A 571,427-nucleotide genomic window follows, 5' to 3' on the forward strand; every position below is an offset into this window, starting at 1 on the left:
CTTCAGGTTATTTAACGATATTGTAAAACAAATTCCAATATTTGACGGAAAGCCTAATACTTTAAAATTGTTTTGCACGGCAGTAGAAGAAGCGGTTGAACAATTGCCCTTATTCGAGCGAAAAATTGTTCGAGCGCTTCAATCAAAGCTAGTCGGGGAAGCCGAAGACATTGTAGGCAAATTGGCGGATTACTGTAGCGTGGATGAATTACTTCGCGACCTTAGAGACAGATTTGTTAACAGAAACTTCGCGGATGGCCTAGCGATGAAGTTAGGCAACGCAAAACAGCAAGCGGACGATGGCGTGCGGAAATTCGGGTGCACTATTCGCTCCTTATACGACAACGCGGTGGCGGCATACAGACAGGCCCCTGATATAAACGCGTTTGAACGAGAAGCTGCAATCTATAGTTTACAGGACAACGTTTTAGACTGTTTTCTATTGGGTTTATGCCTTAAAACGATAACACCCTCATCTTAGCCAGCCGGCCGAGATGAAAGGAGGCCTTGAATCGATAATACTCTCATCTTAGCCAAAAGGCCGAGATTACAGAAGGCCTAAAAACGATAACACTCTCATCTTAGCCAGCCAGCCAGCCAAGATGAATTAAGGCTTGAAAAAGATAAAACTCTCATCTTAGCCAGCCAGCCGAGATGAAACAATGTCTGAAAACGATAACACTCTTATCATAGCCAACCGACCAAGATAAAAGTGGCCTCAAAACGATAACACTCTTATTATAGCCCAAAATAATAAAATAATAATAAAAAAATAATTTGAAAAATAATGTAATTGTGATGAACGTCTTCAGAATTTCGCTCGAATCTTTGTTATGCTCTAGAATGAGCAGGAAGCTCCAATCGAAATTTTGCGACGGTCAAAATTTATTAAAATTTGACAAGGAATTCGAAAAAAAATTTTTCAAATTTTTTTACCGGAACCTCTGGGTTTCAGGAACCGTTTTTCATAAAAATAGCGTTTCCAGATTTTTCAAGGCTTCGTATCGTCCTAAAAAAATTATTTTCGTTAAAAAATAGGGTTTTTCGGCTCTAGACGTCAGAGTTCTCTCTGAAAAAATCTGAAAAAATTTGAGGATATGTATTTTTGATGCCAAAAATGAGTGAAAAAAAAGATTGGGCTTTGTATTGCATCGTAGCGCCGTGCATGAATTTTCAAAATTTTCAATGATTTTTTCTGAAGGCCTGAAGCACTCAAAAAATCTGAAAAAATTCAAGGTTGTTTGGATTGTTGAAAAGTATTTTTGTGAATTTTTTGAGATTTTTTAATTGCTTCAGGCCTTCAGAAAAAATATAGATAGAAAATGGACGTTTATACCGGAAGTGGGGGGTAGGAGGGGGGAGGGGGTCTAAAATTTTGGTTTTGGGTCCTTTTTACCATGTACTATATCATACCAAAAGCGAGTCAAGATCGGTGATATTCGAGCGCAGGTTTATTTAAAAAATTCTTAGCCTTACCCATATATAATATAATAGAATGCTTACATCATCATTCTATCGTGTATTTGAACCGCGGATAACGCGGGATACATACACGGATGATAAGGGATGTCGCATTTCGGCCTACCGCGGATATCGAGGGATGCCTGTAATTGTCGCAATGAGGTTGAAAAATCATGTATTTCCAAATTGCTTTCTGGACGAATAATCAATAAATATGTACGTTTAGGCACCTCTGCGCAAGCAACGTGCCGAAGAACGGCAACCGCAGGAACGCGCCCACGTCACTGCGGAGGTCCGTCCTCACGAGCGCCCGGACGAGGAGCAGCGGAGAAACAACCAGGCCCGAGCCGCCGAGGAAGCTCGCCAGCGCGAACGTCTGGAGCAGGAACGCCACGAGCGGGCCGTGGCCGCCGCCCGTCGCGTCGCCGCCCAACAGGAAATATACTGGAGCATGCGGCGCGACCTGGCCAGGCAGGGCACCAAATCTAAGGCTGGCCAGCCGGCTCGCACAGCCACGCCACCACGACAAGTCGCACCGGCTCGGCGTGAAGACAAGGGAGGAGAACCTTGGTGGGAGGTGAAATACCAGGCTTCCCTCCGAGAAACCGAGCCGAAACGACGGGGCGCCGTGTTCGACGGACGACACATGCCGCGTGACGCTCGGGTGGAGCCACCGAAAGGCGGCTGCTTCATCTGCTGGAGCACGGCTCATGGATGGCGAGCGTGCCAGCAAACACCCGAACACGTCTACTGCTGGAACTGCGGCCGCCGAGACGTCAACACGCCGGCTGACTGTCCCCGGTGCCGAGAAGGGTACCAGCGTTGGATGCGGGGCCCACCCAGTCGGGACGGACCCCCTGCTCGGACCTCACGCGCTCGTGAGGTACCTGGACGACGATCGCCCTCAAGATTTGCGGCGTCGCGCGCCACCACACCACCGAACAGCACCGCCACGATCACGGAGATCGTGGAAGTCTCAGCCACCTCGTCCGCTGGGCCCTCACGGACCCCGGCTTCGATCCGGCCATCGTCACCACCGCGGCAGGCCCTGCGCGCCATCGAACCCCCACCTCACGTCGAGGAAAGGGCCTTCGTGGCACAGGCCGTCGCCGTACAGCCGAACGCCGCGATGCCTCCCGCCGTACAAGTCCTCGCACCGCCCGGATCAGGTGCCATGGAGTGGGTCGCCGCGCTCAACCAGCTGGCCGCAAATTTAGGCGATGTGAGTCGGGAGGTCCGAGAAGAAGTCATGCGGGCAGCCGTAAGGCCTCCGAGACGTCCCAACGCAGGTAAGTCAGAGGGGCCCCCCTCCAAAAGACGTGCGGCCGCGACCCCGTCCGATGGAGAGCCCGAACAGGTGGATAATCAGGTATGTTTTTTGTCGCAGGAGAAGAGTAAGAAGAAGAAGCTAGGCGACCCCGCTGCACCGGTGAGTCACCCTCCTAGCTTCTCAAGCTCAATTGCAGCGCCGTAAGCGGCGAAGGTAAGCAATTGCACTGAGCTTTACCTCGAGCTTGCGCGACAACTCCTTTCCTTGGCGCGACCGTGGTAGGTCGCGGGTAAGGGAGGGGGTGTGACGTTGTGCCACTGCAAACGTCGTCGCGTCGGCTGCGAGGGTTGGATGATTGATAAGGTTGGCGACGCCAATAATAATTGCGTGGTATTTTTGCAGGTACGCGCGCACAAAGGAGCGAAGGTAGAGCCCGACTCGCGACCGCAGAGGCGCGCGAACGTAAACATCGCCGTGTTTACGTTCGCCTGGCCCGCGCAGCGAAGTCGGAGCTGCTACAGACACGAGAGATACAAGGCGACATGAAGACCCTCGCGGCCCGTGCGTGCCAATTAGCAGACGATCGCGACACTTGTAGTTCGACCGTTGAGCCGTGTAGAGCCGAGTATTTGCGAGCCTTTTTGAGTTGTTCGGATCGTTGAGTAGTTCTGTGTGGAGTAATTGTAGTAGAGCGTGTGTGAGGAGTGTGCAGTGAGTGAGTTGTAAGTGCAGGTCGGTTTTGGTGCGTGTTGGTGAAAGAGAGGAGTTGGTGGCCACGTGTTCGAGCGTGTGTGCTGGCGAGACGTGCGGCGCACCAAGAGGCGACATCAACGCGACGTAGTTCAACCTTCCGGCCCGTCCCCGTTTACGTCTGTGGCCAACAGACGACCGTGAGGAAGACAGCAGCAACTCCTAGGACCCCGGCGACGCGGAGTCCACCCGTGTGGTCGCGAGCCTCGAGAGCGAGGAATATCGAGAGTAGGTTTTTGGTATTACCGCGCTCGCGCCGACCCTCCAAACGGCAACGTAGCTCGCGTCCGCGACCAGGTGTGATTGAGAGCGTGATAGCTTCGGCTATGTGTGGATGAGTGTTCAGAGTAGTGTCAATAAAAGGGTATTTGTTTCAATTGAAATCCACTGTTTGATTATTTACAAGACCCGTCGTTTTCCCTTCCTCTCTCTCTCGCGAATTTTCCCGTTTACAGGTATTTTTCTAGGTGCAGTGTTGCAGTTGCAGGAGTCCCCGCTCCATACCTGTCGACGTCCCCTCCAGGAGGAGAGTCGTACCCACGACCCAGAGGTAGTATTTCGCGTTCTTTTCCCGTCCCTTTAGAGCTAGCCGGACCCTGGCCGACGACGAGCTGTCGCTCGTCTGGCGCGTCGGATACCGACAAAGTCGGCCAGGCAGCGAGAACGCCTTGTGTACGGTGGACACGGGGAGTCGACCGTCACACAAAAAGACATGCAATTTTTGAACACTCCGTACATGCAAGCAAAAAATCGCGATTGGACGCACTTGTTAAAAAAACGTTCAAATAACAAACGATCATCAGTCAAAGAAAGTATACCGTCTATCGTCCAGGAATATTTGGAAAGAGATGAGAATTCAACTATTGCGCCTGGAATTAATGACACAATAGTCAAAAATAAAGTAGTCAAAAGAAAACTTTATTTGACGGACACTTTATACAGATTGCACCTAAATTTTTTAGAAAGAGAAAATATTGTCATTTCTCGATCTAATTTTTATAAACTCAAACCTTTTTGGATTGTTGCAAAAAAAATGAACGAGCGAGACACCTGCTCATGTAAGCTGCATGCTAATTTTAAATTCCTGGTGAATAAATTATTTATATTCAAAATTGTCAAGTCAAAAAGTTGTATCGGGTCAGTGCGAGAATTTGTAAGTAACACTGCAAATAAAGTGTGCATCAACAGGAATTGTGTTAAGTGCCAAAAGAAAATAGTTGATAATGTCCAAAACGAAAAAACGTTTTACTACTAGCGCCAGAAAATGATTAAATGCGGGTTTTTGTAAAGTTATTGTAAAAATTTAATGATTTAGTATCATTACGAATGTTCAGTTTATTGGAATTGCTCAGCATTCTGAAACTTGAGTTGCCACTTGTATAATTATCATCAGAAACACGATATAATTTAAAGCTAACACAATCATTGTTCATTTAGTAATGTTACTCAAAACACGATTTATAATACAGTCGGCAACAAAATTATCGCAAAAAAAAATTTGATTGAAATTTTATCGATTTTCAAATGCTTCTATCTTGGGCTATATTTATCGTATCGACACGGTCTTTTATTTATTTCTTCGAAATTTTGTCCTCTTTAAATCCATATATACTATGGTAAGATTCGAGTCAATGTCGAGTTACCAGTAGTATTTGAGCGCAACACTAAAAATTACTGAAAAAAATTGATTGTTTAAACGTGTCTATGAACTACAGTAATTTTTTTATTGAAATCTAACATACACCATCGCAAAGTACTCTTTTCCACCAGTAATTTAAATAAAAAAAAAGCTCTCTATGATTTTTCAACGCTATGTAGTACGATTTGTGTACGCAAAATGCTCAGAAAATCGTCTTGATTTCAGCTAAACGAGGGATTTTACGTACTTTAAATGGTACGTTCAAAACGACCTACAGGGCGTTAAAAAAATCGTAGAGAGCTCTATTTTTTTTAAATTACTCGTTGAAAAGAGTACTATGCGATGGTGTATGTTACACACGTTTAAACAATCAATTTTTTTCAGAAATTTTTAGTGTTGCCCTCAAATACTACTTGTAGCTCGACATTGACTCGAATCTTATCATAGTATATATGGATTTAAGGAGGACAAAATTTCCAAGAAATCAAAAAAAAGACCGTGTCGATATGATAAATATAGCCCAAGATAGAAGCATTTGAAAATCAACGAAATTCCGATGAAATTTTTTGTTGCGATAATTTTGTTGCCGAGTTTATAATTGTCATCAGTAAAATGTTAACTAAAACACGATATAATTATAAACAAACCCACGTACCGATACACAAGTAATACTAATTAAAATTCATAAGAAGATAAATAATATATAAAAATTCATACTCATTCATAGAAAAAATGCATACGAATTGCATAAAATTATGTTTCATCTACCAAATGGATTATAAAAAAATTCCCGTCGAATTTGACTGAATATAAAAGTAGTAGGCATAAAAATTCAGATATAACTTTTTATGTCACATACATAAAAAGTTACAAGTGAATTTCTATGGGTGTTATCGGCAATTTCTTTTGTAAAAAATAGCTAATAAATTTAGGAGTTCAATTTCATATCGGAATTACGTTAAATTGATGTTTTAATGTTAATTTTTCTCTTTAATATTTAATTGTGGGAGGACAATATCTATTTTTTTAAATCATTATTCCTCATTGATATGCAATATAATTTGCATAATCAATCCTTTTTTGCAATGCGCAGTAATACCCCCACTTACCCTATGTCATCTATCCTTCACAATTTATTCCTAAAAATCGAAAGTCGAACGTGAGTGTGAGTGAGCCCGCGCCGTGCCCCTGCACACACGCAAACACGCATACATACAGACAAACACGATCGCTTCCGTTTAACCAATGAGAGAAAGAGAGAGTGAGAGAGAGAGTAAGGAAAACGACTCGATAAGAAATTTGTCGATGTTCGTGTATATCGTGCGTAAATATATAAGCAAATCTATACAATTTGCCAGTCAAATATTCGGTTGAAAATTACGTTGTTTTAAAAGCCAAAATATTTATTTTCTGACGTTTGGTGAGAGTTCTCCACTTGAAATCAGTTACTGGCCGCTGTACAGAATAGAAGGTTTGACAAAGTATAAACAGACGAATCCGTCTATTATTCGTGAGCAATACAAACGTAAACAATTTTGACATCGACCCGTGATACGCAGCAAAACAAATTTATACAAGCGTGTAGGGTTCTACGCGCCCGAAGCAGCTGCCGCGCGCACGCTGATAAGTCGCAATTTTTTCTGAAAAATTAAAATACGAATAGGAAAAAATTATAATGGGCTTTTTACATAACGTCACGAAGTAGCCACTTTACCCAAGAATTGATTTTTCTGGTGGCATAACCGCGCGCTCGTATATATACTCTACGTATTAAAGTTTATTAATTCATGTGCTTATAATTAGTTCACAGTTTAGTGAAAAAATAAATAAATAATATTACAATAAAACCGAAATACTCCTCTTTCCAAATATTAAATAATACAGTACACTTACGAATTCGCGAAGTGAGTGATTCTCAACGAATCCAGTTTGAACCCTCGCTACGCTCGGGCATCAAACTGAATTCATTGAGAATCACTCACTTCGCGAATTCGTAAGTGTACTGTATTATTTAATATTTGGAAAGAGGAGTATTTCGGTTTTATTGTAATATTATTTATTTATTTTTTCACTAAACTGTGAACTAATTATAAGCACATGAATTAATAAACTTTAATACGTAGAGTATATATCGTCGCCTCAGTGCAAGAACCGCACAAATAAACTCAAGTGGCAAAAAGGTGCCTTAATCCTATCCTTTTAACATAGGGATAAGGTTGTTTTTGCCCCTTAAGTTTATTTGTGCGGTTCTTGCGCTGGGGCGACGATATACGAGCGCGCGGTTATGCCACCAGAAAAATCAATTCTTGGGTAAAGTGGCTACTTCGTGACGATATGTGAAAAGAGCCTGTTATAATGTACTTTTCATATAAACACCACACATCATAATCACCAGGCATTTACTTGTTTAAAAAACACGTTTAGGCGCAGAGTCGATGTTGACTTCGCTCGATCGATTTTTCGACTTTTTTCGGACGCCGGTATAAATTATGTTCACAGATCGAAAAGTCCTGTATACAATACAGATTCGGGAGCTGTTAATTATGTTTGTATTCAGATTATTGGGCCTAACTCTGCGGTACTGCAATGCAGAGAAGACCCGTGGCAAGGCCGGAGCAAGCCCCAGGCGCCATGCCGAGTTTCAAAAATCAGTTCGATATGCTAGAAGTCATATAGACTTCGTATTAGATATCAAGCTAATAAGAACAGATACTACACTTTGATCTTAGCCAAAAGGCCGAGAAGCGATGCTGCTGCTCTGTTTTTACTCACATTTAACTACAGAACTTTAATTTTTTACTTTTGGATTGAATTATGACCTCTAGCGGTGAAATTCGAAGTTCGCCGCCGACGAGCGTATGGGTTTCCCTCTCCCCAGCTACTTTCTACTGACTGTTACATACGTCTATTTGTACATCAAAGTCTGTTATTTAGCTACGTATATAATATATACATTTTTTAAATTGAATAATAATATTTGGATAAATCAATTTTATGATTAGAGTGCGTGCGGTAGATCGTCACCGAAAAATGCGATAGAGGAATATTTTTTGCTTCAGAAACACTAGATTTGCATAGCACTCACGTTCCCTTACACATTTATTTGTTATTCAAATATATTTCAAATAGCTTCATATATATTTCAAGTGCGTCAAAAATTTATAAAGGGTTCAATGATTGGATCCGAAAAAAATTCAACCATAAAAACGCCTCTTTTTGTAAAGCTGCAATTTTGGATGGTAAATAATTGATTGAGATATTTTTAAACACCATCACTGCAAAGAGCATCCTCAAAAACATAAAACGTGGTAGTTTGTTATTGTAAAATAATAGATATTGAATTAACGGCGAAAATCCAAATAAAAAACAGCAACTTTCGATGTTTCCACATAGCGTTTTCTGACACTTGTAACATCCCTTCACAAAATTCCACTGAGTTTTAAACGCTTCAATAAAAAATGATTGTTAACATCAATTATCAATAATTTTTCAAATTTACTACAATATATTACGTAACAAGTGCGTGAAGCAGATGACTCGCTTAAATGTTGTTTTTACCTGATCGCAGCGAGGGTAAAATTTCGTGCGAAAACGTTTTCATGACACTGAAAAATTTGAAAAACCATGTTCTTAGTTGAAAAATCAGTGGAATTTTGTACAGGGACAATGCGAAATATCAGAAAATGCTATGGTAACATCAAAATGTCCTGTTTATCTTATAGTCTTTCGTCGTCGGAAAAAGTTATTTCTTATTACATTTTTTCAACGTAAAATGTTAATTATCTTAAAATATATCAAGTTTAGAGACAAGCGTCAATCGACCTCTTTTGTTTAAAATAATCGAATAAACTAAAAACGTTTAGGGCAAAAAAATCACCAAAGAAAATTTTTCCCAACCCTGCGAAACTGGGGCTCAGGGGATCACGTCGAGAGTTGTGATTTTTGTACTCTTGGAGGACAGATGGTTTTGTTGATAATTTTTTGGGTCAAGACTTACTTCTTATAACAGTGGTAATGTTACCGTGAGATCTATATTTGCATTATCGTGAGGATGAGGGGTACATTTCCGCGAAGCAAAATGGTAATCCATTGTTCGCCTCGAGATGATATCACACTAGACCGACTAGACCTAAAGAAGCGTAATTTTTCTTTGAGTCAAGGCTTGCACGATTGAATCTCGAGTCTTATTCGACAATAATCATAATAATGTACGTACATTTCGTCTGCTACAGACTACAGTGCATGGCCGGATCTCGGCGTATCGTTTCAAAACAAAGCACTTACTCTTTTGGACGTCGCGTCTGAGATTGATTGAATAAAGACGTTTTGTTTATGAAAAGTAATTTATTTGTAAAAAACAGCCACAAGATGTTTGTCAATAAGCTTCGAGCTTTTATTTCCTGTCCTTCGCAGTGTCGTCACATGGGTATGCTTGTCAGATTTTGCATTGTTAGAATCTGAAACTTATATAACCTAAATCAAAGTTTTATATTTGAATTGTTAAATTAATTTATAAAAAATATTTGATATTAATTGATGTCAGATCTATGTTTGCAGCTACTGTCAAAAGGTTCTACAAGAACACAGGAATATTGTCAAATGGTGATAAGTTTGAAATAACTTTAGATCAAAGACGTTTGAAGACACCAATGGGAAAGGAATTTTATGTAAAAAGTAAACCATTGGCTTTGGCCATTGCTCATGAATGGGACAGTCAAAAAGATATCATTAATCGCACTAATATGCACTTGGTATGATTTTTAAAATGATAAAATTTAAATACCAAACCAATTTATCATTTTGTAATTCAATACCTTAATTTCAGACTGCTTTAAGCAGCACAGTACTAGATAATCCAAATAAACTTACAAAAAGTGATATTGCCAAATATATAGTTGATTTTCTAGAGACTGATGCGTTACTCTTCCAGGCCAGTCCCAATGATAGTGTAAGTCAATTTAAAAAAAAAAATTGAAAATTTACTTCATCAATGGTTTATTGAAAATGTTTTTTATCTCAGGAAACAGACGAATTGTATAAATTACAACAGGAAAAATGGGATCCTGTAATTCAATGGTTTTGTGATAGATATAGGGTAAACATTGTTAAAACAAGGAGTATAGATGCACCCAATGTACCACAAAGTACAAAAAATGAATTAATAAAACATTTGTTATCTTACAATGAAGAGGCAGTTTTTGGTAAGTTTATTCAAACAGCTATTTGTATAGTATCAACAATTTCAAGTATATTGCACTGATTATTATAGGAATAGTAAATTGTATCACTTGTATCCTAGTCATGGTTTAACATAAACAATATTAAAGTAGAATGATTATTTACAGGTTTCATGTATGGAGTAGATACTGTGAAATCTGTTATTTTGACATTAGCAGCATCGGAGAGAGTTGTGAGCGTTGAAGAAGCTGTTGCACTTTCTCGATTAGAGGAAGAGTTTCAGGTATACATTAATAATTACATGTACAAGTATGTAAACTACTATCACAATACAAAATACTAAAATACGCTCGTTGTCTTTTCTTTGTTTAGATATCGCATTGGGGCAATGTAGAATGGTCGCATGAACTATCGAAATTCGACTTGCAATCGCGCATGGCTGCTGCAATTTTGTTCATCCACTTGAACTCGTCTTTCACACATAATCAATCAAAATCAAAGATTACAAACGCTAGTTGAGGATGAAAATTTGGCTTCTCACGTTATTGCGTCGAGTGCGAGAGCTGTGGATTTCTTTCGCATTTGAGTATTTCATTTGCTGTTAGCGTGGCACAATGAGTTAGAGCTAGTGCAATTGATAGGACTCGAGCAATCGGATCCTTCCCAGCCTTTCATGCAAATGCAGCTGTAAATAGAAACAATCTCATTTATAATTACGCAAGAACTGTAAAAAAAAAAGAATGAAAATAATAATAAAGTACGTATTTGTAAAAACTTTACCTGTAAGTCGGGCCGTAATTCAAACAAACCGCACCGTTCTTGCACGAGTGACGAAGGCACTCGTTGCGATGGCACTCGCCGACTCCTCGGCCGGTCGCCGGGCTCGACATCGTCACCACCGGGAAGACCGTGTCGTCGGTTCTCAGCTCTACATCGTAAATGCAGCCAGAGAAGCCCGTATGAAGCGGCAAGTCGTGTGGCAGCGCCTCAAAATATCTTGATTTGTGGCCACCTTGGGATACGAACGAATGAGAAGGAAAATAAATGAAAGAAGAAAAATCATCATGTTTATCCACAACGCTTACCGATGTAAAGAATCGGCGAAACGTCGAGGCGCGTATTGGCGCCGGCGGCCCGGCCCGTGACGTTTCCGATGCCGTCGACGTAGAGCCAGGACTCGCGGCCCCGCCTGCCGATCTGCAGGTAATGCGCCTTGGACGGCCTCAGACTGAGCGGCGAGCTGGTGAAGATGCGCCTGACGCCCGAGCCGAGGTCCCAGGTGAGCATGAGATAGCCGCGCACGTACGTGACGGAGAAGTGGTCGGACGAGTCGCGTCTCGTGCCCGTCGACTGGCCCAGATACGCGATCAAGGATATCTGATCCAGAGCTTGAGGTATGATGCGCAGCCTCAGCTCCATGCTGTCCTTCAGCGAGCTGCTCACGCCGTAGGCCATGTAAGACGAGACCCCCGGCGAGAATATTGTAAACGATGGCTGGGCTATCGTCGTGTCTGAGCGAAGAAAACAAAAGATCTCCGTTACCACGTTTGCTATCGTAAGCAATCTATCTTAGAATCGCGTCGAAATATTGAAACGCGCGTTGTCGTACCCTTGTCGCAGAATTGGCCGTGGGTGCCAAGCGGGCAGACGCAAATGAAATTGACCCCGGGCGAGGCCAAGCACGTGGCTCCCAAGTGGCAAGGATTGTTGTCGCAGGCCGATTTCTCGCAGAACTCGCCGGTATATCTACGCAATGGAACGCTCGATTAGTACAATTGCTTGTAGCTCGGTCTTGTACAAGAAGATAATTTTTAAACTCACCCAGACACGCAACTGCAGATGATCTTACCATCTGTCTCCTCACAAGCTCCGTAATTCTTGCAAGGACTCGACAGGCAGAGGAACGAGTTGCACTCCTCGATGTGGACCGCCTCGACGGCGTCGCGAATAAAGTCCCGTTGAAGGCCGTTCACCTGTGCTCACAAACGGTCGAGTCTCGCTTACTCTTTGGATAATTGAATTTACAATCGTCTTTTTATAATTTTAATATACGAATTACCCTGAGCGAGCTCATGCAGCCCACGAAGCCCATAACGATCTGGGGAAACTGATGGGAGAAGGCCACGGGTATGCCGCCCAGGTGAAGCCTCGCGTACTGGGGCACGGCCTCGTGGCCGTGCAGGAGCTGCTCGCCGCTCATGGCGAGGCTGCCGTTGACGAGTAGGCGCGCCGAGCACTTGTCCGAGGCGGCCTCGACGATGTAGCTGAAGCTCATCTCGACGTCGACGCCGTGGCCGTTGTTGACCGGGGCGTCGAGCTCGCCGAACATCATGGTCTGCAGGCCGCAGGAGAACTGGAACTTGAGCTGGCCGGACTCGATGTAGAGGAGTACGTAGCGCTCGTCGTCGAACAGGGCGTGCACGATGATGCCGCTCTTGGCCTTGGTCCTCAGCCCGATGAAGATGTCGAGCTCGCCCGAGTCGATCGCGAACTTCTGACGGATGTAGGACTTGCCGTTGAAGGCCGCGTGCTCGACGCTGCTGACGCCACCAGCAGGGCTCGTGACCACCGGTCCATCGAGGCGGCAATTGTCGCGGTGGCTGCAGTCGCACTGTGCTCGATGAGAATAAGAACAAAAACTGACTCGTGATATATGCTCGCGAGATCGAAAGATCGATCGAACTTACGCGTGTTCCGTTGTCGACGCAGAGCGACACGTTCGCGCACTGATCTTTGTTGCAGGCATGAACCGACGCAACGGGTGGTCTCTCGCCGATCGTTGGCTGCTCGTCCGTCGCTGTCGTCGTCGTCGTCGTCGTTGACATCGTTGGAACGTTCATGTCCACGCCAAAAGTGACCCTGTGAAACTCGGTGACGCTGGTGAAGTCCTCGTCGGTGCTGCTGTCGATCGTGCTGGCCGTTTCGAGCACTTCGATGGTCTGCGAGGTCGGCCTGGCGGTCATGATCGGCCGAGCAGTCATACGCGTACTTCCGCTTAGAACCGATCCCGAGGTATCGCTACCGGTCGGTGTTGGTCTCACGGTAGAATCTCCGCCGCTACTGCCACCCGTCGTTTCTTCCTCTCGACCTGGCGATTCGACTGACGCGACTCCCTTTGAAATCGGTAGATCGTTCGCAGTCGTAGCAACAGGCGCGATCGTTCTCCAGTCATCGCGATCGCTCGTGGTAATCGTAGTTTTGCTCGAATCGGTAAACGCGTAAGTCTTCGGAGTCGTTGTGGTCGTTGTCGTCGTAATTTCGTCGGAAAGCGTGATGAGAGTTTTGATGGTGGTCGCGTTATCCCCGATAGACTTATCAGCTCGAGCGTCGGTAGTGTGCATCAGTGCCGGATAAACCGTCTCGACGAATTCCGTCGTGAACAACGTAAAAGCTGAGCCATCCTCGATACTTTTCATGGTAGTCGGCAGCTCGTGAAAGTCGGGCCGAAGGTCGGGCGGTAGTATCGTCGTAGTGGGCGGTGGAACCGCGGCCTCCTCGTCGCCCTCGCTACGGCTCTCCAACGGCAGAGTCGTGTACTCCGTCGTAGGTTGCTCGCTCGGCAGATCGGCCATGGTAGTCTTTTTGAGCGGGTCCTGCGGGTCGTAGCGAACACCAGGGGACACCGTGCTCGGCTCTCGACCCGTCGCGTTACCATCCTCGTGCCGAGCGGTAGCCTCGGAGACCCTCGCGACCGACGAGCTAGCGGTAGTGATCGGTAGCAGATCGGTAAGACGAGTCACCGTCGGTTCGCCGCCGTCGGTCGTGGCGTAGCCGAACGTGACCGGGGCCAGCGTCTCCGCAGTCGTGCCGGTGCTGGCCACGGTGGCAGCGGTGGCGACTTCGTGGACGGTGGACCAAGACGACGGCGGCAATCTGAGCACGTGGTTGCAGTTGGGGCCCGTGTAGGGCGGCGGACACGAGCAGGTGTAATTGTTGACGCCGTCGATGCAGGTGCCGCCGTTGGCGCAGTGGGCGTTCTTGGACTCGCAGTCGTCGTAGCGCTGCTCGCAGAACTGGCCGTGATAGTCCGGCACGCAGTAGCAGACCGGCTGCGAGTCCTCGGACAGGCAGACGGCGTTGTTGGCGCAGGGATTGCGCTCGCAGGGCACGACGCGCTTGTCGCAGTCCTTGCCCGTGTAGCCGAACAGGCAGGCGCACGCGTAGCTGCCCGGCAGATTGATGCAGAGGCCCGAGTTCCGGCAGGGCGTCGACGACGACGAGCACTCGTCCACGTCCTGGTCGCAGAGCGGGCCCTGCCAGCCGTCGGGGCAGCGGCAGACGAAGGAGAGGCCCGGACCCTCCTGGCACTCGCCGCCGTTCCGGCAGACGGTCTGATTGCAGACCGAGGCGTCGATCTCGCAGTACTCGCCGCTGAAGCCTTCGAGGCAGATGCAGCTGAGGCCGCCCTCGCGATCGAGGCAGGTGCCGTTGTTGAGGCACGGCTGGTTCATGCACTCGCTGTAGCGCTGCTCGCAGCTCAGGCCCACGTAGCCCTCGGGGCAGCTGCAGTTGTACGAGGCGATGGCGTCGCTGCAGGTGCCCCCGTTGAGGCACGGGCTCGACCAGCAGTCGTCCCAGTTGATGTCGCAGTCGATGCCCGTGTAGCCGTCGATGCAGTAGCATCGGTAGGAGCTGCAGCGATCGACGCGGTGCGTAATAATATATATTCGGGCGTGTCATAATGGTAATGTTTTTGGCAAACCTGTTGGGGTCGTCGACGCAGATGCCGTACATGCACGGATTGCTCCTGCAGTCCTGGCGCTGCGGAATCGTCGCCTCGGCCGGGATCGCGTGGACGATCAGCGCGAGCACGAGCACGACCAAACTCTCGTACTGCCTGCAACGATCGTCGCGGTGTACATGAAATCAAACGGCCGCACGTGCGTAAACGCGCGCGGGCAAGCCGATAATTCGAATCGCAAGCTCGTGTATCATGGTATTTATGCCAAACGAATTATCGAAAAAGTGCAAATTCAGCTATACGTATACAGCGATATGGTATAGGCTTCGAGAACCCGGTAAATGTATAATCGAGCCTTATACGTGTATGGATTACGTTACCTCGGCATCATTCGCTTCGGCTGGACCTCATGCGCGTCTGCACGAACCGATGCACAGTGCCAATGGCGCGTGCACAGCAGCACGCGTGTACGCACACGGTATAGGCGCGTGCGAGCGATTTACTGCAAGTGCGCAAGTATGACGAATGTGTATGCGTGCAGGCAGGTGTATATACATACGAGATGTGTCACGAGCCGCCGTCGCCGCTGACGCTGCCGCTGCTGTCAAGGGGTGAGCCGCACATTGAACAAGCTTTTTCCGACTTGCCAGTCAGTCGTCATGGCGACCCTTGTAAACATAACATCGGCTCGCTGTGTGGGTGCTCAGTACCTATAAAGGAGCGCTAAGGCCACGATACGTACGTTACGGATATAAATACGTATACTCGGCGTGCCTTTACGCAAGCATCGCAAGCTCTCGTGTGCAATAAGCGTACGATATACAATACATATGAAAACCGCAGCTCTTGTGATACATACATTCTCTCTCTCTCTCTCTCTCTCTCTCTCTCGCTCACTTGGCTTCAGGGTTCTTGACTTACTTATACTTTGTACTATAGGCAGGCGAGGAGGCGAAATCACGCGTGCAACGTTCTCTCCCTCTTTCTGACTTTGTATATGCTATGGTGCACATGGTCGCGTGTTTCGTATCAATGACGCGCGACCAACTAGTTTAGCTTGTACGTACACCCGCAGCACCCTATACGCTCGTATAATGAAGGCTCGACCGATCGATTTTCTCGCTCTTTCGCATCAACTTATTACGGAACGTATGGCGCGCACCTGGCATACTCATACCTACATACCTGGCACCGATTTGCACGGATATCGCTTAATCGTCTTTGAACGCGATTTCATTTCTTACGGTTTGGATATAAGCTGTGTGTAGGTATGTAAGCAAGCCTCGCGTGCACGACGTCGCCGACGCAAAAAGTTCGGATATATACCGGCCGATTAATTGCTACACAAGCCCAATTCGAATGCATCATTTTTTGGTACAATATGTAAATATAAATGCTAAGCTTTTTTTATGGATCGCGTCGATGCAATATACGCGGAAAGAAGCTCACACAACTCAGACCCGATGGTGCGCTCAGTCAACGCACGATCGTATAATTACACGAGTGTGGCAGCTCGATGCTTCCGAGTGCGATGTGCTCTCATCGAGCACGGATATTTTATATAGCGCACGTTCTTACCACATAATCGAGCTTTGAGCGACCGAATGAACACGAACGAACTAACGAGCGCATTTAGATGTATATGCGTACGATAGGCGAACGCGTCGCGCAAATCTATTTTAAACGCGATCGGAGAGCGAGAGCGCTTGTGAAAGCCCCGACGAGAGAGGCGAATTAAAATCCGCATATACCACGCTGGCCCGAGAGGCCGTTTAGTCGACGACTTTTACTCCATCCGAGAAAGTGGCGAATTTAGCGCACGTTAATTATAATGACGGATCAATTGGTCGAGCCCGCCTGCGTGGACGAGCAGCTACGTAGACATTTGCAGGGCCATGGAATATTGGAAACGGGTCAACAGACCTGCTGGACCATCGATTATTCCAAACTCAGTGAGTTTCATTAAAGCTACTTACATCGTTCTCTCGCCAATTCGATTATTTATACGCACGTTTTACAGGCGGCAGAGGTGTAATAGCCAGCAGAGACGTAGCCAGCGACGAGCTCGTCTACGAAGACGCGCCGGTGGTGCAGGGGCCGCGATGCAACGACAAGTACCCGCCCATGTGCGTGGCCTGCCAGAAAACCGGCTGCGCCCTGTTCCCGTGCGATCGGGGCTGCGGCCTGCCGGTCTGCTCGGACGCCTGCCAGGACGATCCGCGACATCGCGACGTCGAGTGCCCGTATCTGCGCGAGCTCGAGCCCGACTGCGGTAGCGACTGGTCCCTGCCGCTTTTGCAGGCCCTCGTGCCCGTCAAGGCGCTGCTGCTCGAGAGCCATTTCAAGGATATATTCTATTGCTTCCAGTCGCACGGCACACCCAAGTACGGACGCGAGGTACGTACCATTTCGTGGCGTTTTGGATTTTACGATAATTATAGTTATGTATTGAGTCGGATCAAAAATGACGAAAGCCGCAGAGAGATTCTTTTTTTAGTTAGAAAATATATTTCGATTTACAGGCAATCCCCGCTATTCGCGGTTAATTCGTTCCCGAAAAACACCGCGAATACCGAAACCGCGAATACCGAAACAGAATCCCCGTTATTGCGGATAGACCTAATAGTTGACTCATTAACCTCGAATCTACGTGCAATTATGGCAATTTTTCTCCTTCTTTTATTAGCTCCAAAATCTTGAGCTTTTGACCAAAATCCATCACAGCTTTATTAAAATTATTACTAAACAACCGTGAAGTAAACCGCGAATAAGCGAATCCGACTCCCGCGAATAGCGAAACAATGGCTCAATTAAAGAACCGCGAATAAGCGAAACCGCGAATACTGAGTACCGCGAATAGCGGGGATTGCCTGTATACAATATACACAGACTTTCAGACAGTTCGGTATTTTACAAAAATGTTCAATGAGCGTACACCAGAATGTTTTGTACATTTAAAAGGCGCGTGAATAACAAAAATTTACGGACAGGAACGTTGACGTTTGGCGAGTATGGCTTTGCCCACTCTCGAGCAATTGGACACGTTGATCTGTTTGGTGATGAAATCGCCAACGTCGACGAGACGATCCAAATCCACGCCGGTCTTCATGCCCTCGCCGTGCAGCATGTGGACCAGGTCCTCGGTGGCGACGTTGCCCAGGGCGCCGGGCGCGTACGGGCAGCCGCCCAGGCCCGCGACCGAAGCGTCGAACACCCGCAGACCTTGATCGAGGCACTCGTAGATGCTGGCCAACGCCTGGCCGTAGGTGTCGTGGCAGTGGGCCGCGAGCCGGCTCGTCAACGCGTCGGGCCCGGCGACCGCGCGCAGCTCGCCCAGCACGGCAGCCCAGGCCTTGGGTGTACCGGTGCCCACGGTGTCGGCCAAGCCCACCTCGTCGCAGCCCATGTCGAGCAGTTGGCCGGCGATCTCGGCCACTCGGGCCGCGGCGATCGGTCCGTCGTAGGGGCAGGCGATGGCGCAGCTCAGGACGGCCCGCACCCTCGGCGCCCCGGGTCCGCTCTCGACCAGCAGTTGGCGGGCGGCTCGGACGCGCTCCAAGCCCTCGGCCACCGAGCAGTTGGTGTTGCGCTTGCTGAAGCTCTCGGAGGCGGCGGCGATGAGCACGACCTCGCGGGCGCCGAGTCGCAGTGCCTCGCGGGCTCCCTTCGCGTTGGGCGCCAGGACGGCGTAGCGCACACCCTCGCGAGGGCTCAGCTGCTCGAGGACCTGGGGGCCGTCCGACATCTGGGGCACCCAGCGAGCCGAGACGAGACTCGCCACCTCGATCGTGCGCAGGCCCGTGGCGGCCAGTCGCTCGACCAGCTCGACTTTCGTCGCTGTGGGCACTTGTTGAGGCAGATTCTGTAGGCCGTCGCGTGGTCCGACTTCGACTAGGCGAACTTCGTCGGCGTAACCGCGCCGAACGAGACTCAGCGCGGCTCGCTTCAAGCAATTTCGGGAAAACATGTCTCTGGCGTCGACTTAAATTTGTTTATAATCTCACTTTGCTTTGTATTTGTGCATCGGTGATCGATCTGAAATCAATCAATCTAATTAATACAAGGTGTATTAAGATTTTGTCGAGTCATTTTTAGATCAATGGAAAAAAAAATTTTTTAACTTAATTTCAATAATTTTTTCATAAATCATCGGAATATTTTCAAAACAAACGTCCGAATTCACCACAAGTCTTTAATTAAAAGAAATCACGGGTATTCAGATTTGTCTTTATCTCCCACACAACTCTTAAAAATTGAAAATTGAAGTACTTTATAGTATAACAGTAAGAAAAGTATCGGAATATTTACCACAAATGCAAAACTCGCACAGTCTGCAAAGCAGCTGCTCCAAGCATGGGGGGCACTGATAGAGTATTACCGCGGATTAGACGCCGCGATAACGCAAAAACATATTTGCACAAAAAGCATCACCAACACACGAGCACACGCATAGAGAGTGCGTAAATCGCTGCCATATTAGCGCGGTAAATTCGAAAGCCAATATGCACGTCCTCGGCAACGAAATTCAACCCGATTTTCCCAAGCAGGTCGACATGCTGAAGAAGAGCGTGAAGAATCCGTTGAAGCCCGAGGACGAGGAGTTCATGCGACTGGTGTGCCGAGTGATGGACACGAACTCGTTCGAGACGGCGGCCATACGCGCCGACGACGCCACGAGTCTGCGGGCGCTCTTCCCGCTGGGCTCGCTGACCAATCACCAGTGCGTGCCGAACACGCGCCACTTGGTCGACGACCGGGGCCACCTGCTGGTCTACGCCGTCAAGCCCATCGCCAGGGGCCAGGAGATCACCATGAGCTACGCGGATCTGCTCTGGGACACGACGCTGCGCAGGCAGTTCCTCCTGGCGACCAAGTACTTCTCGTGCCTGTGCTCCAGGTGCTCGGATGCGACGGTAGTACAGTCTTCTTTTTTCTTCGATTCGAACCAACCGATAATTTATTCGACTGTGACTTTTTTTTCGAAGGAAGCTGGCTCGATGCTTGGAGCTCTGCACTGCGCTCACGATTCTTGTCCTGGCAAATTACTGCCTAACGAACCTCTGGACTTTAATACAAACTGGGCTTGTACTTCATGCCAACTAGTCATTAAAGCTAAACAGGTAAAACTCTGGCTTTGATTTAAAAAGTAACAACGTTTACTGGAATCATTACAAATTGCAGATTGCTTCGATAAGAGCAGGAATATCGGCAGCCGTTGAGGAGTTCAAGTATAAGAGCCCAAGGCGAATGCTTCGCTTCATTATCAGAGAGCTTAGTATTCTTGTTCCACCGACCAATTACGTCATGATGTCTATGATGTTTAGAATTATATCAATATTTGGACGATCCCCGGGTCTTGAGTGGTCAGGTGAGTTAGAAATGTAATTATGATACAATTTAAAAACATCAGTAAGTATCCACTGTTATTATTTTAGAGCTCACCGATGAAGAACTGGACATAAAAATTCAGTATTGCGATCGACTTATTTACTGTTTAGACACACTCAACTGCGGTGATTGCACGAAAAAAGGTAATGAATATGTGAAAAAAGTGAAAATTGAAATTATAATCTTCATGTTTGTTTATAGGATTGATTTTGTATGAGTTGCACTGTGCAAACGTCGAGAAGATGAAAAGACTTTCAGAAAATGAAACAGATCAGTCTGATAACGTCCAAAATGAGGTATATTGAACAGTTTAACAGTTTTTGATTGTACGGATATTAAGAAAATTAATTTTTAACTTTACCAAATTATATTTCAGTCGATTCTATCAAAGGCATTTGAAATTTTAAAAAATGATGCAATAACACCACTTGACTACAGGGAAGCATATAACGTTAAAACATCTGTTTCGTGTACAATATAAATGATCAACTTTAATTAATATTTTATTGTCACAAAATACCTTTTACACATTCATTCACCAATAAATGATTACCATTTACAATGTTATCTATATTTATTTTACTAAATTCATTAACTTCTAACAAAGAAATTACGATTATTATGCTGATTGTGCAAGAAGAGTTTTTACTTCTTCGTACATATTTGAACAAGGCTTGAGATTTTCTACATCTTCTTCGTCTAGTTTATCTTTCAGTCTATAAAAAGAAAACCAAAAGTACAAAATAAGTAAAACAATTTACAATATAATTATAAATATTTATCATGAAGTATAATCACCTGTACAGTATGTCATCGGTAAGTACCGTTTTTAAATTAGTGTTTTGAGAAATTTGCTCCCTTTTCAATGCAGTGTGTATCAATGCTACATCATTCAACAGCAATGGATCAGATTCTGTAAGTATACAAATTGTAACATTATTATAAAGTGTTAATTTATTATTTCATGTTTTTCTATTAAAATAAGACTAACCATCATTGGAATATTTTTTAAGTAGTTTTTCAACATAATCGGTGCCCGCGGCTTTAACGGAAATACCGATGCGTTGGAACACAGCTTTGCATTGCCATCGATTGTGTACAGATTCAAGACTAGTATTGGTTGATCGTCTTGGTTGAGACTCTTTAACCAGACTTTCCCAGTCAACTCCAAGAGCATCGCCCAAGCCCTTACAGCTGGTTTTGACATCTTCCTCCAATTCACCGTCGGATATTTCTTCAAAGTCCATAGTCTCCATGCTCTCCTCCTCAATGTTTTTATGACTGAAGGCATCGGAATCCTTGTCTTTGAATACAGTATCCTCGAGAGCTTTTGGCGAAGCGTGCGCCAGATCTTGGCTCTTGACCGAGGCCGAGTCGCGATCCGTATCCGCTAGTTTTCTCGGCAGATTTTTATTTTCTGCAACACTGATTTCCTCTTCCATATTGAGTATATCATCGGGATCATCGCTGATGTCACTGAGATCACTTTCCGCATGATTGACAACAACCGGTAGCGGTTCTTCGATGCGCTTCGGTTCCGGAGGCGGTGGTGGTGTCTCCTTCGGCGAAGGCTCGGCTTTGTCGGTTTTCGGTACTGGCAGCAGACTTCTGCGTTCACCGGATTTTTCGCGACTGGCACGAGGTCGACCCTCGGCAAGTTCCATAAGTTTCTTATTGATTGGTTCGTCCTTCATACTGTTATGCAAAGCCTGCTTAGCGGCGTGACTAGGTAATTCCTCGCGACGCTCTGGAGTGCTGTATGGTCTTCGTTTTCTGCGAGAAAATAGTGAAGGTTAAAAATCATGATCATTCCGAAAAGCATAGTTGCAATCTCATTTACTTACCCATGATCCGAAATGATCTCCAACTCTTTAGCGATGCGATCGTTACGATAAGGCGGTCGAGGCATATGTGGCCCTTGGCTGTCCCACTTACGCTCAGGCAACAATGGGAGCGAAGCATCGTAACGAGGTTGACCAGACCAGGCATCGTCAGGGGCTGCTCCACCAGCTGGGGGCAAGCTCTCGCGATCCCACATAGCCTGTCGACTTCGCCAGTCGCGCTCGTCCCACTCGCTGGGCGGGTAAGCTTCGTGCGGGACCTGAGGAGGCGCGTCCCAACTCTCCTTGACCGGATCATCGCGACGGCCGCGGCTCGCTGGCAAAAGTTTTCGAGCTTCGTACTCGTGTGGCGGCTCCTCCTGCTCGTCCCACGTATCGGTATTGCGCACGGGATAATTACGTGGGCTGGCCACGACGGCATCCCGGCGCTCAGGATCCTTGTAGCGGCGTCGGTCACGTTCCCTGTCTCCCCGGTCGCGGTCGTACTTGTCACTCGTCACCGGTCGACTCTTAGCTCGACTTTTGTCAAGACTTCCGAGCGTCTGGTCTTTCAATCTGTCCTTGTGTCGTGGAGCTTTGTCGCTCGGCAGAAGACGATCCTTGTCGCGCTCGCGATCTCTGTCGCGCTCTCGTTCCCTCTCCGATCGAGCTTTAACACTAATGGGCCGTCGATCGTCATCGCGTTTACTTGGTAAACGTGAATGACCTGAATCCCGATGCTCTTTGTCAAGAGCACGCCTGTCTCTGCTTCGACCTCGTCCAGCCAACTCCAATTTATCGATCGGAGCTCTTCTGGAATCCGGCTCCCTCGGTGCTTTGTCTCTATCCCGTTCCCGCTCACGGTCTCGATCACGATCTCTGGACCGCCCAGCGGTTACTCGATCCTGGTGGCGCGTGTCCTGGCCTCGAGGTCGCATTCGCTCGGGGCTGCGCTTCGTCTTGGAGGCGGAGCTGGACGCATATTTGGCGGGTGTGCGAGAACGTCGATCGGTGGTTCGATCGCGCGATCGCGCCTTAGATCGATCGTCACGACCTTTGCTATCTTTGACACCTCGGTCGAGGACTGTCTCCTTCCTTCCGCCGTCCAATCGATGATCGAGCGACTTTTTGGGTAACAAATCTTTACTCAGATCATCGTCAAGGCGTATTTTTTTGTGAGGTGCCCTGACGTCCTTTTCCGAATCCCTGGGTTTAGATTTAATCGGTGAATCGCTGCGCAGACGTTCTTTCGTCTTCAATGGGGCCAGCTGAGAGGCGATTGGCAACGGTGTCTTAGCTCTGCGTTTACAAAAATTTGCTTTAGTATTGTTTGAGATGGTTCTGGTCCTGCCTTCTACAATTCTTTTTCTACTTTTATTGCTATTCTTAGACAAAACTTTTGTCTGTTCGACTTTCCGTTGCTTTGATGATCCAGATAATATTTTTTTGTAAGAATGGCTTGCCAAATGTTTTAAATTTAATCTGTGAATTAATTGTTTTATTCAGTTGGATTATTTGAATGAGATTAAGGTGATCAGTATCCTGGCCCAAAATTACAATTTTTAAATCAATTTTTCTGAAACATCTTAATACTCCTTTAAAAGGCTCTATGACAAACTTTATTTTGATGTTCTTGAGGTTTCCATAGAGCTTTATCGGGAAATATTCAATTGAAGCTTCAGAAAATATGTTTGAAAATTCTAAGTTTGAGCTGGGGTATGGATCTCCTCAAGGGTAGCTCATTACCAAATGGACAAACACAATTTTTTACCCCCGATGCAGGCGAGGTTTAAATTCTCTTCAACGGAAAGTCGTGCGATTAAGACAAACAAAACTATGAACCACAAATTATGTTAGGCAATAAGACAAATGTAAATAGATACTTACTTCTTTTTCCTGTCTCTATCATCATCAAAGTCAGGTGAGGTGCTGTGTTTAGTTTTCTTGAACCTTTTTACTTTTTTATTTGAGTCTGAAGTAGAGCTAGATGATGAATCATCGCTACTAGAAGAAGTACTACTACTCGAAGAACTTGAACTGCGTGAACTGGAGGAGCTACTCATGTCTTTTTTCTTATATTTTAATTTATCTTTCCCATGTACTTCTTTATCTTTTTTCATTTGCAGCTCCAATTCTCTTTGAAGTAACTGTCTGCGCCGTTCTAAAACTTTTTCGTCTTCGTACTCCAGATCTGTTTGATTCCAATCTTCTAAATTTAAGTCCGGACTGTGAGTGGCTTTTACAATTTTGGAAGTAAGGCGTTTAAACTGATCCTCAATAAGCTAAAATAAAATGGGTGGATAGAATAGTGGTTACTCTGGGCATGTGAATAATAATGAGTTTAATTTACCAATGATGGATTTGCTGAGGCATTATCCTTTTTTACTCGCTTCGAAGGGCTGATTAGTATATGAGTGTTGGCAAATCTGAAATCATGAACAATATATTGTTAAAGCAGAGTTAATTACTTTAATTCTTGTAAAATAAAAATACTTACTTGCAGCTTTTGCCATAAGAACAGCTACCAGTAACTGCCCAATTCCTACAATAATCAGCTGGGTTTTGAGTTGATGCGGCTATGTTTACAGCCGGCTTAGTTCCCAACCTCTCAAAAACACTTGGACGCCGCGAATCAATGTTACATTTTGTTGGGTCAACCGCTATTTTCCTTATGTTTGACTTTGACATATTATCCACATCAATAAAACCAATAATAACTTGTTGCACTAAAGGCTCGATACTTCGAACTCAACTCATCCTTGACGACAAGGGACATAAGACCAGCTATTGATACACCTGGACGCCGGAATAGAAGAGTCGATTATGACTCGGGCACGTATTTATTTCAAGCACAATCAAGCACGCATGGAGTTGAAAAATCTATAATAAAAACAAACTAAGGCTGTCCACTGGCCTGAAGCTGAAGTAACCTAAGTTACTAACCGGGCCCATTACCAACTCACAGAAATTAAATTCATCATTTCTGTTGTAATAAGTTGGCAACACTGAACGTTAGATGAAACCGCAACATTCAAATCGTGACGATAATGATTTTATCGTGTAATATTAATTTCCGAGTACGAAAAAAGTATTTAGAATTTTCTTATCTTTTTTTATCTTTTTCTATATTAATTGTTTTAAACCAAGTCTTCGTAGAGATGAAATGATTATACAGCGTGAAACAAAAATGTATGAAAACTATTAAAATAAAGTATAGTTCCAAGCAGCGATAACTTTTTTAACAAAAGAAATTTTTATGAGACTCAAAAAGTAAATCATGTGAAGTAATAATTACAATGCTTTTGAATATTAAGCAACTTTTATATATTTTTTATTTTGTAACTTTAAGTATGAATTAATTTTTACCTTGAAAGGTAAGATATTTTAGCGCATTTACTTTTAGATGTAGAATCATTGTAAAATGAATTGTGTTCTCTTATAATATAAAAAAGATTTCAACGAAAATCTTTATACGTATAATAATAATGATGATTCGCTTGACTCACAGCCGGATCCCATCCAATAATTGTAAAGTTCATTCACGTCTCCTTTTGGGTTTTTCCAGCAGTTACCACTACAAAAATATGTAACAAACGTAAATGCAGCGGAGGGTGAATCGTGCGCTTACACACGTCACATGCCACTACCCAGCAGGTATATATCAAGTTGTGTTTCATCGTGCTCAATTTTATGTCTACAGTGTCAGTTACAAATTTAAAGAGCTCGAGACGTTTGAATGTATAATTTAAGATGTGCACACGGTAAGGATCATTTGCCTATCCCGCAGTGCAATCATGACATTGAATCGCTAAAACTAAAAGCGAATTATAAGTCAATCTACCGTTGAAATTTTTTCAGGTCCATCGAGGTTTGTGCACACTCTCGTAAACAGATCGTCTGTGCAAAAAGAGGAAGAGAGAAAGGGTACAGATAATCGTATGTATATATACGTTCCATCGCTATACGTCAGGCGCATAGACGTCAATGCATGCATTATGTTTTTGCGTCTGATACGTGTACCGCATATACCTATATAGCCTTAGTCAGTCAAACGCTCTCGTCGCTGAGCTTGCACGAGCATCATCAGTCCTCCTTTGACGGTCGACGATTACGGTTCGCGTGCGTTCCCCTTCTCTATTTTTCTTTCTCTTTCTCTCGCGTTCTTTTTCTCGATAATAACAATTGAGTTTAAGGATATAGCAAAGCGTCCGTTGCTGCTGCTTGTGTTGGTGTATACACACATCTACACGTTCGTGCCTACGTATTATACGTATACAATATACAGCAGCTCTCTCGTGACGCGCAGTTAGTCGATCAGCGCATAAAATACCTCTATCCACAACACAGCTCTGCTGCTACTACTGCTGACCGTACTAGAGCGACAAAGACGGACTCTGGGTTGTCTGACACACTCTGCGGGCTGTGTGAAACCAGATCGCGTACGTAATAAATCGGAGCAACGAGAGACTCTGCTGCTGCTGGTTTCCGTGCGTCTCTTTCTCTCGCTTTTTGTATATACACCTATACCTACGCGCGTACTGTGTGTATTATGAGCGCGCGCGCGTGTGTACCGTGTGCGTGAGAGACAGATTGGTCAGCGCTAAATTGTATACATACAACTGATAACAGTCCGCAGCTCTGTTGTCTGCGACCAGTGAAATTGCCTAGTGCCTGTGTATTTCGTGTGTACGGCCGTCTTTGTTATTGCGCGTCGATAGCAGCGCAAATCGTCAATTTTTCCCAAAATAACGTCGACTTTTATCTGCTAATGATCCGTCGTAAAATACAATAAAAAGCTCGCGACGTGCTTGTAGTCACCCGCTGCCGATCGCACACGACGCTCGACGACGACGACGACGACGACCATGAGCTTCTGCTGCTTCCTAGCAGACGGATAAACGAGGCCTACGTATATACACATTATATACAGCGCGTACACACAGAGAATACTTCAACAGCTATATACATACAGAGTTATAGGTATATTATATATATACCAGCCGAACGAATCTTGTTGTGTCTGTATACATATATCTGTGCAGTGTGTGTGCATCGCTCGCCTATATACTCTCTCGTTGTTGTCAGAGCCGTGCTTATATACGTTCAACTAAATAAACTCTCGAAACGAGAGTCGCGTGCTGCGCCTTATTTCTGACACTCGCCGTTGACACTGCTGTCCATCTCCGCAGCTGCAATCAGCTTTTGTATACATACTCTAGAAAAAATAAGGTGAGTTTCTTCCATGTAAGCTTTCTCTCTCTCTCTCGCTCTCTTTTACGTGCACACATACGGCGCGAATTCACACAAACACTGCTGCGACCCAAGCAAACTCCTTCGCATTCTCTCGACTCCGTTTTTGTATATTCTATTGCTATAACTATATACTTTTCGTTTTACGTGATCGCCCTCTCTATATCTCTTTTATATTCACGCGCACATCTACCTATACGTAATGTGCAAATGTATGCGTGCGAGAATATAATAGTGCGATTCTACCCAGCGCGACTTGGTCGCGCTTTCATCTTTAGCAAACTCGAGTTATCACCTGTGTACATACTTGTACAGTATACATACATACATACATTCATACATAATATTAGGGATTGTGGAGCCAAACTGGCCGATATTGCATAGCCGCAGTCATCTTCGTAAACATATATAGCACTTATATACAAAGCGAATGTACTGCGTTTTGCGCATTACGCTATTATTTTGACGTATCGATAGCAGCAAACTGCAAAGGCCTGAATATACACACGCATACATAGACTCGCTAACACACGCATTTTCACGCATACATCCATTGGTAAGCGCTGTATGCCCAATCTTCCATGATCTATTGTTAGTATTCCATACCTTTTAATTTCTCTACTTCTCTCACATGCTACTGTTATAAAAAAACCAGGTCATTTCACTTTGTTTACAAGTGCGTACACAACTATACTTTTCATGAGTGTTTTTATCCTACTGAACCATTTGAAACAATTAATCACCGTTATCGCGAGCAATTTTGCATCGCGTAATGTCACGGTCCGATTATTAATTGACATTTTTTTAATCCTTGCAGAAATCATGCCGCTTTTTGGTAAATCACAGAAAAGCCCTGCCGAAGTGGTAAAGGCTCTTAAAGAAGCAGTCAATGCTCTGGAGCGAGGTGATAAAAAAGTTGAGAAGGTATATATAATTTCAAAGCATTTGTTATTTAGAAATTTTTTCGAGAAAAATATTTTTATATCTGATATTTCTATATATTTGTTAGGCACAAGAGGATGTAAGTAAAAATTTAGTTCACATAAAAAATATGCTGTATGGAACCGCTGAATCAGAACCACAAGCTGACATAGTAGTTGCTCAATTAGCACAAGAGCTTTATAACAGCAATCTTCTGTTATTGCTGGTTCAAAATTTGAGTCGAATAGATTTTGAGGTGAGTTTTCTACAGCCTTTTCATGTCTTCAAAAAAAAATATTAATTACATAACTTATTACTTTTTAAAATTGCAGGGCAAAAAGGATGTTGCTCAAGTTTTTAATAACATTTTGCGTAGACAGATTGGTACAAGATCTCCTACTGTAGAATATATCTGTACAAAATCAGAAATTTTATTCACTTTGATGTCAGGGTAAGTCAAGAATCAACCTTAAATTTTATCCAAAATAAACCAAAATCTGACTGTCTTTATCAAATTATTTGCAGATATGAACATCAAGATATTGCATTAAACTGTGGTACAATGCTGAGAGAATGTGCTCGATATGAAGCTTTGGCAAAAATTATGATATACTCCGATGATTTCTACAATTTCTTCAGATATGTTGAAGTATCAACTTTTGACATAGCTTCTGATGCTTTTTCAACTTTCAAGGTAAAAAATTAAACCAGTCATAGAGCTTGCAATTGAATAAAATTCTAATAAGTTACCTGAACTAACAATTGTTTTCAGGAACTTCTTACTAGGCATAAAATTCTCAGTGCTGAATTCTTAGAAGTTAATTACGATAAAGTTTTCTCACATTATCAACGATTACTTAATTCAGAAAATTATGTAACTCGCCGACAAAGTTTGAAGTTACTTGGAGAACTTCTACTTGATAGACATAATTTTACAGTACGTTTATTTACATTATTTTGAAATCATAACTATGGCAAATATATATTAATCATGAAATTCATTACAGGTGATGACTAGATATATCTCTAATCCAGACAATTTGAAACTAATGATGAACATGTTAAAAGAAAAATCACGCAATATACAATTTGAAGCTTTTCATGTCTTCAAGGTAATTAATTATTTCCTTTTGTTACATATTTTAAAATGTAAAAATATTTGCTTTATAAAATTTTTCTTTCTTTTTTTGCAGGTGTTTGTAGCAAATCCTAACAAACCTAAGCCTATTCTCGACATTCTTTTGCGTAATCAAGAGAAGTTAATCGAATTTTTGACACGTTTTCACACGGACCGTTCAGAAGATGAACAGTTTAACGATGAAAAAGCTTATTTGATCAAGCAGATTAAAGAGCTTAAGGCTGTACATGAAAATTAAGTTGGAGTACTTTTTATACTGTTTTCCAGTAGTTGTATGTAAATAAAATTTACATTCACAATATATTAGTGTAACATTCAGACTTTTCAATAATAATATAAAACTTTACTATTACCTTTGATTTCTATATTGCTTTGAAAGCTGAGCAGCTGCAGAAAATAGTCTATTTTTTTTAGAACAAATTTTATTGTAAATTTTTACGCGACAAAAATAAATTAAAGCATACAAGCTTTTGCATCAATATAAGCCTATTCTGTCAGCTGTATTCGAAATAATAAAGTGCATCAACCTATAACATGATGCATAATGCTAATAAGAAAATTTTTCTGTTGTGTTATAGTTAGTTTTGAAAAAACTTTGTCATAGTTGCTATACTTTGTATTTTAAATAACCAGGTTATTATTGAGTGCAGGCGAAATGTATTATCAATAAAGCCAGAAGGCATTGGCAGCTTCATTCTAAACAAATAAAATATAATCTTAAGCATATAAAAGATGACTGTTAAGAATGTAACGCCAAAACAATAATTATTGTTTATTATATTTATTGCAATAAAAGTATTATTATAATACATAGAAATCAAACTTTCAAAACATTTTTTAATTTTTCACATAAAACCATTATGGTTATTAAAAGCGTAACAAATTTATTTCTTATTTAGTAAACAACCATTAAAAACAATACCTTAAATATCGATTGATAAATAAACAGTGCCTTAACATGTATGATAATATATAATTAAAATTTTTACAATTACAAGTTGAAAGATTTATGCGCATCAGTAGTTGAAGCTATGCTCAAAATATTTAATCTCGTTGCGAGAGCTGTTATAGCTTGAGAATTACTAGAAAATGCTCTAGGCCGTTTGTGTTTCAATCCCCAATCTGGTTTTGGACTAGGCATAGCATCGTTTTTAGCTTTAGTAGTTTGCAGTGAAGATTTTGACACTTTCTTATTGATTGAGGTATACAAAGTACTTAATAAGTATTTAGAATGAGCACAATTTTTCATTGCCTAGAATAATTAAAGTATTTATTAATCGTTTGGAACTTATAACGCAGAAGTAAAAAAAATTTAATTGAATTATTTTAAATTACCTCCAGATAATCATAGTCTTCAGTTAATACCCATATTAAAGTCGCGGTACACAAGAATAAATCATCCTTTTTATCTACGGAAATTGTTAACAGTCTAGCTAAAAGTTCTATGTGCTCTTCCTGAAAAAGAAACAACAAACGTTCATTAATATTGACGTAATCCAGAATGCTGAAAATCGTTTAATAGTTTGTTAGTTCACCTTGAGAACGTATTTTGTGGTGTGCTTGAACTTGGCTAGAGTCAAAAGAATACTAACGTCTTTCAAGCAAACATCTAGCCAAGGTAGCGATCTATTAGCTTTAGTTAATACGTCGTACAATTTATCTACCAAATTGAACTGACATACATTAATGCAGGCATTGGGTGATAAACGCGTAATGACATCTATAGGACATAAGTGTAGTGCGTTAATATTTCAAATTCGTTCAATTATTGAATGAAGAAAACAAAAGCCTTACCTAGCGATGACAAGCAAATCGATAATTGCCCGATATTAGAAGCAGTTCTAAAGATTTCAACATTCTCTTGCAATCGAAAAGCGAGCGTTGCCGATGGAACAGCAGCTTCAGCCGCCTGTTTCGATCTCTCACGCAACAAAGCCATACGTTTACAGGCAGTTTGCCGAGTCTTGTAGCCTCTCCAGAAAGCTTGAATTTTCACAGCAGCTGCCCACATCATCCTCTGCTCTTGTAGATCTTTAAAGACGACCAGCCACCAGTTCTCGATCACGCCGATCGCCCATTTTCGTTGAGCGTGCTGCAAAACGGTCCTCCACCAATTTTGGATCTTCAGCACCGCGGTGTAGGTGCGACGCACGTCTTCTCTGACTAAATAACCCGTTCGCCAGGCTCGATATCTTCTTTGCAATGTAATGGCAGCCGCTCGTTGCTGTTGATACCGATCTCTCGCCTTTCTCATTTCCAGCACGGATCGCCAGAATCGTTGGATTTTTATTGTTGCTAATCGAAGCTGCTGGTAACGCAGGGCCAACTGTTTAGCTCTGACGATTCGCTGCATTTTCGTGACGGAATCTCTCAGCTCGATGAACTTCTGTCTTGTTTGTCTTGCTTTGATAATGCATTTACGCCATTTCTCGACGAACATCACAGCCATTCTCAGCTTTTTGTATTCAACCACAGCCAGATAACGGCGCCAGTTCTTTTGAATTACAATTGCAGCTTCTCGTTGTTCTTTGAATTTACGTCGCTGACTATGCATTCTCCAAAGACTTTGTACCTTCACAATGCAGTTCCGTTGTCTCAGAAATTCGTCACGAATTTGTCTTCCATGCAGAACATGTCTTCTCCATCTTTGAATGATCGTCGCAGCACGTTTTTGATTATGGAATTTAGTTCTGGTTACGTAGCCTTTCCAATGCTTTTGTATAATTACGGCCGCGTTGCGCGCGTTTGTAAATTGTTTCCTTAATGCTTTCGTTCTCCATAATCTTTGCACTTTGACTGCCGCTTCTTTGAATTCGAGGAAGTCTGTGCGAACTTGTCTTCCAAACAGAACATTTCTTCTCCATTTTTGTATGACAATTGCAGCCTGTTTCTTACGCAAAAAGTCTTGTTGAGCGGAATGAGCTCTCCAATATTTTTGAATAACGACGGCCGATCGTTTCTGATTGAGGAATTTCCGTCTTAGTTGTTTCGTTCTCCAGGTTCGTTGCACATATTCAACGCTGGCTTTCAAAGACAAAAATTCGGCTCTTACTCGTCGACTCATCAATTGATTACATCTATATTTCTCCAAAATTTGAACGGCTTTTTTCGTTTTTTTGAATTGTTTTGAGAGAACCAATGACTTCCAGTTCTTTTGCAGAACTATTGCGGCTGATCGTAAACGTAAAAATGTTTGTCTTTCTGCTTTAGCAGCTAGAGTGGCTCGCCATTTGGCCTGTAGCAAAACTACTGCACTGATCGCCTTGGCGTACTCTCGTCTAACTTCTCTACCTTTTTGTAATGCACGCCATCTCATCTGTAGGATACGAGTCGCAGCGATTCTTCGTAATCTTTCCTCGTGTCGCTTTTTCTCGCGGAGCATCCGCCACCATGATTGAATTTTTATCGAAGATTTACGTAAACGCAAGTATTCATCTCTCGTTTTTTTCATCAATTTCTGAGATTTCCATCTTCTTTGAATAATCGTTGCTGCCCATTTTATTTTCAAGTATCGAGCTGCGTCTTTCTTGGCAAGTTTAATCGCTAACCACCAAGTCTTGATCTTTCTCATTGCTGATCGCTTTTCCAAAAACGCATTTCGTACATTTCGTGCCTCGACTGAATTACTGTACCAATTTTCGATTTTCAAAACAGCTGACTTCTGTTGTACATACGATTTTCTGGCTAACTTCATACGCAAATTTTTTTGTGACACTATAGCGGCTTTTTTGAGTGCCAGGAAATTCGAACGTTCTCGTTTAGCCATCAATGTGGCTAGCCATCGCTTTTGCAATATTATTATGCTACAACGAATCTTTTTGTAAGATTTCTTTTCCCTAGCCGATCGCCACCACGTTTGAATTTTCAAGCAGGATACTTTTTGAAGTTTTAATGCATTCACATAATCTTTGGTGCCTATATAATTTCGCCAAGCTCTTTGTATGACGCGAACGCTTTGTTTTTGTATCAAGAACTTTGATCTCTCTTCTAGAATCGTGTGCTTAATGATCCATTGTTTTTCTATTGAATTAACTGCTTTTTTGAGAGATAAAAAGTAGTTTCGATCTTTTTTCAGGACCACGCAACTTCTCCACCAAGCTTGTACAAACTTGATTGCCTCAATTTCACGAAGATACAACTTACGTTGATTTCTCATGAGAAGAGTTGCACGCCACTTTTGTTGTAGAAATATTGTTGCATGTCTTTGCCGTTGATAGTTATTAAATACTTTTTTTCCCAATTGTCGGTTTCTCCAATAAGTTTGAATTACCACCACACTTTTCTTTAGATCAACATATACTTTTCTTTGTAATTTCATTTCTTGCTTGGCTCGCCAAAGTGTCTGTAACTTGATGATCGTTAGTTTTTTCAAGCGCATATTTTGTACAAATGGTTTTGTAAATGCGATTCTTCTCCACCATCTTTGAATTTTAATTATAGAACTTCTACATTGCTGATACATTTGCTGTTGTTTTTTTACTTCCATTCTCATTCTCCAGTAAAGTTGAATTTTACATACCGCTTGAGTTTTTATCTCCAGTTGCTTGGCATATTCGAGTTTTAAAATGTGCAATTGTCGCCTGGCTAAATAACATTTCCAAGCTCTCTGGATCACAGATGCCGCGTTATGTTTTCTATTCCGCAGCATAAACCTGACACGCACATACCAAAGTTTCGATCGCCACCATCGTTGTAGAATTTTAGCAGCTTTTTCAAATCTCGGTGCTTGAAACTTGTAAATAATTTGCCAGAGAAGAGAGAGAGTTTTTTCTTTATGCCCATCGGCGATGCACTTTCCGTCTATGTCACCTGCTATAGTGTAACCAGCCTCGTTGAGTGTATTTAAAGCTATGTTAACGTTGTGGACTCGTTGTAATCGAGATATTGCAGGTACCCGACAAAGATTTGTCAGACCCCCTTTTGCGGTCATGAGCTCCATAACCCGGCACAATCGTACTCCGTCCCGCAAATCAAGACACAAATCTTTCACAGCGTAGTCAAATTCATCCAAATAACTCTGCTGGTAAGAGACGACGTAGCTGTAGTTGCGCAGGACTTTAGTTACATCACCGATTCCGCTTAGGAGTTCGCGGGAGAACGTCAGTATCACAGATCGGCTGTCTTTCATCGCAGCTTTTTTATGAAACAGGCATGGATCGTGCCCGATGAGTTTGTTTCTTTTAGCATAATCCAGAAAAAAGACGAGGAACAAAAATTTTTTCAGCATAAATTTGTTCATTAATTGTTGAAATGTATTGAGACGAATATTCGGATGTAAATTTGATGAGTGAGTTTTCACCAAAAATGGATCGGAAAAGAATCGATTGATAACAAATTTCGATAGACCAATCAAATCGTTGTTTGATTGAAGAGGAATAGTTTCTCCGTAAATTGTTTCCAAGCCAATGCGCAACCATAATGGATTGTAACTAATGAACAATTCCAATATTATTTTTTGAAGCCCTGAGAATAAATTTACGAAATTTTAAAATTATTCTTTTGTCAAATTAGAAAAATAAATTAATAAAATTACCAATATCTCGATGTAAATCTTTGTCAGATCTTATAATTAAAATTTCTTTTTCAATGCAACGAGTTGTGTTAGAAAGAACAGTAATAACATCTGGCCTGCGATACATGGAACAAGCAGCTTTTCGCAAAGAATTTAGTCGTGTATTGGTATGATAACGAGCTGAAATAGCCTCTTTTGTTTCAGCTAGAGAAACCTCTTTGGCTCTGCAAAACTGCCAAACTTTTCCGACATCGATTGGTGCGGTATCAACGTCTGTCGTCAAATGTTCTGGTGGAGTTAACAAAGCATTCAACCATTTTTTGAATTCTATTTCTTGTTTATAAATCCATTTATCGTCATAATATAAAGTACTGTGGAAAAATTTAAATACCAGTAGAATCACTAAAGTTAAAAAAGCTCCAAAGGAAATATTTTCATAGATTATTGTACCTTGTTAAAAATGGATCGTGCGTCATTGTGGCGGCAAACGGATCGGGATTACAAAACATCGTTAAAAAGTCGTTGGGATCATGTAATTTGACACTGACTTCTTTGCAACTTTTATTTTTCGCAATCTTATCTTTATTTTTCATTAAACTTGCAAGAGAGAGTTTTGAAATTTTGATGCCTGGAATACCCGGAACAGAACCATCACCTAAAACAATCATATTTTACATGTATTTTGCATAATAAGAATTATTTATTAAAAATAAAAATTCACTTTGTTTTCATTATGAATAAGATATTTTGCTAAATCTAATAGAACATTAATTTAAAAAATATACTGCAAATCATATTTACTTTTAATTGATTGATTAATTTGGAATTTTTTCTTCGCTGTCACTGGATCAATTGGAAATTTTTCTTTCATTATTTTACTTCGTTTTGTTGGTGACACTCTTCTAATTGGTGATTTCCATTGCTTTTTATACTTTGGAGGAGAAATTTCAATGCGAACTGGTTTTGGTTTTGATTCTAATGAATCATCTAGAATCATCTCTTCAGAATCACTCTCCTCTTCTTTTATACTATCCAAAGTAGAATGCATAAAATTTGTTTCTATAGGTGACTGAGAATTATCTTTAGATTTAATCCACAGATCTGCCTCCACGCAATCTTTTAATGTTCCAGAATCTAGTTGTGATTTTGAAAATTTACTGTTAATATTAAATTTAGAGTTGTCCAGATGAGATTGATTATTAATGGGCACTGATTTTAAGCCATCCAATTCATGATTATCAATATCAAATGTTTTAGCAAGACAAGTTGGTTTTAAGTAAGAAGCATTTGTATCAATGTTTTGTGGTAGATGTAATTCATAAGTACTATTTGCATCAGCTTTAGGCAAAGGACTTAAATTGAATGTTGCATTGCTTTCATTGAACCCATCAACGATATCATTATTATCAGATTTAGTTTTTTTAGTTTTTTGAATTGTAGAACAAATATTTGGTGAAAATATAATTTGATCTGCATTTCTTTTTGTAGGACTTTTGAATGGCGTAAACTTGATATTACTTAATAAGGTAGAAAAATCTGTCTTTTTTTCTTGATATTCATTGACATTAATTTCTTCTGTATCTGTAGGTTTAAACAATGAGACATCATTATGTTTATTTTGAATCTGAATGTTTTCAGGACTTATAGAATTCTGAAATTCTTCTAAATTTAAACATTTTGGAACGGTGATGTATGTTTCTTTTCTTAAGGTCATTTCCACTTTAGTTTCAACTTTAAGCGTGGATGTTTCTTCTTTATAAATCTTATTTTGTTCTTCAAATATGTCTAAAATAAAATTTAATAATCATATCTATATCTATAATAATTATTAATCATTGCATAATAATAAATTTTTATATTTACTAAAATATCATATTGCCTTACCATTTTTAGCAGTAAATGTTTCATGAAAATTTTTTGTTTCGAAGCAATCAAATTTTGATTTGACTGGTGTAAATTTGAAATCAGTTGAATCAAGAATTTTAGAAAAATTGGATGAGGTAGAAGGTAATTTTCCTTCATTATACTTTTTTGATCTAGCATTTTCAAGCATCCAGTTTGTATTAACATTGCTAGAACGATTCTCTTTGTCACCAAGACCAACAGTTATTGATGGTTCTTTCATTGCAACTTGAGGCTGACTATTTGGTTTTGGATTAAATTGTTTGTTTTTGTTTGACAGTATAGATTTGTGAGAATTAGATGTAGAGGTACAACTTGTTTTTGATCCAACTAAAGGTCTAGATTTTGTTTTTAGTGTTCCTTTAAGAACTTTTTTTGTAGGATCAGTACAATTCAATGATAAAGGAACATCATACTTTATTCGTCTACTGTCTGATAATTGTAAAATATCTCTCCATGATCCACTTTCAATGGGTTTCCAAGTTATTTCTAATAAAGCTTCACTCTCTGGATCAATAGCCCATTCTGTAGCACTTATATTAATATTCCTCTCTGGTGGAGGAAATTTAGAAATTGATACCTGAAGTAAGAGGTGAAGATTACATATTTATCTTTTCTAATTTTAACCAAATTAATAATAATATTTACATTAAGCGGTCGATTGTTTGAATTTTTCAAAGCCAGAATGCATTTCACGTCGGTATTGACTTTTGTATCCAACTTAATTTTTGTTTGAGGTTGAAATGGAGCGAGTAACAAACTATATTTATTGCTACTAGAAACAACTTTACAAACAGGTTCAGCCGCCTTTTTTTCCTTCGGGGTAACATTGATCTGAAGAATTGTCATAATTATAAATAAACAAATCAATCTGAATGGAAATTCCTACTAACAAACTTACTTGAAAAAACATGGTTGTAGGTATTCTGTGTTAGCTAAAATAACTTGAGAAGATAAATAACAATCACTTAAATTCTCATTCACGTTCTCGCTTCGAAGCGTTATTAATGCGTAAAAGTGTTTGATTCGTGGTTTAAAAGACCCACATATCTATCGTATGGATTTATTTATCCATATTCACTTGATACACACAAATGTATATCCACTTTGAACTAATACTATGATATTATGATATGTAACATGTAGGGGCAGGTATTGTTATACCGCCGCTGGAATGCAACACTATAACGGACTTAAAGTTTTGAAATTTCAAATGCTTGTCATCGCTTTGCGCAAGTCGCCGGCGATCGCAGCGACAGCTCTAGGGTCAATATTAAATATTGAGCGCCAAGTCGACGGCCGGGGCCGAAGCTCGGTTGTTCAACTCGAGCGAAACTCACCACATTGCTTGATTGTCACATGTGCGCACGGCACCCAGTAAGCCTTTTAACAAACGTCAAAAATATGGCCAAAGACAACGAAAATTTTGAAGACACCAATTTTTGGGGAAGTCTCGTACCGGTTACTACCTTCGATACGGGTAAGATTTCAATGTACTCATAATTTATGTATTTTTTATTGAAAACTTTAGCATTTGATTCTTTTATTTATGTACACACTAGGTTATAAGAAAAGTTTACGCTCTCTGATAATTTAATACGGGATCTATATTATCTAGTGTAGCTTAAACTTCAGGGTCTTTTTTAAATGACTTTTATTTATAATTTTCATGGTTAAAACTCTCCTTAAATTTACCTTTTTTAAACATTAAAATTCGAAATTAACGAATTTTGAAATTGAAAATCGGAAAAGTTTGCAAGTTTGAGAATTATTGCATCATTTTTTAGAAATTAATTTTAAAATATGTTGTCCATTAACTTTTAAGTTCAAATTGGACTCTTAATGAGATGTTTACTCATTTATTATTATTATTGTTAATATAAAAATGATTTTTATCACAGGATCGTTTAGAAATAACTCCAATCGACGGACAAATGATACTTCGACAGATCTAATTACATCGCAATCTCCGTTTTTATTGCCGTGCTTACGAATGATATGCAATTTACTTGAATCAGAACCAAAAGCCCAGGAACAATTATTTCAATGTAAATCTCTAATTATTTTTCACAACTAAATAATGAGTATTATTTATTTTCGCGGAATTCCATTTCTAAAAATGTATGATTTTTCAGATTTATTTAAAGGAAATCAAGAAATTTTAAGAAACTTTCCAGAACTATCAAGATTTTCATTGGATTTAACAAGTATTCAAGAAAAGGCATATTTTAACGCATTCCAAAATTTATTGGATACAGCTAGAAAAACTTTAAACAGAGATATTCCGAGGTAAAGCTTTGTAAAACGCAGAGTGACTACCGATACCCGGCCAGCTAAGAAGTGATGTTCTAGTATCCGTTCATTTTCTCGTCAAATTCGGACAAACAATTATATTTTTTATTCTAACATCAAAAACTTGATGATTGCCATTGACTTGAAGTGACCTGGTATTAGATCGTGACCGGGTATAAGTACACTCACCATATTTGTATATTAAATTATAACTATATTTTAATTTTAAAATAATAACATTTTGTTGATGAAAATATTCACTTCCCAGATGCATAGGAACATATCAATTAGCGCATTACGAACAACATTTTGAAGAAATAAATTTTATTGCATCAGGAGGCTTTGGAAGTGTTTACAAAGCTAAATATAAGCTAGACAATACGGAATATGCGATAAAAAAAATTAAAATTAGAAAAGACAAAATAAAATCCATTTTATTTCATCTTGATGAAGTAAAAACATTAGCAAAGCTAGAACATTGTAATATAGTACCTTATAAAACAGCATGGATAGAGCCGTTACAAACGGAATCCAGTGTTATTATTTCAGAAGAGTCATTAAATCGTAAACCAGAGATAGTAACATCAACCGGTAATTATGTTTATACTTCATTATAAAATACAATAACATGAAAATAATATCGAATCTATAGTCAACAAATTTTCATTTCAATGTGTGAATTTCGGATTTGTTTCAATATAACTATTATTTCTTAATAATTAATAATTTCAGACCTAGTTGAAAATAATCAATGAATATTTATAATTTTTTCCAGATTTGGATACTTTACCGTCTACGAGTACAAATGGTAAAGAATACAATAAAAAAAAATTAAAAATTGAATCTAAAGGAAAAAGAAATATTTATCGAACTCCAAATGAATCAGTTATAATATTCCGAGATAATGAACAATTACAAGAAATAGAAAATTATACAAATGAATATAAGCATGAAAGTTTAGACAACTCTCATTCATCAGATTCTATAGTATTTACAAACAAATCTGAATCTTCAAATTCAAATGAATCATCCACAGAAAATCATCGATTACAAGAGATCAAAAATGATGCAAGTAAATCCAGGCATGAACAATTGGAAAAATCGTATTCTTCAATTTCTATAGTATTTACGAAAAAAGAAAATCATCCTTCATATTCAACTGAATCACGCAAAGAAGATAGTCATCTACAGGAGACGAAAAGCAAATCGAATGAATCTAGTGAAGAAATTTCAGAAAGCTCTCATTCTTCAGAGTTTGTAATATCATTTCGTGAAGATGCATCAATCCAAGATAAAAAAGTAAAAGAGAAAAGAATAAATTGCAAAAAAATAACTTCTGCAGAAAATTCAAGTTCCTCAAATACATCAACTTCGGAAAGTAAAAAAACCAGTAAATTTTTTTCAAAAAAATTTCTGCTAAAAACTTCAGCCGTTGATGCAAATTCTACAGATTCTTATGAAAGTAAGACTGCTAGTTCTATTATAGATTCATCCGAAAATGTTGGTATCAATTATTTAAAAATACGTATAATGAAACCTGAATTGTATCTTGTAATTTTTTTAAAAATTTAAACAGAACACGTGGGGATATTTGTACATTCAAATGGCTTTGTGCGATACTACATTACGACAGTGGATGACTAATAGAGAGCCTCTAACAACCGATTATACATATGTAACAATCGTATCACAACTACTAGCAGGATTAGATTATATTCATTCATTAAAAATCGTGCATCACGATATCAAGGTAATTTGACTCATAAGCTCATTGAAATAGATAAATCATACATTATTTTTACAAAATAAAACTTGATTGAATTTTCATATTTAGCCGAGCAACATTTTCATATCGCAACATAACGGTGAGATAAAAGTTAAAATCGGTGATTTTGGTTTGGCTTGTACGCTAAACAAAAATAACCACAACGCCATTGGAACTCATGTATACGCTGCTCCAGAGCAATTAAGAGGAGATTGCGATCCAAAGGTAATTTATTCCTGAATCAAAGTTGCAACAATCCTGTTCGCGCTGCATATGAATGTCACTGCAGTTTTTTGCATTCACTATTTGAATACCAGACAAGGGCGCTCTTCCAGATTTTTCTTATCGTGCGTGAATTAATTATCTGAACTTTTAAAAAAATTCGTTTTTTTCAACTGGGTAATCTATTTTAATCTAATTACAAATAAGAGACCATGTTTTTTTGACGATTTTTTGCCGATTTTTAACACAATTTCTTTCTTTGTTATCAACCTCAGAAAATTTTATGTAAATCATATTATTTTGAAGTAGATTTTAATATATTTTCAGATTCTGAACTTGAAATTACAATCAGATGCTTAGAAAAAAAATTAATACCCGATTAAAAAACAACAAAAAACGTAAAAATTTGTTCTTTTTTTAATCTTGTTATTGCTGTTAACGAAAAAAAGTTACGAGTTTTGTTTCTTGTTGATGGATAAATTTTTTTTCTATGAAACCGGAATGTTTTCCGTTCGTTCATTTTTTGTTTCAGCATACCTCAATAGTTCCTTGATAAACACAAATTATAATAATACTTTATTTCAGAGTGATATTTACAGCCTCGGAGTTGTTTGTGTGGAGCTGCTCGTACCTATGTCTACTTTGATGGAGCGTATGAAAGTGTTGGAAGACTTGAGGAAAAATAAAGAATCGAAAGTTTTAGATCATGTAGATCCCCAATGCGTAAGTCACAAGATTCACGGTTTTTTCATATCCTATCTTGATTAATATTTATTATTTACAACAAATAATACATTTTGTAGCGTGATCTTATACTGAGGTTACTTCAAGATGATCCAAAAAAACGTCCATCGAGTGTCGATCTCATGAAAGAATTACATTTGAATAAGGATGCTGCATACACAAAATTGAACAGACAACAACAAATTTTGAATGACGAAAACGAGCAACTCAAAGCCGAAAATGTTCACCTTAAAGCTGAATTAGACGAACTTCAAGCCAAATTTAAGCAAATGGAAGCTGAATTGGAAGTTCTAAGGAAACATAAAAAATAAGATCGTTAACACGTCTCGTTTCATTTTAATTTCTGGTCACAATGTATTTTTATATTATAGTATGATCACATTATCTAATTCGACGAGTACTTTTGAAGTTGAAAGAAACTTCTTTACATTCAAAGAAGAAAAAGACTGAAAATAACATTAAGCATGTAGATAAATTATGATAACGTAACTTTACAGCAATTTTACAGCCCTGATGCTATTCGAATTTATAAGAATCTCCTGCGAATATGACTTTTCCATAACTCATTAATTGTTAACTGAAAAAGCGTATTGCACATCTGTTGAATAGTTGAAGATCATATTGAAAATGTATTCTTAAATGTGTATAATTTGTATAATGATAGTACAAATAAAATTTATAAATAAATGCTAGAAATTTTTCGAAAACTATAAATTTATTCAATGCTTTCTGAAACTATTAAGCCCTTTGAAGCGATAGAGATTCATTAACGGTTTCTTAATTTTTCCACAATATCTCGGGTACTACTAATTAATATTTTAATACAAAATTAAAAAAGTGATGAGAGTTTAAAATGAGTAATTTTTGGATGAAACCATGGATAATGAACAGGCCACAAATATCGGAGTGATTTAACACACGATTTTTCTATGGAAATACTATACATGAGCAAAACTTTTTACATTTACAAAATTTACAGAATTGAGGTTGTAGTTTTAAATTTAAAAAATGTTGCTTGTATCTTTTATAATTTGATCTAAAATTTGCTTGAGTTTAATACCGCCATTCACTCTCGACATCGTTGCACTTGGTACAGAACATTGTTGCAATAACGATTGTATCGATGGATACTTTTTCAAAATATAATCTGGAGGATCGTATAAAAACCCTTGTGAATTAATTTCAGCATTTAATCCTTGCGAGAGAATGTGCTGAAAATTGTACGTAATGGATCAATAATCATAAATAAAAAAATCAAGTGCGTCAAATAACTTACTTGGCATACGGCATAATAGTTGTGATCACTAATTCTGTGAGTGCAAATATCGTCTGGAGAAAATACGAAACAATCTGGGCAGTCTGAATCTATACCAATTAGGTTTGCGTATGTTGTATTCCAATCGCTCAATCGATTTAGCACTAAAAAATAGAAGTTTGTATTAGTTTTCAACAAACTACCTTTAAAAGCATTAAATAAAAAATAAAATAAAAATCTACCATCGGTTGGCGGTGTCTTATCAACGATTATGATATTTTCTAAATCTACGAAAATTGCTTCTAATTTTTCATTTATCGCAATATTGTCCGTTGCAATATCAGTTAAGTAAAAAGCGAAATTGGGATCTTTAAAGGTAAATTTATAAGCAGCATCAAGAAGACTAGATGCTATCTTTGCCCTTTTGATCCAAGATTCTTTGATAAAATTTAACAACGGATCTCCTGCATTTTCTTCGATGATTAGTCTTCCACACGCCCCATAAAATTTCGGAGTTGGCCAGTGATTATCGGCATTTAAAATCTAAAATAATATACAGCGGTGAAAAATGAAGATAGTTAATCATTTAAATTTTCAACTTTACCTGCACCATTAAAAATTCTGGATTTATCATTAATGCAGACCACACGTGTGCAAAATGCTCATGCATTTGAGTTTCCTTCGACCTCAAATGGCTCGTTTTAACATTTCGCAACAATTTGTTGACGTTCGATACTGTTGGACAAAGTCTCATTTTTTGACGCAAATCTGTCATATCGGGATTCGACAACTCCTTCATGACCATTTTGTTGAAGTCAATCGGAACTTTCGACGATTCTTTTGAATTTGTCGAACAAAATTGAGATAACGTAGGATCCGCGCATACTTGCTTATTGAAGTCTATCCACTCCGATTGATGAGCTAATTTTTTTATTACAACCTTTCGATTTCTAAAATTACCGTAGTAAACATTTTTAACCCCAAACAGATTATTGAAAATCGAATGAAAATCTGGATATTCAAGCACTACTTCGTTATTCTCGATTGCTGGACAAGCCGACGTTCCGAAGCAAAGTGGACATCTCTCTTTCTCAGTTAAACTTACAACCCTGGGATTTAAATGTTCATTCACCCAGTCGAGCGCTAAAGTTAAAGCGCACACCGCAAAAACAATGCTTGCGATTTTGGCACGCCAAGACAGCATAATTATTATTACCTATAAAGCAAATGTACATTCCAAGAAAAAAAAAACTTCGAACGATTCTAAAGCTTTTGGAACAATGCCATAGCTCAATTAAATAGTATAACTGTACACTATTTACACTATTCGTATGTTTTTATATTTTTACGAAAAGTTCGCCGGTGAGAGTGGGGTGAATAGCAGACAAAATTGGCGCGATGACGTCATATGCGTCTTTGCACATCGCGTGCAATATATATAGCCTCAGTACCACAGCAGTAGACTTGGGGCAACCACACGATTTCCCTCTCTCGTAAGTCGCGAGCAGAAGAACTTCGCATGTGACACGGTGAGCCATGCGAAATATAAGCGAAGTATTTCATCAATAAACTGCTGATAATTTTGAATTAAATTTAACAAAAAAGTAAGTCATTATTGATTGTGGCTATTTTCTAAATGCTTATGTTTTCATGAGACATTGACTTTATTGATTCCTGACAGTTATGGCATTTTTCGTAATGTTTCAAACTTGACAAAGTAAATATTTACATTTATGGTTTAGAGAGAACTCAATAATTATGTCAATAATTTATTATTTATTATGTGTCTTATTTTGTGAAAACAATATTCAATATCCTTGAATCTATTATAAAATCAGGTATTATAATGACAATCCATTACAATGAATGTTTGACCTTAATTATTAAGAGATATTTCAAAATTTTATAAATTTTTTATAATACCATGTTAGATTTTCAAAAATATTCAGAACAATTTCAAGCAAACAGTTTTTGTAATAGCTTGTTTGTTCAATATGATATATATACCACATGCTTAGCTTTATCTATTAGTAAAACTTTTTTAATCATTGCACTAGTATCAATTTACTGTTGGTAGTGATCAAGCAAAATATATCTAAAAACAGAGTGCCCTCTTGATTATTCATAAGAATATCTAACTCTTGAATTTAATAGAAAATAAACATTTAAAAAGTTATCATTTGATTATAATATTTTATAGTTTGTCATATTCTACAATAAACTGGAATGGGAGAAAGAGACATAAATGATTGGAGGCCATTTGTGTATGGAGGAATTGCATCTATTGTAGCTGAACTAGGTAGGGATTTAACTTATCTTTCAATTTTAATCTAAGTTTTTATAAGTAAATCAAAAAGGTTTTCAATTTTTCAGCTACTTTTCCACTTGATACAACCAAGACTCGCTTGCAAATACAAGGCCAAAAACATGATGCAAAATTTTCAGCTATTCGGTACAAAGGCATGACAGATGCTCTTATCAAAATTTCAAGAGAAGAAGGATTAAGAGGTTTATACGCTGGGTACTTCCATATTATTTGAATATGTCTAAAATCATTTAATTAAATAAAAACAAAAATTACATGTTGCTGAATAAAAATTTACAGAATAAGCTCAGCAACTTTAAGACAAGCCACTTATGGAACTATTAAGTTTGGAACTTATTATTCTTTAAAGCAAAAAGCTTTAGATCGTTGGGGTACAGATGAATTAGTTCTAATCAATATAGTATGCGCAGCTATAGCAGGAGCTATATCAAGTGCAATTGCTAATCCTACAGATGTTGTGAAAGTTCGTATGCAAGCTGGTATTGAAACTAACTTAACACTGTTAGGATGTTTTAAAGATGTATATAATCATGAAGGTTTTCGAGGTTTATGGAGGGTAATTTTTTTGAATTTTTAATTTATCCAAAAACTTACTGAAATTCTTAAAAATTTCATTGTGGTTTTTTATTCAGGGAGTTAGTCCTACTGCTCAGAGAGCAGCTATTATTGCGGCAGTTGAGCTGCCTATCTATGATTTTAGTAAAAAAGAGTTGACACCTTATTTTGGCAACAGTATTAGTAACCATTTCATGTGAGTAAAATTTCAAATTTCATAAAATTTGTTGAATATAATTTTTTTTGGTTATTTCATAAAAATATTTTTACTTTTTGCAGATCTAGTTTTGTTGCTAGTATGGGTAGCGCTATATCTTCTACGCCTATTGATGTTGTGAGAGTAAGTCTGGAAAATTAATTTTAATATTGTTTCTTATCAAATGTAAAAATAATTAATTTTTTCAGACGCGTATGATGAACCAAAAAAGAGTTACAAATAAAAATGGTGTTTTACCGTCTCATATCTATGCTAGCAGTATTGATTGTTTTGTAAAGGTAATTTTTGTGGAGAAAATAACAATGCAAAATTTAATAATTTGTTCTTTATTTTAGACTTTCAAGTACGAAGGTTTTTTGGCTTTGTACAAAGGATTTTTACCAACATGGTTAAGAATGGGCCCGTGGAATATTATTTTCTTCATTTGTTATGAACAACTAAAATGTTTTTAAACATTTTAGAAATAAAATGCTGTATAGATAGAAAAATTTTAAGAATTAAAAGTTTCGCGAACCTAATTTCGCGAGGGTTTACAAAAGGAAATATTCTGTGACACTTGAAAGCTGGATATTTTATCAATAATTTAAAAAAAGTGACTGCTTGAACCGTAATCAAATCAAATTTAAAATAATTTTTGCTGTGTAAAATGTCTACTTATTGAACTGTTTTGCTTGTTACTTTCAAAATTTCTATTATGAACTTCAATTTTTTACTGGTAATCACGCAATAAGTTAGTGAATTTCTGTTAATTTACTTTTAATATTTATTGTGAAACTTATTTTGTGAAAGCACTTGTTAAAGCTGTGGTTTTATAGTCAATTGTACAAACAAAATGAAAGTAAAATTTAATACTTATATTTGCAATCAGCACACAATACTTATGAAAAAAATAAATCACTGAATTATAATTTAATATATGTTGTCTCAATTGAAATAATTAGTGAGTATACCTCATTTCCAACAATAAAGAATTGAGAATGTGCTTTATAGAAATTTAAATTAAAATTCTTGCAGTAGGTTGTAAAATTCCGAAGAGGCATTAATTGAATTCATATATCCCAAAAATACATCAATTTCGTTTGATATAAATTAGTCAACACTTATAACAATTGGATATCACATTAATTTTCGTTAAAAACCGTTTTACTACGGTATAATATGATGAGTCGTATAATTACGATAAAATTAAATTTCCCACACTATAATTTTCTTATCTTGTCCACCTGTGATCACTTTTTTATTATCAAAAGTCGTAGCCACAGTAACAAGAAGACCTTTAGACAACAATACAAAATTTAATTTGAATAGTTCAGTCAACCTTTTTATATTCATAACTTACCTCGGTGACAGGCAATTTTAAAAACAAAAGCAGCACTTTGAGGATCCTACAAGCGTAAAAATCCCTCTCTATCGCCAATTAACAGATAGCTGTTGGCAATCCATGTCATGCTCAAGGGTTCTTCATCGAAAGTCGTAAAAAATATTTAAGTGCTCGTTTGTACGTCAATGACGCTCAAAGATTTATCGTTGGCACAAGTGATGATATTTTTGGATTCTGGCTCCAAAATAATAGAATTTATTTTTGATGCATGTTCTGTTAACAGAGAATACAATAAAAAAATCGGTAAATTTCGACAGGTAAATGATTTTCATTTTATTCGAAACTGTACCTTTAACGGTAAATTTTAATTTGCAAGGGTATCCTAAACTCCATAAAAAAATGTCTCCATCCTCCGTACCAGTAGCCAATAAATCTTCAACTCTGAAGTAGAAATTGAATTTGATGGTGACACGAATTAATCCCAAATGAAACATTAGCAAAAACAGTCAATATTTTACCTTGAAATGTTCATGCAAGTTACTTGAGAATCATGATGTAGTTCGCTTAAAAGGCATTCAGCAGGTTTAATTTTTTTATGCGAAGGAAGAACGTGCCAGACTTTTGTCGTACAGTCCCAAGAACCCTCTTCTCTGTAAACACCTGGATCATTTAGATTCAATGTACTAGATGTGTAATCTTGTATTACCCATGGCATTACTGGATATTGTGTCAAGTCATGAAATGTCCTATCTCCTAAGCTAGATTGTTAAATGGTTTAAATTTATAATTCACATGAAATATTATTAGTTTGTAACAAATTAAAGTGAATTGAAGTTAATCTTTAAATGAAATCAAAATTATAAGTTTTAATTTTTACACTAATTTCCTCTAATAAAAACAAGTTAAAGTATTCAAATTTATAAAAAATTGATGTTGAAAATATAATTAAATGACTCACTTTTATTTAAATATTTCAAATTATTTTTCATTTCATGTTACTGACAAGATTGATCAAATAATGACAATATTTTTATTGTCTTGTGTATATTCAAGCTTTGTGTTTCCAAAACGTTAAGAATAATGTAAGTTAATATTTCGTTTCATTTTTGAAGAATCAACACCCAAAAAAGGTCAAAAATAATATTGTTCTTTAATTGATAATTAATTTTTCATGGTAATTTTGTATTTAAAAATTTTTTACGACACATGTTTTTCTTAAAGAGCTCCGGAAAATACTTTAATTAAACATTTTAAATTCCTAATTTTCAGAAAATTCCGTAACATAATACAGAAATAAAAAAAATCATATAGAAGTGATGATCCTGGTCAAACTTAGTTATGATGTTAAATCATAAATTGAATTCTGAGTAGATAAAGATGTTATCATGCGTGTGTCCTTTTTATCCTTGCAAAGCATGGATGTCAAAAAGTAGCTACATAAAATAGTGGCAAGATGTGAACATTGAACAAAAGAAATAAAAGGTTAAGAAAATGAATGAATATTTTTTAATACATTTATTTGAGTTGTATTGAAATCATACAGTATTCAACACCAGACACAAAAAGTACTGCAAATATGTTTATCAACACATCAAACTTGGGCCTGTTGTCGCTAAGCAAATACACCACAAATCGTCATCTTGTTCGCTCTTTATAGTTATTTCATAACTAAATTTAAAAAAATCTCATGTATTTTTACAATTCATAATCACATAGCTTTTTTTGGTTCTTTTTTTTTAGCCCTAATGGATATTTTGTTTTTCGTCATTACATTTTATTATATTTTTCATTATTTTATTTTGACTGTCATTAAGACTTTGGTTTTGATCTGCCAAGCAAATATTATATAAATCTTCGTTCATCAGTGGCTCCATGATCATCTCGCAGCATTCAATTGGTAACCGGTACCATATAAGTTTCCAAAAAGATTCCAATGCCCAGCGTCGGAAAAATCGTCTTGACATTATCTCGCACAGGTGCGCAGTACATGCCTCTTTTGGTCTTCTGGGTAGTTTCGACAACTCCATAGAGTGTGAAAACGCTAAGCAGTCTGCATATGTGACCAGTTTCACGGCCTTTTCGGGTCGTAAGCGAATGAGATCGTATAGCGACAGGCTCGAATTTATCTTTACCGCTTTTGTTTTGTTCACGAACTCCTGTTCGTCACACCAATTGATTTTAACGTCTGCCGACTTGGCGAATAATCCTTGCTCAATGAACAATTTCATTATATTCATTGCGTTGCTTCGATCAACTACGTATCCTCTTTTCTCAAGGCATTCGATAACGGGCATAGCGCCAGACGTTGATATCAATTTAAACTCTTCGATGCGATGTGATTTAAAGCAATTTTTGAGATGATTCAAATGGGGAAAAACAAAGCTAGACAGTTCAGCCCCGTGATCCAAGAGTGCATTAACCACACCCGGTAAAAAATTCGCTACGGCCAATTGAAGGGGTGTCCGACCATTAATGTCTCTGGCATCAACCAGCACCAGCTGTTCTTTTTTGTTGCTGATCTCGAATAACTTATTTACTAAGTCGAAATTATCGTAGTGTGTCTTACTTATAAAATGCAAAGGAGTCCATCCGTTTTTGTTAGCCAAATTTGGATCAGATCCTTTTCTTAGCAGAAATTTAGCCACCTTCTCGTTGTTCCGGAGCAGAGCTGAATGCAACGGTGTCCAACCCCACTTGTCTTGGGCATTGACCTTTGTCTTTCCGTCGCTCCACCAATCTTCGTCTTTGCTGAACTCGAATAACATTTTTGCCAAACCAATACTGTGGTTTAACTCGCTTACAAAGTGCAGAGGAGTAAATCCATTTTTGTTGGCCAAACCCAGCTTAGCGCCTCTTCTTAAAAGATATTCGGCCACCTTGAGTCCGTTGCTTCTCAGAGCGTAGAATAGTGGTGTGTCACCCTTATAGTCCTGAGCGTCGACCTGCACCGTTTGATGTTTTTCGTCGCAGATAGTGAAGAGCATCTCCACAAAATCACTTTCATCGCAGTATCTTCTGCAAATAATGTGCAGAGGAGTTAATCCGGATGCATCGGGCAAATTTGGATCGGCGCCGTGTCTCAACAGAAACTTGATCAAGTGTTTATTGTCGAAATCCAGTGCTAAGCGCAATGGTGTCCGACCCAACTTATCCCGGGCATTAACTCGCACTGGGTGATCGATGTTGTCGCTGATCTTGAAGAACCTCTTTATCACTTCATTATAGCAGTCTTTCATGCAAATGTAATGCAAAGGTGTCAGTCCTTCTGTATCGGCTATATACGGACTCGCACCTCTTCTCATCAGAATCTTCATCAAGTTTCTGTTTCTGATCTCCAGTGCCAAGTGTAGCGGTGTTCGACCGAACTTGTCCTGGGCGTCGACTCGAACTGGCTCGTGTTTTTCATCACTGATCTCAAATACCATTTCCGCCAAGTCATCTCTATAATTATTCTTGCTAATAATATGCAGGGGTGTCAATCCATCCTTGTTGGTCATATTTGGGTCTGCACCGCGTCTCAACAGCAATTCGACCACATCATTTCTTTTACAGGTTCCAACAGCCAAGTGCAGTGGCGAATCACCTGTTTCTGCCCAAAGGTGATTGGGATCCAGGCCGAAATTTAGGAATTCCTTGACAATGTCGTAACAGCCTGACATACACGCTACATGAAAATGAGTTCTGCCCGACTCGTCGATGTAGTTAACGTCAATTCGGTCGTAGATTTTAAAAAGCTTACCGACTACGCGCCTTAACCTCAAGATGCATCCAATGTGTCTAGCAGCGTAATGCAATGGTGTAGTACGATTCAACGCTGGCTTGCCGTCTTCATCCACGAGGGGCTTGTTTTTGTAGCCGGTTCTGATCACGAATTCAATAAAACGTTCTGATCCACAAATATCTTCCCACAAACCTGTCATATATTTCGATACGACTTCCGAGATAAGCCAATCAATTTCATAGAACCGAAAAACGTCTAGAAGATTGGGAAGTTGTCCATTCCATTCGTTGAAGAGATTAATAACTCGACGCAGAAGTTCAACTCGCTGTTTTTCAATCCCCCAATTGACCTTTTTTCGTAAGCTTTTCAATTTTAACAAACTGTCTTGGTTTAGATGATCCATGATACTCACTACCCACAATCAGTCAAAACATAAAATAATTTTTACTTTCAATCACTACTGCACTTGATACGCTTCCGAGTCGTAACGTATCATTGACTACACATGCACAAAAAACACGTGCTCGCCTCGAGCAGCGTTGTCGGAAACTCGACGACTAGTACTAGCGCCACGCGCGGCAGTGCACCTAATCTCGTATGTACAACTAGACTGATTCAAAAAATCGAAGTTTTTCAAAACCTCGATTATACAATCTTAATGTTTTAAAAGTGACTGCTTAAACCGTAATCAAATCAAAATTAAAATAATTTTTTCTGTGTAAAATGTCTATTTATTGAACCGATTTGCTAGTTACTTTCAAAATTTTATATTATGAACTTCAATTTTTTACTGGTAATCACGCAATAAATTAGTGAATTTCTGTTAATTTACTCTTAATATTTATTGTGAAACTTATTTTGTGAAAGCACTTGTTAAAGCTGTGGTTTTATAGTCAATTTTACAAACAAAATGAAAGTAAAATTTAATACTTATATTTGCATTTAGCACACAATACTTATGAAAAAAATAAATCAATGAATTATAATTTAATATATGTTGTCTCAATTGAAATAATTAGTGAGTATACCTTGTTTCCAACAATAAAGAATTGAGAATGTGTTTTATAGAAATTTAAATTAAAAGTCTTGCAGTAGGTTGTAAAATTCGGAAGAGGCATTAATTGAATTCATATATCCCAAAAATACATCAATTTCGTTTGATATAAATTAGTCAACAATTATAACAATTGGATATCACATTAATTTTCGTTAAAAGCCGTTTTACCACGGTATAATATGATGAGTCGTATAATTACGATAAAATTAAATTTCCCACACTATAATTTTCTTATCTTGTCCACCTGTGATCACTTTTTTATTATCAAAAGTCGTAGCCAAAGTAACAAGAGGACCTTTAGACAACAATACAAAATTTAATTTGAATAGTTCAGTCAACCTTTTTATATTCATAACTTACCTCGGTGACAGGTAATTTTAAAAACAAAAGCAGCACTTTGAGGATCCCACAAGCGTAAAAATCCCTCTCTATCGCCAATTAACAAATAGCTGTTGGCAATCCATGTCATGCTCAAGGGTTCTTCATCGAGAGTCGTAAAAAATATTTGAGTGCTCGTTTGTACGTCAATGACGCTCAAAGATTTATCGTTGGCACAAGTGATGATATTTTTGGATTCTGGCTCCAAAATAATAGAATTTATTTTCGATGCATGTTCTGTTAACAGAGAATACAATAAAAAAATCGGTAAATTTCGACAGGTAAATGATTTTCATTTTATTCGAAACTGTACCTTTAACGGTAAATTTCAATTTGCAAGGGTATCCTAAACTCCATAAAAAAATATCTCCATCCTCCGTACCAGTAGCCAATAAATCTCCATCTCTGAAGTAGAAATTGAATTTGATGATGACATGAATTAATCCCAAATGAAACGTTAACAAAAACAGTCAATATTTTACCTTGAAATGTTCATGCAAGTTACTTGAGAATCATGATGTAGTTCGCTTAAAAGGCATTCAGCAGGTTTAATTTTTTTATGCGAAGGAAGAACGTGCCAGACTTTTGTCGTACAGTCCCAAGAACTCGACACGATCATACTATGTTTTTCGCTGTAAGCCAGACAAGATACCACGTCTTCGTGACCATAGAGGGTGTCGAAAATTTTGCCGTAATCCATGTCGTAAAATAATCTGGAAAATTTCATCGATCAGATATTTGATTAAGATCTTAAAATTGATCATTAAACTCACAATGAATTGTCCGATGTGCCTACGACAAGGACATGAGAATCGGCTGTTTTATATGATATACATGAATGCAAAGGAACTGTAGTCAATGTGACATTTCTTACGATACTTCCAGTTTTTAATGAATACATTTTCATTATGCCATCGTGTCCTACGGATATGACACATTCACCGTTTACGTCGTCTTTAATAGTTATAATTTGGCTCAAAAGTTGTTTGTGAGACTGAAATGCGATGGACTTTTTTATAGATGTAGGTATTTTATTGTCTGCAATGTGCAAAATAATTTATTAGCCAATTATTATGAAAAGTCAATGTGATTCCATGAAATGGAAAAACTTGCCATTTGAGGAAGACGTCGATGACAACAAAGTTTCACTAAGCAATAGATCACTGGGTAGTAAACGCTTTGGATGTGGCAGTTTGAAAACTTGTTTTGGTATTTGACCGAATTCCATTATTTGAACTTCTAATCCATGTCTATCGTTGATATCAGTAATGGTATCTAAATCGACCGCGCCCTCATAACACAGATGAAAAAATACTATCCAGGGACAAAAGTAGAAATATTTTGAACAATTCATTTAATAAAAATTCATCTACTTGTGTGTAATTTTTATTTTATTTTCATACCGTTATCAGCTTTTAGAGCTTCATCGCCTCTTTGTTTGTACCCAAATATTAGATCAATCCAGCCATGCAAATTTTTCGAGACATAGTCACTTTCTAAAGCATCACGTAGTTTTTTGATGAAATCAGCCGGCCCTTTAAAATTCATAAATATAGATAAAAATAGTACGTTTTTTAAAATAAAAATACAGTTTAATTATTAACATTCGCATACCTTTAGCCCACGGCGGTAATTGAACATCTGCGATTTTGGTCCCGTCATGTCGGAATCCGAAATCAATGCCGTAATTATTTATTAAAAAATCGCCTCCATTCTCAGGATCGTAAAATTCAGGAATGAGTTCTTTAAAGTCAGACATGTTGACTAGAACATTTTTCCACACATCGCTTATACTACAAATAAATTTAATTTATTAGATAATTGCATGGGTAATAGATGCATGTGTTAAAATAGTAGTATTTATAATTTATTAACAACCTGTTGAACATTCTATCTGGATGATCAAACCGACCATTTTGTAGACATAGCATATATTGTGGATATTTTCTTACAAGATAAAAAAGGACGAACCCTGGAGCGCTGTAATGTGAACCATATAGAAATTTGGGTTCTGACATTTCATTAAATCGGGCCTATAATTGAAAAATACAAATTTGAGTTTCAAATTATATTTGACTATATAAAATACAAAATTTATTCAAATATTTCATTTTTTAGTCATACTTTTAGTCTTTCTAGTCTTTCTGGTTCTAGAGCTCCAATAGGTTTGCTGAGATCTCTGTAAATACCTGAATCATTTAGATTTAATGTACTAGATGTGTAATCTTGTATTACCCATGGCATTACTGGATATTGTGTCAAGTCATGAAATGTCCTATCTCCTAAGCTAGATTGTTAAATGGTTTAAATTTATAATCCACATGAAATATTATTAGTTTGTAACAAATTAAAGTGAATTGAATTTGTGTATTTACCTATTTAAATACATCAAATAATCATAATTTGACAAGCAACCATTTTGCCATTGCATTGTCATGTGGTTTTGATAAACTGTATCTAACTTCAATACTGATTGATTGAGAATATTTTTATACAAATCATCCCTATCTTTTTGATTTTTTGTAGCAATGTAAAAATTTTTGACTTGATTATTTGATGGTTTGATCCATTCTATTTCTAACCCCTTGTGAAATAATGAGTGATACATAAATACAAATACTTTCAACATATTTAATAAGCAGTATATCTTACCACTTGACGTAAGAGGAATCTTCTCTTTGTTACACTTTTGACATCTTTTAAATTTATTTTATAAACTGGATACTAAAATGATAAACAAAAACTTTAAATGTTAAATTTTTCTTCAATTCAATGGATTTGGAAGTTGAAAATAATGAGTTCACCTGATCTATATTATTATATGGTTGAAAATAGATTCTACAAGTAGTCAACAAAATTCTTCCTGGATTAACGATTAGAGGTAATACTTTATTTGCTTGCACTTCACATACAACTTCTTCATACAAATCTTCAAGCCATGAAGTATCAAAAGAGAATCGAGATTGTCTTGAATGAACTATTGTCAAGATCTAAAAAATTTTAATTTGATTTAAACCTTTGTACAGATTAATATTAATTTATATCTTACCATAGCATTCTGTTCAGCTATTGGAAGGGTTGAAGCTCTTATTAATTGTAAAATTTGTGGAAGACAGTCATCTACCTTAGCATAATTAAAAGCAAATTTGAATTCTGTAATTTTATGTATAAATTTATGAGGAGCTAAAATATTTCCTTCTAACATTTCTACGTAGAGTTTACATTTTACTAGCAAAATATCACTTGATCTAAAACAGAAAAAAAAGTGAGTCATTTCTGAATGTAAGTAGATAAATGATAAGAGAAAAAAAATCATGCATGCCTCGTTGAGTTCTGTTCAATAATATATTTTTCAGCAGTCGTTTCCTTCAGAGGAATTTTAATCAGAGGTTTGTTCAAGTCTTTGCAAACGAAAACTAAAGACTTGGAACAAAATTTTAAACGTCCATCGGCCCATTCACTTTCGTTATTGTCCGATGATTCTATCATCTGCATTTGTACGCTATAATCTTCAAAAAATATTTCCCCTGGGTCCAATAGAAGCATCGAGAATCTGTTGCGATATCAAATTTAGAATGAGTCGTTAATTTAATTGTATGAATGATTGATTGAGTACCTTTCTTTTTCCATTTTGATCGATGCATATATGCGTTATAATAACTAGTTACGGTAAAAATTGATCAGAAATCTTATGCTAACAGTTAAGATTCTTTAGAGCAGGTTCAAACTGGAAAACAAACAATGAACTTTAATTAAATGGCCGTAAAAACTTGCTTTTATTTAGAATGCAAAACATAGTGAACTATTTACATGAGAGTTCAGTGTACTTGGTTTGATATGTGAATGTAATGATAAATTTGACGTACATAAGCGACTCACGTCGATGTGACTAACAATATTCTGCTCTGCACCGGATAGCCTGCAGAACTGGACTTACTGTGACGGTATTATAATCGGTCTCGATGCGAGATACAATCATACAACACTCAATTTCTATTAAAAAGTAATACGATCGAATTAAATATTTTTAAGTCAATCTTTTAATGAAATCAAAATTGATAAATTTTAATTTTTACACTAATTTCCTCTAATAAAAACAAGTTAAAGTATTCAAATGTATGAAAAATTGATGTTGAAAATATCATTAAATGACTCACTTTTATTTAAATATTTCGAATTATTTTCCATTTCCTGTTACCGCCAAGATTGATCGAATAATGACAATATTTTTATTGTCTTGTGTATATTCAAGCTTTGTTTACCCGAAACGTTAAGAATAATGTGTGTGAATATCTCGTTTCATATTTTAAAAATCAAATATTGTAAAAGGAGAACTTTAATTATTTAAAGAGCACGCTTTTTTCGAGTCATTAAACGTTATGATAAAACCATTTTTCTTTATTTTCCATTTAATTCTTGATTAAATGTATGGTATACATCAAGATTATATTCATTTTGTTTCAAACAAAAAAAAATTAGTTTCATTGTGTGCAATATTTAAATTCCATAAATTAAATTACAGAAAATAAAATCACATGCTCAAATTTCTTGGATTAATTCTATAGGAAAGATAATGAACAAGGATACAAATGTACTTGTAGGTCAACATATTTAATAACTTATCAAATTAACATTTTTAAGTATAAAAATTATAATTTTTGTAAATAACAATTTAAATTTTCAGTCTTTTTATGTCTTCTTGTCTAAAGTCAGTTCTTAGCAGCAAAATTTTTTTAACTTCAGCTGATGATAATCTCCATGAAATTGAATCAGTTGCACAAAATTCAGTTACATCTTCAACTTTATCAACACTTAAAATAGTTGCAATTTGTTGCAGTCTGATAAACTTATCCCTAACGGTCCATGACGTAGACGAAGTGAAATAATTTGATAATGCTCTGATTTCATTATCAAGAATGGTTCCTCCAATCTGATAACAAAATATTAATGAGATTAATTTTTTTCACAATCAAAAAATGTGAATATTAATGAAAATGTCTATTATGTTTTACCTTGTTAAAAGAAGATTTAAAAATAACTTTTTCTAAACGAATCGTAACTTCAGTGGTTAAAATTCCAATAAGTGCATTATAATTTGATTCCATTAAACTATTTTTGAACACCTGCAGAAGACCATCCAAATTCATAACTAAAGTTTGTACAAATGACTCATCAGTTTCATGTCTGAGTATCTCCTCCTGAAAAATAGAAATGAATTTACCTTTCTATACTTGCAATAATTTTTATTAATTTTTTTCAAATTTCTCAACAAACCTCATCAGCTTCATGATTAATTGTCAAAAATGAATCGACCCACGGATTGATTCTTGGTTTTATTGCACTAGAACGTAGCTGTTCTAATCCATAATCAACAACTGTACGCAATGTGAATGTCACATTTTTCATACCAGCTAGACAGCTTTCAATTTTTCCTTTTTCTTTTGTTTGCATATTAGGAAAAGCTTGCTCAATATCAATTTTCAAATTTCTACTTAAAGTTTCAACATATTCTATGCTTGTTTCTGCATTGTTTAAATATGCCTATAATTCAATATTTTAAATTAAAGTGTTTGAATTAAATATAACCCATTATCTTAGATTTGATAAAATTGAAATTCTCACCAAAAACATAAGTCTAGCTAATTCTGTATCAGATGTCTGAATGCGACCATGTTGGAAACTGGTTTGTAATGCATTATAAGCTTGAGCCAAATCTAAATATCCTGCTGGATATCCCTGACGAAGTCGACTTTTTAATTGACTGGACAATTCATTTTCAAGTAATCCACATGCCATATTTATTACAGCACAAACACCATCAATACTGCCACTAGATATTGATCTTTTTACACATTTTTTTACTATGAAAAAGGTATCATCTATCATACTTGATGTTTGCTGATCTTGATCTAAAGCATCCATCCCAATAGCCTTATTAATACTTTCTTCCATGAAATATCTTTCTAATGCTAAATAAGCCCCCAATAATTCTTGCATAGAACGAGCTAATTCTGAATTTTTCATTATTGTCTCAAAATCATTCTTTAGAGAAGCTCTGTGTTGTTCATCTGTAGTGCTTATTTCAATATCATTCTGTAGAATTACAATTTACAATATAATGAAAATTATTTATTTGTTCTGAATATGATTCAAAATTCAAAAAACTTACAAAAACTCTTCTTCTTAAAAATTTATTATATAATTCTGCTCGGGCATGCATCAAAGTCAATTCACTCAGTAAAATATCTAAATCTTTAGGTTCAAGTTTTTCAACACCTTGCTTTCTTAAATGTTCATTAATTAATTGAACTTTTCTCGAAATAGCTCTATGTTTCATAAACTCAAAAACAATTTTTTTCACTTGACTGAAAATAAAAATATCATTTAAATAAAAGTAAAAATAACTTTAAAATTTCAATTATTCAGACATTACTTATCACACTCTTTTTGCAATATTCCTGCACAAGTTAATAATCTACCAGGACCATAATAAGTTTCAATAATAGGTTGATGAACTTCTATAATTCTTGCAATTCCTTCAAATAGTAAAGTTAAAGTATCAGCATAAATTACAGATGCTCTTTTGTCTGTAATTCTAGTGTCTAAAGCTGCTTTGAGATTTTTTTGAGATGTGACTTGAAGCTAGTGAATAAATTTAAATTAGTGTATAGTACAAATAATATGTCATAAATGACCAACCCAATTTTCTTTGCTTTTTTATGAAAAATTGATAAAATAATAATTACTTTAATAGCAAGATAACTGCAAAATTTTGTTATTCCTTCATTGTACATTCCTAACAATGGGAATATTTTGAAAAATCTTTCAACAGAAGCTAAATCTTCAGCCTTCACTGCTTCATCAAATTTTTGATCAACAACCTGTCTTAGATTGTTAGCAGCTTGTTGCAAAGTAGCTAATGAACTAGTGACGCTAGAATGGTCACCTGAAACATCATCTGCAGTTTTCTCCAACAACTGTTGATCCATCAATAAAAAGCGGTGAACATGAGCTGCGCCTTGTTCGTAGTCTTCGTTTTCCAAGGCAGTAGCAACTCCTTCGCAACAAAGTTGTAAGTCAAGAATGTCATTTACTCGACTTTGACACTCACAGACTCTACTCTAAAATAATAATTTTATGTTTATGTTTATACTATTTTAATTTTATGTTTATACTATTGAATAAAACTGCTGTAAGAAAAGCAATGTGCTCTCAAACCCTTGCTAAATCCAGCTGTCGAACTTTTGCGCTGACTTTTTCAGCAAGTATATTAGTATGATGTATCATATCTCGGAACTTTTCTGTCTCAGCTTTGACAACAGCTACATTTGGCAGAACTTTACGAATGCTTTGGAGTTTCGCCTCGACGTGACAGTGACGCATTAGAATTTGATCCAATTGTTGGTTAACGATGACCTAATTGAAAATGCGAGAGAGGATTAATACCTGGTCGAGGAAAATGCAAGAAAAACATATCTTTAGAGAGTAAAGACACCTCATCTTCCTGGAGTTTGTGAAGATCATTCGTCAAATTGTCCTCGATTAGAGAGCTTTCGTTGATCGTCGGCATATCGTTGCAATAATGGATGTAGCCCAGATGAAAAGATCAACGAAAATAGTGATACAACAACGTTATCGCACTTGTGTTTTTGTTATAAGTTGAATATTTTGACAGCTGTTGCTTGTTGTCGGCTGCAGTTTCAATGCGGCATCATCACAACATATAGCATTTGCTTTCAGAACGTCATGAATCCTGACACATGATTGTAAAAGTACACGCAACCTATTGTAGATGTCACTATAATGCAAAATTAGAAAATGATGCACATTTTAAATTCAAGTTTTATCGTAATTGCCCTGGCACACTGTTGATAACGTGAAATTAATTTGTTCACTGAGTCCTTAATCATGTCCTAGGAAGCTCAATTATCTCTAATTATCTAACATATCTGACTCATGTATGTACAGTAGGGTGGTCCACTTTTTCAAAAATTTTTTTAATCTTGGGGGATCCAACGGAATCTGAAAGTTTAAGGTTTAAAATGAATTTTCCCGTAAAGTAGAGCTAAAAAAAATGATTTTAGATGGTGTCGATGGATTTTTGAAGTTTTTTTTTTGACGTAAAAAAATCGCAGCCGACAGGAGGCACTTCGATAGTTTGCCAGATTTTCTATAAAGCCATAATGGGTTTTGTGAATACATTTTCTTTTGTATTTTTTGCCGTAGAATCGAATGCCATCATTAGTTTTGGGCTATAAAAACGATTTCAGTGAAAAAATTGCGATTTTTGAATTTTTTTCTGTTGAAAAATCGAAAAATTCGTCTTTTCACGTCTGGCAAATGAACAAAAAAAATCGTAGAAGCTTTTAATCTACGGATTTAGTTAGGAAATTTCATAACGAATCGAAGCCCGTCGTCGGTTTTTGCCTACAAAATTATTTTAAGTCATAAAATTGCGATTTTCCGTAGCTATGATTACGAAAAAAATCGAAAGATGCGCCTTTTAGCGTGTTAACATACACTGAATGTAGCTGTGAGCATTTTAACATGGTTTTTAATGGGATTTTTGGCGTAGAATCGAATGGCGTTGTTACTTTTACGCTACAAATCCATTTTCAACGAGAAATCGCTCCTTTTTGAATTTTTAAACATGAAAAATGACCATTAGGCGCCAGAAAATCAACTAAATAGTCTAGTAAGTATTCAAACATGTTATTTGTCGGGATTTTTTTCGTGGTATCGAATTTTGTTGTTACTTTTACTCTTTTAATTTATTTTCAGCAACAAATTGCCTTTTTTGTAGTTTTACTAACGCAAAATATCGAAAAATGCTACTTTTGGCAACGTAAAAATTTATAAAATTATCTGATCATATTTCTTTTATAAGTAAAAGAACGTGATCCAAATAAGGCAATTTGTTGCTGAAAATAAATTAAAAGAGTAAAAGTAACAACAAAATTCGATACCACGAAAAAAATCCCGACAAATAACATGTTTGAATACTTACTAGACTATTTAGTTGATTTTCTGGCGCCTAATGGTCATTTTTCATGTTTAAAAATTCAAAAAGGAGCGATTTCTCGTTGAAAATGGATTTGTAGCGTAAAAGTAACAACGCCATTCGATTCTACGCCAAAAATCCCATTAAAAACCATGTTAAAATGCTCACAGCTACATTCAGTGTATGTTAACACGCTAAAAGGCGCATCTTTCGATTTTTTTCGTAATCATAGCTACGGAAAATCGCAATTTTATGACTTAAAATAATTTTGTAGGCAAAAACCGACGACGGGCTTCGATTCGTTATGAAATTTCCTAACTAAATCCGTAGATTAAAAGCTTCTACGATTTTTTTTGTTCATTTGCCAGACGTGAAAAGACGAATTTTTCGATTTTTCAACAGAAAAAAATTCAAAAATCGCAATTTTTTCACTGAAATCGTTTTTATAGCCCAAAACTAATGATGGCATTCGATTCTACGGCAAAAAATACAAAAGAAAATGTATTCACAAAACCCATTATGGCTTTATAGAAAATCTGGCAAACTATCGAAGTGCCTCCTGTCGGCTGCGATTTTTTTACGTCAAAAAAAAAACTTCAAAAATCCATCGACACCATCTAAAATCATTTTTTTTAGCTCTACTTTACGGGAAAATTCATTTTAAACCTTAAACTTTCAGATTCCGTTGGATCCCCCAAGATTAAAAAAATTTTTGAAAAAGTGGACCACCCTAATGTACAGCGGCTATTGCATCATGAGTTCGAATAATGCAAAAAAAATAGAAGTTCTTGGAAAAAGCACCGATCATTTTTTAAAGAAAGGACTCGAGGAATTTTTCCTGCATGCATAATCATTATTTTCATGGAGTCGACAGCGCTGCTCTTCAAAATAGTCGGTATGCTTTCTTCTTTTTTGCAGCAGAATATCGAAGATACCAACTCATATCAATATATAACGCAGAATAATGACTAAGTATCTGATCAATCAAAATCAATCTTTATTTTATGGGACTAAACATTTTTTGAAAATATTAATATTAAAAAAATGAATGAACCTCGTGAGTTGGTTGAATCGATTAAAATACGTGTTATATACCGAGTGCTGCGTATGCAGTGCACTACGCTCGCGACAGTAGCCCTGCAGGCTACATGGCTATGCAGTTTGCTATCTCTATGCTAAACCTATCGACTTGAAGACTTCAGAGTTCAGGCTCGCATACCCATCACACGCGTTAATTCATTGTAAGTGCGGTTACAATTCGAGTCCGGAATATTTACAGGAAAAGGAAGTTTATCCTGCGCGCACGAGGAACGCGCGCGAGGGAACCTCAATTATATAAATTTTTACATTCATAAGGGATAAATCATACGGCCGCCTTGGTGTGTCATCATGGTAAACGACGGTGTTGTGAACTTCGGATGCCTGGAAAAGCTTTGGGACGCTATAGAACACGCGGTTTCGGCTTGGACTCGATAAGCCCAAGATCTACTCTCTCTTTTTAACCTCCCACTCTGCACGTGTATTTATCAACAACCTCGGCAGTTGTCACATCGACGTTGCTTCATCTTTTCCATATCAACTAAGCTGAGCTACTTCGAAGTCAATTCGAGCCCTTCGATGGGCATTAAGTAAAGAATTTTTCTCACATATTCTGTTTTTCTGTTTATATAAAAAATAAAACCGACAAATAAAACAAAAAAAAATCACCCTGGTGAAACATCAATGTGATTAAAAAAAAAAATTCTGAGCCTGTTGATGGTGCACTTCTCAGTATCGCTCGTAAAGCGCTTCTCGGCATCTCCGCACAACTCGTGCTTGGAGCACTGTACTATACGTATTTGTATCATATGTATAACATCGTTAGTATGACCGAATTTTTCAACAACAGGCCGCGTGCAGGCAGCTTATGAGAGAATTTTATCATCATCACGAGTCCTTATGATACTTTGAGCTAAGTCTTGTTGTCGGCGGACGCCGCCACTGTCGCCGCTTCTGCTGCTGCTACTCACTTCTACTCTTATTGTGCTCTAGCTTGCATTGTGGTGCAGCACTGCGGTTCGTTCATGCGGACTAGGCAATCGTCGGGTCTGGCGCCAAAAGCCCAACGAAATTGTTGTTCAGGTTGCACCTACGTATTTACCTTGAGTTCGCCGTTGTCGCTGTCGCTGTTGCGGGTATCCAAGGTGCACTGCTGCTGGAGCCGCTGTCGTTGCTTCGACTTCAACATAAATATGCTCGTTGACCATTGCCCAGGTAAGATACACTGTATACTCGCTTCGTCTATACATTCAATATATAAATATATATATAATGTAGTAATGTAGTATTATGTAGTATTATACACATGTCTCGGCTCATCCTGCTCGAGACAAGAGCCCGCGATCGTCTCTTTCTGAAAATCTGTTCTTTCGTTTTTTTTTCTATCTCGTGCTTCTCTTTTAGGCTAGTTCGAGACTGCATTCGCCTCTGACAGCTCCGCACGATGGTGAGACGCCGCAAGAACGAGGCCAAGGCTGCGGCGAAGCCTCCGCCGAAGACCCTGGCTGTTCGCAAATCTACCCGTCAGAAGAAGAAGAAGCAGTCAGACGAACAGAAGACCAACGGTGACCTGCTTCTGTCCGACGTTAATAATTCCGATGACTCGAAAGATACCAACGACCAGAGCTCGCAAGAGCCAGTCAAGACCTACAATACCGTTCCTAAGAAGTCGGCCAGATTCAAGCAATCGATGGCGGAGCAAGAAAACGCTGAGCGTGGTGAATCTGTACATAGTATAGCCGTCGAGAGCGATAGCCAAGATGGCTCAAACGATAATGTTGTTTCTGAAAAAGTTGACTCTGTTGAAGAGTTGGTCTGCGACTGGAACGAGGAGGTCATAGAAGAAACTATTATTTGTGAAGAGATGGAAGTTGACGAACAAGTTTCAAGTACAACCTCTCTTAATCCAGAAAATAAACTTCTGGAACAAGTGGTAATAGTGCAAAATTCTGATTCAATGGATCAAAGTATTGAATACACTCTTGTTGAATGTGACGCAAAAGAACCCAATGTAGAAAATGTTGCTAATCCATCATTGGTTAGTAATACTAGTTTTACAAATTCTGATAGTTGTAATAAAATAGAACAAGCTCTGAGTGTTTTACATATGAATGAGCAAAACAGTTTAGAAGAATCTAAAAGTGTTCTCTCAGTGACTAATAGCGTTAATGATACTTCTGTAAATAAAATTGAAAATAGTGTAAAAGTTGCTAAAGATGCTGCCATTCAGAAGGACAATCAAACTCCGAAGAGTACAGCTAAATCTCCTAAAGGTAACATTTAATGATACTTATCTTGAAACACTAGACTTTATAATTAACAATTAAATGATAAATATGTATTTAAAAATGCATTTGAACAGAATATATGAACATTCTAGTTAACATATTTGGCTATTAAAATTGTTTCAAAACTTTTTCTTAAATCAAAATATTTTTCAAAATGAAAATAACTAAAAATTATATTTTGTTTTGCCTCAGATCCTAGAACAGCAAAAAATAAGACTTCAGTGAGTTCTAGTGATACAAAAAGTGCACTAATCAATTGTGAAGAACAATCGAGAAATAGTGATTCCATCAGTAAAATAGAATCTGACGATCTTAAAATATCCAGCAGCAGTGAAAACAGCAATGATACCCTGTCGTCTACGAGCAGCTCTAAAATTTCAGATTCAAATGTAGATAATAGAATAACTTCTAACCAACGAAGTGAAGTGGATAAAAAATCGAATTTTCGCGTTCGAAGTGGAAGCATTGATACAAGCTCTGCTTCAGAAACTAGTTCCAATAGTTCTGGTGTACGTAGAAGTAGTAGGATTAAGTCCATCGGTATGATGAAACAAAGGTGAATTTTCACTTATTGGTTTAAATTTATATTGGGGCAAAGAAAAAGTCTGGTTCCCAAAATTTTATTTGTAAAACTCAAATTATTAGCCAATTTTTTTTAAAATCTTTTTTTTAAATACAAACATAAGGTTATTAAAAAAAATGTCTAATAATTTTTCATTTAAATTTTTTACACACAAATGAAACAAATAAAAAAAAAATTTTCTTCCAGATCTCGAGGCAGAGGTATAGTCACTAAACCATCATCTGATAAAGCAAAAGTGTCTGCCCAGGTTGATAAAGATAAAATTCTATCTAATTTAAATACCATCCAAGAAAACACTTTACTTCAACCCAAAGACAATAAACCATGTGAAATTCAACCTGTTAAAGGATATACTAGCAATAAATCCACAAATGTTCAAGACCAGTCAGGTGTAACTCCAGTGGTAACTTCTTCAGCAACAAACGGCTATGATTCTGATTCTAATAAACCTGTAAAAGTGAAATCCCGCTGGCGTCTATCTAGTGAGTTAGAAATGAGTAACTCTGCATCTTGGTTATCTTCTCAACCTAGCGTAGGGTTTCTTAATACATCAAATCAACGAGCTACAAGCGATATCGTGTCAAATGTTATTAATGAATCAGTGACTAAAATTACATCTTTACCTGTAGGCTTGAAAGAAGAATTGAAAACAGAAAACCTTTTGCAAGATCTATCTAAACAAACTAGTGCTTCGAATATCTCCTGTTCAAGAAGTTCAATGATAGCTTCTATCAATGACGTTGTTAAGAATTTTACTTCATCAATTGATACCAGTAGTGTTGGATCTAAAATTTCTTTGCCCATGGTTCCAGTTAAAGCAGACAGAGAAATGGAAGAAAGATTGAGTCAGTTTGAACATTTAACTGAAAATTTGTATTTGACTGAAAGGTAAATATAAAAATTATTATAATTATACCGAAATTTATACGGATATAATTTTTAAATTAATTTTTATCTCCAGGTTCACTAATAAAGAAACAAAGAAAATGTTATGCGATTGTTTTTTAACTGAAGAAGATATAGAAAGAGGAGAACTTGGCTGTGGCGAAGATTGTCTGAATAGGCTTCTTATGATTGAGTGGTATGTATAACTATAATTTTGTTGAGGTATATTGTATGGTTTGAAACACAATTTATTGGCTTTTTAGTGGACCTCGATGTATTGTGGGAGACAGATGTACAAATAAACGATTTCAAAATTGTGAATATGCAAAATGCGAAGTATTCAGAACAGAAAAGAAAGGTTTTGGTTTGAGAGCAACGTGTGACCTCTATCCGTAAGTCCTATATTTTTTAATAGTTAATTAATAAATTGAAACTGTTTAGACTCTTAAAAACAAACTGACAAATTTTCTATGATTTAAATTGAAAAATTATTTTACAGAGGTGATTTTATCATGGAATATGTAGGAGAAGTGGTTGATCCAGTAGCTTTTCGGAAAAGAGCAAAAGAGTATTCCAAAGATAAAAATAGGCATTATTATTTTATGGCCTTAAAATCAGATCAAATAATCGATGCAACAATGAAAGGAAATATATCACGTTTTATAAATCATAGCTGTGATCCAAATGCAGAAACACAGAAGGTTTGTTTTGAAATTTTACTGACCACCTATGGTAGTATTATTATAAAGTTGAAATAACCATTATTTTAATTCTTCTAACAGTGGACTGTTGATGGAGAATTAAGAATTGGGTTTTTTAGTACAAAAGAAATAGCAATGGGAGAAGAATTAACTTTTGATTACCATTTTCAACGCTATGGGTGGGTATTATCATTCGCGAAGGAGTTTCATTATGCATACTTATGTTATTTATTTATCAATTTTAATTATTTTATAGTAAAGAGGCACAAAAATGCTTTTGTGAATCCACAAATTGTCGCGGTTGGATTGGTGATAATCCAGATGATAATAAACAAAAGTCTGACTTATTGGATGAATTTGATGATGATTCTGATGAAGAAGAAGAAGAAGTAGAAGAAGAAGAACAAGAGGAGGAAGAAGAAGAGGAAGAGAAAGAAAAAGATGAAAAAGTGAAGGTTGAACCTCAGCAAGAGAGTATCAATAAAGAAGTGCTGATTAAACCACCTAAGAAACGTGGAAGGCGAAAGAGACAACCGAGAAAGGTTTCTGAACATATGGAAGATGAAGATGTAAGTATTTCTTGTATTATAAAAAAATATATCTTTTCTTATAATCTTCAGAAATTTTTCTAAATTATTATTTTACTCAACAGTTGGAAGAGCAAATCGATAGGCTGTGTGCATGTGGACTTAAGAATCAAGCCCATACATTAACCCTGAGTCGTCTCATGGTTCGAAGCCGAGAAATTCTGCACAGAACGCGATTGCTCAAAGTAATCCAAAAAGGAGAACAACCCTGTCGACGACTCTTTCTTGATTATCACGGCTTAAGACTCATGTGGAGCTATATGATGGACGTAGCTGGCAATATCAGCGAGGAAGCCAATGAATTCCGTTTGGAGATTTTGAGAACCTTGGGTACCCTGCCAATTCCCAACAAGTCAATGTTGATAGATAGCAAAGTTCTCGCAGTCATTGAGAAGTGGTCAAAGCAATTAAATTGCATACCACCCAGTGCAGATTCTCCAGGGGACGATGAGGCCTCTACCAAGTCGGGCGCTTCTTCAAATCAGGGAGCTACTCCAATGGAAGTTGATAAAGAAGAACCAATCGTAAGTAGTACCGTTGCGGAATTGGCGAGCGATTTGTTGCTGCGATGGTCCAGCTTGAAGGAAGTATTCAGAATACCGAAAAAAGAACGAATTGAACAAATGCGAGAGCACGAGCGAGACGCTGACCGAGCTTACAAAGAAGACGAGGATAAAAATAAGACTGTGGTTGATAAATTGCAACAGCAGCGTTTAAGTCAAACCCCTGTCGACTACGGGATCGGTCGCAAGGACAAGCGAATCGTGGAAGAACGTAGCCGAGACATCGTTCAAGTTCCCCGCATGTCAAAGTTTGAACGGCGTCAATTATTTGCTCTGAAAGTAGCCAAAGAAGAAGAGGAACGTCAACGTCGCCAGCAGGAGGATTCATGGGCGCAGCATCAAGCTTATTGCATTGGGCTTGGTTTAGATCCTAATACCACTACAGCCTTCGATCCACAAACTGGTATGCCGCTTTACTATGATCCGCAAACCGGCCAGTGGCAAGCACTTCAGCCCCCTCCCCCGTATGCGCTGCCCAATGGGACGCCTAACGTACCGCCGGCAGCAGCATATGTACAACCCGAAACAATTGTACAGCCGGAACCGGAGCCGGAACCACCCACGCCGCAACCGGAACCACAGATCGAATTGCCGCCTCGCTGGGCATGGTCTCGTGATGCGCGAGGTCGAGTGTATTATTACCACAAAAAAGAGCGTATCTCGCAGTGGCTGCCTCCGCCGCCCGATCATCTTTACCGAGAGCAGGACTCGAGTGCGAGCAGTTCGGAGTCCAGCGACTCTGAGAATGATTCGTCCTCGATGGAAGAGACCGAAGAAGATCCTCCTATACCTACCCCACTCGAAACGTCGTCGATTACGGAACCGCTGAGCACGGAGATTGAAGCTATGGATGCTCTACCTGTAGTCACTGTTGCCACCGCAACGAAAAAGCGCAGGGACGGACTCGTTCAGGAACGAATCATTAGTGTGAGTACTCTTCATTATTGACTGCGTTAATTTTAACATAAATAATAATTTAACTTAATTTTACCACTATAGCCGCGTCGCGAAGAGGACCGTGTTGATCACAAAAAGTACAAGGAAATTAAAGAAAAGTTGAGACGTCAAAAGGAACGAGCAAAGCTCAAAGAGCAGCTTAAAAAGCATCGACGTAGCGGCAGCAGTGGTAGCAGCAATAAACACAAGCACGGAACTGCCAAATTCCAAGCTATTCCCGGTGAAATGTCACCCACGACGGAACGTAAAATTAAGGACAATTTCCGAGTCAATATGGCCAACGTTATGGTGCATTTCTTGAATCCTTACCGCAAAAGCGACTGCAAGCAGGGTAGGATTACAAATACGGAGGATTTCAAGCACCTTGCCCGCAAAGTAAGTATTGTACTTGCTGCCTCGATGTATAAAACTGAATACTTATTTAACCATACGTTTTCCATTTTTTTTTAGCTTACTCATTTTGTATTGGCAAAAGAACTTAAACATTGCAAGAGTGTCGATGAATTAGAATGCAATGACAGTGTTAAACATAAAGCAAAGGACTTCGTGAGAAAGTATATGAGTAAATTCGGTGAAGTGTACCAAAAGGGTACCGATGAAGAGAAGTTCGAGCATTAATCGTGATCGAGTGATTTTTTTTTACTTATTAATTGTAATTAAATATAAGAATCGATTTGATCAATTTGCTGATCACTTACTATTACGCGGTTGCAATCCAAAGTGTACATGAATAAATTTTGATGATTTACTAACCGTGGCAACAAATCACTGTAAAATACCGATCACTTTTTATGATGGATGAAATAGAGAATAACCATAGTTTATATTATTAATTGATTCACTTTTTTTAATTCCCAAAGTTTTGTACAAATTAATAAATAACTATTTACGCAGGAACTATATTGATCTATTTTTCTTCTGATCATTTGTAAACTATTGGCATGAAATTCTAGATTCATGCATTGAAAATAAATTTGTAAATTTTAAAATCTAAACTACTTGTAAACAGTGAAAAAGTATCTGTATATATAAATACTTAATATCATAAAATGCGAGTTTACAACATTTGCATCTAATAGTCTTAATTACTTCATCGATCTTCCTAATTTTTTCACCATCACCAGAATAGCAAATCTTGTCTGTAAACAATTAATCTGCTTAGATTACTATTGATCATGATTCCTTACCTTAGTCAATAATTATTTCACGTGCTTTTTTTTACTTAAATGATAATTGTGTATAAGTTATAGCAACATATGTTTATTGCTAAACTCAGTTTGATATTCAATGGCACATGATTTTTTTTTATATTTGTGCAATTATTTACTTATACTAATTTTCCAGCATACATGGAAAATGGAAATAGGAACAAATTAGATACGAAAAATCTGAAAGATTAATCGTATAATCATACGTGTACATAGTACCGTTATCATCATCACATAATGCAACTTCTGATATACTTCAATTCCATTAAAACTTTTGGGAAATGCTGTTTAATATCATTACCTCGGTCGTTACAATTAATTTGAAATTTTATTCGATTCTTATAAAAATCACTAATTGATTTGATCACATTCGGCAGTGTTTTTCAACGTATACATAAAAAATAATTTCCAGTTTAACGTGGACAAGGACACACATGATTTTTAAGATTTAATTTTCGCAAATTTTCATGAATTATATTGGTTCACTATTCTCAATATTGAGATAAAATTAATTACTCATTGTTTCATTGTAACAAAGATTTTTGTATATACATGAATTGATTTGTTTTGAATGTACCAGATCAAGCAAGACATCTTTGTACAAGTCATTTCTACAATTTCAGCTTTTTAAGGAATTCACAAGTTTTTGAGTATTCACTATGCGAGATTTCAAAGTTGCACTGCAACTTGATAGTGTTGAATTGATGAACTCCATTATTCTGTCAGAATGGTCGTCTCTAGGTATACTCGTGCAGATATCAACTTTAGTTACTTTACTCAGCACAAAATCTAATCCTTTTAGTTTTTCTGACAAAATTTGGGATATTTCGTTCCAAGTCTACAAAAAAGCAAGGATAAAAGTTTAGTATTAGAAAAAATAACTTCAAAAGAATGTTTATTAAGTGGTGTCTTTACTTCAGATTCTGCTGCTGTTGTAACTATGGTTTCAGTGCCGCCTTTCCTTTTATTTTTCTTCTTTGAAATATTGGGTTTGATTTGTGATGCTGCAGAAGTACAAATGGCACTTACAAATGCTAACGTTTCCCCACAAGTCGTAGCTCTCAAAAAGAACTTCTTATATGATGCAGGTTTTTCTTGATTTGGCAAAGGTAAAGGTTTCAAGCAAATTGATGTTCGGAGTGCCTCAATGCATTCCGCGCTTGGACAAGACGAATTAGCCAACGACTCAGCTAACTGAGCTATCAGACTAAGTTGTTGAGAATTATAAGTCTCGCGCAATCGCTCCACTGCGTCGAAAGGAACTATTACACTATTGACTTTGTCTTTCTTATCAACTTCGAATTTTTGTAAGATATTGGGAATCTTTTCATCAATCAACCTCTTTAAATCGTTAGATAATCGCAATAAAGTGTTCGAAGAATCTGCTTCATTGGCTGCACCTAGTACCCTCAAGATGAGACTTCGAGCTTGGAGTACACATATCATGCACTCTCGCGTTTCTTCTTTCATACGAAGATCTTCGTCATTTTCAGGTAATGGTTCCCAGCCTACTACCACCTTTATTAAAACGAAAATGTTTTATTAATTTCACAGATCTAGATTAAAAAAATATATATTCAACTTACGTCGACGTCACGATTGTCACGTTGCAGATCCCATCTTATAGTGTCTTCTCCAGGTTGAATATGCATACTTGCGAGAGAGTTAGTAACGGCTGTAGGATTATCACACCAACTCATTTCTAATAACATTTTGTCAACAGTACACGAAGCAAAATGTATCGATTTCTCAAGTCTTTCTCGTAATTCAACAAACTCTTGAATTTTTACATAGCTTCCATATTTGTAGGCAAATGTCAAGTAATCTGCACTCTGTTGATCAATATGGTAATAATATTATAATAATTTTATGCGATGACAGCAAAACAAGATTAAAATACAATTGACTAAATTAAAACTTAAAAAATGTTACTCACATCTTTATAATTTGCAATAAAAAACTTAGTAGCCTGATCCAAATAATATGCTGCTTGAGATAAATAACCAAGAGGTGCAAGTAATGGAACAAGCAAATATCCCAAAGAATCTAATTGGATATGTTTACAATCTAATAATGTATAAACATAATTAGCTCCCACTATTATTCCAGCTTCTAAGTAAGTTCTCATCAATAATATTTTAAGATGAAAATTGGCTGGACTAGTTGATAATCCTTTAACTAGAATGTGCATTGCTCTGCAATAAAAAAATCATAATTAAATTTTTGATTCTTGAAAAACCAAGTCAACTATAGCTGATATATATTCTTACTTGTAGAGCCAGGTAGCATCTTGTGTTTCATACCATAACTGGTGCAAAATATGTCCAGCTAAAAGTAAGTACGAATCTGCAGGACAAAAATCTGTTGGTAATCTGGTTTCAAGTGGGCATAGTTCATTTCCTTTTTCATATAAATCACAAAGGCGTTTGACAAGATTTTGTCTTTCTTCAACATTAGCCCTTGGTGGATGATGTCGTCCACATATGCGTTTTAATTGTTCAAAATGTATGTGCCTCTGCATTTGATTGATTGTAGCAGGATAGTCAGTTTCACCAACACCAATATCTAATTCAATCTGAAAATGCAGATAGTTTATAATAAGAAATTTTTTTTCCAAAATTTTATGCAGTTTGTAATGTATAACTCACATTTTCTAATAACTCTTCTTTATCTGCATCGCTAAGAAGATGCAAATATAATTTTAAATCTCCTACTATGCAACCTTTTGTACCAAATTGCTTAAAATATTGCCTCATATCATCACAGATATGAGCACAATGTTCAATTTCAAGCTTTTTCTCTGCAGTACGTTTTAATAATTCCAAACGAGCAAGTTGAGGTGCTCTGATTTTATCATCAAATGTTGTAGTGATTGTGTCATTTAAAAATTTATAGCACATTGTTGCTGTTTGGCACTCTAGACCAGCTGTTAAATAATCCTGATAATAAGCCCAATTATCTCTCTCCTTACGAATAAGCTCTTCATAAGCTCTGGCAGCTTCTGTGAAGCATTTCATTTTCAACAATAATTTACCCTTCCTTTGAGGAAGATTGGATAGACGTGAAGCTAAAGGACCAGAAAAAATTTCAAACATTTCTTCATTTTTTCCTTGCAGCTCCAATATCATCAAATATAGTTGAACTTCTTGATCACCTTCAACTTTACCCTCTTTAACAAACTTGAGAATCTATAAAATTTACAGATAAGTTACACAGATAAATTATCATAAAAAATTATGATTGATCAATTTAAAAAAAAGATGTAGTTGAATAAAACTTACCATTCTCTCAGCAAGAGAAAGTACTATATTTTTGGCAGTAGCATCATTCGCTTGAGTGGCCTGCATAACAAGACTCATGATGGCCCAATAATAATAAGCGTTCTTCGGTACAAGTTTGTACAGAGCAAGAGCAGTTTGCTGCTGTTTCTTGAAATCGCCGAGACGAATGTAAGACATGAAGAGGTGGGTAAGTAGCTCTTCATTGTGAGGGTCAGCCTTGGAAGCGGCCTCGTACACCTCGCTGATTTTGTCAGCTGCAAAAAGTAGAAAAGACGATCGATATAAAGATTTTTTGGAGACAAGAAGGCCGGTTGGATGTCACTGGACTTACGCTGCTGTATCTCGCGGTAGCAGATACTCATGGCTTGGAGCGTCGAGTCCTCGCAGGGCACTTCGGAGCGGACCTTGTCGATGATGCTCTGGCACTCGTCCTCCTTGCCAAGTCGCAGGAGAGCAAGGGCCTTGAGTACCCGAGCGCACTGATTACCCGGATGCTTCTTCAGGACCTTGTCCGCTTCCTGCAGGGCCTTTTTATTGTTCCCATTGTCAAGTCTATCTGGAACGGAGCGTGCAAAAAGAGGAGCCCGAATGAGTTACATAACCTCGTGTCGCGAAATTGTCATTTTTTGCCTCTCGTCCTGTCTGTCCGCGTGAAGCGGGGGAAGGCGAGAGCATATAAGGAGCTTTCATAACCGCAGGACAATGGGCCCCTAAGAGGAGACGGGACGGGGCCCACGGGGCTAGGAGCCTACCAGCCATAACGAGCGCGGCCGAGCGCACACACGTGTGCTGCCGCGGGGGAGGCTCTGCGCGTTTTTTTTTTGGTCGCTCATCTTTTTCTCCTTGTTTTTGCTCTCGCTCATCCGTGTGCCTTTTTTGCAATCTCGCGGGGCGTTTTGGAGAGTATGTGTGCGTGCGTGTTTCGGAGCGCGGCTGAGATACTCACCGTAGATGGGCCTGAGCCGGCGTTCGTTGACCACGTTGTCGGCGTGCGATTGCTTGTTCGAGGCCATGCTAAATGATCACTCCTATGCTTGTGCAATGTGAACCGGCACAACTTTGTATTTGTAATTGGTAATCCCGGCTGCTGCTCTTCGCGCGGCTATATCGACACTTATTATTGCACTGACGACAGCTACGTGCGACGACAGCTAAGCAGTCACTACTGCTCCTCAACAATTATATACGGAGCAGCGGTGCTGCAGTGATATTACAGAAGAAGACAGAGTAGGCGAACATCGTCCAGGGGCTAGCCTCGTTCGATGCCGCTGCTGCTGCGGCTGCGGCATTTGGCAATCTCATGAGCCTATGCTACATAAGCTCGTTTGTATATTACAAGTGTATATAGCTATATATATTATAAAACAGGCGCTGCGCGCGCGCCGCATTCTCTCTGTATGCGCGATTTTAAGTCGCAGTCGGCGGCGGCTTTCAATACACGTACAACCTATATTGCTCCGCTTTTTTTTTATTTCCATTCAATTCTTCTAGTCGACAATCGAATCGCGGTCTGCGCTCTTATAACCGGCCTTTTCGAGTGCAAGCCGCGCGCGACTGTTGCACCGAAAAATTATACGTCGTGTGTACTATATATTTATCAAGCGGTGCAGCTCGTTATAAACTCGATTCCCTCGATACAGGCCCGAGAGAGCGCAGCGACTCCCTTTTTTATACTCTTCCCTGCTCCCTTTTATACCTAATATATATATATAAATGGAATGCTCCGAAGCACCCACACGTACACATGCACGCGTGTAAGGCGCATATGTGTAAAATATATACATACATTTAGAGGCGGACATCGAGCTGCCTTAACAATGCGATTCGAGAGTTGCAGCATCCGCGAGCGACACCTTTTTTACATTTTTCAGCATACCATTACGTATTCCTCGAGGGAGCACGTATGTACATATATACACGAGAGTTTATATATAAGGCATTGTCGCGACAGAATTCGATATTCGATCAGTAGATATATACCACACATGAAAGGGGGGTCCCACTCGATGCTCCCCCATATGCATGCATCAATAGGTATGGGAATACTTATTTCCTCGATATAGATTGTGCACAGACAAGCCTTCCCTGACTTTGAATCAATAGTTTCGAATTTTCATATCGGCGTTTTTACTTTGCAAGTATTCCTTACAGTAATCGTGTTTTTTTAGTTTTATATACAGTCGTTGACGTGCGTTACATTCATTTAAAACCATTGATTCATTTTTGCAAAGTGAGCTTGAATTTTGAACTCACTCGTCAAAGCTTGCAATCAGTATTTTGCATGTAATTTATCTTTCATTTAAAATTTAAATACGTACGATTAAACAAAAGATGCCGGAAGAGACGTGAGAAAATTACGCTTTATCGCAACTTTCAAAAATCGAACTTACTGACAGTCGGTAATTACAATTATTGATACCAGAGGTCGACACCGGTCGCGATTGCCTCGCCGAATGTGTCGCCGTTGCATGAACATCGAATCACTTCAGTAGTTGCCTATCGGCACGTGTTGCATTACGAGTTCCTACTGACGGGGTTTTTTATAACTCTATTATTTTATTTAAATTGTGTTGACTGAAGTTCATCTAGACGACTTCCAAAATAAACTTATAGTTTTAATTTTCGAAAATTCTTTATAATATTCAAGGTTAGTGTAATGTGCCATTTCTTTAACAACTCTCTTACAATCAATTGAAAGTGTTTTGGTAATCAAATCCTACTTTTTGTTTATTAATTTTTAAGTGATTAATTATTTTAGAAAAATGGCTAGTAATGCAGAGACATCTGAACAAGCTCAAGCTGGTCCAATGACTGATGAGGAAGGAGAAAAAAAGCCAACATGCATTATTGTACTTGGAATGGCTGGTTCAGGAAAAACTACTTTTGTAACAAAATTAGTTTCCAGACTATATAACACTGGAAAACCTTACGTTATCAATTTAGATCCTGCTTGCAGTGAAGTGCCTTATCCTGCAAATATTGGTAAAGATCATTTGTTTAATTACATAATTGAATAAAAGGTACTATTGATTTGCTAACATATTTTCATGATTTTACAGACATTAGAGATTCTGTTAATTATAAAGAAGTTATGAAACAGTATTCATTGGGCCCAAATGGTGGAATTGTTACAGCTTTAAACTTATTTTCCACCAAATTTGATCAAGTTATTGATTTAGTTAAAAGTGCAGGGAAAGATCATGAGTATGTGGTCATAGACACACCTGGTCAAATTGAAGTTTTTACATGGTCAGCTAGTGGAACTATTATAACTGAAGCATTAGCATCTCATTTTCCAACTATTATTGTTTATGTAATGGACACTGTGAGAAGTGTCAAGCCTGTAACATTCATGTCCAACATGCTTTATGCTTGTTCTATTTTGTACAAAACAAATAAGCTACCCTTGATTGTAGTAATGAATAAGGTAAGAAATCTCAGTGAGTTATTAATGCTATTTAATTTCAAAAGTTACTCACACTTTCAATTTTATTTATTTCAGACAGACGTAGTGGATCACCAGTATGCTATTGAATGGATGCAAGATTTTGAATCTTTTGAAGAAGTTTTAGCGAATGAAACTACTTACATCAGTAACTTAACTCGCAGCATGGCGCTTGCATTAGACATATTTTATAGTCATCTCCGCTGTTGCGGTCTTTCGTCGATCGACGGAACCGGTGTGTCAGAGTTTCTAGAATTAGTTCAAGAGGCCAAAAAAGAATACTACGAGTAAGTTGAAATATTTGATGTCAATAAGATTTGATTTAAAGATACATAAATAACGTTGGATAATTTTTCAGAAAATATCGAGTTCGTTGGTTGAAAATGCGCGAAAAAAGATTAAAAGAGATACAAGAGAAGAAAGAACAACGACTGAAGAGTGCCGCCAAGGCAACTTCTGGAGTAAGAGTACCCTTGGTCACAACGGCGTGCGAGGAAAAGATCGACGATGAGAGAGAAAAATCAGAAATTTACTTGAAGCATCCGGCCAATGAATCGAGCGAGGACGAAGAAGGCGAGGAAAATCCGCCAGAGGAACTCGAGGAAAAAGAATCAAAGTCGTTCAATGAATACTTAATTAAGCACAAAATCGCTCAGGATAAACGAGGTGCCCCCGATGGGGCAGGGTCGAGCAGTCAAGACCCCTAGAATTAGAATCAATGTCTCTTTGTAAATAAAAAATAACTTTTATATTTCTAAATTTGTATTCTTTTTTTTAGAATGGTAAAAATGGCTATGATAGTCATTAAAACTCATTTTCAATTCTTTCATTTTCCTTATGTTAATTTTTGAAATTTACCATCTACCTCTCATTTCTCCGTCGTCACACCAGGGGTCGGTATGGGTACCATATTGAGTCCCCAACATTGCTATGCACGCAGCGCACTTATTTAAGCTCTATGTAGATCGTTATGACTCACTGCAGGACACGTCATACGCCGCAGAGTAGAACAAAGAAATACTTCTCGCCTCGTCGACAGCAAGTTATTCTCTCGAAAAAAGTGAAAAATATTCCTCTTTAAAAGCAATTGTTAAGTGGCGTGTTTTATTTGTGAGTGTGTTGAACCATGGCGCAAGACGACCAAGATTGTTTAACAATAGTGAAAACTATGCGGCAAAAGGTCAATTGGGAGATCGAAAAAGAGCGAGAGGACTTTGCCCGTGAGCTTTATGCTTTAATAAAAAATTGGAGTGGCCGACTTCCTAACCTACGAGATATTTTTCGAAAGGAAGAAATCGATTGGCTTCTTACGAAGTCCGTGATCGGCAGTTTTACTAATCTAGGAAAAGTGTTCATCGGGTTCGTGATTCGTACCGGCTACAAAGACGAGCCCGACGTCGATGACAGCGGCAATCCTTTGTCGCGTCGCACCACGACCGTGCATCGGGCTGTCAGACTTGGGAACTACGGCTATGTCGATGAACTTTTTAAAATATACGACAGATTTGACGTGAATTATACTGACGAGTACGACCTTACGCATTTCCACATTGCCTGCAAGTTTGGCTGTGTCGACGTCGTAAAAAAATACCTTGAGCTCGGCCAGGATCCCAATTGCCTGGAGCAGAAATCAATTCCTCCACTCTACTTTGCTCTATGTAACAACCACAAGGAGGTGACCGAATTGTTGCTCAGAAGCGGCGCAGATCCTAGTTTAACCAATGCCGAGGGATTGACTCTTTTACATATTATTTGCAAGAGTAGCAACAATTATTCCTATGAAGTGGCGAAGAAATTCTTGAAGATTAACGCCGAACTCAATCAGCTGGTGCAGGTCGACGCTCAGGACAAGTTGGGTAACACACCCTTACTCTTGGCTCTGTGCAACAACCACAAGGAGGTGGCTGAATTGTTGCTCAGAAAAGGTGCAAGTCCTAATTTAGCCAATGCCGAGGGGTTGACTCCTCTACACGTTATTTGCATGGGGTTCCAGAATGATGATAAGTTGGAGATGTTATTCGAGATCTGCGAAGAGAGAAATCAGTTGGTGCAGATAGATGCCCAGGACAACTTGGGTAACACACCCTTGCACTTGGCTCTGTGCTACGGTAAACATTGGGCGGCCGAATTGCTGCTAAGAAAAGGCGCCAACCCGAACTTGGCCGATGTGGAGGGATACACTCCTCTGCATGTTATTTGCAAGAGAGACGACTTGGACTATTACAAAAACGTTGATTTGGCGGAGCTTATTTTTTTCAAGATCAATAAGAAGAAACATCGTCTGGTGCGAGTCAATGCTCAGGACAAATTGGGTCATACACCCTTATACTTGGCTCTGGACAACGGCTACGAGAAGCTGGCCAAATTTCTGCTGAGGAAGGGTGCAAATCCAAATATAGCCAACGAGGACGGATCGACTCCTCTGCACATTATATGCAAGAAAGACAACAACGATGACCTGATGGATGCATTCTTCGAAATCAGTGACGAAAAGCATCAGCTGGTGCGGATCGATGCTCGGGACAATTTGGGCCGGACACCGCTCCAGTGGGCCGTGGCGAGATTTTTGCCCAACACCGTCGAAGTACTCTTGAATCGCGGCGCCGATTTGTCCAAATTCGCTTTCCCCACCGAGAGTCCCTACGACGTGAGGTATAAAACACAGCCTTTTAAACATAATTTTCAGTTGCGACTAGCAGCTGGCGCCATGATCGTCGTCGAGCTTCTCGAGGCTAAAGGATACAAGCTAAACCAAAGCGACGTCCTGAGGGTCATGCAATTTTTCGTCAAGTACGAATTGTTCGACAAGTCGGAGGAGCTCGAAAAATGTTGGCTTGACAACGAGGAGTTCATGAGCAAGGCGCAGAAGATGATGATAAAACGGCACTTCTCGCTCTACAAGCTGCTCGGCTTACGACCCAAAGAGGCGGCGAGACAAGTTAGTTATTGGGGCTACTTGAAGTTGGCGTACTCGGAGGTCGCCTGGAGACTTCCCGAAAAGTCTATTCAGGCTTGTAACGTGCATTTGTGCGAGAAACTATCGAGGGGTTTCTTCCGACAATGGTCACTGCATTATTTCAGGGAGATGACGCGCTATCGACTGCCGATCGAGTGCTGTGAAATAATCATCGATGAATCTTTTACGAACCAAGATTTATACAATATTTGCTTGGCGGCTGCAATGTAAAGCTCGTAAAGACAATAATCATATTTTCATACTATTTTTCATGTCTGGTATTATTTCTGTGGTGGAAAGGGCTAACGAGATAACTCCATTTTTTTTGAAATCGAGTTTATGACATGAATTACCTATATGTTATGTCTACTTTAAGGTACAAGTGTCACAAAAGCTGAAAAGAGCACCTATCGTTCAATATAACACCGTGCCTAACGAAATAAGTCCATTTCGCAGCAAACGATTCCCGGCCAAACGAGATAAGTCCACCTTTGCGAGCTCCAAAATGCGATAAAGAGTCTAGATTGATTTGAAAATGGAAGAAAATGATATTCCAACATACAAATGGCTCTCACACTCTTCGAATGTTGTGAATTTCACTATACGATTGGTACATTTGATACGCGAGGGGCCATTTTCGCGATTTTCAGTGTGGTCTTTTTTCGTTGCAAGATTTGAGATCTGACACCAGTATAACGTTAAATGAGCTATTTTATCAATGAAAAATCATTACATGAGGTTTTGATCACAAACTAAGCGAAATTATCGATATTGAAAAAAGTGTGACCGCTAAAAGTGGACTTATCTGCTAAGCGGGGAAAGGGCTAACGAGTCAAGTCCATATTTTTTGCTCCGTATCATCACTATGATGCGTCTTTCAATTTCACAAGTACATAGTTCAAAAGATACCTCATAATAGGTAAAAATATCATAGGTACAGATCTTTAGTCGTCTGCGTCTAGCTAGGCCTTCGTGCGCTACTTAAAACGCGTTTTTCTCGAAAACACGAAAAATGGAGTTATCTCGTTAGGCCTTTCCACCACAGATTTAATGTTGCAGACTTTCCATATATCATTTGAATAAATTAATTTAAAAAAAAATTGACTTGATTGCTTCTCTGTGTTTTAATTTTATAAAATACATCATACGCTTCTTCAAATCAATTACGCATGAAATCAATTAAAAAAATGTCGAGTTTAATCAATGTTTGATCAAACACATCAATAAATACCCGTGGCAATCAAAAATGAAAACTTCCTCGTGAAAAAAGTAGCAAAGAAAGTGTGTGAGAGCGAGCGCAGCGTATCGCAAGCTCGGATCTGTAATCGGCATCGATCGGCTCTTGCAGGTGGCGATATCTCGAATCATCGGTGAAAATTGACCGCTACATAATAATCGGAGCGCGCGCGCGGGGGCGTCGATCGTTGCGCAAGTGAAGTCATAACAACGCAACGAATGTGCAGCGGCTAATCGGAAAAGTTAATCGAGCTCGAAATTTTTGAGAGAGAGAGAGAGAGAGCAATCAGAAAGAAAGAATCCAACGATCAAGCGCGGATGCATTAAAGGTCCTCCGCGAGCGGCCAGATCGCGAGTAAACGATACGAAGCTGTATACGGGATCGCGATAAAGTTAGATGCAGCGCACGCAACAGGTAGAGTATCGAGCGATCGGAAATCTTCGAGAACGACCCGAGAGGAGATCAGCTTGCTACATAAAATGTCTATAGGTGGTCCAGCGCTCCGTATACGTAGCCGCGCACGAAAGAGGCTGCATCTCGGGGGCCTGTATACACGCCACGCGGAAAGGAGACTACTATACGGAAAGGACTGGCTGCACCGCACAGCTGCTGGGCTGCTGCAGCTCTCTTCTCTCGCGCGCGGCACGCGACTCGTGGGCCAGCAGCAGCAGCAGCATAAACACGCGGCTCGGGCCCCGAACGAGTCAGCAGCGATCGTACACATAGGCGACTGGGCCCGTGTGCCGCGCGAATCAGTCTCGCAATGAGCGGCGGCCCGGCGACACGCTCCTTCGCTTTATCTATACGTGTATACGTTCGTGCATACGTACGCTGTTCTTCGGCGCCGTCGGTAATCGCTCGCGTTCCTACGTAATTGAAAAGAAGATGCACGTGGCTGTACGCAGCGACGCGAAAATATAACGCGAGTGCGAGTATACCGATCGCGTGCAAGAGCCGACTTTTTTCGCTCGCAATTTTTGGTAACGCGATACACGCGAGTCGCCGAGTGAGGAGCTTTTCGCACGAGTCGACGAGGATCGGCGGCGCAATCATGGTCCCCGCATCGTCCTTATTATTTTTGCCATTGTTATGGAGCTGGTGAGGCTGTCGGCGGCGGCTCGGGGGCCCGATCTCGGCGGCTTCCTGCGCGAGCTGCTCGTGACGCAGCGCTTCGCCGATGTCGCGCTCTGCTGTCCCGGCGGCCAGAAGTTCCTCGCCCATCGCCTCGTGCTCTCGGCCTCGAGCAACTATTTGCAGGTCAGTATACGCACGGCACAAACATCGCAATCGTCACATACACACACACAAAGACGCCAAACGAAAAAATGAATACTGTGTATTTTATTATGAAATCGTCACTGGTCCCTTTGTCGATCTCACGCGCTGCAGGTATAAAGTCGAGCGGGCGATTACCGCTAGACGCGCATCGCACAGATATGTAAATATGAGCTACCTGTGCCTTTTATATATATAAGATAAAGTGTATACATACAGTGTATCCGCGTGCGCATTCGTCGACGATGATATCAAAGTGAATACGGATGCGAGAAGACAGAGAGACAGCTGGACGGACGGATGGACGGACGGGCGGACGGACGAGCGAATGAATCACAGCGAGCGCGGCTCGTGCGGGAGAATCGATCGAGATCGGTTGAAGATTGCGGGGCCGCGATCACACACACACACACACACATCTACCCACATACACACAGAGAAGAGTTAGCGTGCGGCTGCTGCTCCTCGTCGGTAATTGCCGAGTCATAGTCCGCGATCGATCGATCGATTCTCGATCTGCGCAAATGCTTCGGCACACAGGATATGTCTGCAGGGATACGTCCTATAAATATATACGTGTATACGCTATACATGGGATTATATTATTCGGTCTCGGCCGATGCAGGCGCTCTTTTAACTGTCTCGCCGGGCCGCCGCTTCACTACACATATTATATACATCTAATGTATAATGTATAATTGAGCCGGAGCTAGAGCTGCTGCTGCTGCTGCCTCGTCGCGCTAAAACCTGGCCGTCACGCATGTATATGTATTAGACCGTGCGCGCCTTGCGTTCGCGAGTCGAATTGCAGCCCTGGAGGTTTTTCTCAAGAAAATTAAATTCCGCGCTGCGCAGCTGTAATCTCTCGCTATGCACGTTGCGTACGAATACTGTGGCAGCGCAGATATCGCGCGCGCGCGTTAATGTAGGTTTACGCGAAATCGTGACCTTTGATGTATGCATCGTATGTATGTACTTGGACGTATAAAATATGATTTATCCTCGCGTCCTGGCCGGCTGTATACGTCTGTACAACGGCTATCCATAAGCGCGTATCTATACTGCTATATCGATACGCTGAAGCCGCGCGGCGATTTATTCTCCTGTATATTCCTATACACGCGGGAAAGAGAAACGCAGACTGCACCGAGCTCTGCGGCCTCTGCAAAACGCGGATAATAATATAACCTAGCGTGGATTGAGCTGCTGCTGATGCTGCTGCTGCTGGCCACGTTGCGCGCACTGCATCGATTGCTAATTTCTTTTTTATTCGATTCTTGCGTGAGTGGAGCTCGTCTCGAAAAGCTGCGCGTACAATGTGCATAATGCAGCGGTCGAGAAGACGATCGTTTTTTTTTTCTTTGTGAGCAGATAAGTGTTATGGATCACGATCGCGACAGCATATCTCGTCGACGCCGCAGTCCATACACATAGTGAAAAAAGACCTTCGTTCCTCCTCTGCGCGGCCTTATTATATAAGCTCGCGGAGATGAGTATTTACCGCGAACTTGTGATGGATATGGCCGAATTCGGCACGATCGCACGAGAGATCGGCTCGCACGAGGAAAAAACGCGTATTACGTGTACTTGGCAACGTGTATACAATTAGAGATCGAAACTTTTTGTCACTTTTTCACGAACGCGAATCGTCACGATCGTTCCCGTAAATATATGCGAGTGCACACAAACGTATAACGCGATTACGACGCTGGTGGTGTAAATAGGCAGAAAACGCTTAACACTTGGAGTTTTACGTGTACCGCGCATATGCAGCATATATAATAATACAGTACGTTAATTGCAATTAGGTATTATAAAGCATTGGACGCGGTATGAAATTCAGGTAAATTCGACTTCACGACGATTACTCTCTCTCTCTCTCTCTCTCTCTCCTGGCCTGAGCGAGCCGTCGATACGCGATATATACATGCAATTCACGATAATTACGATCGCTGCGCGTATTTCTCACCTCTAATTAGGTGCCAAGGGATCAGAGTACACGTCGAGTATTGCGGCTGATTTTTTTCTCTCTCCCACCATCGATTCGCTCGCTCGAAATGCCAATGCATAATAGGTTCGAAACGCAGTGCAATAGCGAGCAGCAGACACTTTGATATCGCATGTAAATGTGCGCCCCGTGTGCGGGTATACGCGAGCAGCAGCAGCAGCAGCAGCAGTCGATCGATCGTTATCATGTATCGAATATGTGCGGCAGCAACGTATCTAGCTAAGGCGCGTGGTAGCTCGTTTGGCAATATATGCTCGCTCACGCGGGCGTCGATTATTGAGAGCTACCGCTTTTTACCTATATGTATTAACGAGGCGATCTTTCGCAGCTATTAAATTGCTCCGTGGCCCCCGTGTGAAATACACCTACAACTATATACAGGCTCTTAATGTAATATCGGCACTACGCGCTACCGTCGATATAAGCCCATTGCGAAATCGACCCGTGTCTCTCTCTCTCTCACTCATTGGCGGATACATTGAACACGCGCGTATTATATACGCCGCAGTGCTCGCGCATTTATCCACGGTATACAGCACCAAACACACACACACAGTCGTTATAATAGCTCGCGGGTTGGAAAAAGAAAATTCCTCGGCGCGAGCCGAGCCCTGCTATATACCGCGAGCATGGCGCGACGTCGCGCGTACGTACCTACTTTTATTTGACGCTCGAACTCGATCGTGATAGATCGCAATTTTGCCACCCCCGCGGATAGATTTATAATGGGCGCCGCGGAATTCGCGACTCTATCTACGCCGAGCGCGCGACGTCGACAGTTTTTGATGTATAGCGCGCCGATCGCGACCGATTCTGTCCTGCCTACATGCGCGGCTATCTACAGCGAATATATAGATCGGCTTACACGTTAAAATACATGTACGTGAAATCGTTGATGAACAATTGAGGAAAAAAATGGTCCCTCTGCGCGTAGCCCTGTTACCGCTGATAATTGAGAAATACATATCGCGAAATTCTAATGCCGATCGTCGTACGGTGCAGATTAACGCGCAGCGAGCTCACGTCAGACGATACATAGACGTATTATATGGAAAAGCTGGACGAGCTCCCGAGTGCGACACGCGCACGTGAGCGTGGATGATGGGCAATTAATCAGTGGCTAAAAGTGCCGGCCACGTCTCTACGTGTAATGCAGTTGCAGCCGATCTGCTGTGGCTGCCACCGATGCTGCCTGATCGGTATATGTGTACGCTACACGAGCGCGCATTTATACGCGAGGCTAGAAAAACGCGGACATGGATCGTCGTCGCGGCGATTGAATTATTGCTCCAGACAAATGGCCGAGCTGCACTGCGTATAATACACGTTTCAATGAAGGACGGAACGAGCGCGGTGTGTATGCGCGTGTCTGCGTATATACAGGTACACGATCAGATGCTGCTGCGGATCGCACACGAGTCGAGCAAACAAACACACACGGGTGAAAGGAGAAAAAAAAACGCGTGCGTGCGAGCGAGCGAGCGACGACGTCTATTCGCGATCGTGGCTCAAATAAGGTAGGCGCGCGCGATCGAGGCAAAAAGCTCGGCGGCGCACGAGTGCGTGCCTGGCGTACTGCTACCGAGCATGCCCACCCATGCGCTCTACTCCTCGTGCATGTCTATGTATAAAATAACACGAGAGCGGCCGATGTCGCATGTTCGTGATCTCTTCTCGCTCGCTTCGGATTCTGCAATCTGGGCACGATGATCTCTCCGCGACCTCGCGCGCGCGCGCCTACCTGCACTTGTTTACGTCGAGCAGCAGCAGAAACGACTCGACGCGTCGCCACGTCGTCGCGTCATCTCGTTTCGTGCGAAAATTTTCCGCGCGATCTCGAAAAGCTCGCTCGAGCATCTGTGTATATATGTGTAATGCTCAATGTACGTGATGTACATGCTCGGCTTTCCATTTAATTTTCACAATGGTCCATTTGTATATGTATAATGTATTTAGACGTTCGCGTTATTACGATACTGCCTGTAGCAGGCAGTAGAGAGTGTGAGACAATGAGCGATGCATCACGATCGTCGCGCGCGACCCAACGCATACGCATACATTTATGCAGCAGCTACCATTCCATCTTTACGCTCTCGCGTGCCTTAAAGTATATACGCGCCATATTTCGCGACTAATGTGGATTATTCATCAAATGGCTGTTTCTGCTGCTGCTGCTCCCATTATCGAACCGGTTCATCGCGCCGATCAATCCCAACCGAGCCCTCAGGCTGTGTATATATAACATTCGTAAGCGCCTGCACACATCCTTACAGATGCATCGGTTCGATCCTTCTTGCATTGTGTTTTCCTATATGTATGAGCACAGTACCTATAGGCACGATCTCGATCGTTAATTCAATGTCTGCGATGCGTAATCCACACCCCTTTTGCCGTATACTTGCACATAAAAGCGAACGTTTCCATAAGTACATAAAACTGCACGCGACATAGACTGCAACTACCGATCTCTATCTCCACGAATAGGCTGATTATTACAATCGTATACGATGACGAGTAAAGTGTACGTACGAAAATTAGCCATCTCGTCTAGAGAAACCGCTATTCCGCGTGCATATCATGTTATTATGAGGCTGATTCAATGTGAAATGGAATGAGACACCTTTTTTCTACTCGCGTAAAAATCTTTTTGTTTGTTTTACTTGTTACAGAATAGCCACAAATATTATTAAAATTTTAAAAGCTTCAAATTTTTGAAAATTGTGTTAAATCGATTTTGACATAGTTTAGACCTGCTCAATGCATCATTCGTGAGGCTAAAACGCACTCCTTCAAAAAGTAACAATTCCAATTGTGACTTTATCAAAATGATAGCTAGGCGTCTCTTGTTGAAAAACTGACCCATCAATGTTTGGAGAAAGATTTATTTACTCAAAAAAGAGCTGTTTTTAATCAACTTAGAAGCAAAATAAGTTATTTCTATATCGACTACTAATATTATTATACTTGGAATGTGCCCGATTACTAGTTCAAGATCAAGATCTAGTATTATACCGAATGAGTTTTATGTAAATGAAATTTTAAGAGATCTCTCGGACAAAAATTGTTGAACATAAAGCATCCAATTATTAGAAACCGATTTTAAAAGGAAACAAAACTTCAAAAGTAAATTCAGCTACTTCGTGCCCTGACTCGGTAATAATGATATTTTAAAGAACTTTTTTGATGGAGGTTTTTTTGAAAATAACTCGTTTTTTTACAATAAAAAATACTAATTCGAGATTTAGTATAAAAATTTTACATGAGTATGGTAAATTAACAATTAAATGGTTTTAAGTTTATTTTAAGTGTATGTATCAAATTTGTATAAATTAAAGCATAAGAAATCACATTTTTCAATGCAGTGGTGGCATTTCGTAAGTATCAATTTGCTATAGCTAGAGACTCTCAATAGGCACGTCGATCGTGGCATCCACATTTGCAGCCGTCTCGATATTTTCTCAAGTTTTCGGTTCAACCGCTAGATGGCCATGAATCTTTGAGAGTTGCTCCCATATGAAAGTTGTGCTCGTCAAGGCATAAAAGAAATTAGTCAAGTTTTGTTGATCCGTCTTATCAAAATCAATCGCGTCGCTACTCATAGAGACATCGTTATGATGAGACGGCTGATGATCAACGACACCATCAGATGGTCGAGGAATATATACGTGGAGCACGTGTCTGGGGCTCGGCAGTATTAGAGTCACGCGCGGGTATATTTTCGTTTTTTCTTTGTTGTATGTAGAATCATTGCCCTGCCTGGCCCCGACACTGGCGTGGAAAATGTAGCCGGGTTCTCCACACCCAATATGTATATATCTATGTCTAAAATCTATATGTCAACATTCTATGTACCATACGCTGTAAAATAAAAAATGAAAACGACGAAAACTTTGTTAGATTAGTTTTAGTATTGGGGTCTAGCTGTGTGCCTCGAAAGGCAGGGGTACGTGAGAGGAACACACCCCAAGCATATTTTATTCCCAAACGAGCCAAACTTTCTTATGAGAGCAACTCTCCAATGTCCTTGGCCATCTAACGGTTGATCTAAAAACTTGAGAAAATATGGAAATGTCTGCAGATGTGGATGACACGATCGACGTGCCTATTGAGAGTCGTAGCTTTAACAGATTAACACTTACGAAATACCACTACGGCATAGGAAAATGTTTTTTCTTAAACTCAAATTTTGTATAGAAATGTTAGAAACATTTCTTATCATTCAACTTTTAATCTACGAGAATTTTAATCTCAATGATGAACGACTTACGGAAAAAATGCAATGAAAAAAATCTTAAAATAATATAATTCGAATAAGAAGAATGCAGCGAAGCTTGTTCCTCAATGCTCCAAGCGTCGCGCGCGACCGGATTCGCAAAAATATCTTTATTCGGTCAGATATAAAGATAGAATAGGTAGTACGTATGTAAAAGTGGACAGGTAAAGGATTGCACCGGCTCTTGGAAGTATTGAATTTGCTGATCGAGTGTGAGCTTAGTCGCGACTTAATTAATTACGGCATAATTCATCATCAGCTGCTGCCGCTGCTACTACAGTCGAGAGAGAAAGAGAGTCAGATCGTTTATCGCAGCTCTTATATACGCTTTTCATCTGCGAGTGTGTACGTACTATATATCGCTCGCTCGCTCGCTCGAGCTCCAATAGATTACGCACTGCGCTCACGTGCATTAGTCCGCGTACACATACTTAGAGCTTAAGCTCTCGAGAGTCGCGCGGCCTGGTCGAATCGATTATTCTTGTTATATTACGCTGCGATCGTAATTCAGCTTATATGTGTACAGCTCTCGACTTTAGTGCCCGCGCGGTATAATGTGTGTGCATAATATATACGTATAACGACGTCGCGATCTCGCGGCTAGCTCCATTCTCGAGAGAGGATAGATTATAGGCCGATTGTTGTCCTAGCTCGGGCGCGCACGCGTTGACCGAGAGAAAAGAGAGCCATAAATTTCAAACGGAATAACCCATATACTATGTATCGCATTGATACGTATGCATTGCAGCGTGTCAGATCGGCAAGAAAGTCGCGATCGGCGCCGCGCGACTTTTCGATTATTCTGCCTCGCCAGCAGACTCGGTGTTTCGCGAGAAATCGGCTGTGCGCAAGTATGCCGTTCGCGCCACATATAAAGACGTTTGCTGTCTCTGCAATAAAAAACATCAATAAGTTAATAGTGCTCCAAATTTCGACGTATTATATTTCTCGTAAACATTGTGTATAATTATACCGATCGACGACAGGAAGTGCTGCTGGCGCACGAGTCGCTGGGCGTCGCCGCCGAGCCGGTCACGGTGATCCTAGCCGAGGTCGAGGGCCCCGAGCTGGCCGCCCTCCTCGGCCTCGTCTACACGGGCAGCGCCAGCGTTCCGAGGCCCCGGCTCGAGGCGTTTCTGCGCGCCGCCGAGGCACTGCGCATACCACTGGCCGCGCCGGAACCCGCTCCGCCGCAACTCACCGATCAACAACAACAACAACAACAGCAAGCTGATCACAAGCCGCAACAGCAACAGCAACAACAAGTGAAACCGACGAACAACTGCTTCGAGGAGTTGCGATGCTGTGACTCGTGGCAGCATCAGCCTGGCTCGTTGACGACGCAGCAACAACAGCAGCAGCAGCTACAACAGGCGGGAGGAGGACGCAGACAGCCGGTGGCAAATCACGTGGCACCCTCGCCCTGGAGTCAGCTGCTCAGACCACCCCCGGCCCTACCGGTTACCTATCTCCGACGGGTAAGTTTCCGTTGGCATTCGATTTTATAAAATACGCCTGCACTACATGCACAGAGTCGCGCAATTTCTCCTGCAGCGATGCGCGCATGTCCTCGAGAGATCGTAGGTATATAGCTTATACGCGATCGCATGAGTAATCTTTGAAGAGTCTCGATTCGCGGAAAAAGTACGAGATCGCGTCTCTTCGGACTCGCGGCTGCAGTTGCGTTGGAAGCCTGTGCGTATATGCACGCGTACACACGAGGCTTGTTTACCGCTGCCGCGCATGCACTGCCGTATACTGCGGACTGCGCAAACATACACACACACACACACACACACACAGACACACAGACATGCAAGTGCACCTATCTATCCATATATAACTGGCCTTAACTCGGCACAGTCCGGGGCGTATACTCGGTATATGCAAACAATCCCGCGAGCTCTTTTCTCCTTGCTCGGCTACTTTTCTCTCTCTTTCACTCGAGCTCACTCGAGTTCCATGTGTGTGTGTGTGTGTGTCTGTCTTTTCCTTTTCCTTTTTTTTCCACATCCAGAGTCGCGCGTTCGGTAGTAGTTAGCGGGGCCGATTAAAAATTGCCCATTACACACAGAGGCGTGCAGCAGAGTGCAGAGCCTCGAGTGCATTTACATTGGCCGTAAGCACGACAGAGGACACACATAGAGCATAACAGGGAGACTCTTTGTGAGGAGCTACGGCGGCGCGCCACCATGCAGTAGGCCGACGACTATTTGCACAGCACTCGACGAAGCCGCGCGAGCCAGCCCGTGTGTGCCGCATATTCACTAGACTATATGGACCCGCGGCTAATATACCTGTATGCAATACGGCTTCCGGGATTCTTCGGCGGTTCTTAATGTATGCGCGCGCACGCATACACTCACGGGCCGCGGCACGCGGTTCAGCGTCAACCGATAATTCCTGCTAATTTCACCTGCTTTTCTCTATAGCGAATTCCTATATTATACGTACATACACACACACACACACACATAACAAGTGCATTATAAGCAGCTTTACTATGTGTATCGCTGTATATACCTGCGCCGAGCTTACACCTTTTTACACACGCTAACTCTTATATATACCGTGCGTGAGCGCGCTTGTGGCCGATCTTCGCTGCGCCCATGTGTACCGAGAAGATTAACTCGCTCTGCGGCGAGATCGCCTCGCTCGGCGACCAACTATGTAACGATTAGTCGTTTGCACCCGCGCGACTAAGTAAGACCAATGCCATTCGATAACGGCCCCGCGACTAAAGCAGTCCCGAGAGCTATATTTATCGCGACGATCTGTACTTTGTACGAGCGAGATATTTTATTCCTATGCAAATCCAATTCGAGACGCGTAAGTGTATAATATACGGTCGAGGGAGCTTTGCGTTTGCTACGTATAAATCATCAAGATCGGTTATGTAATATTGGTATATTTTGAATTATAAAAAGTCACATATATGGGGAATATTTTTTCGACAGATATTCTTATAAAGAGCCTTTAAAACGTAGCATTGTCTTTGAAATACTTAAAATGTAATTACTTGAAATACTTAATTAACATAAATCCATGAAGAATTTTTAAAACACAGTTTCAAGCGCAAATCGCTAAAAATGCATTTCTTGCCTTGATAAAAATGCTTAACATTAATATTAGTTAAACATCCACCACTAGATGGCGAGTACCTTGTTATGTAAATCTGCAAGTAGCAAGTTCAAAATGATTGTATAAGTCTAAGCAGGGTTTTGGTAAATATAAAGTCTCTTGATTGTAAGTAATTTCTTCTTGAGCAAGTTGATATAACTTGTCATATTTTCAACATCGTATCGCGCATCAATTAATGTCGTTCAACGAGTGACCAATTTCGTTTCTCTGCCATTTTGGCTTCTACGCATCATTTTTTCTCGCACGAATGCAATTTCTCCTCATACCTATCCTTTTCGCAACCTTATATTTATCGTACAAGCCCGTAGCAGTGATCGTTTTAACATTGTTCGGGTCGCGTGGCCGCATGAAGCAGGCCCAGCGCACCTGGTTACTTGCACGCGGCGGCTCGGTGTCAAGCTCGATCCTATACGTTCATGCCGCGGTGGTGCGCGCGCTCGCGTGATCACGATCTGCCTGTCTCGATGTAGCGTTCAAGAGTGTGTGTGTGTGTGTATGTGTGATAGTTTCCGTTGGCTGCTGCTGATCGCGATCGAGAGCTGCATTCGTGTACGCTGTATATATATAGCCTTGTGCACTTGCCCTCTGCGCCGCCGCCGCTGCTGCAACTCACAAGTGGAGCGCGCCGTGCCGCTGCTGTCTTAGCATTCAATGGCCTATTGTGGGCAAAAACAAAGCAAAGTAGAGAATTTTTATATAAATAGTAGCTATATCAAAGAAGATAGACACGTATAGAAGCCCAGAGCTTAACTAAAAATTGAGGCTGGCTCATATGATACCAAAACCAACTTCAAGGGGGCGCGGCGAGCAACCTAAGCCTGTAATGTATAACCAACATTTAGTCTCTTAGTTACCAAAGTCTTCGTGGTCGAGTGGTCAAGCGCTCGGCTTCGTCTTTTGCGTCGAGCGGTCGGGCCTTGGTTCAATCCCTGGCCGCAGATATTTTTTTTTACATTTTTTTCTCAAATTACAAAGAATAAAGTAAGGATTTCGCTTCTAGCTAATATTGCTTATAAAATTAAAAATACTCTGATAAATTTATTTATTAAGGGTTTTTTTTAAATGTGAAAAATAATAATCAAGCGATACGGTCCATTTAAAATTGGAGTCCGAGATATTTTCATAAAAAAGAAACTTCATTTAACGAAATTGACACGAAATTTTTTTTCGAGGCGTCTAAATATACATTAATTTAATTTAATTTGCGTTTGAATTAAATGTGATTTTTTATTTTTTTGTAGAAAAAAGAACATGAAAAAAAACGTTTGATTATCAATGCAATTTTAATTTTACGACCAATATGAGCTAAAAACGAAATCCTTACTTTATTCTTTGTAATTTGAGAAAAAAATGTAAAAAAAAATATCTGCGGCCTGGGATTGAACCAAGGCCCGACCGCTCGACGCAAAAGACGAAGCCGAGCGCTTGACCACTCGACCACGAAGACTTTGGTAACTAAGGGACTAAATGTTGGTTATACATTACAGGCTTAGGTTGCTCGCCGCGCCCCCTTGAAGTTGGTTTTGGTACCATATGAGCCAGCCTCAATCGCGCCTATAGTTCTGTGCTTCTATACGTGTCTATCTTCTTTGGCTATATATAGCTAGGCGACCGCAGCAGCAGCAGCAACGGCGGCGGCATCGCTTAGACACGGCCAACGCTGTTTCTCTTTCTTTCCTTTTCTCTCTCTCTTCTCTCTTATGTACGCAGCAGCCCGCGCCGCCGCGACAGCTTCTGCCATAAAGTAGCCGAGCTTAAAGTCCTCCACTACGTGTGCATGAGCTCGAGCTCGGCCGTATCTCGGACACATAATAATACCTATCTCATTGGCTTTATGCCTGCGCCTTGCTATACCATACCTCGAGCCCACATGAGCACGCACCGAGCCCCGAGCTTATATTCATTTGCATTCGACACGTGTATTTACTTATTCTTCTCTAAGCCGCACGCGTCTCTCTCTCTCTCTCTTTAGCTCGCTCGTTTTTCATTGAAATATATATATGCGATTATTGCGTTTATACCGGGGGGATAGGTACGCGCCAATAGAGCAACGAATTTATTGCAGTCGCGGCGAGCACTGGTTTTGCCCCGAAAATTATCACGTCTTGTAATCGTTATTATACGGTGAGCAGCTATTGAAATGTTTTTTCTCTTTCTCTCGCGTTGTGTGTTGCCGCGCGAGTAAAAATCCTTCTGTACCTTTATGCATCGAGAAACAATGTTATTATACGCGCGCGCGTGTGTGTGTGTAAGTGTGCGAATCGATGCCCATTGACCATGGCCGTATATACGTGGCCAACAGACGGACAACGCATGTGTACACATTCTTATGGGTTCGCGCTTGTGTGTGTTTGTGCGTTGTGTTTGTGCACGCGCGCGCGCGCGCCAGAGTACCGCTACGAAACACACAGTAAGGCCAATCGTAAAATCGAGCGGAACGTTTTACCCACCCGATCGCGCGCGATCGACAGTACTTTGTACAGCTACGCACCTTTACTTCCGGCTACGTGTGTACTTTGAATGCTCGTGTGTGTCTGCGCGTATGCGTCCGATCGGGCCAGACTTTTCCTCGATGAATTGGATGCGCGTCGCGAGACTACAATAATCTCCATGATCGGTATGATTTTTCCATGTACCCATAAACATGCTGAAATTTAGCTTTAGTAGATATTAACTTTTAATCTTCGTATTATGTGGCAAATTTAAGCACAAAATTATTTGATAATATAGACAACTCCCACACTAATTATTTTATGAATCGTCCATTCTTACACGAATTACACTATACGGTATGTAATGAGATATGGAAAGGTGTCGCAGTGCATACTAAGCAATATCGTGTAGTTTCCAGGACAATATACTCATAACGCAGCAATAAAGTGTCGGATTACAGATCTTTTATATTTGGAGTTTCACGTCGCGATCGGCCACGTTCGGTTCGAAGGACAATAATTCATTGAACGCACGCAGCTAAATTAGCTTTGGCACGCGTGAAACTGCATAAATATGAATATGCTCGAGTCGCCGGTATAAAGGTCTATCGAGTTCGTCCACGACGTTTGCGAAAATCTTTCCCACGCGAGTTTTCTTTCTATATTATAAGCGCAATGTACTTTTCACGCAAAACTTTTCTCGAAACAATGTCCGCGATGCTGTGTATACGCGTTTAGCTGGCTACGCACGTGTCACGTAAACATATCTCCGCAGCTCTTGAACGTTGACGTGCGTATAGCCACGCGGCAGCGACGCGTGAGAAAAGACCCGCACGCGCTTATACGGTGCGAAGCTTTCATGCGCTTCGGGCGTACGAGCGCAGGCAAAAAAGGCTTACAAGCACGAATATAATATCTCTGAGAGTCAGTTGACAGTGTGTCCGCGGACACGCGTGGACGTATTTACGGGTAAAATTATTTTTTTTTGTCCGTCTTTTCCTCGACAGCAGCAGCAGCAGCAACGACAGCGAGCCACGGCCGACGAGACGACCACGACAACGAGTAGCGGAAAAAGGCCCTGCTGCAGCACGACCGCCGCCGCTGCCAATCCGCCAAGCTGCTCACCGGATCAGCCGTGTTCGTACAATAATGGTCGAGTTTCTAACGAGGACGCCAAGCCCGTCGTCGTCGTCGGGCCGGAAGCTGCCGCGACGCATCCTCCGAGGCCGATCAAGCCGGAACTGTCGCTGCCCGTGAGTCGATTGTGCGAGCCCGAAGTAGCAGCTTCATCGCCGCCGGTGACGTCGGTCTGCAGCAGATCGCCACCCGCTCCCCAAATCGTCGCGCCGATCCCTCTGAGGCCCGTGGCCTGCGGCTTCAACGTCGAGCGCGTAGCAGCGGCACCGTCGAAACCGTCGAAGCTGATCGTTACCAAGCCACTGCCACCGTCACAGCCACCGCCGCCGCCGCTGCCGATCGTCAGCGACGACAACAACAACAACGAGCAGCAGGAGCAGCTACACCGCTGCGACCAGTGCTCCAAGAGCTTCGTCACGCGGGCCTCGCTCAAGGTACGTTTTACATTATAGACAATTAAATTCTGAGATAATCCATAAAAATACGTATGTCACGTGTGGATCAGGTGCACGTGCGCAGCCACTCGGGTGAGAAGCCGTTCCGCTGCGACGAGTGCGGCAAGCAGTTCTCGCAGCTGCGCAACTACAAGTACCACCGCTCGGTGCACGAGGGCACCCGCGAGTTCGCCGCCAGCTGCCCCGAGTGCGGCAAGTACTTCAACGACCGGGGCTACCTCAGCAGCCACATGAAGATCCATCGCAATCGCAAGGAGTACGGCTGCGAGGAGTGCGGCAAGAGCTTCAATCAGCGCGTCGCCTACAACATGCACGTGCGCATACACACGGGCCTCAAGCCCCACCAGTGCGAGCAGTGCGGCAAGGCCTTCTCGCGCAAGATGCTCCTGAAGCAGCACCTGAGGACGCACTCGGGCGAGCGACCCTACCAGTGCCACGTCTGTCACAAGGCCTTCGCCGACCGGTCCAACATGACGCTGCACACGAGGCTGCACTCGGGCCTCAAGCCCTACCAGTGCCACCTCTGCTCCAAGGCCTTCACCAAGAAGCACCACCTCAAGACCCACCTGAATTACCACACGGGCACCAAGCCCTACTCGTGCCCGAGCTGCCAGCTGAGGTTCTCCCAGTCGAGCAACATGCGGACTCATTACAAAAAGTGCGCCCTCAAGCAGCAGCAGCAACAGCAACAGCAACAGCAGCAAGTGCCTGCTACCGATCCTTCAGTGACCAAATCTCAAGCCCTGACCCCGCCGAACTCCGACCAGGAGTCTCCGAGTACCATAAAGCTCCAAACGGCCACCAGCTGTAGCTAGCTGTTGTTACACGCCGCGGTGTACGCTTTGTAGTGCGCGAGTGTAATTGTGACTATAACAGCAGCAGCTGTCAGAGACTTTGTGCCAAGTGTGTGATATACATAAGCTGTTTATTATTATTCCAATTACTACGATAATACTTTTTTTTTACCTCTTGCTCTCGCTCACGGATGAGCGCATGTATATTGAATGAAAATAAATCAGATATATTGCAACGTTACTCAAAAACCAGTTCGATACATCGTCGTCCACGCACGATTCATTTTACGTCTCACGCACACCACTGGTATCCCATACGATAATAATTCTCAGTCGCACCGTATAATAGCTCCATCATTCCGGCTCAGCTCAGCTTTCGTCTCTGATATATATACAGGTATTTTCCGCATCTCCATGTTAATTGCTCGCGCGCAGTGGAATATTCACTTGGAGATATGCAAGTGCTAAATGCCAATCGGACGCGAATCGATCAAATTGTCAATGCAAGAGAGAGAGAGAGAGAGAGAGAGAGAGAGAGAGAGAGGAGTATAAGAACGTCGAGGGGAAAAAAGCTCCTGCCGAGTGCACAAATATCGCGAGCGCATACCGATCTCTCTTGGCGCATTTGCGGACTATACGGCAGCAGCCCATTTATTATATAAATACGCGTTATAACGCCTGCGAGTATAGTCTAGATTTTATATAATAATTTATATTGCTGCGCGGTCGGGATGGTGCGCGCCTCGGGAGCGGCTCCACTCCAATATTATGCATGCACGCACATGTGCGATGGTAGATCGTTCCAGGAAAGCCAATGGATGGAGTCGCGCGAACCGATTCATAATGCCAACTGCTGTTCCTGCGCGCACTAGCGCTATACAGAGTAATTCTTAGCCCCTCTTATTTCCTCGCAAGTACAACAGCAGCAACAACAACAACAGCTACACACTATTGGCTTTATAAAGCTAAGTAATACAGTTAGCCGGCGCGAACTGCCTACCCGGAAACTGTACTCATCGGTGCAATCAGTGTGTGGCAGTACTTGGCAAACACATTCACGTAGGCACGCACCTGTGTGTGTGGGGCATTAAATAGCTCGCGCGTTAAATATTATAGGTCTATACGCGGTAAGATGCTAAACGTTTACGAGATATATATATATATACCTTCGTAAAAGCTGACTATTTGCAACGTTCGCTACAATAGGTCGAGCTGTTGGGCTATATAGTTACACGGCATGTACGAGAGCGCAGTTTATACGTCCACAGTACACTTCCGCAGAAAATCGGTATCGCATCGTATGTATAAAGCCATAGAGAGCTCGCGCGAGCCGTATAAATCGAGGTATATAACCGAAAGCTCCCTCCGGTATATTGGCAGCCACTATATCGGGGAAAGTGAGCGCCGGTACTACGCGAGGCTTATAGCGAATATAACAGGACTCGGCGATCGATCCTCCGCGTTCCTCTATAGCCTATAGGATATGGACACAGCATTGACAAATGCATATGGTTCCTCCTCGTCGAGATTTGCGCCGCGAGGATCTAGCTACGTACGATTCTCTTCTCTCGAGTCTCTCGAGTATCGGGCGAGCTTCGATCGAGTTGCTGCTGTCCTCGAGCGACGATTTATACGCGGCCGCGCTTATACGTATATATATAAGCTTTATCGCGCCGACGAGAGCTGATACACGATAAATCGCGTCCGTACGTATATACCGAAGCATGCAGAGGGGGTATTTTTCAGCGATTCTCGCGAAAAGCCATACCTTTCCGCGTACGACGTTCCTTCTTTTTTCACTCCCTCGTATCTGTCTTCTTTTTCTTGTCTGGCATTGCGATGCGCGCGCGTTGGATTACTTCGGTCGACTTGCAAGAGAGCCGCTGCTGCTGGCGTTAATCGTTTTACAGCCCGCGCGCCGTCTAATGTAATTCGCCGCGCGTCGTCTCTTGGTAGTTTTACAAGTAGCTCGTATAGGTCGCTGCCATGAGCTTCGAGTCTCTCTCTCTCTCTCTCTCGACTCTGCGTGGCTTATAATTATACACGTCCGGAAGATGTTTCGAGAGTCGTATGCTATATAAGCTACACGTCATGTGGGAACGCGACCGCACAGAGTCCGAATCTCAGCTGCAGTCGCAGCGGCATCATCGAGCCAGAGCCTATGGCAAGTGTTAATTTTATGCCCGATCGCGTAAATTCACCGTACGATGCATGCCGTATTTGGGTAAAAAAGTCTCGGCCGATCACGTGCGCGGCTATAATCCGATTTTCGCAAGTTTATAAACATAGTATAAGCGCGCGACGTGTAGAAAGTCGCGGTGACTCCGCTCGAGACCCATACGCGCCGCGAGAAACGCCACGCTGTGCGCGCGGGTAAAACGATCCTCTGCGTACGTATCAAAGGCGCAAAACGTTTACAGTTTTGGGCGAAAACGGAAAAGAGAGTCGATACCGAGACGATAAGGGGGGTAAGTTACGTTACGAGTGAAACTGTACGACGTCGCGCGCGGACGAGCAGTCGGAATATATAAATATGAGCCGAGCCGAGAGCGCATCACGAGTACTGCAGCAGACATGTATACATCGGCCGTAACGGCATGCAGAAAGCAGCAGCGGACAAAAGTGCAGAAGCGCGTATACATTTATAAGCGAAAAATACAAAATCATGGTCCGGCGATCTCTTAAAAGGCTCGTATATATGCCATATAATTTTTACGTATGTACACAGGAGGATCTCTCGTAGCTCTCTTCTTTCTCTCTCTCGCTCTCTCTCCCGCAGGATAGCATCTTGTCCGGGACTCTCGTGCGAGCGCAGCAATCTGATTTGGCAGAAAAGTCTCGTGTTCACGCGCGCGCGCAAGAGAGTGAGAGAGAATAATCCTGACAGCGCGAGCATCGAGCATGAGAAGAGGAGCTGCGTGCGTGTCGTTTGCGTTGTGTTAGCGTAGATGCGCGTGCAACGGATTATCTTGTGGCAAAGCGCAAAGCTCCCCGCGAGCGATCGGTGTTAACTCGTTAGCCGTAGACGGTCGTCGCCGATCGACTAGCGATTGCCGATTGAGTTGTTTACTCTCCGAGCTCGTTTGCCTTCTCCGTATACGGCTGTACAGCAACTACACGCGGCTGATCGAGCTCGGAGAGTAAACGTCAATTGGCTGGAGAAAAACATATGTGGGCTGCATCCTCTCTTTCTTCACCGATGGGGCTTAGGGAAGATTTGCATGTGTCAGGTCGTTAGCATCTGCTCTAAGTGACGTCCACGAGCAAGACAACGACGACCCTCGAGCAGCTCCGACAACTGCAAGCGGCGCCCCACATAGCGTATGCAACTATGTATTTATACGCCGGCCTCCGGCCAGTCGGCAATTTCCATATTCCATCACGACAATGTATAATAGTTATACCCGTATAATGCGCCATTATATTATGGAGTTCCTCGAGAACAGCAGCAAACGCGGCATCAACGGCAGCAGATAAGCTCTCTCGAGGTCTGCTGCTTATGGTGGATCGCCTCGCCAAGGCTGCAGCGGTGCAGCGTCCGCGCGCGCGCGCGTACATCAAAAAACGCACATTTACGTATACGCGACTTTCTCCGCAGGCCGCGCGAGATGCGGCGCGTAAATGTGTATATACAATATTATATAAGTTGGAGTCGCGATATAAGCAGCTCGCGTATATTATTATATACTGCAGGGGATCTCTGGGCGATTCAAGGCTCGCGATCGCTGGTACATCTCACCTTTCGCCGGGCGATTTCGCGCGCCGGGCATGCAATAATAAAGTCCCTCCAGCGCGATTTCGAGGGCAGACGAGCCCGCGAGCTCTTTCGCTGCTACCTATATATCGAATAGTTCGAGGGCACGCGAGATACATTGCCAGCAGCTTCGCGTTACCTCAGCGTCTTCCTTGTCTCTCTCACCTTCACCGATACATCTACTTATTATGAATGTTGTTCTTTCGTAATCGAGTACGCGACTCTCTCGCGAATCTCGCCATTACCCCGTCTACGTGTAAAACGACGTGTATACAAAAAAAAAACAGCAATTTACAGCAATATTTCTCCCCGAAGCTCGCTATAATGTGCGTGCGTATTCCAGGTGCATTTATTTGTGCATACACGATTTAGTCAAAATTTAATGTACTTGTTACTTTTCAGGCCCGGTTATCCTTGAGCTTCCCTCGATCGCGGATCAATTTATCTTGGGCTGACTTATTACTTTACACCGCGAGCACGATGCGCGCTCGGCGCAGCCTTATGTGTGTACGGGTAAAGACCAAAGTAGGAGTCTTTGAAATTGGTAACGATTAGAAAGCGTCGATCTACAGTAGCAAGAGCCGTCCGTTCGTATAACATAGGCGGCAATAATAGTAATAGCACATGGCTAGGCACGAGCCCCGCCCCTACTCCACTCGACTTATGCTTTCTAATTAAACTGAATTCAACCGACGCAGATGGTACATCTGTCTCTACTCTCTCACTCGCTCTGCCTGTGCTCCGCGTGCGTGCGTCGGCGCAACGCATACATCAGTCTCATTTTTCGAAAGATCGTAGTGCGTGTCGGTACAAGTTGCGTCGCTGCAACCTGAACAACGAGGAAATATCTCATCGATCGGAGCAAGTGGTTTCGTGAAAAAGATCTGTGTACCTTAAAGTTTAATCGATTTTATTTGTGCGTGAGTGCCTAAAATCATGTGCAACGAATTCAAGGTTAATTTCTATGCTGGAAGCGGAGGTGCCGGTGACCAAGTCAGCGAACATGATTTCGAACACGTGGTGGATCATCTTAACCAACAAAAATTAGACTTTCTAAAAACGGTCAATTGGGAGATCAGAAAAGATCGTTGCACATTAATCTGCCGACTTGATACCTTAATCAGGGACTGCGAGGGCCAACTTCCTCATCCCCGTGACATTTTTCGCCCCGAACAAATTAATTTGCTTGTGACCGATTCTCTGAGTTACTGGCTAGAAGACCTAGATAAAAGTACAGCAGCACGATTCATCGAGTTCGTGGCTCATAGTGGCTACGAGGACAAGCCCAACGTCGATGGCAACGGCGAGCTACTGGTGGAGCGCACCACACCGGTGCATCACGCATCGTTATCCGGAAACATTATCCTCGTCCACGCTCCCATGGTCCGTGAGCTTTTTAAAATTTACAACAGATTCGACGTGAACTACATGGACAAGTCCGGCCTAACGCATTTCCACGTGGCCTGTGAGCTTGGCTTCCACGACCTCGTTCAAGAATTTCTCGAGCTCGGCCAAGATCCCAATTGTCCCACGAGTGAATCAGTCAATCCACCACTACACTTTGCTCTGGCCCATTATAAATTCGAAGTGGCTGAATTACTACTGAAAAACGGCGCGGATCCCAATTTCGCCAATGCCGAGGGATCGACTCCTCTACACGTTATTTGCAAAAGAAAACGGGATGAAGATCAGTTGGAGATGTTATTCGAGATCTGCGAAGAGAGAAATCAGTTGGTGCAGGTCGATGCTCAGGACAACTTGGGTAACACACCCTTGCACTTGGCTCTGGGCAACAGCCTTAAGGAGACGGTCACGTTCTTGCTACAAATGGGCGCTGATCCGAATTTGACGAATGCGAAGGGGTTCACTCCTCTGCATATTATTTGCAAGAGTAGCAACAATTATTCCTATGAACTGGCGAAGAAATTCTTGAAGATTAACGCCGAACTCAATCAGCTGGTGCAGGTCGATGCTCTAGACAAGTTGGGTCGAACACCGCTTCAATTAGCTGTGGCGAATTGCAATCCACATCTGGTCGATGTACTCTTGAATCACGGCGCCGATTTGTCCAAATTCGTTTTTCCCACTGAGAGTTACTTTGGCATTGAATACAAACTGAATCATATTATTTATGACTTGATACTAGTGTCCGGCGCTCTAGCAGTCGTCGAACGTCTTTACAACAGAGAATACGAACTTGACACAAGTGATACTCTGATCATCATGAAATTGGTTGATGATTGCGAATTTTTCAACGAGACGGTAAGTGCTGAAGAATGTTTTCGTAACGACGAGTGCTCTGCAAGAATAGCGAAAGAAATAATGATGAAAGATGATGAGAAGTCGGACCTGTCGCTCCACGACCTGACCCAGTTACAACCCAAAGAGGCGGCGAAAAAACTCACACACTCGGACTACTACCAGTTTGCTATGTCGGCAAAATTGTGGAGACTACCCCAACCACATAGAAACGCATGTGCTGTGCATCTGTGCGAGAAACAATTCAGAGGATTTTTCCGGGGATTGGCCCTGGATCCTTTCCAACGACTGATTCACTATCGATTGCCGCTGGAGTGCTGCGAAATGATCATTCATGAGCTAACGAACAAAGATTTATATCATATTTGTTTGGCGGTCCCAGATCAAAGTCAGAAGAACATTATAAATAATATGATTAATAATGTGATTACTAATGAAATAATAAGTAATAACCAAAGACTTTTGGGAGCTGAAAAAATTCCAAAAAATTCCAAGAGAATGCGTGGTAAAGATTATGGAGGCTCTTTTTAATTCTTGTATTGAAATAATTAAAAGGAACAAAAAAGATAATGTATTTGCTTGGTAATTTTTAATGTCTATGGTGTTACATAACGATACAGATATTTTATATTATTTGTAAAAATAAATTTACCAAAAAATATGCATTCATTAAATTTAATTTTTGTGTCTGAGTAATTGTGTTCTAAACTTTTTTTTTTGTTCAATAACTCTGCGTATCATATATGACTCTACACTGATAAAAATATCGTTAAAACAGATCCTATTTAGGATGTGCCTCGTACGAGGCTCCTTGTCGGTCATCGATAACCCATTCACAATTACTAAAAAAGAGAAGACGAATTAAATGTCCACCTTCAGTCAGCCAATTAGTGCATTAACAGCTTAGCTTATAATTATAAACTCTGCTCGTACGGCGCATGCAGTAGTGCTTCTATTTTATAATGGCTCATTGTGAGAAGAGTGGCAGACTGCTTCATATCGCAACCACAGGAGGATAATTGAACTCTTATCGCGTGCAAATGCGCTGACAATACTTTCATACATAATGTAAGCCATTAATACTTGGGCATAAATGCTCTCCCGTGTGTACGCTTAACACGCATACGGTGTTGCATTGTCTTTCACCGGATCGTATAACTTATACCGCGGTAGCAAAAATGTTGTCACGGAGCTGCAACCGGTCGTCATCGAAGTTTCAAAGTTACTATTACAACTATTACGAGTCGTCGAGCTATACTATTCTCTATGTATACAGTTTCGCGTGCGTCACAACATCATCCCGATACACTGGCGCGAGCGAGGAAGAAAAGAGAGAAAGAGAGAGAGAGAGATCGAGCGAGAAAAGGAGCATAACGCGACGTAATCTTGACGAGTGCAGATAGAGCTTCGAATTATGTATACGCGCCTATAATAATGTATATAACGTAGCCGAAAGCTAGAGTCGTTTGTACGCATACGCGTGTGTCGGCGATCGGCGACGCGCGGCGAACAGGTTTTGTCAAAGTCTAGCTGGACATACGCACCTCTGTATACGTATACAATATATATCGCGTACTGCATCGTTATCGGTACTGGACCATCGACTCGAGCACAGCTCGCGCTCGGTATCATAATACAAGACTCGATCGGTTACGTGACGTACGTGTATAAACGTGCGCGCTACGCCCGATACCAGCACGGACTGCCCCCGCGCGCGTGTACAAGACGAAAAAACCTGTTGGCATTGCATCATTTTTACTGCGGCATTATGCGCGCAAAAAGGATAAAGGCATCGACATACATGAGATGCCTGGTGGATTGTCGTCGAAAGTTATATTTTGATTGTTCGTGGAATGCAAATGGTGAAATCATAAGCTTCGATCGATATCATCTCGGTTTATTTGGGGGTCGCGAACTAGATGACGAATCGTGTTGTCCGCGTCACGAGATTACGGGCCGTCGTATTGCAGGCACGTTTTATGATCAAACGACTATTTTCCGTTTCAACTGCACGCACAAATGTATAATTTATAACGCACCGAGCGAGCTTTTTTCTCTTCTCACTGCGATAAATCATGATCTATTTTTCTCTCACATTTTCAAACGAGGAAAATGATAGCGTGATGGGCTATACTAGGGCGGTAGCTATAAACAATTGATATACAACGGTCACTACTTGTACGTGACTCGTTTGGTGAAGTACGCAGTATTTCAGACCAATAAAGCTGCTCTCAAATGAAATTCGTGATTAAACGATCGTCAAAGCTGTCGGAGTAAATGTCTCGTTTTATCTAGCATGTGCTGCTCCTCCAAATGAATGATAATTTCCTTCTAAACATGCAAACGAGCTCAATCACGCTGAATGTATGTATAAATTAATTAGCGATATGATTTCACTATTGTGGTTCAGTCTGATCATAATTTTACAAAACGAAAAAATGTTTGAATACAACAATATTGAGTGAAAACAGTGCCTAACTTTCCCCAAATTTTCAGCTGCACCGCCGGTAAAATCTCACAGGTATGATGTTTATTATGTATAAATGACATAAGATTGATTGCTCAGCCACGATCTCGAGCGGTGACAAGTCGTCGCACGCGATTTATAAACATCGCTTTGAGGTAAGGTTTCTGTCACCCTAGCAACAGCAGCATTCGGAGTATCTTTCAGGTAAGTGCGTGCTCCGAGTTTACAGGCGCACTTAAATATCCGAAATAACAGGCAATGATTTTTGGAAGAATTTCATACCATGCCTCGAGGTTTTTTTCCCGTCGCATAGGAACTAAGATTTAAGTAAGAGCCGAGCTTGCGAGAGTAAGACTGTGCTCTCGCGCAGCCGTCTCAATTAAGCGCAGGATTTGAGAGGTAGATTTCGAGCGCGGGACGCTATAGCCGGCCGCGAAAAAAATAAAAAAATGCACCCGAGGTATGTCTTGACTCTCAGTTTTCTTGGCTACGTACAAGCAGCAGCTATATTAAATAATCGCGCGACAGCGATTCGAGCTTGACGCGTCGATATATGTAGAGCCCGGCGAATTGCTCTGTCTCTCCTATAAAAGTGCGAGCAATTAACACGTTGCCGCCGCTCATTCGAAATGCTCGCGGATGCGCTGCACTCACACACATATAAAGCGTACATACACGTGCAGGTTGTATTCATATAGAGCCTCTCGAGCTGTGCTACGGGGCGCCCGTGCGAGCTCATCGCGCTGCTTTATTAACCGTAATTCGTCGTCGTCGTGTGCCTCGCTCGGCTTATCTACTCTCGGCTATCTTTTGCGGCTGCGCATACGCGCGCGGCCGGCAAATCGACGCGAAGACGCATTCGGAGCCGCTTTATGGTCATTTAAATGGAACTCGAGAGGGAGAGACGCGTGCATTATATTATTGTGCCGAGAGAGAAAGAGAGAATAGCTATGCACATTCGCTCGCGAGTAAGAGTCGAGAGAGTAAGAGAGAGAGATAAGCATCTGGCCCCGCGGAGATATGGCTATGCGCGCGAAAAATATGCACGCGGTAAATTTTTCCGAGGCCCGCATGTGCGTGCGCGCGGAGTGCAGTGCTAAGGCTACCTCTTTCTCTCTCTCTTCCTCGAGTGCGCTCGGACTAATGCTAGCCATAAAGATATGCGCTCGTATGTATACTTACATCAACGCAGCTCTATGTGTGTGTGCATAAGCGTATAATAAGTATCCGAGGGAAGCAAGTTCTTATTCTTCCTGATCATTGATTATTTTGTCTTTTAATGATCGTCTGGCTGTCGAATTTCGTTGTGGTATGAAAAATAAATATAATATCTCGCGTCAAATTGCAAAAGAATATCAAGAATAGTTAGATAACGTTTGAGCTTCTAAAATACTTTTACAATCTTAAAATCATGCATATACTTCAAAATATGGTTACGTACACCCAGGGTACAAGAATACTTTTGTTAAACATTTCATATTTCAAGATGTTCGATTTAAAGACAATTGAATAATCTAAAATAAAAAGCAAAGATAAATGAATGCGTTGTAGGAATTTTGTTTCCGTATCGAGGAAGCTCGAAATCGTGAATTCCGATTACATTTTTGTAAACTAGACAGAATTTGCGACTGATGTCTGTATGTATGTGTGTGTATTGTGCGTGGATTATTATTGACTATCTATATACCAATTAGTGCAACAGCTTTTTTGTACAGAAACGATCAATAATTTGAAAAGATATTATATATTTTTTGAAAATCTCAACTTACTTATTTTTACCAGTCTTAAAAAATGTCTCCGCTAGCATTGAAGATTACCTTCGATATCGATAAAATTTAAGAAGTCTTAGATTAAAAAATACATAAAAAGATGTAATGATAGTTGAACGCCTAGGTAATACTTAATAATCATTTCAGTAAAATTTTTATTGAAATGTTAGAAAAACATATGCTATGTATGTATCTATTTTTAACAATTGTCAATCATCGTTTCTTCTCGCAACTGTGTCTTACGTAATCTTTACCACCTTCATGGAATTATTTTGGTGTTTGAGCCACTGCTGTTTTTATCCAAACTTTTTCTCACACTTGTCTCATGCAAAATCTGTGCGTCCTTCGTGAATTATACTTTGATGTCTAATTAATTATGACTTTACTCCAAATTTCTGATCACATGCGAAGTCTCTACGACCTGCATGCACTGTTTTTTTATGCCTGATCATATTTTTTTGAACCCCAAATTTCTTCTCGCACATGTCGCATGCGTAGTCTTTGCGACCTTCATGTACTGTCTTTTGGTGCAAAAGCAAATGCGCTTTTTGTCCAAATTTTTTCTCGCACTTGTCACACCCGTAATCTTTGCGACCTTCGTGTACTGTCTTTTGGTGCAAAAACAAATGTGGTTTATGTCCAAATTTTTTCTCGCATTTGTCGCATGCGTAATCTTTTTGACCTTCGTGTACTGTTTTTTGGTGCGAGAGCAAATGCAGTTTTCGTCCAAATTTCTTCTCGCATTTGTCGCATGCGTAATTTTTTTGACCTTCGTGGACTATTTTTTGGTGACTGATCAAATTCGATTTATGCCCAAATTTCTTCTCGCACTTATCGCATCCGTAATCTTTGCGACCTTCATGAACTGTATTTTGGTGCATTATCAAATCTGAATTTCTTCCAAATTTTTTCTCGCACTCGTCACATGCGTAATCTTTTTGACCTTCGTGTACTGTGTTTTGGTGTTTTCTCAATTCGTATTGATTCCTGCATTTTCTCTCGCATTTATCGCATGCAAGATCTTTGCGATTTTCGTGGACTGTTTTTTTATGTTTGATCAAATTACTTCGATCCCCAAATGTCTTTTCGCATTTGTCGTATGCATGATATTTGCGACCATCGTGGATATTTACCATGTGCAAAAGACAACTCGTTTTATCTCTAAATTTTTTCCCGCACTTGCCGCACGCCAAATCTTTGCGACCCTCGTGTACTGTCTTTATGTGTTTGAACAGACTATGTCTAGTATTAAATCTTTTCGCGCAATTTTCACATAAGTAATTTTTAAAAACTTCATGGAATATTTTTTGGTGCTTGAGTAAAATTGATTTGTTCTCAAATTTCCTGTCGCATTTGTTGCACGTGAAATTTTCGCGATCCTTGTGTACTAATTTTTGGTGTGTAAGCCAACTCGATTTCTTTACAAATTTTTTCTCGCATCTGTCGCATGCAAAATCTTTGCGGCCTTTATGTACTGATATTTGGTGTCTACTCAAATGACTTCTGAACTCGAATTTCATCCCACACTTGTCACATGCATAATTTTTCTCTTTATTATGAATTGTGTCTCGGTGGGTTATCATGCTGGATTCTAGTGTAAAATCCTCCTGACAAATATCACCAACGTATTTTCTGTCGACTGAAACAACAATTTCGGGCTCACTTAAACTATTTTGCGAGTCAATTTCTTCGGATTTCTTCTCACTTTCATCCATTTTGGTAGCTAAATCAAACGATGGATCCTTCTATTTAGTACCACAAAAATTGAACGAATAATCGAGGAACGAGTATTGGGAAAGACAACATTCAAACTAATTATTAATAATTTGAACGGTAAACATAATCAGTGCTCGAAAGGCGATTCAAATTCGTTTATGCTCGTACTGTTTACAATTAAGGTACCGATTGATCTGTTTATACATTGTCCTTAAAATATTATCAATCATTTAAAAATTATAAGTTGACGACGATTTCTTCGAGGAATTTCTATGACCTTCAAAAACTAAGTAATTGCAATCAATTTCCCGACGGACAACATTAAGTTCTCACAAAAAATCTCGAGTAAATAAATCTTTATACACATGTATTGAAATTAATTTCAAAATTTGACGGTCCCACGCCATGGCATAATTCATTACCCGCCACTAATCATATGAACATGCGCCAAAAATCAGAAATCATAAAAGAATGAATTGAAAGCCTGACTCCATTCCTTTTGTTAATTCCGATTCATTGGTGCTCATTAACTCTAATGAATAAATTACTCGCAAATAACAACCATTTCATGTTTATTCTAACTTCAATTTCAATCATTAATAATGAATGAATTTTCTGGAATATTACCGTAGATATAAAAATTAAAATGCACGACACAATTAGTACCCACCACTTATCCTGTTTTTACCAGCCCAGAAAGACCACATAAATGATGACTTCAAAAAAGAAACCCGATTGCTTAAAAGACATTTTTCAACTTCTGATTTATCTGATTCTGGCAACTGTTTTAGTTTGCTGCCTTCAACCCTTTGTTGTAAAATAATTGGCCAATATTTTAATATAATTTTCACTAATCATAAATAAAGCTATATTAAAGTAATGTATCGATATTCTAAAAAACTAGAACAATTCTTTTTGATAAAATATGACGTTTTTTGGGTCAAGAGACGGTATAAAGGTAATTTTAGAAGTAATAAATGCTTTTATCGAACAGTACTAAATGTGAGAAGATCATTACTCTAACTTTATTAATAATTCATATATGCCAACATGAAATTCACCCTATATCATCTATTTAACGTTTTACTCTGCATTGAATTTGAAATCGGTTCATTTTTTAAATCTCTTTTTCAATAGTTAACTGCTTATTGCGTTACGTTTTTATAATGAACCATGAGAGCTACTTTATATTTTACTCGACGCAATAAAACTTTTTTTTAAAGTCTATTTTTTAACCATCGCTTGAAAAAATTCGTTAATATGGCTATGTATACGATATGCACACTTGAAGCGGGCACATTGTGCATGTGAGACGCAGGCCTAGGCAGTGTACGGCTAATCGCTCATCGACTGTACAGAAAAGCGCGCGGCGAGCTCGGCTTTACAGCTACATACGTGAGGACGTACTTATAGCGCGCCGCGTGGCACTGGATTATCATATTATTGCTGTGTATGAAAATCCCATAATCTCGCGTCATACGTTTCTATACATATAACGTATAATATAAATATTATATATAGAGAATTGGCTATTTACGAGCTGTAGAGCTGCGAATGAATTAATCGAATGACGATGCGGCGCTGCGGCTTTATGGCATCCTTCGTATATATTATAATGCACCACGTGCACATTATCATATATATATTCAATGGGCGCCACAGTTACATCGACGCGCATTCGTCCTCGAGATAAGAGCGGTCGATAGTATTATAACACGCGAACCGCGCTTGGCCAGCCTATTCAGCGGTATTGGCTACATACAATCGAGCTTTAGCCGATAATACCGATCTTTGAATAATCCAAGCCACGGCTACCGGAATTTCCACTCTTCGGGACGTTGAATACGATTGCGCTGCATCAGCCATGCAGCTCGCGTTTACGTCTTATTCTGTAACGACAGCCTCTCTATCAGCGGCGAGAAAAGAGCTAGAGATTCGAAGCTTATCTGTTGAATTTCACATTATTCGCGTGCGTATGGAATAATGCTCGAACACGCGACCGTCCGGTTCTCTTAATGATTTCTCTTTCTCTCTTTCTGCCTTAACATGATGCCGTATTGATACGTGAAATCACAGTGAAAGGCGCCCAATATCGAGGAAGAAGGTATAAACACGCGTCAAGTGCACGAGCGGCAATTTGCCGATTTTCCCTTGTACACCTCCGCGTGCCGATATCGGTGCTGCGATCGATCGATCGATCGATTCGTATTGGTGTACATCGTTGCGTTCATCGCTGTAGATATAATCTTTACACGAACGTAATCGCATCTGGTAAGGACACGAGCGTGGATCGTTCAGACTTTGTTACGATCGATTTATCGGTATACCCAAGGTGCGCTCGAAGAAATCGCGATGATCTGCACGTAATCGTGCGTCACGTATACGCGCGGCTTGCACCTGTTTTGGAATTTGTTCGTGAGTTTATAAACTCGCAATTTTTCATAAATTCGTAGAAAAAATGAGTTATTTTAATAAAAAAACAAATAAATAATTGTACGATAGGATGGACGATTTGCGAATGAATTATTTCATCGTATTTGGTGTATAATATGTGACGCTTTGACTCGATACGTCACTCATGCTCATATCCTATTATATATCTACCACCGAGCATTCACCTGTGCTTGCATTCCCACGGACTCGCCGGATAAAATGGATATATATCTCGGGCGCACGTGCGTACGACTGTACACATAACACACTGCGATTACGCATCTCTCTTTCTGTCTCCGTCTCATTTTTGCAGCTACACATCCCTAAACTCATGCGCTGTATCAAGTAGGATGTGCTCGTGTTCGTTGTGTTTTCACCGGGTATACGATGTCGAGATCGCACTTTATATACGCGCGTATCCCATTTTAAGAGTGTCTCTCGAAATAGTACATGCGTGCGCAGTGCACACTTTATGTGCGTTGCTCTCGTTGGCATTTATCGTGGCTACGAGAGCGGTCGGGTTCAATGTTCATTACCCTAATTTTTCTGAAATAAAATTTCTTTGAGTTTGCTTAGGATAAGAGTATATCTTCTGCTGCTGAGAGCAGCACAAAGAACTTCATAGAGGACTTGCAACGTAGACAGAATTGCAAACAACCCTTATTTCGACAAGACATTACCATCGTTTCTAAATTACAGTAGTTTCTTCATAGTCCACTTCTTAAGAATACTTACCGGCAAGTTGATCTCAGCCCACTGCAAATATTTTAGGGCAATCTATCCTTAAATCTGACTGACTTTTATGTTCTAGCCGACACCACTGTCTTGCGAGATCAGTTTTTCAACCCCTTGGCCCTCTAGCGGTAAAGACGAAAGTATTGAATATTGGGAGAGGCAATTTGAGTAAGAAGACATGCCGTTAGTTTTCCTAACCAGAGTACCACTCCGGTATGTTCGCTACATGTTCGTCTAATTCGGAGGTTCACAAAAAATATCCTTATAAGCATATATCACATGTCAGCTACTTGTAAAAGTCGTGCATACATAATGTCATTATACGTTGCGCGCGACACGAATGAATTGTAGAGCTGTCAATCGTCATTAGCCGCTGACACGTGCGTGCGCACCGCTAACTCGATCTTTCGAGGCAATATAGGGTACATTTTCTTCTCGGCTTATAGTACCACTTGCACTAACTGTATGTGTATAAGTGTCGCGCGGCAACTTATCAAGATCACAGCTTGTCTCGTTATATATGTCACGCCCTTATCGTTTATGGTATACGATAAGCTACATACGTACGCATATTACGCGCATTAACGCCATAAGAGTATAATCACACATGCCGAGTATACTATGCTGCGCGAGTGCAATAATACTTATTTTCAATTACGGCATCGGTATATATGTAGGTGTACGCGCGGGACCCGCAAGCGAAACGAAGGTAAATCGAGTGCATATCTGTCATTGAAAGTGCGATATATTATTGAGACGGGGGAGGACTGATTTGCCTTGTACGCGTCGCGCGGACCTACAACCGGACGAACGGCGTGCAGTTAAGCTTCGCTGGCTATTTACTCGACACGACGCGCGCCTCAATTTCGTATCGCTCCTAATCGCTACCGACTGTGTGTGTTGCAAGGTATACATGCACATTAGGCATATACGTACGAAACTCGATGCAGTCGCATGCATAGTAATACGTCTCTCTGATTTATATTATCTGCTGCCTCTGTACGTACTGCCGAGCGCGTGGCTTTAAAGAAGTCTACGAAGCGTATACGCATCTGTTTAGCAGCAGCAGCAGCAGTAGTAGCTGCATCTAGACAGTCCGCGCGATAAAGCTCCGTTAAACGCGTTGGAGCCTCGTGGCGCACGCGACTCACTTCGATGAGTCCTCGTCGTCGTCGTCGTCTCTCTATACATTGTACGTCCGCGTGTGCGTGCTGCATATATTTTGCAAGGCAGAGCAGCGCCGCAGTGACCTCGGCCAAGGCACACACGCGTGGTGTGCACTGCAATGGGTCCTACATCTAACGGCTATAATAGATATATATGTATATAGGCACACGTACATAAATACGCGCATCGGAAATTCGAGAGACTCCATAAGGTCCGCTCGTGTGCGTATAGATCAGCGCGTCTATATGCGCACTTATATACAGCTCTGTGTACGCGCGTTCGCACGATTGAGTCGAGATTGAGCTTCGCCGTGGCGGCCTACATTCGCGCAACGTAGACGCATAATAAATATGAGTCGAGCGCGTATGGAAACTACGATAGGATCGAGCCATGAAACTACGAGTATATGCGTATATGCGTGAAAATAAACTGCACCGTGTACACCTTCCTAAATGAGACGATGTCTATAAATTATCGAATGCACTGCTCGAAAAAAAAAATCGACCGGTTTGTACCGAGAATCGCCGGTCCTCTCAGCTCCGCTGCTGTTCACCGGCATGTACCGAGAGAGAAAGAGATCGGTCAGAACCGTGCGTGACATAACGATGGCTATCCCATGACGTATACGTCATTAAACCCGAGACGAGTCCCGATGCGTACTATAAAATAGTTGGATTGCATAATATGCATCTCTGTATAGCGTATGTAGCTCTCTGTATAGCTCGAACGAACGACCGGTTCGCAGCTCCTCCTCCTCCTCCGCTCGCGCGGCTAATTCTTTTTTCTTCGTACAATTAGTCGTACGGCACGCACGGCATCGTCCTTTTACTCGAAGATGCATCCGCGACGCCGACGTCGCGCTTATAATGCCTATACATATATTGCATACAGAGTCGCGCAGTGAAAGTGAACGAGCTGATGGCTCATTTTGCACATTCGCACATACACAAACGCGATATATATGCAACACTTACCTCTTTCTTTCTCTCTCAACCTCAACTCCACCACCACTGCGGAATCGAGTTTATCGCTTAGTGTGTATGTGTGCATATGTGCGTACACATGGTATCGTGTATATGTACAGCCGATAAGTGGCACTACTACCGCGAGTCGCGCTTTGCGTTGTTAAAAAGGCGCGCCGCCGAATACTCTCTGCACTGTGTACGCAGCATACCTTACGCACGCACTGTCAAGATATACACAAGCGCATGTGCGTTCGGGCAATTATTAAACGCTGCATCGAGGATAATGCATTGAACGAGATCGATCGTACATAGTATGCACACTTACCCCAGGTTCTGGGACACTTGGCTAACCAACGTAATCTTTTATTTTATAAGGCGCTCGATGCAGCATCGCTAACATATATATGCATTGACAAAGTTCGTATAAATTATATAGGTACACATCTCGATGTCGGTCCGCGCGCCTTATAAATCCAAGGCACCAGATAAGAAGCGCATTAGCCGCCGCGGCACACGCGCACATAACAACGAAAATTTATGACGATTTATTATCAGTTGTGCGTGACCTAATGCGCGCCTGCCTTTACGTACCTGCTGAGCTCAACGAATATAATAGCTCTGAGCGCGATTATTGATTATTTGCGAGTGTTGCGGATATTGTAACATATATAAATGATAGAATGGAGCTAGCCGGAATCTAGCCGCGCAAAAGCTCATTATCGCAGCTTGAGTCATAATATTGCAGTTATAACGCGATTGAACCGATTGACGTGTATATGCGCGTATTAACGCATTTACATATCGCTGCCCCCAGCGCAAGGAACGCTCCTAATGAACTTGAGCGGTAAAAATTGGGCCTTGAAACAGTAATATAGGACCGAGGCACGATGTTTTTTCCACTTAAATTTATTAAGAACGTTTCACTGAGGCGGCGATGAGTGTTACAACGTGCACCCCGCAGGCCGCGCAATTATTAATATATGGTCCACGAAAGATCGGTATCGTCTCATCGTAAAGTTGATAAAGATATAGCTAAATAAAGACGTAGCGGCTAAAGTTATAGCGCTCGGCGCATTCATATATAATAGCGACGAAAGCTCATGCTGCGTTCAAAGTTGATTGATATATACTCGGATCCATACTTCACACAAAAGTTTTTTTCTTCTCCTATGGCTCTAACTTATGATTTATGCATCGGCGCTTATAAACCACTACGCGATCGCTCGTATCCGAACGGCCGATTGTTGATATCTCGAAAATTACCCGGCATCCTCGGCACTTGCTGAGCGCAACCATTTTATTTCATATTTTACGATAATTGAACATCATAATGAAGAAAAAAATGAATATTTTCGTACTCAAGAAGCCAAGAAAGTATGAATTGGAAAAATGATGGAGGCGCACGAGCTGGTCGGTAAGAAACGCGTGACTCTAGTAAATATCTTAAAATCTCGCTTGGCTCTCTTAGAACGTGTGTATACCATAAAGTACCATCGTATATAATTCTTAATGGCCATTTTATTCAGGCAGTAACACCCGCTTCGACGCGAATATTTATCATCGCGTGTAATGACCATTTCGACTATTGCCGCATGCGCGATTTTGCGCTCAAATAGCCGCGCTACATGTATAACTGATCGTCCGTTTACAGCCATATACGTAATATCGGTGTAATATTTATCGCTATTATTGTGTTTATTTACATAGCGATATGGGTATTAACTGTGCTGGATAGGCAAATGAATGGCTGCGATTGTTTACTTATCGCACCTGACTTTCTTATTAATGTGCGGTATGTATACAGATATACGAGAATATCTGCAAAAACCTGTTTATTATATACATTTTTTTACATGGTGTTTATAATTTATAGGTGCCGGCCAAGCGGCGCGAAATAAACACGTGTGAATGTGTGTGCTTTACGTACTCTACACATGTTTTGCGGCTTTTGGACTCAACTCTACAGCAGGAGACAGTCCAAAGTGCAAAATTCTAATGGTTTTTAGGTAAAAGTGAACCCTTCAAGAAATACTCGACATTATTGCCTTAAGACCCAAAATGATAATTTCAAATATTTTGATTTATTATCTTGTTTTTGGTCATTTTCTGTTACAATTATGTTAAAAATATTGAATGTATTTTTGATGACCCGAAACTGATAATTCAATCGGTTCGACAAATTTAGGCTAATTTTTGACTGTTTTAAAAACATTGATAAAACTTCAAACTTTGCTGCTATTAAGACGAATAAGTAACCAATTTCTTTGTCTTTTGAAGACGTTTTCAACCACGTAACTTTGTATAGGGTTTTTTGAATTATTTACTGAAGTTACAATATAAAACGTTCAACCTTTTGTGTCGCGCTCGAAACAACATTTGTTATTATTTTTTCAGTTTGTTAAGAGTTACACATGCTATAGTTAAAAATGACTACATAAAAATTTTGATAACAGCGTTACATTTTTAATGTGTCTAGTTATATCCAAAAATATAGTCATAAAATATTGAATATTTATACCACGGGAATATCTCAATTATTAAAATTACGTTGTTCTTTGAAAGAAGTCGTTGTATTGCTTTTTGAGAGGTCACCGAGATTTTAGAAAAAAAAGTTGTTACCCTCTGAAGAATAACGATGAATGGAACAAACTGGCCTTATGATGTTTCATTATTAAATATCACGAGATCGCGAAATATTTTTGGGCAGTACCTGTGACCCGGAGGTGGGAAGGTCTACTTCTAAGTATGTAAGAACTTTATTTTTCACATTTCTGCAGGCTTATTATTCATCTCAAGCTTTCGCGCAAGCTATCGTAAGATCACCAGTGGCACCGATTTATATTTGTTTTTTGTATCATAATCGCTCCAAGCCAAGATCGGCACACACGATCGCTCGTCGCTCGAGCTTTCATCGAAAGAGAGAGAGAGGAACGCTTAGCAATGTGCATACGCGCGCAATTCGTCACAAGTGCGCACAGTTGACGCAACAATAGCAATTTTCGAGCCGATAGTCGCGGGTTTACGTATGTAACGCATATAGCAGTTTAGTGGGCGGCTATATTACAGGGATCGTAGCGGGACCGGCACAGCGATTCGCCTTCAATACATCGGAACGATTAAAAACCAGCGAGATTCGAATAGCTCGCAAAACAAAAGACGAAAGGATCGGTATCGGGTACGCAGCGCATACATTTATATGCTATGAGTTAGCTCGAGGAGACAAAATAATAACGTGCACCTGCGTGCGCGATCCGATCCGTCGTAACGCGTCTTATCTCATCATCGTCGTCGTCGTCACAGCTCGAGCCTGTACGTGAAATTCATGTGCACCTCTATCGCCATGCACATTCATATGCACATGCAGCTTACGTTTGTATAGACTCGCGGTAGTGCACTCATAGTTCGTCACTCGAGGGGGATTGCCGAGCGCCGTACACGGCCGATTATTATTATATTATACACATAGGCATGTGTAGCATTACGCACGTTTGATATTACGTTTCGACGGCCGAACAATGCGTCGTTTCACTTTTGATTCGCCCATATGTGTAGGTATTTTATATACGCACACCCTTGCAGCACAAATCTCTCTTTGTACTCGAGATACACGACTATACGTATAGCTGCGCTGGCGCTCGTAAGACGTGTATAAAACGCGAGGCAGTAGCGATCGCGAGGTACGTCTGTAAACGTATCTGAAATGCACCAAAGTATACTTATTGCCGCGGTACAACCACGATTTGTCATGATTGCATATGATATGCCTGTATTATGTACAAGGTTTTCCGCGCGAGCTGGCTTGTGCCCGGCAAAGTGGCTGCACGTGCGCTCGATCATCGACGCTCCGTGTGGCCGATAGCGCAGCTGATTCCTAATGTTCTTCCTAATGGCACGCTGCAACAGCACAACAGTCGTGAGGGCAACATTTGCATGCTCTTGGTCGATACTTCCGATAAAAAGCTCTACGTATACATCAAGTACATGGTATATGGGCTTGTCCATTGAGATTCAGCCACTCGCGCGCGCGGAACCTTTTTCGTGCGTCGATCGTAACTTCCATAACTCGTCAGCATTGATTAAAGTTTACTGTTACTCTTTAATTTACGATCAATTTTTTGATCGTTCATTAACAGTTAAGCACACTTTTTTCTTCATTTTTCGTTTTTGACGAAATTTAAGTCGTCGTAATATTACTGTTTGAGAGTGACCTATGAGTTCGATCGTCTCACCCGTGGTAGTGGCCTTAACCATTCACGTTCTGAAGAAGTGTACCTGGTGCAGAAAGCTCAATTGGTACCCTCTGAATATTACGATAGGTGACCAAAAACACGACATTCCAGAAAACGCAAAAGAAGAAAAAACTTAACACTTGTAGCATAGGGAAAAGGCTCACGGAAATAGCTGTATCTCAGTACAGCATCAACATTTTGGAGTTTTGAACGATGCAATGGAAAGAGGAGGAAAAATCCTACTCAAAATTTCAATAAAAAAAATTTTAAGTTTAAGGTGTATATAAGCCCTTAACATTTACTGGAAGTAACTGTCTAAAATCACATAATCCGTGAAACTCATTGCGTTGCGTTGAATAATTATATTTTATATATTATTATACTGATACTGGTGGAAAACGGCACAGACAACTAACAACTGTAAAACATTAACGCTTATAATTTTGGAGGATTAGAGACAGAGATGAAGAAACACCCGATGCTCATATATCATCATCATCAAACAATCAATCAAACAAATGAAATTAAGAGGGTTCAATTCGATCTATAATCGCAATGGCTCTTATATATATTAGACTAGTGTCTATGGATCGATCAGTTTTTATTCTATGTATGATGACCAAATTGACAACAGTTTCTCCGAAAATACTAATTTCCAAACTTTGGCTATATACGCTGTCTCGGCCCATGTACTCTGCATAATCGTCCCGAGATGTTAATTCTTGGTCATTTTCCATAATACTATAAAAATCCCAGTTTCGCATATCTTCATCCCAATTTTTAAGCTCAAAATCAACGATTTTATTTCTCATTTTGGCTAGCACTGCCCCATTCATTTTTGGCTAAACATCTAAAAAGGCAATTTTATCACCTTTAATCCATTTTTCTCGGTAAAAATTTTTATTATGTACATTTGTACTCTTGAAAAAGATGTTTATGAACTTCTATTTGCTCAACATTTAATATTACTTTCTGTCGAAATTTATCGTCATTGGCTTTTTTCTAATTTCCAGCGATCAGAAATGTTGTAAAAAAGTTTATAAAGAATAGGACGAATATGTGGCTCTTATCTATTATTTCATAGAATTTTTACTTTTTTTTATGGTTGACAAGTAAAAAATAATTTTATTTACGTATTACACTGAGAAAAGTACCTTGGAAAAAATTACACTGTTATAACAAATTTAACCGCGTATAGACGTAATTTTTACCATATGATGAAGTACGGTAGTAAAATTTGTTATGACGTGATAATTTTTATGAAACTCGCTTATTCTTGTACGCATCGTAGTACAATTTTTTAGTTTCTCATTTTCCCGTAATATTAAATCATTAATAAAAGAGTTTTTACGAATTATTAGACGTGAGATACATAATTTCATTTCTTTATACACATAATTATAATGACTTAGTTTTGATTTTTTTACATTGGTAACTACGAAGTTTCTTAATTTTATTTGTACATATTATTAAACTACATAAAACACTGGCAAAAAGTATAGAGTTGTGCTCATTCCATTGTTTACGTTGTGCGTTACATGCATGACCTCTCCATGTGTTGCCTAGGCCCTGGCTCGGTATTTTGCTGCGTTTGCCATGGCTTATAGACGGGGGACTGTGCGTGGATTTGATGCTATTCGCATATAGATACGTCGGGTTTTCAAAATTTAGCAAGCATAGCATAGCAACCTTCGCCAGTCTGTCCGCATATCTATAGTTAGTGTGATGGGTAAAATTACCTCAGAAAGTTTAGTTAATGAAATTCCAAGTGAGAAAGATAGAATAGAATTCAGTGGTTTATTTAACTGCGCTGTGAGATAATTATCAATAAATGACGATGAAATTATAAAAATATTATAAAATAATACTTGATCTTATTGGAGATATTCCATTGTGAAACAAGAACCTAATAATGTGTCGCTTATTGGAAACGATTTCAAATTGATTGACAAGTAGCCCGATCCTAAAAACTTTCAACTTTTACTATTTCCGCGAGAAAATTTAGGAAGTGTTGATAATTATAAATATATGAGCTAAGCCATAGTTAGCGTGATGGTCAAAAAAATTTTTTTTCTCAAATTATGGACTTTTAAAGAGTACATTGAAAAGTGAAAATCCTGAAAGTTTCAGCTCTCTAGGTCCAACCGTATTGGATTTTCAGGGTCTTAAAGTTGAATTTTCTTTTTCTGCTGATATTTTGCTTGTAATTCTGATTTTCTGGGGTTAATATGAAAAAATTGTTGAATCATGGTTTTTAATGTAAAATTTGATGTAGAATTCAAATTTGTACTTAAAAATCATATTAAGAATTGGAGTCCCCATAAAAATGATATTTTCATGCATTAATCATGTCACTGTGCAAAAATAAACATGTTCGTATCCAGCGATATGGCCAATATTGTAATATGTTCATCGATACATCAAATTACAATTTCTGATAAATTTTGGTTATGGGCAGACAAACAGAATTCATTATTGAGCTTAATATGAGTCAAGAAACATGGTTTTTCTCTCATTTTCCTTGATTTTTGATTTATATTAAGCTCAATAATGAATTCTGTTTGTCTGCCATTAACCAAAATTTATCAGAAATTGTAATTTGATGTATCAATGAACATATTACAGTATGGGTCTAATCGAAGGATACAAACACATTTTTTTTAGTACAGTAATATGATTAGGACATGAAAATATCATTTTTATGGGGACTCCACTTCTTGATATGATTTTTAAGTACAAATTTGAATTCTACATCAAATTTTACATTAAAAACCATGATTCAACAATTTTTTTATATTAACCCCAGAAAATCAGAATTGCAAACAAAATATCAGCAGAAAAAGAAAATTCAACTTTAAGACCCTGAAAATCCAATACGGTTGGACCTAGAGAGCTGAAACTTTCAAGATTTTCACTTTTCAATGTACTCTTTAAAATTACATAATTTGAGAAAAAAATTGTTTTTGACCATCACACTAACTATGGCTTAGCCCATATATAAATCATAATGTAATTATGCATAACTCGTATTTAATTAAAGTGAATGAAAATCAAGAAAGTGAATTTAATAATAAAATAGATACATAGTTTTTGAATTTAAAAGCGTGAAGCCCAATCTTGAATTGAAGAAAGACATTTATGTTGCTGATTTATTGAATTTGAATCTTGATTGTGAAATTATCGAACAAAATAAAAGTAGAAGATTGACCAGAAAGAAGATCAACGAATACAATCCCAAAGCAAACATCGGTACAATGCTTAAAATATCACTATATGTGATATTTGCGAAAAAAAATTATCAAACAAATGTTCACTCAAAGTCCACATCGAGTCAGTGCACAATAAACTCACTCATTTATGTGATATATGTGGCAAAACATTTGCACAAATTTGCTCTCTAAAACTCCACATGAATACTATTCATCATGGTAACGCATATGCATGTAATATTTGTGGAAAGGAATCCACAACGAAAGGTAATCTCAAAAAACACATTGATGGGGTGCATGCTAGTATCGCCTATGAATGCAATAAATGCAAAAAGTCATTTACTCAAACAAGCAGTCTCAAAACCCACATAGATACGATTCACAATGGTAGGACATATGCGTGTAATATATGTGGAAAGAAATCCACAAGAAAGGGTAATCTCCAATCCCATATTGATACGGTGCATCGTGCTATGCCTTATCCATGTGATGTATGTGGCAAAATATTTACACAAAAAAGCAGTCTCCAAACTCACATCGATGCGATACACAAAAGGTGTCACACATACATGTGATATTTGTGGAAAGAAATGCACAACAAAGGGCAATCTTAAAAAACACATTGACGAGGTTCACACTGGTATCACCAATCCATGCAATACACGCAGAAAATCATTCAATAAAAAAATTAGTTTCTAAACTCAAATCGATGCAAAACCAATTAGTATCAATCACCCGTATAGTACTCGTGGAAAAATATTAAAAAATGATAAAGTACATATAGGCGTTAAACATGCATGTGATAATTTTGGAAAAATTCAAAAGTAAGAATTATCTCATCCACATCAACTCAGTACATAAATAATATAACACATACATGCGATGTGCGCGGAATTTTCTACTAACAATTGTATTGTGATATAATCTAGTTATATGTAGAAACAATGTTTATTATTTCTGATTCTGCGGTAAGTCAAATTTGACGCGTGGGTGTGTAGATGCAGCGCAGTCGATAACTCGTTTCTGCGCAGGTCACTCGGGTCGAAAACATAGAGGCCGCCGCTGTGACGCCGTGACGTGAATCGTGACTCGTGATACTGTATAGTGAGAGACACACTGCACGCAGCCTACTTATATAACATAACGCAGACGTCGAGAAACTACGAACCACGTGTTTACGGTTATACTATATATATAAGCTATACGTTCGATTAGCCGGTGTAAATACCTACAGAGTAAAAAGCGACACACGTGTGCAACTATCTTTAAACGCTGGTTGACACTTGTAACTAAATAGAGGAGAAAAGTTTTGCATAGGAACCATAGCAGTTGCAGCATCACATTTCTAACCTATACAACAGGTGGGCTTATTAGTCTGTGAGTATAATAATATAGTACGAGTCTGCATTTTAAATCGAAGTATAGTATTGTCTACTCGAGGCCTAAAACTTCAAATATCTCTTAGAGTGCACAGTGAAAAAATTAAAGTATTAATACATAAAGTCAAGGACGTGAAGGATAGCGTAGAAGACACGATGAGGTATGATTTTTGTTTGTGTCATTATGCCATAATATATTGAACAATTTCTAATGAAACTCGATTATTCTTCAGGGTTAAACAAGAGCCAATGGATACCTTAACGAATGCAGCTGACGAATATGTTTCCAATTTGGTGGAATCTGAAACATTGCCATTTCATAAATCATCGGTGAGTTCAATGATTTAAACTATGTTCTGTTTCTTCACTATCAAAAATTGTAACACAATTTTAACAATTTTAACAATTTTATAGGACAACGTAGATGAAAATGTGTTTATAGACTTTGAGTGCAAAGAGGTTAAGCCAGAACCAAAGTGTCTATCGACAACAATCTGCAAATCTGAGTATAAAAATATTCAACCAACAGTAAAAAAAGAAAACGTAGATCAGACAGATGACACTAATGAAAATATACTTATTGATTTTGAGTGTCACGATGTGAAACCTGATCCGAAATCTTTATCGTCAACCATCAAATCAGAGCATTCAAGCTTTCAATCTATCAGGAGAAAAGGAAATAAAAATCCAATCAACTTGAATGGAAAACGTCTCATAATTTTGATAAAAAAAGGATTTAATTATGACAATAACTGTCACTTCCATGTGAGCTCTCGCTTCAAACTAACTAATTGTGAGCAACTTCAACATTGTAAAGAAAAAAGATCGTATGAATTAGAATCGTGTCAAGAAACATACACAGCAAGAGCAAGTCGGAAGAAGCGTACAAAGACTACACGTGGAAGAATTATGCAGTATGAATGTGACAATTGTTCCAAAATATTTAGAAGTAGACGTAATATTATATCTCACATAAATGAAGTACACACTTGTAGTAAATCCTACGAATGTGAAATTTGTCGCAAGTCATTCGCCCGCCAGAATACCCTTACAATTCATAAGAATACAGTACATAATCACCTCAAACCGTTTAAATGTGATATTTGTCACAAATCATTTGGACTAAAACAACACCTCCAACGTCACGTGAGCGCAGTACATGATCGTAGCAGACCCTTCAAGTGTAATGAATGTTCCAAAAGCTTTGGATACAAAGGTCAACTTATAAGGCACATAAAAGCAGTACATGATCTATACAAACCCTTCAAATGTGACTTCTGTGACAAATCATTTGCAAGAAAATGTAGTGTGAGAATTCATGTAAATGCAGTGCATAAACGCAGCAAACCCTTTGAGTGTGATATTTGTAAGAAAACGTTTGCCCACAAAAATTCCATCAAACTTCACATTGTTGGAGTACATATTCGCAGTAAACCTTTCGAGTGTAAGATTTGTCATAAGTCATACGGACGCAAGAATTACCTTGTCACTCACATGAATGGAGTACATAAAAAGGGTAAAACCTTTAATTGTGACAAGTGTAACGCTAAATTTTCATATCAGCAAGGCCTCTATGAACACAAACATACAGTTCATGGTCAAAAATCTTTTGAATGCAATATGTGTCACAAGTCATTTTACTTCCGGGGTAAGCTAACAGCTCACATGAAATTAGTACATGATCTGGAAAAACCGTTTGAATGTGACATTTGCTTCATAAGATTTGAAGAGAAAAAAAAACTTGAAAATCACATTAAAAGAAAACACGTAAAACCATTCCCATGTAAGATTTGTGACAAAGCATTTAGCAATAACGGTAACCTCAATAGACACAAACTAGAGAAACATTCTATTAGCAGATCTGTTAAAAAATGAGATTATTCCCTAAACAATTAGAGGCAATATATTTATATTTACATAATTATCATAGTATTTGAAAAATGTTGACTTAAATATTCTACATAATTTTGTGAAAAAACTTGGCAGTATTTTCAACTGTTATCAGTTTTATGTTGATTGTGAAAAGTCCCATATTTTATAAATATAAAATATATTTATAAAATATATTTATATTTTATATTTTATAAATTATATATAATAAATAACACACCTAACTTTAAAATATATTTTGAATATTTTTGATTTTTCAACTCCTGGTCTACATCCCCAATTCCTCAATTGGTGTTTTTTTTATAACACTTTACAGTTAAATTGACGGTTGTCAAGTGAAAACCTCGAATTTGATTTTGCATATTAAATGGATCGATATTCACCAAAAATTATGAACCATATAAATTCTTTTTTCGCATCGTAGTGGAATACTCTTTAATTGTATTAATGTTAAAGAGAGATCGATAGAAAAGAGTCTGTGACCATTTCGACATTGTCAAATACGTTTCTGAGACATTGATGAACAATTATCGTTTCGTTACACGCTTCAAGCGTCAATTTAAGTCGCAAATTTGGCCTCGAATTCCGAGGATTCGTTACAGAATTGCTCATATGTACACAATACAGGACGTTTTGTATAGGACGTACAAGATGCTGCAGTGCATCCTCTCGCGGTCGCACGAGCACGACGGCGATCTGCCGCTGCCGTTGCATAGCTAAATGCACGTAGATTAATTGCTAGCGATCGGTCGGTGCACGAAAATATGATCGGCAAGTTTTGCAGGCACATTAGCCGCTCGGCGATCGGCCGGGGCCTTTAATAGGCGTTATTTGTTTCCAACAATCGACGGCCACCACATCGCTCGCGATTCAGCCGATCGCCGCGGCTCCGTGTGTGTACCTAATACATAATAATAATCGGCGCGCGATTCGCCACGCGCGCGGAGCCCAACGTCTATTATCCGTATACTGCTACTGCGCTATAATCGCTCGCGCGTGTGTATGTGGAGCTATTAGCTGCGCGAGCACTGCACCTACACATTAAGGTGTATCGTAGCTGCAACTTGCGCAACACGTGCGTACCAGACGCTGCGTGTATCAGGCTCTCTTTGTACATCGAAACGGCCGTGTACGTTGATTTTATATACATAGAGACCGATCTCGAACGATCGTTTATGTTAATGCGTACATACGCGCGTGCATACATGCACGACGAGCTGTACATACGCGACTGCTGCACGTGTTTTAAAAAATGACTCTAAAGCTCGCTCACGCGTAGACGTAGCTTTGGAGGCCCCGGCGCGTGCACGAGTCTACTCGCGAAAGCAATTAAAGGATAAATAAAAATCCTGCGCGTATCGATACAGGTTGCTCGAGCTCGTACGCGTGTGTCAATTTGAGTAAGTCCAGTCAGTCGCGCTGCCGAACGGTAGCTGGGGCACGAGAGCTCCGGTAGCTCGGGTAGTAGTACCTATTAAACGATACATAATATATATTGGCATTAGAGCGGCTACGCGATCGGCATTTATAACTACTACTATCGCCATTAGCTGCACACAAATACATGCAGTATGTAGCTGTAAGCCATACATAAAGAGCTACAGATCACGCGCGGAGGAGTGTAAATCGTGACCGCAAGACGAATCGCTTCTCCGACTCGTAGCACAGCCGGTGCACTGTAATATACCTACTCGATCGACCTGCTCCAAGTCTCTTACGTATATTACAAGTACGCCGAGTTCGTAAACACGAGGGCAGCAGCGGATTGTTTTTGTCCGCACAGCAGCAGCAGCAGCGAAGTACATTATGAGCTTTACGTGCATCAATCGCGGGTCTACCATTGACAAGATCGATCAATCGCGCGACGTATTTATGCGTATTAGTACAAGGAGAATAGATGGGCCAGAGCACTCAACGCTCACATAAGTAAGGCTAATTAAACCTCGACCGCGAGCTACTTATAAAGCCGCGCTAACTAAGCTCAATCTGCACAATCGTACAGTATATACAGTAATATCAGATCGGGGATACGGCAGCGGCAGTCGAGTGCAGGTCGCAAGACGCATGTAATATAAAGTATATAGATACGCGAGCGTCAAGTCCAACTTAAAATTCGCAGTCTGATGAGCTAATAAAAGCCGCGCTAAGCGCGTATAAACGCGGCCTGTTAAGACTCTAGCTGCGCGCGTGTAATATGCAACGCGCAGCGTCGGGAGCAGCTCGTTATAACGCGAAATTCGTGCACAGGTTGAAGAATAATTGCTCGACGAGAGGCACTAACTTATGCGCGCGTCCGTCCGTCTCCGTGCGTGTATCTGATATATAGGTGGAGGGCATCTCTTTCTCTGTGCGCTCGGCTGCGAGCTCTGGACTCGGTACATACACGGGTCGTTGAGCGTGTAACGTACGTCCAGCAGCACTGTTGAAAAGCGCATTTCCACGTCTCGCTACGGGACGATGTATGCCGCCGCGTCTCTGCTACCACTACGACTGCGCGTATCACTCGACATCCTCCGTTAATTTAGCCCTGCGCTGCGCAGCGAATCGCATATTATGCGCGCTGTACCTTTGTACACATACACATGCACATAGAGACAGACATAACAGGGCACTGTAAATGCACGCGTATATCTTTTTCCGCGCATCTTTATTGCCTAATCGTTTCTCTTTATCCGAGTGCGATGCTGCTGCTGCCGCAGTTGGGCTCCCACTCGAGGTATATAGTTGAGCCAGGCAGCTCGCGCGGGACCAGGCTTATACATGCACGCATGCACAAGAGAGCTGTATTATATGTGCGTATAGATCGTATACGCGTGGATATCGCAGCGCCGCGGCGATGATTTATATCTATTCGTCGAGCGGCTCTCCTTTCCCTTTGCTCGCGAATTTAATGGCCGCTTATGTATCTCGTAAAATAAGCCACGAGGCAGCTTTAATTAAACTATCCCGAAAATGGTCGAAAAATACGATAATTATATATCCTATGGAATTATATACGCAATGATCCGCAAACGCAGCGGCAGCAGCAGCGGCAGCTTTGGCAAATTGTTATTTTACCGATGCTCGCGCTTATTAATTTTGAAACGTGTACACGCGTAAATGTTCCTATCCATCGAGAATGGAAAAAGTTGCCAACGAGTATTTTTTTTTTTTTCATTCAATTTTTTAATTTTTGCCGTACGGGCCGCGCGCGCGCTCGTAGTACGCGCGTCAAGTGATTTATGCGAATTATGCGCCGCAGCTTTTATAATAAGCGCGGCATCGCAATATTCGCGTACATAGGTATACATAGTCTAGTATACATAGTAATATACATAGTCTAGTATACATAGGTATACATAGTCTGCAGTACAAAATCATACAAGGTATATAAGCCGTATAATAGCCAGTTATACTGTCAGCTCGCTGAGAAAACCAAGTATTAATTTTAAATTATCCCCCTAAAGGTTTTTGCTCACGCGCGCGAGCGAGCTTATAATTGCGCAGCCAAGTGTCTCGCGCTCGCTGCGCGCGGACTGCAACTGAACGCTTAAGCTCCAACATTGATACGTGCAACTGCCTTGTCTGAGAGAGAGAGAGAGACAAAGAGAAAGACGTGCCGAATCGACCAAGTATATCGTTTAATGCACGTATTATCGTTATTTTTGGTCCCGCGATGCTTCGAGAGCCGCGAACTTGTTCCGATTACAATTGCACGCGCGGGCCAAGGTCGACCGCAGTGCGCGAGCGCCCGGAGGATGCGATCTCGCATCCTTGCCGATTTTTTTTTCGTAAACGCGAGTTGCGAAATATCGACGCACGATGGTATAATTCGGACTCGACTCGCTGTTATATACGTTACGTTGTATACCAGTTTGACGATCGGTATAATACGCGTGTAATGCCAGTATATATACATCTTGCTTTTCATGTAAAACGTTATGACGTACATGCACGTGAACAAGTTTGTTATACAGGTACACAGGCTGCAGACCGCGAAAGTCGGTCGAAAATGGATATAATGTAACGTCGGAGCGTATGCGATCATCGTCGTCGAGCTCGTACAGCATCTTCTCCGCTTTAGCTCGATCAGCGATCGATGTAATGTACGTGCGTTGTTTTATTGTGCATAAGTGTAACTTATATCCCGGAGCTGGTCTTACGCAACTTGACGGAGTATACATCGTGTAAAATTGTCCAAATACGAGTTTCATTGTTGCACTTTTTATACGCCGTACGAATGCAGGTCGTATATAAATATAGGCCTGTGGGACGACGATCGTCATCTTCAAGCCAGTGCACGTGATAAGATCGTCTTTCTCTTTCATCGTTTTTTTGTTCTCGGATGAAATCGGTAATTGCGTTGCAGCATCGCTCTCGAGGTTAATCAAAAATCATACTCGTCTTCTCCACTTTCGCAGTTGCCTCCCTGTGCAGCTTTATTTTCTTTCTCTCCCAAGTGTAACACGTCACTTTGCCATAAATCGTTGTTTACCTTCGCGTCGTACGGAGAGCGCAAAAAAGCCCCCCGCTCGTGTGTGCTATTATCACTCGAGTTCATAAAATGCTGCGAACAGCAAAGAACAAAAACTCGGCCAGTATAAAAATAATGCGGGAATCGAATATTGGCCTTATTCGCGAGCTGTTGTGTAGACACACGTAGAGATAATAAACCCGCTGGCTTATAGCTATGGGAAAAACTACGCGGCGCGCACGAGATCGACTCGATCACGTGTGATCGTAGCGATTTATAAATGCTTGGAAAAGTGAGTGTCGAGACGCGAGTAAATTATCGACTCTCGTTAACTAAATTCGCGAATAAACGTGCGCAAAAACACGATATCTATCTATCGGGAATCGTTGCTTTTTGTATAAAAACGTAATCGTATGCAGCGAGGAAATTACAGTAGAATTTGAAAGACGTGCTCGTTGCTTACATTATTTAAATAAAATAACGACGTGTGTATTACACGTTACCGATCCTCGTCGTAATACAAACATATCATCGAAAGCAAGTTTAACGTCACCGCGCGCGACGACGTCGGTTACACTCATTAGCGCGCCGCACGACGCATAGCAGCAGCAGCAGCAACTTACATCTTAGCTACGAGCACAGCTCACTTTGGGCCGGAGATGAAAAGACATTTATTACGACACGATCGGTGTGCAATTTGTGCCGGCTATTTAAGGACAGATTGTGCCTGTAAACGGAGGCGCGCACCACGAGGCACGCCACACGACGGCCGAGCACGTTTGTCATTTGCGCGGCGACTCGAACGCGCGTCGATCGCTAATAAACTGGATCTCGCGTTGACAATCCAGTATTTAGAGCTCCTTTACTCAGAAGCGGTAGTACGCGCTTTTATATACACGCGTTATATAGCTGTACGTACAGCGTCAGCCGACAAGCACCTTCTTTTATGTATTAATTTGCCGATTCCACCTTCGCTTTATAAGTATATATCAACGGCCAACTTCGGAGAATCGCCGCGATGAGATAAAGCTGCGGCATGTCTTCGTAATAGCCTTTAACAATTCTACATGTACCACGATATGTGTGATTTATAAAATGATTGTATGTAGTTCTATCGAAAAATCGAGTTCCATCGCCTTAGAACATTTTTGTTTATTTTTTTTTTCATCGTCTTTTCAACGTAAATTACCCATTGGCAGTCGCGCGCGGCAATTTGATGTATAGCCGCGCAACGCGCCAATCGATCACGATCCGCGGAATTATTTCTCACGACGATCGCGGCTTCGCTCGCGCGAAATAATTGGACAGCTCCAATACGACTTGGATCGGGAATTGGCAGCTATCGACGCCCACCTAACGCGAACACGTATACAGTTATTTTTGTACGCCTGTGCAATGATAACGATACGATTCTCCTTGAAATTGATTTTTGTTTTCTTTCGTGTAATTAATTATGACGATGCGTGGAACGATAAATATAAATTTAGAATTAAATAATTTGTAAAAGTGTTGTCAAAAATAATTCACATCTCGTTTGAATGTAAATAGTATTTATATTAAATACTCGGTTGAGATAAAGCGTTGAAAACAAAAATATTCTTATTAAAAGTATAATAACAAAAAAACAATAATAATAACAAATAATATTGAAGACAAACACTTGAATTTTTCGTTTAATTAATCCCAATGTAAGCACGTTATTCAATTAAAAAAGGGTGATAGAAACTCCGAAATTAAGAATATCAAGGTAAAGAAAAATTCATTCTGTACCTCATCGGGTAATTTGATTAAAAAAAAATATTTACGCGAATGAGATCTGTCACACCAAGCATCGGAAATCATGGAAATAGTAAGCGATCGATTCAGCGACTGCCAACGACCCCCGAGACAACCCAAAATCACGACTAAAAGCGTATGAGCCCACTAAATTTCACATTTCTATAAATTCACATTAACAATTTTGATTTTTAATTATTTCGCTTACTCGTTGTTATGTGTGCACTGCGATCTAGCACAGGTTAGGGAGTGCCTGCAGCCGGAAAGTCTCAGCGAGTTTCAAGCGCGCATGACTCAGATCCGCAGTATTTTGGTGCTGAAAAACAGCGATAAGGAATGGTCCGTCGGTAAAAGCCGTCCGAAATTCGCCAATCTTCCCAGCCACCTCGTCGACTCGGATTTTGGATATCGAGCCAGAGATCGTAAATACGTCGTTTTTCATTACAAGATCGGAAAATAATTTTAATCATTTTTAATTCATTCGTTTTATTTATTTTTTTCCCCCCAGCCAACAACGTCGACAATACCATTCACGGAGAGTACGAGCACGACGCGAATTACGAAGCGGAAAAGCAGCCCGGCTATCAGTTGACGCGACGCTACGAGAGTCCGTTCGATCGCTGTCAAACTTTCGGCCGATCTCTGCGACTGGATCCTCGCAGCAGCAGAATTCAACGCCTCTTTCAATATCAGTCCGGCGAATGCGAGTGCGAGGCGGATCGGAAAACTGGCGATGATCGTCTTAAATTACTCGCCGATGGCGGAAGCGAAGACATCTTCGATCGGATCGTCGCCCAGAGCAGCTCCAATAACATTTACGAGGTCTTTCACGGGGCGCCGGTGCAGAGAGACTTGACCGACGTGAAAAATGCCTTGGCGCACGTCAACAGTCTGCGCCTCATAATCAAAAAACGCGACTCCGATTTGATTTTTTTAGAGCTGATGGATCACTACAACTGCGTCGATAAAGTATGCGGGCACGCGATGTGTTTGCGATTCTCCTTCACGTCGCTCATAAATTCAATTATTGTCAGGACAAACGTAAGGTCGTCGACTCGGTGGAGTTCTATCGGGCTCTGGCTACGGTGAACATCAAACCGAATCCAAAAATGTTCAATCTCCTGCTGAAGATATTCGACTGGATCGAGGGGAACGATATACGCTACGAGAAAGCTTTGGATCTGCTGAATTGGAAATATGTCTTTCCTTCGTTTGAAAAATTACGATTGGGTAAATTTTAGTTTAATCAAATATTTAATGCGTCGTTGAAGCACGATTTAATTTAATTTTTTGTTACTATTTAGTTCATCCGGTCGAGGAACGAAATTACACAACGACCTATCAAGATACTATGACATGTTCTTAAAGTTCTTAACTAAAAGCATATCTAAATAAGTCAAAATCACAGTAAAAAAATATGCTAAAATTATTTGGAGTTATGTTGCTTCAGTGCATTGACGTGTATGTACAATAAATTCGTCGATTGAGTCAAAAAGTTAAATATTCATTCCAGGAGCCACGCAAAGTGTGCTAAAGATTCTTTAGATCTGTCTCCGTAATCGTATAAAAGTTCAGTGCCGGCTGGAATGTCCTTACAGGCATACAGGATAATGTGAGGTTTTCCTCTGATTTCAATCACTTCGGGCTTGAGATTCTTGTTTTTTTGTGAATGATTGAGAAGTCGCCCGCATCTGCCGGTATCCTTCGTAGCATCAACGCTATCGATCAAAGTATTATTAATGACAATGTATCCACTATTGTACACATCAGTAAAACAGTAAAAAAAACTTACCACAATGTGGAATTTTTGTATTGAAAATAAAACATGTAACAACCGATTCGTTTATTTTTAGAATATTTTTTTTCTCTCTTTTTAGCTTCGTTATTATCAATAAGTTCACCGTGATATTCAACAACAAATTCTCCCTTGCTAAAGTCCTTAGTGGTCACCACTCCTTTTCCTTTGACACCAAACTCAGCCACCTATAGGGTAACGATTTTTATTAAAGAAATAACATTTTTTAACTTAATTTCATAATTTTTCATACTTCATACCTCTAATCCCTCTTCTATATTTTCAGTAACCTTACGTCTAATTTCATTCATAATTTCTTCAGGAGATGGTCTATTATTTCTAGCACTCCGGCGGAGTGGTGCCTCCTCAGTAACTTCTTCATTTATTACAATACAGTGAGACTGAAATTTACAGGAAATAATAGTTTTAAAGTGTATCGATTTAAGTTACAAATGAAAATGCATGCAAGGTGGAATTTATTCTCACCAATCTCCTCCTTTTATTATCTTGATCATCTTTTACGTGGAGCTTTTGCATATCTATAATTAATTGTGCATCGGAAGAATTTATTTCCTTTTTTGGTATGGTCGGAGTTGAGAAAAAAGCTTCTTCCTTTCTTTTGTTCTTAATGTTTTCTTTCCCTAATTCTTTTTCATCAATTTTTTCTTTACCTAATTCTTTTTCATCGATTTTTTCTTTTTTCACGGAAACTTTATCAATCGGACTTTGAGTTTTTGGAATTATTTTAGGTTCTAGATCAGTACTATTTTTATCAGTAGTCAAAATATTTTTTTCAATAGGTGATGAGATATTGTTCAAATGGTTTTCATTCGCTGAAGCTGTTAACTTTTTTGAACTCCTCGTATTTCTTGCAACATTATTGTAAGGGGTTGTCCGTTTTGATTTACCTTTGACACTTTCGGATTTTGGAGTAGGTAACAAACCATTGCCATTAATATTTTCAGGAGTTGATGCTTCTTTCATTTTATTTTGTAATTTAGATGGATTTATTTGATTTTTAGAGTTAACGTCGAAACCGTTTTGAAGTGCTCTCTGACGATTTAATTGACTATTAACAGTATCTTTTTCGTTAACATTATCAAGTTTTAATGGTGGAGTAGGTAACAAACCATCACCATTATTATTTTCAGGAGTTGATGCTTTTTTCGTTTTATTTTGTGATTTTAATATATTTTTTTTATCTTCATCTTTAACGGCGACGAATTTTTGAGGTATTATTTGACCAGTTGACGGACTATTATCAGTTTTTTTTTTATTCTCACGATCGAGTTTTGATACTTTTTCCGCAGTTAACTTTCTTTGGGAGCGAGTCATCGGACTGTTTCTTTTAATTCCAGCTTTAGTTTGCATTCTTGAATTAGCTTGATCCAATACAATAGGTTGTTTTTCTGACAAACAATCGTCGACATAGCCATTTTCATCTTTGGAAATTTGATCTGATGTATCATTTTGTTTTGCACCGTCTGTCTTTTCTTTTTCGCCCTCTGAAAGGTATCATTCAAGTTACAGGTCTTAGATGTAAAAATTAAAGCATGTCATGTACTTAAATGTTCGTCTAGTTAACTAGTCGATTCTTTAGTTAATAAGTTTTTAAAAGAATTATCACCATTTTTAGCATACAGACCTGGCTTTTGAGGTTCAGGATTTAGAATTTTTAGTTCCTGTTCATTGAGGGAAGGAAGTTCATCGGTAATTTCTGTGCCATTACCAGTAGCATTATTCTCCGAATCTTCAGAACCGGATAAATATGCGTCGAGCATAGTGCCAGGCACATATGATTCTTGTTCATGTTCTTGAGCGGCCGCTCGAGCAATTGGATTAAGTTTTGGATTCTTCTTTGTTTTTCTAGCCATTTTCAACTTTATATTTTGAACAAAAAAGTTAGACTCACTCTCCGCTCTGAACACAATTTAGGAAATAGCAAGCCTAAAATCACAACAAACGTTCACCTTCTGGCACAATAAATTTTCATAACGTTATAAATACACATTCAAAATAAAATCTTACCGAACTTGAAAAGCAACTGCGCGCACAATCCGAAATTGAGAATTACTTATGTGATTGATTTTCGAATTCTTGTTTACAGTCTATGGAGTTAGGGAATAATAATATTTTATTATTCCAAGCTTCGTTCGAAATTTTAAATAAGTATTGAATAGTTATTTAATAAGCTAAAATCTTGTTTTCTAAAAAGACAAATACCAATAAAAATTTATCTAAAATAAATTGAATATTAAAAAACAAAACCAATTTAAAAAAAAAATTAATTTTTCAAGTTTAAATTATTGAATAAAGTGGTTTATTTTTAGTCAGATATACAAGTATTAAGAAATTGTAAAAATTAGTGTGTTCTGTTTTTTTACATGATTTTTAATGCTAATATAAAGATTTGTATGAAAATTTACAGAATTGAATAAAGTGATGCTACTTTAGAAACTATAATAGATTCAGAAAAGTTGTTACAAACAGAAAAAAAATGTTCGTTACTTCTGTTGTAAAAATGAAAGCAATACATTTTTTTCAATATTTTCAAGTAATAGGTCATCAAGATGATACAATTCAGGCAAAAGAAGGTTACCTAAGGCTAAGAGATTTTTGTCATTATACTTTTTTCATGGTATTGAAAGCAGTTTCACTAGGGTACTTAATATTTATAATTAATCACTAATACAAGTAGTAGTATAACATCATGCATCATTTTCATACATCAGACCGTTCTGAAAATTACAGACTCTTGTGGATAATCATATTTTAAAAATAAAACTTTTGCAGTATTGAGTTATTTAATTCATTTTAACAAAATACATTATTTTTTATCTAAATAATTATTAACAACAGTTTCCCTAAAGGTTTGATCCTTGTGGGTAACTCATTAATAACAATCTGTACACTTTGGATGTTCAATTTTTCCTAAAGATATTAACAATTATGTATATGCAATTTATCTAATAAATGAAATTTACAATGTAAATGTGTGTGATAGTATAACTAGTAGTACCATTATATATTATGTTATTAAAAACATAATAATTTCAAAACAATAATCAAAATTTTTTACTTCAAACAGTCAATTAAGTATAAGCGGGCGATGTCATACAATGATAATTTTGGTTATACTAATTTAAATGATCGATGGCTATGTACAATGAATAAAATTTTTGAACTAGTGAGGATATGGAAACTACATTGCCAGCCATGGGTGGCACTTTATCGTTTCTTTATCTCTGTCTCCATAATCATAACTCAATTCACTGCCTGTAGCTATATCTTCTTTCGCCACAAATATGAGATGTGGAACAGACATAACCTCAATAACTTTTGTAACTAAATTACCATTCCTTGAATGATTTATCAATCTCCCAATTTTACCAGTCTCTGGTGTTGAATCGATGCTATATTATAATAAGAAATATTTTTAGTAAAAATATTACAAAATTTAAAAACATTAACCAAATAGAAACTCACCAATACTTTTGATTATTGTGTTTAAAGTAATACATGTAGCAACCCGCATTCTTATCTTTGGAGTAATTAGCTTCTCTGTACTTTGCAGTTTGACTATCTATGAGCTCGCCTTCATACTCAACTACAAATTCACCCTTGATGAATATTTTAGTTGTTATGATTCCTCTACCTTTCCCACTGAAATGTTTAATCTGTGCAAAACATAGAATAAGTTACTTCTTGTTTATTATATTACAAAGTCAAAATATATATACCTCTAAACCATCATGGCAGTGGTTCAATATTTTGTCGACCAATTCTTTTTGCTTTTCTTCCAGCAGGACAGTTTGCGGTTTTCGAGTGCTTTTACGCACAGGAAAGAAGTCGCTTAGCTGTTTCTGTAACTTGTTATCTTTTTTGTTTTTTTTTTGGGTTGAATTAATCTGGCAGGCCAAAGTTTTGTTCGAATTGGCCTCGCTCGCTTTATCGCTGGAGCGCACCGTCGTTCTCTTTACTACTTTACCATGTTGTATGGGTCGGCGTTTGGTCGTTCGAATGAAGGGAACGTTTTTGCTGGGCGTAGTGGACTTCTCCATAAACTCGACGTTCTCCTCGAAGAGCTTGGACGTGCAGTTTTCGTAATCGAGCTTCGGCTCGCACAGCTTGGACGATGACAAGTCACCGGTCTCACTGGCTGCTTGATCGATTATACTGTGTCGCGGCACGACGTTGACAGTGACTCGCGAGAAACAAGTCGTGTCCGTCATGATGTTGAACGAGCTATTGGCCTGCAGAGGAGGTTTCGTCGCGATTTCTGTCACCATCTCGGCGTGGAGCAATTAGCCTCTAATTCACTAATATTTTCAAACAAAACTCCGACTGCACGTGCGGCGCTCTTGGTATTTGAACGAAATGCCAAATCAAAATGTCCGCTCGTCTGCCCTCCCCTGACACAGGTACACGAGATCCGTCTGTCTGTTCCACGATGTGCACAGCTTATCTGGCGGTGGGCCTCTCACTTTTATCGATACCGTTATTACGATGCTCTTGCGTCGTATACAGCCCGAACGACGCACCCACACAAGCAATGGATGACGCTAGGTAAATGACGCACCTATTATCTGTACTTTCTAATTCAAGTCTCGCAGCTCCTTGGTCTATTCCACAGCGGGCACAACAAACATGGCGTCTATATAGGTGCGCGTTCGAGCAGCCGATACTGTACAGTCACTGAATAAAAGTGTATGATATCTGTCACCCACGCGTACGCCACAGTTTCGACACACCGCGGATCGCGATAAACGCGTCTTTCGTATCGCTTGCCTAAACGCTCGCTGTTTACACGACGCGAGTTTATTTTTAACCGACACACAAAACGCAAACTTCAGCGCCACCCGTAAGCCGTTTAAAAAACGGTTGTTTCACCTCTCCTCCGAAACTCCCCAAGACTCGAGCACTGCAGACTCCCCTTTTCAAAGGTAAGTAAAGCATGTGCTTCTGCACTGCCCCGTGAGAATATGCGGAGAGTCGCAGCATTAAATAACAATACAAACAGTGACTCGCGCGCGTTTTCGCCTATGCCACTTGCCAACTGACTGCACAAGTTTTGACCCTTCTGAGCTCCCTGCTTGAACCAATGAGAGCTCGGAGTGGAGTGCTGCTCGCCTCACCGCCCCAATAGGCTCCCTCGTACGCGGTTTAGCCACTCGCTCCGAGGGTTACTCAAAGCTTAAAAAAATTAAAACTCAAGCATCCTATCAATGGATTCAATTTGAAAATTAAAGTCCAAAAAAACTTACAAAAAATGTAAAAAATAGTCAATCAAACTTGTAGTTTGGCAACTTCAATTAAATAAATGCATAGACTAACGTCATTTACATCGTCAAACAAAAACTCACGCGCAGCGCTACTTCCTTCTATTATGGTTCAACCAAAGTGTCAGGTGTCAGGTGGCGAAATGAAAAAAACTCACTTGAAAGTTAATGATTGATTAATTTTAATTAACAAAGGTAGAAGAATAACAGTGAAAGTAATAAAAGGTTGGTTCGCAGCTTGCTGCCTTATCTCAGAGCGTCTGCCGCTTGCGGCCTTGCTCATCGCTCGCTCGAGCCTGTCTGACTGTCGCGTATGCCGTCGGGCCTGAGGCCACCGCGCGAGGCGCCACTGGCGGGCAGCGCGTGCAACGCGTACACACACACATACGTGCGAGCTGCGGCTGTGTTATGCGAATCCATAACACTTCATTTACTTTTGGTAGAAAATTAGTAATGTTTTCGACCTGGCAAAAATTTTACAAATCGTGTGTATAAACATTTTCGAGGGGAATTTCAGTGATCCACTGAGAAATTAAAGATTGAACAACTCCGAGTTTTTAAATTAGCCCATATGAATTTAAACAATCATTAAATCTATCAATCTACATCTCTCATTATATTTATCAATTCTAAACTTAATAATTGAATGTAACAAACTGTACCATTATAGTACTTTATGCAACGGGTACGGATATACTTTTTCAGCGAAACGAGGGGTTACAGCACGAGCCGAAGGCGAGGGCTGTAACGAGTTTCGTTGGAAAAGCATATCCGTATCAGTTGCATACAATATTTTATGGTACAAAAGCCTAAAAGTAGCGGCAAAGTTGCGATTTTTAGGTTAGCGTGCCATAAACATAATAGGTGAATAAAATCACGCAAATATTTTAAGAAAAAATATTCTGATGTTATATTTTGTACTAAATAATTTATACATATTTCATTCATATAAGCTATGAGAAAAAAATATTATCACAGAAAGTCAAAGATTACACCTACTTTTATCTGCTTCTTAGTAAGATGCAACGCAATACCTGAACCTCAAATTTCATGTATGGCCATTTTACAAATTAATAGTATTTCTTCATTGCTCAAGTGTTTAATTACTTTTTCGCAGCATAATAAAGGAAGTTTACCCTGCAGAAGCAACATCATGTATTCTAATCCAGTGTCTTCATATATTTTCCTCAGAAGACATTTTATTATGTATCCTTTAATGGTTTCAGATGAATAACGGCAATTTTCTTTGAAATCATCTGAATTAATAACTGTTCGGAATTCAGAATGTTTCAATAATTCATACCCTTTTTTAGGAGCAGACACACAAACATCGAGTAGAGACACACCGTTTTTAATCATCATTTTTTTCATACTGTCGATTTCTGACGCAATACATCCATGCATCGACCATCCACTCATACACGAATCATCAATTTCCTCGTGTTTGGCGATGTAAAATTGTTCCCACCTTTTCAAAATATCCATCCTCTCCTCTGTCATAAACATTTTCCCTTTTTCTACGATTACAAAATGTTCGTAAAGAAAGCCACAGTAATACCGATTATAGTAATATTGAGTTGAATATTCGTATTGCTCTTTTTCCAGAAACCAACGAATTTGATTTGAAGAATCTGTAAAAATAAGAAACTCGTTAAACTTTAAACAAATTGGAGTTTTATCAAATAAAATCTTACCGAACAGTATTGCGTTCTTAAACTTATCCCTGTTGTAGTTGTGAGCGTTGTCAGGACTAACTGCATCAAGCAGAAATTTTAATACCATCAAGCCGCTTGATCCATTAATTTTATATCCTTTCCTCTTGAGCAGATCGAGAATAGATAAAAATGTGCACATTGCGTCTACATCACTTATCAATATGTCTCCGTATTTCAAAAAATCCTTTACCACGTCGTACCCAGAATTGAATACTTCATTGATGTCAGCATTGTTTATCAGTAGAATTTCTAGATTTTTGATGGCAGTACTCATGGCTTTTTTTGTACAACAACTCTCGTAAGGAATACGCAATAAATTATTTAGGCAAAGAAACAATGGGCTGCGACCATCTTGGTTTTTTGCATTCACATCGCACTTGTAACTAATAAAAAGTTCAAGAAGTTTAGTGTAACAATCTACTGGTACTTCAAAGAGTACCCAATGGAAAAAACCATTGAAAAAAACGTGCAAAGGGTTTTTTTCCAAGAGTTTCAAATTAGGATCAGCACCATTTTTCAAAAGCAACTGTACTATTTTAATTTCATTATATTTAGTTGCTAGAGTCAATGGTGATTCATTGGAACCATTCAGGCGTCGCCAAATGAGATCAAGATTGTCTTTCTGATCTATGAATTTCTGCACTATCTTGATTTGTCCATACATGCAAGCTGCGTGTAAATACGTAAATCCTTCATCGTCGCTGTGATTTTCGAGTACTCCTGAGTCTATTTTACGTTTTAGCAGCCCCTTCAAATAATGATCACCCACAAGTTTCAGTATATCTAGTCGCTTTTTGTTATCGCGTTCATCTAAACGTTTAAGGCACCCTAAAGGCGCTTTACCCCAGTCATGTACTAATTCCAGATCGGCGCCATTGTCTAATAGTAACTTTGCTATATATATTTGATCGAATTCAAGAGCTAAAGTCAAAGGGGTTTTATCGATCCCATTTTTATTGAAAACACAATTGATATCTACACCGTTACGAATGTATTTCTGTACCGTGTCATAACAGCCAGACATACAGGCTGCGTGTAAATAAGAGAACCCTTGTTTATCGCTGATGTTTTCGCCCCCGGAATATTCAAGTAAAAAGCCCATAGTTGACCAATCTTGATGTTTCGCTGCAATATGAATCGCCGTTTGATTCAAGTCATTGAGTACTTGCAACTCCGTGCCATTTTCCATGAGTAATTTGACGATCTTGTAAGGCCATTTTTTCCGCTCTAGAGCTGTTTTTAAAATCCAGTTGATATCCTCCACGCCACCGTCAAATTCAACTACAATAAATGCCACTAGGTCGTCGCACTGCCAGTCGTCGTGCTCTATGAATGTTTTGGTAAACAAATTTCGTTTTTTTTCTCTAATTTCTGACGGTGAACTTTTCGGCATTATGTATTGTTTGCTAACACTCACTAACTCAAACTTTACAATAGCCTCACTACTTCTAAAATATGCGACTTATGTAATATTAATTTTTATCGATGATCATCAATTATATCAATCAATTTATTATTATTTTTTTTTTTTACAATTTTTGTCTGCACATACACACTTTTATGATACACATCCACTCCAGAGCGACGATTCAGAGCGACTGACTACTGTGCAGCAAAAGTCTTCTCATAGCAAACACAATGGGTTTTTCCCCATCGAACGCCGGGCAAGTAAAACATCAGTTTTATTTAAATATTCGAAAAACCATACTCTACTTTTGACACTTATCAGCTGCTCGATTTTACCTGTACAGACCTGTGCATATGGTAAGATACCGATACATCGTTTTCGAATTGTTATACAAGTGTTACAACGTATATCAATTTACTGCTTCGAGTATCTATGAATCTCCCACGGTCGCTTCTGCTACGGTGGGGGGCTCACGTTCAGCTGCTAACTTTCGAAATAAAAGTCTATACGTAGCTTTGGATGATTCTATCTATATCGAGTGTCTTCGTGGTTCGCGTATGTTGCTTCATTCAAAATACGGCGCAGCACACGCGTAATGATCGCACAAATGTTTACAGGCTATGTATAATACGTATCATTGCTTGTGAGTTGCATAGTGAGTGCATCAGAGAGTAATCGCAGGAAGATTGTGTTGACCCTGGAGAACGATTCACGTGGAAAAAAGTGAAAAATATTTGCCTTTTTTTACATATTATACTTGAGTGACTGTGCGTTGTATGTGATTACGTAAACATGTCCACGCCCGCCGACGAGAAATCCGCTGAAAGTTTCCATGGTAGAGATGGATACGAAAATCAGTATAATTCAGAAAATATTGTTCATCATAACGTAGTCACGAAAATTGAAAAATTGAAGAAATTGCGAGAAAAAGTTAATTGGGAGATCGAAGAGGAGCGTTATGAATTTCTTCCGCAATTGTACGAGTTAATCAACGATTGGAAAGTTCAACTTCCTGACCTCCAAGACATTTTTCAAAAGAAAGAAATGGATTGGCTTATCGCAGAAGGTGCGACGAACAACTTCTTAATGGACGGAAGAGATATACTTGTCGACTTTGTGATCAAGACCGGCTACAAGGACGAGCCCGACCTAGACGTAGATGGCAAGCCACTACTGCGCTGCCCCACGGCATTGCATCAGGTAATCGCTAGAGGAGGCAGCTACGAACTCGTCGTCAAGCTTTTTCAAATATACCACAGGTTTGATGTGAATTATACCAGCGAGTCTGGTCTGTCACATTTTCACGTAGCCTGCGCATTCGGCTGCGAAGACGTTGTTCGGAAATTTCTCGAGCTCGGCCAAAATCCCAATTGCCTCGCGGAGAAATCGGTCGAATCGCCACTGTACTTGGCTGTGGCCAAGTCTGGCAGTAGATGCTTGACTGAATTAATGCTGAGACACGGTGCTGAGCCCAATTTCGCCAACGAACAGGGACGAACTCCGCTGCATGTCATTTGCATGCGGGACGATGACAATGGTGAATTGACGAATACGTTATTCGAGATCTGCGACGAGAGAAATCAGCCGGTGGAGGTCGATGCTCGAGACCGTTCGGGACACACACCGTTGCACTATGCTCTGTGCAACGGCTGCAACAAGAAGGTAATAGAATTGTTGTTGAGAAAGGGCGCCAATCCGAATTTGGCCGACGGGGAAGGATTGACTGGTCTGCACTTGCTGTGCATGCACGAAAACGACAACGACTTGGCGACGTTTTTTTTCAAAATCAACGACGAATTGAATCAGCGGGTTCTGGTCAACGTCCAGGACAGTCTGGGTCACACACCTCTACATGTTGCTGTGTTCCGTGACCACGGCAACTTGATAGACATTCTGCTGACAAGAGGCGCCAATCCGTACTTGAGCGACGATGAGGGATTTACTCCTCTGCATACCATTTGCAACAAAGACGAGGACGATGGAATAATAGAGAGATTTTTCGAGGCCACGGGTAAGATGCAACAGACGGTGCAGATCGATGCCCGGGACAAGTTCGGCAACACACCATTACACTTGGCTCTGCGTTGCGGCAATATAGTGGCAACCGAATCACTGTTGAGACACGGCGCCGACTCAACTTTGGTTAACGAGGAAGGATCGACTCCTCTACATATTATTTGCACGACAGATCGTCATGACCACCTGGTGCGCATATTTTTTGAGATCATCTACGAAAAGAATCAAAAGGTGCAGATCGACGCCCGGGACAACGAGGGTCGCACGCCGCTTCAACTAGCTGTGGCGAATTTTTTGCCACACGCGGTCGATATACTTTTGGAGCTTGGTGCCGATCTGTCAAGCTTTGTTTTTCCCACCGACAGTTACTTTGGCAAGAGATTTAGCAAAGTGAGTGAAGATTCATTTAAATATCAATTGAGACGGGCATTAGGCGTCCTGGTCGTCGTCGAGCGTCTTGAAAAAGGAGGATACGAGCTGGATCTGAGCGATGCCCTAAAAATTATGAAATTTTTCGCTAAGCATGAATTTTACAAGAAGTCGCTGGATATTGAAAAATTTTGTTATAAAAACAAAAAGTTTCTAAGAAAAGCAATGCAATTGAATATAAGTAATCATCTTTCGTTGTGGGATATGACCTACATAAAACCCAAAGATCTGAAAAAATTAGTCACCAATTTGAACTACTTCGATTGGGGATCGAGCCTGGCTCATCCTTGGTGCTACTCCAAAAGTTTTAAAGAGGCGTTCGCCGTGTATTTGTGGAAGAAGCTATCGAGAAGATTCTTTCAAAATTGGGCACTGGATCATTTTTTGGTGCTGACACGATGCCGGCTGCCAGTCGAATGCAGTGACATGGTACTTGAGCATCTGGAGAACGAAGATTTATGGCGAATTTGCCTGGCTGCTACAGGCAAAAACTCCTGAATGTGATGAGCAATATTTTTTAATGTCTGGTGCTATGTACTGTAATGTTCCTTATTTTTCATATCATTTAAATCAATAAATTGTAAACTAAATATAAATCATTAACTTTCTGTAAATGAAGTATTTTTAGATTTAATTTTTTTATTTTTCTATTAAAAAAAATGAATTTGTTTATAATTTTAAGCATCAAGTACTGAGGCTTTTGATACGGCCTCCGAACCAACAAGCGGATTTCATTTATGGTCAAAATTTGTAAAAATATAAATTTATATTAAATAAAAATTAATATTTATGAAAATATAATTTACAATGAATTGAAACGACAATTTGAGTCTTTTTTATAGAATTTTTAACCTCCAGAAAAATTTTACCCAAAACTTATCCCTGAAATCCTTTACAGAGAAGAATTAGTGTAAGTGGAAACATTATATCGCAACAGAATAATTAATTAACTAAATCCTATTTCTCGAGGTTCAAGTTTCATACGTAATGAAATAAAGTTTCATTAGCAAAACGAAACTTGCATTCGAAGTTAAGATTCGAACTTTTCAGCAGCGGGAACTGTCTGCTCGACGCGCATGAGCCGTGCGTGCGTGAATTTGCAATTGCACTCAGCCTCGCAGCCCCACTGTGTACACCTATTCGTACTAGCCAGAAAGAGAAGTCAAAAACTCGCGCACACAGTCTGTTACCGTGTGCTGCAACTAATACTGCATGCTCGCGTATTCGGATCGAACAAGATAATACAAGTACGGAAAACGAACGCACTGCATATGCGGACGACAGCGATTCGCAAACAGTTTCGTCAGCAATATTCCTTCGTCGTCGATAACGTGTAGGTATAGTTGAGGTTTCATTAATTGTATACGGCATTGAATCAAGGAAGCTTCGTATCGAGAGATCGTCGTAGACTGGCGGACTTTTTAGTGGCGCGTCGATTGTCCGTCGAATCACCTCGCGCGAGTCGCAATCTAATAAAAGCACCTCTCATCTGCCAGTGAATTTCTGTATACAACACACGTACTGCATATGCACTCTGTATGTGCCTCTTTTCAAACATATCGACTCACGATTTTGGACCACATATTGCACGTATGTAATTAAACTCGTTGTGGCATGCATCGAATGTACAAGTGTACCGTGAGCTTATAATTTCGCAGCTGTACATAGAAAGTCAAAGAGAACTTTTACTCTGCGCGATCGCCTATTATAGCGAGTGTTGATGTACGCGTGCAGCAGAGTCGCACGTCTGTTCGCGCAGCCTATACCTATATACTTAGGCACAAAGCAGCGTATTTTAGCATTTGATTCGTCGTTTTGCTCCCAACATTTCCTCCGTGCTCCGTTTTCGATCTGACGATTCGCGCGAGAAAGCCAAGAGAGTTGTTTTACGCGAGATATTGATTCCAATTGAAGCTGAACGGATATTAAGTGCTTTCATTGGTAGGTGCTCTTACTAAATCCTTCGTTCTACAGACCTTGAACTTTGCCTTTGTGCACTCTTTGGTGTCGCCTACGCAGCTGTTTCCTCGTATAGATATCGTCTGTGTTTTTCGATATTACGATCTTTTTTCTTTTACTTTACAACCCTCGCAATTCCTCACTCGTCTCATTGTTAATCAATATTTGCTTAAAACAAAGTTTTAATGTTATACATAATTATTCCTACATGCATGTTTATTTTTGACAAATACCTATATCCGCGATCGTTTAGTACGCGAGATAAGATGTTACATCAGTCTTACAAGTTACAATCAGTTGAATGATTCATTTTTTCACATTTCAGCTCAATGTTGTAGATTCACGAACTTCATTCTTTAAAAAAAGAATCATTCCAAACGTTCAAAACTTCAGTGATGCCTATGACAGAGGCATTTTCCTACACAAGACATTTTGGATTTAAATTTTGGAGAGCACGCATGCCAATAGAGTGTATTGTATCGATATAATCTGTAGAAGAAATCAAATTACATTGAATTTGGATACCATTAATTCATAATTGAGGAAATATGTCTACACCAACGGCGTCATTCCTACCAATGGTAGTTAATAAACAATTACCAGAAAAAGATAATTCAGGACCTGTTATTGACTATTCAAGCATCAGAGGAAAAGTAAGGTTTATTGGAAATGATCTACTTTATTCATAATTTTTATTCTTATTAAATTCTACATTCACTTTAGGATGTTTTAGTCAGCTCTACAGAAGATCAATATGAATTACTGCTTAAAAAATTAAAAGAGCGCATTCAAGATGGAGGTAGTGAAACCATTTTTGACATTGGAATTGGAGAAGGTATGTTCATTAGTTATTCTTCAATTTATTGTTGTCGACTCATCGTTAATATATCTTTTCAATGGTAGATGGCTCAGAGGATGGGCTGAAAGAAGATGAATATGAAGCTTCCGTTGCTACCTTACAATCACTTGCAGCTACATTGGAGGCTGATTGTGTATTACTGCGACAAACTAAAGTTGATCATGGACTCACAGGACAATACTTAGTTCGCAAAAGACTTGATCAACAAGATTTCTTGGAAATAAGGTATGAACTAATTTTAGCATGAGAAATACATTAAATAATTCAAAAAGTTAAAAGTATTTTTAAAATATTTAATTACTTTTTTTAGAGTTGCGGTTGTTGGAAATGTTGATGCTGGTAAATCAACATTACTTGGAGTTTTAACACATGGAGAATTGGACAATGGAAGAGGCTTAGCACGGCAAAAACTATTTCGTCACAAACATGAAGCTGAGACTGGTCGGACAAGTTCTGTAGGAAATGATATTCTTGGTTTTGACAGCGTGGGTCAGTAATATTTATTTATAATAAAATGAACTTTTTATTGAAGACATTTTTAATTTTTATTTACAATTTTTTACAGGAAATGTTGTAAATAAACCTGAACATGGTTCTTTGGACTGGGTTAAAATTTGTGAAAAGTCTTCCAAAGTTATAACTTTCATTGATTTAGCTGGCCATGAACGTTATTTAAAAACTACTGTTTTTGGAATGACTGGTCATGCACCAGATTTTGGTGAGTTTAATGTTCTAACCAAAATTTTTATAAAAGTATAATTTCACTTCTAATTGATGATTTAATTTTGATTAGGAATGCTTATGGTTGGAGCAAATGCAGGTATCGTAGGTATGACTAAAGAGCATCTAGGATTGGCATTAGCTCTATCAGTTCCAGTTTTTGTAGTAGTGACAAAAATTGATATGTGCCCACCAAATGTCTTGCAAGAAAATTTGAGACTACTGGTCAGAATACTAAAATCACCCGGTTGTAGAAAAGTCCCTGTTACAGTAAAAACTCCTGACGATGTTGTAGTTAGTGCAACAAATTTTGTTTCAGAAAGGTAAAGTGTCATGCATGAAAATATTAATCTTATTATGACTTGGTATAGATTTATGTTCTCCTTATGTTTCTAGACTGTGTCCAATTTTCCAAGTATCTAATGTTAACGGAGAAAATTTGGATCTTCTGAAAATGTTTTTAAATCTCTTGACTGCCAGAATCACTAGTCACGACGACGAACCAGCAGAATTTCAAATTGATGACACATACTCAGTTCCTGTAAGAAAATGAGTCTGCATAGTTTTTTAAAATAATCTTTTACTCTGAATAACTTTTGTAACATTTTATTTTAGGGGGTCGGAACAGTGGTATCTGGTACAACTCTCAAGGGTGTCATTAAGTTGAATGACACACTACTCTTAGGACCTGACCCTCTGGGACATTTTCAAGCAATAGCAGTAAAAAGCATCCATAGAAAAAGGATGCCTGTTCGTGAAGTTCGTGGAGGTCAAACAGCAAGCTTTGCTTTGAAAAAAATTAAAAGATCTCAAATTAGAAAAGGAATGGTAATGGTGTCACCTGCTCTTAATCCTCAAGCTTGTTGGGAATTCGAAGGCGAAATTTTAGTGCTACACCACCCAACAACGATCAGCTCTCGCTATCAAGCTATGGGTAAATTTTCATTATTATAAGCAAAAAATTATTTCATATTTTTAAATTAAAATTCGTGAACTACTTTTTTTTTACTTTAGTTCACTGCGGAAGTATCCGTCAAACTGCATCGATTTTATCCATGTCTCAAGATTGTCTAAGGACTGGAGATAAGGCTCTTGTACACTTTAGGTTCATAAAACATCCAGAGTATATAAAACCAGGACAAAGAATGGTGTTCCGTGAAGGTCGAACTAAAGCTGTGGGTAATGTTTTGCGACTAATCCCTCATTCAGGACAAGGAAGTACACACACTGTAAGAACGAATAAACCCAACAAAATGCAGCAATCTCGTCAACACTCGAACTCGCAGGTAACTACAAACACGTTACCACATTTTATAGAAATTTTCGAAAAATAAACAATTTATATTAATTTATTTACAGAACTTAGATACCGTGGAAAGTAGTAATACCATAGAAACTCAAACAGCTAAACGCGAAAATACAGTACAAAAATCTGGATCGAATGTGGCTAAGAAAAGTAGAGGAAGAAGAGGAGGAAGACCTTCGAATTCTACAGGTGCTATTGTACAGCCACTTTCAGAGCAAAATCCTCCAGCAAATGTTTGAAGAGACCATCAAACTTTATCACCAGAATAATTAAGAGCAATCAGCACACCTGTGTTTATAAAATACCAATCGTGGTCATTCTCAAAAATCAACTTTTTTTTAAACTGTATCTCCTTACAATCCTTTCTAAATGCTGTCACTATCATCAAAATGCATCAAAAGGATTTTCATTTTTTTAAATATCCTTTAAATTATGACCACCAAGGTCTACTCAAAGTGATAGCTTGAAAATATAAAGAATCACCATATACAGTTTAATTTCAGAAATTAACGAGATCACAATATCTACGAATATTTGAAAAAATATTGACTTGAAAGTTTATGGTGTAGATTTTATGTTATTATCACTTTTCAAGCATCATTTTCATTCATTAATTTATATTACATGAAAGGCTCTGTGAGTCTAAAGAGAATTTTTTCTTTACATACACCTACTTTTGCTACAAAATCTAGTATGTAACTGTAAAAACTTAAAATGTATGAATATCTTTTACGAATTTCGTCAATACCTGGTATTTTATATCCTATATACAAATTATTAATCATAAGTTATAACGATACAAATATTTATATATAATGTGTCATGATGGATGTATGGTTCTTTAATGGTATTGAATTCATGATAATAAACAATGATAGAGTGAAAAATTATTTTCTAAAGAATTCGTTACGTTATAATTAAATCTCAGATTAGTCTCAGTAGCTGTATTAAATACTGCACAAAGTACTTTTCAAAATTTGAAATGTATTGTAAAATAAAATACAACTATAATTCGAATAAATATTATTGAATAACAACTTTGTTTGCTTGATTATATTTACATTTGAACCATTAAACTTTTTAAATTACTTCTCAAATTCTCTTATTATTATGCTTATTAACAAATAACAGAAAGCTTTAATTGGCTCACAATTCCTGACACATATAAAAACTATTGTTTGACTATTGTTCTTTTAAATTTTCTTGAGCACAATTTACCAACAAATTAAATGATGTTCGTGTTTACGTCGAAGTTATCAATATATACAGAGGATTAAGGAATGAACTTTTTTTGAATTCGTGACAATCAAAAATACACAACAAACGGTTGATGTACTTTGCAATTTTCACGTTCAATGATATTTTTCAGATTTAGAATAAATAAAGCACTCACATTACGGACTCAATAAAATATATATTGATTTCATGAAATCAATTATTTAAGAATAACAATTTCTTTAATTAAAATTTTCAAATACTTTTCTAGCTTTTTACAATTTATATTCTATTATAATTAATGATTTTAAAACTATAATTACGTATTGATTAGCATCTCTCTTTTAATATACATAATATTAATTAGTCTTATAAAACTTATTCTTAACTTACATCTAATTTTAAAAATTAGATTTATAAAAGTAATTTTATTTAAAAAATTAATAATATTGAAAAAAGTATCTACCAGTTGCACATAATTTGGATATGAATTTAACCAGAATTACCAGTGCTTTCTCCTGGGCTTTCAGTTTCATTGTTTGGCAATTCATCTTCCGTATCTATGTCACAAATTCTTCGATTTGGTGCGTCAATCGCATCGACACCACTCGTTGCATCATTCAACAGAGGAGACAATTTTTCAGCCTCACTATCTTCATCTTGATTTTGTACCTAATGAAAAATAACAATTATAAAGCAAACATATAAAATAACTTTTCTTGAATATCAAGACTTACTTCGTATACAGATGAAGGCTGCTTTTCGTTTACAAGTCTCAATGTATCCCTAGTTCTAATGTTTATTTTTTCACGGGAGTGATTGGTGGAAGATTTATTTCTGACAATTGGTGATCGATTATGAAGTTCTTTCTGAGATCCAGAATTTTCTCCTTTTGCAAGGAGAATAGACATGCGAATCTCGGGAGTTTGACAAGAAGTACTATTTGTTCTTTGAGATGAATCACTGTCTTTTGATAGGGCATGCTTCGATACTGGAGTTCGTTCGTTGGATCTAAAAATCAAGTAGAATTATTGAGTAAGAAAATATTTAAACGAAATTAAAACAATAATATACATACCTATTCAATACTTCTGCAGCTTGTGTTGCACTGGCTGTATCAGTATCTGGCGTTTCCGGAGATTCAGGTGGTAAAATTGTAGCTCTTGGAGTGTAAGGACCATTCAGTGCTTCAATTAAAGACACTGCTTCATATCCAGCTGGTATATTCTCACAGCTTCCCTAAAAACATTGATTTGAATCAAATATTTAGTCCAACTATGAAAAGCACAGTTAACAGAATAAACTTCCAATTATCATTTAATTACCTCTGGTAAAGGTGGATTGACTATTACAGAACCTGTTGCTTTTTGCAATGCCTTGATTTGAAGTAAAGCCCTAAATGGAGCTCGACAAATAGGACAATTATTAGCTTGATAACGGAGGGAATCGGCGCAACCATTACATAGGCACAAATGTCTACAGGGTAAAATCAAAGTATCTCTAACATCACACATGCAAATGACACACTCAGCACCATTATCTTCTGTATCATCATCATTTCCTTGCTGAAACATGAAAAGCAAAATATTATAATTTAATATAATTAATTATGAAAAAACTTATCGACAAAAAAAATTTAATAATTGAACCTTTGAATTTTCAGTATTTTTGTTTTCAATTCCGTAAATCTCTTGAAGCAAATAACATAAACCATCAACATACAGTTTTTGTTTTAAAGCTTTTAAAACATAAGAACCATCGGAATGTTTTTCAACAATAGCAATTGTTGTGTGGGATTGCTTAGGTTCATCGGAGCCTTCTTCTGCAACACAGTGGATAGCAATAGGAATGATCTAAGAAAATAAAACTCAATTAGTATGAGATGTAATGGTGCTGTATGATACAGATGAAAATATTTTCAAAATGTACTTCTCGTTCATTATTGTACAATAATTCCTCTTCATTAAATTGTGAAGGATCAAAAACATGCAAAGGTTGACTAAATAATTGATTTGCTCCTTTTTTATAGTAGTAAGTCTCTGAAGTCATAGTTGGATTCCTAGGTACATAACTGTAAACAAAGGATGTTATTTCTTAAAAGCTATCAATTACATTTTAAAGTAACATTACAATATTGAAAAGTCCTTACGTCACTCCTTTTGGAGTAAGTTCTTCAGTACAAAAATAATAAATGGTTATCGCACACCTAACATCACAGTCAAAAGTAAATTCAATATTGAATTTAAAGGTTTTTTTTTCAACATCTCCATCACCGAATTGCTTGACAGCGCTTTGCTGCACCGGTGATGACTTTTCAACATTTCTAACCAGACGTAAAGATTCCTTCCGAATATTCACTAAACTCTTCAAAGTTTTTGTAGGATCATTTGCCTGAGGGGGTGGATATGGAAACTAAAAAAACAGAAGTAAATTGCAGCCATGGTTATAAAAATTTTATAAAAAAATAACATAAAAAAAATGCAAACATGGACTCACGGGAGTTGGCCTGCTACCGAGAAAGTTGAGGTCGGTATTTTCGCCAAAAAGATAGGCCTCGGGTTGAGGGGTATCGAATCGCTCGCCTCCCATAATGAAGTGGCTGCCAAAGTAGTTGCCTGCACGTGAAACAAAAAAACAAAAGACCTCGTTGAGAAACGAAACTGGGCGTGGATAATCGAGGAAAAATCGCACCGCAAAACAATCGCACAAATCGACACTGACCTGTTCGAGGTGGATATTTGTATGCATGGTTAGAGACGATATCGACCTCTTCGACGCCAGCATTTTGTCGACTCGTGAATGATCCCATTATTATTGCTGTTGCTGTTTTTAGTGCTGCTGCGTGAAAAATCAACGGCTACAGCAATGATGGAGGCCAGCAATTTGCGATGATCAGCGATGACTGCAACTCACATGTATTACGTCTAGCCTTGTAGAGGCAGTTAGTGTAGCGGTACAGTGCAGCTACAGTGGCAGTGTAGCTACTTTTTTCGTCGTGATTGTTTGTCGATGTAAAGGCAGCAGCGACTCGCTCGTCGCGTACCGTACACGCATCTGTCAAGTGTCAAGTTGTAGTACGCGACGACACATAATAACAGCGCAGCGATACACAGTAGCGTCTGCTCGGCGTGTCTGGCGTTCAACTGCGGCGACGATAGACGCAAACACAAAAAAAAAAGCGGAGTCTACGGTAATTTAGATAACCGAACGCACGACAGTCTGCGATACATGAAAAAGCGCGAGATCAGGAACAACGAAAAGCAAAAAGCCATGCGCAAATGTGGGCGACTTTGGAAAGCCCGAGTATTTAGTATTCAGTACTCACAGCCAGCCTCAAAGCTCGTGCAGCAAAGAAGGAGGGAGCAGTGGTATACGCTGCGCTGCGTTAGAGCGAGCGAGAGGCATTATTAGCAGCAGTAGCAGCACAGCAAGAAGCGAGTCGTCTCGTCGTTGAAGCTGTGCAAGAGAAAGAAAGACAGGCGTAGCACACAAGCTCAGCGGAGTATATACTTTATACACACGCACACACAAAAGAAAAGATCAGTATTGCTCTTGTGTGTATATAACGCAGACGATCAGTTTTTCATCGAGACTCGGTGGCGAGCTATCTCGTGCCTGTCCGTATAGGTGAACCTTGTGCGTGAAAGCCGCGCAATTGCGTCAGTATCTTTGTATACAAGTGGACCCATGAAAAGAGCAACGCGTGTCGTGAAACCAAAAAACTGCAGTTTCAGTGCTGGGGATAGAAGCAGAAGCGTCGACGACAGTTCATATACATAATATAATGCGCGCTAGATGCAGCAGCGTGCAGTCGAGCGTCTTGTGAGTGAGTGAGAGAGAAAGAGAGAGAGAAATTGCAATGGAGCCCAAGTGCATCGCTGCCAATGGCATTTAGGATCGTATGCAACGACGACATCAACAACAACAACAACAGTAGGAGCAGCAGCTGCAATGGTCAGGATTAACAGTCGTCAATGACGAAAGTGCGATACAGTCGAATGATCATTTGAATATATCGACGTAGACTGCCGAGGAGAAAACTGCCAGCTGTACACGGCCAACTGACTCTGTGCTCAATACGCGCCTAAATGCACTCGTAGCTAGGCAGACGGAGAATAGATGTACGACGTCGAGAGATAGCTCTGGATTTCGAGAGTCTTTCTCGCGATCATAGCACGCATTATATCTCGAAAAAATTCGAAAGCTCAAATGGTCGCAGCCGAAACAAGTAGTTGCTCTCGCGGGACAGCGCATTAGGATTAATTGTACAGATCATTGAATAAAAAGTGCGAACTGTCGAGTGAGCTGCCCCATGAAATTGACGAAACGAGCCGTTGCAGCAGTACCACGACGACGACGAAGAAAACGAAAACGGCATTGTCCTGCAGTAGCAGCAGCAGCTGACGATCGAAATCATCACTGTCATCATCATCAGCAGCAGCAGCATCATCGCTCGTTCGCAACGAGCACGTGATAGCAATTCGAAAAATCTTACGGATCAAGCTCGATATTCAGCTAACTGCATCAAAGCGCCGTAACCAATGGTTCGTAAAAAATATCATTATAATATTAAATTTCACTCGTTTCGCGATACAGAGCTCCGTTTTTTTTCTCCTGTTCCTGTCATTGTCGCTCGCATGCGCGCGCGCGCGAACGACGCGAAGGCGCGCACGCGGATACGCGATAAATATTCATAACAAAGAGTTGAAAAAAAACCGCTCACTGCAGCACAAAGCGCGCGGAATAAAGTAGCAGCAGCAACGTGTGCCTTTGTGCAGCGACGAAGTGACCTGTACACGATGTACGGTAATATTATATAGTTATCAGTCATCGTGCGCCTCGGCGTATCCAATAATACAGCACATGCGTTTAGCAATTCTCTCTCTCTCTTTCTAGGTATATACATATAGTTATGAGGAAGTGATCGGGTACAATATCAGCACGTGTGTGTACGTATACAAAAGTTGGCAATCTCAAAATATATGTATCGCGCGCGCGACGCGTTGTCTGCTAACTCATAAATAAGCATGAGCTCGCCTATACACGCATTATAATATTGTGCACGTAATAACTGATAATGAGTGTATAGCGATCTCGTGTGCAGCAGCTGACAGACAAGTTGCGGATTCGAATATAATATCCGCGTTCAATTTTACATGCACACAATTATTCGCTGTAAAAAAATGTTTTATAGTTTTTGCGATGGATCGGCAATACGATCGTCGCAATCTCGCGTCTATATACAAAATTCATAATAATGTCGCAGCTGATTGTCGCTTCGAGATTATGATTATGATTTTGCCGAGCACGTCGGTAATCGAGCACTTAGATCGATACGTGAGGTCTGCGCGACTGCGATTTTCATCGATATCTCAAGTTGTAATCAACACACATGCCGCAGCGATATTAGTTCATACGAGAAGAGTTATGTCTCGTGTGTGCTGTTCACGGCACGTCGTCTTTATACTATCCTGACGCAGTTGATATTTATTTGCGACATCGAGTATAGCGCGAGAATCGATCCCGCGAATTCATCGTACTTGTTCTTTGGCCTGTAACGCGCAACTACCGGTGAATGACCGTTAACGCGCCTTAATTTCGTGTCTGTGCGTCTGCGTGTTTTTTTTTTCGTAAGAGTGAACTCGTTTTTATAAACAAACTCGGGCCCGCATCGACATGGTACGTTGCAGATTTATGTAACGATTCGACTCCAACCCGCAGCTGTTTAATCTGTTAAAAGTATATAAATAAGGCATAAAAAGTGCAATCGTAGCAGTGGTGCACGTGTTCGATAAAAGTCGGTGCAATGTTGCAGGCTCTCCGCATAATGTCGACGATACTCTCCGTCGAGGACGACAATTTCTCAGGCAGCGGCGGGGCGATTCGTCGACGAGGACAGAGCAACGGCAGCAGCAACAGCGAGGGATCGTCGTCGTCGAGCAGCCACCAGGACAAAGCCTTGGCGCGAGAACGCGAGGAGGTGCAGCGGGAGTTGCTCGGAGCCGCGCAACAGGTCCGAGAGCGCTTCAACGGGCGCGAGTTGGCCACCGAAGCCGACAGATGCGTGGCTAGGCTCTGCGGCGCCCTGGAGCGGGCCCTGGGACACGGACTGCGGCCCGCACCGGCGCCCGGCTTGGTCTCCTCGGCACTGGGTCAGCTGTCCGAGCTGGTGGGCGTCGGTTCCGCCGGCAGCAGTGGCTTCGCGAGCTCCTCGAGGCCCGGCAGCTTGGCCAGCTTTTGGCAGCTGGCGCGGGATCATTTGATCACCAGGCACGAGCGCGAGCGTTTCGAGACTCTCCGACACGTGAGTAATTTTTTTCATTGCTTTTTCATCCTAGTTGTTATCATTGAAGCTATAATGTGACTGTTGACTCGCTGTAGGTACGCACGGATGCAGGCCGTGCTCGAGCTTGGATACGCTCCGGTCTGAACGAGCGAAGCCTCGAGCGTCAGATTCTGGGTCTGCTGGCTCTGCCGCAGTCGGATCTTTTGGAGCACTATCTGCCCGGAGCGTTGCTGCTGGACCCGCAGCTGACGGAGCCTCTGCCGGGAATGGCGGCCGACTTGGCCACTGTCCTCTTCGCCGTGCGCATCGACCTCGAACTGCTGGATCAGCCGGAGGTCGCGACGACGGCACCCCCGGAGCCGGTGATCGAGGCGCCGACGCTGCAGCCACCGATGCAGCCACGACGTCAGATCGCGGCGCGTCTGGTGCGTCTGGACGACGACGACGACGACGACGAGGAAGACGACAGCAGCAGCGGAGCCCTGGCGACGGCCACGGCCTCGAACGACGAGGTGCTGCAAGCGCGGCTACTGACGCCTCTGGCCGATCCGGAGCACCTGGGCAGTCTGGAGCCGGTGATACCGTACGCCGAGTCGCCACCGACTCCGTTGCCGGCCATCGAGGCCATCGAGGATCAAGTCTCGCCACCGGCCGGTTTCGAGACCGAGTCGAATCCGCGGATAGCCGCACTGGCCGAGCTGCTGGAGCAGGCGCGCGACGACGCTCTGGCCAGTCGACAGCAATTGGCTCGGCTGCAGCGCCAGCAACAGAACTACCTGGACCGCCACGAGCTCCAGGAGCAGAGCTTGCGACGCGAGAACGAGCTGCTTCGCCAGCAGCTGCGCAAGTACGTGAGCGCCGTGCAGATGCTCAACGACCGGGCTGCCCTCGGCGAGGACGACCAACAGCAGCAGCAGCAGCAATCGCGCTCCGTCCTGGAGCAGTGTCCCGATTATCACCACGAGTCGAAGGAGTACGAGCGCAAGCTCGTCCAGGTGGCCGAGATGCACGCCGAGCTCATGGAGTTCAACGGCCGGCTGACGCGCCAACTCGGCGAGCGCGAGCACGAGGTCAGACTGCTGCGCGCCGAGCTCGAGTGCCTGCGCGGACCCGTCGAGGACCAGGACGACCGGATCCTGCGGCCCCTCGAGCCGGCCTGCCTCATCCACATCTGGATACCCTCGGTCTTCCTCACCGGCCAGCCGTCCGATCTCCACCACGTCTACCAGATTTACATTCGCATCAAGAGCACCGAGTGGAACATCTACCGGAGGTACGCGCAGTTTCACGCGCTCAATCGCAAGCTCAAAAAGATCGAGCCCGTCGTCTCGACTTTCGAGTTTCCACCCAAGAAGACCATCGGCAACAAGGTGAGTCGAGCGCGCCAATTATTAATTATCGTTTATGTTTGACGAATACGATTCTAAGCCTTTTCCATCCAATCGCAGGACCCAAGGTTCGTGGAGGAACGTCGTCAAAAGTTGCAGCTCTGGCTGAGACGCATCGTCAACCGAATATCGCACTGCTCAGCCGCCTTCACGGCACAGCCAGTCAAACAAACTCTCGTTATGCTCCTGCCATTCTTCGGGTAAAAATCATAAATCGAGGATATTCTTTTCCGGCTTTGTCACCGATTAGTCGCGCGCGCGTTTCCTGCGCCGAACTTGCATTCATTTCCATTCACATATTTTTTTTTTCTCTTTCATTTTCAGCGATTCGCCAGACGAACCAGACATCAAACAGACAAGGTCCGCCAGAAATGCTTACTCGTCCTCGCCGCAATACATGGGTTTGTAATTGCGATCGACATTTTTGTGCTCTTTAGTATGTAAGTGTGATTGTGTATGTGTATATACGTGAAACGTGTACTGTAAATACAGAAGGACGACTCTTATTTTATTCATAAGTACATTTTTCCATTAGTAGTATAACTGCGTGTACAAATTTGAGAATTTATAGTTAGTGCAATCCTTGTATATGGTATTCCAATGTGGAGACGCGATAATTTCTAAGTTTTTTGGAAGATGTATTTTTTATTCTGGGTGATTTGATTGGTGACAAGACCATTTTTTTCATTTTTCTCCCGTGTTTCTTATACATATTTACGCAACGTTTTTTCATCGTTGTAATTGGAGTATTATTATAGTGCCTAAGATGATAATTATAAGATATTATTGATATGGATTGTATCATTATTATTATTTATAAATAATTATTTGAAATAACATCATACATGTAATGATATTAATAGATAGTCTAAATGATGGAAAAAATTATTAATTAAAAGCTGGACTTTTATACAATTAAACTAGATTTGATCAAGTTTCATTATTTCCTTGTACACATATTACTTTAAAACATTATAGGAAGCTGATAGGGTAAATGCATGCTTCGTAATCAATAAGTTTTTGAAATTTCATTTATTTAAGGCGACTTGATAATATAAAAGGTACAGTATTTAATTTACATCATAAGTATTATAAAATAACCAAAAGGAGCTTACAAGTTACCACTACTACTGGAGCAAGTATATCGTAATTAAAAAAGTAGCATTTTGTATCTCAATATACAAAATATATATAACAACTGCTTTTTTAATGAGCAGCTTATGAGTCTTAGAAATATAAATTGCTGCTTTTAAATCTGTAAAGGAAAATGCATGAAAGTCAGTGAGATCGGTTTTATACACTTGACGCGTAATCGGGGATAGATGCTTGCGTGCGTCCACCCCGATTCTTAAAGGAGTCTTCAATATGAGACGCAACGCACATTTACACACTCGCGTGTCGCAGCAGAAATTATTTTTTTATTCCCTTCCATCGCATTCTACGTACGCAAAATTTTTTGTTCCAAAACATTGATAATTGCGCCTTATAATTATGCATCAGACAAACAATTTGCATTTATAGAATAATCGTTTTAATATCTATTTGATTACACCGCAACAGTTTGGCATTTATGAAACGCTTATAATTAGCATACAACTTGTATTTCATTAGTTTCTCCTTCTTTTCTTTTTTTGTTAACTTCACAAATGAATTTAATTGAGCCCTAGGATCATTACTACGAATGCGGTATAGATTGCTTTGGAAAAAAGTTGATCTGGAATTATTCTTACAATTTTTTTGTCCATGAATTTACTGGAAACGCGGTCCTAGGGTTGAGAGCATATTTCATTTTAATTGACAATAAACACTTAGCGTTTCTGAAACCTGCTCAGATTTATTCATTTCGAGAAGATATGTTAAGATCATACCGAAAATATTGAACACATGTTCACCTAACAATTCTTAATAAACTATTTATCTATACGTTTGACCCTAAGGATTTCTACTTGAAACGTTTATTTTTTATTTTTAATTACATTTTATAGTCTGCCGTCTGATAAAGAACCATGCGCATGTTAACATCCCGTACTTGTAATGCGCGTTTCAAGCTTCACATAATTTTTAAAATGGACAATATGTACGGAATTTCAATAAATGATGAGATGTAACGTGTGTCTCAATAAAAAGTAACATTTCAAATTTTGCCGCATCCCATCGGTCAGGATTCTCAGATTATTCGATGCTAATCTATGATATTATTGCACATTCAATGTTTTTACTTTAAACTCACGGCCGCCATTAATAGTTTTTGACATAATTTTTTTCTTGTTTTGCGAAATCAACTTCAGTATTTACAACTATATTTATGTAACTCCATGACACTCAGATTTTATATTTGTTAAGGCTAAAGTCTTTGATCTACTTAGTAATAACGAAGAGAGCATAGATTAGAGCCAGGTACTTACATGTAGGTAAATTTTTTTTACATTTCTTACGCCTAATACCGTAAATTTAAATTGAATTCTGAATTTAACACCGAACTGAGTGCTCTTCACAATTTTAATGAAAATCCTGACATTAAAAATTTGATCGATCGTTGATTACTCCAAAAAAGTTTCATTTGAAATGAATATTAAAACAATAGTTGTTCGATTTTATTGAATAACACGTGCGCTTCAATGATGTGAAAAAATACTGCATTTACTTCTCTGGCGTTAGGTGATTGGTCATTAGACCACGGTTAAGATTTGTTTATTTTCAAAATTTTTTGCAATGTTGAACGTCACATTTAACGTATGTGTAACGTACTATTTCTTTAAGTTTCAATTGAAAAAATATATGCTTACACGTTTTAATTTACAGAATAGTATTTTTCAATTCTATTATACAATTTTAAAACCATTCTGTGCGCGTCTACGTACTACATCTTTATTTTGTGAAAATAACATTTTTGTTCTTCATCGGTAAACGAACATATTCTATGTTAATGTATCTATCAACATTGCAAACTCGTCCAAAGTTTGTATGAAACTAAAAAATCAAATTAAAATTCTGTTATTTCAAGCATTCGTAGAAAAAATACAGAGACGAATAAATAAGCTAGTTCAATTAATTTGTTACCAGTGAATAAAACTTTTTTTTGAACTTTTGCTCTTTTATTGTTGAACATGTTATCGTTTTGTTTTTAATTATTTGTCGACCAACTATGAATTTCTAAACTGTTTTCATTATTACTCTCCACATATTTTCAATTGTCGTACAATACACACACTCACACACATAATACCACTATATTGTCAAATACATTAGTTGGGTTCTGCATGTTTGTGCCGTCTTATGAGATAAAATCGATATACAAATATTTCTATCATTCTTTTCTGGCATGATTTTCAATCACACTTGGGCACTGCACATTTTGCACTTATTTGAGTGGTAAAACTCTAAAAATAATACAAACTTGAAGGAAACATCCATACTAGAAAAGAAAAATTCAAAAATACGAGATCATGTTCAGACAACTGTTTAGTTCAAAGTAGTATCATGCTCAATGTTGAGCATTTCTGTAAGTTTTGCCGTCGTATTGTTACTGTTAAAATTAATTACCAAAAAATAAATTAGACAGCAAGTGCTATTTGATATCTAAATTTTGATGACTTTGAGGATGATGATGTTTTTATAAATCATCTTTTTACCTCATTCCTTTATTGACTTAATATTGTGACATAAAAAATGTAATATTCGAGTTTATAAAAATAATATTAACCATAATTATAAAAGATAGCAATAATTGCAGTTATGTAAGAGGTAATAAACTTTATAATAATACAGAATGAACATAAAAGTATTTAAAAAATGTAAACATTTTTAATTGCAGCAACACTGCAAAAACTCTTTACAAGTCAGAGTTTTTTGTACAAATTTGCAATTTTCCATTCATACACGTGAATACATGTTCTTACTTTTTCACTCAATTTGAGTTTTTGTAACTACACTACCTCTATTCAAATTTAATACTTTTCTCGTCATTAATAGGTTTTCAGAATATTTGTATCCCTGTGTAAAAAATAAGTCATTTAGGACACTTTGAGCACTAATTTAGAATACACATAATTTCGTAAATCTTACATTTTGTAGAACACAATGCATATTTCTACATGTCTTTTATTAATTATCACAAATTATTGTTCCTCGTATTTTTATTATCGTAGATTTATAAATATATTATTTTGTGGACATTTAACGTAACTCAAGAGCTATGTAAATACTTTTCAATATTCATGCACTTATATTTTACTATAAGTTGATGCATTCAAATTTTTCCATTTGTATGATTGCTCAGGCCACAGATTATCAATTTTAGCTGCAATGGGGAACAAACTACTATTTTTTTGTAACATAGTCGATTTACCTGTCTAAGAATTCATTTTTTCAACACTTTGATGAATCAATTTAGGTCTTATTGAAGAAAAAATATAGATATATATTATATATATCTTTGTATATATAAATATATGTATAAATGTTCATATACACATAAATATATATGATTGTATTTGTGAGTATGGTACTAATACCATCCAGATTAACACACTGCTTCATGCTATATGCATCCAAGGACTATGGATTTGGAGAAGGTGTTGATGGTGTCGTATGCATTGAAGGTGTTGTATTAGTAGCCATTGTTGGACTGACTGGTTGTTGAAGTGGAAGGAATGCCGATCCCAAACTTGGTTTTAATTGGAATGCTACACTAGGCTTTGAACAATAGTCTAGTTTACTCAAGTCTATCATTGGCCGCCTGTTGAAATATTATTGTTATTATTTTTTTCAAGGCCTAAATGAAAATACTTGATACATGAGGAACACTTAAATTATTTTAGACAAGACAAATATTTGACTAAACAGAATTTTTGGATCAAAATTATTCAAGAGAAAGCATTTGAACTCAAATAAATTAAGCATAAATACATTTATCTTCAAGCTGTCACTTTCCAATTTATTAGTAGTTTCAAATCACAGAATTTCATATTTTTGGTTATTATAAGTGCTAAAAACTTCTTTGAAGATTCAAAATGAAATAAATTACAGAACGTGAACCATTTATTCAAGTATAAGACAGCATTGAAAAATAATCTCGCAAACCAAAAGCTGGACTTTTACTAGGTGTCTATTATACAAAAAAAAACGTTCACTCATAATCCATTTTAAATGATACGTATTTTAAAAACAGATCAGTATTAAAACTTCATAAAAAATATATTTTAATACAAATCAAAAACTAAAGAGGTACTACTGGGTTTGAAAGATGTTTATCTTTTCTTCCTATCATGCAAGATTTTTGTTTTTTCAACTTAAAATGCATCTTACCTGGCCTCTTCTATGAATTTTGTATTGACTTTTTCACATCCATCTGGTGGTTCTCTAGCCAAAAATCTATTAATATGAGGAGATGTACCCAAGCGCCCTTCTCTATCATGGTCTGGCGTAGAGCCACGGCTTCCACCTGTGACATTGAAAAAATTATTCAAAACTAGTTTTATATTCCATCATGTTGATGACTACATGATTGATACTCATATAATACTCAAGAAATAAACTTAAATTAACTAATAATTCAAACCATTAGAAAAAATTAATACATTAATAGGTCTTTAATGATATGTAAAATTTATCACTATAATTTCTGAATAAGTTTTAATAATAACTAAGTTAAAAAATAATACTAAAAAGTTTTAAAATTATTATAAACTATATCTACAATTAAAATGCTTCTATCAAACTATGTAATTACTAAAGTAGTGCAGCTTTAATTTCATGCAATACTGTAATTAAATTATAGTACTAATAAAGCAGGCATTGCAAACAGAAGATCAAGTTCAACGATCTAGTGTAGTTAATGCAAAATAGTTTTGAACTTTTTGATAATGTCCAACCTTGTAACAGGTCACTAGATGGACGAGATACATCCACTGAACCTGGTAATGGTGGAGACTCTGAATTCCTTGATGGAGGGCCTGATTTTAAAACAGGCATCCATAAGGGTTAAAAAAGTAATTTATTTATAGAAATAAGTTCAAAGTTCAGTTTATTATCATGAAAATATTTGTATAAAGATTTTATATAAAACTATGATTAAAAAACTTGGACTTGTTACTTTACCTGACGAGTAAGAACTGGAAGGAAGATCAGTTGCTGGAGTTTGAGTATTAACACTGTTGACACTACATTTTGCTCTGAATAAATCAGCCAGAGGTGCACGGTGTCCTTCAGGTGTATTTTGATCTCGCAATCTGGCATACTAGAGTTGATAGATGAGTAATGAATAATAGTCAAGTTTGAGTTTTCAATAATTTTTACAGATGACAAATCATGGCACAAACCTTGTCTTCAATGTGATGATCATCGCAAGAAGTTGAGGTGGATTTGAGAACCAAACCTTCAATTTCCTGATTCAAACCTTCAATTGATGATCGCATTGGAGGTCTCATGGGCTTGATTGTGATGGCCTTACTCGAGCCAAAATGGTTATCTGTCAAAAAAATTAAATTATTACAAAATGAAGCGGGTATGATACGGAGAAGGAAAATTGATGGCCCTTACAGGCAGACGTTTGGGACGCGATGCTGGGCAAAATGACGGAATGATCGGCGGGTAGGGCCGGTCCTCCCGGAGTAATGAGTCCAAAAGCTGCGGTTCTTTCGCGGCTACTGGTGCTTTCTTTGTTGGTGCGTTGCAGACGATGTCTAAAGTACTTTTCGAGCTTTTCGTCGGTCATGGTTTGATCAGCGGCTGTAGCCGTGACCGGAGCGACCGGTGACGGGGCCGAATGTCGCGGACCGTAAACCTTCGGCACGGTGTTGCTCCATTCGTCCGTCTGCTCGTGAAACACAGCAAAGACACACATAAACATACGAGTTGTAAAAAAAGACAATGAAAGCGAGAAAGCGCGACAATATAGAATGGAACAATGGATGTTTACCTGAGTGGCTTTGTCAACGAGCAGGAGGCTGGTTTGTAAATAATCCCGGGGCCACTGGCCCTGCATGTAGATTGTGTCGAGGGACGCGGTGCGCCTGATGATGCGGTGGCCGTTGCCCGAGGCGTCGAGGTAGCAGCCATCGGGTCCGCGCGCGCTCAGCGTCTTGGATTTGGAGAAGTAGCCGCTGGAGGCCCGCGTGGGCCCGGAGGCCAGTGCTCCGGGGCTGCGCTGACCCGAACAGGCGTCCGGCGAGATGCGACTGGTCGTGGCCGATCTCCAACCGGGGGTCGGTGACAGCGGCGGCGCGTTGCAGGCCACCGAGCTCGTGGTCTGGGACGCCGACGTCGAGCGATGTACGTCGGTCGGCGTCTGCGACGTCGAGTTGGCCGCGTTGGACTGCTGCTGCTTGTTGTTGCTGGTCTGTGTGGTGGCCGCGGCCGAGCCGCCGCTCGTGTTGTTCTGTTGTCGCAGTAGCGAGCTGACGGGCAGGGTGGCCCGCATCGGGCCCTGCTTGGTCGAGCCCGAGCATGGCGACTTGCGCACCCGCTGGGACGAACTGGCCGACATGATGCTGCTGTGGCTCTCCGCTACTCCGCACTGGTAATTTTATTTTATTTTGTATGTATTTTTTTTGTTGTACAATTTGCGGCCCGGTGGCGTCGGTGTGGCGACGACGACGCGTGTGCCTCTCTGCACACAATATGCTCGACTCGATCGGAGTTAGGCCACTTTCGCACACTATGCGAGTGAGTGAGTCTCTCTCTCTCTCTCGCTCGCTTCTTTTTCGATTCTTCGCCGCTCTTATAATGAGCGTCTGTATGCTTGCGGAGCTGGCGAGTGTGCCTCGTTCTTTCTCTCTCTCTTTCTCTCGTCCTCTATATACACACACCTAATGTATCAAATATGTGTATGCATGGATATAAGAACTACAGCAGTCACTTGGCTGGCCAGAGCTCTTAAAACGTACACACGCACCGCACACAAATAACGCACTCACTCACAAAACAGCTTTGATGCATAGATATAGACACTGCACTTCTGCACGTATGCGCTTTGCGTAAATGTGTAGTTATATATTAAATACGTATACTCACATACACGTATGTATGAATATACGCGTATATATGTTGAATAGCGCACGTATATATATGCGCTGCATCTAGTCACAGTAGTCACTCGAACGTACGCGCTAGCGTACTCCGCGTAGTACTACGCGCGCGGCGGGTGGGTGGGTTAAAGAGGGGGCCGCTTCTCTCACACACTGCACCAACACAGACACATGTATATAGTCTACATACATATAGGTATACACGCGCGTAGAGAGAGACCGTTCTCTTACATACACCGATGTATATAGGTACACATACGCGCGCACACACGGAGTATTTTGCGAGGCTGGTGATGCGGCCACGGGGCGACGAGTCGTGGCGAGACGAGGAGGTGGCGAGCAGGAGGAGGTCGCGGGAGACGAGCACGAAGAGCAGCAGCACCGCGTTATACTACTACTGCTACTACTACTCTGCGCTCTTTCTCTCTCTCTCTCTCTCTCGCCAGCAGCAGCAAAAGAGAGTGAGAGAGAGAGACAGATAGACGCGCGACCTTCCTGGCTTCGATCGGCTACGTTATACACTACTCTCGTGTACTACTATGTGTAGCTGATGCTGATGCTGTTGCTGCTACGATGCCTAGGCCGCCGGGAGGTCGCGCATGCGACTCCTCGGGGCTGCTGATCCTCCACGTTCTTGCCTAGCTCTCGGGCTCGTACGCGCGACACTACACCAACGCAGGCAAGGGTTGAAGGCGAGCAGCTCTCGCCTTGGCGCGACTCCGAGTCCTTGAAAACCACTGCCACTGCGTGCTGCTGTATATTTTATATACTCCAATGTACGTACCCGATACGTACGCTGCAGGGAATACTACAACACACTTGTACAGGCTCGGCGAACGCAGGAATAAAGAAGGGCTCGAATGTCGTAAAGTCGCTTCTTTTCTCTCTCTCTCTTTTATTTTTTATCTCGGAGAATGCGATCCGATCGTCGTCGACGTCGGTGCAGCAGGAGACACGGAGTGCTCCGAAATGCACGGAATAAATCGGACGCCAGGCACGGACTGTATGTGTCTCGCAAAAGCGGAGCCAAAGCGTGGTATTATATTATACTGCTGAATTTTTTGCTCGCGCGCGCGTTGCGTCGATTCTCTCGCAGCTATATGCCTTTTTTTTTACGCGCACACACACGCTCACTCGCGCACTTGTATGTGTTGTGTATGTACGCGCGCTCTTTCTTCCTTTCTTTCGCTCTTTCTTTCTTTCGCCTCGCTGAATGTGAGCGTTGGTCGGCGATCGGTCCCTCGCTTATTCAGCTCGCAGCACAGACTCGCGCACGGTTCGATGTGTGTATGATATTCGTACGTTTACGCGCGCCCGACAAACACACGCGCACGAATACACTTATTTTACATTATATTCGCACGGATCGCATGCGTGTGCATGTGTGTATATAGGATGAAGCGTTCGGCTGCGGTCGTACGTATATACACGCGGAACGTTCGGTATTACAATGCGCGCTCTATTCACTCCACTGTTTTGCGCGCACTACAATACAAGGCGGGCACTCATATTTTCAAGCATTATTCTCACATTTTTGCGCGAAAAACGGACTCGAACGCGCACCTACACCCGTGCACATCGCATACACGTAAAATCGCGTATACGGCAGGTTTTATATTGGTGGTAGTAGTATAGTAGTACGGCACAACAGTTAGTGGCTTTGTGCGCGCGGAACACAGAACCGATGGCGGACTCGCATCGGGCAGCATAGCACGCGCGAGACTCAGCACGCATATAAAATCCAAGAGCGAGGCAGTGAGCAGCTCTGCTGCCTCGCCAACGGCAGCAGCAGCAGCAGTATAGTAGTAGCGTAAGCGCGACAAGAGCACATGTGTGCGTACATCTGTACGTGTGTACAGAGAGTATGTATGTAGCTACATAAAGAGACTCGGAAGAGTTCGGAGTCGCGCATAGGGAAGAAGGCGCAGAGTCGCACGAGCACACACAGACACCTGAGAGGTGCTGTATATGCAATTCGCGTGCAGAGTACTACACGGAGAGGCTCCCGTTGAATAGTAGTATTGCAGTACCTGTACATATATATTCGCGAGCATAAAGAGTAGACGAGTGTGCGTGTGCCTGCTGCGTTTGTGTGATACGCGCGCGCGCGCGAGCGAGCTTAGCTTCGTATATTTGGCTACATATATATTCATGTGCGCGCGGCCGGAGTCACAATTGCAAGCGAGCAACCAGCCACCCACTCTCCCTTCCCGTTTTACGCGCTTACTACTACTATGTGTATCGCCTGTGTACGAGCTGCTACTACGCTCGCAAGTCGCGAGTCGCGTGCGACTACTATACGAGCGAGAGAGAGAGAGAGAGGAGCTTTCCGTGTGCAGTTCAGTGTCTGCATGCCTCTGTCTCGCTCCCTCGTAGCCCGACCATTGGCGAAAAATTTTCACACACAGCGCGTAGTGACATATAGCAGCTATGCGAGGCGGCAGCGGCAACAACGTTGCTTCGGTATATAGCAACTTGCCAATGCCTGCAATTCTTGGTGCGCGAATCGCGCAGACTCAGACCATCCACGTGCCACGAGTTCTCGTAGTAGTATCGCACTCACACGCTCGCAAGCTCGTCCCGCACACACGTACGCCACGGCCCGAGTAGTAGTAGTAGTATAGCTGTATGCATATACGGCACACGGAACTTGTATCAATCGGGCGAGTTTCACCCCTGCCCGACCTCAAGGCGACCTTCCTGCCTCTCTCTCTCTCTCTCTCTCTCTCTGCTGTTTGCGCGCGTATACTTACCCTCGACCTCTCGCGCTCGTGCACAGCTCACATAGAAGTAGCAGTAGCAGCAGCAGCAGCTTTCCTCCTATCTCCCGTTCAGCCTCTGACGCCTGCACAAAACGCCACTCCGATATATACATACCTATGTACGTGTGTATTACTCCCTCGCTCCCTTATGCTTGCATACTATAGCAGGCAGCAACTCGAGACTTTATGTGCATGCAATTTCGTGAGAGAGAAATGAGAAGGGTAGGCTTTTCGCAGCGCCTTATTCATATCCAATCTATGTATAAGAAAGCTCGGCTCGTTCAGGCAGAGAAAAATTTATTTTATTTGTTTTTTTTTTGTTATATAAAGGAACTTTATTTATTTTCGCAGAGTTTTAAAAAGCGAGACATACAAATTTGTTGTTTGCTTTTCGTCTTTTTTTTTCTTTTTCGTTAACACGCATTATACAGTATATAACATGTACAAAGTATTTACAAGCTGAGTAAAAGCAATAGTACAACATTATTATCTTACAGCACGGCTTGATGACGTTTTTTTTTTCTTTTCATTTTCTTTTCATTTTTTTTCCTTCGTCCATTCAATTGGGTATGCGTTATGTTATAATACCGTACCGCACGCTTATAATTTAAGACCAAGTACAATCAACGTTTAATGAATAAGTTTATGATAAAATTATAGGCTGACTAGACGTTATAATTAATCGTGGGTTACGCGCCCGGCACTCGCACATATTTACTGCACTTTTAATCTCCGACGGACATACACGCATACCAAAAAAAAAAAAAAAAAATGAAAACAGAAGAAACAAAAACTCGTATATCGATTGTTTAAAGCCCATCGTATTATATGTGCGATTTGCGCGCGAATCGTATAAATTGTAAAAAAGAAAACATGTCGCCAAAAGACACAACGATGGCTGTCATGGTATATCGTGAGACGAGTTTATAAAAATATCTTCGTAACATCGTAATTGCATTGCAACTAATCGATAAAAGTTGTATACAACGTGATATTATTTCGTAATAAGTATTTGAATAAGTATAAGAAAAATTCGCCTCACGTTCGTGCTCTCTAAAATCGTAATTCTATTCGTATATGCAATCGAGTGAACATTCGTTAAGAAAATTTCTTAGGAATGTAAGGGAGAAAAATAAAGCTTGACTTAGCCGCTAATAAATGCAACAACATTCGGAAGAGTACTTTTGAACCGAAAAATTTTCTTTTTCTTCTATTCTTGCTGCAGCATTTCCGGCCCCTTTTTCGTTTCCGAACGAAAAAATATAATAAAATTTAATAAAAAAAATAAAAAATGATCTCACGTTCGAGCGTAAGTAATGCTTTGCCGTAATTCTTCTAGAGTTTAAAATGAAACTTCGGTTTCTGCGGGTAAGTCTTGTTAAATCAAAAAGAAATAATAACCTATCGACGATGAAAACAAGAGAATAAGCTAATGAACCGAAGATCTAAACGAATCTAAATACAAATTTGATTAAAATCTCCGGAAAATATATGGCTTTTTTTACAATCTAACGTATTTTTCAAAATCAACTTAAAAATACGCAATCAGTTTCATCAAGACTAGTATCATTCGTACAGATTGTTTTGCATTCAATGCGCCTCATAGAGTTTGTAGTCAAAATTTAGCTTATTGCGACGCAATAATACTGAACACATTCTATTTACAATACTTTTCAAGTTAAGCTGTAACAAATAACTTTTTACATGGTTGCTTTTGATTTTTAATTATTTTACAATCTATATGCAACTGCAATCTATCAACTAGAAAAAATTGCCTAAGTTTGTTTGATTATGGAGCCTAATTTTTCGATCGTGTTCTACACAAATTTTTCATATAGTAATGGCAGTGTTTTATGTCACATTGTTTTGCCGCAATCAATAGGTAGCTGCTAGTATACCAATAAATATTCGAATGGCCACTACGATACTGGCAGATCGGAGCCCTAAGAAACTAATCTTTTATCCAGTAAAAACTAGATCGATAAATTCATGGACTTTTTAATCAAAAGATGAATTTACCAATATCTGTACTTTTTTACGCAATCGTTACCCAAGTCAACTGCGACGAGATGTTCCTCTGGCAACACCGCAATTCCCGAGGGTCGCCGCAATTTCGAGTTGTGAGAATCGATTTCTGATAAAATTTCACCGCCAAATTTCAGTAGTTGTATAAAACTTCGGCCTTTTTCTGTTCTTGTTGCTAAAATTCTACCCTCATTGTCAATAGTGACTCCGGCATATTTTCCTTTTCCTGATACAACAATTAAAATTATTCATTTTATTTTCTTCCAATTTTTAAATATTTATTCAAAATGTAATGGATAACAAACCTTTTGATCCAGTGCTTATTTCCTCTGTAAAATCTCCTTTAGCGGAAAATACGTGAAGCGATTCTCCAGCAACCAAAATTTCACCAGCTGGACCAACTGCGACCGATGTTATTAATTTGAACATAGTTGGTTTACCGACTTGGAATAACATCTTTCCATCACAGTCAAACACAACTACACCACACTGTCCGTTATCAGCAACTAATATGTGACCGTAATTACGATCGACAGCTATATCAATTGGCTCCTAAAATAAACATTCATTTAAATTATGAATTTATAATAATAGAATCAATAATTTATTAAAATAGTAACGTACTTGAAGAGTATTGTGTGAAAAAGACCTGATTGTATCACCATCTTTATTCATTTCAGTTACAGTTTTGGTTCTCCAATTTATTATTACCAAGCCTTGTTCAGATATTGCAATTCCCGTACAACTTCGTCCCTCTAATCCCTCATTCGTAATATGTTTTTGAAATTCAAGATTACTATCTAAAACCTATGGATGATTGAAAATTAGATGTAAGTTTATAATTGCTCAGTAAATATTGTGTAGGTAATAATCACTTACTTTTATTCGCGAATTACCAGTATCTACGACATAAATTGTTCCCTCATCATCAACAGCTACAGCAACAGCTTGATTAAATTCTTCTTTGCCAGAACCTTTTTGCCCATATACTTTCAATGGTTCATTGTGTTCACTAACTTCAAAAGTTAGTGGATAATCCTTGATTGATCTTTCAAAAACGGATACTTTCAAAGCATAACTGCCCGGTTTCATGGGCCTGAACGATACTTCGTAAGTTCCGTTTTCTAAATCTTTCACCCAAGTTTCAATAGGAAGATTTTTGTTTTGGGATTGATTATTTTCAATGAGATGAAGTTCTGCTTTTATTGGGTCGCCTCCAACACTTCGAGGATAGCCGTGATAATCTACAGTTTCGACTATAACAGATGTTTTTAACTTGACAACAGCGGTGTCTTTTAATTTCGCTCGACACAACCCTTGAAAAAAAAATAAAATTATGTTTTATAAATACTTGTACCAAATGTTATTCACATCTTATTATATAAAGCATACCTGGTAAAGTTGTACTGGATCTTACTCTTCCAAAATTACTTAGTGCTTGTTCCAAGTTTGTTAGAGCTTTATTGTGATCAAACTCTGAAGTGATAAAGGCATTTTCTCGTGGTTCATTAAGAGCTACCGCTGCATCTAATTGATCTGTCAAGCTACCAATCCGTTGAGTAATATTTCGTACTTCAACCTTTAAAATTTTAATTGACTCATGAAGAATATTATACATGTATGACTGCTTTAATTATATTATTTCAATTGTGAATATTTTTATTACCTGATATTGTAAGCCCTCACATTCTTGTTGAACTTTATTTTTTTCTGTTTCAATGAGTGTGTGTTGTTCTTCAAGAATTCTTTTTTTATCTTTTGCAGCTGCATGTACAGCAGCACATAGCTCAGATTTTCTCTTTTCAACTTTTGCAATGATTTCATTAAATTGAGCATCGATGGCTGTCAAACATTTTTGTTTTGTTGAATCTAACCTTTGGAGTTCTGAAGTTACAGATTCTTGAGCTTGAGTCAACTAAAAATGAAAATATTACAAGTAGTTTTGAGATCAGTAACACTTATGATCAATGAAACATACCTTTGATATACATTCGTTTGCTTTGTACAATAATATTTCTGACATACGTTTAATAGCTATACTAAATGGTATTATTGTATGTTCATTACAGCCAGGAGATGTTCCTGCATGATTGCCACCTGTGCAGACTGAACAGAAGACTGTGTCGCAAGTTTCACAGAATAATAATTCCTGATTCACATGGATGGAGCATTTTGGAATGACCTGTAAAAAATAATGAATGAATGTTTTATGCTTTAAGGTAATGAGCATATATTTGAATTTCTGCAAACAAACCTCTCTACGCTGCCTAGACATCAAATCCAACAACTGATTAACTAGAAAACTTGGTGGCAGTGCTGGGACTCCTCCTCTGGGAATGGTGATCAATTCCCTACAAATTGGACATCGAAAAGCTCCTGCCTCTCTAGTCTGCGAAGCTGCGATTCTGGTGAGACAGTGTAGGCATACCGTGTGGGAGCATGGCAATAGCTTTGGAGTGTGTTCGCTACCATCGTATACACAGAGACAGGTCCCACATGTCAGGAAGCTTTCGTTGAAGTCCTCGTAATTGATGCTGACAGTCTCCACAAGCATGGAGCTCATGCTGACCATTCTCTCGCCTAATCTCGTTCTGCAAGAACAATCAAAAAGACAAAGGATGTTAAGAGCGTGCGAAATCCCTTGGTCGAGGAGTCGAATGACTTCTAAGTAAGGAGGATAGTTCTAAGAAATTTCGTAAATATGTAGCCACGGACACAGAATACCGGACGACGTCATGTTTCTGCAAGTCTCGCTTGTCTCTCTGCGTCAGTAGTTGTATAGTGTGCGACGTCTGCGATATATGTCGTGCGCGTGCAGGACAATCTCTTGAGCTGTCGGGAGAGAAGTCGCATAAATAAGCAAGAGCAATGCGTATGCGACAATGCCGAGTGGAGGAAGGTAAAGGAAAAGAGAGACGGGCATACAAATAACGTCTAGCTCGGTCGCGCGCGGCGTATAATCTAAAACGCCGAGGTAATAAAGTAGGCACGCAGAGGCAGGGAAGAAAGAGAGACAGAGACAGCTACGGATAATAATAATGCATTATAAAGAGGAAGACAAAAAAAAAGGTAAGTAGGTACGTATAAGGAAGAGATGAGGATCGCGAATATACACTTCTTGCGAGAGAGGGAGAAAGACATAAAACGGAGGGGTGGCGGTGGTGGTGGTCGTTGTCGTTGTAGTGCTCGACAGTCGCGACGATCCATGGTCGAGAGGATCGCGTTGCATTGTACAGCGCGTACATATATATGATATATATGCACGCGTTTGCAAATTGCATTGTGTGCTGGCTCGCGCATATATATTGCATGCATCGCAAAGATAACACCTGATGGGACGTTACTCGCATTCGTAATTCGTCATGCGTGTTTGCTTTATCTATTCGCGTACGTACGTCATTGCGGGAGATGAGGCGCGTTGATGTTTCGTGACCAAATATATCCTATCTCTTTCTGCGTAAGTGCACGGATGCTTATTAATAGCACGGATATAATTCTTTTATAATGTCTTTGAAAGAAACGAGCGTAAGAAAAGAGAAATGGCTACGAGGGAGTCGAGTATAAGGCCGACGGGAAAGTAGTTAGTAGCTCGATCGTCAATTGACGTCGGCGGCTAAAGGGACGAGTATAGTAATAAGGGACTCACTGAATGGCTAATCGAAGAGCCTCCATGTCCGCAAACTGTTATAATCAACGCAATGATGCTTTGTTGCTATACGCACACACGCGTGCGCGAGCAGGCCGCAGTAGTTCGGAGCAGCTGAGTGTCAGACGTGCAGCGGTGCGTAATTGGCAGCGTTATATATCAGATAGCAGCAGCAGTATTATATTAGCAAAACAACGTCGACAACAAAGAAGCTCTGCTGCACAGCCTCGTGTGCGTCGTCGGTCGTCGTCGTCGTCGTCGTTGACGACTCGTCGAGCAGTTAACGAGATATTATGAACACATGCACAGCACAGTACACAAAACACACTCCCAATCTATATGTATGAATGATGTATCGCGTGTCGTTGTCGACGCGCTTGTCATATACTTTGTTTCGGTAAACGAATTTTTTTCTGCTATATACTTGGAACGCACTTCACGAGGACGCGCGCGCGCGTGTTTTCACTACGCACTCGCTTGTTGCAGCACTCGAAAGGGAAAGAGATAGAGAGAGAGAAAAGAACAGCTGCAGGCACACAGGTCAAACTATTATTGCGTTGCGATGTGCATATCGAGAGAAAGAGAGAGAGAGCAAGAGTCATGCGTTGTTGTTGTAGACAATCTCGATGCGTGCGTTGGCGATATAATGTATAACAAATTTCACTCCGTTGTGTACAGAGCTCTCTCGGCTCTCGAACGAAGAAACTTTTATACACGATTGACCATTATGGCTGCTGCTCGTGTTGCTGATGTTGCTCGCACACGCAGACGAGATAGTAGTAGCAAGAACTTACACGCACAGACAGATAGTGTGTATATATGTTATTATTATACACGCAGGCTAAGCAGTCGGTCGAAGGCGAGCGAGCAGTAGCAGCAGCAGTCTCAACTCTTGAGCGAGAAAGAGAGTCTCTCGAGAAAGACCAAGAGTAAGAAAGAGAGAGAGCAATTGTGTCTATATGTCTATTCTACGAAACTAAAGAAGTAAGAGCTGTCTACACTCGCGCTCGAACGTGCGCTGCGATGGATGATGATGCGATCTGCGAAGTGCGTGCGCTCCGTTTGGCCACGGGCCCACAACTGCTGCTCCGAGCGTTGCCTCTCTCATCATAGCGCAGCGCTGCCGTTTTACTCGTGTTGTGTGCTGTTGCTTATATTCTCTCTCTCGTCGGAGATCGGCGGCCGTGTGCTCTCTCAGCTGCACTTTCCGACTCTCTCTCTCTCTCTCTCTCTCTCTCTCTCTCTTTCTTATACTCTGCAGCACACGATAATGTACATGCAATTTTCTATATAGATGCAATATATATTGCGCGCCGCGTGTACGTACATCGAGGCATTGAATTATATGCACCGTAGTAAGTGTATTACGGAGCTTGCTCTGTACTCCGTAGATGCAATATAGGGCTCCGCGGCGAGGTTTTATATACATCTCTGCGAGAGCTGCAACTATAACACAGGGCCGTGAGCGAATTTGCAGCGGCGTACACGAGAGCTGTATCAGCTAGTATATATAGGTACATGGTACGTGTATAATACAGTAAGTATAAGACTCTCTCGCCTCGCGCACCTCCCACGCAATTCGAGCAACTATTATAAAAGCGAGGATCGCTATTGTGATTGTATATTAAACTCGAGGCACCATCCGTCTCTCGAGAACGCTTCTATCCCAAGAACGACTTTATACGCCGTTGCGTTATTATATTATACGCGAGAGCGCGCGAGCGACTCGACGTTCGCTTTTGTTTTTACGAAAGAATTTAGCAAATGGAATAATATAAGTATACGAATTAACGTGCTGAATAATAGACATTGCGCGTAGACGAAATCCTTAGCTCGCGCGCATAAGTATAATAGCGCGCGAGTCGACGCGATAAATTCACGGATTAATTAAAGCTGCTGCGCGCCTCGAGCGACTCGCAGCCAAATATATACTTTACGCGCCTGCACAGTACATAGATATTGTGCATTTATGTATGCGCGATACAATGCGCGCGATAATCGCAATAAATTTGCAGTCTAGTGTCGCATCGGGAGGCGCCTATGTATGCTTGCTAATTCAATAACGACGCATAACGCGTACGATATTATAACTATACGTTATAATGTAAGCCAAATCCAAGTCATGTGTGTGTGTAGTCGGCTCGACGAATTAAATTATATATAAATATCGTGTATATGCGCGACACGTTGGTCATAGCTGGGGCAAAAATAGCCGACACGACGCTCTCGCGGCATTTTATTGTACATGTATACGCGAGCCGATTTCGTACCTTGTGTATTATAATAAATTCGCCAAATAAAGCCCGATATACGCATTAAAGTGAGAATTTTTTTGCGGCCAAAGACTCGCAAATATGTGTATCTTATTGACTAAATGGACTCGTTACGTAATACATCGAACATATAGAATTTGGTCAGCGAGGTAATTAGCCGCAACTATTTTGCTTATCTCCGCGGTGCTCTCGTAGGTACGTCACGCTCATATTATATCCGCATTATTTTTACGCCATACATAGCTTCTCTCGCGATAAGCGAGTCGATTCGAAGTGAAAAAGCCACCACGAACTCTTGTTCAGCTACATATAATAGCGAGCGCACTCGTCTCTGGAGCAGCAGTGGTCCCGATGCAGCGCGTCGTCATCGTCGTCGCGGCAATGCATTACGGCTCGTACACGAGAGCTGGTACGTATTATCGTTCCGCACGATTGCGTTTCTCGAGATTAGCCGCAAAGAAGTGCATACTCGCGTTATCGTCTAGGCCTTCCATATTAGGTGGCCGCCGCGCGATAAGCCGCGCTCGGGTATATCGTACATTTACAACGAATCGGTTCCACGATCGTATCGCGGCAATTATAAAAGCACGATCGCGGCAGCTTGCGACATCGGATCGAGTTTGTAAAAATGCGTCGCACGGTATACCTGCGTAAGTAATATACGCGTTCGCTACGTGCATATATGCATATATGTTCGACTCGCATAACGTATACAAGAACGAAGGGGGTGGTAGGGCCTTCCCAGACGGTTGTGTGCCTTTTGAAACCGAATCGCGACGACGACGACGACGACCGAGCTATATAGCTCGACGCGACTTATGGTTACCTAACGAATCTATATAATACGCCCGTCCAGATATATACGTATATATGCGTGTACACGTACGCGCTAGGCCAGACTAAGATAGGATTACTCTCTTGAAGCGCTAGCTGGGCTTGCTCGGCTGGACACTTGCATAACTCGCTCTTATATGTATAGCATAAAAAGGTGTATATACTTTCTGCGCCAGGTCAGCTATATACAGTTCGCGAGTCAGCTATTCGACTCGGGTCTCGAATTCGCTTCGCGCGCCTGTGTGCATCCGGCATAGGTATTACCTGCAGTCTCTCTGCTCGGTATAAACTCGAGCTTTCGCGCGCGCAGTTTTCTTACATAGGCTGCCGCCGGCGCACGTATCCGATGATAATTTACAAAATATTCATGCCATTCGAGATTATGCATAACATCGCGGCATCGCGATCGCGCGAGCCTTCGTATACATAAACCGACACGCCGCTTTCTACTCGCACTTCCATATCGATAATGTCATATTAACTACAAAGAGATGTTTTCTTTTCGCAAAAGTCGGTGCACAGCAGTGATCTCGTATTCAAGCTCTACTCTCTTTCGTAACGCACGATGTATAGGCTCGCGAGAGTTTTTCTCTTTCCGTATTTATTTATGTATTCGCGCACGTGCGCGAGCTTTGATGCACCGATCTCGAGCGCACAAGTATACTTTTATGGTGACGAATATTCGACTTTAATATAAGACCGCCGCACATTGGACTTGTTGACGTTTATATATGCGCGCGCGCACGAGCTTGCGATCGCTAAAACTTTATATATCTCGCAATTCTATACGCTGCACGTGCGCGCGCAAGCTGCTATATATAACAGTAATACACCCTCTCTCTCTATGCGTGTGTATATAAAAGATCATTTGCCCGATATATATAAGATTATGCTGTATAACGCGATGTGTCCTGTATAGCAGCTGTGGGCTTGTGTGTATGTGGTTCGAGGTTTACTGAACTCGAGCCGAGCTTGCAAGCTCGACTTGCCTATGGAAAACTATATGGGGCACGAATCGCGGGCTCGCGGGAAAAATCCCGTTTTCCCGTTTTCTCATTGATGTGCGTGTATGCGTAGTCACGTAGAGGAATCATCGAGCGAAACTAGGCACAAGGTGTACCGTGTAACGAATCCCCCTTTGCGTATGTCTACGTGTAATTCATATCCGCGCGACGCGATATTAAGTCACAAAGTCGTCGCCTTTCGGAAAAGTCAGACCAGCTGTATAAGATGACATCCAAGTAACCGTACGTTATCGTATAGCATCCTATATAGCGCACGAAGCACGAAGGATAACGTACGTTACGCGCAGAGTACATGACCTCGCAACGTCGAAAGAGTAATACAGTTACGCGTCGCAGTAGCTGTCCATTATAATGACGCGTATAAACTATATTTGTATAAAATATACTCACTGTCGTCCAGAGAAAAGGCAGCCAACGACGAAAATTCGTACGAATTCGCTGCCGCGAGGAAAGGATTGCACCACAACGACGACGCAGGACAATTTGCCATCTAAAGCTTCTTACGGGTATATCGCGCGGAGCCGAGACAGGATGCGACCCGAGGAATCCTGCATACCTTCTCGCACCTCACAATCACAGGCAGAGAGAGAGAGATTATATTTTACAATGGTGCCACTCATAAAGAAGTATACAATGATAATGCGACGGTCGCGCGGGAGGCGAGCTGCTGGTGGTGGTGGCGGCGCCGCAGAGTGTACAACGTCTCTCGGCTGCGCTCCTCGGGCCAAGTCGCGCTGCTGCTGCTGCACACTGCACCAATATAATGTGTGTAATACGTGTGGCTCGGCATTAACTGCGCGATATGCACTGCGGCTCTCGAGCTTGACTGACACTGCTCGCGCGCGACACACACATATACGCACGGAGTCACGTTCGCGAGTGTGGTTGCTGCTGCTGCTGCTCTCGCGAGTAGTTCACCTGATGTGTATTATATAGTTCTCTCTCTCTCTCTCTCTCTCTCTCTCTGGCTCGCTCGAAACCTTAACACACTCAGTGGCTTGTATCGTGCTGGAACTGTTTTCAGGTGCTGGAGGGCGCAGGCGCCGTCGCCGCCGCTTATTCGAAGCTCGAATCAAACGACGAAAGCTTCGTATCGTTCGCTGCGACGACGACGACGACGACGACGACGGTTTGCCACACTTTTTGAACGCGTACGTGAATAGATTACCGATTTATATATATCATGTACAAAGAACGACCGCGAAGCTTTTTCGACAGCCGGAAGCCCCATTATTATAATATATCGTTATCGCGCGACGCCGTCGAGCTGCCGCGTCGGCTTTCATGGAATTCGCCGGCGGCCCCGATCGAGCTTTGCACGATACGACACGTCCAAGTGGGTCTGCTTAATAATCAGCTCAGGCTATTAGTGCATCAAACGCTGGATATTTTATTGTAATGACGCATCGAAAGCGTGACTTACATTTTTAGTACGCATGATAAGCAATAAAAAACGATTTACAAATTACATTGCGTTTACGGCATAAAATAATTGTTGTGACGTTAGAGCTTAATTGTAATATGATGATTATTCGTGATAGAGATATCGTAAAAGTTGATCGATGAGAGAAAAATAAAACTGTAATCGACATCGAGAATCGTTGCGAAGCTTAGCCAGCTCTACTTATACTGTTACTGACAGTACTGTTGTTGCCGGTACTCGATTCGGTGTTGCTCAGATCACCGACGTATTCTTGAATCCAGTCGAGGTAGCTGTAGACGCGGGTAAACACGTCGGGACGGCCCTTGGCGCAGGGCGTGCCCCACGACACGACGCCGATCTGCACGTCGTCGGAAACGAGCGGTCCTCCCGAGTCGCCCTGCAACGAAATTCAAGCACACAAATACTTACGTTCCCAAATGAGAAGAATAACGACTCGAGACTCGGCTCTTTTAATTCGCTCCGAGAACGTCGAGCGCAAGAATAATTGCCTCGCGACTTACGTGACAAGCTCCCTGGCCCTTCTTGTTCAGGGTGCAGATGTTGCGGTGAGTCACGCGTATGCTCACGGCCTGACACTCGAGCTGGTCGATGACCCTCAGCTGGATGCACTGCAGCTCGTTCGGCACGTCGCCCGGGTACTGCAATTTTTACCCCCGCGACAAGTTAATACTCTTGGAGTGCCTCGAAAGACTTTTTCCTTCTTTTTTTTCTCATACTTACAGAGGTGGTACCCCAACCGGACAGTATGGCCGGATAATCGGCCTTGTCAAAGTCCTGAGTCGGCAGCTTGACCGGCTGCACGTCGGGCCCGAACTCGATGTCGCGCTCGAGCTTCAGCAGGCCGATGTCGTTGCGTATCAGCAGCGAGTTGTAGAGCTCGTGCGGTATCGCCTTGACGGACTTGTACCTGTTGCCGCCCTTGCTGAGCAGTCGGCTGCCCGTCACCGCGGTGATGGCCGTGTCGTTGAAGCCGCTCAGGCAGTGGGCCGCCGTCAGGATCCAGCGAGGCGCCAGGATCGAGCCGCCACAGAAGTGACGGTTCTTCAGGCGCAGCGACACCTGATACGGGAACTGGCCGTCCAGGGCGCTCAGACCACCGACGATCTTGCTGCCGGCGCTCGACGAATTGCCACATGTCACGGCGGCCTGCCCGAAGCTGCTCGAGCAGAGGATCACCATGGTCGAGGAGAATGCCAAAAGGATACGTAGCCGCGTCATTTTGACGAAAAAATTCAAAGTATGAGCGATGTGAGCAGGAATCGGAGCTTCGGGGACGGCTCTTATATAGCCGAGCGATTAGCCCCCGTTGGCGCGCAATTTCGCATGCATGCGAGATTTCTGTGTATCATTTAGGCCGGAAGTGGCTCGTTACGATAGCGACCCTTTCGCGAAACGTGCCCGACGCTTGGCAACTGCTGCCGCCCCCCGAACTCCCCGTCGACACACAAACTCACAACAGTCATGCTCGCCGGTAAACAGCGCGATTTTCTCGAGCTCAATCGCGAGCTCGAGGACAAAGTCAAGAGTCTGGTGCAGGAGGTCGACGGCATCATCAACAGGCAGGAGGACGTCATCAGGCACGGCAGACGCTCGGCCGACATACACCAGGCGCGTCGGGGCCTTTTGAGGGCCAAGCAGCGCTCCGATAGCAACTCGTGAGTCGACACGTGTCTATTGCATACGATTACAGGATAGCGTAATTGGCGCGTGTAATCACAGTTGCAGTGTACGTGTTTTGACTGCTTCATTTCTTTTTCTGTTTTTTGCCAACGCAGTGGCGATAATAACGAGGAAAACGACGACGGCAACGACAACGTCGACGACGACGCCGATGGGACGGGAGGGAAAAGTCGCTCGACCAGTGCTACCATCATACGATTTCTCAAGGCGCAGGTGACGAAACTCCAGACGGACGTGCAAGCGGCTCAACTCGACGCCAGGAAAAAGGTGCCGTTTCAAACATATGCAGCATCGAATCGGGACACGAATTCTTTTTCATTAATCTCGATCGTAACTCGCAGAACGACGTGATCAAGGAGCTCGAAGCCGAGATCAAGCGCAACGACGAGAAAAAAGAGAAGCTCTACGCGCAGATAAGCCAGCACAAGGAGACCATCGTCCGGGCGGAGGGCCACAATGCCGAACTTCAGGCCAAGCTTCAGGCCCAGTCGGCCGAGATGTCGGCGCTGCGCAAGGACATCGAGGCGCTCAAGAAAGAGTCCAAGTCGCTCGCTCAGCTGGCCTCGAGCAGCGAGGTGCGCCTCAACAGGAGCCTCGAGGAAATCGACAAGCTGAAAAACGCATTGAAGGCCAGTCAGAGCGAGGAAAAGGTATGGACAAGCCAGAATCGGGTTTTTTTCTCTCTTTTTCATCGATCAATGCGCGAGTGTTTGCGACTTTTCGTTCGACTATTGCAGGAGTTGCGAGCTCAGGTGAGAAAGATCCAAGAAGACAAAAGACTCGCGTTCAAGAACTCGGAAAAGCAACGCGCTGAAATCGTTCAGGCTTTCAAGAAACAAACGCAGCTCGTCGATAATCTCCGGAAACAGAAGGTTACTTCGATCTTCATTATGTTTCATCTAACGCGATTTTTCATAATCTTGATAATATTTTTTTGCAGGCCTATTTGGAAGCCGCCAAAGCGATTCAATTCACGGAGGATGACTTTACGAGACTGCTCGAGTGGAAACCCGATAAATGAGAACTTTAACAACTTACCGCAAAATATCCTTGTATCTTTCGATCTAGTTTTTACATTTTTTATCCCGCTGTGCGTCGCGGTTTCGTGACTTATTTCACGTTTGTCATGTGAGATCAGAGGGACGGGTTGTAAATACACGAATACACAAATTTAAAAAATTTTTTTGAAAATTTAATTCACTTATTTTCCAACAGTTTATGTCATTAATTAAATTACTATCTAAGACAAGTTTTGGATTATAAATGTAAGAATAGACAATCAAGCTTCAAATGAGACTTTATACATTAATTACAGCCTTAAGGCGGACGTACACGGACGATAAAGTTTTGAAAAAAAATGAATAAAAAAAAATTAAAATGATAATAATAATCATGATAATAATTAGGAATCGACAGTTGTCTCTTGGCATACTTAATTCATTGGTGCGGTAACAACCATATAAGCTATTGTGATTCCAGATGTAAAATTTTTCTTAACTTTATCATCAGCAACGCTTTAGCCATCGAGTCACGTCGATCGCCTCGTTTTTACACGTTTTTTTTGTTTGTTTTTGATCGTTGAAGTCTGACATTTTTAATCAAGGTAATTATCATTTCTAAACAGTTGACAGAATCTCTTCTGAGAAGTTGTGAGTTTTTATCAGTTTTTAAAGTTTCTTATAAATAAAACAGTTAAAATTAATTCCCTTGTAGTTTTGAGCTGCACTCCTCAATTATGTGTTACCTTATTTAGCACAAGTCAGTGACATTGCAGTTGTGAGTTTGAATGAAACTCTATAAATTTATTCAAACATCGCGGTTTGTGCCTTGTAAGAAAAAACTGTAACGCACCTAACGACGTGACTATCAAATAATTTATTATAACATAAAAACCAGTTCTAAATGCGTTCAGAAGGATAACACGACCAGAAGGCGCATTTCCAAATTTAAATAGCGATGTAAACGTAAATTCGAGGCTTGTAGAAAAATCTTGAGTACAGTATTTGTGCCTCTTGTAAATTTGCATCGCAGCTTCAAATCAAGAGATCACGCTAAATAGCTGTACGTATCTTTTTGACCTTCCGTACGTTCCAAATATTCTTTTTCAATCAAAATATCTATACATTTCTGCAAAAAAAAATATAAATTTAGTATAAGATAAATACAATTGAAATGTAGTATCAATATTGAAAATAAATTCTTACTTTAATAATGTGTACTCTCGGTTTGAATCGCGAATTTAACTGATTCAATACTTCTGCAACTAGTTGTTGATGTTTTGATGTCTTACGCATTTTCATGATCCTTACAATAGCAGCTTGAATCAGCAGTTTCCTATCTTCTTCAATGTGTTTGTGAGTAGTTTCTTGTTCTAGTTTCATTTCTGTTTTCATAGGTATGTTGATGTTGACTCGCAGCTTTTTACTGTGTAAAAAATACGGTATTAGTTATCAATTTCGAAAAATTTTTTTGCGTTTACAACTTACTTTTTATAACTGGTGAACAGGTCTATTACTGAATTGCTATTCAATTTGGTCTCATCATCTTTTGTTACAAGAAGTTTAGCCTTCAATAGAATTTGAATAACCTGAGAGGACAAAAATTTATTTTTAATATATAGAGTAATAATTGATAAAAATATGACGTTTTAATAATTACTTGAATTAAATAATCTTCTTTGATCTGCGTAGATTCCATGAGTTGACCCATGGTCCAAGAGGTTGCAGTGTTATATTGCAATAAAACAGCCATTTGAAAAGTGGATGCTTGAAGAGTGTACCGATTTTTAAAGCAATTTGTGTGTAATTCTCCCTTTGACATGTTATAAAGCCAGTTCAATTTTCTACCGCTGTGCTGGCTACTATAAAACATCGTAAATCTATGAACCGAGCGTTCCAGCTGTAAAAAATCAAAATTAATTTACAATTATTTATTTTCCATATTAACTATTAATATTATGAGAATGAAAATATAAATTACCTCTGTTGGCAATGAAAAGGTGAGCGAATGTTGGAAAGGCCAGGAGCCAGATGATAAAACTTGTATACTAAAATCTATGTCTAAGGGTTCAGTTGAGTTAGTCAAATGTCTACGGAAATGTTCATTCAAATCTTTAGAAACTCCAATATCCTACAAAAAAATTTTTATATTAAGATAATTTTCATTTTTTCATGAAAAAATATAAAACATATGCTATAGAAAATTCTCATTACCTGGAACATTCTTTGAAGTTTAGAAGTATACTCAAATCCGCAAGCTTGCTTTAATTTTGAAATCATAGATGCTTCTGCATCATCACTGGCAGACATGTGCTGTACCAATCTTTTAGCAAGCATCTTGCTGTAGAATTTTTGGTACACATCTTTATCTTCAATGTACTTAAATACTACCATCTAAAATCATAAATAGTTCGTTAAATGTTTGATTCTCTTTTATTGACTAATAAAATGCAGAAAAAATACTTACAACTTGATTCAAAGTCTCTTCCAGTTCAGCATCTTCTGGATTTTTGCTGCTCTTTTTAAGCAACACGTCACAGTATTTGGCCAAAAGTTCTGGAGATTTAGTACTACTATTAGCTGCTTTTGTAATTGCATTGGTATTGATAAATCGCCCACAAGCTTTATCTAGAGCTGCTACAAATCCGCTATCATTGCTGAAAGCTTCTTGCACCAGTTGATTGTACTTTTTGTGAACTTCTAATATGGTGTTAACATATATCTTGGGATCCTAACCACAAAAAATGTATTAAAAATAATGAAGATATTTTTTATTATTATAAATTGAAGTGTTTAATTTGAAAAAGTAACACAACATACATTAGCTGCTGGTTCGCCGCATTTTTCAATAGCTTCCAGGCCTTGATTAGCAATGTGGGTTTCTAACAAGTTCCTCAATTCACCAAGGCCATTTGGTATTCTTGCAACAAGTTGATACATCCTACCTAAGTCTTGATTTTTATCAGAATCTAACAAATTTTGAAACTCGGAATGGAATATATCTAAATGTTTTTCAATAAGAACTTTTTCACAAGTTTTGGCCAATCTTTCATTTGTTGTGTCATGAAGGTATACTTGTACTCTTCTCTGTTCTTCTTGTAATCTTGCCTCCACCTTAAATTTCAAAATAACAAGTTAGATTGAATAAATTCCAAAATAATTTGTTTTGAAAATAAAAACATACTTTTTTCATATATTCTGTCACTGGGTTGTGATGGAGAAATTCTGTACTTTCACGAGAATAAAATCTTTCCGTGTCTTCAAGGAATTGATTTTCAAAAGATTCTTTGTACACCGTCAACATTTGTTTTTTACCTGGCTCTTCTTCATTTAAACCTAATTCCACATAACAATTTATCACACCACTAACCAGACGTGTATTAATGGTTTCACCATTTCTCTCTCGTTCAATCAATTTCAACACTGCATTTGTTACCTATGTAGAAAATATTAATTAGTATTCATTCTTTTTTATAAGAAGCATTTTGATTGAGTAGAAATATAGTCTAATAGTTACTTGTTTATTCAGATGTTTGAATAAATGATCTCTCCATGTCACAAGGGCCAACTGGTATATTTCATAAACTCTTTTTCTACCTTCTTCACACTCACGTCGTACCCAGTGTCGATTCAGATACGCACATACACCATTGAGTACTTTGCTACTGAACTGATATTCTTCCCATTGACGCGTGTAAAATTGTAAAACATCCTCATCCATCAAATCAATTGCTTTCTAACAATAATTGAAAAAATGATTAATATTGATGCTAAGTTGTGATTATGGGTATGGGTTAAGTAAAAAAAAAGGGATCATACTTTTACCTGCAGCAGAGCTAGAAGGTAATTTCTCAGAAACTCTTTTATTCTTTTATAGAGTTCGAGACCAACTAGCTGTGCTCCACCTGTAATTTGCCCTTTTTTCACTTTTGGTGGGCAATTTGTCCTTGCATTAGTTTGCTGATGAACACTAGTACAATAGTTATACACATGTCTGAAAATCAATAAATGTACATACAGTAATCATGTGAGATGTGATAACTTCAAGGATAAAATAAATGTAACTTTGGTACATACGTGTACAGTTCTATGTATCTAGGTTTAGACATGCATTGTCTATTATAAACCTGCTCAATGCCACCCTTAAGATCGCCCCATATTTGGTCTAAATCTATCTGTTTCAGACCAGGGGGAGCTGGACTATTAGCAGCTATTCCTCTGCCGTAAGACATTTTTCAGTCGTTACCAATCAGTTAACTTGAATAGATTCAAATGAATGTTATCACTGCAATTTTGACAAAATCTGAAAAATAAATTAACATTAGTTATGCATGAGTAAAAAAAAGAAGAAAATTGTGAATGTTCATGAAGTGGTCAAGCCTTTACTCCAATTTAAGACAAAAAAGGGTATGAAGGTAGGCGATGTAAACGAGCTTGTATAATGCACACACAGGATTCTTAAAATTATGCGTGCCTCGAGGAACGAGGCTGCTTTGTTACGATGACGAAAATCAACAGGAAACAAAAAAAGAAGTCACTAACGCTAAGAGCGAGCCCATCGCGATATTTTTTTATGCAATGTAAGCTTTCAAGAGGTCACACGACAAACCTGTCCTCTATCACGATGTTCAAGTCGAAGCAGATCCGCTAATTGAGTCAGCTTATCGAGTGGGAATATACGCATACATGCAACGCACACGTAATGATGAATCGAGGCGAGAGCTGGTCTCTCGATCGTTGGGAAAAAAAACGTGGTTTCGCGCCTAGCTTCTGCGCCTCTCCTCCTAGCCTAGCCCCGATCGAGTGAATACGTGAAAGGCGGCGGTGGCGGCGACAACGACCACGACGACAGGGTATTTTTGCTTATTCACTTGTCGAGGGAGGCCCCTGTTGCAGAGACGACACGATCAGATCGTGAAACAGCAGCAGCAGCAACACACATACACGAAATCTTTGCTTCATTTATACAGTAGCTTTTTGCACTCGGTCTCCTTCTGCACTGCTGCTGCGGCTGCTGTTGCCTTTTTTTCTTTCTCTCTCGCTCGCTCACTCTTCATTATATATACCTACACCTCTTTCGCACTCGCAAATGTATAATATGTGCGTTTCTGTTGTCTATATAGCTGCTTGTCAGGTCGCTAAGTCCAAGTCCAGTCTAGTATAGCAATTCTTCTTTCTGTCTGTCTTTCTTTCTCTCTCTTTCTCTTTCGATCAACGTGTCTGTGTTACAGACTCTCTTGGCTATGTGTGCATGAACCACACTACATACACGGTCGTGTGTGTGTACATCGTTTATAGAGCTGGTCGTTCGCGCTAGCTTGTGGCAGGCCAGTGCCAGTGTCTCCCTCTTTCGCTGTGTGCCGCGGCCAACATTATAAAGCAGCAGCATAAAGTCCCCCTTCGGCCTCCCCACACACCCCCTCGCCCCATGTTTCTGCCATCATCGCGAGGTCCCGTCTCTTTTTAACTCTCGCGCGGCCACTGCTGATGCTCTCCCTCGAATCATGCACGAAAAATTGCCCTTTCTAGCTCTTCGCCAAGCAGAGGATCGCCTTCTCTCGGAAACGTCGTAATCTTGCGTTATGAAGAAAAGTCCAAGAACCCCAAGACTTGGCTCTCTTTCCTGCTACTTATATGTACATCGATGCCCACACTTGGCCACGCGAATATAGATATAAACATGCAGCAGAGCCCAGCTATTGTACGATTAGATCTGTTTTCACGCACAGACACGAATCAGTGACCTGCCCGCTGCTGCGTCTATAGATGATTATGAGCCGAGAATGGACCGAGGCTCTCGTTACTATGTAACGCTCGCCTTTTAAAAAGCAGAGGAAAATTTTTTTCTATTACTCACCCAGATTTAACCAAATATTGAAATGATTTATAAATAAAAAGTTGTGAATTACACAGGTATAGGCACACGCGATTGAATCCGCGGAATACACTCACAATTCCCAACAACACACACACACACACAAACTTTCATTAACGGATTTTCCAATGTCGTCGTCGTTGTCGTCGTAGTCGTGAAAATATTTGCACAATATCCGATGGGTAAAGTGAGAGTTCGTAATCGCGCGTGATTAATCAAGACTTAATATATTAATATTAATGACGCAGTACGACTTGAAAGATTTTTGTTACCTAAATCTAACACTGGGAAGAAAACTTAGTGCGATTATTGTAAAAGAGAATCGCCAGTCGATCTGCCAAACCAAAGAGCTATGTAGTCGAAGACACTCGTATATGTAAAACGCCACCGAAATAGACGGGCAACTGTTTGAAGAGGTTATGTGCAAGTGCTCGGTCTTACCAGTAAGGCAGCACCGCAGCAGCTGAACTACTATCAAACGAGGAGACGATAGATATCGTGCGGCTCTAGCGCGCACAAGCAGCAGCAGCAGCGGCGGTGGCGACGGCGGCAAACAGTAAACAGCGCGAATACAATTTCGGATCTAATGCGTCAGCCAAATTAGTATATCACTGCTTTAGGTCAGGAAAAACAGAAAAGTCCTATATAGCGAACGTGAAATAAGCTATTTTCATGCCACCCCAACCGAAGCTAATCTTTTCAGCCCTGCGACCAGAATGGAATAGCCCTGTTTAAACAAATATACCGTTTTTCCGATTTCCTCGTGTTTTAAGGAGGTACCTCCGCTCAAAATTTACCGAAAAGATTCGACTCAAACTTCGTACACTAATCCTTTTTAATGATACAAATGAACTTGCAAAATTGTATGCAAGTTCAGTACTTCGTTTAGAAGATATTCGTATTTCAATTTAACATTGAGTCGAATGAGAAAGTCAGTTACAAGAGAATATCTCAAAATTTACCGAAAAGATTCGAGTAAAATTTTATGTGTATCATAATTAACTACCAAAGAACGTACGGTTAAATTTTCGTAGACATTGGATACCTTTTTAATGCTCAATTAATTAATAATAATTTATTGACACTAATCTCGGGACATTTGACCAGAATTTCGCCGGCGGGAGCGGATGACATAACCTAACATTTTTGAATTTCTCAGCGAAACGCAAATATCTTATATTATTTATAACGATGACTATAATGACCGATCATTGATAGAAATTCAAAATTAAATAAATAATGGGTTGTTTAATTTTATATCAATAATGTTTTATTCAATATAAACATTTTTTTTTATAAAATATGATTGAAAAATACCAAAATTTTATAAGTTTAATTATAAACTTCTTGAGATTAACGACACCAGCCGAGCAGTAAAAATATTGAGTTTTTCACAGTTGGTAGTTCTGCTCGGAGGTACCTCCTTAAGGTATTAAGATATATACTAAAAAGAGAAAAAAATCACAGAATGCGTTTAAATTAATATGAAGTAACAAAACTTAGAAAAATTAAAAATTTAATACAATTGAAATAACAGATCTAGTTTGAAAATTTAAATGCAAGTATTAAACAAATTGTATTGAAATTAAAAATCAATGAAAAGCTGAGAAAGAACAGCATTTAGAAGTGAAATTTCAAATTGCGCTAAGAAGTCAAAACCTAAACGAGTTAACATTTCTTCAAAAAAGACCTGGAAAAAGACGGTCAACGATCGTTCAAAATAGACCTTGATAAAAATACCTTTTGTATGAGATATCACAGAAATCGTTAGCTTAATCCAATCGTATTCTGCATTTATTTAAAAATCGCTGAAAATCGACAAGTTTGCGATTTTTCGTCCCCCTTCAATACTACCCCATCGCCGAGGGTGTGGTTGTCAAGTTCTGCATAATTTTGTATGAAAAGTACATGTCTCGACCTAAAGAATGCGACCCTCCGGGTTAAAAAATACACTTCAATGCCTGAGCTACGACTTTTTAAAGAATACACAAAATTAAGAGGGCTAGAGGGCTAAAAATTTTGCTGAAAGCTATTTTCATATACCCAAATAACATACTAAATTTTGGGGCAGATTCGTGAACTCTCCCCACAAAAGTCCCCTAAAAGTAAAAAAATTGCTCATAAATAAGTCTAAAAATGATTGTCACCAATAACTATCCATTTTCCATTTATATTTATATAAAGAAATGTTAACTCGTTTAGGTTTTGTCGGCAAGAAATTTTTTCCGACCCACGGGTGGTCTGGGGTTCGAGAAAAGCGGCCGCAGAGCGCGGTGGCAAGAATATTTATCGATAATTAGGATATTACAACGTCATCAGCATTAGATGAATATGAATCGGACAAATTAATTGATGAGAAAATAAATGGAGAAGCTAAAAAAAACGAAGCTCATGTAAAAATTGTTCTATACGCGTCTACCTACTTTTAAAAAAGTACAGATTATTAGCTGGGGGTTTTTAAAAATCAGCTTTTTTTATAAGTATACGTTGACATTGTCATTCAACTAAGCAGCTTGTGAGAGAAGTTTTAATTAATTAAAAAATATGAAGAGTAAATTTAGAAATAGCATGAGTCAAGATAAGCTCGAAATATTCATGTTAATGTCGATTGAAAGTGATGTTTTAGAACAATTATGAAATGAAAAAATCATTGATATGTAGTATAAGGTCCGAATTTTCCAAGATTCCTGAGCCGTAAGAGGGCCCCAGTCCGTCTTTGTTTATATACTGAACATGTGAGATGTAAGAAATGTACCCTTATGAAGATAACAGTTCATTTCGAGAATTCATACTCAAGTAAATAAAGCAATTCTTAGAAGAATTAATAAAAAAAAATTGTTAAAAAAACATAAAAAATCTAAAAGATTTTAAAACATATTTCACAAACGATTTGGAGTATCTCAATATACAATTGAATATAATTAAATGGATTTGACACTAAATCAAAATTAGTTTCATGTATGCATAAAAACGTATCATACACTATTATTTATGACTGTAAACATGGGCGCCAAGCTAAATAAATACGATGAATACAAGAGAAAGTGTTGTTTTTCGACCATTCAACACGCGTGACTACGTAGATCCGTCAGAGAGATAATTAGTGAGTTAGAGAAAGGAAGATGACATCATTGATACATGCGCCGACCAATTACAGCACCGGAAGCTAGTAAAGAAGTTTTCCTCTAGAAATGTTCAGGTTAATATGCATTTCCACACGTGTGTTCACCTATTTTGACCTGGAGTCGTTACAAGAAGAAATCCATCCGTAAACCGACTAATTTGTCAAATTAAAACTTATTTTGAAAAAATCACGCGGGAATCAACAAATATATAAAATTGGAAGTTATTTTGAAAGATCACGTGGAAAAGTACGAATATATTAAATTGTAATTTATTTTTATGGATCACGTGGAAAACTACGAATATCTCTAATTGAAATTCATTTTGAAAAAACACGTGGGAATTACAAATGCAACAAACTAGAATTTATTTCGAAAGATCAGGTGGAAAACTATGAATATCTATCATTTAAATTTATTTAAAAAAAAGACGTTGAAACTACGAATGTCTCACATTTAAAAATTCATTTTAAATAACCATTTAGGAATTACAAATATATCAAATTGGAATTTATTTTGAGAGATCACGTGGAAATCTATAAACATTTCAATTTTAAGTTTTTATAAATTCTTATGAAAATCATCGAATATATCATTGGACAAGTATGAATTGGAATTTTAATATTTAAATTAGAGCACTGGCTCGGTTTCTTATATTAAAAATAAATATTCTTAGTTTTTTACTCACTTATTTAGGATTTGATAATTTCCAAATTGTATCTGGAGTCTGAAGTGATTAACTGCACAGGAATCTGTTGTACACCAAACAAGTAATAACTTTGTAGAAAATATTCTATAAATTGAAGACTAAGATCTGAGTTGGAGCACGTGCGTTCAGTTCGACTTCTTAGATGGAAGTGATCGCTTCTGACTTTCTATTTGAGATGTTAGACTCATATGAAAATTGTCTGAGCGCAGTTAGATCTCGCGTTTTGTGGTGGGGATATGCACACTGGAAACCACATGGATGGATTTGTTTGTGAGTCCACCGCTACGATCGCTCGCAGTGGCTCAAAGTGGACACTAGGTGAGTGGTGATTCTTTACGATGGAACGCCGAATTTTCCTATTCTTATTCACGTTCCATCACTTTGTTGGACCGGCCAAAATTAACGCTTACGAGTACCATTTTAATAAGTTTAAAATACAAATAGCGCAATTATAATTGTTCCTAAAATTGTAATGATGTCACACAAAATTCTATTGAAAATCACGATTTTTTGATACCACTCAAGCTGTATAAAGTTTAATTATTAAAATTTATTGATATGAATTAATAATTTGTATATTCAATAACTAAGTATATTAACAAGTGCTCATTCATTGCAGGTTGATTATATACTTATTTATTCATTCATATTATTACAATATTGCCGAGTATATTTAATATTTATTTAAGAACAATCGTAGCGTAAGTTCTTTGTAGATTGTCACGAAATGGTCACTTTACCAAGTAGTTCATTTGCCTATTTACATAACAATCCATTCAGATATATTCTACGCATTTAAGTTTGTTGGTAAGAGTACTTGTTTTACAGTGAAGTTTAAAAATAGTTTTGTAAGTAGATATGAGTTGTACTTAGTTTGTAAGTAGAAAAATATTGAAATTTTTTCACTTTTTAAAAAGTAATAGCTTGATTTTGTAATTGAAATAAAAGTATTGCGATTGGTTATAATTAAATTTGGGTAGGTGACGCGCGAATCATTGGACGTGGGGCTTTCAAATTCCTGATATATAATAAGTATGAATTCCTCATCGAATTTGTTTACATAAATAATTTCACCTCATAAAGCAGAGTAAAATTAATAAAATAAAAATTCCACTTTGGTTTTTTCCACTTATGGGCTGGACGGGTACTGATATAATCATCCTATCTCGCTAATTATGGTTTAGCCCATGTAACAGGACCATGTAGACGAAAAAATATTTAGTTGTACTGAATCTCTAGCGATCTTCGAGACAGTGGTACAATTGGGACACGTATTTTGAATAGCGAGATGTCAACTGCGCGCATTGGTAGCGACTGCCGAACCTCATGCTATTTCATACTTCGTGGCCCCAAGATTCTCGAACAAGTTTCTCTTACACTACACCTACCGCACAAGCGACTTACACGTGGCAGCAATGATATTATATATGTACAGTGCGAGTTTGAGTACGTGTACTTAATTATTAATGTATTCTGAGGTATATGCGAGTTTATGAGTGTGCTAAAATAGCTCCCTGCTGTAAGATGCACGTAACAGATTCTTTCGCAACGTTTAATAAGTTTCTAGAGCGAGCGAAACTCGATAGGGATTCGACAGGTGTAAAACATGCTGGTATATGCACTATGCACTTGAAGCTAACGCACGATATATATCGAAACTTTTCGATGTCGCTAAGATCGATTCGTGAATGAATCTCGCATTCGATGATGCACTGTTGCACGTGCTTCAATGAAATTGCGTGTTATTATCGTTGTATATATCGTTTCAGCTTCGGATTTTGATCCATTGTTGCATCGTAATTTAGTGCTGCACAATCAAATCGTTACAACTTCGAACATATAATAAAGCCGTTCATGCAGTCGTTTTTTTGAAGGTAAACTTTTTTGAACGCATTCGCACGTGTAACGGAAATCCTCGCATTTTTTGTGTTAAGATTTTTAGGTTACAGTGCTATAAGTTGATATTTTGGGACATCTCAAGTGCGGAAGTTTAATTTCAAATAAGGAGATTTTCTTTCACTAACAGCAGGCTTGGGTTTAAAATTTATCTCGCGCTCACTTGTTTCGCTTGCGCTGTGCGTGTTCATGCGGGTTGCTATGCAGGTCAGAACACGCGTTACAACGCTGCAGCGTGAACTGTAAAAGATTACGTCGACTAAAGCATTTTCGTGAAAAAAGTAAAAATTGTTTTATTTCATCAACGACAGTGTGTGGTGTGTATACGTTTTCTGAATGATGTACTATTTGCCTGACTATGACTCCGAAGAAGTGGATCGTCTTAACCAAGAACAATTAGAAAGATTAAAAAGATTACGAGGAACGGTCAATTGGAAGAGCAAAGAAAAGCGATGTGAATTTCTCCGACAAGTTTATCCCTTATTCGGAAAATGGAAGGGCAAACATCCTGATCTCCGACAGATTTTTCGAAAGGAAGAAATTGATCATCTACTTGCAGATTCCATAGATCACTTGAGTGGAACTTGGAATTATTCAGGAGAAGCATTTTTTGACTTTTTAGTTGACATCGGCTACAAAGACGAGCCTGATGTTGATGAAGACGGCCAGCCACTGTTGCGGCGCACCACTGCTGTGCATCGGGCTGCCAGAGACGGGAACTACGACTGCGTCGATGAACTTTTTAAAATATACTGCAGATTCGACGTGAATTACATCGACGATTCAGGCCTAACGCATTTCCATGTGGCTTGTCAGTCTGGATACGAAGACATCGTTAAAAAATTCCTCGAGTTTGGACAGGATGTCAATTGCCTCGTGCAAAAAACAGGTGATTCACCGCTACACTTGGCTCTGGCCAAAGACGAAATCGAAGTGATTAAATTATTGCTGCGAAATGGCGCCGATCCAAATGTCATCAACTTGGAGGGACTGACACCTTTGCATATTATGTGCGTAAGATACGACGACGACGATGACTTAGAGGAGATGATATTTGAGATCTGCGATGACATCCAACAGATTGTGCAGATCGACGCTCGGGGCAAGTTTGATAACACACCATTACATTGGGCTCTAAGCTGTAACTACAAAAAAATGGTCGAATCGCTGCTAAAAAGAGGCGCCAATCCCAACGTGGCCAACGTGGATGGATCGACTCCTCTGCACTTTATATGCAAGAAATTTTACTACGATGATTTGGCTGAAATATTTTTCAAGATCAATGACGATAAACATCAGTCGATTGAGGTCAATGCTCAAGACAAATTGGGCCGGACACCCCTTCAATGGGCTGTGGCTAATTTCAAGCCAGATGCAGTCGAGTTACTGTTGGATCATGGTGCCGATTTGTCTAGCTTCATTTTCCCAACTGCAAATGACTTTCGCGTGATGTTTAACACGGAAAATGATTCTTCGTTTAATTTTAAATTGAGGCTAGCTTCTGGCGCCCTCGCCGTCATCGAGCGTCTAGAAAAAAGAGGATACGAAATGGATCGAAAGGACGTCCTAACCATCTTGGCACTATTCGCTAAGTACGGATTGTTCGACAAGTCGGCGGATCTCGAAAAGCTTTGGTACGACGACGAAAGGATCGCGAGAATAGCGAAAAAGCTAATGCTAATAGATGATTATCCGAGCTTGTCGCTCTATGACTTGACTCAGTCCCGACCAGATGAGCCGGCAAAACTACTCACGTACATGGAATACTTCAAGATTGCGCGTGTGGATATTTCTCTACTTTTCTCCAATTATCACAGCGAGGCCTGCACCGAGCAACTGTGCGAGACGATGGCGAGAGGATTTTTTCGGCGATGGGCGCTGGAGTTTTTCTTGGAGTTGACGGGCCAACGACTACCCATTCTTTGCTGCGATAAAATTATCAAAGAGTTGATGAACCAAGATTTATACCACATTTGCTTGGCGGCTATGGGTCAAGACTCCCTATGAAGATGACGATATTCTTGGTGTATCTGGTGTTGTATATTGAAAATTTTCCATTGGATTCCAATAAATACATTTAAAAAATGAGAATTCTTTAATTTTCTTAGGCTTCATTTATTATTTTTATTTTAATTCAGTTTTATCTCCGCTCACTATCGAAAAAAAGGAAAGAGAAACATATAAAAATGTCATTACTATATTGTAGTTAACCCTCTTTGCCATATAATTTTTTATTGTGTACACGTACACCTTGCAGTGTCAAGGAAAAAGAGGAATGAATTTTATGAGCACATCAACAGGTATGTAAACAAAACGTAACGTAGCACACCATATTACATTCACAAATCGAATGCGTAAGTACTTTATAATAACATTTAAGCACAGAAGACTCGACCGATTTCCCCGCCAAATTTTTGCCAATCGAACAATCTCGGTTTGATTTTGTCGACAACGCGCGCGCGTACGAAAGTCTGGCCGGAAACGAGAGCTTTTAATTGGGGTATATAGGTTCGCGGCGTTCGGCCGGGTCGAGCATGGCTTTGTACATATCGGCTATTTCGAAGTTTCGAAAGCCGATTCACAGACAGCACTGCACCGTAGCGCAGTGTGTACGCACGTATTATACACAGACACGCAAAGTTGGCACGAGACGAGAGCTGCGTTCTTTTTTGCAAGCTCGCATCGCTCGACGTCATTCCGGATATGGATGTGTGCAACGCACGAGGTGGCGGCAACAGCGACTCTGTTATACAATAGAGACGACGAATGCAATGCATCGAAAGAGGAAAATCTGCGCAACGATCGTGATTCGCTCGCTTACAAGAATCGCACCCGCTTGCCAGAGAAAAGAGCGACAAATGAAAAACGCGTAAATTAGAGAGAGAGAGAGCGAGGGAAAGCTTGGTTAACTATTTCTTTTTAAATTTTTATCGTCGGAGTTCTGTCGCCGTTTCCAAAAAGATGCCATAAGACGCGACGACAATGCCATTCCTCAAGTGTCACAAGGAGAGTCGACTAAAAGGGCTCATCGAGAGATCCAAGAGGAATGGCTGGCGCTGCGCCATTTACGACAACGGCTTGCCGCCCGACAAAAGCCGCTACATCGGCAACTGGGAAAACGACGCCAAGCAGGGCTTCGGCATCCAATATTGGAGGCTAGTATACACGATGTCGCGCGATGCTCCATGTCTAAATATATATTGAAACGCGTAAACCTGCAGGGGTAAGCTGATCTACCAAGGCGAGTGGCGGGCGGGCAAGCGACACGGCATCGGCGTACTCGTGCGCGTCGATCGGCAGTCGGGCGCCAAACGGGTCCTCTACGCGGGCTGCTGGCGCGAGGGCAAACGCCACGGCTTCGGGGTCCGCTACTATCCCGACGGCAGCAGTTACCAGGGCTACTTCCGGGACAATCTGCGCCACGGCTACGGTCGCATGCAGTGGGCCGATCGCCGCTACGAGGGTGCCTGGAAGGACGATCTGCAGCACGGCGTCGGTCTGCTCCTGGACGCCTCGGGCAATCGCTACAAGGGCCAGTTCGTGCGCGGCCGGAAACACGGCCGAGGCAGCTATCATCATCTGGCCAGCGGCCAGCTGCAGTGCGGCGAGTGGGCCAACGACTCGTGCATCAGCAGCGTCGTGAGGGACGCGTCGTTCAGGCAACACGCGCGCGCTCCGACGCCTTATCCGATTCCACCGGTGAGACGAGCTTTTCTCTTGGCCTTTTTATCGTGTTCCATTTTTGTTGGTTGTCTCCTTTTTTCTGTGGTAGATTTTGGAGGAACGTCTGCACGAAGATTCGACGGTCGGCTCCGAGCCGTTACTCTGCTCTCCGAAGTGCCCCGGTCGAGCGCGAGATCTCTGCGGAAACAGATTATGACTTATAACAGATTCGTACAGCAAACATTTTTTTTTAGCCAAGTGGTCGTCTTTTATTATCAAAAAGTACAATATTTTCTCAATACAAGTTTCTTGAAGCTAAAAAAAATTCTTAAGTCGTAGTTTTCGATATTGTACATCAATCAGACGTAGCAAAATATCTAAATATAGTATCCGACGTGGCAGAGCTTACAGTACGCAACTCTTTTACTCGCATCTCTTTTTTTTTACATACGCACGTCTTTTCGCTCATATACTAAGTGTCTAAATCTTATAACAATAACGTTATTTTATCGTACAGTACTAGTTTTAAGTATAATTAATGTAATCGCAATCGTAGAAGTAATAATACAATATGTAAGAGAGACAGAGTAACCCTGTCATTGAAAATAAGTAATCGGACTCGGTCCCGGACACATCTTGTCCAATGATCCGGGTTAAAAGTCCAAGTAGTTATTTTGATTTACGAACAAGGCCGTTTGAAGTACACATAAATTATCTACACGATTACACGGTAGTCCAAACTTATATTTAAAAAAAAAAAACATCATAAAAGTATGATTGAGGATGGATGAGGAAGTCAGATCTATATCATCAGGACTGAACAGAATATTTGGTCTGCGTCGATCACTTGTAAAGCTATAATATAACGTCATACATCGCAGAGATGTACGTCTCGTTCTTATAAGTAAAAATGTAGGTACAATAATGATTTAAGTCTGTCTGTGTATCTGTCTGCGTGCACGTGTGGCATTGAATGACTTCAATATAAATAATTATAATAAATGTACGTGGTGCGTCGCAGGCCGCGTCAGTTCTGCGTATCGTGGAATCGCTTATGCGCAGTACTTCATGCTCGATTCGTATCGCTTATCTACAAATAATATAATAATATTGTACACAGTGTGAACCCCGGAGGTGAGTTTCCGCTCGTAAGCGTTCAAACGACCGAGGCAATATTGAACGCGTTGTGGGTCAACATGTGCATGCCGTTGCGACTGTCGGCCTGCTGCTCCGGAGCGTCAATTTGCTCCTTAAGCGCCTCTAGCTCACGCAGACCCGATGCCGTCACCTCGTACTTGTGAGTCACGAGGCTGCGATAAAAGTGGACTGCAAATACCGCAAAGACAATGAGGACAGGCACGAGGACGATGCATGCCGACCAGGCCGCCACCTGCGAAAAGTCGTAGAACTTGACCCAACACAGTATGGCGATCTCGACGAGGAAAAGCACGAGGCCCAAAAGAGTGGAGAAAGCCCAAGCGACCTCTATGTACCAGTGCAACCGCTCATGCGGCGACTCGTGCACCAGATTGACGCTATGGAGATTGCACACCGCCTCGATGTTGGGCAATATGCAGGTCGAAATCATAAGGGCTAACATATGGACCGCAACGAGTAGAGTGGTGCAGACCGCGAACGTAACGAGCATCGACTTGGGCACCTTCGTGTCCGAGTTCAATTGCACTTCGACCATGGCCACCTGCACAAACAAAATAGTAAAAGCTCCGAAGCGTGAAATATTGTATATATGAACGACTCACCATAGCGAAGCCCGAGAGCAGAGCAGACGTCTTGCTGGAGGCCTTGAGCTTGGCCCGGCTGAGCTGGAGCTTGCGCCAGGCCAGGTAGCCCGGCGTGTGTAGTCCGTCACCCTGCTGCGACATCTGTGGGTTTTGATTATTTGGATCAAAATTTTGTACGTTAGCAGTGGGTACTTGAAAATTTAGACGATCATCTATTTCTGGTCTATCTCTATGAGAACGCCACGAGTTCACCGAAGGACTTCTTGACGCGTGAGAACACCGCGAACATCCCGAAGGATTTCTTCTCGTTCTGCGAACCGGGGATTTAGGAGGAACCAAAGGAGGCTCGTCTTTTGGAACTTTTGGGGTTGGATAATTAAATAACGAAACAGCTTCATTAGAATTCGATTGAAGAATTCCATTTTTCGGAGACTCGTGAATCAGGCAAGGTAACGATTGTGCTTTAATAGCTTCGTTTTCTTCAGTTTCGTGAAGCGTAACGGGAGCTTGGATAGTGTGGTCAGTGGGAGCTTCGTCAAAAGAGAAAAAACTTTTGATTCCTCGCAAAAAGCGAACCGTTGAAGAGTCTTCGACGATAGCTACGTCACCGTTTGAATTACTTTCATTCTGTTGCTGTTGGTCAGGGATAGATGTCGATGAGGGCTGATCGAGACCGCAAGGTTCCGAGATACTCCCAGAAGTTGGAGGTTCAGACAGTTCAGGTAATGGAATGTTTTGCTCGAAGAACGAGACACGCCGGAAATCTCGACTGATTCTGTCACGAAAGGTGTCGGGCAACGAGGAGAACGTAAGTTTGTTGACGCGCATCCTCGTATCCCAGATCGGAATCGTTCTGTAGCTTGCGGAACTGGTGTCACTGCCTTGCAAGGCATCGAAGGTGGAAGTCGAGGAAGCTCTTCGAATATATGGAAGCACCGGCGGTTCGAGGCATTTCGAAGCTCCTTCGGATTCGTTGTTTTCGGCCGATCTGTCGTTAGTATTTTCGTTATCGTTTTCGAGAAGGGGAGTGGTGTCGGGTTGAGCCGAGTCGCGCGAATTCTGATTACTGGCCAAAGTTCGGTCGACGCCATTGGCGGTCACGCAAGAATTATGAGAATCGGCGCTTCGAGTACTATCCGATCGTTGGATAAGCGCTGTATTTTCGTTATCCGAGCCATCCATGGTATGTTACAAATTTCAACTTCACGTCAGTTTCTTGGCTTTTCAGAGCTTGCGGTATGATTTATCGCCGAGAGGGTGTAGACAGCGCGCACGGCAAAGTATCAACGTCGACGGCGCAAAAAAAAAAGAAGAAGCGACTAATCTTATACACACTTATTACACAAACACAGCTTCTGTTAGTGGCAATCAGGCGTCTCTTCTTTGGTATTAGCGACCTTCGTGAGTTTCCGTGTGCAAACATGTATAGAGGCGAGAGACAACAAAGCAAAGGAAAAATTAGCAACCCTCTGGTAGTAGTTACACATTATTAAACATATATAAGTATTATTATCGATGAAGTTGTCAGTCTACTTGATGCACGAATTTTATCAGTCGTTAATCATGAAGAATTTGATGGAAGCTGAGCGAGTTAGTATTTCAAGTATAATACAAAAATAAAAACTGAGATAGTGGAAAGAGACCATAGCTCATGATAGTGAGACGTACCGAGCGATGCTGCCGCAACACAGAGAAGACGAGCGACTTATAAGCGCCGTCCGGGTTTATAACGACGACAGTGATCGCTGACAATTAAAAGAAAAATCAATCTTTTTTTTCTCTCTCATCTGCGTGTCTCTGTTGTCGTTTGATACGTGTATAACACTGCTGCGTGTGTGTATGTAGGTATTTATTGAAACATGATCGGCCGGTAGGTTGATTTATGCACGCGCGCCTTCACCGAATGTAACATCGATGAACTTTTGGAGAGAGAAAAGTCATTCGCGCCGTTTTGATTGTGTGATGTCTTGCGGTGACGGACTTGGGTCGGCGACATCCACGCACATTTATGTAGTAGATGTTTATTGTACACAGAAGATGATTGATTACGTTGGACTGATTAACAAGTTACAATGGAAACGATGAGCTACCGAAAAAGCTAGAAATATTGAATATAAATATTATTCTTGTCTTTGTCGTCTTTGTTTACCATAGCAGAAATTGAACGTGATAATAGCATGTAAATAGCTAGACTTTAGCTACACACCTATAGATTTCGTCAAAAATGTCGAAAATTCGCTCGATAACTTTTTTTTCTCTTTCTCTTTTTTTGTTGAATTTCATTCGCAACAGTCGCAAGATTTTCATGACGTCGCAATACCCTGTACGCGCGCGTATATATTACAGTAGATTATGTAAAAATGCTCCGGAAGCGTAACGACCGGAAAAATCAATCGACCGAGCGAAAGGAGACCACAAGAGCGCGAGAAAGATCGGGAGTCGTTACAATCGATGCAGAATGCATGAATGTCCAAAGAGAGTGTGTGTGTGTGTATATGTGGGTATATATGTATGTGTGACGTGTTGACGAAAAATGTAAGTGTAAAAAGAGTAGCCAATTATTCCACATATATGTATAGAAAAGAGGTTTGCGTACGATTATACGTGTAATACACATCACAATAATGCACGAGTAGAGTTACGAAAATGTATAGAAAAAAGTAAAATGAAGAAGAAGGAGAGAAGGTGTATAGGCGCATAATTGCAAGTGCACAATCAATACCTGATGACAGGTGTGATTCCGCTTGTGAAAGCAGTGTCCGCTGGGCCCGTACAGGTGGGCATGTGAGTATAACGGCGGTGTCGACGCATGCACGGGTATCCTCGCTTGCAAATTCGTCGCAGCAAGTGCGCCAATTCCTTGCTGCTGCTGCGTTTGTTGCTGTTGCTGTGACTGCTGCTGTTGTTTCTCGAGCTTTTGCTGCTGATCTCCTTTGCCGGTAGGCTGATTACATCCAGTGCTCGTCGACCATAGAGACATTAGGCCCGGTTCCTACGAACCCGTTCGGTATGGCACTGTGGGTGGAAAGAAAAAATCGGTTATCGAGTCTGTAATGTACCGCGTCGTTGGCTGCTGCTGCTAGCTTCTAGCTGCGCTCGCTCGGCGTAGGTGCACATACACGGTAGTGCTTTTTCGCTTTAATGGCCCGCGATCGTCGTGTTTCAGCACTATGCGCGGCTTTAACTGCATACATGTATCGTGCGCGGTGACTGCCAACAACAACGACGACGACGACTATATGATATTGCAGCCGCGCTATACGACTAAAGTACCGATCCGATGCGCGCCCGTCCGTTGCAGTATACGCGTCTGTGTGTGTATACACAAGCCGAATAATACACACGCGGACGTTTACGTATCGCGTACTACAATGCACGGAGTATCGCGGCGACAACGACGCGCGTTTCCAGCTGTTTTTCAGGTCAGGGCAGCGCGCGTCAAAACTCTCGCGTGCTGCGTGTACCCGCGTGCGCTCCCGGCCGATTTATATACATACACTACATTTATAATCTTTTTTTTTTCTTTTTTTTTTTAATGATTCTGCCGTACGAATTCATCGTTACGTATATAAAGCACACACACGTATTATTATTAAGCGCGTGTAGATCTGCTCGTGTGTAAAGCGAAATTACGTATTTAAGCGTGATTATTCAACGCTGCTCAGCGAGGCTAGTGGTAGTAGTAGTAGTAGTAGAGAAACCGATCTTGATCGAGAAAACTGCGCCGCGATGGAATTTCTGAAAAGCGATAAAACGAGGAAGGAGCAAAAAATAAGAAGAACTTTTGCATAGACGCGCGTAGGATAAATATCTATTTGAAGCTTCCAAGCGTATGGCCAATTAATCCATCGTTAAGATTCATTAACGAGCCGACTCGGATAGGTATATTATGTATTATGTACGTCTGTTTGCGAAAATATGTATACATGTAGCGAAGAGAAGAGCGCCTTTATGTCACGCTATTACGCACGTACACACAATATATCCGTGGCTTGGTTATTTTTACGGATACGCGCGAACGAGCGATAAGTGCTTATCCCAACAGCGATGTTATAATAAGCGTTTTCAGAAGCCTTCGTGTGTGCGTATATGTACCGTACAAAGAATCGACAACGTTTTGTTTGATTTTTTTTTACAGCCCCGCAGGCAGCTGTAGCATATACAATAACGCGCGCAGATTCTATATTATTCAAAGTCGCTTCGAGCCGCGCTAATGCACACACACACACGAGTCTGTATTATCATCCGTCATTATTAATACGCGTTTGCTTAGATAATAAGAAGTTCCACTCGGCTAAATAATTGCTCGCCGCCGCACAGAGAGTGTAGTGTGTGTCTGCGCGCACATTTCGTGGATTTTATGACCGACGTATTATGTATTGTATACCCTGCGAGCTGTGCATGCACAGTAGTGGAATTACCTGCGCGCGGACTCGACACTTTACCATTGGAGCCGGCGGCGTTATAACGCATCGACCGTATGCTGCTGCGTTGCAGGTGCAGCGCGCGACTCCGGAGTATAAAGAGAGTTTTAAGGTGCGCAACGACTATGCACATAAAAGTGCTCACTTAAAATTGAATTATTATCGGCACTTCCAGCGAACAACGACATTACGCGCATAATTCAATATGTACAACGATGTGTATACGATCGGCGTAACGGAGAGAACGAGAGAGAAAGAAAATTTATCCTCGTTTCCTGGTCGATCGCCGTATATAAGCTAGGTATAGCCCCCGTAACACGAATGTGTGTACATTAGAAGCGCAATTGTAAATCATCGCGCGCGCGGTGACAGCTTCACCGGAGAATGATTGAGCGAGAGAGAGAGAGAGAGATCGTATATTATAATAGACTGCCGGTTTTTGCAGTCTGCAAGGCCAAGGCTATAATCGCGTTGATGCATGTGTGCGTGTGTTACGGACTGCACTGCACGCGGAGAAGAATAAGCTCTCTGACTCGCGCGCGTGTGCCATCCGAGGCATAATACATAGACGACGTTGACTGTATACATTACGTTGCATTGGTATATATGTCAGTGATATACGTGTGCATATACGGAGTCCGATTATTTGCCTCGCGGCGGCATCACAATACGTACATCACGATGATAACGAGAGATGCACGATGTGCTCCGATATCTGCATGTGCGCGGACGAACGACAAGACGGAATCGCGTATACACGTGCACGCGCGGACGGTTGGCTTACGTCAGTTTTTAGTCCGTGACTACATGGAAGACGAGCGACTCGCTCGACTCTTTGCAGGTAATATACCAATAATATATAGGTAGAACTAGAAGGAGCCAAGAGGACTGTGCCGGTGCAGACGACGCTAGCGTCACTTAGCGGCCGCGAGTTGGCGAGTCTCGCCGCCACCGACATTTATATCGTATACTCACGTATATGTTGCACATTGTAGTACACACACACACGCACACAGGCAGAAATCTCGCGAGCGCATAATGTCAGATCGCGTTGCCATTTTTCGGAGTCTGCCGTCTGAGAATGCCGTATTATAAGCTTATATATAATGCGGCTGCACTCGATTTGCAGCAGCGCTCGCTCGCTCACGCACACACGCACGGCGGGGACACGTCAGTGCCGCTGCACACTCACGACGACGTCTATATACTTGTATGTATACACACGCGGCCGGAGCAAATCACAACTGCTCCGTTATACTTTGTATACTTATATGTGGCGTACGTAAAAATATACCTATAACGACGACGAGAGATGCGACGCAGGGGCTCGGACTTGCATATCCGCGTGCATCGTCGTTATAATAGACGTGTACGGTATAGGTGTCTCGAGTCCGGGAACTCGCTTTATTCGTCGCTCATTATCTGAAAAACTCACCATAGTGCCCCCCCGAGAGATGGTGCGAGGGCAGTCGGACGGAGCTTGCGCTGGAACTGCACTTCGCTTGGAACTCGATCTCGATACCCGCGGAGCTTTCGACGACGACGACAACGGAGATCGTGCACGCACACACGCGCGTGCAGTGGCGGATAAGCGCACGGACGTCCGCATGCGTGCCTGGGCTTTTTTCGATATCCAACACGCAGAGAGAAAGCAATTGAGCTTTGTATAGTATTTATAAACAGGCTGCACGTGTAATTATAATCGCTGCACTGTGGCGCTCGGGGGCTCGATAACAATCCCGAAGAAGAACGATAAATAAACAGAAGAACGTCAACTGAGGAGGCGATCTCGGTTCGGCAGCGAGAGCGATATATATCTATCGAGATACCCCAACTCTACTGCGCTCTCTGGTACTGCGTGCCGTTCGGTCGTTTCGTAGTCGGCCGTCGTCGTATCGTATACGTATTAGGTCGTCGTCGGCTGCTGCTGCTGCTGCTGCCTGCGCTCCTCACTGGCACTGCTCAGTGTTGTACGCGCGAGCACCGAGGAGCCGCCACTAGCGACTTTTTGCGGCTCTCTCTCGCTCTCTTCATCATCATCATCGTACACAACACAATACACACGCACGCATACACGCAACAGTTCGGAGTCTCTCGGCGACGGCTGCTGCTGCTGCTGCTGCTGCCTGCTGTTATACTTTATACGCTGACTCGCTCTATATGTCTATGCTTTATGCCGCAGTTCTGCTGCTTCTTCTGCTGTTTCTGCTGAGCACATCCCTCCTACTCCGATGCGATGTCTCTTGACCAGCAGCAGACGTGCATGCGATTCTCGTCTGTGATACACTATATATCATATACGTGAGCTGCATCGTGAGAGCGGCAAAGCATAACGAGCGCGACGTCGCCTATGAAAATTCATCCAGTATGCATTTTTATGTAATTTTATGTCAAATGTCTATCCGCTGCTATCTCAACGCTTGTTCGTCAACGCTTGTCGTTTTCTATGCGTTACTTGACCTCGATCGACTTGACAGTTATCGAGAAATATTTGAAACATCGATTAAAGCTTACTCATTTGCTGCACGTGCCTCCTACACTACTGCGTACATTCAACGTATACATCGACACATTATATAGTTAAGACTAAGCTTTTTGCATGATATAAGATTGTCTTGCACTGATTAGCGCTCTAGGTGTTTGTAAGGGTTGCAAGCTCTGATTTCAATATACTTTCTACTTCGAAAAGCTCGCATGTATTAATAATTTTTGTTGAACGATGCACTGTATTATCAGCCACGAGTTTAAAAAGATCGTCAGGACGTACGGGTCGAGAAATTATCAAGTCGCGATTACAATGCGAGGATAATATGTAACGAGTCAATAGCCGGCACAATTATACGCGTAATAATCTGCGCGCGGGTAATAATAGAATCGAGTTGGCGATGACTGTACGCGTACAGTTAGCAAGCTCCTATCTATTACGAAGTAAGTATCCAAGCTCTCTTGTACTCCATCTTGTGGCTTACGACTTGATTATAGGAAGAGGATCCCGCGCGAGTACGACCGCGCGCGCGACAAATTTTGCCTCGTAACTTCCTGCTCTTGACAAAATTTTCAATCCTCGGCGGCTTTGTATATTGTTTACTATAGAGGCGTTTGATGCCGACAACGTATTACCATAATAAACCAGATGAGACGTAAGATGGATTCAATTTAGACGTTGTAAGCTGTGTACTGCTTGAAAATCAATAAGCCGGAGTGTTCGAGAACGTATTTAGAGAGAACGAAAGAGAGAGAGAGAAAAGGGGATTTAATTGAGTAAACTCGTGGAAAATTTTCAACTTTCTGCTGTAATGTCCAGGCATAGGTAGACACACACACACACACACACACACACACGAGCATAGGTATATAGTAATATACGCGAGTTGCACGCAGGGTGTCTCTTAGGTTTAATATTATACACCGCAGGATCGCGCGCGAGTGAAAGGAGACTGCAGCAGCAGGCCGAGTCGAGGATCTCGTACATATACCTCGCGCGATTACAGTGCACTGCACAGGCCGCGTCTCTCTCGCAAAGTTAGCCGCAGCAATCCGTAATGTGGGATAAATCGTATTACGCGTGCACTTTATACGCAGAGCCCCGCGTACATATAAAAGTATGCGAATCGAGCTGCAACACAAGCGCACACACGCATTCGCGGAATGTCGAAAGCGATTTGTCCGGACGTACACTGTATAAGTATACATAAGCGCGGCTATTTTTCGCGCGGGCGCTACAAATGAATTATAAGTTGATTAGATGTGTAGTATGCAGGTGCCACGCGCGTATGCCTATTATTAATAAGCTCTCGTTGAAACATATGTGCGATTGAAGGAGGAGGGGCACACGTACAATTGCGCTGGGCCGTTATTTAATAATGCGCGATTGCAGCGCGATACGAGCCTATTGCCAAATGACCCGAACTCTCGAGAGCGAGAGCAAATATACGCGCCTGTCCGCGCGCACGCGTGGCTAAAAAAGCGTAGCTTATCTAGTTAATAAGCGTTTCATACTCGTAGCCGTGTAATATATGGAAAAGCTACGCAGTTGAAATCATAATTGCGATATCTAGCGCGCGATCGCCTGCAATACATATAGACTCTCGTATAGAGTGCTACAAGGATATCGTACTAATATAATATTATATTATTGAATGCGTACAATAAAAGAGTCGGGGAAAGGTGCGGGCGCGTGAGCAGGTGTTTTCGGCCGTAGCGATAACGGATGAGTGCGTCCGCGGACCAACCGTGTGTCTATATTCATGTAAGCTTGGCTAATCTCGATGTTGTATGTGCGCATAGAGAGCAGCGCCTTTACAATACATATAACTGCGCGCGTTCACCTTTCGCAATTTTTATACTCGTGCTCGCGAGCTAAGCAGACGAGAGCAGCAGCAGCAGCAGCAGCAGCAACGCAGCGGTGGGCTGCATCAGAGCATCGCAGTTAGATGTAATCGGCACTAGGTACAGTACATAATAAGACTTTCTCGTTGGCGCCTCATGCTCGCGACGCGGAAAATCTGCTCTACATGCACACGCCGAGCTTCGAGATCTGCTCGCACAGATCGGTATCGATACGTGGGCGCTTACTGATTTATTCGGCGCTATTATTACCGATGCATTCGAGTGGGGCCACTGGACTGGTAGATGGATATAATAATATCGTCGAGCGTGTATACGTACGTGCGTCCGTTGCGCAAACAATGAGAAACTCACAGACACACACGCAGACAGAGGCGCGTGCAGGCATTTTCACCTATATATACCTACTATCCCCGATCTGCAAGGACAAACGACCGCCGCGAGAGCTCTTAACTACGACAACTTTCGCCGATTGCTGCGCTGCGCTACCGCTGCCGCTGCTACTCACGCGCTGTTGGTAATATTGTATATCCGCGCGCGGGATATATCGCAGCAAGTGCGAAACTTTAATAGCAACGATTCGCACATGTACTTTTGGCAGCAGCTGCTATTACCTTTTCCTTTTTTCTTTTTTCTCTCTTTTTTTCGCGAGCAAATTTCGATCGAGAGAGAAAGAGAAGTTTCTTTTCTCACGCGCGCAACGCTCGCTACATGATTATATTCCTATAATTGTGAACGCGTTTCGGGGGAGACATTAACATCGATATTTAAAGAACACGATTCGAAAGGCTGATCGCTCGACGACAATGCCTGATTTTTTTTCTTCCTCTTTGCTTTTCATTTTATTTGCATCTTCAAGGACTCCAAGACTGGCTGGCTGCGTGGTAGCAGTAACCGCAGTATAGTAGTAGTAGCAATTCGTATACGTATACGACATAGTCGTAGTAATCGTCGTAGTCGTCTTCGTCCAATCATTATGCATAAATTATATACGTCCGCGTATGTATATTCGCGTAGGAGCAGCAAAGCAAAAAAACTGCACGAATATCTATCTATAAACGTTGTACCGGCTTGGGTATCGAGTCGAGTGGCGCAGTTTTATACGTTGATCGTATCAAAACGAACTACTTTGCGTACGATAACGTTAGCATGACACTGGTGTATTCTATTGTGTATAGTATATCGATGCTCGCGACGAGCGCACCCGCATGATAATATACGTACGAAAATGAGCGACGCAGCTCGCCACGATCGACCGTAATTATTTGCTCGGCGTGCAACGAGACAATGACTCTGCTCGATTGGACACCGTGTGTGTCGCGAACTGCTCGGGCTCCTCTTTTTTTTCTTCTTTTTCTTCATTTTATAATAACGCGAGAGGCGCTCTTGACTCATCACGGAAGAATCCTCTCTCTCTCTTGCGCGCCGGTGATAGCTCGACCATGGAGGACCATTTGCATACATATACGTATAAAAATACGAAAGTGTTGTAATACCGATCGTCCTTGAAATTCGATGCACCGAAAAGCACGAAAACTTATGTATATCGCATGCTACGGAGCCAGGCTCGGATGTAGCCATTGCCGCATGAAAAGGCAGAGAAAGAGAAAAATACACGAGGTAGTTAGATTGGGCTGCGCGTCGATCTAAGGCTATCTCTTTTCTCGAAAACGACGTTCGAGTTGGTGTTGGTGGTGGTGGTGCAGCAGAGGCCGCGGCGCAATCGGACTCGCGGAAGGTGCAAAAGCAACAGAGATTGGAGCTGCTCGCCGCCGCGGAGAGTCTTTTGGGGGCCCCGAGGAGGGAGAACAGCAGCAGCAGCAGCGACGGTACCTCTGTGTATAATATATAATATTATTATACGCGGCCAGCCAATTCGTGTGTACACTTGGGCAAACGTCTCTCGGACAGTGTGCTCGAGCTCCTCGGTTAAACGTATCTCCTCGATAAATAGGTAGTGAGCGCGAGGCGATCGGCGTGCGCGTGTGTTGTTGCTGCTGCTGCTGCTGTTTATACCTCTGCCTGCCTGTGCTGTAGTGTGCTGTGCACGCGACTCGCGAAAAAGAAAGAGAGATAGAGTGAGTGAGAGAGAGAGGCACTGCTACCAGTCGCTGATCGGCCATCCAAGCTGTCGGACACTTGGACAGCACTCCTCCAGCCTCTACCGAGAGACGCGATTTTTTCCCCGATTTAATACGAGCGCGCAAGCTTGTTTTGTTTACATCGACTTTGAGAGCAATCACGGCTCTTTGATACACCGTTAAGATGACGCCTTCGTTGCAGTTAGCCGACGATCAGCGCTTCGCCCTTATGAAGGTACGTCGTTTTGCATACCGATCGATATACCGATCTCTTCTCGATGTCTGTATTCGTTACCGAACGTAACTCGATAAGTCCGATACATATACCGAGTTTTGTTGCTTTGTTTATCCGTAATGAGTGCAGGCGCTCGAGCGTGAACCGCAAGATTCACGAACGAAAATTCATTTAAGTACGAATGTAATATGTCAAAATTACGCGTCGCGAGTATATTGTATATACTTATTTCAATTCGATGATCGATTCGTGATCGCGCAAACATAAACAGGTGTATAAGACTGTTGCAATCGATAATCCACGCTCGGAATTATGATACATTATTTTATGCTTATAATGTCCGATCGTGACAAACACAAACACACACATACACACACATTCACAAACACACGCGCACACTTTCACGCGTCGCAAAGCAGTCGCAGTTGCAAAAGATATATTATACGTCCACGCGTTTGGTGTGTGCATGTGCGGCAATCACCGACACACATGCTTCCAAAGAAAGAAGAAAAAACAGAGCTACGAAAAACTAGTCTTGCGAACGCGGTATCTATATGATATACGAAATCACGGTGCAACGGTGCGCGACTACTTTTCTGCTGTTACTGTTGCTGCTGCTGCTGTTCTCGCTCCCGCATTCGCTTCTCTTTTTTTTTTTTTCGTTGGCCGAATCAAGTTTTGCACGCATGATACGACCTACTTTGCGTGACGTAACGGTGGGGCACCTATACAAATACGCTCGAGTACTCACACACTTGCGCACGCACTTAAATGTATAAATTGGCCGGTTTTCTTCCACGCATAATCAGCGATTTATTCGCGATCAGCGAAATTTTTATCGGTTATTCGCGCGCATCAATCTCGAGACTGCAACGCTGCTCTGTTAAGTAGTAGCCTTACTGCGCGCGCGACGATTCAAGCGTGTAGAGCTCTTTAACTCCCGTCTTCGTGCTGCGGTGAATCTCTACCCCGCGCGATTGCCATAATAATCACGAGTTTATCTCGTGTTTTATTATATTAATAATGCGCATTGCACGTTTGCAGAATGTTTATTAATCAGCCTCGGGTCGATGCAACGAAACGTTAATAAACATTTGTAAATATGCGCTGCCGCTGCCGTTAATGGGCCCATATCTATGCGTAAATTGCACCCCGCGATAGATATATGGTTTTGAGCCGCGGCAATAGACGGAATATATCGAGAAATCCGATCGATTGCGTCAGTACGCAGGTATATAAGGCAGGCTCGTGTGTGCGCGCGCGGGGCCAGGCCAGACACCAACAGCAGCAACAGCAGCAGCAGCAGCTCCGTTCGCCACTCAAAATTCACGCAATTCGCCTTGTATTATTGCCCGCTTTATAAAAGCCAGAGAGAGAAAGAGCCGAGATATCCTTGCACGAGCGCGTTTCCAGTTTTCGTATCACCCATGTACATGGCTTTTTTTCCTTTTTACTACGTCACAACAGCACGCGAGATTATGATGCTTTTTACTTTTATTTTTTATCCTCCTTTTCATTTTTTTTTATCATTATTATGCGAGTGCTTGGGCGTGCTTTCTTTCTCGCCTTTTTTTTTAAATATGATACATTAAAGCCCGCGACTCGAGAGTCTCGCAGCTGCATACACGACGATCGACGATCAATAGCCTTGTGCCATTTTAGCCGAAGCGTCGTCGTCTGTTTGTTTTATCAATTAAGTATCCTGCACACATGTACACAATATATAATATACATACAAACAAGCCTCAATCTATGCAGCAACTCCAGTGGCTGCAACGGCCACATACGATGGTCAATATATCCCATGCGAGTGCAATCAACGCAAATGACCGAATAAATCGGTTGCAAGCGTTCCTTCGCTCGCTCTCGCTCTCTCGCGCCGCGCGAGTATGAAATTGAATTGCTCAATGTACACATGTACTATGTGTATACGGCACGCGGACTTCTCGAATAAAAAAAAAAGAGAGAGAGAGAGAGAGAGAGAAGGCACACAAAAAAGAACCAAGCCAAATGCACGTGGACGCGTTTTTCGTCTGGCGCGCGTATTATTACACATATGATCGGCTTGCGACGATATTTAACTTATTACCTTTTTTTGTTGTTGTTGCTCTGTCGCAGTTTCGCAGAAGCGTTCAAGATGTCATTCAGCCAGGCCATGACGATCAATTTCTGCTAAGGTGGTTGCGAGGTGATTATAATAGACAACAATAATATCATCATCGTACGGCATGGGGACAGTATCGTTTTGCGTGTGCCTAATAGGACTTTAATTGATCTCGAGCAGCGACTCGACGCTCTGCCTTCTTTTTTTACTTAGCACCTGGTTTTTGTTTAATTTCTATTGTATAATCGCTCCTTGTCCGTCTTTTGCAGCTAGAAAATGGGACCCGACCGAAGCCGAAAAAATGCTGAGAAACGTAAGTATAACGATCGATTCACCTTTTTTTTTACCGATCGAAGCGATCGATCTCCCTGCGACGACGAAATCGATACAGTCGTACCGATCAATGCCGATTAATGCCGCGATGCGTTTGTGCGTGCGCTATGGAATTAGCTGGAGTAAAGATGAGTAAACACAGTTCGCAAGTGCCCAGCTCAATGTGTACATAGTATATGCGAAAGTATGTATGCGCGCGTGTGTACACATGAGGTCAGCAGCATTGGCGAGCCGTGAAAGTTGTTCGCGCGCGCGCCTACAGCCCCTATTGCATTATATACCTACGCGCGATACGGCAACGATATATCTATATAGCCAAGTGGAAACGTCCTAATGATATACGTACGCGCAAACTTAGTCGCTGGACTGGAGGAAACGCTGGGAGGTCGACAAGCTCGCCGACTGGGAGATACCGCCGATGCTGATAGACTATCTGCCGCACGGCCTGAGCGGCTACGACAAGGACGGCGCCCCGGTCATCATCGTGCCCTTCGCCGGCCTCGATCTCTACGGCATCCTGCACGTGGTGAGCAAGCGCGAGATGATCAAGACGACGGTCAAGCTGCTGGAGAACTACCTGCGCATCTGCCGCGAGCAGAGCGAGAAGCACGGACGCGACGCCAGCCAGTGCACCGTCATCTTTGACATGGAGAACTTCAATCTGCGACAGTACATGTGGCGGCCTGGTAAATATGCAGCTCGCGGCGACGATCGTTTATAATACGTGATCTAATGACGATGCGCGCGATGACCGATTTTTAAATCTATTTTTTTTTTTTTTTTTTTCGACAGCTGGAGAAGTCGTCATTACCCTGATCCAAATGTACGAGGCCAACTATCCGGAAATCCTCAAAGTCTGCTACATCATTAACGGTAATGAAATCAATCGCTTTGCGTTCGTATATCACGATTGATCCCAATCGATCGGAGAGAAAGAGACTATTAATGATTTTACCCTTTTACCATTATGAAGCTCCCAAGGTCTTCGCATTTGCCTTCTCCATTGCCAAGAAGTTCATGAACGAGTACACCATATCCAAGATCCAGATCTACAAGGCCGATCCACCCAAGTGGAAGGCCGCCTTGCGCCAGGTCATACCCGAGGACCAGCTTCCGGTGCACTTCGGTGGTTCTCTCAAGGATCCCGACGGCAATACTCGACTCGCCTCCAAGGTAACGATCGCTCACTCGCGTATCGAGATAGCTCGTTATGCACACTCTCTCTTGGCTCTTATCTAATTGTCGTCGACTTTCGATTCTCCTTCTCCTCCGACTTGGATCGACGCAGATCTGCCAAGGTGGAAAGGTGCCGAAATCCATGTACGTCAACAAGAACGACAAGGACAAGGGCGAAAATGAGTTCACCACGGCCGTGATCAAGAAGAGCGACAAGCTCAAGATCGAGCTGCAGTCAACGGAGGTTGGATCTCTCCTGAGGTACGACTCTAAACCGCAACAACATTACACTTATAACTTACCAACTTATGCATACCAACTTATGCATACCAATGTTACAGCTGGGACTTCCGTTTGGAGGATCACGACATCAAGTTCGGAGTTTTTAGAAAAAACAACGACGGCACGCAGACCGAGATCAGTCCGATGAAAAAGATCAATGCTCAAAAACATCACGAAGTTGGTATCGTTACTTGCGAAGTTCTTGGAACCTGTGAGTACAATTACTGTCTCATTGAAAAATTGACTCATTTCTGGAGCTTGAATTAATAATTAATCTTCACTTTTTCAGATACCGTCGTTTTTGATAACTCTTACAGCTTCCTCAGGAACAAGAAAATCCAATACCTCGTGCAAATCGTACCCCCCACAACACTGGATGAGGCTAGCCTTACAAAAGCTTAATTGCCTCTTCGATTTGTACATACATTTACTATTCGCCAATCAAATTTTTCTTTTTACATTTATACCCGTATCCAGATTTGTGGCTTTCTAACCATTCTTATACTCCAATTGTCACTTTTCTACTGATAAATAACAAAGACGTGAAAATTTTGTACATAAAGCATGTATTTTTGCAATTTGTGGCATAGGATGTGTGATATACATATATAAATATATATATATCTTTTTACTTAGATAGAACAACTGTATGTAAATATAATTATTTTATGTGGTTATTGTATAATATCAACACTCTTAATGGCTTGAGATACTTAATGTAAACATGATTATAAAAATATTCATTTATATTTGCGACAAACTATTCAGAGCGTTAAACTGTCCTTTTAATTTAATCTTCGTCATTCAACAACAAACTAATGAGGGATGGATTTAACAAATGATCTCCTTCCAATCGTTTCTGCGTTCCCCATCTCACAAGTGTAGGTAAAACTTTCAACTGTGTTTTTGGGTTTGATCTGAAAGGACACTTTGGATCTTTCCAGCTATAAGAAAAAACACACACACACAGATATTTAAAGGTCACATATGGTAAATAATGAGGGGAAAAAACTATGACTAAAATACTTACAAAGATCTGTTTCCTACTTCAACAACAACATAATGAAAATTGTCAGGGGCAGCATCGAAGCCTCTCTCGATGTGGGGCTTGGCTAATTGAATAAAGATAAGAGACGATATTAATCACGGTCGTAAAGAGAATTTAATATCACACAACAATGGCCGTTGCCAGCAGAAGAAAAAGCACAAGTGGACACTTACCCACGACACAGTCGGGACACCAGCTCTCGCCAGATTCCAATTTCGATCCGGTGAATAAGACGAAGGTCGGCTTGTTGCTGTCCCAATTCTCGATGAACTCAAGGAAATTTTCGTAGCCCTCGATGTAGTGCCTCACGACCATTTTTGCCAGCAAAGAATGTGCCTTGATGCGTTTTTTCTGCTATATACACGATCGGTATATATTGTGGGTATGAGTAAGCGTTGAGACTCGAAGAGACGCTCTCAAAAGAGATACACAATCCAACACGCCGGGTGCGAAGTGTAAACTGCGAATGAACTCGAGAGCTCACCGGCGAATGTACACGATTTATATTATATATATCTATATTCGCTGTATGAATGACTTCACGTGGTTCCACGGGCTATAATATGCGATATATTCGAGATAAGATTATGATCCGAGTATAATGGCAATGACGAGGGCAATCACGTGGTTTAAAATGTATTTCGTTGGATATATAAAAGCAAATTTATATAAATACACGGCTCAGATTGAATGTCGAAGCTACACAGATGAGGCAGAAGATAGGCCTTCTTATCAGCTCGTTGTTTTCATATTACGGAGAGAGAAAGAGAGAGCAGAGGTGAGAGTCTGGCAAATTTGGTCTGCACTGCTATCTGCGGACTGCGGGGCGTATACAATAAGTACAGGCAGTGACGCCAACAACAAGTGTGCAAATTTCATTTCAAAAAGAAGCGCGAACCGTATGCTCGCCCATCTCTTTTTCGTCGCCACTGCCAATTAAAAATTGACAGACTGTTTTTCTCATTATACTTTTTATTTTAAAAAATTAAAAAAAAAAAAAAAATGGCAAATGTCGCATCTATTGACAAGACCGATCCGTCTGCTTGCGTCGTTGCATGCATTGCATCGAGTTGCTTTGCTACACTTCCAGACGACGATATTTTTACCGCTGCGTGTATAAAAGTTCCGCGATAGCCGAGCCATGTAAGGTATTTACGAAGCAAAAAAGCTAAAAGACAGAAAAAAAGCGACGATCACATTCTCTCTCTCGACTTACGTAAATTATCACTCAATAGTAGCATATACGTTTCAGAAGATCGCGGAAACGAGCTATATGAGACACATCGTCAGCCCCCCTCGATAAGTACGACGCTGCTTTAATTTATACACATTATAAGAGCAACAGAGATGGAAAAAAGACGTCGCGGCTCGCGCGATTATAATGCTCCATTCAATACACGCGTCAGAGACAGGCGCCGCTGTGGAGTGCTATGCACGAGAAAGAGAGAGATGCCAATGGTAGTAATATTCCGTAACAACACGCCACACTATTGCGCTCTTATGTGTGCATGTATAGGCAATGTGTGCGCGTGCATAGTGTGTAGGTACATATAAACATCTATAGGTATATAGCCGTGACAGTATATTCGCAGGCTGCATATCTGAATCACGCGGTGCGTCGTGACGACGCTAGTTTAAAGCGTCCGCGAATCACCAGACGTAGTACATCATCGCATGTATATTGTACCGTACGTACTTCGGGGGTCGCGTACATAAAATACCTCGGCGCAGTCGCTACATGCTTATATGAGCATATGTATCGGCCGAGTATTCGCCTACACATCATAACAGCTTGTGCGCGCTACTGCTTATGTTCCATAATATATAAGTATAAGAGAACACACACGCGCGTATAGAGCAGCGCGAGAGAATATAGTAGAAGAGAGACATATTGCGACGATTCCGGATAGCAAAGTAGCATCCGTATAGAGTCCCGATCTGCTCGACTGCAATTGTTTCTCGCGGTGGACTGTCGAATTCTCTCTCTGTTATTGTGTCAGTGTGCCAGGTGTATGCAGCATTAAATAGACTCCGATACTAGACAGCATTTTGTATACATACAGCGATTTTACGTCAAGGCGAGTCGCGCGCGATTACAACTCGTTCAACGAGCAAAATTTATCCCCGTTTTTTACACGTAAACGTTTGAAAAAAGATAAGCCGAGAGAGAGAGAGTTGAACTTTTGCTTTTTTTCTTTTTTTTTGATCGAATCGAAGCCGCGACAAGGGAGAGAGATATATTCACGCGTAATATATACAGCATATAACAGCGTCGCGCGAGCCTCGAGTTGAGCTGCTGCTACTGCTGCTGAGTGCTGCTGTTAGTTGCTACTGCTATACTGCCTAGTGTCTGCCCTGCTGCTTATAAGCCTGCGACACATTGCGTATTTGGAAATTAGAGAGCTACTCTTGGTGCTTCGAGAATCCGATCATCGCACAGTTTGCAACTTTATAAACTCATCACGAGAACTGCTACAATTCGTGCGTGTGTCTTTACTGCGTTTCACTCACTCTCTTTCTCTCTCTATCTCTTTCTTTCGCTCTTTCTACATCTAGAATAGAAGGAGAGTAGCATTGGCACGATAGACATTCGCGTTGCGGAGGAGAGACTCCACTTCACGCGCTCAGTGTATTCGCAGATTACGCGCATTCAATCAAAAAAAGATTCGTCCGCGAGCATGGCGGCCGTCTTCGATATCGAGCTCCACGACGTCGACCAGGAGCAGCACGAAGACTCCGAGGACGACGCCATCGAGATAGGCGAGGTAAGACGCGCTTACTCTCTGCTACTTCTTGTGCTGTCCATGCACCACACGCTGCAGCACGTCGTGTTATATACGCTACCTTGTCATGCTATATGAAAATGAGACACAGATAGAGACGATTCAATGTCGTGTGCTCATTTTTATGTCGATATATGCACACGCTGCTACTGCTGCTGCCTTTTTTCTCATATGCTCGGCAATGTCCGATTGATCAGATGAAAAATAAAATGAATTGAAAATATTGATGACTGCATGTCAAGATTCATGAGCGTCAATAACCCTCTGGACCGCGTGTGTTTACGTGTCCGTGAGCAATAATAGTAGCGTGTGTACCTGCAGCCCTACTGTATAAGCACTCCCACGCTCAACTTGTTGTTCACTTGTTTTTCTCTCGATTCAGGAGGGCTACGATGATAATCCCGATGTCAATCGAATTATCGAGTGAGTATATATCATAATATGCGACATATACGACCTGTCCGATTTTACCGTCGAGCCATATAGCTACTGTTGTATTTTTATCATTTTCAACCTCAGAACCGAAGATGTTGAAACCGTGGCTATATCGGAACAGAACGTCAACGGAGGCCGCGAACGAGCTGGACCCGAGGACTTTGAATTATGTAAAGTCATTGGCAAAGGTGGCTATGGCAAAGTCTTTCAAGTACGCAAGACAACTGGCAATGACAGGGGCACCATATTTGCCATGAAAGTGCGTTACAGCTGCTTTAACCATTACCCATTGCTTTTTGACAGTTCGCAATTTTGATTCCCATGCTTTTGCAGGTTTTGCGCAAGGCATCCATTATACGTAATCAAAAAGATACTGCTCACACCAAAGCTGAAAGGAATATATTGGAAGCTGTCAAGGTATAATTCATTTCTGAGATTAATACTTGTGTGGCTAAGTCATTAACATGCTTTTATATTTTGTAGCATCCTTTTATTGTGGATTTAATCTACGCCTTTCAAACTGGTGGTAAATTATACTTAATTCTTGAATACATGTGTGGAGGAGAGCTCTTCCACCATTTGAATGATGAAGGAGTATTCTTAGAGGATACAGCTTGGTAAATAAAAACTATATTAATGTCTCATTTGAAAAAACATTGAAAATTTCTAATCTTTTATAAATATTTAGTTTTTACTTGTGTGAAATAATATTGGCATTGCAACATCTTCATTTGCAAGGAATAATCTATAGGTATGTAAAAGATAGTAGAATAATACATTTTATTGTTGTACTTCATCAATACTCAACATCATATAATTAACAGAGACTTGAAACCAGAAAACATATTGCTGGATGCAGAAGGTCACATTAAGTTAACTGATTTTGGTCTTTGCAAGGAACATGTAAAAGAAGGAACTGTTACACATACTTTCTGTGGTACTATTGAATATATGTAAGTATTGACTTCTAAATAAAAATACAAAATTATTTAAAATGAATATTCATTGAAAAATTAACTTTATAGGGCTCCAGAAATTTTAACAAGGAGTGGTCATGGAAAAGCAGTAGACTGGTGGAGTCTTGGTACTCTCTTGTATGACATGCTAACAGGATCTGTATGTATAATCTGTTTTATTTAATAGTCTAGTAATTAAAAATGTTTTTACAATTATATTTTTTGCAGCCTCCGTTCACATCTAACAATAGAAAAATAACCATTGAAAAAATTTTAAAAAGCAAAGTTTTCTTACCACAATTTCTTACTCCCGATGCTCGAGATCTTCTCAGAAAATTATTGAAGGTTTGCTCGTTTTTCTATAAATTAAATTAATAAAACTGGAATTGTAAAAATACTTGGATTTTTTAAAATTTTTAGAGACAAGTTCCTCACAGATTAGGCTCAGCCCCATCTGATGCTGAACAAATAAAGAGTCATCCATTTTTCAAGCATATCCATTGGGATGATGTTATATCACGTAAACTAGTGCCTCCATTTAAACCAACTTTAACAAGTGAAGATGATGTCTCACAATTTGACAAAAGGTTCACTACAACATTACCTATTGATTCACCAGCTGAATGCACTTTGAGCGAATCAGCTAATCAAGTTTTTCAAGTAAGTTTGTTTCTAGTTTTGTAAATGAAAGTAGACAAATTAATACAATAAACTCTTCATTTCAAGGGATTCACATATGTAGCTCCAAGTATTTTAGAAGACAATTTTAAACCAAGAGTAATTGATGGTAGAAATTCCCGAAAAATAAGTATGGGAGAATTTACATTAGTAAGTAGTAATAACTATCCAGCCCCACAAATCACACAAGTACCAAACAACAGGTGAGTTTATGATTCCAGTGATTAACAAAGAATCCAATCAGTTTCTACTTGATTCATTACTTTATTCTGACCTTTACTTGGTAAATTTCCAGGCATAATGGCGTTGAGCAAAGTATAGAAGATACAGAAATGATCGAAATAGGATAAACTCTACTGAAAGATTAGAGTAAAATATAATCAAGCTGTTGGATTATTGCATGGTTTTGGTCAATTTTTCAATAAATAATTTAGTCGATTAAGGCTCACAATGATATAGAAAACTAATCAACTGCATTTGTACAATACGCATAAAAATTCACAATTATCCAATGGCATGATATAGATAATTCTTTTAGATAGAAAACTGTACCTCATGAAAATTCATAAGTTGATCTTTTTATTTTTCAAAAGCAGTTTTTGAAAATAATGAATTTTACTGAGTATGTGGACGTATTATGTACATGAAATTATGTCCATACTAATCTTCAGATGTAATCACTTATGTAGAAGGTACAAATAGGTTCAACAGTTCAACATTTGCTGGTATGCTTCAGTTTGATTTTTTCTTACAAATTATTTATTTTTTATAAGAATTATACGAGAAACTATGCATATTATGCCCCATGATAGTTATTTTATATTTTTTGATTTTAAACATTTGATTTTTTATTTTTTAACTTTTTCAAAAACTTATGAATGTTGCAAACAAATAATTACGTAACAACAACAATTTATTACATAAATCAATAAATTGTTACCGTGACTGAAGCAATGAATAAAAATAGAACTTGAAACAAGATTTTACTTATTGAATTGAAAACGTATTGTTGTCAGGCAATTTTTGAAATAAGTTGAGATATACTTTTTTATTTGTAAGTCAAACTATACGTAGAAAAGTGTAAAAGTTAATAATTATTTAATGGTATCTGATTACAAAATGGTGCACAAACATATTCGAATGCAAAATTATAAATTTTTTATTTTGAGTATGTTTTTGAAATTTATGTATGTGCCAATATCATGTTCACTATCCAAGCAGGGCTAGATTAGTCTGACTTGAAGTTTTAAAATCGAGTTCTGACAATATGTATGATTACACTTGATTTATATACCTACAATTGAATAACGATGTTTCTATTTACTTTCAAAAAGTACATTTTTAACTCGTTTTTTGGTTGCTATGTTTACTAGATAAAATTTTATACAGTCAAGTGTTATTGCTGTGTATGCATACAAAGCACATAGTATAATTATGAAAATCGGGGCCTTTAACTGTATTCAAACTTTAGATGACTAAAAGTTATTACTGTTTCAATCTCCATACTGCAACTCACATGAAGAAATGGGAGTTTTCAATTTTAATATGGTTGTATCAAAAAAAACTCGCACATATATTATTAAGATTATTATGTACTCAGTATGGAAGTTTTTGAAATTTATAAATACCAATTTCGACGAAAAAAATTTTGTGTGTATCATAAGCATTTTGATAAAATCCTTATTAGTAAAATCAACATAAAACCGAATGAAAATTCGATCTTATCTGATGTATAATGTATTTGTATGCATTTGCATACGAAAATGCATAAAAAATAGCTTGAAGTGTAAATTGATCATATGCGTAAATAGAATAAGAAACATATAGGAAAAGTACTTGTATGGGATATACGAACTTATAAGTTAATTTCAGATTAAAGTTAGATTGATTTTCCTTTTTGTTTAGCAATATATATATTTGAGTAATATATATATTATCCGTTATCATTGATAGCACGTAGCGCGTCATTTCAAGATGGCCATTATAACGAAATGCAATTTGTGCAAGTCCAATGTGTTCAATATGAAAAAAATCACTGCTCGCTATAAGAAATTCCACGAAGACCCGACGAATTATATATACCGAAAGACTAAAAAAAAGTCTGAATCAAATATACATTACGAGCAGCAACAAGTAGCAGTAGCGTAAACAGTTTTCTAATCTGTTGTTGCGTCATTTAATAAGCAAATATAGAACCAAAGTGTGCATTAGAATAAAAAAAAGACTCGCTCATAATATATATGTAATACCGATTGACTAGACATTACCGATGAAAAGCAAACATTCATTTTTAAGAGTGCGTGCTTACGCCGCAGCCGGGTGCGTATTCTTTTAAAATAGCGATCTGCAGTAAGTAAAAGTCAACATATTTGTAATATTGCCGCACGATGCTTTGCAAAGGTATCGATAATAAACGAAAAATGAAAAATAAACAAAATTATAAATGAAACTGCCAAAGTGTTCACGAGCGTAACGACGTAAAAAGAAAATGATAGAAAAAAAAGGAAAAAAAATATCGACTTTAAAATTATTGTTTTAAGCTCCTGTAACGTGTACTGCTGCACTTGACGCGCAAAAATAAACTATCGTGCGGAACATGAAGATTTTGCGGCGACTTTTCGTCCCTCTCTCTCTCTCACGAGAATAATAACTCCCATCCTATATAGCAGTTGTGAGGCGATCAATGACTTATTATCATTAATTATCATTATTATTGATGTGTTGTGTTTCTTTTTTTTCAATTCTTGCGTGCGCGACGACGAGCGTCCGACGTACATTTATACATACGCAAACTTACACACCCACTAAGGCAAGAAAATGTTGTTTCTCTCGGTGCGCTCTGACGCGCGTCGTCATATCATGTATTAACGTGCTGTAAATTCGAGAAAGAAAAAAAACAATAATATAATACATTCAATGATATGAACAGAAAATATAAAATATGAAAGTATATCAATTTGTCGAAAGATTTATTTCATCTTCCCTCTTCTTGAGTCATAAAATTTTCACTAGCTATAAATAATCAATGAATAACGTCTCGTTCCTTCTCCCTCTTTCTTGCCTCATTCAGCGAGGATCTCTCACGCGCGTTTAAATTTTGCGCGCAAATTTTGGCGCGTTGTAGTGTCACCGTGAGGCGCAAGATGTGTGCGTGTATCACGCGAAAGGTAAAAACGTCGACGACGACAACAACAACGATGAACCGCTCGCGCGCGCGGAAAACCGCGAAGCAGATGAGTCATTGCGCTCGTACACGATACAACGCACACTAGCAAAGCTATAGCAAAGAAGATAGACACGTATAGAAGCCCAGAGCTTAACTAAAAATTGAGGCTGGCTCATATGATACCAAAACCAACTTCAAGGGGGCGCGGCGAGCAACCTAAGCCTGTAATGTATAACCAACATTTAGTCTCTTAGTTACCAAAGTCTTCGTGGTCGAGTGGTCAAGCGCTCGGCTTCGTCTTTTGCGTCGAGCGGTCGGGCCTTGGTTCAATCCCTGGCCGCAGATATTTTTTTTTACATTTTTTTCTCAAATTACAAAGAATAAAGTAAGGATTTAGCTTCTAGCTAATATTGCTTATAAAATTAAAAATACTCTGATAAATTTATTTATTAAGGGTTTTTTTTAAATGTGAAAAATAATAATCAAGCGATACGGTCCATTTAAAATTGGAGTCCGAGATATTTTCATAAAAAAGAAACTTCATTTAACGAAATTGACACGAAATTTTTTTTCGAGGCGTCTAAATATACATTAATTTAATTTAATTTGCGTTTGAATTAAATGTGATTTTTTATTTTTTTGTAGAAAAAAGAACATGAAAAAAAACGTTTGATTATCAATGCAATTTTAATTTTACGACCAATATGAGCTAAAAACGAAATCCTTACTTTATTCTTTGTAATTTGAGAAAAAAATGTAAAAAAAAATATCTGCGGCCTGGGATTGAACCAAGGCCCGACCGCTCGACGCAAAAGACGAAGCCGAGCGCTTGACCACTCGACCACGAAGACTTTGGTAACTAAGGGACTAAATGTTGGTTATACATTACAGGCTTAGGTTGCTCGCCGCGCCCCCTTGAAGTTGGTTTTGGTACCATATGAGCCAGCCTCAATCGCGCCTATAGTTCTGTGCTTCTATACGTGTCTATCTTCTTTGGCTGTAGGTACGAGCCACCCGAGTCCGCAGCGCCTCTAACGCGCGCGTATTTATGCACACTCTATAAGACACGGACGAGCATCGTGTAATAGTGTGCGACTTTTTGCGCACCGCACATCGCAGCCGCGAGTTACCCCGCGTCATCCAAAGAGCCGCGCTACATGGATATTGGGTGAGAAACTCGCGATATGCCTATTGTATTGTCGCAGTAGTGTCGTCGGAGCTCGACGCGACAGTCAACGAGTCGTCGAACGAATGCGCGAATCTTTCGGCCATTTTGTGAGTGTGTGCTGCACACTTCGCACATTGTCTTTCTCTCTTCTCCTCGTGTGCTTCGTCTCGCGCGCGCGCGCGCGCACACCCCGCAGTCAGTGAGGCCACTACATTAGCAATAACATGTACCTATACGCGGATCCGAGAGTCGGGGGAAAACAGAGTGTAAATACATGTAACGTATAAGGAGCAAGTATTTGGAACGGCACTCGACGCGATCGACGCATTACCTACAATAAAACGCGATTTCATACGAGCGTTGACTGCGCCTATTATAACGCACACCACGCAGCGCATAAGATACATATATAACTGTATAACTCCGTTTTAAGCCGAGGAGCGATATATAGTCGTTCTCTTATGCATGTAACGAGCAAGCTCGACTCTTGGTGATTTTCTATTTTAAAAACACCTATATCCGACGCGAGACTAGACGTATGAACACACAGACACGCGAGTATAGGTGCGCTAGATAGAGAGAGAGAGAGAGGAACTCCGTCGACTGAGATTTAATGACTAGTGTATGCGTTTATTAACGGAGCAGCGGCGCAGGACCAAAAGGGAGAGAGATGATGAACCCATGTGCCGTTTGGCAGTGCGCTGTATAGAGTGCAGTACAGTACTTGTGTGCACACAGCACTCCTCTGACATCGGCGTTGCAACTTGCAGCTCTCTATTATAAACTAGTGCTGCGCTAACTCGGCTGCGTGCTTCTTGCGGCCCGAAACACGGTATACATTTTATGTATGGTATAGAACAGTGCCGCCACCGCCGCGCGATCGCCACTCTCGTATAGAGTCAGTCAGTCTGTGTGCGTGAGTGTGCGTCTAGTACCTATAACATACTCCCTATATAACGTCGCGCAAAACTGACGAACATAATCATAATAACAAGCAAGAAATAGCAGGCAGCGCTTTATAAGTGAGGACGTTCATCGAGCGCCGCCGGCAGCAGCAGCAGCAGCCAGCCGAAGCAGGCAGTTGGCTATTGCTTCCCGTCGAGGCAGACAGAGGCAGAAGCAGAGCTTAGCTTTTACGCTTACGTACACACCACTCTGCAGCGCGAATGTGCTGGCGTGTCTTTACCCGACTCGTATTATAACATATACATACTTCATATATATCTGCCTATATATACATACATACACATACACATACACACACGCGCGCATAACAGCGAGATACATCCAGCAGCCGCAGTCGGCCCCCCGTGTATAAATAACAAGGAAACTGCAATAGTTTTTTTATTTAAAGAGAAGAGAACCACGAATTGTTGTACGTTGAGAAAGCCCTCGTGTGTGTGCGTGCGAGAGAGAGCCGTTGCGCCGAGTTTTTTTGTTGCTACTCAGTTTTCTTCTTTTTTTCTCTCTCTCTCTCTCTCGCTCTCGCGCTTGCCTCGCGCAGTTCTCGAGAGACTCGGTTGGTTTGGTGTGGCCCGTGTGTTGAATCGTGTTTATCATCATCAGCATTGAGTCAACGTCGTCGTGTCTAAATAATTTGTGAGTGTGCACCTCGACCGACGCAAGCAGCAGCAGCAGCAGCAGTAGCGAACGATCTCTTTTGCTCCGCTCGTTAGCTCATCCGCGCGTTATATTGTATCCATCTACTTACATATACTGCAAAGCGACTATCTCGCCTATATATAACCTCATTTTCGTGCGAATCGAGTCGCCGTCGTCGTTGTCGTCGTCGTCGCTGTTCTTGTGTGTTAAAGTGTGCGTGTGAAGTATATAAAGAAGGAAGAAGAGAAGAAAGAGGTGGCTTTTTCCCTAGAGAAGAGCAACAACGCCGACGACGTGTATATATTTTCATATATATACATAACACACACGTAGACAAGACGCAACAACAAGGCAACGTAATAACATGGAGGAAAAGGCGTCCTTGAAGGAGCTCGACCAGTGGATCGAACAGTTGAACGACTGCAAGCAACTGACCGAGAGCCAGGTCAAGACTCTTTGCGACAAGGTAAGCCTCAAAAGCAGCCGTCTATCTCCTTTAATTAGCATACATTACAGGCTGATACCTCAACTCCTCGCGCTCCGTTTTTCCTCTCATTCAATCTCTATCTCTGTTTCGCTCTTAGCGAGCCTAATATACATCAACTTTGCTTCGTCGTCGTCGTCACCGCCGTCATCGATTCGGTGAATCCGACGACTTTTTCGCTAGCCGGTCGTCTACGTCTCCTTCGCACCCGTGGCCTAGCCCATTAGCTCTGTCTCGCTCTATCGTGCACGCACACATATTTCGCACGCCTCGTATACACATTCATGCATGAACACATACATAGACATCCAGTGCGCGCAACTCTCTCGCCGAGCTGACTCTCCTCTCTCGCCGATACTCACACACACATACACATGTATACACAAAATCATATACAGAGCAGCAGCCACCGCGTACACACATACATACCAAATGTACGCGTCGTCGTCGTCGTCGTCGTCGTCGTCGTCGCCGCCGACGCCGCTGTCGCGCGCTGCCGCAGAATATCGCCCATACGTGTGTGCGTGTGTACAGCCGTTTTCGTTCTCTCGGTTCTCGACTCCGTAATAGTAGTCCATTCGTATATAAAAGCAAAATATAGCATACACTTGCTTTACGCACGAATCATGCACGCCAACGTTTTTCGCAGCTCTCTGGGGCTCTTTTGCTCTCTTGTCTATTGTACACATCATAGGTATATGTCGGCCGCGCATAGACATAAAGAGAGCGAGAGCAGCGCGCAAACGTTGCGGAGAATTGGAGTCGAGACGACGACCGACAAAAAAAAATTTGAGACCAAAATACGGGTGGATCTCGCCCCCTTTTTTTCGCTAGCCGCGCGCGCGTACACGAGCATGCGAAACCGTAATAGTCATCGGCCGAATTACCAGCGTCATTGATGCCACCGTCGCGCACATATTTTGTTGATTATATTGTTGTATATATGGCACCTAGTGTCTCGCGTATCAGCTCATACATGTACGCGCGCGTACACACGTATTGTATATGTACACACACGCGCGTGACGTCGTCCGTGTGTACGACGTCCTCCCTCCCCCTTTTCTCGATGTCCCCTTCCTATTTTGTTTCCTTCTCTATCCCGATATACTCAACCGTACGTGTGTGTCTCGAGCATCTCGCTTCGTCGTCGTCGTAGCCACGAGCTCACCTTCCGCGATGCTAATATACCTGCGTGCGATATATGAAAAAATTGACACTCAACGTGATTCGGGCAAAAAAGAATAGCCTCGAATATTATATGCTCGTACACTGCTCGCATCGCATCGCAAACACACTCACACATGCTTACACTCTCGTGCAATTTCGACTCGTATTGCGAATAACGTGCAACGTGCGCGCGAACAGCAGCACATATTATTCAAGTGTACTTATGATAGAGCCACGAAAGCGCGATACTTGTTAGAGGAAGAGAGAGAGAGAAAGATATGAGAATAGTAGAATCGTCGAGCTTGTGTGTACGTAATGTAGCGCCTCGCGATGCCACGATAATACGTAAATAATGTATATAACATGTCTACTCGATAAGATGTTGTTTATCGATAATGAAAGAGAGAAACCTCGGCACGAATTGTTGTTGATTAAACTGCCTTGCAACAGGTGAATGTGCCGCCTCGCAATAGCAGGCGCTCGCATATTTATTAATTAATTCAATTATTTTTATTATTTATATGCCCGAATTCCTCGCCATTGCTCCGTTCATACTTTTTGATAGTACGTATCGTTTCCTTGTGGACTTATTTAGAAGTCAAGTAGCGCTTGGGTGCGTGCATTATTACTCCACCCATGACTATATCGTCGCGTGTTTCTCTCTCTCTCTCTCTCTTTTTCTCTCTTCCTACGCGTAGACAGGCGCGTCACATGTTTTTCGTCATTCTAAAGTAGCCGAGTTCAGAAAGGCCAATAATCGCTACAATCGATTCAATTTGTCGATCAAACACGTTGACAAGCTCTCGTCTATTCGCACATGTACAAAAGTGATCATGCACTTCCACTTGAACACAAACATATACACGCATACGCGAAGATTCTGCAAGAGTTTCGGTTTATAGAAATAGAATATCTTCGTTCCAGTTCATTTGACGCTTGACTTTAATAAGTCTGCGCAAGTGAGTCAGGAAACTCGTGCAACTCTTCGTCGTCTATGAATGTGCATGTACATACTACATAGCTCTCTACACATGATAATGAAATACTTGTATATTCTTGCTATGTACTATGAAATTCTCTAGTTATAAAAATGACTCATTCAGGCATGCTGAGAATGTACATCTCTTTTGCCAAGATTAAATTTACTAAAATTAATCTTATCTATGACTTTATTTACTTGACTGTTTGCTTTTTAATTTGCATTGACTCATGTAAACTCACAGATTTATTAATGCACATGATTTTGTGTTTTATAGGCAAAAGAAATTTTAGCAAAGGAGTCCAATGTACAGGAAGTAAAATGTCCTGTCACAGTTTGTGGAGACGTTCATGGACAGTTCCATGATCTCATGGAACTCTTCCGGATAGGTGGTAAATCTCCAGATACAAATTATCTGTTTATGGGAGACTACGTTGATCGTGGTTACTATTCTGTTGAGACTGTCACTCTTCTAGTTGCACTAAAAGTGAGTAAAAACAAATTCTCATGAAAAGTTCATTAATGGTTTTACTTTAATATTAATCCATTTTCGTTTAATTTTTTTATTGTAGGTGAGGTACAGAGAAAGAATAACTATTTTGAGAGGTAATCACGAATCAAGACAAATCACACAAGTTTATGGATTTTATGACGAATGTCTTCGAAAATATGGCAACGCCAATGTGTGGAAGTTTTTTACAGATTTGTTTGATTATCTCCCCTTGACAGCTCTTGTCGATGGTCAAATTTTCTGTTTGCATGGTGGTCTTTCTCCGTCTATTGATACATTAGATCATATTCGTGCATTAGATCGTTTGCAAGAAGTACCACATGAGGTAAATTTATAAACATATATTTGTTTTACTTGGGTTTATTGAAAAAATTCACTTGAATAATATTTTGTTATATAATTTCTAGGGACCCATGTGTGACTTGTTATGGTCAGATCCAGATGACAGGGGCGGTTGGGGCATTTCTCCTAGAGGTGCTGGTTATACTTTTGGTCAAGATATATCAGAAACTTTCAACCACTCAAATGGTTTAACGCTAGTATCAAGAGCTCATCAGTTGGTTATGGAGGGATACAATTGGTAAGACTTTACTTTTTAATTTTTTAATACTGAACTTTGTGTTTATGTAAAAAATTCTTATTATGAGTTTTGTAAAACTATTAAACTCATATTTGCAAAGCTTTTGTAAAAATATTCTTCAAATCAGCACAAAGCTTGTTTTTTTTTATTAGTAGATATATATTATGTGTTTTCAATATTCTATTGTTAAATTTATTTCGGTAATCTATACATTTATTGTGTAAAATGAAAAGTTGTACTGATAATTGAATTTTTATTTTACAGGTGTCACGATCGTAACGTTGTAACTATATTCTCTGCGCCCAATTATTGTTATCGCTGTGGTAATCAAGCTGCAATTATGGAGCTTGATGATGCCCTTAAATATTCATTGTAAGAATACTTTTAATTATTATTATTTTTACTTTTTTGAAATGTTCTATAACGTTTTTTTTATTTACAGCCTTCAATTCGATCCAGCACCTCGACGTGGTGAACCACATGTCACCAGGCGAACACCAGATTACTTCCTGTAAGATTTTTTAATCGAAATGGGAGTAGTTAAGGTAGGGGATTGGAATGAAGGTGGCTTAATACAAATGCCACAAAAACATAACCTATATTAGAACATCGGTATAAGTGTAAGGACCCGAGCTACCCTTGCACGCCATATATAGTATCAAGTATTATATAATGGCTCGCGTTATGGTGTCTCCTAGTGAGACTAATTGCGCGCTCGCGTGTTTGCGCGTTTATATACACCATACACGTAGTTTCAACAACACTTGTATACATAAGAAACAAACAAAAAATTGAAGGAAAATCAATAATAATGTACACAGTACTGAGAGTAAAAAATTCACCTAAAAGCATTGAGTTTGACGATTTTCATTGTATGCTTGTATTTTTATTGATGAAAACTATCATGGACATTTTTGAATTGTAACATCGTTATTGTGAATGGCTAAAAGCGTTAGTGGTAATGTTCTTTAAACTCCTGAATGAATGTTAAGTTGTTGAGTGATTTGCGGAATGGTTTGCTGTGGAGAAGAAGTGAGAGAAAGAAAGAACGAGATAAGGCTAGGGATAAAGATATATACATACATACGCGTCTTTTCTCCTAACTGTACTGCAAGATGATCACTGTCGTTGACGGTTACTAATTATGTACCAATATGAAAATAGCTGTATTTAAATGAAAAATATTATCTCGTGTTTTGAATTGGGGTGAATGGAGCGACAAGTGATGAATGTTTTTTATGAAAGGGCATAGATAGCTTACGTAAAAATGCAGGGTTGATGCAACAGTGACTTTCATCCCACAGTACACCAATACTCCCTTGTTGGCGTACATCAGTAAAAATATATCATCGTGTACTCATTATAGTTTGTTTTTCACGGTTGTCAAACACAGTGTTCTTAGAGCATAAATGTAATACTGTGGATTAATCCACTGAAACCTAAGACAAATTTTTTTACATGAAAATCGGAGCCACAGTGGACCACACGTTTCTCTAATCAAACAGAACCTTTATACAATGAGATAAATGGCGATATATTGTCTGATCGATTTATTCGAAAATTACTGTTTTATACTTTCATGTCTCTTCCTCTTTTAAAAAGTGATAAATAAAGGAAGGGAAAATAACGTTTTCTACTTACTTAAGAAAAAAGCTTTTTTAATGTATCTATACGCACCTTTGGCATTTACTTTATCTGTCTCATGTTGTGTTACATTGATTTTTAATGCGCTGCGAATTATTCAATGAGTGGATCAAAACGATGCTTTAGAAGAAAATTTGTAACTTTTTATCTTTTTAAGACCTTGAATATATATATAGCTATAAATATTATGAAATAATGCCGAAAACGGTACATGAGGACTAGGACGCGTCGTGACACTTTTGCATCAATCCCTCGTTAATTGATTTTTAAGTATATCCTTATGTAAAACTTCTGATGCTTGGAATGGCAATTATAGTATATGAAAGTTGAAATTGTTCGCGGTAATTTCGTTAAACTTTTTACTACGTAAAAAGAACATTAGGTTAAAAGAATGAACGCTTTGATGAATAAGAAAAAAAAATACAAAATAAAAACTATTGTAATTCAAGCCAACTCGAACACTTTTTTTGTCTCATCAATTTCACTTGTTGAATTGTACATTTGATGTGATGACATTTATAACCTATTTTATTTTATGCGTGAGAAATATCTTACGAATCCAAAAAGGAAGAATAAAAGCAACAATTTTGCAGAATTAAAAAAAAATCTTATGTTGTAAATATCGATATTGGTTAAAAACCGAGCGTATTAATCAAGAACACGGCGCTCCATATGTGCACTCGTTATCTTTGAAAAAATAAATAAAATAAATAAGATAAATTCAAATCAAGTGCCCAGATTAAAAGTGAGCGTGAGAGGAAAATAAACAATTAGTTGTCTAGAAAAAACAAAACTGTAGTTTACTTCACCTATTAATAGGAATTTTTCAAGACTGTGAATCGGTGAATATTCAACTATGTAATATACACATCTCGTGTAAGATGAACTTTAATCTCGATATATCCTTTTTCCTGTATCGTCCTTTTTCAGAAGCATATACAAGAATTATACATGGAACTTCCTCGATTATTTCGAATTTTTTAACTTACCTTTATGAACAACCGCTTGTACATTTATACTGAAAATAGAGTTAAAAACAAGAGTATAAATAGGGCATGGATGTGGTGGCTATTCCTCTGGAAGTTATATTATGCAGAAAATGCATTTTGGTTCTATACAAAGATCCATAGATTCGATTGATTGAACGAGCTAAAAAGGATCGTTTTAATATGGAAAATCAGTATCATTTGTTGGTAGTGCAACAAGTGGCACAAATAATTAATTCGAAAGGCAAAATTTTAATACATATAGTGAAGAGTGTGTATAGCTAACTTGTGTATTTGTTGGACATAAATCACGTCATACTTTTTTTATTAAAAAATAAAAATGAATACATAAATAATGACACGTGTAGCGATAGAAAAAGTAATTGAGTATACGCATCAGATTTGCACGTGCATCAAATAATACAGATACATTCACGTTTGATTCGACGATGAAAGAAGCGCACGAGATTTATAAAGTAGAGAGTAAAAAAAAAGGAGTGAAAGTCGTCCCGAACGAGTCAAGTGTGCGATATGTGTATGCGTTGAGTATATTTGAGTGTACATTGCGAGAATGCCAGGAAGGATACATGGGGCAATGCAAAAAATAAAAAAAACTGTCGAATTCGCGTCAGAGAGAATTTGAGAGAAAGCACTGAAATATTTCATCTTAAAAATTCGGCGAAATTTTTTCCTCGTTTGCACATCCAATATTATTATCCCATAAAAATATATGAATAACTTGTATGCCGTAATGCTATAACTATATCATAAAAAACTATCGAGCGTTGGTCGACGTGACTGATGAATGTGGAATCTATATATTTACAGAGATATATAAAATATATTAAAATAGGATCAACAAGGACATAAAGTTGCACGACTCGAAGATTAAAAGTGATAAGCTTTAGAGAAAAAAAAGTATACCTACTCGTGTGTTGTCTGTACCTTTTTTTATAAAAAGCAAAATTTTCACGTTAAGATAAATATTAGTATATCTGTCTGGGCGCATTATACGTGAGCTCCAAACAGGGAGGAAAACTTTGTGTGATTTGTTAAAACATACTCCTGAGAATTAGACACCGTACGCACGTGCACTCATTATTTTACACAAAAAGAAAAAATACGTAGAGGATACATCTTTTTATTGCGGAATCAAGATTTTTATGCGTCCATCCTTTCGACAATAAGAGATGAAACATTTGAAAAATTCAATATTGTATAACACGGAACACGTCTACTTCGCGAGCGACCAATATTACATTATGATAATGAACAAAAAAGTAGCGGGGGAAAAAAAGGCGAAGAAGAAATCGGCAAGTGACACAAGCGTAGAAATATTTCCTAACTGAAAAAAAAGAGAACCGGCGGAAGTCAAATATTGTTATAAGCTAAGCTCTGTATGCGACGTATGGAGAAAGAGGCCTGTTTCTCTCACTCTTTACTACAGTGCACACGTGTGAATGAAAGGCTTGTAATATTATAATATAGGTATATAACGTGTATATGTATACACACAGACACACGCATTACTAACAGAAATATGAATGAACGACGACGCGCTCTCGAGACTCGCTTAGGTATTATATATTATATATATTATACGCGCACGTTAAAACGTATATACCGAGTTATTACGAAATTTAAATGAAAACCTTTTCACGTGCTCGCACGCGCGCCTATCTTATACATATACTGTACGCGCGCGCAAATATGTGACGATGGAATATGCATAATGTACGCGACGGACGAGCGTAATATGTATAAAAGCCCAAGCACGCGTTGTAATACGAAGAATGTCGAGATTTTTTTGTCGCGAAAAAAAGGAAAAACTAGAGAGAGTTGGCCGTTCCTAGAATATAATATGAACTGCGCGCGGCTCTGCGAATGGTCAAGCGAGCGTGTCTAAATGCAGCTTTTCTCTCTCTCACTCTCTTTAACAGTTGTTTCTCTATTTTATGCCTATAGCATTGTGTGCGACAACAGCCCATGCAGCATATGTCGCGCGCTGCACACACGTGTGCGCGCACATTATAGGCAGGCAGACAGTCAGCGAGGCTGAATTTTGTTATTACCATTGCAAACCGCACGCCGAATGGGCCTTTGTTTAATTTGAGCTTTGTCCTTTTTATATTCTATAATTTTATCACTGATGCGAGTTGATAAAAAAAAAAGAAAAAAAAAGAAAAGAAAAAGAGAATCGTTGAACAAGTTCTACGCTGGCTCGTATTTATTATTAAAAAAAAAATGTCGTCGTCGGTATCAATTATTATTATTAAGAGTATTATACCCCCCATAAACGATGGTGAATGCAATTTGCGCCGTTTGAGAGTGAACGATTGAATGATAATGATGATGAGCATATGTTTATGATCGCGCGCTATTTGTGAGTGTGTCTACCGTGCGATTGTCCGCATAAGAGAGACAGAGAGGTCGTTTTAATTATACCAAAATTATATATTGTAATAAGCGCGAGTGTTGATCCATCACTGCGCTGTGCATTTGGATTCTCTTTTTTGATTAAAAAAAAATCGAATGTGCCGTCTGATATGAGTTTTATCAGAAGGTAAAAAGAAATTACAATAAAAGATTCATGTAAAAAAGTAAACGTGACCTTGGACTTTTCGTTGATTATATCAACTCCTGTCATCGTCATTGTTAAAATATGTACACTTACAATGTGGTTGCTTTGAATGACAAAACTTTTATCTTTATTAGAAATTCTTTCGTTCATCGATTTGCACATATATATACGTATGTTTTTTTTTCTCTCTCTTAATTTATAGTTTTTTCAACAGTAATATTCTTTGTGTAAACTATAATTATAAAAATATTATTTAAAATATTTAAAAAACAAAACGTGCTCGTTCTTACAAAACGTTTGTACATGCGGTTAACTTGCTTTTTTCATTATTTACAAAAATACTTAAATGTCATGTAAAATTTACAAGTTTTCTTTCTTAGCTTAGACAACTATTAATTGACTAAATCTAATGCGAAATAGCGACATTAGAAGTGTCTTTCTTAAGTCAGTTTTTTTTAAAACTAAATAGTACGCTAATTAACAAAATATTAGCATTTGAGTTGATTGACTTTCATTGTGTTTTGGTGATTTGATTTTTTATAAAAAATTAATTTGTCTATTAATAAGAAAAGTTGTACGGAATACTTTCATATTTTCATTCCTGTATCAAGCGCTAACATTTGTTTCATTACTTCATAAGTCGAAAAGCTTACAGCAACCATTGGAACAGCTCTCAAGTAATTTATGCTCATTCCACGGTATAATCCTTTCATAATTCCATTTTCATTGTATATTAGCTTAAGAGTTGACAACATACCAGCACTAAAATATTTAGCAGTTTAGTCAAATTGTGAATGTCAGTAAAAATGAAATCAGTTAATGACACATACCTGAATTTATGTGTATCTGAGTGCATCAATGCAAGTTGCATACGTCTTCTGGTAACATCAAATGGATATGAAAAACTTTGTGCAATGGCTCCAGCAATACCACCACATAATAATTTACCGGGAATGGTCAATACAAGTCCCCCTATGTGAATAAAATTTTTTCATGATATGTGTTTGATAGATAATATTTTTTATATATTACCTGTATTTTTTTCACATTCTTTGCATAAAATGGTAGGGAAAAATTTCATACAGAAGTATTTCAATTGCTCAAATGTGTAGAAAGAGAATCCAGCATAAGGTATCATACCGCACACAGTTGGTATGAATCCTCTATACAGGGCTCTAAGGCCACCTTCCTAAGATAATGATCATAGAAAAATAAGTATAATATAATTACATCAGATTGTTCTCATAGATAAAGTAACAATGCTTCAATGTAATGAGACTTACTTCTTTGAAAATGCAGATGGCTGTATGAGTGATTCCTGAGTAAACATGTTGGCCAGTTACTTGAAAAGCTAATCTTGCTCTTATCATGTCTAAAGGATAAGTGAGAGCAACAGATGTTACGCCTGCACAAGCGCCTGCAGCAAACTTATCCAAGTGGGAAGTACTCTGAAGAATTGGTATTCTTGCGAAAAACTGAGGAATAAAATTTCAATAATGTAGAAAGTTATTCGATATGTGAAAGTGAGCAGAATGAATTAATCACCGTTTTATAAAATTCAAATGATGTAAATTGTGTTGCAGCATAAGGAAATATCCTGATCATTTGAGCAAAATTACCCTTGTACAGTGCAAAGAATTTCTCATGTCGAATGATCTCTTTGAGTCCAGAAAACACACCTATGAATGAGACCACACACATGTTTAAGCATCAGGCACACATATATTGTGCAAAGTTTCAAAGAGAAAGCAACAACAGTAGCTGCAGTTAGAAGCAGGTTTTTAAATGCGCGCTCGCGCACCCGTAAAAATACATCTTAATAATAATAATAACAATAATAAAAAAAGACGATGTAAACACCTCTCACCTAAGTGCTTGTAATGATTGTTATGAGCCTGCAGGAGAATCTTTATTCTGTCCAGTGGTGCGACGGCGGTCTTGGAGCACATACCAGCGATACCTGCGGCAAAATTATATGATTGTGTATGTGTGTATGTGTGTGCGTGCTCGAATATACGTCAAGAAGAGAGAAAGTTGTGCAAGCTGTGCGACGTACACACGATCTTACACACAGCTGCATCGTTATTAGCACAGATACCAGGCGATTAAGTGCACACCGTTACAACATCTTTCTCTCTTTAATCGCGGAACGCGCTCACGCGCTCGTAGACAAAAATGCAAGGTCGTCCGCGCGTGTAATCCACGTGCGACTTCTCGCACTCCGTAGGTGTATTATATGCCAGAGATGTAAGGCGAGAAAGGCGTCGGGAAAACGATAATAAGCCAGACACACACTTTATTATTTACCCTCTCGATCTCGTCATCTCGGTATCTAATACATTATTACAGGCAAAGGCACTTAAGACGCAATAACGAAGGTTTATGGCGCAATAATCACGATTTATGATGATGACCTGGTCGACAGCACCATGTAAATAAATAATAATTGCTGTGTTACGTACCACCGGCGAACAGATTCTTGACCACGAATTCCAAATTATCGTCGCGTCGTTTTTCCATGATTGCAGCTTTGCCGTGATCGTCGTCGTCGTCGTTTCTCTAATAGAATCTTCTGAAGGCGCCTATAAGGAGAGCTGGAACGATATCGGCGTTTCACTTTTCGCGCGCCGCAACGATCGCTACGAGCTATTCGAACGCGCGGGGCTTTAAATGCACGCGCGCCGCTTTTTATTTTTGTCTATATATAGATGTATATGCACGCAGGTGTATACAGGTACATATATATCCTATACACACTGGACGCACGAGGCTCTTGAGAAAGCGCAAAAACACTGCAGCGGCATGAACAACATTAACTGAGCTGCAGCAGAGAGAGAGTATGGATCGAGTAAGTATAGAGGTAAGAAAGCACGTATTTATGAGCTTCGACCGTGGCGCGCGAGCAGACTATACCTTGCTACTACTACTACACCATGCGTTTGTGCGTAAATATTCGCCGTGCGCGCCAAAGAGAGAGAGATGTGCTCGACTCGGACGTAGAGAGTAGACTGGCCAAACTGTTACATTAACGTTTCTGAGAGAGCACCGCAGCAGCAACAGCTACATGTGGATTTCACGATTGTACATAACGCGAACTAACTGCGCGGAGCTGTCTCGCCGTAAAGTAGTGGCGGTTGACGCGCGTGTGCATGCTGGCTCCGGCCAGTGTGCTCCTCCGCGCCTGGAAAACTTCGTGAAAGAATTGAAGAAGAGAGTCAGCGACCTTGACAGACACTCCCTACTATATAAATATACATGGTAAGTATATCGCGCTGGAGAGGGATCGGGGAAACAGGTGTATAACGCGTACCGCCTTGGCCAGAGTATGTAGTACGCAATTCGCGAAGAGAAAGTAGTCAAAGCTCGGCGGATTCCTCGGGCGGCGGACTGCACAGCGACGCTCCTATCCCCGTCGAGAGCCGAAATTGGGTTATGCGATCCCGTTAAAAACAACGAGTATGTATGTATATTAATAACGCAAGAGAGCATTGCCGAATAAGCCACGTATATCTATAGAAGAGGGATTGCCTCCGTCTGACAGCGAGCTTATTAGTACATCCCGTCTCCTACGTAATAATGAAAGAAAGAGGCGACTTTCCGCGACGTGTACGCGTTTCGAGCGAGCTGCTGACGACCGAGTAATCGCCGATAAAATGAAATGTTTTTACCTAGTAGCACCTAACTCAGCAGCTGCACCGACGACGACACGAGGAGGAGACTGCGCAAACTGCTGCAATATTATTTCCGCTACTATTGTACTACTAGCAGCCGACGCGACGATTTGGATTTGCGGGCTTGCGAATGCACGCGAGATTGCGATTTGAGCTTAGACCCTCTACATAGCGGTGCAGTGCACGCGCGCATGCTGACTGCTGAGAGAGAGAGAGGGAAAGAGCACGCGCAGATTGCCTCCACTCAGCCCTTCTGTTGATAGATAAGTGCGATCTTTGACTGCACGTTTACAGCTTGAAAATATTTGTACATACGGAAGTTATTTATATTAGAAAATCAATGTCTACTGAACTCGATAATTGAGTAATATATGACCGAAATGAGGTTTATCTATGCCATCTCTTGCGATAACATGATTCACACGATGATCTTATCGAAATTGTAGCATGCAAATAAGCAAGTCATTAGGTGACATATTTACCGTTCGTCTCGTTGATCGAGCTCATTATTTTGAAAATATCGACTTGCGTTGCGTCATTTTTCGATTGAAACCGCTACAAGTGTTGCCAACCTACGGAACTGGACTACTGCGATTTTGCCATATGCTTTCTTCTTTCAGACAGTCGAGCGGCCGAGCCTTAGAAAAGGCGCAAGCAGCGACCTCTGTCGGCACTGAATGCTACTTTTCATTTACGACTCAAATCTAAACTCACAATCCCTGTACCAATTCATCACGTAGCTGCAGCTCAGTCTTACGGCTGCTACTGCACTCATACTGACAGTTCGTAAAGTGTGATTACACCTGTCGAGCCACGTGTGCACGCGACAATTGTGTAATTGTTTATATTTCAATTAATTGTGCTCAGACATAGTGTCAATGATCGTTGCTCTTTTCACTTTGGTGCATGCGCATTCGATTGAGTGAAAGTAATTAAAAAGTTCCATGTTTGAATAGTGGGTGCGGTAACCTCTAAATTTTGTAAAAGGATCACGAGTGAAAGAAACAAATAATTTACGATGTCCACGTTGAACCAACAAAAAAAGCTGCAAAAACAGAAGAAAAATGGCACACAAAAGCCAGGAAAAAAGGCCGCTGGTTTTAAAAATATACTTGCCAAGCCGACAGAACAGTTTTGGTAAGTAGCACGCAACATATAATGATAAATTTCATGGATGTTGTTTATTCTATGTGCAAATATATAACGTTTTTATTATGTGTAGGCCGGTATTGGAAGACCAACAAGAAATTAGTGAAATCGAAACTCTCTGCAAAAGGTTTGCATTAAATATTGTTTAATATTTTTATTGTATCATACAAATTACTTTAACAATTTCATAATATTTTCAGTTTATTACCTCAATTAAAACTTTCAAAAGTTTCTAAAAAAGCTTCATCTAAAAAACGTAAACTTCAAAAGAAAGAAATGAAGGAAGAAAGCTCTAATGAAATGGAAATTGATGACATATCAAATTCTACAGAAAAACCCTTACAATCTGTAGTTTTTGGTATCAACGAAGTTGCAAAATTATTAGAAAAACAAGAAAGTTGTTGTGTTGTTATAGACTCCACTATTGACAACTACTTTATGATACAACATTTAGTAATTATGTGTGAAAATCAAACAATACCAGTTATTATGGCACCAATTTTGAAAAAAGTGACAAATGATATATTAGGTTTTGCTTGTGCTGCAATGGCCTTCAAGGTAACTTCTATGAATTTCAAAAGTTATTGAGTCTTTTTGTTGTTATATTAATGAATAATTTTTTTTTTACAGAAAAACCAAAGTCAGAATGAACTCTTCAGTGAATTTATTCCAGTGGTACAAAAGATGTACAAAAAATTGAAAAATGAAAAAGTGTCAAGCAAAGAAGTATTTAAACTAAATGCTGCTAATATTGAAAATAAAAATGAATCTAATATAATCAAAAAATCTATTTTTGATTATAAATATGAAAGTGAAAGTGAAAGTGGTAGTGGAAGTGATAAATCAGCAGATCCTGATACATCTGAATTTTCTTATCTGTATATATACAATCCAAACTATGATCAAATTATTGATGATCTCCACGCTAAAGTTAATAGTCAAGACTTTTCTAGTTCTGATGACCTTGATCAATGGTCAGATGATTCAGATGCACCAAAGCCTAAATGTGTTAAAGAGTTTGGGGAGTATATCAAGTTTTCTGATACTAATGATAGTGAAGAAGAACCTTCAAAAACCCAAACAAGCAAAGGCAATGACAATAGATATTTTACTATTCAAAAAGACAATGATAAAAGTAAAGTTTCAAAAAATATAGGTCAGAAGAGAAAAATAGGCAATTCATCACAATCTGTCGATCAAACAACTAGTTCTGTTAGTTATGAACCTTTAAAAGTTAAAAGAGTAAAAAAAAATGAAAACAGACCAAATAGGACTAAAAAGTGTTTGAAAAAATGTAGTAAATTTAAAGTAAAATAAATGTATATATTAAATAATCATATAAATAAAATCATTGTATATTTTGTACAAATTGTTTACACTATTTACAAAATTATTTCACAATATCTGCCTGTCAATAATTGTTATTTAATTTAATAACTAAACAGACAAGGTTGTGCTAACTGATGACTTGCACATTCTTGAAAAAAATATCAATCCAGTGGTTCCTCCAGGCACAGCACTAATTAGAAAAGTCAACATCGCAATCAACTGGCACACAGCACACAACACAGTTAAGGGTGTTGATTGCAAATGCAGAGCAAAATATAAAGTTCCAGTTAATGTGGCTATGTACACCAATGAAAACAATCTTCTCTCAGCAGAAAATAAAGATTTCAAGTAACTCATGGGTCCCCACAAAAATGCAAAGCTGTGACATGATTAATACATCATTAGTGGATCAAAATATGTGAACTATCTATTCAAGATTTATCACATACCTCATTAAAAAGAATAAACTTCCCATGGAGTATAGTAAAGCAAATTTCCTAGCTTTTAAGATTAATACTGGAATATAAATAGCAGAAAAAGTGAAGCACACGATACCCATGAAAAAACACAGTCCAAAAGCAGTCAGTCTTTGCATTCTCGTCTATAACACAAAGATAAAACATTAAGTTATGGCAATTGTTCTTCAACATTTTAGAAGACCTACTGCTTCAATAAATTAATCTTTAAATTAATCACAAAATTAAATTATCTACTGTTTAGGACTAACCAAACTGCAGCAATCTTTTTGGGCACGAAAAATGCCAGATTCTTGTCTCTCTTCGTCTGAACTCCGGCCAAACCATTTTCCGATGTTGGGCTTTGACAGGGACATAGCCGGCATGTTAATTTTGTATTGTTTTTCATTTTTACTGCTCAAAAGATACTCGTTCAGCTCTTTATTTAGATCAGCCATTTTGACACGACGAATTCAACTGCTGATATCGGAGCAGCTATAAAACTTGCAGACAACATACGTGTCCCGCGAGTAAACTGTTTACGTTTCGATCGGTAAAACAGTTGCGTCAATCGTGCCAAGTGTCAAAAACTCGATCCAGCTGAAACTTTAAAGGGAAAGGATGATGAAAAATTCAAAACACCTGATTAGATTTTCAAACTTATATTTATTTAAACAAATCAACATTGACCTTTTTTTTATTGTGTTTTTTTTCTTCGTCGTTTATATCATATCGTGTCGTCGTTTATTAATTTATTTGTTTTGCGTGTAATCACAAATAATCTCGATCTCGCTCGGTTTTGCATGAGTCGATGCGGAAAAGCACAGAGAGCAAATTTTTCCTGTACGACAGAATTGCCGTAAGTTAATAGATTAGCTTCGTGTGTTAAACCTACCAACAACACGCTCGCGTCGTCGAGTAATATTTATTCAATTTTTTTTCTCATTATTTTCTTACAATTGTCATCGTTACATTATTCATGTCGTTTATATTATAAGTAATTTTTTTTCTTTCCGTTTGTTCTTGTATTCATTAAAAGTATTAAGTTCAGATTATCACGAAAAATTCGAGGGGGGATACATCGGATACATCGTTTATAATGATTATTAACTTTGTTGCTGTTTAATTGTTTGTCACTTAAAATTTACAAAAACAAAAAACAAATAATACGAGCGCATGTGTAATAAACACGTGTCGCAATGAAACACATCGTTCGCATCATGCAATTAATATTATAAGATCGATCAGATCACGCACGTAATGCATAAAAATATACATTAGATAATACATAATAATATCATTGGTAACGCTGGACTAGAAAAACGTGGTTGAGCACATATTCTCTCGTGTTATAAGAGTTTTAATATTACTAATTTTATAATCGTACTTTTGTATTTACTTTGGGTTATTTTTTTTGTTTGTTTCAATGAGTGTGCACGCTATATTTTTTTTCAACTCTCGCATACTTTATACAAAAAATTTGCCCGATAGCAACGATTTTATAACGAAACGATTTTCAGAAATCGTAAACGATAGTAAAATTATAAATTCTGGATTGAAATGATGCGCTATACATTTATCACGTTTCACACCGTGCCGTACACGCACACACACATTTATAATATATTATTTATATAATTTTTTTTTTCGTCGCACAATCACAATCGCATTCGCGCGAATCCGTGATACCCGACACCACGATCGTGTCGTTTTTCGCTCGCGCCACTAAGCTCTTTCTTCCGGCGCGCAGAAATATCAGTCGTGACGTAACGATCGGCTCGCTGCGATTACACTCGTCGTTATACAGTATTTGTTATGTTATTATTTTTTTTTTACACAATATCAAATAAATCGAGGGAAGGAGGGGAGGATTTGTCACATAACCCGCACTCGTTCGTTTACATTCGTTAAATATTTAATTAATTTTCATTCACTCTTTTTTTGCGATTGAGGTAATTTTTTTGTTTAATGCTAATGGCAGTACTTGGGAGATACATTGTTTACTAAAGTGAATTGAATTCATCATACTTTGTAGTAGTTCGCTCGTAATGTCTAAAAATTTCGAACGAAAAGAAAGAAGTAATGATGAGCTTTAGCTTTTGTTTTTTCCATTTACGTATTTAATACATAGTTATGGCACTAAAAAAAGAGCGACTCTCGTTTGCTTTGTACAAAATATTGCTATTTAATTGTCAATGACTTTTGTTGTCTTTTCAGGAGAAAAATGTATCAATCGGATAAGGCTAAATGCTTCTTTCTGTGTTAGCGTATGTCACTCTTTGCAATCGAAAAACAAATTTTAACGATCAAAACGATATACACTGACTCTATCTTTGGCTGGCACAATTTAGCTAATACAATATGAGCTACTTAAAATACAGAATTATGTAGTATGTACGTACGGGTGGTATGTATGCTGTTTGGTATAGTAGTTTTTTTTTTTCATTAACACTTGTATCACTGTACTCGTGCGAAATCATTTATCCTTTTTTTTTGACACTTGAAACCTTTTTTGTTTCGTCAATTTAATTCACGTATTAACGAATGAGCATTACGAAAAAACATTATCACGATTGATGTATACCTCGATAGAGGCGAAACGCGATCATTTATGTCTTTAATAAACATCACATGGTTATTTGCTTTTATTTGCCGTCGCGTGTACTACAAGATAGATAACGTTTATGCTTTTTACTAATGCATATACTTGGTTGATTAACTTCTTTTTTTAGAACTGTTATTATTCGATTAGTTTTCAACAAGTACGAAAGAACAACTTACGACTACACTCGAATTTTTTCATATACGTTTCACTCAAAAAGTTTGTACAGTCGGTTTTTTTGCGTCATGAGAAGCATAATTTGAATATCAGAAGGGCATATTTAATGAGAAAAAGTCGGTAAGTCTCGTTTAACATCTTTGGAATTCGTAATTCACGGTAAAAATATGAAGAAATGAAAAAAATAATCTATCTTCTGTTGCAAGATATTACACGTGTATTAATCATTGACACTCATAAATTCCTCGATCGTAGCGCAGCAGCCTTTTTCATCGTTCAATTTCTCGTTTTTTTCTCTTTATCCTTTTTTTTGCATTAGCCTCGTCACCTTACTTGCTCAGCTATTTCTTGACTTTTACAAAAATGACTTCTTCTTTTTCGTCGCTTCTAATTATCATTTCGTCCGCGCAATCTTTGCAATGTACAAAATTACGTGTCAAATTGTCTTCTCGTTCGCATTACGCATACACACATGCACACACCACCCTTCCTTCGTTAAGTTATATTTATTAATGTAGTAAACAGTAGTAATAGTAGTAAAAAATAATCTCATTATTATTATAATTATTATTATTATATCAAGTACATAAAAAAGAACAGAGTAATTTTCGTCGTCGCAAATATACATATCGTTACGCGTATACAATATTTAATAACGTCGGTGTGCGCTTGCCACAATGGCGCACACAATCGGAATAATAATGATCTTAAAAAAAAAAACAATAACAAAGGTGTCATACCATTTAATTATAGATACATCATCCAAGAGTATAGAGATATTATCGCAACATGTCTCTCTGTATATACGGGGAGTACGAATATAAACCTTCGCGTTAACGGAGTATTTTTGGTTTTTTGCATTATCATTTCGTATTTATACATGATTAATTTGAAACAAGACGATCGTTTGACTATATTAATGTATAATATATAACTTGTTTTTTAAATAGAATTTATCGAATTCGGCAGGAATCAAAAAGAAGTATAATAATTATCATTATATGCTTGTGATTATTCGCTAAAAGTGAATTGCCATAATTCAACAAACAACAATCTCGTGTTTTTTTCTCAGCGCTTGCAATGATACATTTAATTGAAAATTGGCCGTATGCTTGTTCGTAGGAATCACTCGGTCCAATTAACGATCGACAGAAGATTAAACGAACACGCGTATAATAGATGATAATCGGCTTCACGAAATATGCTACATAATGCAAACGATGCAAAAGAGTCTCGAGATAGTCTTTGTTATAATACATATACGTATTATATATTCAAACGTTCTTCCGTTGATTTTCATGGATTTTTTTTCTTTCTTTCATCTATATTTTTTTTGTTTACAATAGTGACTAATTATTTTTCACGTTATATTGCACGCACCGGCATCGCTCGCATGCGACAGGGGGAGAGGCTCGGAACGAACCTCCACCCACCCACGCAAGAATCGCGAAGAGTTTAAATTTAATGTCTGTATATCAATAATTGCATTATCGTGCAAATTTATCATTTACTTTTTTTTCTGTCGTATAATATATATATAATATAATATTTGTCGATACTATTTTTATCCATTATATCCATATTTATAATGCGTGTTGCGTACGTGTGTGAGTGTAATACGTGAAGAAGGTGTTTCGGCAAATGCGTATATTTTTGTCCGAGTTTTTTTCTCATATTACTGCGTTCATATCGGGCTGACGACGTTTATTTATTTTTTTTTTGTTTTCGCCGTCGATCCAATAATAGTATTATAATGTTTCTAAGCACTCGCTCGCGGGGGAGGTGCACTAATGTGTATTATAATTAATTACTATGTACGCTCGTATACGCTCAAAACTGCATTCTCTCGCTATATTATATCGAGTAGATGTAATCGTGTATGTATGTGTGTGTGTGTGGGGGTGGGCGTGTATCAATAGGGATTATTTGTGTGAGCAAATTCGCAAGCTCAAATACACATAATTTTTCGTTTATATATAATATAGCGAATGATCGCGTACATAATGAGGAGACTACTTACGATCTAAGCTCGATATCTTAATTTTTTTTTTATTCGCTTCTATATCGATTAATCGTAAATGTTACGTATCGTATAGTAATAATAATCAATAATAATAATCAATAATAATCAATAATAATCCATAATCGTAATTATTATTTATAACGAATGTCGTTGAAGACGAGAAGTCGCGTGCATCCTCTCTTACGCGCAAATTACGTATCATGTATTTTTATATATTGTGTGTCGTCGTGTTTATTTTTATTTCTATTTAAGCTTCGTCGCGGCCAACGTAAAAACGAAACAGCCTCTGCATCCAGCCCCTCGTTATTATTAATTTAACTTTTTTTTCTTTTTAATCGTCTGCATCGAATCATATATATTCAATATATTGTAATGATACCATTAAATATATAATTAACGCTAACTTCGTTCAAAGACGTTTACGGCCTCGGCCTCATCGTTTGACTCTCAAAGAAATTGGCATGAAGAAGATCGTTAGTCTCGTTGCCGCTGCTGCTGCTGCTATGTCATAGGCGAACGGGATGATCGTTCAGACCGTCGTGACGTACTCGCGTAGCTCGGCCTCGAGGTCGACCCCCTCGTCGTATTCGTAGTCGTCCTCGTCGCCGCTGAGCCAAGGATTGTAGCGCGCCGCGTCCTCGCTCTTGGCCCGGAAGTAAAGGCCCCGCTTGACGCTGGACTCGGTGCGCCTCTTGGGCCGGACCTCCTCGCTGAGCGATCGCTTGCTCGCCTCCATGGTCGGTGCCTCGAGCAGCAGAGCTTTCGAGCGCAGAAGTTGTGGTCTGCGACGTTGATTCTGCTGCTGCTGCTGTTGCTGATAGATGTCCTGGTCGTCGAGTCGAGGATCACCGCGACGCGTCGAGTGCTTGACGGTGGAGCGTCGCTTGTCCTGTCGCGTGCTCTCCTGCGACTTGGCTCGCATGGCCGCCTTCTTCTTGCTGCTGGTCGAGCGAAGCTTGAAGGTCGATCGCTTCTCGGGCGGCGGCGAGGGCGTCACCGCCCGCACGGACTGCTGCTTGCGCACCGGCGGCGGAGTCGGCGGTTTGGGCGCCCAGACGGGCGTCGACAGATCCGGGGCGGGTGGACTCGGCGGCGGCGTCTCCTCGCGCCAGGCGCCCTGATACATGGGAAAGGCCGAGACCTGATTGAGCATGCGCATGCGGAAGGCCTCGTCGTCGTCGTCGGTGCCGCTGCTGACGCCGTGCTGCGGAGTGGCTATCGGAGGCGGCAGGTGCGTCGGGGTGACGCTGCTGAACTCGTCGCCGGGCTTGGGTGGATCCTCGGCCCCGTAGATGCTCACCTGCTTCTCGAGGGTGCTGTAAGCCAGCGGGCCCTCCGAGCTCTCCGCAGCCGGAGCAGCCGCGTTGGCGCTCTTGCCGATGTGAATGGGCGACTCGTAGGGCTGCCACTGGATCTCGTGGACGACTTTCTTGGTGTCGCGTCGTCGCATGCCGACGTTGGGCAGCGGCGAGTGGCCCTCGTACGGAGCCCACTTGGCGTCGACGAGGCTGACCTCGGGCGAGATGAGCTTGCGCACCAGTCGATTGTCGAGGCGATAGACCTGGCGCGGGTCGGGATCCGGCGAGAGGCTGCGGCGCACGCTGTACTTGGGCCGCTCCTTCAAGCTCTTGCTCTTGGGGTCCTTGTCGCTCCAGAGCTTGTGGCCCTTGGGCTCGGACGGCAGCGAGAAGTGCGGCTTGACGGCCCACTTGGATCGCATGGCTTTACGCTCCTCGGCCATTCGGGCCTTGTCCTTCTTGCTGGCCTTGCTGTTGGCCTTTTGAGCCTCGGGCTGTGGCTGCGGCGACGGGGTCCTGGCCTGCTGCTCGGATTGCGGCACCGGTGTCAACGATCGCGAGTCGGTGGCGCTCGGCCGTTTCTGCAGCAACTGTTGCTGTTGCGGCAAGTCCTCCGGTGACAGGGACCTCGAGGCTCTCAGCGAAGGTCTGCGGCTGTCCTCGGGCGTTTCGTCGCTCGGCGAGGGCGACAACGAGACGGGCCCCAGGCGCTTGGCGCAGGTGCAGCGCTGGCGCGGATTGGCGTGCACCTCGGGCACCTGCAGGTGCTCGGTCCAGCGGGGCTCGCGGCTGCTTCCGGCCATGCGGCAGTCGTCGCTCAGGTGCTTGCGCAGATCGTGCTCCGACTCGGGCTTGAGCGACCACTTGTCCTTCTCGGCGCTGTGATGCTTGCGCAGATCGCCCCGCTGGGGATGGCTCCTCGGCGTCAGGGTGCTCTGGCTACGGTGGCAGCCGCAGGTGGTGCTGGTGGTCGTCGCCTGGCCCACGTCGCTGCGCGAGCTGTGCAGCTCCCAGCGGATCTCGGCGCCCTGGCTGGCGTGCTTGCGCAGATCCCGCAGGGCGTCGTCCGGCGACAGGAAGCTCCGGCAGCGCCGACCGTCGCTGCTGACCTCGAGGCCGCCGCTGCTCTGGGACTGGCGCAGTTGGCGCTGGCGCTGGTCCAGCGTGTCGAGGTCCTCGATCGTGTAGGAGATCTCGAGGGGCCGCCGGTGGCCGCAGTCCTGGCAGCGCTCCGAGTCGTCGTCCGTGGTGGCTCCGTCGTCGCCGGGGCTCTGGACGTCCTCGTCGGCCTCGTCGTCGGCCTCGTGGCCGCCGTCGCTCGTCATCGTCGTGTCGAGGGTCGAGTCGAGCAGCTGCAGCGGTTCACCGCCGGCCGAGGACTTAGAGGTCGACGGGAGCGCCGCAGCTGCATCGAGACTCGCAGTAGCAGCAGTCGAGGCAGTTTTGAGGTCAAGCTGCGTGGGCCGTTTTTCCACGACTGGCTGACCGCTGTCAGAGGGTCGTGACGTCGCAGCGCTGCCTGGCGATCCGCACCAGCAGGTGGGTGTAGCTCCGTCAAGCTGCCTTGGTTGGGACTGCGACCCCGGAGACAACGAGGTTTCGCTCGAGGCCGTTCACAGGCGGCGCCAGGCTGCTACGGTCCGTTGTTCCATAGCCCTGCAAAATTCATAGCCCCAAGCACGCACGCAACAGGGCTTCGTGTTAGTCGATTTCACTGTTCTTTATTCATTTTTATCAACGGCTGCTTGCGAAAACTATTATTAACTCTTTGATGAGCTTATTTTTTAACGTCAATAGTTGAAGATTTAGTTTTCGCAGACAACGTCGATATATTCAGGTACTAAATTTACGATGTACATGCTTTTATACTTATGATAAACATAAAATACGATTTCGATTACGATTGATCCGATACTTAGCGACAGTTGATTCGTCAAAATTTCTAAGTTTATAATGAAAAAAGTACTCGTTTAAAATGATGCAGTAACCATGAGGTCAAATAAGAAGAAAAATACAACTGAGATGGAGTTTTATATACTTTATGCGTAAATTATAATGAAAGTGCAAAAAATGATAAGACTAAAAAGATAAACACTTGCTTTCTCAGGATCGTTGGATGCAAGAATGCACTTTAAGTCTGTTTTTTTTTTTATGTATTGTAATTTTTCGTCGTGCTGCACACGAACAATCCTGCACTAGTTCAGCCAAGTTTTAAAAAAGGCCATGCACGAGTCGGTGTACATATAAACTCTAAATTCGTGTTGTTCGCATGCAAAAGTTCGCTCCTCTATACGTATATCTCCCACTCGCGATCCGCTTGGCATAGAAGAAAAAAAAAGGAGAAATAGTGGATGAAACCAAAAAAGGGGATAAGACAAAATAATAAAAAAGGAATACGGGATTTTGCTGTGTTGCGTAATTAGAAAAGAGCCTTGTAAGCGGTTTTGTAATCGCGGTTGCGATGGGGTCGCGAGCCGTGCGCGGGTACGCAACGTGCCTTCAGCTCCGAGAAGATCTCGGTGAAGTAGCCGGGCTCGCTGTTGATGCGCAGCATCTTGGCGCTCAGCCGATTGACGATCAGCAGGCAGCGGTCCCAGAACTTGTCCTTGCTGTCCTCGACGAGGAACGGCTTCAGCGGGTAGCTGATCTCGTTGCCCATGTAGCTGTAGGACAGGTAGAGGCAGGTGAGCACCGTGGCCTGGAGCTCGCGCTCGCTCGCCTCCTTGCCGTCGACGAGCTCGCGCACCAGCATGTAGACGAACACGACGTTGGCCGGATTGATGAACGCCACGTCCTGCAACGACATCGCCATTCGAGTACATTAATTGTTGCCTCATATTCATTATTATTATTATTTGTGTTGGCAACGAGTGTGCTGTGAGTATGTGTGTGTTTCTTTATCGAGTTGACGTTGTATGACCGATTATAGATCCTATTTCCCATCCCCCGTATCGGAACTAATATACATTTTCTTTTTTCCTCGACATCCCCTTATAGTTCCGCTATTCGTGTTAAATAAACTCAGGCGAGAAATTCACGCGATCATAGAGATCGAGGGCAATAAGTGCACCTGTCTAACAAAGCCGCATCGTCGAGGAGTGCGCTCGAGCTCCTTCTGGCAAGTATAGCAGATAGAGAGTCGCGGCGTTACGCTCCTTATAAACAACGCGTTCTCATATACTTTGCATTAATTGTTAATAGAGCGTAGCATAGCTTACACGATAAAGTAGATAATAAAGAAGAAAAAGCTGAAAAAGTGAAATAAAACAAGTAGCGACATAGTAGCACAAAGTCGTCCTCTCTGCTATTCAACGCATCGTAAGCATATCGGAGTAAAAGGCCCTTTCGATGTACGAGGATCGATGACCCTTTTCTTATTTTGTAATTGACTGAAAGTACTTTTTTCTGATGTCCCGTTGGTGTAAAAAACACAATTTCACTCGGGTTGGTTCTTCTTAGTATTGAAGTAAACTCGTTGAAATGAAAATTTTTTTTATTAAAAAATAAATTCACGCATACAAATAATGACTATTTACAATCAAGTACAATATTATCACACTGAATTATGAATTATTATCCATATTATATAGACAAAATTTACAGGTACATATCAGCGCATCAACCGTATACTTGTTGTATTCTAACACATTCTCTCTCATTCGCAACGGAGAAAATTTTAATGTATGCTACAATGCAAGCCTGATGAACCTGACATTGGTCATGCAGACGTCGCACTCGTGTTGTTGTTCTATATCACTAATGTTTGTCTGGTCAAACAAATGAAATAGATCCTCGTCACTCATATTTTGAGCAACTTTGAGGCAAACGTGATACGGCAGATTCAATTTGCAATAATCAGTCATAAAAAGATCGGCTGCGAGCAATTCCAAGTCCAACCATGGCCTTATTAGAATGTTTGCAAGGTTCCTTTTTGCAATAATTGTCATGTAATTAACGTTGTAAAAATCATCTATACACCGTAAATTATCCATTGCTGGTACGTGCCAATCCTTCAAATTTCTCAATGCCGAGTAACCCTCACTAGGGCTCATTTGGAAAAGTTGATAGAGTGAGACATCTTCGGTTATTTTAATGTCTTTCATTATCTCCAATTGTTGGCTGCAATGTGCAATTAAAATTTGGTCGAGCTCAAAATTATGAAAGCGAGCCGGCACTCTCGATCTTAATTTCTCGCATCGTTGGTTCAAGTAATCAATAACTTCTTGTTTCATATAAAAACCAAATTTTTTTAGAATAATCATGCGAACCCCAATATGCAAGTAGATATGTATATCTTCTCCATCATCCCCTAAACGAAAGAAAAAAAATTAATCACGTTACAATTATTCTATTGGGTAAATGAAATCACATACCAGTATCTTCAGGGACAAGGTAGTCCATATCATTTCCTCGAGCTTTTATCCAGCATTTGATCATTCTGAGTTTAGTGTAAAAGTCCATTTTATAGCCAGCTGACTGCAACAATCGCATCACCTCAATTATGTTCAATGTGACAGGATAGCACTTCAATTCAAGCGATGAGAAATTCTGGATGAACATACGATCCTCGTTCAAACTGCTTAGATTCGCACCGTGTTTCAAAAGCGACCTAGTGAGTTCAACGTCAAAACGAGATACTGCCAACTGTAAAGGTGTATCCCCGTGACGATTCCTTAGTTCGATATTTGCTCCCTTATCTAGGAGCATTTCAACGAGTTTATCAACTGGTCGTCTGTGATCGCAGTAGTCCGTACGGGACACGCAATCGCATAGACACATCCACGCAAGTGCGTGTAAAGGTCTCGATTTCTCGTGGTCCCGTTGGTTTGGATCGGCTCCGTGATCCAATAACTTTTTTACAACAGTTTCCAGCCGATACTGGGCAGCGATATGCAATGGTGAGCACTTGTATGTGTCAAGATTAACGTCTACGCCTTGCCTCAAGAGTGAATCTATTGCTCTTTCATGACCTATCATACAAGCTCCGTGAAAATACGTGTAGCCGTGATAGTCACAGTAATTTTTCCGTGGATTATTCTCAAAAAAATATTTAATGTATTCCATGGTCGATGCTTTTTGGTCAAATAAATCTGTTGATCCGTACAATTCAGCTGCATAATGCAAAGCAGACTTTCCATCTTCAAATATAACCTCATGTATTTTAAACCTCCTCTTCTTCTCCAACCGTTTTATTATAACCATACTTTGCTTTTCAAGGGCATATTTTAGAAAGAATTGTTCATCTTCGACCGTCGGAAACAGAGTTCGGTTGTTTATTAACCTTGCTAAAATTTTGCAGCCTGCTATGCCAAGCCTCCAACAGCACTCTTCATATAAACGGCAAAATTCTTTTCTTCTATCGCTCACTTCTTTCATACTTTTTAAACGAATTTCAAATTTATTTACACGACATTCAAATTCTTTATTTATTATCATTTTGAATTTAAATGTTGATAAAATTAACTCGTTAACACTAATCACTGAATACCGAGCACGTGGCCGAGAGCACTACTGTACGAACACTTGAATAAGATAGGATGTCAACGGTATCTCTTTAAAAGCCTCAGTATTTTGTTTATAAGTACCAATGGTCCAAAGGGACAATTTGAGGATGATGGTAAAAATAGATCTCGATAGAAAAAATACTTAATGTACACTACTTATAACTGCTGTTGCTATTGCTGTTGCATCCTTCTAAGGTTACGCTGTATTTGTAACCTTTTGACAATTCACCATGTGCTTTTGACTCGATGTCAAATCGTCGATGGTGATTCATGAAGGAATGGAGATGGAACTATTCATGCGCATGCTTGGTCCACTGAAAATGGAAAGTCAGATGCGCACGCACACACCTATTCACACTCGTGAATCCAGCTATGCAACGAGGCTGACCGAGACATATGAAGCAAACCATACAGAATGTCACCAATGAATTACACGGTCATGTCTCTCCTGAGGCGATCAAGCGACTTGTTACAACGAGCTATTTCGACGGTCATTGCCCGGTAGATCGTTCCTGCATCAGTATCGGAAAGGGCCCCGATTTCTGAAATAAGCGTTGGAGAGCTTCGTACAGCGTGCCGAAAAATACGAGATCAGACAGAATCATAAACCTTGCTCTTAAAACCACTATGAAAGCTGGTTTTGACCTCTCCTGGAAGCTTTCTGGTGTGCTGGAAGCGACGAAGGCCTGTCCTGATGCTGGAACCAGGCAAGCTCGCCGTCGAGCCGTCGCCGTACCACCCTCTGTGCATTTAGGATACTATAGTAGCAAGATTCTAGAATAATAGCTAGATTTCTGGACGTTTACACTGAGTTCTCTCGCAGTTCGGATTTTGCAGCGGTCGGTATTTGGATATTATTCTAACGTTGTTTTAATTTTTCATCAAAATTCATTTTTTTCAATAAGGGAATATTGTAATTGTTCAAAATTTGACTATAAACATTCAAATGAACTTTTTTTCGTTCACCGTGAGACACCAGCGATCTCAAATTGCTTTCAGTGCCGGCTTATTGAGCTACGATCAGCAAAGCCCATGTACATAGGTATGAGACTTGATGTAACGCCAAATATGCGTGTACCTAACTTCTACACGATAGCCACTAAGCTAACATGGAATTGATCGACAAGGCGACCGCACATGTCGGACATTTCAGTGTCCGTAAATGAAAGAAGTGAAATTCCATTTGATTTCGCAAACTTTTACAAACTTACGGGATGAATCATTCAGATAACTCGAGCTACAGACTATGTGTATTCAAGTGTACATTTCATAACCGTCTAGCGTACATCTCGAGTTAGACTTGGGAAATATTGTAATAGGGTGACTATATACCAATACTCAGTAAGTTAAGATGTGATGATCTAATTACCCAGCCATTTTCTTGTTCAATAATAATAAATAATTACATCATTTATTTTGATAATAAAAACTTAAAGATTACCGTCGAAGCTATCTATCTGAATTCACAAAAAGATTTTGAGAAAAATAATTTTAAATGTCATAATTTTAAAGAAAAAAGTATCAAGACATTTGTGGTGAAAAAAATCTTTTTCTGAAAATATTCAGCCATTTTTTATTATAATATAATTTCATTGTTTTACTTTGAAAACACTTTGCAAGACATAAACTACATTTATTGAGAAGTAATCAACACAACTAAAATATTGAAAACATTTTAAAACTTCTCAAAATGTTTATGTGACTTGAACATTAGTGGCCGAGAATTAGTGGCCAGTGGTTGTAAGTATTTTGCGTTCACGCGGCTCTATAATATATATAATATGCAAAGTGCTTTCTCTGTTTGCGCGCTCGAACCCGAGCCTTTTGGCTGGATTTACTTACGTATACGAGAGGGGCTTGCGTGTATTTGCGGCTTTTCGTTGAGAGGTCAGTCGGATGGATGACGCGGGAGCGCTTTTGATGTAAAAAAGAAAGGGGGATAGAATATTTTACGCTGCAAGTAAAATTAGTTGACCGAGCAAGAGGGAAAGACGATAGCGTTACGCGTACGTGCCATTCTGTAAGCGGTTGCGTGACAATTTTTTTCTTTGTATTTTTTATCTTCTTTTACAACGATATAGGTTGTAAAAAATATATATAATAACATGTACCGCATATGTATTTGACCATCGCTAAAGGGGTGACTTTTCTCGCTCGTTCGCTCATCTCGACTACCAATGGAAACGTCTCTCTCTTTTTTTACGATTACAACGTCTTTTATGGTAAAATTACTTCTAGCGCGCGGTCGGTGCAACGACGACGATTAAGAAAAAAAAACGTGTGCGCGGCTACGTGTGCAGCTCGCGAGAGGCTCGAGTAATAATGCACGTTTACCGTAAGCTCTGCAATTTTACGATCGTCGCGCGCGATGTCTGCGCGCCTTATAGCCTCTTGGTGAAATTTTTACTGCTCTCGATGTATCGTAACCGAGTACGCAGGTATGTCGTAGATATACGTTGTGCCTTTGTAGTTGGCCATTTACTCGAAAAACAAAATCAAATGGGAGTGTTTCGGCAGTGTATATAATAAATGGAGGGTGTTTTGTTCCATTCGGCTTTTTATCAAATTACATTCTCGTCGAGTCATGGGCTTGCGATACAAACACCAATACTGCTGGAACGCAGCTCGACAGCGGCAGCAACAAACAAATGGTACAAGTAAGTTTAGCGAGCCGGTGCTCGTTTTACTCTATATATAATCTTTTCGCGTCGGTGTACACAGGCTCGGGTTGTATGTGCGAATGCAAACGTCGAATTCGAGCAGTCCGCATAGCTGCGAATTGAAAACTGTAATTATTGATTCGCTGGTACGTTCAGATTTTACGTTGGAGTTTTCGTTGTGTCGTGTAGAGCCGAACTTTTGAAATTCGAGGTTCTCTTCGAGAGAAAAAAATGACACACAGCAGCTCGCGCTAGAATAATTTACAAAATACATCGTGACACGCGGTATCCAGTCGAAATGACATCGAGGCAATCCTCTTACACATTACGTATAGATATACATTGGCGAAGAGAGCGAGCGAGATAGCGAGTAGTCAAAAGGGCTTCGATGACTATGTGTCGTGTGATATACGAGCGAGTTTCGCGTGTGTAATACCTGCCGCCTTGTGCCCTCGTCGCAAAATCTGTCATCGTACACGCAAACACACACTGAAATTTTCTGTTTTGTTTTTTATGTACGAAACGTAATGAAAAATAGAAAAACCTGGGATAACCTCGCACCGGGGAATACAGCTCGGAATTTTATTCGTCGTTGGGGTTTTATTTTCGTGGCAGCATCCGCATCAGAAGAAACAAAAAAGAGGCAGGAAAAAGAAAGAAATTCAGACGCAGCAGAGATTCGTCGATTTGACGCAGTGGCTCGCTGCTGGCTTGGCAGACCCGAGCAAGGTGCATTTGCGCAATGTTTACGAACTCGCATCATGCGGCCAAGGTATCACATATGTGTATACATCCCTATATACATGTAAGGTGGATGCAGCATCAGCCCCCACAACGTATGTAATATACGCTGTAACGTATATAGATATATAGCGAGAGCGAAGAGAAGTTTAGCGCCGCCAACAGCGCCAGGCCCGCAGCAGCCGTGTAGAGCAGCGGCACCCTCGAAACTGAGAGAGACGCGAAACGGGTCGATATTTACAGGGGTTACTAGCCCCTGTGACGGAGCGACAGAGACAGACAAGCAAAGAGAGAGAGAGAGAGAGAGAGATGGTGGAGAGGTGCGTTTTGCGCCGTGCGTGCGCATTTGTATCGGCGCGTCTAGGATACGAGCGAGCTCGACGTAGTACTTGTCGCCCCCCCGGACAACGATAATGACGACGATGATTTGAGTCGAGACGCTGCACAAGACATACCAATGGCAGACACGCGCACGTGCACGAGTGCCCGCATGCATGCATATAATGATAGTTCGTCATCGAAATTAATTCATATATCGTAAGAATAAAGAAAGGGATAGAGAGAAAATGAAACGTCGTAAACAAACTTTATCCGTAATCTTACGTACTATACGCGACTTTGGATAATTCCTCGCGACTCGATGTTCGATGAGCTTTCGAGTATTCGTTCGCGCTTAATACGCCTATTATCCGTATTATACACAAAATCGGTGAAAAAAAGGGGCTTCTTTCTCGTTTGGCGAGTTTCGCACATATTGTGCGGAGTTTGCACGAGGCTCTGCCACCTAAACAAGCATTGTTTAGGACAATACAATGCTAGTACACACTGATATAAATACGCCTTTCAACAATATATTACAATATATGCATAGAGCCAAATACTTTTTTTTTCTTCTTTTCTTTTCTACTTTACTCTTTCTTTTACTTTTTTTGGATGATGCATGTAAGAGAGAGCTGAAGGCACTTTGTACGCTTCACTACACAAAGTAATTACGTCGTCTACGTATGTATATGTGCGCCTCTCCTCGCTCGCTCCGACCATTTCAAGTTCGCGCGGCTGTGTGTTGGGCATCTATCTCGCATACAATACATCGTCTACGTATGCACTGCACAAGATGACGCAAAACGAGGCTTTCTTCTACATTATCAGCTGCTAGGCACTTTCCCGGTGAATTACAATTTTCGCAAAACGTCTAGCAGACTATTCTGATTTCGATTACTTCCAGAAAGATCTCGAGAGCTTACTCGTTCATTTTTCGAACATCTGAGAGTTTCATTTATTCAACCGCCGCCACTACTGTCGTTGTCGTGGTTGTTTTTTGCGAGCCTGAAAATCCCTCAGCTCGAGAATACTAATTAAATTCTACCTCCGCCGAATAATCGATCGGCGCGAACGCCTCGCGCAAAGCCGATTTCCTTTCGCACAAAAGCGGTTTTGTTTTCCTCGCTCGTCGCAACTTTACGGTATAGCCTGGAAAGCTAACAGCATCGAACAAATTCAACTATTATGTCGATGCAATACGTTCAACTATTCAATGAGAAAGAAAAACAATCGAGTACAACGATTTGTACGCGCGTCTAATGTGAACTTGACATTGTTATGGATTTCTTGAACTCATCTGATTATATAGAATAGGCCTGTCGCAGCCGGTGGCGTCACAGAGCATCAGCAGCAGCAGCAGCAGCTGCAGTAGCTCGACCTTTCCACGCGCGGGACGAATAACAATGCCGGAAAAGTCAAGTTGAGCTTTAAAGCTTCTCGCTTTATATACAGAGCGAGAGAGATAGAAAAAAAGAAGACAAGTGCTCGGGTCTATATCCGCGAGAACTGTGCAGGTCCGTCGTCGTGCAGTAGTGTCGACCCGGATACGGGTTCGATAATCGGATTTATCGTATTTGTTTCGACTCTGCACGCACACATACACTAACGTGTATGTACTTGACACAACAATAATATCGTCGAGCTGCAGCAGTGGCGGTGGCGGCCACCCACGCGCGTTTCACACATTCTCGAAACCATTATATACACGAAAACAAAGTAAACAAACGTTAAATGCATTACGTACTGATAAGAGGCTATACAGATCGTTATATCAATTGCACGTATCTGTGATGATGTGCATTCATTATGCGACGCGCGTGTGTGCACAGAGCACTAACGACGCATATTTTTCGGTGCTGTTATTATGCTCGCGTATATCGCGTGGGATGATATTTTTGCCCTTACGTAACGGATTATGACATTTTACTTCGCGCGGCTAATGTATAGATGGTGCATTATTTCAAAAGTGTGATATTTGGAGTGGGTAAAATGGGCAATATTGGAAAAATTGAAAAACTTATTTTCTTCTATTTTGAGTTTAATTTTTCCGGACCCCCGTAGTTTCTGACACTTGATTCTTTGTTTTTTCATGGAATATTCACTTTTTACCGGACATCATCTAATCCGTTTATTTTCTTATTGCAAACATGAAAATTTGTCACGGAGGGGACACTCACGGAGGGGACAAATCGCACTTTCATCAAATTTCACGACGACAACAAAGTTGAAAATTTTTTTTCCGATCACGCACAAAAATTGTTTGTATAGACGAACGTTTTTACGCCAGCAGATTCAAAAATAAAAATTGCTAGCTCAAAAACTCGTCGATCACGGAGGGGACACTTTATTTTACTAGTACGATTTTCGTGTGCAAGTATTGTTATAGCGAAGTTGCAACTAAGATTTGAATATTCTACGGGTAAAAATCGAGTACCTTAGTTCTGAAAAATGACCCTCGTATAGTTAGAGAGGTCAAAATTATTGTCTAGCACGTTTACTGGCACTATATTTGTAATGATGTAAAATTTCACATAATTTAAGGACACATTTGTAACTTATGTACAATTGTTTTGAGACTATTTAAGATGACGAGTCATACAAAAAAACTTTCTTTAGGATGTATAGAATAAGGCCCATGTATCACAATATTGCTGGATACTTGTAAAAATATTTTTAATGAGTGAAAACAATCGATTCTGAGTTCAGGACAGGTCACGGAGGGGACATTTGGTGTGTTTATGCGGCTGGCAAATCGATGTGGTCTTTTTTTATGGAAATTTTATAGTTGCGGAAGGTAAAATTCGGTAAAATGAAAGGTTCTACCGTCTTAGTTTTCATTTTTTCAAAGTTTTCTTATAGCTACAATAACAAGACATGTCATATCACGCTTTTGAAATAATGCACCAGATACGTATCTCTACACATGTGTAATGTGACGTAAACAGGGAGTAAAGCGTCTGTGTGTGTGTTGTATACGACTTTTTTTCTCTCGCAGCTAACTACTCCACTCCAACTTCAAGTGACATTGCATAAGATGCGTCTGCCTATACTAATAATTTCGCCCTGAACTTTTGATATCCGCAGCCTCGCCTCACAATAGCTCGATATTATATATCGACGTGAATCGTCAATGAAGAAGTTGGTAAATTGGAATTGCGAATGGCGCAAAAACGATGATAGGTCAAAGACGAGCAGACAGAGAGACAGAGAGAGAAAGCGAGAGAAATTGACAAAAGTTTTCTACGTCAATGCTATTAATAAAGAGGCTGCCGCCGCCGAGTGGTTACCGCACGCCACTTTTCACTTTGATTTCATTCTCTATATAGCCCTTCGATTCTCCAAGCCCCGCAGCTATCTATCTATACACATGCATAATATATAAAAGTGGTCAGGATCGATTGTCTCAGCTGCTGCCGTGGCTGCCACAGTCGCCAATATAAAATTTCTAGATTGAAGCGACTTCGAGGACGAGAAGAATCGAATATACAGTCCATATCCAACACAATGCGGACAAATGGAGAAAAGAAAAGAGTCTGGCGCTCGGCTGCGGCCAACGAGCGTGACACTGGACGATTTAATCTAATTCCCGAATATCCTACAATATATACGGCCGAGCGAGCTTTCGTATTATCTCCGGCGCACAACGCGCGCGACGAGCATAAGAGAGCTCGAGGCCTTTTCTCTACGGTCCAATTCCGCGCGTAATAAATACCCTGCGCCTACGTACATATATATATGTGCCGCCTATGGGCTAAGGATATAAGCTTTCGTCGTGCGCTTCGAGTCGCGCACCAACGGACCTTTGCGTACATATAGCTGGCCTATAGATCTCCTACAGCCGGGCTTAATACAAATTGATATGGAAGCTCGGCTTTATAGTAGCGACATTAATTAAACGTCTCGTTATACATATTTTTTCGTAGCTCTGGCTGTTTGCGTGGCTCGAAGAATAGTGCGCACACCGCGAAGATTATACCATTACTGTAATCGATTGGACACACGCGCGTCTATGCACTTTGGGTGTATGGAAATTAATTGGGTGGCTCGTTAAGATCGAGCACAAAGCGTAAACGTGTGACACACGGCTCTCACTTATTACACATGCAATAGAAGCAGTAGCAGCAGCAGCAGTAGAAGCGGCACTCGAAATCGAGACGCGCGCGCGACGCTCATCGATCGATACATATATTCGAGCTTCACCTCCTCTCCCGCCATTTTCTCGCGGATCCCTCGGCTACATATAAGTACTCTGCATGTTATATCTTCATTCTTTTGTCCTTGGATTCTCCGAGTCGGCTCGTTTTTCGCTCATTCGCTCGAAGCGATGCTCCCTTCGTTTGATTTTATTTTTTTTTTCCTTCTCCATCTATATCGACCCTTACGCAATCTCTTTTTTTCTATATTATTCCGTGTGAATCGATCGAATTAGTCTGAAAAAATTGCATACATCCCGTCTCGTTGAATTTAAATGCATAATACTGTACGTACGCAGGCGTAAATTAATTCGCGCTCATTAGTCGAGCTGGAGAGATCGCCGACGCGACTTGATGCACGCGTCAATCAAATTTATCGTACTTCTCTCGCTCCGTCGCGTCTCTCCAGTGTGAAACGACGCGTTATTTTCTTTTGTCGAATAAATCGCGCACGGCTGCATATAATATGCGTACGCACGTATCGCAGGGCAAGATTGGAACGAATATCGCACACGCGCAATCGTATATATAGGAATATATATAAGGCACACTCACGAAGAGACGCGCGTGCACATTTTCTGGTAAAATATTGTTTATCGACGTGCCGCGTACGAGCGACACGTGCGGCTAAGCTTCTGTATAGTATGTATCGAAGTGCATACGCGTGGCGACGAGAAACAGTTGAAACCCGCTAATTGGCGCTCGCACATACACCCACGCGCCGTCGTTCGAAAATTGGATTTTCATTTATAAATTTGTCGCGCAAGTTGGCACATGTCATTGATTTCGGAATTCAATCGTTGATTTTCCTGCTATCGCGTAATTATCCCAAAATGTTAAATTCACTGCGCTTGGACGAGAAACTATGGCGAAAGTAGAGCACGTAAAATATTGCATAGCGTATTATATAGAAATTATTCTAATTCATCAATTTTCCATTCGGCTGACGCGACGTACTCGTTTTTTTTATTTTATTTTTTCCTTCGCGTATGTGGAGCAAATTTTGCCCATGCTCGCTCGACTGCGAATGTGGATGCATCGCGAAAATGTGGTCGAAACCTTGTGTAGCAAACACACACACACATGGACGGACACGCCAGTCGCGTGCACGCGTGAGGATATAAAACGTATAAGAAAACGAACCCTCGCGGCCCCCCGTAATTTCGTATGTATGCATCTATACCGTTCCGAATTCGTACATGTGCTGCATTATATGTGCATTTAAATGCCGCACACGCGCACATACACACACCGACTGTACGAACTCGATACATGTATAATGCACACGATGCAGTGGAGGAAAAACGCCACTCGTTTCCTCCCACGCGATTCTCGATAGCACGCAAAGCGTATCATTGCTCGCGTCACGAAAATATACAGATATCGCGCGACGCGGTCTTCTTAATAAAGTTTTTTATTCTTTTTTTTTTTTTTGTTCCAGAGACGCACACGCACTATAAAACGCACGCAGGATTCATTTCTCGCTGCTGGTCAATGATCCTCGAGCTGCTCTCGTCGCGCGCGGGGTTTTAAATGTATAGAAATGTATTGCAGCAGCAGCAGCAGCAGCAGCAGCAGCAGCAGCAGGGGTCACAAGGGGTCGCAGCAACAGCGACGCACCAGCAGTACAAAGCCAAAACAAAGATCCGGTCACGTGCTTCGTTCCCATTTTTTTTCAGCTCTCCTTTTTTGTTACATACCATTTATGGAACTAAGGGGGGTTGGAGCAACGGCGGGGGTGGGTCCGTATACTGTCTGTGCATTGCGATCTTGCTCTGTGCGCGCTGCATCTCTCCAGAGAGCCCGAAGAGAAGCTTTAATTGGAGAACTCCATCGGGGATGGACTTGCTCGCACACACACACACACACATACGCACGAGTTCGTACACCCACGACTCAAGAGTTGTAAGCTTACAACACAGGGGGCTGGCGAAATCTGAATTATGCATATTTGTTCTCTGTGTGCGTATGCTATGCTGCGCGCGACGCGACCCTTTCATCTTTTAATGTTTTCGGGTAGAGACCCATATTGATATTGGACGAGGCAATCTTTGCAATTCTCAATATTAAAGTTCAAAATATATACAGATGTTCCGTATGCACGAACACGGTTAAAAATCAAGAAGCAGACGCGAAAGAAGAGAGGAAGAGGAAAATACGAGACGCGATCGTTCACGCAGTTGGAAAATCGAATAAAAATTTCCATATTGCGAGTCTCCGCGTGCGACGATGAAAGAACTCGCGACGTCGCTACATTATACATAAAGAAATTCAGATTCATAATAAAGATCGCACACTTGACATCTCGCTCTGGTATTTACACGCTACGACATGACGATTTCATTATGAAGTATAAATGTGTGCGTCTATATATGTACTCGTGAAGAGTCAGAGAGAGTCGAGTTTATTCCCATTGCGGATTACAGATCGGATATTATTGTGTCCGTAAAAAAAAGTCTGGTGTACAGCTGAGCGACTGCGACGCGTTGCGCTGACGTTACCCGGGTTCAACTACGATGATTCCTCTCTTCCTTACACACATATACGGAACCCCTTTTTTGCCCGGCGCTTATGTATATTACATAGAGTGTACAGTCGACGGCGGAGCTGTCGCGAGCCCCTTCGAGGCCCTTTTTTAGCCTGCGCTGACGCACGTCTGCTGCACTGCTGATACGCGTGTGTGTACACTTGCACCAACACACACACGCGAATATACGCGCGCAAATACACGCCCACGCTGCTTTCAGTTTTTTTTTACCATTTCTTTTGCTCGCGTAGCTTCCAAAGCGTGTAATGCAATCAACGAGAGCTAGTTTAATTCGCGACTTTAATTTCGAGATAGAGCCAAAACCTAATGCGTTCTGTGTGTGTCGTATAATTGTGTCTAGAGGTATACACGAGGATAAAATTAAGTGGATCGTGCCACTCACCTGCCAGCCCTGCAGCAGCAGGCTGCGGTCGACCGTCCTCAGCCACATGACGGCGTCGCCGGCCTGAAAGTCGCGCAGCTTCACGCACTTGGCGTGCAGATAGACGCCGAGGCACTTGAGCAGCTCCGACGTCGACGCCTGTATGACCGTCTTCCTCGAGGCCGGCGCCTGCTGCTGCTGCTGCTGATGATGATGCTTGCCACCGCTGCTCAACTGATGCTGCTGCTGCTGCTGCTGCTGATGGTGGTGGTGATGATGATGATTGTGCAGCAGCTTGTTCTCCTGATTGCAGAGCGACACGCCCGTCGTCGTGTGCGAGTGCTGCAGGTGCGGATGATGGTGATGCTGCTGCTGCTGTTGATGATTGTTGTTGTTCAGAATAGGCGCCTTCGTCTGGTACGAATAAAAGGACGCGTTCATCGGTGGCCCGATCATCGACACCTGTTTTCGAAAGACGAGCAGAGATTCGTGCTTTTTTTCCTGTTTTTTTTCCTTTTTGTTGCTTCAATTTCTCCAATTTCCAATTTTACTTTACTTTACTTTGCCAATTGACCAAATACAATACCGATTTACTTCGCTCTACTTGCATTTTACGTATATAATTTACTCAAGCCACACAGAAAGACATTTGGCGACCGCATCGAGAAAACGATGCACTTTTTGACGTGCACATTTTATCATGTGACACAAAAACTAAAAAAAGGAATTTTTTGAACGTGAAAAAAATGCCTACAGCAGACATTTTTTTTCACCGAACATGAAATTTCAGTTTTTGTGCCACACGAATCGTTGATTTCTCGACGCAGTTGACTAATTTCATTCGGTGCACAGCAATATTACGTTGATCTACGATATACAGTGATATATTTTATGTTATTACTAATAATTTTGTATTACAAAAAGCTCACACACACTCTCTGCTACGTTTATTCGATTGATGCGAATGTACGCATCGTCGTTTATTCGATACAGAAACACGATAATCCACATTGTGCAATATGCAAGCAAGCATTGCTCGACCAAAAAAAAATTAAGCAGTTAAAAAAAAAACTCATCAAAATTGGATGCTCGAAAGAAAACTTCAGCTGGACTGAATAATAAAGTTGGATAACTCATACAGCGTACACGAGCGCGTACTCATGTACACACACGTATTACACATGCTAAAGCCAGTGCTATACATATGTGTGTGCTGCAAGTGCTATGCATAAAAGTTGGACGTTTCGTATCGACCTGAACGAGGTCGACGACGCAGATCGACGTAATATAGAGAAGAAAAAAAAGCGCGGATACTCGAGCATTAATTGTCGCAGTGTGCAAAGAGAGAGAGAGAAAGAAAGAGAAAGAAGCAAGAAAAAGCGCGTATACATAATTTAATATCGTTCAATATGGACGCGATTTGGTCGAGCAAAAGAAAATCATCGTACAAGAAAAAAAGCGTGCAAGTGTGCCATGCTTTGCAGATTGCGCAGCCAAAAATTAAGATGCATATAATAAAAGATCGATCGAGCTTTCACATGGTAATATAGGTATATATGCGGTAGTACACAGCGCGTAATAATAGTAATAATAATAATATAAAATAATGTTTATGCGAATAAAGCTCTCTATATAGCGGTGCCACCGAATCAAAAATATATATAGCATTATACATTGAAAAAAGAAGAGAAGGCAGTTCTCACCTGGGGCGTCTGGATGTTCTTGTTCTTATCGGTAATAGGAATGTTGTCGAGCGGCTGTCGGAACTTGGCGTTCTTGTTCTTATTGTCGAGCTTCTTCTTGTTATTGTTGACTGTGCTGAACCTCTTCCACGAGAGGGCCCCGATGATGTACGAGTTCTTCTTGAGATTCTTCTCGAGGGCCGTCTTCTCGGAGATGATGCGCGCGTTGTCGTTGTTGTTGAGGTTGATGTTGTTGTTCTGCAGCGAGGACGAATTATTGGTCGTCTGCGTCGTCGTCGTGGTGGTCGTCGTCGTGACGAGGGCCGTGGTGCCGGTGGCCGACGAGGAGGTCGTCGTGGTGGCCACCCCTAGCACCGCCGCCGCCGACGTCGCGGTCATGCTGGCCTGATTCGCGGCGGCGCTCACCGTCTGATTCGTCATGGTCGTCGCGCTGGTGGCGCAGGCGGCCACGGCGACGCTCTTGTTCTTGACGTTGTTCAACTGCTCGGCGTAGTTGCTGTAATTGCTGACTACGCTGGTCGGCCGCTGATGATGCTGACCGGCGCTGCTGGCGATGGTGCCGCAGCTCTGGGACTGCTGCAGCACGACGCTGGTGCTGGTGGTGGCGGTGGTCGACGACGAGCCGTGGCCGTGCCTGTCCCGAGGGCTCAGCGACAGAACCGTACCCATCTCAGGTATCGGGTCCCGCTGCTGCTGCTGCTCCGAATCGTTCGACGAATACAAATGTTCTGTGGCTACGAGGGCCTCTTGGTCGATGGGTTGTTCACTGGTATTATTGGGTGGCCGCGCCGGGCTGAGGCTGGTTATTCTGGGTGGGGCTGGGGGCTGCACGCGGGGCACAGTGCCGGCTGCTAGGGCGAGGATGCTGCTGGCCGCCGAGGCTTGCTCCCTCGTTGGCGGCGCTCCGGATCCGGCCGTCAGCCTAGTCGGGCTGCTGCTCGACGAGGCATCGCCCGGCTCGACTGCTTCCTCCACCACGGGACCCACGACCTCGCTCAGCCGTCCTCCCAGCCTGGCGCCTTTGCGGACTGGACCGAAATGAGCTCGCGACTCTCTCTGTCTCTATCTCACTTCTCTCTCTGCACCACCACCCACACTGCTGTATACGCACTCACACCGACACTCTGTATCTATATACCTCTGCTCCCTCGCGACGAGGCACCCTCTATATATGTACGCGCACTCGTAATAGACACAAACTTGCGTGAGCTTTCACCACTACTGGCTGTCGGTCGCCTCGCGAGAGATGGTCTTTAAACTTGCAGCGTATGCAACCGTTATTATCCTTTTTGTTATTTGGTACGTCTTTGGCGGACGCTTCGCCCTCTGTATAAGGCCTCTCTCTCTTGCTCAGTCACTCCGAAGGGTACTGTGCCGAGAGACAGACACACAGACAAAATGGCGCGAGCGAGCGAGCGAGCGAACCGATCGATCTCTCCCTCGCACCCGCGTTGCTGCTACTCCGCTACTACTGCCTTGCGACTGCTGCTCTGGCTTTTCTGCTGCTGCTGCTGCCACTGGCCGTGCCTATAGCTGTGTGTAGCGTGCGCGACACCCTCACTCGCGTCGCGTTTGCACGCACACACACACACGCACAGCGACGAAACGAACGGATATATACGGAGCCGAGCGGGGGATGTACGTATACCTCTACGGGGTAGCTCCGCTCGCCCACAACACCGTAAACACAACGCACACGAGTACAGACGAATGCGCGCACTCACTGCTCTATGAACACACACACAAACACACTCGGACACACCGAGTCGACGCGCGAAATTATTCAGCAGCAAAGCCCGCAAAGCCCGCGCATAGAAGAAGGGAGCGACGAGCTATGGAGCTTTTGCTAGTAGTGGTGGTGGTGGTTGTTGTTGTTGTAACGAAAGCTCGGCACGCTGCACCGCACACACACGCACACACGTAGGGGCCAAAGTCGCGCGTGCTGCTGCTACGATGATCCTTATGGACTCGTCTCGTGCACTCTATCCCTGCGCGGCACACGAGGAGCTTTTTTTTTTAATTTTTGACGGGAGCTTTTTTCTGCTCTGTCGCACGACGCGTTATACGCGAGATTCGAAGAGAGACTGCGACACCGCAGCTCTGATTCTTCGATCTGATTGATATCTGTACGGACGCGTACACCGAAGCTGGTGGTGCTGGCCGCGTTATAAAGCTCGAGCTGGCTCCAAGGCGTGCAGACGACGACTAGTGGTGCAACTGCCTGCGACTTGTTTTGATAATGCAGCCGCGAGCGAATTACTCTCTCTCTCTATCTCAGGCTCAAAGCTTTCTCAACCCTTTTACGTATAACATGTACAAAGCTGAGCCGCATTCTCCGTCTCCGTCACTCGTATGTGCATGCATCATACGCTCGGACGGAGCCTAGGTGTGCGCGCGCGCAATTCCGTTTACAACGCAGCAATACAGTATTGGAATACAGTACGATACATACGATGTACGTACACGTAATAGCTGTGTGCATGTGTGTACGTACCGAGTAACATACACAGGTAAACGGCTTCTCCAATACTTTCTCCCGATCGAGTGGTCGAGCTATTTTGCGCCCGAGACTTACACACTCATTACGTATAATGTACATGCATAGATGCACACATGTACCAGTTCACACTGCACGATGTATACGTGTGTGTGTGCGTGCATTGATACATAAATGTGCATAAAACTCGGCTATATGTTACTCCACTGCTGCTATCTGCATCGAAAACGCTAAAAACGTAGTAGAGGACGACGCGCAGCTTGGCACGCGCAGTCGTTCGATAACATTAGCAGCAGCAGCCACCCCTTGAACGACTCCCACTGCACACACCACTGCGCCACATTTACTCCCTCTCTGAGAGCTGCACGACGACGACGACGACGACGTTGCTCGGGTGTAGGATAGTGGTAGGATAAAATATTGCGATCTCTTTCTCTCTTCAGCTGCAGCACTGCTGTATATATGCTATCTTGCACCCCTACTACGACTGCCGCTGATACGTGCGGGTATTATCTATGTGCGTGTGCCGTATACATCATCGTGTGTGCAGCAGCGAGTCGCACTACGACGACGACGACGACGACTCGGACTCAGACTCATACTCAGACTCAGACGTATATGAGAGCACTTTCGATGCAAGACACTGTATATAAGGCACTTTTTACGATTGCCCGTATATAATATAAGTATATCTACGAGGTCGCTTTTACGACTCGGGGGGTAATACGAGAGCTCGGCGATGACTGCGTATAATGCGCTCGTAGCCCGACACTACACTGTAATGCTCCATGCCTCGTGGTATATTGCAGCTCCTCCGGTCGTTATTATTAATATCCTGTTTTATATGAATGTAGTCGATGTCGTCGTCGTCGCGAAATATCACGGACTGATAAATCGCTCGCGACCGAAATCGGTAGTTTCGTGCAGCCACGCGAGATATGTGCACCTGCTCTATCGCGATCTTCAAACATTCGCGCTCGTGATTCGAGACCGTCGATCGGCCTCGTGTATACGAGCGAAACTGAGGCACTGCTTTTATTCTTTCTTTTTTCTCTCGTCCCCCAGACCCCAGTGTATAGTCGACCCATCTTTTTGGAAGTTGCTCAGAAAAGATTCGCACGCGCTTCAATACACACACACACATTTTTTTGCGTGCTTGATGTGTATATAAGGTAACGACACTCGAACCTTGAAACGTCGCGATCGAGCCCGACCGAACGAAAGCCGATGACCGGCGAGTCGTCATTCGGCCATTCGTCTCTTGGGCGAATACGACTAAGCCCGCGCGTGCCTTTCTAATGACATTTTCGACAAATCGAGTCATTTCGTGAAATTAAACGACGACGACGACGACGATGACGACGACTTCGCGCTTGACTATCGTAACTGGTCTATTCGCATACTTATACATACACGAGTGTGCGTATGTGTGCATTATTTACTTTTCAGACTCGTTACTCTCTATACACTGCTACAACTCGTGTAACTGATGCTCGCAGAACCCAGTGGTGCTTTAAATATTATCGCGCCCGAGTGACTGACCTGCCAAGGTTAACGGTAATGTTATTTTGCCAGCAGCATGTGTGTGTCTGTCCGCGGCGCCAACAATGTAACATGTCGCGTGGGTGTACACACATACAAAAAACACACACACGATCGGGCTCGGCGCGGCCCGCGAGAAAACGAGTGTCAAGCACGAACCGAGAGCGACAAATACACGCACGCGACACTTCTTGTATATACCGTATTTATGTATCCGCACGTTCGACTTTAGCTGTGAAATAATTCATAAATAATATCATATATGCAGACTGGTATGTATGTACATTACGGGCATTAAAAGCTCGTTTCGTGTATACCTAAACAAAAAATTCGAGGCAGGTTGATTTTACTCTTTTTTTTGTACACGCGCGCGATTTTTGACGTAATCGACCTTTGGTCGTTAGTTAAACTTTTTGACATTCGACTCGTGCTGGCTGTTACTGCTGCTGCTGCTGTGGCAATTTTAATGTCCAAATCATGCGACTACTCGATGTGTATCGACACGCGTAATGTCTACACACGGTATATAGACGGGCGCACACAGATATAGTGCAAGATCAGGTCAAAGGGGCTCCGTATCGAGTACTCGAAGCTGCCAATCCGATTGTCATTTTCCAAGTGATTTAAGCGTGGCTATGTGCCGCCGCCGCCGCCGCCGCCGTCAGAGTCACAGTCACCGTCGGTTGCACTACGGCATTACGTGTATAGCGAGATGCTCTCGATAATAATCCACAAGTCGATAGATGTTATGTATGGCAGTACATAATACACATATATAATATTTGAAAGCTCGCTCGCGGGCTGAATCATCGACACGTGTTGTATACATGCGACTACTGCTCGGGCTGTGCGGAGTCGCGCGTCCTTGACTTTGTTACCGAACGATTTGAGCCCAAGCAGATACTTATATATATCGACGCCGCGTTAGCTCCCAAAGTAATTCGCATAAACGTCGCAATATAAACGTCCAGAACTCTTATACGTAATTTAACGGGTATGTACGCTTCGTTTATTTGACTCGCGCGCGCTTCACCCATCGCACCGTATAATCGCCTCGTTTTATTTCCTTTCTTCTTTTTCTTCTTTTTTTTAACGTTTATTCTCTTTATTAATCACTCTCTGCATGCGGCACCCTCGGAGCACACTCATACAAAGTTTCGAATGTACAGTTCACGACTCGGCCAGGCCGCGCACTGCACGCTCCTATTTCGATTGAAAAATTTATTGAAAAAACTAAATCATTTACGAGTAGTGACGCTCGTCCATATAGCGGCGCGCTCTATATATATAACGTAATACTTGTGCGAGTGTGTGTGAGTATATGTAGGTCAGAATCGAGGCAAGAGAGAGAGAGAGAGAGAAAACGTCCCAAGCCCAATGGGTTAATATTATGAGTCGCGGGTCGCTTTGCGCGCGCGCTCCATCGCCTTTATATTTTTATATATAACACACGTGTATACATGCGCCAACGTAAGTATACGTGCTAGAAACACTGGCACTGCAGGACGAGTGGTGTGTGCAACACATTTTACATCGATAAGCCCGAGGAATAAAAATCAATTGACCTGAAAAACATCTCGCTCTCTTGGTGCATGCGTGTCGGTATTGCAACGGAACAACGTGTAATGTACACGTGAGCGCAGTGATATCATGCCACGTTCGATCGATATTTATTATATCAGTTTTTTTTGGCAGAGCCCACCGCATTGCTGCTGAATTATTGATGCTAGTCATTCCTCATGCTGGCGAATCAAAAGGACTGGAGCTCGATTTGTTTTTATTTATGACTGGTTCGAAATTCTCCATCGAAAACGCTTATGTTGTTATTTGTTGTCTTTCTACTATAGTGACCCGGCAAGGCTGCACGAACCTTTGTAAATTATCAATTCGACTCTTAGCTTTTTCGTGGTTTTTATGAGATTATCACCGGAAGCCACTCTCGCTGCCTGGGTTAAAAGCAACAGTAAACTAGAATGAAAGATCGGGTCAATGCCGCGGTTAACGATTCGTAATAACGTATAACATTTCGATTGATCTATTTTGACATGGATTTGGGCTAATGGACGCCTGTGTTTATTGCCATGTGGCGTTTACTACGACAGAAAAAAATCACATTTCATTCTACGAAATACATATTCGTACAGTTGTTGTTTTCATTTGCTGCAAACTAATACGATTCGTTGACGTTTATTTTAAAATTTTTTAATGAGTAAATTTTTTAGTTGCAGATATAAACATTTTTTTCTTATAGAGGAAGCTCTGTATTAGGCTCAAAAATGAGTTTGTAAACCAAGTACTGTCAAACAAATTGATTTACTCATATGTAAATACATTGAATTTCCAACAAATCTGTGTATGCATGAGTTTACATGAACATTTTTTTTCGATTTTTCTGATTTCTATTTTTTTTGTATGTCTAAAAAAAAGAAGCATTTCTACCGCAAACATAGCAGAATCGGGGTTCTGTCTGCGCTAGCTCACGTACTGTTGTTATTATTGTCGCATAACTTACATACACGAGCGCGCCCTACTTCACTATGTGTATGTTTTTCCCGCGTGTCAGATCTAATGTTACAAGAGGATCAAAAATTACTTTATTGAGGTAAAACGTGATTAAAAGCTGCCGAGATCTCGACAAAAAATATAGAAATTATATAAATAAGTTACGGATAGACGTAGCATTCCGTGTTCCAAAGGACGAAAAATATCTCTGTTCGCACAGTGCACACAATTGCTTTATGTCCAGTCAACTGTAGAGGGGGGACGTACGCAACGCCAGGCAGCTATCACGATCGCGGGTATACAAGTGTAGAACTTGCTAATATCGAGTTATAGAACTAAATTCCTGCAGTATGTAAGTGTTTAACCTTAAATGTTTGTGCGGTGCGTATTGCAAAATTTTCCAGTAGATATCATAAAATAAAGCGAGTAATGGAAAACAACGGATTTATAGTTAGGTAAGAATATTTTTAATCCCATGAAATCTTTTGAAACTATCACTGAATCAAACTGGATTGTTCTTCAGGGTGAAGGAAGAGCCGGATGATACTAGGTCAGGTGTAAGCGACGATAATGATTTCGATTCTGTGGACTCTTGCCAAGTGAAAAACTTTGAAGAATTGTCTTTCAATCAATTATCGGTGAGTTCATTCATTTGAATAATATTCTGTTTTTCCACAATCCGAAACTATTACACGATTTCAAATTTAGGCAAATAACGCTAATGAGGTTATGCTGTTACAGGAAAAATTGGATGAAACAATATTCGTCGATATTGAGTGCAAAGATGTTAAACCTGAACTGCCATCTCTACCGAAAATCATCTGCAAATCTGAGGATAGAAGTTGTTTACCTATTGTGAAAGTTGAGAACCCAGTTGAGCCTAAAGACTTGAAAGGCGGAGAACTAATAATTTTGATAAAAAAAGAATTCGATTATGATAATAACTGCCAATTTCAAGTCAATGCCCGATTGAAAAGTGACGAATATAGAGAGGTTAAAATTTTAAGAAAAACTAGTACAACTAAATTATCTCACGAGTGCAAAATATGTCGAAAACCTTATAAAAGAGAATCTAATCTAAAAAAACATATGAATACGTCACATAAGAGCAATAGACCGTACGGATGTGAGGTTTCTAAAAAATTATTTAGAAACAAGCATCACCTCAAAAATCACGTAAATGAAGTACATGATCAAATCAAACCTTACGAGTGTGAAATTTGTCACAAATCATTTGGACGCAAAGGTGACCTCAACAGACACTTAAATTCAGTACATAATCAGATCAAACCATTCGAGTGTGACGTTTGTCACAAATCATTTGGATTCAAGTACAACCTCGAGACTCACATAAATTTAGTACATAATCGAAGCAAACCCTTTGAATGTGATACTTGCAAAAAATCATTTGGACTAAAACGAGGTCTCCAACATCACGTGCACGCAGTACATGACCGTATCAAATCCTTCGAGTGTGAGATTTGTCACAAATTATTTGGATTGAAAGAACAGCTCGCTTCACACATTAAAGCAGTACATCTTCGTAGAAAACCATTCGAGTGCGACATTTGTAACAAATCATTTGGACGAAAACTAGACCTTCAACGTCACGTGAACGTAGTACATGACCATATCAAACCCTTCGAGTGTGATACTTGTCACAAATTATTTGGATTTAAAGAAAAGCTCGCATCACACATTAAAGCAGTACATCTTCGTAAAAAACCATTCGAGTGCGACATTTGTAACAAATCATTTCGACGAAAACTAGACCATCAAAGTCACGTGAACGTAGTACATGACCATATCAAACCCTTTGAGTGTGACATTTGTCATAAATCATTTGGACAAAAAGGACACCTTAAATCTCACATAAACGCAGTACATAATCGGATCAAACCCTTCAAATGTGAAATTTGTCATGAATCATATGGTCGAAAAGGTTATCTCAAATATCACATAGCTGCAGTTCATAATAATAGTAAACCCTTCAAATGTGATATTTGTCAAAAAACTTTTTCATATCAGCAAAACTTAAAGGTACATATAAATTTAGTTCATATTGAAAACAAACCGTTCGAATGTGATATTTGTAAAAAATCATTTGGACTAAAAAAACGTCTCCAACGTCACGTGCACGCAGTACATGATCATAGCAAACAAATTGAATCTTCTTCAACACAATCAACAAAGTTCAGGAAATCAACAAAATCAACAAATTCATGAAGAACCTAGACCACCACCGCCGCAACCTCACTGGCTACAAAGTACGTACATTTATTTTAATGGCCGATATATTGATTGTTTTTTTATTATTTTTATTTTTATTGCGCGCGAAACTGTACTTTCACATCGTCCAGAGTGATCACGAGAGTCTCCTTGCCTGCACTATTACTTACATCGCTAAACTATCTGCCTCTTTATTTTCAGCTTCTGTTTCTGAAAGTGGTCCATCAATTAGGCCAAGTTACGTAAATGATTTCTCAGAATTAAGCCAACCTAAATCTCATCGACGAAGATATTAAAATTTAGGAAGCTCGAGAATTGTTCCGAAATTTTTGAGAAATTTGAAATAATGAAGATTTTTGTTATCCTGTGAGTGTGTTACGAAATAAATTTTGTCAAAGACATTCATAAATAGATTTCGATTTCGCGAATAAAAAAAAATAAAATATTTCAAATTGTTTAATGAATTTTTTTGTGATTTTTAAAAACCTTTCTAATCCATTATCCATTATCCCATTAACTAAAATGTACATATTTCCCAAGTACCTACTTACTCCTCATTGATATGTTAGAAAATTTTCTCCTTGAAACTAGAATTATATCAAGAGGTGCGGTAGCACCTTGCCGGCAAAGTATAAAAAAAAAATTATAAAAAAATAATTTAAAAAAAAATTTATTTAAAAAGAAAAAATTAGTTAGAATTTGAAAAAAAAATTTTGAAAAAAAAATTTTGATATTGAAAAAACAATTTTCAAAAAAAGTTTGCGCAAAAAATTATTTATTTATACAAAAATTTATTTTATGTGTTAATTCATTGAAATTAGCCTTAATTAGCCGAGAAATGTCGGCTTGGAGCAGCGCACCTATATATACACCGAAAACGCCAAATCAAAAAAAGCTACTTCGAGATGGGGTACTTCCCGTACTCAGAGAGGTACAAGATAGGTATCATTCGATAGGGGATCCAAAATCATGAACCCATGCAAATTTTTGGATGATTTGGTGCATTGGTTCAAAAAATTGGACCATCCAAAGTTTTTTTACCGTCAAATCACGTTTTTTCTAAATTTTTAATCCAACATGTTGTGATGTTGATAGTTAGAATATGTACATATAGAGTGCTTTCATACACACGAAAAAACGAATCTTATTTATTCCTTCATTATTACTATAGTATTGCAAATTATTTTTCATGTACAATATATCTGTGGTGGAAAGGCATAACGACTTAAGTCCATTTTTCGTAATTTCGAGAAAAACGCGTTTTAAGTTGATTGTGCCAGCCTAACTAGACGCGGACGAGTTGAGGTCTGAACCTATGATGTTTTAAGCTACTATGAGGTAGCTTTTGAACTATGTACTTATGAAATTGAAAGGCGCATCATAGCGATGATAGGGAGCAAAAAATATGGACTTAAGTCGTTTTGCCTTTCCACGGTTTGCACTTAAGTCCACTTTTGGCGGTCACACTTTTTTCAATATCGTTAATTTCGCGCAGTTTGTTCGCACAACCTCATTTAATGATATTACATCGATAAGATAGCTCATTTAACGTTATACTGCCGTCAGATCTCAAATCTTGCAACGAAAAAAGGCCAAACTGAAAATCGAGAAAATTGCCCCTCGCGTATCAAATGTAACAATCATATAGTTTAATTCACAACATTCGAAGAGTGTGGAGCTATGTTTAACATTCTAATATCATTTTCTTTCATTTTCAAATAAAATTAGACTCTCTATAGCATTTTGAAATTCGCAAGGGTGGACTTAAGTCGTTTTGCCTTTCCCCAGTCTTCGCGAAATGGACTTGAGTCGTTATGCACGATGCTGCAACTAACGCTAGACGCTATATTCGTCTATTCTGACCCTTGGACATTAAAATAGACACTAAATATAGACGTTTTTCATCATAAAATCGATCTTCAAAAAAATGGCTTTCTTTTATGCAAATACCCTATTGGTGCACTGCCGCGTGTGGCGCTAGTTGTAGTCGTCGAGTTTCTGACAACGCTGCTCAAAGTTCAAACCAACGCTGCCGCAGACGCCATTAGTCATTCGGTACTCGTAACTCGGCTGTGGTAGCGTTCCCAGCTAACAAAGTGTTGGCATAATGACGGCACGATGTCAGCACGGTCTCATTTCATGCTAGCATTTTGACGTCCTACTGCCGCCGCATATTGGCGTCACAAATTTGACATGGCGTACTGCGGCACGCCGTGCTGACAATGTGCCGGGAAAGTGCCATTTTCTAACTGTCGCCCAAAAAATCTGGCTGCACGCCGTGACGGCAAAATGCACGCAGCGTGCCGAAGACGACACGTTGACAGCATTGTGACTGCTTGTCGTGACAGCACTCCGTGCCAGATCGTGCTCTAATATAATTTCCACGCAATGTTTATTGGGAATGGACTGCAACAGCGGCATGGTCAAGGAAGCAGTGGTCAGTGAAAGCGATTTAATCAGGTATTGTTGATAATTTATTTTTTCTATTCAAAGTTCTTAAGTATAAATCCCTTATTCCATTAATTTATTGTTTAAGATGTCTGAAAAGTCTAAGGATATTGTGCTAGTGGCAGCTGACACGTGCGAAGAAATGAACGATCTAGGTGACTCTACCACAACTAGAACTGATGAACCAAATTTATCCCAAGATTCAGTCGTAAGTTGAATTTTAATTATCAATCCAATAAAACTGACTGGGAAATGGTATGAGGTGCGACACTTCACAAACGATGCGTTTCATGATAAACTCTACATACTGATGTATGACTGACATGTTCATTGGATGATTAGTCTGCTGAACTTTTATGATATTTCATATTATTTTACATCATTGATCTTGTTTCAGTCTCCAACCCATTTCCCAGCTATTTTTTTTTGGACTATGCTGTTTAATTTTAATACTTTATGAAACTAAACCAACAAAAAATTTCAATTCCAGGCAAATCTTCACAAGTTGGCGATTGTTTTTATTGAAGAAAAAAGTCCAACAATATTGACCAAGACAGGATCATTCACATGTGAAATTTGTCATCAATCATTTTTACGCAGGGCAAATCTGAATGTACACATCAAGTCTAAACACGGTTCTAGTGAACCATTTCATTGTAACGATTGTTCCAAATCATTCGCAAGAAAAAGTTACCTTATCTCTCATATACAAGTAGTACATAATCCTATCAAGCCATTTGAGTGTAAAATTTGTCAAAAATCATTTGGTCTTAGAAACATTTTAATGAAACACATGACAGTGCATGAAGATATAAGACCATTCAAATGTGGAACTTGTCAAAAAGAATTTAAACGAGAAGGTTGCCTCAAAAACCACATAATCGAAGTACACCAAAGTAGCAAGGACGATCGTCATGCATGTAATTTCGAAAATTGTACCAGCTCATTTTCACGGAAAAGTGGCCTCACTAAACACATAAACTCAGTACATAGTGAAAGTAAACCTTTTGCATGTAATGAATGTGACAAATCATTTCATCGCAAGGATGCTCTCAAAGTTCACAAAGCAGTACACAAGGACGAGGAAATTTGTGAAATTTGTGATAAATCATATTCATCTAAGAGTGCTTTTAAAAAACATATGAGTAAAAAACATGATCAAAGCCGACAAAGTGAGAAATATCACAAGTCATTTGGAAAAAAAAGTGAGCTAAAATCGAATGTAAAATTAGTGCATAATGAGATAAAAACCTTCATATGTGATTTATGTGAAAAATCATATTCATCTAAGAATGCGATTAAGAAACATATAAGTAAAAAACATGATGAGAGCAAATGTGTCTAGTGTGATGTTTGTCATGAATTCCATAAAGCTAGGAGCTATAAATCAATGAAGTGCAGAATTCTCTTCCAACGTCACATGTCATTGGAACATAATAATAAAAATCCCATGGACCCTAAGCATTGTCGTGGTATGTAAATGTGTCCTTTTTAACATAAATATTTTATTTTAATTTCGTAAAAAAATGTTAGCTTTTCATAATTTTATCTGTATACATTTTGATTATTTATATCAAAAAATTTTATATTCGTCATTTTTGTTACCACTGTAAAATGTGCGTTAATTGCGAATAAATGTATTAAAAACACGTCTTGGATGTAGTTTATTCAAATATTTTAAATTTTTTGTAAACCTTTTCCAAAATCCCAAACTCTTGATGCACTCTGAAAAATTCCAAAATTTTCCAAATATTTCAAATGTGTGATGATTTTTCGTATCCTAATGCATTTATTTTAATAAGTGATGCTGCAAAGACAAAAATACACATCTGTGATTTGTGTGGTAAGTCCTGTGCACTAATGAGAAGTTTGAAATTATGTATTGATTCAATACACAATCGTATTCACATTTGAGCATGATTTTCATCCTCTGGAACACAAAAGTAGCGATAAGCGAAGTACCAATGATTTTGGGATCTCGATGAACAATTATCAACTTCCACTAAGCGCGTTCAACGAAAAAAATTATACGATAGGTAATATAAATTACCGGGTGCTGCCGTCGCTGATGATTGAAAAGGAAAGTTCCAGCATATAATCCATTTCCAATAGAGTTAGCGAATGAGCAAGAGATATTTTGCAAGAAATAAATGCACGCGTTGCTCTTTAAAACGGGCCGCTAAATCGATCGCAGTTTCGCGAATACCATAATATAATGTAGCTGCGGTAGCAGCGACGCGGGGCAGCCTAATAAGGAATAACGACGCCTCGTGTATCTGTCATCATATTTGCTTTGTCAGTTGCAGTTTAGTTTAGTAAGTTTTTATTGGCATCATAGTTGATATACATTTCTTATTTATACGCTAATCTCTTCAACTGATTCTCGTATAAACAGAAAATTTCTCGTATTAACAGCATCAATTACCGATGAAAAAGCTCTGTAAAATAGTAGTGTTGATTCAGTCCATTCGATGGAAATCATCATATATTTATATCCAGTTATGGAAAAGTATGATTCGCAATCATCGCTTGATTCCGATCAACTATGGTATAGGCAAGTATAACTTTATACGATTTTAATTGTACATATTGGTACATAGCATCGAGTGGTGTAGCGTTCATCGCGAGATGCATGTCTTACCTGATTTAGATGAACATCAATACACGAACATCCGAATATATTTCCAACTTAAAATATTTGTAAAATTGAGGAGAGAAAGTAATCGGGGTAAAAATTCAGGAAAGCAATTCCACGTTGTTTTTCGTCTCACTGCAATCGACGTGTATTTTCACTTTGGACGATACGACAACTCAATTTGCACACGGCTACTGGATATCTCGCAAAAATTGTTAATCGCCGCAGCTCTCACGGGGCTGTAGGATATCTAGTGCAGGATAACAACATTAAGCTGCACCCTATTAGCGCCTAAGGATTTATTCAATTTTCCCTGCCTACGTATCTGGGTCAATTTAACGTTAGACCTTACACACATATATATAATATATATATATAGAGAGAGAAAGATACACGTAATACACACGTATGCAGTATATATAACGCCTATTTCACGCAAAAGGCGTTATACGTCAAAGACGATGCATCGGTATCTCACTCTCTATATTATGTGCGCGCGTATAGACGCGCGCAACATGATTAAATAGAAATTGCGGGCTATACATGGGTCGCGCACGTATATAGCCGAGGCAAAGAAAATAGCGAGCGAGGCGGGTTTGCATAAATAAATTTCCCGGTGACAAAAATATCCTGTGTAATAAGCCTAGAGCGAGCGAGCGAGCGAGCATCGACGATATCAAGGTCGTAAGTTCATCGTGCAGCTAGCTTGGCGCTTAGAAAGAAACGAAAAAAAAAAAACAAAGTAATGGTACGGCTCTTGGAGTACGTTCGGAGCTAACGGGGCTCTTTTGGTGTCGTTTATGAAATATAGCGCGTATAAGGTCAAGCTCGACGGATGAATATTTCGTTGATATAATACCCGAACTTATAGCACGCAGACATAAAAGGACCTTCGTGCTGTGTGTCAGCGGGTGTATAAACTCGCGGAATGGCACACACAGACGGACAGAGACATACACGCAAAGCCGAGCAAATAAAAGGAGTAAAAATAGTTCGTACAGTAAGTACACGAAGTAGCGCTCAAACTGCGCTATATAGCAATGGGGCGTGTTTGTGCATAGCCTGCATAGCGTTAGATATATCGCGTATGCACATTTTACCCATATATCGGTTACATCGACCTCGATACGCCACTATGACTACTTTGCAACTCTCGCGGCAAAAGACGACGCGCTCATCGGTGCACGTATTATTTTATACATCGTATAATAATACGTTAGACGTAACGCAGCCGATCGCTCCTGCATAATCTCCGACTGCGCTCAATATACACGACCGACGATCGCAATATAGTAGTGACACTTTAACGTTTTTACGTATATAACACGCGCGTATCGAGCTTACGACGGCGGCGGCGGCTACTTTGTGCTTTTATATGCAAGCGACTCGTACGTACAATCGAGGGAGAAAGAGAGAAAGAGAGAGTGAGAGAAAAAGCACGACGCGCTCGGTACACAGTGTGACACTGTGATATATAGGCCTGTCTGCCTCTGCACGTGCATTCAAAGAACTATCGGTTTACTCTATATTTGCTGAAACGAGGAAAATAGCTCGACGACTAGATAAATAAAGCACAGGGTTGTTGGGAGTTTGCGTAGGCGTTCGCGATGATCGGCTCTACGATTGATACAATATAAAACATGACGCGCTAAAGTGTGTACAAAGTCATATCGTCGACTACGATCCTGACACTCGAAAGGACGATTGCATAGGGAAAATTCAACACTTGATTCACGGCTATTTATTATGAAGTACTTATTATTTGTAAAGTTGTTTGTGCAAAGTTTAGACAAAGGTTATACATACTACTGAACAAACTTTTTTTAATGTTAGAATTTTTTTCATGTGCAGTTCATGATAATGCCTTATATCATTACAAAATTGATCTCTTGTACATTGGTTTCAATGGTTTATTATTTATTATGGCTTTTTTATGAAAACGCCTAAACCGTGATCAAGATATGACAATAATTTCTACCATGAATTTGCAAACAAATGAATAAAAAATATGCAATTATAGTGATGATATAATTTACAAAATCTTACTCATAGAGTGCAAAGGGTAAGATAAATTGCTGATGCTCCGATAACCTCGATGACTCGACGGCCAACTCCTATCGCGATGCGACTAACGATCACGAATCCAGTTTAATGATTGAGTGCACGATGACAACGAAAACATGACCATTATTGTTATTGTTTTTTACTTCATGAATGCATGAGTTTACATTGGTATATTACAAATCGAAATATTTTTACATTAGTACTCATTCATCAATAATTTAAATTGTACACAGCGCACCAGTTATTTTCTTATAATCTAAATTATTAGTAATTTCAATCAATCCAAATGATCAAAATGAAAAAATTTTATCTTTTTTTTAATAAACCTGAAATAAAATTAAAATCTAAATTTGTGGAATGGCCAATAAATAAATTCAAATTTTTACTTTTATTTATTTGATGATGAGGAAAATATGCAAAATTTAACAATATCAGACAGGAATAAATACTGAAAATATGCTTGTTGCAATCATGAGCTTCTTCGGCTTGCAGCCGCCAAGCATAAATGGTATAAATCTTTGTTCATTAGGTGCTCGATGATCGCTTCACAGCAAAGGATTGGTAAACGGTAGTGTATCAGCTCCAAGAAATAATGCAGTGTCCATCGCCGGAAAAATCCTCTCGATAATTTCTCGGATAGATTCAAAGCACAAGCCCGATTATGATAGTAAGGCAGCTCCCACAATTTGTTCATGCGCGCGAACTCCAAATATTCTTCATGAGTGACTAGTTTCACCGCCTCTTTGGGTCGTAACGAGATCAGGTCGTGGAGCGACAGACTCGAATTTATCATCATTTTTTTCGCTCTTTTTCTGAATTCATCGTGATTGGCCTGAGTCTCGTTAGGGACCTCAAATTCCTCCGAATTATCGAACAATTTAAACTTGTCGAAAAATTTCATCATCTCCAGGGCGTCGCCTCGATCCATTTCGTATCCTCTTTTTTTAAGACGCTCGATGACGCAAAAAGCGCTAGATGCTAGTTTCAGTTTAGGATGAAGCCAAATTCCATCCAACAGGGGTTGCAAGATCTCCAAGAATTGATTCTCCGAAGGAAAAACAAAGCTAGACAGGTCAGCGCCACGATCCAAGAGCACATCAACTGTTTTTGGTAAGAAATTAGCCACGGCCCATTGCAGCGGTGTCCGGCCGAGCTTGTCCTGGGCATCGACATTAACCGTCTGCTGGAGTTCGTCGTTGACTTTGAAGAATATCTCCGCCGCGTAATCATAGTGATGTGTCCGACACATCAGATGCAGTGGAGTCGTTCCGTTCTCGTTTGCCAAATTTGGATCGGCGCCTTTTCTCAGCAGCAATTCGGCCACCTTGAAGCGCCCGCCGCTCAGAGCAAAGTGTAACGGTGTGCAACCGAACTTGTCCCGGACATCGACCAGCAACGTCTGTTGGATATCGTCGCAGATATTAAATAATATCTCCACCAGGTTATCGTCGTCGTTGCATTTCTTGCATTCGATGTGCATAGGTGCATATCCTTTATTGTTCGTTAAATTAGGGTCTGCGCCATTTCTCAACAACAATTCAACTACTTTCTCATGTTTGTGCTCTAGAGCCAAGTACAGTGGCGAATCGCCCGTTTTTTGTACGGAACAATTGGGATTCTGGCCGAAGTCGAGGAATTTCTCGACGATGTCATGAAAACCATAGCGGCAGGCCACATGAAAGTGCGTGAATCCAAATTCATCGATGTAATTCAAGTCGAATCTTTCGTATATTTCAAACAGATCACGGACCGCAGCATGATTATCATTAACTAACCAGCTTCTAACCGCGAGATGCACCGATGTGGTGTAACGCAACAACGGCTGGCCGTCTTCATCAACTTTGGGCTCGTTCTTGTAGCCGCTGCGAACTACGAACCTGATGAATTCTTTTCCCGCGTCATCCCTGCAGTATTTACTTTGGTAATTTATAGAATCCGAGAGAAGACACTCGATTTCATCCTCTTGAAAAGTATTCCGTAGGTTAGGAACCTGACCATTCCAATGGCTGATCAAGGAATAAATTTGACTCAGAAATTCATGACGCTCTTGTTCCATTTCCCAATTGACATCTTCTCGTAGGCTCTTCAATTTATCTAAATTGGTGGACATTGTTTTACACACTCGCGCACAGAACAACACACAAACGCTTTCAAAAGTACTTCTTTATTTATATCACGAAAAGTTGTCGATGTGATCTTTCGTTCTTGACGCTTTGGCGTCGTAACGTGTACTAAACGGAATAAATTCAAGACAGCAGCGACAGTCATGTGTTGTTTAACCGAGCAACACACCCAAACACGTACATCGAGTAAGAGAGTGAGACGAAGATACACGACACTGCATAGACGTTTCGAGGCATGCCGACGAAGTGCTACTTGCTCGCGCTGTGCGTGCCGCTGTGGAGGGAGACGAGCTCACACTCGGGCAGCAGTCATTGTGCTCGTTTGTTTTTTTGCCACAGATATTCACCGCCCAGCGAAACATAGTAGAAGTCACACATCAAAATCAAGTACCATTACCATATCCAATATGATAATAACAAAAAGTCGTGCGGCTGTCTGACAACGTCGACGGCGGAAGCCATAGGACTATTCTCAATATCAAAACACAAATAAATCGCGACTTCGCTTCATTTCATAAAAATGGATAATGCATGAGATTGACGTGGAAATATTATTACGCTTATAATAGTACTCGAAGTAACGCAAGAATAGTCATTATTACGTAGAAATAATTGAAGATCTCAACCATTCAACTCAACGTTACATCTAATCGAAGAAAATTTTAGCTGTGAAATAAGCTCTCATCCACAGACCTTACAGACGGCCTTCATGTGTTATATACGCTCGTGGTCGAAAAAAATGATTATCTCGCCGACGGGAAATCTCTCGCACAGCTGACGACGTCGTCGGACGCACAAAAAAGTGGCCGGAGAGCCACGTCGGTTCGCCTCCGGCTGCGCGATATTGTATACGTAGTAGGCAATAATCATCGCCATAGCAACCCCTTTCAACGTCGTCAACGGCGCGGACGTCGCAGTCAGCGGTGGTGGTGGTGGTGGCGGTGCAGGGCTCGGGACGTGTGCCGGTGGCGCGCGGTCAGAACCCAAATCGCAGCTCCCGTATACTCTGCGTGCATATGCAGATAGGAGATGAGATATCATCGGCTTTTAGTGGCCACCAACCGAGCGCATATACAATACGATATTATATCGATAAGAGCTGATTGCGAATAAATTATGTAACGCGTATGTGTGCAGGGCGATTTTGTCGAGTTTTTGCTTCGGCGTAGGCGAGAAGCTGAAAACCATCGAGACGGCTAGAGGATAGTTCATCTAGGTCTTCGAAGCGACGACTCGAGAGTCTTGTAACTTTTCTCTCGGTTCGTAGCAGCGACGTTCAATTTAGCAGTCTAGAACGAATAAGCCTAACGAAGCTCTCTGTGCGTATCACGCGGCGCGCCCTAACTCAAGATTGTTTCGTGAATTATATTTCAGTTTACCCTCGCTCGTCGTCGTCGTCGTCGTCGTCCACCGCGCATAGATAAACGAAAACTCGTTTCGCTCTCGAGCGCTAGATTCTCGCAGAGTCAGCTTAATGTACACATTATAGATATGTATATAGACGGTGTAAATTCGCACATCTCGAACTTGGCAGCATCAGCAGCATCAGTGGCTCGAGTATTATAATAACAACATATAGTTATAACAAAGTCGAGACGATGCATTCGTTGCTTTCCATCCATCTTACTCTTTCTCGTAATAAGTAAAGCAGTACCTTGGTCGGATCAGCGAAGCGCATGATAACTCGGCGATCCACGCCACGAATTCGTTGGCTCGATTACCTTGAACTCTTCTCTCTCTCTCTCACTCTATTCCAAGTACTTTATACGAAGCTGTAGCGTGCACGAGCTACACCGATCCGCAAACGACGGAAAATCAACTTTGCTCTACATCTCGCGCGTTTCGTGCCCATGTGCACGACATTCTGCGCCTCGACGCATTACTTGTCTCTCTCTCTCTCAAACTCGCTCGGGGGATTCGTATAATAAACAAACGCATATTTCACGGCGAATTTCCCGTCTCGACCTGATTTATACGTCAATTTTCATTACTTCGATGGGCCGAATGTTGCACGGAGCTGCTTTAGATACATTTGTCTCGAGCGACTATTCAGTACTGCTGCATTGTTGCTACTGATCGGAGCAGAGTCATGCGTATTTTTTTTAAATTGTACCCAGCGAGTTGAGTAAAGCTGAGCTTTTTTACTTCTATGAGCAAAATTATTACGTTTCGTTCAAAAGTGACACATTCATCGGAATACGATATTCAAGAGAAATCAAATAGAGAATTTGCAGAGCTATGTCGCGCGAAAAACGAATCAAAATATAATCTGAGCGATAAACTTGGTAATTCGAAGCGAGCCAGTCGAGTAAAATGGAAACTCGAAGGAAGATTCGATTGAGTCTCGCGCTGAGCATCGTCGTGGCAGCTGCAATTCCCGCGGGCAACTGTTTGACTAATTCGCTGGTCGGAGTCATGTTCCCGACACCAGTCCCGAGCAGCAGCAACGGCAGCAGCAGCAGCAGCAGCAGCAATCATCAAACGACGGCGCCCAGTGCCGTTTCCGCCGCTGCCATACACCAAGTCGAATCCAAGAGGATGGAGCAATGGTCGCCCAGTCCACCCGATCTGTCGCATCACATGCAGCAGCAGCATCAGCCGCAGACGTCCTACGGTTTGCCGTCGTACTCGCAGCAACCAGTGCATAATTCACAGCCGTTCATGCCAGCCAATTATTACCTGCCTGTCAATGACGAGCCGACTATCGGTATGACATTGTAATAATCCCGTTGTGTAGATTGCGACCTTCCCTTATGACGTTTTTTCCCCCCGATTAAAAATAAAAAGGAAACAATTACGGGACAGCGGCTGCGACGGAATTCCGCAGCGATCACTACCCTTACCCGTTCGACCCGCCCACGGCCTACGCCTATCCGATCGCGGCCCAGCCTCAAGTGGACACTTCGCTGATACCGACGGCCAAGCACTTCGTCATAGTGAGCTTCATCGGTCTGCTGCTGCTGTTCGCCATCATACAGAACTCCATCGCGGCTGCCAAACGCAAGGACGCGCTCGTCGAGGTGCTGTCCAATAGGCGAAAACGCGAGCTCGACGAGGCCAACTATCAGCTTTTGGTAGGGTTCATCTACCGCTACTCTCTTTTATCTTTTTGTACCAGAATTTCGACGATTCCGTGTTCACTTCTTGATATATTACATGTGTGTTTCTATGCAGCAGCAGCAGCCAGCGGAAGCCGAATTAACGAGAAAGGAAGACTTACGAATACGCTGCGTGCAGAGAAATCTCTGCCTGGAAAATCGGAAACTCCGCGAGGATCTCGGCGTTTTTGGCAAAGTTCTTGCCAAGTATTTGACGTAAGCTTTTTTTCGCCCACCCACACACCCTCTCTCTTCTCTCTGCCCTCTTTTATTGAATTCCTTTTCCGGTTGCCCTGATTTTCAATTTTTTTCTCCTCCGCACGCACACAATGAACGAATAGGAGCAGTATACAAGAGCAAAAAAAAAAGGAAAACAAACTTTTTATCGCGAACAATAAAATCAAACGGAACTACGTGAAACTTCGCTACCGCGCGTGACTTTTCGCGATAGTATAACACACCCTCGTCGCGCGCTCGACTTTGCGAGCGTCAATTGAGGTTTGACCGACAAAAAAAAGTTTTCTACTCCTTGTTCCTCTCTCTCTCTCCTGCTTTCCACAGTGGCTTTTTCATAAACACACACCCTTAGTGTACACGCTCCGACTTTCGGGAAATTTTTTTTTTTTGCAGGAGAAGTGTGCAGGGCTCGCTGAGAGAGATTTCATCGGACTGGGATGATCTCGTTGAGGACGCTGCTTCGGCTGGACTGAAGGGCGACGATTGTTATCAGGTGTACGACAATTGCGAGGCGAATTCCAGTGATGTTGATAATAATAATAATAATTCTGCGACGAATGAAGACGAAACAAAAACTTGACATTTTTCTTTTTCTTTTCAACAGAAAACGAGCTTGAGAAAATTATAGAATAGTAATATTTTGTATTTTTATATTAGTATTTAAATTAAGTTGGGAGAATAAAATTTAAAAAAAGAATTCAACTCGAAAATAAAACAAAAGATCTGCTTACGTAGAAAGGTGGAAAGGTGAACGAAACAAGGCAATTTACTTTATGATTTCTTAAATTTTAATTACAATACGTTGTTTTGCATGTTGTAGTTGCTTGTTTTTTTTCTTTTTTTTTCTTTGTTATCGCTACAAACATCGACATTCAGCCTGAACTATTTAATTTTAGACAGCACGACACTGCTCTCTCTTTTTTCTTGCTTCTTACTTGGCTCTCTTCGATACTTAAATATTATATTTATACTTATTTTTCCGTATTATCACTCGCTTTTACACTATATCATTTTTTTTTCTCGCTCACTTCCCAAGCATATATCTTCGTCGTCATCGTAGTTATACAACACAATGCACGTACTCGTGCCGCTAGATTTTCTCGCATTCACTCGCATTTGTTCAATATATAATATTATACACGTTTAAACGAACTCTCACCTTGGAATCATGTTATTATTATAAAAAATATCAAATCACGAACAAAAGACGGGGAGGATTTTATTTTTAATTTTTATTTTACTTTATTTTTTTTTATATGTATACCGCGAACGTTACAGGTATTGTATCGGACACACACGCACGCATACTAGCATACATTTTATGTATATTGATCAAAAATCGTGTATGCACATTCGTAATTTTTTTCGTCTATAGCCTTCGACTCCCGCACAAAAAATCTCACAACTAATTACAAAAAAACTATATATATCATTATTATCGTTCATAACATTAAGGCATTACGTATATTCATATTTATATAATTTATTTATTTATTTATTCATATTTATATTGTTTTTTCCTCATTCAATCGTGCGTCGTCGGTTCTTTTTTGTGGGTTCATTATTATACAGCAGTGTAATGTTTTTTCCTCATCGTTCGCGAACGATGTTTCAATTATAATTTTACTCGTTACAAGTACGGCTTGTTTGCTTTTATTTATTTCGTTTATTTCAATTAAAATTTTTTTTTTCGTACGACTCGACGTTTTGAAAATAAAACAAACGCTGAGATCGCTTGTTGCAATAGTCCAGTCTTTTTCTTTCGTTCAATACAGTCAAATCAATTGTTGTCGACTTGTACATTATCTGAATCGTCGGATAATTAGTATTGATTGCTTTTATGTGTTTTTTCGAAGAATCTACAAAGCGATTAGCGACTCGCCTATTCATTTACACGTCGTAAAATTTTTGGCTAAGCTTTGAACGTCTAAATCTCTTTTCAAAATTGAAAAACCGGAAGATAACGAGAGTCGTTGAAAAAATATCGAGTCATTTGCATAAAAGTTAAAAATTACGAAAAAGACTCGAATAAAAGCAATGATTTGCTTCGTTAAAAAATCATTAAATATAGCAAACTACATATATTAGTAATCTTTTTGGGTGCCTATATCGAATCGATTAATTACTGCGCGTCAATTAAAAAACATTATTACAAGATATATATTTTTTTCCTCTCGTTCGCAATTGGACAAAGAAGCTTTTCTCATGGCAGATTTCGCGTTCAATTAATACATCGAATATTATGTTTTTTTTGTCTGTCTACAAAGATTGAAACGACGACGCGAAAATCATATGCATATAGCCGACCTCGTGGTGTCCTTATTTTCACTTCGATTAGATATCGATTACAAAATTATCGTTATTGATATATTTACAAGCTCCAGCTGAAACTGGCGTCCATCTTCCCATGCTTAGACTCCACTAGAGTCGCAGGATGAGTTTTTTTACTTTGCTTAATTATACTTTCAATTTGGAGAAAGAAACAAGCTCAATGGATTGCTATTTAAAGTGTTTTGTAGTGGGCTTTCCGAGTGCACGTAGGCTTGCATTTGACTTACTTTTTAATATTTATAATATATCGTAATGTACATAATTATAAGAATGGACCTGAGCACGTTGGATCCAGCCGCGAGTTTTTCCAACTCGCATAAGAGAATGGCACTGTTCAGTTCGACGAGTTGCTGACTTATTTTTCGTTAGTAATTTCACTCGTTCGGTAGACTTGATTTCATTGAAAGAATTGAAAGGTCGATTATTATTAGATTGAGTTTAAATTTGATATTAATTGACCGTACATAGTTGGCGTGATTGGTTTTTTTTTTCATTTCATTTTAGTACAAAAAAAGCAAATTTCAGATCAGATTTTCGCGTTAGTAAAGAGACAAAGAAAAGAGAGAAAGAGCAGGGATGTTAGGTACCTCACACATGTTCGTACAAAAAAGAAGATTCAACTTTGAGCATTATTATGTAGAACATATAAAAAACACTTGTTTTATTTTCTTATGCGTTTATTGTAATAACTTAATCATCACTATTGATAATTATTCGCTCTTATTGTTTATACTCGTAATCACTTATCAATGCGTTAAAAATTAATTAATAAAATAAACTTATATAAATCGTAAGGAAAAGATTTATATCACACGCTGATGCTCTAATCTTTCTCTCGTGTTATCTTTGTCGATTATTCACATCATTGTAACACTTAAATAAGTTAAAACTCTTTTTGAATATTTATATGTTGCATACACGAACTTGGTTTAATCAGCAAACTTCATTTTCCTACCATTTAGGATAGGTATACAATTTTTCTATTACAATCTTTGCTATGAGTAAAAACAATTTTTTTATTTTTAATAAAGATATGCTACGCTTTTTACACATACACGCATTGTTGTTCCGTGTCCGAACGCGAAAAATCATCGTTATTACAATACAATTTCTTTTAAAAAATTCTGGGTTAAATTCAATTTTCGATAGCTGTATAAAATGAATCCATGTATTGTTTTACATGGATTAACACGAGATAATATCGCTTAAGTAATTAAACTATCAAGTGTTATAATAATATTAATATTATCAATAATAGTATGTACAATGTTTTTTTCCCTAAATACTATATTTGTTCTGTCCAGTATGTTCGAGACGATTGTTCGTCTCTGAGGAGGATCTTATAAAATATTATTTCGCTGCAACGCAATCCTAGATTTTTTTTCGCACGTACGTTCTATTTTTGCTGTTCTTTAGTACTTTATTCGCGTATAACAAATTAATTGTCAACGTAGCATACACATATTTTATCTAATTTCGCTTTAATTATGATACTCGTGTGTACATAATTTCTTTGACATAGTTTTTTTTATAAGTTTACAAAGTCTTGCTCGAACTCGTTTACGGACTTAAGAATAGCTTTTCATTCTTATTAGATGAGCTCGAGTTTGATTGTGCTTTCATTTTAATTGATATAATTTATATAATATACGACAAATTATGAATGGTCAACTTTGAAGTCAATAACTTTAAAAATGGAGTCAGGTAATGTAAACATACATTGCTATTGTAATGTAAAATCGACCATGCAAAACATCATTATTTATTGATATGAACAAAAAATGAGATCTACGACTTAGATAGAAGTATTATTCAATCTAATGCACAAGGTTCAATTTAAATATTAAAAATCACATTAAATCTATCGGTTGTATGACAAGAAAAAAAATTGAACCAAATAATTTGGAAGACGCGTCGGGTCACGAGATTTCAGTCTCGAAAAGTCAATTACAAACATGTGCGTCGAACAGCTGTATAGGAAGTTAATACTTATGAACATTGATCGTTTTGAAAAAAAAAAGGAATGTGAAACATAATGACAGATAACGTCAGTCATCAAGTTTTCAGTTATCGATTTCCGAAAATTTTTTCTCAAAGTAAAACGTACGATGTTGACGGAAAAATAATCTTTCGGGCAGAGTCAAAAAATTTAAACAATAAAAGTACACGAAACTAAACTGCTTACGTAGAAGCAGTCAAGGACAAATAATAACAAAAATTATGCGTTACGACAGTGAAGACAGCGTCGTAACGTATTTATATTTACATTTTGCGAAAGTTCGCTTCACATTTCCATAATTGTAGTTTTTTTGTTCGAGTAAACTCAAGAATAGAAATATTAACTAGACAGACCAATATCAACCAGTCATAAAATGTCATGCTTCTATAATAAAAGTTGCATGCTTGATACAAATATCATAACATCTATTATCATCGCTTAATCATCAATAGTCATGCAAGTTTTTTTCCTAGTTTTGCTTTCATAGCTTATTAATATTTCCGATTATACATCTTAAATATTAAATCGAATTTTCTCTATGAACACCTAATTCGCTTATTCAAGCATTATTTCAAATGTTCGTGTATGTTCTTATGCTAATAATTTTTAAATTTATATAACAAATTAATTTTATCAACCTTTCCTTATATAACAAAGAATAAGCGATGATAATTTTCACGTAAGACAATGAAAACGACGAGCTTTAAATCACGAGTTCACAGTGTACTACGCGTCCTCAAGCAAATAAGAGAAAACAAAAGTAAAGCATGACAAATAGACAATTTCTTACGATATCCAACATTTTGCTTGAAATTTGCTTCAACTAGGAATTGATATTGCCACTTATTTGGGAACAAATGATAGTAAAATTATCTGAACCAACCGCGTGAGGCTTTTATGAAATGACTTCATGACGTCTCGCATACACACAGATTTTCCTTTTTCTTTATACATAAATGAACGTCGAACAACTAATACAACAGAAATTCTTAAAATAATCTGTTACTTTTGTTAAATTCGACTTTTCCGTAAAACTATTAATAAACCATTCGTAATGCTGGACTAGAGCACAAGCCCTGAATTTATAGTTGAAAGAGAAAATTAATCGCCAACTTGTTTGGTTCTTAGGCTCAACTAGCTCTAATATGTTACTGGCCAACCATCGAGAACCTTTCAAATATAACGAATTCTCACGACGCCGCTGCGTGTCTCAATTATTTTTATAGTCATTATTTCGTTAGACTCATGAACACCGTAACACAAAAAAGTAAGAAATAAACCACTCGAGCAATCATTGCACACTGCAAATACTTCACATTCAAAGTGAGTACGAAAAATTACGAAACCATATTTCGAGTAAAATCTATCTACAATCAAAGTATTTAAAATCGTTCGCAAAAATAGACGCACCACTTGTTATTTTGCTTCAGCTTAAAGCGCTGCCATTAAAGCGACATTTCTTCCATTATTTTTTGTACTTGGTAATTCACTTTTTTCTTCCTTCAACATGAGAAACACGCAGGTATTGGTGGATTATGCTCATTAGCATACGGTAGGTTCGACAGGTCTTCTGTGCGTTGTAGATTACATCGATTTCGCAATTGCAATGAAGTCTTAGTAGTACTGATCCTAGTTGCGCAGACATTTCAGAAAACACTAGTTAGTGGTTACCTCCTATCTCTATATAGAAGATAAGTTCTCATAGCCAGTGGCAAATGCAACACTGAAACTTTCTCTTCTAAACGCTCCTTTCCTATATTCTGTCTTATGACTCTTCTGCACAGGTCCATCAGTGGCAATGGTTCAGCTGCAATAAAAAAAGAGAATGAAATTCCATTCACCGAAACATGATTTCATGAATTCTCATAAAAGTTTGAGTAACTTACGATCAAGGCCACCAAGATATTTCATTGTAATTTCACAATGGCCCCATACTGCTGACACAATTGGATAAAGTTTCTTTCCTTTTAATCCCCTAAAAGCTACTCCTAGATACTGGCCTTCAACGACAAATGATAATGTGCCTTCATCCATGTCCAAAACCACTGTAAAAGTAGAAAACAAGTTAGTTTATTGATCATTGGCAGTTGTTGGCAATATTATTGTGACAGGCACTCGTCATACCGAGAAATTTGTCAGGAACGATGAAGCTCTCCTCTGGTTTAAGGAGAGCGGGGTACGTAACTCCATTTGCGTTTTTCGAGTCGTGATACAGTCTATTTCGACCAAGGTCCCAGCCCCAGCTGAGCTCGTTGTTGCCTACGAGGCTCTGATAACCCACGCTGTGAAGTGGCGCGTCACCTGTCGCGACGCCGACGACCGCGTGTGTACCTCGCTGCCGCGTGCTCCAATGAAGCTCCCACACGTGCAAACCTTTCGTATATCCTACCTTTCCTCTGATACAATCGGTACTTTGCGCCACTGGGTGTCGGTGAAATGTGAGCTTATCGTCTTCCTGCAAAATCATCATCGATCCATTAGCAATCACGAATCACTCAAAAACTAAGTCAATTTTTTTGGAGCCTATCTTCGACCCAAATTACCTTGACAAATATATTGAGACTGCGATCATCCGCGTTCCAACTGTGCTGCACTTGAATCTCCCTGGAGGCCGGTGGCATGTCCAGTAGAACATCTAGCCTCGCTGGCCGCGAAAAGTCCTGGGCCAGCTCGCGTGGTACTACCGATTTGTAGGCCGCTGCTCCACTGCCAACGACGTTTCCACCGCCTGTGCCAGCACCATTTTCCCGCGTCACGTTTTTCACGCCACCTAAAACAATGACGATTGATTTATTAGTATACTTGTCTATAAAAATACCTTAAATATATTTTTATACCGGAAGGTAAAAAATCCGATTCAAAATCCCTTTCAAAATCCCATTCAGAATCCCATTCAAAATCCGATTCAAAATCCGATGGCATGTCTCGGGAGGAACGGCGTTTACCCTTTTGTATCCCTTTCATTAAAAAGATTTTATACGTATAACGGTTTCAAGGAAATTTTAAAATTTATGAAAAAGTTATAGACACTTTTTAGAAGATTGAAGTTTTCAACTATTGGTACATTTGGTTGACTATGTCAGAAGTGTAACTGGATAAATGAAAAGTATCACTTCTGTGTTATCAAATGAAAAGAGGAAATGATTAGATAAGAATACAATTGCACGAATGAAGCAATGAGATTAGTATTACACTTGAATGAGATACGAGACTTAAGTACTGATACTTAAAGTATATAGTTCACATGCATTTTTGGGTTTGCAAAACTTCCCAAGATTGCAGATGTCGAATGTCCAACGAAGGGATGATTCGTTTACCAAAGAAATTCGCAACAACATAGACAATTACCAGAACAAAGAGCGAGCAATTTAACGAAATTATGCATATGGACTGGAAACTATGGAATAATTGACTGTTGAGATATCGTCTTCGCAACCATATGTTTAGGATCGTCGCTTAAAAAAATCTTTTCTTTTCTACACCAAGGAAAAAACCAAAAAGTAAGATTAACGACGAGAATTTCGTTAATTCGCGGAAAAAAGTTACACTCGCGATTTGCTGTCACGCGAATAAATCAGAGCCGCTGTCTGCGAATCGCGATCGCCTCTCTGACCTTTTTAAACGCGCTTGTATCAAAAGTGGCACACGCACGTGGGTCTAAAACGGTCGGACGACTACTGTTCGGAACGCGTATAGAGAGAACGATTGAAAAATCATGCGTGTGATTTCTTATTTATGCAACAGTGTGTGCAGCTGAAACGGCGTTACCCGAATTGGAGAAAGAACATGAGTAAGGCCCGGATACGTTACGTAGTCGATGAGTAGACAAGTTAGAAATCTACGTGGATCTTCTCTCGGCAGTGTGTAAGAAGAGAAAGAAAAATACGTTAGAAATTAAAGTGATTTAAGAGTAACCGAAATTGGGGTCCGGAACGCACTGCAGGCCCGACGGTTAATATTGAAAAGTCCCAAAAGTGAATGTGCAACTCTGGCTAAGTTTTTGACGCCGGCCGGCAACGTCTACTGCTGGTCGATGAATTACGACTACGAGTCGCCATCTTCCGGCGATATTACGAGTTCCCCATAGAGCTACTATATATAGTGACTTTCTACATTCGACTACCGCACGCATACTTAAATACGTGTACGTACATTCGTGTATACGTGAAAAAGCGAAGGATCAACGCTCGCGAGCTACCGCACACATTCATTAATAATAATACTTCACTCACAGTCGCGCAATACGAACGTGGCAGATACACATCGTACACACAGAGACTATGACTTCTGATACTGCTGGGCGGTGCGTCGACAAGAGATCATCTTGTGTTTTGATTACACTGTCGGTTTTCTCACGCGAATGCGTAACATATGCGAGACTGTAATATCAAGGGAGGTCGTTGTCGTGCATAGTTACACGTTTTTGAGTAATAAATATCGGTCTTTCATACTATCGCCTCGGCGATATTATAAGAATATAATAATACAACAACAGAACAGCCGAACGAAGATAACAAAAAACTGTCACTGTGTTCGCGCGGGTCATTGCGGTCGATTGTCACTGTCCCGTTGCCTTCTAATACGATATTATGGTGATGATGAGGATACCTGTGAGTCTACCCGAACTTCGGAGCGGGGGTCTTCTTCTGTAGGGAAGCGCACACTGTCTCTTGGGGTTGTTCGCGGACGGAGAGGGCTCTGCCGTGGATGACTTCTTTCTTTTGTTACCCATATCTGTTTTGCACCGAGCGATATTTTTTCCCGTCTCTTCGCCTCTCTTTTCTTTTCTATTATATTTGTTCGCCGCCAGGATGAACGCAATAGTCGCAGACCCTGCTGTTTCGTGTGTATGTATCAACTCCCTTTGTTTGGTTGTACCGTCGATCGAGACGCGAACCCGCTGTCTTTGTTGCTGCTTGATCGCTGCAGCGCTTCTTCCGTTTCACCGTGTCGTCCCTGAGTCACTGCTAGCGTCAAAATTTGCCAATAGCTACCAGCTTGGACAATCATTAGCCCGACGAGGACGATTTATTTTTTGGGTATTAACGACGAAACGAGTCTCCGTCGAGAGGACCGATATCCTACTTGTATAGCACACAGCTGCTTTTATGTACAAATAACGTATTGATCTACGTTCACGCAAACACAGCTTGAAGCTTACACTAGAGAGGACTTAACATCCATGACAACACAATGAAACTTGTAATAAATGTAAATCACTCACACTCGCGCACGAATCACGATTACGCACGTTTAACGAACGGTCAATCTTGCGACTCTTATATGGTAATGACTTAAAAAATGATGACTAGTTTAGCTCGGCCTTATATATTTATTGAATACGCACCACACATACTTTAGCGAGCACAGAACTGAGGTCGCGAGCGCTGCTCTGCTAGGAGTAATACGGGGCCGCGTGCGAAAAGTTCGACTGTCGCTGACCGACTGACGCAGCGATCGCGGATCAAATTTGAAAAAGAGAGAGGTTTTTGGTTGGCGCCCGACGCGCGACGTTCGAGCCTCGACTCGACGAACTCTACACGACGTGAGTAAGAGTAGTGCCATTGGGTGGGGAAAGAGAAAGAGAGAGGAGAGCCCCGATGTCAGGCAACTCATTCATCGGCGGTGCGCTATAATAAGCGTAAGTAGGCACAACGATTTTACTCACGCTACACGTAATATATAACGTCTCACACGCACATGTGAGTGTAATACAGCTGTAACGCGCGCTACCCCGCGCTTGGGTAATAATAACTTCTGTATACTTGAACTTTCGGTAAACTGCCGCCCGAGAACTCAAGTTGAAATGGAGCATCCATCGTGTGGTGTTGTATATGGGCGTGCGCGGCGCATCAGAAGCTTTTCGAGGTATAGCTGCTGTTTCGTTCCGAGTATATATATGTAGATAAGATGCATCGCGGGCGCGCGCGCGCGGATGCGAACGAGGAAGCCCGTCGTGAAAGTCGAGCTAAAGAAAATCTTGACGAAATATTTGTGTAAGCAAGCGGACGCGGGGGAGCAATAAACGCGCGAAGAAAGATGAACGGAAAAAAAGTGAGCCCAAGTTATAACCTCGAAATTGTCTCGACTCGGCTTCTTCGCGGGTGCGCTCGCAGCTCTCGAGGCTAATTTAGAAAGGACTTGCGGTACCCACATTATAGGTGTAAGAGCGATCGGGCCCGTACCATTTCATTTTTCGACATCTCTTTCTCTTCGGCGCGCTCTTTTTTATAAAGCAAGTTTTCAAGGTAGAGCGCGAGATCTAGGAAATCCTTTGAATGTGTTTACACATAGATACACGCACACACGCGCGTATGACGCCTCTCGCAGTTTGCTAACTATCTCGATTAGTGCGCGCTAGCTTTATTACAGCGGCAACTCGTTTCATTTTTCAATTAAAATGTAATAACCCATTGGAGTATAGACCTTTGTTATAGGCTCGTATTCGGAAGCTCATTAGTGCAACGTTATTAATTGATGTTAGTTTTTTCCGGTCATTGTTGCACCTCTACATGAGATACTCATCTCCTGTCCGAGAATTTTATCTCATTTCGAAGATGTTTCGTGTGTAATCTAAAAGTGAAAATCCGGTAGATTCTTTTTACTTTTCGTAGAACCCATCGTACATTTAAATTAATGTTTGCCTTGCTGATAAGTCAACGCACCCATGGCTACTTGCGTTTATGATGTAGTGCAGGCGTACTCAATACGAAAGGTATAACAGGTTGTTACGGTTACATCCAGAAACGAACGCCGCGAAAGGTACTTGTACGAGTTCCGTCGAAATCCTTATCCTTGAAATCCGATGTGCTAACGTATCCCCGAGAGCGAATTATACCGAGCACACGTATGGAAGATTATATACTTTTTTCGTTTATTTTTTTTTTCATTTTGTTGAAACGCGAAGAGCGATTAGCCATCTCCGAAAACGGTCAACAACCAACAATTTATAATTGCGCCACTATCAGGTTTCGAGGGGGCAAAAAACACGAGCTAAGCGAGTGAAGTAAGTGCCCGTAACTTCGCATTTTATGAAGTTTCAAGTTCGTCTTTGTGCCAGTTTATTCGAATTTTTACAGCATCATATGATCGTTATACGAGCTCATTTATTTTAAGTTATTTTTTTTTTCGAGGTTGTGGAATGTTTTTCATCGCAGATAGTGTCAAAACATTCATTACCGAGAATTGATAGTATGACGTTTTTTTTTAAAAAAAAGTCAGAATTGATTCACCCTCGATTCGTTATTTATGAACAAACAATATTGAATGAATGATCAGAAATCAGTGGTATATTTTTGAAACGTGCAGGAATGTATATGTTTTCTAATAGATACCCGAATGAAACTTGCATCACATGATGTGTATGTTATTACTACACATCGAACATTTGAATGACGATTGTGAAAAAATAATTAAGTATCTCAAATCCAAACAAAGTACATAATCTCGATGAGAGAAAGGTGTATATGATGATAGTGCGGTCATTGTTAAACCTGTTTTTCTCATCTCTCTTTCTTTTCTTTGTTATCAGGGATTTCGTAGAGCCTGTAGACGTGGGCCGGTGCGTAAACACCTTTCACCAGTTTAAAATAGTCCGATGGACAAGTATACATCCCAAATAAGGCTGGAACATCTGATGCACCAATTTACGGATGCCAGATCGTTAAATAAGAAGAAGAAGAAGAAAACGAGAGAAGGTACGATTTTTAATTGCAATAATCTTGCGCTCTGCCACAACATAACAAGCCGTGACTTGAAGTTGAGCAATTTTGTACGTTTGAATCATTCGGTTGCCAATGGACCTGTGTAAATGTGTGTTGCAATTCCAACAGTTGTTCAATCGCTTTTCCTCCCGCACAGCTGTCGAAAAACAAAACTTTTTCTGTTTGGATTTTTCAAAATTCTTTTTTTCGTAACTTCGAAGTCAAAATACAGTTTCACTGTTTGGGTAAATAATATTGCTGGGTAATCTAATTAGTCGAAACTTTCTAAATCGAAAGATTATGAAATTTTGCAAGTGCTTGGTAAGTTTAAGGTTCAATGACCTATAATCTGGTTAGAAAAAGTATATTATACTGGACTGCGGAGCAAGAACACAGTAGAGTTTTGAAAAAGCTTGCCAAACGATAACATATCTCGGTCGTTTTTTTAATCGTAGATTTATAAAAGCTATTGTTACTTCATCTGGTCGGCCATTGCTTCAACATTTGGATACAATTTCAACTATCACGATCCAAGACCAGCAATTCTAATCTGAAATTTTATTAAGTCAATTGCTATATCCTACGGAAATTCAAATACTTCAAGAATCAATGTATAGGATCACTTTAACTGCGCTTGACAGATTGGAGATTAAAGTCTTCTGCTTGAGGCATGCTTTTTCATGAGCACATGCATACTTGTGATAAAAATAGAAGAAAGTTTAGTTTTCTTGGAGTCGAGCAATGAGGAAATGTGTCATTGATCCGAGCTCAAAGCGACTGGATTACATTCGTGAAATAGATAATCCGGATAGGCGCCTGCTGTACAGTTCTGACAGATCAGTGAGCAGATAATGAAGTTTCGCGCATGCGCAATGAACGAACTGCGCAAGTTCGAAGTGTACCGCGACTTCGATCATTATTTCAAAATATTACCGTCATCGAGTAATTCAGAATCGAAGATCGATTTGTAGATAAAAGAAGAAATCCCATGGTAAGAAAAACTTTAAAAGCCCAACGTAAAGATTTCACTAATGACACCAAGTAGATAAGGCGGCATTATTATCAATGATTAATTTGATCGATGCAATAATTGGTGATCTTGAAATCGTAATCGGCCGATAGGTGCGTATGAAAGAGGCATTGTTATATAGGAGCTCGGGTGTGAAACAAAGAAGAAGGTGACTCACCTGACACTTTTTGGCCCATGTTCATGCCCCGGTGGGGACGAGAGTGATGCGACCGCGTCGACGGATGATAATGCCGATGCTCGGAGCACTGCTTGAGGATTGGATTCTTCCGCAGATGCCTGACTACGACCGTGTGGTTGAGGGTCCCCGTGTCCGGGTGTATGTTGGTTTGGATGTGCAGGTGATTGGTCAGATTATGAAGATTGTGGGGCGCGCCGGGCTCGAAAGTGATGGTCGGCAGTGCAGCCGCCGCCGCAGCGATGGCAGCCAGACCTCGGGGGTGCGACTGCTGTTGCTGCTGCTGCTGCTGCTGCTGAAGCTCCGACTGTTGCTGCTGCTGCTGTCGACTGGTGGAGAGCGCACAGGCGCCTGAGCCGATCAACTCGTCGCCGTTGCAATCGACGTTGGACGCGGCCGAGCCGGGAGTCGTCTGAGACGAGCTGCGCGGACTGCTGCCGCTGCCGTTGTTCTGTTGATTCTGCTGGTGGTGATGATGGTGTTGATGGCTGTTGTTGTGGTGGTGGTGGTGGTGGTGATGATGGTGGTGGTGGTTGTTGGAGGTCGCGCCGTTGAGCGTCGAGCCCTGGGCCTGATGCTGCTGCTGCGTGCCCTCCTGCTGTGACTGCTGGAGCAGTTGCTGCTGTTGCTGCTGCAGATTGTTGCAAGCCGCAGAGCCGCCGTTCTGGCAGCCACCGGTGGACGTGCCTCTGCCGCTAGCACCCCCAGCGCCTCCGGACGACGCGATGCCCGCACCCAGGCCTTGGCTGCCCGCGACCACCGCCGCAGCACCGTTGCTGTTGTTGATGTTGCTGTTGTTGGCACCGCTGCCGCCGCCGCCGCCGCTGCTTCGATTGCCGTTGCCGCGAGCTCGGAGCAGTCTGGTCGCGGAACCGATCTGGCCGTTGCTGGAGCCCAGGCTCTGGCGGGCCTCGACTCCTCCAGCTCCGCCGCGTCCGCCCCCGCTGCCAGGACCACCGCCGCCGCCGCCGCCGACGACTCCAGCACCGACGCCGTTGTTAACGCTGCTGCCCGTTCGGCTCTCGTTGTTCTCGCCGCTGACTCCGTTCGCGCACTGTAGACTGCTCAAGTATCTGCAAATAAGAAAATGGCAATGGCTTAGTTACGTCATTGTTGTACTCGGGCCAAGAGTTACACATATTTATATATACGACTTTACCCACATGCAGATGTTTTTTTGTTTTTTTTTGACAATGCTATTGTTACTATTTGCTCAATATAAATATATATAATACGCAATGTACGAGGAAAGGTCAGGCTTTGAGACTGACACGATCCGTTATGCTCTTTCACCAGAAAAAAGGCGGCGCTCAACAAGCCTCTCTTTTTCTTTCTTTCTTTTTTTTCTTTTTTTTTTTGTCGTTATCTCTCGAGTTAAGCTTGGCTTAATGAAAACATCATATATACTCTCTTTCCTCTCATCGGGGGCATTATTTTTGATATATTATTATTGTTGTGTACGCGAGGACGAAAGGAGAAAAAAATCGACTCTCAAGCTGATTGCTAAAACATTATCGGCTGAGCCGTTTTGTCGAAAGACGAGATATTATAACATACGTTTATAACGTTTCATAAAAAAAGTACGAAATCTTTTGTTTGTCGCTCTCGGCTATTGGTTAACGTGCGAGTAAATGAACTCCCTCGAGGCGTTCGACTTTTATCGCCGAATTATTATTGCGCTCATTATTATTGGCAATTCGCGCGAGCGCACATCGCGTTATCGTATATACTCGCGGCAAAATTACAAGACAGATAAACAAACAAAAAAATAACAGACTGGAATTCGAGCAAAGTTTATTTATGACAGAGACGACAAAATCGATCGAGTTTCGGTGTACGCGTATTTTTTTTATTACGAAGAATCGATGAAATTGAAAAAAACCGCCGAGTTTCTATAATTAGTGGCCGATTTTAGCGTAGCTCATAATGAATTCTAAGCTCGGTATAACTTCCAAGCATGCACGCTTCGACGACAACGCTCATTGTTTGTAAATTAGAGCTATAAGGCACTCGCGGCAGCGAAAAAAAACCGCGAAGCGATCGCCGCGTTTGTACAATTTGACCGTAAGCAGGAGTCGCGAACGCAACGTAATACAATGCCAGTCAACGCGTTAAATAATACCGTAAAGCGAAAAAAAGAAGCGAAAAAAATATTACGTCGCAATTGGTTGTTGTCGCGATGCGGAAGCTCGAGTACGATATCGCGCCGATTGAGCCCGAAGCGACTCTTGATACGCTCGGTCTTAACTTATCGTTCGCGTAGTAGATATAGTACATAATGCATTTAAGTAAAGAGATGGAAAGCGCACGAGCTATGCATCTCTGTGTGTACGACTCCGTCTGTCTCTCCCCTGCATGTAAACAATGCAAAGTTGTTGTATCGTGTAACGAATATCGACCAAGTTTTCGGGTCAAAGTTACACGGCGCTGTATATATAGTTTTCATTAGTAGCAACAGCAGCGAGACAAGTACACACAATATGAAGTAGACTCGAGCTACTGTCGAGAGAGAGCTCACAGCGCCGCACTTCCACCATGGCAGCCTAGCGACTGATATATACAGGCACTGGTAGACAGGCAGCGCCGGAGCAGCATTTAAACGCGCTCGCAATTACGAGACGAAGGCAGGTAGGTAGGTAGGTAGTGGTGCATAAGGTTAAACCGATTACGCTGCCTTTGGCTCGCGCTCGAGTTTCCTCTTGTAAATATGCACTATATTATATAGGTGAGAGGGCATGTTTTGGCTAATTATAGTCGATTGTTTTTGGGCGCTCTCGAGTGCTCGATGTGCCAGGATTAGTAGCTGCTACTGAAGCAGTTGGAATTTTTCGCGCGACAGGCTGAAAAATTTAAAAGGCCGTAATATGCGTTCTAGGGGGCATGTACCCACGCAGAGATAGCCTGACGGCCGTGGAATGCAACGTTATATATCCATACGACCCGAGGGATGCGGGAATTTCGGTACTGCGGACTTGGATATAGTCGCTACGAGAGTATTGATCCGTGCGCAGAGAGAACAGCAGCAGCAGCAGTAGTATCAGCAGTTGCTCCTATATCTATAGGTGCTGCTACAGAGAGCGATGCTCTCTCTTGTATACATATAGCAGTACTGCTGCTGCTGCTGCTGCTGCTGTGCGGTGACTCCTCCCTCGTGATCAGCCCCTCGCTCGCTCATGGGCTCGAAGCTCCGCAATTCTCTCTCTGCTGCTGCTGCTACTGCTTGCGTTCGAGATGAAAATTAGCAAGGAGCACGCAAAAGTAGCGCCGGCATTCGGATATGTAACGATCAAAAGAGGTAAAGCGATGGCACAGTGGGTTGAAGTAAAGAAGGAATCGTCGAATCCTGACGAATATATACGAACACATCTAGCGCACTCGGCGTTTGAATATAATTATATCGCTCGCGCGAATCTTCGCAGTCGACGGTGAACATATATACGTATACGCAAGTAAGCGGGAAATACGAGAAGCGCGAAAGGAAGTCGTACATATACGTATATATACTCACGCACGAAGTTCGCGACTGACGGAAGCCACGTGTTTCGCTACATATATAGGTATATAACGTAGCATGCATCGTATAAGAATCAATAATATGCACCTCTGCCGCATATACGAGCACACGCGGACTCGAACGAACGCGCGAAATAGCGCCTGCACGCAACGCGATATACATATAGGTATATCGAAGTCTATAACGCAACTACCTCAGAGACTATATCAGCCTATATTATATATATATAATGTAATGCTTGTGTGTGCGCGCGCGCGCGCGAGTGTGTACGTACATGGGCGTGACAGGCTGTCTGCATGCATAAATGCAGCTGCCATGGAAATGCGTGTACGTAACGAGACGATATAGCATGCTTAGGAGCCCAGGCGTTTCGATAAGTACAGCACGTACAAATTATATTCGCTGTAAGGCTTTCGGTTCGAGTTGCATTAATAGTATGCGACTTAATGTGGTGCGGTGTTTAGATGTATAGATAATTCGAAGAGTTCGATCGAAATTCAGCCAACTTGTAACGAAAAACACCTGCTACTACAAAGTCCTCGGGATTTTATAAATCCTTTTTTCGTTATTATTTCTTTGCGTTATGCTTGCCACACCCCGTGTATACAGCTCGAGCTCGCAAGAACAATTGCAGCGCGCATAGAGAGCTTAGAGACCCGCGGGGTCTTGAGCCCAAATTACTCCACGAGTACAATGGCTCCTGCTTCTTTTTTTCTTTTTTTCTCTTTGCCTCCGCGCAGGATAACGAACTTCTAGGCTCTATACGCACGCTTGCGAGAATGTATAATGCATGCTATATAATAGCAAGGGGTTAGCATAGAGAGCGAGTGCACTACACATCGTAGGCACTTGAGCGAAATTAACGCGCTACGGATTTAGAAAAGAAATATATTCATCGACGATCGCAACAATGCCCATATGTACGCGCACACATACAAGCTCACAGCTGATTGTCGTCGTCGTCGTCGTCGTCGAGCCAAAGTTCTCACACTCTCTTGCGCGCGATTTTTTTTTTCTACTTCGTCGTCGCGCATAATACATACAATATATTACATACATACACAATACACATGCATGCGAGTATACATGCAAACGTACGAATGCGCGCGCGGAAAAAAAAATCAGCCGCGAGAAAACTCGTAAGCTCGCGCGCGCGAGAGTCCTTGATCCGTAATATATTACAAGTACAAATGAATTTTTATTACGGCACGTTGAGCTCGCGATGCATTATACGTGTGTGTGGGTATTATAATGTATATCGGTTTGCGCAATTTTCGCGCGGCAGCAACACACGCGACTACATATAGCGCGACTCACGATTATTGCATACTCACACACACATCTGCGGCCTGGGACATAATAATTCGTGTGGAATCACGTGCGGAAGGTGGAACACATATATAATAATACATATAATAATACGTAGCTGCGTCGTGCAAACTATTATAACAGCATCGCTCGGTATATAGCTTTTATTACATTATTACCAGCGCGCCGCCTCACGGCTTACATACTTGTCGAGAGAGCAGCAGCATGGTAACCTCGCGCAAGGCCATCTCCATCGCACATGAGTCTACTGCTACTATATATAGCAGCAACACACGAGCATTATAAAACGTGCGCGGGGGGCAGGTGTGCAGCTCGATTACCGCGTGTCTGTCGCATATTGCAAGCTCATACGAAGATGAGTCCACGAATTTAACGGCCACTTTCATAAGTTGATCCTTCTTTCTTCTTCCGCCGTTCTCTATACTCATTCACGTGAGTTCGTTATTAGAAATGAAAAATACGAGATAATTAGTCGAGTCGGAGCTGCAAACGCTACCGATGCTCACTCGGTGTGCTATGCTGTAGTAATGCGATGTAATCCGTTGCTTTTCAAGGCCTCTTTACGCACGTCGCGCAATGATGCCGTTGACGTTCTCTTTTTTTTCTCTCTCTCTCTCCAACTTGGATACATCGTTGTCGTCGTCGTCGTCGTGCATAACGCTGCAGGAGCGTTTTGAAATAATGCCGCTGATGATCCACGTTAGTGAAAAAAAAGCAACTTAACGAGAGGTCAAGGTGAAGTACTCGATTGTGTCGCGGAGCGAAACGAAGCGAAAAAAAAATGAAACACCTTTTTGACGTTTGAGCAAGTTATAAGTTACTTCACCGTACGGACTTGTATCATATAGTTAAAAAAGCGAGAGCACACAAGTGCCTCGGAAAGGTGTTAAAAACTCTTTCACATACGCACGTACGTCGATTCCACGTAATAATTTCCCAATTGCACCTGTACGATAATCATCGTCCGGTATACACAATGTACGAAGGGAGCTTTATATCGCTTTGACGTGTGCGTTTCCTCGCGGCGGTGTACATTGACTATTATATACACACAGACATTCATACATTATATCGCTGCGCGTTATAAATTGCAGCAAACGACGAGCTACTCTTTCTCTCTATACATACATATACACATAAAAATAATTATGTGGCGCTCGCCTTTCGCGATCCCGAGTGATCTATGCCAAGGAGCTGTGGATTTCCTCTCTCGTCCCAAGGAAAATGCAACGAGTGCGCTTACTTATAAATACTATATAGTGACTCGCTATATACACCACTTCTATGCGCGGCAAATATGCCACACCGTGTGTCTCTTATAACGTACCGCGACATCGCGCAGACCGAGTCGCTGCGCTATAACTGCGCGCGCGCGCGCGCGATGACGAAATTATGAAAAACACCAACGACGACGCTCAAGGCTGGAAAAACGAAAGGCCGCGACGTTAATGCGGTACCGCGTGTGTCCTTATTTTTCCTTCGAGTTTTTACGTTTAACATATGTGCGCGCCGTTGTGGCTCGTGAATTTTCAATTCGGTACACTGTACGTGTACGTATCGTATCGCGATTAATTGACCCATTCGCTGCAGGGTATCTCGATCGAACGCGACGCGTCGAGCTTTAAATACTATATACGTAACGATAAACTTTTGACTGTTTGCCGCGCACAGCTGCACAGAGCTGCGGAGCGCCCGGTGGGGTCTGGGGCAATACACACTCGCAGCAGCTTGTATACATACGAGCGTTTTAATGAACGAGCCGCCTCGCGGCGCAAAACAATGGCGTTACGAGTCTTGATATGGATGTATACACAAAACGCGCGCTATGTGTATACAGCTTTATGTAAGAGAAAAGAGAATGAGAGAGATAGATTGGTCGAGTGAATTGCGCGAATGGCACATTAAGATTTTGGACTAATTGACAGACAATTCGTTACGGCACTGCACGGATTAAATTCGACGAATTTCACACACTTGTGGTTGCGTGCAAGCTCGTGCACAAGGCCAGCAAACTTTATCGAGCTTTCCTTCAAGTTCGATGCTTACAATGAATCGATAATTTTTTTGGTTGATGCAAATCAATCGATGGAAAAATTTCTCATTCCATCAATCGACGATTGAACAGCTGAGCATCAATAGCATTTTTGGACGTGCACATGAAGCTCTCTGTGCTTTTATGCTCACATATACACAGAATAACGCGCGTGCTGCACGATCGCGAGAAGGGGACGTGGATTTACGAAGATCGCACGAGCTATGGCAGCTCGAGAAAGACAGAGACGGAGAGATGGCGAAAAGGGTGGGGATCAGTCCGTATAGACAATGAACAATTGTACATTGTTATACGTCGAGTTATAGCATTGTTATAGTGCCGACTGAGCGCGCGACTCGAGACCGGCGGCGGCCCGCTCGCTCGCGCGTACGCTATATGCACAAGCTCCCGCGGATACGTCTGTGTGTGTATGTGTGTGTGCTCCTTCATGTTTCACATAATTAGGCTGTAAACGCTCGTTCTAGAGAGAGACAGAAAGACAATCACCATTGTCTCTCCTGTGTGCCTCGGCTACATACGTGTATATAATAGTCGCCCCGAAAGCACATACACGAGCGAAAATGTCCCTTTTTCTTCGCGCCCACTTCCGAGACGTATCCTCGCATCGAGATCGCGATCAGTCTGCACTCGAGCTGATCTCTCTCTTTCTTTCTGCCGAGTGTATATAATGTAGCGTAGTGCAGTGCACCGCTCCTTGCGCGCGCGCGTGTGTGTGTATGTGCATGCGCTGCATTATATATAAAACGTGTACAATGTGTAGTGTATATGGTGTGTTATACGCGCGTGCATTCAAGGTCAAGCGCGAGCGCGCCGCACATTACATGTATATAGCCTCTCCCGGATGAAAACGAAAGCTCCCCCGGCTGGCGAAGAGAGTGCATTATGTATAAAGAGGTATATGGAGAAGAGTCTGCAGGCGACTCTCAATTTTATCTCTCTCTCTCTCTGTCTCGCACGCGTATTCGTCACTCTTCGACTTCAATCTCCCTCTATGTATCTCTCTCCTTTCTTTCTCCTACATTCTTCTCGCTTTTCTTTCCTTTTTAAAAACTTTTTTTGCACAATCAAAAGCACGTGTTGCGTTGTATTACGCGAACGCTTAGCCGTCGTGTGTTTTACGTTTTGAGAAATGTAAACCGCGCACGAGCTGTATCGCGCACGGATATACTGACGATGCGTCTTCTGCTGCAGCCTCGTGTGTATACGTAAAAACATCGAGATCCGTTTGTATGCGATAACGCGTGCCATGTGTATCCGGAGCATCGCAGTTGGCTGCGAGCATCCCATGCAGCTGTACGATCGTCTATCTATGCCAACGTGCTGCTAGCTCAAAAAAGCAAAAACCGCTCAATTTTTCATGAGTTCGCATGAAACAACTTCTCTGTTTCTCTTGCAACTCTGCAACGCGAGATTATATTTTATATATTTAAAATGAAAAAATAAAATAAAATTGTCGCGCAAGTGACACCGCAAATGCGTCACCGCGTACTCGAACGTGTCTGCGCGGGGTAATGGCTTACTTTTTCACGCCTCAGCGCTTAGATAACGTGATTTTGATACACCGGCGCGCGCGAGGAGAGACTTTGTCTCCTTTGTTTCAGAGCACCGACGACGACGACGACAAAGTCGTCGACAACGAACATTGATTAACGTTAAACGACATCCGGGGGAATAAACACTCACATATATATCGCTCAGCGCAAAGAACAGATTGCCGTAACTTCTTTACTTCTTGAGGGTTTTATAGCGCCGCAGTGGATGCTGATGCGTTTATGACTATTGAATTGCAAGACGAAATAAATGGAGCAAACGTGGAAGTGACGAGAAAACACAAAGTTTATCTTATCCTCCACAGTATTACGACAGGCTATCGATATGCCATTCATTCACTACGATACGATGCACAATAGTAATAATTTAAAAAAAAATTATTTCAATTACCACTGCACTGCAAAAATAAAGTCTTTCAACAAAAATTTTGCCTTTTTAGCAGAGTTAACGATTACAATGAAATAAGCCGGCGTTTAAATTCACGATTGTGCTGCAACGCGGCATCAGCCTGTACTGAACTCCCACGCATCGAGGCACGCATCGCTGCGCGCGTATCGCCTCTTTCTCTTCCTCTCTCTCTCTGTCACTCTCCCGACGAAACACGCGGTACACTCGGTGAGCTCAAAAAGCCAATTGCCATGTAGCCGCAGGAGGAGCCGCAAAAGAGTGAGAGAAAGAGCCAAAGTGGGGGCGTCATTCATCCAAATTTGTGCGCGTCAGGGAGCTAGAGAACAACAACACGCGCGCGCGCGTTTTCAGCTGTTTCAATGATTTCAGTCATCATCGGTGGCGTAGTTGGGCCGTTACTGCTCGATGCAATTCGCTATACATACGCGCGTGAAAGTGTGCTCGAGTAAATATAAACAGAAAATGAGAGAAACGCACACGAAGCAGAAACATCAGCGGCATCAGTTTGTGTAATCGTGTACCCACGCGGATCTAGGCGATAATTTTCCGAATAAACACGAGGACACGTATGCTCGTATGCTCGAGCGAGAGAGACACCCATCGCATGTTCGTGGGTGGGTGGGAAACCGATCTTGGTATATAATAACGAAAAAAAAACTACTTGGGACAATATTTTTGAAGAGGAGAGCTGCACACGCGTATTGAATGTACTTTGCGCTCCAAGTACGATACGAGGAGGCGTGAAACGTCTCGTTACATTTATCGACGGGTGCGGGACGGGTCATTGACCGTGTGCAGTGTGCATGGAACTTCTCCAATTCTCTCGCTGCAAAAAACGATCGAGAAGAAGCACAAAGAAGCAGAAGAATGAGCAGGTACACGCAGGCAGATGAGCAAAAAGAGAAGACGAAAAAACGGCCAAGAATAAAGAAGAGGAATCTCGTTTCGCGCAGTGCGTGTGCAGTGCTGCGCGCCAAAGGGATGCGGCTGCGAAACGCACAAGCACACGATCTTCGAGAACGAAGAAGCGAGACGATGCTGCAGCGTATTACTATCGTTATTATTCAACGTCCACGGCGTTCGTTGGCCGTGAAACGCGACACACAACAGCGGCAGCAGCAGCAGCGGCAACGAAGTGAAAGTAGCCAGAGTTGCATCGCTCGTCCGCAACGAGTGAATATATACCCAAAAGGACACGGCAAAAAATATCGAGAGGCTTGATTACAGAAGTCGCGGCGGCGCACAAGTGTCGAAACGGGCTCCTTTTTTGTCAACCGCGCTATACGCACTCGTACACATGCACCAGCAGCACTCCTTACTATATACATTGAAAATATCGTAGATATACTGGAGGTTTTTAAACCGCAGACAGTGGCGTTACGCCGTTGTCATCGTATTATATTGATTGAATTTTTCATCGTTAGATTAAAGTCGCGCGACCGCCTCTGTTTATTACATATTGTGCCTCATTGAGCAATGCGTATTGCAGCGTGCGCGCGAATGTGTGTTTGTGTGTGTGCATGTCACGATCGCAAGCCGCGCTCACCGTCGTCGTCGTCGCGCTATATACCATGTGACGCAAAATATCATTGCCAATCCTATTTCTACATCGGCGCTCTCAAGTGCAGTAACACTTGGCCAAGCCGCGACTGCGACATAATTCGCAGCTCTTTCACTCCATACCTCTCTTTTTCATTAAATGAAATGAGGTAGAAAAAAAACAGAATGAAAGACAGATGGAGAAACAGAAGGAGAAATGGAGAAACCATTGGGTATTGTCTCTTTCTCGTCGAAGCATCGCACGCAGCACGGAGGAAGAATCATTACTCAAAATCATGCGAAGTTTTGAACTTCTTTTCACATGAAATAATGGTAGACGAGCGCGGCTTACGCTGAGAAATGCACCGGAATTTTTCATATACGTATGCGAATGGCAGTACGATACTGTAGCGCCTGGAGTCTTTTATAAACGGCACGCATGTATATACGAGAATAAAGAGGTAGCTCACGTACGTACGTATACATCGGATCGTTTACAATCGTGCGCTACTATACTGCCGATGACGCGAGCTTTTGCCTACACATGTTCAATATAAATACACACACTCACACGGGCACGTGCAGCAGCGGCGTTCCACATTCGCGCCCGCTTACGATCATATTCAGTAGCGCACATGCACACACACACACATAAGTGCAGCTGCAGCAGTATGCATATATAGCTGTAGATTTAATATCGTCGCGTATGCAGCACTTGGAGGATATAATATAACAATAAACGATTGTGTGCTGCGCCGTGCGTAAACGTGAATATATATGAAACCGCTCGACGACGACGACGACGACGACGTTATCCAATTTTTCGTGGCAACGAACAAATGATAATTTTCATTTTCTTTATATTTCATGCGAGGTTGTACTTTTCTTACGCCGCCGTCGCCGCTGCTGCTGCTTTAACGAGGATAAAGAGACGTTTGCTCATTCGGAGCACGGCGAAGGTTGTCCACTTTGTTTATAAATGCACGCGCTCGGCTAGTATAGTAAAAGAGAGAGAGAAGAGGTATAAAAAAAAGAAGAAAAAAAACAGGAGTCGCAATCAAATCTTTGGTATACGGCTTTCGATTACGATCTAAGGCGGCTAATCTTTATTTCGAGCTTGCGTGCGCGCGTTATTATACGCGCGAGCGCAAAGCAGCAACGGCACATCGCATACAGAGGCAGTATAGTGCAGCGTCGCTCTATTCTCGTTTTCTGCAGTGGTATTATATACCTATAGTTGATATATTTCTCAACGGGCGCTTCGTCTTTTTGTGTGTAATGTGCAATCGGCGGCGTGTGCGCATATAACGTCATCGCATACGCATATGTATACGAGCGCGTGCACATTGGAATTATGTCATCGTTTACGCTTTAATAATAATAATAATTCATAAATATATGTAATAAACGCCGAACCATCCTATTTTTTCTTTGCTGCTTTTTTTTCGTTTCGAACTCTCGTCTGCGAAGGAAGTCGTTGCGAGTATTATAGTCGCCCGATAAGCTGGGTAATGCGTTTTTTGAGATAACGTAGAGAGACTCGCCTGCGTTATGCACAGCATCGTCCCCCGCTCGATATAGCGTGAAATCAAAAAGAAACAAAGAAAGAGAGCAAAGAAAAGTAACGAGCAATAATAATTTGTCTTCTCGCTCGTTCTCTCGCTTCTCTCGGTGTGGTACACGCTGCGACTCGAGTGACATATCTTTGCATACTCGCCTTTGACGTGTACGCATGCATAACAAAAGTTTATTTATCTTAAGGTCAGTGCGCGGTTTATACGCCGACGATCCACCTATATGTGCATCGAGCTTGCAATGCCTTGATAAATATATCACGCTATATAACCCACGCGTACGCGCACACACGCACACATATAAACTCGTTCCCTCGAGTTGCACCAATTACACGCCGATCATTTGTTTATAAAGCCATTCCTCTGCTCTTTCCTTTTCTCGAGCCGCTCGAGTTTTTACTCGCGCGCGCGCGAGTGATAAATTTTTATTGTTTTTCAAGAAAAAAAAAAGCTGATCGAGTGCAAGTGAAAAAGAAGAAGACGAAAAAGAACGAAGAAGAAGCAAGGCACATTATACGTATATAATGCGACACATGTGCTTACATGACGAAATTATATTATATCCTCGCAACAACGCACGGCGACAAGTCGCGACTGCACACGATAACATCATCCTCGAGTCACGTCTCTTTTACTCGCTCACATATAATACTCTTTTACGCGCGAGCGGTAAAGAGTAATAAACCCACTTTTAAATCCTTTGCTCGTTCTTTTTTTTTTATTTTTCAAAAGATATTTTTCTTACGTTCGCGACGTTTTATTTCTCTTTCGCGGCGCGCGATAATGCCTCGGCTATGCGCGCGAGATTCGAAGTCAAGGATATCCTCAATCAACGGCAAATACTTGGCGCTCGCACACTGCACGCTCTCTGTATGTCGATGATGAAAAGAAGAAGAAGAAGCAGCAGCAGCGGCAGAGGTCTAGAAGAAGAAACTCACTGCTATTGCCACTGCTGCTGTCCGAATGTTGAACGCCTTTCGTAGTTTTCGCGGTCGTTATATTTGCGGTTGCTCAAAATGCACGAGAGCGCGTCGTCGTCGTCGTCGGCTCTCCGGCTCTTGCGCTAATGTATAAAGCTCTGTTGGTCGTGTCCCCCCTTTTCTTCCTCTTTGCGCAGCGAAAAATGACGAAAATATACTTTGCCTCTCCGAGTTTGTATTTGTGTAAGTATGTGCGAATGTGTGTGTGTGTGCAAACTTTGCAACTGTGCGGCCGTGTGTAGTGCTGGTTTCGCCACGAGTTTGCGTCAAACGACGACTAACGACGACTCCGAGCGATACGCGACGTGCATTCATCGGCGAGCATTACACACGGCTTTTCATTTCTGTATACGATAAGTATCGCCGTTTCCGTGGCCGATCCTGTATCGAGCGCGATGGTTTCGGACGGAAAAAATTAAGTATGTGCAGGGGCACGTACCAAAAGAGAGAGAGAGAGAAAAAGGTTCGTCGTTCGCGCCTATGTATAGGCTTTCGCTCCAACGACCGTGTATGAGTGTGTGTGTTTGTCCTTTCAAAAAAAAATTGTCTCTCTTTGTCTCTTTTTGTCAGTCGTGCGCTCTTTTTTGAAAGGAAGAAAAGCCGCGCAACGCGAGATCGCTTCTTTGTACCAACGGAAGAGGAGACACCCGCGCGATTATACGTTTATAAGAGCATACAATTTATAATGCATTATAAATACAGTAGAAGAGAAGAAGTAATTTAATATTTTCAAGGATGAGTTCCCGGTAAATATCATAAGCGCGTACAATATTTACAGTATACACCCTTCGCTCTCATTTCTCGTCTCTCTCTCGCGAGTATTACGATGTGTGTATTAAAATATGTACGATACACAATGTTACAAACGCCTCGACGCGGAGCTACATAGCTCGCGCTCATATATACAATAATCTTGTATCAACAAGAGTCGCGATACACACACATATACTGTTGATAAGACACGATATGCTCGAAGTGTGTAGCTAACAGCGGCAGCCGAGCATACGATAAGCTCACATGCGTTTATTTTAAGAAAAGGCGCTATGCACGCCAAAACTCAACAGCGACGCGCCATCGCGTGTGTATGCGTATAATATATATATAGTAGTGCAACGCACGCAATCTTTTGTCGCCTTCTCCTCTCGTGTGCGTTAGCGATTAGCATCGCCCGTTTATATAGTCGCACGCTTATCTGCGCACTGTATGCGCCTGCGTTCTGTTCTTCGAGGCTCGCAAGCAACGATCGAATATAATATTAGTCGTACGTGCTGCTTCGTAGTTTCAATTCGACCGATCGCGGCCCATATATATTGAGCCGCATCGACGCGAGTGTCAACTCACGGATTCGATCAACATTTGAGTGAAAATGAAAAAAAAAACGAAGCGACCGCTGATTCCGAGTTTATATTTATACGCCTTGGAGAATAAAAAAATCCGATACTCGGACGCTCGGAAAATATTAAACAACGATCGCATGTACGCGAACGAATAACACAATCGCCGTTGTTTTTGTTGCTGTTAAAGCGCACGACGATTTCAAGGCCGCGCGCGTGCGATATTATATAGCCGCCGTCGCCGCTGAATCGGGCGACGCTTCCTCTCTTTTAATCTCTTTCTCTTTCTCTCTCCCTTCGTACGTGCGCGCGCGCGCGTATCTCGCGTACAGAACTCTTTTCTCTTCTTTTCGCGCGCTCACAGCTTTGCCCCGATCTCTGCGTGCACGCGTGCTCCGATGTAAGAGCGGGTAAGCTGTAGCAGCACAGATAAAACTTGAGCGCAGCCAGCACCACCACCGCCGCCGCCGTCGCTGATGCCGCTGCCATTCCATCTCGAGTTTCGCTCTCTTTTTCTGCGTGTGGATCTGTCTGTCTCTCTGTGTGTGAAACCAGATAACGCGAGCGAGCGAGCGAGAGAGAAAGAGAGAGAGACTAGGCCTGAATAAGCGTCTCTATGTGCTGTACACTGAAAAGAGTCTCTTCTGCCTGCAGCTGATATAAAACTCGGGGCGCTCCCTTTTTTATTATATATAAGGGCTTCTTGTTGCTGCGCCGCTGTATAAATGTACCCTGCGAGCCTGCTTAAACTTTCACTTTCGTCTGAAAAATCAACTTCGTACTTTGTAATATATATCGCGCTTTGGAGTATTTTTTAATCAGCAGCGTTACGAATATGATTCACTCACGCGCGCGGGAGAGGCTCGAGCAGTGCTTTTACGCGGGCTCCAGTTCAAAAAAGTAAAGTTGAAAAAAAATCATACGGGTAGAAGCGGCAAAAACAGCAGCTGCTCTGCCCGCAGCATCGGAATACAAACGTCGACGTTTTAAAAAAAAAAGCGCACGTTCGTATGTATTATACGAACGTAAGTCTAATTACGAGCAATTTCTTCGCTTGGTAAAAGTATTAATACTTATTGCACGAGAGAAAGAGCCGAGTTCGAGCATGTTAACGCAGAAGCCCGAGCAGGCGACGCGTTAACAATTTCTAGCGTTCAGATTCTCCTCTTTTTTTCTTCATCTTATTTTTTCTTCTTTTTTTTTCAAAGCTCGACCTTCGATGGAGGAAAGAAACACGCGCAGAGGCGAACGCACAACTCTCGAGCGCAAAAGTATTTCGGAACAACATACACGTACGCAAACACATGCACTCGAGGCGCAGATGTTCGCTTCGTCTTTTTTTTTTTTTTTACTTTTTTCCTTCTATATGCTCTTGTTCGCGACGAGCCGCGAGAGAAAAGAGAGAGAGAGACGTGAAGAAGAGTCGATGCGGTGCCTCTCACTGGCAGAAAACGTCGATTATTATACCTTGCAGCCGTTAAAAAAGAGAGCCCAGGCAGCAGCGGCACTGCAGCAATTCGCGCATTCCACTATTGGCTAACGACTTTGTTCGACACACAAAAAAAAAAGGAGGAGTAACTTTTTCGGTTTGATTTTTATTTTACTCGTGTGTGCGGGTGCGTACGTATACGTGTGTGCTCTCGCAATTTCACAAAGAAACGAGACGAGCGCGAGAGAGATGCGCTGCGCTGCACAAAGAGAAAGAAAGCTCGCGTTTCCGTTAACTGTGCACACACGCCTGCACACACACACACATAGACAGACAGACACACTCACATACATACATGCCATACAAATAATAATCGTTCCATTGGGATTTATCGACTTTGAGCGAGAAACAGAGAGAATAAAACTTTTTCGTATACGCTACAGTGCGATTAGATGTATCGAATATAAAAAAATAATGAGAGAGAAAAGGGCGACACTGCACATACACGTATATTACAGGGACACACACACACATGTGCACATATGAGCAACGCGCCAGACTGTGCAGAGTCTATGTTTTGTCTGGCACAGCGTCAGCGTCAGGGTTTATAAAGCCCTTGTACGTATGTGCCGCAGCAGCAGCAGCGAGAACGAACAAAGTGCGGTATATGCGTGTATGCGAGCGTCGAGCGTCGTTGTCGGCCATGGCAGGCAGCAAGAACCGGAGCTGAAAACATCGACCGCGACCGTCAAAAAACACGCCTGCCGCATACAACTCTCCTATGTACGTGTGTGCGTGTATATATGTGTATGGCTCTCGTGTATGCCAGACACAAAGGGATTTTACGTCCCTTCCAGCGTGCAGTAGTTCCTTCTTCATCTCTCTTTCTCTCGTTTCGAGCTGCTGCTGCTGCTCCATGAGCTCTACGCATTATGACGCGACGAATGATTCGGTCGCTATTGCCGCTACCGCCGTCTCCGAAGATGACGAAGAAAACGTAATTGCTTAGCTCGGTGCTTAAAAATTGTGCGATGATTTTTTTCTTTCTTTCTTCCTTTCTTTCTTTCCCCGTAAGTACTGATAATCCTTGAGAGTAGAAAGATTTTCACAATAAACTTTTCGACGTATTATAACAAACAAGACAAAAAAACATAGCTTCGAGAATTGAAGGATATTATATATAAGACTTGTGCCGTGGGTGTCTGTATCACGGCTCGATTCCCATAAGGAGAAAGGGAGCACATATTATACTGGCTGTATACACACACACACACTTGTATACACGAGCGAAAAGCGTAAAAGTTCGTTTCGTTATACGATCGTACGAGAGAAAAGAACAAAAAGCACTGGTGCGAACGCGAGCGCGTATAGCTTGGATTATATGCACCCAAGCCGAGCATTTTAATCTCTTTTTCACATACACACGTAGCTAAGAAATGCAGTTATGCGTTTGTGTGAGTGTGTAAGCTGCTGTATCATATATAACAACACAATACTTGCACACACACACACTTGCACGATATAAAAACAAAGCCTGAAAGGGCTCGTGCGAGCGTTAGATTATTATAGTTTTAACACGTATAAGACGTGCAAAAAAAAAGTGGAAAAAAAATTAAGTTTTCTTAACGACGAACTGCGCCAACCAACGTGTTATACGAGCCTGCATGGCTGCAGTTTATTACGGCACGTGTTATAGAAATTATATTTATAAAAAAAAAAACGATGACTCGATCCCGTGAGTGTGAGAAAGCACGTTGATTATCGCATGTAACTGAGCTCGAGATATTATGGTTTTTAAATTCATCATATTTTCTATGAACTGCAGTATACGCACTGACAGGCATAACGAAGTCGAGCGAGAGAAAGATTATCGGTGAGAAAAGTCGAATCGACGTGGTTTCGACGTCGTACGCAAGCTTTTCTCTATAATGCGTCGACGAGGAGCGATCGTGTCGTAAGGTTGCAGCTGCGATTTTGTAACTATTGGCGGCTGTTCCACTGGTTATTTCACAAATATATCTATGTATTCGCTGCGACGATCCTCTCGCGTGCGCCACTCGTGTACAGTGTTTGTGGGTCAACGAGCTTCTTGTCTGTCGTCGTATACAGCAGCTCGCGAGCACACGCGTAAACACATACACAGGCGCATCAAGAGCAAGCTGCAGATAAGGCGCGATGCGATGCTTGGCTATACATTAAAATTACATACACACGTAATCTCTCTCTCTCGCGAACGAGCGAAAGTCAATATGACGCGCGCATAAAAACACGTATATTCCGGGGCTCGAGCTAGCTATAAGCGCGTGCGCAAATGAACGCGAAAATTGCTAAACTAAATTGCCTATGCGCGGGCCTTGTTTGTCCAATGAATTTTCAAGCTCGCGCCGCGCATTCCGATATAGCTGTAACTTTTTTTTCTGTCTGTCTCTCTCTCTCTAGTCTTGTGCCTTTTGCGGACAAAACGTGCCAATTGCTTCTAATGGAAGCCTCCTGAGCTGCTAGCGCTAGCATAAAGCATATACAGTATATACATGCCTGCATTATTGATAATAATTGCCTTTTCTCTCGCGCCAACGTTTAAGAAAGTTTTAGCAGTGGAATAATACTGGAAAAGATGATGCGCGCTTGAAATGTTGGCCAATTAGAGATACTTAGCCGTAGTCTCTCGGCTCTTTGACTCGAGCTACTGCTATACTTGCTACACTATATAGCTGGCGTTGCTACTGCAGTGCGGAGAATCGTTTACGCATCTGCGATATCTCGAAGCTGTGCAGGCAGGTTTATTAAGAATCGCGAGCGCCGCGCGCGACTTGCACAAGCCGAGGTAATATCGAGCAACGAGAGAGAAAGAGGAAAAAGAGGAACGGAGCAATCGCAAGTGTACTGCCGCGCTGCATGTCGTGACGGTGTTGTTTTCGCGCTCTACGCAGCGCAGTTTATAGAACGGAAACGGATGAAGGCAATATTGGTTTAATATCGTACTTGGCGTTAAAAAACGTTTACATTTTTTCTCTATAGAAAAAGGAGTCGACAGGAGTGGCCTTTCACGCGGTACGCGCAAGAGAGCGTCGATTTTCACGAATCCGTAAGATTTATCAATCTCAGGGTCACGGGTTAATCTGCGAGGATAACCATTCGAGTATTTAATTTAGCGATTAGACTTGCCAAGTATTGGGATTTATGTATGCATTACATCGAGTCTGCCTCTCTCGAGTTATCACGCAGTTTTGTACTTTCTAAATTTACGTAGAGCGGCTGCGCATATATGCGCGCACGCAGTTTTATGCTCCGGCAAGAAACGTTTCAAGATAGCGCGGCACACACACACACACACACACACACACACACACACTTTTATAGTTATTTCCACGACATTTGTTTTACGCGAAATTTTAACAATGGCAGCTCGTGTCGTATAGGCGTAATATTTATATTTGGTGTAAGTGTGTGTACGCGTATACGACTCTGTTGGAGCTTTACGAGAACTCGTATTATATAGTGTCACTCGATCGTTGCTGTGTGTGCGTAGTATATAATATAATGCCCCCGCGAGAGTCCGATCGAGAGACTTTTATTACTCGAGGCACACACTATACGTACGACACAGCATCGATATAAATGCACGTACACGCACTGTTTGTGCACGCGCACAGAGAAGGAGGAAAAAAAAAATTATTTCGCTGACCTTTTGAACGGATCTCGGCTATATTGCGTGTACGTAGTCGTAAAGCCAACGACCAGAATAGCAACAACAACAAAAAAAACGACAAAATGTTCGATATACGTACGAAGCTCCTTTTGGAATCGATTGAGATTTGAGCAGCAACGGTAGCAGTAGAGTGGCAGAAACCGGCGCAGATACCCGAGGCTCGCTCTCCATAGAGCGAGGAGCGATAAGATCGACGAGTGCAGCAAATATATGTTTGCATGCGCAAGTATCGCTAGCAGCGGCAGTAGTGGCGGTAGCAGTTGCGATTCGCGCGCAATATAAGAGCGCGTGTGCAGCCACGAGTTCCCGATCGCAGCCATTAGATTGTTACACACACACATATAGAGGTTGCTACGACGCGTCAGCGCGTACGTACGGGTATTATACGTTACATCATACTCCTGCGCTGCGGTACCCCCGTACTCCAGCGCAGTGTACATTTTATAATATATATAATACCTCGAGCTCGCGTCTAGCGCACGTGCGTGCGTTGTATATACCTGTGTGCAGAACTGCTCGAGCTGTGTGCGAGAGGGGCATTTACAATGCAGATTTCGCGAGCACGTCTCTTTCTCTTTTTCTCCTCGGCAGTGGAGCTCTTCTTTCGAGAAAACCGATTTTGTCGAAGAAAACGAAGGCTCTTTACTTACTCGTGAACGGTTTCGCATCGAGAAAGACAGAGAAACGACGAAGAGAGAGACGGAGTGGAATGTCGCTCGCCTCGAAAATCTTTTGCGCAGCAGAGCAGCATTATACACACTGACTCTGACAAGCCGTGCAAAATAAGAGAGAGAGAAAGAGCAAACTCATCCAAAATTAGAATGTTTAGCCGCAAAACTATACCGAGCAGCAGCAGTAGCAGTACGCGAATTGCTGCTCTTATATATCGCCGCTGTACGCGAGCATATAAGTTCTAGTTTATACATTCCTTACGTTGGACGGTTTATATGACTTCCGCGTAAGCGCAAGGCTTTTTAGCATCGGTGGCGGTGGCAGTGCGGCGCACAGTCATTGTGCGAAATATATCCAGGAGCTAATGGAATAATACCGGGATATCGGATTACGATACAAGAATGATTAATGTGACTTTATTGCGAATAATTGAAAAATCGATGCGTTAGAGCTAGTGTCTAGCGCACGGCAAGCTTTCGATGTTCAAGACTCGTGGTTCGAATGCGCGTGCCGAGCTTGCAAGCTCACACGTGTAATTATGCATTTTTTTCCGAGTTCTTATACCCGACGATAATTATGATGAGCTTGCAGCTACTCGAATGAAGTTTGCGTGCGACTGGCGAAGCGCTCGAATTGCATCAAAGTTTCAACATTCAGCTGCCGATGTGCCGCGTGAGCTTTTCGACGCATGTCAAGTTCGTTTTGTCGTTTTATAAAGCTCATGTGCACACGTTTTATATATAAAAAGTCAAAGAACGAGAGATAGAGAGAGAGAAAAGGCGCGGACTGACGTCAGCGCGGCGTAGTATATAGCAGCAGCGCTGGATGACGAATTCAAAGCAAATTTCAATGTCATGGGAAAATTCTGCGGCAAAAAATAAAATATCGTTGGACTTGTGTAATACGATTTTCTTTTATATGCCAATCGCATATATATCGTATATCTATAGTTACGTACGTAATAAAGCTGCTGCTGGTCGTAAAAAATGTTTTATAATTTCGGTCTATCACGCGCACCTAATTTTTGCGCTCGTGCGCAAGAAATAAATTATTGAGATTGGCGCTCGTTAGATGGATTGGCATTGAATTCGTGCCGGTGTATTGGTCCGTGCGTGTGTAGTTTTTTCTATACGGAAACATGCCGCGATCGCAGGATTACATAGCCTATACAATTTTTGAATAATTACCGAGTGTCAAGACTTCCTAGATATATATGTTCGATACCGTTCGAAGTTTGCAGTAATCGGCTACTACTGGCCTTTATTGTAATGGAATCGGAAACATTCGAAATGATCTTGGCAAAGTAATATTTAACACATAAATACTCATAACGCGTAAAACGTTTTGAAAGCCAAGAGCCCGTCAATTTAAGTGTATAGATAATTTGGTCTATGCTTAGTTTTTTCATCTTTTTTTTCGACATTCTTTCGTCGAATTAGTATAGAGGCACCTTCTCCCGGGACGGCTTCGAGGGAGCAGACTATCGTCTCTTGGTCGAGCTATATTTTTCAAGATTTTTTGAAAGTTTGCTCAAAGTAATCACGCAAGAATCATCCGCAGAGAGTCGTGTGCTGCTGTTGCTGCAGCTGCGGCTGCTCGAGCGAGCCAACTTTTGTTCAAGGTCGCCGCCTTTTTGCGCGATTCTCTTTCTCTCTCTCTCTTTCGTTTTTGCGCCGCTCGTTTCTCCGCGCGTTGTACACGACTGCTATATATATTATGTGCCAGTGTGTGGCATGTGCATTCGTTATATTACACACATCTGCACGCACACATGCACGCACATATACATTTCCTCCTTTCTAATTCCTCGGAGTCGTGCGCGGAATTATATATAGCCGACGCGAAAAAGAGAGACCACATCATTTCGGAGCAGGCCTCGAGTGAGGGACAAAAAAGAAAGAAGAAGAAGAAGCAGACGATGATGATGATGATGAAGAAGGCGAAATAAGAGAGGTGCGTGCCGAAGAAAAGTCGTATACGCGCTACGAGCAAACGTGTTAGCGCCCAGTCGACCGAGTAGGCCTTATAAACTGCGATCTGTAGAGACAACCTACCTACGGAACTTTGAGAGCCAGGTCGAGTCGAATCTTTGCAGAATATATTTCAGAAAATCACACTATAGTAGTTCGTCTCGAGCGGGCAGGCAACGGCAGCAGGAGTAGCAGCAGCAGCAGCGCAACAGGAGCGGGACAGGAGAGAGAAGTGAGAGGGACTCTCGACTCTTGCTCGCGATCGTATATACACACACGAGAAATAGAAGAAGACGAGCGAGGCTGTGCCAAAGACTGCTGCAAGGCAACGGCAGCAGCAGGATAAAGAGAAAGGAGAAGTTTAAGAAATAAGACGAAGAAGAAGAAGAAGCCACAGCCTCGGAGCAGCAGCAACAGAAGAAGAAGAAGAAGAAGAAGAAGAAGAAGAAGAAGACAAGCTCACGACGAAGAAAGAGAGAGAATGAGAGAAGCTTGGGCTCTCTCGGTGCGCAGTGCGCGCAGACTGGGGCTGGTCAGCCGGCGGGCAACTTACATCCTGCCCCGACGATATACTTTGTCTGGAATTTCGAACGGCCCTCGGCCATGAGCGAGAGAGAAAGAAAGAAAACCAGTTGTGTGTCTGCTGCTGCTGCTGCTCTGTGAGTGCCATGCTTTCGTCGTATTTGCCGCCGTCGCCGTTTGCTGTCCGACAAAGGGTCACCAGCACCGCCAAGCCAAGCCAAGAGCGATCCAAAGCGAGCTGGAGCTGCTCCGTCACGAACGAAATTCGCTCGCTATAATATAATCTGGGGGGCTCTCGCTGGGAAAAACTGAGTCGCATCATTGGAGCATCATCATCATCATCGTCGTCGCCGTAATATCGCATCGTATCGCAACGAGCACGAATCGAGCTATCATCATCATCATCATCGTGTACTCCTGAAAGCTTCCCTCCTCACTCCGAGGATAGAGAGCGATTATTTTCGTTAGACATTCTCACGTCTCGCACATGATTCTCACCGCATGTGTGTGTGCGCGCGCACACGGCACATAATACACATATTTGCAGCGACGCAATGTGCCGCATATGCAGCCGCACGGAGAAGAGAGAGAACTGGTTTGGATTTTGACCTAGCCTCTCTCTCTCCCCGTACAAATATTTGGCTTCTTCTTGCTCGGCTGCTTGCTCGGCCATGCTTAGATATATACGCGCCGATTCTTTCGCCTATTTTGCGGAGCAACAGCTCGAGGCTGGCCACGAATAGCAGTAGGAGCAGCGCCTTTCCTTTGCAGCCTTCGGTCATTTGCATGAGCAAATTCGTTCTGTCGTTTTTTGATTCGATTGCCTTTCAAAAAATCATGACGCACGTGCACAATAATAATGTGATAATATAAAGAAGACGACGAGTTTCGACAGAGCTGCAAAAACAATAACAAAGCGATATCGCTCGGAGCGAGCATCGATGCGTTTTGTATTATTATTTTATTATATAGTGCAAGTATAACATAAGCAGCCAATGTATATTATAGAAGAGTCGGTCGATATAGATTAGACGACTCGTGGAGCGTCTCGCGGGCACGATACACGCATACACCTTGCACTCGGCCATAATAATATTATATATAGCAGCATCGTGTGTGAGTGTGTATACGCTCGATGCGTCCGCAGAGCTTTGCAAGCCTGCGTGTAATAGTGACTATGTAGTGTATACGTATGGTATAGGGCGGCGGGATGTGTATATGTATATAATATGCGCTAGGCTGCGCCCGCTCCGGTTCATAATATAAGCGACACGCTGCTATGCACATGCACGAACTGACGCCGCTTATGCCGCGCACATATACAGCAGCAGCAGCAACGAGCAATTGTAGACATATATAGTTTCAAGCCTCGTGTGCTCTATCTATATATAAACGACGCTGCTGCACATATGCACACGCACGTCTTTATTCGTGTGTGTATGTGTATGCGAGGTCGTTACACCCTACAATACATCATCGTCGCATCTAGCTCTATATATACATAGGCGTTGCGCCGACACGAATATAATACACACACATGCAGATACTTTGCTGGCTTTATTTTATGTAAGCCGCGATGACGATGGCTCTGTGCTTTCGTGTGCATGTGCTTTTAGATACACACGCGCGTTATATTATGGAGCTCGTGTTTATAATAATGCCATGCCCGGCAGCAGCGGTCATCGTCGTCGTACGTCCGCGTCTTTCGTCGCCGCGATGCGTCTGGTTTAACTTCTTCCTTAGCAACTTTTAATTCTCGAAGAAAGGTAGAAGGGTACACATACATTGTGCTTATCTGACTCTCTGCATCTCGCTAAAGAGCACCGTGAGTACCTCCGGACAGATCGTGTAATTCGAAGTACGAGACGCATTATTACGCGAATCAACACTCTCGCTTTATATTTTCAAGAATATTTCTTGGTGTTTGACGAACGTGCGTCGTTTTCTCGCGAGTTAAAATGGATAGCGATTTAGCAGCCATGGTCTCATGTGCGCCTCGTCACTTTATCCACTATATAGCTGCCGAGTTTAGCGCACACATCACTCGGTTAAAAGACACAGGCAGAGAGAGAGAGAGAGAGAGAGGAAGAGGAATAACTCTGGCGAACAGCTATATAAAGTAGACAGATATACTAGATAATGACTGTCTGACTGACTCGCTCGACCATGTACCATCGTGTAATGTACATATGCACATACATACGTACATACAGACGCGTTGAGAACGTGTTGTGTATAGAAAAAAGCGCAAAAAATTTCTGTGTGTATACACAGAGTGTCGAGAGACATACGCGCGCGCACACACATATTGCGACGTACGTCTTGGTGTATCGTCGTCGTCTTTTTTTCCATTCCTTTTCTTTTCTTTGCCAAAGTAAGAGGGAAGCCATGAGCGAGGCAGCTATACACATACGCACGCTCGCAGCTGTCACTGCGAAAGCGAATTCGCGAGGCTAAGGCAGCGCAGATGTTCAACGTCGACTGCACACACACACAACATATATTTCACATGGAGTTAATATACAGGCACAAGCTGGCGTACACGGCGCACACAAGAAAATTTCGAAATCTCGTCCGAATTTTGATTTGCCGCAGTGTCGATTGGGTGCATACACGCGTGCGTGTGTGTGGCTATAATAAAGAGGATGTGGGAGGTGATGCCTGCCTCGTTGCATATAAACTCAATAGTAGAGTGAGTGTGTGTGTGAGAGAGTAGACTGCATAATGCATGTAAAAGCAAGTAACACGCGAAGCCGAAAGCACTAGTAGTACTCTCTGCCCTCCCTCCCTTAACGCAGCTGAAAGTACATCGGGTAATTACTCGGGTTCTGCCGCATGTATGTACCTTGTGCGTACTTGTTCGCGTGCATACACACACACACATACACGGACACGGAGCAAAGTGTAGAATTAATCCACGATCGAATATTTATGACACACACTACGTAGTACATACGCACGTTACCTTCCGTGTATACAGCATATATTGTACGTTACACGAGTACTGCGGCTGCTGCTGCTGCTCGTATATCGATCTTTGGGACGATTTTTCATTAAATATTAGACAACTAATCGTCGTACACACACATGATGCATCGCGCACACCGCTGGAAATGAGCTGTGTACGTGTACCGATGTACGTATAAATAGAGTTTTACCCTAATGCACAGTTCGAGCTTAGACGGGAACAAGAGAGAACGAGCGAGCGAGAGAGGCAGCAGTGAGAGCTAAGCACATTGGGGTGATTTTTCGCAACGTCTCTCTCTCTCTCGCTCTCGGTTTAATAGCTCCATTCATAGACATCAGGTGTGTGTGTGCGTGCGATGTACTTCGGGTCGAAAGACACGTACAGCTGTGGCGACGATTATTTCCCACGAGACGACGACGACGACGACGAGGAGCACACACAGCACATATAAACATGCTGCTGCACACACGACGATCACATATATAAGTACGTTGAGCCGAGATCGATACAATCCTCACGTTTTATTTATTCCCTTTAATTCGCTTTGTGAGCGGGATCTCTTCACTTCTTTTTTGGCTTTTGGGCCACGATGAGCCGATGCCTCGCTAACGCCGAGAGAGCAGCGCGATATTGCACGAGAGAGAGAGAGACCGAAAAACGAGATCGCACACGTGCGGTGCACAGAGCATAGAGGCCAATAGAGATCGATCGGCGCACACTCGAGTCTGCTGCTACATAATAGCATTCACACTTTCTACGTCCCACATGCACGTGTGCGTATCTCTATTCTTCATCAACATCTCGCAGCGGCACACGGACTAGCACTGCTACTAGAGCGTATTTTTATGCACACGTCGTTGTGCTACATCGCACTTGTGTAATCATCATCAACAGTGTATGCGCGCGTGCAGATCGACACGACACTTGTTTCTGCCGATCTGCGGGCACAGGTGCACAAGTGCACGATATACAAGTACACATGTGCATGCGCATAGCGCTCGATGATCGTGCGAGCTTTTTCATTGCATTACGGCGCGTATCACACGTTATAACTATAACGCCTTGCGCTGCATCGAACAAAAAAGGAGGAAGAGGAGCTTGAGAAAAATCGTCGACGCGCGAGCAGCAGCGGCAGCTGTGTAATATTGAGTGGCTCAGAAACGACAAAAAGAGGTAAAAGGTAAACACACACACAAGCCAGCGAGCGCCGAGGTGATCGGCAAAGAAATGTGAGAAAAAAAATTCACAAGGAGAGAGAAGAGGAAAATGAAGGAAGGCTCGGTTCGCAGAAAGAGGCGGAAATAAGCGCTCAGGATTCTCCTCGACGCGCATCCGTTCGCGTCGCGGATACATAGTATATACCTATAAGCGTGCACACATGTATGCACTTGGCAATGCTCGAGGCAGCAGTAGCAGCAGCAGCACATACTGCCGAGCGCGCCAATATATATATAACATCCTCCGCGAGCGAGGCTCCTCGCTGCAGTGCACGTCGTCGCAACGCGAGGATAGAGAGAGAGAGAGAGAGAGAGAGAGAGAAAACGCACATGCAAGCCACATGTTCTTCGCGACCAACCTCCCCGCGCTATAACCATTATACACACATAGAGCATAAAGCAGTGGCAGCAGCAGCCACTCGCGTATATCGCGCCAACATCGTGCAGCGATCCTCAGAGTATACGTATACGTGCGAGATATACACTCTGCTTTCAAGTTTTTTTACACCCCCTCCCTTCGCCCCTCTTTATGGGTCGTTGTCGTCGTCGTCGGTCGACGGTCGACGGTCGACGTTCGTCGCACTGCAAGTTTCTCTATATATCGGCCTGGCTATATAGTTAAGTACTGCAAGCACGAGATAGCGAGCACCATCGTATCGTGTGGGGGGACAGGGAGATAGAGAGGGTAACGGTAACGCATGCGCGCATACGAGCTTGCGCGCGTCTGTGCGCACACGACGGGGTCGAGCTTTCGTAAACAGAGAGGGCGAGAAAGCTCTTGGGCTAAAGCTCTCTCTCTCTTTCTACAAGTATATAATGTCTGTGGGTGCGCACGCGCGCACCGCCTTTATAAGTGTACATATGAATTCGAGGAGAGTATGTATTGTAACGGCGAGAGATATACACGACGATATGACGCTTATAAAACGCCACATGGACGAGAGATATGATGTTTTCATTTGCTTTTGTTTTCGGTTTTCAAGAGTTCTCTGACAGAATCGAGTTTGAGCTTGGTTTTCTTTTTGTTTTTGTCGTAAAATCAGTCGTAGGTGTTGAGCTTTTTTTTTTTTTTTGATTAGCAGTTTCGTGAGTGAGCGTTACAGAAAAAACAGATAAACACAGTCACTAATAATAGTGAATTAAAAACAACAAATAACAGCAACAACATAAACACAGGCAACAATAAAAAAGTGCACAGATCTATAAAGCTAAAGTTCATCAACCAGTTATTTTTTGTCACTTTTCGTTCAAAGCCTTTTCTGCAGTGGCATTGCATCATTTTTTGCCATCTTTTTGTGAAATTTAATTTTCTTTTTTTTTTTGTTTTTGTTTTTGTTCATTTTTACCTCTTTGGAATGCGTATGGAACTCGCCTCGCCTCTCACTGTCACGTTGAATCCGTCGGACGGGATTCCCGAAGTAGCTTCGCGATCATAAAAATCGTCGTGGGATGTTTTGGCGCGTTTTTTCCTGCACAAAATAGCGATTTTTTTCTTGTACATATTGCCAGTCATGTGGATGATGATTGTTTTTTTTTTCTTATGCATCAATTTTTAATGTTTGTTTTTTTGCTTTGTCTTATCTTTTGCATTTGTGATTGAAGGAATTAAAGCAAGAATAATTGTCGACGTCAGAGAAAACAACGTCAAGTTTGGTGGGTAAATTTTACTCGCGAGTGCGCGATTCCCTATAAATATTGATTGGGTGAATATTTTTCGTGTCTTTTATTTTCAAACAGCCGTGCTCGCGTGTACGGAGAAGTTTATTAATGTTTCATGCTAAAAACAGCGAAGCGCGCGGGCGCGAGCACACACACAACACACATGCGCGCGATGAACCGCGCGATAATTCAAAATATATTCCGCGCACAAGCTCGTAAATCGTGTAGGCAAAAATTTCGTCCACTGTAAGTATACGCTCGGTCAGCAGAAAAAATTAAAAAACTGCGTGAGTGCGTGTGTGCGTGTGTGTGTGCGTCTTCTGTATCGGTACAAGTATTATACGCGCACAAGTTAAAGGGGTCCCGCAGCAGTTCGCGAGCCAAACGATAAGAATCGCTTCGAAAAAAAAACGAACGATATCGGATGTACGTGAGTGTATATAATGCAACGATGTGTGGCCTATCTGTTGGCGTCGCGTTCGTACGTATACACTGTGTTCGTTCGCTTCGTACACACGCGTATATAGTACAGCAGGCAGTAAGTTACATAAGTTACATTTATATATGTGTCGTTTCGAGAGCTCCGATGTGTATGTGTCTATATCATTGCCATACGTTGCGCACACGCGTGATTATTTGCAGTTTATTATACATATATCGTAAATCAAAGTAGTGTGCTATGCTCGCACGAGGAAGACGTCCGAGTCATACGAGCATATATGTGTGCGTCTTCGCGCGCGCGTCTGCCTGCAGATATTATAAACCAACGAAGGACAAGTTCGCCTAAATTGTCTCGCATGTGTATACGTGTGCTTTGTAACGTGTGTGCGAGCGAGTATACGACCGAGCTGCGAGCGCGCCCGAGCGACAACTGAGAAATTTTGAACGATAAGGAAAAGAGTTTACAATATGTGTAAAATCGCGTTCTCGACTCTCGTACCATATGTCGTGCGTGTTGTCGCATGATTAATATATATTTATTATTATTGCAAACGGACAGCGCGAGTTGCGGCCGTGTGTGCGGCTCGCATACACATATTATTCATAATCTAATCGAGTAATGACAAGTACCGAGGTTTTCTTCCGTACGATATTTTAACCGTATGGACGTGTGTATTTTATTCTGCTTGTTACGTTCGAGGAGTAATATTAAACAAAAAAAAAAAAGGAGAGAACAAAAAAAAGACATCTCCGTAGTTGTTTCGTTTCGATTTTATACAATGAAAATTCGGTGGACGTGTGTGATCGAAGAATGGGACAGTTTTTGTTGTTGTTGTTGAGAGAAAATGAACTTACGCTCGGCGCGCCTTGACCGTCCAATCCATATCGCGCAGCACTGTACAAGTGTTAGATGCACACTTTTATCTCAATTTTGATATTAAAATACGTATTGCGACACACACACAATAACTGCTGCTCCGCTGCTTCCGTAGTCGCGCACCTTCGTACGCACAGATTTTCGTGTCTGCTGCTCCGTAGCTGCTGCTTTTTCTTTTCTCTCTCTCGATCTTCACTTATACATATGGTCGTCGAAAGCTCGGCTTGGTGTGGCCGCTCCTCGCTCTCCTCGTCGGACTTTGTTCGCTCCTCTTGTTTCTTTCTCGAAATTCGAACGTGCGAAGTGTACGAATAAAAATTTCACCGCGTACGAAATGTAATACAAATATATACTGTGTCGCGCACGAGCGCAGAAACTTCTTGTATCGCGCACGAGAGCGAGCAACTGGAGCTGCTGCCGCTGCTGCTGCGGGCTTTTATGTATACGGTGAGCTTATTGCACTTGCGCACACAACACACTGACTCCGTTTCAGGGGCCGACGACGATGCTTCGTCGATACCTTCCTCGCTTCGTTTCGGGTTTTTTTTTTATTTGTCGCTGCCAAAACGTTTGCTCCCCTATATGTTGTACTTTCGCATCTGGTGCAATGCAATGCTGGAGCTTTTCTTTCTCTTATCTTTCTTTTCGTACGAGAGGAGAAAAGCCAACACTCGAGTCGAGCCGCGATCGTCGGGCTCTCGTACAGTTGCACTAACACAGAGACACGGAGCGAGAGACACACAGAGGCACGACGACGACTTTGGTGCGAGGCGAGCTTTTGCAGCACGCAATCGAACGAGCGACGAGGAAGACGTTTGCCGAGCAGTAGAGTGCTAGTATGGTATATAGCAGCCAGCACAGACACTCACACACACAGAGCACAGAGCACAGAACGTTGTTGATGGTAGTAGTAGTAGTAGTTGTTGCTGCAGTAGCAGTTGTAGTAGTAGTAGCAGCAGTAGTGGTGGAGGGGGCGGCGCGCGTCGACGCCCCGCTTTTTCAACAACAAAAAAAACTAAAAAAATCGCAGACGAAGAAAACGAACTGCACACTTTTTTTTTGAGAGAAAATTTTGCACTAGTTTCGATGCTGGAAAACACACTTTAGAGCTTTTTTCTCTTGCTTCTTGAACACATCGAGTACAGGCGTTTCGTCGACACGATGGCTATCTTACTCGATCGAACGTAGCATTTTTTGTACTTGCGACGGGGTTGTTTTCCGAAAAGCTTTCTTCGTTTGCAAAGGGTGGGTCGTGGTAAAAATTTACGTATTTTTCCAGCGAATCATGTACGTTCCCATGCCAAAGTTATCAACTTTGTTCTCTCTCTTTAGCCACTGCAGCAGCTGCTGGTCGTTGTGCTCGAGGTCGAGAGACGTCGGTCGTCGTCGTCGAGAGCGAGATAGAGTCGGGCGCGCGCACACACACAATCGCGCACGGGGCACACACACCTTCTTCTTGTGATCTTCGGTCGACTTGTTCTCGTCGCCGTCGTTTCAAACGCGCACACACTTTTACGCTGCTGCTATCGAGTTGGCTGCTCTGCTGCAGTCTCGACGATTTCCGTAAGCGCTGCACACTTCGCTTAGCCAGCATATATACACTTTTTATTATGCATAATCAACTGCCGTACACAACTTCTTCGGATGTGTGTTATTTATAAAATAAGTGTATGTGTGTGTGAATGAATGTAATGTATTTCTTTTTTGTTGTACGATACGAGAGCGCACACACACGCACACACTGGGCGTCGAGTACGGCACAAACAAAATTATTAACAATTCACAATTGATAGCAGCGCCGAGGCAAACGCATATAACAACATATATATATGTTTTTTCCGTGTTCTCTGTATTTAATATTTGAATTCGAGTGTGTGTGCGCGTGTTCGTGTTGTGTGTGCGTAAATATGTGTTGTGTGAAGTGTGTTGATGTGTGTGAGTGTGTGTGTGACGTCGAGGGGGTGGGTGGCAGAGCAGAGAAAAGGGGGGTAGGTGGGGGGGTCAACAAACAACACACACGGTGCGGAACACGGAGACGCGCAGACGAGGCCGCCCCAGCGACGGCCGAGCAGAGACTGAGAGCTCGAACGCTACTTGCTCGGCGGAGCGGATGCGCATCGCTTTTGGCGCAGCCCAACGCTCACCCGTACTCGCACACACACACACACACACACGCAAGTACTTTATATGTATGTACGGCGCTGCCACTCGCTCGCTCTGCTAATATTTGCGAGCACTGCTGTGTGTGTGCGTGCCTGTGCTTGTGCAAACTGCCTGTACTACCTACACCAGTGCGCGTGCAGTCACACCACTGCGCGCACAGTGCAGAAAGTAGTGGTGGAGGTAGGCAGCGAGCGAGCGAGTGCGAGTGCGAGAGAGAGATACGTATAAGCTCGGCTTGGTTTCGCATATACACACAGCTCCGACTTTCAATGTGTCGCTGTTCGTATAGCTATATAGATATAAAGTTGGTTGGTTGGTTGGTTGCGCGAACGAGTCAGCGCACGAGCGCAGCAGCGGCGGCGCACACTGCCGTATGCCAGGCTATATAGCTATATCATACACACGGTAGACATTCACGGTGTGTGCAGCCGCAGGAACGTAGCCAGTCGCTCGCGCGGCCCTGTGCATCGCTTGTATATGGCGTTGAGAGCCAGGCCAGAGCTGTACTACACTGGCAAAAATATATAATACCTCGAGCGAGGCCATCGCCCCTTCGGCCACAGACCAGAGCAGCGTAGCCTGTATATATGTACGCTTGCTCTGTCCCTCACTCACTGGCTCACTCACTAACTCAGGCTCTCTCTCTCTGAGCCTACTGTATACCTCGACACCCTCCGTTGACTACCACTACCTCGAGGCTTGTTGCTGCTTTTTCCTTTTTTCTTTCGTTTTTAGCAACGCCAAAAGACAGAGAGAGAGAACAAAATAAAAACAGTTGCAAGTTGCGCTCCGATTACAGCTGCGAAACTTGCTGGGCCTCGAGAGAGCTTACGCGACCAATATACGAACGGACTCGACTCATTCGTACATAAGGTCGAGTCTTTGATAAGACCGAGGCACGATTCATGGTGCTCTTGGATATATTTTTGTTGAAAGTCTGGCACAAAGCCTGCGTATATATACGGAGTACTCGAGAGACACGAGCGGGGGGAGTTCACACATGCATTCAGTAAATAAAATGGCAAAAAAAACCTTTGCAAATGAACGTACGTATAATATGGTTTCCTTGAGCTCGACGCAAGAGTGTGCGTGTATTGTACAGCGCTCACACAACACACATGCACAAGCACGGCTCGGAGGGTAGCTTTCGAAACTACACGACTCGAGCCTATACCTATAAGCGTGTATGTGTGTGCGCGAGCTCGTATGGGGAGGTAGCCGCGTTTTGTGTACTTACACACACTCTCGCATAAACGCATTTATTCCCTACGAGTGACTGTACGGGGCCATTATATATTTGTAGCACATGGTGGCGAGGGCTTCCAACTTGGTTTTTAACTGCTGTATACGTGCTCTATGTCTGTAACTATACGAGTAAGGCTTATATTCGACGACGGTCGACGCTACGGCGCTAGGCGAGCGCTATATAGTTTTCGAGCTACTGCTCAGAGTTAAAATACCAGCTTGATTTTAAATGCTCTCGTTGTAGCCGCTCTTTGAATGCATTGAAAGGCAGGCTGCATTCGGAGCTCCGAGGTGAATCTCTCCTCGAAGTCGTATAAATTTGTTATTTTTATTTTTCAAATCTCATTTGCCCGACGACTCGCGAGCATTTGCGTAAAAAGATGCACGCTCCGCATCGACGACGATACAAATCCGTACGTTTCATTTCTATATTTAATACCCCCCGAGTCATTCAATAAAAAAAATTGTCTGCACATTTATTGGCATTTAAGCCTTATAAATGACGCGTAGCGATCGCAATTTAAATGCCGGCTGTATATAAGTATAAGTTTTAACTCGCTCAAACCAACTAGACTACACTGCTATAGACGTGTATTGGTTTTAAAAGCCGCAGCTGACGAGCTCGACGCAAGCTCGATCTTCCATCGCGATCGTGCCTTCAGCTGCGCACGCTCGTGTTTACTCTGTGCACCCATGACTTGGCTCCGTATACATTTTGTCCATATTCGCAGCTCGACTTTTTGACGAATTCGCAGTAGTGGCTACGCGGGCCTCCTAATGCAGCGACGAGGCAAATCCAACAGCAGCAGCAGCAGCAGCAGAACGAGAGATAGGGCGATTTAATGGCAACGATGCGGGACGCAACGCTACAGCACATGTACAGAGATACGTACACGCTGCAACGCAACACAGCAGCAGCAACAGCAACAGCGCTGGCGATGATGTAGCGCATCGTGCTCTCGTTGCGCCCATATACACAGTGCAGAAAGTTAAAAAAGGGATGTGTGGATGTATACATACATCACGCAGACACACGCACGTAATATACACATAGGAGGGTAAGGGCATATAGATGTACGGTGTAGCGATGCTACTCTCTGCTGCTCGTACCCCCTCGTCTGGTTCGAGCCTAGGGTTTTGATGGAACCCTAAGAGCCCCCACCCAGCGCCCAAAACTCTATACATGTCCGTGTATATGTGTGCCTGTATATATCCGCGCGTCTGTCTGTCTGTCTGACTGTCTGTCTGTCTGTATATATATCTACTCTCTCTCTCTCTTTTGGCCCGTACAATCGCACTCAGCTTGCTCCGATGTGTACTGTATACATAGGCAGCCAACCAACCAGCCCCTCTCTCTCTCGTGCTCTCGTGCACTGATCGCAAATCTATATGTGTTATGTGTACGTGTGTATGCGAGCGTACGATATCGTTTCGACTCGTCGAATTAATCCCGGCAGAAAAGTCTGTATGTATATAGTACGTAGGAGTGATGACGTGACGGTCAGTGCATGTATACACTGGTACTCGCTCAGCACCTCTATCCCTCTCTCCCTCCTCTCTAGCCTATCTCTCAATTCATATATGTTTGTACCCACATGTATCTATCCCACATTACGCGCGCACGAGGGCTGCCTTCGGCTCGACTATCGAGATTTAATATCGTTTTATGCACGTACGCACACAAATAGTATTTATATATGGTCCAACAGTAAAGCTCGCGAGAATCGTGCAAGCTCGCGTTCGTTTGCCTATGATATAGACGAAGCGCCACTATTGGATGAAAAAAGCTTTGGCCGCGCAGCAGAGTTTTTTCAATGGTATTTACTTTTTTATCATTTTTTACGATCCTTTCATTTCTCAAACTGAGTCTTTATGTAAAAAAATAATTTTTTATTTTCATGCAAATAAAGCAAGTAAGATAAATAAGAGAAAAAATAAAATCATAATAGCATCGGACCTCGTCATGTGAAAGTAAGGACGAATTTTGAGCCCGATGCGCTATGTTTGTGTTATTGAAAATCTTCGCATATATCCTATAATATCCTCAAAGAGCAAATAAACTATCACGACGACGACGAGGACGAGGGCATTGAATATTCATCGATGTACAGTTGTGTAGATTCGTTGTTTTGTCGCACGTGATTCGAAATTAATTTGCATCAAAATGACGAGGTGAAATAGACAGAGAGTCGGAGAGAGAGAGGGCCATTTCCAAAAAGACAAACAAGCCGCCGCAATATACATAGGTAGATAGATATTACGCGCAGTTGGTCGAGCCAATCGGCTTCCGGCAAAAACATATACAGGGACCGCATAGAAGAATTCCAAGAGCGAGACCTTGTCATCCTTCATTTCGACTGTTACTTTTTTCCCTGATTCTTCTCAATTTTTTTTGTCTCTCGTATTTGCAGAACAGTCGGACGAGCAATTAATCTATGCCGCAGATCGATTTGACGTTATTCAGCAGTCATCGAGGCATACCCCCTCGCGCGCGCACGAGCACATATTACACATTATATTATCCGTCTATAATCGATGGCCAATGCGATATTGTATTTCTCGGTATAATCGTTGCAAAACCGTATACATAAAACACGCGGCAAAGGTAGAGTTGGATCGATTGGCGATGCTCCACGAGCCAGTGAGTGAGTGAAGGAGAGAAAAAAATTTAGCGCGTTCGATGTTTATTTCGGCCATAAACGCGAGTTGCGAGTGTGTAAAAAAGAAAGAAAAAGAAAGAAAACCAAGTACCTAAAGATATAGGTATTGGTGTATCGGTATGCGTCTGTGTGTGTATGAGCGCTTGTACGTGTGAGTAAGGAACAAAGGAAATCGTTGAAAAGCGAGCTGCTGTCTCGTGAGAACGTAAAATGAGCGAATAGTCGCTGCTGGCTTGGTGTGCGTACTTATATATATAGCTGCGAAAGAGAAAGAAAGAGAAAGAAGCAAAGCAAAGAAGCATTGAGCGATTGCTCCTATTTGTGTGTGTGTCTATCTGTGTGTGCACATGTGTTTGGCCGCCGCGTGTCTGTGCAGCGAGGGCACACACACACATACATAGACGCGTGTGTATCGTAGTAAAAACCTCCGTCGAGTGAAAAGATACCCTGAAGTGAAGATATATAAGCGCACACACACACAGGTAAAGGGCCTTTTAGGACCGGGTCCGAAGCTTGGTATAAGGCAGCCAAGTACACAGCTTTTGCACCGCAGCAGCTCTCTGGCAGCCGCCGCCGCCGCCGCTGCAGGTAAAAGGAAGTCGAAGTCTGCGCACGTTCATATGCTCTCGTTGGGAGACTAAGTGGAATGACAAATGCGCCAACATACGTGTGTGTAAGTCTGTGTAAGTCTGTGTGTGTGTGCAATACGTGGAGACTGGCGAAGGGAAAAGGTGAAAGGACCCCGCCACGGCTATGATACGAAATGCCGCTAATACTCTATATATAGCCAAACGCTATACACCGGCACACATTCATGTATACCTGCGTGTATGAGTGTGTATATGTGCATATGCACACACGTACAGACGGAGAAAAATACAAAAAAAGCATGTATCGGACCCTGGCTCGAGATCCCTCCTTCGTGTATTTCTTTTAAGAGGTATAATACACGCGTATAATGCGTTTGTTGCACAAAACAAGCAACAACAACACATTTACCCGAGTAGGAGAGAGAGAGAGAAAATTTATTTATTCCGTACATTATGTATACGCGAGAGATATTTTGTCAGTATATTATACGCGTTATAAGCAAATTCAGAACTTTTACTTTTACGCGGAGTTGCGTTATTATGTATCCGTGCCGCCATGTATATAGCCCATATATGCACCGGTCTCTATTATTGCCTCGCTACACGTGCACACCTTATCTCGCCTTTTCTCTCATTTTTCTCGTATTCGTAACGAACGCAATACGCAAAGCTACAAGTGTAAACTCACGTTAATGTTTTAATAATTTATCGCCCTAATATTGCGTTATAAATTCCGTTCATCCGAATAATAAAAATTCGAGAGACAATGAGTATATGCGAACGCAGCTGTGGCTCATTGAAATTACTAATTATACTGACCGCGGCAATACGTCAACATTAGTATAAATACAAGTTTGGAAAGAAAGAAAAAAAAATAATCAGCTTAATGCTCGTTATACAGCGGCGTTCGAATGAATATAAATATACATGGTACGCATAAAGCACGCCTTGACGCTTTGAAAGAATTTGCAGCGTGTATGTGCTCAGGAACGTTTTCGTTGAAATTTTTCATTTATATGTACCTGCGCCAAACATGCGAAATTCGCATGTGTAGTATATACGCACATAAAAGTTGCCGTTTTCGCTTAGCGAACTGCTTGTTGAATTGGCTTACCTGGAACAGAAAAAAAACCGTATGGTCAATATACAATGATGTAAGAATCCAGGAATATTGAGTTATTATGAGGAACTTGAAAAGAACAAATTTTTCGCTTATTACGCATTTTATGGTGTTTAATTCGACTCCGAAAAAATTTTTTTTCGCCACGAATTAATTCGTATAAATAAACAACGATTATTTCAGTGTGGTATCTACAGCTTACGAGACTTTTAAGGTAGAAAAAAAAGGAGAAAAGATTGCACTAGAGAGACCATCGCTGCTACATATATTGTGTTGCCGAGAAGGCTATAAGAAGGATCCATTAGGTCGTTCTCTTCAGTCCGCTTGCACGAGGCTGCGTGCCCGAAGTTTTCAGGGAGAAAAAAAAGATGCGCTTGGGGAATCCTCGCGAGCGCACCGCCCGCTGCCTCGAGGCTTTTTATTGCAACTCGAGGGATATCTTTTGGGAGAGAAAAAGAAGAAAAAAAGAAAGAGAGAGAGATCGCACTTCTTGAATCCAAGAGGGAGAGATACTCGCGCTGATGTTGCTGCTGCTGCTGACGCTATATGTTTCGTGTACTCTGTTTGCTGCACGAACAAGAGGATGATGCTCGTCAGGACTTTGTATGTGTGTGTTTATAAGCTGCATCCAGAGAGCAGCAGCGAGAAAAATAATAAAGATCAGGAAGAAGGGTAAGAAAGTTCGTTTTCAGCAGGAGAGGATCGAATCCAAAAGGGGATACACCGTGTATACTGTACGTATACAGAGAGCGCGAAATTGATCGTTAAACCTGGCCGTGGCAGTGATGCTTCTCTTCTCTGTTTTTTACCCGAAAATGTATCCCAGTATTTTTCCACCAAAAGTTCACTTCGAGCCCTGCCAGTACAGTGCATTTCACGTACTCGATACATCCTGTGGCTCTCACACACATCTATATATGACAAATTCAGTCGGCTTGACAATCCTGTATAAGTGCTACGTATAGTCAATATAACAACAGCGGTGCAGCGACAGCAGCAGCGGTGACTATTGTATACTGCACGTTAAGGCAAGCACAGCAGCAGCAGCAGCACGGCACAGGCAGACCGATACGGCAGATTAATAAGCTCTGCCTCGCGGGGAACAATCGCGAGAGTCCGAAGGGTTCAAGGTCTCTCTCTCTCTCTCTCTCTCTCTGTTGCTGTTGTGTCTGTGTGTCCGTGTGCGTATACGTGTGCTTGTGTGTGTGTGTGTTCACACCGCGAGAGAGGCCGCAGCACAGCCAGCAGCCAGCCCGAGCGATCCGTTTCAAGCAGCGTGCAGCTTTAGCAAACCGATGCAAAAGAAGCAATGAGCCCGAGTCTCCAAGGCTTTGTTGCCATTGCCATTGCTGCCTCGAGATTTTTAGCTAACAGAGAAAGAGAGAAAGAGAAAGATTGATCTCACGTGCACGTACGGTGGTGGTCAAGCAGTCGCTCGAACGTATTAGAATACATCCACCTTACGGTGTGTGTTACGTGTGTCTGTGTATGCGCGAGTGCCGTATACCAGAGACAAAAGAGCTGGAAAAAGGAGTAGACGTATTCCACCTTCTGCCTTGTTCCACCGTATTGTATGCTAATAATATATACGTGTATATAAGTACTGCAGCAGTGCAGCAGACCTCGAGGAAGATTTCGATTTAATCGACCGAAAAACCATCGCGCGCGAACGCGAATGTGTACATATACTACGTCTTCTGCCTGATTTTCGCATTGTCTTTCTACCACACGACTTTTTCTTTTTTCTTCTTTTTCCTTTTTTTTTTTCAAGCTCGAGTTGTAGTTAAATTATGCTGACGACCCGTGCGCATGTACGCACAGACGCATAAACTCGTGGGGCAATACGGCTATTTCGAGTACGCGTACACACGTACACGCGTATTTACATTTATATTATTTTTCATGCGACGTTGATGAAAATCCATACAAGTGGCGTCGATTAAAAGAAGCTCGAGACTGGCCTGCCTCTGGCTGCGTTAATAAAAGCAGGAAAAGGTCGGCCATTGCGACCGAGAGGGAAAATCCTCGTTTTGTAATGGAGATTTACGATGCTTCTCTCTCCGGTATATGTTGAATTTCATTATATTTCGGACTCTCATCATCTTGGTCAATATTACACACGTTGCATACACGACGTATCTCTACCATCCCCTCCTTCTCCTCTGGCCCTTTCACGTGCTCCGAGCTGGCCTGTATAAAATGGGCCAAAGAGTAATCACTCGTCGCGTCACGCGCGCGGCGCTGCACGGACATCATGGCGATCCGAGCCGAGCTTGCAGCCGGATTAAAATCCGCTCACATACAGACTTGGCATGTACGGCTGCATGTATAGCAGATTACGATTTTCTATATATAGTAAACAGTAGTAGTAGCCAGTCGCCGAAAGCTCGTGATCCTGTATTCTCTTTTCGGAGGTTTATTTTTTTTTGTTGCTACCGATGCGTTGCAAGTTCGGCTTTATACGCACGTATACTCGATGTATTGATTTAATTATTGCGCACGGGGCTAAGCTGCGCATTTGTGTAAATGATATTCCCCATCGGAAGTATATTCGATTCGTGTAAATAAACTTCGTCAACTCGGCTGAGCCAGTATATGATATCGCGCGATGCATAATGAATTCCGCATCCAGAATATCGCATGATATACCTGCCGCGTCGATCGAACCGCAGCATAGAATCGAGGGCTTCAATTTTGTGTTTCGTGCGTCATTTTTTTTCTCCGGCTCTAAATAAAAGTCGACGCGCGTCGGTCCGGAACGAAATCTTTCGGGGCGCGCGCTCGCAAGGCCACACGCTGATTATATCCAATAAAAGAGCCGAAGATGAAAAAAACTTATAAGCCCATATATAAGCAAATGAGAGGCAATATATGTGTAGCGAGCTGCAGACGCGCCGCGCGCATTATTCTAAGCGCGTTGAAAGATAATATCGCTCGTTTAAGCGTCTACGCCTTTTGCGAAAGAAGTTTTTTTTGTTGTTTTTGTTGTTGTTCACGCGAGAAATAGAGAGAGAGAGATTGGGAGGGGAAAAATTGTGCATAATGTAGAGAGCTAAGCTAGACAGACGGATTCGTAAGCTTGCGAGCCGTCATCCGGCTAAGAAGAAGAGCTCTTCAGAGAGATTGCCGAGAAAAAATAACACACATATTTTCATTCGTGTTTATGTTATTGTTGAGCATCGGATCTTCAACAATCGACACATACAATATAAAAGGCGCCTGCGTAGTATGCAAAAAAAAGAGAGAGATGAAAAGAACCGGAGAGAGCGAGAGGACTCATAGAAGACAACAAAAAAAGGAAGAAAGAAGAACTGAGCCTTAGAGAGAGGGGAAGGGAGGGGGGGAATATATATGATTCTGTGCGTGCCTGTGTATATGAGGGTTCTACACACATAGGGTCCTAGAAAACTCGTGCGTTACAATAAGACCTGAGTCATTTAATGCTCTGGGATGGATTGCGTTCACACCAAGCATAGTTCGAGCCCTCATTAAATATCCCCGTGTACACACATACGTAGAGATTTTTTCTGATCCGGCGCAGCTCCTCTAATAATGCATACATAAATCTGCACCATACATACGTGTTATCATACATATATAATACGGCAGCTACATTATAAGATTCTGGAGATGATGATGACGACGATTTAGCTTCGGGCTCGAACAGGCAGCTAGAAAAGAGGGGAGTCCTAAATTGGGGAAAAGTCCTTGTTGACTGTCAGGCGTTTAGAGGAGTTTAAAGGCGATAGGAATTGTAATTCTGCATCGACCTCGAGAGAGAGAAGATTTTTATTCGGATTTCGATAAATGACTTTGTGGCGTGCAGCAAAGTCAACGATGCCCAGATCATGAGTGTCATATAAAATAGTACAAGTGACGCCAATATCGTCATGGAAATATTGTAAAATCATCGGATCATTATATCTAGCAAGCATCGAAGATATAATTTAGTAAAATCGTTCGATTCTACTGGGCTTCTTAGGCACATTATATTATATCGAGGCTTACGCACAGATCGGAGCTTTGTAGGAATGCTGGTGCCTGCTTGTAATATACATCAGGGAGTGCGAGAGCACTCGCTCGAGAGAGGCATGGGCTCTCTTTGTGCTCGAATGGGTCCACCAGTCAGTCGAAGAGCACATCAACACGTACACGCACACACAGACACACTTGCACAGGATGGGCCTTAGCGCGCGTTCGTAAAAGTGCTACACACAGGAACAAAAGAGCGAATATAAGTTCGAGCGAGAGAAAGAGAGAGAGAAAAGTTTACTAACCACAGAAAGAGCGATATCCTCGTGTGAGTGACTGTGCTTGAGCTTGTGTCTGTGTGTGTTTGTGTGTATGCGTGTGGTTGGCGAGTGGGCCCCGTGTAAGCTGGCACAGGTTTGGTTTGGTAGGGAGCCCCGATCGAGCTCGACGGCCGCAGCAGCAGCTCGCAGGCAAGGAAGAAGGCAGTCTTAATATACACTATACGTACAGGAGAGCTGGTCGGGCAATATAAGCTGCGCATATTGGCGCGAACGCGAGAAAGAGAAAGGTTCCTCGCTTCTCGAGTTCGAGCTGCCTGTAGTAAAGTAGTAGTAGTAGTAGTAGTAGTAGTAGTAGTAGTAGTAGTATGTACGAGCCGAGCCAGCCGAGAAAGAGAGGAGTGAATGTCAGCTTTGAAGGTCGGCTTTTGTCAAGTTCAGAGTCTATTTTGCCGTTGAGGCTCGCCACTGCCTCCACCGCCGCCGACGACGACGCCGCCGACGCCGCATTATATATACATGTGTAGTAGTAGTAGTAGTATATATTCCCTTCCTTTCCGTTCTTTTTAGGCCTGGCCGCAAGCGCGATCTTTTTCGTTTTTACGCGTCTCGCGTGTATAATGTTCAAATGTAAGATCCAGAGTTTCTCAGAGACTTTTTTTTCTCTCGACCCGATCGCGTTGTGTTTATATAAAATGTTATAAACGAGGCAAGCGACTTTTTCAGGTTTTTGTTGTTGTTGTTCCTTGGGAAAAATAAAAACGATGACGATCTGTTCTATGCGTAATGCGTTGCAGCCATCAAATTTCGGGTATTTTATAAATTTATTTTACGCGCCGAAAGCATAATTTATACATTCAAGCTCGCATTCGTCTCGAATTTGGTATACAGTTTCTCGCAGAAGCTTCGGTGAGATAAACCGCGTGAGTCAAGATGATTATACGCACACGCGCTTACTCATTGTCGCTCTTAAAGTCTCGAGTTTTGCAGCAGCCGCCACACGATCTTACATCCCTTTCATTTCTTTCAAAGTACAGTAGCTGAACTGCTAAAGGCACAGACGCGTCCGTATATTATTGGCTATACTCTTTATGGGATTTTGCGCGCTCGCGCTTCTCTTTGCTTCGGAGTCGCGGCGCTCACTGTACTATATAGGTACTACTATACGGAGCTGCTCCGAGCAACAGCTGCCGCATAAGTATAACCTTGGGAGGCTCGGAAAGGCGCGTCGTCGCAGCTTTTGCCTCACAAAAGGACAATGACCAGTCGTCATCGTCGCTCGCGCGCGCAGCTCGTCCAGCAGCGATGGCTATGTGTATAAGGATGTATATACAGCGACGCTCGCCCGAGCAATATGCAGGTACAAACGCAGCGGCACTGCAGCCGCGAGCCAAGAAATGCAACTCGAGAGCTAAAAGAGACGACGACATTGACCGCTCGATGCGTATATTACGAGCGATGTATATTCCGCGCCTGTGTATGTGTGTATGCGTTTACGCATATTATACACATGTGTATACGCTCGTGTAGCAAAATTCTATATGGCATATCGGCGCGGAATCTATATTTAAACGTTGAAAATATTCGCTCCGAGCGTACGACACTGTGTTGCGCTTAGCAGCACAGCTCTCGACTGCAAAGATCAGCGGGCCAGGAATATTCGACCACGAGGAGCGAGAGCGTTTTTTTAATGTAGCAACAGCACACGTACCTCCTATAATTTTTTCTGCCCATCTCGTTCATCGTTCGTCCACGTGCGTTCGAAGCATATGCGTAATATCGTGCAAAGTAATACGCGACGTTCTGTATATCTATTTCTGCACTGGTATAAATTGACAGCTCGCGTACACCAAGCTCGCGATTACGCTTTTATCTATATATTTGTCGAGATAGATGAAAAGCTATGCAGCCACACAGCACCCAGTAACGCGCGAGCCAAAACACACACAATTATACACGTACAAACACGGACGCGTGCACTGACACGCACACACACAAGGCACGATGCACGATCTGCACTCAGCGCATCGTTAGGAAAATCGGCACCAAAAAACTAGGCACTGTTTGTGAAAAAAAAAATGGAACTGGACGATGGTTTTGCGACTCGCAACGTGTTCGACGGCGTGCTAATAATTCAAGGCTCGCGCACGCGATCTATCTCAATTATATCGTTGGATTACCTATAGCTAATAAATATAAATATTATTAGCAGTCAAATAAATTTATCGTGTATTTATCGATCCTAGCCTAGCACACTCACGACGACGTATATAGTATTATCATGCGGCACACACAATGGCAAATCGCCTCGCGCTCTATGCTGGCTGGCTCGCGTTCGCTTATAAGCGCGCCCCGGCACACACGCTATAATACAACCAGTCTGACCAGTCACGAGAGCCCGCGCACGCACAATATATATACGGCACACTAACACAAACACGCGCTGCCGTTGCTGATCGGTACATGTCGCGCGCTTGCTTGCCGATTATATATAACGTATCGATGGGCTAAAGAGAGAGAGCACGGGCTTTTTATTTCGCTTTCTTTTTTCTCTTTTAGGGAAAAATTTGTTTAATCCGCGAAAGACGCCCGGTGCTTTGTATTCGAGTCTTAATTCGAATTCGATTTATACTTTATGGTACGTGTTTGTACGTAAGGATATTCATTATAAATATACATAAGCATGTGGTGCAGCTGGCCGATATATCGTGAGCGGCTATTATTTATGCATTATACACGCATCGTCGTCGTCGTCGTCGTCGTCGCGAGCGGGGGCGAGTCGCCGAGACAAGGTGCACCGTACGCATATCTGACAGCGGAGCCGCAGCAGCTGTCTAAAAGCCATTATGCACGCATCTCCGGCTAAGTATGCATCTATATGTGCTGTGCCTCTGTGTGTGTATAGCTGCAGTGCACTGTTTGATGCGCTGTGTTCGCGGCGCTGCGTTAATTTCAGCGAAAATCATTGTTCCCCAGAGTCTACGCGCATGTGTGCGTGTAGGTATACTCCCTATACGGCAGAGATCGTGTCCGTGTGTGTGTGATCAGCCGCGCTAGTGCGAGTTTCGAGAGCTCTACATATATATCCTATGGCTGTTTGCAAGCAGAGAGACGAGCTCCTGCAGTAGTAGTGGTAGTGGTAGTAGGTGTACCTGCTACATGCGCACATCACGAGCATATATTAATTACATCGTCGATCTCTGCCGCAGAGCCTCGTTTCATGCATCACCTGGCCCCTCGCACATGTACAGCATATACCTATATACCGGAGAATGTGTCATAGTTACGGAGTGCGTCTGTATATATTCCACACATACATATGCCAACACAAATGTGCCCAAAGACGTGTGTATACCTATACGTGCGCGCGTCTGTGATTCGTAAATGTATATATCACGTACACATGCGCACAGTGACATGCTCTGCGTATATTGTATACAAACGCGAGAAGCTGAGATCCACGGCTTGAGCTGCGGTCGATACTCTCTGTCTATACGTACAAGTAATATACATGTAGCATAGGTGCGGGTTGAGGGCCAAGAGGCAAGGGGAATATTATCAGTATCTTGGGCCTCCCTATATGTGTACATCATGGCGTTTACTAAGCTCACGCTCGTATATTTGGAGCTTCTATCGTATATCGTTCGTGCTTGATTCGATGAGACCATACGCATAAAGTAGAGAACGGATAATCATGAATGCATTACATGAGTAATCAACAAATACGATCAATAAGATCAGACGATTTTCCCTTAATTTTCCATAGACGATTGATGACGATTACGCATAAATCTATAAAGATACGTATTAACTACCTATTTTTTTTAGAAAGTGTCACAAATTTGTTGATTTAAGTTTGTGCAATTGCAGCAAAGCCATCTTCAACGCAACATTTATCATTCACAATTAACACTTAAAACATAGAATTGAAAAAAGCACAAATAATTACGCACTGGACTTAACCAAACATTCGGAGCAAGCGAGACAATCGACTGATAATAAAAGTGAGAAACCAGCTATTCAGTGTTGATGTACATTCAATGGATCGTTAATTTTAATATTCTTGCTTATAACGATAATATAGCAAAGTATCGTCTTCTCCAAGCTCGTGTTTTCCCCCAGCTTACCTAATATTCTCGCGAAGTTACTTCGACTCTTTTGTTCGAGCTGCTAATTTTCAATCGGGTCTCGATCGCGCGCCTGAAACAAGTCTAGAATTAGGTACTGCTTTTCAGATCGAGTTAGTCGAGTCCGATGATAATTTTGGGAACTCGACCCTCGATTCTCCTGACCACGCGATAGGTTTAAACGTAACGTATTCGTGGTGATCGTGGAAAACGCAACTGGGTCTGCTGCAATTTGTTTTTTTTTCTTTTACCGTAATCACCCATCTGGTTTTATGAGATATATGAAATGTGTATATATTTTTCGCAGGCCCGGTTTTTATCGCAGGTCAACAAACTGCTTTTTTCACTAGTTTTTTTTGTTCATTCCATTTCTCAAATGTATTTAACGCAAGGCGTACAATGGCCAAGGTGAATAGGTAGTAAGTCGCACGACACGACGATATAGAAGTCGAAGAAGAAAAACAGCCGGGAATTTTAAACGACGAACGTTATGGGCCGCGGCTAGTCTTCCACGAAACGAACGAAAAGTCGTCGCAGTCGTCGTTGCAGTGCCTCGATGCATTGATGTGCCGCTTGCGACTTGCTCTCGCTCGAGTGTCAATCAGCTGCAGCTAAATCGTGAACGACGAACGAGGAAAATATAATGCAAAATGTGTATAGAACCGAGTGCTGTGCGGCAGCAACGTGGCACGCGATGTACGCGTATATGCGCCTCGCCTCGACTTTGTGCGACGCTGCAGCTTGCGAGAGCGCGTCATGTGAGTCATTTTCGAAGAGCGATTTGCCAAGCCACGCCGCCGTTGATGAATGCGCCGTCGCCGCTGCTGCTGCTGCATCTCCGAGTATAAGCAAGACAGGAGAGTCTATTTCAGTTTACGGAGCGACGCGCCAAAGCGACAGAAAGAAAGAGAGAGGGGGAGAGGGCCTTTAATTTTCATAATTGGATACGGCTTTTCTTCTGCAGCTGCACACACACACACACATACACACATAAAGCCAGAGTTAAGCGCAAAGCTGCGCAATGCATCATTGACTCGAAATGTATATAAACGTGCGTTTATGCGTGCCATGTTGAAGAAAATGAGGGAGGGAGCATTGCCTGTATAGCCAGTAAAATCTTGTAGTCTGCAAGAGAAGAGCTAATATAATGCAACATGTGCATTTGCCCTTTGTACCTTTTCCACTTGCTTTGCAACAAGCTCACTCTCTCCTCTCTTTCTCTCTCCTTCTGCTTTGCTTTGCTCTCTGCACGCAAACGGGTCTATACATAGCTCGAGCCGCTGCAGTTCTCTCTCTTCTCGAGTCTAAAAGAGAGGAGAGCTTTTTATCTCTCGCCACTGTCGTACATAATGCTACCTTCCTTGCTACTGCTGCTGCACGAGAACCTTTTTTTCACCTCCCAAGAGACAGAAGCTGTATACTCTATTATCAAAGTGGAAATGCTAATTCGACGGATATGTACTATATAGCAGCTATCTTTGTATTTAGCGGCCATGAGCAAGATCACGAGAACAGATGAGCCCTATCCGTTCATGCGCACTCCGTTATCGGCAACGATAATAACGTCGTCCATATATTTTCGCCCGAGCACATGCATACAATATTATAATATAATAAATTAATAATTATCCTCTGGTACACTGCTCACGCGACATATATTATGTTTCGGGTATTCTCTTTTGCGTTGTAACTCGTATGTGTGTATACTGCACGTATAGAGGCGGAGGCGATCGATCGCGTTGCGTAATTTTTTTTCTCTCGTTCCTTTTTTTTACCTGCGTGACACCGAAAACCGGATTTTCCCTCCCCGTTTCCGCATACATCCGGTATACGCTGTACGCGCGCAACGAATAAATTCGCAAATATTGTAAATATACGAACGCGCGCGCGCGGGGCATACAAAAGGCCGTTAAACGCCTCTTTTTCTCTCTTGTCGCTTCTGCCGCTCTTCTTTTTTTCTCTCTCTCTTTTTTTGCTGGAAAAGTATGCTATTGCAATGTGTTCGTGCGCGCGCTCGCGAGCCGTATTAACGCTAATGTGAATTTTCTGAAAATATGGGGTCTGGCCCCTCTCTCACTCTCTCTCCGGAATACACGTATAATATAGAGCTGCCCATGAGCAATGTAAATAGATGTACCGCCGTATACCAAAGTCGCAGTGAGAACCGTCGAGGCCGCACAGGCGCACACAGCAGCGAGCATTACATGCGTATATTTAATATGATAAATTATACATTAGCCATTAGCGCTAATAAAGGACAATTACCGCCGTTTTATATATATGCTGTATGCAAAAATCATCGCAGCGAAACGCCGCGCATGTGCGATTCCGGTCGTGCAAATTGCGAGCCCGAGTTATCCTGCGCGTACTGTACTACTAGGGCGCGAGTGCACTTTTCCTCGCTTCTGTGAGCATCGCAAGCCGCGGTCGTATACAGCATATGCGCGAGTTCGATGGACGAAAAAATTATGCGCATTCCCGACAACGCGCGAGTGGTGAGTGGCTTTTTGCTCGCACATTGGCTGATTATCCCTCGCTCTTGAGAGTGAAACGCCCGAACGTGAGCTTTTGTCCCGAAAAATCGCGGCTCGGTGGTCGTTTCAGTGGAAAATCATTGGGTGAAAAAGAAAAAAGGAAAAAAAAGGAATAAAAGGTATATTTTTGAATGAGAGAAAGTAGCAGCAGCAGTAGCACGAGAGAAGAGCCGATATAGCAAATGACGCGAGTAAACAGCATTTGAAAGAGCTTTTTTCCTTACGCGCGGTCCGCATTCCTCGCTCACATTATATACGCCTGCACGCGCATACGCTGCTGTTGTGCTGCTACTCCTGGTGGTTGTGGTGGTGGTTCTGCGCTCGTCGAAAAATCGAAGCACTGCCTCCGCATGTGCGTGCTTCGTCAGCAGCAGCAGCTATATATACCGAGCCTCGAATGTGTCTGTGTGTGTGTGTGTGTGTGTGTGTATGCGCGTATAATGCCGAAGAACGAACCCAATACGCTTTGTGAAGTGAAGGGAGCTGTTCAGCCGCACTGCGAGCGCTGCGCTGCAGTGTCGAGTTATATACAGCGCGTCGAGGGAAAAAGTTCGTGCCGCAGTCTGGCAGTACGCGAATGTGTGTATGCGAGTCCTGGGCTTCCATATGAATGCGTATACACACGCACGTACACTCACAAACGCATGCCTTGGTGTTTTTCTCTCGGTCTTTCTTCCTATGCTACACACACACGGACACACAGACACATAATTCACACACAGACACGTTATTGCGAACAGAGACAGTGGCAGGCATCGGTTCCAGGGAGACGCGTTTCACGTTGGGGTCTTACACCGCAGCCACTGCCTATCCGCTACTGTGTTACACGCGTCCTGCTGCTACTGCTGCTGCTGATGAGTTGGTTTGCTATTTTAGGTTTTCAACGCTTCTCAATATGTGTATGCTGTGCTTCGAGCTCCTGCATGGGGTGTCGAATGTCGTCCTCGTCGTCGCAATTTCGCAATATAAAATCCTGTATACGAATCTTTACGGAGCAAATATTATTCACCTGCTTTTACATCCATCCAATAAGCCGTGTTTCTTTGATTTACATCTGTGTAGGCAGCTACTACGTGGGTGAAAACTAGATAGTTGCAGTAATTACGTTGTGTTGTAAAACAATGAGATGGCAAATACGAAGGGCAGCCTGTACACAATCACATGATCGATTTTCCGCGGATGTTTTACGACTATTTTTTGTCGTGATATCGTGGCTCTCTTTCTCCATCCTTGACGAGATATTTTTATTTTTTTCACGCGCAAAGGACAGGCGTATAGCACCGACAAAAGCGTTTTTGCGTCATGTACGTATCCATCGAACTTTGGAGCATGATTCTGTCCTTCTCACTTTAATAAATACATCTCAACCTTTATTCCATTTGGTCAGTGTACTCTGTTTCGTCGGAGTCTACACACTCTACTATACACCACTGCATCCGAGTGCACGCGCAGCTATGAATATTTTGAAGTTTACTGCCTTTCGCAGCCAAGGTGAACCGGTGCATTCATAGAAGTTCATAATATTACATACAAAAGGATATAAAGGCAACGGAGAGAGAGAGAGAGAGAGAGAGAGAGAGAGAAAGAGAGAAGCGAGAGCGGTTAACGACCCTGCGAACTCGTCAATCAGCTTCTTTTCTCACTTCTTCGAACGATCTGCATTTTGTGCACTCGCGCACACGCACGCACCGATCGCTGTACCTATACAGGTGCTCCTCGAAGCCCTCGTGCATGTATACCTATACAGAGAGGGTTCACTCGCTTCTACCTCTCTCTTTCTTTCTTTCTTTTCTGGCTTTCAGACAATAACTCGGCATGAAAAACTTGAAATTACGCGGCTTGAAAAATATTTTACGCAAACTGCGTGTATACACACGGCACAAGCTGCAGAGATATAACACTGCAGGGAGGTTTTAGCACGCGGAGAGAAAGTTCGGGCGCAGGAAACAGCAGCAGCAGCAGCTGAAGAAGAGCCCACGGACCAGCTGTTATATAGGTGTATTCGTGTCTTATGGGCGCAAAAGCCAACAGCTACCACTGCTACTGCTGCAATATAAGTTTTTCTGGATTTTTAGCCCGTTACGGATGTGTTCGTTTTCTCTCTTTCTTTCTTTCTCTCTCTCTCTCTCTGTTGCTCGCGAGGCCTCCAAGCAAAGTCATCGTCGCGTGAGAATTGGCTGCTACCACCGCTGCATCATCTCTCTTTCTCTCTGTACACAGTGTATATCTGCACAAGCGGCTGGAACCTATAAGGCAGCACATATCTCAGATTATCCGCGTCCTGAAATTCGAAAGGGGACGAAAAATGGAAAAAGGTGCACTTCTATTATATATATAAATACATCGCCAGTGTTTTTCACAGGCCTATTGTTATTTATGAATCTCCACAAGTCTCTTCGCCGTTGGCAGCGGCAGCAGCAGTAGTACACGAGAAGCTACTGAAATTCAACTTTATATATAGCTCGACACGAGCGCGCGAAGAAAGTATGAAATATTCATATAGTTGTGACTCTGGCCAGGCAGCAGCAGCACTCGGCTGCGGCGTTGTTTTGCAAATTTTCACAATAGGCAACAAATCGATCCCCGCGCACTTCCCGAGTAGAAGTAGTAGTAGTAGTAGTAGTTGTAGCTAGCTTGCAGTATATATATGCTACACCAACGAATGGGGTATTTTTAATTTAACTCGACTTTTCATTGTCTCGCAGCTGCTCTCAAGCTGTATAAATTACGCGGCAGTTATTTACTTGAAAAGTAAATGCAATACTGCGCATGTATACGTATACGATCCTTGACTTTTGCACCTCTCCGTAGAGCTCGCGTACACGTATATATTGCCTCGGCTCTTTTGCTCAAAGTGCAGCTTCGAGAAAGAAAGAGTGAGGGAGAGAGAGACTAATTTTCTTTTGCCTCGACGCCCGATGTATAAAATCTGTCTTGCGCAGCACTCCTATCTCGTATTATACAAAAGGGCCCTGTGTGTAAAGCTGCTAATGCGATATTTAATTTTCAAATTTTATTAATTAATCCTTTCCTTTAACCCGTAATAGCGATTACGGCGGCCGATGCTTTATAATGGAAAATTACGAATCTCGGGGAGAAATAGAAAGAGAGAGAGAGAGAGAGAGAGAAAAAGAGACGACGTGAAAAAGCTTGAGATATTTTACTGCGGCTGTTCAGGCAGTACGACGTCGCCGCGTTCAGCAAAGTGCGTATGTATATAAAGTGTATAGTGCTATATGAATATGTCGATGTAGTGTGGTGCCCCGGACACCTGTTGGTTAATGTATACGTACACGTTTACATGCGGCTATGCAAGAGTAGCCTTTCTCGCGAAAAGGAACTTGGCTTCGCTGTAAAATTGTGTGGACGAGTGTGCGTATTATGCCAGCTTCGTCTTGCGCATTTTACAAACGTGTGTGTATGGTGCGTCCACCGCATCGCGCGACAGCCGGGCATGTGTCGGTTTTTCTCACCTCGTGAGCCAAATGTAATACAATAAATATGACAATGACAAACCGGATTTATTTTTTATCACTAAAACTCCGAATGTACTTTATTTTTCTCTTTAGGAGAACGCTGCGCGCGAATGTCAGCGACAGCCGAGGAAAGGCGAACGATTTTCTTTTTCTTTTTTTTTATACGACGATAGAAGAGTACCTCTCAATAAAAATCAATCCAGAAAAGCTTTAATGGAAAATCGTTTTCGCGCGAGAGAAAAAAGATGCGAAGAAAAAAGGTAAAAAGAAAAAATGAACGAATGCGCACCAAAACGCATTGATATGAAAAAAAAGTATTGTACATTCGACACCAATATTTGATAGTTCTCGATGTGTGTGCGCGCGTACATATACCTTTCTTCAGAACCGTGATGTTTATCTTTTTTTTTGTATGTTCAAGGAGAAATGTATGAAATAAAAACTAAAATCATAAGTATGATAAATTATGGTATTGAATATAAAAAGCATGACATATTTTTATTTTCAAGAATAATATTGAGATCTTGACGAATTTTCTTATATTCATAACCGTTTGTTATGTTTAGCAATCTCTGAAGAAAATCTGAAAAACACTTAAGTATCCCAAAACATTTTAAGACTCAAACTTTTTTTACTCGATTCGAGTTCGAGGGATTATAATTTAATTTTTAATTTTTGTCAGTGTAAAAATACAAAAATAGAATCAGAATACCTAGATACAATACTTTCAGTAAAGTTTATAGTAATTTATTTTTATAAATTCTATTATTATTCGCTGGACTAGTCTCTCCGTGTACGTACGTACGGTACATCGCTCAACTTAGAGGGCCTAAATGCAAGGCTGAATCGAAGGGATCGCAGTCGTTTGTTCCGTATTATAAAGCGCAGCTGCTAGACACTCTCTCAGATATAGAAGCAAGGAGCAAGAAAAAGGAAGATATATCATATTGTATTATATATAGAGCAAGTATATTTATAAAAGGTCTCGACGTTATATAGCCTTGTACGCCGAGGAAAAAGGACTCGATATTATATTCTATATATGAAGAAATGAAAAAGCGGATATGTATGTGCATGTGAACGCACACACCCACACTTTTGTGTGCTCGCGCGACCATTGAAGAAAGTAGGACATCGTTGTGTACGTGTATAGGTGCTCGTTGTGTGTATATGTCTCACAGCTGTCGCGTACTGCGTTGCGCCCTTTTAGCACTCAGCCCAAAGTGGAGCACGTCTCGAGGTATACACCTTGCGGGCCGCGCCGCGTTCTCAGACGATTGCGCGCGGACACCACCACCACCGCCGTCGTGTACTTATAACCATCGGCGTGATTTTTTTTTTCATTTTATTTTTTAGCTTCGGTTACAATTTGCAGCTGTGCAACGCGCGTACGAGAACAGCCGACGCTTTTACGAGCTTTTTTCGCAATTTATTCGTGCGTACTCGAGCGCGAGAACAATATGTATACGTACGCATTGTGCCCGTACACTGTATGAACTAACTAACGTAAAATAATTGAGAGTCGAAGCTCTCGCGGACGATGTATGGCGTGCGTGCGATATATTTATTGGACAATTTTTTTTTATTATTGCCACACAGGCACGCACAATTGTGTCTTGCGCACGATGCGCGTGTGGACTCAAATAAGTGTGTGCGTGGTGTAAAATTGGTCGACACGCGGGGACTATATAGATTTATTTACGGGACAGCTCCGGAGTCGCGGTTATTTTCTCGTTCTATCGCGATACTCCGCGCCATTCCGGACAAAAAGACTTTTTGCACATTCGTCATCGAGTCGGCCGAGCTAGGCTCGCTAGAGCTATGTATAACATGATTGGCAGGTTGTTTAAAAAATCATTTTTATTCATCGGCGATCCGTGCGACACCTCGCCGTATAGCATATTTCTATGTTCAAGCTCGAAACTCGCGTTAATTTTTTTCTTTCCGTGTTTTCAACTTTACTTTTTTTTGTTACGTATAGCAGCATGTGTACATGCGGGCCTTAAAATACACGCACAGAGGCAGCGGATGGATGAATCAGTCGCGTGGATGGATGGATGGCTCGATCGATCGATCGAAATGTGTGTATATAAGTTGCGAAAGGCATATGCGCCGCGAAGAATCGCGCTATTATATACGGCTGCGCGTGGGAAAGCGAAAGAACCAAGTGCCATCGACCAAGTAGCAGCAGCGGCATGAGCAACAGCAACAGCAGCAGCAACTATGTACAATAGTTTCGCGTGTGTGCATGGGTGCGCAAGAGAGGCTACTACTCATCGAAGCCCGCGAGGGAGTAATATACGTACACGGAATATAACGTACTTGCTGCGATGCTACACACGCACATATGGACGCGGACAAAAAGGCCAATTGTCGCGAAAATTTTACGTTCAAAGGCATCGCGATCGCGCGGAAAACTTATGCCATATGCAATGCGTGCGTGTATAATAAACGCGCGAGTGCATTGACAGTGCAGTCGAACTGCGGCGCATGCATACGACTTATAATGTGTGTGTGTGTGCACCTCAAGGTATACTAAAACGAGTAGAAGAGGAAGACGACCGCGAGGAGAGAACTCGGGCGCGTCCGGGAGGGACGTTTTTCTTTCTGCCTCTCTGTCTCTTTCTCTTTCGTTCGCATATATACGCGACTATATGCATGTGTGTGTGTGTAAGTTGGCCTCGGACACACATTCGCCGGTGAACGTTCGTTGAACTTGCGCGCGTATATAGTATGGGTATAAGGCAGTGCCTTGGCCGAGCGCGAGCCAAGGAGCGACTCGGCGCGCTCGAGTCCCAAAGTGTCAGAGCAGCCGTTCTTTCACCCTGATGGTTCAAGGCGATCTCCATCTCTCTCTCTCTCTCTCTTCTTCTTCGAAGCTTTTCTTTTGCCATGGTCGCGTACGCGCGTGCATACCAAAAAAAAGCACTCGGGGTAGCAGCAGCTATACATTCCCATCCACGTGTGTGAGTATATAACGTGTGTGTGCATCCGGTTCTGCATTCGCGCGCGCACACTTATATATACGTACATTTGTTTATTTCGTCAGGCCGAGTCGTCGTCGCGCACACCAGTGAATTTTTTCTCAACTTGTTTGATCGATTGCAGTCAACATACCTCTCTCTATCTCTTTCTCTCACACGTACGAGTCTCTGTTATATATAGAATCGATTATTTTGCGTGTTACCGGTAATGAGGACGCTTTGTCTTTACATGTTACACAGAAAACATATCTTTTGGTTCGTCGTTCGGCCGGATCTCTCGACTTGCTCGCACACGTACGCGAACGTGGATTGCACGCAGCCGACATTATTATTGTTAAGGCCATTGGCTCGTTACTTTGCAGCTCGCTATATATGTGGCTTTGCGTCGTCGTGAAAAATTCGTGTGTGTGCGCGCGCGGAGCACGTATAGCAGCAGCATATATACACGTCGCGAGCGCGAGGTTGGCAATTGAAAAGTCGAATATAATTATACGCGATTTTTCAAGCATAAAATCTTGATCGAATGACCGTTGGAGCGGGTAATTGGTATAATTATAAGTGTACGTTATTCGATAATAATCAAAAGGTAATGTCTCCTGTCATAATTTAGAATACGATTCCTCGCGTGCGCGCCAATAATATAGCGCCGCTTAGCTTATACAGCAAGTGCGCAATATATACGCGGCAAAATATGCGCATGGTGATACGCGAGAGATAATCGAGCCTCTCTTGTAAACATTAATATACGATCGTTTTAAAGTCGTCGCGTATAAACACACACACACACACAGACACGTAGGATTTCCATTCACCCGCGTGCTTTGGCCGCGCACTCGAGCCGCGCCGGGGCTCTTTTTTTCTACCGGGGCTTTCGAAGGGATATATTCGCGTGTATGTATTAATGCGTGTGTATCGCGAGGCGTGTGCCATAGCAAATAGCCTTTCTAAACCTCTCGTGGCTGGTGCCGATCGGCGCCCACCACCAGCACACAGACACACTACGCATTTTCGCCTTGCTTTGGTACTCGCGCACTAAGAGCCTTACCGAGAGAGAGAGAGAGATAACTGACATTTCAATCGCGGCGCCAAAGTGAACGTGTATATAATAATATAATGCGAAAGTCGATCGACGCCGCCAGTAGCGGCGGTATACGGCTTACCTATACCACCAGCAGCGTGAAAGTTCGTCGAACCTCATTCGACTTTTTGATTCTGGTTTACGCTGCATACGAGCCCAAAAATGCCCCTGCTCCGGTGCGTACCTACGTGTGCAGCTGGTTCACGTTATAAAGCGTGTATCAGAGCGAGAGAAAGAGTAAGGAAGGGAGAGAGAGAGAGACTTTTGAGCTGCTGCAGCCCCCTTGCGAGCAAAAGAGAGAGGACCGTAGTACGTGTCCTTTTTTGGGCAAATCGATTGCACGTCGCATGAAAATTTTACCGAATATGTGTATAAAAACGTTTATACTACACACATTAAACATTTTATACTGCAGCAGTGATCGCGTGGCTGCTACTGTTGCTACGCGCGCATGAAAAATTCTACTAAAGAGCCATTCAATTACGTGTATATATTATATGGGAGAGATAAAGTCGCTTGATTTACGACATACCGAGTGAAAATGTCGCGATTAGAAGAGGCAGAGAAAAAAAAGCAGAGCCCGCAAGACTTTTGTGCAATTGTTGCGAGACGTATCTATATAATATATAAAGTTTTCACATAGATCGTAAATCACCTTTGCCATGTATATTTAATGAAACACATACTAAAAGTAAATGAGCGAGCGGGAGAGGAGTAGCATCTTTTTCCATTCACTTCGGTGCACGGTCGAGTCAAGCTCGCGATACCTCGACTGGCGCTCACATGGGATGCGTGCAAGTACAGATATAATGTAATACCCTCTTGGCGTTGCTCCGATCATCGTATTTTTAATTTAAAAACCACGCTCTTGTGTGATCGAGCCATGAGCGAAACAATACCATAGGTATATTGTAATACGTTCGATCGGGCGAGCGCAATTTCGAGGCTGTGTTATTGTAGGCGCTCGATCGCGTGATTTATGCGATTTTGTCGGGACGCGAGTGGAGAAAAATTTCAATGCTAAATAATCGAGAGTTGAATTTCGTAGAATCGATGCGCGGTTCTTTCGATGTAGTAACGAAGCTGAGCATCGTTTACACCTGCTATATGAGCGAAGATGCTTCAGGAATGTCTACGATGTAATCAAGACGAATCATTCGTGCAGTATTTTTTTTTGGAAAGCCGAGTTTGTCCGATGTATCGATACGCGACTGATTCAGTACGAAACTATTTGCACGGTTATTATTACTCGAGTCTCGGTAATCGTGAAATTTCCACTGCATCAGCGGCAACAGCAGCAGAGATAACAGCTCGGAGGCCAAATTAAAAAAGGGCCGAACCGATTTTCGTCGTCGTCTCGGTCGGGCTCATGCATCGCACCGAAGAAAGTTGCGGGGGCAGCTCTCGACACGCTGCGATCGCAGAGACTACGAACGAGCGAGCTCGCGAAAAGAGAAAGAAGTGAATGTGATTTATATGGCTATATATACACGCGCTATACGCCAGACAGAGTGAGAGAGAGCAATCTCTTCCGCGTCGATCTCCAATGGGCTTTTGCGCTCTGTCATTAAATCGGCTCAGCGAGCGAGCGCGAGATGTTTTTATAAGAAGATGATTTTCCCTTAACGGACGTTCGAGAGCTCGAGGTTCCCCACCCCCTCCCGGCCGATTGAAAAAAAATGCAAGGAAAAAAATAACGCGAACGAACGAGCGAGCTTGCCTTCAAATGTTTACATTCTCTGGGCTGCTTTAGCCGCTGCCGCTGCTGAAATGGAAAATTCATCGATCTGCAACGAAAAGTGAACGGCTAAAGTCTTCGCCGTTGGTGTGTTTATATGATATAAACTGCTCTCTCGAGTTAATCGAGCGTAGCCGATTTCCTTAATTTATCAGAGTGACTTTAATAAGGGCTCGGCTACGGTAATTAAATCTCTGCGCAGCAGTCACCGGTCGCCGCCAAGCTGCTGCTGCACTGCATCGCAGATTGTTGACAGCTGCTCGATCCGCCAGTCGACTACATTTTTATATACTTTATCTTTTTATTTATTTATTTTTTTTTTGCTTCGCTCGAGTTGTAAACACGATCGTTTCGATAAAATAATATATAAATCGATGATTAGACGCCTCTACCCAGCGCAATAAACGTTCGATATTTATATACATTGCACAAATAAAATCGAGGGATTGTGTACAAACTCGAGATATGCAAATAGACCATTCGATTGTTCCCCGTATGTCTATGTGTGTGTACATGTCTATTGGTCGTGTCACTTTTAGGAGCTAGACGATTGATCACTATATACGTAGAGCAAATTCACGGCTATCCTATAACGGATCTATTCCGGAAGTTTGTGTGTATATATTCGCCTATCGGTGTATACGCGGATTGTGCGGTTTACGCCGCGTTTGCGTCAGTCTGTGCGTCTGTGTTTGTACCTGCGATCGCTACACTATACGGCGCGATCGAAAGCATCAGCCGCGATTATTATTATTTGCCAACCTTTGTCCTATCGAATGACAAAGACATGCACTGAACGTGTACGTGTAAGTGTGGACGTTATATACGTAGCCGTGCTCGTGCGCACGCGCTTGCGCCGATCGCGCGTTTGTCGGTATAATCATTTCCGAATATATACGCGATTGCCCTCTCACTCGTTAATTTTTTCCATTTTTTGTTGTTGCGGCAATAATGGCAAATTTTCTGTATCCGTGCGATCGGTATTATGCACGGTACATAATGCAATATATACAAAAGTCGAGCGAAAGTCGAAGCCGGAGCTTTTTTTTGTTTTGTTTTTTTTTTGCAGAAAACGCGCGGAAACATACACTTTGTTGGCTTCGAGTCGTTCTGGTGTATACGTCGAAATCGAAGCGCTACACGTACTTATATATACCGATCATCCAATGCATTCACACTTTGTCACGCGATACCACGTGTGTGTGTGTGCGTGTATGTGTATAGTAAATATTATACGCAGGCTGGTCAATTGTCAACGAGATATTATTAACGACCGCAAGCGTCCATTAGTTCGACGTATGCGACCGGACACACGGGATCGGAAATAATTCGCGCAAAGGAATTGGTGAAGAAATCTGCCGGTGGTATACTTGGCTGCAGTGCGTATCGATCACGTAGAGTACATTACATCAGGCGAGCATCGCCATCCGTGTATATCGTCGAGATCGTATATAACTACGCGAAGCGAGGGTGTCGATCGTTGTGCTATAGTCAACGGGGCCTGTTCCGAATGATTATTTGAAAACGTATTTGCTCTCGCACGCGCACATGTATGGGCGCATAATACGGACGTTATAATTTATTGTTCGACATGCTTCCACAAGACACCCTAGAATTACCATACATACGATTCCCCTGTTGCGAATATTCTCTCGCTCTCTCATTCCCCAGCTCTCATATTATATCGAGGCCAATCAATCGTTTCGATCGGTCCGCGCGCAGCTCGTAATATGTTGTATATACAAAGATCTGTAAAATAATATGCATGTACGAGCTAGCACAGGCGGCGCTTGCGTTGACAGCTGGCTCGAAACTCGAAATCGCGTCGCGTCGCCCACACACGTACACAGACGCACGCGTTGCTCGCGATCGTTACACGAAAATTTAAATGCCGCTTGTAATATTTATTAATAATTACTTTATGCTGTGTAGTTGGTATTAAGCTGTTGTATATATCATATTATGTATGTCAGTCGCGAGCAGCAGGACTACAACTCGTCGGAGCGCTCGCTCGCGGGCAATTAAGCTTAATTCGTATTCTCGTGCCGCGGCAATTCGTGCTCGTGTGTGTGTGTGTGTGTGTGTATATTATATAGTTATATATCTTATAATATTGTATACACGCGTGGACGTGACAAACTAATGACTCGCTGAGTAGCAGCTCTCGAGTGATATAGGCGCGAATTAGACGCGATATATGGTCGCGTCGTACATTGGAAAATTGATCGATATAGGCGGTGGCTTTAGCGAGCTTGCGTTCGATCGGTTATAGAGATCGTTACGTACGACGCGCCACGTGCGGATGTTATTTTCGACTTCTTTTTTCGCGATAATATATAACGCTCGTGCACGCGCGTCTATTGCTCGAGCGCAGCGCAGAACCTTGAGAGCGCAAAGTCGCGGTTTAGCTCTTTCTTCTGTGCTGCCGTGTGTTGTTGCAGTGCAGCAGCGATCGGTGCGCGCGGCGTCCTCGAGCCGAGGCAAAGAAAAATCGCGCGCTTGCCGCACACACACTGCACTTCGAGGCAGCTGTATTGTAATGCGCCCGTGTGCGCGAGCTGCTGCTGCCATTGTGTTCGCTGTAACGCACGTGGTTTAAATCGACTTGTTTTAACGTCGGGCTCTCTGACTCGACGCGCACCGATCGGGTATTATATTTTATATCGAGTGCGTGCGTTTATGTACATGCGCGCCGGCGAGAGCCCAGGCAGAAAATTGCTACCGGCGGCAATAATATCGACTCGGTGGCGGCCGATCAGTCTATGTAATATATCGCGTACAATACTCGACGGTACACAATATAACTCGCGGCTCGATAAATTTCAGCGGTAGCAGTGTAGGAGCTTATGAAATTTGTCTTAATTTCTTAATTCAAGTCGCGCGCGCATGTGTGCACTGGTAAAAAAAGCTCGATCGAGCGCAGTCGCGCGTTTCTATGTATTATGTACTCGTATATTGCCGAGCGATATACCGTATGCGATCGTGTAGTAGTAGTTGAGTTTCAGCGATTGGCAAATCAATTAAAATGTGTCTCGCGGCTGCTGCAAGTTTCATTGCGCGCGTTATGGTACTTTTATATTTATGTATAGCCGCGACCACAAGGGCGCGAAACGAGCTCTATGCGCAGCAGCGACAAAAGCAACAACAACAGCGGCAACAGGAGCCGCGGACTTTGGTCGTTATACGGCAGGGAGAGAAAGGATAAAAGTGTACATTCGTTATATTACGGTATAGGTCGCGAAACCTTACCCGCGCAGCGCAAAGGCAGCGCGCACTTAGCGACCAGAGAAAGAAAGAAAGAGTGGGAAATTCACGGTCTTTATGTAACTTTTGGCATTTTCTAATTCCCTATTCACCGCCTTCAGTCCTGACGGCAATAACATATTGCACAGTGCATAAGTATACGTACGTACGTGCGCTTTTTATTATGCATTTCGGTATTAAACTTGCCGTATATACATACTGCATACTGCAGCACAGTATAATTCTCACAATCTTGCGCGACGCCACACACACACATGTCTATATTCGTATATGTACGTAGTAGGTGCCCGAGCGAAAAAGAGAGTGAGGCGCGAGGAATTAGAGCGTTGTCGCAAGCTAATCGAATCAGAGCGAGAGAGAGCCGAAGCGATTAGAGCTGCCGCTGCATAACGATTTCGAACGGTGACTCGCGATCGCGAACTGTCTTCCCTTCTCCATACGTATAAAATAGTGGCATTATTCGACAGACGTGTGCTCGTGTGTAGTAACAACGCCAAGTAAAGCCCGCGAGCGTACCTGAGCGCACCGAGCTAGGCTGCAATTGCCAACGATCTTGAGAGTACACTCTTTTGTTGTTTTTTTATACTCGTAGAAGTGAATTTAGGAAAAAAAATTGAAATTACTGCGCGGTGGCGAACAAGCGAGCACAGTTGGGTACGCTCCTATTGCCAAAGCAACCTGCTAATTATCCACTCGGTTTGGATTAGAGGGACGGGATCCGGAGCCTCGGAAGAAGTTCTCGATCCTCAATAACATATTATTTTCTTGCTTTTCTTTGGATAAGTACGACTCTCCCTCTATCTCTAGCGAACGCAAGTCTAGTGAAACTACTTGTAAACACGCGTATACGTACGATCGGCGGAGTGCGCGAGGCTAAGAAGTTCAAATGCCAACTCGGGCAAGTCCGCATGCAAAGGATAGTCGATGCCAAAATGATGGCAGATCTGATTGACTCAATCGAGCATGTCCAGGACGTGAATTATATTCTTTATAATAGGCAGTGGTAATATATTAGGTGCGCGGAAAACTGCTCGAAAACGTGCGTATATACACGCTTGGCGCGAATTATTACTTCACATAATGACGTACACGTGTAGAAATTAGAAAGTTTAAATGTGTAAACGCGTATATTTATATCTATTATGGACAGTTACTTTGGTCACACGGCCACGTACTTATATAGCATAAGGTGCAGTCAACGCGATCGCGCACGATTGCCGAGCCCGAGTTCCGCGCAATCTAATATATAATATCGAATTTCCATGTAACGATGTAACTCGACTGTATGTCACACACGTGCATAATCCTCTGTGAAAAATTTCACGAGTCGAATTTTACGTAGGCAGCTCTCCAGGATTGTGATTGGACGTTGCAGTATGTCGTGAATTTGGTTTTCGAGGGTGCGGGAAGGTTAAAAATTGATTAAAACTACATCGATAATACCAATCTAACATAGATTGATATAATAGATCTAAAATATATTGATATTGTCAATATAAAAAAATAAATAATTTTAATGTCAGGTGAGGGCTCCTATATATCACAGTTCATTACTGTTTGTGATCAGTCAACGGTAGAGGGGGATAGTGTCGCCAAGGAGCTACTGCGATCATGGGTTCACCTCGCTATGATAAGATTAGTACGTTCATTTGCTGGCGAGGATCTAGATTCCTCAGTTGCAAGTGTTTACAAATTTGTGAATTCAAGGCGTATAACCTCAAATATTTTCTCAGAGAGTGTCGTGAAATTTCAGTGCGTAAATACATATATAATCAAGCGAGTGATGGAAAACGGAAAGATGGCAGTAAGGTATTATATTTTTTGTGAATGCCATGATACTTTTTCAAGGGATCACTTCATAAAACCTGATTATTTTCAGGATAAAGGAAGAACCGGAGGATACTTGTCCTGATGAACATGACAATTATAATTTCGATTGGGTGGAATCGGGCGAAACAAAAAACTTTAAAATCTTCCCGTTTCATAAATCACCAGTGAGTTTAATGATTTAAATTATTTATTTTCGACTATCTAAACTATTGCGTCATTTTTAATTTTAGGCAAATCACATGAATGAGGTTATAGCGTTAGGGGAAAAGTTAGATGAAAAAGTATTCATTGATTTTGAGTGCAAAACTGTTAAATCTGAACTGAAGTCTTTAACGACTAGCATCTGCAAAACTGAGGCTCAAAATTTTCAACCTATTGTGAAAACAGAAAACCAAACTCAAACCAGTTACTTGAATGAAAGAAGTTTAATGTTATCGACAAAGAGAAATTTCGATTATCATTATGTTGGTCAATTTCAAGTAGATCCTCGGTTGAAATTTGATGAATATAGGAGTATTAAAATATGTAAAAAAAAGTCTCAAACAAAAATATCTAATTATAATTTTTGTCGAAAAACTTGCGATAAAGAAGCGAATTTAAATATGCATATCGATCCGACACATAAGAGGATTAGACAATATGAATGTGAAATTTGTCATAAATCATTTGATTACCAGAGCTACTTAAAAAGTCACGTCAACATAGTACATATTCGGAGAAAACCCTTCGAGTGTGACATTTGCCGCAAATCATTTGGACAAAAAGGTCACCTTAAATCTCACATAAATACAGTACATGGTCGTAGCAAACCCTTCGAGTGTGACATTTGTCGCAAATCCTTTGGCTATAAGGGTGATCTCAATAGACACATAAATACAGTACATAATCGGAACAAACCCTTTGAATGTGACATTTGTTGCAAATCATTTGGAGAAAAAAATAGCCTTAAAAGTCACATAATGACAGTACATGATCGTAGCAAACGCTTCGAGTGTGAGATTTGTTATAAATCATTTGGAATAAAAGGTAACCTTCAACGTCACGTGAACTTAGTACATGACCATATCAAATCCTTTGAATGTGAGATTTGTCACAATTCATTTGGAGTAAAGAGTAGCCTCAGAGTTCACATGAATACAGTACATAATCGAAGCAAACCCTTTGAATGTGAGATTTGTCACAAATCATTTGGAGTAAAGAGTAGCCTCAGAATTCACATGAATACAGTACATACTCGAAGCAAACCCTTTGAATGTGAGATTTGTCATAAATCGTTTGGCCGAAAGTATAACCTCAAACTTCACATAAACGCAGTACATAATCGTATCAAACCCTTCGAATGTGAAAATTGTCACAAATCATTTGGATATCAGAATGAACTCAAAAGTCATGTAAATTCCATTCATGATTGTAGTAAAAAAAGAGCGTGACATTTATTTCGAGACATTTATGCTATGGAATTTAGATAATTTTTCACATGAGTATCTTTCAACTATGTGTATAACAATAAAGGGTTTCAAACAGTTTAATCAATTTTGTCGAGATTTTGAAATATTTACCACTTTCCTATTTTCTTTCACTGAAATACAAACAATATTTTGTCTTCAATGCATCCTTTAAAATATTGCTCTTAAACTATGATCTTTCAACATTCTAATTAATAGTTGAATCTTTTCTTAAGTACGTACTTTACATCGTGATGCAAGTTGAAAATCCTTATCATAATGTAAGAATTATTTCTAAAATTTGCGAGCAGACCCCTTTAACCGATTTCAGTACATGTGGAAGATTGAACAACTATAATTGTTGATAAAAAAGCTTGGCAAGTCGGGTAAATTCAGCTCACTCAAATCTCAAATAATATATTGTTTTACAATTATCGTTCGATTCCAATCAACTACGCACCGTGAGTTGATCCTCATGTCGCATACACAAATTTGTATATGAAACAATTGTACTAACGAATGCATCAATAATTAGTATAAATCAATGTCATCAAGATTAGTTCGGGATAAATTCAAGAATTTTTTTGGTGTTAAGACAAGTATTATCTGATTCTGGCAGAAAATTCGAGCAAATTCTTGGTAATGTGATTTACTGTTCTATCAATTTTAGCCACGCTAAGTGTGTTGGATGGGGTTGGTATATGTAAAACTTCAAACGAGCTTGAATCGTTTAAAATCCTTTTGGCAAGAGGATTGTAACAATTGTATATACCAATAAAAGCAATCGACGAGCTCTGCACTCGTTTCTTTCGTTCCTCTTACAAGAAAAGAAAAATCATAATTACAAAGGTCGATCCTCTAGAGCTATATGGCACAGTCGATCGATTCTATTGTTGCTGCTGCTGTTGTTGTTGCAGTCATCTGAAATTGCAACAATCAGCCGTTGCAGCTGCATATTACACTATTATACGAAACACGTCGAAATGAAGCGCGAATCGAAGGTATCTCTCTCTCTCTACTACTACCAATGCTACTATTTCTGCTGCTATATATACGTGTACATTTTATTAGATTTAGTTGCACCATCTGCCATTATATTGCTGCAGTATACGTGTATGTATATACCTTCATTTATGCCGCACCGCCGCGCCGCTCTCATAACGTAACTATCGGCGCTGTGTGTACACACTACAAGCTTGGATCCCGATGAAAGGGAGTAAACCACGTAGGATTTTATCCGATCTGACCCCTAGAGCTCTGTAATACACGAGGCGAGGCGCACACATATTTACGTATACACACAGGCAAGTCCGATATCTCTATATAGGTATATATGTGTTTATAAATATTTACAGGCAAAGAGCAAAGTGGAATTTTCTCATCTGAAACACGTACAAATATATATCGCAACGCGCGGCAACGGAGCTTGCGCGCGAGTCCCTTCGAAAATATATTGGATCCATCCACGGCAGCAGCAGCTGCCTGACTCGATCGCGATAGCTATCGCAAAAATTTCGCCAACGAGAATGTCTTGTAAACGAGCGCGACTCGGCGCAAGAATTCGCCATCACGCGAAATGCATTTAATATAAATGCGCTAAAAGCGCAAGATCGACGAGAGGCTCCGAGTAAATACGTCTTTCCTTATACTCGTAATACGTTCGCAAGCCTCTCTCTCTCTCTCGCTCGCTCTCTGTTCTATAGAAGAAATTTGTCGTGCAGTGCCATTTGTCGTTGAACAAATAGATACACATACATACACATACACACACATGGACGCATATATACAGAGACAGACGTGGAACGTTGCATATGACTCGAGTCGCGCTGCTAGTTTGCACGAGCATGACTGCAATGGCACGTACACTGCAGTCGTATATAGAGATCACGCAATGCTCCAGCTATACATGTATATTGTGTATACCCTCGTTTCTCTCTCTCTCTTACTCTCTTTCTCTCGGTTACTCTATCTGTATAGATATATAGATCGCACACGTATTACTACAGGCCGATGCATTGAAAAGCGTCGGCGATAATCAGCGCCCTGGATCGATATAAAGCCAGCTAATACAATAATAACATACTGCGCCCATATTACGCGACGCATCGATATATAGCATATAAATATTAACACCCTAAATCTCTATAAGAACTTTTATATATATAACGAGCACACCTTTTAATCTTCGCTTATTTGTATAATATACATGTAGGAGCTCCTATACAAATAGGTCGGCGTGCTGCACTGCACCGCACCGCACACAGCGGTGAGAGGTCTTTGCGCGAGCCTGCAAAAGAGAGAGAGAGAGAACGATTGGCTTAATTTGTCGCGTTCGCTCGCGTACAGACACACACAGACACAGACACACACGCACACGTAAACGTACAGAACACATAATGCACGTCTGTGCGGCGTGGATCGGAAAAGAGAACGGCGTCGGCGACGTGTGTTTGCAGTCAATCGCAATTGCGATTCATGAGTGTACGTGTGTATGTGGCCTTCGTTTGTTTCGCTTCTTTTTACTTGCGCGCACATGCACAGAACTCGATTGTCTCTCTCTTACTTATCCTTTAATGCAGTAATAAACGAAAGTTCGAAACGATCTGCGAAAATTCGGTAAAAATAGAATTATTAGTCGCAATGAAAATTAATTGTTTTTCTTCATCAACCTTTGGGATTAATGCATCTCTGTTAAAGCTCGCCTATGTACATACTGCAGTGTGCTTATAATACACGCAGTAACGCGTGTCACAAACGCGCTCGAAGCAGCAGCAGCAGCTCCAACAACGACGACGACGAGGCGGTGGCAATCGTGCAAGTTGCAAAAGATATATTATGTAAGCGCGTCCCCTTCGTTTCGCGGCGCTGCAGCGGCTAACAGCGCTCGAGATATCACGGTTCAGATATCGTCGTCCGTGCACAGCCAAAAGATCTCGTATGCCCCCGTGAGAGAAAGAAAGAGCCGAGTCCTTTTCTTGCGGACGCCGAATCGCGCGGCTATCGTCGACCTTCGCGACCGAAGCAGCCACACAGCGGCTCGTATATAATATACGGCGAAAAATTGCAATTCTCTCCCGTCCAGCTTGCGATGATTCATCGCTTTATCTAGGATATATTATCGAGAGGAGAAATTCGATCCGAAAAACATATATTACGTGCGCGCGGTAAGGGGGAATCATCTTCTATAAATCGATAGAGCACAATGTTATCGGGTGAAAAATGTTTAATTATGTAACGCGCCGATATAGTACTACTCTGGCACGGCCGTGTGCACACGCGAGCATTAACGGGGGGAGTGGGTCGAAGAAACATTGCGTACGATACATGTATTATCCAAGCTTAGAGCTCGATCAAGGGCACGAGTCTCGAGTCTTAGCCATTATAGCGCCGAGGCTCTCTCTCTCTCACTTGAATGGTAAAAGCTCCGCAGCGGCAGCTCGACGATGACTACGCGACTCCTATGGAGAGCGGGGAGAATACATATGCATGCGCGCACACACACGTACGTATACTGCAGTGATGTGTCTATGCGTCAAGTAATAGAGAATGAGAAAGAGAGAGAGAGAGAGACTAGTTGCCGACGAGTTGTGTATGCGCGATACGCTGCGATGATTATCTATGCCTTGCTAACTGCTACTGCAAACACGATCGTTTTAATAAAAAAAAAAAGGACGCAGAGCGCGAGAAATTATTACGTGTACGTATGTTTCACGTGCGCTTTTTAAACATTGGTGCTTCGCGAGCTTTCGTTATACGCACGACGTATTTCGCGTAAATACAAATTATTTATCCTCTTTTTTTTTTTTTTAATTTTAACAAAAAGAGCTTTAAAAGCGCTCACGGCAGATGTCGCTTTTGCGCGCGTAATATTGGCTCGATGAGCGTAATCGAATTCGTTATGCTTAAATCAACTGTATACATGCACGATATAAAAAGCTGTAAGAGCAACGGATGAGAGAGACGAGTAGCCCAGCCGTAGCTACACTTTTTGCACGCGTATATCTACCCCTGGGGACTCGATATTTATACCGATGCACTGCACCTATATTTATAGCGTTTACTTGTGTATGTGTGTATCATTGTGCCCGCTCGATCCCTAGACGTCGATGATTATGCCACTTGGACTCTGTCTGCGTGTGCGCATTGGAAATGCGGCGCATATGGCGCTTAGAGAAAAGCATCGGTGTATGCAGTAGAACGTAGCAACCCGCACACGATACTGCTACTACTGCTGGTCGGTCGTGCAGTGTGTAAAAAAGCACACGCCGAGATGAAATGAACAAAATAAAAAGAGAGAGAGAGAGACGAGTCGTACGTACGTGTGTAGACTATGTGTGTGTGCGCCCGTTGGTATATTAGAGCCGCCACGCGCCGACGTCGTTGACACACGTCCCATGGGGAGTTTTCCTGCCTCTCTTCTCCACACATAAAAGTGCAACGCGCACATGTGCATGTGGCACGTACGTATACATGCACGTTGATACCAACACATTTGCCGTGTAGGAGTATCTAGGAGCTGCAGCCCGACGTATTGTATGGCAACCAACCCCTTTTGTCGCGCACGTACTGCCCAAAAAGGGGCTCTGTGTGTATATGTGTGTGTGTGCTTGCGTACGTGTGTCTCTCTCTCTCTGTACGCGTGTAACGAAACGAAAGTATAAATGCGAATTTCCATTGATCGTACGTGTACGCGCTCGCGATACGCCGCGTACATACTCTTTATGCTATTTAACGATATAGTCTCGAGAGCAGCGCATGACCCCATACATAGCGACTCGATCGGGAACGATAATGGCCGATACGATGCTGCTGCTGCTGTTTTTTTCGCTCTTTCTCATCGCGATTCGAGCTGTGTGCACCCTCGTGCGCGTAGTCGTCGCCATGATGCCCCAGCGCTTTATATATAACGTGTGCTTTGGACTTAGGTACTCGCGAGTTTTGTGTGCTTTCCAGTTCTCGTTATTTTATAAATATAGGATATAGCTTGAATTTCTCGAACTGGAGCATACGTCAGTAACGATTCGATATACGTACGTACACAATAAATATATTTATTAATGGAGCACGTCGAGCTTCGTTGAATAAGTGAAATGTTAAATTCAGAGCGGCGAGGATATTTTGATATACGTTTTGCCATGAATAAAGGATAAAAGCTCGAGAGCATCGAGCAACGATGACGCAAGTGGCAGGTATCCTCGCTGTGTATGGATATAGATCGAGCTCGCAAAACGAGAAATAGATGTGTTGTGTGCAGGATCCGATCGTTCGTACGATCTTGAGGTATACATTTGTGAGGCAGCGCTAAACCGAATCGCTCGCGGAGATGACGTCCGACCGCACCGAAGCTCTACCTTCCTCGTCTCTTTCCCAGCGAGCGTATTTGTACATTTATATAAATAAAAAATCGATGTGAGTTGCATAAAACAGGATAGCTGATCGCGATGATCCACTGACCCGGACAATTCGCACATATTTATAATGCACACACCCATGCTCGACTATTTTTTTTTTCATCTCGATTTCTCGTGCTCGTACACGCGCGAATAACGATCCAAATAACGAGTTCAGAATGCAACGCGCGCAAGGCGTTTTCTTGTGTCACGCTGCAGTACGTTTGTATATGTACGATTTATAATAATGAAAAAAATCCTCGTATGGAATTATTACTCAAGCTATATGGAACGTGAGCAGCGAGTAAACGAGCACCCACGGACTCTGCATATGCGCGGAGCTCTTATCTATTATAACGTGCTATATTATATTGTATATTATATATATGTACGCAAACGAAGCTGTGTGTAATTGTTGTGTATGGCGTTATTATATATTTTGCCCGATTATGCACTGAGACGATTAAGGCGACGCCGTGGTATTTAGGAAAAGGCGCAGCTGGTGCCTATATAAAAAGGCAGTAGTAGAAGTAGTCGTAGTCGTAGTGTACATTCGTACCGTATGCGGACTATATAGAACCGCAGAGAATTGATTCTTATGCACTTTGACACGGCACTCATCCAAGAGATCGTTATAATAATGCGTACATAAAGCCACTGAGAAATCATTCGCTCGAGCGATTGGACTTATTTCAACGTACGTGCGTTTAATGCGCGCCTTTCGTACTATACGTAGGCTCGTTGTATTGTGCGGCATAAAATAACGACTACGACGACGACGACGACAACGAGCGATTGCACTTTAACGTTGACTTTTTCACGTGGGCTTTCTGCAGCGGTGCAGGAGGCCCTTGGATTTATACTTGGCGCGGACTCGAGCGATCGGGCCCCGAGATATATGTACGCGCCAGCGTTCGGGGCATTGTGTATTCGGTCTTACAAAAAAAAAAGAGAAGAAAAAAAAAAGAAAAACACTTTTGTTGTTGTATTAACATAGCCTCGAAACTGCAATGTATAAACTATATTAAAAACAATAAAAGCCAGGCATATCGCGCGCGCACACATTTGCAGCAGGTATGTGTCATATACCTACACAACACGAGTCCACCGAGAGTTCGTATATAAGTAGTCCAGCTCGCCCTTGAAAACTTCACGCCCAGCGACCAATCTCTCTTTCTCTATCGCCCGAGTGCACGCGCGTAACTTTTGCAGGATATCAATGTGTGTTACGTTTGTCTCATTCTTTTTTTTTCCTTCTTTTTCTTTATTTTTTTTTTCTCTTACTTGTCTCGTTTCGTTTTCCTTACCTCGCAGCAATCAGCATAGTATACACGTATGCGGTATAGTATGCGCGATCGCGGGGAAACCTTGAATCGCTGTGATTTTTTTTTATTTTCAACTCTCGTTGCAGAAAGAAAGAGAGTCAGTCCTCGAGACCGAGCTCGCTGCGCCACGAAGCCTCTGCTCGTCCGAGACAGTTGTAACCGGGTTATATTTTTCTCATCGTGTGAATTGGCATGAAACTACCCTTTCGAGTCGTTGTCGTGCGGCACACAGCCACGAAATGAAAAATAGGATGCATATGGATATGTGCGGCAAAAAGCACAGGGTGCACATGCGTCGTATTTATATTATTATATCGTACATGCGATAGAGAGAGAGAGAGTCAGTTTGCTATTTTTCGCCTCGAACGATGCGAAAGGGAGGGCGCTTAAAAATTTTCACATGAAACCGGTTCAACCGGTTGTCGCGCGCATATTTTTACGCAAATTCGTTGGTATGCAGCTCCTTATAAACCGAAAGGTATCCGCTACATATACATACGTATGTGGCTGAAGGTGTGTTTGTATGTGTGTGTGTGTGTACGTTTGTATATCTAGATGTGTAAGGCAGCGCCATCAGAAACAGCAGCAACAGCGGTGCACACGGGGTGTGTTTTTTGGCCTTTTGGTTTAAGAGGGTAACAAGTATAAACGCGCGACTTATTCGCACAGGTAGCTTAATGCGTGTGCGTGTATATAGTTCGTTAGACTAAAAGGGCTCGAGGGGTCGTGTATGTACGTACCCAGAACCGGATTGATATTGTTAGACATACTCGTGTGTGTGTGTGTGTGTTCTGCAGTGCGCTCGTCGTTCGCGATCGACTGATTTCAATAATTAGCTGGATGAATTCGAAAAGCGAGTCAATAAATCCTACCGTTACTGACTCGTGTGCATGCGTATTCATGGAGGATACATTCCTCGAGCTGGAATAGATAGATGAAAAAAAGCAGCGAGTTTCCGATAAAAGCTGCCGAAGCAATATTTACTATCTAGCTACTGCTGCTCGTGTGTTTGTGTGCGTGCATAACGCGCCTCTGTATACGTATGAAAAACTGGCGTAATCGAGGTTAACGATATATTATAAGAAAAAAAAAAGAAAAAAAGAATAACGTCTAACGTAGGATATGCGCGCGCGCGCGGATGACGAGAGCGAGAGAAAACTTGGCGCAATTGTATATATTGAGAGATAATCAAGGTTTTATGTACGCAAGTTATATTACATATATAATGTATGGCTATATGTAATAGTTCCGCAGGCAGCCGCAGCTCTAGCTCGATGCGGATCGAGCAGTTCCATATCGCGGAAAAACTGAATGCGAAAAATGCGCACAGCTTTTCTCTCTCCATCCTCTCTTTTTTGCATTATTTATATAGCGCAGTGCGTATATTATATATAAATGAAAAAAATAAATAAAACGAGAGTCAATCTCTCTAATGGGCGACCAGTCGGTGCTCCTGTGTGGCTGCATGTGTTTGTGCAGTGTGTACCTGTCACGCGAGTGGCTTGCAAGCGTGGTTGTGAAGGCAAGGATATGCCTCCAAAGCTGTCCTATGCAATATAGGCATACACAAACACGTTGCGTACTTGGAGAGACTTACGGCACGCCGCATTGCCGCTGCCACTTTTTTTTCTCTCCTCTCTCTACATAGCGCGAGAGCGAGGAAAACTTGACCCAGTCTCTTTCACCGGTCGCTATATAGCCGTGGCGGGCGTTTGGCTCTCCGTCTCGCTCGCACTCGCTCGTTTATATATATAATATACTCGTAGCTGCACACAACGGAGCATGGCGACACTCGTTATAGTCTAATGAGGCGCTGCTGCTATAATACACCGCGGAGTAATGAAAAAATTGCTCAACCCAGGCGATCGTGCGAGAAAAGTCAAGGTTTTTTCGGCATTGCTTCGGAACTGTGCTGTTTCTACCGCCGTATATACTGCAGCAGCGAATCGCGGACGAGATAAAGATTATGATGGCTCGTTACAACAGACGATCCTCCGCAACGCAGAGGGCCTTGTTTTCTTTTTCATGATATTTTTTTTTTCTTTTTTGCTGCTTGCTTGCTCGAGGAAATTATATACACGCGGCCGCGGCTCGGCACTGCCACTGCCACCGAACGCGTCCTTTGTTTCCTGCCAGCATAAGACAAGAGAGGAGAAAGAGCTGCGCAACGAAGGGCGAGTCGTAAAAATCGCTTAATTTAGACATTTGTTACGTGTATGTTCATATATAGCCGCGTATATATTTTATATAATGCACCGAGTGTCTAGCGTGTAATTTTATTAAATCTCACGTGCCACTGTGTGTGTGTATGTGTACAGCAGCGATATAAACACCGCATCGTCCATAAGCGCAATTACTCTTGCATTAGCTGGTGAATAATAGAAAATGGCGCGGACGATTACGATAATAATTAAAAGACACGACTTGCGCATGTGTGTATGAGAGCGTGTATGTGTGTGTAAATGTAATCACGCCAGCCACTCGTATAGAGTGGCGCTGCCGCGAAATTTACGCTGCGCTCACCGTACGTATACATCTATATACGCGGCTAAGGAAAAGTGATTTCCGGCACCCACGCCTCTGTCTCTCTCTCTCGCTCAACGTCGTGCCGAGAGATCGCGCATATAGACATTCTCTTTTTCTAATTCATGTTAGATAATAGCCATTCATACAGGTATTGAGTACCGTATATATAGTGTGAATGTGTGCCTGTACGGCCGCGTGCAACTGCGCTATTATAATACGCACATAAGCGTTTTACGCCATCGTCGCGCAAGCTGCTGCCACTGCTACTGCTGTTATAATGCCATTCGTGAATGAGCCAGCAGATAAAAGATATAAGTGCATAATGTGTATATTGTGCAAAATGTCAAGGAGGAGGGACATTTTTATAAGATTTATAATTGCGCGGCCGCGAGAGCTCTTGTGTCTCGCGGAAAAGTTTTTGCGCGTAGAGAAAAGTCGTGGAGAAATTAAACTGAAAGATATCAAGTTTTATTTAATTAAGGCGTCTCATAGAGCTTGCGAAACAGCCGCATTCACGAGTCCCTTATTTTTATCGCGTCATGCGGTAGGCTTCCATATTCAATACCGCGTCTCCGACGTTTGGAGCGCTTCGTCACGATATTCTGTATTTTCTTGAAACGTACTGCGAAAAGAACTCGTAGTCATTTGGGGGGCCGAAAGCTCGAGCAAAAAATCTCCCCGTCTCTCTCGTAATGAGACAAAAACTTATTGCCGATAGCTCAAAGTCAACTTTCGGTGACTGATTATCGCGACTAGCCATACGTTTCTCTCTAGTCAGTGCAGCTTTCAATGGATATTAAAGCGTACTTTATTTCCTTATGATCGATTGCCATGGCTATAACGTAGTAATGGCAGCAGCAGCATTGCGAGACCAATCATGCGTTCCAAGGGGGTTGTGCTTTTTTTTTCTTACATGCACACATACACACACGTTTGCGCGCTTATAAAGCTCAGCGGTTCCTTATGTAGAATACGTAAACTCGCGCGGGGCTTTGTGAACGCTTTCAAGGTTCTATTGTCATTACAAGCACATTTGAGAGAAGAAAGAGCGCAAGAGTAAAAAAAGTAGAACTTTTGCTTCAGGATCGGCGTGTGTATAATATGCGTTAAATTATACGCGCTCGCGTTCGACAAGTGAGTCAGGCTCGTGCTGTGTATGAGCAAGGTCATAATGAGCGTGGCCCAAAAGCCTCTGACCGTATAGTAAACGCGCGTGAGCGTACGATACGGCGTTGCCCAATATCTCGACGCATATCCGAAAGTCTATGAATTTACCTACGTAGCTGCAAAAAAACCAAAGAAATATATTATACGAAAGCTGTTAGTCGCTTACATATAAAAATGGCACAAATATTTCGGCAGTAACTAGTCATACGAGATATGTATCGACTCGAGAACTCGTATACGCGACGCCATATACGAGCGCAGTGCAAATATTTCATGCACACTCACACGAATTACATTTCAAAGTTCGGAGTGCGTGTGCGTTATTATGCTGTACTTATATATAGACGTGTCGCGTTGGGTTAATTCACGGGCTTTTTTGACGCGAGCGGCCGACGCCGAAGTTGACTTTCTCTCTAACGCAAAAGCACAGACACACACACGCGCACATAAAGTGTCCCTGTACACATATTAAACGCGTACACGCCTGTTTGTTTCTCCTTCTCGCTCTTCTGGCTTGGCGCGCGGGCTGCACTCCCAACGATCGTGCTGTAACGTAGATACACATAAACCGCGCGTTGTGCAGCAGCATAGCGCCTGTAAATATGTGTGTGTATGTGTGCGAGTCGATGGAAATGCCATGACCCACATCGCTCGGCTGCAGACATATTATTTCCTAATAAACGACCCAAATTGCGTATACACGCGATACACGTATACGTGCTGCAGGAGTAGCAGCGGTGGCACACAAGTGCATTTTTTTCATTCTCTTTTCAACTATTGTGTATATTATACGGGTTCGTATTATGTGGCTATGGGCGATCTTATTAATAGACAAACGATATATACGATGTAGGTGGCAGCTTGCGAGAACTGCACAGCACCAGAACTTCTGGATGCACTTGCGGAATCCCAAGTGCAGCGCTTCTTTCTTCTCTGCAGCTCGAGTCTCTTTTCTCTCTGCTGCAGCTGTGCCCCATAATAATGTATACCTCTTAATTCTCATGCAAATGGCCCCGCACGAAGCATAATATATAAGACAAGGAAAGAGAAGGAGAGGAAAACCCGCGTGTGTACATCGCGATGCGTATAATGTTAAAAAACTTTTACGAATATTTTTCTTCTTCGGTGTCCGCGTCTGCGCTGGGTTTTTTTTGCAGCGGAGCTCGGTACGGAGAGCGACTCTCGCGAACCTTGCGTGGGACAAGATAATTTTTCATTTCAATTAACTCCGCTAAGTGAGACGATTTTTCTTTCCTTCTTTCGTTCTTTATTATTTTTTTTTCCTTCTGACTCGCTTACTCGTGGCCCTAAGACACACGCGAGTATATGGCCCGCGTCGTCGTCGTCGTCATCATCATCATCCCAGCAGTTCTGTTGCGACGTCGCGTTTTCTTTCTCGGGCGGCATGCGCGTGTCTGCTGTGTATTTGCGACTTACCTGCAACAGAAAAGAAAATAAATTGTCAAAAAAATCCCCGTCAAGACTTTATATAAATTATTATTTATGGCAGGGCACGCAGGCCAAGGAAGGATCAGAGAAATAAAAAAAGGAATGAAAATATAAAATAAAAATCAGTACGGCCGAGAGCGGTACACATCGAAATTTTGCAACGCAACAGTACACATGTACTGCTGCAGGGGTATAACTATAAATTAATAAAATTGTATACCTTTCAGGCCTTAAACGATGACGAGTCGCGTATAAATAAAATACCGAACGAAATCATCTCTCTCTCTCTCTCGTGTGCGCGCGCGGGTCAAGTTGATTCTGCGAGGCTGGGCTGCAAAATTTACGCTAATGAGTACTTTTGCGCCACTGCCGCCGCCGCCGCTGCCGAGCTCACGATATGAAGAAACGGTCACATGGACACATACACATTCGCAGTCCATAAAAATTCGGGACGATATCTCGGCGAGTTGTTGCGCGATATAACGTGCAGGAGAGATGCACCCATGACACATGTACACTAACATATTATATATACAGAGAAAGAGTAACTGCAGTTCGGCAGATCAGCGGCAGCTCACACAGAGAGCAAGAGAAAAAAAGACTTTCTCTCGCGGCAGCAGTAAAAATATCGTCGTTCATCTCTCGAAGCTTCTCTCTTACCTGCAAAACATCATCTCTCGAGCGCGCGCAGACGCCCCTTTTACAATTATCCTCGACGCGTATCTCTCTCTCTCTCTCTCTCTTTCGTTCTTTTGCTCTCTTACTCGAGCGTCGGGTCTGGAAATTATTATTTTCGTAATGAACATTCGCAATGTTTAATTTTGCAACTGCAAAGGCAACTGCAGCAGCAGCAGCGGTGGCAGTTCGAGCTGCATGGCACACATACACACAACAATGTGAAGCCGTATTTTCATTAATACGTATACATAAAGCCACCTCGCTGCTGCCACGCACCCATGATATTTATTGAAAGAAAAAACTCACTTGCGACCATGTGCTCGCGAGCGCATATATTTATGTATGTATGTGAGTGCGTGAGTGCATGTGCGTGAGTGCATGTGCGCGCACCTATAATGCAACACAATTCAACGAGCCGCTTGCAAAGTGTCATTTTACGAGTCGCGACACGAGTACATAACTACGTGGTTTCGCGTTTTCTCCAAAAGCCGATTGGAAAAAAGTGTTAAAATAAAAAAAGCATAAATACATACAGTCAACGGCTCTATGTGTGTAAATTCCACAGGATTCCATACACACACATGCCGCGTATAGTGTGTGGTGTACCTTTTTCGCATGAAATTTTCGTTGTTGTGTTGTTGTTTTTTGCCTTTCGCGCGTTTCCGTGCTTAGAATCGACGACGTTTCGCGTCGTTGCGACTCCTCGCGCGCGACTACCTGTATACATCATCGTATATAAAAAAAAAGTACGCTTGCGAGCGGAGAAAGGAGCGACGACATAGCTCGAGGGAAAGGACGTGCCTCTCTCTCACTCGCTTATATACGGTTTGTGTATGTGTGTGTGTCAGTGCAAGTATACACACAAGAAGACATGCCGTAATCGTGAAACGATGCGCAATCGCGTATCTATATATTTCAAAGCGAGACTGCAAAACTACGTATACGTATTCGCATTATACGCGTATGTGTGTAGCGCACACAGCGTAAAGAGAGGGAAACCTTGTGAAAGTTACATCACGGCAAGGATGTGTGTGTGTGTGTGAGTACACGCTATCATACGTGTACGTGTGTAAGTACGCGTATGTGTGAATCTATCCGCTGTGGCAAATGTGTACATATAGGTAGACGAGCAGTGGCGGCAATGGCAGCAGCGCGTAAGGAACTACGCTTCGATGTACTCGTTATACTGCAGTGCGAGTGCAGCAGCATACGTGCTATATGTTGGGCGTTGAATGCAGTTGGCTGCCAAGATACCATACATTAGCGCCTAGCGCGAACTCGCGCTGAGGGATGCTACGTACGCGCGATACTTTATACATACAGCAGGCGCAATATGTACCTGCTGTATATAGCTACGATACGCTCGCTCGTACCTATATGAAATGATACGCGCGCTGACACTTTCGATTTTGCCCTTGACATTATGTAAAAGGAAAAGAGAAGCGGAGAAGAAACAAAAAATTGCAAATGCATACATATCCATACGTTTGTAATAAGAAATATCTAACAACTATATATATCGAGGCGGTGGCAAAGGCGGCTAATAAGCGGCGGAAAATATTACGACTACCCGCGCGCGCGATTATTATTTATGTATTTACGTCGGATGGAGGATTGATATGGGACCGAGGCGCGTATCGAGGTTATTCCGACCTGCTTTACGGTGTGTGTGTATGTATGTGTGTGTGTGTGCGTCGGGCATGGAATAGTTGCACTCGTGCACTTGCAGCTGTACACAGTATATATATAATGCGTCAAGAGAGCGTGGCAGGAAACGTTGCATACTACTACTACCGATTATCGTAGGATATTTTTTCAAGTTATTCGCCGTGAAAGACCGTCGCGGCTATGAAGCCCGCGAGCGTGGATCGTAATAACGCGAGTGTGCGTAAAAATATATTCCGATGAATCCTCGTTTTAGTTTTGGAGATAACGTTTTAAAAATCAAGCGGTAGAATTACATGGACAAAAATGACACACTTGTCGCGAGCAATCCACGTAAATATAATTCACCGAGTTGTGTGGCTGCATTTGCAAAAGCCGCGTCAAGAACGCGCGTACCTACCTACCTACCTACCAACTGGCCGCCGCGGCCCGCGAGCATAATATACACATATCGCTACCGTGTGTAACGCTATGGAACACTCACACACATGCACAAGAGCCACAAGCGTATATCCGGAAAGTTTTGACCGTTGCGCCACTGCACTATGCACGCTCTGTCCGTGTGTATGTGTGTGAGTGTGTGTGAGCGTATAATAAATACTTGCAAACGTACATTTTATACATTACGAGTACATACGTCGAGTGCATATGTGCGCGCGCGCGAGGCCCGAGGCGCGCACTCATATTTATCAGAATTACGAACGAAAATTTGCCGTTGAAAAATATATCTGCTCTCGGAGTGATATTTATACACGGCATTTAATGTGCGCAGCCTTTTTTTTTCATCTACTTGTATGCACACGCTTTTATGTATATTAAAAAGTAACTAATCCGCGCAATAAACCGAAACGCAATAAGCGACTTGCATTATGTACCTAGGTATATGGCTATTGGCAAGCGCTGAATGGAACATAAATTGACAATTCAACAGCTTCGACGGGGCAATATGTCTTTATAGCTCGAGATCCGAGTATAATATATGTAAAAGGTATAAAGCAGCGTTGTGGCGATGGTGCCGCGTGTAAATCTGTTGCATATACGTGCCACTACCATAGACATCGTTCGATCGAGGTGGTGGTAGCTGCTGCATGGCGCACGTGAAAATCGATGAAGAGATACATAAGAGAGAGAGAGAATCTCGACGATCGCGAGAGAGGGAGAGAGCTGCACACGAGGCAAAGTCAAGATAAATGCCATATCTAATGCCATCGACACCGGTCTACCGTCTCTCTCGCGTATATACAGCAGTATAACGTTAACTCGCCGAGTCCTTTTGCGATATATAGATATAAGTCTGCGGGGGCTTCCATTGCACTTTGTATTAAGTGCAGCGCGAGCCTATATAGCTCCAACTATAATATGTATAGCAGCCGTAAGTATGCAAAACATCGATCTCTTCCCTCTCGCTCTATATAGGTATATATATTCTCTTTTCTTCCTCTCTTTCTCAGCGCTGCACTTTGCTTCCTCCTATTTTCTCTCTGTCTCTCTCTCTCGACTGCTGCAGCGAGTGCAGCGCTACTCATATGCTACCGTACAGCTATATATGTATGCGACTATAATACGTACTGCAGGCAGGCAGTTTTCGCGATCAAGCTCAAGGATAATACGGCCTGGCGATATTCACTGCTGCTCATACATGTGCTACGTGTGTGTATGTATAAAGTAAGTATGTAGCTTTATAACGGGAGGGGGTAGTAGTATAGCAGCGATTCGCTCGCGCGCGCAGGTGAAACTGCCAAAAGGTCAAGCTCGTTCAAGTGCTCCGCACAGGATCTATATACAGATATATATATGGGAGCTCGAGTTATTATACGTACTTAACTACCCCGAGAGCCGAACCATTGCCTTGATACGTCGTATCTTATCTTCTTCGTCTCGCGATAATGTGTCTCCTCAGACTCTGGGCTGCGAAATATATATTTCAGCACGTTTTCAACCTGATTTCCATAATCGTCATTTGGCTAACGGATTTTCTAGGCTATATTGGAGCTTATCAGCTGCGAATTACGCGATATCATTCGTTTCCTTTATATTAACACACTCGATGAATGAGAAAAGAAAACAGCTCGTAAAGCTGCTGCAGAGCCATGGTCGTGCATGAGCACGATAAGTTTTTTTCTTTTTTTATTTAAGCCCGCACATTTCATCGCTCGCTCCACGCTTATCTTTATAGTTTTTTCACTGGAATCACAAAGACGCGTGTGGACTGTCAGTGTATACGGCGCATGGCATATAATACGCACATTTGCGCGCGCAGTTCGAGAGCTGAATACCGATAGCCTCGAGAGTTAAATAGTCAAAGTTTCGTCGGTGCAAGCGAGTGCGAGTGTGTGTATAGTTTCCTCGGGTTGAAAATAACGCTTGAAAAAAAGGCACATTGTCGCGCAAGTGGACGAGAGCTGCAAGAGCAATCAGGAAGGATCGTTGTTTTCTGCCCGTGTGTGTGCGCGCGTATATGTTGACAGTCGTTGTCTCACACCAGGGGATTCTTGCACATCGCGTCGCACAGACACACCAAAAAAGAGAGAGAGAGAAAGAGTGTAGAGCTAGAATTACTGTACGCACGTACATTAGACATATATACTTGTAGTGGCACATTGAAATAAAAAAGAATGAGAGCAACGAAGACAGAACATCTTAAATGTGAAAAGTAAAAGAGAGAGAGAGGATAGAGGCTCTCTGTATGTATGAGACGCAAATAAAGACGGAGCCACTACTATACCTAATGCATAATTCATTATGAAAAAAGGGTATGTGCTGTATGAGCCTCCTCGCTTCACTTGGCTTTGTGTTCCGTATTTTTAGTCATTTTAAATATTTCAATGCCTAGTCTCTCTGTCTCTGCTGCTTCTGCCACTGCTGCGGTGGTAATGTCGCGTGCTATATATAGCTAAAATGACGAGTTTTCATACATAGTAAAAAAGAAGTCGCATAATAACCTATTCAATATCAGCTCGTTCATCATCGCTGCTGCCACTGCTTCTGCTGCTGTGGCTGGCGCGAGACGTTGGAAAAGTGATTCGAAATCTCTCTCTCTCTCTGCCTCCTTTATATCTAATGCTTCATTGGCGTATATAAGCACGTTATATGGGGGATGATGAATTTCCAGAATGTATAGTAGAAAAACTTTTTTCATCCCGCAGACACTACTATTACTGCTAGTAACTATATACCATGAAAAGCTCCGGGTTGATTCATGGCGCCTCGAGTGCGCGCAGGGAGCTTATTTTTGCGTTGCAGTAGCAGCAGCAGCAATATAACATCGCCGAATGTCCGTCGTCGTCGTCGGGCTAACTTGCGTTGTACACTTACACTAGAGAGGGAGGACGACTGCGTCTTAAATCTTTCGTTTAATTGAATCTTGATCAGAGGGCACACGAGGGCAACGAGCAACGACGACGACGACGACGACGACGGAACGACGGAAACTTTTTTGCTTCACACTCAAATTTATTCATACATATAATAAGTTTTAGCAGCTTCGAGGGGCTTTATTGCAAGTGAAATTAATTAAAATGTTTGTAACAATGCGAGACGTGTAACGAGCATTAAGCGCCGCTGCAATATCGGTCGAGCCAAAGATCGGCTAATACAACCGTGATATTCGCTTTTCCACAACACGTTGAATTTCGACTCCTACAAAGAGGGGCTTTCACAGACAGAGACAAAAAAAGACCTGCACCAGCTACATGTATTAAACATAGGCACAGTAGTAGGCTCTCCCTCGCTCTCTTCTCTCGCGACGTATTTCGTACTATACAGAACATTATAACCTTGAAAACGGTGTCTTTGGCTCACGAGAAAGGACGATTTTGACCTCGTGCGCTACGTTTTTCTCGGATATATTATACAGACTGCATCAGCATAGTAGTAGAAGCTATGAAAGAAAGGAGCAAACGAAATTCCCGTGAACCGTTGAACTTTGTGAGCCATGCTGTATATATATCCTCCATCCATAATAGTACACATCGTGGCGAGCTGTTCAACTTGGATTCTTATATCTACACCCATGTGCAATTCGATAAAAATTCCCTAAAATCGCGATGGAAATTTTCACTTGACGCGTGTAATGAACGTTGACAATTGTTATTCAAGTCCCAAGTCCCAACAAACAAAAACAAACATTTTTGGTGAATTTTGGTGATTTTTGGTGAATATTAGTTACTCAATAATATACAAAAACGAATTCAAGGTTTTTATTCGACAAGCGTCAACTTATGTTTAGGAATTAGGGATCTGGACCAGATGTAAATAATCCAAAATATTCAAAACAACATACGCTTAAGACGTGTTTTTTATTCGAAGTTTTATTCTAAGTAAAAAATATAGAATTTTTCAAAATCGCGATAAAACTGATAACAATTAAAATTACTCCGAAGTTTTTTTAATAAAATTAGAGAATATTTATGACAATTTCATGGATTGGCTACCAACGTGTTTCTCATTTTTGTGTCTATTGAGATTACCTTTATTGCTAAATGTTTTGTCACAAATCTCACACGGGAATGGTTTCATATGTATTTTTTTTATGTGTATTTCCAGATTACTTTTGTCTTCAAATCTTTCGAAGCAAATGTCACATTCAATGGGTTTGTTAGGATGATGTACTGAATTTATGTGAGCTCTTAACGTATCCTTGCGGGGATATGACTTGAGGCAAATTCCACAATCGAAGGTTCTGTGCTCATGAACTTTATTTTTGTGTTCATAGAGGTTTTGCTGGTATGAAAATGTACTGTCACAAATGTCACATTCGAAGGATTTACTCTTTTTATGTACTCCATTCATGTGAGCGACAAGGTAACTCTTGCGTCCATATGACTTCTGACAAATCTTACACTCGAAAGGTTTACTGCGAATATGTATTTCAACAATGTGGAGTTTCATAATATTTTTGTTTGCAAACGATTTCTTACAAATATCACACTCAAAGGGTTTTCTACGTTTGTGTACTGCATTTACATGAATTCTCATACTAGATTTTCTTGCAAATGATTTGTCACAGAAGTCACTTTTGAAGGGTTTGCTATGATCATGTACTTCGTTCACGTGACGTTGGAATTGTGATTTCTGTGCAAATGATTTGTGACAAATGTCACATTCAAAAGGTTTGCTACGATCGTGTACTGCATTGATGTGAGATTTGAGGTAACCTTTGCGTCCATATAATTTGTGACAAATGTCACATTCGAAAGATTTGTGATAAATATGGACTGAATTTATGTGAGATGTGAACTTATTTTTATATCCAAATGACTTATGAAAAATGTTACGTTTATACGGTCTAATTTTGTCAACTACCGTATTCGTTTGTTTTTTTATACTAGCTCTTGCTGTTCCTAGACACATTTTTGACGTATGCGAGGATGGTTTTTCTTTTAGAGTATTTTCAAAATTTTGTAGCTTCTCATAATTAGCTAGTTTTAAATAAGAGTTCACATGAAATTGACAATTTTTTTCATAATTAAATCCTTTTTTTATCGAAATCATTAGACTTTTTTCATTCGTGTAATTGGTCAGAATTTCGTTTTCTTTCTTCACAATAGCTTGAAAACTTTGATGCTCGGATTTGCACACGGTTGTAGATAGAGACTTCGGTTCTAGTTTAATATCTTTGCACTCAAAATCGATGAGCATAGTGTTATTCTTATGATTTGCCTAAAATTTTAATTGGTTAAAAATGTTGTCAGTGAGAAAAAAAGAACATAATTCGAATCATACCACATCCACCGATAATTTATCAAGCGGTACAGTTTCAAGGTTTTCAGTTTTGCAAGATTCCACCAAATCGAAAATATATTCGTCCGTTGCATTCGTCAAGGTATCGCTCGGCTCTTCCTTCACCCTGAATATCAATCAATCGTTTATTAGAGATGTCTCAGAAAATTATAATGGCATAGAAACAGACACGAAAATCATACCATATTACTTCTTTGTTTCTATCCATCACTTGCTTGATTATATGTATTAGCACTGTAATTTTTCACTGTATACACTAAGAAATAATTGAGGTTATGCGCCTCGAGTAGCCAGTACTGTACTTCAAGATTTCAAGTACGTACTTGTACCCTATTATGGAAACAATTTGTAAACACTGGTTAGTCAACGAAAATTCAGCTTTACACCAATGGATGAACATACCAGTCTATAGGTTAGAAAAGTGATCTTGCGACTGCTATAAGCAATCAGAGGCCACAATAAACAAGCGGTATCTGCGCCGCCGTGTTGTTCGCCTCTGCGCTCGAAACCCAACATCGGAATGTACGACTATAAGGCGATTAGAGTTGTCACTTGATGTAGCCTTATGTGCCGAACGTTGAAACCAGGCAGTTCTTTGAAGCGAGATGCTGCATGTTTAGTTTTATTACAACGGAGACAAAGATCACTTATGTTTTCAAGAAACCATGATTTGTACGACTGAAAATTTTGTCACTTGACACGTATATAATGGAGGTTGATAATATTGTTGATTGTAGATCTAGAAACATTAGGAATTACAGGAAATACTTAGAAGATGCTGGTATTGTCAAAGGAATGAGTAGTTATATTACGGGAGAACACAATTTTTCGTGCTCTGAAACACAAAAATAGAGATAGACAAAATACCTATCAAACTTGTATTGCTTCTTCATGTTTCTGAGACCTTAATGAACTATACCCAAAGTATATTATGAACGGGTGTCTATATAAAGTACGTGTAAGTGACAAGAAATTCAATCGTGATTTTAGTTTTGAATTATAAGAATTTTTTTATAGAATTACTCATTTACGCCATGAATATATCTGCAATGCCGCGCGCGCAATCGATTAAGGGAGATAAAATTTGCCCCGTGAGCGCGCCAAGGAGCAGAGGCGCGCATCTCAGCGTTTATATACTTTTAAAATTGATGCCTAGACTCTACAACGATGCTCCAGCATTGCAGACACACAAATCTTATTATAGACGAAATCCGCGGGCTGCTGCTTGATTAACTTTGCGGTATTCCTCAGGCCGCCTGCGCATATCGCAAGTAACACCAAAGTAGGTTTTCCATTAACGCGTTCTCCGTGCGCAAACTCGTTATGAAGAATCGTCAATATAATTCGAACTTCGCTGTACACTTTAAGAATAAAAGAGAAACAAGATGCAACAAAGACATTAGATTCCAAATAAATTTTCATAATCTTTAATATGAGCGAGTTTCGACTTTAGGACAAAGAAAAAGCAGATACTAGATTGTACCGATTTCGTACTCGTCCTTCGCTACTGCAAATTATACACTTGCACGCGGGTATGTACATGCGGCGATTTTTGCAAAAACAGCAGCTGTATGTTATAAGTGTATAAACTCGCGTTGGACGATGCGCGCACACATATCCTTCGCCTCTCGCCGGAGAGTGACCGCAAACGTACGCCTCTAATTTTCTAATCTCCCCCTGAACGAGAAGGGCTTGCGAAATATCAGTCGGAACTTCTCGAGCGATCGTGCTCTGTAACGAGGCCGCCGTGCAGCCGGCGCAATCGTTACGAGTCTCGGCTTGTGCTCGTCGAGCGCTGATCGAGTTTCTTATTCCCCAATGAGCGCGTGTCGACTTGCGCATGCTGCAGCAGTGGTAGTACACACAGCGGCAGCGAGTGACAATCGATGCCAGATATGGCACTGACGAGCACAAGTACTGTGCAGTACATAAGATCGAGCTGCGAAATAATGAAAATTGACGTTTCAATGCAATTTTCACGAATGGAGATGCCGATTTTGACTCGACTATATACTCAAGCTCCGTCGTGTCAAGACGATTTTTCGCTTCTGTATCGTGTACTCTCGCTAGAAGGTATTTCGAATTTCGTTTACCGAAGCTCTCGCTCATGCGAAGGATTGATTGCAGTGTAGCTCGGGCCCTCTACCTCGCACTACTAACTATACCTACGTATACAAGCTCGCTCGCTCTATCCGCTCGTGTAGCGCAGCCGAAGCTTAGCTACACTATACAGCTATGGGCAAAGCCTGTATCTCTGTTCCAACTACCGTAGCGATGTGTATTCGCGTTATATAGAGCTGCAGTGCGCTTACACGCGCCCGCTCGATTTTAGCTTTCATGCCGCGCGCGCCTAATACCCAAAGCTTGTATATAGCTTTCGTCCGTCCGTCCGTCCGTCCATCGCAGGCTGCGCATTCGGACTCTCTATCTACATTATGAATTGTCCATATACGCGCGTGTACGGTACGATGTTTACAATGAAAATCGTTAAGCCAAAACCGGACAATTCAATTTTGAATACTTTTCTTTCTTTTAATTCGCTCCGATGAGAAATTGCTAAAAAATTATTAGAATTCAAAGCGAAAAGAGAGACAGAGAGAACGAGAGAAAGCTAGAGCCGAGAAAAAATGCAGCGCATACGAGGGTACGACCCGATATCAATTTGAATTGTACTCGACCGTCCGCGTATATGTATTAGGAATGGGGGGTTGCAAAATCAATGGGGCTGATTTTGTTGCTATAGCGAACTGTATGCGGCACACAGGGTGCCTTCGGTGTATAGCGCGAGAGTAGCAGCGGCAGCAGTCGCAGCTCCGCTGCACATATACACGCAGACGCACGTGGCCATAACCAATGCGAATTTTACACAGGAAAAGTTCATTGACATCGCTTTTATGTTCTCTCTCTCTCTCTTGGTGTATGTATGGGTATAAAGCTCATCGCTTAATACTTCAACTCTTTTATTTTTTCATTCCGCCGAACAAAATACAGCCGCCAGGCCGCAACGCTACCGGCCCATGTTTTCCCCCGCGCGTTAGACTGCCCCTGCCCCCACCCCTGCAACACACATGCTTGCATGCATGCAAACTAAACCCTATTTTCGTTTGAATGTGCAACCGACGTAGCTAGTTACTTTTTCAATATTTGTACTTATTTTTGTTCATTTTTCCACGCGTCCATAACAGATTTTCCACAAAATAATATCTATTTTATATTTACATTCGCGTACAAATTGCGTAATCTTGACGTCATATATCACGAATACGCGTTCGCTTAATCGTTTATGTTTGCTCTTCAATTTGCAAGCCGCTTGCCGCGGAATCAACAAAAAGTAGTTAATCAACAAAACGAGATAGCCGAACGAGTTGTGAGAAGTAATAGTAGTAGTAGTCTCTGAATAAGCAAAGTGAAACAGGAAATGAAAAACTTTTTTGATTATCTTGCTTCATTATTTAACATAATTTTTTCGAGAGCCTCTTGCAAAACTTTGGGGGCTGTGTATGGCTTGAGTGCCAAATCCGTAAGGACGGCTGCTATACATACACGAAGCTTGGAGTGCGCGCGCAAAGCCAGCGCGCAGAAACTTCGAAAAGAAAAACTTTTTCAAGTCGGCAGCCCTGCAGTGGATGAGTGAAAAAAAAGAAGGATGAAAAAAAAAGAAAGGAAAAAGAAGCTGATGAAAATTGGCAAACTGTAAGACTGCGAGAATCAGTGAAGCTACTTCAATTACCTTAAAAAGAAATCATGTAAAGCTCGTAAGAGGAAAGCGGTTTTGTTTGACTTCTTTTTTCATGGGTTATGGGCTAGTTTCGTTCTATGTGCTTGGCAGACCGACTCTTTCTCTCTCTTTAGTTTACTCGAGTGGTGCATACGTACCGAATTTGTGCCCTTAAGCCTTTGGAGGAAGTTACACCGAAGAGCTTAAGGGATATCCGCATGTAAAACCGAAACGCGTCTGCGCCTCGGCGCTGCACATACGACTCAAAAACGACTATTGGTATAGTTTTATCAATTGTATACTAATCGACTCGCGGATCTGCCGAGCTTATGCATGCGTGAAAATCTTTCCAAAGCAATTATCAAAGCATACCCGATGAACACGAGGCTGTGGTAGCTCGACGCGAGAGCAACTACTAATTTTAATAAAAGCAACATTTCAATGAAAATTATGGCAAGCTAAACATCGTTAGCGCTGTAAAAGCCTCGAGTTGCACGTGTGTATGTGTATGTTGCACGGCTGAAAACGTATAGAGCATCGTAGCATCGTTCGTCTGCAGCTGCACCCTTAGTAAAAATCAATACAAACCGAACGAGTGCGCACGTATACGTGTTTGCGCGCGTCTCTATATATACGTATATATATATAGGGTGAAGCTTATCCGTTATAGCCGCGTGTATTACTGCTTAAAGCTTTCGTGATGTTTATTTACCAAGACCTCGCCTTAAAACCACTCCTAGAGGCTGCTTTATGTATACATCGGCGTCGTTTTATACAGGCCGTAGCTGCGGCGGCGGCGAAATAACAAAAATACTCTTTTCAGCCGCGCACACGCCCGCTCTCCTCGCTGTACAGGAAAAGTGCCTGCAGTAGTTGCGCATAAAATCGAACGTTACCCGTTCGCAGCTTTTCATATACATATAAACCTTGTGCTATGGCGATGATCCAATGACTTATAACAATCGCCAAATGAGCCTATATCGATGCGAGAAGCAGTAGCGCCCGTGTGTGCGTGTGCATATATGACTCGGCGCGCGCAAGGGTTGAAACAGGCTTGAAATTTTTCCTAACTTTTACGCCGTATATTGTATAATCGTGTCATAACAATAAGCCAGAAAGATAAAAATCTAACGATTTATCGCTGTTAGTAGCTGTATATATAAGCTGCGCACACGGCCCACACACACACACACATACGAACATCTGTGTACGCGAATGTATATAATACGGGCAAGAGGCAGCAGCAGCAGCAACAGCAGCAGCAGCGACGTGTAGCGGGTTATTATATGATAATGGTGCGGTGTGTGTTTCGCGTAACTTTGACGATTACACGAGTACACCGCGCCGCCGCTCACGAGGCTACGGGGGTTACTTAGTTATTAAGGGGGAATTTATGCGAGCACGCGAGCTCTACATTATACGGCGACTTAGCGAATTCTCCGAGGCTGAATATGTTGTTGTACGTATGTGTGCCGTGTGCGCAACTTTACTTCGGCTACATACAACCAACTCTATCGCTGCTGCATACACAGTACATACGCGTAAATAGTCCCTTATTTTATTTATATTCGTTGTTGTTGTTGCTGCTGCTGCTGGCGGTTTATTAACTCGAGTCACCGAGTAATAGTTTTTCAACTGGAAGCCGAATCGATCTCAATAAAACTAAAGTATATGCGCTTGGAATCATCATTTGTATCCTGCACGTACCACGACGTGTGCTGTTGCCTAGTTCTCGAAGCCTCACACAGCCCTGGGCGTGGAGATGGAGAACTTCCGAGGGATGAGCGAGCCAAAACGCAAGTCGCTTGCCGTATACGCGCACGACCAGCTTGCCAAACACTTTCACGATTGTCTGCCTGAAATTTGTTGTTTCTTTTTCGGTGTGCTTAGCTCCGAAAGTCTAATAGAAACTTTCGCTTGTTATGTTTCGTTACTTCGAGACCATGCTTCGACTTATACAAGTATTTCTACTTTGCCACTTGCAGATTTACGAATAAAGGTACTCGCCATCTAGCGGTGGAGTTTTCAAGTGATATTAATGTGGTTAAAAACTGGTCAGTATTACTGTGGTTAAAAAATAATTGTAGCAGAAAGACTAAAATAAACAATCCAATAAATGGTTATTATATTTTAAAACATTTATATCATAATTTTTGGTTTTTAGGCCATTATCAATGTTAAGCATTTCTATCCAGAGTTGTAGACACTTGCGTTCAGTTTGATCAGCAAGTATAAATTGGGGATTTTAATGACTATCCTAATTTACCTTGATAGTTTTAGTACCTAATCCAAAACTATATAGATGTTTGATGAAAAAATTGTTACGGTGCATTAATTTAAAATTTGTACTGATTTTTCAACTGATAAAAGTGCTTACTCATTGTAAGGACGTCTATGCCAAAAGTGAATGAACAATCGCCTGAATTAACAAAAAGTTTTTGTACGAATCTAGGTAAAGGCAATGGCTTTTGTTATATTATGATTGTCAAAGCGTTGCTTAATTCAAAAGAAAACCGGAAACGATGGAAATGCACAACCCGTAAAAACCGAATGAGAATATTTGAATAATTTGTTTAGATGTAACGATGCGCGGACCCATTGGAGAAATTTCGTTGCCAACCTATCCTCTACACTTGGATCGAGAATCCTTGGCCAAGTTGGACAAAATCCAACTCAACGGTCACATCTTTTGCTGATGAAATATTGTTTGAGTGGCAAGCTGACGTCAGCACATGTGTTTTTGTAATTAAGGTTCAATTGCAGAGTGGAACGGTGACATTTTGCAGCAGTAAAAAATCCTTCAGTTAAAAATAAAAATAGCCATTTCACCAGCGAAAGCCGTACAGTTTTGTTAATTTTTTTTAAAAATCAATATTACTCATAGTAAAAAACCTAATGAATTATTCAGCAAATGAACAACTCTAAAATATCATTTTACGCGAAATGGTGCAATAATGTACATTTCGCGATAATCTACGACATTGTGTATGCTCGTTGAATAAACCTTTCAAAAATAGGCGAACTGAAGCGGAAGCTGGAACTGTATCAAAACGCCGCTTGGAAATGCGAGTTACGCATGAGCGAAAGCACGAGAGAAAAATCATCACTCGTTTGGGTTAAGAGGGCAGCGATCAATGGTAAATGGGTTGATGATTGGAAATAATGATTTTTCTCTTCATCGTCGAATGACTAATGAAACGTTGTCTATTATTCAGAGAATCACTCATATGTGACATGATATAGGTACAATAGGGATGATGCATATGCACAACAACACACGCATACACACACATAGAGCAGAAGAGGAGAGTGAGGGCCGGTGGTTAAATACACTGTCTACGCAGTGATTGGATGTTGCTGGGAAATCTAGGAGATCACACGTATACGCACATGTACACGTAGCGACGCGGCGAGTTCGTGCAATTAATCAGACGAAATGCGTTATGCCGGCCCATAAGCCGGGAATTTGGCGTTGCCATGACGTCCGATATCTCTCTCTGCCTCTCTGTCTGTCTGTCTGTCTGAACCCATGCATGCTACAATATACATGCGTGCGTGCACCCGCCCGCCTGCCTGCCTGCCTGCCCGTTGTATGTGTACCTATAGCTGCTGCCATACGATTTTCAACAATCGTTCACGTGCAACAATCAATAACGATAATGTTTGAATGCGATGAAATTCTCGTTAGTCTGAACCGCCTTCGTTGCTATTCACACATTTGCTGCTGATTTTTGCCAGTGAACGCGAATATCGCACAAATGCCATTTTGCTCTGTGTAAAATGCTCCAGCCTCGCTCTTACGATCGATGGATCAAAATTTGTCAAGTGTCGCACACGTAACCACGTCGTTTTTTTTATATCAAATGTACAGTTATAATCGGTCGATCTCGAGCAACAATTTCGAGTTTGGATGCTGCTGCTGCTGCTGCCGTTGACTGTCACGTTGTTATTGTGAAAATCGGCCGATTTCTCCTCTTACTTATTTATGTGGGCGCGAGCGTTGACAAATTGTCGCGCGTATAAGAAAACCGAGAACCCTTCGGCTCAGCGACTTGAAAGTCGCAAAGCAGCAACTCGAGTGGTTTTGCACCTACTTGTCTCGCGAAACAGATATACACATGGAAAGAAAAAAAAAAGAAAGAAAGAGCCCAGCGAGCCCGGCGATGAAATTCGGTGTTTTTCCCATCCGAGCGTGGAACAGCCAAGTTGAATATAAGAGAGGAGAGAGAGACGATCTTCGAAAGCCTGATGTGTGCAACATAAATTGCAAAACTCGCCGATCCCAATAAGTTACAAGGTAATGGTAATTTTTGTTATTTTCCAACAAATTCATTAACATTGCTATACTCGAGTCCAAGGATAATTTGCAGTAGTATACCAGGAGAGCAACTTTGGCATCGTGATTATGTTAATTGAAAAGTGGAGTAGAAAAAGAAGCTGCCACGATTGGAAGCAGCAGCAGCAGTAAAGGAAGAAGCGATACACGGAGCATACGGAGCACTTTCGGCCAATTCTGGCGATCTTCTCTCGATCTCGTGTACGTATACCAAGTATGAAAACTTTAACATCACGAGCACTTATATCTCTCAAGTATCAGAGATAATTTCTCAGCTGCGTGTGTTCCATTTATTGACACGCATATAATATTTATGGTAAACCGGTTTTTTTTTCGCTTTTCATCTGCGTTATTTTGTTTTCGCTTCTCGTGTATCGCTCAAGTACACGTGTATGTACTAATCCATCGTGCACCTCATTTCGTTTATTGTTTATGACTTCGATAAGTATATAAACGCGATCGTATATGACTGCCCTACGTACACACACATACTTACAGGAGAGGGCGAGTTATTTTCGCGTGTACACGGAGACTCATAACAATTTTTTGTGCGCCGCGCGCAGTCATTCCCTCAAAAGATATAACAGTGTAGTATATTTTAATAACTCGAGCCATTACATCAACGCAATTTCGTTGGCGTCTTTTTTTGCGTAATATTTAATCTTTCTCGAAACGAGAGATGAATAATCGTACGTGAATTTCCTCTCAACATCTCTCTCTCTTATTTGCTCCTCGCGGCGCTCGCGCGAGCGAGATTGCGACTGTGTGCGAGGGCAAATCTTTGGCAGAGCGAGCGACATCAGAGAACGAGCATCAAATCAATTCGTCCTTCCGTATATGCATACGTAATGGATAAATTTGCGACCGAGAGCGTCGAGAGAATCAAGAGAAAAAGGAAAGGATCGGTGCGGAAAAAAAGAGATTCAGAAGAAGAAACGGATTGTATTTGTAGAGGACGTGTGGCGCAATCTCCGATGAGCCATCGTGATATACGCGTGTGCAAAGAGAGCGAGAGGGATAGGAAGCGTGACAGGCAACTCCCAGGCTCCTATATATGTGTGTCCGAGAGCTTCAAGATAGATTGAAAATCGCACGAGCATAGCGAGAACCGAGAGACTTGGCCAATTGCTTCGACCGTAATACAGAATCGCTCTCTCCGTTTGTTTGAGCTCCGATACTCTCCCTTGCAAGATTCAACAGCGACGAGCACGCATTTGCTCGTACGCGAGCGAGGAGTGGTAAAACGACCATTGTCCGAAGGCATTTTTGCGTAAGCTAATCGCTTCTCTTTGAAAACATTACGAGCACTCGCACATACGCGTTCACTTACGGGGCTAAAAATAATTATAGATTTTTAAAGGCTTTTCCGAATGCAGATGATGATGATGATGTTGGCAATGGTGGCGATGGGTACGACCGAAGGGGTCGATATCTTATACTCGCGCACGTTTTCCTCGGCTCTGAGCACTCAAAAGTGAACGGTTCGGAGAAATGCCGCATAACGAAGCAGAAAATGAAGCTCGGGAGAGCTTTTGGCTCGATGCGTCGTCGTCGTCTCGTATACCGCTCGAGCTCTTCGCGTTTAATACCTCGTTTTCCAGGTTTTGCGCTTGAAATTTTCCGTGCTTGCCAAGAGCGAGAGGAAAGTCTCGCAAACTCGTCGGGCCTTGAGTAATTGAAAGATGCCACCCGATCGAGAAAGTAGAGAAGAAGCGAGAGAGAGAGACAGAAATATAGGGATAGGGTGGTGGAGCGAGAGATGCGAAACTGATTTTACACCGTGTATATTTTCAACGAAACAGCAATTAAAACTGGCGATAAATCAATGAAGGCTGCAAAAATAAAAACTGACGCATAATGCGTGACGAACGAGCGAAATGAAATGGAATAAAATAATGGCCATTTAGATAATGTGTTTATAGCGTAACGCGCGCCTCGTTCAAAAGGTACGAAAACGCAGTTGTAGTAGTATTCCTACATCGCTGCTACGTATACAATAATATATATAACACCAGCGAAACAAGAACGATACGCATTTATCACAGCTGGGCCAGACTTTGCATAATTTAGCCGTCTTGGGTCGAGGCAGATGTTGGAAAACAGCTGTTATATAGACTCGGGCATACATACGCACGGCGAGCTTGTGTAAGTACACAAAGCCATGTAACCGAGTTTCTGCGAGTACGTATGTACTGCACACATGTACACAATTGCGATGCGAGAAAACTGATGCCACATACGCGCATATTGCACTCATGCATATGTGTCATATGTGTGAAAAGTTTAAGCGAGCTTCTTGCCCTATCCTATCGATGCAATTGCTCAATCGCTGATTTTCTCATTTCATTTTTGCAGTTCGATCTCTCGACATTTCATGCAGAAAAAAAAGTCGACGAGGCATTGAATAATATTTTACAGCATAGTTGATGAAAGAATTTTGAAATATTTCATTTAATTTTGTAAAAAGACCCGCTTTGCAATATTGCATTCTCGACGTGGCGCGGCAACTGATGCAACTTTTGCCATTACTTTATTGCGACTTTACCCCCTTCGCAATATATATGTATATACATGTGAATGGAGGCGCGAGCGCGAAAGCGAGTCGAAAGGTAAAAATCATGAAAAAGTACGTATATTTTCTCTGAATTTTATGCTTCGCAAAAAGAAGCTCAAAAAGAAAACAATCGGTCTTTTCTTTGACAAGTTCAAACAATATAATGGCGACGCGCGCGCAAAAGACATTTTTCCAGCAAAAACACGGCGATAACAAAAGTTTTCGCATATATACATCAGCAGCGGCGGCGACGACGACGACGAGCGCGCATATAAATAAAAATGTTAGCTCATTTATCGTTATAAGAAATCAACCTTCATAGTAAATTGATACTTTCCGCACAAAGGTTACACGCGGTACGTAAGGCTGCTCTATCCTGTGCGATATGGCACATACACACACATCTATACTTTGTGTACCTCCTTTTATTCAATCGATGCAGCCTTTTCTCACTGTGTTATTATTTGCGCTCTTTTCATTTACTGCACGCGTAGAGTCTCTTTCTCCTTCGTCTATCGTAGTGATTCCTCATTGTCTCCGGACGCGCGATTCAATTGTTGTATTTACACTGCTTCGCGAGCCAAAGAATAGGAATTGGACACGTATAAAGAATACATCTATAGGTCGTATTTAGTGGAATCGCCGCGTGCGTTAGCGGCGAAGCCTTTCGTGCGTCGAGCGTTTGACGACAATAAAGAGAAAAAGCACCGGTTTCAAAAAAATGAGAGAGAGAGAGAGATGGAGAAAAACGCGTAACAATAAGAATTTCGCACATTTTGTCGCTTGGCATTTATCGCCGTCGAGATAAGTCCGCTCGCGCTTGTCAAACGTTTCCATAGTTTTTCAGTCGAGCTGTGTGCGCAGTACGTACCAACCTATATCTATATAGGCGTGCGAAATGCGAATCTTGATTCGGGAAAAAAAATAGGACTGAACGATCGGTCGACGTTTGTGCCATGGTGTGACTCGGATATTTTATCTCTTGACACTTTTCGGAGTGGTACGAAATTCCCTAGGTTTGCTCAATGTAAGAACTTTTTTTTTATTACCAACCTATACACCTAGCGCGCCGCACACGTTCGAGCCTTTTTCTCTATCTATCTCCAGCTCGAGTTCGCTCTTTCATTCGACTGCGAAACGGGCGCGTGTCAGCTAGGCTAAAAGGGAGCTTCGATGCATTCGAGATTATTTTTTTTTCTAACCTTTTATTTTATTTTTTTTGCCTTCGCAACATCTAGGTATATAGGTACGTCTCGATCGAAAAACGTGCCAAGTATAACGTGTGCGGTGTACGGTAGGCTATTACTCCAACGTCGAGTGCATACGTATGTATTTTTTTTTCGTAAAAATTTCGACAACTTGGATGGCGCGCGAGTTCGCCCGTATCATTCGAGATCACCGAAGCTCGTATTATGACTCTCAAGAGGTGCACACTCGACGACAGTCAGATATACACATTTTTATGTAAACTTTGGCGAGAGGTAATTCAAGAAAACCTATAAAATCGTCATTTTCACGCCGAGGTGGTTAATTAACGGCGCTCGAAGCGCAATGCAATCATGACGGTTTTGTCGCGTCACGAATATAGGAAGTCGATTTAATAACGTCGCGCGCACACTCGCAAGAAAGAGAGATTAAGCTTGCAGCAGTAGTATACATATTATGTCGTCGAAAAAAAATCAAATTTTCGCGCGGTGCACTTCTGCGTTGCATAAAACTTGTCGTTTTTTTTACATCTACGCTGCATCTGCTTCATTGACTATAATACGATGTAAAGTGTCCTTTCTAAAAGTGACTTTCGCGCAGAGACACATGGCATAAGCACTGCGCGCAGCGATCGTGACGCGATGATGCACATAATGTAATATATATATATCTAGTAGCTGCATCGTATAGTTTGTTTCATATAAAGACAATGTCTCGCGCGACAGATTCGACACTTGCTGTGAGCGAGAAATCCCCGCGATGAGTAAATAAAATGTGATTAGCTCGTTGCGCGAACGTATCACGACGTATGAGCTGCCGCTATTACTACTGCTCTCGACGACTATCTGTGTACACGGGAGATTCACCGCGACTGCAGCGAAAAAGAGGAAGTGTATGTAGCTAAAAGAGATGCTGTGGAAGATGAAGCTGAAAACCGGTTCTCAGCGCGGCTGCTGCTGATGTTGCTGCTGCTGCAGAAAGAGAGAGGACACCTATACTTCGCCTTCTCGGATTAACATATTAAATGCTGTAGGTACGCGCTATATATAGATATATGGTTGCCTCGAGAGCACGAGTTTGTGGTCATTGGGTTGAGGGACGCGAAGATTTACATGTATATTGCACGAATATATACCCAAAGATTGTCTATATTTGCGTATGTGTGCACATTAAATATGTTTCTGCTGCTACTGCTCTTTGCAAGTGTAAATTGTACTATGCGCTGCTCGACTTAATCTACCCGTGAGCTATTCAATTTTGTACTCTCCAGTTGATTGCTACCTGACGCATAATATACTCAAGAAATACATTTTAGTTTTAATGTTTTCCTCTTCCGTGCTTTTTCTTTTATTTTTCGTTGTTTTCATTGCATCTTTGGTAAAACAATGGAAACTTGATTCGGTTTCGTGTAGCGAGTTGACGATCACGTTAAATCAGCTCGAGTTTTGTAATCATCAAATATCTATGAAAAATGTACACTGTTAAAAGTAAAAGTTAAAGCCGTTTTGAATAACACAATTATCATCGGGTCAAAAGTATTTAATAAAAATTTTTTGATGCGAGACAGAAGCAATCGATTTGGCTCGTGGCCGATGTGAAATGTGTATGTATACCGCGAGCGCAATATATATATTGTATATACCTGCAAACCTGAGAAATTGCTCGTCACGATCCTCATCGATACGTATAAGCCTTTGAGAATTCCTCCTTTGAAATTAGAGAAATGCTTGAGGCCAGGCTTATAAAAGTGCAAAACAGATGCAAAATACACAGAGGTATATATGGTATATTTAAGAGAGCCGCGCACGATGACAAGCTACATACACACACTCACACACTTACGTACTGCAAGGAGCTATTACAATCATTTGATTCATCGAAGCCCGGCACACATCGAAGCTGCTGCCGCGACACGATCGCGCAGCAACTTTACGTATACGTATGTATTGCCATGCATGTGCGTGCGGTACTCGTATACGTGTAAGTACGTGTGGCATTAGTAACGAGATGCTCCTTTGATTGATTTATGACGGTCGAATGCTAATGTTTGCTCAATCAAACGACCTTATTTTTCAAGCACGCCAATCGTGAGGCATTGAACATGAATGCGTATATACAGCCAGCCGACGACGATATACGCTGTAACGAGTCGCCAATAACAATACATTCGATACTTTATATATGTATAAGTAATACTCTTGCAGCGCCTGGCAAAGCATGTAACAAGCGCAGTTTGATATTAAACGTGAGAATATATACGCTTTGACTTTGTATTTCTTTTTTTTTCATTCGCGGACTGCAAGAGTTTAAAAAATCATTTCTCTCTCTCTCTTTATATCTCTTTCTTTTGCGCGCTTTGCCACGCACGCGTGTGTATACACGGTCGATTTCTGATTGCAATCTTTATGTAAGAAGGTCATATTCTCGTAATTACGAGCATTAAATTTATGTATATTTGTATTATACGCCACGTATACGTATTAGGGTGTCCGTTATTTCCCGACTTTTTTGTATTGCTTCTCCCCCCACCTAGATGTCTTCTATTTGATAAGACAATGAGAAAGCCGGGTTATAAAGTTCGAAAAAATGATTTTAAGGTGGCCCCCAAGCGGCTTGAAGCTTACATGTATTTTAAATGGGAAGAACTTAAAAATTTGATTCTCAGCGATAAAAATGATGAAAAAATTTGAAAAAATTCAGCAACCCATGTATTTTATGTATTTTTTGACGAGGAATCGATTGGTGACCTTGAATTTGACCTTGAACATAACCTCAAAGCTACAGAGAACCAAAAATCGTTTTTTTCACAGTGACCCCCATTTTTTATTGCAGATTCGAAAAGAGCGGAAAATTTCATGTCTGATTATGTCTTTCGATTTTTTTTCAAGGGTATTCAAAAGGCGCTGCAGATATAGATAAAGCCCTAACTAGTAAAAACTCGAAAATTGCACGCTAAAATTAGGATTTTATTTGTATCTGTAGCATCTTTATAATGCCCTTGAAAAAAAATCAAAAGACATAATTTGACTTGAAATTTTTCGCTCTTTTCGAATCTGCAATAAAAAGTGGGGGTTACCGCAAAAAAAAACGATTTTTCTCAATATTTTGTTCGCTGTAGCTTTGAGGTTATGTTCAAGATCAAATTCAAGGTCACCAATCGATTCCTCGTCAAAAAATACATAAAATACATGGGTTGCTGAATTTTTTCATCATTTTTATCGCTGAGAATCAAATTTTTAAGTTTTTCCCATTTAAAATACATGTAAGCTTCAAGCCGCTTGGGGGCCACCTTAAAATCATTTTTTCGAACTCTATAACCCGGCTTTCTCATTGTCTTATCAAATAGAAGACATCTAGGTGGGGGGAGAAGCAATACAAAAAAGTCGGGAAATAACGGACACCCTAATACGTATGCACACACACGCATTCGATAAATATTTGAAGCTCCGAAGAAAGTTGCAGTCATCAAGAGTCAAGAGTGTATGCATGCATATGTGTATATACTCCGGAGACTCGGAGGCCTTATTACAACAAGTAATGAGATCGTTTAAAGTACTGTGAATTTATTTCTTAAAAATATTATTGGTGGCTTGATTGGCTAACGGCCACGTCAATGTGCAACGACGAAACGCAGCTCGCGAGCGCATGTGTGTATGCACGCGACTGTGGGAGTGCTCAGAGTCGATCCACCGTACATAAAAGTTCGGTTTTTATTTATTTTCTTTTTTTCCGTTGTTGCTGCGATAATATCTAACTCCCGGAGAAATTCCCGAGTCCGATGAATCATTTCGAATTACCGCGCGTGTAACTTATAATTTCTCCCGCGCATCGGAACGATCATCTGCAGCAGCAGCAGCATCATCCCCGTTCCATTGGGATTCCGTGCGTTGTATCGCGCTCAGGCTCGAAGCGAGCTTTCTCACATCGAGTCGTGGTGTGCATATCTCACGCCACGATTATATACGTATATATTCGCATTCTCTTATGCATTATACGCTACGGGGCACGTTAAGGTTCATAAGTTTGTCAGACGCGATCATCTATTGTCGGGTAGAGGCAACTCTTCCCTTAATTCTTTCAGCAGCAGCCCTCATCGTCGTTCATGGTTTCTTTGCGTTATGTTGTAATTTTTTTTTGCGTGCACGTTGCTCGAGCTCTCTTTGAATCTTTCTTGTCTTAATAGAAGGTATAAAAAACGAAGAAGAGAGCATCGGCCGCAGCATCAGTAGCAGCAGCGCACGATGCAGAGCAAGGGAAAAAGAATGACGACGGCTGAGTGAGGGCTGTTGCTGCCACTGCCACTGGCTCCGAGTTAAAGGGGGCGATAACGGGGCTGCAGTAGCAGAGCGAGAGAGAAGGCAATGGCAACGTTGCTCGGTCGATAGGTCCTGCTCTGTCTGTGTGTGTATACGTGAGCGCGTTAGTGTGCTGCTGCTGTGTTTATACACACAGAGAGAGCTTGTGTGGCAACGTCGCTGCTAGTCTCATCGTCGTCGTCGTCATCGTCGCACCGAGTCTCGTGATGCTTTAAACACCTCTAGCAACGGGGCTTGGCTGATGCTGTTGCTGCTGCTACTGCATCCCTCCTCTCCATGTGCAGAATTATGTATATCTACCCATACATACACGCGCGCGAACATCTCATCTCGCAATGCTTCTTTACAGCCGTTTTAGTGACACTTGCTCTCAATTTTGTTTTCTCTCTCTCTCTTACTCTGTGTATACCAACATTTCATTATAACGCGCGCCCCATAAGTTGCTGAGAACTCTAATGCTCATAATAAACTCGGCAGTTATCTCGGTCTATTCATAATGCAATGATTTGACATTTATTTATGTCTACCTGCGATACGTGTGCTTATCGACGAAAATATAACCGAGACTATCGGGGGCCTCGAATATCGACTGAAACAAGAATTCGAATTCGGCCGCTTCGGAGTCGAGCTTGCATTATTAAAAAATATACATTTCCTTGACGGAATATGGAGCATCTTTGCGTGAAAACTTCAAGGGGTAGATAAAATGTGCGACTCTGTAAAGCTGTGTAATTTAGTCGGCGGTGTAACTCATCTTGTAATGGTTATACGCGACTTTTTTACGATCGTGTAAGCGTGATCGTAATTATCCGAGCTCGTCGTGAAGTTTACGCGCTGTACGCGTGTGCAGTGTGTGTGCGTGAGTTTGTGCATTCGTCTGTGCCAAGAACCGCTTCGAGCTCCTACCCTTTTTCTCTCTCTCTCTTTCTCTCGTTTGCAAATAACGATTAAGAAAAGGCTTACCCAGTAGCAATGCGGGTAAAAGCACTAGCGCGACACATGTCAAGAAGAGCGAGCGAGCGAGCATAGAGATTCATTCATTAATGGATATAATGCGTAGAGGCCATATACCGTAAATATAGTGCGCCTCTGCGTATACGTATACGTGCATGTGCGGCAATAGATAATGATATGCACCTGCACGCGCGTTACAGCTCGTAGTCATCGCGCATAGTCGTCTATCTGCCGTTCATTAAATCACTTTCAATTGTGAAATGTTTATATACATTATATTGTACATGCACGGACGCGCGTACGTAATATACATTTTATATGGAGAGCAAGAAAGGAGACCTAATTTTGAAATCGCATCTCCGCCATGTGCGAACTTATTAATATTTATTTGTTGTCATGTGTTTAATGATCTTCGCGATATCGTTGGGTTTTTGTATGCGCCAGGCTCTCGTCCCAATCATCGCATCGATTCAAAGTGTTCGCGATGGAGAAAAATTGAAATAAAGATCTCGCTTTTTACAATAACGATGTCTCGTACACGAGGCAGTTGTGAAGATCGAAGATGCTCGAAAGTCCAGGAGTAATGTTATAATTCTACCGAACAGCTCGTATAACTCAGCTCGCAACGAACTTTATCATTTCCCTGCTGCACGCGCGAATAAAAAAGAGAATTTCCTGACACTTTCCAAAGCTTTCAAAAGTTAATAACAGTATAAATCCGAATATAACGCTGAATGTGGAATTGCAGCCTGCGCGCAACCTGTTTGGGTATGATATTGCGGATGCTGCTCTCCGAGCACGTATATAAATCGCGGGTAAAACGCACAATCGAACGCCGTATACGATTGCTTTTCATCTGAATTATTGCATTCTTCCGTAAACCTACGTAAAGTTTTCTGCTCGAGATTTAATATGGTTATTTTGTTTTTTTTTTTTTTTTTTAAGAAATGAAGCTAAGAATTGCACGACATCTCGTGACCTCTATTCTCTGAAAGAAAAGCCTCCACGGACTCATAGCCAATTAGCCATACTTACGCGACGTTTTTGAATATACGACCATAAGTCGACAAGACGGGATGCGATTATACGTTACTTCATAGCGTCGTTGAATGAATTTGGAATTAATTAAGAAGGAAAATTTAGCCGATTCTTACCCACTTCACGTAGCGAGGCAGGCACGGCTATATTTTTGTTTTTTATCCTTTGTTGACTTACCTGCAATCAAAAATGAGAAACACATATATTTTTAATGTTTTAGTTCGTTCATATGTGTATAAAGGCATAATAATGTACGTAAGCGCTTGCATTAAATGCAGCCGCTATTATGTATATAAGCTCCGAAAGTAATATGGTAATTTTCCTTTCGAAGGACTATAAATCAAAAACTATTTAACATGTAATATGCAATTCCGTTGGTGCAGTGTCCAAAAATTGCATTCATAAAGTTGCCGAGCGAGCAGGCCGTGCATAACGAAATAATTCTTCCTCCCCAAAATGACTAATAGCACGCGGCTACTTTTTAATAATAATGAACAGTCGTAACGATCGAAGTTGGGCAAAAGGAAAAAAAAGGATTACATTTTTCTGCTCCAATTTTCGACCAACTTTTTATGGATACCAGCCAATATTGTAATTTGTATAATTTTCATGCCTGACAAAAATGTCGAAGTGATAAAGTAGAAATAATAACGCACTTTTCGTAACAAACGTGTCAGAAAGCTTTCGTCACGTCGTGCGCGAGCGAAAATAAAAGAAGTAAACCAATCCATCGGTCAAACTTCGATTTATCTTTGACGTTGCAGCAGTAGGTCGTCGATGTATTAATCACGTTATATGTACATAACTATATGAAAGTCTGGAATTTTTTTCCGTCCTGCACAAAAGCTCAACACAGAGCCATGATGGTAGCTCGACGCTCAACGATGAAAAGAACAGAGGAAGAAAAGCCTATGTGTGGGGTGAGAGAGCCAGAGCTTTAAAGCCCAAAGAGCTTGCGAGAGTTTTGCCCGTACGGGAAATTGTTTTTCTTCTCCCTCGCTCTCGCATGCTTGATTAGCTTATTGCTTGCGCGCATGTCGCAAGATTAATTGAGCTTCTGAGCTTTTCTCGCACAATATATCGGCGAGTATGTATATATCTTTCATCAATTTTACACAATGAAAAAATACCAAGGCCTTTTTTTGTCTATTTAGTCGCAGAGGCACCTGTCGCGCTGAAAGCTCTCGCCGACAACGCAAAAAAAGGAGAAAGAATATAATCCAGGGGGAAAAACGCATTAGATGCGACGCGGCACGGTTTCGTCGCTTCGAGTGTTGTGGTATTTTCGGTAAAAGGCAGTAACAACAGCAGCAGGAGGTCGTTGTCGTCGCCGCCGTATAAAAGCACGCGCACAACACACGAGAGCATGTGCCTTCAAGATGCTGCTGCGGAGAGACGCTCAACGTCGCGAGCAGTACACGCCTGTAACGGATGCAAAACAAGAGTCTCGACGAGTCTCGGTTTTTTTTTTGCTCTTTCTTTTGCTCTTTTTCTTTTTTATGTTTCTTTTTTTCGCTCGCAGCAGGAGAGTTGATACAACTATCCACTATATACGCAAAGCTATTTTCTGCATCCGTATCGCAATTGATTTACGTCTTTTGTCTTCCGCGGCGAAGAAAGTGGCAGAGACTCGCGAGTATAATCGAATATAATAATTTTGCCGACTGCGTTCGGTTCAGTTGTCAACTGTTTCAGCGCTCGTAAGTTAAACGAGTGGCTGCAGGAAATAATTTTAATTAGCGGCAGCACTGCACGCTGTACAGAGAAAAGCGAATTTACACGCGTGCGACAAAAAAAAAGTATAAACAACAAAAACAACTGCAACGTAAAAAAAGAAAAGTAAAAGTGCAGAAATGTCGTTGACACGAGATGCTTCACGGTGATATCCAACCGAAGGACGCTCGGAGCCGGATAAGAAGCGCCAAGCTAGGCTGAGCACTGAACCGCAGAGTACTATAATATGGCCTTCAGAGGGCCGAGAAAGAACGTCGTATACGAAGAAGCAGCAGCCGCACGCGCGAGAGTCGCAAAAATGAAGAAGGTTAATAATAAAGGGATATAATAATAATAATGACAAGCGAGGCAGCATCGCTCGTTGTTTAAAATAAGGCAGCAAAAGGCAGCGCAGCATCCACGAAGACGACGGCAATCAGATACGACCTTGCGGCGCACTCGTTCGCCAGCAATTTCGCAGCCACACATTTTAATACTCGTTTCTTCATATGTGCGCAGACGAGAGCTGCTGCATCGCGGGCACACATATACATATAAGTACATTACATTGATCTTCGGATGCTTTCTTCGACTGCTAATATGAGCTCGTCAGGCGTCGTCGTGTCTTTTTTTACCCGCATAAATACTTATGCGTATGCACCGAGCGCATAGAGTCCGAGGATCCCTTCGCTCGATCGTCCGGTTTTGTTGTTGCTGGTGCTCCGGTGTTTTAAGCTCGATTGGCTGGCGCCAAAGTTCGACAAAAAACGAGCGAAGGCAAGTTTATGTTATTTTTTTGTTCCTGAGAAAGAAACCCTACAAATGACAGGCGCGCAGCCTCCAGGTACATAAAGTCGAAGCTACCGCGAGACATCTCTTTTACGGTATCTGGCAAAAAAATCTGCTGTGTCCGCCCGTGAGTGCGTACGAAAAGGAGGTCGATCTCCATTGTACAAACATATAAAGAAAATCGTTTATCGTTGCGCTGTTGCATAGCGTAAACGCGCAGGCTTGCAGTACGTACGCGCGCTTACGTACATATATGCGGTATGCATTGCAAATTAAGGTGACGCGTCATTTTTTTTCTTGCCCCTCTTTCTCTCTCGTCCGCTCTCACTCTCGACTGCACAGCACGAACGGTATACGGACGAGCGAACGGGCGCGATGGCTCTTTCGTCGAGTGAGAGCGTGCGCGCATAAATCCCTTACTTACACTTGTTTGAGTGCGTATACCGTACGTACATGCGTGAACAGAGACTGCACACGGTCGAAGGCGCTCGTAATGCGCCGAGAGCACATGATATTGCTGCACACGGGCGTCGCGTACGCGTCGCACCCACGTATCGCCTTGATTGCGTAAAGGGCTCGGTCGCTCCACTTTCTTCGCTTCTTTTATTTTTTTCCCCCGCTATTTTTACGCAGTCGCGTTCTCGCGATACATTCCCATATGTATATCACGATGTATGAATTCTTTATGGCGAGATACATATATACAGCAGACGTACCGCTTAACGGTACGTATGTGTATGATATGTATATGAATGCACGGGCACGATATAAATAAAGGCCTCACCTCGTTTTCATACTACTGCCGATTCGGCTGCTGCGCGCGCGGTAATGATCGTCCTGCTGCGGATTATTTCTGAAGGGCAGCGCGTGAAAACGTCGCCGACGCTGCTGCTGCTGCTGTTGTCGTTGTCGTTGTCGTCGACGGCGTTGATACTGCTGATGCCGTTGCTGCGACACGACGGCGGCGGCGAGCGCGTTGGCACGATTCACTCGACGCTGGCGGCCAGCGGCACCGTGATAATGGTAATGGTGATGGTGATGGTGATGATGGTGATGATGGTAATGAAGGTGATGATGATGCTGCTGCTGATGATAGTACTGACGATGATGGTGATAGTAATGCGGTCGCCACCAGAGTTGCTGCTGCTGCTGCTGCTGCTGCTGCTGCTGTTGATGATGATACTGAAGGACGAGGCTACTGTTGCTGCTGCAGCTGTTTATGATTCGGCCGCCACGTTTGTACGGCTGATCGCCGAGTCGCAGGTACATCTCACGCCGCTCCAGCTGTCATATTGATCTTTCTCGCAGTTGCACGTCTATGTTTTTCTCGCCAAATTAATCCGTACGATATCTATTCTCGTCCTGTTGAATTTTCCAGTCGCGTAGCGTCGCATCGAATCGATTGTCTACGGAAAAAAGCACCACTACACTGCACAGTCACACAACCGAAAGCTCGCAAGCTCACACATGATATTCCTCTGCTACTGTTGCTGCTGCTGCCGCTGTACAATTATTGTCAATGGCGGATGTGCTAATTGCAACTTGACTTGAAATACGATTCACTGTATATAATATGTGAGATCGATCAGGACTATATAAACCGAAACTATTAATTTCGCACGATTCTCAGCGACAAAAGCACAGCTCACGAAAGTTATATGTATTTTTGTCGTCGGCAAACACTGTGTAGAGATATCCCGGCACGCAGCAGGCCTGGCCGTAGCTGCGCGAGCGCGATAGGGCGGTGTATCTCCATGGGGGGCGCGCGCGCAGCTCCGTACAGCACGGAGGAGAGAACGAGAGAAGTAGCGAGCGTTGGCGGTATATAGCGTATGGAGCACGGCGGTGCTGGCGGCGGCAGCGGCGTTTCGCAAAAGCTCGAGCACCCCGTCGTCGTGTGTGTGTAGGTAGAAGCCAGAAGAGGAGCACGGCACACGGCTGCACCGGCCGGGCGGATTATTCGCCGTTGCTGCTGCCGACGCCTCGCGCGCCTCGCACACGAAAGAAAGAGCTAGACGGCAAGATACATAGCCGAGGACCGAGAGATGAAACCTCCATGTACGCTTTAAACGTGCGAGTCGATGTGTGTGCGTGTGGCTGCGAGTGTGAGTGCACATGCCGTGTACAGTCTTTGGAGAAATCAGAAGCGCAAGCGCGTCGTACAGCACGATCGCTCGTATTTGTCTTTCGCGCATATGCTTGTAGACTCTCGCGTGGTTTGTAGCATAGTCGAGCTTGCAACACGGCGAGCGCGAGAGCTTTTTACTCCTGTTGTAGTTTGTTACGTTCGCTGACCGATTGATCAAGCTTAAATGTGATTACTTTCGTCTGGCTACTTTATAATATAAAATCGCGAATATATAATCGAGGCTGCGCGCTCAAATTAATTTCAATTTCACGATATGTATATGCGGCCGTGCGGATTACCGAGTAATAATGAATTTTGCGAATTTTCATTACGGCCGCTGCCGGCTGCAAGCTCTCGCGGCGTTTCGCCCACACACGCCGGGCAGCGTGGGCAATTTTTGATTTTAATTTCGAGATAAAGAAAGAAGAGCGAGGGAGACAGGGAGTAGTAAATACCCTACTTGATATTCGTTATCCCGTTTATAAATTCGTTTCGCGCAAATATAATGTCCCAATTCGACGCGGGAATCAAAACACGTTTAATTATAAATTCGAAAACGTTTCGTATCGCACGGATCTTTTTTATCGTGCCGCGCGTAACGTAGGCTCATGTATGCACGTTTATAATGCATATATCCTTGAGCAACGATGCACTCCACTTGTGCAGCGTGTACGCATCGATATTAATGCTATGAAAATAAGCTATACAACTTTTGCAATAGATCAAGCGGCATAATGTATAAAAAGTTCAATGTTAGATTATCAGTACAATGTATACTTGCGCATTGCGCGACAATTATTTTTACTCTTCGCAGTGCTTTTTCATCTGCGCGCGCATCTCCGGCATTTTTCGCTCTGCATTTATTACGCACACAAAGAGACATTTTTATATATATTTCATTGTTTTGCGTATAAAATCAAGAAATGTGTTATATCGGTTAGCGGCGCACGTCGCAATTGGTTTTATTTATGTTAATGGATTCACCTGTCGCGCTTGTGTATACCCGAGAAGGTAGGTAGGTTGGTAGGTAAGAGAGCAGAATTTTATATTGCGTTATATCGCCTCGCCGCTCATTCAACATTGAAACAGGAGGAGAGACAGCTGAGAAAGAGTGGGATTAATGCTGCGCTGCAGCGCGCAACGATGGAGAAAAATGCCGTGGTTGAGTCTATTGGTTTTGCCGAGCCCTCGAGAAATGCACTATTACGACAATTGCGTGTACATAAACTAGGGAGTGCATGGTTTATTACGTGTAAATGTTAGATCAATGAATAAAAATTTGACTTTATTTTTTTGTGTTTTTCAGACGATCGTTTGGTGTGTCGCTGACTGCCCGGCTCGACACTTTCGAAAAAACTGCCTGCCCGTAACTGCGCCAGTGAGAATCCGCATTAGCAGCTGTCGAATTTCGCGGGGCAAGCTTAATCGACACATGTTTTCAGACACACACTCACACACACACACACGGTACATCATTATCCACATGCTCTCGCCGCGACGCGAACACGCGAAAGAAAAACCAAAATGCGCAGGTATACAAGCCCAAGCGCGCGAGCCTGACCTTGATCTCGAGTACAGGCAATTTTGCAGAAAGTATCATCATCCCGTTCAACAAGTAACAGTGATGTGCATGTGAGCGAGTCTTCCCAATCGATCTTTCTTTTTTTCCTCGTCTTTCGCGCGCGCGCGTGATAAATCATACGTTCACACCAGTTTGTGCACAGTGCGAGCGCGTCACGTTATATGTATACTATAGGCTGGGTTTGTATGTATAAAGCGTCCGCGCGAAGAAGCAACAAAAAATACGTGTAATTATCCGTGTTCGAAGAGAAGAAAAAGTGTGTGGAGAAAAGATGGCTCATTGCCGATACACGCGTGTACACACACACTTGGATATCAAGCTTTTTTTCTTTTTTTTTTCATCTGCTCGCTTTGCGACGCGCCGCGCAGACCCACAATTATTCGACGGCGAACGGCGCGTGCAAAAACATCCACCGCTTCGGGCGCGATCCGTAATATATATTACCCATTATATATGTTTAATTTTATTAGAGGTCTTCGGTTGTGCGCGCATTACATGTATACCGCACGCAAGAAGCGAAACGCTCGGGCGCGAGATTTTCGCAAATAGTTTTCGACGATGATGTGTTCTTTTTCAACTTGCTCCGAGAGATGAGACGGTAATTTGTGTAATATTAATGAGCACGCACTGGGTGGAATCAAACATGATACCAAAATTATATAATATTACATGTACGTAGAGAGAATATATACTAATCAATATTTTTTTCACTTGTGGGTTCACAATACTCCATCTGTTGATGAAATCAAAAAGCTAACAGTCAAATACGACATCTTTGATAACAATGAATTTTCTTACAATACAAACGAATTCTGGAATATTGATCCTTATTTTCTTACAAAAATATAATTAATTTTGCAGATCAATCAGCAGCTGTGTCAAAAAACTGTTAGAAATAAAACTTTTACAAAATTTCACAAAAAAATGAAGTCTAAGCAAATCAATGAATTTACTGTTCTATAAACAAAAGTCCTATATGATGTTTCCATAAGAAAATGATAATTTTCAAGTGTTTTCTTTATTTTATCTACATGATTGTGAAAATTGTGCATCTAGTGCATCGTTTACATTCAATATCTGTCTCCGATCTTGCGTCTGATTATTTTTGGATTATACATATGGTTCGAGACGTCTGCGAGCTCATCTTAGTAGTTGCAATAAAAGAGACAAGGCCGCGCGCATATTTCAACGATCGTGCGTGGCCCGGATTTTTTCCTCGCCGCGTCTGCGGTTTTGAATCGCGCACAGGATGGGAAATTGATTTTCACATGCAAAACGAGCTGCGCAGTACATAACTTATAATGCGTGTAACGATGCGAGCGCGCGTGCAAGAGATAATTTAACCAAAAGACGAATGTTGCACTCGTTTCTTGGCTGGAGTTTCACGGACGATTAAAAAGTGAAATTGTTTTTTGGGTGACATCATACTTCACTTGTGTGTACGTTATACCCTTCACGAACGCAACAACGATGCCACCGCCGCCAACGCCGCCGCCGCCGCCATCGCTGCAGTTCTCGATATTTTACATAAAACATAATGATTTATCATCGCGGCCGAGCCAAAGATATTCGGCCAACTATCCCGTTGATCTTTTTTCCTTTTTGCGGCTCGCGTTCGACTGGCCGGAGATTAAATACACGCGCGCGGTCGTTTAAAAAAAATCGAAACGATCATGAATCAATGTTTAACTCGCGCCGGGCTCCGTTGCTTTGCACCGCGGCGATCGCGCACATGCCCACACGTGAAAGCGATCGTGTAAAGCAGCTCTTTCTTATATCCCTCGCTTGTTTGCATAATGTTTCTTATCACAAAGCGAAAATAATTTTCGTTCATCTGCAGCATGACGAGCTCTTTATAAGTATAAGACTCTTGTACTTGAATAATTGATACCTTCCAGTAGAAAAATCGTCGAAAAAAAAGTTGTACACACACGCGCGTCGCGTCGCTCAATGCCGGCGTGCGGTCGAAAATTTCGCAAGTTACGGGTAGATCGGGTATATTATAGCAGTGGCTATCAAATCTTATCGCGCGCAAGAGAGTCGTTGGGAAATATTTAAATAGCTCATTTGTTAAATGTAGCCGGGCTTGCGAGATCGAACGTGGCCGATTGTGTGTGTGTGTGTGCACGCTGCAGCTTCGAAGCTTCCACAAGCGTACGCGTGTGTGTTTATTATATTATATTCGTGTTTCGCGATACGTGAATTTCTGATGGCAATGCAGGATAACCCAAATATTATCCCTCTCTCCCTCTCTCTTTTACCAAGACTCGGGCCAGAGATAGTATCGAATTTTGCAGTTGTATATTGTTGCCCAGCTGCTTTTTAATAGCGCGTGTAGTACGTGCTGTAACTCGGCGCACGAAGGGACATGTGACCATCGTCATTGATCGGTGCACGTATGCGTAAATCAATGAAAATACTCCAACTCGACGCATGATATCTCGGCGAAATCCTACTGAACGACGAAACGCAACTCGGTCAAATTTTTCAAGTTTACGTATCGAATCTTTTTTGTTCTCAACTACGGCATCGTACAAATCATTTTTTTTTTTTCCAATTTTCGATGACGAATATTGTTCGATATATATTCATGCAGAGTTATTTGAATGTAACCACGACAAAAATTAAAGTCGTCAGAGCGAAACTTTTAATGGACGTCCATTACAAGCGTTTTTCCATCGTGCGCCCAGATTGCACGGATAGAGGAGAGCTTTTCCAATGAAATTTCATACGATCGAGCTATACGGCATCCGATTACAAGCGAACAAAAATGAAAAAGTAAAGTTTTCGAATCAATGCCAAGTTATTTCACGATTTTTAGCTCTTTCTCGCTCGTAGCGTCAGCACGAAGCCCGCGTCGACGTGGCCGATAACTTCGCCGAGTCGAGCTTGATACAGCCCTGAAATGACATACCCCCATGGATCCGTGCGGGGTAAAGCGAGTCAAACGGGCGCACACACGTATACGATACGTACTGGGTGCTATATACATATCGCTGGCTTGACGTTCGGTACGCCTCGTGAAAATTCGCCAAAGTGCGGCGGTGTCGGCGGCGTCAGCAGCGTCCCGATGCGATGCCGTAGCGCAGAATCTCAGCTATTGATCCGAACTCTGCTCTGGTGCGTGAGATTTTGCGCGATATACATGTATACCGTCGTACGTAGAGTGCGTCTGTCGCAAAAAGCGCTTGTCTCGATGCATTATACACGTGATACGTGTAAGCGAACGCGCAGATATATGCATGCAATTTATTAATGTAATCGTAAACGAACAATAGATGAGTTTTTGGTCATCGCAGTCATCGCGAACGAATTATACGATCGAAAAACATGGCCGACGAGGCCATGTTTTTGTTAAACAAACGACTGAATACTACAACGAGTGCGGCTGCCATAATCGAGTGCGAACCCGATGTTTATGAAGAATTTTTTTTCTGTTAACGACACTTTTTCCAGAATGACTTTCTAGAAAACTTTGTTTTATTACGCTCGCACGCGACGATCGAGCGAGGCCAGAGATGAGATGGAAGCTGCACGAGCCACGAAGAGTGTTATCGAATCGTAAAATACGCGTTACCGATAGTCAATTTTACGATTATGATTTTCGCTACTTTTATCAGTAAGAATTCATCAATAGACCCAGCCACGCTGTCGAAGTCAATAAACCGTCTCGGTGCAAACGGATTATATGTAACAATTAAAGACGGATTTGAATAAACAAATGCGTAGAAAATCTCTCAATTTAACATCTAAATTTTACTCTCTCTATACTATATTTTGTTTCTCCCTTGATTACATTTTTCCAACATTTTAGATGGATAACTTGGACTTTCTCTTTGTACATTAAAAAATTAACATTGTCTAAGAAATCGTTTATAACTTTTAAAAAAATGTGAGTGTTATAATCCTTTATCCCTACTCTAACCTAGAATACACTATTTTGGCCCTAATTTTAAGCTTTCGTAGATAAAAATAGTATTATCAACTGGTACAAACATGGTTTTTTAACAATACTCCCATAGTAGTCACCTTCAAGTAGTACTATAGTCCCTCGTTTTGCTAAAAAACCATAACTGCACCCGTTGAGAAATATACTATTTTCCTGGGAAATTTGTAATTTTGGATGGTTAATTTTAATTTAGACAGTTTAAAACACCATCATCAGATAGATTAGCCTAAAAAACAATACCTCACGTTCTTTGAAGGTTAATAAGTTAATACGCTTACAGGTATTTAGTTTTGCCGCCAGATGTCATATGCCATTCCAAGCGTAGAAATGGATGTTTTGTAATTTATAGCACAGTAAAAGCCACAAAGGTGTATATAATTCCTCTCCTCCTGTGCTTCCCGAACTACCCAATGGTACAAATATAAGACGATGATCATACTTGTGCTCCACTTGAACCTCATGGGGATTTTTCCGCGATACGCACACTGGTACTTGAATTATTTTAATTTTCGCACCTACTTGCATGTCAGCCTTAAAGTGATAATACCTAGACAAAACTGAACCAGCTAGAAACAATCGTTTATTCAAGTGCACTACTCGGCGAGTCATCAATCACACAATTATACAGTTGTTTTGGGGCGCTTTAAATCGCTTCGTATTATACGCGCCCAAGTATGCACGTTATGTGTATACAAGCGAGTAAAATGAGCGACGCCACGCCGTGCATCGCCGCGCTCCGTAATATAGATTCTCTCTCTCTGGCCGCCGCTGCTGTTGCTCCGCTGAAAAATGAGAGTCTGGCACAAGTCTGACAGGTAAACATTAGTTTCGCTCTCGCCTATACATGCATGTAATACAGCGCGCGCACACACGGCCGAGCCGGCGCGTGCTCGCGTATAACCCATATATAATTGTAGCCCGTGTGCATATACGCCTGCATCGTGGAGCATGTAGTGAGTTTCTGTAAACTCTCGCTGCGCGCGGAGGCACATACCCTCATTGATTGATTTCGAAGCGTCGCGAGCCCGGGTAAATAAAATAATTACTTAATGCGCCTCATTACGGGGCCCGCGAGAGAGGCTCATTACCCACCGTATGTGGGCATACGCGATTTCTTTATTCCGAGCGTATATAAGCACACACATACGCACGACGAGCAAATATATTATTTGCCACGTTCACGTGTATGAATACATAAACGCAGTTCCGCGCGCGAGTATAGTTCGCCAGTTGATCCAATCGATCGTGTAATTATTTTTCCCCAATATTGTGTGCGCACACGCAACGGCAACACGAAAACGCGAATTTGATCGTCGCGACAGGAACGGCACGACACGACAGCAGCAGCAGCGACACGGACGATTGAAAATTAACGTTTATATAATAGTCGCGCTTATATGGATCCATAGTGGCCTCGCTAATCGTGTTTAGCCGCGTACATGCACCGACTCGCGCGCGACTGATTATTTTATTCGGTTTATAGATAGAATATCGGCTCCGATGCCCCCCACTGCTGTTGCTGTTGCACATTTACAGGATATTTATACGATAAATCCATAATTAAATTCTCTCTTATGCAGAGTGCAGGGCGCACACACACACACATGTACCTACACGAATTTGATAACAAAGCCCTGCGCCACGCTGAAGTGCGCCGGCTCGAGAGCTCGTTAAAACCGACGGCTATTATAACGAATCGCCGTAATTGGGGATAATTTGAAATTTCCATCGCGTTGGCTGCCGCGCGGCGGAGCTTTGCCTCTCGTTGCTGCTATACTGCTACTCCTGCTGCTGTTGTTGTATGATTTACATAGTATGCATGCACCGGAAAAGCCAAGTTGAATTTCGAGCCAATCGAGAATGCGAGAGGAGCAGCAGCAGCGCCATGCACCGACGCGCGATCGCGAGCAGCTTCGAGAGTTTGCGCGCTGCGCCACTGGTATAAGCGCATGATAACTGCGCACGGCTGATAAAAGCTTAGCAGTCGGTATCCAGATTACGGTGCGAAATTTTTTTTTGCGATAAACAAAATCGACCTCGATTGAACTTGAACGGTTGCATTGTATATTTCTTATTGGAAACTATTGCTGAAAAGAAAACTCTTAAATCCTATCGAATTGAGTTTCTATGCAAGCGGCTTACTTGCAAGCGAGTTGCAGCGAATGCCATCAGAGGTCGATAGTGCCTGGAGAATGCAGCAGCGCAAGGCGGATCCCTACCTTACCCACCTCGAACCGAAGTGCACCATACAACAGCCAGCTCGTTAGCGCGCACGATTGAACTCGTCATTTGCACGTATATGCAATATCGTATCGAGTGCAAATGGTCTCGCATTTATACGCGAAAGAATTTGCCGAAAATAAAAAGGGGGATTATTCGAGCGATAGCGTTAAATTTTTGCGTTACATTCGTAAACACAAGGCGCGCAACGACTGCAAAAGGTACTAATAAAAATGTGTGCTTTTGCAATTTCGGGCTGCACCTCTGAGCATTCAACACTTTAATTGAAATATAATTCACGACTGTGTGTGCGCTCGTACATGTGTGTGCGTGCAAGTTCACGAGCTTTTTTAAAGTACGTAATGAAGCACGCACTTTTAGCACTTGCGTTATACTAATTGACGGACAAAATGTGTATTCCTAAAGCCCTGGTAAACTGTTTCATTTTGCAAATTTTCCAAAGGGCTGTTTACAGCCAGGCCAGTGAACAATCGGTAGCGAGCACACACGGGCGCTGGCTTTAATGTCGCGAAATTAAGGTGGTCTGTACCCCACATTTCACATGAATAGAGTCCCTAGGCTCTTAAGGTAAAACAGGTCAAAATTGAAACTTACAAACTATACGTCTAGATGGCGCGATCGATTGATCATTTCGATTCATCAATTCGATTCATCAATCACTGAAAATACTGATGATCTATTCGTTAACCATTTTTTCTATGTTCGAAATGTTATTATTGTAATTTTTTAATTTAGATGGGGTTTATTATATAAATAGAAGTGAACTAACATTTAGAAAATAGAAAAAATATATACATAATCTAGAGAATTAGAATTGATTGATTTTATAATCATATCAATAAAGTACATTATACATCGTGTTTTATGACACAATTGAATGTCTATTTATACACTTTAATTATTTACAATGCGTAGGAGATGTGCGACATTGACGAGGACTTTGAGACATCTTTTTTGTCTAAAAGTTTCTCCACATTTATCACATACCTGAGCAATATCTTTATGAGTCTAATAAATCAATATAGATTGTAGCATTAGATCATAAAATTGTGAAAAAAAATTTCATGCTAGTAACAAATGTAATGAAATTAGTGGTAGATCAACATACTTAAATTTTAAATGATTTATTTTTCTTTTTTACTTCATGAAATATTTTGTTGTATTTTTTTAGTTCTTTTTAATCATGCATTTTTTTCAATTTCACAAAAAATTCTCATATTTAAATCACGTGATCTTATTAATTTTCAACTATTTCTATTATTATTTAACTACCGCGTTTTATTTCATTGTTATAATTCTTCGATTCTTTACATTCATGCATATTTGTAGTACTATTTTTTCTTAATCACTTTTTTTAAATCATTCATTTACATGCATTTTCAATATTTTTCCTTTTTGTTATTGATCTCATCATTTATTTTTTTTTCATGCATTATTTTTATATGTCCTTTTCAATCTTATTATTTTTTTCCATGCATTTGATTTTAATTTGTTTATCTTAGAATTTCATGAAGTCTCTCAATAACAATTTTGTATAAGTTTTCGAAAAATTTCATTTTTGTAAATCTGATACAACACGGAATACAAATACAAAGAAAAAAATACCTTTTTGACCACAAGATTACACTCATATATGTGGATTTAACGTAAAGTATATGTACAATTTACGGAAGAATCGATTTCAAATTTGCTCCTCCAGTTTTGCGGCTGACAATCGCGTTCAAAAAATCAGCTTTACCTTGCACTGGTTATCATTCGGATCTCCTACCAGGTGGATGGCCAGACCGACGACGTTGTCGAACTTCATAGAGTAGAGATTGCACTAAAGCAAACATTTTTCGCTGCTCAAGGATGCGGCTAACTGGAGGATCCTATAAATCTGTTGCTAAAACATAATAAAGAAACTTTAGAATTCATAAACATTGAATTACAACAAAAAATATTATAAATTGATTATCCTGAGTCTTCCTAGTGTATTTGTTGACTAAATAATATGTGATGATGGATGATCCAAAAGTCCATGTTGAGCCTTTTATCCATATAGTTAATATGTTGTTATCTGTCTTGTTTTTTGCACAGCTACACGAGTTCGTTTTGGGTTTGTATGGCGAGTCTCTCAACCTCATGATCTGTGTGGCTTCAAATTAGCTTTTCTAGAAGTAGTCATATCTTGCTTATCAATTTTGTTGATAGCACCAAGTAAAGATACTGTCCCTACGCAAAAGAAATAAAAACGTTATGAGATTCAATATAAAATTTTGTTTACATGTATTATTTGAATATTGTACCTGTACAATCAAAGCTTTTTTTATGGTAGCTCTATGACCTATATCTTCTTGCAAGTATGCTTTCAAAATTAACTCTGCAAAGCTGTCATTCACAAGATATTTCTGGCAAATCATGTGCAGAGGAGTTAGCCCTTTTGCATTGTCCATTTAAGGTTGCGCTTTCTCTCAGCAGCAATGTGGTTGGTTTTGTGGTCTTTTTTCAGGGTTGTCCTTCCCAACTCGTCAACTTGCACACACTAATTCAATTTGCCGCTAATCTTGAAGAATATCTTCACGAAGCCAGCAGTCATGGTATGCTTTGCAAGTAATATGTAGATTCTACATTGTAGAGCAGACGATCTATCCTGATTGACCAAATTCGGATTTCGCCTTTTCTCAGCAGCAATTTGATGATTTCCTTGTGGTGGCGAATATATCCAAGTGCAATGGTGTCAACCTCACGCGCCATCGATTTAAGAAGATAAACAGACAAAAAAGAAAATAAATTAAGCTTCTGGCCTGTCGGATCGCTCGAGAGTGACCAGGGCGTTGAGTAGGCGCGTGCGCAGCCTCGACCAGACCCGGTGGAAATCGTTGAGCGCATGTACCTGCGTTGCAGCCAGCACGGCTGACTGTAGATAGATGACGGTGCTGCAGACCCGAAAAAACCTTGAGCGATGACTAGATGTACTGATCGAGATCTTGGACGCTGACAGGCGGACAATTGATCACAGAGAACTCACTGTTGCCGGACAGCACGAGGTCAAATCTGTTGCTTCTGCTAAACACGGCGATCATCACGAGCTTTTTACTTGAGTACTCGGCAAAGATGTTCAGGGTATCCTCGATGCCTTGTAGGCGCTGGTCACGATCATCTCGGCCTCGAAGCCGAAATTGCCTGCATGCTTGGCGATCTTTCGGCTGAGCTCAAAAGATGACACAGTAGTTCTTGGCCTGGGACGAGAGTGTGCAGTACCGTCTCATCGGCCACGCAGATGAAGTGCATCTTGATATTCTGCAGATAGTCCTCGGTTATGCTTACAGCGAGATTGCGATAGACCTACTTCTCTTTTACTTGACCTTTGTTACTCTTGGGCCAGAGCTACCAGGAGTCGTCGATTATGTCGACCTTTCTGCCGGGTCTCTCGCCGAACTCGATCTTCATGTTGACGAGGACTCGGTCGAGCGTCACCCAGGCGTGCTCTAGAATCTCGAGTACTCGACTGGGTCGTGATTTACGTCATATTAGTAGAAGATCTTGAGCAACACAGGACTGTAGAAACGGCACTCCTTGAGTTAATTTTAGAGGTGTATTCGAATCACACCGCCTCTCATCAGGTATTTGACCACCTTCTCATGACGGCGCTTGAAAGCCAGATGAAGCAGCAAATTACCTGTTTCTGTCCCGAGGAGATTAAGATCTTATCCGAACTCATCGGCGTAGTTTACGTCAAACCCGATGTAAATTATAAAATAATCACTGACCACAGCGTCCCATTTCAGAACTTTACGTTTAGCCACACGATGCACTGGTATCCAAAAACCAGTGTCCAAGTTTGGTCTAAAAGAATCTAATATTTGTATCTTATAATTTACACAAATGTCACTTTTTTAAATTTCACGTTTGATTTTCTGAGGTAACTAACTTCTAACCTCACTATTCTTGGGCACTGCCACTGCTGTTTCGCTCTTTTGTTGTCACTTGTATGTAATCGTTGACTCACGAATATTGGCAAATGACGCTAACTGCAATACCTCACTAGTCATTGTCATTGCAACTAAGTGCCTCTGCTCACAACTTGTAACTCGCACAGCCGTTCACATACGGTTACGACGTTGTCAAGCATTGCACGAATGATATTCGCTCGCACGCATGCTGTATGAGAAAATTAGGCCAAGCAGCTGCAGCTGCGGCGTGTTTACTTCTCTCAGCAATACAGTGTTGCCACGCGCTACAGCACGAGTTTTGATTCGCCGTGCTATACTGCTGACGAATGATCAGCGAGGTCAGTAACGATAGCTCGCACTTCAGCCACTATTGCGACGACTGCACGACTCACGAGTCTCGAGTCGCTGACTTGTACGGACAAGTTTATAACCATATACTGCTAAGCGGGCTATTTGGCTCCATAGGTGCGGCGTGTGTTGCTAAAAATGGAATTAGCCACTTCTTTACAACATAACTAGTTTTATGTGCTCTTATGCGTAGACAATAAGGAGGATATGCATGTCCCTTATGTGACTCTTTAAATGTATATAGCACATACGCGTATAACATCTCTATAAAAGTATGAATTGGGACGAAATTCATTATCGTCCCAATGTGTTATACTAAAGCGAGAGAAACACCGAGCGTAACACAAGTAATTCCTTTTATATTGCAACAGCAATAATAATTTTTTTTGCAAAAAACTTGCAAAGTAAAAGCTGGCTATATGTTGCTTTTTTGCTCTAATAAAATGACTAAACGCAATATAATAATTGTTTATCAAGAAGTAGCATCCTGTCTACAGAATCTCTATGAAAAGAGAAATTTGGCTGAATTCAGAACCAAGTGCTATCGCATGAAAACTCTCATGAGCCTCACATGATATATAATGATTTGATGATAAAAATTAAACGCTTTTTTAAGATAAAATTGTTTTTACTTTAATTGTTAAGCATGATAATCATAAAAATGACCATGAATGTGTAATGTATTCTTTACAATTTTCAAAGTGAAGTAATTACTGAACGCTTATACTTTATTTTTTAGATGATATTACACAATGCTCATGAGGATTTTAATACAAACAGCAACAGCTCTTGGTTGAATCACCTGCATGATTACTATAAAACAAACATAAAAATACATTCATGATTTTTGATGGTTTTAGTAAATACCGTTTTGACAATAGTCATCAAAACATTTACTTTTTTTTATAATAAATTGTTGTTTCCATTTGTTTTATACAGTTATGCACATAATTCATATAACAATGACTGTGTCATTGACATGAATGGTATTTATCCTAACAGAAGAATGGTAAAGGCGAAGAAAAGTTTCAATAACATGAGTGATGTAAATTTTTTCTCACTTGACGCATGTTAAGATTCTTTTCTTGTTCACTTATTAAGATTTTGAACAAAGTTTGAAACTGATAACGATGAATAATCATCACTTTCTTCAATAACTTGTTCAATTTTCAAATCACACCAAAGTTCATATATTTATTACAGACCTTATACCACAGAACAAATCAAGTTTAGAACTTTAGTATTGGTTACATTAATTGGGTACATTGACTGGTAGCTTGAGCAATTCTGATCCTTGAGATCCTACCTCCAGAAGTTATTTTTTCACACAACATTATAGAGTTTGAAGTTACTTTTTTTAATGAAAAAACACAAGGTAATGTTTCAAAAAATTTCAAACGAGTCATAATCATCATCCTGGTCATAGTCATACGTTTTGATCCTTGAACATTTGATAAACATTCAAATCTTTGCTTGTGTTAGAAGTGGGTCAATTTTACATAGTTTATATCAAGATATACAATGTACACTTTCAAATAATACAACAGTCAGGTAGTAAGTTGACTATGACAGTTAGAGGCTAGAGCGTCTGCTTCTCACAGTAAGGTTAGACTATCACTGCTGCCTGCGAGTGTGCTCGAGTAAACCGTGATCAACGCCATCTCCTAGCGAGATCATTCATTCGACGTAATAATACGTGAAAAATAAGAAAATTGCTAAACTAAACGGATCGAAAAATGGCTCTGTGGGAGCATTCATTTTGTTGCTCTGAATAACTGAGTCAAATTTCAGTTCATTCCGTTCAGTCGTTTCTCCAGAAAACGTGTTTGAAAATTTCAAACACGTTTTCCGGGAAATCTGGTCGGTGATATTGAATGAAAATTTTTTCTCATATTCATAGCAACAATATAAATGCTCCCACAGAGCCATTTTTTGAAATTCGATTTAGAAAAAAAGATATTAATTTAACAAATTTTGCGCCTCTGTCGGTAAAAAATGTGGGGTACAGACCACCTTAAACTTTACGAGTGCTCGCGCGAGCACGAGAGAGGAACGCAGGAAACATTTTTCAACCTCGGTTTTTTTTCTCCATTTTTTCCGTCCTTTTTTTTTAATCAGTAGCACTTAAAAACGTAGTTCGATATGCAGAAATAAAAAAGTAGCTCGACGCTTGCAGCGCACATACACACACCCAGCCAGCTTGTAATGAGTATAGTTGGCGCTCGCTCTTTTACAACGGCTATGTATAGCGCGTACGGCTATTATACGTCGAGGCGGTGCCGGATTAATTAATACGAATTTCAAAGTTTAAACACTCCATTCTGCCACCTCAGTAGTGGAGCGTAAGTATAGACCGTTTGTTACTCCCTTGCTTTCTCTCTCTCTCTTACTTTCTTAGGTCGCGTAAATATTCCGCGCGGTCGCGATTTTAATTTTCTAACTCTCGTCACATTCAATCTCGGGATTATGATCTTGCTCTCTTACTCCTAGCAAGTCGCTCGCAGTTTTCCGAGCTGTAGTGCCCAAGGTATAAGTTGCTTAATGCGATTTTTTCCCCATGAAATTACTTGTTCAAGAAGAAGCCATGAGCTATATCCATGTATAAGATGACGACGACCGAAAGCAAAAGAGACTAAAGGAAGGAAGACAGAGAAAGAGAAAGAGAGAGTTGGAGGCAAGGGTTTGGCTTTGTAAGACTTACGGGGATTAAAAGAAAGAAAGAACGATCGCGGAATCGTATTAAAGGAATTTTCATCCGATAAATCTGATCGTGACAAACGACGACAAATGTTTTTCTTGAATAAAAAAAAGAGAAGCGTATTAAGCTTATAGCGGTATAGTAAAGGATCACCGCGTGCGCGTGAGCTTGACGTATACGTGGGTGGCCTCCGGGTGCTGCTGCTGCTGCTGCGCGAGTCGTGATAGAGTCGCGAGTGAATGATACGTACACCACTAGCAAGTAATCGAGAACGAAGCGGCTTCATGATTTCATTTTCAAGACGATAATGCACTACGAGAAAGAAGCTGCTGTTAAAATTTTCATCCCACGCGCTTTTGACTCTTTGAATATTCACAATTGCGAGAAATGTGTACCAGCGGCGCTATGTAATACAGAGCGATGCACTAGACTTTCGTACACGGGCGCGCTGTATATTATATTTATATTTAGAAGCACTTGGTGCGAGAGGTAAAAGCAGCGCGCTGCACTCGACGAATCAAAAAAGTTGCGACGAGAGTTCGCTCTCGCGAGATAGAAATTACCTCGAGCTTCAAAGGGAACAAATACCTTGGGAGTTTGTACAAGCGTTTTCTGCCGTCACTGCACTGCCATTGCCGCCGCCGCTTCTCCCATGGTGCAAAGAGTACTGAAGAACGCAGTATTAAAAGATACAAGCGACAGTCAAGTCCAATCATCATCATGCTGAGTGCTTTTTCGTGAAATCTTCTCTTCCCTTTTCTCGATTTTTTTTTCTCTCGTGTATATAATACACGAAACGAAAAATTGAACGCGGAGTAAAAAAGTCCGATGACGAGTAGAAAAGTAGAATGGATGTCTCGCACCCGTATAGCCTATCAGTCACTCACAGACGACGGCAGAAAGAAGAAGACGAAGAAGCTGCGCGGAAAATGAGAAGGTAATGACGATATCGCAAAATTGGGGCGTTCGATCGTGAAAGAGAAAAGAATCACTTTCCGATCGAGTGCACACCTGCGCGTTTCCGTTTTTATGAAGAGCAGCGGCAGTGGTAGTAGCGCCCCAGTGGCACAACCGCAGAGGCCACGGTATACCTCTCTTTTATGGCCGTGTTGTCGTGCGCGCCAAGCGCCCACCCCTAGGCCGCCAGGCAAGTACTGTCGCAAGCTCTCGAAAAGCTCAACCATGCAAAGTCGTTGATGGCACACAGAGGCGGCGACGTAATGATCGACCGTCACTTCAACGTCACTTCGCGTGATAATCCATTCGACAGGCTTTCACGGTACATATATACACGCAGCTTGCGAAGATCTGAGCGATATCGAAGTGTAAATGTAAATACTGCCGCTTCGAAATATTATTTGTCTTTGAAGTGTTCTTCCTTTTCTACTTTTTGCGCACAGGATACGATTCTCGAACTCGTTACTTTATTAAATTCGCACATACGAATAAGCATCAATTTGAAATTCCAACTTGCGACGTAACTGTGCGTCGCAGAAAAGGGCTGCACCTCTGTCTCTCGTTCCCGTCTCCGCGCGCGTACAGCAAATACGGATGACGACTTTCTGCGAAGAAGATTTTTACGCATGAATTGCTTATTTCCGTAGCCGATGCCTATAGCTTTCGCTCTCTTTCTCTGTCTCTGACGATTGAGATGATATTTTTCTTTTGACTTCTTGCCGGGAGAGAGCCGCGACGGGAAATTCATCAGAAAGCTGAAGCAAAGCCGAAAGAGAGCGAGAAGCCGGTGATAGAGAGAAGGCACGTACATATTTGCTGCGCACGCCGCCTATATATAGTCGGCGCGGTGGCTCAGTTCTCCTGTGACTTTGAATTTTTCATCTTCGTCGAAAAAAAAGAGGATAAAAAGTAAAAGCTGATTTATCGAATTATTTTTATGCTTCGTTTTCGCCACTTTTCTTCTCCCTCTTCCTTCTTCTCCTGCTTCTCATCCCCTTGTGCCCGCCAATCGATAAGTGCCACAAATTTTCCTTCCATTGATCAATTTTGATACTTAAAAAAAGCTGACGGACTAAGAAAGATCGTTCATTAATTTAAGTCCTATATATAGGATGAATTTTTCACTGTACTAACGTAGTCGAGTCGAAAAATTTGTACCGAGAGAGCTTTTTTCTAATTTCTTACGGTCAAGCTTGAGCAATGAAAGTTCTATGACGCGAACGAAATGAAAAATTTATGAAAAAAGGTCGATCGAGCGCGCGCACATCAAGCAGAATACATAAATAATGCGCTACTTGCGGGTCCTAAAAGAGAAAGAAAATTAAATCGGCCTCGTCATCGTTATACTGTACGCGTATAATAATAGCAAGTCACTGGGTCGCTCCAAGTCCTTTAAAAAGATTATAACTCGGGGTTAATAAATTCTGCAGCCGGGGGTGCAAGGTGTGCAAGGGGGGTCGGCTAAAAAAGAAAAAGGCCAGGGGGCAGGGGGCAGCACGTATCGTCGTCGGAGTCGTCGTCGTCTTTTTGAGCAATTTTTCAAACTACTCGACGGATTAAAGTCGCGCTGCATCGGGGACGGGCTATCTTCTCGCTGTCTATATATGTACGGGTCCTGGCGCTAGGTGCCGCGCGCGCGCGCGCACGCTACATCGTGTTGCTATACGCTATCGCGCAGCGTACGAGCGCGAGTAATTTCTTCAATTTTTTCGCCACTTGAGCAGAGCTTTTTCTTCTACTTCTACTTCTTCTTCTTCTTCTTCCTCTTCTTATCGGACTAGGAGTAAGACAACGACGACGAGGCGCCGCCACCGCCGAACGCGTTCCAACAGCCTCGGCAAAAGTTAGCGCAGTGCAAAATCTCACACCATCAAATTAAGACGAAATTTATCTTTTCGCTCGAGTGAAATTTTCTCTTCTCTTTTCTCTCGAGGGGGGGGGGATTTNGGGGGGGGGGTGTGGCGTACGCGCGTGTCCCGCGTGCTCGTCGGCTACTGTTTACGGACGGTGAGAAACTACGCGATGACTATCGGTCCACCGAAACGGAGTCTTGCGCCTCCTACAATGCTCCAAAACGTGTTTGCTCGAGCAGATACGATCTGTTTCTCGCAGCACATATAGCTTAGTTTTTCTCTTATACATGCATAATGCGTATCATAATATATATTTACTCGCTGCTGGCAGACGGTATTGCCGTTTTTGCGGTCATGTGCCGCGTCCGAATGCGGCCGCAAAAGCTTTGTGATGTATAATAACTGGAGAGAATTTCCTCAGTTGCCGGCGCCGCTGCTGCTGCTTCTTCTTCTTCTTCTTCTGTACTATGCACGTGACTGCATATTTCATGCTAAAATACGTAATATAGAGAGGCTGCGGCAGCTAGTATACGCGTGTATATATGCGCTATATAGAGCTGTCAGAAAAGCCGCAGATAACTCGGTGAGAAATGAGAAAAGCTAGTCCTCTCTCTTTCTCTCGATATATATACTACTTCTCTCATCAGTGGCGGGTAGCAGCAGTAGCAGCTACCTCCTCCTGCAACTACACTCTCCAAGCTCGTGTTCGTGGAACATAAGAGCCGGAAGAGTCGCAGCAGTAATAGAAGAGTAGTATTAGTGATATATAAAAGCCAAGCGCGAGCAAGGAGACTCGAGATTGAATATTTAAGAGCTGCGCTCGCGTGAAGGCCTTATACACCAGTCGCGTGGAAAATCGAACGCTGTTCCTCCATTAGTAGTTAGCAGCTTTCCTATATATCTCGGGCTCGAGTTTTATTGAAGGTATAGATCGAACAGCTGGTGACGAAAAAAAGGATAGAAAAGGAAAGGAAAAGAAAAAGGAATGCACAGAAGAAAAAGAGGAGAGATGTTAGCCGTGTGTGTCGGTGTCTGTCTACAATATACATATATTAAATACGTCGCTCACCTCGATATCGTATATCGTCGAACGGGTTGTGCGCTCATCGATCGAGGTCGAGAGAGAGCCCGCGCGAGCGCCGCGTTTATATGCGCTTATATACACGCTGACGAATCACAGGGTTTTCGCCGTAGTCGTCGTCGGCGTCGACGACGTCGAGCGCTGTGCCGCCTTTATCGCCCCGAGAATACATTCACCGCTTCGAGTTTGCTTCTGAATTTCTCGCTCGAAAGCACGCGAATTTATTGATTATATACAGGACAAGAAGAGAGAGAGAGAGCGAGAGAAAGAGAAAGCGTGACTTTATCTAGAAATACTGTGTAGGAGAGAGAGAGAGAGAGTAAAGGCTAGTCGAGAGGGGGTGACTGCCGAGCGCGCGACGGACGATTTCTACATTTTTAACGCAACGCTGCTCCCTTGGCATACACCGGCTACGTACTATTGACTATTTTATATATATAAAAAGACGTTACACATCAATATATAACTGTATATACGCGGACTCGTTGAGTACTTGTCAAGTTTAAGGATGAAACATACTTCTTTTTTTTTCCTCTTTACACTTGAATATTATCAGCTGTTGCTGGCAGCTGTGGCTGCTGCTGCTGTTGTTATATTGCTTCGATATCTTATTTTATGCAGCTCTCGACGTTGATAAGTTGCAAGAGACTCGTTGGGCTATTCATGAATTATGCCGTACTTAATGGGCTGTCGACGAAAATTCGACGTTTCGCGTTTTTATACTTTTTTCTCTGCCACTGCTAAATGTATGACAGCGCAATGATTTTTTATGACGTTAAATTCAAATATAAGACAGAATTCGAGTCTTTTTGTCCTCAATTCATTCGTCAGATTATTCATTTTATTTTTCCGAGTGTAAATACTTTTACGTATGTCGAGCGTGCGTACACGTACGAAAGCTCGGTGTCCATCGAAACAAAAAGCTCAGCCTCCGCGCGAGCAAACAGAAAAAACTCCAAAACTATACGGCCCCTTCTCCGCGTATATACCAATTCATCCCGTACGCGTGGATAAATCTAAAAAACGTTTTAAATACATATTTTTGCTCGGTTAGTTATGTGGGTACGATGAAAAATAAAGGCATAACAGAGTTAATATAATGATCTCGTGGCTGTACAATAGCAAAATGAAAGTGGTAAAACAGACTTTGTTCGTGCGTATGGGCGATGAACGCTGAAAAACGTACGATTTTATTCTTGCAAACGCAGCAATCAATGCTTGGCTGATTTTTCCTTTCGCCTCACGCTCGATTACACTCGCCGCGCGCGCACGTATATCCTCGTGCTCGGTCGAAGTTCCAACGAAAAATGCACACACGTACGCGCGTGAGCTTGCAAGGAGCGCGTTTTCTTTTAAAGTTGTTCCGTTGGAAAAGCTTACATAGAACTGGAGCGTTGGCGACGCGCTCGCAGCTTATACCAAAAACGCAAATTATCGAGCTTTCCGTTGAAACGGCGTAATACGAAACGCCACGACAGCGTCGCCCTCGTTTTCTCTCTCAGTCGCTCTCTCGGTCTCCCGTTTACAAAGGGGTTATGCAGAAAACTCGGAAAAAGGAGAGGGAGGGTGGGTAGAAGGGCTGAGTCGTTAACGAAGGTACACAGCTATATAGTAGTAGTCATGGTAATAGTATAGTAACAGTAAGAACAATGGGCGCTTGAAAAATTGACGACCAACTTTGTCCTAGCGCGTGCATTAGACAGTGACTTAGGAGACAGCCTCGAGACGTTTGCCGAAGAAGATACAATGAATGTCAAGCCAACGAACGACGCTGCGTTTGTGAATGTTTGATTTTCCTCCTTTGCTTTTCCTTCTACCATCCCCTTCGTCATCTCTCTTGGTATATATACGTAGAATCAAGAACGAGCTCAGCTTTTTCAACATCTTCCCTTTCCCTCGCCCTTTCTCTCTCGCTGTCCTCTCTCGCGCACCCGGTGACTGCGGAGCCATGATGGGTCAAGAAGAGAGAGAAGGAGAAGAAGAAGTGTCGACATCGCTCATGGCTTCCTTCGAGCTTTGTTTCGGCCACCAACCCCTGGAGATGTGTCATTATTCACGATAACACGGAAAACTCCGCTCATATATTTACCGGAGAAGCGACTCTTCCTTTGGCTGCTCCCCGAGAGCAATACGGGATAAATCATCGCGAAAATTTACAAATATATGCGAAAAGCACGAAGCTCGAGCGCGCACACCCCGATGCTGATGATAATCGGGGGCGGAACGATTCTGAAAATGGCCCTTGCGCTTATTTCTCCTTTGTTCGTGCGAGAAAGGATAAACGAAGTAGGAAGGAAAGAAGGAAAAAAATTAAGGATTAAAATATTACGAAAAAACACGCAGAGAGCTAAGGGGTTGCTTTTCAGACTGAAAATGTGTAGTAACAACAACAAGCACCAGCGGTATATAGCAGCTCACCGTGGGGTATACTGACGTAAACTTTTTATTAAAGTGCCTGCAATTATTATTGCACGACCATCGTACGCAGCTATTCTCTCTTGTTATAAGATAAATCAAAGTTTTTTGTAACGGCCCTTCCTTATACTTATTCTTCTTCTTATTTTCGTACCTCTTTTTCCTTCTTTGTGTAATGCTGTACACCTATAGCTGCTATGCCGTTCGAAGGGAGCGTTCGGGGTGTGCGTGTGCACCAAAAGCTGTACATTGACGACGTTCTCCGAATATTCGTTTAATAATTTAGCTTCGTTTGCCGTTCGCTTCTCGAGCTTTTCTGTACAGCGCGTTAGGGACGTTGAGTCCGTGAGCGCGCGATGAAATTTTTTTGGCAACTGCTTCCAGCTGCTACTTCTACTGCTAGAAAAAAGAAAATTTTTAAATCGCACAAAGCTCTGCAATTCTCTTTTCCTTTACATTCCCCTTTTCATTTTTTTCTCGTTGTCACAGCGACAACGAGGGTAATCCTCGGTGATTCTGTGTGCAAGTTCCGGATGACATTTCGGCGAATCGGCATATTTTTCACACGCGTCTTTCGTCGTCGTCGTCGTCGTCGTCGCTGCTCGTCCCGGCTTAGCAGCAACGGCAAGTGATATAAGCTGAGTTTTCATGAAGCGTACGTTATACTTTTAATTTAAAACTCTGCCTGCCGGCCCGCCTGCCTGCTGTTGGCCAACGGACGCGAGCAGCAGCAAAAGCATCGTGTAAAGCCGTAAAGCAGAGCTTTTCCTCGGGAGCATGCATAATCCCTCGCAAGCTCTCTCTCTCTCTTTCTCTCTCGTGCGTCGCTCGAGTATGTACATATATGTTCAGCATGAGCTGCATAATTTAGAGCTGTGTGTTTTAAAAGAAGTTTGACCAATTTAGTCGTATAAATTTGGCAAGCGAAGACAAAAAATGGTGCGTTCCGCTCGAGCTTTCGGTTGGATATTATTTGTCGCTCGTTTAATAATCCTCGGACCAGCTCATGCGCGACTGTACATACTATGGACGGGTTTTAGATCCCCGACGCTTCGCCGAGAGCTGCTTCAGCGAGTTCGCAATATTTGGCAAGAACGACAGGATCGCGCCCGTGTGGCACGTTGTTCATCAAGCTCTGCACGAGTACCTACACAAGACTAGTTTGTGAATCTCTAGAGCGACGAGCAGTTGCACTTCTCCATCTCCCGCCAATTTTCGCTTGTGTTTGTTTCTGCAAGCTCGCAGATATTTTTTCGAGTTAACGAAATGGACCCTGAAACTATCATGTACCTGCTTGTACACATTTTGTGATTGCGAGCAAAAGCAGCTCCGACGAGTGGCCCCTACGCAACGACTGGGGGGGTGAATGAGCTTCTCGCCCGTTATAGTTATATAAATTTTTATCGAGCAATTTGCGGTGAATTATGCGACAATTAAAAGCTATATTTGTATCGTATTACCCGCGTGCGTTGGCGCTCGGGCTTGATTTAATGCGGTATATTGTCTTGAATGGGCTGATTTAATGGACAATTTTTATCGCTGAAACGTAAATTATGGCATCTGAATAGGAAGCTTTAATGCGGTTCGGGTACAGATATATGCTGTATGTATGGCAATGATGAGCTGCTAACACGATTTAAAATTTACTTAAGCACCCGCTATTCTTTTATACACGCATATAAAACATTGTTCACGTGGGAGAAAGTTAATAATCTTCTCTCTCGGTTCTATTGTCCCTTCATAATGTACGAGCTCGCTTGCTTTATATTATAATTTAATTATCACCGCATGCGCCTAAGTACTTGTCTCATTTCTTTTTCCTTCCTTTTTTTTCAGCAGTGGCAGAGTATACGCGTTCGCAATGTATATCATTGCCAGCTGCGAGCTACTCAGAAGGAAGAGAGAAAAAATGATGAACGGCGAGAAAAAAAGCTCCGCGCGCGGGCACGTCGGTGTCGGTGAAACCGAGAGAGCGAGCGCGAGTGAAAAATATAAATCGAAAGCGCGACCGCGATACCGATGAGATAATGATTGGAACATGAATTATGTAAGAAGATTTGGCGAAACAGAAAAACGAAATGTATTCTACGCTATGTGTACAGCGTCATTGACGAGTCTTTAATCAAGCAACGGTAAAAACGATCGAAAAATAATTAAGGCTTACACTGCTGTGATACAAGAAAATCACATGACCTTCGTTGCGGGCAAAGTATTTTGATCTTTGCTCAAGACGGTGTTTTAAATTCTCTGGATTCAAAAAGCAAGGAAAATGGGACAATGGATCCAAAAACTAATTGTTACAGTCGCAACTTAAAAAGCTGAAATCTTACCGCGGATTTTTCATGGAGGAATTCAATGGTGACTTTGAATTTGACCTTGAAAATTTTTTTACATGTATTTTTTGTAATATTAAAATTTCAACGAGTTTCTTTAATTATATATTCTGCAAATAATCTTCATTGATTTCATGATAACTATAAAATCTATTGGAGCTTTGAAGAATCAATTTTTAGCAGAAAATCTGGGGGTGCAAAAGAAAACCGGGTAAAGAAATTAAAAATATGAGAAAATTTAAAATTTGGGACTTCATGAATTGTTGAAAGGTACCTCGGGGTATTTTTTTAGATTGTTTCAGTCAAAGATTTGGAATCTATTTAAAGCCGGAAACAGGATGTGGAGTGAAGATCGAAACACTTTGAGAAATAAGAACCAGTTTTATGTGCATGGCCAATGTGCGTGTGTACTTGCAAATGCGGTGAAGCCATGATAAATATATACAATCTACACCTACACACCACAGGGGTTGAAATCCAATATAATATACACACAAATATACGTTGCACATAACGTACAGGACTACTGGGCTCTGTTCAGGCAAAGCACAGAGAACTCACACACATACACATACACATAGCGACGCCTCGGGCAACCAAACGTCGATCGTTCTGGACCGCGATCGAAGTAATTAACGCGCCTGTCTGCGGTGCTATACCTCTCCCTCGGCCTTTCTCCCTCCCACCCTCCCTTCCCCCAAATTGGCTTGCATAATTCCTCTGTACCTGGCGCGAAAGTACAAGTGCATATAATTTCTCCTTATACCACACCGGTCGGCGCACAAACGAGCTTTGCATCTATATGCATGAGGAATAGGGATTTTTTTTCATGCCACTTCGCCCAATTTCGCCGCTGTATATAATAGATAGGCAATCGAACAAAGTTTAATTGCGATAATCCAAACGTGACTCTCAGAAATTCGATTTTATTCGTGGCCCGCAGAGGCGAAGGAGGAGGCAAGCTTATTGTCGATCTGCCTTTCGCGCGCGCGCTTGATCGGGTGGCTTTTTTTCTCTTCTTTTGTATAAGCTCCGATGAAGAGCTAAAGAAAATTCGATCTGATATTTTTATCGGCGCAAGGATGGAGCGAAGCGAAAGCACGGGAGGAAATCGGCCAGGGCTATGGCACTGCAGGCGGAGAGAAAAGAGAAGGAAAAGGAGGAAGAGGTGGAAAAAAAGGAGAATATATGAGAAAGATTGATTCCCGCGGGACGATCGTTTTCGAGCTGAGAGATTAATTATAATGCCTTACCGATGCGTATAATGTCAAACGTTTATTGTCCTCGTTTTTCTCTCGTCTTCTCTCGCTCTCTCTACTCTCTCTCTCTTTTCTCCCTCCGGGGTAAAGGAAGAAGAGAGAATAAAGAAGCGAGCGCAAGAATAAATAATACCAACGCATACAAACTGCAGCAGGCGCGCGGGAATATATTCCTCGGCTATGTACAGAATTGCAGTGTGTATGTGTGCCTTATACGCGCGCCGCTCTCTGCTCTCTTTTGATGAAAAATTGCTCGTTTACCGTTGGGAGGTATTAGCCTCGCGCGCGCTTGCGTCGGTGTGTTGGCGCGAGAGCGCAGACACCAAAGGCAAAAGACGCGCGCGCTTGTCGCTCGCCGGATCGTACAGGGTGCCGGTACACACGCATATAATACACGCAACCAAGAGCAGCCGAGAGAGAGAGAGAGAGAGGAAAGGAAGAACAAATTTATGAGAGTTGCAGGGAGAAAAGAAATGTATCTTGCGTTGGGTGCGGAATTCAAGTTTTATACTTTCTTACAAGCTGCCGTGCGAGGCGCGTAAGCATTGCAGCTCTCTCTCTCTCTCTCTTTCTCTCTCTCTTCTTCGAGCGAAATACAAAGAAAGGAGGAATGAAAAAGAGGAGATCAGCTGGTGTACGCGCTCTCTCTTTCTCTTGTCTCTTTTTCTCACTTTAATTGACATGTTCCGGAAAGTTTTCCGCCTTCTCTTTTATTTACCTTTTTATTTTTTTTCTCTCTCTCTCTCCACCCACCCTTCTTTCCCGAGCACTCCCCGCGCACTGTGTTATTTCGTATACCTTCGAGGCAGAGCTTGTTGTTTTTTCTTACTCCCCGCTGCTGATGCTGCTGCACAGCCTGGGCTATATATAGAGAGAGCGCGTTTGAGTTTCGCGCCCTGTGCTTTTCCTCCTCGTCGACGACGACGACAGCTTAATTGACATTTTTTTCCCCTTTCTTCTAGGAAGGCGTCAAGCCACACGGAATGAGAGAGAGGGAGAAGAGAGGGAAACAAGTTCACGCCTCTGTAGCTTTCCGAAGAAGCTAATCCAGCGTAATGAGGTAAGAATAAAACAGAAGGTGGGCGCACGGAAAAGAGTGAGAGTGAGACAGAGAAAGAGAAGCCGGAGAGAGAGAGAGAGAGAGAGAGAGATTTTCTATCTCTCTTTCTGTAGCTTCGACGCGTTAAAGGAACTTTCCGCGAGATTTCTTATCAAAATGCAAATCCAGCAACGGATCTCGCTCGCTGTTTCCCTCACTCACTTTCGTGGAGCGTGCGCCTATACACACCGACGACGTGGCAGGGGAGGTACGCAGAGTCGCTATCGCGTACCAGCAGCAACTTCGTTTCTATATACGGCGTTGTACGTAACGTGCCTCTGTCTGTACATACATAAATTTGCATGTGTATAGACACTGGCAATGTTGGCTTCTGCTGCGTTTGAGTATAAGAAAACGAGAGCTTTAATATATATCGGAAGAAACTTTAAGTTTAAGCTTCCGCCTTGATCTTCGATGACTTGGCGGTCGCGGCGCGCGGCTCATCCGATTTTCCGACGTTATTTATACTTTAGACTCGCGCAAGCCTCTCTTTTTTTCGCCGATCCATGTTTCTATACCTATATATACGCTGCGTACGATTCTCTCTATCCCTGTCTATCAGGCATCGATCGGTCTGTTCGGAGTTTGCTCGTTCGTCAATACACGCGGATATATTGCTTATCTTTGCCAGTCGCGAGAGGTTCTTTTTTTGCACTGGAAATTTTTTTTTGCCCTATCGCGTTAGTGGATTCGATTTTTTGCTGCCGCCTCGTCTTTACTTTCCTCGCACACTCCAGCCGTAATACCTGCGCACGGTCTCGTACATGTACAATGCCTAATTAAGCAAAGATTTATCAAAGAGTTGGCGCTCGCTTGAGTAATTAGCTTGCTCGCAGCGCGAGTGCACTTTTTGTCTATCGCTGACTTTTCAAGTAATTTGTGCGCGCGCTGAAAATGTATGTGTGTGTGTGCAAGGAGCAGCAGTAGCAGCAGTCGTGGTGGTGGTACGAGCTCTGTACCCTCGACACCTGCGTAGAGTACAGCGAATTAAGAGTATGACTTTTAGCGTTAGTCTCTAGTACGTTTATATATAGAGCTGCAGCGCAGCAGTACAACCCTAACTGTATGTCGAGCGTTTAATCTCGATAGAGAGACTGAGCTGCAGCTAAAGTGGAGGTGGGTAGGAGATCAGTACGACGGAGGGATAGTTTTTAATTAAATCGCACTAATTCGATAAATTAGCAGTTTAATTAATTTCCGAGGGAGGAGAGAAAAAGTACGCCGGCTATATAGTATATGTATGTAGCTTATATAACGATCGTGCCAGCTTATCAAACTTTGTCCGTTTTCTGAGTGCAGCGAGCGTGAGTGCACCCTCCACCGCCGCCACCGCGTGTGCGACAATTTTTCCCTTTTTCGTGCAGCTTTTTTTCGACGCCCGGTTCTCCCGCCCGTCCGCATACACACACATTCGCGTTTAAACTGTAATACCGATTGCTTTTCTCCACGGCACCTCCTCGATCCCATCCAGTGTACGAGAGAGAGAGAGAGAGAGGCAAAAAATTTTCTCGCTGTATGCCAGCCAGTCTCTCTCTAGCCATCGGTTTAGTTTGGCTCCGCAAGCTCTCTCGCTCTCCTCTTTGTTATTGTAGTTGCGAAAAGCTCGCACGAGCTCGCGGACTTTGCGCTCGCGTGGATTTGCGTTGATTGGCACCGCAACTCCGTACGTGTGCGAATCGTGCACTCACACATACATGTGCACGCGCACGGAAATAAGCCAAGTGAAATTGAAGGGTACCTGCTATGCGTTGTACGTATAGCGTTTGCGTACGAAGTAATCCAAAAAAATGTAAAAATCGGGCATTTATATGCCGGAATATCGATGGATTTTGATTGCCAACTGATTTATAGGTCACTTACACACAACTTTGCATACCAGGCTCTCGGACGCAACGATGCTTTTTTTTAATATTTTTTCTGGTATTTTTGTTGTTTACTCCATATCGAATTGCGTATTTATTCATTAATAGATAGGCTTCTTGCACCTCGCAAATGTATGCCACTTTTACATTCGTATTTTTGTTATTTTTTTAATTCCAGGGCTCGCAATACCCGCGCAGCGGACACATATCTATTGAAAATTTCAAGTAATAAATGCCATTCGAGAAGCGGCTGCGTAATCAAGAGCTCATTGGTACGTTCGCGGTAACAAGAATGATATATATCGCCCAAAAAATCGGCAAATATTTTTTCATATGCAACAAAAAGCGCTGCATACCAACGGCTATTATCAACACGAACGGTATGCTTTTATTATTTGGCGAATCCAGGCCTGGAAAAACAGCCGATGATAAAAATGGATTTTTTTACTCTTGGACGAAATAGCTCTCGCTTTATAAACGCGACAAGAGGCATGGCAAAGAGAGAGCTTTTCTCATTAGCCGCACGATAACCCCTCTAGACGTTCGAAAAAAATGCAAATAAAAACTTAACCATGTTAATTACAGCGTGACGTTGGCCGCTGTCGACGCTGCTGATGCTGCTGCTGCTGCTGCTACTGAGTGACAAAAAAGAAAAAGAAATGTTTTTAACGAAGCGCGTCAACTACTCCTAGATTTTCACACGCGCGCACGCCCCCTCCCCCGGTCTGTTCTTTATTCTCTTTCGCTAGGTAATAGTGCTGCTAGCCCAGTTGAAGGCTCGACGAAGCACAAAGTCCATTTATGCCAACAGCAGTCACGTCGTGTGAGGGAGAGAGAGAGAGCTTGCAGGATGCGGTACATAGTATAGCGCACGAGCTATAGCAGGCCTTGTCAAAAAGTATGCCCGTAACTATCGCTCGGTGTAAAAAAAGGCGAAGGGCTGTTGCCTGCTTGCCTGCTGCCGCCACTTGCTTGCGAGTTAGAGTGCATTATGCGCGCGAGAAGCCGGTTGAGAGAGTCCCGTGTCGAGCTTGCAGCAGGCAGACTTTATATACGTACATTATAATCTCAATATCGAGATCGATTCGCGTGACTTTCCAGAATTTTAATGCGAATGCATGCATATATAGTAGTTGAAAATCCACTCAATCTCTCTCTCCTTCCCTCACATACACACGCACGCACACAGTTTTGCTTTTTTTTACGTTTACATAGAAAACGCGCGTGCAAATTCAGGTAGTCAAAAAAGAGAAAAAGAGAGAGAGTGGGAGCGAGAAAAAAGCCTAACTTTTTCATGCATAGCGATTCGAAACACATTCTCCATTGTCGCAGGTATACCCACTTACTTTCCCTCGGTTCCCAAAACTCCGCGACTCGAGCTTGCAAAACTATTTATAAGCTTATTTTCTCGTGGAAAATGGGTACGTCTCTCGAGCGACTTGTATTCCGCATTTTTCTCATCCATACCGCTCGCGCGATTGCAATGACTTTTTTCTCGTGACTTTGATAGAATATAGCTACGTTCGACTAGCTACCGCAAGCTCGGCTCGCGCAGCGACTGCTGCAAGCACAAATTTCCATTACAGCAGCTCGTCTGTGTTCTATTATGCATCGAATTTAACTTACTACCTCAGCGCGCTCGCGCAACACCATACACACAGTCAGTGGGTATATTTCGGATTTTGATGTATCTTTCCGTATTATATGTCGCCGGTAGTGATATCGCTTCATTTGGTGCACCGCATAAACTGTATAATGTACATATACTAGAAGCGTATACGTGGCGTATAACTGACGACTGAACTTCGGTTTTATTAACCCGCGACGTCATGCGCGCGTATGTCGCTCGGGCGCATAGATACGTACACGGTTTAAATAAAATATCAATTGCGTATACCGTGCGCGCGTCATGGTTATACATAGCGACCGCAGAAATATGTATGACAACTAAATGGAAAATATTTCGGGGGGCGCTTCATGCAATTTGCCCAACGCGCAAAGCAGTCGCGCGACACAATTCATCAGGCCGGACCTGCGTGGCCGAAAAAAGATTAAGCATTCCAATAGCGCCACATCCGATGCTGCTGCTGTATACGCCTGCATTGTACGGCCTGGCAAAGGAAAATTATCGGATGGTTTGAAAAAAATTAAAAAAAGAATCAACGTTTTTTCGGGCGGTTGTTCTATGCACCCACACGCGCACACCTACACATGCAACGTCGAACACAAAAGCTGCACGCATACAGAGACGCAAACGGCTGCAGCGCCTATATGTGTGCGCGCGGTATTTAGACGAGAAAAAACAAGCCTCCAATTCGTACGGACGGGCACGTGTATCGGGGCGCACGACGCGTGCGAGAGCGAGGATATATTCGCACAAAACGTGAATTTTCCCTTTTCGACGAAAGCTTTTTCGCTGCGCGCTGCAGGAACGAGAGAGCCTCGACGCTCTCTCGGTGGATTTGTCAGGAGTATAGTACGACGCGCGTTTGGCCCGGCCACCGCCACCTCCTCCTTTTCTCTTCCAGTTTTTTTTACCCAGTCGCAAATAATTTTGTCGCCGGACACACATATACGTACTACACTCACACGAATACACGCACGGACGCACATACTCGTCCACTACACACAAAAGCTCGCCATCAGGATCGTTTAATTAAATTATATCCCCCGTTCCGAGTCGCAACGACGAAAAATCCAGCTGCATTCAGTGAGCCCAGAGAGAGAGAATGAAAGACAGAGAGCCAGAGAGAGGGAAAGAGAGAGAAATGCTAAATGGATAGTGTGGAATTTAGCCAGAATAATCCTCGATGCACTTTTGGTAACTCGTACAGGCCGATCGTATACGCTATTTGCATCGGTTCGTTACGGACACACTGGGAGCAAAAGGGGGTGGGGATGGGGTGAAAGGGGGCATTAACCGCGGCTCGTCCATGTCGCAGCGCGCTTAAAATTGATCTTTCTCTCTCTCTTTCGCAATTTCGGTCTAGGTTCGATAAACGATCGCTCGCGACTTTTTTCCTCGGTTTTTCTCATATAAACGGGTGGCATGAAAATCACAGGTTCGTGCGCGCTGTAAATATCGAGAATTTTTGTCGTCTAGCCTGATTGTTGTGCGATCGCGAGAGAAAGACGAGAAGGGGGAGAAGGAAGGGAGACGCGACGAGCGTACTTCTGGCACAAGAACGCGGCGCGACGAGACCTCCCCTCGCCTCGTGCAACTGCATGCACCGTTATAGGAGCTGCAAAAGCTGTAAAAAGTCAAGAAGAAAAATCGTTCAACTGGCTGTCTCGAGCTGTGTATACCTGGAGAGTGCTTATGAGCTTGCAGCGCGCAGTGGCAGTAGTAGTGAAGGGAAGCGGCGGCGGTGGCAGCAGCAGCAGCAGCATGCGGCTGCGGAACAACGTCAGCTGGAATGTGCTCGGTGCGGATTCAGCGATTTCGCGGGGGAGACGAGGGAGTGGTAGGCTTCTATACTGCTGTTGCTGTGGAATAGACTGAATGGGGGAGTGGGAGAAAGAGAGAGAGAGAGAGAGAGAGAGAGAGAGAGAGAGAGAGAGGCAGAAGCATAGCCTAGTTTCTGGAAGCATAGTAGTACCAGATATTCCATATCTCGTGCAATTCGCCGATCTCAAAACCGCAGCGAAGGCGAGGAGAGGCGAGGGGAGAAGAGAGTTAGTAGCCCTATTGCACGTGTGCGTACAGGTATGGGTGCAGCACAGTTATATACGTGTGTGCGCGAGGGGGTAAGGGTATACCTTGCGCGCGTATATCTATTCTCTTTCTCGCACATACACATAGACACAGGACGAAACTCTTGGTATATAGCTCTTTCGCGCACATAACGCGAACACGCGCGCCAGATGACGCTAATTGTCATGCTGATGAGAGTATCGCACGCAAGGCAAGTTTGCACATTCTGCTTCGTAACCTCTTGTCGTGCGCTGTGCGCAGTACTCTGCCTCCTTCTCCCCTTCGCTTCCCTTATAGTTCCCCCCGCCGAGAACTTCCTTTATACCGGTTGCCGAGTTTCCTCCCGGCGCGTACATAATACCGGTATATTTAGAAAATTAATATATGCAAGCTGCCTAGTCTCACGTGCGTCGATATTTTTCCGCGTCTAGTTCTCCCCGCTCATTATTTTTCGATCAGTGCCGATAGATAAACTGCATCGTAACACGAGTCGTTAATTTAGCTGGCAAGAGAGTCGGAATTAGAGAGAGAGTGAGGAGGAATCGGCGCGTGCAGCTATTACACGCGTAAACGCGGCAAATTTCGGGGGCCGCATTAGTTTATCGGGCGCGCATATGTGGGCGCAAGCTTTATGGCAGTGGTAGCGGTGGTGGTGGCGGCGGCGGCGGCAGAGAATACAGAGGGAAAGTGTGTGCGTATATGCAATGGGAGGAGAGACAAACGATAACTATATATCGCGCAACAGAGACTTGTTACCTAATACACTAAACTGTGACTGCAATTCGAGCTGTGTGTGTGTATACGTTCGAGTACAGCACCAGCTGGGTATACCTCTGTATAGCAGCAGCGATGGTACATAGCTGCTATGTCAAGTCCGGGTGTGTGCGGTACACAGAGAGCGTCGCGCGCAAAAGAGGGAGAGAGAGCACGCACATAATTAGACGTCGCATTAATGCTTGACATCCAAAAACAAAGTTCACCGCAAAATTTGTATGGTCTTCTGCCTAGCTCGGTTCGCTCGCACTCTCAACCCATTTTCTCTCTCTCTCGGCTGTTCGCTACAAACGTATTATGGCCTCGCTAAGTGAACGAATGAAATTTTCGTGGGCTTGTCTAGCTTTTGGGAAACTTACCTCTTTCTCGCGTATAATTACATTCACATCGCTGTACGAAGCTTTATACGAGCTCCACCGCTCACGGCAAACGCTTCTCCCGCTCTCTCTCTCTTTCCCTCTCGCTGTCTGGCGTATATATACAGAACCTCCTGTACCTCCTTGTACGGTCAAAGTCAGAAGTTTTAGGGAATAGGCTCTTAATACTTCATTGCTATTAAGGCGCTGGGCCTCTGCTAGTCAGAGTAACTACGTTCATCTTAGCGATGGCTTCTTAAAATTCGCAGACTGACGCGTACAAGAGCAAGAGAGAGAGAGAGAGAGAAATTCAATTTCTCTGTCTAGGAATAAACCCCCGCCGCTAGGTCGCTCGCGCGAGAGCTTGCAGATATACTAATAGTTGCAAGCACTACTGTGGCAGCATTGATTAAAACTTGACTTTTATTTGGAGCTTTGCTTCTTCGTCCGCGTCTATCCGTCTATCTTCGTAAGATTTCCTACCCTTTATTTACACCCTGATCTTATTAACTTAAAATATAATGCTATTTTCGTATCACTCCCACTGACGGCATATACAAGAGTTTGTGTATAAGTTGTTAACTTAAAAGGAAAATCTAGGAAGTGTCTTGAGGAAACTTTTTTCCTAAAATGCTGAGTTGTGATCAATAAAATATCGCTCACCACAGAGAGCTTTTTAGGAAAACATTTAGTTGAAATCTCGGAAAACACGTTTGAAAAATTTCATTTTTACACCGACTGCAGTATTCTCTCAACAAGTAGGTTCAATCGGTTTATTCTACTTACCGTTTCGCACGTGAGGTGGAAACTTTATTTCACTTCAATGAGGCAGAAAATATGAGCGAGGAAGCTTACCTGTAACAGAAATTAAACATAATTTTTATTAACCTCACTCGAAAGGCATGTGTGAAACTTTAATTAAATTATGCGACTTTTATTAAAATGTAGACTGAAAAATTCAAAAGTAAAAGTTATTATTACACCATGTTTCTCTCTCGTGCCATCGCGATCACATTTATGAACTCCACTTGTCCTCTACCTATTTACATTCATACGAGAAAATGCAAATTTTCTAGTTTCACGAATGTCAAGCTTTCTGGGCGTTTCTGGCCGTTCGTTTCATTCGTTTCAGATATAATTTGGGAAAATATTTCGATACATATTTTTCGTTTCTACCTTAAAATTCGCAAACGAACGCAATATCATTTAGGTGCAGGCGGGAGCGTCATTAAAAAAAATGCACAAATAATACGAATTATTCCTCTCGGAGGATGTTCGTGACGTGGAATTTCGGGTCGAGCGATCATTATCGGATATTTTTCTCATCGCATACGGCAATCATCGGTGTATGAAAAAAAAAAAAATTATTATTCGCCGTTGAAAAATTACAAAAAAAAAACCGAAAAAAAGAAAATTGAAGCGAAACGAACTAGAGGTGCGTTCGGTGCACTACATACAGCGTGTGTGTGTATGTGTCCTTATCCAGAAAACACACAAAAAACAAATATTGTTTAACGAGTCGTACGTACACGCACACACCGGTAGAAATCAAAGCAAAATTCGCTCTACGTGCGTAACAACGCGCGTGCCTAGAAAAAACTCGAGCTCTCGCTGTTATTTTTTTCATTCTGGTCTCGCTCTTGCTTTCTCTCTCTCTCTCTCTCGCCAGCCGCACGCGCAGCTCGATGGGTGAGGCCTGAGAATAGGGAAAAAAGGAAAACCGAAAGGAAAGAAAAAAACAGGCACACCGTAAAAACTACATTATTCCGTGCGTACACAAAAGGGAAGGGCGTCCCGGCTCGTAATACCGATAAGAAAGAGCGTACTGCGTGCGCCAACCGCACCGAGGCAAAAACGGGAAAATATATACATCTATATGGACGATGTCGAGGCTCGTTATCGCGCATGTAGCCAGTAAAGAGATGGTAACCATCAAAGTGTATCGTCCATTTACGCGTCTAATACGTGTTTGCCGATACAAAACTCCCCCGTCCATATAGCTCGCAGCTAGAGAACCACCGCACGATTTAGCGACCAGCGCCGCTCGCTCGCCGTAAGCGTGTACGGCTAAGCACGTGCGTCGCTCGCCAGCAGAGGCAGCAGCCTCTTGTATTTTCTACTGATCACGCGTGTGCATGTGTGTGTACACATAAATCCAAGACTATATGTGTTGAAGGGATAACTCGGGGACGCTCGAAGCCTCGGCACGTGAGTCGAATATCAGCGGGGATTAGCTGCGATGCTACTACTCGTGTCTGTGTGCTGTCTTCAGCACAAAAGTCCGCTCGTGAGTGCGTCGTGCGCTACGTCAGTGGAGCTCTCGGCGACCTGCGTACTTAATATACTCGAGTTTTATTCAGGATTTTCAACCGGTGGGGAGCTCGGCTACAGGGGGTATACAGCACGAGAAGCAGCTCGCAATGCTAAATTCGGTTGACCACTGCAAAACAGTATCTGTCCGGGCACACGCACGCGACTACTACTCCTCGTGTGTGTGTCCGTGTTTAAAGCTGCCCTACGCAAGCTGCGAGGGAAGAGCGCAGTAACACACGCGAGGACGATTTACATCGAGTCATTTGTGCTCTGCTATACTGCCGCCGCCGCCGCTGCTGCTGTTGCTAGCAGCATAAACCGCTACTATTTACTCGGCGCGACACGCGATCCCCGTGACTCGACTAAATCTCTGCCCCTTGCTTGTAGCGTCCGCTGTTGCGTATATAGCACGTACTGTCCCCTTTCCTCCTCCGAGCAATGATACATCCCGCAGGCATGTAATACTTTTTCTCTTTTTTTCCTGAATCATTTTATTCCTTTTCACCGCGACGACTCGAACTCTTGTTTTGGGAACTTTACACCGAAAGCTCGGCAAGCGCATAGCGATACATACAAAAACACATTGTATCGACAACAACAAGCGCGGGTGAGAGAGAAATCAGACCGACTTGTAATTTTCTCGACGTTCTTTAACCATTTTACCGAGCGCATTTTCTATCGGCTGCGATCAGATGTCAATGAACCTCCTGCAGGAGACTATACAGCGCCTTACGATTTCCGTCGTTCTTACAAAACAGCTTGTAAACTGAGAAAAATTGGATTTCTTCAGGCTTACCGTGTGCCAGAGAGAGAAAGGGAGAGAGAGAGAGAACTGTATACTAGGAGTTTGCATAATCTGAAAACCAGTTAGATCTATACATGTATATATTTTATATATATACGCTCGCTCCGTGGCAAACTTGAGCTCGCTTCCCGAAAACTTTATCGTTATTCAGCAAAAGCAGGAGCTGTAGAAGCGGCGGCATCGTCATCGCATCTTTTCGCGTCAAATCCGCTTAGGGAAAATAGCGGATGACAACGCACAACAACAGCATCAGCAGCAGCATCTTGGCTTCGTTCGATTTTTCTCCAACGTAAACGTAATAGCTGCGGGCTAAAATGCGCGGCAACGGGTTATTAGCACGCAACTCGATCATCAGTAAAAACAATCGCCACGGCTCGAGTTTACATTATACCACCCCGTTGGCTGATCGCCGCATTCTCGGAAATGCTATTTGCGACACGCAAGTGGAGGTAGAAGAGAAAGAGAGGGTAGAGGAAAATGAGGCTTCGCATGGAAAAATAAAGCGCTCGATTAATTATTTACGCGCGGCCAGACACGACAACAAACACGACGTAATGTACCATTAGTTTTTTTTGTATTTCACTGCTTGCTCATGCTGTATACGGAAGAGAAAGAGCGAGTGTATTAGTCTTTGGTGCAGATAATGTATAGCGCAGCGAGCGAGAGAGAAAGAGAGAAGCAAGAGAGCTTGCCAAGCGAATGAACGATCGATCCTTCGTTGCTGCCACGCTGCTGCTGCTGCTGTATCGTTAGAGTCGTAGCTCCGCTGCGCCGCTGCAAGCTCCGCGTCGGATCCCCTCGCGAGCCACGGCACTAATGTGCTTCGTTATGGGATCGATAAGAATTTTTAATTTACCCATCTTCTAATTTGTCGAGCGACGGCGCAGGAGTACCGGCTATATTATGTAGCCAAGAGACTGATAATAAGCACGCCGACGCAAGTTTAACTAGGAGAGAGGAAGGATGAGGAGGGGCAGCTACGTATCGATTCGAGCTTTTTGCGGCCGTTTACTCGATTTTTTGTTTTTCAATTTTCGTTTACAACGTTACGTGGATTTAACGAGGCCATGAACGAGTAAAAAAACACGATGCGGAAGAATTAATCATTTTTCTTTTGAGCTGCGAGCGAGCGCGTAATGCACGCGAGAGGCAATCTAAAAACACAATCGCAAAATAAACGTATCACGTGAATCGTCTACGCAAAACTTTTAAAACTGTCTCCGAAAAAAACAAAGTAAGTTGTTCATGAACAATTATCTCTTTCTCTCCCTCCACTTTTTTTTGGATAAAAGCAAAAAGATATGATAGAAAGAGAGAGAGAGAGAGAGAGAGACATACACACATAAACAGACCAAAAGAGCGAGAGAGAGAGAGAGAACACAAAGTTTCTTGATGAACCTTTTAAAAAAGTTTCGTGACGCGTGCTCGCGGACACACAACAAAAACGAAAACTGAAAATGTTGCTGGTGCCGGCGTTTGAACTGAAACAAAAGCCTGGCAACTTTTCGCCTCGCAGCAAATAACTGGCTCAGGCATTGCTGCCGCGCGCTGCTGCACGCCAATCCCCTACCTCCCTTTTCCGTGTGTATACACGTTTCCTTTAAATTTCATACGTATATCTGTATACCGGTGTTGTCGGAAAAGCTTGATCGGACCTAGCTGCAGAGCATCTTGAGAAACACACATACACAACTGAGATAAAAAATTTCTCTCGCAAGAATTGGAGTCTCGGCAGAGAGATATATATGTAGAAAAAATTTTTTCCCCTCTCTCCACTCCTGGTTCGAATTAATTTTCGGTGCTTAAAAAGCAGAAGCAGCTCTCGCGCTTGATTGAATTACCCTCGCGCGCCAGAGTCCGAGCGTTATGTGCCTCGCTCGAGCTTCTGGACTAGAGCGATGATGCAAATTCACTTGGCCCCGTGCTTTACGGACGCGAAATTCGCATAATCATCCATTCCCTCTTGGACGCGAGCGCAGAGGGAGTCTCCGAACGAATCGAGGGCAAAAATTATTAAACTTTTTTTCTTCTTCCTCTTATTTCTTTTTTCCTTTTCGGGAAAAAGTTGCGCATTGATTTATGTGCGCGAGTGGCGAATATATATCGTAACTTAGTTTTTGATACTGCTACGTTATATACGTTTCGCGCAAGTCTACTCGAGCTCTTTTTGATATATATACGACAAAAAGCGCGTGATTCAAACGCGCGTTCGAGAAATATATCGCGCGAGGTATAATTTTTTTTTTTTTTTTTTTTTGAAAAGAAAAAAAACCAACCGCGAGACAGTAAATTCTTTCGAGTAATACGAAACGCGGACAGCGTGCGCAAAACTTCATCGGCTATACGTGTGATATATATAAATTCGCAGGTCGATTCGACAAACGCAGTCTCCGTGATATTACGAATTAATTATGGATTTGCTTTTCCAGAATATCTCGGATCGTAGAGATGTATATAGTAGCAGCTCTCGTCGACGCACCATCGAGCCGTACTCGACGGTCAATTCCGAAAAGTCAATTGAAGCTTGAAGCGAGTGATCAGCAAAGTCAATTTCGATTTATACCTATATGTATAGATAAAGCCGCTCACGAAACCGAATCACAGAGGATCCATACGTACAACAACTAATTGGATGCGAAGCTGGGACCTCGCGAAGCATAATCATTGGAAAGCCTGCGGAAAATGTAAGCTGCACAGCAGTAATCAAATGTCGCGTTCAGACTCTGCTCTCTCTCACTCTGTTTGTGTGTGAGTGCGTTTGTGTGTGTAAGTGTGTACGCGGTCTTTATCTCTCTTTGAGCGAGCGGCTGTATTTAATATCCCGTGAGAAATTATAAGCGATCAGTGACACTCACGTCATCGCTCGACGTCGATAATAAATCCCTGCAGCAACGCAGAGGCGGCTAAGTATTAGCTCCCACGCTTTACGTAAACTACATATTATTAGCTACTGTGTTGCAGTGCTATAAATACATGAAAAAAAAAGATTGTGTGTACGTTACGTTCAAGTAATATCTCATACGAAGCTCTGAAAATCACATAATAAATATTTACATTAAAGTTAATGTAAAAGTGGAGGAAGGTTTTTACCTCCATATTGATGAATGAACTTTTTTATAAAATGATTCAAATTCATGTGAAAAAAATTGAATTTAATATTTTTTTATGAATCGCTCGAGATAATTTTAAAGTAAATTTTATGTCGAATTCTTTACATTTGATTCAGATTACGTCAATATTAATTCTTTCTTATTAAATTAAATTCATAACAACATAACGAGAAATGCACCGTGGTTTGACGATTGCTTTGCTTATGTACAATTATTTTCACTTTAGGACTTGTAGATTTACCGATAAAGGTACTCGCCCTCTAGTAGTGGAGGCTGGTATTAATTATAATTCAACTTTAATATATTTTTTACGCAATCTAAGCAATCAGTAATAAAACAAAAATTTTAATTCAGAATAAACTAACGAACATTTCATGTGAAAGTAACTTATCTGATTTTACATTAAATCTACATTAAACTTTGTTTTTTTTTAAAAGTGCAACTAAACTAATTTCTCCGTGCGCTACATCACATATATAGCCTGTGTGAGCAACTGTAGCCACGCGTATGTGTGCGCGAGTCTCTGGCAGCGATGTGTGCAGCACACCGCCATACATACAGTGCACACAGGAACGTCGAGTTAGCGCACAGGAAGGACAGGAGGGACAGGCGAGTATACTTGTCAACGGCAGGCGAACTGCGGCGGCGACGGCGACGGCAGCCCGGGAACATGTGACTCGAGCTCTCATCTCGCACTATGAGCAAGTAATACCACTGCTGCTGTGTGTGCCGTATTATGTACGTTTGTACGGCCACGTATAACTGTGCGCTATGGCTACGTAGCGCTAGCCCTGCGCATGCATATATAGATGGCTTCAATACTACTCGGGGCTGTGTGTGGCGCTCAAGCGGAGCGCGGCTCACTTCAATCGCTCCAATGGCACATATTATTAATGCGCCTACATGTCCTTTTGCATCGTATATGTATGTATATAGTGCGCAAATACTGCGGTATATGAGCGAACGCGTAGTACATGGGGTAATTTGGTCTTAAATAAAGATACACGTTCCGATGCACGCCCATCGCAATCTATGCGTTATTATGTGCAAAGCTGCAGTTCAATTGGATAAATAAGCTCCTCACTAGATTATTATTTTATTTGAAAATTTCACATTTTACACGTATTGAGAATTAATTAATAGTCACGACGTAGCACCAAACCCGAATACGTAAAATATATCGTATGTATGATCCGTGAAAAATTTTCAATCGTGAAAGACATAAAAGGATCTTTTCTTTCGCTCTCGAAAGAGATCGAGCTTTCGCGTCGAGGCGAAAATATATATGAACGTGACCGGCTGATTCGGCCGATTTATCGCCATAATTCGTCACGCTCAAACCTCCGGAGAGTAAAATCGAATCGCTCCAGCTCTTTTCTCTCCTTTTTGCTCCCTTCTTCTCATCCCTTTAACGCTTCCAGATATATATTTCTCTCGCTCTTTTCTCTACCCGTATATATGTGCTGCTAGAGCAATGTGGAGCGCGGGTAAAAATATCTGCACGCGCGCGGCGCACCATTGCCGAGAACGACCAATCGGAAATGCATTCACCTTGATTTGGTCAGCAGCAGCACATAGCGCGCGGCGATCGCAGAGCAAGCCCAATGCTTTTTTTCGTTCTACTCAGCGCTCATGCTGCTGTATGTTCGTTCTCTCATTGTCGTGAGAGAGAGAGAGAGAGCCGCTCTGTACGCTATGCTGATGCAGTGCTTTTTTACTTACGGCCGCCCCGCATACGTAGAAAAGACTCAGCCTCGGTCGCAAATCGCCGCCCGCGCGTACACGACGTTTCTTGGGCGAGCTTTTTTCAACTTTCGTACAGCAGCAAGCCAAAAGGAGGAAAATACTATACCCAAGCTCGGACAGATCGAAGGAATAAAGCTCTGGGCCAAAGCTTCAACGGCCGTTATATGCCACGGTGCTCCATTGTACATAATACTTGAATATATATAACACATCATATGCAAGCTCACCCAGTGCCGGTGACTGCACATTTCGAGAGAGGAAGCAAAAAACCTCGGTCCCGAGTCAATATATATCTAAGCTTTCGTGCGCGCGCTCTCTCTCTTTCTCTCCCGCACTCTGGGGGTAAAAAGCTATTTCTCGACTCGCTCGTCGTTTCTTGGCTTTTCACGGGAGAAATCATTCGCGCGCAAGCTCGTAGCGTGTGTCAAGATGTTTATAGAGAGTCAAAAGAAGATTAATGTAAATCTGCACTCGCGTTAGTGTATATACGCGATCTCGTATACGGCAGCAAGAGTAACGAAGAAAAAACAGATGCCAAGTGAACGTCTATGCGTAGATATACATCTTGACTCGCAGCAGCAGCAGCAGCGATGCAGTCTCGAGCGATGTAGATTATATTATTCTAATCGATGAGTCAATGTTGGAACAAAGCTCCCTTTCTCGACGGCGTGGGTATACACGAGTTCTGGAGAAATCTCGCGCACCCCCGGCCCCGTCGAAGAGAAAAGGCACTTTCATTAATTCGCGAAGGAACACAAGGTTTCCGAAAGACATTTACTATTAATGGGAATTAAGTCGTCATTCAGCAGCCACCCACACAGCTCGCTCGCAGTCGGCAGCTCTTTCTTTGGCGCTCTATACTCTCTCTCTCCCTCTTTCTCTTCTCTCTTCTCCTCTCCTCTCCTCTCTGGCTTTCTGTGTGCGCGCGCGGAACATTGCATCTGCAGCCGAACGAGACCTGATTAACTCGAGGGGAGGAGTCGGCTGCTGCTGCGGCGTTAGTTCGTTCGCGCGCCCGCCGAGATTCCAAGTTTGTAAAGTGTTAAGATCCTTCATCGTCGTCACAGCTACTAGCTAGTAGTCGGCAGTCGTCGTCGTCGTCGTCTTCACGCGAGCGAGCGGCGAAATGCTCCGGTGCTCCGTGCAGCTCTCTCTCTCTCCCTTTGCTAAGACAAAAAGCCGCATTGCCAGCCAGTTTGAGCGCTGCACTGGCAGCGCTTTCGAGCGAGCTATACAGAGATTTATAGCTATACGTTAGCTTTTGGATCGAAGTAAACTTAACGGCAAATCGTCTCTATATAACCTCTTTCCCCCCAGCGACGACGTCTTCAAAGAGATAACAGCTCGAGCTTATACGACTTGCATATCAAATAAACGTCTACGCCTTTAGTCGTTTAATTGCGCAGCTCCGCAGTCGAGCCTAATGTTCCACTTCTCAAAACACACTCGCACACATACACACGCTGTATATCCAGAGCGCCTGTGTACGCGGCTTTCATTTCGCCATTAGTGAATTTTACAACAAATCCTAATGTGCACGTGTAATACGATGATTAATAATGCAATAGGTGATCGCTTTGTGGATCGCGTCATCGTAAGCAGGACAGAGCGTGTCAGCTAGCCGGAGCACAGCGAAATATATAATGAAAATGTCGTGCTTCGCTCGTATACGAGTGTGCGGTCGACTGCCAGGCCACATCAGAGATAGAGTAGACGTCATGAGTTTTGCGAGCTGCAGCCGGCACATGTACACACACATATATATGCTACATATAGCACGCGGCGCGCTCGCGTATAATGTGCGTGGAATACCATGCATATTTGCAAATTATTTTATGGGACTGTGTGTGCGCTATGCGTGTATATAAAGCACGCACACACATATTCGCCTGCATAAAAGCTCCCAAATGTACAACTCATACGTATATATACCGCGCGTATGTGAATATCATTGTGTGACGTGAATATATGGAATATAAAAAAATCTACGCGCCACGCTAGGTAACGCCCGCACAGTGTGTGCAGCTGCATTTGTCCGACTGCCCGCCCGCCAGGCCGCGCGCACACGATAATACACACGCACACACACACACATGGGAGCAGTCGCAGGAATTTAATCTTCCTTTTTCTCGTTTTGGTACGACCGAGCGAGCTCACTCGACATATATATAAATGCACCTACGTACACAGTCCTACACACACACACACACACACACATGGAGAGTGGGCGGTGAGGTATATTTATACATCACAGATTCAACAGCGGTGCGGTAGTGTATATATAGCTGCGCGAGGTCATGAGGCTAGTCCTGCATTTTCATGAATATATTTGAATAGAGCCTATATGTGTTTCCAACTGTGCATGGGAGAAAGGGAGAAAGGGAATGAGTGAGAGAGGGAATTGGAGGGATTTCGCGTTGTACTAATAAGCGAAGCAGAGATCGCGCGTAACTATGGGAATGTCCGAATTGCATCGATATACGATCGACTGATCCCCTGCGTACCCTCCATCCGCTCGTCCTCCCCCTGCCCTTTACTATTGTACTGTATCTCGAGTTAGCGCTTGTTCTTGACCGGCGCAATAATCGCTGTACAGCGGCCGATGTACTCTGTGTGGTCGTGTAATGCCAATGTAGCATTGGTCAATATTACAAATACGATCTAAAATAGCAATTATTGTCATTTGTCCAGCGACATGAACGATCGACGCGTTCGAGCGACGAGTGGAGCCAGTTTAAGGATGAAGAATCACACTGGAGCGCATAAAAATTATTAATGCAAATTCTTGCCGATTCGCATAGTTGTTCGCCGCCACCAACAGCGCCAACGTCGTGTAGCTCTAGTTTGCAGTCGGCTGGGACTTGCCGAATTTGCAAGCTCGCGCGAGCTCGAATAATAAAATTCGATTTCCACGGTGATAAAATGCCGATGTGAGTGTGCGACAGCGCGTGCGACGAACTGGGTCACACGCCAGATAGCCCCGTACGTACACGTAGGAACACACAAACACGCCTAGCTCGGGTCCGCGCGTACACACATAAAGTGCGGTGCGGATGCGTTGGTTTGCTACGCTTGCAAGCTCTCTCTTTCTCTCCAAGAGCGGAGAATTCACGTGTTTGCCCACACACATATATTTCTGCAGCGGCCGGCTGATACGTGTGTGCGCGCTCCATCTAGCAAAGCTCGTGGCGAATATCATTCGTCGTTCTATTCAAGAAAAATATGAAGAAAGGCCAAGCTCGCGTGGCGAGCGCAGTGCACACGCGGGAGTGCTGTGCGCAGCTACATGAAAAATATATAGAAAGGAGAAAAAAACACACTTCCAACGAGAGAGAGGGAGAGAGAAAAAGAATGAGATATACGATGGACTGGAAAAAAACCACCGCAGATGCGAGAGAGAAGCAAAGAGAAAAATAATGCGTTATATACATTGAAACTCGCATGACTATTTGTCTATATGAAATTGAACACGCGCAATTGCGTGTGTATGAGCGAGTATAAGCATAGAGAAAGAGATGAGAGACGGCGAGAGTCGAGAAACTCCTCTCGACTTGGGTGTCTATCGCGTGCCGGACTGAAAATTGCATTTTCTTTTTCTTCTCTCTCGTGGCGAGCTTTTTCTTCGCCTAGCTGCCCCATCTTTGTCTCGCTTGCGCATCGCTGTAAGCTTGCCTCTTCATGTATAGTCCCACAACTCGTACGCGCTACATATATAACGCATATAATACATAAACGTCGTGCGAAGCGGCCACCGACGCACGCGGCTCGCTTTCCGCTCCATATAAGAGAAGTGTATGTGTACGTGTGTGTGTAGGTGTGTGTCTTGCAAGCGCAAACAAACGATTTACGTGCAAATCTTATTTACGCGACCGAGACATGCTGATGTCGAGAGAAAAACCAGCTCGTATACTGTATACCGGCTCTTAACAGCTTTTCACGTAAGCCAATGTTAAAACCACCGAGTACCGTATACACCATATATACATGCAGAAATGTTCTTTCAATTTCGTTTCGTCAAAGTCAGCGTATATAGCTGCGGATACAGCTATTTTCTTTTTTTTCTTTTTTTTTTGTACCTTGCCCCGAGTAAAATTCCACAGTCATGAAAAAGCTCTCGAGTGTGTGTGTGTAGCAATTTTTGCTCTTGCCAGCTCGTGCCAGCCGCGAGGCAATGACGATACACGATGATGATCCGAATAGACGAAGCTTTTATTTATGATTTTACGACTCTATTTGCGTTTTGCCCGCAGTGAACGTGACACTGTAGGAAGCTCACACGCACTTTCCTACGCTACACTCGTATATGCGCAGTGTGAAAGCTCGAGCTCGTCGCATTTACACGTGCTGCATGCGTGTAGATATACTTTAATACGAGTGCACCAATCCAAACGCGGCGCGCGTTAAATTTAATTGTGGTTCGCATTTCAAACGCTGCGAAGCGAGCAGTTTCATACATAAATGGAGAAATCCTTTATTGCGCGTAGCGAGAGAGAGAGAGAGAGAGAGGCGCATCTGCATTTTTCACAACGCCCGAGTGAAAGAGAGACAGAGCGCAAAGAGCGCCAACGCAAATTCAATTAACGCATATGCGCGTGGGCTCTATAAATGTGTACGTCTGTCGCGTATGTATGTGTATTGTTTTATAATTGAACGAATTTAAATATATGCAAATATGATTCTCTTTTTCGTATGCTACTTGTATGGCGCGCAACGTATATATTCGCGTGGTTTTAAACATTCAATTACTAAATGAATTTTTCCTACTTAAAAATTAAAAATAAAAATTGGGCTTAAAATATAAGGAGAGAGAAAAGCTCGGATGAATGTTTGAATTATATATCTATATGGGAGACACTTTAGCGCACACAACGACCGAAAATTGTTGAGGAATTTGTAGATTGAGCTCGCTTCATCCGGTATTTTATCCATCATACACGAACCAAACATTTTTAAAAGCAATTTATTCGTCTAGACTACGCATCACGTGATTTTTTTTACCCCGAAGTTCTCACATTTTTAAGGATTATTAGCAGCGATCTGGTTATTAACTATTAAAATATTCGCTGCATCCGAACGAGCTTTTTTATATATTTTTTCCTTTTAAACAATAAAATATTCACAATGAGTAGTGTATATGCCGCGTGGGCGTGTGAATATACGAGAATGCCAAAGTAAAAATAAATGTTCGGCTTATTGTTATACGGTCGTGGAGCAGCAATTGCAGCAGAAGCAGCAGAAAAAAGAGAGGAAAAAAAGCAAGAGAAGAAAAGATTCGTGAACTATATAGTACATACAAAAGGAGCGAGAAGCCATCAGGCAACTCGAAGCCATGACGACGATCACCTATCGCCTCGACGACCAGAAAGAGAGAGAGAGAGAGAGAGAGAGCCGTTTTCACATTTCGCGTCTTATCTCGAATGTTTTACGCACGACTGAAACGGTCATTGCCTCGTCTGTTCGCGCGTGCGGCGGCGACGTTGCGTCTAATATCGTCGAGCTTTGATCAGCGTAAAAAATTTTATTGTTCCGTTGGCACTTTTACGAAAAAAAAAGAAGAAGAAGAAAAAAGAAAACCCAGGGCACGACGGAGCGAGCTGGCTACAAATTGACTGCGTGTATAACGTCTCGTGCGTATATGAAGAACGAGCTTGTCGTCGTCGCTGTATGGAGCCTCGTAATTTCTTTTTAGTTATACACTGGCGCGGCGCGCGCGCATACACTTTTGTGTCGACCGGCGTGTCGGGGTGATAAAAGTTTAGATTGGCATAGGAAGCTTGAGAAAGTTTTGATAGAAAAAGTGAGCGCGCGCGTGCGAAAGTAAGGAGGGTATTTAAGGCGTATCTCTCGCGAGACACATCACTGCTACACGCTATACCAAGAGGGTGTGAGAGATAGAGAGAGAGAGAGTATCCATGCACACACACAGACACTGCTGCACTTTGCGCGCGAGACATAATTAGGCAATGTTTCGCTACTTGGACCTAAGTTAACTTTTTTTCATAATCTTCTTGCTTCTACTACTTCTTCTTCTTCTTGATAGCCTTTCTTTTTTTTGGCTCGTCTTTTTTGCGAGTAATTAATTTCCCGTTTATGATGTAAGATGACGTCGGCAGAGAGAAAGAGAGGGAAAGAGCGAAAGAGATTTTCCTCATCGAGAAAAAAAGTTTGGATGTGCCACACGCCGGAAGTATTTCAATCGAGAAATAAGTATAATGTTTATCACAATAAGAGAGAGAAATACCCATACGCAGTGGGGACAAATATGGGATAACAACAAAGAGAGCTTTTGGTGCACGAGAGAGGGGTAAAAGTTTTTCCGAGAGCGCCAAAACCGCTTGCTATACACGCAGCAGTAGCAGCAGCAGCAGCAGCCAGAGAGAAGACACTTTTTCATCCAGCTGTGCACGTCGGATGTTATTATTTCTACTGATATAACCGGTGTGCAACAACTCGCGCGTGCAAGCTCGCCACGCTGATGATTAATGCGCGCGCCAGTGTATGTGCGTATGTGTGTGTGTGTATGTACTTCATGCTGTATGTGCACGAGGAGAAAATTCACGTGCGCGCAGACAGCAAGCCAAATGTTTACGGCCACGAGCCATGCCGAGCGCGTGCATGCGTGCGTACATACATACCCTAGTTTTTTTTCTCCCCCTACGTTTTGTATTATATGATCAAATCGAGAAGAAAAACCTCTCCTCGTCCCGTGGAGCGCGAGCAAGAAGAAAGAAAAAGAAAGTTTTATGCGAGAGACGCGATCGAGCTCATACATATAGACATACACGAACAAGGCATAAAGGAAAAACAGAATATAAGAGGACTGAAGGGCGTAAGGCCAATGAATTTTTTCTGCTTCTAGCTCTCTCTCTCTTTTTACTTATTTCTCCTTTTCTTTTTTTCTTTGCTAAGTAAAGCTTCTCTCTGCAGCGATGGCATTTTCTTCATCGTTAGATATATATACAAGAAAACTGGTAGGAGAAAGATAGCTCGAGCCTCGGCGCAACGACATGTATTCGTCGAGAACGAGAGAAAAAAGAGCGAGAGGCAAGAAAAAAAGGGAGAAGAAGAATGAATAACGGTGAGGTTGCGAGCAGACGTATATGTGCTCGGTCTAACTTGTAGTGGTTCTCCAGCAGCTAAAAAGCTCCACACACACACGTATACGTACGTACATACACACATGCGAGTTAGCAGGGAATAAGCTCGATACTCGCTTGGAGTGCCTTACATGCTGGTCGACAGGTTAGCCACTTGGCTATTGCCAATCCTTTCGAAAAAATGTTGGCTCAACGAGACTAGCTCTCCGCATGCGGGAGGGATAGAAAGAGAGAGAGAGAGGGAGAAAATAAAAAGAGCCTATATAAACGTATATATAGAAATAGAGATGCTCATAGCAGTCTTTTTTCAACACGCGCTCACATGCCATTGTACCGCAGAGAAATGGCTGATCTGCCGATACTAGAGCTGGTGCGCAACCGTACGTTCGTAAGGTATAAAGGTAGCTGCGGCGGAAAAAAGAAAAGGTAGAGTCGAGAACCACCATCTAATAATTTCTCAAACGGCACTCGAATTCGTCCGTTCGCTCGTTTCGTTCGCTCGTCCTTCGTACCTAAGAGCTGTAGGAGTCGAAAGAGAAAGATGAGGAGCGCCAGATAAATAGATATGGCCTTCCGTGCGCGGCGCAGTGAGGATTTTAATGAAATGCTAATCGACATGCTAATTCGTCTCTTGACCCGCGCACACGAGCACGTCGCTGCCGCCACCGCCGTCGGAGCTTTTCAATATTCCATTTCAACTCGTCGAGGACTGGTTCTGCGGCACGAATCATATCGCCTACGCGGGTACGCCCGCGCGCGCGGCAAGCGTCGAGAAACTGGTTAAAAATTCACTTTCAATATTCTCTCTCGCTCATTCAGCTGCTGCTGCTGCTGCTGCTGCTGCTGAAGTAGGTACTACAAGTTTTGGAAATGTAAAGCTGACTTTTGAATTGACAATTTTGCCCTATTAAAAGAGCGAAAGAGACGACGTACTAAATGACTACTGGATTTAAAAACTCATTTCTAAAGTTTCTTCGCTATGATATTTCGCTATATAAGCACTTCATGATAAGATTTTAATATCAAATGTTCAAACTGCCGAGCGTATACACACATGTGTGTCAGTGCCAGCGAAAAGACAAAAAAGGAGACGGAAAGGGGGGGACGAAAAGAGAGAAAAGGAAAGCAAAAAAAAAGAAGTCTAGGAAACGAAGCGCAATGCCGCGCGTTAGCCGACAATGCGCGGGAAATTAGATTCCTTCTTTCAATGAATTCAATATTGGCTCTAGTCTTGGATGAGAGCTTAATAGAATTTAGGATTATTTCTTTTTTTTTCTTTGCTCGCTCGCTCGCTAGCTCGCACACAATAAAACGAAGCACAGAGGTGTGCTTGTACACTCCCAGTACAAGTTTATGGCTTTGAACATAAATATTTATTGCTTATCAAGTAAAATGCGTTCAATTTAAAGCGCACTCGTACCAGAGCGCGTATACAATATAGACAACAACAAAATAGAGATCTATAATACAATTGGCTTGGTGCGCGCGCGAGCTAAACAATGGACGAGGGCCGCCGCCGCCGCCGCTGCTCCGCTCTACGAGCGCGAAAGCATCAGCACGAAAAATCTATCCGAAAGTCTAGTGGAGCGAGTTAACTTTGGCCAAACACGATTGTCGCCCGCTGCACTTTTATTTCTCGTCTCTCTCTCTCTCTCTGCCACACACTCGCACTCTTTTTTTTCGCAGCTCTTTCGTCGTCCGTACACTGCGACTGCGAAGCGCGTTGAGCTCTAATTTGCCATTCCGTCCGGCTTTGGGTGCTAATACGATTCAGAAAAAAGGAATTAAGAGGTCTCTCCGTGTAAAATTCGAATGTTGCTCTGTAGCAGCATGGCTAGTGCAGCAACAGCAGCAGCAGCAGCAGCAGTGCCGGCAGCTAGAGGACCTTTCCGAAACTGAATATTTGCCACACGTACGCGAGAGACAGAGAAAGACAGAGCGAGAGAGTCGAGTCCCAATTAAGTTGCGGTTTCACGTTGCAGCAGAAAATGAAACTCTCGAGGCTAGTAGTAGCATACGCCGAGAGAGCATGGCAGAGTGAGAGAGAGCTTTTCTTTTGTTGATCTAACTTTTTAACGCCTCAATTCTCTGAAGCCTTGGAGTTTGAAGCTCGACGCACCGAACGGACGCGGCGAGCTCTCTTTTCTCTCTACAAATTTTTTTTCTCCTCCTCCTCTCTCTCTCTCACTCTCTATCTCATACTCGTTGAGTAACATATTACACACATACGCGTGCTCGCCGGCACGAGCGAAAAAATTTCATTTAGAAGTGGCTAGCTAGGGAAGAGAGAAGATGAGAAGCAGGACATAGCTGACCGGATACTTTTCTTTTACTTTTGCCCAGCGAAAGGAAGAGAGGAAGAGTGAGAGCTAGAGGGAGGAAGGAATGGAATGAGGGCAAGCACGAAAACACAAGACGCTAAAGCTTATGGTGCGGTATTTGTCCTTCCTTCATGGTCACAAGTACTAGACGACGTAAACATTTTTCAAAAAAATTTTCTTCCGCACCACTTGTGCAAACAAATCTCACGGAACAACTTAATTATCGAGAGATTATAAAATGCATTTTTTCCTTTATATTTAGCAGAATGATTACTTTGAGTAATGAGAATATCAAATCTCAACAAGTGAGCGAGGAAAAAGTAATTGAGTTTGCCGTGGTCTTTTGAAAGTCGCCGTGAAAGGTAATTCAACCCTGCGATGTACACAAAATACTTATGAAATACATTTTTAAGCCTTGGCTTGTAAAAGGTGAAAATCTTTGACGTTAAAACCATTCCATCGTAGGAAAAAAATAAGGAAAAAAGAAATTTTTATTACTCAATAATGTAGCTTGTGTGTTCTTCAAAGCTGTGTATAGATACTCCGACGCGTATATAGGCAGCCATACGGCGCGAACATTTATGAAACACATTTTCATAAAGCTACACGTGAGGCACGTGCGAGTTTTAAAGACACGAGGAGGAAGAATATATATTACGAGGACGAAAAGAAAGGAGCTGAGAATGTGAAGAAGAACGAAGGGCGCGAAACAGGCTCCGGCTATATAACGGCAGAGGCTCCATATATATATTGGTAATAAAGCTCTTGTGCCTCGACTCGTTCGGCGTTAACATTCATTCTTGCCTTAATATAGAAAGGAAAAACGCCCAAGCACCAAGCGTTAGATCGCTTCAATACCCTTTTTTATGAGCCACGCGAGCTTGCGAGCTAGCGCGCGCGGGAAAAATTCGCTTCTGCTCCAGTCGAGCAGAAACGCGTGCGTTCCCTTTGCCTGCCTGCATACGCACGCCCGCCCGCCTCCGCACAGCAGTCAAGAAAAGCGGCTACTGCAGCGACGGGGCAAAGAAAAACTTGCATATTGTGTGTTTGTATGTGTGCATACTGTATGCAGACGACGTATGGATGAGATTTTAACGCTTTAGGTATACTTTTTCGCATTTGTTTGAATTTATTTGTTCTATTACTTTACGACGTGGTTCAAAGTCTTGTGGCTATTGTGCTATGCGTTATTCGTGCGTTATAATTTTTATACTTCATCATTACTTTGAGTGCTACGGTTCGCAGGGAAGCCGTTCGATAAAGTCAGAGTTGAAACCGATTATCGTGCGATGCAGACATTTTCGAATGTGCGCCTAGTGCGCGAAAAAAAGTAATACGCGTATAACGGCTAGTAGTTTCAGGCAGGTAAATCGAGCCAAGAGAGGAAAAGTGTATTTGATATTTTACAGCGATTGGTTTTTTTTTTTTTTTTTGATAGAATGGAATTAATGTATATTTCTGCGAGTAAAATAAGCGAGCTCAGGGGAAAATTTTTTTTCTCTATCCCAGACCCTACCCACTCACGAGTTGAGCGAAGAATATTACACGTTCGATGTTCTTTCAGATTTACGTGTAATTTAAAATCTGTATTAAAAGTATCGAATCCGTGAAAGCTACGAGTTTATAGAAAACTCGTGACTCTTTTCTGAAAGGATAAAACGCCCGAGTTTAAGACCCTCATTCGATACTGCAAGCTCGGAAGGATATTTGATCGACTGCTTGATAAAATTTTCCGCCGTTACTGCTTATTAATTCTTGCCTCGTTGTCTGCAATTTTTTTCTTTGATTACAGAAATTTAAACGATTAATCAATAGCAATTGCTCGCGATGTAAACTTGATGATTTGAAGTGCAATGCGATGAAGGCTACGAGGCTATATAATTACGAGGCAAAATCAAAGCTCGAGTAAATTCGTTGCGATAATCCTTGAGGCAAAGCTCGACCTACGGCTTTTTCGACAAACATCTCTGATGTATAATCGATTCTTAATCATGTATGTGCTACACTACAGGGCAATATACAATACCCACAGAGAATTGAAAGCTCGTAAGCTTGGTTGCCTTAGGTATATCATGGTTGAAATTTAACTAAATTTAACCTCTGACCGTCAGAATGGTTGTATAAATTATTCCTTCTTTCGTCAACTTTATAAATAAAATCCACCCGGGTGCGAGCAAGAGCAGATTTAATTATTTCTACAGATATTCAAAATCGTAAGATAATCCAAATGTTCCGTGAATATTCGAAATTACGTAATTAGCCAAATGAAGGAGCTGCTGCTACGAGGAGGAGGAGCAGGAGAAAGGCTTAACGCGTAAGACATGTCACGAGCCTACCGTTGGCATACATACGTGCTTGCGCGCATGCGGTTGCTGCTTGCGGCATTATATACATAATACAGAGACACATCGCACGCAGCTCTCTTGGCACGCAAGTATACACGTACCCACAGCTCATATACACACACACACTCGCTTGCATTCCGTATACAAGGGCGATGGCCTCCGGGTCTTGCCGAGAAATACGCCTGACATGTCCGTGTATAAGCTCTACTCGTACGCACAACTGCACACATACGCTCCTGTCAATCTCGTTAATAGTTCGATCTACTTAGTGATTGCGAGTTTTAGCTGTGTACCTCGTATAAAAATAAGCTTTTACTTCGTCGAGGTGCACTGCCTACCATGCGCATATATAGAGTGAGTAATGCTAACAATGCCATACATCCTTCGGGAGTTTGATTAGTTCGACGATAACTATTAGCATTACATGGATCGTTCGATACATTCTCGTGATTTGCACACGCAGTATGTATTGATATTGCAAACTTGATATTTTCCCCACGCGTAGTTTTATTTGATATGCCTCTAGATGGAGACATAGGGGTAAATTATAATTTATATATAAAATATTATTACGATACAAGTGCCATAAATAACACGACTAACGACGATTGGGCGACAAATAAACGGAGCGCGTGGTTTTTCAAATCTAACGCAGGTATCTTAATCATTTCTGAGAAAGCTGAGTTATCTGTAACTATCTAACGTGATTGATTCGTATATGTACAATATCAATTTTATTTATAATACTGTTGAAGATATATACTAACAGGCTATACAATGCACGATTTCATATTTTTATATATACCGTACTACTCGTGTACATTATATTTGCAACACTGTGCACGCGTAACGTACATCCTGATTAGAGTCAGTTGGTTCATGAGTGTGTCTTGAGCAGTACAGCTATTACAATAAATTATCATATTTATTAATATTCAAACGTGTAAATATTTATTATTAACCTGTGTGTGATTATATGTTAATTCTTTTGGTACTTCGATAAATACAATCTTAAAATAATTCAAGTGCTGGATTCTTATATGAGCAACTTTGCTAATTTAACCACGCGTTTTGAATGCGACATCTATTGATGGTGAAGTGAATTACTTTTATCGAACCAGTTGCAAGTTTTTAGGATAAAATCTACTGGTGATTTACTAAATTTATTTTTTAGCGATACTGGCTGTGTCTGAGAATCTATTATACTTTAAGTGGTCGATGTTTTCCAAATTGCCTGCAACATCGTTTCCATCACCCAAATATTGTTGCATTTTTTGTTTTTTAAAAAAAGGAATAGAGATCAGCCATCCTACTTGCTTACACACAAAATTCCCAAGAATTTAAATCTGATTCTTTTGAATGCATCTCGAGCGTTTATGCTGCAACGTGAATCCAAGAGTATTATCATTCTGCAAAAGTGCCGAGTGTGTATAGTAAAACATACATATTCAGAAAACAAACTTGTACGTATGCGTGCGTGTGTATATGTGTAACTACATATACGCTACCAAGCTCGCGTCTCAGGCTACACCTCGTTTTCCTTTGAATGTAAGCCAAGAGGTAACGAGAGCGAGAGAGATGCGCGCGAGAGGTTAACATTCGTCGCTCAATTTGCATCAAATTTAAAGCGTCGAAAGACATTTTCTATAAAGACGAAAGAGGATTCGCTGCATATCGCGTGGTGGTGGCGTTTCTGCCGCTAATGCTGCTGTCAGCTTTAACCCCCCGACCGACTTCGTATTACACCTCTGCAAGTTTTATTTTCAAGGGCTGTTCGTGTATATTATTATTGTATAGGTATAAGCAAAGACGCTGAGCGGGCTCGAAATCCATTAAAAAGTGAAATAATAAGAATTCAGAGAACTACTATTGCTGCTATACAGCTCATTGGCTAATGCGCGGGATCGTAGTATCATCGTAGCTGGGAGGGCGCGACGATGCTTTAACGAGATAATTTAGTGACGTTTAATTCGTCACTACAACTATCTCGTTACGACGTTTAACTCTTTCTCTCTCTCGGACTCGGGGCGAGATAAAACTTTACTTCGTTCGCGGTGTGTTGGTTATACTGTGCGCGCGATGGTCCAACGGCTCCAACATCTCCTACCCGACGATTATTCGCGTTGGAGCGTTGCGCGTGTAACAATTCTCCACCCTCACCGCCGCTTATCCTTTAATTATCCGACAAATACACGCGTTTTAAAGACCGAGAGAAAAGCTAGGCGTTTCTTTGTCTCTCGTTATGTAGCTGTTCTTCGTTTCGTCGTCGTCGTCGTCGTTTTATGTGTAATAAAGTAAGTAATATCATTTCCTTGATTACCTCTATAAGCTCTCTCTCTCTCTCTCTCTCTCTCTCTCTTTCTCTGTCTTTCTCGAGCGTAGGCTATAATATGGGTTATCCTTCGCCTCTCTCCTCGTCGCTTTACGCATCTATATAACGAAACAAGAATTTCCTTTCGTAAACGCCAGTTCTCGATATTCGCTTCTTCGCGCAATGCTGCAGCGTGTATATACGTTCACGGCTTGCTCACTCGCTGCTGCTGCTGCCGCTGCTACACTGGCGTGGCGCGTTCATTAAGGCATTCAAACGGGGTTTACGAATTAAGCGACGTCGTAATTGCGGCCGCCGCGCGAGATCCAAAACGACGACTACCGCTGCTGCTGCTACTGCTATAGAGGGCGAGGCGAGGTGCTGCTATACACACAGCAACGGCGCGCAATCGAAAGCAAGAAGCATTAACACCCTCTTCCTCGAAGCTCGACTCGCGGCTGAATTCCCGCGCGTCAATTTTCCGTATAACTGTATACACACGATTGCATATAGACACAAACGCGCGCACACACATACACAGTCGACTCCCTCGTTGAATTCCAAGAGACGAAATACATAGAAGACGAGTTGCTGCTGCTGCTGATTCCGCTACTGCGGAGCATCAGTTGTCGCTCGATAAATAGTATATACCCTCCACGAGCGCAGAGCTCAGCAGCTGCAGCGCGAAACTTGTATTTTAATTTGGCTGCCACCAAATGCTGCCAAGGATTGTTCATAACTGTTCGCTTTGGCAACGCACACCCACACACTGCACATACCCACAAACACACACACACACACACACACAACGAGACTCAATGGGCTGGGCGGTGTACGCTATAGTGTTTATATATACCGTTCCACTACTTCCACTATGATACTGCACTGTCGTGAACGCGAATAGCAGCTCGGCTATGTTTTTTTTGCTCTCCTTTTCGCAGTTTTCCTTTTTATGATTATTATTATTATTTGCGAAAGCTCGTTTGAATAAACATGCTCGTTCGCCGACTCCCTACCTCTCTCTCTTTCTCTTTCGCTTTTTCGTTGGATTGTCGTCCTCCGCTGTAATCGGAAAAGAGAGAAAACTTTCATCGAACATGAGCCATTTTCGTTTGCTCTCTTTGCATTATCTATTCGAATGTTTTCGCTTGCGACTCTTACCTCGACCAAATGTATTTTTTGCTTCTCCAACACATATCAATTTTAATTTGCTGAATTTACCTACAAAGTTTGATTGAGACGGAAATGGCCAGTAGCACAGTTTAGAGCTTTTTTATTTTTTCCCAAATTCATTCAACTTTTGTTGCTCGTATATCATCAGTTCTAATTTCAGAATAAACGCAGTCGAATTGAATTAGTCATGTCGAAGACTCGATAGACAGAGTGGCAGTAGAGTATAGCCACGAGCGATCTTTGTGAAATATTCATGAAAATCGAGCGGATCTTGACATGTGTCTGGACTCGAGCTGCTCGGACGATCGACTTCGAACTTTTGCTAAAAGCAATTTCATTTCGCCATTTATATAAGGGTAATCGAATGTCTGCCGTTTTTTTTCGGCGCATTCTTCTCACCCGTCAGAAAGAGACATACACACGCACACATTTATATATCAACGAATTATTTACTTTTTACTCTACATTTTTTTTCGGGGAGGGCCAAGCGCTCGGGGAACGGGCAATTAATTAGTGACACTGTACTGTTAGCAGCGGCCTTGTGGAAAAGTTATATTATAGCGGCTCGTCGTTGCTCTACTGCGCTGCTACTACTACTACTGGTGGCACGGTGACAGTGAATAATGCAATTAGTAAAATCTCTCGCGCGCAAGCTCGCGGGCGTAAACTTCTTTGGCTAGCGTACACGCATTTTATATGAAAAATGAGAGCGAATGACGGATGAAATATGAGTCGTCGTTGAGCGCGCGCTAGCGTCACACAGTGTGTGGTCATGCGAGCCGCCGCCGCGCAACGAGCGATCTCCCGCATAAGAGAGTAATACTGGTTTTACCAACTTTCGAAAATGCGCTCTGCAGCTTTGCGCGCCAAATCTTTGACGTAGTTTCGCGAGTGCCGTTTCTATTTTATCGTTTAGCTCGCGAGTTTTCTGGCACGCGCCCTTCGCTGTATATCTGAATCGTTATCCATCATCGACCGGGCACGAGACACACTTTTTTGCCTCAATGGCCATGCGGAGATCTGTGTACTTTCGTTATATCTAAACCAATCTCAATATTTTAAAAATCACTGATGACCAATCAAAATACACCCTTAAAACCAATGATTTTTGTATAAAATTTTATATATACATGAACAATAAATGCATTTTCGAGTAAAAATTTAAGAACTGCTTTTACTTTATGAAATTAAATTACAATACTTGCATAAAACATAATGCAAAATGCTTGAATAATACAAATCTTTTACGCATACAGAAGCAAGGCGAGCGTGCTAAAAATTCAACTTATTTTAATACTTTGGGTACATAGCAGTTCAGAAGTAACCGATAGATGGCGTTTGATCGAATTCTTGTAAACCAAAAAAAAAATAGGCAAGGTTTCAGTATTTAGTAAAAGTCAATTGTGCCATCCTCATAGGAAAGGTCACTTATGAAATAATATACTGATACAGTAATCGTATACGCCATCAGAACTTTGGTAAAAATGAGAATAAGTGATTACAACTCCATCCTCCTTTTTGTTAGGTTGTTCTCCATTATTTTTACTAATTAAAGAAGTGTAGGAGTATATAAGTTGGAATTGCGATTGTAATTTAACGATTTTCAAATTCGGTACTTGGAGAATTTTCTAGAGAATCAAGAACCTGTTAATACCCTCGATAAACTTGCAAGTTATGCCATTGTATTTGAAATCATATTCATATACAAATGCCTTAAAATCTAAGTCTTTTTAAATGAAAATGTTACATTTTATTTATTTTAAGGACTTGAACTTTAATTTTTAATCCAAATGAATATGTAATTTCAATGATGTAACGAATATTTGTTGACTAATAGTAAAATTCAAGATTCACTGGAAATTGACTCCAAGTCCAATTTCAAGAAATGCTTACAGTACTTTACTTGAATTTTAAAAATAAAAACAATTTCAATAACAAGATGTTTCAAGAATACAACAATAACTCCAAGAAATTATCACTTTTGCGCTGGTTTGAGTCATGCGAATCTATATATTTTTCTAAGCCAACTTGGGTAATTGAAGACTCGAGCTGCATTGTCTATGTGGTTATTTTAATCACATGAATAATTACTCGAAGTCACAGAAGGTCTTGTTTACGAATAATATTACTGCTCAGAGAAGGGTTTCGGCAAACTTGTCAGCGCCAGCGTATCTCTCTCTCTCTTTCCTCTGGCATATCATATACATACGTAACGCGAAACACAATGTAATTAGTAAAGTCCACACGCACTCGTACGTATACACATTCGCACATGCGAGAACTCGTCACTGCTACACGCGCGGCTCACTCGAGCTGCTCGCCGTCCTCCTCTCTTCCTTCTATATTTCTCTCGCTCTGCTCTCCGCCGAGTCGAGCAGTAGTAGCGTGTGTATCCACCACTACAGGCCGGCTCTCGTATGTATGCCACTATACTTCTGGCTTATGCGCGCCTGACTATACGGCAGACTCGTACTACTGATATTATACTCGTCGACCTCGAAGCTCCCTCTCAGCCGCGTGTATATGTGTATGTTTGCGAGTGTTCGGATCCTTTTCACGCTCGAGATACACGAGCTCGTAACACGTCGAGGATATGCATAATCGTCGAATTGAGACTTTGAATTCTCTTTGTTACTTTCAAGGTATACGTGTATACGTATATACAGACACACATACATATTACGGAGAATAGTTTGGACTGGCACGGTTGAGTACGAGAGAGAGAAAGAGACGTAGCTGCTGCTGCTGCCAGAGGACTTTGTAGTTAAACTAGTGGTAGCTGCTAGACGCTACAGTAGTGTGTCGCGATTCAGCTGCGACGACTACGACGACGACGACGACGACGGCTTCCTTCGTCCCGCAACTAGTTTGCTCTTGTGGGGAGGCAATTACCTCACTCCCAAGTTATTTACAAGACACCATCTCTCTCAGATGTGTATATGCACGAGTCTCTCGGAGCTGTATCTATACGTATACCGGCCACCTCGCCTACCTACCTACCTAACTGCTGCTGCTGCTGCTGTTGCTCCTGTTAAAGTGGGTGACAATAAAGCTCCCCCTGCGCTGCATTACTGCCTGGCATAGTCTTGTGCGCCTCGCCCCCCGCTCGCAGTTTCTACTGTTCGTTACAGATGTGCGCGCGGCGACTCCGGTTTTATGTTATAGTACGCGCGCGGCACACGCTTCAGCTAGTGGCAGCGACAATTAATATAAGCTGTTATTCACTGCGAAATCTCGGAACGACAGAGACGGAGAGTTTGTCAAAATCAAAGATTCGTTCGACGCGTGCACGTGTATACATTATCGCTTGCGCAATTGCGCACTGCACCGCGGTGTATAAGTATTATGAGCTACTGTAAATATAGCGAAATTTCCAGCGTTTAGAATCAATGTTTATTTTAATTTTCACCGGGATCCGAAAGCGACGAGAAGATACGCGATAATATTAATTATACTTTGAAGAAATGACTTGATTAAAACGTTCCTCCTCGATATATAGAAATGAAGAACTCATTTTGCAAGCAGCAGTAGCAGCGGCGGCGGCGGTGGCGGGGCGGCAGCAGCAGCAGTTGAGGTACACTCACATGGAAATAGATTGAAAGTTTATCTTGCCTCTCTCTCTCTCCTCTGCACGTGCGAGCGTTTCTCCACGCGTACGTTTTCCCCCCTTAACGAAGTCAATTTACCCGTCTCTCTCTCTCTGCCTCTCGCATTCTCTTTCATACGAGCACTCGTACCCATACATGCACACACATTCACGTATACGCGTACGTATACACAGACGCACACGTGTGTGAGCTTTGCTCTGGAGCACAGACAATCAGTCAGATGGATTTTTCTTCTCTTCTCTTGTTCTCTCTCGCTCTCGTTCCACGGCTAAAACCTGCCATTGTACTGGAAATAATCATAACGAGACAGGAAAGGGAGCGAGAGGAGACTCACTCGGTTGACGCTAAATTGCTTTATTCCAATCGACGTGGCTGCGCTGTGTTGTGTCCACGCGTGTGGGCGAACGGCTACGGTAATCAAGCATCGCGACGTACACCACGCTCAACTCGCTGTACACTCGCGTAAATGGCTTTCTTATTAAACCCCCGTGTGCGGCCGCTGCCGGGATTTCACTTGTCATAATTCAATTACGATCCTCTTTCTCTCTCTCTCGCTCACTCGAATTCCGCTATATAGGCCATCTAAGAACACGCTGGTGGACGACGCCTCGACTCGTGCTCGGTATTAGCGCAGAGTAGCGCGGCGAATCGCACTCGACATTTCTACCTCTTTCGGTAAAGAGTGGCTCTCTGTGTAATAGCTCGATATCGCTTCGGCAACAGAGATGGAATCCGCTCGAAATCAAAGTGACTACTGCTGCTGATGCTGCTGCAGCTCCGCGAGAAAGGTGCTGCTGCTGCTGCTTTTGGAAGAGCTGCTGGCTATGAGGTGCTTTTCGACCTTTTCAACTAGGTGGGATGCGCAAACACATTCACGTGTAAAAGCTAAAAGCGGCGGCCCAGCGTCGTCGTCGTGCACTTTGAAGGCGCTGATTGCAGGAGAGAGAGAGAGAGAGAAAGACGAGAAAGGAGCTCGACGGCAACAGCAGCAGCTCCGAAGCTCCGACGAAGGTAATAAGGCGACGACGAGTAGTAGTAGCAGCAGCAGCAGAAGCATTGGATAGGGTATAGTAGTCGTGAAAGGTAACGAGCAGTCTACATTCATGGAAATGCCAGTGCCATCCCCGGCGCAGCAGCGTATAGCCGCCCGCTCGCTTGCACGCTTTCACGTTCACCTCGAGTCTCTCCCACTAGTCTCTCTATCTATAACATTGGCAGTTTTCATGCTTTCGACGAGCCAAGCTCCTGAGCTCGGCAAGCCAGAAGCAACAGCAGCTCTGCAGCTGCACATTGCTCTCTGCAAGCACACGCAGTGTGTACACTTTTGCCATGTTCCATGGCACAATATGTACGTAGCCGTAGCATCTCATTTGCTAAAACGCTTCGGGATCTCGTGCTCTCGTTCCATGATCCTTCCAGTGAAACGCAATAGTGGCAGGAAAAAAAACAACGAATCTACTAGCGATGAGTGAAGAGTACATGGAGGAATATGACCTGAAAGCTTGCAGCTAAGGCACGAAACTTTCCATGAGTCGTGCAACTTATTGGAATTAAAACGTTTGATCGGCGAAAAGTTTTCAATTTCCGAGCGCTCGCTTGGGAGAAAAATTGAACAATTCTCCAGTTAAAGTACTAGCAATCGCTTGCAATCACGTGCTTCGTTTCATTTTCCCTTGTCACCTAGGTGTAATGTAAAGCATTGCTCGGTACTAAGCAATGAGTGCTATGGAGAAAGGTTTGTGTGCGTGGGCGAGATACGATCGAACGCTGTGAAATATGTGACATTGAATTGCGAAGCCATTGAAGTAACATTCATGAGATTGCGGAGAGAAAAAATATATATTACACACGCAGGGATCTTTCGTTTATATCGAGCGAGAAAGTAAGAGCTCACATCTCGAGCTGAGTATGTGTATGCTCGAGTTGTCCCGCATAAATACACAGAAAGAGAGAGAGAGAGAGAGAGAGAGAGAGAGAGAGAGAGAGAGAGAGAGAGAGAGAGAGAGACTAGCGCCCAAATATGTCGTAGGTCAGCAATTCCGTTTCACTAAGTGTGCACATAAATCCTAAGTCGAAGGTGTACATGTGCAGGCGCTTGCGACCGGAAATCAGTTGCTGTGTACGGACTGGAACTGCGATGTGTGTATAGATATAGGTCGAATCGCTATTCGCCCTCGCGCACCTCTCTTATACAGTATATACGTGTCTGTGTAGCTCACGCGATGTACCATCCCCGCCGTATCTATGTGCGCCGGGGAACTGTGGACAATTCTCTGATCCGCCCGAGGTCACAGAACCTTCGCAAGGGTATTAAACTTTAATTTCTAACCCGGCCGCTTCTTTTTTGCTCGTCGAATTCATAAAACATCACCGTGTGCGCGACGTCGACGCTAGGACGGCTAAATTTGCTCTTTGTAATTGAAAAATTACACGGCATGTAGGGAAGACGAGAGAAGACCATCCGCAGACTTTACCGTTATATAACCAAGTCGTTATTAATTCCGTAGCGAGTACGAAAAGACCATCAATACGTCTGGTAGCAGCGGCGACGTTGGCTTTATACGCATTAAATTTTCCAACGGCAGTATTCAGCACCGAGCTTTAAAGTAGTATTTGAGTTTTGTGCTTTGCAAGACATAGCTGCGATATGTTCTGTTGTTTCCCCGAAATTCACCAGTTGTAAACTCACATTATTCCCATGTATATTCCACGACCAAATTGAGAGAGAATTCAAAGTATTCAAGTAGACTAAAGTAATGGAATACATCGAGCTCGTCGCGTGAATTGCTTGAAAAAAAACAATCGCTCGCGCATCGAAAGGTTGTTCCGTTTCTTTGCTTCTTCTTCTTCTTTTTCCTATTTTTCGTCATTGCCTGCCGCCGCGTCGGAAAACGGAGAGATATAGAGTGGAGCGTAACGATAATGTTTATCCTCCGTAAACAGCACACAAGTTTTCGTCTGGCGCGCATATTCCTTAACGTTTGTTTTTCGCCGCGTCGAACTAATAAAAAATTTTTTATTAGCGAAATTTTGCTAGAAAAGACTGAGCTTCTCCGTCGAGCCACCGAGATTCTTGCACATACATTTTTGCGCAGCGGGGCAAAAAGTTGCCATCGTAAGCTTGCGCACACACAAGCACACACATACACATGCCATGTACGCGCGAGAGGCAATTTTCATATTGCAAAGTTTAAGCTCAGGAAATGACTCGGTAATGAACGAGGAGGATAGCTTCTCTCTGTTTTTTCCTTGAAGTCGAGCTTGCGCAAGAAAAAAAAGCAGGGAACGGGAAGAGTGAATTTTCTCGATGCAGCTTGTGCGCGCGCATGAATATTGTTATATTTGCCGAAACGACTCGTTGGCTTGTTTTATTCTATTGATTTACGATAATGCAAAAGAATATATGTACGCGAGACCCATATAAGAAAGCATACCCTGGAGAAATAAGAGAAAAATGCATAGTTTATAGCCGAAGGCACAGAGAAAAGCAGCAGCAGCAGCAGCAGCAACAGAAGTAGTAGCGAAGCCGTGTATAGCTAGCACGCGTCGCGGGTTATATGTATATGCAACGGCGCGGGGCTCCCGTAGACATCGAAGATAATAGCACAATAAGACCCATAGCGCGTGCGGCCGGATATATGTGTATACGCGCGTGTGTAAATCATCTTTATCCACGCGTGTCGAAAGTTTCGCATTTGTTATTTCGTCGATAATACGAGCTCCTCTCTCTCTCTCTAGTACGAACGAACGCGATCGGGGGGCGCATCTCTTGGCGTGGCTCATGCGAGCCGTACGGAGCTAGAGATCTGTACACGCGCCTCGCGTACGAGAGCTGTCGAGCTTAACCAGATGTTTCGCCTATTTCGCGTATCGTATACACGTATGTAGGCGACTGTCAGGCATCGCAGTGCAGAAATATATAGCTTGGGTCGAATCGAACAACACGTATACACGCGCGCGGGCAAAAAAAGCTCGACTAGCTGCAAGCTCGCGTTCTCTATGCTAATGCCAGCCGCCACCGCCGCTGCCGCAAGCTCGTACATCAAAAGGACTTTTCTGCAAATTCGTCGAGAGAGAAAATCTCCCCTCGCCTCTCTCTCTCCGTATAAAGCTATATAGCCAAAAAAGTATTTTATCCGAATACGTGTGTTTATCTGGTGGATGTATTTATCATTCGAGCGAGCGAGCAAGCGTATACCGGTGAACTTCCGTGAGTCGACGCGCCGGAAGTGCAGCGTGCACGACGACGAAGACTCGCCACCGCTGCTGCTTTCTCGGACTTTTTTGCTTCTATATGCGGCAATGCCATAATCCTGCTCGCCTGACGATTTTTAATGGGAAATAAATCCAGTGTACTCTCTCGGCGTGCGCTGTACCGAGCTGTGTGCACTGCCGCCGCCGTTGCTGCTTCTTGCCCCACGCGCGCGCGCGCGAGCGAGCGTGTACTACTAGCCCGGACTCTCAAAGTCAAGCCGAGCGAGAGAAGATGAAATTTATCGCGTCGGAAAATATTCTCTACTCAGGCTTTGATAGCGAGCACGGAGGAGGAGGAGGAGAGGGGGACCCGTCACTGCAGCGGGCTGCTGCTAGTTTTGCTGTCTCGTGATTTTTTTTTTCATTCTTCCACTGCATTGAATGAAGTATATACGCGCGCCGAGCTCGACAGTACAGTTCATCGTCTCGATGAGTTTCGCACTTGGTCGTGTCGTCTTGCCTCTCGCTTATCATCCTCTCTTCATTTGACATTATATATATCGCGGACTTGACTGCAACTTGAATAATACATGCCTAGCAGTGCAGTGCAAAATCTTCATTTAAATGTATGAGTCTAGAATAACTCTTCATTTGAATTTTTTTCGCTGAATCTACACGTTCTCAGCGGAGGAAAAGCAAGCAAGGAAGAGGAGGAAAAAAACTAGAGGAACGAAAAAGCTTAGTGTATCGAATAAACAGAACTTGATTTAAGTAAATTCAACAGGGAATCAAGACAGCTGCCGCGCGCGAGCGCTAGCCGAGTTTAGAGCGGTTGTATTCTTCAAGTAGGCAGTCAAAGTACAAGGCAGACTATGGAAGTACGAGCAAACTCATTGAAAAGAAACACAATTTTCAAAGAGTGTACTTTTCACGAATATATATAATGGGCATATAAAGGGAGACACGAGCAGGACGGGCAGGCGAAGACGCCGACGACGACGACTTTCAGCGGACGCGCGCGCGAGCAAGGCAAGGAGTTATTCGTCCTAACTATCCTGACAAGTTTTATACACATTATGCAAACGGACCAGTGAAATGCAGCCAAAGTTACAATGCACAAGAGACATGGAGAAAGCGAGCACGAGAGAGAGAGAGAGCAAGAAGACCGAGAGCATAAAGTAGAGTAAGAAGAAAAAAGGAGAGGGGGGAAAAAGAAGGAATATAAACTGGGAGTGCACGAGAGAAAGGGAGACAGAATTATTTGTTATTCATTTTTATTCTTACTCCCTCCTCTTTTGGGGAAAACTAGGGAAAATATACAGTACCACCGGGAAGAAAGAGTATATATACACGCGCACAGAAGTGAAGCGGGACTTTAATTTTAAATTTTTCCGTCTCTCCTCGGCGAAATCAGCGAAGGAATTTGCTTGTAAATCGTCTGTCAATACCAGTTTCTTCTTCTTCTTCTTCTTCTACTACTACTACTGCTTCGTCTTCTTCTTCGTCTATACATATACGTTTCTCACCGAATAACGTCTGCACGCATATTTCTCTCTCCACCTCGCCATCTCTCTTCAGCTCTGTCTATAAATGCTATATAGATATATGATACGCGTCGTGTGAGATGAGCGCACATGTACGGTATAGATTATATTTGCCAGAGACATTTCCCGCTGCTAAGTTTTCGCAGGCGGCATTGGCAGCAGTCGCACCCACGCACACACACGCGCGTGAATATATAATATAATATACGCCTTGACGAGTCGTTGAATTTTCAGTTCTGCTGTTGATTTCGGGGGTTTCAGCTGCCGCTAACATAATTGTGGCACGGACAGTTGTAGAAAATTCAATAGCTCGTCTGTATCATCGCCTCGCTTTCTCCTCTCTTGATAGATATCACGTGCACACGAGCAGCAGATATCACAATATACATAACATATTTCATCAGCGTATGTATTTGAAAATTCCTCAAGCACGTTTCTTTCGTCTTCGCTTCATTGAGTTTTGTCAGCCGAGTCCTCGTTATATGCCGTATACGTGCTTGAGCTATACACATACTGGAATGCAGGTATATGTAATGTACGACTCGCGCAGCTTGTGCTGTACTGTTTCCCCGAGGAGACACCATGTCACCGTTTCGCGACGCAGTTTCGATGACGCTACGTGAACTACTAATATACGTGTGCGTGCCAGTGTTGTGTGTATCAGCTATGCACAGCGTATGTGCGAGTGTACCTAAGCAGTAATTACGCACGATAGCAGCCTGTAACGTCGCTCCGATATGCGCGGCAGTCTTTTCTTCTCCCCCCTGCCGAGCTTCGCTATACGCATGCGACTGTGTTGTACGTGTATATAGGTGTCTTCTCGAGAGGGTGCAGGCAGCAAACGTATTCGCGCGAGCGGAGCTACGAGACATTAATACGTATACACACACGAGGCGCAAATCAGGAGCATGTGTCTTAAGGGAGAGAGAGAGAGTTTGATCTTGCACCGCTGCTGCTGCGTATAATACGTTAGAAATCACGCGACGTGCCAAATCTAACTCAAAGCATAGGCAAAAGCTCCTTCTCTTGCGCAAGTTTAGCATATCTTCCTCTCATTCCCATACTCGGTGGAGCTTGCCGAATGTGTCAACGGGCGTCGAAACGGATTCTAATATTACGTCTCGCTTTTCTCCTTCTCTGCTATTGTTACTGCTGCTGCACTATGACAGTTCGGAGAAACTCGTATTTCAAGCAGACTCGAGTTTATGTAAGGCCTATATGAGCTGGTTTACAGCTGATTAAATAATTGAAGGCTGTAATAATTAACAATGTTTTAATCACAAGTTAAAAGATTAATGCACACGTCCGCGTGTGAGTTGCAAATTGCACAGGCGCATTGTCAAACGAGGATTCGACAAACAATTGGAAAGTTGGGCTTGCACAAAGAGAGCTCGCGAGATTTCAAAAATACAAAACTCCCCTGTATACGTATACACCACGACACGTCGGTGTGTAAGCGCGTTTTGGCAGTTTGCATAATTTAGCGATCTCCGCGGGCTTGAGTACTGTGCCGGAGCTACATAGGCAAGCTGCAAGGCGGCGCGGCTCGAGGCCAGGTATAGGCGGGGGGACTGGGAAGCTGTATACACATTTACAAGATGCAAAATGCACGAGGCACTTGAGATTCATATTGCTCATAAATCGCTAATGAAGAACCAACAAGACTATAGTGCGCAGCTGCCTTGCAGCAAATAATCTCCAATGCATCTTTGCACGAGCAGCAGCGGGCGTCGACGGTCGTTGGTCGTCGTCGGCGTGGTAGGTATATATAGCGAGCGTCAGGCAAGCAGGCACACAAGCAGAAGCCTAGCAGGTTCTTCTATATACCCACCTCTCCTCTGCCCGCCTGTTTCTCCTTGTTATCCAAGCTACACAATACGTCACTTTCGCTGGGAGCTCCCTTGGCCCTTCGACACTCACTACTGCTGGCGTGTCTTTCAACGCTCTATTGGTTTTCCTTCCTTCTCCTTCTCATCCCTCCTCCTTCTCTCACCCACACACTCTCTCTCTCTACTGCAGGTTCCTTCTACTATATACCTTCCTTCCGCTACTGCTTTGTTCGACTAACTTTCTGCTGCTGCCGACGACGACGATTTCGACGGTATATCGCTCCGAGGCTAATCTCATCATTGCGCTCTCTAGACAACACGTGCAGACTCCTGTGATATACATTGCTGCTGCTGCTGCTGCCACCAAGGCAAGCCATATAGTTTCGCTGACCATACACATTGCACGTCTGACTAAAACATTTTACGGGGCTGGCCTTCCCTTTAATCGCGCTTGGACGTATTTTAGTATGATAGAGCCTCCTTCCTTCATCAGCTCCGATATCTGCTCGCGTCGGCTCAGCCGCGTTTATAACATAAGCGTGTAACTCGAGTGAGAGGGAAGGGAGGGAGCTTTACTTTGTGAATGATAGGCAAAGAGCGAGATAGAAAGCTTAATGTGCGGCCGTCATCACAACTCGCCGCGAGAGCCGCCGAGTCATACCTTATAGTTTCTGCTGCGCTATAGATCGTGTTATATATATCAAGATAACCCCGTTAAATCGTGGAAATAGCACATTTCAACTCGAGCGCGCGGGATAAACTATCGGGTAGTTTGTCAGGAGCAATGACGCAGAACTCAATACATAGAAACGACTTAATCCGTCAGGGCATCTCCTGCCGATGCTGTTCTATTCTTATTTTTTTTTTCTTATACGTATCGCGCGTGGGGCTACTCATCTATACATACAACGCCACGGCTGCGAAGCAAGACACGGGGCAAATAAGAGCTAAAATCGTAAACAAAAGTACTCGTCGGTCCATAAAAGAAGTTGCGCGAAATATCGTAAAAGTCATTCTCCGTGCCTCGGTCGTCGGGTCGCGCGCGCGCTACACACCAAGATCTAGTCCAAGTTTTTTTCTTTACCTCGCCCTCTCCCACCGCTCTGCACCTCGTCGTATACGCTCGCCATCACGCGTCGAAGTTTCAATTCTTCTCTTTTTCTTATATACATCCCGCCCGTCACTTTTTCTTCTTATACGAGACAAGTTTCGTTCATCGAACTCGTCTCGGATTCGCACATAGCTCACAGACGTACGACGAGGGGGCATTGACGATCTGCGAACTGAGAGCCGAATGATTGATCTCTCTGATCGAGCTTACTCGCGAGAAATGTCGTTTGTGGAATTCGTTACAACGTACGTATGTATTGTTCGATTGCTACCCTTGAGGTTGGCAATTTTATATATATAGGTACTTATATTATACGCAGTGCTAAATGTCACCGGCGCTACTCTGTCGCTCACCTTGAGAAATGTACTTTATCGGTCCAAAGGAAATTCCCACTTGCGGCAAGAACACATAGTTATATATACGTAGCCCGAGCCCGAGTGCGATATGCTTCTCTTTCTCTTTCTGTCCATTCGTCTTAGGTACATATACCAGTTCTCGTGCTGCGTGGCGTCGATCGATTTGGCTTTCTTCCCTTATACGACTTTTTTCGCTCTCCACGAGTTTCTGATGACGACGACTGTTCGACCGGTGTAGCGATAGGCCCCAGAGTCTCAGGGCTCGACGTAGCTACGTTATATACGCTTTCAACCCCCAATATACCTACTGTCGACAATTTCAAAGGATTTGCCGCGAAATTTTCTTCTTTCTACTTTACACCGTAGCAGAGTAAATTTTAGCGGTGGGTGAGAGAAATGGAGAGGGAGAGCTAAGAGCGAGAGCTTCTATTTTATTACAATATTCATATGCTAAATACGCAAAAAGAGAAAAATCGCGGATAGCTAAAGACGTTCAAACTGACGGATATATAAGTTGGAAGTTAATGCTCCGGGAGTGAAATTGAATATACACACGAGTCTCCGTGTTGTATGTACGTGTGTGCGCGTAGTGCACTGCAGACTGCAAGAGCTGGAAGAGTGAGCGAGAAAACGAGTATGTGTGTAACCTATATCCTTTTATATCTTACGCCCTATAAATCCGTACTGCAAACTCTTCTCTCTACAAGTTTGAGAAGTAAACGCATAAAATCAACTGAAATAAGAGCTGCCAGTGCTATCGCTGCGCTAGCTTCTGCTGCTGCAACTACCTACTGCTGCTGCTGCTGCTGCTGCTGCTGCTGCTACGCGCTGTCGTGAGTTAAAGTCAGCCATCGCGTACATACACACACATACACACTTTAGATGTGTGAATGTGTATAGCCTCGGCTATAAGCGCGTACATGTGCTTGCGCGCACGTGAGCGTAGAAATATATACACTCACGAGTGTACGCGTGGGTGTATGTGTGTTCGTGTATTTCATGTACTTTTACGGAAAGGCAAACTTCCGCGTGGAAAGTACAATATGCTAGTTGAATAATATCTCGCGTCTGTGTACATGTGCTTTCGCACGTGTGTATGCGTTTATATGCTGTGTACGTGCTCGTGTAATTGTGTGCGTAAACATGCACTATACTTTGCCCGACGATGATGATATTAGAGAAGGGTGCACCGTCCAAACTCGACTACAAGTCAGAGAACTCTGCGTGCCTGTACACAGACACACCGTAAACAAACAACTGTTGAACTAAAAGTTGAAGAGCAAAAATAACAAGCCGGTGTTTGCGATTTTTAGCTTATCAATAATACCTCGGCAAAGGAGTATATAATGCAGCTGGAGAGTTTGCAACAACAACGAAAAAAACCCTCGGTATCGTATTTTTGTGTACGTGCGGCAATAATAAGCGTACTGCGCACCGTAACGATCATAAACGCACGCGGCTAGCTTAAGCGCGCGCTCGCTCCAAATTGCCTTTATCGCACGACCACGTGCACTCGCTCAACCCCTGAGCTTTATATATATTTACTTTATTAATTGTCTTTGGTGTTATAAACGCACGTTCATACACATGTATTGTGTAAATACACCGTGTGTGTGGATCACCGAAAGCTCGAATTTCATGATCGAAAATTCTTATTTCCTACGACCATCATCGATTACAATAACGAGCTTTCGGATGATTATTAACTTTTTTTTCAAACGCGATGAAAGTAAAATTAAAATGAGTATATATGTAGATGGAATTTTGAAGACGAAAGGAAAGTGCGAGGAGTGCAGCAACCTACGAGTCTTGCGCTTTTGTTTTGTGTGCTTCACCCGCGACGTTTTTCATCTCTATTCATTTGAGTTGCTTCTTCGTACGATATATAATATAATACCTGTATAGACATTCTTCATCGTTGTTTCACTGTGTTCGCTTCTTCACCCAGTTTCATCCATCTCTTTTCTCGGCTCTCTCTTTCTCACATTCGCGCGACGAGAAGAGGCAGAAGACGTCTTCGTTTCCGTTCGAGTGCGTTATATATATTTTTTTCCTCTCCTTCGGAGCGAGCGCATACGAGTGCCGCGCATGGTTTATTTTTTCTACCTTTTCTTCGTTTTTTTTTTATTTCTATTTCGTTCAAGAATTCATTACTGAAAAAGCGGATTCATTGTCGTTTTCCGCACTTCTTCTTTTTCAAATACCCATATATTTAATATTAAAATATTCTCCACGCCGAGAGACTGGTTATATAAGGTGCAGAGAAACGAAAGCGGCTAAAGCTCTTTGACAGGTCATTGCGCTGAGGGGGAAAGGTGTATTTCCGTTTGATCGACTATTCACCTTACTGCCTTTTTCGCCATACAGTTTTTTTCCATCATCGATTCTCGTTAGATTATTACATCGAGCAAAAGGGGAGCTTGATTTTAAAAATTCTTTAGCTGCAGATTTTTCGTTTAACTCATCGATGTATCGAGAGCTCGCGAAATTAGGTATATGAATTTTATACGCCAGGTTCGGTGTTTTTCATACGGCGTATAAATGCAAGCTTTTTGCGCGTTATTTAAAAAATATTCATCCACGTAAAATGACTTTCACGGGACGATAAATGCCTCATGGGCGAGAACACGTTGATCGCGCGACTATCGCCATCATCATCGTACTCACACACGCGCATACGTAAAGTTAACGCGTAACCTGACTACCACGAAGCCGAGCTTTTAATCATTTGTAATTTTACGTATCAATTCAGCAGAATCTGAAAAACAAGAATTATTATACACATAAGCGCACGAATGACCTCATTAATTCGTATAGGCTGCCAGATATCATCGTATGTACGTAATCCTGAAGCTATGTACACACACGTATAAATGCGCAGGGTGCACAGATATTCATCGAACTCTCTCTCTCTTTCTCTCTCTTTCGAACGCGGATATTATTACCGAGCAGCCGACGAGTTAATTATAAATTTTATTGGGCCGAAAGCTCGAGGAAGAATTATTATGCTAGTGTGTTGTTGCGGCTGCTGCTGGTGCTACAAGGTTCGAAATAGAATTTTCCTCGCCCCCATACAGCTCACGCAAGCTCGACCCGCGTCGATCTATAATACATAAAATCGCAATGAAATAGCCATCAGCGTGGGGTGGTAGTGCAGTAGCAGCAGCGGGCGGGAGGTGGTCTTTCGCGCCATGGCTGTACACTGTACGATCAGCAGCTCGCGCAGGCAGGCGAGCGAACCGATCGACAATACGCGAAAAAGAAATATCCTGAACTGTGCGCCCGAACTGGAAGCGGATGGATAATCCTGAAAATTGCATTTTTTCTATCACGGCTACTATTTTTATACATCATTATCGTTTCCTCCTTTTCAGCGGAGCCGAGCTTGCGACGTACGTATACACACATACACACGAGCTGGATGGCCAAAGGAGTATTGCTATTAATACATCGTTATGGCTTTTTTTCCTTTTATTTTCTTGCTTCCTTCTTTACTTTTTTTTTTCGTACCGTCCTCGTTGCGGATTACGACTCTCTGAAAGTTCGCTCTTTTTCTCTCTCTCTCTCTTGCTCTGCTTTCGCGCCCGCCATACAAATGTATAGGATATGACGAGGAAAAGCGTATATACGAAACGAGAAAGAAATTCGATTGGTTTTGACACGAGTATGTGCGAGCGCGCGCGCGGCTCTCTGGGTACTGCGGGGCGTACTGCTATACGACTGCAGCAAGTTTCTCGGCATGTACCGCGTATACGTACACAGATACACACGCGAATATAAAGGTGTGTATATGTACCGGAGTAAAGAGAGAGAGAAAGAGAGAGAAGAGAGAAAGGGAGGGATGGAGAGAAAAGTTAGCGTCATGCAAGCAACAAACATACATGGCAAAATTTATATATAGGACACAAGCAGCAACAGCAGTAGCAGCAGTGGCAGCGAAGAGAGAGAGAGAGAGAAACTCGGTCCGGAGAAGAGAGTATAGCCCGGCTTGGTCGTAAATCCTCTTTCGCGCATATAATTTATCCTAGCGTTCCGCTATCTCGGTGTATTATAACAGTTGTGTATACGTGTGTGCGCGCGTATGTGTGTATGTGCAAGTGGGTAGGTGCATACACACAGCTCGCGTATATGGATCCACCTTCCGAAAATAATGCATATTTCATGGCATCGTTCGCCAACTTTTTTGCTCTTTTCTCTCTTTTCTCTCACTCCAGCCAAGTTGTACAGCCGCGTATACAGCGTCGTCTGTCTCTTCTCGCGTATGTACGAGTATTTGCCCTCCACCCCCGTCGCTGCCACTGACTGCAATAAACAGCCGATCGATTGTCATCCGTCGTTTGATACATGTACCTTATTTATTTTGCCTGGGCGAATTTTAACAGGCCGCGCGCGCGCGCTCATACGAGTTTCGACTCTCTCTGGCACAGCTCGTGTGCTCGGCTTCGGCCTCGGCCTCTCGGTTCGGTTCGTTCGTTCGCTCGCTATCTATGGTAAAATGTTTTGACACTTTGCAAATTGTTCACCCTTAGTCCCTTAATTGCTTGCTTACATATTGCAGTTTTCGAAAGTTTACTAATTATAACTAATAAATTGTGTGAAAGCTCGTGGCCTTCTCTCTCTTGCTCTCTCTCTTTTCGTCTCTGTATGCATGTGAACATACGTATGCGCGTGGTTGATACTGCACGCACGAATACAAGCGAAGCCGTAGCAGTAGCAGCATCTATTGTAGACCTCGTAAAATCCTAACGTTCCGGCAGCAGGCTATGGTCCCTCCGGCTGCTGCACGTACGATATATGTATTTTGGTCGACCGCCATCGAATCTATGTGTATGTGCTTTTCCCTCTCCCTCTTTGCGCACCGATAGACCAGCAGCAGCAGCAGCAGCAGCAGCCTGGCCAGTTATACTCTATAGCAGCAGATAGCATGATCGTACCATGTATGTGTGTGGGTCGTGGGTAAACGTGCTCACGCGTTATCTGTCCTTCGTCTATGTGTGAGGGTATATGTTGCGCTGCACAGCGTATACATGTATACGTATAAAGCTCGACAAAACGACCTGATGCTCGCTTATACTCTCTTGTTCTCTCTTTCTCTCTTCTTGTTGCGTAACAGTTGCAACCTTCGTATACGTACATACAACCCCAAACATACAGCGACCATCAAAAATCTACCAGCTTTGTCTGATTATTATACGTTTGTCCATTGGGAAGAGAGAGATTTTTTGCCCCCGTAAGCTGGAGGGCATTTTCTTGTTCTTTCCCGGCCAGCATAACCCACCTCGGCAGGTCTCGAATCCAATACGAAAATTATCAAAGTTTTTTTTTCGGTCAAACTTATCGCACAGCCACGTCGATATCGAATATTTTCGGTTTCGCCTCTATATTATATACTCGCAAAACATATACGTGTGTCTGGATACGAAAAAAACTGAAAGCTCTTCACCTTATATGCTCGCCCGCAGTCGAAGTTTCCGCACGTATATAAGCTCTTTCGGTCGGACAAGTCTTATATAAGTAATACAGCTGCGCTGCGCGGTATATATGTCCAAAATCATGGGTAAAGCTTAGGATCCCTCTGGTCCTCTTCCCTCGCTCCGTCTCTCGCTTTCTCTCCGTGTATGGCAGAAACAGCAGAAGCACAGCTACTGCTACCCGAGAGCAAGGCGTTCACCTCGATTACATGTTTTATTCAACATGTTAAGGATAAGAGCCTTCGAGCAGAGTCCAGCTTATTGATGCTTATGCGTCATGTTGTGGTGCTTTCCAATATATGCACCGAAACTTGGCCGAAAAAATGTATCTCAACTGTCCACTACTTATCTCACTTTAATTCGCTTTCGAAAACATTAACATATTGTTCATATTCTCGCATACGTGACTCAATATATGCAATAACTTGATGAATGATTCACGGAAGCATACACGTCCCGGATATTTGTCCAATCGAAATGGGTTTTATATTATTAGGCAATATAATACTGTAGTATCTCACTTAAACTGAATTTATTTTTGAATGATTCAAGAGTAAAGTATATCCTGTTAAAACAAACTTGAATTCAAAGCAGATCAGTGCTGATTTATTTTTTACATAAATTTCACAAAAGAATCATGAAAATCCAATCACATACAATTTAATATTTAATATTTTCAGAGAAAAAAACGAACTAAAAGGATTCAGTTATTTACTTAAAATTATTTTGAATTTAAAAGTTATGATCCAAAATTGATTTTATTGCGTTTATTACTCAAATTATGAAAATTCAATCATATTTAAAGCCAGCCTTCACCACTAGATGGCGTCTACCGTGATCTGTAAACCTGCAAGTGGCAACATTAAAATAAATGTCTGCATTAATTTTAATGTAAATGTTTTGAACGGTTCAGCGCATGTGCGAAACAAATCAAAAAGTTCGCGGGGAGTAATGCGGCAAAACGAGTCTGAATATAATGTTTACATTGTGCTTGGCGATACAAATCCTTCAATGAAAATTTTCTTCAAATGCTCCCATGCATCGTTTCCAATTCTCTCGCAAGCTCTCCAATCTATTTTGCGCTTTTATATATTGACGTGCTCATCTCCGTCTATGACGTCGAGAACGCGCTTTATGCATGCGAAAAATTCAATATATCTGAATCTTCGCATGTGTATTTACTGCTGTATAAAGTATAAAGCTCTTCTATATCTAAAAAGGCGAATTTATTGAATCCAATCTCGATGCTGCCCGTCGAAGCAGTGTGTGTGTGTGTGTGTGTGTGTGTATATGCAGTAAACTGACGTGACCCCGGCGACGAGGATATATCGATGCGGGTGTATATACTTTCCGTACACGTGAAATCTATATAGGAACGTCATTACCGTTGCAGTTTGTCCACTCAGCGTTATAAATAACCTCATTATCTGCTCTTAACTTATTATACACTCTATTTGGAAGGATTCGATCAAGAATACGCGTTTATATATACGTGTATATAATGCGCGCAGTCTTGTTCTTGAAAAACTCTCATCTCTCTCCCTTGCTTGTCGCGAGCGTCAGAAGCAGAAGTTATTATACATATAAGAAGAAGGAGAAGAAGGTCGAGTAACTTTTTTTCCGATCTCCAGGATTGAGCCTCGTTTTTTCTTTCTCCCCTTATCAAAACGTCCAGTGCCTGCACGACAAGAGAGATAGAGAGAGAGAGAGAGAGAGAGAGCAGCACAAGAGAGCGATAAATTCTTATCAAATTAAGGTAAGTCGGTTGCGTACGACATATTGTGTATCGGCGTCGGGCTATATAAGAGAGAAACTGAAAGAGAGCCCCCCTGAGTGTATACTGTACATATAGCAACGGAGTAGCAGCATGGGCAGGCATTACTTGGGGACACGCGTAAAACGAAGCTCTATATAAATGTCAAGCTTTCGCCGAGACACTTTTCTATCAAACGGCTCTCTCTCAGCCGTCGACATGTACGGGAGAGTGCCCATAGTAGTTTATATAGGGACGTGAAAAATATGAAATGAAATTCAAAGCTGGCGGAAAATCGTTATATCGCCTTTTTTCCCTTTGCTTGATCGCAGCGCTCAAGAGGATATTGATCGGTTTGGCAAGCTCGCCCCGGCCAAGGCTCAACTCTTTTGTAATATTAATTAAATCCACAATTCAACTGTACGTAATATCTTCACTCTTTCTCTCTTTCTCTCTCTCTCTCTCTCTCTCTCTCTCTCTCTTTCTCGACTTGACGCGTACTTTAACGATCGAATATATCGAAAGGTACGATATACTTCATGCATTTAATTATTCCCTGTCAAATATGCATAAAGCTAATTACTTCGAGTTGTAGATCAATGACTGGCGACTACACTTGTGTGTGTGTGTGTGTGTGTGTGTGTGTGTGTGTGTGTGTGTGTGTGTGTGTGTGAGTACCTTCATAATCCAGATCGCGAATTTAATCGACTAGCAAAAGAGAAAATTCGCTCGTACAGATTTTTCCGCAAAATGTAACATGCCATAAAGCAGAGCAAATAAATTGGATTTGGGATTTTCATGAATACGTATAATATGAAAAACATCCGCGTGCGCGGGTGCAGCGACGATAAGCCAACAATCGCAGAAGGGAAGCAGAGGATTCGGCGTTAATTCTCCGGGTGTGTACGCCTCCAAATTCCTCGTAATTTCCAGTGGCATTTGTCGCCAAAGTTCGCCAAACCACGCGCGCATTTTCTCTCTTTCTCTCTCTCTCTCTTTTGGGGTAAGAAGTAAAAGCGGCGGCACATCACGCGTACAGCAGCCAGCCATCCACCCACACGTTTACGAGAGCATTGCAAAATTTATAGTAAGAAAGAGTCTCGTAAATGCGCGTACATACATACATACATACGTACGTACGTAACGTACATATCCAAGAGAAGTGCACGTATATAGAGATTAAAGCAGAGCTTTTTCGGCTGTTGTTGCTACTGCTACTCTTGCTGCTGCTGGTGTGAGCTGCCGGTGGAGTGTAAAAGGGGTGGCGGCGGCGGCGGCGGAAGAACGAAAAGAGCTTATAGCTAAACGTAAAAGCGTGCTTTATTCTCGCGTGTCAGATGCGTGCCAGAAAACACTTAAAATTCTCGCGGCACTCAGGAAGGATTAAAAAAGAAAGAAAAAATAGAAAGAATACACATATAGAGAGAGAGAGAACAGAGAAGGAGAAAGAGGGACCCCTGAAAAAGCCAAGAATAAGAATAAGGTGGGCGCGCGCGTGCGTAACACACACTAAAAAAGTTTTTCATCGAAAACACGCTGCTTTCGCAAGTAACTTCCCTACTGCGCGCATACCCACACGCTTATGTATAATCCGTTTAAAGGAGTAGAGAGAAAGAGGAAAAAGTGTGTGTTCCAAACGTGCCATGCTAATTTCGTCCCTCTTGCACGAATGTTTTATAGAAAATTCCAAGGATGGTTGGCTTATATACGTGTGCACGCGGAGATCCGCAGAGCTCGCTGCACTCGAGTAGCGGCGACGACTACGACTACGACTACGACAACTATGACGACGACGACGATGACGACGTCGACAAGCCGAAAGAAAGAGAGTAGCTAGCGAGGAAAGATCAACAGAAGAAGTAGCGAAGAAGAAAAGGTAGCCTAACAAGACGGCGGCGGCGAAGAACGACGAGGTGTGCGTATATATAGCGAATGAAGAAAAAAAAGAAGAGACCGAGTCTAAAAAGAATCTACCTTAGCGGAGCGCGCGCGCGCGCGTACACGCCGTTGGGTCTCTTTGCGAGAGTTAGAGCAAGCGAGCGAGTAGAGAAAAAAAAAAGAAAAACACGCTCGCAAGGGTTGGCTGGATCTTGTAAACAAAAAACCGCCATCAAGCATGCGAAGCTCGTTATTTAAGTTCGCTACACACACTCGCAGCTTTCGCACTAACGCTGCTGCTGCTGCTGTATAACCGTCTCGAGCATGCCAGTCGCGTACCGTTGCAAGTACACGGCTGGGTTGCCCTTGCTTTACCTCGACTTCTCACCCTCCCACCGAATTTTCATTCCCCTTCATCATCCTCGAGCTGCCTTTCTTCTTCCTCGTCGTCGTCTTCTTCTTCTACTTCATCGTCTCTCAGCTCCTTCGCTTTGCTTGGGCATAGATCGGTCAAGTAGTGATACACACAGAGAAGTCGTATCTTTTTTCCTTTCAGCATCAGCTTGTTTCTAAAGCTCGACGCGATCTGCAAGCTACATGAGACTCACGGGGCACGGGATGGTCCAGTCTCTGCGCGCGCGTATATATACGCCACAGCACTCTTTCTCTCTTTTGTCTTATTGGCCGCACGTACGTGGTTGGTTTATTCTTCGACACTTTGTTTGCTGCGTGATTCGAGTAGCTACTTCAATTTTATGTATAGAGTTTGTACCTTGTACTTGCAAGGTTTGGATGAACCACGATCGACGTACACCTATGATATATCATCTGTGACTAAATTCTTGATTCTTGCGTGTTAGCAAGAAACCTTGTCTCGTTTAAGTACAAATTACATCCATTGTTTGGATAAACTATCCAATTTAATAGCCACATGCACACGTACGCCCACAGACAGAGTACAAAAGTGAGGCCATAAAAATCCCTAGAGCTTCGGGCCCAATAGATAATATTTTTCCCAACGCGCGCGCGCGCGCCAATACCGTGCCATCTCTTTATTTTCTCGCCCCCGATGTGCGGCTCGGGTTATGAAGACGTTTTTGCCTTTGTTACGGGCTGTGGCGCCAACCGAGAGCTCTGTATTCTGTACGCAGTCACCCGCACACATATACACGAGAAAGCGAGTACATAAAATAAAGGGCAGGATATATTCCTTCCGCTACGTGTATGTATGAACGTATCTTAGGCTATACTACTTAAGTTTATTTTCCTTTTTTCTTTGCTCACTCTCTTTCTCTCTCTCTCTCTCTCTCTCTCTCTCTCTCTCTCTCTCTCTCTCTCTCTTTCACTGTTTCTCTCCCTATTTTTTCGTCGGAGCTGCTAAAAGCAATGACAAAGGGCGCCCAGACTTATGACTTATGAATGGACTTTCGATTATTGCTACGAAAAATGTACCGGTTCGCTCGATGAGGCAGCGGCGACGGCGTCGGCTCGTATATACACGATATATAAGCGGTAAATAATGTCCTTGCGAAGCAGTGCGGTGTATATAGTCGTCGTCATCGTCGTCGTCGTCGACGACGACGCCTTCCGGTCCCCCGAGTCAGATCGGACGACGATGATCGTCGCTCGACGCAGCCAGCAGTGTACGTGCCCGCTGTTATTGTCGCAGCAGCAGCAGTAGCAGCAGCGATGAGCATCGAAGCAAATCTGCCCCGATAAACCAGCCTCTCATGCGAACGAGCGAGAGAATGGCGCGCGACGCGCGGGGCTCTTCAGGTGTTTGCGGTTGGCTCGCTTTATGTATATATTGTACGTGCGCATGCTATATCAATATAGTCAGATAAGCGTAAGCCAGGAGCTTTTTACTAAGAGAGAAAGAGAGAGGCAGAGAGAGAACTAAAAGTGAAAAGAAAAAACGATCAAATCGATGACACATTACGGCATATAGCGCATAATGCCTTTTAAAGCAAATTCTCCCCTGGGTGGACGTAAAAAGCTTTTTATGCAACGTCGTATATATATACCTATAAGTCCGTACCGTGTATATCTGTGTGTGTCTGTGTATGTACGTGGTGGGTGTGTCTGACAACGACCGAGGCAGTAATGCGTAATTAAAAATCTCCGAGGCATGAATTATGCAGACTTAAAGCTTCTTAAAAATTCATGAAGTTTTTGCTGCAGCAAGTGCAGCATAGTAACAGCCATCGCCACCGCCGCCGCGGTGACAGCACGAGAGATCGTTGCAAGCTCGCTCGCAAGCTTCCTCTATGCAACAGCAGCAGCAGCAGCAGCCGCACAACCAACCAGTCGACGCTCACTAGAATTAGAGTTATATTTTGTAAGTCAATTTCCGTACGTATGCGATGTATATATGCTGGCGCCAACGCCACCGCCGCCGCCAACCGCCGCTTAACACGATATAATTGAAAAAAAGTCTTATTCTGGGTCGCACACAGAGCTTCCCAGCTTGTATAGAAGAAGAAAACTGCTTGCGCTCGCACGAAATGAGACACCCCTAGTGCCTTTCTCTGCATATAATACGTGCGACAGCTACGCGATTGTGTGTATACCGAAGTGTATTAGAGAGGGTGGTATATACGCGCGCGGCAGTAGCTGAAAGAAGAAAATGAGATAGCGCGTGCCACATACCGTTATAGTATCTTCTCTATTATAGGGCCGTCGTGCAGCTTTAGTCCGTGAGCTGCAAAAAAAAGCTGAATACGCTATTTGCCCTATCTAGGCGCTCGAGGATTATGTTAATCATCGATATTTTAATGATTTTCAGCCACGCGCGTGTGCATACGATCATGGCACGTTCGTATAAATGTTTATTTTCACTTGTAAGAGAATAATTCGCAACGTCTCGAAGTTTCGAGTTAAATAAACTACTCGGCGGGAAACGAGTTTAACAAAGTCGATACAATTTAAGAGGTATATATAAAGCCGCGCACTCCACGGTCGATCGTAACGTTTTCAATTGTACCACTCAAATTTCCTGTCACGCGTGCAAATTTTGTTAATTGCGGTCACGCGCGTGCAAGCTTTCAAGTATAGTACTGCACATGAAGCTGAAGTAGCAGAAGCGCTCCTGGCCTCGGAACAACATTAATGAGCTAAGAGAGTATTGAGCCGTGGGTGTATTGTGCACACAGGCACACACATACACACAAATACGTACATGTAAAAAAAAGCTCGAGCTTGCAGCTAAAGTCTCTCCTCGCTTTTTTACTCTCTCTCTCTCCCTCAAATTGATTGCAAGCCAACAACATTGGTGTACGCTCCTTCGGTGTACGGTGGTACAGTCGTTTGTAGCTGGAGCCTCGACTCGAACTCCTCTACACAGTCCAACTGTTGCAGCAGCGTCGAGCAGCAGTGCACTGCAAGGTATAAGGTGTATAGCTTGTAGCACAGTCGAGCTTGAAGCATGATGGTAGAATACGTGACGTGTGTAAGACAAGAGAGACTCGAGCGGCTGATTACGTCTCCAGAGGACTAAGAAGAGAAGATACGACAACTATACCCCTGTATTCTTGGCATTCCACTCTCTTTCTCTCTATCCCTCCCATCCTCTCTCTCCCTCTCTCTCTCTCTCTCGCTTGCACACCTTACCTTAACGTACATATACACGTAGAAGACGAGTGCATGTTCTTGTCGCTTTTCGCCGTATGTGTGTACGTGTACATGTCTCTAGCTCTTTCTCTTGCACAGAAGGTATGTGCGAGAGTATACGTAGCAGCGTATTGTCACGTTTGTACCGGAACTCTATCTCTCTCACTCGGGGAATGAGCATCGTATTCTACCGTCTGTGCGCAAAGCTAAGTTTGAAGGGACACATACAAAGTGTAGCTCGTTATTACGTGCACAGCCGTCGGTATCAGGATCACGATATATCCCCGCAATACAAAACCTCGTGAAACAACGTGTTAAACATTCGAAATTATAAAGCTCGCGAAAAATACGGAAAAATAAAAAAAAAGGACAGGAAAAACGTACGTGGAATGACACATGTCTGCGAGGGCGTCATAACGCTACACACGCCTATACCTACATACGTATTAGCAGTGCACCCATGGTAAGCATCAAATTTCAATGCGGCACGTTTTCTCCTTGCCATTTGCGAAGGGGGCTTTTCGTTACGACTCTTTTCGTTTTGCGTTATGTGTTTTTTCTCTCGTTTTTATTTACAACGCTAGCACGCACGTCAGTGAGAGACTCTCTCTCGAAAGAGAGAGCATTTTCTACACACATGACGCGGGCAGATGGCGGGCTCGAGCTCTTTGCTCTACGCGCGAGTAACACGAGAAGATTTTCGTTGTAAAATTCATCATCGAGCTCGTCGTCGGCGTCGTCGTGGCTTAGGTACACGCGCGGTGCGGCTGCGGGTGTATTATACAAATACACACGCGTTATAAAGCTGCGGGGTGCATAGCGATGAGAAGTACCTCTCTGCCTGGGGTATTTTTCTATTTTTTAACATCTTTTTTTTCTCAAGAAGAAAACCACGAGTGTGACACGGTTATTTTCGCAAAATACCGGGACGACAGTCAGCGAGGCAGCTCGACGACGACGGTAGCGACGACCACCGGTGGGCATGCACGCAAGCTCGAGCTTGCGCTCAAGCAGTACGCTAGTTTCATTTTCAAGAATGTAATTATAATTGCACTCCGAGTGTTTTTAGCTAGCACGCGTATGTTTGCTCGACGCATATTTTCCAGGCATCGTTTTAAAAATTTAACCTCAAGAACGTTGTAAAGTATTTACTTAAAAATTATGCGCGCGTTAGGTTTATTTACAGTGAGACGTTGTTCCGATTAATTGAAAACAAACGAGAACGCTGCATATTTTTCAATGAAATTAACATGGCAGGTATAATTAAATTTTTTCCGCTTATTAAAAAAATGTACTTACGTATTACATCTGACACAGAATGATGAGTCTTTGTTTCGACTTACCTGAAACAAAAAGCAAAGAAGGCAAGGTTAATCAAGGATGAAAGAGACACGCCGGGTGTTGGAAAAAGTACCATCACGCAAATGCATTTGCAAGCGCGTAAGAAAAGTATAAAGGGCAAAATATTAAATTCGCATAAATTTCGAGCCACTGAGTCCTAAAGGCCAGACTATATTTTTGTCGGCTTCATTCACAGTGCACTACATGCTAAATAATAATAACAACAGCGGCTCGCGCGCGCTCGGCAAGTAGGTAGGGTGCGCGCAGTTGCGCCTACTACAAAGTACAAGCGTTAAAAGTGGCCTCTTAAGGAATACAAATTAAGGAAGCTGCTGGGAAGCAAGCTCGCGTACCAGAGAAAGAGAGCGGGAGAGAGAGAGAGAGAGAGCAAGAGCCAGCAAGCAACATATAATTACACGCTGGAGCCTGGCCTGGTGCTCTCGTGCCTGTCTACCTAGTCTTTTGTGCGCGCTCCCTGCGTCGGCAGTGGCGAGCAACCCCTCCGCCTCCTACTCCCCTACTCGTACCGCTCTTTCACGCGAAGAAGATACAAAACGACATTTAGAGCGAGAGCATCCCTCATCCTTGGCGCGAATTAAGGCAGCAGAGTGTGAGGAGAAGAGAGTGAGCTGCGTTACTATACTGCTACTACTAGCTTTTACTATATAGCTTTGCTAGTGCTTTTTCGGCGTGGAAAATCCCGGGTGTGGCGGACATTATGTCGCCGTCGGCGTCGGCGGCGCCAGTATAGTGCGCGCCGCACCAAACGTCGTCGTCTACTGCTGACTTTTTTACCTCCCTCCCTCTTTCTCTTCTACCCTCCAGTCCATGTTCTCGGCGCTATACACTTTGTGTTATTCTCGTTAGACAAAACACCAGATTAAAAGATATGTACACACGCTTAAGCGCGTTCGCAAGCTTCCTCTATCTCTCTCTTTCTCACGGAGCAAAGGCGAGCCTTTCGCTGGAATTCAACGATGATCATCCACTTGTCTCGCATAAAATACACCAGAGGAAGAGAGAGAGAGAAGCAACGAGGAAGATCTAATGAAAATTTCAACCAGACCAACGAACCATATATAAGGCTAGGCTCTGTCTCGGCTGGAATGTTCAGTTCTCCACAAATCAAGCTGCCTTGCGCCGGTATCGATCTTCGGCCCTGTGAGGCGAGCTTTTCGCGGTTATATCCCGCATGCACACACGAGTCTGCTACAAGCTCGCACACAAACATACACACATGTATACAAGCCAACGTACATTGGTATGCGTGCAATACGCGAACACGCGCTTGTCTACGGTTATCGATAGATCGAACGTGCGTACATCGAAGAGAGGCACTGCTCGAGCTTTTTGACTTTTGACATAAATTCGGACCCCGACTACGGCAGCGGCAGCAGCAGCAGCAGGTGCGATACCTCAGTGGTGCGATACCTTAGCGTTACGTCAGACATGCACAGCTGATTTATCATTGCGTACGCGAAGCGCTGTTTGGCGTGCAAAAACACGTGCTCGTACGCTAGCTCTCCCTGACTCTGACGCGAAAAAAGAAACTGTTTTGTGCCCTCAATACATAGATTTTCTATTTTACAGGCTCGTTTTTTTCTGCCTCGAATGGGTACGGGTCGTTCTTCTTTTTTATATTTTTATTTTTTTTCGGAGTAATATAAAATTACCCAAAGTATTGCATCAGCATAAAATTGGATTACAGCAGCGATCGGAATGTTAACTCTGTTGCCGGAATGTAGGTGAGCGTTTCGGCAAATACCTTATCCGCTTATCTCTTTTGAAAATTTAGTTCGCGCCTTTTATTTGTGCGAATATTTTTGTTTTTCAACGCGCGCAACACTTGAAACAATCGCTGATACCCAAATATTCGCAGCTTCGATAACCTCCGCGGCCTCTATAATAGGGGGCATATTATGACATGTGTTTGAGCGTCGAGCAATGCAGAGTATCAACTCGACGTGTTTGTTTTAAATATAATGCCTATATATATATAACGTATAATGTGACTCTCAGCTGGATTATTCATGGCAGTCGAGCTTGCAGCGAGCGCGAGCGCGCGAGTCTGCACCACCGCATTAAGTGAAAATTAATATCCCATCGGCGCGCGATCCTCGGCCCATAGTATGCATGATTTCGTATCAATTATTTAACGCGCTTTTAAACTTTGATGCATGTACGTTTATACGCCGCGTATAATGCGAGCCGTATCGGTGCGCGCGCGAGCTTTCCTTTTGCCGCTGCTCGATCGAAACAATTATTAAATTATTAATGAGTTACGTTTGTACATTTAAACGATCATTAATCTCTCGAGGCGCTGCTGTTGCTGCTCCTGCTATTGCTACTGCCGCACCGATGGCGTGACTATCTGTGCGACGTTCGATTTCAAAGGGTTGAATTTTTATGACGAAAATCTGATTAATAATAATCAGTGGCTATTCGTATGATAATGAAAAATTCTCGAATTATTCGGTATTTCGGTAGAAATACGTCCTTCACGGCTTGGTAAAAGAATACATGGGGATTTCAAGTGTATTTAATTACCGGTGAATAAATTCCCAAAGGCCGTATATATTAATAACGCTTACGAGTACGCAAAAAAAGGAGGGAAAGAAAGCGAGGCTATATATATAGGTAAAGTTTGGGTAAGGAGAGAAGATGTCGTCTGGAAGGAAAACGAGAGGAATCCCTTTTACGTTAACAGCCCGAGCTCATTTCCAAGAGTCGGTATATAGGTAGTAAAATTACTCGGGGACTTGATGAATTTCAGAAGGAGCAACAACCTTAACTCGCCCTCTCTCTCTCTCTCGCTCTGTATATGGGTCTCCACCTCTGTCTTTCCCCGCCCTTGTCGTCGTCGTCGTCGTCATTGCCGTGGTGGCGACTATTTAAATTAGCGAGAAGCGAGAAACGATAGGGAGAGAATGGGAGAGCAACCGGGTTTCTCGGGGGTTCAATGTTGCGCGAGTTATAGGGCGAGCCAAGCCGGGGGTACATAATCCTGTCAGCGACGCGAGCCCGCTTAGTTATTGGTCACTTAAATTTCGAAAAGGACTATCTCATACGTGATGCGCTCGAAATTTTCGTACACGTAGCTTAAAGTGTGTTCACGAAAACATACGTTGATAAATAAACGCGCAGCAGAGATTCGAGAGCTTTTAAATATGCTCTAAAACAAATACGAAATTTTACTTGGAGCTTTGACGCCGCCCAAAAGTTCTAACGAGAAATTCTTCTACGCGCAAAAGCAGGCTTGGTAAATGCTAGCGTGATTTCAATACTCGCTCCGTGTATTCGTCCTCGGGGGTATAAGCAAGTAAAGTATAAGGGAGTACAGCTGGAAGCAAAAAGGAATAGATAAAACGTGCACGGGTAGCGCCGCTTTGACAAAGTCTCTCTTTCTCAATACTTCTGCTTTCAATGTTTCCATCTAATATCCCAAGCATATCGCGTTACAATCGCAAATCGAGGGAATCCCGCGGATTGATATCCTGCTCGACTCGAGCTCTGCGTGTTTTCCTTTCACACTTGTGCTCACGAGAGCTCACTCTCTATCGTGCTATTTTTTTTCTAGGACTCTTAATAAAGCTTTGACTCTTGCCATCATCGTCGTCGTAGCTGTCGTCGCTGTCGTGACCTTTCCGAACGCTCTTCATCCTCTTCTTCTATTTACCTCGCCAGTCGAGGAGAGGGTGAGAGCGAGTCACGGTAGTAAAGTAAAAGTATCGAGTGGCTTTGCGTTGCGCACAGCAGAGGGATAGGGGCTCTAGGGTATTTAATTTACCAGAAACGTAGAGGGAGGCAATGAGAGTAGCAAGACAACGACGGTGACGTCGGCGACGTCGATGAGCTTGGGAAAAGAGGCGGAAGAGCAAGAGAAAAATCTCGGGAAAAAATTGCGCCTCATCGAGGACGAGATACGACAGCTATAGTGGCTCTGGCGATGCGACACGCGGTTATGTACATAAAACACGAGGCCAAGAATCATAATTCTCAACTTGATATGAAATCAATTCGAAAAATAACAAAGATACCTCGTAACGCCCAATAACGCGTACTTCTACAAAAATGTACTGTTTGCCACCTGCGAATTTCTATAAATTTACATATACGCCACCTGTTGTCAATTTATGAAATTCACGGATTACTCGTAAGGATTTAAAAAGCTTTTTGAAAATTAGAATGAAATTTTCATAGAATTGTTCAAGAAAGCTTCCTGATATTTTCAATAAAACTTTCGTAAAATACTTTAGGAAATATTCCTCGCAACCGTGCAGGAAACTCCCATGGAAGCTTTTCTTGCGTGCTTCATGGTAGCTAAAATCCAACTTTCTGGAAGCTTTCTAGAATTTTTCCTGGGAAGTTTCACGGGAAGCTTCCATGCTATGTGGGAAGGAAGTGCGAATTCTGAAATTTCATCGACCAAATTTACTGTTAGTCGCTTGAGTTCAGCAGCTCGGCTGAGAACTTCCTCGTAAAGGTAAGGCTTCCACAAAAGGTCCCGGATGATAAGTTCTTAACAAAGTCTTTGGAGCTACAGGTCTCGCACACGAGGCCAACATTTATTTATTTTGTTTCTTACAAAGCTAAAGTATTTTTTTTGCATTAATGTACACATACGAGTGCATATTCTCGAGTGCTACCATGTATAAATGTATGTTCTTTTCTGTCACACGTGCACAAGTCTTTGTATATGCTAGCATAACAAGTTTTACCCCTTAATAAGGCGTACATATCGGAAAAGCGAACCATACATATAGGGCCCTCGTAGCACAGGAGCTCGTTGCAGCTACACAATTGCCCTGTCTATTCTCTAGAGCTTTCTTCTCTTTTGCATTTTTTTGTTATTTCCGCTCTTCCTCTCTTTATCTCGCTCTCGTGCGAGTGAGAGAGCATCGTTTTTCAAATGACTGCTGCTGTTGCTGGTGCTGCCTGCAGTGTGCAAGGCCGTGCGCGTGCCTCGTTGTACATCTGCTTCGCTGCTATATACACGCGCTCCTGAAGTTTTTAAATGCCTCTTTTATACGGCGCAGGAAATAATTGAATTTTTCATGGAAATCCTATTTGAAAAGTAAAAGTCCATCTATTTTCAGCGGGAAAAAAGTTGTCAAGCATTCTTTTTTTTTCGTTCGCTCGAGATCCATTATGTTAAGAAATTCGAGGCAAGGTAATCTATCTCATATTGTATATAGGTACGCGCGTGCGAACTTTTCGCTTCGAGCAATTAAATGATCTCCCGCGCGGTGCAAAAAAAAACACGATTCGACGCTTCTACGCTTTTCGCGCACAGCTCTTATAGTTGCTCGAGCAAAAGGTAGATCTCAGTCGCTCGAGTTGAGCGCGTTACGTGTGAATCATGTACGACTACAGGATCGAGATCAGCGCATATACATGGAAAACTTAGCGCGCGCCAGGAGCTGCGTTATATGCTACACAACGCACAGAGCGAGCTATGCACGCGATGCAATTTAAGTTTATAACCCGCAATAACAAGATACATTTTGTAGAATCAGACGCGCGGGCTCTCGCGCGCTTGCAGCACGCTTGCCGCTGCTGCAGTTGGAGCTTCGCTGGAAAAAGGGGTTATTGCCAGGCTCGTAAAACTATATAACTTGATGTTCCAACAGCTAGGTATAATTGAAAAACATGCAAATGCGCTCGCGCCGAGTGTATAGTCTAATGAAGCGCGTCGAGAGCTGCTGCCACTGCTGCAGCGCAGCGCCACGGTGCACTACAGCGCGCGGTAGCGACTTAATGTTTGCAACGACTCTCTTTTGAAAGTGTGCGCGCACGCGTTTGTGTGTGTGTGTGTGTGTGTGTGTGTGTGTGTGTGTGTGTGTGTGTGTGTGTGTGTGTGTGTGTGTCTGTCTGCGAATTGAAACGTGCAAAACCGCCTCTCTCTTTTTCGCGCTCGGCGCTCCAACTCCTCTGCGGGTCAGTAGTACACACCGCAGGAGCTAACGTATAATACGCACACACATGCATACACAGAGTGCAGAGATCCAGTCGACGCTCCCTCTCACTTATTCGCGAGCTATGACACAATAATAACGACGAGTATGTGTGCCAGGGGCCCCTCGTATGTGTGCGCGAGCTGTGCATATACGAGTATTACGTCAAAGTGAAACTATCTACTCGCTTATTGTATAATATTACGTGAACGAATTCCACACACTCTGCTGCAGGCGAGCGTATACTATATATCCGTTGACTTTCACTGTGTGTGTGTGTGTGCGCGTTATCGCACATGCAGTGCGTATGCATGCGTGTTAGGTATTATATATGCTCGTGCCAAGCGCGACTATAACAATATTTACTCGATGGCTTATTTTTGTCGCGTTTATACGTCTGTGCGAATTGATGCATTGAAATGTCGAGCGTCGAGAGTATCACGGACGATTAGCTCGATGAAATTATCGCGAAATTTCGCCACAAAGTCGGCAGCAGCGGCGGTGGCGGTTGCAATTATATGACTTTTGTTGAGCACTTTTTGGCTTACGAGTATCTCGAGGCAGCCTATAATGTGCGGCGCAGCTCTTCACGTGTACTCACACCGTGAGCTAATACTGCACCTGACCCAAATTCGCTCGCGCGAGCTTCTTAACCGAGTTTTTCTCTCTTTCAAAAGCTACTTGACTGATATATAACAGCATAAAGCATTGCAGTGCCTACTCGTGCTAAGTAATACGGTAAATCCAGAACAGTCATTGCAAATATGTAAAAGCGTGTGGGCTATGTACCCAGAATAGGGGAGTGGCAGAGAAAAACAGTATAGTCGTAGTGAACGAACGAAGCAACGAACGGACGAGAGCCCAGAGTGAGAGTCAATGGCCGACTTGTAAATCGTTCTCTCACTCGTGCTCGACCAGCAGCAGCAGACTCTCCATGTGCGAGCCTGCCCTAGCCTGATTTACTCAGACAAATCGCCCGGAGCCCCCTCGATGTACATAGTGCAGTAGTCGAGGCAGAGGCAGCAGCAGCAGCAGTAGGACCGGAGCATGGGAGAGAAAAAGAGTTACGCGAACCATTGCTCTCCGAAGCGCTTCTTGCGAACACCAAACGCTCATGCACTTAAGTGCATCGCATTCTTCTTCTCTCTTTCTCTGCGACTTTTGGCTCACTACAAGCGTCTGATCGCTAGATGGCTGTCGAGGTACTTCTTGTGCGAGGACATTTTCTTCCTTTCTTTTTTTTTTATCGTCGAACAGGTGGCATTGAAAAAGACAAAAAAGTAACACTAAACAGATCTGCATCTTGATCTATTCGCATCATGTGACAAGAATCGACAATATAACGATCCGTATAGCCATTAATTATATTTGACCGAAATTGACGAAGATCCCGAATGTTCGTTTCCCTCGATATATTCTCTAATGTAAACTTTCAAATGTGTAAGTATATATTATAAACGCGCACGCGCTCATACGCGTGGAAAAATTGAGAAACTTTTCTAGCCTGCAACAGCATATATATTGGAAATGTCTCCATAAAGTCCAGTGTGCTGCAGCGTATTACGGAATAGGCCGTCGTCGCGCGTATACACACACACTCTGGCACATACACACACGTGCGTCGAAATTGCCGGCGAGATTATACAATTTTCTCTTTTTCGCTGGAACACATTTATGCTCGTATATATGTATGCCAGAAAATGCAGCGCAGCGACCGAGCGCGAGGCCGGCAACAGCAGCAGCAGCAGCACGCATAATCTTTTCTCTCTGTCCGCTGCGTGCGCTCGGCAGTGTCTCCGCGCCTATGACATAATACGCGCAACTCGGTCACGTGTGTAATAAGCCATACACGCGTCCAGAGACAGAGAGAGAGAGAGAGAGAGAGAAAGAGAAAAACCAACTTTTACAAAGTGTAACGTTACTCGTTTTAAACTCGCCAACGTAGTCGTCGTCGTCGCCACCGCCATCGTCTGCAGGTTTTCGTAATTTTTCAGGCTGCGCGAGCTGCACTATTATGTCGCCCGTACGCGCGAAACAAGTTTTCAAATGTAAAAATGCAAATTCGATAATTATGTCATGTGTGTATAACGTGTATTATATGCGCGAGTCGCGTGTTTCCAATAATATTTTTCTGACGCCGTTCTTGCTGCTGCTGCTGCTGACACGACTACCGCCAAAGAGGCCAAAGTGTGTTCGTGTATAGCAATGTTTTTCATCGTTATGCCCTATACGAGACTGTTGCTCGACAATATCCACACGATCTGATACACATTTTGCGTCGCGAAACTTAGCTTGACTTTCTCGCTCGTTCGGTCTGTGGGTCGTGCTCCACGCGGCGTTTATTCAATTGTACGTAAAGATGCACCCGCAAGCTTCTTTTCGTCCTCTTTTTCTCTCTCCTTCATAGGCAAACTTTTTTCTTTATGCTTGCTTTACTCGCGCGCAGCTTCTGTTTTTATTTTACTTTCTTCTGGGTACGTACACGCGAATACACAAACACGTACGTATATATGTGTGTACTCACACACACGTAGAAACGACGAGCATAACTCATAAAACTTTCAAATCACCCTTGTAATGCATTTTTGGTCGGCCCTTCGCTTGTATATGTGCAGCGGCGCATATTATATTGGAAATACAACGTTATAAAAGTTGAGAAAATTGAATATCGGCCCGAGCTCCACTTTTTTTGTTTCTATATGCAAAACGTCTCGAGGGCGGCGGAAAGGGAACGGGAGAAAGAGTAATACGTTTTTTTCTCCTTTTCTCGCCCTCTTTTTTCCTTCATTGTATACGCGGGTGACGACAATTGAAATAAGCGCAGACGTGCGAGTGTACGCGTAGTGACGTACATTGTATGTAATAATATTTCAAAAGCTATCTCTCACGGCAGAGTATATGAATTCCTGTCTTTGGGAGAGTTATAGAAGATACGCGTGTAGAACAAAAGAAAAATAGAAAAAGAGAGAGCAACAGATTCAGTAACATCGGAATTGCAGTAACAGTTTATTTAGACTGCGTTGCATCTGCCAAAAATGGCAATAGCCAGTCTATCTCAATTTTTCTCATTACATTCCGCGTACGGCAAGAAGAACATATTACCTAAATTCAGCAAAGCAACAGAGGTTTGTCTCTCTGCCTCTTGAACTTGACGTTATATTATTATCTCCGTTGTACGTAGATGCACTCGCGCGCGTCTTCTTTATGCAAAAGCAAGTGTCATCGTTCACAGCGTAAGTGTCTCTCGCTCACAGGTCAGGCATCGTTCTCCGTTTTCCCGGCGCTCGCACTTATTTCCCTCGCGATACATCGCGTAGAGAAGAGAGAAAGAGAGACAGAGAGAAAGACAGCAAGCAGGCAAGCATGAAAAAAAAAGGAAAGAGAAAAAAAGCCCGTAGCTTTCCTCGACGAGCCGAGCGAGTGAGCGAGCGTAGACGAGGAAACTACATTTGGCAAGAAAGCTTGTCTCTCTATTTTTTACCTTACAGCGACTATCAAGTCGAATCAAATTTTTGCCAATCTTTTCTGCGCTCATACGAGAAGCATACAACTCGATATCTTGGCAAGCTTCCCTCCTGCCAGCCGAGCTTGCCTGCCGTGTATACGCGAGAGCCTTCCTTCGCTCCTTTCCTCCCTCTCTCACTCTTGCAAGGGCTCTTTATAAATTCAGAAGCGCACGAGCTTGATGGGATTGACATCGTCGTCTGCTTTTGCCGCTGTTGCACGCCGTATAGGGTAGTACACTGCTGCTGCTGCTGTTGCTGTTGCTGCTATATATACTCTCGCTCCCTCTTTTATATAAGCAGCTGCGAGGGAGTACGTATAGAAGGAATATATATAGAGAGAGACAGGGCCTGCACGCGCGTTGACAATGCACCCGCTGTACTCCTATATACATATACTCGCGCGCGAGAGCTGCTGCTGGTGCTATATATATATTGCGAATGAATAGCTTTATGTACACCACCAGTTACCGTACATGTGCGTGCGTGCGCGTGCAGAATTTCATTTTCGCGAGAACGAGAGAGAGATCGAGTATAGAGTCACTACGTATTCAGTTGCTAGAAGAGTCTCTGTTGTGCGACGTGCGAACGCTATTCTCTCAACTAGGCGACTATTATTATTATTACTACTACTACTACTACTACTACTGCTACTATTATGGGTGAATGAAAATTCAATGTATGAAAAAAAGGTATATTTATTACGAAACATAGCTATTATCCGTTACGCACTCGATATCTCGCAGATATCGATCCCTGGCGAACTACTGCGCGCTCACGCTAAATTCGTATAACTCTCAAGTGTGCTACGTACGTGGCGCGGCGGAGAGTTTCGATTAAAACCGATATACACAACGTAAGCTGCATAGAGGTTTCACCGCAGCTCGACGCGAGCATATGAGCGCGCGCGTTGCAAAACGTATGCAGCTATACGTACGCATGAAGAGTCTGCATATACACTAACGCATGTGGTTATAACCGATAGTTATAATGAGTGTATATATTTACACTACAGCTAGCTATTATATAGTTATTACTTGTGGACTTGTATTCACGATTCAACATGTTAGAGAACATCGAGTAGCTCGTTTCGCGAGCTCCATCCGGTGGAGGAGCCGTGCTGCGTACAATGTATAATACGTCTAAGCTCGCTCGCGATACATATACACGAGCTCGAATGAATTTCATTTCATTGCGAATAGCTCGCGCTGCCACCTCTGCCTATAAGATGTACTTCATTGCCGAGTCTCGCGCGCGCGCGCGTGCGAACATTGCGGTGAGTTACAAATTAATTACTGTTTAATCTACTAGACCAATTAACCCCGGCAAATTCTCAATTGCTATCCTGTGCTCTTTCTCTCTCCTTCCCCTCCTTCTCATTTTCCGCTCTTATTCGTTTCTTTTTTATTTTTAGTACCCTTGCCGCGTCTTCCTCTTTCTCTCTCCCCGTACACCCCCGCACGACTGAGTGAAAGAGAGATTAAGAGAGAAACGAGGGACTAATCAGAATTTCATTAAAAATGGTTGAGCGCTTGCGAGCTTGCAGTAGTCGTCTTCGTGTACATCATTTTCACCAGAGACCGCGGGAAAGGCGGCAGACAGGCAGACGTATTTCTACTTTTAAATATATGTAATAAAATTGAGGAGTTATCTCGTGCACGAGAGTACTACCATCGGCTTATACCATCGCGTCCACTCCAATTACTTGAAATTCAAATTCTCTCTCTCGTAATTTCGATACGTCGCGCGGAGTTTGACGAAACTCGCACGTGCAAATGTGTAAATCGGATCGAGAGAGCTTTCGAAGCTTTTAATGGTTCGCAACCCTATTAACCCTCGAGAAAGTGCGAGATAGGCGCTAATTGCTCTCTTTTTTCCCCCTCCTCTTTGCCTCGTCTCGTCATATATAGCATTATGTGCGCAGGTCAAACACGTACATGATTTCCGTGCGATGACCTTTAGCTCGCTGCGCTGCGTATGTATTATATATTATATAATACATAATCGACGTGCCAGCGCCAGGTATACGTGCTTTCAAATCGGGTACACGAAATGTAATTACATTATATCAGATCTATATATATTCTGGCTCGATTCCATCATCGGCTGTGCAGTGTGCAGTGCTCGCGAGAGAGAAAGAGAGAGCCGAGAGTACATCCTTTTTTTTCGTCGAGTCTGATTATTTGCGCACGTGAGATAAAGAGCCCACGAGTATAAGAGCCCTGGATATGTATATAGCTAGCTAGCTAGTGGCGTGCGGTGTGCAGCACGCAACCAATGGAAAAAAGGGAGATAGAGATAGAAAAAAACCGTGCGAGTGATAAGCGCGAAGCTTTTCGTGTTCTGACAAAAAAAAAGCGTAGCAATGCCAGTAATGCCGGTGGTCTACGTATGTACAGCGACGCATGCATGTAGGCGATGCCACACGGCTAAGTCCGTATAGCAGGTGCGTGGCATGCGAGTGGGCAGGTATGCGCTTGCCTCGTGTATGTGTGTGCGCGCCGCACATACGGACCGGGAAAACGAAAGAGATGGCAAAAGCGATAAGGCCGCGCGCCCAGCACAAAAGGGATAGCGATGCGATAGCGGTATCTACTATTAGCGGTACAAAACACTCTCTCAAGTAAATGAAATTGCCCGCGGCTACTCGCACACACACACAGACACACTCACACATACGCACGCAAAAGTTGAGGCAAATAACGCGTCGTTTCGACAGATGCCCCGTGTTCCATACACACATCTACGAGGGCCGACTACAGTGCAGAGAGAAAAAGAGAGAGAGAGATACCAAAGAGCTTCCAGACAATTTCCCTTTTCTCTACTTTACACGAGTGACAATACTCAGTGCGTGCACGTAGGTACGTATACGGCTTCGCTCCGTGCGCATGTATGTTTATTTTTCGACTCATTACTGACCGCGCTCGCGCGATCGCAATTTCGCAGTAGTCTGACTCTCAAAGCTCTCCATTGAAGGGTTGTGCATTCTCTTTCTCTCTTCCTACCTTGCTATTCGTATTTGTGTGTGTTTAGGTATGTGTGTGTGCAAGAATGTGTTTGTACGTACGTGTGCAATCAAGCTACATACGTCCTTCGAACTTTAATGGCCCTCTCTCTTTCGTTGCAGGCTAACGAGCGCGCCTCAAACTCTTATGCCTCGATGCTATTGCCGCTGCTACTACTACTACCACCAACACTGCTAGAGGATCTCGGGGAAAAAAGCTCGCGCAGATAATGGTGTGACAATTTGTTCGTGGATTGCCCGATGCTCGAATGACTACAGAACGACCGCAGGAGACTATAATACACGCCCACCGACCGAATGCGCTTCCTCGATTAACATAGAAAACTACTGCTGCTATGAGCCTTTTCTCTTTCTCCCTCTCGCCCTCTTTGCCCTGATCCACCGCATTTTCTTTTGCACTCTGTGCAATAGCTCTCTGTATATATATTTACATCCGCGGTGCAACTTTGTTTTGCCCCGTTTCCGTTTGTTCGGTCGTTTTAAAATTTCGTGAATAGTTTTTCGACTGCGTTTTTTTTTCCCTATCATCCCAAGTAATGACGAAAAAAGACTACTCCTATCTATACACAGAGGTATCGGATATGGCTGCCGTGAATTTTTCACCGATATCCGCGAGTGGCTATTATGAGGTGACAAAGCCATCAAACTAGCTGACGTCTGCGATAAATAAAAATTTTACATCGTGTCTCCTCGCATTATTTTTAATGTAAATTCAAAATGTATTATTCCACATTGTACACGCAACGACACTGCGCGGTGTCAGTTGACAATACCAATTTCGCGTATACACGCTGACATTGCCATTGTCAATTCGTGTTTCCTCCTCGAGGCAAATCGAGACGCGCGCACGCACCGTACGGTGTGTGTACATAGGTACATCTTTTTCACGACCTTAACTCTTTTGAATTGAAGATCGAGACCGACAGAGAAAAAGAAGCAGAAAAGAGTAGCAGTAACAACGGCAAAGGGAGAAAACGAGCTGCACGCGCGCGCGCGCAAGAACTTCATGAATGTTTTTCGCATCGCATTTCTTGAACGACGACAATTTGAAGCAAACGGCAAAACACGCTTGCTTTTCTCGCTGGTTCAACCCCCGCCCCCAACTGCGAAAGTCGCTTTAAATTATTCAATGAAGCGTGGCGGTAAAAGAGAGGGGCAGAAGGGGGTGCAGAGGCAGAGGCATACCGTACGCAGTGTAACTTGCTCGAGCAATATATAGCAGCTAGCTAGCTAGCTAGCTAGAGGAAACATATACGGGGTTTGTGATATACTTTGAACGGCGTTTCGCGGCAAAATGCTCAGAGGTGCGCGCGAGCGAGCGAGCTTTAACGAGCCTGCCATACGTAAATTGAAGTTGCAAAACCGCACGCACGATACACGGCGCCGTCAACGTACACACGCAGAGAGAATATTGAAAACAGTTGCTCACGGGATATCAACGTGAGCTATGCGAGCTATGAGGCTGCGCGCAGGAGCCGCGCGTGCAGGAAAAAAAAAGAAGGCCAAGTCGACGAGGTGCAGAGAACTAGTACAAGTAGCGGAAAACTATGACGATATGAGAGAAAGTTTTGCGCTTACGTTGCCGTGTATATACACACATACACACATCGCCGAGCGCTTGAAAACCCGTTGAAAAAGTATCCGGCGCTGGTGGTGGCGTCGGCAGAGCAGCCACTAAAAAGTCCGTGTGTGTTATGTGTGGCGTGTATATACGAGCGAGATAGACGGTTATGTATACAGTATACACAACACCGGCAGACGTTAGGTAGAGAGAGAAGGAGGAAAGGCGCTGAGCAGCAACAGCATCGTGCTCTGGCCGAGCTATATAAAGTTGTATAGGCTTGCGCGAATATAAACGGTTTGGAGGTACGTATATGCAGACGCGCCAACATCCCGAGCAAAAGTAAAAGATAGAGCGAGAGAGAGAGAGAAGCTCTGCCTGCACAGACAATGAGCTTATATGCAAGCGGCAAAAGCTACGCGAGAGCTAAGGGAGAAATTTGTCTGGTGCGGCTTCCTCGCTATAGACACCGCGTGTGTACATCGGCGTTCCTTTGCCCAGTGCTCGTTGGCGCGCTCTTTGCCTCGAGTTTACATATAAATATACCTGCACACTTGCATCCGCTCAGTATTCAACTTCACCATGCTGCATATTTATAATAAAAACTCCTTTTTTTCACATAACGATATTTAGCTGAAACATCTTTCAGCGGCGAAACAAGCGGCCTGCGTTCTCGCTTTTATCGGAGCCGTGAGTTCTCTCCCTCTTGTGTATACTTGTTGTGACAACACCTGTACAATGTGCGTTGCATACGAAGAGAGAGACAGAAACACACACATACACACACACGCACACACACACACACACACACGTGCACGAGAAGATAAAGAGAAAGCATCGCATGAAACTTGGCGTGTACATACATTCATGCAGCACAACATGCGATGAGTAGGAATCTCCTCAAAGGAAATAGCATCGAGGTCCTCGAGTTTTCAACTTCTCGGCGCAGAGAATATACACGCGCATATCTCCATACGTATACGCCGCCGCACGTATGCTGTATGTAGAGTGCACGCGGCTTGTCTATTATCATCGCGCGCGCGCGCGCCTGCTCTACTAGCCCCGGGCAACGCAAGGATTATCAGAAGCAGGGTGTGGTGGTGGTAGCGGTGGCGAAGCCGCGCTGCGCAGAGATAGAGAGAGAGAGAGAGCGAGAAACATGTTGGACGAGGCAGTGCGAGGAGTAATTGTAACAATTACAATGTCGTTTGCGATGGCTTCTCTGAGCTCTGTCTTGTGCATTCCGGGTAAAACATATCGTGCATGTACTACGTACAGTATACACACCCGCACACCCTGGAGACAGAGAGGGAAAGAGTGACGAGCACTACAGCCGGAGCTAATTGGATTTTCAATCCTCATTAATACCGATGCCTTTGTTCATCACTCTCTCTCTCTCTCTCTCTCCCTCGCTCTCAGGTTCTGCCGTGTTCTCCGCTGTTTTGCGTGTTGCACTGCGCTCGCGCGAGAGAGAAAGCTGTATATATACATAACTTCCCATGCAGCCTCTGTGTGGCGTCATATAATTATGTATATATCGTGTAGTTGCAGTGTACCAGCACCATACAGACTCGCGCGAGCGCGCGTTTGTTTATTCGTGCGTTAGCTTATTTGCCAAGCCACGACGACGATTGTTCCGTATTTTTCCCGCAAAACGTGAAAAGCGCAAGAGGGCGGCTAATCCGTTTGCACGTCTGACTCGGCGTGACGTGAAAAATTTTCCTCCAGGCGAAACTTTGTACGGTTGACTGGGTCAAAATGAAACAATAGCTTGCTGCTTCAATTTATAAATAATACAGAAAACATACATTTAGTTTCGAAAGTTTGATACCAAAATGACGCTGTAAAAATAATATTAAATATTTAATTTAATACGCGCTATTTACCATACAATTTTTACATCCTATTAGGCGGATCTTGTGTTTTTAAGAAGTTTTTTAAGACATTCAGTATCACTAATGTTATTATTACCACACATCTAAAATGTTATATTTGAGGGTGTAACAAAATCATTCTGTGTTTAGTGTACTTGCACAAACGCCACAGAACTTACATCATTTTTGTTTTTTTGTCAAATCCAATTTGATATGGCATGCAATTTTTACCTAAATTCGAAGGACATACCTATTGAAAAAGTATCAGAAAGAGACGGATGTATCTGAGTCAGAGATATGCAAAAACTTGTATTGTAAAAGCAACACTACTTTCGAAGTCTCCCTAGAAACAATTGGGTGTGCGAGTACTGCTATGACAAGTGTTTTGCGGGCCTAACGAGCTCGTCATGCTCAACGAGACGAAATCCCACAGAACCAAGGCGACGACGGCGACATAGATTTAGACACGTCCGTAACACTCGATCGTTTTCACTAGAGAGTAAAGCAAAAGTTTGTAACAGACTAGGTGGCAACAACAATGCGCTCACGGGCTCGTACAGAGATATCATCGTCGTCGTCGCTTCAGACAGCTCGAAAACTTAGCAGCGGAACCTCGTGTTTCCAAGCCTTTTAGCGCCTTCCAAGCCTGACGAAGACGACGACTGCGACCATTGGTACTGCTGCACACACGAGTGCAAACTATTCGCATCGTGTTTTAGAATTCCCATGGGGTAAGCAAAACTGGGACTCACAGGGGATGCGCATGAACCCTCTCGTTGCGCTACGTATTACTGCGTATACCAGTATTCTTCCCTACGCCGATCAGGAACAAAGTCTACTATGGGCTTAAAGAAGCGGGACATGGGCGTTGTGTGCGCAAGCTCATCAAATAAATTGTTTTTTTTTTTCAGAATCCAATCGATCGGATAATATAATTCACACTACGGATATTCAATGCTGTCGACGTGATGAAGCTGTAATAATAGAGAACGCACGACGGTCGATTTTCAGGAACCAATTACCGACCGGTCAGCATAAATAATTATGATGCCATTTTGATGAAATCGAGAAAATACGTCGAACAAATCAATTAGCTTTATTCATTCATGAGAGAGAGTTTGCAGTAACTTAATTGCTTAATTACCGTCTCGCAGCTTACTAATTTACTCAAGATTCGATTTGCACTGCGAATGTGGGACAATCGCATTATCAGTGCAGGCTGATTATTTTTTGTTGTCCGCGCCATTACACTCGAAACAGCCGAGGGCCGTATCGGTACATAAGCAGGTCAACCATATGAATTAATTAACGAAGCGAGTATTTCGATCGAAAAAGTGCATTTATTTGGTCACTCCAACGCGATATCGAGTAATGTAGAAAGTTGCCGTGTATCGCGTAATCAGTGCATTGAGCCAGAGAGAAATAGTCGGAGAAGGGGTAATACGGAGAAAGATCGTATGCGAGGACCATTTGTCCGGCGTACAGCATAACCAGCGAATATGTAGAAATATTTTCTAACCAGGGGACTATGCCACGGCTCGCAACACATATCATATTAATTACTGTTTTAATAAGAGTGAGACGACGAGAGAGAATATAAAGGTCATTTGCGAAGCTTAGCGCAGCACATAGTTAGGTATAGCTATAGAAGGGCTGGATGGGGGAGAAAGGGAATTATAACCACAGCCCTCCCTGGAGACAGTGCGCACGAATAGCGCGGAGGTGGAGCATCGCAAAATTCGGCAAATCATAAAACGGTGATTTTCATCAAAATTCTCCGCGCCAGTATTTTGGCTCTAATGAAGCCAATTATATAAGCCGCACTCAGCGCGGCTTCGGCGGAGGATTCCTTCTCGTTTCGATCGGGCTCAGCGCGCGGCGTCGGCTTCGCTTAGCATGGAGCCGCGCGCGGGAATATACGCACGTAACCTATACATCTTTCAAATTATACACCGGCAAGTTTGGAGAAGTTGCGCTGTGCTGCGCGCGAGCTGCCTGTTATAGCTACCAAATTTATATCTATATATAGAGAGAGAGAGAGAGAGAGAGAGCGTAGTGCACCACAAGCTCACGCACACGTAACCTACAACATGTGTATTATACGTACAATAAGGAATCTCCGGAGGTATTAAGGGAAACGCGGCTCTCTCTCGCGCGCGCTCAGAACGTATGCCACGGGATTACGCCGTGTACAGCCGCTGCTGCAACAGTTTCTGGCTACGCAAAGTCTATCTGCGTGTGTATCTCCGTAAGTGTGCGCGCGCTTAAATATATATATATAGCAAACAACAACCACATCAGGCATAATTAATGACGCCCAGGGTGCAACTTTTCCTATTGGAACGAGCGCTTTGCTGCGCAGAGAGCTACGCATTGCAAGCTCAGACCAAGTTTTTAGCTTAAGCTGAAGATTGAGAAGCTTATATTGACGGTAATAGAGGAGCCAAGCTTAGTCTCGAACTATTTAATTGACTAAAGGAGGAAGGGTGGGGCAGCCTCGGTCCTCCCTTCAATCTAGCCTGGCTTCTTCTTACTTGGCCTCATTCAACCGTGGGCGCGCCTCACATGTACATACTTCCGAGCTATGACAAATATCGAGTCATTAGCTCTGCACTGCTGCGCATCTTACCTCTTTAATAGAATTATGGAAGTATCGAATTAAATTCGGACACTTTGTCTTTTGCCATGGACAGTCTTCCATAGTATAGTCCAAGACAGCATCTACCGTTATAAAGCTTTGACTAGGTACTCTGGCGCCCAACGTGGGGTTCTCTTCTCTTGTTCGCCTATGGTCGTGTGCATGATACATGTGTTATGTGCAAGTCTGTGCATGTACGACCAGCTACACTTTGTTATCCTTTGACTGAAGTTTGACCCAGCAGCTGGCCCTCCATTCATTTTCGCCTTCCTCGGAGACTTGATCAAGTAATTGTTTGTTTTAAAGTTGCTTATTGCTATCTCGAAAATGCAGAACTGTACGTACAGAGCAAACGAATGAAAATTTGCCCTAGATTGAATATGCGTAATATCGAATTTCGGATTTTTTGTTTTGCTTGCATATCGATACGAGGTATACATTTTGAATTTTAAAAATGACATCTGTATGTAAGTTATTTGTCTTAGATGTCAATTCATGTATTGTCTTAGATGTCAAAACATGCATTAAGGGTTCAAAGGTATTGTACAATTGAAAAAAAAATTATTTGATTTTTAAAAAGGATATTTTTCCATTTCTATAAAGTTCTTTGAAATTCTCAAATTTTTATTTTCAATATTTATACAACCATTTATGTAAACCTTTATTAGTATAATTTTTTTGTAAAAGTCTGCAAGTTAGCTATCGTAGTCATTGACGTTTCATCGAAGCGTACACCACCTGGGTGCAGTAGCTGTGATAATTCCATCTCAATGTTACGATACATAATGCGTTTTTGAAAAACACGAGACACTACCAATTTTCGATTTTAAGATACCTGTGAGCTCTCAAAAAGATTCAAAATAAATATAACCAGCACATACAGTTAACATTTCATTAGTTGCGAAGAGATGTAATCTAAGTTTGAAATTACATAAACTTTCAACGCAGAAACAGGTAAAGAGAAAGAGGATAAATGCTGGTCACATGTTTTTACTGCGCAATATTTTTACTTATGGATTACGTTAAATTAAGCACTCGATTGAAATCTACATGATAAGACTGTATTAAAACATGTTATGCTAAAAAATTAAAAATCTCGGCATATGAAGTGTATGACGATAATAGCAGAAAATATGTCTAATAATCTATCAGTAACTTCGCAAATCTATTCCAGCAAAAAAAGCGTGGCTAATGTGCGAGTCTATCGCTGTGAACTTCCATTCAAATTGAACTTGGATCGGTTAAGAGTTGTGCAAGCACTTCATAATGTTCCGAGATGCTGATAAAATCTTTCGAGAAGCACTTTATGCCTTTCAATGAGTTGATTTTACTTGAAATGATTTTCCTCGTAGTCTAGAGAATGATATACACATTTTACCATTGAGGTTTACACTTGCACCAAAGAACATCATGTAATTTTAAATTTTGGTAAACCAATTCGAAAAGTAATAATCTATCCTCTCGGTTGACGAGGACTACTTAATCAATCAGCCTAGTAGCACAGCACGATAAAAGTCGTAAGTCAGCGAACAGATTAACAAGTTGAAGGTATAGCTCCGTGAAAGGAATCGTTAGCTATCTACAGCTATGTATACGCGCAACATAGATATACATACATATAGCAGATATAAACTGCAGTCTACAAAGTGCAAACTGCGAAAGTGCAGAGTAGCAGCGGCCGACCAGTCAGTTAGTAACGCACGAGGCTTTCAATTTATGCAAGTTTCTACCAGTCAAACTCCAGCTGGAAATTAAAATATATCCCATGTATATAGCCTCTTATACCCCCAAATGTAAATGTATAACTTTCTTGTTTCTTATAATTTGGATTTGATCGTAAAACACTAACTACAGTACCAAAAATTAACTATTTAGTATTATTACTAGTATTGCAGGATTAAATATATTGAAGCAGCTCAATTCTCTGATTTATATAGAAAATATTGAAGATTTTTAACTGTGAATTTGAACGTGACATCTAGCAATGGAACTTGAAACTACGCTATGCGTATCAAGTAGCCTTACTCCTTACCAAGGCTTAGAAAAATTCGAAAAGGGGTAATAAACCATCTTAGAAAAAGAAAGATAAAATCCAAAGAATATTATGAATATTTTCAAGTTATTTTAATACGACAATACCACTTTAAGCCTCAACCACTAGATGGCGAGTATCATTATCGGTAAATCTGCAAGTGGCCAACAAACTTTTTTGTATAAGTCAAAGAAGGGTTTAAAAATCATATAAACAACCACGATCGACAGCTTGACAAAATGTTTTTTTTTCATAAAAAACGTTTTCCCATAGTAGATCGTACCTGGCTACACAATGTTTAGCACATCTACCAGGATCCTTTTGGAGCAATATTCATTAGAATCTGGTGAAAAAGGGAATTGGAAATTTAGTTTTTGAGTTGACTTCGCTATTCCCTTAATTAATCCCTATTATTACTGAGTGCATCGTATGCTACAAACCTTTCCTATCTCCCTTTTGCTCTGTTTCTCGCTCTCTGTTTTTTCCTAAACTTTTCATGCGATAAACGCGTAAGCCGCGTGAGTGGCGCGCGGCAATGGCATCGATAGTTATATAGGCACGCACGTGCTGCGCGCGCGAGGTCCATTTACGTCGCGCACTTCTGTAATTTATTAACACGGCCACCGCCAGCGATTCCGTCTATATCATATACACGTAGCGGTTATTACGTACTGGCTGCACGTTTTGCGTCTCTGCGAATGCTGCCAGCCGCAGCTCGTACAGTATACCAGCCCAGCCAGAGTCGATGTATATGGTACTTGCGCGTATGTGTACTAGATAATAAGAGCACATTTATGCGCGCACGTGTATGGCTTTGTGTGTATTAGCTCCGCAGAGGCTCGCGCAAGAGTATAAACGCGAGCGGCGCGCACGTTTAAAATAAATTTGGAAATATCAATTAAGTTTTTATCGTACCTCTTTTATCCTCGTCGCAGAGTCCCCATTGTTATTATTTTCGACGCGAAGAAGAGATAAAAAGGCCGCTAACGAAATTCAGGTCGCAAAATCTTGAATATTAAATGCGTTGCGAGCTTAGCCACAGACTATCAATGTATTATCGCGTTTATTAATCGAAATTATGTAGCGGGCGTTGTTGTACTTGCTGCAGTGTATACATGCGCAAGAGGCATGGTAGCAGCAGCAGCAGCAACAGTTTCTCATATCGCCTCGTTAAAACATTTTTATTCAGCCGCATTTACCGGCTGAATTTATTCTTCGTATAAATTTGCCCCCGAATAACGAACGCACACGCGCGCACGTTGTTATCGTCAGCTCATTTTGCTCACACCGTTTACAATGTTAAACATGCACTCGCCTATACGGGCATGTTTTTTCTTTTTTATTGTTTTTTTATCGTCGTCGATGGAGTCAATAAAGAAGCATCTAATTTTAATTATAATTGCGATAGTCACGCGTGCAAGTGGATGCGGGTGAGGAAAATTAAACACTAGCTCTCGCGGGATAGTTAGTCGTATATTGCAGTCACAGTATCGTTTGATCGTGATGATAATTCTTGCGGAGAGGAAAGCAAGGAAAGGAAGAGAGAGAGACGAAGAGGATACAAAGCTAGGACACACTTAAACCGCACACAGAGTAACTACGGGCTACGCTTGCTTCTACTGCGTATAATATATATTTTCCCTTTCTCTCGCACTCGCCTGGTACACCCTTACCCGGCCAACCTCCAGCCTCTCTCTCTCTCTTCTCAGGTATAATTACGAGCGTCAGGAGAAAGGAAATGCGCAGTTCTGAAGGCGGGTAATCGTAATAAGTTGACTCTTTGATGTTGCTGCACTGCTCTCTTGCTTGCGCTTGCGAGCTTGCAGACACAGGAGAGGAGCAGCAACGGCTAAAGCACAGCTAGCCCGTCGAAGCGTAATTGATTTATTTTTGTACCAGTATATAATACTCCAACCGAGCTTCGTTAAAATTTATAGCTATCATTTATTTAATGAACAGAGATAAGCTTTTTGTGGATTATGTGAAAGAGGCTTAATTCCCGCTTCGGATGATGATGATTTTTTCACCTTTCAAAATTTGATAAATTTGACCTTTTTTCGATGCCGGATTTCCAGGCTGTATCAATTTTTCTCCCCTCGAATTGGAAAAAGATTCTTATAAATCGGATGTACAAATTTCTCGCGTCGCAGCTCGACCGAGATACATCCAAGTAGTAGCAATTTACACGAAAGGGATGGAGAAGATCAGGAAAGATCGCAGAGACTGAGCCGAGCTTTCGCTTACTTATTTAATTTGATCCGATTCTTCAGGTGCGCTAGAATAGCGTCACGTCATTTTACTCGGTGCAGCTCCATGTGAGAGTGATCCTATTATATTATGCGCGTACGGAAGAAAAATCGCACGAGCTTTGCGGTGGCGTTTTATTCGCGCACATACACGCCAGCGCAAGCAAGCGCTGCGAACGTTACCTCTTTAACCGCTGCACATACTTGAGAGAGAGAGACAGAAACTTCATAGACACGCTTGTCTCGTCTCTTGGGCGCAGAGAGAAGAAAAAGAACAGGAAAAAAAAGAGAGGCCAAAGAAGTGTGTGATTCATCGGATGCTATTACGTCGTAATGGACTTGGCTCTGTGATGTGGCAGCTGCAGCGCAGCAACGGCAGTAAAAAATGACTCGAGACAGGTAGTGAAGCGAGATGTGGCGAGAGAGATAAGAAGCAGGAAAAAATAAAAATGACACACGAAGCCCCTTTCGTCTAATATACACCATTGCGATGAACTGCCGTTGCAGTTTTGAGCTTCTTCTTCCCTCTCGCTCTCTCTCTCTCTCTCTCTCTCTTTCCCTATCTCCGAGACGTTATGAAATGGCTCGAACTATGTATGCAAAGCTCGCAGTAGCTCGGGAGAGCATGAAATTTTCATAACAGTTCGCGCGAATTCTGAAACGAGCTTGCGCACAAGCATCTTCAATTGCCACTTTGCGTGCGCAATCCCTTGCTGCCACGTCGACGACGACGACGACTTCGCGTAATAGGCGAGCGTAGATTTTTGCTCGCAGTTCTTTGATTACACGCCCTTTACATGAAAATTAATAGCCTCCCTCGTAAAGAGAAATTATTATTAGTATCCATTTACTTCTCAAGCGGGTTGAGGATACACACGCTAACTCGTAGTTGCCGCTGCGATTTTTACGTACATTATTGGCCACCACCGCGACAGAGCATTTATTTATATTTCTTCCTTTTAATATACCATTGTGGCTTGCAATTGAAAACGATGGCCAATATTCTGTAAATGTAATAGCGAATCCCGGAAATGACGATAATAATTCGACTTTACGGAGAATTAATTAAATCTTACTCTTGGATATTCTTATAATTGATCTAATTAGCGATCGCGCTCGGCTCATTCAAATTCACTTACTTAACTTTTGAGAATACAAATAAGGTATTTTATTTATAATTTGATAAAAGAGTTCATTAGGTCAACGGAAATACCACAAACATCTTTTGCATAAAAGGAAATGTCTCAGCAAAAATTCGTACGTATGCGATTTCCGCCAAAGAAACTTATAAAAAGGATTCAAATTAAATTTTTTAAGTAATGTTCATTAAAAAAGTCGCTTCTCAAACGACGCCGTCGTTTCTAAAGACGTACACGGGGAAAACAGATCGAGTTCCGGCGTGCATACGCGTACACACGCAAGGAAGGATGCGACGTCAAAAGCAGATTCAAGAAAACTCGCGCGTATAACGTTTCGCCGCTCGGTGCAAAAAGCTCGCTATCCCTCTACGTGCGTATGTGTGTAAGTATACGTGTATGCAGCTGTACGTACAGACTACAGATGCCGCGAGTAATTTTCTTCTTTTCGGCTACAGTACTAAGTACTGCATGCTCGTCGGCGGCGACGTATGCGTATGCTGGAATTAGGCAAAAAAGCACTGGCAGTGAAGCTTTTGCAACGACGAAACGAGAGGAAAGAGAGATGGAAAAGTCTGAGCGAAAAAGTGGATAAAGATGTACAGCAGAGAGAGAGAGAGAGAGAGTCGAGAGGAGGAGAGAGATCTAGCTCTCGAAAAGCTGAGCTCGTTGCTCGCTACTCGTAGTAGGTGGTAAAACTGACAAGCTCCCTCTTTCTCTCTCTCTCTCTATCCCTTACCGAGCCACGTGTGTGTGCAGTGTACGTAGTAAAGATACGTGTGTCTTTCTCCAGGGGTTGGGCGAGTAGTTACAGTCACGGTCCGGTGAGACTCGCTTTCGATGGAAATACAAGCCGACGTAAATCCGCAAGAGGACGCGTACGGCAGCAGCGAGCTTTTTTTCAGCTAGCTGCTACTGCGGCTCACTGCGAAGGTATATATATACCACCACGCTCGGCGCGCACACGTGATACCGTACGCGAGCCGACAGACCTCGTAATAACCTCTCGTGTATGTGCCGCATTGCTATTATATATCCCCGCGCTCTATGCGTCCTGCGCTACGTAAAATACTGTTTCTCTTTATCTCTCCCTCTCTCTCCGTGTTTATTCGATTATTTCGAGGGCTATATATATATTTTTGGATCTCGCGCTGCACTGACTTTTTCTCTCGGAAAATTCGATAATGAAAATCAGAGATAGAAAGCGAGCTCGCCGAGCTAGCCGAGCTGAGACAAGAGTCGATGAAAAAAAATTCCTCGCCATATATAGCAAAGCTTACATTCTTTCGAATACCACAAAGGATTAGAGAGAGAAAAGGAGTGGGCAGGGCTCGAGCGATCGCGTAAAAAGCTACTCGCTCGTTTTCCCTGATGGAGAGCTGCATGTTGTACACGCGGTCTAAAGTGCCTTGCTCGACTCTCTGCTTGCTCTCTCTTTCTCTCTGCACAAGCGCGGGGCTAGGGGCGTGGAAGAGAGTAGAAAGAGCTTTGCGAAGTACCAACGACCACTAGCACTATCCGCTCGACTGCCTCCTTCTTTCTTTTTTTTTTTTTTTACTTTTTTCTTCGTTGTTTTTTTGTTTTTCAGATAAAAAATACAAGACCCTGCTGCAGCCGGGTCTAGTCTGCCTATCTAAATGCAAAGTTACCTTTAGATTACTGTTGCTACTTCTGCTGCTGCTGCCTACAAAGTTTTAATTTATTTGCCACGTGTGAGTCTTGTATAATATATATCCTTAATAAACGATTTCTCTGGCTGCTTTTTGGAAAACAACTCGTATATTATGATATTTCTTCGACGAGGCCCCTCTCAGTCTCTCTTGAAGCCGTCGTTTTTTTCCAGTATTTATAGCATAACGATTTCGATCCGTTTAGTGCGGATACGTGCCTGGATTTGACGATAACCTTTTACATCGGCAAGCTGTACCTCGAAATGAAATATAAACGAGTATTAAGCCGTATAGGCGACTGCGCTGTATATGGATGTGCGCGCGTGCACGTCGTCGTTGTGTCTCGATTTCGAATGCTACATGCGCGTCGCGCTGTATGGTGGTGTTGGCCGCCACGCGACTGCTGTATACAAATTCAAAAATTAGAAATAATGCGATAATGATCCTAGACGTCGGAAAAAGTTACGTTTACCGCTCGAGTTTCTATCCAAGAAAGTATATCCCCCCCTTGAAGATTTTTTTGCCCCTGTCTCTTTTGCTCTTTTCTCTGGGTGGGTGGGCTCGCGGAATCTTTGCAGAAAAAAAGAAGGGGTCTAAGACTCTCTTTTTTTCTTGCTCAGGTAAGCTTACCACTGACGTTGCTCGGCTACTACTCCTATATACCATTGCAGTGCGCGCGGCTAGCACCGGTATGCGGTGAAGTTTGGCTTTGTAAGAGTAAACTAAGTTTCGATTAAACTTTCTTCCACTTCCTCTGGCCCTTTTCTCTCTCTCTCCAGCTCCTTTTTTTCGGATGGCTTTACTTTTTTGCTAGCTCGCTCGCTCGCGCGCGCTGTCCAAGCGATTTAGGATTTGCAGAAGTTTCATTTGGCGCTCGTGTATAGAAAAGTGAGCGACTTCGAATTCGCCGTCGTTGCTACACGCGTGTACCTACTGTATGTATGGGTGAACGTCGCGGGGGACCCTGGTCTGATCGTATAGTACGGGTGACCGCACCAACGTTGAAATTCATCGATAGAAATAGAAAAGCACATATATGTACGCGTGTCACTCGCGTACATACGTATGCATATATACGTGGTCAGCTACTACAGGAGGGTAAAGAAAAAAAATGAGAGCGAGAGGGAGAATGTCGAGGATTTGGCATTTGCGGATTGGGTGGGTATATGGGATGTCGTTACAAGGGACGCGCATACACACATAGCCATACTCGCTCTGTCTCTTTCGTAGCCTAGTAGCATCACAGGGCAGCAGCGTGATTGGAAAACGCGTCACGATTGAATTTCAACCACGCGTTGTGCTTCATGCAAATATTGTTTGCTCGCTACGTAGCAGCAGCAGCAGCAGCGGCAATGCATAGGGATTCGCTCTCAATGTTTATTATTATTATAACGGAAATTGCTTGCATCTGTCTCTGTCTATAGGCTATACGTATGTGTGTGCTGGGAGGGTTTCTCTGTATTCGCGTTCATACGTCGCTAAAGTAACGATCAGCCAATGTTTCAAGTTCGTACGTGCGGTGAGCGCGTTAGTGTACTACTCGCCACTGTATGTACGTGTGTATCGCAATCGACGTGCATTGCGCGCGTGGGTGTATATGCGCTTATGGCACTACGTACACGCGAGTATGTATTTCGACCAGCCACTTGTTTGTCCGAAATCGAAGCTTATATTTGTCGAACTATGGACAAGCTGTATAAAGTCCTGCCGATGAATCCCACTCAGCTCAAACATGTGTGTACGTACTCATAACACTGCGAGTACATATACACGCTCTCTGCAATTACAGCGCCGTGTCGCCGTGGCCGCGTCGTTGCTGTCGGATTCGTTAATGTGCATTACCTTCGCCTTCCGGATTCGATTGCGTTTCTCGAGTGTACATATGCGTTACTGCTATTGCTATTGCCGAGCCATACGCTATTGCTTATAGTGGCGCCGTTGACCCCGTTGTGTGTAAACAGAAATTTTTCAGGCGAGCGAAATTTTGCATTGAGTGCTTGCGAGCTCCTTTCATCGAGCATTGCATGGCTCTTTTTCTCTCCGCATTTTCGAAATCCTTACAATATACCTCCGAGCCCAGTTTTGGGAATAGACGAATGCAAGGGAGAAAAAAAATATTTTTTCCCTCTTTGCATTTACATCGAGGTAAAAGAGTGGATGAAATTGTTTGAAAAAAAGTGGCCACATTTTGGAGGCATTTGAAAATTTGAAACGCATCGCTGCACCACTCGACGATCTATATGTACCGTCGCCGCCGTTGTTACCACACCGAGCCCATTCGCGTAATACTGACTGACGGAAAAATTCTTAAAAATCAAAAACAACCTTTATCTTTACGCTACTTTCGACGCGAATAACCGCTCGTTCTTCGCTTTCAGAGAAACGCGCTGAGAAAAGGGAGGAAAATTGTACATCGCTGTGGAAGACTCAGGGCGAAATCTTTTCTCGCGGATTTCAATGTTTGACTGCTCTCCGCTTCTCGTACAGTATGTTTACGCTTCGAAGCATTCCATGATACAGAACGCGATGATCTCCATACATCTAATAACATTTGTCAAAAGAAAAACGAGGGAGGAGATGACGATATTGGACTTGAAATATCGACATTGATCCGACCGTATTATCACGTCGTTTTCTAATTCCGGTAGTCTCGTCCAATGCCTTTGGCTTTTCCTTTTTTATCTTAAATTTTTTTCTCGAGCCGTTCGCGCGTGTGTCCAGTGTATATAATACATGTATAAAGGAGCATCTTATCTGTCTGGCACTGCTATACGCGAAGAGAGCTTTTATACGCCAGGAAAAAGTAGAAAGACCGTTAAGGTATAGAATTTTTGGGGGAAAGACTGCTCTTTCACTACGTGCCTAGAGTACGCGAGTGTATAGGCACTTGCACGAGTATACGAGGGCTAGTATGTGTGTGTGTGTGTGTGAGTGCGAGTGTATTCTGATTATACACATAGAAGAAGAACCGAATGCAGTCGTCGTCGTCGTTTTATTTACACGAGCTTACACACTGCTCCACTGCTGCAGGGATTTCGAATTTGATTTTCTTAAAAGGAGAGCCACGTTTATATCCCGCAAGGTTAACGCGCACGACTGGCTCCGCAAGCTCGCTCACCGCACGCGCGCTTACCTTATTCAACCACTGCCGTTGCCGACGCTGCGCGCTCCACGAGCAGAGAGTGAGAGAGAGAGAGAAAGCTGCTTCAGAAACACTTTGTCTTCTGGCCTTTTTTATTCCCCGGCCCCTCGCCTGCTCTTGCTATGTACGCAATATTTTTTCCTCCGACCCGTCTGGTTCACTTTTTATCACCTATATAGATTAATTTTTGCCGATTCAATTTTGATCTTACTCTTATTCTCCCTTTCTCCTTAACTCGTCCGTTTATTTTCATGGCTTTTACAATTTTCATACTCGATTGCGCTAAAAGATTCCCTTCTTTTTTTTGCAAAATATTACCGTGTAAAAATGCTGTAAAGCTGCTGCTGTTGCAAACAATTTTCTTGGAAAATTTTAGCGAGATTAATTTTCATTGCACCTTGCATAGACATCCTATTAAAATAAAAATTACAAAAATAAAAAAAATGAAGAGCTGCGAAAAGAACCTTTTAGCGTTGCATCGTGTGTAATTTCCTACTGCCCCATGCAGGCTACACGCGTAAAGCTCGTGCGCGTGATTTTCAAAGCTCGTCTGCAAGCTCGCGATTACAAAGCATATAAACGTGTCTTTATTGCGACAATACTCGAGGGCACGACTGATGACCAGAATGAGTACCAACAATAATAACGCGCGTCGGTCGTATCACCGACTCTAGCCGATATATTTATGATACATTACATAACCATCGCTTCAAGGAATAAATCATGAAAAAAGCTCGCTCACTCAGCTAGATGCACACATACACACATACGCAAGCACACACGGAGCGGAGCGGCCACATACAGAGCAATTTTTTACGATGTACTCTAACTTTCCACTCTTTTTCTGTGCCCGAGCGCGCGTACGTATGTACGTACGTATGTGTGTGCGTGTGTGTATTGTACTGTTATAGCGCGGAACGACGATAATGGACCGAACATAAAAAAAAATAATCTTTTTACGTTGACGACGACGACTAGGACGGCACAGAGCTGCGAGCGAGCGACCCTTCAGGATGAAAGAGAGCGAGAGAGAAAGAGAGGAAGCACTTACGCGAGCGAACATCACTAGCGCGAGTGTTTCTCTGTCTCTCTTTCACCCGTGTCTTTTACCCTACTCCCGCGCACGCAGTGGCGCAACAAGAGGTCAACGACAGTGGTATGCAGTCGTACTTTTTGAAATTTGTCGTTTGTAAGGCAGCTGCGTTACTGTTGCTGCTGCTACTGATACTACTACCGGGGACGCGCGAATATAAAAATTTACCCAGGGATTTTCCCGAGATAACAGTGGCAAGCCCATAGGTAAAGAACTGCAGAGGAAGAGAGATGAGGCGCACATACATTCCGTGCGTTACACCGCGATAAAAACTGCTCCGGCCTATGGAAAACATCGAAACTGAGGCGAAGTGACACGAAAGAGGAGGGATGTTATATATATACGGACTTTCGCGCATCTAATGCGGAAGTGTAAAGTATACATCATTGTGGATTTATTTACGCACGTACGCGTACAACTGCGTGTAATTTGCATATAACAGTGTTAAACGCGCTACAGTGTGCTGAATCCAGAACCGCTGCGCTGTACGTAAGTCATTCGTTCGTTCGGCGAGCTTTTATTCGCGGAAGTTGCACGAGTTGCACAAGATGCACGGGAGATAGTACCCTCCTCACTTTCTCTCTCTCTTTCTTTAGCGCTGCAGATCTCCTTTTTTTGTCGGCTAGCTAGCTGCTGCAGGATTTATTGGCACAGCTATACAGGAGCAAGAGAAAGAAAGAGAGAGAGAAAAAGGCCAAGGGGATCTCTCTCGGTTTTTACGACTCATTCGTTCGCTCGCAGCAGCACGACGACGACGACGACGACGACGACGAGCCGGACTGTCTTTCCTAGCGGCGAAGGAAGCTTTAATCTCTATCTCGGGTGTCTTGGAGGATTGCGCGTCATCAACGGCTGGAGCGCGCGCGCGAGAGAGCGTATCGGTCATCAGGTCAAGCCGCAGCGGCAGCAGCAGCAGCCACCCAAGCAGCTACATGCTTTTTTTCCTCTTCGACGCGCAGTGTTTGGGATCGTCTTTTTAATCTCGGCTTCTCCGCGCTGCTTTAACCGACAGAGACAGAGATGCTTTCAGAGTAACGAAGCGTTAAGACGGGATTGCCGAGCACTCCTCCTCCTTACTCCTCATTCTCCTCCTCTACTTGCAATCTTCAATTTACCTTGAATTTTTACCCAACCAAAGTAAGAGCGAGAGAGCGAGAGTGGAAAGGGCGAGCTTTTAATTTCGACCTCGATGCGAAAGAAAATTTTTCAAACTTGCTCATTTGTGTGTACATAGTACGCAAACCTTCGGGATTAAAGAGAGCAGCGGTTCAGCACTCGGAGTCGCTGCGTTCGCGCGGGCAAAACGTTGACAGATTTTGCGCAGGTATATATACGCCGAAAAAGCTCGGCAACGCGTACATAATGCAGTTCGCGAGTTCGCTGAGGTAGCGCTCGCGGGGAGCAGGGGAATTTAAACGAAATTACTGAAAAGCATTAGGGCGTGTATTTAACGACAGGCTAACGACGCACGACTCGCCATTTTAATGTTAATTAATAAATAGCCATTGGTGTGCATCGGTGTGCATACATTATACGCTATGCCTGCTGTGTGCTGTGCCTGCTGCTGTTGCTGCAGCTGCTTTGTAAAATGCACGTTGTGCATCATGGCTGGACGTTGAATTCGATTCGTCACTTGCACACGGCAGCCGCGTATACACGTACGTACAGACGTCGAACCACAAAATCAGTGAGCCTTTTTATACCAAAAGTCTCTCTCACTGCCAACTCTGCAACATTGTACACGCCTCGTCGGCGTGATGAGGCATTGTTTACATACCCGTAAATACTCGCTCACAATTTTGTGCGCATTTGTCTATCCCGTACGTCGCGCACAACTCGAACTCGACACAAGCCGATAGATAATGATCGGAAAATCGCGCTTACTCGATCGAATCGTCGAGTCGCGAAAGGTACATCTCTAAAACTATCCGAAAGGTCAAGAAGTCAGCAAGTTGTCGAGACAGCCTGCCGTACATAACGTCACAGAAAGGTGTCGAGCAACGAGAGCTTGAACACACACACACGTAGTCACAAAGATTTATGCGAAAGCGTACTTTGCAGGCGCAAGGTGCGCGTACATACCTCGAGCTTTAGAGTAAACACTGTACGACAAATTTACGTAACGCATGTAGAGCTTTCGAGCTTCTACCCTGTAAGTGTATCATATAAACTTATAGAGGATAGCGTGTCAACAATACGTTGCTCGCACTCGGCTGCAAGCTCAAAATTCCAAAAGCCTATATGGCCTGTGAAAATCAGCGAAACAGACACGAGGAGCGATCGCTCCAAGAGTACACGTATAGGCAAGTAAATATTTTGTCTCTCTCTCTCTCTCACTCGATCCACGATCGCCGCACGCTCTCGTCTGTATGCGCATTATGCGAACGTAGGCGTGCGCGTATATACAAAAGTGCATGCGACGGGGTGGACGGAGACGCGGGGAAATTCGATACGCACGCGAATGTATATAGTCGCATGCGCCTCTGTGTATATATTTATTTAAATAACAACGAAATCGATTAATATGCATCGCGACGTGCATATGTACCGCCCGGTGATGATGATATTATTCGCTGTTCAGTCGAGTGTGTGACACTGACCGGCGAACTCGTTGCTGCTGCCCCTGCCGCCGTTGTTGTTGTCGCTATACATACAGCATATATCCGTTAGAGTACGGTTGCTCTTTTTTTTCGTCGAACGCAAAAATATTTATCCATACATAGCGTGTACGGATGTATGAGTATACATAGCCCGCTGCATTACTATGTATTTCTCGGGAATCCTGGCGTACACGCACATATGCACATGGAAATACATTATATATACGTATATCCAATCAGAGAGCGCAAAAGCTAGCTAAATTTATACAGACCCTTCCATAAATTTACATTTATTTAGCACTGCATGCTCAGCGATGCTGAAGCCACATCATATTAATACATAAATGATACTTATTTTATACATTAAAAAGCGAATATCTGGGTGAATCGCTAGAACGTTTGCATAAATCACTCGTCTACTATAGCACTTGTGCGCTTTTGCGTTAGTTTAACCGTATATACGAGCAGAGAGCAATGTATCGAATTACTTTTCTGAATTATCAGATGTGCTCATTGAAGTCGAATGCTCGGCAAATCATTTCGTAAAGATGAAACTTCATTCCAGAGCTAGAACTACTGAGGAATATTTGAGCTTTTTTCAATTAAACTTTTGCTAGTCTTTGGCGTTTCTTCGGCAATTTTAGGAAGAAAAGTATAACGAACAAACAAACAAATTTTTGGCACCGTAAACGATAATTAAAGTAACTAACTATGCATGAATCGAATGCACGAAAGTTTCAACGAAAAGGATTCGATAACCTCCGGAGCTTGCAAGGCAAACAAAGATTTTTCAAAATTCAGGAGGCAAGTTCGGGAGCATGTACGAAAACCACCATAATTCCGTGGCATTTGCCAAGAAAAAAAAATGAAAAGATTTTCCATGCTAACACTGCACAACCGAGTTGACGACGGCAACTTTCCATTTCTCTTTCTGTCTCTCTCTCTCTCTCTCTCTCTCCCTCTTCTCTCCCTGACTGTCGACGCGATTTATACGCAAGTTTTCCAACGTCCAAAAAAATGAGAAACGAAGAAGCAGCAGCAGAAGCAGTAATAGCAGAGTTGGCAGCACTGACACAGATTTAGCATACTCTAGGCGAGCTTGCGCAGGAATATTTCAACGTAAAACGCACGCAGAGCTGGAGCGACGCACGTAGAGTGGGACGCACGAGAGCAAGTGGCACTGGTATATCCTCATGACATAAATACATAGAAAAAATACGCTATGCAAACTCTCGAGAAGAGGCATGGAGAGAGAGAGAGAGAGAAGAGAGAAGAGAGACGGGTCGGAGGCAGCGCGAGGGAGGCGCTCAGCTTCTCTCTGATGTGTTTATCGTTAGATTAGCGCTCAAGTTTCCTTTTCTCTTGGCTTTTTAGCTCGAAAAACCACTACTCGTGCCGGCGCGCTCGCTGAGGCACATACTATATGTATGTGCGAGAACAGCAGCCATACCCTCGACTCGCTGTAGCTCTTATTCTCCTATACGCATACACACGCGGACATGTATGTGTGTGTGTACACACATAGACGCCAGCGTAAAACGTATGTACACACGATAATGCACGCGCTCTCGCAATTACGAGTGATTTTTTCGTGCCTCTCTTTTTTACTCCCTATCTCGCTTATACGCATTAGCTTCTCCGCGTTTTTTCTCGCTCGCTCTCTCTCTCTCTCTCTCTCTTTAATTTTTTTGCACGCTTCCACGAGAATATATATCGCTTTCGTTCTCTTACTCTTTTTTTTCATAAGCGTACATATAATGAACGCAAAAAACCTTTTTTACAACCTCTTGTGGGAATTTTTCGCGTTTTGACTCGAAATGTGCTCTGTTGACTTTTTAGTAAAATCCTGCATAAGTAGCGAATCCAGCTTACATAAACTGAATAAAATAAAAATTCAGGTATTAGGATGAAAAATGTCAACTTTTCCCACTCAACGTACGTTGTCGCTTACTTACGGGTTCGGTAATTGATATTTGCATCCCGCTCGAGTTTTCTGCCGATGTATTCTGGTCCGCAGCTAGAGAGCAGCTCGATCCTGCTTCAAGAGTATGTGTGTGCAACACGAACGACGGCTAATGGAACGTCGAAAACGTTTGCTTGTCGATAACTAAATTATTTGAAAGCTCGGTGGACCTGTCCTACACGCGCCTAAAGGAGGAAGAGTCTTTCTATCTCCCTGGAATATACACTGCACGGACTAGAGTTATTAAGCGACATAGAAGTGCGGAATAGGATTGCAAGTTACTCTTGACAGGTGTACTGAAAGAGGTGCATTATAGATTTATAATGTATCCAGGTAAAAACGACCTTTCAGCTTTGCCTCTTCAATGTTTTGGTGTGAAACTTCTTATGGATGGTGAATTCGTGAAAAAAGTGAATACAACAATAGCTATGAGCCATGAAATTTATTTATAAACAATTCGTTCAAAATTAATGTGGAATTCAAGCTAATTAACAAATTCTGGATTTTTTTATAAGAAAAACTTTTTTTTATATATTTGTAATCATCAAGTTTATTTCTGTTCAATCCAAGATGATTAGAATGATGTAAACGCGATCTCTATCGTAAAATCAAAATCAATAAATACCCGGAAATTTCCGTATTAATTACAGCGTAATTTTCGTGTACAAGGATTATTAAAATTAAACGAACTCACCGTTTAACGAAGTTGATAATATATAAACGCATGTATGTATTAGATCAACTATATATCGCTGATTGCAATATTGCATAATCGCTGCTTCTCGAGTAGCGATGTAATTTGACAGCAAACCAACGGGAGGATAATTAGCTCGCGTGCAGGCATATTGGATTTTGCCTTTAAAAATGTCTGTTGACTAGGCTTCACTGACTTGGCAATCTGCTGCCGTATATAACTCGGCGGTGCACACGTGCATGTATAGCACGGTGGGGATGGTAATCGATCGTCGCGTCGATTGGAGTTTCGGTTGCGCACGTCCCGGTGGCAGAATTATTCGCGCTCAGCTATTAATCAAGCTCCCGAAGAAACCGCGAGTCATTGTTTTTCAATAAGCCTGATCGATACGATTAATGCCTCTCAAGCGCGCAGTGCGCGGTGCGAGGGATCGTTCAAACTGATCGTCGAAATCTCTTGAGCTAAATACGAGATCGCGCTTGAAAAATCTCACGGATTTGCATGCGATCTATATACAGTATGCGTTTATATGTGCACGAGGTGAGAGGTGCGGGTTCGTGGTGGTGGAATAAAAAAACCTCGTGCATCAACAAGATACCGCTGGGCAAAAAAAGCTTCGCGGGAAAGCTCGACGCGCTAAAATTAAAGCTAATTTAGCTGTGCAGTAAAGCAGTGCACGAGAGATTTAAATTTCAAAAGTATGAGCATTCCGATTTTGGTTCGCAACGATGCAGTTCAATGCACGCTTGGACATTCGCATTCCGCATTCAAGTTATGGATATTTTTTTTTCTCTCGCTGAATCCAACTGTAGCAGATACTCGTCAAAGCCCGTATCCTTTGTACGCTGCAGCTTCTGCCGATATATGCAAACAGATACCCACGCACACGTATAGGGTAATTCAATAATGGATATTAATTCGGTTAAAATGTCTCTCTTTATATCGCTCGACAAAGTAGAGCAAAGTCCGCACTGGACTCCATAATATACGCATATAATACGTCGGATGGAACGCCGTACTTGCGTTGATCGATCATTACAATTGCATACGTAGCGAGTAATATGCGTACAGAGCGCAACGTGCCAGCTCTCCTTCCTCCTTCTCTCCCTCTCTAACTCCCTCTATATACATGTATGTGTAACGACGTATTAATTTCCAGCCGATATATACTCTGGAGCGCGCTGGAACGCGCGGCATTGGACATGCTCTCGCACGCGCGTGCAAACGACGATGTGTATACGTAGCCAGAGCTATGCTCGCTTCGAATGTACTGAGAATTTGCAAACTTTTGCGCCCATATGTGCCGTTTGTTGCTACTGCTGTTGCTACTGTTTCTGTTTGTGTACGTGTGGCTGCCGCCGTGTCCCGATACCGAAAGCTTCTCTCTCTCTCTCTCTATTTTCCTCTGTTCCCGCAGCAAATGAATAACGATTTTATTTTCGGCACACGCGCACGTGAGATGCATTAACGCAATGCAACTGTGTTGTTATTGTTATTGTTGTTGTTGTTCTTGCAGCAGTTTTTATATTGTTGGCGCATGAGCTTATGCGGGACTCTATGTATTTTTGCACGAGCGTGTGTGCACGAGTATATAAGCAGCAGTTGGAAAAGAAATAAAAAAGCCAAAGATACCGAGTCAATAGGAGAACGAGCTTGAGGGGGTGGGTGAGTCAAAAGGGGCTTTTTTCATCTAAAAATCGTAGTTGACTTGTCACAATAGTAATTTCACACACCGTCTACGAGTACGCGTCCGTACTGCGAAAGAAGAAAAACTCGCTTGTTTCCTTTTTTGCTTTCAATTTTTTTTGCTGCGTTTTTTTTTATGTTTTATACACACACTCGCGCTTGCGCGAGCACACCCGCGTACCATGTACGTTTGGACCATCGCACCCACACACACAGACCCCCCTATATACCTATACCTGCATTGTGCCCGCCTGCCGCCGCCGCCGCCGCTCGTATGTGCATTCCTAGCGCGAGCGCGCGAGTATATAAAACTCGTGATTTATTCATGAGAGAATCGCCGTATTGATTCGCATTTCGAGAGATAACTCCGACGGATTTTCGATTCCTATTCGTCGAGTAGTTTTCGCCTCGTCGTCGATTTCTTCTGCCTCTACTTCTCTATCTTTCTCGGTCGTATATACCGCATCTATATACGCGCGCACATATAGTAGTCCCTTACACGCGCGTCCCGCGCTTCTGTCTGTATACGTATACTACTTCGTAAAAAAGACCAAACGTGCGAAATTTTTATCTCACTCTGTCTGCCTTTTTTACTTCGCTGCTTTATATGTATGTATACATTGAATCTGGCGAGTGTATACCGGCAAAACTCAGAAGGCAATTGAACAGAAGCTGCCGTCGAGCTCGCACTTGTGTATTTGTATTGCGTCGTTTGTAAAATGAGAAATAGACGTGCATCGGAATACGGCTGCAGATATTTACAGGACGCCGGGATTCGACGGTAAAAGCGACGAATATTTGTGCGAGCTGTGTAGCTTGCGCAGTTCGACTTTCGCGCGCGAGTTTGTGTATTCGATAATTGTCAAGGCCCTTTGCGCTCTTGCGCGAGGCATTAGCGCGGAAACTACTTCGATAATGACGACGATGCGACGACGACGACTACGACGAGCCTGCACGCACGAAATGGCTTTGAAGCGTGCCGCGACTTTCGCGTAGGTAAATTTACCCCCTGCGAAAAGCTAGTTGAGCAACGACTCACTTCCTCTCTCTCTCTCTCTATCTTTCGCCCTCTCTGTATTCTTGCAGCGCTAGAAACGGAGTCTGCGAGTACAACTCCAGCTTGCTGACGACTGCTGCGAGGCGTAACATGTGTCTGTTTAACGTTTAGTCCGTAATGAATTTAAAGTAGCTCGGAGCATTTGCGTTAGCCCCAAAACTGTTGTGGGTCACCTGCAGCTCTGTAGCTCTCCCTATGTTTTGCTATGCGCGCCTCTGGTCAAACGTAACGATAATTACTTCCCTTTAGCCGGCTCAAAGCAACTAATCAAATCGAATCGACGAATTTTCCCTCTCGCTCTTTCGTTTCTCGTTCTTGTTTTGCTAGATTTGCTGCGCATATGTGCATTATTTTCTTCATGTTAAAATAATAACAACTTTGAAAAGGGGTAATTCTGATAATTAAAATAATTATAATAGTGTACAGCAATGTACGTTGAAGCAGCAGCAGTAGAAAGATGAAATACAAAAGGGTAGGTCATTCTTTACTGCAGGGATGACCATTTTTCTTTGTACTCGCTTTCTCTCTTTCTATCTCTCGGTGCAGAGAAAGAGCCGCGCGCAGGACTGCAGGGAGAAAGAGAGAGAGCCTCGCTCACATACGATTCATATCATCCTTTGTCGAGTACGAGCGCGAAAAGATCTACTCTCGCTGTTTCACTGGACTCTCATTCTCTTTCTCTCTTTTGCTCTATCCCTCTCTGTCCTCTCTGACCCTCTCTTTCTCCCTCTCTCTCTCTCTCTTTTTACGCGCCAGCGTGTAATTAATTATCTGAACCCGGTCGCACGGACTACAACCACCAGCGCGGCGACGACTACGACAATTAAATCGGATAAATCGTCACGTAACTACAGCCAAGCCTCGGCCCTTTATGTACCTCAGGCTCGAGCACGAGCTGCTCTGGCTCTGCTCTGGCTCTGTTCGCGGCCTATCATTATTAAATAACACGGTCGCACTCGAGCCGTACTCGCACAGACGTATGCATACAATTATTTATTTAATTCTGCCCTCGTGCGCGCGCAGAGTTCCGAAAGCTAGTAGAGGACGCATTTTGTCGAGGCTGCGTATTTTTTAATTCTTCACGTAGAAAGAGGAAAAAAGGAAAGATTTCTTTCAACAAGTTGTTGACGACGGTGACGACGACGACGACGACGACGAAAAAAAAGAAATACAAGTTAATAGCTCGTTACTGAGGCGCGAAACACGACGACTACGACGACGACTACGACGACGACGATGTCGGGGATATTATTTCTTTTTTTTTTCTCGCCTCGTTTTGCTTCAAGCTCGGCTATAGCAGTATATAACTCACTCTGTCTCAGTGCTGTTTTCTGAGCCGGGGCCCCGCGAAGGCGCCACGGCATTTTCCCTTTAGTCACTCGTTTTTAGCTAATTGGTGTAATTGGATTGCTCATTGTTATAAAATTACTTTCAATCAAAGCGCCTCCCTCGAGCTCTCGCGAAACGCGCCTTGTCCTCCCCCTCTCAACCCCCCTTTCGAGCTACCTCATCCACTTCCTTACCTCGGGCAGGCCAGAAACCAATTACTCTGAGGTTTCGTCTGGTTGGCTTCACTCGAGATTGTATATAGCTTCGGCGTCAGAGGGAACCTTCGACTAGAGGTATTTGAGCTACCTGAAGTACACACGCATACACACGCGTGTATGAAAGTGCTAAAGCGTGTGCGCACGCATCTCCCTGCATATACGCATGTAAACACACCCACTCACATACACATAAACACACACACATATACACAGAAACCAAGTGCTTGATTAAATTTATTTGATCGATAATTTAATTAAATGCTTCAGCCCAGGCCCTCCTCGCGAAATCCTACGTGAGCTAGCGCTAAAGGCATGTATTATGTATTATATACTCCACGCAGTTTCTAAAGCTAGCTATGCCGGTATGCCTGTAAAAATTGTTACGTTGCCGCATTTTATATCCGCAAAAATGTATCGATAAAAATTTGTGGTACTATATATGCTATCTTCCACATGTTATTTCGGTAGAATGCGGCTTTCGTTCATTTGCATACATTTAATATATGGTAAAGTAATAAAAAAACTGCAGCAGTACGTGAGCTGCACCCATTGATCAGCAAATAATTAACAACAGTTTTTACTTTGCCTCGAATCAAGTCCTAACGAACCGATATCCGTCCTTTTTTGCCGCACTTTGTCTGTAACGACGATCCATCAAATTACCGCGAATGTAATGCCGAGTACAAAAAGCTCATCGAGTCGAGCTTGCAATTCGATCACAACGATTAGTCGCAAGAACCGTGAAAGAAAATCCCGATTTGTAATAGTGGAAGTTTGTCTCTGAACTGGACTAAAGTCCGAGCGAAGAACGCGCGTAGAATCGAGCACGGGAAAAGAGCACCCGGCCGTGTATGTGCGCAGAGAGCAGCGATATATATACGCGCGTGTATGCGATTGTCTACAACATGCGCAGAGATAGAAGCGCGCGCGCGGGCTAGATCAGTTTGCACACGTGGGAGCTTTTGAGCGCGCGCTGAACGAGATTAGAGCCGTTGCTACGCTCGTGCGCAAGGGCCGTGGCTAGGGTATAAATGAAAAAAACTCGACTCGAGAGAGCTTAGATATACTCGGTTGTAACGCGAGATTTCGTCTTCCACTGCGTACGCGCCGATGGAGCAAAAAAGTTCCACGTGCTTCAGGCTCTTTATAGATATAGAAGGTTTAGTGAGAACGTGAGAGAGCAGCCCGTGTGCCGGCGAGGAGCAAGGGAGGAGGCTACATAGGATGGAAAACATTAAAAATTCATTTATCATCGTCAGCCGAGCGAAGGAGAATACCCCAATGTTCAGCGTCTTAGAAGAAGTTTTTTTGCAATCTTTTTTCGTATGCTATATACATTATGCGATATTATAGAGACGCGCAAAGTAAGACAAAAAATTTTAGCGGGTAGTCTAGACAAACGCGCAGAGGAGCACGCGCGGGTCTGACGACATCGACGCAATTACCTTGGTTAATGCAATATAATCGAAATCTGCGCTGACGAGCTCTTAGTGGTTCACTGCAAAGTAAAAAGTAGCTGAAGTTTCTCTCTTACCTGTAACACAAGAGAAAACAAAAACGATTAATTTAATGCGAGAAAGAAAACATCCAAAATTCATAAGTATAAAAGTGGTATTCAATTGGTATAATAAACCGCAGCGTAGTGATTGCGACAAAATGCAACGAGTCAAAGAGACTGTCCTCTCAGCGTCACCCGAAGTGAAAGAGGAAGAAAAAAGATATAAAAGAGAGAGCAAAGCAACTACTGTACGGTGAATAAATCTAAGTAAATCATGCAGCTATCAATAACGCTCTCGTGCTTGCAAACGCTGAAGCTGGCTATAGCAACAGCAAAAAATAGGAAAAATCGAAAACTGGAAAAAAAATTCTCTCCAAACGCGCGTTGATGCTGCCGTTCGTCGTCTGGTAATAAAGTTCTTTGAACACCGGGCGACCAGGGGAGAGAGAGAGAGAGAGAGAATGGAGAAGAATATAACGAAAGTAGCTAGAAAGCGAAAGAGTAGATTAATAAAGGACAACGCGTTCATTCGCTCTATATCTCTTTCCCCTTACGATACTGGAAAACGAAGCTTGGAGGCACAAACTCTGACACTCCATTGCGCCTGTGCGCATTCTCTCTCTTTTCTCCCCTCCCATATGTATGTGTAGCTGTATAGATCCGTAGAGAAATTGTAGTGGCTTTCGGAAAAAGGCTACAATAAAAATAGCGATGAGGCCAATCGCTTTCATGTCTATTGCATTCCCGCTTGCTTTCGATTCGAAACGTATACACTACTGATACAGACGAGCGCGTATGTATACGCGTGCTTGCAAGCTCGTTTACGCATCGGCGGCATATAAACACGCATAGGACCTATCCTATAACGGGACATTTTAATATTAACTTCTCCTAGCGCGCAAAGAGCAAAGCAGCATTGGCATCCTATTAAGCTTTCCAGAGCTTCCGTTATTAGAAGGTGAATTTCCAGAGCGCAGCAGAGTAGTGGTACGGTAGTGACGGTAGTGGTAGTAGTAGTGTAGCGGGTGACTAAACAGCTGACTAACAATAACAGCAGTAGCAGACTGCTGCGCTATGTGTACTTTGTATACTTGCAGAGCGTTCTATATACCGCTTCTACACGCCTGGGGCTATACCCACCACAGGATTTTGCAGAATCCAGTCTCTCTTTCTCGCTCTCTCTCTCGCTATAGCTGTACCTAAGCTTGCACGTATTGTGCCTGTCTACCTTGTTTCGCTTTCTCTCTCTCTTCCTCCCTCTTTCCCTTCGTTTTTACGCACTTTATAAGGATGTCGGCAGCGCAAATATTTTCCATTACTCTTTTTTCGATTCTTCATTTTACTTTGTTCGCTTCTTAGGTTGGCTTCATTTTGTTTTCTTGTTTCATCAACGTCGCTCACCTAATTAGCGATCCAGCTCGGTGTATCGCGTCATTTATTCCGGCACGAGTGTCTTTTTAATTTTACCTTCGCTCAGCTTGTTTTCATATCGATTATTTATAATTTACCCTTCTCGTTCCTTTTTTCCACAGCACTGGCGAACGATTATTTTTTCTTTTGTGCCTTTGCATCTGGCAGGGCACGCTGCATCTCTTCATTTTGCATACCGACTATCCGGAATTTTTTAATTTGATCATGCATGCCGATGGGGCTTGCGTACGCACCCGCGCAAGCTTCTGCAATGATTCGTCCACTCGTTATTATCTTCTTGCCTCCTGCACTTTAATAACATTTACATAATATAACGAGAAATATCGCTCGCGAGTTTAAATTCCAACCATATGGTTGAATCCGCTACCGTTACTGTTGTTGCTGTTTTTGCTGCATGTGTGACTCGGTGTGGATCTATGACACCAACACATCCATTCGTACGGACTCACATGTATTAATTCAACAACACGCGCATATCCAGTGTGCAAACAATAACTACTGCCACAATGGATGTCTGGGTTATATGTAAATGTTCAGTGGTAGTATTGAGAGAAAGAGGTAAAGTAGGGGGCGATGACAAACACGAGCACTGAACTCGAGGCAACTAAATATCGCTTATAACTTTAACCCCAGGCCCTGATGCATGGCGTCTCCGGCTTTCACTGTAGCATCGGCATCGTTTGGTTGTACAAGCATTCGATTTGTAATTATTATTGATTCGTTGTTGACGGCTTTCTGGTCTCGTTATATTATATTAAAGCGATGCTACACAGCATTAAGATCCATCACTGCTGCGCCGATTGCTTTCGAATTGCGGGATTACTCGGAATAATTATTTAATCACAGCAAAGCTAATTCTGCTTTGCCTATTTAATCGTTATTCCAGTGCGTCATTGGAAATATACAGGGATGTATACAAAATTGCCGTTGCGCATCCCACACTACAGTCTTTCTATACGTAAATAGGGGAAGGCGGGCTGCAGCCTGCCTCGTGCTAGCGCTGCTCGTCACGCGCAGTGACTCGCCCAAATAACTGGGTCAAAAATAAAAATATGCATGAAAATATTCAAATCGATCATACGTATATGTACGCGGGTGCAGGCATACGGTCTTTGTCAAGTCGCGCAGATGGAGATCCATCAATTTAAATTAACACGCTGCGCACCGTCTATATAGATATACACATAATACATACATATAAGAGTATACGTACGCGCAAATATGAGAATTAAATCCCGTGTCGGTGGCGCAACGCGAATGAAAACCAATTATAGAACTTCATTCTGTCTACGGCCCACGTGTATTTGCATACATCCTCGCATATAAACATGTTCGAATACATATTCGATGCTATATATATTCTCCCAATTGACAAAACTCTATCAAAGCCGTGGTGGTGGCCTACTCCCGCAGCGCGCATCTATTCGCATGCGATGCAATACGATACTGCGCGAGTTCGAGCCGTGCGATACGCTCAATTTTTTTGCGCGTCTGTCCGACTGCGTTGCTACTGCCGGGTAGAGTGTTTTACTGACCGAACTGAAAATGCGCGCCTGTCCTGTGTATACGCAAAATGCGAAAATCAGCGTCCAAATCAAAAGTTGAATCTATGAACTGGTCAGCCGTGGCTGGCATTGCCATGACTGCACGCGCGGGTATTGAAATCGCTTTCGATGAGCTGCGTTCGAGCGAATTCGTAATCGGTACGCGAGCTTGGCCCATTTAAATTTTCTCCGTTGCGGCTATGTGTGTAAATGGGAACGAGCTTGCGGCTATTGCAGCGGTGGTGGTCATGCTGCACGAAGCGAGGAAGTGAGAGAGGGAGAGAGAGAGAAGGATAACGTGAATCCTCTCTTCGCCGCACTCGCTCTCGTCTCTCTCTCTGTCTGACTCTTCTTCCGCTTGGGCTATCCCGTGGAGCGAATGTCGACGCCGACGGAATAATTCAAGAGCTTGTTTTGAGGCGTACGAGAGAGGAGGAGGAGGCTGCAGGCACATCATGCTCTGAATATATATACGCGGCTGCATACACAAAAGTATATCTATATCCATCCCTGCACTCGCACTCGCGCACACTCGTACGTATACGTATCCACGTGGGTGTGGTGCGGATGTGTGGGTATGTAAAGAGGAGGAGTACCTAGCTCGGCCTGTATGAAAATCAGACGACTTGGCTGTGTGAAGGAGAGCGACTCTCTTCCTCTCTTGCGCCGCTTTGTCTCCGTCTGGGTATAACTACACTGCATTACGATGCAAATGAGCGATAATATTTGTTAATAGACGTATACGCGGCAAGATGTTTCTGCGCGCGCGCCGCTCGTTCTATATATACGTATACGTGCGTACATATACGTACACGTTGGTAGTACACGAAAGCTGCCGCACCGCAGGAATAAATTTGCAATTTCGCGAACGATGAACGTGTTGAGCAATGCTCCTCTACGTGCAAGCGCGCCCCGCGTCGTCGTCTCCGTAGTCCTTTCCTGCCTAGCACATACATGCGCGCACACACACACACACACCTCCGCACTAGAGCACGATGTTAAAGAGCGCGGCCGCGCTTCGTTATTGTAATACTCGTTTGTGTGTGTTGTCTGTATGTACGTGTGTGTCTCTCTCTCTCTGTCTCTCTGTGCAAACTCGTCAGAGAGAAAGCTGGACTGCAAGCGAGCGAGTGAGAGCTAGTCGAGTTTAATTTTAACCCTTTGTGCGCGATTTTTTACGCTCTTTTTTTGGGCAACTGCCACCCAAGCGCACGGGCGTAGAGCAGAGCGCGCGAAACTTGATATTTTATTCAAGCCTCCCGAGAACGAGGCAGACCGGTATTACTAGCTTGGATTCACTTTGTGAAAATATTTGTTTACAACGTTATATCCCCGAATAAACTGCGACGAAAAAAGAGAACGGCCGCGCTTCGTAGGCGGCCAAATAGAAACGTTTTGTTTTTCAATGGTCTGCGTATAAATGTGCGCTGCTAATAGCCGTATCATTAAAATAATGCAGAGCGTTAAAAAATTTTCCCGATCGCTATAACCGTACGCTCGATAACGCACGCTGCTTCGAGCTTCTGAAATCGCTCGACGTAGAGGCGGAATTATTATCGCGAGGCCGAGGCTGCTAATATAATAGAAATAACTGCGTGCCGGGAGCATAATCAATGCGCTATTTGTACGAGCTCGATCATCCGCAGTGACGTAATGAAAAGTGCAAAAATGAACATTGTTTGCGCGATTATATTTACGTTCGCTCGTTGGTAATGCTTGTTTAGCTCTATTTGCTGTTCAAGGCTTCGTTTGCTGAAATAGATAAAACAATACGCGCGTTTATATATTCTAGCTGGCAGATTCGCTTTTTGTCGTTATTCCAGTGCGCGGGCGGCACGGTATCTCATTTTGAGGCTACACGCAAAGCAGCTTTCTCACTCTCTCGCACGTATTTGGTCGAGTTTCCGCGTCATGAGAGCCGCTGCTGCCATAAGTTGCCTATACTGTATGGGATTGTTGAAATTAGATTTTCAAGTTATTTCCCTTTCGTTCAAAAGGCGCCAAAGCAAATATGATGCATGATTTCTTAGAAGGTAATCTCATTTTTCTCTTTTTTTCAGTTGCACGAAATAAGCACATTGGATAAATCACGCGCAGAGAGTTTTTATCGAGTTGACCGGGTGTGAGGGATGCACATGCGTGAGCACGAAAGCTCAGAGCATTGTGTAAGTATACGCAAACGACAAGGGGTAACGAAAAATAAACAATAACAACAACGAGTCAAGCCAAGAGAAGAACGACTACTCGAGCCATATATACTGATAGCGCCGGAGCTTTTCCTGCAGCGATCCGTGTATTACGTATGAAAAAAACGGGAAAGTGAAAGAAGACAAAGCGACGCACAGGTAAACGCGCGCGCGCACATATGTAGGGTGTTAAACGCGTGTACATTTTTGCTAACAATGGCTTAAGTAATCGTCGCGCATAGCAGCAGCGGCAGCAGTCACGAGTGCCCGTTTCGTTCCTGACGTTGCTTTCAGCGGCTCCGCCATGCATATATACATGTGCGGACTTGGCCGTGGCAGAGCTTTCGCACATATATATAAAGAGAGAGGCAGAGGCTAACAGTGCAGTGTTGTACAACATGCGCACTTGGCTTTTGTTCTTCCTCATTCATATATGTAGACGTAGGAGTTGTATACGAATATATACACGCAGCAAATAAAGCTAGTCTCTCTCTCTCTCTTGCATGTCTGGCGATATATACACACGAGCGAGGTCTAAAACGAATTGAAGCTGCTGCTGTATATATAGGGATTATATAGGCAAGCTCGTGTTGGCCCGTTATATGTATTTAATACTTTTATTCGTCGTCGATGGTGCATCGTCGGTTTGCCAACGCACAATAGCTCCGCCTGCATTATATATACGCAAAACACCAGCAGCTTTCTCGATATACCCTGTGTTGTCTGCGTGCCCGTGCGAGCTTTTACAATTGGCACATTTTTCCAAAGATATAAATCGCCCGACGCTTTTGACGATCGTGAAAGCTTCTGCTGCTGCTGCTGCTGCTGCTGCTGGTGATCGTGCTTTTGGAAACTCATACCCCTGGTACACGCAGCAGCAGCAGCAGCTCGAAACACGAAAATAGGAAAGGGCGTGCTGCATATAACGCGCTCACATACAGAACACATCTACACAGGAGCGCAGCCAGGATCACTATAGGAGAATAACGGGGTTAATGGTTCACGCTGAAACGCTGTTATCTATTGAGCGTGTGGTAGCTGCTGCTGCTGCTGCTGCGTTGGTCCGTCCACGCGCGCATCTCTACCGTCTATATGTGTAGCAGTAGTTAGCGGTACGCGCACGCCTATTCTCCGCGTAATGTACCGGTCAAGTTAACTAAGTACGCAGCAACATCAGCTATGATGATCGCTTTATGTATAGCCTACGTGTGTGTGCACCCCCTTGTCGGACCAACGCGGCGGCCAGTAATAGGTATATGCGCGCGCGCGTGGAGCTGCAAGCCCAACTCGCGCGAGCATTACGCGCGATACATAATGTACGTAATATGTGTATAGGGAGCCGAGAGAGAGAGAGAGAGAGCCGAGGAGTATAGCGCCTTCAACGCGCATCATCGTTAATCTAAATTCATTACCCTTACGTATATATTACATAATAATGCACGTTTCGAGGTCCAGCTCTAATGTTGCTCTTCTACTATATAACTATAACTGCAATATTGTGCAGAGAGACGTGGATGCGGCAACTATATTGTAATTTTACATCGACGATCGAAATTTTATATAGGTCCAGCCAGAGGACAGTTCTTCGATCGTCGACCCAGCGAAACTTTGTGTTTTCTATACGGCATGATGTCGGGGCAAAGTACGATCTCTGTACACAGTACTAGTTGTGGTAGTAGTAGTTGCAGCAGCAGCAGCAGCAGCAGTAGTGTTAGTACTAGTAGTACAGACTGTGAAGCAGCGTGTTATAGCTATTTTCCAGCAAGTTTGCCGCTTGCGCTGGCCAAGCGCGGCTATACTGCACGCTTCGAAGATAACAGCGCGTACTTCAGGCTTTGACTGGGTTACGAATGAGTTATATTCTCTCTTGCTCTCTCTCTCCCTCTCTCTCACTCGCTCGGCGACCATTACCCACCGCAGTTTAGTATTTGTGCAAAGTTATATATTGCATATCTCGTTCTAAGCTCGCCCGCGCGCTGACCATGTTTGCCTCGGCCCTGTCTCTTTCTCTTTCTCTCTCTCTCTCTCTCTCTCTCTCTCTCTCTCTGTCCAGTTTACCAACTATACCATCCGCTAATTGAAATTTTCCAGCGATTTAGCTGGGCCCCGGATGTATGTATCACGAACAATGAACGTTTGTGAATGGCATTTTGCTTTCTCTCTCTTCTTCGTGTTCGTGTTATATCTCACGCGTTCGTGTGTGCACTGCGTGCGCGTATTATTATTCCTCGAATACACAGTGCCGCAGCAGTATAGCAGCCTAATAAGACGAAAAATTGCGTAATAAGCGCGTGTGCAGCAACAGCAGCAGCAGCCGAGTCAAGCCCCGCAACTAACCCGCAACTCGAGCGATCGCCGCTGGATCGAACAATCGCTTGAATAATTGAAGGGGTTTACCGAAATTGTATGGGAATGATTAGAGGTCGACTGCGGCGCACGGGGGTACTCGAGGGCTTGAGCGTGGAGCATGACCGACCGTAGCGGTGGTACTAGTGGACGGTTGTCGTGTAGTATCAGCAAGCCAATATGCAAAACGCTGTCCGAGCTGCAGATGAATAGGTTGAATTATCCTATATCTATACGTGCGCTTATATATACCGTGCGACGATGCAGGTCAGCTACCTAGCTCTCGCTCTGTCTCTGTGTAGAAGCCCGGGATCTGTACGCGTCGTCGTAAGATTATTCGACGCGGGGATTCGGTATAACGATTCGGGAAACTGTACATGTATACAGGGCGATATATTGCCGGCCGCGCGCTCTCGGATATACGTAACACATGAGTCTCCTCCTCGGCGCGCGGCACCGGGTATAAAGCCAATAATTTCCAAAATCAAATACATCTCAGCTCAACGTGGCGTGGCTGCTGATGCGCTACTGCACCACTGCTGCAGCTGTACGCTCGGCCTCGGCTCCGATCGCCCATGCGCTGCCTCGTCTTTATAATTCCGGGCTGTCGACACAGATTACAGGAGTGCAGCAGCTGCTGCTGCTGCTGGGGCGCTTGATCGATTCGAAACTCTATACAAATATAATAATAACCGATCGTGAGCTCGCTGAAATCTAAAGATCCCTATACAGCCTAGGTGTGCTACGTGTGTACGTTTATGCATACATACGTGTGTGTGCACAAAGGGATGAGTCGAACAGGCAGGTTACGAGCAGCGCACCGCACTAGTCCGGGCTTAATATTGCGCTGCTTTTCGGGAATCACGAATCAGCGAGTTGAGCTCCGCGCACTGTACGAATCAAGCCGATATAAGCTTCCTCCTGCAGATACGCATACAGCCGCACACACGAGTGTGTGTATTTGCAGCGCCGGCGCACGTATCGTAGGGCAGATCTCCAGGGCCGTTAGAGCATACATGCTTTACAGCGTCGCAGCCCGGCTAGCCTTCTCCGTCGTCGCTGTAGTGGCAATATCTTGCACGCGCTATAGAGCAAACCTAAATCCACGCTCGAGGCTCGGCTACATATCGGTTCAGCGACGCGTCTGTTACAACGCGCCGAGAGGTCCACATCACGCGCGCGCGTTATATACTGTACGTACACGCGCCCCAGTGCGTTGTAACCACCGCAGTGGGCAATTTATGAACCATTTCAATTGCGGTTTACATCGACGAGTTCGCTCCGACCTCGTCATTATTGGACTGCTGTTGTTGCAGTAAATGCTGTGCGTGCCTGCGTAGCTCCGTACAGTCATGCGCCATCGCAATTTCAATGGGATCGAGTAAGTTTGCGATCGAAAGTAGAGTGAGAGAGTGCCGCTAAGATATCTCGTAAATTTGCTTGCGCGTCGATGGATATTTCCGTTTGAAGATGCCAACTACTGGCGAGAAATAGCGCGAGGGAGAGAGAAACCGATATTCCACTGGAAGAGCTATACGAGATAGTCTTAAACCGGCGCAACCAATGAGAGACTCGAAGCCATAACTTTCGTTAACAGGCGTTAACCCTTGGACTTTAGCGTACGGCTAGTACTTCATGCGCCCCGTGCAGCTATAATACCGAGCTTGCAAGCTCACTTTGTATATATAATGCCGCGCTGAGCGTACATAAGCGTCGTGTGCGGCGCGTCCGTATCTGCACGTACACAGAAACGCTCGCCGCTCGGGCTATTACTCGAGGTGCGTGTCGAGAGCTCGAGACGGCTCGAGACGACTCGAGAGGGTTGACGTCCATGTATTTCGCTGATGATCACCTTTTGAGTACGTATATATACCTCGACGACTGCGGAATGCGCGCGGCAAACCAAGGAAACGACAGAAGCAGCGGAATCGGCTGCATTCAAAGCGAAAGAAAATTTAGTTCTGTATTACAACGAGATGAGCTCGCCGCGCGATCGACGCTGTTTCTCCTGAGGGTACTATCCGCTTCTCATAATTAAAGGCAACGACTCATTGATCTTCATTCTTACAGTATAGCCCGGGGTTCGAAAAAAAATGAATATTCCCTTCTTCTTTGCGCTACCTACTTATCATCCCTATACTTTTCTCTTGAGGCACTAATTTACTCATTTATTAAATTTTACTTAGTAATTCGACGTTGAAACTCACAAGTCAAATATAAAGATAAAATAGAAGAAGCCTATAAGAAATGAAGAGAGAGAGAGAGAGAGCGAGACAGAAAAAGTAATCAGCATTTTTAATATCTCTAGCTATATATAGCCAACGATGATGAGTATCCGAGCGTAGTACGGCGAGAATACATCAGCGCGAGCTTTGGAGCTCGAGCAAACGGAGAGGTATAGGTTTCAGGCGCATCTAGGTAAATTAATCCAACGCGCGCGGTTGAGTTAATGAGAACTGATGAAATCGCTCACACAGTAGTGCATCACCGGCCCACTGGCTATACGCTACTACTATAACGTGTGTGCGCGCGTGTTTGCGCCAGCGCAGCCACCCTTAGCCAATTATTTAGTCAAGATTATTATCATTATAATCTCGTTACACACATATACACGCGTCAGTGTACAGATGATCGCGCGCGATCGAGTCCACAACGTACGCAGCGCATCGACTTTGTCCCTTCAAAAGATTATTAATTTTTCGTTGTGTATCGATAGGAGAGCCGCCACGCGGAAACTGATACGCGATCGTATATATTACTACGCAAACTCCCCGTAGAAGCGGTGTATTTGCGATCAGTTCTCGCCATTACGCGCGCTGCTCGTATATTAGTACGCGAGCATACGCGTGAGCGGCGAAATATTATAATCTGAAAAGCATTTTCAAGGCCGATACAAGCAGGTGCCGACTTTGGTTATTTTACGATCAAACTGTGTACTTATCGATCTAATGAGTGTATGAGCGAGACGGGTAAGAATGAAATATTTGAACTCTTTGGCTTGATTATATTTTATTCCGCGAGAAGCAATTATTCGGTTCAACTTTGATGAAAATAAATGAGTTCTCGGTGACATTACACCAGTGCGCACTCCATTTCTTAAAGTAAATTAAACGTATCGTCGAGCTTATAATTAGAAAAGATAAAAATTTGCAAAATAATAGAAAACTATTTCGAATTTGAAAGAGACTTTCAGACAATTAAAAAAAACCAATTAAACTCGGCTTTTTTGGAAAAATTTATATCATATGAAAAATTTTCAGAACTTAAAAATTAGATTGAGCCTGAAATCAATTAAATGGAAACTCAGCAACTCTTTATGGCCTGATCACAAAAATGCCTATTTAAAATGTTTTACAATAAATAAAAATTATGTTACGTAAAAATTGAGCGCACTTTATATGACCTGAAAATGACAATTTGATAATTTCAGAAAATGTATACCAGTTTTCGACCACGTTCAATGTGATAATTCAAGCATCTACCACTAGATGGTGAAAATCTTTATATCTGTAAATCTGCAAGTGTCAAAGTAAAAATAATTTTATAAGTAAATACCAAACCGCGTGGAATCGTCATTGTGTTCGTTTTTCTTAACTTCTCTTTTTTTCTCTTACCTTATGGGATGGAGTGAGAATTATACATACATAATAGTCAGCTAGGCACGAGTGCATCACATCTTTAGCAGAGACTTCAAAACACAAATAACCAGTCAACGTGCACACCCAATAAAAGTGCAACAAGTTTAATTAACATTCGTCCACAAAAACAGTGTACAAACACATAAATCGAAATGTTTAATTAAAGTTTTGAACGCGGCAACTATAGACGTCGCCCGCCAGTCGTTTTCTTTATCACACGAACAAAAACCTCGAATTGAAAAGTTGAGCGAGAGAAAGAAAGAAAAAAAAAGAAGTAAAAAATGACGAAAAAAAGACGCCGGTTCCGGACAAAAAGCTCCCTGGCATATTCTATCGCTCAATGTCTATATAACGTAGGGAATGTGGCAATTTGTAGTCTCGCGAGCCCAGGCGTGTCTGGCAAGGCGAAAATCGAAACAAAGTTAAAGACATCCTCCATCTTTGCGAAGAGTAAATGAAGAAGCTAGCCTCTGTGACTTTGGATACCCGCAGCGCGGGAGGCAGCCGCGTCACTGTTCCACAGAGTACTTCCGTTTCAAGATCCACTTGATATTTCATCCTCGAAGGAGAAACGCCGACATTGGAGCGGCAGACGCCACCAGTGCCGTATATACCACCGACGCCCATCATAACTCGCTCTCAACTTTAAAGGCCATCATAACCATCAAAGTATGCTCTGTCTCCTCTGGCTTCGAGTCACTCGCTCCGCGCGTCATCCTCGCTTTCCTCGCCTCAATCTTCCGACACGTGAGCGTGAACGCGAGCAGACTTACCCTCCCTTCCTCCACCACGTCGTCGTCGTCGTCGTGGCGTTCCGGCCTTATAAAGAGCTTGCGAAGGGCTGGGAATGAGAAGCCGACTTCCATTTGTCTTTCGTTGACGGATCAGTAGTGGTAGTAGTAGAGACTCGACCTTCGTAGTCGTTCGCAGTCTTCGTCGTCGTGTACGTTTAAACTAAACGAGACTGCTGCATCTCTATAGAAAACGAGGCACGATGTGTATCGACTATACACACATACGCGCACAGACGTACATCAACGAGTGCACGAGGGTATAAATGTAAGACGAGCTTTTTTCCTTTCCTCAGCAAAATGTTCGCTCCACATACATACATGTGTGTGTGTATGTGCGTGCGCGTGAGTATACATCCATAGAAAGACGAAGAAGAATCGACGTGGCATTTTTTTCACGCCAGCACATATTCTTCTTCGCATCGCAGTCACGCGCGCGTTTGCTTACTATTTCTCTTGTGCGAAACCCTGACGACTGCTGCTGCTGCAGCTCTGAACGAGGAGCGAGAGCAAGCGAGAAGACTCCTACGGTGTTGTTTTTTTCTCTCTCGCTTCGCTCGCGTTCCTCGTTCACCCCGGCTTTCTTTTCGATTTTGCTGCCGACTCGTTTTTACCTCGCGCGAGCTGACATTTCTCACCTTAGCCCTAGGCTCCATTGTGCGCAGCGCTGCGTTGCAGCAGCAGCACTGCAGCGACGCGACAAATACTATATACAGCACGCGGCGCGCGAGTCGTTGTCGCTTTTCAAGTAAATAAACTATGGCTTTTCCTCGTTTCTAACATCTTTCTGATAAATGTCATCTGTGTATGTCTCTCTCTCTCTTTATCGTCTCGCGAGCACGAGAAAAAACCGTCGACGAGTGGATCCGTTTCTGCTGAGAAGCAGCATCGAAGGAAACTTTCTTGTATACAGGGCCGTTAACGTTATTTTTCACTTTCATGATTTTTTACACTCCCGCACCGGCTCCGAGCCCTGAGCTTTTTTCCTCGAACTTTTATTCTTTTTTACCGTAATAACAACGAGCTTAAAACAGCTCGTAATTAAAACGAATATAATGCGCTCGAATTGTTGCGCTCGGTGTAGGCGCGTCACACCTCGCGCACATGTATATTATAAGCTCCGCACTCGCGATCTTGTACGAGCGCTTTTATTCTTCCACGAGGCGCTTCCGTTTGTTGAAAAAGTTGTAAAATAAAGATTCTAACTTTCTCTTTCTTTTTTCACCCTCTACGTCTCTCATTCAGCCACATGGGAAAACGAGTTATGTATGTATATGCTATACGTGTAGACATACCGGCTTGCACTAAAACTCGGGAAAATCTTTTTAATCTGTGGACTACGAGTGTTTAAATGAAAAAAAAAGGAACGGAAAAAAAGAAGAAGCTCGTATCACATTACGGTGTACCTTTTCATTTTTCTCTCCACTCGGTGCTCTCGCATTAGCCCCCGGTATATGTACTTGCCGGAAAGCAGCAGGCGGGAGGGTGAGGAAGATTTGCAAAAATCGTCGGTTGCGCTCAACTATTAAACTCAAGAGAATATGCACGCGCGGAACGGATGAATTATTGATCTGCGCCAGTCATTATCAGCAGACCTCGAGCTTGGATATTCGAGCGTCGTGAATAAATAAGCAGTACTCTATCAAGCAGCCTCAAGTAGCAGCAGCGGCAGTATAGTAGAAGCACAAGCGCAGAGGCAGTTGCACGAGAAACATCCAGCGCGCAGCTAGAAACAAGCTACTTCTCGAGAGAGCTCGATATTCACGAAACGCTCCGCATTATTCCCGCATGCTATAATCAAATTTTCAAATTAAAAGCGAGCTCCTTGAGAGGTGCTTTGAAACCTCTCCCAGAACACAACTAGTGAGAGAGAGGCTAGTTTTTCATTATCAGTGGCTTGACTGGCTGATATACAGCTGCCGATTACCTCGGCTACTTGCATCGCGCGACTAAAAGCTCACTCTTAGTTATATACCTGACATACGCACGCATACACGTATATCGTTTTAATGAAAGACTTTGCGCGATAAGTTAACAATGCAGAAAAAAAAAGTTAGCGCCAGAACGTCAAAGTTATATACGCGGGGTAGGGCCAGAGGGGGAGAGGGTAAGGCGAGTCTTCACTGCCACGGCTAAAAGCGTTAAAGGGCAATAACGCAAACTTGGCTCGTCGTCGGGGATTATGAAGTCACCTCGCGCGAATGACGTGGCTATCATTACCTCGACGCGCCCCGAGCTTTTATATATACGGCGCATATATATGTACGCATCAAAAGGGCGCGCGCGAAAAAGAGAGGAAAAAAAGCACAAAACCTTTCGGTTATACGGCGTGATGAGCTCGAGCTCGCTCATACTCGATTCGGGTAGCTCTGCTGGGTGCTCTCTTTCTCTCTCTCGCGCGCGCGCATGTGTGTACAGCATAGTAATAATACAAAAGCACAAGAGAAAATGTGCCAGTGGGAATTGCGTTTTATTATCGCGAGATCGTAAAAAAAGGCTTGACTCGAGCGCGTTGGTTTTTCAAGTGCAATGCGTTTAGGGGCTGTATCGCGCGCAGTTAGACCGGCACAGCAGCAGCAGCAACATCACCGTGGCGGAAAAGAAGAAATCTTTAGGAGACGAGAGAGCAAGATAGCGAGAGGAAGGGCTGCAATGATACTGCTATTGTCTTCTTTTTTTTTTCTTACCCGCGCTAAGTCTGCTAGAATAAAATTTTCACGAGCGCGCGCGCGTGTGTGTATATAGTTTTGAAAAGCGCGAGAAGATCGAAAGTTCAGGCGCGAAACCAGATAAAGAGTGGATAATATATGGAGAAAGTTTTTTCAAGGGAAAAACCTGAGCCAGAGAGGGAGAGAGAGAGTACGCGCGAAAGTGCAGCGAGAAGTGTTGATAGATTTCCGACCAACGTAGACTGCATCTACTTATGCGCCGCGCAGCGTACGAAACCCGAGGATCGTGTGCTCGTGCCAGAGCCATTGACTACTTTAGGGAGCTTTTTCATCATAAAATCAAACTCCGCGTGAATTAAAGCTTAACCGTTCACGCCTCGCAAAATCGCAACGATTCCTAACATTTTGCGCGCCCGCTCATTTGGAATTCAGGACAGGTTTTTTCGAAGCACTATTTTTCCTCCCCTTGCCTCTCCTGCGCTCTTTTTTTTCTTTTTCTGTATGGCTCGCAGCGGCCTTTCTCTCTTCCTCAAAAAGAATATCCAAAAGTTCTGAATAACTGCAGTATATCTCGACGCCCACGCGCGAGGGGCACTTGTAAGAAATTCACATGGCACTAAAAATGAATAATTTTCATAGAGCGAGCGGAAAATTCACTTTGCCTCCGCCTATATAGCGCGCGCGCGCGAGAGGGTTCAAGTGCGCGTGCTACTGCTCCTGCCTGCTTCGATAAGGTCTCGATGATGCATGTGACCCAGTGAGCGAGTGTGATCCAGTTTTTTTTTTTTATTATTATTATTAATGTGCGCCCGGCTTATTTTCCCTAAGTGGGACTCTGGAGCAAGAAACCATTAATAAAAGAAAAGTAGAGTACACAATAATCTACGAAAAAAAGAAGAAGAAGAAAGGCCTTCGGGGTGCACGAAAAAATTCACGCAATGAAGCAAGATAATTAAATCACAAGCAACGACATAATTCGAGTTTTTATTTTCCTCCTTTTTTCCTCCATCTCACACGACGATTTTTTTCTCTCCGCGATCTCCAGAGTCTTCGGAATTCTCGCTAGTCACAGAGCGATTTTTATCATGAAAATTCCATTTCCCCGTGGAGTTTTTACGCGGGGGCTTCCGCTTGTGTATATATATGTGTGTTGTACGTACACGGCTGAGGTACGATGCGTACGTGTGTTGCAGTGCGCGCAGCAGAGGTATACAGAGGGGGTGAGCGCCACGCGCGAGTAGGCACCTCCGAGCAACACGTATAAAGTCAATTGCCGCGATGCAACTATTCCATGTGTATACAGTATATATACGTGTGAGTCTCATTATTGTGAATCGATACACATACAGCTATACACGGTCTAACAAAAGACTCGCTATCTAGAAAAGTTATCTGTATTGTCAGATACGTATATTATACTGAGCGCAATAAATCGATCAGAATATAACTCGACGACAACAACGCGGGGAAACAATTTTTACTCTCTGCCTGTCTCTCTCTCTCCCTCACACATTTGCAAAATCTCTTTACCGAGTCGAACCAGTTAAATTACTCTTGAAAAAGTTGGCTTTCAATTTGCAAATTAATTAAAATTTCACACTCGCCTGAATTAAAAAACAGAACCGCTTTATAAATATCGCGGCACTCACAAAATATAAATATTACACACGCGGTCGGCGCGACGCCTTTTCTGCCGCTGCTGCTTTTCTTTTATTTCACCCCCGGCGGAATAATTATCGCAATAACTTTTGCGCTCTCTAGTGGCCGCGCGCTTACACATTTCAATAAAGGTTAACGATATCTCAAGACCGGTGTAATATTCCGTATATTAAGCAACTTTTAAGGCGGCCACTTCTTTCGCACAAAAGAAAATTTCGTTTCAGTATTTTAATACCTCGCGCGCGTGCCTGTACAATTTTCGTTTTACCCTGTTTCTCTTTTTTTTACTTACTTCTTTTTATTTTTTTCTCATAATGTAATGCTGGGCTCCGAGGGTAAGTATGCACTCGCATAAAATACGCGGACGATGGCAAAGAAAGGCGCACACATAAGAGCATATCCGCAAACCGGCGAAAAGTACATTGGCCCGTTATTGACGCGGGGGCGCGCACACTTTCGTGCATGTATACCAGCCGTATATACAGCAGTATACACGTATATAGATCCATACACAGCCCACAGTGAGAGGCCAATTTACGAAATGAAGCAGATAGTATATAGGTGCTCAGCAGAGCCAGAGACTCGGAGTTCAGCTGGCACGGGGAGCTTAGATATCGATTTTATAACAAACTCTCTTATTGCCTTTGGTGCACTCGCGTGTCCGGGTACACGAGTGTGTATGCGAGTGTGTGGCTGTGTACGTTGAAACTCGATAAAGAAGAAAATCTACTCGCTCGGACGCGCCTTTAACATCCGCTATTTCAGTTGCTAATTTCTCTCTCTCTCCCTTTCGCTTCTTTTTACAAGGAACGAAATTACGACGCGAGCCCCGTAATGTTACGCTTAATACTTCCATCCTCCAACTTCCTGAGAAATTCATGTTCGGCTCCTGAACAGGTACTAAACATTATGTACTCGTAGAAATTTATTTCTCTGATTAAAATTTTCTTCATCGAAGGTTAATTATTTGAGAACGAAAGTTGCTTGTTTGAGAAAGAAATTAATTTTATTATGAATACAAAATACGCAAGTTATACGATGCAAATAAGATAACTTTGTATAACTTGCGATAAGTTTGAAAAAACATTGAAGGACTTACGATAAGCTTATCAATATTTCAAAGACTTTGGGAATCGAAACAAGCTCATAGTCGACTTATTGTGTTTCTTTAATAAAGACAACAAACGCCAGCTATCGCAGAGCACGCAATTAGCAATCGCACGCAATACAAGTAAGGAACAAATCGCTCGGTTAAATTGTATCCAAGACGCCTATGGGTAATTTATTTTTAATCTCTTCGACAGATATATATATATAAAATACTTTTAACGCGCGCAGCTTTAGCTCCATTTAGCAAGGGATTATAATGAAAAAGGATGAAGTAGATGTGGCGCGAGCGCTGTATACATATATAGAGCGAAGAAGGGTAATGTTCGAAGCTCAGCGAAGCGGTAGTAGTAACGCGCGCTAATAAAAGCAACTTCTGAATCGTTGCCAAAGCGAGGTTTATAATCCCAAGTATAGTGGAGTGCACGGGCGCAGTGGCGATATTCGCGTCCAAGAAAACTTTCCCTTGCTACTACTCTACTCCGGGGGGTGCTTGCGCGCGCGCGCCTGGCCACCATCACCGCGCTGACCTATCCCCAAAACCCAATGTTATATAAAGACAAACAGACCATTCCACGGCGGCAAAGCCGTAATCGAAAAATTATGGTAGGTGATCGTGGTTAATAAATAAAATAAGATGGTTAAAGCTATCGTTTGACTTTGGAATGAACGCAGTTGTGCGAAGCGTATCGAGCGTCTTTGAAACTCACTGGGCCGTGAATAATCAAGTTAGAGAATTAATAAGCGCGATTCATCATGGTTTTTATTGAGTATTCCGTTTGACGTGCCTAATTTGTAATGCAATGAATGAATCATTACTTTTATAACTAAATATTATGAATTCCCAAAGCATATAATCAATTAATAGATAACACCAGGAAAAAAAATACAACGTAATATTAGAATAAAAACATTGTATAACTTTATGTTTTGCAAATCGTTTAATTCGAAATTGTAAAGCAAGCAATTCAAGCGATTTAAAAGATTCTGAAAAAAATTTACGCTTCATGTTCTTCAACTCGTTAAAAATACTTTTTTATCTGTAAAAATTGTGATAGTGCAGCCGATCTAGCATTTTTCGAGTGAATTGACGTTTCGAGCATCTGAATATGAATAGAAAAGTCAGGATGAATATTGAAGCAAGTTCTGAATTCAAAGAGATTTTTTCTTTTACTTTTTTTTCGGCGATTAGTAAAATGACACGATTATAAAGCCGAATATTTAACATAAATTTTACATTATATTATTGACATGTGTCAACCTAATTTTTTCTCAAACAAGTATACTTTTTCCAATTTATTACTTGCAAAGTGCTTAAAAAGAATCAAATTACATTCAATTTACATCACTTAATCTTCACATTCACTTTGCAGTATTTGGTGCATAAAAAGCAATGAAATATTCGTCCTCTTGCTCTCCTTTACATTGAAAATCATCTATAATGCCAGAAGTAAATGAAATATTCACATTCACTGACGGGACTGAAGATAAATTTTTCACTTCACCCCGTCGAATGCATACACACACACACACACACACACACACACGGACATGTACAAACGCATTCGCTTGCTGCCGGCGCGTCGTGTGCGTGTGCATTTGTGAGTGTGTCGCATTCGATCGCTACTGCTGCAGTGCTCTTATCGAGTTTCTACGAAAAGAAATCGAAGGCAAGCGAGCGCGTGCGATAATATAAATTTTTTTTTATACTTGCAAAAGAGAGGAAAAAAGTAGATCTCTCTCTCTCTCACACACACAAGCGCGTTCGCTCGCGACAGGCAATGAATGCCTTTTTTTCTTATTCACGAGGCAAATCCATATTCACATGTACGCATGCACACCCTCGCTCACACGCGCTAACTGTTTCGGTTTGAATTGTTATGTTAATGTTTCATGTTTTTTATTATAATAAATTTTAATTTTCAATCTAGGTTTGCCAATTTTTTCATTCTGCTAAATTTTCTCACCGTTAATAAATTAATCTTCGAGCCTCTTCGAACTACTTATGCCGTGCCCTGCCGGGAAGTCATCATTATTCGTTTTGGTGCATTAGTGCAAGGGCGAGTATGTTGTCGCTTATTAAACTATAGGAGTTTTAAGTGAAAGCTCGCCGCCGCGCTTTGACATTTGCACAATTTGGATGTCTTCGAAAGGGATTAATATTCGCAAACTTCTGCGAAGGTAGAGCGTACGCATTATTTTAGCTTGGCCAACTCGGCAAGTAAAATAATGCAGCCATATGCATGAAAATAAGTCTAAAAGGGGCATATGGTACGCAGTTGCATCAGGGATAATTTCGGTCAATGATGCGACAAAGAGAGCTCGAAGATTGAATATTTAAATATGTTATGTTCGAATTAATGCAAAAGAAAAGAAGAATCGAGCGACGAAAATCTCCATGGCAACGAGAGGCGAGAGCGGTGCTGGTGACGAGGCCGGGCCAGACTTGATCGGTTGGAGCTTCACGAAAGACGCTTGAATAATTAAATAAAAAATCTCTTCACGAAACTATTGAGTTTTTGGTTCCATTTGATACACTAACAGACTCACACATATATAAAAATAGAGCGGCAGTATCAGCCATAGAAACGCATGAAAGAAAATCAGTTTATCGTCCGAGACTCTTGCGCTTTACGCGCTACCATTAATGGCAGTAATAGTAGTAGCGTTGCTAGTACCAGCTATTGCGAATACATACGAAGCAAGGAAAAAATATTTCTCCGTGCACAGAGCGCGTAAAGGGCTTGCGTGGCTACGTACGTAGTGAATTTTGCATCTACGACAGGACCTTTAAAGTACATTTGCTTGAAATGCAGACAAAAAAACTGTTAGACATTTTTCAAAAAACGGATAAAATTAGACAATTTTATATGACATATTAAAGAGCATCCAAATCAGTCGTTTTATTGGCAACCGTGCCACTTATTATTTAGATAATGTTTTAATTACTTAGAGAATAATTTATGTCTAAGCAAAAGTCTGATTCATTTTAGGCATTTTAGAGAAATTAAAAAATAATATAAAATTATTAAATTTACGTAATTCTATGAAAAGGGCGGTCATTTTAAGATAATTGATAAAAATAAATTTGATGAAATCATACAAGATGTTCACGGGCAAAATTGACGTCGAAGGAAACATTACAGCTTTTCTAATTTTTCCATGTTTCAATATTTAAAATAGAAAAATAGAATAAGTAAAGATTACATATTATAATGTTAACAAATATGGAATGGTTCAACTTTTTCACACTGACTACAACACTCGTATTTTTGTGCCACTAGACGTCCTACAGCACGCTGCTGAACACGACCAATCATAGAACAATCATAGCAATTCTAAATTTTGTATGTATTTATATTAGATTTATTTATACATTTATACTAAAGATGTAAGTATTTATAACAACGATAACTGATGTTACTTCTTGTGCAAAAAGTGAGTAATGAAGACTCGCCATCTGTGATCGACTTCTGCAATTAAAATCTTACACACGAATATATTTATTTCACCACATTGAAATAGTTTCACTCATCGAAAAAGTTTTCCACGACCCCGAAGCGCTCAAAGTCTTCACGGACAAAGTTGTACGTGTTTATTATACATGGTGATACGTCTGTGCAAATAAATGATTACAGCAGACGTTTCGCAAACAATGAAGATGCTCGCTCTCAAGTACGCTCGTTGCCCTCGCCACGACTGCTCTCAGTAATTTTTTCTCTCTTTCTCTGTTTTGCTCTCTCGCGCGGAGTCAAGATCTTTCAAAAAAGATGAAAAAAAAACTGCAAGATCGCGGCGTAAAATTGGAAAAATGCGCGATCGATCACGACGAAAGGCGCGTCGCTGCGGGGATAAATCGGCCGCTTGCTCGGGGGATTCCCTTGCAGCGCTGCAATGACGTCGACGTTTACATTTCCGCTTTTATAAAGTCGTCGTCGACTAGCTGCGCCATGCAGACTTATTGCTAAATACTACCCGTGTGCGAAGGCAATAAGGTAGTTGCAGCTATATATACCTGTACCAAGCGTGTTTTTGCTCGTTTCTCGAGCCCGAGTCCCAGTCATATGCACTGCGTGCATACGTATACACATACACCTAATATATACATACATTGGGATCAGGCGCCATGCGGCAGCATAAGTTCGAGGCTTATATGTACGTTTTTATATTTTTCCGCATTATTATGCGCGCGTACCGCGCGTACGTACGTACTCCGTCTGACATAAATTGTTAAAAATAAAGCAAATTAAGACATGTCGTTGTTTCGCTCGGATTCTTGTTTGGCGCATATATTTTAATAATTTTCCTTTACCTGAGGAATGTAGAGAATCTTCGCATTGTTTTGGCATTGACGCCGCGCGCGCGTGCGCAGAACGAGCTGCCGCTGCTCTTTTTTTCTCCTGCTTATAATATGCAAATATTATTCAGCGCGTTTATTTCGGTTTCAATTTTAATGCGCATTCGTGTCTCGAGTGCGAGAGAGAGAGAGAGAGCGAGTAGATTCACTCGCGTCTCGCGAGGTAAAGATTTCTATTTATAATTTTTTTTTTCATTAACACGTAGGAAGCACGATTACCTGCTCGCTAAAGGTTAAAGCACTCGCGCGTTTATTTATATAAGGCATAGAGTCGTGCACGTTCAAGGATGTCAACCTGGCGGCGCGTCTTGCAAAAAAAACTTGCGCACACAGCTCTCTGATCTTATTTGATTCTTTTTCTCTTTTTCGATGCACGGTAAATAAAATGAAATAAAAATGTGAAGCGTCTGGCGACTATATTTATAAAAAGCAATTCGTGAAAAATGATTTCCATTCGGATTAACGTAGCTAAGGTTATTGCGTAAAAAAAAACTCGGTAAAAATGACGAATTCGTACGTAAAAGGCGCAGCGTCGTCGAAGGTGCACGCTTCTGTGCGCATATACGCGTGTTATATTATGCACGTAACGGGTAAACATGTCCAATCATTACATTTCTCTCGCGAATATACATACAAATGCATGTGCAAGAGACGTGTTACGGCGACGACGACGACGACGATGTCGTCGACAGGCAGCCAGGTATGGGTTACGTAACGAGTCCCATATCTCATTATATACAGAGCAGATTTACGTACAGATGTTATAATGCAGAAACGAGCATTTCTCGAAGCCCTTGGCGTTCGCGTACGCATAAAGTATACACACTTACAGCCATGCAACATGGTATGTATGCGAATATACGCATACGTCTCTCGTCTTGGCGAAAATTTCATTTCAATTTCTCTTCCTCTCTCTTTCTCTCTCTCTCTCTGCTCCTAAGATTCATTAGCGAGCTGTTATTTGCATAATATTTCTCTGCATCGTCGAAAAATTAGCATAACGTGTTAATCAAGCCAAAGCAACATCATAAGCATGTATAAGAAGATGAAGAAGACGAAGTGGTAAAACAGCGCAGCAGGCAGTAAAAGTAAAGGAAAAGAAAAGCTCGTTTTAGTTGAAATAAAAGAAAACTAGCTCGTGCACTTGAATATATTCTTCTAAAGATGAAACGCGAACGCGCCTAATTTAGCAGCTGTGTGCACGTATATTGTACGTGCGGTGCGCGCGAGACCCTTGTAGCGAGTTGCAGTTCGAGCCAAGAGATACACGCAATTGTGAGTACGGTATGGCGTGTGCTGCGCCGCAAACGCAAATCGGTCTATGTGTTGCACATACACAAGTACGTTACACGCCGCGGCGATATGCACTCGAGAAAGGGTTGAGCACCGGCATGGTACATATATAGCGTATTATACCATAGGCGCTGCAGTGCATCTAAATGTACGCGTGTGTCTGTTAACGCGAGCATATAGACGCGCGCGCGCCAAGCCCAAGCGCCACGTAAATCACAAGCGCGCGCCTCGCTGCAGTATTGCAAGGCACCGTGAGGCAACTCCGAGTAATTTGCACGCTTCAAAGTGTTTCAAAGACACGAGCGTCGGTGGTGGTGGCAGCAGCGGCAGCATCAGCCTTGCAGTATTGCGCTCCACTGCAAAGAAGAGAGCCTAGCCGTAATTTTCGGCTTTATTGTCCGGGAGAGCGACGCCGCACTACACTCGCAGCTTGTGTATACATTATATACCGTAGATATATATACGGTCTCTTCGGAAGCTCGCTGAAACCAGTTTCGTCGATATTACCATCTCTCGCTTTTAAGCTCAATGGTTGCACACACATACGTAGACACACACACACATACGTCATCGATCCCCGACGTAAAATCCACGACGAGAAATTTAATTTGCTAGTTTTTCATTTGTATGGTAATAGCTGCGAGCTAGATGTACGTATAAAAAGCTGCTTCCTCTCGTTGCGACGTCGATGATTGCAAAAGTATTGTATCCGATTTTTTACTATTTATCCTCGAGTAATTAGTAGAATTTTATTAAGAATTTTAAGCTAAACTAATATATGAAACAATTTACGTCAAGAGTCCTAGCACGGAAACCGCACGGCACTTTTAGGTAACATTTTTAACTTAACGGAAAATTCTCTAAATGCATTTAATAAAAATATGGTGCATATGTTTTCTATAAAAATTCTTCAGCTTTCTAATAATGTACTCCGATTTTTTGGATAACTCAATTTTTCCCGATGAACGTTATAAATAAACTTTTAATATTATATATTCTATAATACGAAAATACTTCCACAGAATTAGATTGTTTGATTTTAGCTAGTAACAATTAATAGTATATTACGTGCCAAGGAAGCGAAAAACTGGAAAGCCTCAGAGCCCATGTTTATCAGCCTCGGCTTCGCCTTGGACGCTAACTATACGTGCTCTGAGGCTTTCCAGTTTTTTGCTCCCTAGGCACGTAATATACTATTCTTAAAAGGTCTATTTTGATGGTAAATTTCTTCATTGAATACGTTGTTAGCAAGGCCTAGAGACAATCACAAATCAATGGAGAATTCAGTCAAAAATAAATACAAACAAGAATCGCTGTTGACCGCTAGGTGGCGTTCCGCCTGACGAGTCACACTCACAAGAGAGTAGGCCGTGCCAAAATATAAGTATCATCAAGTAAATCAAATATAGCTAACATTTCCTTATGTAACCCGATCGGCGCTAGTACTAGGTTACTTGGTAAAAACTACCTCACATACCTGCATAACGTACATATTTATAAACAGTACAACACTTTTTCATTATGCAGCTTGGCAGCGCTACACTTCTTTCTGCCGTGCTATATATATAAGAGAGAGCTAGAAAGAGAGAGAGAGAGAGAGAGAGAGAGATATCTTTGAAAATTTGAGACCTCTATTACCAGAGTGGGAATTGTAAGCGCTCTCGGGCCGCTACCTGGGGAACGTTTAATCACACTGGCCACGCGCGATGGGGGTATACACGGCGCGCAGCGGGGTCATTCTGTTCCTCCCAAGCATGCAAGCGTGGATAGATAACGCACTTAGCTCTCGAGCTCGGTTTGCGTGTGTGCGGAGGTACATGCGTACACCTATATAAAGCGTCTTGTGCAGAAGTAGCATCCACAGTAGTGGTAGTACCAGTGTCGGCGCGTAGCGCAGTCTTGGTCTCGCCGCGATGTTGGCTTCGCAGCAGCGGCAAGCGTTAGAAACTCGTTAACGTATTGCCAAGGTATTTAAACGCTTTTTACTTGCTCGCGAGCGACGCGCGCGCGCGCCTAGCAGCTTCCTTTCAAACTTATTCATTCACTTCTCATGTATATTCAAGTTTCATAAGCCGTGCTATTTTAATTAAGCTCATATAACTTATAGAGAGATGCGAGCGCTCGCCTCGCGGTGTGCTTTCGTAGACGACGCCAAAGCGGCCGGGGGGGAGGAAGGGAAAAAATACAAAAAAAGAAGACGAAGAAGGTGGAAGCGCCCGACTAGAGTGTTGAATAATTTTAAACGTAGGGCCAGCAGCGGCTCGCTTTCATATAACGATTGTGCGCGCTAAATGACTCGCGTATATGGAGCGCGCGCGCGCTGCCTTCCTCGCAATTTAGCAATCTTCCGCAGACAGTCATCTCGAGAGAGAGAAAAATAAAAAAGATGAAAAAAAGAATATGAAACGAAGGAAGAGAGAAAGATAGAGAAAAACCTCATGTGTGTGTGAGAGAGAGAGAGAGAGAAAGAGCGAGCGAGGCAGCTAAACTGACGTCTTGAAAACTTTCTTTCGAATCATTTATCCGGCCGGCGCGTACACGGCACGCAGCTATACACAGGCTCGAGTCTATATAGCACGTATTACGCGGGGGTATAAGGAGAGCTTCAGCAAAGTAAAACTGTACGATTTGATTACACAGAGACCCTCTCTCTCTCTAACTGGGGGGAAACTTGCAGCGGCGCCTCTTCCTATTGCAATTTTTCTCTCATGAACAGTAATTTCTTTGCTCCTGCATATATACGTTTACAGACGGTAATTATAACAGCTCTCGCACGAAAGAGAGAGAAAGAGAGATAGAGAGCTGCAGAGGCAGCAGCGCCAGCCGCCAGAAACTCCATATTTATTCGATTATACTTTTTGGGCTTCTATGGAGCTTTTCTCTCGTTCTCTATGTACACTAGGTATGTATATAATATAATATACGTGGAGCATGGCCGAGTGTAAGCGCATACGTACACGCGCGTATAAGCTGTGTCTGTGTGCGTGAATATATATACATAGAAGCGCATACGTATAAGAGCTGCTCCAGAGAGTTTGGCGCGTACTTGCTTATTACAAAACTGTTTCTCCATCGTATGCATACAAGCTGCACGCCGGTTCAAGAGAATATGAGACTACGTATTCACACACGCTCGAGTCTAGCTAGGCTCCGAAGGTTCGGAAAAGGGGGTTGAGCGACGCGAGTATTTTGCTTCCTGTGCCTCGTGCGCTTCGCTCGCTCTCAAAAAGCTTCGCTCGGCGCGGAGATACGAGACGCGCGTACGAGACCGCGAGCGAGCTTGTCGTCTATAACTTATACATAGACAAGCAGAGCTAAGAGCAGCAGCAGCCTCGTCAAAGTGTACACACGCACTCAACCGCATCAGCTGTGCGCAAAAGTAATCGTCGGTCTGTATGCTACACATACGTATATTATGCGCGTAAGCGCCTCGTTTAGAGAGGAATAGGTGGCGTACGTTAAATTTACCGCGTTTATACACGCCCGCTGCGGCTGCTGTTGCTACATTGACGCAGCTTGGCTATATAGTCTCAACTCGTACACATATCGCTTACGAAACTTTTGACTGAGGAAGAAAAAAACCGGAGAGAAAAATCGCATGGATAATAATTTTGACGTGCGTGAAGGAGACTACAGAGAAATTTCGATTTCCTCGTGACGTATATATATACGTGCGCACGCTGCACCGCGAAAAAGCGGGACACAAATTCGTATATGGATAGCGCTAGAAGAAGCTGAGCTCGTGAAAGTGGGGGCTCGGTGCCTATAAGGTATGGGGGAGAAAGGAAAGACGAGGAAAACAAGCAAAGCACAGCAGCAGCAGCAGAAGCAGCAAGTTTTGCAAAAGTTATTGAAGAACTTCGGCACGCTATACTACTCGGCGTTTTCACTCGGCGCATACTGTAGCAACAGCGAGAGCGGGCCCCTGCTGCAATACGTCCGTCGGGAGTTTCCCAAGAAGAAGATTCCCGAGAGAGTGAGAGAGAGAGAGATAGAGATAGAAGGGTGAGAGACGGAGAAAGAAGCAGACAAACGGACTTCTTATATGCATAAGACGAAGAAAAAAGAACTCGTACGACCAGTAAAAAAAAGTGAAACAAGCAAGGAATTGGGGGGACCTTCATAGATACAAATTTATATTTGTGCAGTATCCACGCGTACGTGTGTACAACATTCAAAAACGGACGTGCACCCAACCCATCAACGGTCGCTCGTGTGGAAAAGTACAGAAAAAATCTCGTCTCTCTGCGCCCCTCATGATTATGCGGCTTTGCCTGTCCTAAACATCTCCAATCGAAATGTAACATGCTAATATAATAATTCATTCTCCCTTTCTCGAGACTCGAATCTCGGTTACGTATACCGGTGTGCGTGGATTTTCTCGTGCAGCAAATCTAAAGTGCCACCGCCACGCGCTCTCTTATATAGCTCGTCGGCCAGCAGCAGCAGTCGATCGATTCTGTGCCGAACGGATGAGATGATTAATCAGCGCCACGATTAAGTTTTTTCTGCATTATACGTATATAGAGATCGTCGCGACTCCGACAATTGATGCAGACGAGCCACCGTCGTCGTTGTCGTCGTCGTCTCCGTATAGTCGTGCGAGGCACGGCCTTATCTTTTGCGTTGACGTACAAATAAGGGCATCGATCATCGTTAAATCGTGAGTCATATGCTCCTGCAAGTGAGAGAGAAAATAAAGTAAAAGAAAGAAAGAGAGAGAGTCGCTAAGTGCACATCGAAGACTATAAATAAATTCGCCACAACAGACTCATAAGAAAGCTCGAGGGAGTGGAAAAAACACAGGCGAGCCGGCGAGCAAAACAAGTCGCACGTTGGCGCAGGGCTGAGTGTTTGTGCGCGCATAAGTGTGCGGTAAGCTAAAGAGCGCCGCAGTCGCAAGCTCGCGCTAGTTGCACACTGCAAGAAGTCGCAAGCTCCGCTGCATTTCCTGCATAATGCACATCCGTGCAGTGTGTGTGTAGGTGGGTGTGTGTGAGAGCTGTTTTGCCGAGGTGTTAAAGCTCTAGCTTCTACCATTAGCAGCTAGAAACCCTACACAAGCGGGGCTGCGCTGCAAGGCGCGCATTAAAGTCGGCACAGACGACGACGACGACGGGCGGTGGCAGCAGCGGAGGCGAAGCTCGCACACGCAGCGTGCAATTAACGCAGGTGACGAGGCCAACAACAATAACTACACGAACTTCGTATAGAGCAGCGGACGAGCTAGTGGCTTTACAAGCGTCCGCCGCCGTTGTCGTCGTCGTCGAGCGTCGACGTCGAGTCACCTCGCTAGCGCGACTCGTATTATACAGCGCGTCGATGTGAAGTTGTGCCGTGCCGCGCTGCTGTGTTTACTCGCAGCAATGAGATCGCATAGGCGAGAGGCAAAAATTAAAGGGGCGAAACTCGTTATTCGCCCGGATAACAATTTCCGCTGTGTTGCGCATGCCTCTGCAGTATATGCCTCGTTGTCGTTGACGCTCGTCTCAAAGCTTTACGAGCCACGCCATGTGTGCAGCGCCAGTAGTGCAGCGTTAGTAATAGTGTTGTCGTTCCATATAACCGGCCCGGCCTATATAGCCCAGCGTATATACTGCGGATCTTTTCTGCTGCGCGCTACGCGAGGGGCTTCGAGTCGTCGTGTCACGATCACCCAGGAGGAAAAAAGACGAGCGCGCCGCACCGCCTTGCCTTGTTTTTTGCCCCCTCCGGTGCCAATGATGAGAGAAGAGTATCGTGGCGGGCATCAAGTTCGCATTCGAGCTTTGTGCGCGCGGGCGCCTGTGTGTAGCAAAAACAGCCAGTCGAAGTTTTATATCCCTTCTATCGAGTTTTCATCTTAGCCGTTAAATCCTTCGAGCTTTCGGGGGTTTTGTCGAAACGGCGAAGCAAGGCAAGGCGCGCGCTAGCGAGCGAGCGAGCTCCGAGCTTCAAGTCCGATACGAGAAAAGTTCGAGCGAGAGTTGACGGCACACAGGACTAAAAAGAGGGACGAGGCAAGAAGATGAGTGCCGAAGACGTAGAATTGTCGCTGCGACGGGGCGCTGGAGGGGGGGTAAAAAAGTAGTGAAAAGTGCTATACGACTGCGAGCGTTTCTCGCGTGTTCGGCCAAGAGACAATGTGAATTTTCGACAGTTGAGAAGTATTCGGGAGAAATGGCGCACTGCTATACGCGCTGTCACTGCCGCGCTACTTCTGCTTTTCGACATGAACTACGGCCGTCTCGCGCGTCGTTCGCCCATGATAGCCCGGGCATACTGTCAGGAGGAGGCGTGCAAATATTTCTCCCCCCCTCCTCGATTCGTTTTTTTTTTTTTTAGGATTTTATATAACTTTTTTTTCCAACAGCCGCGACTACCGAGCCCATATCCAGAGAAGAAGCAAAAGTTCTTATGTGCTCCGGAGGGAACACGGGGGAAAAAACTTGGAACTAAAAGAATCGAATTGATTGCGACTATTACCTATATTGTAGATCGAGTGCGCATGGGGGTTAGTCTCACTGAAACAAAAGTAAACCGAAAGTTTTCAAGATTACACATTTGTGTAAAATGTCTCTCAACGAGCTTAAGAAATTCCTCACCCAACGGAAAGTAAAATCATAAAAAAATTGTTTGTTATTTCAAATTTCAAATTGATCGGCAAGTTGAGCAGCGGTCAACGACATTCATTTCTCGATTTTCACCAATGTCCGCAATTCACATCTAACTCTTTATTTAAGATACGTTTAATCGCTAGATGCATTTAAAAAGGATCAAGCAGCAGTAGGGTAGGAGTAAATAAGGATTTTCCTATTCATGCTGCATAGCCATGACAAATTTTAGAGGTTCGATAAACATCTGCGATAAGCTTATTCAGCCAGTATATGCTTTACTTAATCTGAGACAGTTTTAGCAAAACCACTCGGAAAACTAATGAATAACAGTCATGCTTAATAAATGCTTGCAGATTATAATATTCGTTTCAAATTAATCAATTTATTATCTGAATTACTATTAGTTAATTTCTTCTTATTATGAATTAACTGTTCGTTTCATTTCAGCAATTCCAATCCTTCCTCATTATGAAATCTGCTATTTATATCATCTCTGTGCGACTGTAAGCCAATTTAATCATATAAATCGTATAAATTATGCAAATGGCAAATAACAATGCAGACTATCGCTTGGAAAATAAATGAAAAAAACTTTTGAAAATTATTTAGATTCTGAAAAAAAGTGAAGAAAAGAACATTATACATTTATTGTGTCGAGCGAATAAAATAGACTCGCACGCGGGGAGTCACGTGGCTCACAGAAAAAGCCGAAGAAGAAGAAGAGAAGACGCGCGCAGATACGTAAACATGGAGCCAAAGTGCTCGAGCGCAGCAGCAGCCTCTTGTTTAAGACACATGCTTTCTTCGCGAGCTTTATATACTACCAGGAGATTCAAGTATGTACTCTCTACTTCAGACGGCTGCTTCAACGCGAGAGAAAGAGATCGAACGCGGCAGACGAGAAACCATAGCCCTCCTCGACGGTGCCGATGAAAGAAAGTGAGAAAAGATTTTCGATTGACTTTCCACATAGTGCAAGTGCGAGAGAGAGAGCTTCCGTTGAATTACCGAACAGACGAAAAAAAAAGCAAAAGCTGTGGATAGGTGTCGGATTATAGCCCGGACAAGTCTTCGGCGAGCTAACTTAAACAAGCTCGATTTTTGCCCTCGCGTCCATTTCACGGGCATCTGACGCTCTTTCCACGTACCATGTAGTAGGAGCAGCTGCTTCTGCCTCTGCAGCGGAGGAGGGATATGGTATATAGTAAGAAGGAAGGAGGACGCAAAGAAAGAGAGATCTTCAATGTCGCTTATTCGAGCTTTAATGAGATTTTTATTACTTGGGACAATTTATCACAGTCAAAGTGCGCGAGTGAAGAGAATTATTCGCGAATTTTTCACTCCCTTTTTTATCCATTATGTGGTGTGGCAGAAATCTTTCTCTCTCCTCTCTCTTTCTCTCTTTTGCTCTCTGCGGCGCGGTGACGCTTTTTTTCTACCTCACCCCGCGCGCCACGAGTAATGGGATATTTCCAAACCGAACACGTCTCTGCACGCGCGCGCGGGCAAGCTCGCAAAAAGTCCGACGTCTACATTAGTCAAATTTTTCGCCATTTGACTAATTCCCAAAGTCACGAGCTAGGCTGATGTCAGACGTTGATATTTTTTTCCTTCCGTTTTTTTTCTGCAGTTGGAAGGTGCTCTTATACATATCTTTTTTTTAATAAAGCAAGAAAAGAGCGAGTATACATAACTCGTTAGAGGGTCAATGCTCATAAAAATGTCGAGGAACGCCTATCTGCTCGAACAGCACCGAAATGGTGCTTTAATGGTTTCCTTGGCAGATATCCTCGCTATCTCCGCTCGCTGTGTGTAACAAAAAAGAACAGGAAAGCGTGGGCTTGTGCGCGCAAGTGAAATGACCAAGGCGGTTTAATTTGTTCCCTTGATACCGTTTCTTCAAGCGGCGGCAGCAGCAGCAGCAGTGCGCACTAATTACCGCAATAACCCACCTAGAGGATAAAGATTTTCCTTCGCCGTCTGTAAAGAAGCGCAGCAGAAGAAGAGCAACGTCACTCTCAGAGAAAGGCTTAGCTTGCATCATTGGCTAACGAGTGCAGCAGGAGCAAGCCCAGAGAAACGAAGGAAAGAAGTAGAAAAGCTCTCGCACGTAGTAATACCGTGGGATAAGCGGCAGCAGCAGCGGTGGTCTGCAAAAACACTCTCAAAAAAAAAAAAAGACTTACGCGCCGCGCCGGATGAGCACGGTGGCATCTCGAGCCGGCGCACTGCTATACAGCCAACACCTACACCATACAATCGAAAGAATCTTCGTGCGAGCATGGCATAAAACTTCCTCTTTCTACTGCTGATGCTGCTGCTACTTATACACATAGTAGCAGAGAGCCTTCGGACTCGCCGCGCGTCAGATTCTTTCGTTTTCTTCGGTCGCTGCCGAGAAGGAGGAGTGAGGTAGAGTAGTAGGAGCCGATCCCTTCTCTCCGTATCATCTTCGCCGCTTTCTCTATCCACCTACTTCCGAAGTTATATCGCGTTCGCGATAAAGTACATTGGACGAAGGAATTGCCCTCGCCCCTTATACCGTACGTACGTGTGTGCGTCTGAGATTTTCCAAGTGTCCATTTCGCTGTAATCCCCGGCCACACGGCCACCGCCTTCGCCCACACTCTGCCTTTAGGTAATTTCGTCCGTATCGCAGCTACAATTTATATACAGACACACGTGAAAACGAAGAAAGCCAGCAGGGGAGTTATATCGGATGAGCTTGAGCCTCTGCGTTATATACACACGCACAGTACAACATTCGTTAAGGCCCTCGTCTAGAGATAGGCGCGCCTTATCTCTCAGACATCTTATCTGCCAGGGCAGTCAGACGCATGTATACCTACGATGTATCTATCTACACCTTTCACTCTCTTACCTGTTTAAGCACTCGACGCGAGCTGTCCGAGCCAATCCATTCTTCCGCTCGGCTAGCGAATATTGATTTTCCTTCCCTTCGCTCCCCTTTATACCCTCACCTCGGCTCGTCTCGCTCGCCGCTGGCAGCACGAGCTCGGCGAATTTTCGCTCACAGTGCGGCCGCATGCGAGAAGGAAAACGACGAAAGAGCGTCAGGCTCGAGAGAGTGAGACATATCGAAAAGCTCTAGACAACAGGCGGCTATATTGCCTGCCTCGTGCTATATAACTCGTGTACATCTAGCATCCAGGGATCTGTTAGCGTTCGTATGTGTGTGTATGCGTTATAAACACGAGGTTCTGCAGCAGCAGCAGCAGCACGAGTGTGTATTAGTATACGAGCCCAGAGCCGCGCACGATCACGAGAGAGTATAGTGCATGTGTATACGGGGTTAGGAAAGATAAACGTGTTTGCGCCGGCTAAATTCGGTACGGTTCGGTGCGTGCGACGGCCGCGTTATGGGATTATTCACTGGGGCGCGTCTTCGACTTTTACCGAAAGCCAACCCAGGCACCACCGCTGAGACTAGAACGAGACTAGAGTGAGAGAGAGAGAGAGCGAAGCAACCAGCCGCGAAACGCAATAATCCTTCTCTCTCGCTCGCTCTCGCTTTGCCCGATGCATGTGTATACGCGCGGCGCGGCTATACTACATGCGCACTATATTTCTGGGATAGTAAGCGGAGTTATGTATTACGCCTTGTTACGACGAACGACTGCGTATAGATACATCCTTGTGCACACGCCTCGCAGTTCAGAAGTTAACGGCGGGCTTAGAAATACGGATACGTGTTTACATCGCATCCACCTTCGTATATAATGTAAGTAAATGTGTGTGTACCTCGAGTCTCCGTACGTCGAAGCATAAAAATTCAATTGGGTCAGTCGTTTTTCGGACCGAATACTCGCATTTATAATGACTCTCACCGACGCTACGATGCTGCTGCACTTATACGGCTGCTTCTGCTACCACGAGCAAAAGAGTTGAAGGAAAAAAAGGAAGAAGAAGAGAAAAAAATATGTATTTTGAGAAAGCTCCTCGCTCGACGACAGCTGGGCTAGAGCTATACTAGGCACACGAGCACACGAGGCACGAGACGGGGCTGCTGCTGCTGCTGCTCTCTCGCTCTTTCGCTCTCTCTCTCGTACGTCGAGCTAATGAATCGCGCTACATTCATGCCTGCCAAGCTCAGGGCGGAAACCCCGGCGAAAATATATGTACGCCTGGGCTCGAGGCTCGTTTCAAGCTACAACTACTACTACTGCTGCTGCCGTTGCTGCTGCCTGCGCTATATTTCCTATACACGCCGTGAAATATATAGAAAGAAAAGTCCGGAAAAAGGGAGAAAGAAAGAGAGAGAGAGAGAGAGAGAGAGAGAGCGCGAAGGTTTTTTAGCGATAGAGGCTAGAACTGCATAGGCTTTTGCATCAGTTGATATCGCAGCTCCCGAGTGAAAATGTATAGGCATATACGTATACCTTGTGTATACATATATAAAAAGTAATGCAGAGCGAAAAAGAGAGTTGGCTTGGGCTCGAGCTACAACTGCCGTATAAATGCTATATGCGGCTGGATAGTGAGGGGCTAGACCGATCGGAAGAGTTTTTCACCAATCGGTAATAGAACTTCCTACTCTCGTAATTCTCAATTCGCCGATACTCATAAAGTAGCGGCAAGCAGATGGAAAGCCTCCAGTTAGACGAGGATGCGAGAGAGCAAGAGAGAGAGAGAAAAAAAAAGAAAAAGATAAGCAAAAGCCACGCAGCAGCAGCAAAAGCATCGCGTCATCGACGGATATCGTATCGCGCTTTATCGGAAAAGCTTATATACACGTGCATAAACCCCCTGACGGAATTACTCCTTATCTCCTTTTTGCGCCTGAAACTGAAGCGATTTTTGTAACAACAGAAAAAAACACGTTCACCTACAAGCTCGCTTCGCATACGTACGAAGATGCCGAGCGCAGCTTGCATGTATATACGTCCATAGCAGAAGAAAAGCAGCTCTTTTTTCTCTCTGTTTGTCCTATCTATCTCGCTTTCGCGGATGAGGGAGGACAAATGGCTATGGGGGATTGATAAAGCGCGCCCTGCGGAAGAAAAGCATTTGCATAAGGAGAGAGAGCGAGCGAGGTGGAGAGGGAGAAAAGGCCCTTGCGAGCTTGCGGTACCGTTAGAGCGATCGTGCTATAGAGCTTTCTGCGTGCAGTCCATACAGCGCAAGAGGAAACGATCGCGTGCGCGCGCTCGCTCACATGCATATTACACGCAGGCTTCGTAAAAGGAGGAGAACGAATTTTTTCTCTTTGTATGAGAGGGAATATGGATCAACGGGTGGTCCCAATGCTTGCATAAAAAAAAAGTAGAGGAAGAAGAGGGAGTAGAAGAAGAAAAAGCTGTCTCGGTAATTTTCTGATTTAGCGCGTGGCAAAGATTTGTACGAGAGAGATAGCAGAGAAGCGAGAGGAAAAATGATGGCAATTTTGAACGTCGCATTATACGAGCTTTGAAGAAGAGTCGGATAGGCCTCGTAACAAAGAAGACATTACATCGATATGCTGCGAGAGACACAGGGAAAATTATTTTCATGAATTTATACGTCTTAATATAAATGATGTTGAAAAATTGTTTGTCAAGCGCTGGCAAAGTTTTTTGCCTGTGCGACAGAGTGCTTTTACCGGCATAGTTAATGACGAATATAAGCTTGAATAAAGACAAAAGAACAACGGGGCGATACAACTTGGCTAGATCGATATTCTACACGTTCACGCACGTGCGCCACCTACGTGTATCCGATGTACAATATATAATATTCAAGTGCGTTCGGCTTGACAGGCAATGAACGCGGAAGTGCGCGTGGCGCGGCCGTGTGGAGCAGGCGACTGCCCTGTTACAGCGCGTATCATAGGGTAATTTTCACGTGTTCACGTGCAGTACTGCAATAACTGCAGCGTACTATAGTAGTTGTACTAGTAGTAGTAGTAGTAGCGGCGATGCTGGTGCCGGTGTCGTGGAGCACATGTGCATGCGCACGAGCTTTTCACATTTTAGTAATTTTTTCCAGGCCGATAAACAGTAAATTTTTCCCGTTATATGCAAAAGCGTGCGCTACGGCCCGCCCCGACCCGTCAATATCGCAGCACTGCATGCAAGCCATGAACAGCGAAGCCGACACTAACGCAGCGTACCCATACACACGCACACAAAAGATACCTATCTCCGATGTACGTATACGCGCGACGAGTGCTAATAGCAGAGAAAAGCCAATATTGTTGGAAAACAAGCGAAATTGATATAGTTTCCCGCCAGGCAGCGTCGGTGGCGGGAATATTTAGCGCGAGAAAATACGTTCATAGCTTTTGTTGAATCACTATGATCGCGTTTAATTCTTAAATCATTGATGCGCGTCGCTTATTTCACCCTCTCTCTCACTGATTTTTTTTCATCCCCCATATGGCGTACGTATATACGCGTGCTTGCGAGAGTTGAGCTTGCACAAAAGCTTTTACTTCAGCTCGCAGGTACGTGGCTGTATATTCGATCAGCGTTCATTTATAGACTGGCTGGATCGTTTTCGTGTGTGCGCGTGGCCGGCATTGTTTTGATGTATTTACCGCTTGATAGCTTAGATATAGCTGCGGTACATTGTTTTTTCTGTTATGCTACTCTCGGCTCCGAAAGCAATAAAAAGTATATACGCCGCACTAAAAATATCCAATTGAGAGGAATAATCTTGTCATGTGCACGCACGTACACATATATAGCCTGCAAGCAAGAGATGCTAATGAAAAATTCTTCTTCGCAAAGAGTGGACACAAAGACATGTGTACAGAGAGAAAGAGAAAAAAGGAGACGAGTAGGTCTTTCCGTGCAGCTGGCTTCTCTTTTTTGCTGTTTCGTTTACCTTGCTCCTCTGCTTCCATATGAATTACCGCCTCGGTTCTGTAACAAACTCTCAGCTGGTCTAGTACCAGCAGTGCGATATCACATACATATTGCCGTGCACACAGCGGCGACGACGACGACGATGGAGGCGGAGAATTTTTACGCGAGCTTTTTCCGGAAAACTAACTACTCCTTCGCTCACTCGCTCGCTGTCGTGTTGCGTTTGTTTGTTTGTTTGTTGTTGTTGTTGTTGTTGTTGTTGTTGTTGCTGCTGCTGCTGCTGTTGCCGCCAGCCAGTCATCTCGTAACGCGCAAGTAGCACAGAGGGAGCGCGCGAGGCATGCGAGTGCTTTTTTATGTATGCGTTTGAGCGCATAAAAATTCTCGACGGCTTGGCTATGAGAGAGCGCTGCAATGCATACATTATGGAGCAGTGTAGTTGTGCACATTCCACAATATGTCGTCTACTGGAGCTGCGTGTGCGTCTATGTGTGCGGCAGCTATGCGCGTGTGCGACGAGTAAAGTACTATCGCAGGTCTCTTGCGTGCGGCTCGCGCGCTTCAACGGAGGTAATGGGTTCTTGTCTGCCGCTCAGAATGCGTATAGAGATAAAAGGAGCTTCTCCGGATAAAGCGATTATATAGAAAGTATCAGAGTGAAGAATCGCCGATTACCAGGTCATGCAAGGCAGTAGTAGCACGCTATTTCTCAGGTGTATATAAATGTCATGCATAAATGGCATATTGGAGTGCGAGCATATAGCTGGGCTGTATAGAGAGAGAGTGAAAAAAGTGGCTAAGAGAATCGATAGACGACGACGACGTTTGTGTGCAAGCTCGCGAGGGTGAGAAAAAGAGGCAGAAAATAAAGGAGGATATTCCGCAGGCTGGCCTGCAGAAAGAAAGAGCACATAGAGCACTTTACGTGCGAAGTCGGTCGACAGTTTCTTGGCGGTGATTCAGAAGGTTTAAGGACGTGGCTGCTAGTAAAGTTTTCTTCCTCTCTCTCTCGGCGTGACAATGCTATTCATTACCGACGCGAGCCCGAGACTATATCAGAGACGCGTCGAGAGAAAGGGAAAGAGCGCCGGGCCGAGAGCATCAGCCAACTTGGGGCTTGGCCATGCCTTTCTCCCCTTACATTCGCCGATGTACACGCGATAAAGATTTTCTTCTCTCTCTCTCTCGAGTTATCGATAAAGGCCCACACCGAGTTTTTATATCGAGGCGCGTGGACTGAAACCAACATACAGCGCGGTATATATAATGTGTGTGTACGCACGTATACGATAGGTTCCTTCGTGAGCTTTTTTTTCTCTCCTTTACGTCGGCCGACAGTGTGTAGGGGACCGAGTGCACACAGTCGACGTCGTGCACGAACGCCCCGTGATTATTACGTCTGAGCTACGGAACGAGGCAAGAGGGAGACGAGGAGGAAGAAGAAGAAGAAGCTCGAACTTGGCGAAGAAAAACGATCCGGTATCTTTTTTGCGCCACTGCTGCTGCTGCTGCCGCTGCGACGTGCTTTGTGTGTATACACGCCGGCGAGCGGGGTCCCGAGCAGCTACGCGACGAGGATACCGATGTAGCCCGAGACCCCGCTTAAAACAGTTTGTAACGCGTATAACGTCGGCTAGGCCACGCTTCATCTTATACCCGCAGAGGCAAATCACTGCCAATATTATATCAAATAAGAAGGTATCGAGATGAAGACGAATTTTAGGATGGAAAAAACAACAATGAAAGGTGCGAGAAATAAAGGGAAAATGAGAATTTTAACGCTCTGAACGCGCCAAGCACGAGTTTTTTTTTATTTAATGAAAAGAAGCAGTCGCTTTTTTTTTAATAAAGTTGCTTTTTTTATAGCCCCGGTGAAAGCGATATAAAACTCATCTTCGCAGCTTCGCATATATGATATATATATATAGCGTATATAACACGTTGGTGCGTCGAGAGAATGAGTGAGTTGCGTGTGCGTGAGCTTGCGCGCCTGTGCGTGGACGTTCTTTCAATTTTGTCTTTTTATAACCGACTAACAGGTGATTTTACGAGGGACTGCTTTTTTTTATTTACGAGCCTTATCGAAAAGTTGCGCGCGAGCGACGGCTGCAGAGTAGAGAGTGCAAAAAGATTTTATTCTTCTTTACGAGCAGGCACAGGCAAGGCGCAAGCTCGTCCTTGATTGATGACACGCGCGCTTGCGCCTGCACTGTATGGCCTGGCCAGAGGGCGCGCGTTAAAAATTGTTTTGTCCTCTGCCGCAGCAGTTTCATATACTTACTCTATACACCGGCACTCGTTAACCGAGCCAAAGAAAAAAATCAGCAGAGTATACGTATAGAGAGAGAGAGAGAGAGAGAGAGAGAGGGTGGTGCTATGCAACGACGCGCACAGCCAGGCACAGTAGCACAACAACACCCCCAGCCGCTTCGCGCGCGCACCACTGTTTTATAAAGCTTTTGTTGAAATATACAACAACAGCAAAAAAAAAGGAAGGGAAGAAGACGAGAGGAGAGAAAGAGACGAAGAAGAAGTTCAACGTCGAGGTCGCGTCGAAAAAAAGCCCGAGTAAAGCCCGGTAAATCTGCGCAAAAAAGGAGCTAAGAGCGAAGGGCTTTGATGGTCAAAAAGCAAAGAAATATATTCTACACGTTACACAGTTCGTTAACGGGTATAACAGTTGCAGCTCTCGGTGTAAGGAGTATACGCAATTTCATACACACACGTATATAATACAGACGAGCGCGCAGTCTCCGTTTTTGCATAGGCGAGGTGCTGCTCAGCTACTGTTACTCTTGCAACGCGGGAAGAAAAGGCTCAAATGAATTTTCCTAATGAGTTATACAAAGCCCCTGCCGTGGAAATTTAAATTATCCAGACCATGCATCGGCTTGGAATAATAGGGATTTAGCGGGGGGTCGCTACAACGCTTGAATGGTTCATCTTTTACGCGACCCTGCACCCACACACCCACGCACATACGAGCACGCACACAAGTATCCGTATTACAAGATAGGCGGAGCTCTTTATAATATATGCGTATAAAGATTCAAGCGCGCGCCACAAAGCTCGACTTTGAAAACAAATGGCCGCAAGCTCTTTCTCTTGCGCGCGCGCGGGGTGGGCGTTCGCAAATTCGCATATCCCTTATTTACACCCATTTACGAGAGATTCTATTGTGCGCGTCGGAATCGAAGTTCGTATAAATCGATCGGAAGCTCGTTTACCTCCTCATAAACTGATAATAAAGAGAGGCGCGCGCGCGACAAGGCACACCCTGCGCGCGGTAATTCATTTTATCCGCAAACTCTTAATCCCGCAGAGCAAGTGTTGTAAACAGGCAGCCAGCCCCCTGCCCTCGTTTTGCTCGACTCCTACCTCCGCATCGCGGAGAAAGCAATAACGAGTCTGAACAATCTCATAATTTCGGCTTAACTCCGAGGAGATCTACGAACACCTGGTAAAATTTTGCAGCGTAATGCGCTTTCGCGCAGTGCACATTTTTCATCGATAGCGCCTCATTAAATCCTTGGGAGTGCCTATTACGTTCGATAAACATTCGAATTCGAAAAGACGCAAGAACGCGTGCGAGGTGGTGCGCGCGGACGCAGTTAACGTATCAAGTTTTTGAATGAACTTTCCTTCTCGGAGCAGCTGCATTGAAATAAGAGGAGCGTAGAAAGAGAGAGAGACTTACTTCGCAACAAGACGATCGTTTCTTGCCTACTTAGACTATGCAGAAAGAGAGCTAGAGCGAGAGAGGGAACATACAGTGGAAGTCTTATAACACGCAAGGAGAGTTAATAACGCGAAGAGTGCTGCGAGATACTCGCTCGTTGCTAGTGCTGCTACTACTTGCTTACTTGTGCCAGCTATACGAGAGGGAGAGAGGACAGGAGAAAACTTTAGATATCGTTTTAAATTAATTATGCGCATAAATTTCCCAAAGAGTATAATTATATCGCTAATTAGTTTGAATCGCCTCTTGAATTTTTTAAGCTTTCTTGCGAAAAAGTCTCGGGGTGTATATCTCGAGTCATCGCGCACACAGTCTCTTATTTTTATTCCGCACCAGCAGCATTTTTTCCTCCTTTCCTCGTGCGTAGCTATATATATATATATAATTTGGTAAACACCGGACGCCTGTCGCGCGTGGTTTCTGCTTTTTTTTCTTTTATCATCGTTATTTTATTTTTTTCTTGTTTATCGCTCTTGGTCGACTAGCCGACGTTGCCGCAGATATAGCTCGCCCTCGAAATTCAAGTTGAATTAAATAAATGTTGATGGAATACGCGCCCGCCTGGACTGCGCGGCGGAGTTGTATAATATTTAATGTGGGTGAAAATTTTATGCGCGATTGTAGCGAAGCTCCAACTCTCAAAGTGAA

The 571,427-nt window shown here is 42.4% G+C and overlaps 47 protein-coding genes and 1 non-coding gene across 83 annotated transcripts; 23 read left to right on the forward strand and 25 right to left on the reverse strand.

The window, feature by feature from the left end:
- Positions 1–7,676: 7,676 nt before the first annotated feature.
- LOC111694095 lies at positions 7,677–7,869 on the reverse strand. Its single transcript, XR_002763563.1, has one exon. It is a non-coding gene; the product is annotated as a U2 spliceosomal RNA (small nuclear RNA).
- Positions 7,870–9,359: 1,490 nt separating this feature from the next.
- LOC106658256 (ATP synthase mitochondrial F1 complex assembly factor 2) lies at positions 9,360–11,039 on the forward strand. The gene is made up of 6 exons (XM_014380119.2): positions 9,360–9,546; positions 9,678–9,871; positions 9,946–10,068; positions 10,141–10,321; positions 10,466–10,581; positions 10,671–11,039. The coding sequence occupies exons 1-6, from the start codon at positions 9,453–9,455 to the stop codon at positions 10,815–10,817; spliced, it is 855 nt and encodes a 284-aa protein (XP_014235605.1). The 5' UTR covers positions 9,360–9,452; the 3' UTR covers positions 10,818–11,039.
- LOC106658240 (protein eyes shut) lies at positions 10,865–15,367 on the reverse strand. The gene is made up of 9 exons (XM_014380097.1): positions 15,360–15,367; positions 15,001–15,135; positions 12,986–14,930; positions 12,358–12,909; positions 12,120–12,271; positions 11,908–12,044; positions 11,384–11,809; positions 11,079–11,310; positions 10,865–10,983 (listed from the first exon to the last, which is right to left on the reverse strand). The coding sequence occupies exons 1-9, from the start codon at positions 15,365–15,367 to the stop codon at positions 10,890–10,892; spliced, it is 3,681 nt and encodes a 1,226-aa protein (XP_014235583.1). The 3' UTR covers positions 10,865–10,889.
- Positions 15,368–16,810: 1,443 nt separating this feature from the next.
- LOC106658239 (protein msta-like) lies at positions 16,811–20,862 on the forward strand. Its single transcript, XM_014380096.2, has 8 exons — positions 16,811–16,931; positions 17,000–17,376; positions 19,527–19,892; positions 19,965–20,099; positions 20,161–20,347; positions 20,415–20,510; positions 20,569–20,663; positions 20,744–20,862. The coding sequence occupies exons 1-8, from the start codon at positions 16,811–16,813 to the stop codon at positions 20,846–20,848; spliced, it is 1,482 nt and encodes a 493-aa protein (XP_014235582.1). The 3' UTR covers positions 20,849–20,862.
- On the reverse strand, positions 17,540–19,392 carry LOC106658255 (hydroxymethylglutaryl-CoA lyase, mitochondrial). The gene is made up of 2 exons (XM_014380117.2): positions 19,288–19,392; positions 17,540–19,014 (listed from the first exon to the last, which is right to left on the reverse strand). Exon 2 carries the CDS (start codon positions 18,944–18,946, stop codon positions 17,960–17,962), a length of 987 nt encoding a protein of 328 aa, XP_014235603.1. The 5' UTR covers positions 18,947–19,014; positions 19,288–19,392; the 3' UTR covers positions 17,540–17,959.
- On the reverse strand, positions 20,846–25,141 carry LOC106658248 (zinc finger CCCH domain-containing protein 13-like). Its single transcript, XM_014380110.2, has 7 exons — positions 24,685–25,141; positions 24,538–24,613; positions 24,075–24,469; positions 22,212–23,486; positions 21,359–22,140; positions 21,166–21,280; positions 20,846–21,083 (listed from the first exon to the last, which is right to left on the reverse strand). The coding sequence occupies exons 1-7, from the start codon at positions 24,873–24,875 to the stop codon at positions 20,987–20,989; spliced, it is 2,931 nt and encodes a 976-aa protein (XP_014235596.1). The 5' UTR covers positions 24,876–25,141; the 3' UTR covers positions 20,846–20,986.
- Positions 25,142–26,262: 1,121 nt separating this feature from the next.
- LOC106658273 (protein Mo25) lies at positions 26,263–29,849 on the forward strand. Of its 3 annotated transcripts, none has more exons than XM_014380150.2 (8): positions 26,263–27,416; positions 28,255–28,361; positions 28,447–28,614; positions 28,691–28,809; positions 28,884–29,052; positions 29,131–29,295; positions 29,366–29,470; positions 29,552–29,734. In XM_014380150.2, the coding sequence occupies exons 2-8, from the start codon at positions 28,260–28,262 to the stop codon at positions 29,732–29,734; spliced, it is 1,011 nt and encodes a 336-aa protein (XP_014235636.1). In that variant the 5' UTR covers positions 26,263–27,416; positions 28,255–28,259. The 3 variants fall into 3 exon arrangements, with proteins under 3 accessions (XP_014235636.1, XP_014235637.1, XP_014235638.1); XM_014380151.2 differs by lacking the exon at positions 26,263–27,416 and adding an exon at positions 27,739–27,993; XM_014380152.1 differs by lacking the exon at positions 26,263–27,416 and having other exon boundaries at positions 28,260–28,361; positions 29,552–29,849.
- A 522-nt stretch (positions 29,850–30,371) lies between these two features.
- LOC106658272 (abnormal spindle-like microcephaly-associated protein homolog) lies at positions 30,372–38,103 on the reverse strand. Its single transcript, XM_014380149.2, has 10 exons — positions 37,812–38,103; positions 37,559–37,744; positions 36,893–37,490; positions 35,810–36,793; positions 35,459–35,663; positions 35,030–35,379; positions 31,291–34,959; positions 31,032–31,216; positions 30,832–30,951; positions 30,372–30,748 (listed from the first exon to the last, which is right to left on the reverse strand). The coding sequence occupies exons 1-10, from the start codon at positions 37,821–37,823 to the stop codon at positions 30,488–30,490; spliced, it is 6,570 nt and encodes a 2,189-aa protein (XP_014235635.1). The 5' UTR covers positions 37,824–38,103; the 3' UTR covers positions 30,372–30,487.
- Positions 38,104–38,222: 119 nt separating this feature from the next.
- Positions 38,223–42,605, forward strand: LOC106658242 (eukaryotic translation initiation factor 2-alpha kinase 1-like). The gene is made up of 9 exons (XM_014380101.2): positions 38,223–38,390; positions 38,812–38,958; positions 39,046–39,199; positions 39,471–39,793; positions 39,978–40,702; positions 40,779–40,952; positions 41,037–41,192; positions 41,775–41,912; positions 41,993–42,605. Exons 1-9 carry the CDS (start codon positions 38,270–38,272, stop codon positions 42,242–42,244), a joined length of 2,190 nt encoding a protein of 729 aa, XP_014235587.1. The 5' UTR covers positions 38,223–38,269; the 3' UTR covers positions 42,245–42,605.
- A 24-nt stretch (positions 42,606–42,629) lies between these two features.
- Positions 42,630–44,561, reverse strand: LOC106658243 (deleted in autism protein 1-like). The gene is made up of 4 exons (XM_014380102.2): positions 43,793–44,561; positions 43,431–43,731; positions 43,210–43,352; positions 42,630–43,144 (listed from the first exon to the last, which is right to left on the reverse strand). The coding sequence occupies exons 1-4, from the start codon at positions 44,390–44,392 to the stop codon at positions 42,935–42,937; spliced, it is 1,254 nt and encodes a 417-aa protein (XP_014235588.1). The 5' UTR covers positions 44,393–44,561; the 3' UTR covers positions 42,630–42,934.
- An 86-nt stretch (positions 44,562–44,647) lies between these two features.
- Positions 44,648–47,199, forward strand: LOC106658284 (mitochondrial uncoupling protein Bmcp). 3 transcript variants are annotated; one of them, XM_014380175.2, is made up of 8 exons: positions 44,648–44,792; positions 45,389–45,487; positions 45,562–45,709; positions 45,794–46,070; positions 46,147–46,265; positions 46,349–46,409; positions 46,475–46,564; positions 46,622–46,738. In XM_014380175.2, exons 2-8 carry the CDS (start codon positions 45,415–45,417, stop codon positions 46,736–46,738), a joined length of 885 nt encoding a protein of 294 aa, XP_014235661.1. In that variant the 5' UTR covers positions 44,648–44,792; positions 45,389–45,414. The 3 variants fall into 3 exon arrangements, with proteins under 3 accessions (XP_014235661.1, XP_023316578.1, XP_023316579.1); XM_023460810.1 differs by lacking the exon at positions 44,648–44,792 and adding an exon at positions 44,965–45,026; XM_023460811.1 differs by lacking the exon at positions 44,648–44,792 and having other exon boundaries at positions 45,415–45,487; positions 46,622–47,199.
- Positions 47,200–49,183: 1,984 nt separating this feature from the next.
- LOC106658283 (tankyrase-2-like) lies at positions 49,184–51,856 on the reverse strand. The gene is made up of 2 exons (XM_023460809.1): positions 51,347–51,856; positions 49,184–51,259 (listed from the first exon to the last, which is right to left on the reverse strand). Exons 1-2 carry the CDS (start codon positions 51,729–51,731, stop codon positions 49,350–49,352), a joined length of 2,295 nt encoding a protein of 764 aa, XP_023316577.1. The 5' UTR covers positions 51,732–51,856; the 3' UTR covers positions 49,184–49,349.
- A 369-nt stretch (positions 51,857–52,225) lies between these two features.
- LOC106658282 (protein FAN-like) lies at positions 52,226–56,762 on the reverse strand. Its single transcript, XM_023460808.1, has 17 exons — positions 56,574–56,762; positions 56,380–56,490; positions 56,086–56,316; positions 55,813–56,011; positions 55,568–55,753; positions 55,416–55,487; positions 55,139–55,347; positions 54,888–55,050; positions 54,642–54,796; positions 54,378–54,556; positions 54,167–54,298; positions 53,877–54,077; positions 53,537–53,801; positions 53,246–53,476; positions 53,077–53,168; positions 52,746–53,000; positions 52,226–52,680 (listed from the first exon to the last, which is right to left on the reverse strand). The coding sequence occupies exons 2-17, from the start codon at positions 56,391–56,393 to the stop codon at positions 52,592–52,594; spliced, it is 2,673 nt and encodes an 890-aa protein (XP_023316576.1). The 5' UTR covers positions 56,394–56,490; positions 56,574–56,762; the 3' UTR covers positions 52,226–52,591.
- A 606-nt stretch (positions 56,763–57,368) lies between these two features.
- On the reverse strand, positions 57,369–60,474 carry LOC106658257 (conserved oligomeric Golgi complex subunit 4). 2 transcript variants are annotated; one of them, XM_023460805.1, is made up of 9 exons: positions 60,259–60,474; positions 59,982–60,179; positions 59,710–59,884; positions 59,197–59,299; positions 58,933–59,128; positions 58,386–58,856; positions 58,038–58,304; positions 57,776–57,961; positions 57,369–57,693 (listed from the first exon to the last, which is right to left on the reverse strand). In XM_023460805.1, exons 1-9 carry the CDS (start codon positions 60,331–60,333, stop codon positions 57,436–57,438), a joined length of 1,929 nt encoding a protein of 642 aa, XP_023316573.1. In that variant the 5' UTR covers positions 60,334–60,474; the 3' UTR covers positions 57,369–57,435. The 2 variants fall into 2 exon arrangements, with proteins under 2 accessions (XP_023316573.1, XP_014235606.1); XM_014380120.2 differs by having other exon boundaries at positions 59,197–59,405; positions 59,510–59,884.
- Positions 60,475–63,090: 2,616 nt separating this feature from the next.
- Positions 63,091–70,437, forward strand: LOC106658278 (histone-lysine N-methyltransferase SETD2). 2 transcript variants are annotated; one of them, XM_014380164.2, is made up of 13 exons: positions 63,093–64,017; positions 64,207–65,075; positions 65,283–65,646; positions 65,860–66,155; positions 66,303–66,561; positions 66,635–66,754; positions 66,822–66,950; positions 67,058–67,259; positions 67,341–67,438; positions 67,516–67,828; positions 67,912–69,336; positions 69,409–69,741; positions 69,817–70,437. In XM_014380164.2, exons 2-13 carry the CDS (start codon positions 64,247–64,249, stop codon positions 69,982–69,984), a joined length of 4,536 nt encoding a protein of 1,511 aa, XP_014235650.1. In that variant the 5' UTR covers positions 63,093–64,017; positions 64,207–64,246; the 3' UTR covers positions 69,985–70,437. The 2 variants fall into 2 exon arrangements, with proteins under 2 accessions (XP_014235649.1, XP_014235650.1); XM_014380163.2 differs by having other exon boundaries at positions 63,091–64,017; positions 65,860–66,561.
- A 446-nt stretch (positions 70,438–70,883) lies between these two features.
- LOC106658280 (N-alpha-acetyltransferase 25, NatB auxiliary subunit) lies at positions 70,884–75,131 on the reverse strand. Its single transcript, XM_014380165.2, has 9 exons — positions 74,802–75,131; positions 74,187–74,411; positions 73,856–74,109; positions 73,223–73,762; positions 72,845–73,149; positions 72,511–72,769; positions 72,161–72,406; positions 71,490–72,092; positions 70,884–71,412 (listed from the first exon to the last, which is right to left on the reverse strand). Exons 1-9 carry the CDS (start codon positions 74,866–74,868, stop codon positions 71,194–71,196), a joined length of 2,718 nt encoding a protein of 905 aa, XP_014235651.1. The 5' UTR covers positions 74,869–75,131; the 3' UTR covers positions 70,884–71,193.
- A 1,227-nt stretch (positions 75,132–76,358) lies between these two features.
- LOC106658258 (GPN-loop GTPase 1) lies at positions 76,359–78,051 on the forward strand. 2 transcript variants are annotated; one of them, XM_014380122.2, is made up of 5 exons: positions 76,359–76,502; positions 76,598–76,837; positions 76,915–77,282; positions 77,358–77,587; positions 77,659–78,051. In XM_014380122.2, exons 2-5 carry the CDS (start codon positions 76,618–76,620, stop codon positions 78,005–78,007), a joined length of 1,167 nt encoding a protein of 388 aa, XP_014235608.1. In that variant the 5' UTR covers positions 76,359–76,502; positions 76,598–76,617; the 3' UTR covers positions 78,008–78,051. The 2 variants fall into 2 exon arrangements, with proteins under 2 accessions (XP_014235608.1, XP_014235607.1); XM_014380121.2 differs by having other exon boundaries at positions 76,614–76,837.
- Positions 78,052–78,350: 299 nt separating this feature from the next.
- Positions 78,351–81,063, forward strand: LOC106658238 (ankyrin-3-like). Its single transcript, XM_014380094.2, has one exon. The coding sequence runs from the start codon at positions 78,427–78,429 to the stop codon at positions 80,485–80,487; it is 2,061 nt and encodes a 686-aa protein (XP_014235580.1). The 5' UTR covers positions 78,351–78,426; the 3' UTR covers positions 80,488–81,063.
- A 1,315-nt stretch (positions 81,064–82,378) lies between these two features.
- On the forward strand, positions 82,379–97,029 carry LOC106658237 (zinc finger protein 624-like). The gene is made up of 6 exons (XM_014380093.1): positions 82,379–82,390; positions 82,493–82,750; positions 90,036–90,527; positions 95,630–96,049; positions 96,116–96,193; positions 96,265–97,029. The coding sequence occupies exons 1-6, from the start codon at positions 82,379–82,381 to the stop codon at positions 97,027–97,029; spliced, it is 2,025 nt and encodes a 674-aa protein (XP_014235579.1).
- Positions 97,030–123,060: 26,031 nt separating this feature from the next.
- On the forward strand, positions 123,061–124,965 carry LOC106658234 (zinc finger protein OZF-like). The gene is made up of 3 exons (XM_014380091.2): positions 123,061–123,251; positions 123,324–123,420; positions 123,505–124,965. Exons 1-3 carry the CDS (start codon positions 123,247–123,249, stop codon positions 124,963–124,965), a joined length of 1,563 nt encoding a protein of 520 aa, XP_014235577.1. The 5' UTR covers positions 123,061–123,246.
- A 6,173-nt stretch (positions 124,966–131,138) lies between these two features.
- On the forward strand, positions 131,139–132,567 carry LOC111694078. The gene is made up of 4 exons (XM_023460780.1): positions 131,139–131,345; positions 131,451–131,631; positions 131,718–132,439; positions 132,514–132,567. Exons 1-3 carry the CDS (start codon positions 131,274–131,276, stop codon positions 132,296–132,298), a joined length of 834 nt encoding a protein of 277 aa, XP_023316548.1. The 5' UTR covers positions 131,139–131,273; the 3' UTR covers positions 132,299–132,439; positions 132,514–132,567.
- Positions 132,470–135,114, reverse strand: LOC106658254 (N-lysine methyltransferase KMT5A-like). The gene is made up of 6 exons (XM_014380116.2): positions 135,033–135,114; positions 134,650–134,951; positions 133,491–134,509; positions 133,265–133,405; positions 133,002–133,192; positions 132,470–132,927 (listed from the first exon to the last, which is right to left on the reverse strand). The coding sequence occupies exons 2-6, from the start codon at positions 134,876–134,878 to the stop codon at positions 132,714–132,716; spliced, it is 1,794 nt and encodes a 597-aa protein (XP_014235602.1). The 5' UTR covers positions 134,879–134,951; positions 135,033–135,114; the 3' UTR covers positions 132,470–132,713.
- Positions 135,115–135,374: 260 nt separating this feature from the next.
- LOC106658250 (histone-lysine N-methyltransferase pr-set7-like) lies at positions 135,375–137,923 on the reverse strand. The gene is made up of 3 exons (XM_014380112.2): positions 136,745–137,923; positions 136,491–136,681; positions 135,375–136,417 (listed from the first exon to the last, which is right to left on the reverse strand). The coding sequence occupies exons 1-3, from the start codon at positions 137,291–137,293 to the stop codon at positions 136,207–136,209; spliced, it is 951 nt and encodes a 316-aa protein (XP_014235598.1). The 5' UTR covers positions 137,294–137,923; the 3' UTR covers positions 135,375–136,206.
- Positions 137,924–139,324: 1,401 nt separating this feature from the next.
- LOC111694079 (ankyrin-3-like) lies at positions 139,325–141,586 on the reverse strand. The gene is made up of 2 exons (XM_023460784.1): positions 139,978–141,586; positions 139,325–139,914 (listed from the first exon to the last, which is right to left on the reverse strand). The coding sequence occupies exons 1-2, from the start codon at positions 141,389–141,391 to the stop codon at positions 139,325–139,327; spliced, it is 2,004 nt and encodes a 667-aa protein (XP_023316552.1). The 5' UTR covers positions 141,392–141,586.
- Positions 141,587–145,010: 3,424 nt separating this feature from the next.
- LOC106658263 (GTP-binding protein 1) lies at positions 145,011–149,732 on the forward strand. 4 transcript variants are annotated; one of them, XM_014380131.2, is made up of 11 exons: positions 145,011–145,188; positions 146,136–146,463; positions 146,534–146,645; positions 146,714–146,894; positions 146,980–147,158; positions 147,235–147,387; positions 147,463–147,712; positions 147,786–147,930; positions 148,005–148,323; positions 148,404–148,675; positions 148,749–149,732. In XM_014380131.2, the coding sequence occupies exons 2-11, from the start codon at positions 146,359–146,361 to the stop codon at positions 148,932–148,934; spliced, it is 1,902 nt and encodes a 633-aa protein (XP_014235617.1). In that variant the 5' UTR covers positions 145,011–145,188; positions 146,136–146,358; the 3' UTR covers positions 148,935–149,732. The 4 variants fall into 4 exon arrangements, with proteins under 4 accessions (XP_014235617.1, XP_014235613.1, XP_014235616.1 ...); XM_014380127.2 differs by having other exon boundaries at positions 145,011–145,184; XM_014380130.2 differs by lacking the exon at positions 145,011–145,188 and adding an exon at positions 145,215–145,441.
- Positions 149,733–149,822: 90 nt separating this feature from the next.
- Positions 149,823–153,281, reverse strand: LOC106658264 (probable E3 ubiquitin-protein ligase MGRN1). Its single transcript, XM_023460824.1, has 9 exons — positions 152,632–153,281; positions 152,407–152,525; positions 152,060–152,322; positions 151,840–151,981; positions 151,560–151,763; positions 151,236–151,475; positions 150,989–151,149; positions 150,648–150,921; positions 149,823–150,582 (listed from the first exon to the last, which is right to left on the reverse strand). The coding sequence occupies exons 1-9, from the start codon at positions 152,717–152,719 to the stop codon at positions 150,403–150,405; spliced, it is 1,671 nt and encodes a 556-aa protein (XP_023316592.1). The 5' UTR covers positions 152,720–153,281; the 3' UTR covers positions 149,823–150,402.
- A 40-nt stretch (positions 153,282–153,321) lies between these two features.
- LOC106658261 (sorting nexin-29) lies at positions 153,322–158,504 on the forward strand. 4 transcript variants are annotated; one of them, XM_014380125.2, is made up of 5 exons: positions 153,322–154,454; positions 155,726–156,214; positions 156,292–157,566; positions 157,645–157,784; positions 157,909–158,504. In XM_014380125.2, the coding sequence occupies exons 1-5, from the start codon at positions 154,452–154,454 to the stop codon at positions 157,991–157,993; spliced, it is 1,992 nt and encodes a 663-aa protein (XP_014235611.1). In that variant the 5' UTR covers positions 153,322–154,451; the 3' UTR covers positions 157,994–158,504. The 4 variants fall into 4 exon arrangements, with proteins under 4 accessions (XP_014235611.1, XP_014235610.1, XP_014235612.1 ...); XM_014380124.2 differs by lacking the exon at positions 153,322–154,454 and adding an exon at positions 155,237–155,649 and having other exon boundaries at positions 155,709–156,214; XM_014380126.2 differs by lacking the exon at positions 153,322–154,454 and adding an exon at positions 155,237–155,649.
- A 2,664-nt stretch (positions 158,505–161,168) lies between these two features.
- LOC106658265 (protein FAM117B-like) lies at positions 161,169–167,345 on the reverse strand. Of its 2 annotated transcripts, XM_014380133.2 has the most exons (7): positions 164,504–167,345; positions 164,125–164,398; positions 163,905–164,053; positions 163,684–163,822; positions 163,458–163,538; positions 162,892–163,027; positions 161,169–162,322 (listed from the first exon to the last, which is right to left on the reverse strand). In XM_014380133.2, exons 1-7 carry the CDS (start codon positions 165,068–165,070, stop codon positions 162,142–162,144), a joined length of 1,527 nt encoding a protein of 508 aa, XP_014235619.1. In that variant the 5' UTR covers positions 165,071–167,345; the 3' UTR covers positions 161,169–162,141. The 2 variants fall into 2 exon arrangements, with proteins under 2 accessions (XP_014235619.1, XP_014235620.1); XM_014380134.2 differs by lacking the exon at positions 163,458–163,538 and having other exon boundaries at positions 164,504–167,344.
- A 1,404-nt stretch (positions 167,346–168,749) lies between these two features.
- On the reverse strand, positions 168,750–179,000 carry LOC106658285 (tripartite motif-containing protein 2-like). 5 transcript variants are annotated; one of them, XM_014380177.2, is made up of 9 exons: positions 178,567–179,000; positions 172,653–172,989; positions 172,377–172,580; positions 172,065–172,313; positions 171,791–171,977; positions 171,278–171,714; positions 171,023–171,205; positions 170,704–170,950; positions 168,750–170,624 (listed from the first exon to the last, which is right to left on the reverse strand). In XM_014380177.2, the coding sequence occupies exons 2-9, from the start codon at positions 172,968–172,970 to the stop codon at positions 170,389–170,391; spliced, it is 2,061 nt and encodes a 686-aa protein (XP_014235663.1). In that variant the 5' UTR covers positions 172,971–172,989; positions 178,567–179,000; the 3' UTR covers positions 168,750–170,388. The 5 variants fall into 5 exon arrangements, with proteins under 5 accessions (XP_014235663.1, XP_023316586.1, XP_014235664.1 ...); XM_023460818.1 differs by lacking the exon at positions 178,567–179,000 and adding an exon at positions 174,845–175,603; XM_014380178.2 differs by lacking the exon at positions 178,567–179,000 and adding an exon at positions 174,839–175,603.
- Positions 179,001–179,786: 786 nt separating this feature from the next.
- On the reverse strand, positions 179,787–181,049 carry LOC106658233 (chymotrypsin-2-like). Its single transcript, XM_014380090.2, has 3 exons — positions 180,341–181,049; positions 180,121–180,258; positions 179,787–179,996 (listed from the first exon to the last, which is right to left on the reverse strand). Exons 1-3 carry the CDS (start codon positions 180,836–180,838, stop codon positions 179,787–179,789), a joined length of 846 nt encoding a protein of 281 aa, XP_014235576.1. The 5' UTR covers positions 180,839–181,049.
- Positions 181,043–182,416, forward strand: LOC106658232 (testis-expressed protein 9). Its single transcript, XM_014380089.2, has 5 exons — positions 181,043–181,275; positions 181,396–181,567; positions 181,642–181,950; positions 182,038–182,172; positions 182,241–182,416. Exons 1-5 carry the CDS (start codon positions 181,082–181,084, stop codon positions 182,319–182,321), a joined length of 891 nt encoding a protein of 296 aa, XP_014235575.1. The 5' UTR covers positions 181,043–181,081; the 3' UTR covers positions 182,322–182,416.
- A 63-nt stretch (positions 182,417–182,479) lies between these two features.
- On the reverse strand, positions 182,480–192,087 carry LOC106658241 (cullin-1). Of its 3 annotated transcripts, none has more exons than XM_014380100.2 (13): positions 188,446–188,635; positions 186,376–186,601; positions 186,118–186,292; positions 185,816–186,034; positions 185,483–185,734; positions 185,119–185,412; positions 184,766–185,029; positions 184,513–184,692; positions 184,280–184,429; positions 183,959–184,198; positions 183,787–183,887; positions 183,505–183,724; positions 182,480–183,427 (listed from the first exon to the last, which is right to left on the reverse strand). In XM_014380100.2, exons 2-13 carry the CDS (start codon positions 186,528–186,530, stop codon positions 183,347–183,349), a joined length of 2,331 nt encoding a protein of 776 aa, XP_014235586.1. In that variant the 5' UTR covers positions 186,531–186,601; positions 188,446–188,635; the 3' UTR covers positions 182,480–183,346. The 3 variants fall into 3 exon arrangements, with proteins under 3 accessions (XP_014235586.1, XP_014235585.1, XP_014235584.1); XM_014380099.2 differs by lacking the exon at positions 188,446–188,635 and adding an exon at positions 191,984–192,087 and having other exon boundaries at positions 183,347–183,427; XM_014380098.2 differs by lacking the exon at positions 188,446–188,635 and adding an exon at positions 188,156–188,416 and having other exon boundaries at positions 183,347–183,427.
- Positions 192,088–193,773: 1,686 nt separating this feature from the next.
- Positions 193,774–195,907, forward strand: LOC111694080 (delta-latroinsectotoxin-Lt1a-like). The gene has a single exon (XM_023460785.1). It carries the CDS (start codon positions 194,237–194,239, stop codon positions 195,905–195,907), a length of 1,671 nt encoding a protein of 556 aa, XP_023316553.1. The 5' UTR covers positions 193,774–194,236.
- Positions 195,908–196,882: 975 nt separating this feature from the next.
- On the forward strand, positions 196,883–197,818 carry LOC106658231 (MORN repeat-containing protein 3-like). The gene is made up of 3 exons (XM_014380088.2): positions 196,883–197,055; positions 197,122–197,599; positions 197,673–197,818. Exons 1-3 carry the CDS (start codon positions 196,883–196,885, stop codon positions 197,778–197,780), a joined length of 759 nt encoding a protein of 252 aa, XP_014235574.1. The 3' UTR covers positions 197,781–197,818.
- LOC106658275 (calcium release-activated calcium channel protein 1-like) lies at positions 197,807–205,864 on the reverse strand. 4 transcript variants are annotated; one of them, XM_014380157.2, is made up of 4 exons: positions 205,165–205,864; positions 202,028–202,320; positions 199,324–199,446; positions 197,807–199,262 (listed from the first exon to the last, which is right to left on the reverse strand). In XM_014380157.2, the coding sequence occupies exons 2-4, from the start codon at positions 202,283–202,285 to the stop codon at positions 198,720–198,722; spliced, it is 924 nt and encodes a 307-aa protein (XP_014235643.1). In that variant the 5' UTR covers positions 202,286–202,320; positions 205,165–205,864; the 3' UTR covers positions 197,807–198,719. The 4 variants fall into 4 exon arrangements, with proteins under 4 accessions (XP_014235643.1, XP_014235644.1, XP_014235642.1 ...); XM_014380158.2 differs by lacking the exon at positions 205,165–205,864 and adding an exon at positions 202,425–202,789; XM_014380156.2 differs by lacking the exon at positions 205,165–205,864 and having other exon boundaries at positions 199,324–200,702; positions 202,028–202,114.
- A 4,084-nt stretch (positions 205,865–209,948) lies between these two features.
- On the forward strand, positions 209,949–215,050 carry LOC106658276 (SEC14-like protein 2). Of its 2 annotated transcripts, XM_014380161.2 has the most exons (9): positions 209,949–210,392; positions 212,511–212,580; positions 212,766–212,809; positions 213,188–213,515; positions 213,622–213,702; positions 213,803–214,002; positions 214,118–214,266; positions 214,347–214,498; positions 214,577–215,050. In XM_014380161.2, the coding sequence occupies exons 1-9, from the start codon at positions 210,342–210,344 to the stop codon at positions 214,687–214,689; spliced, it is 1,188 nt and encodes a 395-aa protein (XP_014235647.1). In that variant the 5' UTR covers positions 209,949–210,341; the 3' UTR covers positions 214,690–215,050. The 2 variants fall into 2 exon arrangements, with proteins under 2 accessions (XP_014235647.1, XP_023316618.1); XM_023460850.1 differs by lacking the exon at positions 212,511–212,580.
- Positions 214,837–216,134, reverse strand: LOC106658277 (thioredoxin domain-containing protein 17-like). The gene is made up of 3 exons (XM_014380162.2): positions 215,509–216,134; positions 215,318–215,399; positions 214,837–215,231 (listed from the first exon to the last, which is right to left on the reverse strand). The coding sequence occupies exons 1-3, from the start codon at positions 215,648–215,650 to the stop codon at positions 215,078–215,080; spliced, it is 378 nt and encodes a 125-aa protein (XP_014235648.1). The 5' UTR covers positions 215,651–216,134; the 3' UTR covers positions 214,837–215,077.
- A 963-nt stretch (positions 216,135–217,097) lies between these two features.
- LOC106658281 (ribosomal protein S6 kinase beta-1-like) lies at positions 217,098–223,139 on the forward strand. 2 transcript variants are annotated; one of them, XM_014380168.2, is made up of 13 exons: positions 217,098–217,129; positions 217,892–218,100; positions 218,501–218,541; positions 218,638–218,812; positions 218,887–218,970; positions 219,037–219,170; positions 219,242–219,304; positions 219,378–219,506; positions 219,579–219,669; positions 219,738–219,854; positions 219,930–220,169; positions 220,236–220,390; positions 220,483–223,139. In XM_014380168.2, exons 2-13 carry the CDS (start codon positions 218,014–218,016, stop codon positions 220,535–220,537), a joined length of 1,371 nt encoding a protein of 456 aa, XP_014235654.1. In that variant the 5' UTR covers positions 217,098–217,129; positions 217,892–218,013; the 3' UTR covers positions 220,538–223,139. The 2 variants fall into 2 exon arrangements, with proteins under 2 accessions (XP_014235654.1, XP_014235653.1); XM_014380167.2 differs by lacking the exon at positions 217,098–217,129 and adding an exon at positions 217,136–217,816.
- A 2,267-nt stretch (positions 223,140–225,406) lies between these two features.
- Positions 225,407–234,660, forward strand: LOC106658269 (serine/threonine-protein phosphatase 2A catalytic subunit alpha isoform). Its single transcript, XM_014380145.2, has 6 exons — positions 225,407–226,589; positions 229,031–229,240; positions 229,326–229,589; positions 229,672–229,844; positions 230,109–230,216; positions 230,287–234,660. Exons 1-6 carry the CDS (start codon positions 226,488–226,490, stop codon positions 230,357–230,359), a joined length of 930 nt encoding a protein of 309 aa, XP_014235631.1. The 5' UTR covers positions 225,407–226,487; the 3' UTR covers positions 230,360–234,660.
- Positions 234,661–235,152: 492 nt separating this feature from the next.
- LOC106658268 (graves disease carrier protein-like) lies at positions 235,153–238,797 on the reverse strand. 4 transcript variants are annotated; one of them, XM_014380141.2, is made up of 8 exons: positions 238,724–238,797; positions 237,518–237,649; positions 236,923–237,015; positions 236,601–236,734; positions 236,339–236,530; positions 236,088–236,244; positions 235,886–236,027; positions 235,153–235,817 (listed from the first exon to the last, which is right to left on the reverse strand). In XM_014380141.2, exons 2-8 carry the CDS (start codon positions 237,573–237,575, stop codon positions 235,643–235,645), a joined length of 951 nt encoding a protein of 316 aa, XP_014235627.1. In that variant the 5' UTR covers positions 237,576–237,649; positions 238,724–238,797; the 3' UTR covers positions 235,153–235,642. The 4 variants fall into 4 exon arrangements, with proteins under 4 accessions (XP_014235627.1, XP_014235626.1, XP_014235629.1 ...); XM_014380140.2 differs by having other exon boundaries at positions 237,518–237,876; XM_014380143.2 differs by lacking the exon at positions 238,724–238,797 and adding an exon at positions 237,969–238,682.
- A 91-nt stretch (positions 238,798–238,888) lies between these two features.
- LOC106658230 lies at positions 238,889–241,165 on the forward strand (the record flags this gene model as incomplete). Its single annotated transcript, XM_014380087.2, has 4 exons — positions 238,889–239,863; positions 239,949–240,002; positions 240,076–240,433; positions 240,506–241,165. Coding segments are annotated over exons 1-4 (1,191 nt in total), but the record flags the coding sequence as incomplete, so codon positions are not given.
- An 89-nt stretch (positions 241,166–241,254) lies between these two features.
- On the reverse strand, positions 241,255–242,221 carry LOC106658247 (protein transport protein SFT2). The gene is made up of 3 exons (XM_014380109.2): positions 241,932–242,221; positions 241,654–241,805; positions 241,255–241,583 (listed from the first exon to the last, which is right to left on the reverse strand). Exons 1-3 carry the CDS (start codon positions 242,115–242,117, stop codon positions 241,313–241,315), a joined length of 609 nt encoding a protein of 202 aa, XP_014235595.1. The 5' UTR covers positions 242,118–242,221; the 3' UTR covers positions 241,255–241,312.
- A 4,769-nt stretch (positions 242,222–246,990) lies between these two features.
- LOC106658229 (serine/arginine repetitive matrix protein 2-like) lies at positions 246,991–249,084 on the reverse strand. The gene has a single exon (XM_014380086.1). The coding sequence runs from the start codon at positions 249,082–249,084 to the stop codon at positions 246,991–246,993; it is 2,094 nt and encodes a 697-aa protein (XP_014235572.1).
- Positions 249,085–249,303: 219 nt separating this feature from the next.
- On the reverse strand, positions 249,304–268,083 carry LOC106658270 (cyclin-dependent kinase 5 activator 1). Of its 3 annotated transcripts, none has more exons than XM_014380148.2 (4): positions 265,791–268,083; positions 264,109–264,462; positions 250,257–250,553; positions 249,304–249,415 (listed from the first exon to the last, which is right to left on the reverse strand). In XM_014380148.2, the coding sequence occupies exons 1-4, from the start codon at positions 266,457–266,459 to the stop codon at positions 249,314–249,316; spliced, it is 1,422 nt and encodes a 473-aa protein (XP_014235634.1). In that variant the 5' UTR covers positions 266,460–268,083; the 3' UTR covers positions 249,304–249,313. The 3 variants fall into 3 exon arrangements, with proteins under 3 accessions (XP_014235634.1, XP_014235633.1, XP_014235632.1); XM_014380147.2 differs by having other exon boundaries at positions 264,109–264,501; positions 265,791–268,082; XM_014380146.2 differs by having other exon boundaries at positions 264,109–264,549; positions 265,791–268,077.
- A 4,511-nt stretch (positions 268,084–272,594) lies between these two features.
- LOC106658228 (zinc finger protein OZF-like) lies at positions 272,595–274,206 on the forward strand (the record flags this gene model as incomplete). The annotated part of the gene is made up of 3 exons (XM_023460786.1): positions 272,595–272,786; positions 272,855–272,969; positions 273,073–274,206. Coding segments are annotated over exons 1-3 (1,275 nt in total), but the record flags the coding sequence as incomplete, so codon positions are not given.
- Positions 274,207–276,640: 2,434 nt separating this feature from the next.
- Positions 276,641–278,657, forward strand: LOC106658259 (zinc finger protein 211-like). Its single transcript, XM_014380123.2, has 3 exons — positions 276,641–277,020; positions 277,097–277,216; positions 277,499–278,657. Exons 2-3 carry the CDS (start codon positions 277,097–277,099, stop codon positions 278,351–278,353), a joined length of 975 nt encoding a protein of 324 aa, XP_014235609.1. The 5' UTR covers positions 276,641–277,020; the 3' UTR covers positions 278,354–278,657.
- A 7,486-nt stretch (positions 278,658–286,143) lies between these two features.
- LOC106658227 lies at positions 286,144–290,284 on the forward strand. Its single transcript, XM_023460787.1, has 4 exons — positions 286,144–286,537; positions 286,618–286,904; positions 287,008–287,144; positions 287,559–290,284. The coding sequence occupies exons 1-4, from the start codon at positions 286,144–286,146 to the stop codon at positions 287,743–287,745; spliced, it is 1,005 nt and encodes a 334-aa protein (XP_023316555.1). The 3' UTR covers positions 287,746–290,284.
- Positions 290,285–290,398: 114 nt separating this feature from the next.
- Positions 290,399–406,503, reverse strand: LOC106658266 (uncharacterized protein DDB_G0283357). 6 transcript variants are annotated; one of them, XM_023460820.1, is made up of 7 exons: positions 343,889–344,507; positions 328,519–328,641; positions 300,386–301,476; positions 294,039–294,265; positions 293,620–293,950; positions 293,382–293,540; positions 293,163–293,302 (listed from the first exon to the last, which is right to left on the reverse strand). In XM_023460820.1, the coding sequence occupies exons 1-7, from the start codon at positions 343,918–343,920 to the stop codon at positions 293,163–293,165; spliced, it is 2,103 nt and encodes a 700-aa protein (XP_023316588.1). In that variant the 5' UTR covers positions 343,921–344,507. The 6 variants fall into 6 exon arrangements, with proteins under 6 accessions (XP_023316587.1, XP_023316588.1, XP_014235622.1 ...); XM_014380136.2 differs by lacking the exon at positions 343,889–344,507 and adding an exon at positions 330,128–332,203; XM_023460819.1 differs by lacking the exons at positions 328,519–328,641; positions 343,889–344,507 and adding an exon at positions 406,004–406,503 and having other exon boundaries at positions 290,399–293,302.
- Positions 406,504–571,427: the final 164,924 nt, after the last annotated feature.

This window comes from Trichogramma pretiosum, unplaced genomic scaffold, assembly GCF_000599845.2.
Source record: "Trichogramma pretiosum strain Unisexual culture from Peru unplaced genomic scaffold, Tpre_2.0 scaffold6, whole genome shotgun sequence".
NCBI classification, from domain to species: domain Eukaryota; kingdom Metazoa; phylum Arthropoda; class Insecta; order Hymenoptera; family Trichogrammatidae; genus Trichogramma; species Trichogramma pretiosum.

Coding starts and splice junctions, on each gene's coding strand:
- LOC106658256 (XM_014380119.2), top strand. CDS start 9,453: ATGAAAAGTAATTTATTTGTAAAAAACAGCCACAAGATGTTTGTCAAT. Junction 9,872..9,945: donor ATCGCACTAATATGCACTTG/GTATGATTTTTA, acceptor CCTTAATTTCAG/ACTGCTTTAAGCAGCACAGT. Junction 10,322..10,465: donor CAATGAAGAGGCAGTTTTTG/GTAAGTTTATTC, acceptor GATTATTTACAG/GTTTCATGTATGGAGTAGAT.
- LOC106658240 (XM_014380097.1), bottom strand. Junction 11,810..11,907: donor CGGCCAATTCTGCGACAAGG/GTACGACAACGC, acceptor TTCTTCGCTCAG/ACACGACGATAGCCCAGCCA. Junction 11,311..11,383: donor TTCGCCGATTCTTTACATCG/GTAAGCGTTGTG, acceptor TCGTATCCCAAG/GTGGCCACAAATCAAGATAT.
- LOC106658239 (XM_014380096.2), top strand. CDS start 16,811: ATGACGGATCAATTGGTCGAGCCCGCCTGCGTGGACGAGCAGCTACGT. Junction 16,932..16,999: donor CATCGATTATTCCAAACTCA/GTGAGTTTCATT, acceptor CACGTTTTACAG/GCGGCAGAGGTGTAATAGCC. Junction 20,100..20,160: donor TAGTCATTAAAGCTAAACAG/GTAAAACTCTGG, acceptor TACAAATTGCAG/ATTGCTTCGATAAGAGCAGG.
- LOC106658255 (XM_014380117.2), bottom strand. CDS start 18,946: ATGTTTTCCCGAAATTGCTTGAAGCGAGCCGCGCTGAGTCTCGTTCGG.
- LOC106658248 (XM_014380110.2), bottom strand. CDS start 24,875: ATGTCAAAGTCAAACATAAGGAAAATAGCGGTTGACCCAACAAAATGT. Junction 23,487..24,074: donor GATAGAGACAGGAAAAAGAA/GTAAGTATCTAT, acceptor TTGTAAACGCAG/AGCTAAGACACCGTTGCCAA. Junction 22,141..22,211: donor GAGATCATTTCGGATCATGG/GTAAGTAAATGA, acceptor ATTTTCTCGCAG/AAAACGAAGACCATACAGCA.
- LOC106658273 (XM_014380150.2), top strand. CDS start 28,260: ATGCCGCTTTTTGGTAAATCACAGAAAAGCCCTGCCGAAGTGGTAAAG. Junction 29,053..29,130: donor ATGCTTTTTCAACTTTCAAG/GTAAAAAATTAA, acceptor AATTGTTTTCAG/GAACTTCTTACTAGGCATAA. Junction 29,296..29,365: donor TTGATAGACATAATTTTACA/GTACGTTTATTT, acceptor AATTCATTACAG/GTGATGACTAGATATATCTC.
- LOC106658272 (XM_014380149.2), bottom strand. Junction 35,380..35,458: donor CACGATCCATTTTTAACAAG/GTACAATAATCT, acceptor ATTTTTCCACAG/TACTTTATATTATGACGATA. Junction 30,952..31,031: donor CCACAAAATACGTTCTCAAG/GTGAACTAACAA, acceptor TTTCTTTTTCAG/GAAGAGCACATAGAACTTTT.
- LOC106658242 (XM_014380101.2), top strand. CDS start 38,270: ATGTGCGCACGGCACCCAGTAAGCCTTTTAACAAACGTCAAAAATATG. Junction 40,953..41,036: donor TCGTGCATCACGATATCAAG/GTAATTTGACTC, acceptor TTTCATATTTAG/CCGAGCAACATTTTCATATC. Junction 41,193..41,774: donor GAGGAGATTGCGATCCAAAG/GTAATTTATTCC, acceptor ACTTTATTTCAG/AGTGATATTTACAGCCTCGG.
- LOC106658243 (XM_014380102.2), bottom strand. CDS start 44,392: ATGCTGTCTTGGCGTGCCAAAATCGCAAGCATTGTTTTTGCGGTGTGC. Junction 43,732..43,792: donor CAGAATTTTTAATGGTGCAG/GTAAAGTTGAAA, acceptor ATATTATTTTAG/ATTTTAAATGCCGATAATCA. Junction 43,145..43,209: donor ACTATTATGCCGTATGCCAA/GTAAGTTATTTG, acceptor TACAATTTTCAG/CACATTCTCTCGCAAGGATT.
- LOC106658284 (XM_014380175.2), top strand. CDS start 45,415: ATGGGAGAAAGAGACATAAATGATTGGAGGCCATTTGTGTATGGAGGA. Junction 45,710..45,793: donor TTAAGAGGTTTATACGCTGG/GTACTTCCATAT, acceptor AAAAATTTACAG/AATAAGCTCAGCAACTTTAA. Junction 46,565..46,621: donor GTATTGATTGTTTTGTAAAG/GTAATTTTTGTG, acceptor TCTTTATTTTAG/ACTTTCAAGTACGAAGGTTT.
- LOC106658283 (XM_023460809.1), bottom strand. CDS start 51,731: ATGGATCATCTAAACCAAGACAGTTTGTTAAAATTGAAAAGCTTACGA. Junction 51,260..51,346: donor GAGGTTAAGGCGCGTAGTCG/GTAAGCTTTTTA, acceptor CGTGTATGTCAG/GCTGTTACGACATTGTCAAG.
- LOC106658282 (XM_023460808.1), bottom strand. Junction 55,348..55,415: donor GATTCCTCTTACGTCAAGTG/GTAAGATATACT, acceptor TTATTTCACAAG/GGGTTAGAAATAGAATGGAT. Junction 52,681..52,745: donor TAAAATTACCTGTCACCGAG/GTAAGTTATGAA, acceptor TGTTGTCTAAAG/GTCCTCTTGTTACTTTGGCT.
- LOC106658257 (XM_014380120.2), bottom strand. CDS start 60,333: ATGCCGACGATCAACGAAAGCTCTCTAATCGAGGACAATTTGACGAAT. Junction 58,857..58,932: donor TTTTAAGAAGAAGAGTTTTT/GTAAGTTTTTTG, acceptor GTAATTCTACAG/AATGATATTGAAATAAGCAC. Junction 57,694..57,775: donor TTAAATCTTCTTTTAACAAG/GTAAAACATAAT, acceptor TTTTGTTATCAG/ATTGGAGGAACCATTCTTGA.
- LOC106658278 (XM_014380163.2), top strand. CDS start 64,247: ATGGTGAGACGCCGCAAGAACGAGGCCAAGGCTGCGGCGAAGCCTCCG. Junction 65,647..65,859: donor ATCGGTATGATGAAACAAAG/GTGAATTTTCAC, acceptor ATTTTCTTCCAG/ATCTCGAGGCAGAGGTATAG. Junction 66,755..66,821: donor AGGCTTCTTATGATTGAGTG/GTATGTATAACT, acceptor TTGGCTTTTTAG/TGGACCTCGATGTATTGTGG.
- LOC106658280 (XM_014380165.2), bottom strand. CDS start 74,868: ATGGCCTCGAACAAGCAATCGCACGCCGACAACGTGGTCAACGAACGC. Junction 74,412..74,801: donor CCGGCTCAGGCCCATCTACG/GTGAGTATCTCA, acceptor GCTCCGTTCCAG/ATAGACTTGACAATGGGAAC. Junction 73,150..73,222: donor AAGAAGAGTTATTAGAAAAT/GTGAGTTATACA, acceptor CTGCATTTTCAG/ATTGAATTAGATATTGGTGT.
- LOC106658258 (XM_014380122.2), top strand. CDS start 76,618: ATGGCTAGTAATGCAGAGACATCTGAACAAGCTCAAGCTGGTCCAATG. Junction 76,838..76,914: donor GCCTTATCCTGCAAATATTG/GTAAAGATCATT, acceptor ATGATTTTACAG/ACATTAGAGATTCTGTTAAT. Junction 77,588..77,658: donor GCCAAAAAAGAATACTACGA/GTAAGTTGAAAT, acceptor ATAATTTTTCAG/AAAATATCGAGTTCGTTGGT.
- LOC106658238 (XM_014380094.2), top strand. CDS start 78,427: ATGGCGCAAGACGACCAAGATTGTTTAACAATAGTGAAAACTATGCGG.
- LOC106658237 (XM_014380093.1), top strand. Junction 82,751..90,035: donor CCTCGAGCAACTATTTGCAG/GTCAGTATACGC, acceptor GATCGACGACAG/GAAGTGCTGCTGGCGCACGA. Junction 90,528..95,629: donor CGGTTACCTATCTCCGACGG/GTAAGTTTCCGT, acceptor TTTCCTCGACAG/CAGCAGCAGCAGCAACGACA.
- LOC106658234 (XM_014380091.2), top strand. Junction 123,421..123,504: donor TGCCATTTCATAAATCATCG/GTGAGTTCAATG, acceptor ACAATTTTATAG/GACAACGTAGATGAAAATGT.
- LOC111694078 (XM_023460780.1), top strand. CDS start 131,274: ATGGAAATAGTAAGCGATCGATTCAGCGACTGCCAACGACCCCCGAGA. Junction 131,346..131,450: donor CCAAAATCACGACTAAAAGC/GTATGAGCCCAC, acceptor GATCTAGCACAG/GTTAGGGAGTGCCTGCAGCC. Junction 131,632..131,717: donor TGGATATCGAGCCAGAGATC/GTAAATACGTCG, acceptor TTTTCCCCCCAG/CCAACAACGTCGACAATACC.
- LOC106658254 (XM_014380116.2), bottom strand. CDS start 134,878: ATGGCTAGAAAAACAAAGAAGAATCCAAAACTTAATCCAATTGCTCGA. Junction 133,406..133,490: donor ATAATAAAAGGAGGAGATTG/GTGAGAATAAAT, acceptor TGTAAATTTCAG/TCTCACTGTATTGTAATAAA. Junction 132,928..133,001: donor TACAAAAATTCCACATTGTG/GTAAGTTTTTTT, acceptor TTTGATCGATAG/CGTTGATGCTACGAAGGATA.
- LOC106658250 (XM_014380112.2), bottom strand. CDS start 137,293: ATGGTGACAGAAATCGCGACGAAACCTCCTCTGCAGGCCAATAGCTCG. Junction 136,682..136,744: donor ACTGCCATGATGGTTTAGAG/GTATATATATTT, acceptor TGTTTTGCACAG/ATTAAACATTTCAGTGGGAA. Junction 136,418..136,490: donor CACAATAATCAAAAGTATTG/GTGAGTTTCTAT, acceptor ATTATAATATAG/CATCGATTCAACACCAGAGA.
- LOC111694079 (XM_023460784.1), bottom strand. CDS start 141,391: ATGCCGAAAAGTTCACCGTCAGAAATTAGAGAAAAAAAACGAAATTTG. Junction 139,915..139,977: donor TAAGAACGCAATACTGTTCG/GTAAGATTTTAT, acceptor TTATTTTTACAG/ATTCTTCAAATCAAATTCGT.
- LOC106658263 (XM_014380131.2), top strand. CDS start 146,359: ATGTCTACACCAACGGCGTCATTCCTACCAATGGTAGTTAATAAACAA. Junction 148,324..148,403: donor CTCTCGCTATCAAGCTATGG/GTAAATTTTCAT, acceptor TTTTTACTTTAG/TTCACTGCGGAAGTATCCGT. Junction 148,676..148,748: donor GTCAACACTCGAACTCGCAG/GTAACTACAAAC, acceptor ATTTATTTACAG/AACTTAGATACCGTGGAAAG.
- LOC106658264 (XM_023460824.1), bottom strand. CDS start 152,719: ATGGGATCATTCACGAGTCGACAAAATGCTGGCGTCGAAGAGGTCGAT. Junction 151,982..152,059: donor CTTACTCCAAAAGGAGTGAC/GTAAGGACTTTT, acceptor CTTTGTTTACAG/TTATGTACCTAGGAATCCAA. Junction 150,583..150,647: donor AGCCTTCATCTGTATACGAA/GTAAGTCTTGAT, acceptor ATTTTTCATTAG/GTACAAAATCAAGATGAAGA.
- LOC106658261 (XM_014380124.2), top strand. CDS start 155,717: ATGTTGCAGGCTCTCCGCATAATGTCGACGATACTCTCCGTCGAGGAC. Junction 156,215..156,291: donor GTTTCGAGACTCTCCGACAC/GTGAGTAATTTT, acceptor GACTCGCTGTAG/GTACGCACGGATGCAGGCCG. Junction 157,567..157,644: donor AGAAGACCATCGGCAACAAG/GTGAGTCGAGCG, acceptor ATCCAATCGCAG/GACCCAAGGTTCGTGGAGGA.
- LOC106658265 (XM_014380133.2), bottom strand. CDS start 165,070: ATGTCGGCCAGTTCGTCCCAGCGGGTGCGCAAGTCGCCATGCTCGGGC. Junction 164,054..164,124: donor CGCGTCCCAAACGTCTGCCT/GTAAGGGCCATC, acceptor TTTTTTTGACAG/ATAACCATTTTGGCTCGAGT. Junction 163,028..163,457: donor ATCTAGTGACCTGTTACAAG/GTTGGACATTAT, acceptor TCAATGTCACAG/GTGGAAGCCGTGGCTCTACG.
- LOC106658285 (XM_014380176.2), bottom strand. CDS start 174,070: ATGGAGGCTCTTCGATTAGCCATTCA. Junction 172,314..172,376: donor CAAACGAATGTATATCAAAG/GTATGTTTCATT, acceptor TTTCATTTTTAG/TTGACTCAAGCTCAAGAATC. Junction 171,206..171,277: donor CTGGTAATTCGCGAATAAAA/GTAAGTGATTAT, acceptor AATCATCCATAG/GTTTTAGATAGTAATCTTGA.
- LOC106658233 (XM_014380090.2), bottom strand. CDS start 180,838: ATGACGCGGCTACGTATCCTTTTGGCATTCTCCTCGACCATGGTGATC. Junction 180,259..180,340: donor CCGGTTGGGGTACCACCTCT/GTAAGTATGAGA, acceptor TAAAAATTGCAG/TACCCGGGCGACGTGCCGAA. Junction 179,997..180,120: donor AGGGCCAGGGAGCTTGTCAC/GTAAGTCGCGAG, acceptor ATTTCGTTGCAG/GGCGACTCGGGAGGACCGCT.
- LOC106658232 (XM_014380089.2), top strand. CDS start 181,082: ATGCTCGCCGGTAAACAGCGCGATTTTCTCGAGCTCAATCGCGAGCTC. Junction 181,951..182,037: donor CCAGTCAGAGCGAGGAAAAG/GTATGGACAAGC, acceptor CGACTATTGCAG/GAGTTGCGAGCTCAGGTGAG. Junction 182,173..182,240: donor ATAATCTCCGGAAACAGAAG/GTTACTTCGATC, acceptor ATTTTTTTGCAG/GCCTATTTGGAAGCCGCCAA.
- LOC106658241 (XM_014380100.2), bottom strand. CDS start 186,530: ATGTCTTACGGCAGAGGAATAGCTGCTAATAGTCCAGCTCCCCCTGGT. Junction 186,035..186,117: donor TAGCTCTGCTGCAGGTAAAA/GTATGATCCCTT, acceptor AATTATTGTTAG/AAAGCAATTGATTTGATGGA. Junction 185,030..185,118: donor GCGGCGAACCAGCAGCTAAT/GTATGTTGTGTT, acceptor TTTTGTGGTTAG/GATCCCAAGATATATGTTAA.
- LOC111694080 (XM_023460785.1), top strand. CDS start 194,237: ATGATGTACTATTTGCCTGACTATGACTCCGAAGAAGTGGATCGTCTT.
- LOC106658231 (XM_014380088.2), top strand. CDS start 196,883: ATGCCATTCCTCAAGTGTCACAAGGAGAGTCGACTAAAAGGGCTCATC. Junction 197,056..197,121: donor TTCGGCATCCAATATTGGAG/GCTAGTATACAC, acceptor GTAAACCTGCAG/GGGTAAGCTGATCTACCAAG. Junction 197,600..197,672: donor CGCCTTATCCGATTCCACCG/GTGAGACGAGCT, acceptor TTTCTGTGGTAG/ATTTTGGAGGAACGTCTGCA.
- LOC106658275 (XM_014380156.2), bottom strand. CDS start 200,487: ATGGATGGCTCGGATAACGAAAATACAGCGCTTATCCAACGATCGGAT. Junction 199,263..199,323: donor TGCTCTCGGGCTTCGCTATG/GTGAGTCGTTCA, acceptor TTGTTTGTGCAG/GTGGCCATGGTCGAAGTGCA.
- LOC106658276 (XM_014380161.2), top strand. CDS start 210,342: ATGACGCCTTCGTTGCAGTTAGCCGACGATCAGCGCTTCGCCCTTATG. Junction 214,003..214,117: donor ATACTCGACTCGCCTCCAAG/GTAACGATCGCT, acceptor GGATCGACGCAG/ATCTGCCAAGGTGGAAAGGT. Junction 214,499..214,576: donor TTGCGAAGTTCTTGGAACCT/GTGAGTACAATT, acceptor TCACTTTTTCAG/ATACCGTCGTTTTTGATAAC.
- LOC106658277 (XM_014380162.2), bottom strand. CDS start 215,650: ATGGTCGTGAGGCACTACATCGAGGGCTACGAAAATTTCCTTGAGTTC. Junction 215,400..215,508: donor GTGTCCCGACTGTGTCGTGG/GTAAGTGTCCAC, acceptor TTATTCAATTAG/CCAAGCCCCACATCGAGAGA. Junction 215,232..215,317: donor GAAGTAGGAAACAGATCTTT/GTAAGTATTTTA, acceptor TTTTTCTTATAG/CTGGAAAGATCCAAAGTGTC.
- LOC106658281 (XM_014380168.2), top strand. CDS start 218,014: ATGGCGGCCGTCTTCGATATCGAGCTCCACGACGTCGACCAGGAGCAG. Junction 218,971..219,036: donor ATATATTGGAAGCTGTCAAG/GTATAATTCATT, acceptor TATATTTTGTAG/CATCCTTTTATTGTGGATTT. Junction 219,670..219,737: donor ATGACATGCTAACAGGATCT/GTATGTATAATC, acceptor TATTTTTTGCAG/CCTCCGTTCACATCTAACAA.
- LOC106658269 (XM_014380145.2), top strand. CDS start 226,488: ATGGAGGAAAAGGCGTCCTTGAAGGAGCTCGACCAGTGGATCGAACAG. Junction 229,845..230,108: donor GTTATGGAGGGATACAATTG/GTAAGACTTTAC, acceptor TTTATTTTACAG/GTGTCACGATCGTAACGTTG. Junction 230,217..230,286: donor GATGCCCTTAAATATTCATT/GTAAGAATACTT, acceptor TTTTATTTACAG/CCTTCAATTCGATCCAGCAC.
- LOC106658268 (XM_014380141.2), bottom strand. CDS start 237,575: ATGGAAAAACGACGCGACGATAATTTGGAATTCGTGGTCAAGAATCTG. Junction 236,531..236,600: donor CATTTGAATTTTATAAAACG/GTGATTAATTCA, acceptor TTTATTCCTCAG/TTTTTCGCAAGAATACCAAT. Junction 235,818..235,885: donor TCAGATACACATAAATTCAG/GTATGTGTCATT, acceptor TAAATATTTTAG/TGCTGGTATGTTGTCAACTC.
- LOC106658247 (XM_014380109.2), bottom strand. CDS start 242,117: ATGGCTGATCTAAATAAAGAGCTGAACGAGTATCTTTTGAGCAGTAAA. Junction 241,806..241,931: donor AAAAAGATTGCTGCAGTTTG/GTTAGTCCTAAA, acceptor TTTGTGTTATAG/ACGAGAATGCAAAGACTGAC. Junction 241,584..241,653: donor AGTTTATTCTTTTTAATGAG/GTATGTGATAAA, acceptor ATCATGTCACAG/CTTTGCATTTTTGTGGGGAC.
- LOC106658229 (XM_014380086.1), bottom strand. CDS start 249,084: ATGACGAGCGACGGCGGCCACGAGGCCGACGACGAGGCCGACGAGGAC.
- LOC106658270 (XM_014380146.2), bottom strand. CDS start 266,459: ATGGGTACGGTTCTGTCGCTGAGCCCTCGGGACAGGCACGGCCACGGC. Junction 264,550..265,790: donor AGAACATCCAGACGCCCCAG/GTGAGAACTGCC, acceptor TTTCGAAAACAG/GTGTCGATGATCGGGCCACC. Junction 249,416..250,256: donor AGATCTTCTCGGAGCTGAAG/GCACGTTGCGTA, acceptor TGAATTTTGCAG/GGCTATGGAACAACGGACCG.
- LOC106658259 (XM_014380123.2), top strand. CDS start 277,097: ATGTCTGAAAAGTCTAAGGATATTGTGCTAGTGGCAGCTGACACGTGC. Junction 277,217..277,498: donor ATTTATCCCAAGATTCAGTC/GTAAGTTGAATT, acceptor TTTCAATTCCAG/GCAAATCTTCACAAGTTGGC.
- LOC106658227 (XM_023460787.1), top strand. CDS start 286,144: ATGGAAACTCGAAGGAAGATTCGATTGAGTCTCGCGCTGAGCATCGTC. Junction 286,905..287,007: donor AGGCCAACTATCAGCTTTTG/GTAGGGTTCATC, acceptor TCTATGCAGCAG/CAGCAGCCAGCGGAAGCCGA. Junction 287,145..287,558: donor GTTCTTGCCAAGTATTTGAC/GTAAGCTTTTTT, acceptor TTTTTTTTGCAG/GAGAAGTGTGCAGGGCTCGC.
- LOC106658266 (XM_023460819.1), bottom strand. CDS start 406,488: ATGTACCTGCGACTCGGCGATCAGCCGTACAAACGTGGCGGCCGAATC. Junction 293,951..294,038: donor GTCTCAATATATTTGTCAAG/GTAATTTGGGTC, acceptor ATGATTTTGCAG/GAAGACGATAAGCTCACATT. Junction 293,541..293,619: donor CGTTCCTGACAAATTTCTCG/GTATGACGAGTG, acceptor CTACTTTTACAG/TGGTTTTGGACATGGATGAA.